Source organism: Channa argus, chromosome 5 (assembly GCF_033026475.1).
Source record: "Channa argus isolate prfri chromosome 5, Channa argus male v1.0, whole genome shotgun sequence".
Taxonomy (NCBI): Eukaryota; Metazoa; Chordata; class Actinopteri; order Anabantiformes; family Channidae; genus Channa; species Channa argus.
In genome coordinates this window covers 16,141,450-16,623,919 of record NC_090201.1, presented here as the reverse complement: position 1 = coordinate 16,623,919, position 482,470 = coordinate 16,141,450, and the positions used below count along the sequence as shown (strand labels likewise).

The 482,470-nt window shown below is 38.1% G+C and overlaps 24 protein-coding genes across 58 annotated transcripts; 10 read left to right on the top strand and 14 right to left on the bottom strand.

Annotated features, from left to right (window-relative positions):
* Positions 1 to 26,737: 26,737 nt before the first annotated feature.
* On the bottom strand, positions 26,738 to 40,735 carry rbm6 (RNA binding motif protein 6). 2 transcript variants are annotated; one of them, XM_067503945.1, is made up of 23 exons: positions 40,584 to 40,735; positions 39,711 to 39,771; positions 37,907 to 39,401; positions 37,715 to 37,804; positions 37,530 to 37,599; positions 36,543 to 36,616; positions 33,704 to 33,778; positions 32,767 to 33,064; positions 32,480 to 32,637; positions 32,262 to 32,362; positions 32,108 to 32,177; positions 31,936 to 32,011; positions 31,783 to 31,859; positions 31,583 to 31,697; positions 31,186 to 31,283; positions 30,554 to 30,910; positions 30,319 to 30,468; positions 30,122 to 30,187; positions 29,776 to 30,003; positions 29,615 to 29,689; positions 29,440 to 29,537; positions 29,287 to 29,338; positions 26,738 to 29,200 (listed from the first exon to the last, which is right to left on the bottom strand). In XM_067503945.1, exons 2-23 carry the CDS (start codon positions 39,749 to 39,751, stop codon positions 29,105 to 29,107), a joined length of 3,960 nt encoding a protein of 1,319 aa, XP_067360046.1. In that variant the 5' UTR covers positions 39,752 to 39,771; positions 40,584 to 40,735; the 3' UTR covers positions 26,738 to 29,104. The 2 variants fall into 2 exon arrangements, with proteins under 2 accessions (XP_067360046.1, XP_067360047.1); XM_067503946.1 differs by having other exon boundaries at positions 31,783 to 31,838.
* Positions 40,736 to 41,214: 479 nt separating this feature from the next.
* LOC137127248 (caM kinase-like vesicle-associated protein) lies at positions 41,215 to 54,656 on the bottom strand. The gene is made up of 11 exons (XM_067503947.1): positions 54,235 to 54,656; positions 46,295 to 46,433; positions 46,070 to 46,201; positions 44,871 to 44,945; positions 44,579 to 44,717; positions 44,313 to 44,433; positions 44,126 to 44,201; positions 43,889 to 44,025; positions 43,678 to 43,756; positions 43,510 to 43,597; positions 41,215 to 43,103 (listed from the first exon to the last, which is right to left on the bottom strand). The coding sequence occupies exons 2-11, from the start codon at positions 46,387 to 46,389 to the stop codon at positions 42,792 to 42,794; spliced, it is 1,254 nt and encodes a 417-aa protein (XP_067360048.1). The 5' UTR covers positions 46,390 to 46,433; positions 54,235 to 54,656; the 3' UTR covers positions 41,215 to 42,791.
* A 12,494-nt stretch (positions 54,657 to 67,150) lies between these two features.
* Positions 67,151 to 78,649, bottom strand: LOC137127841 (macrophage-stimulating protein receptor-like). Of its 2 annotated transcripts, none has more exons than XM_067505304.1 (21): positions 78,493 to 78,649; positions 76,484 to 77,779; positions 74,665 to 74,841; positions 74,321 to 74,440; positions 74,072 to 74,242; positions 73,463 to 73,629; positions 72,825 to 72,954; positions 72,591 to 72,727; positions 72,292 to 72,471; positions 72,107 to 72,206; positions 71,752 to 71,982; positions 71,445 to 71,591; positions 71,173 to 71,332; positions 70,951 to 71,040; positions 70,293 to 70,499; positions 70,005 to 70,085; positions 69,745 to 69,926; positions 69,507 to 69,616; positions 68,914 to 69,079; positions 68,695 to 68,831; positions 67,151 to 68,451 (listed from the first exon to the last, which is right to left on the bottom strand). In XM_067505304.1, exons 2-21 carry the CDS (start codon positions 77,693 to 77,695, stop codon positions 68,220 to 68,222), a joined length of 4,137 nt encoding a protein of 1,378 aa, XP_067361405.1. In that variant the 5' UTR covers positions 77,696 to 77,779; positions 78,493 to 78,649; the 3' UTR covers positions 67,151 to 68,219. The 2 variants fall into 2 exon arrangements, with proteins under 2 accessions (XP_067361405.1, XP_067361404.1); XM_067505303.1 differs by having other exon boundaries at positions 78,465 to 78,638.
* A 3,576-nt stretch (positions 78,650 to 82,225) lies between these two features.
* Positions 82,226 to 110,725, top strand: uba7 (ubiquitin-like modifier activating enzyme 7). The gene is made up of 24 exons (XM_067503529.1): positions 82,226 to 82,416; positions 82,505 to 82,673; positions 83,865 to 83,999; positions 84,460 to 84,566; positions 84,639 to 84,729; positions 84,964 to 85,096; positions 85,255 to 85,352; positions 85,451 to 85,600; positions 85,734 to 85,898; positions 86,068 to 86,172; positions 86,286 to 86,366; positions 86,830 to 86,985; positions 87,493 to 87,658; positions 87,801 to 87,997; positions 88,554 to 88,618; positions 90,101 to 90,311; positions 91,915 to 91,989; positions 92,842 to 93,043; positions 93,132 to 93,223; positions 94,782 to 94,874; positions 95,856 to 96,047; positions 107,905 to 108,006; positions 108,708 to 108,790; positions 109,557 to 110,725. Exons 1-24 carry the CDS (start codon positions 82,379 to 82,381, stop codon positions 109,687 to 109,689), a joined length of 3,039 nt encoding a protein of 1,012 aa, XP_067359630.1. The 5' UTR covers positions 82,226 to 82,378; the 3' UTR covers positions 109,690 to 110,725.
* A 575-nt stretch (positions 110,726 to 111,300) lies between these two features.
* On the bottom strand, positions 111,301 to 113,849 carry inka1b (inka box actin regulator 1b). Its single transcript, XM_067503532.1, has 3 exons — positions 113,696 to 113,849; positions 113,555 to 113,607; positions 111,301 to 112,340 (listed from the first exon to the last, which is right to left on the bottom strand). Exons 2-3 carry the CDS (start codon positions 113,555 to 113,557, stop codon positions 111,405 to 111,407), a joined length of 939 nt encoding a protein of 312 aa, XP_067359633.1. The 5' UTR covers positions 113,558 to 113,607; positions 113,696 to 113,849; the 3' UTR covers positions 111,301 to 111,404.
* A 1,528-nt stretch (positions 113,850 to 115,377) lies between these two features.
* gnai2b (guanine nucleotide binding protein (G protein), alpha inhibiting activity polypeptide 2b) lies at positions 115,378 to 153,732 on the bottom strand. Of its 2 annotated transcripts, XM_067503530.1 has the most exons (9): positions 152,936 to 153,732; positions 130,645 to 130,687; positions 128,867 to 129,008; positions 123,536 to 123,696; positions 120,303 to 120,431; positions 118,072 to 118,201; positions 117,674 to 117,827; positions 117,329 to 117,521; positions 115,378 to 116,562 (listed from the first exon to the last, which is right to left on the bottom strand). In XM_067503530.1, the coding sequence occupies exons 1-8, from the start codon at positions 153,051 to 153,053 to the stop codon at positions 117,331 to 117,333; spliced, it is 1,068 nt and encodes a 355-aa protein (XP_067359631.1). In that variant the 5' UTR covers positions 153,054 to 153,732; the 3' UTR covers positions 115,378 to 116,562; positions 117,329 to 117,330. The 2 variants fall into 2 exon arrangements, with proteins under 2 accessions (XP_067359631.1, XP_067359632.1); XM_067503531.1 differs by lacking the exons at positions 130,645 to 130,687; positions 152,936 to 153,732 and adding an exon at positions 130,569 to 130,585.
* Positions 153,733 to 154,366: 634 nt separating this feature from the next.
* slc38a3b (solute carrier family 38 member 3b) lies at positions 154,367 to 182,302 on the bottom strand. 3 transcript variants are annotated; one of them, XM_067504769.1, is made up of 17 exons: positions 182,088 to 182,302; positions 172,364 to 172,546; positions 171,972 to 171,992; positions 171,741 to 171,822; positions 171,538 to 171,653; positions 169,745 to 169,818; positions 169,318 to 169,410; positions 168,435 to 168,516; positions 165,650 to 165,732; positions 160,750 to 160,808; positions 160,248 to 160,415; positions 159,998 to 160,077; positions 159,809 to 159,909; positions 158,499 to 158,623; positions 158,272 to 158,416; positions 157,041 to 157,144; positions 154,367 to 156,905 (listed from the first exon to the last, which is right to left on the bottom strand). In XM_067504769.1, the coding sequence occupies exons 2-17, from the start codon at positions 172,468 to 172,470 to the stop codon at positions 156,801 to 156,803; spliced, it is 1,545 nt and encodes a 514-aa protein (XP_067360870.1). In that variant the 5' UTR covers positions 172,471 to 172,546; positions 182,088 to 182,302; the 3' UTR covers positions 154,367 to 156,800. The 3 variants fall into 3 exon arrangements, with proteins under 3 accessions (XP_067360870.1, XP_067360869.1, XP_067360871.1); XM_067504768.1 differs by having other exon boundaries at positions 182,107 to 182,301; XM_067504770.1 differs by lacking the exon at positions 171,972 to 171,992 and having other exon boundaries at positions 182,107 to 182,302.
* A 5,176-nt stretch (positions 182,303 to 187,478) lies between these two features.
* rbm5 (RNA binding motif protein 5) lies at positions 187,479 to 197,003 on the bottom strand. 2 transcript variants are annotated; one of them, XM_067505992.1, is made up of 25 exons: positions 196,846 to 197,003; positions 196,574 to 196,621; positions 195,775 to 195,952; positions 195,410 to 195,568; positions 195,177 to 195,246; positions 194,690 to 194,763; positions 193,895 to 193,978; positions 193,573 to 193,633; positions 193,137 to 193,202; positions 192,859 to 193,019; positions 192,535 to 192,632; positions 192,318 to 192,405; positions 192,163 to 192,231; positions 191,725 to 191,791; positions 191,387 to 191,487; positions 191,128 to 191,269; positions 190,334 to 190,425; positions 189,501 to 189,692; positions 189,232 to 189,372; positions 189,026 to 189,112; positions 188,697 to 188,882; positions 188,529 to 188,603; positions 188,347 to 188,447; positions 188,065 to 188,194; positions 187,479 to 187,978 (listed from the first exon to the last, which is right to left on the bottom strand). In XM_067505992.1, the coding sequence occupies exons 2-25, from the start codon at positions 196,588 to 196,590 to the stop codon at positions 187,853 to 187,855; spliced, it is 2,565 nt and encodes an 854-aa protein (XP_067362093.1). In that variant the 5' UTR covers positions 196,591 to 196,621; positions 196,846 to 197,003; the 3' UTR covers positions 187,479 to 187,852. The 2 variants fall into 2 exon arrangements, with proteins under 2 accessions (XP_067362093.1, XP_067362094.1); XM_067505993.1 differs by having other exon boundaries at positions 196,928 to 196,949.
* A 1,544-nt stretch (positions 197,004 to 198,547) lies between these two features.
* On the bottom strand, positions 198,548 to 199,910 carry brk1 (BRICK1 subunit of SCAR/WAVE actin nucleating complex). Its single transcript, XM_067506006.1, has 3 exons — positions 199,639 to 199,910; positions 199,076 to 199,158; positions 198,548 to 198,990 (listed from the first exon to the last, which is right to left on the bottom strand). Exons 1-3 carry the CDS (start codon positions 199,754 to 199,756, stop codon positions 198,964 to 198,966), a joined length of 228 nt encoding a protein of 75 aa, XP_067362107.1. The 5' UTR covers positions 199,757 to 199,910; the 3' UTR covers positions 198,548 to 198,963.
* A 941-nt stretch (positions 199,911 to 200,851) lies between these two features.
* On the top strand, positions 200,852 to 232,303 carry LOC137128192 (testis-expressed protein 264 homolog). Its single transcript, XM_067506005.1, has 4 exons — positions 200,852 to 201,401; positions 206,116 to 206,337; positions 224,326 to 224,491; positions 230,474 to 232,303. The coding sequence occupies exons 1-4, from the start codon at positions 201,147 to 201,149 to the stop codon at positions 230,722 to 230,724; spliced, it is 894 nt and encodes a 297-aa protein (XP_067362106.1). The 5' UTR covers positions 200,852 to 201,146; the 3' UTR covers positions 230,725 to 232,303.
* A 3,312-nt stretch (positions 232,304 to 235,615) lies between these two features.
* On the top strand, positions 235,616 to 257,522 carry grm2b (glutamate receptor, metabotropic 2b). 5 transcript variants are annotated; one of them, XM_067505990.1, is made up of 8 exons: positions 235,616 to 235,748; positions 235,935 to 236,715; positions 239,663 to 239,779; positions 240,932 to 241,466; positions 250,203 to 251,040; positions 251,621 to 252,684; positions 255,402 to 255,594; positions 256,556 to 257,522. In XM_067505990.1, the coding sequence occupies exons 4-8, from the start codon at positions 240,957 to 240,959 to the stop codon at positions 256,627 to 256,629; spliced, it is 2,679 nt and encodes an 892-aa protein (XP_067362091.1). In that variant the 5' UTR covers positions 235,616 to 235,748; positions 235,935 to 236,715; positions 239,663 to 239,779; positions 240,932 to 240,956; the 3' UTR covers positions 256,630 to 257,522. The 5 variants fall into 5 exon arrangements, with proteins under 5 accessions (XP_067362091.1, XP_067362092.1, XP_067362090.1 ...); XM_067505989.1 differs by having other exon boundaries at positions 235,617 to 235,748; positions 240,844 to 241,466; XM_067505991.1 differs by lacking the exon at positions 239,663 to 239,779.
* An 856-nt stretch (positions 257,523 to 258,378) lies between these two features.
* On the bottom strand, positions 258,379 to 263,245 carry rrp9 (ribosomal RNA processing 9, U3 small nucleolar RNA binding protein). Of its 2 annotated transcripts, none has more exons than XM_067505995.1 (15): positions 263,039 to 263,245; positions 262,787 to 262,887; positions 262,568 to 262,680; positions 262,406 to 262,473; positions 262,071 to 262,112; positions 261,836 to 261,962; positions 261,617 to 261,741; positions 261,429 to 261,521; positions 261,219 to 261,319; positions 260,984 to 261,118; positions 260,465 to 260,527; positions 260,181 to 260,338; positions 259,856 to 259,935; positions 259,642 to 259,715; positions 258,379 to 258,533 (listed from the first exon to the last, which is right to left on the bottom strand). In XM_067505995.1, the coding sequence occupies exons 1-15, from the start codon at positions 263,120 to 263,122 to the stop codon at positions 258,434 to 258,436; spliced, it is 1,464 nt and encodes a 487-aa protein (XP_067362096.1). In that variant the 5' UTR covers positions 263,123 to 263,245; the 3' UTR covers positions 258,379 to 258,433. The 2 variants fall into 2 exon arrangements, with proteins under 2 accessions (XP_067362096.1, XP_067362097.1); XM_067505996.1 differs by having other exon boundaries at positions 260,193 to 260,338; positions 263,039 to 263,244.
* Positions 263,246 to 263,566: 321 nt separating this feature from the next.
* On the top strand, positions 263,567 to 266,693 carry LOC137128190 (uncharacterized). 5 transcript variants are annotated; one of them, XM_067506000.1, is made up of 6 exons: positions 263,567 to 263,704; positions 264,052 to 264,195; positions 264,303 to 264,459; positions 265,230 to 265,405; positions 265,592 to 265,820; positions 265,934 to 266,693. In XM_067506000.1, exons 1-6 carry the CDS (start codon positions 263,663 to 263,665, stop codon positions 266,128 to 266,130), a joined length of 945 nt encoding a protein of 314 aa, XP_067362101.1. In that variant the 5' UTR covers positions 263,567 to 263,662; the 3' UTR covers positions 266,131 to 266,693. The 5 variants fall into 5 exon arrangements, with proteins under 5 accessions (XP_067362101.1, XP_067362105.1, XP_067362103.1 ...); XM_067506004.1 differs by having other exon boundaries at positions 264,284 to 264,459; XM_067506002.1 differs by having other exon boundaries at positions 263,580 to 263,704; positions 264,009 to 264,195; positions 264,284 to 264,459.
* Positions 266,694 to 266,835: 142 nt separating this feature from the next.
* On the top strand, positions 266,836 to 272,918 carry si:ch211-213o11.11 (probable G-protein coupled receptor). Of its 2 annotated transcripts, none has more exons than XM_067505998.1 (2): positions 266,836 to 267,182; positions 269,687 to 272,918. In XM_067505998.1, the coding sequence occupies exon 2, from the start codon at positions 269,795 to 269,797 to the stop codon at positions 271,073 to 271,075; it is 1,281 nt and encodes a 426-aa protein (XP_067362099.1). In that variant the 5' UTR covers positions 266,836 to 267,182; positions 269,687 to 269,794; the 3' UTR covers positions 271,076 to 272,918. The 2 variants fall into 2 exon arrangements, with proteins under 2 accessions (XP_067362099.1, XP_067362098.1); XM_067505997.1 differs by having other exon boundaries at positions 266,836 to 267,366.
* A 2,654-nt stretch (positions 272,919 to 275,572) lies between these two features.
* Positions 275,573 to 278,932, top strand: cav4a (caveolin 4a). The gene is made up of 3 exons (XM_067503704.1): positions 275,573 to 275,936; positions 276,137 to 276,324; positions 276,989 to 278,932. The coding sequence occupies exons 1-3, from the start codon at positions 275,709 to 275,711 to the stop codon at positions 277,137 to 277,139; spliced, it is 567 nt and encodes a 188-aa protein (XP_067359805.1). The 5' UTR covers positions 275,573 to 275,708; the 3' UTR covers positions 277,140 to 278,932.
* A 196-nt stretch (positions 278,933 to 279,128) lies between these two features.
* LOC137127164 (isotocin receptor-like) lies at positions 279,129 to 285,418 on the bottom strand. Its single transcript, XM_067503701.1, has 2 exons — positions 284,103 to 285,418; positions 279,129 to 282,185 (listed from the first exon to the last, which is right to left on the bottom strand). Exons 1-2 carry the CDS (start codon positions 285,028 to 285,030, stop codon positions 281,923 to 281,925), a joined length of 1,191 nt encoding a protein of 396 aa, XP_067359802.1. The 5' UTR covers positions 285,031 to 285,418; the 3' UTR covers positions 279,129 to 281,922.
* Positions 285,419 to 296,499: 11,081 nt separating this feature from the next.
* LOC137127159 (SLIT-ROBO Rho GTPase-activating protein 3-like) lies at positions 296,500 to 325,453 on the bottom strand. 4 transcript variants are annotated; one of them, XM_067503681.1, is made up of 23 exons: positions 324,927 to 325,440; positions 317,338 to 317,533; positions 311,982 to 312,144; positions 310,861 to 310,923; positions 308,523 to 308,714; positions 308,132 to 308,260; positions 307,826 to 308,047; positions 307,580 to 307,681; positions 305,540 to 305,737; positions 305,365 to 305,449; positions 304,206 to 304,233; positions 303,543 to 303,641; positions 302,781 to 302,784; positions 302,453 to 302,513; positions 301,212 to 301,289; positions 300,770 to 300,904; positions 300,569 to 300,674; positions 300,269 to 300,496; positions 299,924 to 299,997; positions 299,660 to 299,840; positions 299,080 to 299,226; positions 298,665 to 298,980; positions 296,500 to 298,424 (listed from the first exon to the last, which is right to left on the bottom strand). In XM_067503681.1, the coding sequence occupies exons 1-23, from the start codon at positions 324,991 to 324,993 to the stop codon at positions 297,951 to 297,953; spliced, it is 3,348 nt and encodes a 1,115-aa protein (XP_067359782.1). In that variant the 5' UTR covers positions 324,994 to 325,440; the 3' UTR covers positions 296,500 to 297,950. The 4 variants fall into 4 exon arrangements, with proteins under 4 accessions (XP_067359782.1, XP_067359778.1, XP_067359779.1 ...); XM_067503677.1 differs by lacking the exon at positions 303,543 to 303,641 and having other exon boundaries at positions 302,781 to 302,811; positions 324,927 to 325,437; XM_067503678.1 differs by lacking the exons at positions 303,543 to 303,641; positions 310,861 to 310,923 and having other exon boundaries at positions 302,781 to 302,811; positions 324,927 to 325,439.
* Positions 325,454 to 327,470: 2,017 nt separating this feature from the next.
* ptgis (prostaglandin I2 (prostacyclin) synthase) lies at positions 327,471 to 335,242 on the top strand. Of its 3 annotated transcripts, none has more exons than XM_067503698.1 (11): positions 327,471 to 327,950; positions 328,658 to 329,837; positions 330,311 to 330,434; positions 330,812 to 330,978; positions 331,076 to 331,222; positions 331,354 to 331,466; positions 331,560 to 331,741; positions 333,446 to 333,608; positions 333,922 to 334,103; positions 334,445 to 334,593; positions 334,951 to 335,242. In XM_067503698.1, the coding sequence occupies exons 2-11, from the start codon at positions 329,767 to 329,769 to the stop codon at positions 335,114 to 335,116; spliced, it is 1,464 nt and encodes a 487-aa protein (XP_067359799.1). In that variant the 5' UTR covers positions 327,471 to 327,950; positions 328,658 to 329,766; the 3' UTR covers positions 335,117 to 335,242. The 3 variants fall into 3 exon arrangements, with proteins under 3 accessions (XP_067359799.1, XP_067359798.1, XP_067359800.1); XM_067503697.1 differs by having other exon boundaries at positions 327,471 to 328,006; XM_067503699.1 differs by lacking the exons at positions 327,471 to 327,950; positions 328,658 to 329,837 and having other exon boundaries at positions 330,314 to 330,434; positions 330,673 to 330,978.
* A 147-nt stretch (positions 335,243 to 335,389) lies between these two features.
* On the top strand, positions 335,390 to 366,828 carry kcnb1 (potassium voltage-gated channel, Shab-related subfamily, member 1). The gene is made up of 3 exons (XM_067503682.1): positions 335,390 to 336,707; positions 339,960 to 340,612; positions 360,210 to 366,828. Exons 2-3 carry the CDS (start codon positions 340,037 to 340,039, stop codon positions 362,133 to 362,135), a joined length of 2,502 nt encoding a protein of 833 aa, XP_067359783.1. The 5' UTR covers positions 335,390 to 336,707; positions 339,960 to 340,036; the 3' UTR covers positions 362,136 to 366,828.
* rdh20 (retinol dehydrogenase 20) lies at positions 365,960 to 371,706 on the top strand. Its single transcript, XM_067504239.1, is given in 6 exon segments — positions 365,960 to 365,963; positions 369,338 to 369,370; positions 369,373 to 369,426; positions 369,559 to 369,702; positions 371,097 to 371,189; positions 371,303 to 371,706. Coding segments are annotated over 6 exon segments (504 nt in total). The 3' UTR covers positions 371,479 to 371,706.
* Positions 371,707 to 372,693: 987 nt separating this feature from the next.
* stau1 (staufen double-stranded RNA binding protein 1) lies at positions 372,694 to 380,886 on the bottom strand. Of its 2 annotated transcripts, none has more exons than XM_067503695.1 (15): positions 380,727 to 380,886; positions 379,005 to 379,308; positions 378,495 to 378,616; positions 378,221 to 378,377; positions 377,957 to 378,113; positions 377,662 to 377,833; positions 377,458 to 377,553; positions 377,169 to 377,381; positions 376,938 to 377,081; positions 376,690 to 376,836; positions 376,514 to 376,589; positions 376,111 to 376,430; positions 375,903 to 376,025; positions 374,864 to 374,943; positions 372,694 to 373,452 (listed from the first exon to the last, which is right to left on the bottom strand). In XM_067503695.1, exons 2-15 carry the CDS (start codon positions 379,195 to 379,197, stop codon positions 373,365 to 373,367), a joined length of 2,088 nt encoding a protein of 695 aa, XP_067359796.1. In that variant the 5' UTR covers positions 379,198 to 379,308; positions 380,727 to 380,886; the 3' UTR covers positions 372,694 to 373,364. The 2 variants fall into 2 exon arrangements, with proteins under 2 accessions (XP_067359796.1, XP_067359797.1); XM_067503696.1 differs by having other exon boundaries at positions 377,957 to 378,110.
* A 181-nt stretch (positions 380,887 to 381,067) lies between these two features.
* Positions 381,068 to 394,211, bottom strand: LOC137127157 (protein polybromo-1-like). Of its 2 annotated transcripts, none has more exons than XM_067503675.1 (30): positions 394,100 to 394,211; positions 393,617 to 393,794; positions 393,424 to 393,521; positions 393,101 to 393,248; positions 392,748 to 392,897; positions 392,372 to 392,488; positions 392,056 to 392,124; positions 391,851 to 391,949; positions 391,688 to 391,773; positions 391,496 to 391,587; positions 391,198 to 391,414; positions 390,922 to 391,063; positions 390,632 to 390,717; positions 389,746 to 390,034; positions 389,549 to 389,654; positions 388,328 to 388,967; positions 387,805 to 388,025; positions 387,105 to 387,296; positions 386,803 to 386,960; positions 386,465 to 386,707; positions 385,742 to 385,887; positions 385,466 to 385,623; positions 384,641 to 384,824; positions 384,329 to 384,533; positions 384,048 to 384,246; positions 383,813 to 383,968; positions 382,799 to 382,960; positions 382,383 to 382,444; positions 382,073 to 382,286; positions 381,068 to 381,497 (listed from the first exon to the last, which is right to left on the bottom strand). In XM_067503675.1, the coding sequence occupies exons 2-30, from the start codon at positions 393,758 to 393,760 to the stop codon at positions 381,334 to 381,336; spliced, it is 4,947 nt and encodes a 1,648-aa protein (XP_067359776.1). In that variant the 5' UTR covers positions 393,761 to 393,794; positions 394,100 to 394,211; the 3' UTR covers positions 381,068 to 381,333. The 2 variants fall into 2 exon arrangements, with proteins under 2 accessions (XP_067359776.1, XP_067359777.1); XM_067503676.1 differs by having other exon boundaries at positions 389,755 to 390,034.
* A 711-nt stretch (positions 394,212 to 394,922) lies between these two features.
* camk1a (calcium/calmodulin-dependent protein kinase Ia) lies at positions 394,923 to 412,160 on the top strand. 2 transcript variants are annotated; one of them, XM_067503702.1, is made up of 12 exons: positions 394,924 to 395,420; positions 396,605 to 396,724; positions 404,768 to 404,899; positions 405,914 to 405,988; positions 406,689 to 406,827; positions 406,927 to 407,053; positions 407,344 to 407,419; positions 407,504 to 407,616; positions 407,715 to 407,793; positions 408,166 to 408,253; positions 408,403 to 408,571; positions 409,520 to 412,160. In XM_067503702.1, exons 2-12 carry the CDS (start codon positions 396,639 to 396,641, stop codon positions 409,621 to 409,623), a joined length of 1,188 nt encoding a protein of 395 aa, XP_067359803.1. In that variant the 5' UTR covers positions 394,924 to 395,420; positions 396,605 to 396,638; the 3' UTR covers positions 409,624 to 412,160. The 2 variants fall into 2 exon arrangements, with proteins under 2 accessions (XP_067359804.1, XP_067359803.1); XM_067503703.1 differs by lacking the exons at positions 407,504 to 407,616; positions 407,715 to 407,793 and having other exon boundaries at positions 394,923 to 395,420.
* A 7,017-nt stretch (positions 412,161 to 419,177) lies between these two features.
* On the bottom strand, positions 419,178 to 454,407 carry cfap20dc (CFAP20 domain containing). 11 transcript variants are annotated; one of them, XM_067503684.1, is made up of 20 exons: positions 454,007 to 454,407; positions 453,784 to 453,894; positions 453,558 to 453,647; positions 452,844 to 452,937; positions 452,691 to 452,763; positions 452,049 to 452,163; positions 451,740 to 451,887; positions 451,267 to 451,413; positions 448,615 to 448,787; positions 448,374 to 448,482; positions 447,444 to 447,554; positions 445,540 to 445,862; positions 440,767 to 441,132; positions 438,838 to 439,080; positions 434,841 to 434,902; positions 431,107 to 431,201; positions 428,233 to 430,272; positions 426,880 to 426,986; positions 426,675 to 426,786; positions 422,505 to 426,553 (listed from the first exon to the last, which is right to left on the bottom strand). In XM_067503684.1, exons 2-17 carry the CDS (start codon positions 453,802 to 453,804, stop codon positions 430,154 to 430,156), a joined length of 2,289 nt encoding a protein of 762 aa, XP_067359785.1. In that variant the 5' UTR covers positions 453,805 to 453,894; positions 454,007 to 454,407; the 3' UTR covers positions 422,505 to 426,553; positions 426,675 to 426,786; positions 426,880 to 426,986; positions 428,233 to 430,153. The 11 variants fall into 11 exon arrangements, with proteins under 11 accessions (XP_067359788.1, XP_067359785.1, XP_067359786.1 ...); XM_067503685.1 differs by lacking the exon at positions 454,007 to 454,407 and having other exon boundaries at positions 422,505 to 422,664; positions 422,833 to 426,553; positions 453,784 to 453,984; XM_067503687.1 differs by lacking the exons at positions 422,505 to 426,553; positions 454,007 to 454,407 and adding an exon at positions 419,178 to 422,093 and having other exon boundaries at positions 453,784 to 453,984.
* Between the last annotated feature and the right edge of the window lie 28,063 nt (positions 454,408 to 482,470).

Sequence of the window (482,470 nt, the reverse complement as noted above, 5' to 3'; positions counted from 1 at the left end):
CCACAGCTACACAGGAGCCGTAGACAATTTAACATGTCTGTCAACAGGATAGCATTTTATTGGTGTTTCTAGCATATCATAATCTCCCTGTAGTGTTTGACACACAGCTGGTAAGCAAAAGACTGACAAGAGAGATGCTGGCATTGCGTAGCTTGTCAGAGTTTTTCACTGTACATATACTACATTTATTTCTGAAGTGTGTTCATGCAACACGAAACAAAAATAATATAATAATTCTGTGACACGTTTTTTTTAAATAAATTTTATCTGTGTTTTTTGAGACAAAATATTATTTTAGTTAAAAAAGGCAACTCAGTCGGCATTACTCACTTGATAGCCAGTTGTCTGAACACATGCAAGAACTGTTAATGCTTTGCCTGACAGGTTAACACTATTTTAACAAACTTTATATCCATTTTGCTTCTAAGGTAGAAAACTATATAAATGCAGACCGTTCACCATTTACACTATATGAAGTAGCAAATATTTATATTTGCAGCTTCCTCTGCATGTTGACAGGGAAATGAAACTAGAGTAGCTAAATTTCTTTCATTGCAGCACCTTGCACACATTCATTGTTGGGACCCATAGCCAGTATAGTGACTAATTCAAATAGCTGTCACTGGACATCGACTACTGTCTTCTTCCTCTGTCCCAAAGAGAGTAACACCATAAATCAAAGCCTGATGAGCTGCCACATGCATTTAAGGAGCTCCCTGGTGCCATTGTTTTACTATTTACTCTGTTTCGCCTTGATGTCACAGAACAAAAGATTAATAGGATTACCCGGGGTCTGTCTCCCAGAACATCTTGGAGAGTAAAATGGCCTGTCCACAACAACTCTACCTGTAGGCCTGAACCCAGTAATCAGATAGCAGTGGTTGGGTAACAAGATGTTGATGCCTCTTCACCCTTTGATGTAGTTGAATGTGTATGAAATAACTGAAAATAACAATAACTAAAACTATTATAGCATATTTATAACAGTGACATGCTGACTAATGCACAGAATCTGGGTATTATATATTAATTAATTAGGAGTTGTGCACCCGAGTTAACTTGGGAAAAACATCCAAACCTAGCGGAGTAGTTTACTTAGATTTAAATGACCACAGAGAAGTGGCTGCTTTGATTTTGATCTATGATAAGGTTGGGATCAAAATCTATGTCTCAAAAAACACATTGTGTAGAAATTCCTTGCTTATTAAAATACAATTATTTATATATTTTGAGGAAACTACACTTTTGGATGCAGAGTCATAATGTTGTATTATAGGAAGTCCAAGATCCTCACTAGACCAAAATCACACAGTACCACTCTGACATATTTGGACATGCTTCACGGCCATTAAATGAAAACGATACCTTTACAGTGGAAAGGTGACCACTTTAAATGCCTTCCAATCCACTGCACATGTGTGGTAAAATATATCACGGTTGCAAGGAAGCTGTCAACCTGTGTCAGAATTAATCAACCTTTGTGACACAGACCCAGGAACCCACACACGTAAATCTACACATGCATGAAATTCAAAAAAATACCTGTCTTCTCTCTGTTGTGGAAACTTGGGTTAAATGGGACCAATTTCTGTTTAATTAAGAAAAATATTGAAAAAAAGAATTCAAAAAGAAAAAAGGTAAAACTGCCAGCCAAACACACACACACTCACACACACTCACACACACTCACACACACTCACAGCTCTCCACCAGCCATACCAAAAACTATGCAAATCCAACTACAGCAATGTTTACTGTAGCACATTTGAATCATTGGCAGGAGTCTAAAGAAGTGGGATATTTCTTAGAAATTCTTACAGCTTCACTGGCTTCTCCCCGTGCGTACTGAAGGTCTCCAGTTACAGTCTTTTGCATACTGTCTGTGCTTACCCCTCATGCTTCAAACATGATGCTCCATTCACACAGTCTGTGTAGCTGAAAGAATAGCAGCCACAGCTGTTGCAGTGTCTTCAGAAGTTCATTCAGCAGCACAAAGTCAAAAGTTGAATGCAGCTAAGTTTATGTTTACCTCAGTGTGTTAGATAATGTCATTTAGCATTAAGCTACAAAGACAAATATAAAAAATTGAGCAATGCTATCAACAGAACATTAAAATACACAGGACAAATCTATCCATTCACAAACACTTTGCTATTTGGTCAGGCACTGTTTTCCATAGTCTGGGCTATGTAGTTTAGTTGCAAAGTAAAAAATCTTTCTGTTTCATTTCCTTGTCAGTGTGATTAGCTGGGTAGAGTGATGGCTTTTCCGTTGGGAAAAGCCTCAGCAATGTCAGGTCATGCACTTGCTTCTTCTTTTTTTTTTTTTTTAGAAAGTTTATTCAACAAAGTTGATCTGAACCATCTTGAACTTTAACTCTCTTCTGTGCCAAGCTGTGATTGTTTTGCCATTGTTGGAGTATGATTACATAAGGCGCTTGATTTTAACAGACCACCACTTTCTTTTCAGACACATCACTGGGGAAGAGGAGAGAAAGTGAGGAAGTAAATTATGGGAGAAAACTACTCTTTCCGCTCATTTTCTAACTATTTCTAACATATGGACAAAACAAAGAGTTCATAAAACACTGGAGCTCTCTGACTATTTGTAATTCAATAAAGATTTGTAACACTAGATTCTGTAGCTTTGCTGAAATTCAATTGAGAGAAAAATGCCTGTGGAATATATATTTTTTGATTTTGGGAACCATTACCCCAGTTTCCAATCAGAACAAATCTGTTTAATGAGCATATGAGTAAAATAAAATTAAGGATTTTATGTTCATAACTGAGGTGAGACAACACTTGTGTATGCAAACACGTATTGAAAACTTTAGGAACGTGACACACTAAGAATTCACAGTGACAAACTGACCAACTCTGTATCAGCTTATGCCATGTTTTCGTTGGGGTGACAAGTGGCACCTGGACACACAACAAAGACATCTGATTCATGACTGATAAAAACTTATATATTTTGCTTCCGTTATTAATACTGTGGTGTGTTCTCATGTACTGATTTTAATCGTCTTTTGCTAACAAGAGAGACAAAAGGCATACATGCTGTTTTACTTTCACAGTTTAAGTGCTACAGTTATCTTCAGTTTCCAGCGCAGAATCTGATCATGTATGTGTATTTGTCCGTTAAAATGCCTCGGCAACTACAGTAAACAGACTTATGGGGTTATGTTTATCCCTCCAACAAGTAAAAGTGTCTTGGTGTCTCAGCACATTACTGACTAGATGTCAAGGGGTCAGGAATTCAGACGGGACAGTGGGGGGTAGTAACAGCACAAGAAAGAGGGTTTTTGGGTGGGGTAACATCTGAAGTAATTAAAAAACAAACATACAACTAAAAAACAATCCAAAAACTAATCTGCAACCGTAAATGTACATATTGTGCTTTTAGAACTGCAACATCTACATGCCAATTAAATTTTTCATATTCAAATTTACAATATTATGTCAACAATATTGTGTGACTGATTATTGACATTTTGCATAAGCAGGCCTGTGAGTCTTTACTTTTTTCTTGAACAGCTTAAATTGCCGCCCTTAAACAAACAGTCCCTGCAGGATAATTTGCAGAAGCATTTTCTGCAGCAGTTCATTAATCTTGGAAATATAGAAAATTCTCTCTTGTTTGGCATATACAGCTGTCCCTGTCAGATCATTAATACAGCTAAAGTCAGACTGAACTGATATAATTCGATATAACTGATAGAACATTTATTGTTAGACAGTACCTATTTTTTTATGGATAACAAAGTTGTTGAGTTGAAGGGTTTGACAGAGCTCCAGGAAGAGAACCAGTCCTTGGTAGCATCCTCTGAGCTTCCCTGCAAGCTTCTGACTTGACATCCCCGGGGGAGACCTTCAACCCATGTCTACACTAATTGTTCCTTGATACAGATTGTGATTATCTGTGCTTACTGGGTAATTATGTAGTGTCAGAGTCCCTAAATCAGGGTTGGAATGAGGCTATCAAAGTGCTGGCTCTCTGGGGACTGTGGGGGGTGTCTGGGCCTCTGTGTTATCTCGATTCCTCTCCTGTCCTTATCTCTAGAGCGTGAGCCTAGAGAGAAACAACAGCCGGGCCACAGCCAAAGCAGACAGATAGTTGGAGTGCCAGGCATGCAAGGCAAAGACATGGAGAATGATCCACACAACACAGTCATGGCACACACACATCACATGGCTCATTGTGTTTCTTTATGTTTGCACTGCTGTGAACAAAAGTCATTTCACACAGAAAGATTGCCTAGCAAAAAACAACAAATCCATTTTAATAGTTTCAACTGAAATTTGGCTGTGAATCTGCCTCCAACATCTTGTCAGGCTTGTTCTTTTTCATTCGTTTGCCATTGTTTTTATATGAACCCCAGTACTCACTCATCCAACAAATACTGAATAAATTGCTGGTTGAACCATTTTATGGCTGGGTGTTTTGATATCACACATTGTGGTGTTATATACAGCCTGTGCGGCTGCAAGACCCAGCCAAGATTGACCAAGTGCCACAATTGTCTTACCCCCCTAACTGAATGAAAGCCCAAAGCCCAAAGCCCAAAACAACAGTACAATGACTGCAGAGAAAACTTTATGCCTAGCTCAAAAGTTACTTTGGGAAATTTTGTTAACTTAAAATATATAGTGGGGATAGATAAAATAAATTAAAGTTGCATACATTTCACTGTGTAATGTGTATTTTAGAGGTAGTCACAGTTCTAATCTAATATGTATGACGGGTGAATAATAATACCACTGTAATATACTCTTTGTATTTACTGTGTTGGCTCTGCCAGTTCACTCTCTGCAGGGGTGCCTTTAAGTCACTGCAGCACTAAGTGAGCCGATACCTCCCCACAGAAATTACGTGGAATAATTATTCCGAGGCAAAAGGTCTGTGTCTAATTGAATTTCGCATTGAGTGACATTTATCATGGATTTTATAAATCAATAGTGTGTATCTAACACTCTAAGACCTATGCAGCCTTATCTGAAGTAGTGTACACTCTATATATTACTTCTGGGTGGCACATTTTTATTTGATAAACAGTTTCCACATCTTGTATAATTTAATAACCCAATTAGTTAAGGGATATTGTTGTATAACAGGACTTACATTTTTTTTATTATTTTCTGCACCTACTCAGACACTGAACTGAATGTACTGTGGTTGTAAATAAAATCCCAGATTACATTTAATATATATATATATATATATATATATATATATATATATATATTATGTTTAAGGTTGTCAGATGCAGAAAAAAGATTGTGTCAAAACTATCTGCCCTTGTGTTTCTCCTTGTATTGGCAACATTGCTGCATTTTTTTCTTGCAGAAATTCTATATTGTAATGAACATAATTTTACTTCCCAGTGTAGCCCCTGAACATTGTCATCAGGCAGAAATAGTGAGCATCACACTAGTCCAGAATTTGCATAATTCATAGGATATTGTGTAAGTTTTTTTTTTTTTGACAAAACCATACTATGAGAGTGTAAAATAATGCCCTCCCAAATATCTTAAAAGCAAAACAAACTTCCCAGAAGCTACATAATGTGCTCCTGCCATAATGAGAAAAATATGGCTTCCATATGTGACAGTACAGTGACAATGTTCTTTCAACTGAAGTCACAGTGTTTTTCATCAAAACAGAGAAAAAATAAAAGCCTGAAAATATCTCTCTGAACATTCCGCATCTGCACAGTGTAACAGATACATTTTCTCTTGACAACTTTCAAGTTCTGAAGTATATACTCAATGATGACAGAAACTTCCCAGGACCTTGTAACCATTCCTTATATATTCCCTTCCTCTTTCTTCTCCCTGAGGTTTTCCCTTCGTTTTTGGCTTTTTTTTTTTTTTTTTTGTCTTTTTTTTTTGAGATCTCTCTAGTCTCTGGAAACATCGTTCAGAACTAATGGAAATCTTGAGAACAGGAAGAATTCACACTCGCACACCCTGTAGCTTTCCAAATTGAGACATCAGTTAAATTATAAGCAGCCATGACTACTAGATCACACCTGGCTAGTAGTAAAATAAATAAATACATAAAAGCACAAGGGCATAGGTTTGACCTCAACACTGGTATGTACATAACATTAAAACAATAACTACATGTGCAGAAATGTGTCATGTCCACTGGCCAAATAGCAACTTCCTGTCAGCATTGCCCAGCATCCCTCCTCTACATTCCTTCCCTATTCATTCTTAAATAAGATTAGGGATATTTCTGTTTACTGCACAACACAGTGAACTTTTTATATGTAGCTGTAAATTTAAGTGTGTGCTGGGTTAGTGTTCAGAATTGGGAGGTGTAGCTTGACCCATAGATCTGGACCCCTTCACACCAAAGGTGCAAAGATTTTTCTTATAAATTGGTAGGGATAATTCTAGCTTTCCAAAATATTAATAGAGAAATGTCTTTACCATCCATACACAAAATCCTACATCCTTGAATGAAGTGAATTGCATTCTTTTCATCCCTGCTTAGGATAGAAATGGTCTTATCATTTGTAGATCCTTTAAATTACAATTTATTTTCTGATGGAACTAATCCTAAATTTATTTGTTTACTTGGTGAGAGTCATGTAAGAAGGGCTTGAACACCCTAACATCTGTAAGGTACATATAAAGCTGCAGCCAGCAAGCAGTTAGCTTAGCTTAGCACAAAGAAGGTGCGCACTTCTGAAGCTCAGTAATAAGCAAATCAAACAAATGAGTCATGTTGTGTTTCTTTTGAGTAGAATCTGAATTTCCCAAGATTTGATGTTTATAATATAATTCCTTATGTTACCCTTTTCCAAATGCTACTACTGCACTTAGGTTAAGACTTTGCACTTTGACTTTGCCTCATTCGGTGTCTGCATTCAGCTTCCATGTATGACCAAGCCGTTGCTGTTTTGCCATTGCTTTGCACGCTATTTGCCTTACGGGTAATGGTGGACTCCCATCTTTTTTCTTTCTGATCTGCTTTTCTTATCTGTCACTTCAAAAGAACCCCCCCTCACCAAAACATTGTCTAACACCCCTAAAGATGCTCTGGCTGCCTTTGACTCACATTTAGTCTCACCCCTCCCTTTCACTGTCAATGCACGGAATACAGATTATCAGCAGATCATCCCTTTGTTGTTGCATAGAGGGGATGGGGGTATTTGAGTTAGATCTCCTGGATAACATTTGAAGCACCCAGATTCCATTTCACGCAAGGCTCTTTCATGCTGACAGAGCTGCTCATACTGGGATCCTGATAAGGTTATTATTTTTTAGAAAGTTTGATTGAAAACAACGCTAAACTCACCAACCTTAGTATGAGAGAACAAGGAGAGGTTCGTAATGTAATGAATGTAATTCATGGCTTCTTTTTCACAGTCCCTCCAAGTTGTTTGCCTAATCTATTTGCTAAAATACTTCACTAGAAGAGAAACTGGATGAGCAGACTGCTGCAAACGGACAGATCAGTGCTGTTGCTGCTTTTTATGACATGATGGACTGGCCTTATCGGAGGCCATTCTGACATAGCTGACAGACTGACGAGGGAGATCGGATCGGGGCTTTTGTTTTGATTTCCTCAGACTTCTTATCAGTGAAGGAGTTGGGTGGAACACAGTCATAATGTCCAGAGATGAGACAACATGCTATATAGTTAGAGGTTATCAACTCTGCTCAGTCATGCGTGCCTCACCTTGGCATCAACCTTTGCATCTGTCGTCATGGTTACCTGTTTAAACTGTTTGCATGAAGCAGCATTTTGCTCTGATTATCCATTTTGATACTTTGTCTTCTTTGATTATTTGGGTTACTGGGGGTTTTTTTTCTCTTAGCAAACTGATTTGAAGATTTATATCACTTTGTAATATACAGTAAATATTAACCTAAAGTCAAGCAGCCAGTTAGCGTATTTAATAGAAAGGCTACAAAAAGGTGGAAACAGCCTGTGGCTGCCCTAAAGTAACAGAAATCTCCTATCAGATGTAGGGAACTTAATTGACACATTAATAACCGTTTGTGTAGGTCATTAAAGCATTATGTTGCATTTGGACAAAGCCATTTCTCCATTTCCTGACTTCTATTCTTAAAGCTAAGCTAACTTGCTGCTATGCAAGTGGTGCTGAAATTGTCATGGAACTCTGCAGTAAGTCCATCCATCCATTATTCTGTGTCACTATCCTGTGTCGAGTCTATCCCAGCTTCCATTGGTCGAGCAGCATGGTACACCATGGACAGGTCGCCAGTGTATCTCAAGGCCAACAGAGACACTTACACAGACAGACAACCATTCACACCTACGGGCAATTTAGAGTCCCCATTTAACCTAACATGCATGTCTTTGGACTGTGGGAGGAAACTGGAGTAGCCGGAGGAAACCCATGCAGGCACGGGGAGAACGTGCAAACTAACACATAAAGGCCACAGCCAGAGACCTTATAACTCTGAGGCAGTAGTGCTAACCAGTCCACCACAGTGCTGCCTCTGCATTTAAAGTTTTGCCCAACGTTTAAAACTACCTCTTTGATTCTTATGAAACAAATAATTTGCCTTCCTGGTTTCCTCGGTGAGTGGAGTCAGGTTGCTTATGCTGTATCTAATCTGTATCTTCTGTGCCAATCAAAGCTTTGGTAAATTGAAGGCAGATTTTACAAAATAAAGTTATACAGAATCACTGTATCATTCATTAGGTGTCACATTTTATGGTTAACAATATGATCAGAAAATGAACATAAGAAAATGTATTAGGAAGCGGACGCAAAAATTGGCAAATGACAAAGTGGCAGTATCTGCTCTAATCATAGTCACACATTACCAGCCTCACGTTCCATAAACTAATAACTCTCACCTCCATGTGTAAACCTTTTTAAAACAATATTTACAAAATCCCAAGTACATCTCAATCTGAAGATCATTAATTTTGGATAACTTTAAAGAGTGTTTACCGTGCTTCCTGTCAGAGATGCAGTGTAGTAGAAGATTGTTTACAGAAGCAGAGAAGGCCCGTCAGAGCCATACGTAGCATTTGTGAATGCATTTGTCATAAGATAAAACTATTAATAGTGCTATTAATAAATCTTCTATATCTTCTTGTTAAAAATAAGGAGCAGATTTCCCTTCACGTGCCTGGTACAACTGATAACATAATGCATGCTCATAAAACAGAATGTGACTTAAAAATATGTCAGACTATTATATATTAGGTCTAGTTCAAGGAATGCACAAATCCTGAATATTCCAGTGTAGAAGACTCAAGCTCACATTTAAAATGCAATTCATCCATCTCCCATTATCAGAAAATGCCTCACTGAGGAGCAAAAGCAAAACATTTCAACACAATCCAGAATGAGCTCATATCCAACGAAGCATCATGGGAATACCCAGTTCATAACAAGACCACGCTCTGATGGATTGGACAAAGCATCTTGCCAGAGTTTTTCCTTTTTTGGGTCACAAATGAGCTTCATAGACAAATCATCACACTCAACAGAATCACCAATGAAACAGATTTATTCCCATGAGAAGGATTCATATAAGTCACCTTTCAGACTTGAATCCAGCCTCTTATGTTTTCTAAATGACTGATGTACCCTGACATGAGCAAACTATCTAATTCATCTTGCATTTATGTTATTTTCACAAGGCCACTGTAAACATACTTTGTGCTTCTGTTTGTTTATACCAAGTTGCCCATGGAGATATGACTTGTAAGGACACCTCCTGGGCCAATGCTGGATGACACCTTGTGTCTTACCCCCAGTGTCGGTTTAGGTTGATTTGGAGTGTTTCTGTGAAAAGATGAGTAATTGTCAACAAGACCAAAAGTCAAGTGGTTTCTATTATAGTTGCCTCCCAACCACAAAGGCAGGTATGTTTTATTACTATTCATCTGGAGAGATAAACCAAGCCTGCTCTGACCTGAAAGTAAAAAGTCAGATGGGTGGTAAGGGGAGAAAATACAATTTCACTTTGAGTAGAGAAGCCTATTCTATTGCCACATTACACAAGAAAATATTGTGTTACAACAGAGATGATGAGACCATCAGACGTAGTGATGTCCTCATTCCACACACACCAGGTCCAGGGAGCGGCCCACGTCAGATGATCCTCTTTCTGCTTCATACGTTGCCAACAGAGCTGTCGTCAGAGGGCTTTACCAGCGGTGTCTGTGAAACCCGAGAGTTGCTGAACAGGCTTCACACTAGGGGGGCAAGGGGTGAGGGATGGATGGTGTAGCACTGTTGAAGAGGTAATGGACACCCCCCAAGTAGTGGGGAAACCGTGGCAAACCACAGGGTTGCCTGAATGTGAGGAAAGCCAACCCGCTGCTTCTAAGAGGATCAAATTTCCTCACAACTTGTTGCCTGATGCTATATAAACTCTGGCATGTGGTGTTGACATTTGATCTGAACTAAAAGGACTGCTGGAAAGATTCTCTCCACCCACCGTGTCCCTTGATCTTTCAAGTCCACTGTCCCCTATTCCTGAAGACCAGCTCAATGGCATGGTCACCGTTTATGGGGCCTCCAGCAGACCTCCACCACACAGCTCTCAGTCACTCTTAGTCATCACTGCCCTGCTAATGAGGGTCTCATGGGACAGTCTGCCACAACTAAGGGACACTGGGGGACCCTTTAGCTACTGTGAAGAGGAAACCCAGCCTCTTCCAGTTTAGGTTTAAAGTGTCCTAATGTGTGACAACTGTCCATCTGCTCTGCCAAACCACACCACATCTAAATTGAAGCAGATACACTGCCATATTTGAAATGATGATTGGAAAAGGCACCTTACTTATTTTATACATTGAATTCAGTTTATTGCATATGGAGTCTGGGATGACTGTTATCCCTGAATTACAAGTTTGTATTCTGGGCGTACATATGTGTTTTACATTTGCACCTGCATTTCTTTTATACTTGAACAATATATGAAGCTTTATTAGAGAGGAAGGATTTAAGCTTAGACTTAAAAGTATAGTAAACTGGGAGCTGGTTCCACAAGGGCTTGATAGCTAAAGGGTAGGGATTCTACCTTTGGAAATTCTGGGAACCACAAGTAGGCCTGCGTTCTGAGATCTACTACTGGGATGATATGGTACTATGAGGTCTTTTAGATATGATGAAGCCTGACCATTTAGAGCTTTATATGTAAGAAGCAGGAATTTAAATTGTATTCTATTATGTGAAGTGTAGTATGCTATTAAACCCAGCCTTTCCTGTTTTCCTTTGTTTTGTTTTTGCCTTTTGCCTTTTTTTGCCTTAGGCAACTGTGGCACAGGAGGTAGAACAGTCGTCCACCAATCCCTACAGTTGTTGGTTTGATCTCTGGCTTCTCCTGTCACATGTTGAAGTATCAAAACAAAGCACTGAAGCATAACAGAAAATGCAATAAAAACTTAAAAACAAGTCCAGAATAAGCATCACTACAGCTTCTACTGCTATAGAGCTAATCAGAGCTACACATTCTGCAGCCTCCTTTGAACTCTCACCCTACAATCACTAGATGCTGCATCTAACATCACAATAACATAAAGATTTGCAAACTAGCAAAGATATCTGAATGTCATGGCAAACAAAATGCTGGCCCAGGCCTGCTCAGCAGAGACTGAGAACATTTGTCTCAAAGTCTAAAGTGTGAACTAAAAACTCTTCCATCGTCAGACACTGTCCCTCTCTCTCCTGTGCACAAGCAAACGCACTAGTACCTGGCCTGACCCATGTTTTTTTTGTTTGTCCTATGTACAGTGCTAAGACTCTACACACCCACATGAACACAAACACTGGATTGACAGCTAAAGAAACATGAGGGTATTTTGCTAAATATAAAGAAATGTGTAATAAATTAGAATTGTGGACTTTAATTTTAAACTTATTTCCAATTCTGGGAGTTGCTCCGTTTAGATGTGTTTCCTCTATTTGAAGAGATGTTTCCTTTGTTGTTTTCTTTCGGTATACATTGCACCATAGAAGTGTTTGTTTGTCACAATATAAATTTGCTACAAAGCCCTGCAACCACAGATACATATTCGTGTACGATAATAATAATAATAATAATTTGTGCAATTGATAAATGAGCATGGTTTAATCTTTATCACCTCCCAATTATACAGTAAATACAATGCAAAAACAAACAAGCAAACTAACCAAAGCCATGAAAGCCTTAACCTCCATTACAGCAGTTAACAACTTCCAAAAAGAGTAATGAGTGGTATTAACATCAATTATTCAACTTTATTGAACAGGATTTTTCTATGCCTCTAACCTCAAAAACCTCTTCTATAGTCCCACATAAATTTATCATAACAGAGAAATCTTCTGATCGATATTGCACACGTCTAGCTTCATACTGGACCAAATCCAAATGTGCAATACAGTATCTGTTAGCCTGACTCTTTCTAAATTAGTAAAATAGAATTTATAAAGAGTTTGTTTGGTTGGTTCCAAACTGTTACATACACATACTATAAAAGTAGTTTGAATGAGATTTTGAACATACTGAGATCATAAGGAACAATCAGTGTATACGAATTCGCCTGCTTTTTCAAGTATTTCAAGTGTTACCACCTAAGCTCCTCCTCTTGTGCATTTGAAACTTTTGTCTTGAACCACGTTTCTTTTGGCCCCTGGTTGTTGTGTCAGTGTCAGCTTGAACAATCCTGCCTGTGACCTCAGAGATGCCTTAAACTCTTTGGAGAGTCACTTCAGATGAGGATTAGCAATGGGTGTAGGGGAAGAATTCAGGAACAGGAGACATCTCATTTTGTTTCAGAGAGCAGGGCAATGGAAAAGGGACCACATATTTCTGAGAAAATCTGCAACGAAGCAGAGTCAAGAGGGAAAAAAGAGATTAAAACATCAGAGGGCGCCTATTTCTCCACTCAGGATGTTGTTTATGTTGTTGATAGGTCTTTTAACCCCTAAGCTCATTCTGTGGGGTCTCTTTGGGAGCTCACTTTAGGTTTGCAGCCTGTTGAGTCTCCATTCAGCCTCTATCCAGTCGAGCAGTTGCATTATTTATGAGTACTATGCCTGTTATTGTGACTCCATTATTGAGACTGTTGATACACCATCATGGAACAAAAGTAAGAGGGGAAAAATAAATTTAAGTGTTGTCAACAGCCACTTGAGTGAACAACATGTCAGCTTTTCTCCCCACATCCTGGTGACATCAGATCCTTCTCTGTGTGTGAAATGTTTTTCTTTTGGACAGGTCCAATAGACTGGCCTCAAGGCCCATTTCACACTGGATTAGTTTCCATTTCAAGCTCCTACCCAACCCCCAACTCCTATACTGGAGACATGATCCAAAGTTAAATCCTCGGAAAGCCATTTTCATCTTTTGTCATGGATTTGTAAGCAACATGACATAAGTTTCCTTTTGAGAAATACATTTTGTGGGCATAGGCCAAAAACTAACTCTAATCCAAGAGTTTGAAATGAATCACAGAATGGGAATGTAAATCACAAAGATAATTGTGTTTGAAATGCTGAATAAACTCGCTAAAAATGCAATCTCACGCTACGCCTTCATTATTGCATGTAAATTCATTCAATATTCACAGGACCACCATTTCTGTCGTACATTTTCTGTCCGTCACAAAGCATATACACAGGTAAACAAGCATGTTCAAGCACATGCCTAAATACACATTAAAGAAAATACACCCACAAGCAAACACCGCCTTCATTTTGCAGACAGGCTTAAAGTGTACAGCACATATTTCACAAAGGAATTGTTACAAATAGGCAGCTGAATGTGTATAAGCCATGAGCTCCACATCAGTGAGTGTACTTCCAGATGTGAACACAAATCAGCCACTCAGACCTACCTCATTTTCCATCCATACACATATGCACTGGAAGAAAAAAAGGGGTGTTTGAATCTGGGAAAGAAAGAATCAGGAGTGTGCAGCTTGGGGAAAGTTCCAGCACCTCTCAGACTCCAGACAGACATCTAACATTAACATCTGTCCAAATCTGCTAATGACAAACAGATAATTTCACTCTACCAGTCATCTGATTGCAAGTTAGTGGCAATGACAATGCTGCAACATGTGAAAGGCATAGAGATTTCAAAGCATCTTAGCAGGTTGAAATTAAAAAGTGTAGTGGTCATAATCACAGCACCCTGACAGGATTGTTAAAAATGTTACAAACCTTCTCAGAATTATATTCTTTTGTCTATTAGCTCTTTAAGCTGTTGCTGAATCCGTATTAATGCTTGTCCTGTAACACCTCATAATGCCTATAAAGTTGCAGTCACACTACATTAGTGGGAACTCAGTGAGGCCAGTTTTGGGAGTAAAGTCACCCCTTCTCTGACCTTTGACTCTTAAGGATCCCTCACATTCCCTTGCTTTTTTGTACTGTATAATAACAGATCAGAACAGGACCAAAAAAACAAAAAACAAATATCAGAGGCCAGAGAGAATGTGCAGATATATATGTGTTTTAAGGGAAATTATATTGTTCTTTGACAATAAGTGGTTCAAAGTTCAAACTGCTACTTTTGCACTTTGATGGGCATCATTCTCAAGGAAGTCATTACTGAGTGGGCTCATTTCTCAGTAGTTTTGCTGTGGGCTTGTCCACGTGTGGCCTGCAGGCACTATGGTTACGCGCATGAGGACCCTCTAAGTCCAGCTCTCCCACAGAGTGGCATGTGGACAACTTTGCCACAAAAACCCAAGGGGTCCTGCTGGCCAGCCTGGCTTCATTAGCAGTGTTAACCTTCAAAATGTACTGTTGCCTCCTGCTTTGCCCTTGGGTCTGTTATGGCTGAGAGGAAGTTGGAGCGAGAGTTGTGTCAAATATACTGTCAACGTGTTAAACAGGAACAGCTTGGAAACACACAGCTAAGTGGTAGACAGGAGTCCCGCTGGGCAGAGTGAAGTTTGCTAAATGCTAGAGAATGTGTCTTTCTTTAGAATGAAACAGTTTCCTGTCGATACGAAGATGTCTCAAACTTTAGACTAAAACTTTTGATAACATGCAATCAGGTAACTAACTGAATGATGACCAGTACGCACACCAGTAACAGAATTTAGCTGTGGCAGCAACACAGCCACTACTGTGTGAAAGGTATTTACAGGACATGTCTGTATGTATCAGCAGTCTTTGATCACAGTTTCATGATGCAATTTTTGGATTAGTGGTCACTGGATCCAAAAACTGTTTGCAATGTGGCATGGATGATATCACTACATGAAAGCAGAAAATAACTGTCCTACATGTACACAAAAAGGCCTTCCCTCCATCTTGTACTGGTTTACCTTTCCCCGAAGACCAAACTCTCACTGTGAAATACGGGAAGTATTATATGACGTGAAACTAACTGAAAAAAGCTGTGGAATTTGTCAACGTGAATATGAATTGATGCCAAATGATAGGGCTGGTCTGGATCAGTTTTTTGGAGTCTCAGTTCATAAAATAAAAAAAAGAACAGCACTGAATAGAAGACAGTACCATATCCCAGTTAAACTTACGACATGATTCCTTTTGATTAACACTCAACCTTTACTTTAATCAAAATGTCTTTCAAGATCTTGTATTATCGAGATGAGTCTACATTGTTCGAACAGACCTAAATAGAAAATAAAGTCAGACATAAGGCGAGGCTGGCCCACTCAGGTGTCGCAGCTTCGTTTCCTTAATTTGCTCTGCAGAACATCCTTATGCTCTCTGTCAGACTGTTTCACGCCTTCCCCAATGCTGATCAGAGGCTTAATGAGGTCCAGATGTGGTCCAGATGAGGCCCAAGTCAGTCACAGGGACATCAGAGTAGCTAGAGTCTCTAGGGGCTCCATCAAACTGCCAGAGGTTCTGCTTTCATTGATTTCTGAAATCAAGGCATGTTTGACACGAGCTCAATATTTTAATAGTATTCAAAAAAAGCATATTTGTTAGAAATGTAAAAAATGCAAAAAAAATCAGGAATTATACTATTTGAAATAACTTTATATATCTCATTTTACAACTCTATCATTTGTGCTAGTCATATTAGACTCAGACACCATCAGTACCTGTCACTACATTGTTAGTTTACATGTACATTTAGTCATATGGCAGACACTTTTAATCCAAAGCAATTTACAAATATAAAGGTACAAAACAGACCAAAAAAAAAGACTATGTCAGGTAAGTCATGAAAAGTAAAGAAAGTAAAGTAGGGAATTGTTTGGGTTTCATGAGATGTACATGCAGTTTTAAAGAAGTGGATGAAAAGGGACAGAATAATTCAGAAAAGGCTGCTGAGTGAGCAGAATCAGGTAGTTGATTACACCATAACGGGACAACTGAGCTTACAGGCTTTGGATAGGATCTTTATTGTGTCTTACAAGTGCTTCCATGATGCCATTAATGAGAGGGACTGTAGACCGGAATAGGGGGGTTTGTGTTGGGAGGTGCTGTTTAGTTAACCAGTCTGTAGGTGAGTGTCAGACCTTTGAACCTAATGTGAGACACCAGGGAGTCAGTGCAGAGATATAAAGTAGGCAGTGTCTTTACATGTGTCTTTTAGCTAAATAAAAAGAACAGGTCACAAACATCAATAAATCCATTTATTGGGGTTAAATGACTTCAATATTGTCAAATAACCAAAAGAAGTATTGATGTGAATTCCCATGTCCCCTGACATTTCCTATCTCTTCCTCATAGCATTGATGACACCTAATGACAACAGCTGCGTGATGTTTGAAGTTGAGATTTGACAGATGTGGCAACTTAAAGCATGCAAGTGATCATGTGCTTTATAGAAAATCTGAAATCTTCTGTAATGTCATATGAGGTAAAAATAGAATAAAGACAAATTCTAAAACTAGAACTAAAAAGTTCTGTTGAAAATACATAGATAGAAACCTGTTGATGGCTTCAGAAAACGCATGACTGTTTTTTAAAATCTGGAATTCAGTTATTTGACATGTTAAGCAATAGATTGATTTGCCCATTTGACAACACGCTTGTTATCTTTGTTGTCAGTCAGTAAAACCTTACAGGAAACAACTATATATCTTCTTGTTTCTTTTGTTTTGGCACAGGTCAAAGGTTGCTGTGTGTCTGACATGGACCCTGGTCATTTAAAGGTCATGTGAATTCTCACAAGCTCAGGCTTCAGCCTATCATGGAAACTCCATGGACAGTCTAATGGACAGGATTAGAGACAGAGATATGACAGCCAACAATTTCACTTGGTATCACTCAAAGTATGATGGAATGCAATTATCTCAACATCTAATTGATTATCCTATTAGGAAGAACACTCCATGTCATAAATGTTATAAAAAGACACTGTTCCTGAATTAAATTGTGAGACTGCATTTATGCCATTAGAGAAATTGATAGTATGAGATAAGCAATTTAATTCTGTGTAAACATGGGTTGATGGTGATACTTAAGAGGTCCAGTGGTTTAAATAGAATAAAAGTAGCATCAGCAAAGCAGTGACATAACGTGTAATAATGTTTGAGAATGTTGTTTATTCAAATTCGCCAACTAATTTATTTGCAAAAACAGTGATCCCATTGATAACTCATCTGTTTGAATATACTGTCTGTATCTTCAGCTTTTTGCAAGTATGTCGATATTTGTTAAGATCTAATTTTCCACAGCATTAGTTCTTCTATTTAATGTTACATTAGTGGCTCAGCATCAAATGTCATGAAATGGTGGAATACATTTTGATGGCATAATGGATGGCTAAACATGGATGGATAAAGCCTTTGGAAATCATGCAGAGGCTGTGTTCTGCAGGCAGTGATCTCCATTTTATTCATGTCTGTATTAGTTAAATCACCATTCTTGTAATTATTTTAGCAAAATACATAGCTGTAATGATTGGTTGTTATGATCAACCTTTTATATTTTATGCTCGTTTTGGAAGATGTTTTTTTAAGAACGTTTCTTTAAAGAAAGTGTTCCTCTAATTAGCCATAGGTTTCTGACATTAGCAGCTGTGTACCTGAATCCTCTGACACAATTTGTTGTTGTACCTTGTCACTTCTGCCTGCTCCTAATGAGGGATTTAATGTAAAATTAAAGGTCAGAGAAAATAAATATGCCTCTTTCCTTTTTATATTCAAATTGCATAAATACATATGTGCTCAATTGGAATCTGTCTACATGCTACTTCACAGTAAAGGGAAACAAACTTAAGTCTAAACCTGACATGAAGTAGCACAAATGTTCTTTCATCATTAGACGTAGTAGAGGTAAGTTATGGTAAAATAATAAATGTTTAAAAATATAATATATAACATGAATTTAAAAACATATACAATATTTTTTTTTATTAATTTAAAATAGGGGAATGCAAACTTTTGCATCTCAGGTTTTCCCTGGCAGACCACTAATGAATGGCATTTTATTAGTGAGCACTATAACAATACGTTTGAAAAAAAAACTCAATAGAAGAGTGTCTCTCCAGAAACAAAGCCCTAGTTATTCAGAAGAAACCACAGACCACGCTGTGAACACTTTTCTACATTGAAAATTGTTCATAGCGAGGTTTCTGCTGAGGTTTCTCTTATATTTTTCAATTTAGTTTTGCATCAGTTTTTCAGTTCTTTTGATAACATGTCTACTTATGAGCTGGTGAAAACGCTGATGTGTAAAGATAATATTACAATTTAAAACAGCCCAACATGTACAGTAGAGTAAGCTTGTAATAAACAGATTGTTTTTAGTTTTACTTCCACTCAGTAATGTGCTGGAGTGTGATTGTGCCCAGAAAATTCTGTGGAGTGAGCTTGCACAGAGAAAACTGGGCTCACTCAGTTACTGAAGCTTTAACATATTTGTCAGACTCCTCAAAATTTAAAAAAGTTAGTTCAAATTAAAAACTAAATGATAGGTTTTATATGTCCAAAACAAACTCTAGTGAAGATTTGTCATCATAAAGTACAAGCAGTGAAGTAGACAATATCAACACTGGACTACTGTATGTGGTTATATATTTTTTTTGTTTTTGAGTCTTGTTTAATTTGTAAAATGCTAAATCAGTCTGATCTGTTTAATGCAGGCACATTTCCCATTCCCTCTGTTCAAGATCCATACAGTCCCTGTTGTAGCATGTAAGGTTGCTTCAGGCCTACAAGTGTTGTGTTTGGCACACGGTGCACAGAGCCACAGAAACTTAATCCTGTGTTGCTCTTTGATTTGACCTGAGAAAAAGGAAAGTACATGTTTCCTTTTGGTCAAAATTTGGGGGGAATTTCTGAGCCACTGTATTAACAGCTTACAGAAGCTCAGTTTAGGTAATAATTAATTTTACTGTACAGCCACACTACAACTATCACATAGCTTAAAGCAGGTCAAATAACTGCATTTTGTCTTTTCTCAGTAAGAGGCTCTGAACTCACATCAGCTTCGACAGCATAATGTAGTCCACCTTTATCTGCTCTGTCTCCGATATCAAAGCTGGCAATGTGAGTGATCACCCAGAGAATCCAGGTATATTTCAAAAGCAGAGGAGGAGAGACAAAAACTACTGATAATTAATGGCTGTCACAGGATACAGAGTGGATGCAGAGCGATTACAGATGACACATAAATTGCTGTGTAATTTCAGATGCTATAGGCCTTTTCTGTTGGAGCAGGTCTCCTCTTGTACTGGCTGACAGATGATATTCAAATCGAACTCGAGGCCAGAGGGATAACATGCCATTGTTGAACCATTAGATATGCCAAGGACATATAATGGTCTGGGCTACATGCAGAACAGCGGATCAAACACCTTCTAGGATTTCAGGAGATTGCAGTGTAACACAAAACACGTTCTTTGAAAAGAACCACTGTCAATGTACTTTGTACTGTACAGGGAAGCTCACTCTGTAGTATTAGATCTTCACTTATTCACATACTCATCGACATGTCACTTCACGTATCAACATATTTCATATTAATTTTGCAATTTAAACAGAGACATTTATTTAGATTTGTGAAAATAAACATCTCTCCATTCACTGCATTATCAGCAAGACTGGGCGGAAGGAACACACTCTTGGTTGGGGGTATTCATGATTAGTCAGATATGCCCACACTCTGTCATCTAGAGGGCCTCATCAACTTTCCTTGTTTGATTTATTCATGAACAGCTGCAGAGGTGGCACACACGCCATCCAGGCCTGACACAAATGCAACACAGAGGTGGGCATGATTTCAGGCTCTGTAACACAAGCTCCTCTCTCCTGTAGCCACTCCAGACACTGTTTGATGATCTATGAAGGTGATTGGGTTTATGTTAAAGGGAAGACACGTAAGACACTGCGGGTCATCGCTTGTTGAAGATAATCCATACATATTAATGCTGATCTCTGCGTTTCTCTTGAGCCCCATTAGCAGTGTAAACCATAGCAATCATACCATGTTGCTGTGTTTAGTGAAACCTGTTGGCATTTGTATGTATTCATGAAGGTTATAATTGTAACACAGCAAATCAGATGTGACTCAAATGTTAAACTCCAACACAAGTTAAGTCATGTATAAAGACCATGTGAGGGAAGAGTGTCCCAAATGCAGTGCTAATGTATTTAATGGTTGAGATAGTTAAGCCTGGACAGAAAGAGTAAACCAGCCAACATCAAAGCAGTTAAACGAAGGCAGAACTAAATGTAATATTTCACTTTTTACAATGTGATTTAAAAGGTTTTTCTCCTGTCATACGATTGAAATACTAACATTGTGATCACATGGGTATTCTGCCCAACCGACATAACATAATCATACAACTACTGTACATCTGTGTGATCAATGCACTCTTGTTATGCTTCCAACAGAGAGCACAGCGGGAGACATGGGGATAAAACTGCCACCGTGAAGTCATCAATCAGTGCATGCTAACGGTAATCTTTGACTGTTCAGACCTGTTAAGGCTCTCTAGACTAGGGGCAGGGTCAGAGGGGTGGCCTGTGGTGGACAGTGTAAAATATGATTGGCCAACCCAGGTGCCACCCCCTGCTAGAGGGACAAGGTGGGAGGTACCGGCTGTAGAACTTTCAGCACAAGGAGAACTGAGTATATCTGAAGCTGAAATAAATCAATAGTAAATATATAAATACACAAATAAACAGATAACATTTTATTATTATGTACATTTAAGGTGGTTTTATGTAGTTTGTCAATGTAGAATTTTGAGGCACCTGCAACCAGCTAGATTTATGGATTTTTACCTCTCCCCAACTGTTTATTATTAATTGAATATGACAATTTGAAGTTAAAAATGGTAGATACGTTATGTATGACACTGGAGAAACACTTCATAAACATTCTATTAGCTACGGAGCCCAGAAAGGGAAATGTGAGAGAAAACATTTTTAAACCAATCAGTCAGTGCTTTGCAGCAAACACAACTTTGGACATGTTTGACTTTGTTAGCAACCAACAGCAGAACTAATGGATGTATGTTAAATGTGCAGAAAACGGATTACTAGTTAGCGCAAGCAAAACCCTAGTGTGCCATTTCCTGCATATTTAGCAAACATCCATCAGTACTCGTGAAATTTGTCATTAATGAGAAAAGCCAGTATCTTATTCAGGTGTCCATGGTGACCAACTGAACGAAAACATTTGCGTGATCTTGCACAAGTTAATCTTCTTTATTCTCTCACGCCTCATCTTGGGCTCCATATTTAGCCTATTAATGTACATTTTATTATTTCCCCCCCAATTTTTTTTTTTGCCATCTTATTTTGAATGTGTGACCTGGTCTGGCCAGCTCATTAAAATGTTTTAGATAAATCCCTGCTCTGGACAGGGAAAGACAGGATTTGGGTGTGCTGTCGCAGACAGTGGCTACTCCAGTTTGGAATGAATTTGGTAGATACATTCCAACACTAAAGAGAGAGTGAATAAATTTAAAACTCCAAAAAGCAAGAATATGAGATCTGAAGCATCAATAGCATCAAGAAGCTCCCAGTGCATTTACATTTTCCTTTTTGAGAAAAAACTTAACCATATTGTGTAAATTGCTGGCTCAGAATGAGGTGATTTGGACATGTTCAGAGGAGAGATTGTGAATATATCGGTAGAAGGATGTAAAGGTTGGAGCAGAGGTTGGAGCTGCCAGGCAGGAGGTCTACAAAAAGACCAAAGAGGAGATTTATGGATGTAGTGAGAGAGAACATGAAGTTAGCTGGAAGAGGATGCAGAGGGTTAGATGGAGGCACATAATTCGCTAAAAGGGAACAGCTGAAAGGGAAAGACAAGTGTAAATTGCTGCCCCATTAATATTTCTCAGGGGACACGAACTGTTTATTTTCTGAACATATTCACAAAAAACTAGACCTCTCTTAACATGCAGATACGAAGCCACACTTGAGGATTAAGAGGCTTCCATTAAAAGACACACATTATAGCAATCGTTGTTTGCTCTTACACCTCCGCAGCATTCAGGGGACGGCTGCCACAAATGGCTGTGTTGTTAGTCAGAGGTCTCTCCTGGGAGGTGCAAATATCTCAGGTTGAGGCTTTCTTACTTTATGTGTGAGGTACTAACTTATATAAATAAAAGGGGCTATCTAGAAGCAGTTTTCATTGTACTTCAAAAACAAGGAGGCCTCTGACATCTGACATGATTGTGTGCTTTACGTACTCTGTGCAGTTTTTGGGCTATACAATATGTCTCAAACAGACAACATAATTTATTGGTTCATTTGTCACCTGCTGGCCCCAGGCCACTTAAGCTGAAGACAATTTAAAACACAACTTCTTCTGTTTTTTTCTATGTACAGTCTAACTTACAAGAAATGACATTTCTTTCAATTAACTTCCCCTACATTCACTGATGACGAGTAAAAATTGAAAGTGATTGAAAGTGCTCTAACAGAGCAGCAAATGTGGATATATTTCCATTTGCACAAAAATAATTTGGATTTTAAATCTCATGACAAAATATAATAGATGAGCACAAATGGATACTTAAAAATCAAGAAGAGAAGAAACCATAATGTTCACATTTTTCACACCAATTCCATCAATTCTCATTTGAAGAGTGCAGGCAACAATAGAGAGAACTTTAGTCCCCTAAAGCTGACAGTCATCATATGCCTGTTGGTATTGTCACTGCTGTTCACACAGCAAGCACAATGAATAATGTGTACAGTCATTTTCACTCCAGGAACTGGCTGCACTGCAGGTGATTGTGTTACAACAATGCTGCCGCATTAAAAAAAATGCACCAAATGTTGCGGAGCCAAGAACAGGAATGAAAATACCCCGAGGCCACCTTTGCATAGATCATGTTGTTATGTTGGTTGAATGAGAAAAGGCAGCAACAGTATGTCTTCATCTATTTCCCAACACTGTGCTGATAGGTTTATCAGCTGAAGAAAACTAATGTAAACCTACTGCTGATGAAGCTAGCCATGTGTTCTCTGGTTTCTTCCACAGAGGGAAGACTGAGGTGAAGAGTAAAAACCTGGTGCTGCAAGCACCTTTCAGCACCTTCTGATTCAATGCACATTCATAGCACTCCACTACACAGGTATAGCTCTGTAAGAAAATTGAAAAACACAGCCATGTTTCTGTCATCAGCAGTCTGTAATGGGGATCTGTGTTCCAGCTGTTACAGTGCAGACTTTTAAAACACTTGTGATATCCTGAGAAACTTAGGAACAGCAGCAGGAGGAGATAAATATTCTCTTTTGTAAGTTTACTCCTATTTTGGCTGTGCTGACTTTTCTTCAAGTGTTTCCTTTGGTGCATGGTGTTCAGCAGTAAGGTAAGGTGAACAGACAGGATGGAGGGGTCTAAGTTCCAGACCTCAAAACACAGTGGAAATCTGAACAAAAAAAAGGTCACATCAAAGAAAAAACTGATTTCTACAAATAATCTAAACTGATCAAATATTACAAACTGAAAATAACTACAACAAAATTGTCTATTAGAGCGAAGACTTTACTGCAAAATGCAGCAGTAATGGCTGTTTGGAAAAATAGTTATTTCCTCTATATGTGACTTGCTAAAATAAATTGTGGAACGGAATTGATCTGAAATGTTGTTTTATCCATATGTTTGCAATGTTAAAGTCATCAAACATATGCCCATGGGTTATTATTACCGCAAAATGTAAATATCACTGCAAGGTATTTCCAAACCAAATGAAATAATGTTTTACCTTATGGTCCTTGGCCCTTTGCTCACTGATCCTTAAATTACATTAAAATTAGAAAAGCCATTAATAATACACATGACTGAAAATGTAAATCTCTGACTGCTTGAACTCAATAACAAACTCAATGATTGTCTCATTAAACATAGTGTTTGGTTTTATACTGATCACTGGTGATACCTAGCTATGTAAATTTGATTTTTTATTTTGGATTTTGAAGTTAATGAGTCAATTGAACCACAAAAAAAGAAATTAATAAAATGAATGAAAACAATATTACTCAAATGTATCCACCAAGGATTGGATGGGCATCTTTCAATATTAATTTTCATTATAACCTTTATGGTTAGAAAGCTCTTTTCCAAGGGAGACCTATAGTCGCCACGACACAACAATCCAACCTGAAACAGAGATACACAACAATAGCATCAACTGACATGCAAAAAGACTTAAATGAGCCCAGGGCAGAGCAGCTTACAATACCATTACCATTCACCCCAGAGACAATGTGTACAATTTAATTTCAAACTATTCACAGTAGACAGAAGAAAATCTGAAAGCGCTTTTTTAAAATTTCTGCCTTTACAGTAGGAACAGCACAGTTTGGCGTTGTATCTGTTGCTATTTGCAACACGTTTTTACCACTTTGTCAACTTGCACAATCAAGAAAATTGCCCATCTAGTCCATTAGCATCAGACCATCCCATGTGGAAACCTGATGGCTGAATAAAGGACAGTTTTTCCAGTTTTGTTTAGCTTCGACAAGGTATTTTTATTAATATTATTAGTGCTATTGTTGTTGTTACATAGTTCATATGTTAGTTTATCATTCAGCAAAGCTTCAAATGACCACATTGGTGTACAGTATAATAACACCTAATGGAATTGGTGGACATGTAATGGGACCTGAGAGTAGAAAAGCTGTCTTCATCACTTTAGCAAGGACTGAAAAGACAATTACTTACTAAGATAATTACGTTTTATTGCTTTTGTGGCATGGGGATTATGCTGCTGCCTACAGGCAAATATGATGCTTCCTTATTATGCACATTTGACTTTGGTGAAAGAATCCTCCTGGTTCCCACCCCCAGTACAATTAGCATAACTACTCATGCATCTTAAAGTATGTTTGTGTCTGGCAAAAGGATCAGTATGGCACAGTGGCATCCCATCATGCTATCATTATGTTGTCTTAAAGACAGGTTTTCATGACCTTCAATGATGATTAAATTAGACAAATGTAAATTATACCAAACTTACAGCATTATTATTACTGTTTCTGAAATAGAAAAGACAAAGTGAACAGAGTAAAATGTTACAACCAGACTGTCTTCTGTAGTCATTTATCGCTGTCACTCCTGTCGTTTCTCGATCAGTGCTGGAGTGCAGAACCATGACATCATTTCCAAATGTGTTAAATGTCTAAAATGTTCTCTACGACAGCTCTGACAGTGGAATTGGTTCTGCTATGCGCAGTGGTCTAAGTGTTCTCCATGTGAGCTCTGAAGTGTGTCCCATGCCTGAAATCATAAAGACATTTTCAAGATGACGTTATAGATTTGCAAACAAAAAAAGAAACGTTTTTTAAATGTGCACTTGAAAAAGTAAACCAGAGGGTGAAATTGTTAAGACAAGCATAATTTCCACATGAGCCGTAATGTTATAGGTGCTTTGTTTGCAGGGGCTGACCACAAGCACGTGCTGCTTCTTTAAGTGGGTCATTGTATATAGGATATGGTTTTGATCATTTGTCATAAGAGACGAAGAAGAGATTTGGCATAACCAGTCACCCATCGCGTAAACATTGTGAAATAATCCATTTCATCTTTACTAGATATTTTATACAGAAACCAGCTCTTTAAAAGAAAAGGGACACTGAAAAGACTAGATGCTGTGTTGTGAACTGTATTTCAGGTTTATGTTAATTATTCTAAAATGTACACAGGTATTTAATTTGTGTTTACAGCATCTTTGTCAGCTTGGTGCCAGACCTTTATTAGAAGCAAATGACATTTCTCCCTCCTCTTCTTGCTCCTGCGGACTGGCAGTAAATCTTAACATCTGAGAGTCCTGCTGACTGTGTTCTTCGTCAGTCTTGTCCTCAGACTGCAGCTCCAGCTTCACCCGGCTGCTGCTAAGAGTCATCCAGCTGGGATAATTGGCCCCCCTGTCCACACTTCCTGCCATTCACACTGCCTGAAAGCTCTCCTGCACATACACACACAGTAAGGATAGTAACATGGCAGCTCTCCATACTCTACTTCTCTCTGTTTGGCCCCTCTTCCTCACAGACTAACTACACATTAATTTTCATTCCATAGGCTGCTCGGAGTAATGATGACATCTGTCACTGAGAGCTGGGGGGTGTCTTTGGGTTCCAGTGACAGCATGGAGAAGAAAGAAATGGAAATTGGTCTACAGAGATTTCTCCTCCAAATGCCCCTTTCTGCCATTTGGGTGGTGGTGGTGGTGGTGATGTGTGAAGGGGTGGGGGGTAATCCTTTACCCTGTGACTTTGAGATGTCTGTTAAAATGAAAAATGCTAAGACCTACCAGTAGGTAGGATCCTACTGACATAAGATCTAGATGATACAATAACCTTGGCAATGACGAAGACAAAGACCCACACCACGAAACACACATACAAAACCTGTTAATCTTGGTTAAAAAACAAAACAAAACTTAATTTATATGGAAATAGACAGGGAGTCTGCCTGTTGCTCTGAAAATTGATTCCTTTGATTGGCATCATGACATTAGATAGACTTACTTACATGAAATGAAAATATGTGAACATTTCATCTTACCAGGGGACAACAACAATATGCAAAGTAATTTAAAAGAGCCACTGAAATGCAAGCACATTATTATTTCAATGGATACAGCATACATTCAAATTCTTTACAAAGAGGAATAAGCAAAATACCTGAGCTTATTTTGTGCAGCCTATTCACTCACAGAATACACTAAATCATAGGATATTGTTTAAATAAAGATGGAATAATAGAACCTGCCCCCATTTTCTTTCACTTGATGTGACCTGTGGGCTCTAAAGCATGCAACTTATTTTAACACATTTCCACAACTTTTCCAACATCATAAAGTTAATGTGAAAAATCTTAATGTCTCATTGTGCGTGTTGGTACACTGTAAGACTGTACACAATTGTGTTCAGTCAGTGATTAGCGTTGAACCCAGTAAGTAAACACCATAAAATCCTGGTTAAATGCAAGTGGCATTTGCAAGTTCTGTTCAAACTGCAAAGTGTGCAATGGGTGGAAACAATAGATGTATTAAGAGCATGTGGACGAGAAGGAAGAAGAGGATGAGGAGGACGACCTAGAACAAGAACTGTCAAATAAGATTAGATATGAAATAATATGCAGAATTTATCAAAGTTTTGTTTTTTGCTGTTATTCCTAGAGCAGTGCTTTTGTGTGTGTGTAGTGGGTAACGACTGCTGTGTATTATTTATGCATTGCCTACTCTTGTGTAGCCTGACAGCAATGTTTAGCTTTGAACAAATAAAACATAGTTTTGAGTTGTTTGGTTTTGCCAGACTAGTCAAAGGTTTTATGAATGTAGCCTGAAATTTAGGTTGTGTTTACTGTTTTTAGAAAAGTAGGAGATTCCAGGAAATATCTTTTATCGATAGAGAAAAACTGTAATTCTGTCAAGTTCAGCCTTAATGGACTCATACTAACAGTGTAGTGGTCTATGACTAAACAGAAGAAATATTACAACTGGATTTGGTTACAGCTGCATTACAACAAATTGGGTTCTCTCAAAAATAATCCTGCAACTCGCTGTATCAAGGTTTACTGCAAATGCATCTGAACCTGGGATAAATCACTGTGGTTTGTTGGCAAGCCACAAAATACGGTTTACATGGAATTGTAAGGCTTTGATACCATGTTTCCCTGTCTCCTCAGACACAGAGACTCTGTGTCTGCTAGTTGAAAAGGACTTATGCCAAAGAAGGCATAAAAATATAATGCAAGCTACCTGTACAGGACTCTTTGTTCAGGCTTTTCAAACCTCATTTGTTAAGTGCGTAAACAGAGGCACATAGTAGGATGCATAATTGTTGCACACATTTAAAAAAAAAAAAAAAAAAAAAAAAAGGGTTGGCCTCGCTCCTACACTGTGCTGTTTGTCATTGACTGCAGCTCCCCATGATCCCCAGTGTTCTTGTTACTGCTCTCAGAGGAGCTAGTATGTCAGCACACTAAACCCAAGCAATGTTCAACATTCAGTGAACCTCAGCCATAGGGAGGGTGAGGGCTGGTTCCTTCATATCAGTAAAGGTCAGAGGGAAAGCTTTGTGTTCTCCTGCAGTGGACAACTGGGACACATTACACCTGCATCTGCTAAGAACTGTTATTGTTGTGTCAAAAGCAAAAAGATTGTTTGAGCAAGCCCCAACTGGTATTCATAGCACAAATCCTCTACCCTGTACAATTCAGCAATGCTTACTTTGGTACTAGACATGAACCTTGTGCCATCTACTGGCCACAAGGCGTATACATATAGGACAACCTTCAAAACATTAAAAATAATTAAAACATCCATAGAAGGGAGTCCATAATCATCTTTTTACTTAAAAATATGCACATAAGTAAAAAAGTAAAAGTAAAAAAAAGAAAAACAACTGTGGCCAATATGACTATATCGTTAAAGGAAAAAAAAAAAGAAGAAGTAACAATTCTACACCGAGGCCACACATAAAAGATGGACAAAAATCCAACTAACAGCATTAATCAACACATTCTGTACAGCATCCATAGTTATGGATGTGAAATAATCCTTTTAGTTCTTTTTACTCTGATTTAGTTCCACTGTTTTAGGCCACTTCATCCAACTGTAGAAAACGGTGGGTCTACAAAGTAACAGTGTCCAAGGCAGGAAAACAGTTAAGAAGGTGAAAGGGCTTTCTCATGTCAAGATGGACAAGCAGGTCAATAAAGTTTCACTTTTTAAAGTGAGGATGTGTTCAGATGAGATCACTCAAGTTCCTTAAACCGTGCAAACATGGCCTTGCGTACTGCTTGTTTGTAGGTGGCATGGTCCCAAACAACAGGGTCTTTCTTCTTCTTTTGCTAGAGAAAAAAATGCAAGAGGTTTAACAAACCACCAAAAACAAGATATTACTCAAAATAAGATTAAAAAAAGAATTCACACATACCGGGACAAGTTCAGCCCCTAAACCAGGCCGCTCACTGACTTTATTCATCTCCCTGAACATGTAGAACTAATTATTAGGCAGAATCCAAATATATTGAAAATAACATGCTTGATGCCATTTGGTTCTAATTTTAATCATTTTAACCCGACCCACCTGGAGCTTCCAGCCCAAGTATTTTGATGCTGCGGCTGCTGGTGATGGTTTTTTCTTCTTTTCTGTTCTGGTGATCTAGTAACTTCTCTGGCATTCAGCTTTGGGGGACATATTCTAGCATTACCAAACAGTTCTCTACTCTTTATCTTTTTACCATCTCAATATTTTCACTTACTTCTTTTTCTTGGTTCTCAAGTGCTTCTAGCTCCTTCTTTGACCTTTTAATCTTAAGATGGATCTCCATATTTTGCTGTTGAGACAAAACACTGAATATTAGAGACTATATTTATGGAATCACTGTCAACTAGTGTTCATTCAAAGCTAAATAAGCTGTACTTTGTGCAGGTCAGAAAGCTGCTGGTGACGGATCAGAGCATCTTTGTTGGGGAACTGTCTTCTACACAGCAGGCAGGCCATCTTCTTCCAATCTGTCAGTTTGTCCTCCTTGTCGTCAGCCTGGCTGGCCTGACTCCCTTTAGCTGCCTCCTCCTTATCCTCTTCTACCTCTTCATCACTTCCAGCTGCATAGTCTGATGCTAGCATTCCCAGAGAGCCCATTGGACGCTGAGATACAAAAAAAATTGGTATTAAGAGATTTTGTGGCTTGTATTTTTAACTCGTGTCCCAAAGGTCAGTGTCTTATACGTACAGGTATACCAAGTAGCCTGTACCAGATTCATACCTTTGATTTTTCATCCTTCTTAGGAGGAGCAAGGGGCTTTTTAAAAAGATCATCTCCACCTGAAATCTGATGATATAGATAATTGGATTGTGAAATCATTATAAAACTGCAGAAATTAATAATTCTTCCATCTCAAATTCAATGGTAAAATTACATATACTAATTAGAAAAATGTAAGTGTTGGAAATGTGTCCAACCTTCCTCTCAAAGATAGCAAAACCAGCATCAGCTGATTTAGATTGCCTCTTATCATCGTCCATTCCAGTCTTCAGCACTGGTGATGGGGCACGGACACTATCCTTTTGACGATTCTGGAGTTTTGCCCAGCGCTCCATGTCTTTCATAATCTAAAAACAGAAATGAAGTACTTAGCTACCAGCCCTTGAAACACGCATTTCACTTTTTGTCACACTAGTATAACTGCATTGCTACCTTGACAGCTGCAAGACTTTTCGGCTTCTCCTCTTTGTTATCCTTTTCTTTGTCCTTTTTAGCAGTGTCATCATCTTCTTTCTTGTCAGGGGTTGCTGTAGAAGACTCGACAGAATCTGGACCAGAGCTGGCAACAGACGTGTGAACTGATGTCGGAGCATCTGTCATGTGGGAAGGCTCTGATGGTTTTTTCATTTCCAGAGGAGCGTCTGCTGCTGGGTTGGAGAGAATAGCCTGGTCTTCAGCAGTCATGGTGACAGACTGAGTCTCTGAAGAGTTACCCCCTGGAACTGGGATGTAGGTCTTTGACACAGCATCCCAGTACATGTACTCCTGGGTCTGCGCATTGTAGAAATACTAGACACAATCGGAGTGAAATTGGAAGGGAAAAAAATTTTCATGCATTTTTTTATTCATTTGTTGTGCTCTGTACATTTTAAATTACTGTTTATTGCTCTTGGGGTATAGTGGCCTTGAGTGACCTAAACTGTTTAGTAAATAATCAGTCACAGATAAAAGCTTTTTAGCACACTTGTTAGGAAGAAAATTTGTTTTAAAACACTTATAACATGATCGACTTTTACAGGTGTACTACCTTCTTTTTTATATTGTCTATTCTACTTCCTTCTTACCCTAGAGTTAGGGTCATAGTACAGTGTCGTTTCTGGATCGTAGTAAAAACCTGATGTGGAATCATACAAGTAGTTTGACATGTCTGGAGTCTCAGAGCCTGAAGGAATTAGAAAAAACAAGTAAGACTTACTAAGAGCACTGTTGTTTCAAATAGATCATAAAAATGTAAGAACTCAATCATAGTAGTTTGGCTAATATTATCAATTTCAAATGGTCAATGATGTGGTAATTTTCAACTACATTAAAGAAATTCAGTTGTGATTCTTTAAAAAAAAAAAATAATAAAAAAAAAAATCTAAATTTGCTGACATTAATCAAAGATGGATTAAAGTGAATGATGTGATGGTACTGGAAGTAGGCTAAGAAACAATTTTTTGAATCTGAATCTTTTCTCACCATAGATGTAGGTATGTGAGCCATCTGTGGTCATCACAGCTGAGTCTGTGGGCACAGGAGGTCCACCAGCATGGAATGATGGATCGACTGTTAAAGTGTCACAGTAGCCAACTACCTGTGATGGCGTTATGAATGTTCGGTTATCTGCGTGACTAGAAATGAAAAATCTACTAGACCATGCTTTTTACTTCTCAACCTACCTGGTTAATACTGGGGTCTAACGAAGGGGAGGGATTACTGCCAGTCATTAAATTACCTGGGGAAAAACGTGAAGCTACTAAAGACAATTGTATGCTGAAGTAAACAGTGAATGAGGGGGGTGGGGTACTATACTGTGTCTAATGAAGTCTCACCTTGCATTAAAGGGGGAGGACCAACCGATTGCTGTAAAGGTTGCAAGAATTGTGGAGGTTGTGGGTAGTGCTGTTGCTGTAATGCCATGACAGAGATCACAGGTCATATCAGCTCTTACTATCCTTTTTTTCAGTTAATTTGAAGATCTGTTCTATAAAGAACACAACTTACCCCTGCTATACTGGCCTCAGGTGGACACCCAAGTATAGAAGTGTTTTGTTTATCAAAATCTCTTCTGAAACTGAAACAAATGATGGGGAAATAACAATTAGCAACAATACAAAGTTTTTGCTAATACACATGAAAAGAAACACTGGCAACTTACTTTTGGTTCTTCAGGGGTTTTGCAACCTCAGCATATACGCGCACTCCATCAATATAAAGTGGTCTGGGTTTCGTGAGGAGCTCAACTAAACGTGTCACTTGCTAAAAAAAGATAACACTATCCTAAGTGCTTGAAAATGTCAAAGAAACACCATCCAGAATGGAAACACAAATTGAATTATATAAAATTGTAGTAACAAATGTATTAATTTTAGAAACCTCATGGGAGTCCATGTCAACAAAGCAGAAGCACTTTGCTCCAGGTGGCTTGGCCTTGACTAGGCGGACATTTCTTTCATCCAGATATGCAAAGGGATCCAAGGCTTTGAGGATAGTCTCTACTGTGGTGGTGGGCTTCACATTCTTTATTATCATGGCTGTACAGTGACAAACAAAAAAATGCTGTTACTCTCTTACAAAATTTAATAGCATACAACAATACAAATATCATGGTTTGATAGCATTTAGGGCTATGACAAAAGGAAAATGAGCACAAGTTTATGTACTTTTACTGTCTTTAAAGACGGACTCAGATTGATGGGAACTATGATGAGGAAGGTTGCGGCTGCCCCAAGACTCAGTCTGGTGCTCTGCCTCTTGCTGTTGGAGCTGTTGGTCCACCTGCTGCTGCCATGCCTCTGGTGTGAGGTCAGAACTACGCTGCCACTGGCCCTGGGACAAAGAACCCATTGCATCCTTTGGTTTGGACCCACTGGACCCCAAGTTAGTCTTCAATTGTTCTAAAGGTTCATCTGGTCTGGGCAATTGGGGATCCTGGAGTTGAGGTGATTTGTGATCTGATTCCTAATTCACAGAAAAAGGAAGAAAGGGTTGTTTAAATACTGTAGCAAAGTAAACAATATTATGTGAGGGTACTGGACAGTTCTTTGTCTCAGATGAAACCACAAAATAGGATAGGCAATTGTTAGAAAAGACTTTATTTCTACTTTGCTTTCTCCCCATTCATGTCCATAAGCACAGTAGATTTTATTCATTTCTATTGAGAACTGCATTTCTACTGAGAACTTCTGCTCCGTTTCAAATGGTCATACAGTTTCAATTTAATATAAAATCAAGTTAGTCCATTACTACTTCAGAGGTCATAATCCAAGGCTTTTACAATTCTGGTGTGCAGTTTTGCTTAAACCATTTGTTTGTTATTTTAAATATGGCTAAGAAGTAAGGGTAAATGAGAATTAGTAAAGCAACAACAGCATATCTGTTAAAGAGAAAAACTTCCAGTCCAGAGTGGTGCAATAGTATAAACATGTACTGCAACAATGTTCTAGAAATTAGGGCAAAATTTACTATGAGAGCTACAAGTGAATCTTTTCAAAATACTTCTATTTGTGACTCATTAATTCATGACCCATTAATTGAACACCAGGTTTTATTTGAGAATTTCCAGTAAACTGTTGAAAAAGTATTAATCACTACACTTACATGAACACCTCTATCACATTCGTCTGCCTGGATGAATTTCAAAGTAGCTGTTCTAGTGCCAACCTTTAGGGATCCCTGAAAGAAGAACAGAAATTATCAATAAGCTTTGCGCTGGACCATTGACTTATACCCAAAATAATATCAATGACACCAAACATGCACTGTGGCAGGGTTTAGCCCTCCTCTTCACTGCTGAGGACAAAGTGGGCCAACACTTATGGTGTCAAGGTCAATGCTTCACACATGGCATTTGCCCACATACTACACTAAGTGGTTTCAAGAGAAACTAGCGCTGCAGCTAAAGATTAATTTCCTTATCTTTTAAACTCCTGGCTATTCTATTAAACACACACACACAAAAAAAAAAAATTAAATCATTGGGTCAATCAAATGTCACAATACCCATCACAATTTTCTGAAGCTCAAACTGACATCTTCCACTTGCTTATTTTGTACAACCAGCACCCGGGGGTGTGAAGTACATGCTCACACAAAACAAACAGCAAATCTTTATAAGTGAGTAGCTGTAACTAGGGAATGCTTGGGATTTTTGCTTTAAAAAAAAAAAAAAAATTAAATTAAATTAAATTAATTAAAAAAAAAAATTATATATATATATATATATATATATATATATATATATCAGTTAATGTTTTCTCAAACAGTGAACTCTACTAGAAGTACATCTGAATAGCCACAAAAAAAATAAAATAAATACATTTCTACACATTATAAATGACAACTGCACTTTCAACAGTTCTACCATGAATATCCCTATTTCTAAAACTAGACTACATGTGCAAATTCTTCAAAACATGTCCATCTTGGTGCCTAAATGGGAAACAATAAATAAAAATAATTTGCATCATCCATCTTGACCTATCACAAGCTGCCATAATTACAAAGCGTAGTAGCAAGTGAGTGAATAAACATTATTCACAATAAAGTACTATATAATCATCCAGTTTAATTATACAAACAGCAAAGGAAGTACTACACATTTTACACATTTCACCAACAACCAAATTATTCCATTCACAAAAAGATTGGGTGCTTTTCCTTAATTTTTTTAGATATGATCCGAGTAGAGCAATCTCAGACTGTTCTGCAGATGGCATTCAATGTCTCAAGATAAGAATAGGACTCATACATGGCTCAGAGCAATCAAAAGAAAGCTGAAATCCTGGTGATTAAACTTCCCTGGCAAGGTTCAAGAGAACAAAATGAAGAGGCAATGTTTCCAAGAAAAGTCAAAGATAACTGAAAATGCCTTGAATTGGCCAAAGGATTTTGCCACAGAAAAAGTTTGAGCATATGTGAAGGTCTGTGAAGCTGTAATGCTTAATGAAAAGACAATGAAATTGTTAGACTGAGAAAGTGTAAATAAACATTTCTTCTGATAATGGTGCTAGATGAGAAGTCAGGGGAATCACCAAAACCCCAAATGTTTGCACCATTTTCCAAACTCTTTCCAAGAATTGAGAAAATTCAGGCTCCCAAAAAAATAACAACCTAAAAAAAAGTCAAGGGATGACCAAAGTCAGTCAGCTTCCTCCTAGTGACTATGAGGTGTTTGTATAAGCTTCTACGACAATGCATCCATTAGCTGTTGAGACATTTCAGCCTGCACCAAAGTATTGACGCAACCAACTGACAGAGTGCCATCAATCAGAGTGCCAAAAATCATCAGAAGCAATTTAGACCCATATTTGGTTGGGACAATTACAATGTATACATATTTTTCAAGCTGCTTAATATGTAAAAAAAATAATAAATAAAAACTAAATAAAAATACCATAAGTTAAGGCTTAAATATTAACAAAAGGGTTCCACATTCAGACTGCCATGGCACTCTAAATGATTTCAGTAAGTTCTTTCCAGTGACACAGCAGAGATAAAATGACAAAACCACTCAGCCATTAAAAAAACGAACCCCCCACCCCCCAAACCCCACACCACACACACACACCACGGTCGTACAGACAAGTCTAACTCAACTTTTCCAATACCTTCCAACACGGAGCAGCAACTGCCAAAGAACTGCACATTACTATTAATTTAATACTGGGAAACAAATTTTTTTTAACCTTCTCATCGTCACGACTAAAGATAACATGATTGTTGCAGGTGTCACAGGTTGTCTGTGCCAACGTATTAAACTTCACTATGCAGTGCTTTGAAATCAGATGTTCCTTTAACTGAACTGAACTAAAATCCTACATCCTGGTTCATGTCCTCCCGATGACTGAAACAACAGCCCACAAACCAGCGCTTTTTAACGCCCTTTACCTGTTGTAACAAAGCACTAATTCTAAGCTAAAGATCCACTATGGCACTTGCAAAGGAAGTGTCCAAAAAGCACAAAGTAAACCAAATTCTTAAAAACACAAAGATGCGGAGACTGCCCCCCCCCCCCACCACCACCACAGTTTCTCAAATCAATTACAGGGTTAAGCAGTTTAGGGTTAATTTACAATATCCAGGCCAAGAACAGGGAAACCTATTGTGCTTCTCACTCTGCAGATACACAGTAGGATTTTTTTAAAGCCACTTTCTTGTGTCCTGAAGAACTGCCATGTCTTTGTGGGTAAGTATTTTTATTTATACTTTACAACTTCATAAACTCAGGACCAACTGTTGAAGTATAAGTCCTTAAAATCTAAAAATAACTGACCTCTTTATATCCTTAACCAAAGTGTATTCACTAAAAAATAAAAAAATATAAATAGCAACCCAACGTTCCCAGGATCTCTCCCTCCCCCATCTACTAAATGCCCTCTCAACCCCTCGAAATCCTGATGGGAGAGATGGCCTTCGTAGAGTGACGAGGATGGGCCACCTTGTTGGACTCCATGAAGTGGACTGCATCCTCGAGGTATAAAAACTCCACATAGGCCGTATCGTAGCTGTAACCTGGGGACAGCATTTGAAATACAGATGGGTTTTTGTTAGTCAACGCCAGAAATGACAATCACCCACCAAAATATAAAACACAGCAGTTGGTGAATACATCGAGATCAGTGTGTTCACATTTTTACTCCTGTACTGACAACACATACCTTTTCAGGAAAACAAACTTTTGTTTATGCTTTTGTTTTATTCAATCTTCTGATGACTGAACATATACCAGACTTTTCCATGAGAGGCTTTGAATAAACCAAGCCTTAACAGATATATATTCCAGACCAGTGAATGACCGCAAGGTGTGCACCAGGTGGCAAGTTTAAACAAAATAACTAAACCAAAAAAAGAAAAGAAATAAGAAAGATGCTAATAGCTCTGTGATGTGCAGATATAATTGTACAAAATTATAGTGTCTGAGAGATACTCTACAATAAAGGAATGGCAGCATGTATAACCATGTGTAAAGTGATCCATGGAAGAAGGCTTTCATTCTAAGGCAGATGTTGAGATCAACAGGATGAACAAAGCTCTAACAAAGCAGCTTCCGTTTCAAATTTGCTGACATGTTTCGGTACGTAAATAAAACTGAAAAACACATTCATTGAGTCATTTGGGACAGGTCTGTTATTAGTGACAGTGAATCTTTTCCCAGCACTACTAATATTGAATCCTTGCTAACAATGACCCCCATATCCTCCAACCTAAAAAGGATAGTGTAACAGACAATTTCACCCACCCCACCGTCCCTTTCTTTCTGCGCACTTGACAAAGTACAACAACAGGAAAAGCAACCAAGAACGTTAAAATAAAAATAAAAAAGTAAATAAATATGCGGAGGTTCAAATCTCGTACAAAGCGAAATGTCGAGGGACGTTAGCGATCAACTGCCCCAAACAGCTTCACAGAGGAACTTAAATCTTACCGGGCACAACACTTTTGATTTTCATCGCCTGCATTGGGACACCATCACCAGCTACAAAGGCACCTAGAATCTGCAACAAAAAATATGCCACTGAGCAAGCTCTGTTATGGCTGTATGTTTTTGCCTACTAATAAAACACTCAGGTAACAATAAACATAACATGCTTTTCTTTTTTGTTTTATTACCTGCTCCATTGTTGCAGTCTTTGGAATACCAATTACAGATACTGTATTGGAAACTTTGTCCTCCACTGATGCACTCCGGTAATCTTGATCCTTTCACATAAATTGTGATTGAAATGACAGAACCAAAGACGCAAATGTACATGTATTTTTAACAAATATTATATATGTAAAAAAAACAAATACAAAACATACCTGACAACCAGACTCACTAAATTTTGAAGGTGCGATTGGTTTTGGCTCTTTGATGGGTTTTTCTGGTGGTTGAAGATCCTCACATTTGTAATCAAAAGCTCTCCCAGACTCTGTTCTGTAATCAATGTCCCTGTAGTCTTGGTCTCTGGCCTGTCCAGCACTGCCACTCGGAGGTCCTTGAGTGTGTGGTATATCTTTCATTCCTTTAAAACTGTGATTTGGCTCCTGAATTTCATGAGAGGGTTGATTCTTATTTTGAAGGTAAGGGGGCCTTTCCTCACAACGTGACTTATTCTGACTATGCTTCAGATCCCTTTCTCCAAGCCAATGTTTACTCTCATCTCTACCAAGAGGGCCCTTAAGAGGACATTCTGGGAGTGGATGGTCTTGTGGACCTTTGCTGCTAACTGGTGGTAGATCCATGACAGGGAAGGGGTCACCATGAGGAAAACCAGCATCCTTCCCTGGAAATTCAACAGATGGTCTGTCCATTTCTTGAAATGGTGGTGGGTCTCTAATATTTACATCCCTGCCAAAACCAACAGGGAAGTTAGGTTCAGGTGCACCTCCCATACCTTTACCCATATTCAAGAAAGGGGTCTTGTCCTTTTGACGGTTTTTCCATTCTTCTGCAAGAGTCATTTCTTCACCACTACGATAATCCATAAGGGGACTGTCACTTGAATGTGGATACTCACTCTCTCTGGGTGTACCTTCTACAACAATAAACTTTGATCTCTGTGAACTAGCAACATCTGGAGGGATGTCTGACCTTGCCCTGTTCACTGACTGGACATCACTGTTTCCAAATCTTAAGGGAGAACGATCTCTACCTCTAAATTCACCTGATGGTCCAGGGCGATTTCTGAAATCCATGTCAGAATTAAATCCACCTCTCATATTGAAAGGTGGCCCTGGCCTTCTGTCAGTGTCCATCGTTCTCCTTTCACGTGGAGCTAAGTCCATATTATAGCGATCTGAATCACCAGCGCCCATGGGGGGCCTGTCACACATATCCCTAAATCCATCATTTTGCTCTAGTCGCTCCATGGGAAATCCTCTTCGTCCATCAATATTGGGATTATTAAAACGTGGCATGTCATATTGAAAAGACTCTCTCTCTCTTATGTCAAATCTACTGTTTGGTTCCCGTGGTGGCGGAATACCCCGTCCTCCCATATCTGAGTTCCTGCCTGGTCCTGGAAAAGCTGAAGAATTCATCAGTTTGTCTCTGATGGCAGTTTCATAGTGCCTTCTAAGACTGAAGTCTCCTTCATCTCCAGGTCTGAAGAAACCTCTATTTGGCTCTCTACCTCGCATTTCACGTGGATCCATATCACGCCCCCTCATGGGTGGCCCGTCCATTCTCCTCATATCCACAGATGGTAGATCTACAGGCCTTGGGCCCATATGACCCATATTCATTCCATCTCTACCTCTATGATCAGGTATAGGATGGTCCCTGCCCCCGAACATTTGTCCGTGATGATCACCACTGTAATAAATTAATATATTAGGCTGATTATAAACAAATGGAACATAGTTTATAAGATAGACAGTTAAAAGATAGACAATATGGTGTCATAATGTTTAGGCATCACAGAGAGAGAATGGAGAACATTTTGTGTAACTTTACAAATACAGACACTTGTTTATTAAAATATTTAAAACACTAGTAATTTTCAAAAAATGCATTACCGCAAAAAAATTATCGATACTGCTTTTAAAAAGATTAAATATATCAAGTAGTACCAGAATTTAGACATATGGCCCAAATACCATCTCAGCAAATAAAGAGATTTACCGAAAGGGTGGTCCTCCCCGTGGTCCTGGTCCACCCCACATGCCTGCAGTCTGTAGCTTATCTACAAGCAAGTTACAGATAAGGTTTGCGTTATTTCACAAAGGCAAAAAGGTAAAAGAGAAACATATAGATTCATTTTTTTAAAAACAGACCAATAAAATTGACGAGCAGGACAACAATTACATACAAGCATTTGGGTCAAGTTATGAACAACAGACACTGGCATGGACGAGAATGACCAACGTGTTGTCTTCCTGATTTCAACAGCTGTTGTAACTACGAGCAACCACCGACGCATTCGGAAGTCGGTCACCAGCATGGTCACGGTACATTTGACACACGGGCAAGCTCAACACTTTTGACCTGGTAAAGACCAGTAAGTCCATCACAGTAAAACCGGTAAGAAATTCAGTCTGGTTGCATTACCCTTAGCATTGATTAGAAATCTCCGCACATGATGGTTTTTCTGTCGGCTTGCATGTTATTTCGGTCCTGGATAAAGATGGCTGCATATGTCAATCCTGGGGCCAGCAACACTGGGTGATGTGATTGCTACACGAGCGGCTGGCTAATTATAGCCCTCACTAGGCCTACAGAATCTACGCCACATGATAAACAAACTATTTCTTTACTGTAAATAGCTGGACTCCAATGAATAGACGAATTCAAGTGAATAGTCGCACTATAATACTAATTTTAGCGAAGTAAAAATAGCGACCTTAAGACCATTTTTAACCAACGACGAAATTTGAAGAGAGACGCCAGGCTAACGTAACTTCGCTAACATTAGCTTGCAGTTGGCCGACGTAAAATATAGAACACTAACAAAATATTTTGCCATTGACGGACAGATTCTGGTTCTTTCGAACTTACCTTGCTTCGTCTTTGGGCTCAGTATCGATATTTCTGAGGATTATTGTTTAGCAGATCGTCGATGGCTTCTACGAACTGATGGAAAAATGGAGGCGAACGTTCTTCTTCTGCTGCTGCGGCAAAGTCCTTTCTTCTTCTTTGCTATTTCTAAATGTGACTGTTGGGCAAATCACTGCCACCCAGCGGATTTTTAAATGTATCACTGTCGAATTCGATAGGTACTTACAAAGCTTTTAAGCATACTTTATTCAAATATCAATTAAATATCAATTAATATCCATTTGTAACAGCCAATAAAGTAATTAAGTTGCATCTCAGTTACAGCCAAAAGCTGCATGCTGATATTTTTATTTGTAAGACAAAAATAACAACAGAACGTTTTCATTCCAATATTAATGACTGTGTATTAATTGTTTAATGACTATTAAGTGTTGGAATGTTTGGAATGATAATGACTTAAAGTCATTTTTACCATAATTCCACTAGCAGACCTAATGAAAAAATAATACTATGTATATTCTCTAATGCTATTATGATTGTACAAAACATAGGTGAAAGTAAAATGGGGGTTGTGGGGAAATGCGGATTTTGTCAAGTAATGAAACACAGATAAAGGAAAAGTTGAGAAAAATTTCAGTTTCAGCAATATTAGCATTGCTCATTTTATTCAATCACAAGCATTGTAGCAACCCATTAGCTCTGCTAAATGTTGCCAGTTACACATTTAAATAAAAAAATACACATGTATAGTATACAAGGTGTGAGAGAAATGTTCTACAAATGCCTGTTCATTGTGACCAAATGCATCCTTTGAGCTCAACTTTCACACCTCAGCAGACCTTCTCTCTGCACTGTCTTTAGACCAGCGCTTCCTCAGGAGGGTGTCCCAGCAGGAAACACATAGAAGATCAGTAGTTACGAGGACTTGCAGATTAGGTTCCTGACCACTGTGTATTTATCAATATGTTTTTTGTTTTAGGTTCATTTGCATTGACTCATTCCTTTGTCCTTTTGTGTGAATTCACCTGTGAGCTTAGTGGTTGAAAGGCCAAACACAACTTGTTGACCCTTGTCAATCTGATTGGCCCACTATGAGTGAAAACTGCTCTGCTGTGTCTCTTTTGCTGGATGAACTTCACCATAAATATAATTTGTAAGCATTGCCTCTAACCTGCCTTGTAGTTTTTGCCACAACACAAGGCAAATATACATAGTCATACAGTATATGGACTTAACTATAAACTATGAATTTACTAACTACAAGTGACAACACAACAACAGCTAAAACATCACATCACAGAGAAGGCTCTAAATCTAGTTTTCTGTGGTTCTATGAGAAGAGGACATAACACAAGTATTAATTCCGCAGTGTAGGACTAAACAGAAGAGAAAGGAAAACAGCCAAAACATTTTTGACAAAATTGTTAAGCATTAAAATCAAGTTGTTTCTTTTGAAACATTCCACTAGATTACTGCAACAAATATTAATTAAGGCACTTTAACTTAAAATATGCTTCCTTGCTGCCTTAATATTCTATGTTATCTGAAGTTGTACTGCACTGAAGATAGCACAAGATGTGAAATCCACTTATTGTGATCTCTATCTATTCTGAAAGTGACAAAAGTATGGTAGAGTTTTTAAAATTTCAGCTCATCTGAAATATGTTTTTTAAATCATAAAGACTTGTGATCCATTCAAGATTCACAAGTTTGCAAATTCCTGTACACATTTCCATTTGAACAATGTTTTATAATTAAAGAGTTAACTCAAATTTGCATATTGTATTATTCTTCCAAAAATGAAATCAAAGTTTATATGCTAAATTTACTTATATTCTCAAATTATAATTTTGGGTCACAAGACATGAACTCGGGATTTTTAAGCTGAAAACTACAGCAGCAATTTGTTGAAACAAACATTCACACTATTTCACTAAATTACACTATGAGATTGTTTTTAAATAATTTCTTAGATAAAAGGAAACAACAGAAAAGCTACTTTGCAACTAGCCTTAAAGGGACTTGTACACAAAATAACAAGGAAGAACACTATTCAACAGACCAATTGGTACACAAAGCAAAAAGATGAAATAATTCCCCAAAACAAGGAATAGTCAAACAGCATAGACATGGTATTTTCATGCCAAATGTATTGGCTAATACATGTGCTTGTTAATTGGCAAAGGTCCTCTTGTGTCTAACTGAAGCCTAATCTCCCTGTCTTTGTGGCATCATCTGTTGAACATCACCATTGCACCGTGTCTGGGGCTGCTCTTCCTGCCTCGCTGCACTGGGCAGGGAGAGTGCAGAGATGGTGGCAGTCTGTGTATCCGGAGACTTTTCACTAATAGCAGCTTTTATGCTGGCAGGGACAGTATCACTACTGCCAGGTTGGGGAGCAGGAGTGCCACCGGGTGTGCTAGGGTCAGCTGCAGCCCCTGCAGCGAGACTGGAGGCCCCAGAATCGCCCTGCTCTGATGCTCGAAGCCTTTTCATAAGTGTGGTCACTCTAACAGCTTTCTGTGAGTAATCAAACAAGTTTTTAGTTTGTATTAAGTGATAACATACAGCAATTGTTATGAGTGGATTATTACAGTGAAATGTGATCAGTGCAAACTATGTCAGAGTAAATTCTCTGAGGAAGGCCTCTATGATGTGATAACAATAGGATCCTAAAAATATATAAGTGTAGCATGGATTTATGATTCTATGCAAATCTGAGCACCTGGTTTCTTACATTTTGTGAGGGGAAAATGTAATTAATGGAAATAAAAATAGCATGGCAATATGACCTTGAATGCATGTCAAAATTATGGTTATAGTTACACACATTTTATATATATATATATATATATATATATATATATACACACACACATACAATGCTAATATATTATGCAAAATGTATTGATATGAGGAGAAATACCTTCCACTTAGCTTTGGCAAAATTCTTTTCTATCTGTGCACAAACACCATCCTTGATGTTCTTGTCTGAGGCAGCATTTCCTGAAATCCTAAGAAAAAAATGTTTACAGTAAATTATTAAGGTTTATACCTTAAGTAGTGTAGTTGTTTTATATTTGATTAATTTTACCATTCATGGGCAATAGCTTCCTGTGCAGTCAATCGCTGATCTTGATCCACTTCCATCAATGATGTCACCAAGTTTTTGGCTGTGAAACACATTACAACCCCAGTATATCATCATCATTGCAATATTAAACCTTGAATACATTATCTGTAAAAAACATAATACAATTACATTGATATACAATATATTTTTTGTCATTCATTTTATCTCCTACCAGAATCTGAAATGTCATCCCAATATGGTGAATCAAATTCATAGTCCCCTGACAAAATCTTTAAGAAAAGGTTTTTATCACGATTGTCAGAGTCATCTTCATCTGCGTCATCATAGAAAGGAGGGTTCCCAGACAAACTGTTCAGTTGGTAAAACAAGAGCATGATTTTTTTTTAAAAACTCATTTTATTATTCTAAAGGCATTAATGTATTTGTAAACACATTAAAGGGCACTTACAGTATATACATGATGACACCTATGGCCCAACAGTCCACAGGTCTTCCGTATCTGAGCCTCCCAACCACCTCAGGAGCTGAAAACAAAAACAAGCTTCAAACACACAGCTCTGGACTAACTAATCAAGGTTTGTTCCTATGCACACTATATTTACTAAATTCCTAAATTCAGGTGTTGTGCTACATACCAAGGTATTCTGGAGTCCCACATGGGTCCTTGATGAGTCCATTTTCCAGTTTTGCTAACTGGAAGTCACTGATGACAATTTTGGAGTGCTTCAAACGATTAAAGTACACCAAGTTCTCCAGCTGAATAAATAAACAAATAAAGTTGTATCAAACTGGAAATGAAATAATCTGAATCCACAATGTTTTGTGTACGTGAATAAAAGTCATTGTCTCTTAGTGAGATGCTGCTGTTTTTCACTAGGTGTCAACAGTAGCTATACTATACCTTCAGATTTCTGTGGACAATTTTCAGAGAGTGCAGGTAAGCTACAGCTTCCAACACCTGCCTCATAACATTACTGGTGTCCCTTTCTGAATAGTAGCCTTGATCTAAGATCCAGTCAAACACCTCTCTGCCTGTAGCACTGAAGAGATGGGACAAGCAAGTTCAGCTTACACTGAAGATATAAATGTCCATTTTACCATGTTGAATAAAACTTCAGTTTAATGAGATGAGGAAGCACATTGCACAATGTTCTGTGCCAAAATATCTCTCAAATGTCTCCATGAGTACTCACAGCTCAAGAAAAATGAAGTACTCTTTCTTAGTTTCAAAAGCGTCAACCAGCTGGAGGATGTTGTGATGTTTTACCCTTTGAAAATCAAGAAAAGGGGGAGGACAGAAAAACAGGAGCAAGAATAGATGGTTATGAGTGGGGTTAAAATGAATAAATAGAGACAATAAGTGATGTAAGACAGCTACACTGTGTCTATACAAGATAATACAGAAAAACATTAGTTGTACTAAAATTGAAATGTGTTTTAGGACAAATTATTTGTGGGTTTTGGTCTTTTCCTTAAATTTGTTGATATTTAGGAAAAAGTGTTTCTGGTTTTAGCCATTAAGAGTGTGAAAGAGAATTACTGGTAAACACATATAATAAAGTAGTATAGCCAACACTTATAAAAAAATAAATAAATCACGTTACAATTTGGAAGACAAACAGTTTAGTAATGTAGTAAAATCTGCACGAGAGTTCCTCAATTTCTCCATGTTTACTACTAATGTATAACCTTTAAAATATACAAAGGTCAAACTTCAGGCTACATGTATTTGCACCACACTTTGCTACATTACTCACAAAAAGTTAAGGATATTCGACTTTCGGTTGAAATTTTTGAAAATGTAAAAAGTTCATGCTACAGTCATATTACACCATGAAAGTAGGGCATTTAAGTAGAGGCATGCAATGGACATTTCTTCATCTTAAACAATTTATTGAAACCAAAGCTAACAACAGTGGTGGGTATACCAGAACCAAAAATTTCAATGTCTCAATAACTTGTCAATTGTTAGGTGTTGTCTTGGTATCATGATGTCAAAATGTGAACAGCATGTGACAGAGGACTGTTTAAATACAAATTGTCATTGAACCACAACATATAGTGGTTGATAATTCACGTTGTAATTTTAATCACTTTGTTAGAGAACAGCATGTTATGCAATAAGAACTGAAACCTTGAATGGTTGAACGTGCATTCAAAGTTCAGAGAAGGTCAAATTACATTCACCTGTAAAGGTTATAGTGCATTTTAGGTGCATTTTGAAATTTTACCCGAAAGTCAAATGTCCCTAACTTTTTGTGAGTAGTGTATGTCTTTGTCTTGACCTGAAGAAAGAATTTTGCTGATCATTTCTGAATACACTTTGTCTCAGCGCCAGGACTGTGATTCAGACACGCACGCTTGATAATGAGGAGCCTAAAACATTACTTACATCTTTAGGATCATTATCTCATTCTTGGCAGCTTTCCTCACTTTCCTTCCATCCTTTTTGTGGAACTTTTTACAGGTGTACATTTTCAAGGTGTTCCTATCCTTCGCTCGGAATATCTCACAAAACTCCTCTCTTTAAAAAAGACACAAAATGTAACAAGCATCACAATTTGTGCAATTGGATTTAGTAATAATGCCTTTTGTATATTTGCAAGATATTACTTACGACTTAACAATTTGTCCGAGGTCATATTTATCAGTCACCTCTGAGGGACTGTTGTAATCCTTCTTCTCCCCAAGTGTCAAACACCCAAATGGCATGGCAGCTCGTGCCCTAACCAGGAAATGTCCTGCTACAACACAACCTATTAACAAAATTCAAAATGTTAGAATTGATAGAATAATACAGGTTTGTATTGATAGAGGGCAGACATCTCCATACTAAAAAGTGGGTCAGAAAATCAATGAGCAGCTGAATCTCAAAAATATACATCTGGAGATGTAGCCCTTAATAATGGGGAACTTAAAATTGCTGTAGCTGTATTATTGCACAAAATGCTGTGCAAATTGCTTTACAGAGTAATAAATGGTTTCATTAATGAGTAAAACAGAAATCGTAGAAATTGCTGTTCAGTGATACCACTTAACACAAAATGAATACTGTAAATCAATGCACACATTTATTGGGAGCAGTTTGGATGCATGATTACGGCTTTCTACAAAACCTTTTTGATTATACATGTAGTAAAAGGTAAATGTAATCGGGTTCATGGGAGCAAAGTATTTCAAATTAGCACAAGAGCAACACAACATAAAAAAGAGATTTTGTAAAACATAATCCTGCTTACTGAACTCTTTCAGATTGCTAGATATATTTCTTTCCAGTCTGCAATGAGTCAGCTATGTAATACTGCAGCAGCTGCTGCAGCAGCAGCATTATTCAACTGTCTGCTTTCTATAGTAAAGAATATTTAGATTTACTTGAGCCTTTGCTGTAGCTGAAATTCTTCTTTCCTTTTTACATTTTGAAAGACTAAGTTATCCCGCTAACTTTGGAGAAACAAATTAATTTTGTGTCTTAATTTCTGCTGGCAAGGCTGTGAAGGTTAATGTTGGGATATGCATGATGTTTTCAGCATTATATACTGTACATACAGTACATCTCACAATATAGAAAGAACCTGATATTTAGGAATTATACTGTACAGTGTTACAGGAGTCAAGTGTCTCAATTGTAGGTTTGAGTGTTGTGGACACGATTTTCTATCACACTACAGGGCATTTTAAATAAAGTACAGTTTATATGCAGTAACATTATTTATTAAGGTAAGGTAACACAACTGACAATTACAACCACATATGTACTGTAATTGCACAATGTACACAACATTTTTAACAGTAGATAACAAACAGCCCAATAGATATAATGCACCCACTTGAAGTCCTTTAACACATTTCCATGCCAGTTTCACAGCCTGGCTACATAACCCCACTGCTTTTGTTACCATGAAAATAGAGCTTGTGGACATAGAATCATCTAACACTAAATTTGCTATTGCCTGCTGTTTTAAGCATCTTGGTGTTGGTGAATTTTGTGTTGTTTGAATTAAATAATTACTTTAGTACCTTTTGACTAATACTTTTACTGAAAGCATCTAGTAGAAAAATTTGTACTTGACCTTCGAAATGTATTTCTGCAATTAACTGCAAAGCTGGAAGTATATACTTACTGTACTGTAAAAGGACAGTAACTTGAATTGTTGCTACTGCACAACAGAATGCTATAAGCCCACCAATAGCAGCTCAGGTTTACTGGAGACATATAATGCTTGTATGGAATAGAATCACTGTTTTTTTTGGCAGGCCTTACACTAGAAAAAGCGAGCACAGAAGAGTGGGAGTAGAGAAATTCTGATTGAGGTTCTGTCTGGAACCTCCAGACACTATAAGAAGAAAATAGTTTTTGTGACTATAGTATCCAGTAATATCTATACTACAACCAAGACTCTTTAAAAGAAAAAAATGTAATCTGAAGAATTCACACTAAGAACGTGCTCTATTATTCTTTATTTCTCATAAGCAGATTGTAATGTTAGAGAGCACCCTTTAGTTGAAGACAGCAGGTTGTGCATAAAGTGTGCTACTGACCACATGGGGACTCATTACTCTATGATCCAGTCTCCACAGAGCTGTGAAGCTGATGGAAAAATGTAACATTATGCAAATTGCTTGGTTCTTATGACTACAGAGTCTGTTTGCCCTGATGTTACAAATTGTATCCCTTTTACTAATACAGATTTAATGGATCTTATCTGTCTTTAGTCCATATGCTGCAAGGAGAAATTAAAACATCTACATCCATGTTTTTAATTCTTATGAATACAGCCCAATAAAGTAATGTGGGGTATTGAAGCGCCCTAGTGCTCCTCTTTTTTTTTTTTTTAGCTCATTTATACATATCTATAACATGCCACTTTGACATAGTGTCAACTTTTTACACTCTGGGTTGATTGATTTCACCTCCCATTGCAGCCTTCCATTTCCCTCCTATTGCAGCTTTTACTTGGGATATGTACAAGGTGGCTTATTGGTAAAACACAAACTGTTTTAATGTTTTGTTTTAGATTTAGATTTATTTTAAGCTTAAACATTACTAAATGCACTAAATAGACAAAGACATTATTAATTTATTAATAATTACAAATACAGCATTCCTGGTTTGATTCTGATTGGTCTTTTTTGCATGTCATTCCCCTTCCCTTTTCTGTCTACATTTCATGTCTTATTTTCTGTATAACAGTGTCTATATGTCAAATAAAGACAAAATTAAAAAGCTAACATGCATGTGAACTTGCTAGTCAATATTACCATTGCATTAGTTTTATTACAATAATGGTCAAAGATCAAAAGTGGACTTAGTTAATACTGTTTGTGGTAATACTGTATGTGTTGCAGCAAAAGAAAGAACTTACAGTTACTAGCACTAATAAATGAGAAATTTCTGGCAGGTACAGGACTACACACTAAGGAGTGGGCCCTGACAGACAGATGCTGGGTATTATAGTATTCAATACAACATAATATTTATTTTTTTCATTAGTCACAACTTTCAGGATGATAACAATGAGATGCTGGATAATGTGATATGTTATATAATAGAATAGTACAGATTATTCACAAGTGGTGTAGGCTGAGGTTGATTTGAGTGATGGGGAGTTATTTTGCTAGTGTACGTCTTTACATCTCTAATGTCTGTCAATTAAAAATACTCACATCCTGTAGTTAAAACTATACTGTAGTTAAAATTCTAAACATGAATTGAATAAAAAGTGTTTTGGTATTGTATTGACATTAATTCATTAACTGTATTTCAGGCCACTGCCAGCACCAGTTAACAGCACCTCTATTACTTTATGTGGAGGTCTTCATGGCACCCTAACACTAAAACAGAGCTGCTTTAATCCTGTTAAATTTGGAGGTCAACTTAGACTAAAAAACAAAAGTCTTTTATGCCACCAGTGTTTTTACTATTTAAGCTTGACAATAATTTTAATCCCTGACTATGATTTTACTCAGGGCTGTGTTTTTACCAGAAGCATGCATAGGTAAAGATGTTTCCCCAGACTAAGAGAATGAAGGCAGAGAATGTAAACTACCTAAGAGTCCATCTCTTACTGCAGAACTCTAGCCCAAACAATGACACATTTCAATCCACCACTTTCCTGATGCAGCTCATGGCCCTTTGCTGTCCTCGAGGGGAGAGCTGTGTGTTCACCTTATTTTTGGAGTAGAATGAGCATTTTGGGGACTTATGCCAACTAAATCACATCCTCAGCACAAATCCCGCAATACCCCAGACTCAATTAGTATTTTCTGGCTCTCACTTAGTTTCACACAACTGCGTACTGTACATGCCTTACTTCTGTGCACTGCTCATTCAGACCATTACAAGACACAGTATACGAAGTGCACCAACACAGATACATTTCTGTGTATTTATTCAACACATATTTGTGGCCACTTGAGCATAATCCTTTCTAAAAAGCGAAGAACTAAGCTCCAATTGACACTGAAGCAAACAATATTACATCTCATGTCGAATGGGCCTCGTGGCAAACTTTGATGGCCTCTGTCACTTGAACTTGAATAACATAACAGCCACCTCACGAAGAAAAACATTATCACGCAGCCATTAGATCTCACGACCAGTCTCTACAGCGGTTCTCAGAAACTAGAGTCACAATACCACAGTGCACCAAACACTAAACAGAAAGTATGATAAGTCAGACAGAAATTTGTCCACACTTTTCATTCAAAGCTATCTTGGAGATAAAAGGCCTGTTCTCCACCAGAAGAAAAAGACAGAAGGGACTTGACTATTGCTGAATCAGAGGTCTTTTATCTTCGCTTTTTGAAAGATGTGAATCAAGTGTTCTTCATTAACGGGAATGTAAATGTTTCAAATTCAGACTGTTGCACAGCTCAGCAGTGACAAAAATGAACTGTGGACACCCGTGGGAAATAATGACAAAGGCAGTGCTATTCAAATCTCCATCTATTTAATTTCCCAGTTTAAAACTACATTACAAAACTACGTCTTAAACTACATTTCTTTTTTTTTCTCAAGTAAAACTCGCCACAATATGCAAACTGTAAAAGACAGTAATAATAATTGAGTAAACATTTTTAATAATTTTTATGCATAGTGTATATATTTATTTCATAAAACATTTATTTGTTATTTGTTGTTAAGAAAAATCATTGCTGAACAGATGAAGGCTGGAATAGACAAAAGGCATCTTCAGCAGGCGTATGTGAACAATACATGAATCACCTTTTCCAGGCAATTCATATGATGTGTTTGTGGGGGTTACAGTGAGCAATGCTCTCACTGTTCGCAGGTAAACAGAGGGGCTGGCAGAAGGGCAGGGCAATGAAATGATCTCCATAACTACTGTGTCACAAAGTCCCTGCAATAACAATGAGGGATTCATGAGGAATTCAGTATCAATATATCTAGTAATATGTAGCATGATATTTTGTGTGATGTTTATCTAATAACATGGATACTGTCACCTTGTTAAGGCATACATGTTATACCATACTACTGTCTACAGAGAGTATGAATTTTAACCTTTATTTGATTTATTTAGAATTAAATGCTAAACTGAACCCCTTGAACTTATTACTAAAATGTGCCCTGTGGAGTTTTTAAAAAATTGGTTATGTGTACCAAAACAAATTGTGTGTGTACAAGTTGAATGAGTTTTCTTCTTCTAATGAAGGATTTTGCAAATGTATATAGCTGATATTCATTCATATGAAAAGAGCTGCATGCTTGTCCTGTCTCCTTATTAGGGATTGTGAATCATAATATAATATGGACTAAAGACCTTGAGATAATGGAGGCCTGGTAACATCTCAGACAACCATCACCGGTGTTATTATACAGATTAACAACAGAGGTTGGAAGATCCATGCTCACACTATGGTCTAGCTGCAGCCTGAGGGGGATTTAACTCATCTCAACATGTTGACATGATTTTTGAGAAAACTTTGTAAATTATGCATTTACTGGATGATGTTATGGCATTTAAAAACTACTGAATTTGGCTTGACGTGGTTCCTCAACTGCAAATCTTTAACATCTTTAGTTAGCACCTAATAACCCTTGAAAATGACCACAAATGTCAAATAAGGGTGTCAGATCTGATGGCAATTTTACAACCAAAGCAGCTACTGTCGAAACACATAAAAACGTAAAGCATGTTTAAAATATCTCAGACACTCCTACTCCAACTTTCCAAAAGAGTGATGTATTTTGGCTCTGTGTTCTGGCATTCAGCAGTGCACTCATTGGCTGAACAGACATGTTCATTTAAAATCCATACTTTATTAGCTTGAACTCAGAACTGTGTGCCATAGATCTACTCTGCCATATTTTAACTTGTGTTATATTAGGCTGCATTCTAACTTTTTAACACCATAACTGAGGCATCTGCTGAGTCGTTCTGACTGACACAGAGGGAAAGTAGAATATGTGTAATGATTCAAAGTTATGTATGTGTGCAGGTGTGTAGTTTAAGCTTTTCTGGGAGGCAACTAAGGTGTGTGTACTCCTTTGTATAAACGTGATTACAAATATGTGACCTGTTTCAAATGTTTTACTTTGCGGTAGCTATTTTGGAACTCAGGTTGGTTGGTCAAAGTCATGTGAGAGAGTGGCTGTATGCCAGAGAGCTGCGATTTTGGCCTCAGCTGAGCTGCTTCAAAGGGAAAGGCTTGGTGACAGGGGGCAGATGGTGGTGATGATATTTGAGCCAAATTTTAAAGCCTGTAACGCCTCATTTAAGATCTAAAAGTCGCTCTTGCTGGCTGTAAACACAAAGAACACATTTACACCTGCAATTTTGAAAAATATTCTATCAGAAATGAGTGGAACAGAGTAAGTGTTTGTTTTTCTCCAGCTACTCATCCAGGGAGGTGAGGTAAATTTTGATGAGTATGAATCAGTCCTTTTTTGTGCTGGGCTCTGTTTGCACTGAGTCTACCATTCATCTCTTCTTCAGGCATCAGTGGCTCATCTGACCAGTTTCTTCTGATGTTGTTTTGTTGCCATGGTTACCAAGCGCTACTGTATGCACCTTAGTAATGTCTGTACAGAATATCTCTCCTCATACTGATCGATGTTACTGCCCAAGACATCTGGCACTGCATGTAAATGAAAGTCAGTTTACTTCTCTTTTATTTAGAGTTAACTAAACAAAATCCCTCAGAATGTCAATCAAACTACACTATATTTTATATTATTTTTCATTTAATTAGTTTACCACCTTGTGAAATGAAAATAATGTGTGCCAAAATAAACTGACATGTACAGATTGTTAAATGAAACATGCTGGAATACAGGTGCTTTATAAATAAAGTTGGCTTGGCTTGGCTTCGCTTGGCTAAACCATCCAATGTGGCGTGAAGTCTGTTACAGTAAATACAGGAAAAGGTTTTACACTAGATTGCAATAATTCTTCCAAACATTCCATACATAAACTCAGGCATACAGTATTACTGTATGTCTGGGTTTATGTACACTTGATTGCAATAATTCTTCCAAACAATCCACACAATAACTCAGGCATACAGTATTACTGTATGTCTGGGTTTATGTATGCAATGCATTTTTAAAGATTTTACTTAATATACCTTAGATTTGTTTCTTATAACAGAAGTCTCAACTATTTCCAATTATATAATCCTTTGTATTCTACAAAGTGTTTTGCTCCATTTTCTTTGCACCGACATACAAGTCTCTAATTTTCTCTGACCAATTAATTAAGTGCACAGCAAGGCTTCACAGACTTTTTTGTGTACATTTTAAATAAAGGGTAGGCTACTTGTAATGCCTTTGGTTTGATCAATAACACTGGAATCGAAACTGTTGCTTTTTCTTTTTAATGGTTTATTCAGGAGAGAGGCAGGCAGCTTCACTATTCTGAGCAGTCGAAGCACTTGTCCTTCTTCTGGGGTGTAAGAAGTGGTGGTTTTGACATTAACAAGCAAGTGGGTACTGCAATCACAAGCTGGTTGGGTGTGAAATTATGACAAATAATGACAAGGGAGCAGGGACACTGCGAGACTGTGAGTCTGAAAATGTGAACTCAGAAAGTGCTGCAGTCTGAGTGCACCAAGAGCATGCTCATCTGAATCTTAGTGAACTTCAATTTCAAAGATGGTATTGTAAATTAACCTGTTGAGCTGCTGAGCATAATTATTAAAATACAGGACTAAAAGTAAAACAGCTTTCACTGACTATAAACTGTAAATGTGTTGACCACCTCACTGCTCAGCTCAGCAGTTCAAATATACAACATCTGAGCATCACCTGTGCTGGACTGATGCTGCAGCTGCACAGATCTGATCAAAACTATCGTGCAGGTTCCTTCATGACTGGTTACCTCAGCAAAATAAAATGTTTCATTGCGCAAAACTTTTCGAAACAAATCGCGAGTCGTCTGTTTCAGTATAATAGGTGGGCAAAGAGGACAGTCAGTGAATGGATAAACCTCGGAGAACATTCCTCAATACTCTTGACTTCTCGCGTTTTTGACAGCAATGGCTTTGTAATGTAATGACGGTAAACCAAAGATTGAGCAGAATGCGCTCACTTACCTTCAAGTAAACTCAATCGAGACGCAAATCCTCCGTCTGATATTTGAGTATTTTCCTTGTGTAGCTTCACTTTTCTTTGGATGATTCCACTGATATTACAGCCAGTGTGCTATCAGAGAGATGTAAGATCCTCGAGCATTTCCAACAAGTCAGCTTGTTCACGGGAGTATTACGTGAACGTGTGATGGTAACAGCGCGCTATGATGCAGGATGGAGGGGAAGTGTGTATGTGTGTGTGTGTGTGTGTGTGTGTGTGTGCATCAGTGCAGCAAACGTTTTCATAACAGCATCGTCATTTTGAGGCTCTCGAACAGTGAATGAATCTGGTGATGTTTGAGCTGCTCAGCTGGAGAATGCACGTCAGTTGAGGACGGAGCAGGATCAAAATATTTTTTTTTCCCAAAGTCTCTCCGGAAGTTGGTGACAGGTTATGGTGACCATCTCCCAAGAACAAAAACAGTCTCTCTATGCCCTCCAAAAGTCAAACTCACAAGCCACATCTCTGTTTTGGTCCTATGGAGAAAACATCAGTGTGGTTTGTTGCATCAACATAAATTTCACACCTAATTATTATGTACAATGAAATACAAATCACAAAACCACATACATTATTAGTGATTCCCTGGACAATGTAGAGGTAGAGTAAGCTGATCAAACACAGCCTGAATGATGTTACATAATTTGGATGCATACCACAAAGGCACAACAACGTGGAGATGGACAGACACAACCAGTCCTTAGAAAAATACAAGGTGTATTTCCATGACAATTTGTAGGGACAATTAAATTACTTTAAGTCAAAGAAAGTTTGATAACGGTCATACATCACCAATGGGGTTAATCAATTGACTGCTTTCTATAAATAAATAAAATGATTTCTCTGCACACTACTGTAAAATCCAGCTCTACACTTAAGTCATGTAAGGGTGAAACGCCAACCCACAGAGAGGCAAAAATCAAATCCCACTGTTAGACTGAGACAAAGCCTTAGTAAACCAAAAGATCTCAAAACCACTCATCTGCCTCACTGGGGTCAGTGCCAACACCAATGCTATCTTTAGAGACAAGGGAGATCTTTTGGATGGCTTTGAATGGATCTGTAAGATCATGATGTACAGACTGTTAAAATGTTATTCCAGAATCTTATGGTCATCTATGAAAATGACTTTTGTGACCTATGTTGTGTTTTGTTTCTTCAGTAATGGGCTCAAGCTGCTGAAGAGATGACTGTGAGGTAGAAATAAGTTTAACTCTTTAAGGGGCAATGCACCACCCTCAATCTCTTCACTGAACAACAAGTGTGTGTGCTCTGTGAAACCACAGTGTCACAATTTGTCATGGGACTGATCAATTTGTGTTATATAGCAATCCTTCCTTTTCCTTTTAGTCATAACCCTAGTGTTTTGCAATGACTTTATGTTCAGGTATACAGAGAATCTGCAGGGATTTTAGCTGGTAGGCAGACTCTCTAGCCCTGTCTTATGTAACAGGAGTGTCTCTTTCCTAAAATGAGTAATGCCGCTAAAAGGCCATCGGGATAACAGAAAAGAGAACGGTAGAGAATCTTTAACCTGTTCCCCACCTACCCACAAAACCACCTACTCACTTCTTTCTGACTCCCAGTATCACATGGCTCTCCAGAGCTCTGGATACCTTAACAAAACAAGTTATGTTGTATCACAAACTTGAATATTGGAATTCCTTATATTACTGTGATTATATTGGAGAAGGAGGTTTATAATCATTCTCCAATCCTCCACTACTGAAGGGAGTCAATCACCTTTACGTCATCTGTCAATTAAATCAAAACACCTGAGACACACCAATGGGGAAAGACAAATTCTTAAAGCCAGAAGTACACTTACAAATATATATATCCGCAATAGTTGAACTAAACTAAAGGTACACTGTAGATTTGGATTTTATTTAGGTAAAAGGTGATGCCTGAGAAACAGTCAGCAACAAAAAGGATTAAGATAGGAAACGTTCATGTGTCGTCTTAAAGAAGTGAAACACCTGATGGTCACTTTGTCTGTGCATACTGTATGTATATTTATGGATTGTTTACATTCTGTTATGTTCTAACTGTGTGCCTATGTGCTTGACAAAAAAGCTAAATTGTCATTGACATCCACCATTCTGGTGCGCTGTCACCATAGCAACAGCCTCTTAAGGGATATATAGTAGATATTGCTGTGTTTGGTGCCATTTTACAAAAGAAGCTGGGAGAAAAGTGATTTACTATAGTGACTATTGTAAACTATAATGACTCTAACATTAAGGATCTCTAATGTATCCTTGAGAACATTTTCACACTACAAGATTTGTTGTAACATGATCATAATTCCTAAATTCATAGCAAAATGCTGTAGGTTTTGGTGGTGGAGTATCGATATGTAATCAACTCTATCCCTTGGCCTGACCTTTGCCAAACTACACTTATTACTTGGGTCTTTTGTTGCTGTTTAGGCACAGTTTTAATTCTCTTCATCTCATTCACCTAATATTTTAAGCTGGGCCACGATTAGGTTAAATGGTTACAGTCATCTTCTTTGAATTTGAAAGTTCATCCAATTCGTGTGGAATTTGACCTTTAGCAGTCATTGTAGCTCCTTCTAGCTCATAAATGAGAAACAGGTTGTTTAAGCAATACAATATACAGAATAACTGCATGTCAACAATTAATAGTAAATGATTAAGTCTTTAGCACCATTTTAGTCAAGGTGAAATTTGTCTTAAAAATGAAATCCTTACTTCCTCCCAATAAAAACTGTGACTTCAACACCCCATGCAGTGTAATCTTCTAAAGTAATTTTATATCAGTTGTCCACAAGAAGGCTATTTAGTTCTGTCATACAGCAGAAGCATACGCAAAAGTGGAATCTGCGTCACAGAGCTCGCAGGCAGTACCTCACTGCTCACTGTGCTTCTCTGAAATTGCTAAATGCTCTGCTCATCCCTATGTTACCATGGCTGCATCTAGTTAATCTAACATTTGTAAGCCTATGAATGGACTACAATAACTCCCCTGCTTCATAGTTTCAGCTTGTCTGTCTTCTCGTCTGTATCTGAACTCCGCAACACTTTTTCTTCATGAAGAAGTTTTAAAAAAGAAAACGGAACCTATGTTTATATCTCAATATATTTCTTTGCTGTTTCACAGCTTTTTATATGGTGAGCATATAAGAAAGTGAGAATCACTGAGAAAAATATCAACATTAACACACATTAGCATCTTCATATACTTGCTTACGAGTTCTATTTTAAGTGTAGGCCCTCATAAAGTTTTTTTAGCAGGACACCATTTGCTATTAACTTGTAAATAAAGAATGTTGCATTTCAAAGACGGACACTAACATTCCCCACCTAATCACAGAGGGATAAAAGCAACAACAAATATAATATTGTGTGTAAAATAACTCTGCAACATCTATCTGAACTTCTCAAAATGTATCCTGAAATGAAATAACCTTGATAGAGTATTCTTTTTTACTTTTAGGAATGTTTTTAAAAACGGGGGTTGTAAATATGGTTGGATTTAGGCTTGTATGAATCCAGTCCTATTTGCAAATTTAATTTCTAGTGCAAGGTTGGTTCTGAGTAATTTCAGATGCAAAGATTTTTTCTCCACAATCCTGTACTGATGCTTGTAAAGGATGAGTCAACTTATAGTTTAATTTAGTTGTCATAGAAACCAAAACCAATAGTCATGGTTTTTGTGATAGAAACCTTTGAAGGAGTAGAGACATGTGACTTACATGCTTCAGTTGAGAACTTGACAGCTATTACATTGATTTCTGAAGATATTCAAAAGACTTCCTGAGGAAACAGTCACACATACAGTGTGTAATGTACACAATGCTAAAAAAATAGTAGTCCAAAGTGCAGGCACAGTATTAAAACTATCAGAAAATAAGTAGCTATCTTGTGTGTAAATACAAATACATTTATTAAAATATTTAACAAAGTGCAGTCTTTGCTACGGACAGAGCCATGTGAGTTGGGTTCTGGACAAAATGGTTGGGAATAACATCACCAGATATTGGGTCATCACAGTAAAGGCCAGTATCAAACACATTACATTGACATTTCAGAACAGGCATATTAGATACACATAAGATTTATAGGATATAATGTGAAAAATCAGGCCTTAAAAGTCAAACCAAATCTCAACTGTTTTTTTTATTATGGCTATCAGTCTGGAAAAGATCTGCATTTACACTGTAGAAAGGCACCTGATATTGAGAATGTTGCACTGCCCTAGGGTCAGTTTTCAGTATTTTTAAACTTCCTTTCAACATGCAACATTTTACATGAGGAAGGAAAAAAAACCCTGCGACTGCTGTATTATGTCAGATTGCCAATTTGGCAAATTCTGCTGTTAACTTGAGATGTTTCAAGTTCAGTACATCATAGTTGAGTGTATACTTTAATTCTCTCACCTATAATTCATACCCATTGCAATGCAGATGATTTATGTTTAGTTTGTCTCCACAAGTGAAGGTGAAAGCTGCTCAAATGAAGAATCGGAGATAAACTTCATTGTCTTTTACTGAAGCCTTTAGTCGATTCTCAAGAAATTTACTAAAGAAAAAGTAACTAAGCTGTGTGAACAACATTGTTTTTAGAGTTGCAGGTTAACGTTTTAAGGCTAAAGAATTTAGCCTGTTTGAGAAGATTTTGAGTGATTTTGCCTTCATACAGGGACGGAGGCACAGTGTCACAGATGATACCCTCACACTTCAAGTAGAACATTTGGTCCTAGTTGAGGTTACCATAGCTACCACAACACAGCAAGACCGGATGTCCATAATGTTGATAAGCCTGTAACTTGTGGCGCATGTGAGATTTTTGTGTCAAAGCTAACAATCCATAATAATTCATTTCATAGTGAATGTTACTGAAGAGAAACGAGCTAAGTGGTAAAATATCAGCTCGAGCAACTTAATCCCAACGTTTAATTTGGAGTCTTCACACTTTAATTATGCAAACTGTAGCCTGGTACATTGTTTTATAAGGTCACGCTCTTGGGACAGCAAAGAAACAACAATAAATTAATTAATATTTTTAAAAGGTTTCATTACCTTGTAATTACTGCAGTCCCTTCGCTCATGTGGAAAGCAATTTATCTGTGAGTTCTCTAGTGCTAATTCAGATTTTATGAGGGCTTCCTGTGTCTGTGCACAGGCACTTAACCACTTTCATAGAGGGATTTCTTCCTATTTGCTGCAAGCCGTAGCTGATCCACAATTACGATACTTTATATTCTGCATTAAAATTGATGATTTAGGCAAAATGGGTATGGACTTTTGTCTGTAACCTGACCATTTGGTAACATTAAGTGAACCATTGTCAATTTGTTTGATTGTAAATACAACGATTAAAGTATTTAAAGTATTTAAATATTCTATGTATCCTACTCATGTACAAGCATTTTTACAACTATATAAGTATTAGACCTACTTATACTGTAATGATTATTATGACTGTACTTGCATCATTTAAGAAAACTAATCCAAATTTAAATGTCCCTCACCTGAAAGGTCCTTACAGACTGACATAACATTTGTTGGCATTGTAATTAGGTCAGGACACTTTTTAACAAATGGCAGTGAATGGAGTGGCACTGACCCTATCCCCTTGTCACACTAATCTCCATGTGGAATGTGCAAAAGATGCAGCTGAGTTGAAAAAAAGTATATGCACTCAATGCACTCACAGTTTAAAGCACAGAGAGTAAATATTTCTTGAATTATTCATGGGAAAGAACGATCCAGTTTTACTTACTACCTGAATAAATGGTATATTATCAAACTCACTTTTATTTATACCTTTGACACAAACACATCATATATGAAAATTATGAATAGATTATAAAACATGCATATAGCAGTTTGCAAATTTTCAACCATATCTCTCTGCCTTCCTACACACCAGTGGTATCAAATGGGGGTTGTCATGGCAACAGGCTCACAAGCCACAACAGGGCTTTTGGAAGACAAATACAGATCAGCATAAGAGAAAATCTCTCTTATCCTCAATTTCTGTCTACAAACCTGTCTAAACCTCACTAACGATGCCAACATAAAGGATTTGTTCTTTTCTCATTTGCGAGTTCCAAAAACACATGACTGTTAATGACTTTTTGTCACTCAACAAGACTCTGCTTTATGTACAGCTATGAAGGACACGTTGGATAACTGATTTGTAGGAAACAATGCGTAATTTGTGTTTAATCATGATCGGAATAACTGATGCCTTTCTATGAAGAGTTTGCATAAACTTCCACTGGGTGCAATACTCAGACATGTAAGGCAGGGGAAAAGCTTTTGGCACCTTGCAAAAGATACAACGATTATTTTTCTCAGGAATGGTTTGTGAACAATTATAGGGCTTACAGAGGAAGGAATATTGAAATGATATAAAAATAGGTCAATACACTTTTTTCTATTTTTGATAAATTGCAATATTATAGTCTAGATTTACCTTCTTGTGACAACTTCAGCTTTACCAGGGGGCATGGTGGTTCAGTGGTAGAGGATTGGGGTGAAATGTAAAAGGCCACAGGTTCGAACCCCACCAGACGTGGCCCCGCCCAGCCACCAAGGGTCAGCTCTGTGCTGGTGCTGAGCTGGCACCCTCCAATAAAAAAATGGGGCAACCGGTATCCGGTGTAAGAAATCCACATGGGGAACATGTTTTGCTATGGCGACCCCTGAAGGGACAATCCAAAAGCCGCTGATCTTTTGCAACTTCAGCTTCATGGTCCCTCTATCATGACGTAGTAGTATTTCTGTAGCTGTCTTTACTGGATATATTGCTCATGGTATTTGGAGAATACACCTTGAAGGATATGACACATTATGTATAAATGTCCCAATATGCTACTTTCGTAAAGCTATGTATGTGTGTGTAAAACTGTAAATGCAAAATATTTATTTATATACTTTTAACCTAAATGGGTCAATGAGTTCAGAAAACAACTGGAAAACTTGACACAGTCTCAGTCTCAGATGCCTTCAGCATTTGTGAACTTTACAACTTGAATAAGCCAAAACCATTGTCATAACAAACTGTTACTGAGGAGAATTCTGACAAGGAAGGAACACTCGAACTGTTGTTTACAGCTTCGAGGACATGAGCTGGTTGGGGAGGGACACTTTATACCTCAACCTCTCTCTGAATATGAGCTACCTTACCACTGAGTTAATCAGATTATCATCATTCACTGTAGCATCACAGCTGTAGCATCATCATCAACACAGATTTCTCCAGTCAAGTACTGCATCACCGCTTTTGACACAAAAATGTATTATGTGTATAAATTTAGTCCACTTGGTCACAGCTGTAAGTTAGCAAACTGTGCCTGGCTCAAGATCTGTTTATAACTTTGAGCGGTCAAGACACGGACATGAACCACTGTTAAACATAAAGTTGTTTGGTACTTATATGAAAAGTTATATTATCGTTATTTTTAAGCCCCTAAAAAAGCCAAAGATTGCATATAAATCTAGTTTATCTTTGGCCTCAAAATCAGGCTTTAAAACAACTTCAGGAACATAAACATTTACATTTACATTTACATTTACATTTAGTCATTTAGCAGACGCTTTTATCCAAAGCGACTTACAAGAGAGGACAAAATACACAAAATCGTTCTGATTGAAACAAGCACATTAACATGATTGGATATTTAGAATTTGTTTTTTAATAGTCTTGCACATATTAAATTAGACCGCCAACATAGTCTCCTCTGTTTTTTTTATGTGTCGATATGCAAATAGTCTTGGATCAGCCTACTTGTGAAGTATTTGGTTGTGGTCCAACATTTATTAGAGCCAAATCTCAGTGGCCAAAGAAAATATTAAAGTTGTTTTTCCCAAGTTTTTGAAGCACCCATTTTAACCCTTACTTTAAAACTTCTTAATGTTGGTCACTTTATTCACCATAGGGTGCTAATTTCAATAATGAAAATATACATTCCCTACATGGAAAATACTTTTATTTCTACTAATCAATAGCAAATGTGGTGTTATTTAACATAACATTATGGCTTACTTGGAATTTATATTGTCACACTAAAATACAGACATGGACAAATTGTTACTCTCAAAAAGATGAACTCACACCTCAATTACCTTAAACTGACACAAAATTACCTTAAACTGACTGTCCAGGTCATTTCCATCTGTTGTATTTTTTAAAATATTTTGTTTAATCCAATAGTATAAGCTAATTCTCTTTTTTAATTCCTATTTTATATATTTATATCACCAACAGGGCAGTTTCCAGAAAATATCTAACTGAATGAATGGGTATTAAGCATAGAATAAAAGTTATGTCCATTAATTAAACATAAGATAAGTGATGGCATAGATATTAACACCCTTTAAATCATCACTTGACTTCTAAAATTACATAATTATTTACACAGATCCTCTGAGTGCAGTGAATGTCTTAAAAATACACGTTTCTGGAAGGTGCAATCACCGGTAAATCGGTATTCTGGCCAACATTTACACCATGACATAAGAACACACCAAGCAACAAGTCCTTCAACTTAATAGCCACTATAGGTTTATGTCCCTGCCTATAAGATCCAATGAATCATTTGTTAAAATACTAGCGCTGCCAAATACTGTTGGTTGTTTTTAGCAGCTGGTACAAACAACCTACTCTGTCTTATTTCACAGGTGAACAGTGTCTGAAAAGTCAAAGCATGGATCAAAAAGTTGCCAACAGAGTCTTTAAAATTAATTGTAATCTAGTTTAAAGCTTTGTCTTTTATTCTATTAAAACTACAGAAATTACTTCTCAACTAAAGTTGCCAGTAAAGAGCTGTTCATAGTTCACAAAACAATAAGTTGTTCGGCTCAAAGCCATAAAGGTCCACTAGCCTGAAGAGAAAAGAAACACAAAGATTGACTGTTGTTTTCTTGTTATGCACATACCATTTAGTACTCATTACTAAAATATTGTTGGCAAGGTTTAAATGTCCTTCAGCAGTTAACCAAGTTTGCTGCTGCTGCTGTTGTTGATATCAAACTCAAATGACTAAATATAAATGTAAATGTAAATGTTTATGTTCCTGAAGTTGTTTTAAAGCCTGATTTTGAGGCCAACAATAAACTAAAAAAAAACTGGTGTAAGTCTCCTTAATATCCTGATTAACACCCAAACCCATATAAATGTTAGTGCAAACCTTACACAAATATTAAAACAAGTCAATTTCAGGTCAGTTCACTTCAAAATCTTTTTAGCTAGTTAGTTAGTCCCGTAATAGCTCAGATTGGCCTGTGTTTCTGCAGAACTACTTGCAAACTACCTGCCATGTCATTGTAAAACAAGGAAGTAGTACTGCAGTGGAATAAACAGAGCATTTGGGTGAATAACTGCAATCTTACCCACTCACAAAAATCAAAGTAAAGAGATTTTGACTTCCTAAATTTGTACTTTTTATCTCCGTTGCAAAATACGTCACTTATAGGGTTGGATTGATTTTACTTTCTTTAATGAGTAAATTCAACTTGAACTTTTTTCCTGTCTCCTCTCTTCACTTTGATTGAAACATTTTAATATACATTTTAAATATACGACTGCACTTTAATACACAGTGTGGTCAGGTGGTCAGGAGCTTTGGAGTCACTGTCATGTTAACTAAAGCTGGGACTAAACAGTTTAACTGCAATAAAAATGTAATAAGTGAAATAAAAACTGAAAATAAAAACTGAAATAAAAATAATAAAAAAATCATAAATAAAAATCAGCACATACAGGCCTGATCCCTAACCTGGGAGCTAATGGCTACTTCATCTGCTCAAAGCTACAAAAATAAGACATGGAGTTAGTTTGTACAATACTGCAGCACAAACAGAGCAGTGGAGGAAAGGAGGGGGAGGCTGTGTACAATATTTCAGACTTATACATGTAGTTATCTTCTGGAAATTACAAACAGCATTAGTGTAACTAGTCTTTCCTGATGTTGTCTCTGCCCTGTTACTGACCAACCAGCAGCTTCACTCTGCAGTGTTCCCCGGGGTCATAACAGTTTAGTTAAAATAATGGGAAATTACAGTCACTCTTACAAATATGACAATTTCATTCTCATCAAAGAAATTACTGTTGCTCCTCTGTTTTCTTCATCAAATGCTTTTGTTCCTCGCACAGATTCAACCGCCAAAATCAACAGTATAAAGCTGTAATGAGCATCATCTACAGTCAAGATACAACTTGTCTGTAATTGTAAAATATTTTATTGTGGAAAATGCTCTTAGCAACTGTAATTGTCATTTACCCATGATGCATTGCAATAAACTTTGTAAAATGACAGAACAAGGAGTTATTGTAAAATTGTACTGCAGAAATTACAGCAATTTGTTACAGTAAACTGTTGACTGGTTTTTCACCTGTCAATTTTATAGGAGAGTGGCAAAGAGAAAGTAGTCCATTAAATCTCAGCTACAGTTTGTCAGAAAACATCCGTGAGACTCTAAAGTCAACTGGAACAAAACTTTATGGTCTTAGACCAAAGCTGTGCTTTTCAGTCATTATACTAGAAGTCCTCAAAAATACACCATACCCATGCTGGTGGCAGCATCATGCTGTGGTCATGCTTCTCTGCAGCAGACCCTGAAAGACTTGTAAAACAGTGACTTTGGAAAAGATGTTCAGCAAGACAATAAACGCAAGCCTACAGCCAAAGCTATAGAGGTTAATGATAAATAGGCCAGAACTCAGTCCAACTAACAATTTGAAGCTGGGCTTGACAAGAGCTGTTCTCACAGCCCATGTGCATCCTTGCCGAGCTTGAGTTTTTGAAAAGCGGGGGGGGTGGAAATTGCAGTGTCCAGATTCTCAATTGATTGAAACCTGTCTACACAGGCTCAATGCTGTAATTGCAGATGAAGCTGCATGCAGTATTTAGTACTGACTTGAAGAAGGTGAATACTTTGCAATCACTTATTTTACATTCTGTATTTTTAGTGTAAATCTAGTGGGTTTTTTTGGAAATTCTTTTCAAGCAAGCCAAATTACAAAAACGTCTTCCAAAAGGTGGTGAATAGTTTTTTAGGCACTGAATAGTGTAAGTCTTCACAGTGTAAATACATTTGCATGACATTTTTGTGGTTATCAACATATTTAGTATGTTGTGTGTATAATATGATTCTTTGCAGCAACACAGAGTGAATTTTAAGCTTTAAAATCTCCTGGCACATTGATAACAAGATAGATGATGAAACATTCTTAACAAGTACAGTGAACTATGTGCTTGGCATGGCCTTGTGCCTCTAAAGCGCTTTCATTGCTCTGTAAATCTGTGCCTTTCAATATAATCCCATCTGTGGAGACATTCACTCTGAAAGCAGAGACAGGAACAAACATAACACTTCTCTCCATCTGTGACCTCCCAGTTCTTCACCCTCCCTCTGAATGCAATGCAACAATGGAGAAGAGCTAGCGAGAGGGAGGAAGATTGCCTCGCTATTCAGGTACCTACTGATGGTACACAAGCTCAAGGACATCAAATTCAGTTCAGAGAACAAAGTGTAAGAAAGACACAAAAATCCACTTGCACAATATTTTGCACAAGAAGTTAGGTTTTAAGACAGAAAAGGCTTTGTCCATTACTCGGAAAAATCTTACTAAATTACAAACCTCACCATAGGCTTGACCTTCCCTCAAGACACTGTTTTAGGATAAAAGCAATCAGCCATCATTACTATTGTGGGAAGGACTGATTAAATGTTATATCATTCACACAAAGGTACCACAGAAGCAACCAGATTGTCAAACACTATGTAAACTTGTTGGAGAAGAGTTATAAATATACATTCTCTTGTTGACTTCTCATATTTTCCTCAACTGTCTCTGTTTCTCAGAGATTTTCTCAGAACAGCTTAAAAAATCAAGAAGGCCAAAAGCTCACTATCTGACCCAATCATTCTTGTCAAGGATACAGATGAATCTCAATTTTTTTTTTTTTTTGTCCTTTGGGCTCATCCTGAGAGTTCAGGGTCGCAACAGCGTATCATTTTGTCCGCATGTTGATTTGGCACATTTTTAGGGGGTTTGGTGTCTTGCCTGGGGACACTTCTATGTGTGGTTGGGAGGGGCGAGAAGCAAACCTACGACCCTATGGTCAGCAGGCCACTCTACCAGCTGAGGTACTGCCGCCAACAATGTTGTCAACTTGTATGAAAATTTTTTGCTGACTCTCTACCAGCTTGCAGCCGTATATCTGCTCAGTCTATTGTCCACAGCTCAACATTTTATAGTCAAAATTTTTATTTGCCCCAAATACAGACAAAGATCTTGTAGATGGGGATCTTATCTGACTTCACTATGTGCCTTAACAATCTGTGCTGAGCTTTACCTGCAGTAAGCATTTAGGAGCTAAACCTTTTTTACGTCTATAAAAAGCACAGTTGTGATGGTTGTTATATAGTATTCAAAAGTTACAGCAAACATTAAATCTTCCTGTTCAGCCTACCTGACCACAACCAATACCATTATTACCAATACCTTTTTAGTACCTGAAGGTAAGGGATAAAAGAAATCTTTTTTTAGACCTATAAATTATTCACAGGGTGTTGCAAATGCTAGATTAACAGATTAGGCAGAAGCATGTAGTGTGTGTTTTTCCTCTTATCCACCTGCCAATGTAAGAGTTATACTGCCTCACACCTGTGTCACTGGATTCAGCATCTGTTTTATTCTTCGCTGGCTTTGATGATGCACTTTCATGAAGGACTTTGTACCTTGTCTTGCTGTAGTGATCAGTGTTCTTTTACAAGAAAACCAGAACATTTTATGTTATCGTTATTTTAAGGTGGAACTGACTGGTTTGCCCATCTGCAGGAATTTTACTTATTAATTTATCAAAGATGAGAGTGGGAAAAACAAAGCAAGGGAGACATTTCATTTTCTTGACATACAGTATTTTAGAGACGTGTGTGTAATAAACTATTTACTATTTACAAAAATATTATTTACAGTGCAAAGAAATAATAGTTTAATCTGGAGGCAAAGAAACAAATCAAGTATATCAGAATCAAAGTCATTGCCCAAGGTGTAAAGATTACTGCTCAATACGATTCCTATTCTTGGCTTAAACCATTCTACATTGTCAGTATAAAAGTAAAAAATTAAAATAAAAATAAAAAATAAATCAGTGCATACATTTTAAAATGCCATAGAATGTCTAATTGTCTGTGGAAATATTTCAATTATAGAATGTGGAAAACAAATATATTCTGAAAAATGTACCACATGTAGTGTTGATTGATTTCAAAGACTGAATTTGTTACATTTGCTCAACAGATGAATATAACGTACCGCTTGTATAACACCTTGTGCAGAGCATCACTGCAGCAACAACTACAGTATGAATGTTTTAGACCGAGGGATTGGTTGCCCTCTAGTGGTCATGACAGACACCAGACGTGTTTCTTAGCTTCAGCTGATAGTTGAACAGCACAGAAAGCTCACCTATAATTCAGTAGGTGCAGAGCTTTAATGTTGTTCTGCATGCAGAATGGTTTCACATGCACACCCCCACTTATTCTACAGACTATATCAAGGGATACATCCCATATTATATCCCCATATAGAATGGAAAATGCGAGGATTTAAAAAAATGAAACTATGGTCCCCTGAGCACAAGTCGGTGTTCATAGACTCTGTCCACTCACAAAATACAATAAATCTGATTTAAAAAAAGCATGTTACATTCACTCAGTCACAGTCACACTTGTGCTTCAGAAGATGTTACGAGAATAAAACATGTACTTCCATCTACATGTTTTCTCTAATAACAAGCATGGGAACTTCTGGCTTGATTTAGTCTCAGCTCCAATAAGAGTTTTTAGTTGCTTTTAAATCAGAGGCCAAACCTTATTTCCATATGCTCTGGTTTGAGAACATGACTATCAACTTATGTGTAAAGGCAAGCTGTTCCTCTTTTTTTAATGAGGAGACTGGGACAGTCAGCTGGTAGCATGATTATCTGCATCCAAGTCTGAGTCCTCTGCCTCGTCTGCTGATCCAGTCAGGGAGGGGTAAGGACTTGGCTGGTCTAAGTTGACGTAAGTAACTTTCAGACTGATGTAGTGTTCTCCGTCCAGACAGGTTAGGATGTGCTGTACTTCTGTTACCAGGCTGTGGAAGCTAGGTCTACACGCAGGGTCTGGGTCCCAACAGGCCAGCATTACTGAATAGCTGAGAAATAACACCATGTGTAAATGTGGGAATGAGGAAATGTTTGAGGACTTACGTCAGCTGATGAGTAAACGATTAAATTATGGCAATGTAAGTTTAACAATAATATATTGCATATTAGATTAAACTAACATATAAAAACTCACTGAAGTTGTAAACTCATGTAAACTGACTTTGTTTAATAATTTCAATTATAAAATGCTGACACAACAGAGTTATATCACTGCGTTATGTGATACTTACAGAGAATCAGGGCTAAACTGAGGCTGTGGAAGCCGACGTCCTTTTAACAAGTAGTGTGTAATGTCATAGGGGTCAACATTTGGATACGGGCTAGCACCTCTGGTCAACAGCTCCCACATTAAGATGCCATACGACCACTTGGGAAAACATGCAAATATAATATAAATGTATACAAAGTGAGACAAAAATAAATTTGTGACCTGTATTAATTATACTCACCACATCTGACTTGGTAGTGAACTTCTGAGTTTGCAGGCTTTCAATCGCCATCCACTTCACTGGTAGCTTTGCTCGTTTGTGATCTTGAACGCTGTAGTATTCCTTGTCATAAATGTCCCTTGCCATGCCGAAATCAGCCACCTTTACTGTGAAGCTTTCATCCAGCCTGAAAAGAAAAATCCTCTTTAGAAAACATCCTCTCTAACTGAAGTGGGCCCAAGCTTACTGTAGGAGGCCTTTGGATGGACATGGGAGGCTTTTGTGTTTTAGACAGTTGAAAAAAAAAAAAAATTAACATTTACAATTTCCACCCACAGACATTGTTCACCTTTAGCTTGGTATAACCACAATGTGTTTGTACATTTACATTTTTAACTTTGTATGTATATAACTGACTGAAGAACAGTAGCTTCCAAGCTGAATTTGTTGCGTTTAATAAATAAATGCTTCATAAGTTACATACACCTTTATAGTACACCATGTACAGTAGGTGATGTGTCAGCTTGTCAACAGTGAATGGCCTCCCTCGGGCTAGGCAAAGCTTTTCCACTGGCATGTCATGGACCTGTAACCAGCGTATGATTCACACTCACATGCAGTTACGTGCAGCCAAGTCTCTATGGACAAACTTTTTCTGGGCTAAATATTCCATTCCCTTGGCAACTTGAAGCCCAAACCCAATGAGATCTTTCACTGTTGGGTTCTGTGGAAGACATAGATATGATAAACAGAGCTGACTAAAGTTCAGGGCTGGAGTCATAATAAATCCTTGCAGTTTAAGAAGAGCAAATATTTATAGTCATGACCCTGAAGTTTCACTGTGTAATTTACCCTTTTCTCGGAACGGATGAAATGACGAACATCTCCATGCTTCATATAGGGTAGAACCACCAGAGGGAGTCCTTCTTTAGGCAGCATGATGCCCAGCAGAGACAGGATGTTAGGGTGGTTGAAACCTTTCATGATGATACCTTCTCTAAGAAACTGGTCCACCTCCCCAAAATCTGTGATTCCTACAAATAAAACACGTTATACAGACAAGTCTACAAGCTCATTTAATGGAAATTTAAAATAATAGTGTAATCACATACTGTTGAGTGATTTAACGGCACAGTGGGTCTCTTGTTTATGACTGTCTATCAGGTACCCATGATACACCGTTCCAAAGTGACCTGCGTAACAAGAAGAAATGGATGTCGTGACCTTAAAAATCTACCAAATTTACTTTAATCTGTAAAGGATAAAAGCACAAAAACATACTTGGAGAAAGAGCAAAAGAAAATATGAACAAAACTAATCAACTTTAAACCCAAACAATCTGTTAAAAAATGTTTTTACTGACAGGGACTCCCTTATTAAAAACGAGGGATTTGATGTACCTCTTCCAATAACCTGGCTGTCCTCAATTCTGAGCATCTCAGCAGGGATCAGCACATCTTTGACCTCTCCAAGAAGATCTGTGCTCAGGCTGACCATTGAAATATTGTCCCGTGGGACTAAAGGAGTGGACAGATGATCATAGCTGGCAGCATATAATAAACCTTGGAAGGCCGTTCCTCCCGAACCAGATGTTTGATTGGACAGATCTATTTTACAAAAAACAAAACTAAAGTAAACAAATGATGCCATTTATATACACATTGTAAACAGGCAGAGTTTCTTTTTTTGGTACTACCCATAACAAACGGTATTTTATGTAACTTAATTTGGTGTATAGGTTTATAGATTCTTCACCAACAGACATATTTAAAATAATTTCTATTAACTTAAAGAAAGCACATCTATTTATTAATATTTCTGTGAGACAGAACTCCTCTATTACTAGAATACATCTTTGGAAAGTTATATTTTCCCATGCTGACCCCTGTTCACCACAACCATAAAAACAAGTGATTTTAATGTCTGATTAGTGTGTATAATAGGTTGTACATTGTAGAGCTGCAGATGGGTAAGGTGTACTGTATAAAAGGGAATTTATAGATGGAAGCACAGTAAACACAGATTTATAAATGTAAGAATAAAATTGGGGATTCTTGCCTCGTCTGTAATCCCCTGTTGGTGAGACATCATGGTTGCTGGACATGCGGTGCCGTGAAAACATTGTTGATAAACGATTCTCTATATTGGCTGAAAGAATACATTTAAATAATTCACATCAAACAAATATACAGCATATACAAGAAATTCACTCCCTGTTTACAAAACTATGACGTGAAATTTAAACACTAAGTTATTAAGAGATGGCAGAATTTTTCTCACCTCTCTTTTTCTTCCTCAAATGGATCATTACAAGTAAGGCAAGGCCAGCACCTACCAACAGTGCAGCAATGATGCCCAGCACAATGCCCACTATCACAGTGTGATGACCGTTGTCATAAAGCACTGTACCCATGTGATAATTGTGCCCGTTCACAGATACCTACAGCAGGACAGATATTCAATTTTAAATTAAATTCAATACATTTAATTTAGCATCAGTTTCCATTCGTGATTAGGGTTAAGGAAGCTGATATAGTAGCACACTCTCTTACTCTGACAGGTAGTCCTTCACCAGGGATAACCAGGCCTTTAGGAATCCTGCAGGTTAGCTCATTTAACAGAACCTGGGCATTGCAGTTCACTCCACCAATGGTCATTGTGATCTTCATACATGTGCTTGCTGTATTCAGGTTGCTATGCTATTACATGGGGAAATGATAGTTTAATGTTAAAGACATGGTCTTTGTGTTATATAGACTGAAGAATGCACACGCATTAATAATTACTGTAAGGTACAGTATGTAACTATGCATAGGAGTTTGACTCCTTAAAAAAAAAAAACCTGGGTAAACAACATACATGTAGTGAAACTTCAGTCTGTCCTGGTTTTAGAAGCAATTCATGATCATCGTTTTCAAAAGGAATCACTGTGGCATTGGGATGATAGTCAAAACGTCCCCACCAGAGGTTCCTGTTTCCATCCATTTGAATGGAAATATTTCCTGTGTCAGAGTTTTCTTCTGACGTTTCCTGTTGAAACGCAGGGGCCCAGCACTCTATATGTGTGGCATTTGTTGGGCCACTGCAGACCTTAAGTGAAGAAACATAAAATTAGTTAGTGTAAAGTGATTTATGCTGCGACAAGACAACTTTATTGGCCTTGTTTGAACTGAATAATATACTGTGTGTACACAAAGACAGAAAGTTAACTTACTTGTTGAAGTGAAGGCCTGTGGGGATTTTTGGGAGTGTACTGAACCACAGTGTTGTGGACAGAATCAAGATTCTGACCCTCTATCACAAGCTTGGAGCCACTACATAACAGTATAAATAACATTAAGAGTGACTTAATTTGAAGCATGCGTCAATTAATAACGGAAATTTGGGTCAGTTTCATACCTTTTAAAACTGCATAGAGGATGCACAGAGGTTATGACAGGATTTTTCTTGTAGAAGAACATCTTAGTAGTGGTCACTTGCAAGGCGTCAATGGTGATTTTCACAGACACCTTTCCAACACGTGAAGCAGCTGCTGTTTGGCAAATGATTGAAGAAAAACTCCCATTTCCTTTAAAAGTGCTGAAAGCAAAACAAATTTGTACAACACTTAAAAGTTTTCATTTAAGAAGAATATCTGAGAATTAATATAGTTCAGATCGTATCATTGTGCTAGTAAGAGAAGCAGTCTTGCTGCCTACCTTTGATTGTTGCACTTTTTGTCAGCAAAGGAGACAACTCTTTCCTTCCCAGAAGTGAGATACCTGCCTGTCAGTGTAACTGTTGTTCCTCCAAACATGGGTCCATTGTCAGGCGTGATTTCTGTTATACTAGGCTCCTGATTAAATAAAATTATAAATTATAGGCATTATAAACAGAGGTCTTCATACATCTTTTCAGTGAAAACAAAATTGCAAAAAAGATGCTATTCTCACCACTAAAGAGAAACCAGGGATCTGAGCAGTGCCTTGGATGGAGTAGGGACCCTTCACTTCCCTCTCATGCACTTCCAGAGTAATGTTTACATCCTGGTTTGGTATTTTCCCCGTCATCTTGCATACTAGGCTGCATCAGGACAGAAGCAATTATCAATAATGTATCTATGAATTCTGTTGATGAAGTATTTCTGTTAGCCAGGAGAAATGATCTGTGACAACATTTTAAGAATATGTACAGTCATCTATTCTCAGACATGGAGCAATTTTGTTTTTTGAGAGACACAGAAAATATGAAAATGCTTTATTTGAACCGTATTTGCCGTCATGCATCGCATATCAGGTGCCAGCTCATTTTTGGACACATCAACCAAACATCTTTCCTTAAAGGAATAAATGTTCCTGATAAAATGGGCTGGGGATGTTCTCTTCCTTCTTAAGCTGTATAAATCACTAAGAACCTTATTGGACTAAACAATCTACACTGTCACAAGCCTGGAAGCATGGCTGTTTGTCTTAGCTCTGGAAAACTACACTTTATAATTAACGATGTGTGACACTGCGCATAATGCAGTTGAAAATTCCTGTAGGCCCTGGAGCATCGTTGCATAAAATATGAATGCATGTGTGGTACTCACATTTCACTACTGCTCTTCTCAGGCAGGATTGTACAAAAGTTCCCAGAGCCTGCTTTGACAATGTGTGTTGTCCCACTGATGATGGCAGGTCGCACAGTGGACTGAAACTCCCAGCCGCACAGTGTCACTTCTGTGTCACCACTGGCAGGTGCCATTTTTGGGAAAAACTGCAGAGAAAGGGTGACATTCAGAAAAGCATTCAGCTTCTCAGTCCAATAAATGTGATTAAAGCTATAATATGAAACTTCTGGGTATCAATTGAGGTATAACATGAGAATTGATAACAATCCACCCAGGATGCCAAAAGTGATGCTGTGTCACGTGGCGACTCTGTGCAAGGTACCCTGTTGAGTCACTATGTGTCACACAGGGTTTGACCTTCTCTGATTAGTTAAAAAAAACCTTTAGAAGGGAATACTCTGCACTGCTGCCAGAGCTGTTCAGTGAATTTGCGTCACAGCAGCCTTTGAAAGCACCTGTCCAATGTATGGAGCTTATTCTTATTTAAAGGATATTCAAAAAAGTTATATAGCTTTAATGTAACTCAGTGAGTGATGTTGCTTAAACTCTATGCTTTGATTAATCAGTTACATCTACCAGCAGATCTACCTCTGTTATGACAGGTGGGCAAGAGTCTTTGTTCCACTTCGAGGTACACTCATTCTGCCTTGAACAGGTTTCCGAACACCAACCACAGTTCATGAAGCGTGGAGCCGTCAAACACATGGAGCACGTCATAAAATGTGCACACCCTGGTCCTGCTGAGGGCACTGTGAACATCTTGATGAGGGAAAAATGAGGGTGGGGTAAGTCAGATGTTGTCTAAGCAGTATCTGCAGCTGATATTACACAACCTACCTTATTTCCAACTACAAAGAGAAGTGAATCCTCTGAGTACACAGCTGCTGTCCTGGATACTGCGGTTTCTCCCAGAGAATAGTTGGCAAAAACAGTAGGCTTATATGTGGTGAGTATAACCTAAACCAGCAGGACACAGGTAACGTCACAAGGATTTTCATGTTTGGAAGTGTAGCATGCACCTGCCTCTGACTGACAAACAATATAATTCTACAAATGTTTCGTTTAGACATGGATTTAGCAAGCATAAAGAAGAGAAACATCAATATTCGACGAAACACATTCTTAAAAAAGGTAAATTTATGAGCAAGTGACAACTATTTTATACCAAGTCATGACGTTACCTGCAGTATCCTGCCATCTGAGGTACCGAAGTGACCCAGTGTGTGATTCTCAATAGTAGTTACTAGAAGAGCTGTGAACAGGACATCTCTCATCTGACTGTTGAAAAGGTCGACTCTGTAGTGTGGCTTTGACACCAGAGTGGGCATGGCACTGCATGTGTCATTGCCCTTAGAGCTCTGTGCAAACAACAGAAACACACACAGCGCAAGACTGTTAGCATATAGTCAGCACCATAAATCCCTGTGCCTGTCATCCATCTAGGCACATGCTTTATATATTGTAAAGATGCATGCACAAATATAAAAAGTGCTTTAATCTTTTTTAGTGGTGATTCAGGCTCAATATGTTTCAATAGGGACTGATTCTCAGTGTAGAGTGCCATCACTGAACCTGGACTTTCCATAGTTTCCGATGCATAACAGAAGATGGTGGGTGTGTATGGATGGTTTGCAGTGCATGACTCACACTCAGTAAAGATAATTGTTCCAAAAAACAGGATATGGTAAACATTCTGCTGCAAAGAAGTTGAGCCAACCTGTCCCTGCATGCCCATGTTTTCTCCCCACTGTTTATATTTTAATGCCTTATGAAGGGCGGCAGTGGCTTAGTTGGTAGCTTGGTAGCCACCTACCAACCATAGGGTCAGAGGGTCGCATTCGCTCTTCCCGATGCCCTGGGCAAGAAACTGAACCCCAAGTGTCTTTTTATTGGCCCATCCCCAGGCGCGCAGTGCTGGTCCCAAGCCCGGTAGAAATTTGCGAGGTTTGCGTCAGGAAAAACAGTCACATCACTTTACAGTCATTTTGCATTTCAGCATTTCATGTCTGCATACATACAGTATCCAAATAATTTTATTGCACACACCCAATTCTAGGAACACTTATTATGTCTTCTCAGGGGAGTAGTTGATACTAGCATTTTTGAGACAGCTTCATGGCAGCATTTATTGATTATGTAAAAGATTAATTTTCTCCTCCCTGCTCCACACCATTTCTGTATTTTTCCAACTATTTCCCACTCAAAGAAAATTCCCAAATAGCCAGACAGTCCAATAATATCCCTCCCCTTGAAATTCCACCTTTTTATCAGCAGGATTTATAACTTGTGTTCATTGGCACGCACTCCTGTAGGTGTACACAGGACTGTAAGAGCTCAAAGACACAGTGTGAAAAGACCACACCTTTTGTATTCATTGTTCAAGAACCACAGCCAAAAGTGAATTTAAGATTATTTAAGATTTAATTTGTCTTCTAATTACATTTCATCTGTGGTAGAATTATCAATCAAGGACTATGCCCACAATCATGAGTTTTATTCTTTTTTATTCTACTATGAAATGATGTTACCTTGAAAAGTAACAGTCTGAAGAAATCAGATCCGATGTCATGAAACAGTTTTGTAAACAGTTGCCTCCCTTTCACTGAGAAAGACTGAAACTTAATGGAGCTGTGAAATGTGTGGCAACGTGCAGGTCATATTACTGACTCATCCACCCCTCCCAGTTTTCTCATTAGGCCCTGCTCATTCACACACACTTTGATCAGATTTGCTACAGGTATAGCCTACAATAATCCACCATACAATATTTACTTTATGTACCAGATGTGTGTTACTGTTTCTTAAATTACACTAGCCCTAATTACACAAGACAATATACAAAGCTTAATGATAAACTCATAGTTCCAATCACAGGTGTCTTAATTATAGTGTTTGCTTGGTTAGGTCACTTCCTGTCTAGACATAGGGTGAACTTTGTACTGTTCCTCTGCTCTGATAAAGTCCAGGCAATAAAAAAAAAAAAAAAAAAAAATTACTCACTTCATCTGGGCAGCTTTCGCACGGCTGGAAGTGGCAGAGACCTCTGGACAGCCGCTCTTTACCGGACTTACAGCAGGCCTCCACCCCCTTATCAATTGCAAGGTTTACTTTAGTCAGAGGGAAAGCACACAAGGCTGAATTTTTCTGAGCTTGGCCACGCTCGTTCACCTCTGCAAACACTCCATACAGCATATCTTCTGTCTCCTCCACCCTCAGCTCATTAGCTAAGTCCTTCCCTGCACGTCCAAAGTGTGCCGCCTGTAGCCCATTGTACACAATGTCCTTCAAAGTGTCTCTCCGCCTCCTCCTGCGTTTTGGTTCATACCGGCACTCCAAAACCACCTCTCTATACATCCACACCTCAGGAATTGATATTGGCAGACGTCCTAGACGAGTCTGAAAAGCTGATGTGCTCTTTGTGGGATTTTCTCTTTGAAGAGACAGAAAATAGACATAGTCCTTAGTGGAGAAACTGTAGATGTAATCAATCCTGTAAGAGTTCTGTAGATCAGGGAGCACTGTCAGGCCATTTGTGACCATGTGAAAGCCATCTTCAGTTGAAAGGGGCCTCAACACTGATATGGACCGCCTAGGATATCTTTGTGCCACTTTGTCATTCACAGAGGCTGCTACAAAGAATAATGATGTGGCTAAATCTTCAACGATGGTTACTGTGGTCCCAAGTGGGCTGGCCAGACAGTCAGGACAGTCTAATGCAGAGTTTTGCTCCTTTTTGTATAAACACTGAGGCTTAAGCGGTGAAGACTCAATGTTAATAAAGTAGCAGATCCCGTGCTGAGTACTTCCACAAAAGTACAAGTATGGCAAGAGAGATCCAGTAGGATCCAAAAGTAAAACTTCATTGTCTGTATCCACTGGATCCCCAGGTTCAGTTTCTATGTCACACACCCCACAGGTTGAACAATTAGGACTGCCAACAGGTCCTGTGGTCATTTCCCATATTTTTTTCATTCCATGATCGACAGCCACTATTACATTCTGGCATCCGACATACACCTCTCGCACATCCACATCCTTATCCCAGTTAACTGCTATGTTCTGAATGGGTTTGTCTGCTTGGAAGTGGGGAAGGGAGTATTTTACAGTGAAATCCACCAGCCTGCGAAGGGTAGAAGGACATGTGTACTGTCCCGAGGCAGGTTGTGTTTGTATCCATAGGCATACTGTCAGCAAGGTGGCCCAAGTGACCATCTCCACGTCACAGTTCACTGTGATTAAGTGCTACCTATAATATACTTTCCTCAAAGAAAACATTTTGGAGAACCAAGGGAAGCTCTGTAAGACAAGACAGAGAAGCAGAGTTGATGTTTAACAAAGCAATTTGATTCACATTTATTTTATTTCATTTTAAAAAGAGCCTCAAACTGGAAATATTTTGGCTTGTTTCAACTGCAACCAAGACAACAGCTCCTGTTTTTCTTCAGGCCTTATGATTAAGTATTTGTTTTCCTATCTACAAGTTAAAGATAAATAAGACTTGATATCAACAGATATTGCGTGGCTTTAAAGGCACACAAGCCAGCGGAAAAATAGGTTAGTAAAGCCAAGATAATGTCTGCTGTGGGCGAGACATGACTTGCTCTAACATGTGAAGTAACTAAGGAATTGTTCAGGACTGCAGAGCCATTCACAGAAAAAACTAAGTACGGGACAATATTGCCAAAACAAAAACTACTAACTTCTCGTACATGCAAATTACTTATTTCTTGTATACCTATTTTTTATAAACCAATAAGCAGTAGACAACGGTGTTCAAAAAGTTTCAAAACAGACCAAAGAAGTAGGCTACACTGCCCTAAAATGTGAGAGTTTAATTCATAAAATAAGCTGAGCTGATAATAACTGTTTAATTAAATCTCATGTACAGGGAGGTAAAACTAACCAGAAGAGTTACTAATTATAACGACCGTGTCTCCAGTCATTCATAAACATGGACTGACTGCGTCAAGCATTTACTTACCATGAAAATAAAATAAAATAAATCTTACATCGCGTCAAAAAGATGTTGGCCCCTCGTTGAAATTTGTAGCCTGCAGTCTGAAAGTCTAAATCCTTTAGACGAATATCCTCCACTCAGTGAGCCGAAAGCCGGTGTGCAACTGACACAAAGTTTACACCGATACTAAATCACATCAAGGTGTGTATGTGTGTGTGTGTGGGGTGGGGTCGGGGTCTACGGGTAAAAACATGGTGTCGGACTTTCAAAATAAAGGCGCCACCGGCCAAATCTCTCATCCTGAGAGACCTAACTTTAAACCTCCATATTTTGCCTAATCTATGTAAAAGGCACAGCCTACAAAGACTAGGGCACTGAATTTAATGTGAGGATATTTTTATAAATTATTTGCAGTGACCATCCTTTGCCTTTAAAACAACATAAAAAATATCCATAGTTTTTAGGATTTTTTTTTTTTTTTTGGAGATAGGTTGTTCCAAGCATTTTGGAGAAGTATCAGTGCCACAGCATCTTGTCAGTCAGTAAAAGGACTTTGCCTCTATAATGGTTTGTAAATGGTGCGTAAAACCCACCCGAATCTTTGCACTACAATATAATGTGGTTCTAAGACAATGTGTAAACTCCGGATTTAAAAATCTGGCTAAATTCACCTTATTAGGTTAGATTCTAAGTAGTCTACTGAATGACATTGCTGTTGTGTTTTTGTTTTTTGTTTTTTTACTTTTGCAGCACACATTTTAAAACCATATATCCAGAAATGTAACCCACGGAAGAAACGTCGCAACCAACGTAACCAGCAAGAGATTTATTTTGAAAGTAGAACCGTTCTGTTGACTTGACTGTGTGCTGTCCTGTAAAGCCACACCCGCAATCAGGAAGTAAGAAATTATTGCGAAATGTGACCTCCTCAAAAATATGCTTCTTTACCAACAGTCAAATTAAACCATCAAGTGCAACGATTTTCGATTCAGGCGTCATTCTGTAAAAAGAGAATTTGAAAACAGTACGTCGCATCCAAGCCTGTGGGATTGTTGCCAAAAAGGCATTGCTTTCAGATGAGGAAGGAAGTTACTCTTCAAATTCAGGCATCTCCAGGCAGGAAACTATGGGAGGAATGTAATTCCTCTCTAGTCAGACCACGTCTTTTAAAGTCAGAGTTAGGCAAAGTCACTTCACGAAACATATGATAAATAACATGATAAATTACATAAATTAGTTATGCTATATGATGGCAGCAGAATACATTAAATATCACTATATTTCTATATTATATCCAAGACAGAGTGGCTAAATTGACATAATTAAGTATTAGTTGATCCAAAAGTTTAACATCTACAACTCAATACAAACGTCAGTACCGCATTCCTCCAAAAGAAAATTTACTTTTGCATAGCTCTTCACACTTCCACCACTCCAAACCTCAAACCACAAACACCCTCTATGATTATCTTAATGTATTACAAGACCTGAAGACCTGACGCAAACAGTTGCACACAGGGTGATTTGTTTTGACTGGAGCTTGACAACGACTGCAGATCTGTGTGAATAATGGAACTGTGATTTGACATTCCATCAAGAACATGGGTTTGCCTTTGTCCCCGTTTACCTCAATACGCGACTTATAAGACACTGACCAAACTAACTTACAAGCAACTAAGATGTATATTTTTTTCCATTCAGTAAGTTTGTTTTGGAATTAGGAGAGATTTATTTCTGCCTGTGATCAAATTCCAAGATTGCCATAAAATCTTTATTTCCACAGGTTTTGCAAGTAGCAAAACATTTAAAGATGAAAAAAGCTGACTTTGCTTTTTCCTATAATATTGTATTATGAGTTTAATAAGTCATTTTCAGTCAATTAAGTCATTTTATCCTCTTAAGTACACATAAATACATATTCAATATATAGATATTATATTACAAATACAATTAAACAAATGATCATACTTTTATTTCTCACATGGATAAATTTGAAACATTAATAAAGGTTGTATTGTAGGGCTGTGAAAGGTTTTTCCTCTTGTGCATAAAAGATACTATGACAACAATTACTACAGCTACCACTATTAACTAATCTTGTTGCCATAATTATAAACATGAATATTGTCATAAAAACATCTTTGACAGTGATCGACAATAATAATAAACAATGACTTATTACTTAAATACTGCTTTACAAAATGGAGTTACACTAAAAGCTTTTCCAGTATACTTACAGGTAAAGAAGAAAAACGGAGCAAATTTCTTCTCATCGTGGAAATACAACATATTAACTAATAAACTATACTATACTAATCACTATACTAATAAACCTATAACAGATATTGCTGAAATGAATGACCAAATGTATTATGCAATACCAGAGTGTATTGTTATTGTTATTTTCACCATGGAGATGTTAAAGTTTACTTCCAGGCATGTTCAGGCAAGACATCAAGAAATGGTAACCCCAATTTTTAATTAACGAACATTTTCATCGGTTAATGTAATTACTGTAATTTCCATAAAAGACAATTATTGTGGAAATCAGTCATAATACCTTTATTATAATTGTACAATACACATAATAAACTTAGACCTAACAAGAAAATAAACTTTAACAAATACAGACAAAGACAAGACAAGTGAAGATTAACAAAAAATTCCCTCCCACATGACAAAATACTGACACGATTACCTGAGGTACAGGTACTCGTTGAGACAAGAAACTAAGGCATGGAACAAGGGCTTAAACTCAAGAACCAGAATAGGAATTTAACATAAATCAAAAAGTGGTGGAGCCAAAACTTTAATAGGAGCATTGACACTAGAACTACGAGATAACCATAAACTAGGAACAGTAAAACTAATAAATGTCAGCTTCAATACTAACACAGGAAACTAGAAAATAAACATGAAGCAGGGCTATGGAAACTAACAATCTGAATAGGAGAACCAAACATGAAACTGAGGAGGGTGAGGCTAATTAACCAAGGAGTGAATGACTGAGCTTAAAAGAACTGAAACAAAAATACTGGGATACTACAAGAACTGAAGAACCTAAACACCAATGTAAAAGTATTAACTAGGGGAACATACACAAGAAAACAAGGAATACCCGTAAACAGAAAACAAGCACACAGAAAATGAGCAAGACACAGAATGAACATCAAACCAAACCTCAGACCAAAGTAATCAGGTAACAAAGTCCACGAAATACAATCAGGCATAATGAAGAACTGGGCAGAAGAGCAAAGAGCAACGACTAGGGAACAGAAATGGGAAACAGACAAAAACCTCAGATCAAAAGCAACAGATAACATGGGTCAGGTAAACCAGAAAGCAGGGTGCTCCTTCCAGGAGTAAAGACAAGGATCTGACAGGGAACTGTGGGGGGAGCTGTGTCTCAATAGTCAGGGGAACGGGTATAAAGAATAATGAGCGATGATGAGTGGTAATGCTGGTGGAATAAACTGGGAACAGGAAGTGGGCAAAAGACTACAAAATAAAAGTCCACGAAGTGACACTGTAGGGCCAAATCATGACAACATGTTTGAGTGCAGATTACCTCAGGTGTTACCTATAAACTTACAGAGAATTTCAATTATGAGCGAAAAAATAGTTCCAACGTTTCCCCTTAAACACTTCTATTTTTCACCTTCCCATTCAAATGTAAAGGTATAAATAGAGTAGACTTTGACAGTGGTACGTGTACTGAGTGTGAATCTAACTCTATGGTCCCGAGTCGCCCTCTGGTGGACAGATCCTAATTCTTAGAAGAAGAAGGAATCGAAAGTGAAATACTTCAATTTAAAACTCTTGTTATCGGCACTTGGTAATTCCCTCCTTCGTCCTGTTTGGTTTCTTTTCTATTCTCTGCTGATGTCCCAGCTCTAACTGCTCGTTTTATTTTGGGCACTGATAACTACCGGTACAATATGTCAGAAATCGATGAAGGCTTCTACTCCAGACAGCTGTAAGTACGATCCGCACATATATGGGAGGGGTAAATGTGACTTTATACACTGCTGGTTCACAGATTCACTACTCTTTTACCTGCAAAGGTATGTTCTGGGTCATGAGGCCATGCACCGGATGGGCTCCGCCAACGTCCTCGTAGCTGGAATGCGTGGTCTTGGAGTAGAAATAGCAAAAAATGTGATCCTGTCCGGAGTGAGATCTGTCACGGTCCAGGATGAAGGACAGACGGTTTGGAGAGACCTGTCCTCTCAGGTAGTAACCCTAAGATGTTGTCAATCAAAATAAGTAAATAATATATATATATCTTTTAGGATGCGTTGTAAGATTAGGATTTAAGTAACCAACTTCCTGTTAGAATACAACTTCCCAAGTCTAACTGTTTACTGTAAATATTGCAGTGTTTTTAAATAGTCTAATGTCTGATTTATGTTGGCTGATTTGAGATCTATATATGGTAAAAAAAAACACATTATTCCTTTATTAATATATATCATTTCATAATAAGAATATAGTAATAAAAGTATTGTCTACATCTAACATATTGCACATCATAAAGTTACATTTATTTGGTTTTAATATATAAAAACACTAATGACTTTAAATTGAATTTGTTGGTAATTGCAAATAGCTTTATGAAAGAAAGGCAGTTTACTTTCACTATCAGTTAATTTTGTCATTTGCCCACTTAGACTGTATACAGAAAACTGCCATTTTAACATGATTTTAAGTAGGGGCTATGCCCAGGACAAAGTTTATTTAGCAACATGTAATGTTGTAAGGTTTTAACAAATTCGAAGTAGCTGTCCAACACTTTCAAGAGGTGTTCAGAATGAAATAGAACAGAGGTGGGAAACAAGTGCAATACTAAAGTAAAAGTGCAAGTAAGAAGTACTGTAAGTAGAAGCAGCAATTCAGTCTTTGTACTCAGGTAGTAGTAATAACAACACTCTCTAAAATTTACAAAAGTACAAATGTCCAAGTTCTCCACTAACAAAATTAATTTTAAAGCAGCATGGAATTTGACTATGTGTATGGAAAATGTTGTATGTTGTTACTGTAGAGACTTGGCGTTACAACAGATGATGGTTTGGAAGAAAAACAGCAGCTGGAGTGGACAGCTAATGGACAGTTAATCAATAATAAGACATGTTTTGTTTTTTGTCTATTTTTTTGTCATAACTAGCCTGTAAAAAGACATAGTGGAGTGTTACTGAGGTAACTATACGTACTTTAAATACAGTACTTGAGGAAACATACATAGTTGCTGTACTTACCACGCCTGATGGAGAGTTTGAACATCTACTATTCCATAATATTGTAGCCAAATTGTAGATTTGCAGCTAAAGACAGTGACATACAGTAAACATTTCCAAAACAAGCCACTAGGTGGAGCCTTGAGCTGAAATTGATTTATCAAACTCTAATATTTTTTTTGTCCACCAGTTTTTCCTGAAGGAGTCACATCTAGGTCAGAACCGAGCCAAATGTTCCCTCCAACAGCTGTCTGCCTTGAACCCGCGTGTGTCTGTGTCAGAACACACTGGTCCCCTGAATGAGGAACTGCTTCTGAATTTTCAGGTACCACTTAACTATAGAGCCTAATAGTGCATAAAAGGATCAAATCACAAAACTAAATGATAAGCTTTTGTGTTTGTCTAATATGGTTCTTCCTCAAAAAAGTTCATTACACGGTTTAATTGTAATTACATCTGCCCATTTCCCCCATTGAAAAATACAAAATGCATCATTATGCACATACTGTATCTTGCATTTTAACTCTTAACTTGTAGGCGTATTATTTCTTCAGCTTTCTAAAGTATGTTCAGAGTATTTGATGCTACAGGTTTCAAGTTTCCTCCTCATTCATGTCCACTTATGCCATTGGCTTCTAAACTAGTTTCAGTATAGAATCTTAAAATCCAGTGCAAAGTGATGTTGTAGTGGTTAGCAATGTGCATACATAATTCTATACAGCAAAGATTAAAAAGTCATATAAATAGACAAAACACATTTTTGAGTGGAGAGGGACATTTTTCAGGTGGTGGTCCTCACAGACTCTTCACTGGATGATCAGAAGCATTTTGGGAATCTCTGCCATTCACATGGAATCAAGTTCATTGTAGCAGACACCAAAGGACTCTGTGGGTAAGTGAGCAGCGCTGGATTTACCAACATTGCCTGGACCAAAGTAATAAAAACCTTGTGGCTCATTTGCAGTCAGTTGTTCTGTGACTTTGGGGAGAAATTTGAGGTCTTGGACAAGGATGGAGAGATACCAATATCAGCAATGATACAAAACATCACTAAGGTAATGCTTCCATTTGACTTCTGTTGGTGGCCTGTTAAGAGCCTTTGTATCGTTTATATCTTTGTCTCCTCACAGCATACACATGAATAGACAATTAAGAGTTGCCAACTCACCCAATATTTTGACTTTGTACTGTTAAGGAAAGTCCATATATGCACAGCAAATAACTGTACTTGCAACATTACATAATATTTCTCTCATATTTTGAGTTTGTCAACATCTATCTTATTCCAGGACAATCCTGGAATGGTTATCTGCACAGATGACCAAAACCATGGGTTTTCAGATGGCACAAAAGTTTCCTTCTCTGAAGTCCATGGCATGTCTGAGCTCAACAGTATTGGCCCTGTGGAGATCAAAATCTGTGGTTAGTTTGACTTTACTTTTAAGGTGTTGAGACTTTCAACACACAGCGTAGCTATGAGCCACAATTACTTTAATTGCATCGCAGTAGGATTTAATAGGCATGATGAGACTTTTTATTTATGTACCTACCTGTATATTGTTTGTCACCTCTATTACCAGACTCGTACTCCTTCAGCATTTGTGACACCTCAGCCTTCTCTCAGTATGAACGGGGTGGAGTAGTGACCGAGGTTAAAGAGTCCTGCGTGCTCATGTTTGTAAGTATCAACATTTTGGTCATTGTTCCCTTTAAATGTTTCTTACTTTGGATAAAGTGGATATATGGTCTATAAAACTTCTACAACATAAATTTCAGAAACAACTAAGTGAGGCTCTATTGGACTATGAACTCCTGAAAATGAATGATTTTGGTAAGGTATCAAGGCATAAGACCCTGCACCTGGCCTTCCAAGCTCTTCACAGTTTTGTGAAGAAAGAACAACGTCTCCCTGATCCTTGGTCTCAGGTCAGTGAATGCTAAAGCCTGTTATAGTCAGCATTTAATTAACTATGTAAAACAAGTAAATGGAAGTTGTTTGATTATTAAAGCAGTTTACAAGATTGTTTTCATTCACTTGTTTGTGATTAATTCCATACAGTCAGATGCGGAGTCCCTGCTTGCCATAGTGAGAGAACTGAATACAGTTGCAAAGCTAGAACAGCTGGATGAAGCCGCTGTGCGAAATCTGTCCTTCACAGCTCAGGGTGACTTAGCTCCTCTGAATGCTTTCATTGGAGGTCTTGCTGCTCAAGAAGTTATCAAGGTGACACCAAATGTTGATAGCTACAACTTTAATTTTATCTTTTAGTCTTTGAAACATGTTCACACTGCTGTCATACCCTTCTCTGTTGTATATTTAATGTACATAACTTAACATGAATTGTCAGTGGCGTAAAAATGTAAATGAGTGTATTTTGCACATTTTTCTGTAGGCATGTAGTGGGAAATTTACGCCTCTTCAACAGTGGCTATATTTTGATGCGCTCGAGTGCCTCCCTGAAGAGGAGGATCAACTGGCAGAGGGCTTATTTTCACCAGTATGTTTGGCTTCATCTATATACTCCTCCATTTTAACATATTTCACTATATGAACCAGTTACAGCTCATTTGAACGTGACAAATTTCACTGCTCTGTTGTCATTTCTAACAGAGAGGCACGAGGTACGATGGGCAGATTGCTGTGTTCGGGTCAGCGTTCCAGGAGAAGCTCGAGAGGCAGAAGTATTTCCTGGTGAGGGGAGGCTTGAAATGTGTCCAACAGGGGGCACACTCTGCGTGGAAATAGGGAGCTCGAAGTGTGTTTTCCTTTGACTGTGTCTGGTGTTAATGATGGCACATGGCAGGAAACGGTTGTGATTCAGGTGGCATTTCCTGCTGGTGCTGACCTCTTGGTGTGCAGTGGCTGTTCATCAGTGCCAAGCCCTTTCTCTGTTTCCTTTAACAGTGGTATTTTTACACTTGTTTGCTGGATATGTGTGTTTATGACAGATTGCATGTGTTTCTTTTACCACTGTAATAACACCATGCAAAGCAATCAATAGTGAATCAATGTCTAAAACATTTTCTAGTTGCTAAAATGTCAGAAAAATTTGCGGATTGAATAATTTCTACATTTATAACAATGAGACATTAACTTGGGCTTTCTGAACTATTGCAGTTTTTATTCTGACACATCCTCTGTCTCATATCTCAAGGTTGGAGCTGGCGCTATTGGCTGTGAGCTGCTTAAAAACTTTGCCCTCATTGGGCTCGGTGCAGGAGAAGAAGGAAAAATCACTGTAACGGACATGGACTTTATAGAAAGATCCAACTTGAACCGCCAATTCCTGTTCAGGTCTCAAGATATTGGGGTGAGAAATCACAACCTCCTTTTTCCAGTATTTCAAAGCTCACTGGGTCTTGTTAGATGTTGTTAAGTGGACCTAGGGGAAGGTTTGTAAAGGGTATTATGCAGGTTGTGAGATCACACATATCCACCAAGTTATATCAGACAGTTGATCTCTTATGTCTGAGTAAATACATATTAGTGGCTAAAGAAGTTACCTATCAAAGTTTAGAATTTTTAGTGGATACACTGACAAAAATTCTCTTGAGAAACATGCTTCTGTTGCATAAAATTAAGAGCATGGAGACTCTTAGAGTATAGTAAAGTAGAATATGTAGTACTGAATAACTTGTTTTGCTGATTTTCTAGTATAATTTGAGAAAGATACAGTTAATGTCAATTCAATTTGAATGTCAATTTTATATAAAGTAACACTTTATTTTATCTATTCTTTGTGTCTGATTTTTACCATTATTGCTTACACACGCGATCTTCCAGACACACCACACATTTGGTCACTTGTCATTAACAGAAACCAAAATCAGAGGTTGCTGCCAAAGCAGTGCGAGAGATGAACCCACAGATGAAAATCACTGCTCATATGCATCGCCTGGACCCTGACAGTGAGAGGGTGTATGATTACAACTTCTTCATGGGTCTTGATGGAGTGGCTGCAGCTCTTGATAATGTGGAAGCCAGTAGGGATACTAATCTGTCTTTAAATCCATTACTATATTAAGTTCTCTTAACCACGGTATTTACAATACTTTAAACAAAAGTGTTTGTTCATTTCACTACAGATAAAAGTTGAACATTTAATCCCTTATCTTTGCTGCCCAGGGGTATACCTTGATGGACGCTGTGTTCAACATCAGAAGTCGTTGCTGGAAGGAGGAACTCTGGGAAGCAAAGGTCATACTCTGGTGGTGGTGCCTCACTTGACAGAGTCTTATGGACCCGCCAAATCAAGTTCTACAAATGCCATCCCACTCTGCACACTCAAGAACTTCCCTCACCGCATTGAGCACACTTTACAGGTTTGATGTGGATTTCTGAATTACGCTCCAAATTCATCCTTGCAATAATGAAAACGAGTTACACATTTTGCACTAAATAACCTGAAACATGAAATGATTCTTACATAGCAAGTGTTCAGTATTTGAATTCAAAGATTACAAAGTTTGTATAGGTATACAAAATGATACAGAGGTGTTGCAATGGGAAAAGCCAAATACCAAGACTGGAATTACCCGAAGCCTTTGTGGAATGCTAACATGAAGTTGATGAGGTTCGAAATTGAATTGTTCCAAATTGAATTGTTGACCATGAAAGTTTCACTTTGCTCACATCTGGAGCAAAGTGGTGGAAAGTTGACTGACACAACATATTTATATTTCAACATTCAAACAGGCAGTGTGTTAGCATGGCTCAAAATGATCCAATTTGCATCCATACTACTCAAAGTCAATGAATAAAAGTTACAATTTCATTTGGATCAATTGTATCAAATTTTTTTCTAGAAAAGGGGCCATTTTAAAATATTTTCTATGTATACATGCATTTAAAAATTTCTTTACATTACAATTGTTCTAGTGGGCCAGAGACCAGTTTGAGGGGCTGTTCAAACAAACACCTGAAAATGTGAATCTTTTCCTGAGGTAAGATATGATATCATCCTCCTGTGATTTACTGTTGACTCCAACAAATATCAACAAAAGTACATTCACCAGTTTGCCACTATTTTTACAATGCTTTTTAGCCTTTTTACAGAACATTCCAGCAAACTAACAAAAGCTAATGAAGTGGTTTACGCTCATTATTTGTTTTATGAACAGGAAAACATGTGGTTGCAGTAACCCTAGTAAAATTACATAAACATTCTGTCTAGCCAAGGCTTTAGTGTGTAATGCATCTTTGACAGCAGCTCAATCTTTCCACTAATGAGGCCTTTTTGGTTTAGAAACATCTTCTGAATTGACTGAGTGATTAGATTAATGCAGAAAACCTAATATATCATGTCAAAGGATTTTCAGTGTTTTGTGAACCTCCTTTTTTAAAATTCATGTCAAACACCTGAAACTATGGCAGGAGAGTGAAGACACAGAGCTTAGCGAAAAACATTGACCTAATTATAATGTAAAAGATCATTAGGGACAGATTTGAGCTTCCAGACCCAAACTGTGTCTCAGACTTAAGCCTCGGAGCCTTCTTAATCCAGCCATGTTTTGAGATGTCTCTTTGAGATTTCTGTTTGTTTTGGTGACATTTGATATAATCCCCCATGATTGTAACACACATTAACACACTTTCTTGTGGATTTACCAAATGGTGCTTGCCAGTTCATGCAACCATTAGGCCTTCTCAAATTACAGTGTTTAGTAATAAGAACTCATATTATGCCTTTATGAATCCTCTAATAATCACTTTAATTCACAAGCCTTTGAAACGCTTCTTTGTAATGCGTTCATGGAAAATCCGTCTGGAAATTTTCTGGGGCAGTTGACAGGTCATCTATTTGACATAGTCCAGTGAAGTAACAGGTAATGAGGTTATGTAAATGAATCTTTTGTTTTATAGTGGTTTGCTTCATCTCATGCAGCTCTTTGCAGAACTATGACTCCATGTTCCTGTTTTGACGTGTTTAGCTGTAACTGTTCACAGAAACAGATTCAATATTTTTCCCAGTGCAGTACCACATACGATGAGCTGGCACATGTTTGTGGCGCAACCACTATCCAGGCATTTGCGTAGAGAGTTGCACTGACCAGCACACTACAGACTTACAAAGCACTCCTTTTCCTTTTCTATGAGTTCAAAACAAAGCATTAAAGAAATTCCTTAGGAGTAAGACTACACCCAAATTTATAAAGAACAATTCAGTCATTCTCTTCTATGCTTGATGGAACCAAATATTTATATGATGATTTTCCCAGATTTTATTTAACAGGTCCAATGTACTCGCAAAAGTTCGACTTTTAACAACATTCTGCTTTAGTTAAATAATCTATGCCACAAAATAGATGTAAGAACTTTTATTCCTGAAGTTATACCTTAAGAATTAACTGATAAAAGATTATTACCTTCTTTTCACTGTATATCTGTAAGGAATTCATACGGTATCGGTGCACTGTTTCCTGCAGAGATGGACGGTTTGTAGAGTTGACTCTTGGCCACGGAGATGCTGAGGCCCTAGAGGTACTTGGGGGGGTGTGGAGCAGCCTGTTCAATATGAAAGATGGAGGGGAGCGTCCAGCAAGCTGGGAAGACTGTGTGAGCTGGGCACGTTGCAAATGGGAGACTCTTTTTAACAACGATATTCGCCAGCTTCTGCACTGTTTTCCTCCTAAAGAGGTAAAATCACACTAGGGTTAAAATGACATTTTCTTCCCAAAGTAGTTAAAGCTCTAATAAATGTTTTTGACATAGAGTGGCACTGTTGTGTATGGAGGTCTTTGCATACCAATCAATTAACAGAAAACAAATCAAAGTGTTTTACTTTTCAAATCTCAGTATACAGTATAGAGTAATGCAGCATGTTTCCCTAGGCTCTGAGACCACTACCAACCTTGTTTGAAACTTGAACCACTGAAAGGTATTACTGATGAATATCTCTTGAGTGGCTCTGGGGGTTTTGTGAAAAATGCAGACAGAGTGATGTCACATGTTGCTGTCACATCTGGGGAGGGGGAGGAGGGGGACACGGATCAGTATCAACCCAAACAAACCCTTACTAACACTTTTTCCACTCCAGCAACAGACCATTTCAACCCTCATTAAAGAAAATGACCTCCTTCAGTTCACGTATGCTTAAGTTTTTATCACATGCCACTGAATTCCCCACACAGCTCTTGACAAAAAAGTTGATATTAGCTATTTTTATATCTTAATTTTAATGAAAAAAAATGAACATGTCATAACAGTTTGGTTTAGCCTAACAATCAAAACACAACTGCAGGAACTTTGTGGACATTCTGGTAATACTTTTGTCTTCCGTTGTTCTCTTTGTCCTGGTTTCCCAAAAAGAGTTATAGTTTTATTGTGCTCTTGGTACGTTACTCTCAACCACAAATTTTCCGATGTTAATTGGCATAGAGGAACTAAGTAAAGGCAGTTAATGGCAGTTACGGCCGCAAACCAACCTGACAAATACTGGTACATAAGCATCACACATGACCACAAATTTACTTAACATCTGCTTTGCTGGGTGTAAACCTCCACACAATAGTGTGCGTGTGCGTTTACAATTTCACACATAAAGCAATGGAATTTGAACTAAAGACATTCAGCAGACAACTTTCAGATTCTTAACATGAGACTGAAGCTTGTATGCAAGAAAGGAAAACAGAATGAGAGAGTGGGAAGAGACAGCAGAAGGGCTGTCCTAGTTATAATTCTTTTTCTATTTACACACGTCTAGGCCATTAGAACACTATATAAATTTTAAAAGTAACTGCTGTCAACCCATTTAAGGACAAACCACTGTTTAGTTTTGCTTCTCAGCTTTCTGAAGCCTGATAGTGAAAAGGAGAATGTTATTGATGCCTTTTGGTTGCTCTAGAAATTACCCCTGCAGTGAAAACTGGCACTGCAAGTAGGAGACTCTCTTTCCCAGCATATGGGCCATTTGACAACATCAAAGCTCTCTGTCCTTTTGTTCCTTTATCAGACATACAAATTGTGTAGTTAACACACACCTGATAACAATATTAGTCTAGCTGTGCCATGAGGAGGTTGTATCCCTGCTGCTGGGTCAGAAGACTAAGGAATGGGAATGTTTTTAGATAATGTATTGGTGCTAAATGTGCACTGAATATGAAATGGGATGTGTAGACGTGTTGATTTGTGTTTGGTTAATTATTTATTTTGAGCTATGAAGTATTTAAGAATGGATATGTTTGGAGTTCTTCGGTGGTTCATTATTGGGATAAATGATTTTTCTTCTATTTCTCTTTAGGTAACCGCTACAGGTCTACCCTTCTGGTCTGGATCCAAGAGATGTCCTCACCCACTGACCTTTGACCCCAATAATGTGAGTTCCCCAGTTCCCTGCCCTATAACAGTAGTTACTGAAAAAATGCAACAGTATTTGGTGATGACCATTGACATTCCTTCATTATCAGGTTTGATAGTGGCTCTTCCTTAGTCTGACCATATACGGGATTCTTATTTAAGCTGTGAATGCCACTGAAGAATGAAGAATAAAAGTCAGATAAATAAATCTGTTCTCTACACACATTCTTGACAGATAAGCTGTTTTCTACATATATGCATATGATTTTAAATGGCAGACTGCTGACCCCAAATAATGTACAGCATGCAGCTCAAATACGTACAGTATAATGGATGCTGTGGGGCAGATGCAGTGAAAAATATTTTCTGTAATTGTTAAATGGTGACTGTGCTTGTGTGTTGGGGGGTGAGTGGCTTTGTGGGTGGGTTTGTGTGTGTTCAAAGAGACAAAAAATGGTAATTTCTGAGAGAATTGTTGTCACTTCCCTGATCAATTGTGTCATAGAAGTAAGGTAGGCTTAATGCACTACTACTTTAAAATCTTACTGCCCCCACCACCTCTCAACCGACTCAATTTTTTTTCAATTTTTTTCACCTTTCTGGGTTTTACTGCAATCCATTTTTTTTTTTTATATTTAGTATTGGTTCTTTTCTATAGCTTTGATTACCCTATGCATGTAAAAGAAGTATCTTGGATTATATTTTATATTTTATATGTTTTTTCACTTTGGAAAATGCTTATTGGGCAGCATGAGCAATCTGATCAGTCTGCAACTATACACTCCCATACCTGTCAATCATGACCGCTATTAAATTTTACCCATGCTGACAATCCACCGGCTAGACTTAATATTCTGGCTGTGTATTTCAGAACACCCATCTGGAGTATGTGATTGCAGCAGCTAATCTCTACGGGCAAATCTACAGAATCAATGGGACAAGACAACCTGATTCTATCAGACAAATCTTAGAAAAGGTCCATGTGCCATCCTTCACTCCTAAGTCCACTGTGAAGATTCATCTCACTGAAAGTGAGATGCAAGAGGACAAAAAAAAGGAAAGTGATAATGCAGGTAATGTTTTTAATCATTTATGTTTTTTGTTGTGACCTCACTTCCTTCAACAATGACTTCAATTTATTCGCTCTGTATTTTGCAACAGAAAAATTTCGACTTGAGGAGTTGAAAGGAAAGTTGTCCTCACCCTCTCTGAAAAGCTCAGCCAGGGAGATGTACCCCATCGACTTTGAAAAAGTAAGGCCAGAGTGCAGCGCCACATCTGCTGCACACACTGCAGAGGCCGCAGACAGAGTGGCGGCTGAGCCTTAGCAGGGAGCTACTCTAAAATCCATAGGTTCTTTCACAATATTTCTTTTTTTCCCCATCTTTGGATCCTCCGTGACCCAACTCTGAGCTGGTCCTCAGCACATCCATAAAACAGAGCTTTCTTGTGGGCACTGTAATAATGGATTGGAGTTAAGACATGTTTATTTTAGAAGTGTACATCCTCTCTGCAATGAGAGAAACATGAACAGTTCAACCAGCCTACTCACATAAAAGTAATTTAACGGCCTATGTGACTGCTTTCTTAGCACACTTTTAGTCAAATGCAGCACTCAACTTGGGACAAAACATATGCCCCTCACTATCTGTGTCAAACTAAGACTTTGAAATGTTAAAGGTTCTCCCAGCTGCTAGACACATACACATATATCTTCAACAAATTCCACAAAATATCTCTAAACCAATAAGTGATCATTTAAACAAGTCTTTTTATTGACAAGAGAGTAATGTGACCCTTTAGAGAACATAAATGTCCACTGCTTCTGACCTGTACTGTTCACCTGTTGTCTGACTGTTCATCCAGTGTGTTCTGGGTTTTCTTAGAAATCAGTGAAATCTTTAATTTCTCAAACCTAATCAAGATTTTTCTAAAGAGCGCAAAGAAGCTTTTTCAAAACCTCTAAAACTGAGGTGGTTACCAGAACCAGTTATTTTGTAGGTGGCTGTATTGTGGCTGAGCTCTGGTTGTACTGGTGTGTGTGTGGGGTACTTCAGGCTCAACAAACACTTATAAGCAACACTAGAAGGGTGCACTTACTGTAGTTGCAGTGCAGTGCAAGTGTTTTGAACTTGAGGAAGTGTTGGAAAGTGATTTTCAGGCAACAATAAGGTCTGGATAAAAAATTCAGTGACTCATAAGAAGAAGTAATGAAACATTACGAGACACGTTTAGTGCGTATCGAATGCCATGTTTAATAAGAATAAGATCCCCAAACTACTGAAATCCCCCTTCCTTTTCATTTTTATCCCTACATGCCCAGGTCATGCTGTGGACAGATGGAATGTGTGTAGGAGGGATTCAGAGGCATCAAGTTGCCAGCTTGAAGCTTCCTCGCAGCCCCTAAACCTCTCCCTGAGTGACAGTCGCTTTCCTTGCCTTTGTAGTGCCACAGTAACAGAGGCATGACTTCACTGGTCATGTCGATCACAACAGAAATCTGATTTCCACTGCATTGTGATGGGGTGACCAAGTCATGCATCAGAGTGATTTAAGGGGCACAACAACAAAGCCTTCAAAGTTGATAGCGGACTTACTCAGAGTCACGTCATTGGAGATGTCACTTGGCCTTCTAGCACTTTGTTCTGAATGTGGAGTTTGAAATATTACATGAGACTGAAATCGTGGTTTTTCATTTGTAATTATGCATTTAACTTGTAATACCTGTACATTTATTTTGTTTGTGTTTTGGAAATTTTGGAGTGTTATTTATGCATAAAAGACACATATTTAACATTTTACCTGGTGCAGGATGATGACACTAACTTCCACATGGACTACATCGTGGCTGCTTCTAACCTAAGGGCAGAGAACTACGACATCCCTGCAGCTGATCGACACCAGGTCAGCCATTTTAGGATAAATGCATCAGTCAAAATGTAATTGTATTTCAAATTGTATTTGAAAAACATACAAGAAAATCAGAAAGATGAAAGTGAGGTGAGAGTCGATGTACAGTAGATTAGAGAAAAACAGGATAACCCCACAGACTGCTCCCCCCTCCCTAGGGGTGATGTTTTTAGTTGGTGCTGCGCACACCTGCCCTAAAGCCGCAGAAACAGCCTGCTCATCTATTGTTCCTGTAGCAGGACTAATCATAGCACTTTACCTGTCGCCTGGGAGGTGACACCTGAGCCAGGCCTTGTACCAGCCACTGCTGCAGACACTCACATTAGAGACAGATGAATGGTGGGGAGGAGGGTTAGTGTTGAGCGAGGGGAGACAAAAGAGGGTTACCCTTAAGTAATCATACAGAGAATTGCACATGTTGAATCTTGTTTGGAAAAAAATTATTACAAATTATTTAACAAACATAAGGAAGAAGATCTGCATTCATATTTTTGAAGCACAAGTACAAGTGTATTAATTGCAATCTGAAGTATAAAAATCAGCACTCATGACCCATGTCAGTTGACGTATTTATTGCTGAATGCATTGATTACTGATGTGCTACCTTACGTTTTATGTTGTGGCTGCTTGATATAAAAGTAATGTTTTCTACCCGATATATTAGGTATAATAGACATACTACAATAGTTTTATCTGTAAAAATGCATCAGCACTTATAAATTGGCCATATATTCTATTTACTTTAATTTGTTTGTGAATTCAAAGAAACTAGTAACTGTAAAATCTAAACTTCAAAGGGAAATGTAAAGTATTTGTCTCTGTAGATGAAACATTATGTAGCATGGAACTACTCAAGTATAGCACAAATACTGTACCTCAAAGTTACTTGAGTATTATATATATATATATATATATATATATATATATATATATAATTCTGTTCATGGTTCAAGTAACCTCATGTCTCTTTTACAGAGTAAACGCATAGCTGGAAGAATCATCCCTGCCATAGCTACCACCACAGCTGCAGTGGCAGGCCTGATGTGCCTGGAGCTGTACAAACTGGTGCAAGGCCACGAGAAGATCAGCTCTTACCGCACGGCTTACATCAACCTGGCTGTGCAGTACTTTGTTATGTCCCAGCCATGCCGGCCACAGCAATTCACAGTGAGTAATGGTTCTATAGTCCCACAGCCACTTTTAGTTACACTTAGTGATTATGGCGGGTTTTGGGTTGAGATCTATGAAGCGTTCAGTGATCTACAGGACCTGAGTGAGGCTCTTTATACAGCCTGACAGACGCTTACTGTATGGACATTTATCATTTAAGCCTGTCTACTTTGGGGATAAATGTGTTTTCCTCCCTGCAGATTTACATCCTTCCTCTGTGGTTGGAGAGCATTAAGTCATGAATGACTGCTCTCAAAGTAAGAGACCACTGCCAACTGTCAATCTCTTGCACATAAACCAAGTCTTTATCTACCTCCTAATAACCCTTAGGGCATTTTAGTGTGTGGCACAAGGCACAAGCAGACATATCTGCTTCTGTGTTTGCAAAATTTAGTGCTTTCAAGACAATTGTCATTCAAAGCAAAATGACAGTAGCCTATTATCCTAAGACAGAATTCCTTTAGCATAAAATCCACCTTTGGATTGAGTTTATACCAGGTCTGTGAGGTCAAACTAAGTTTGTTTTGCTATATAGCTTTAAAATACAAAGAAAGCGAGGACCATTTGGGTTTGAGAATTTCCTGGGGTCACAATTTACATCTGACAGGATATCTAGTCAAATAAATGTGCTGCAGTTTTACAGGTGTGTCTGTTTCCACCCTTGATATCTCACCCAAGAGGAAATCAGATACTGGAGCTGCACTTGCCATCTTCTCACTGAAGGCATTGAATCTCTGATACACAGAGGTCAGTGGGGGTCGGAGAGTGGGTTAACTTTGTCCCACAAGACGTGAGGGTGCATTGAGAATACGTGTGAGACAGTGTAGGTCTGGTTTCAGCTTTGGTTACAGGCAGAAATGCTGCAGCTGCGTAAAAGGCTGCAGTGATGACAGAAGCAGCTGTGCACTTCCAGACCCTCTCTCTTATGTAGAAAGACCCTAGTGTACCCACAGTTGTTGGCTCTGAGCATGGTCAGTAATCATGCATGCTTGTATCTTTTTTTTCCTTTCTTTTAAAATTTGCTGATATAATGTTGCACAAGCAGCGTTGAACATTGGATACACTCTGTGAACTGCAAACACTCACACAGACTAATATCACGCCAGCCAGAGGGTTTATATTCCAGTTCTGAATCGTTGAGCTGCAGGGATGGGCAGACCTCAGTTTTTCTAGTGCCAGACTTTTTCTTTGAGGCTTTGCAGCATCAGCTTTTAAGCTTTCCTCTATTAAGCCAGAGCAAGGAGCCAGAACAGTGACAGGACACGACTGGAGGCAAAAGGCTTGTCTAATGCTCTAGGTCAGGCTGGTGACAATCTTAGAGGATCTTAGAGAGCACAAGATTGAGAGGCAGTATGAAATAAGGAACACACATGCAGTGTCGCAAACAGCTATCTGAGTGGGAGGTACAAGTGTGACGTATTCACACGTGTTTATTGTAGGTGCTAGATTAATCAGTCCAGCTACAATCAATCAGTCCAGCTTTGTGATTAGTCAGCTTTTCTTTCTATCTTTTGTACTATATAATCCAGATTCATTCATCACATTTGTTGAATTCTGAAAAGACAAAAAGAATGTTAAGACAGATGTCAAGATCGAATGGCAGTTCTATATCAAATACCAATGAATGTTAATATCCACTTTACATTTGACCCCAAACTATTGCCCATCTCATAAACAAATAGGCCAACAATACTGGTCGATAACAGGAAGCTAAAAAGTACCAAAATATTTTCATGGTTATTTAGACAGTTTTTTTAAACTGTAAAATGTCACGCTCAGGGAGTATCTTGGCTACAATTCTTTTTAATCATATTTATGGAAGTCTTATGTGAAATGGTTGTTTGTGTTATGCCTTACATCATCTTTTTTTTTTCAAGTGTTCTTGATCTTTTTTCCCATGATGTGCAGTATGCAATCTTACCTCATTCAAGGGCCAAAGGTTTAGGTCCTCTGATGCTGTTTACTTGTATATATGATGATAATAATGATAATGATGATGATGACAAAGACGATGAAGGCATTTTCTTAGCAAAGAACGTGATTTAAAAAAGGCTTTACTGTACCCTACTAATATGTGCAAAGTAGAAAATTGTGCAAATTTGAAAAGGGTAGAAAAATAAATTACCTAAAATAACTGATCTGACCCCAGAGCAACAAAAGCAGTAACAAAACACTATTTAATATTCTCTTATCTCTCTAATCGCTATTTGAGAAGTTTTGATAGGCAGCTTTTGAGGCAACAGCAGACGTGCAGCTGTTAAATATCACTGATCTGACATGCAGTATAAAGAGTTCAGCTTACTTTTGGAATGACTTAGACTGCTCCCCTTGAGGGATCAATCTCAGTTCACCAATATCAAGTAACAACAGTCACATCTTACTGGTTGTGCTGGAGGCCCACCCAATGTTCCTCCAAAGTGGAGGTTACCACATCACAGCATTGCCAGATAAACCTGCACTGTGCCTTCTTTGGCACAGAAAATTGTGTTAGTAAGATGATTGTTGTAATTAAATCATCAGTGTGTTTCTTACATCTTCTATAACTATAATGAACCACTGCTCCTCTTGCTACTATACCAATCCATTTTCGGGAAATTGTTTCTTTCGAGCAGCGGTTTCCCAAAATAGGAAGTCGCCTTGACTTCTCCTAGTCACTGCTGTCCTCCATAATGAGGCAGAAATATGTAAACAAATGGGAGGCTGTCCTTGTCTGCTCAATGCTGTGGTTCTGTGTTTATGTTTTTCAGCTGGGAGGGCAAGGCACGGGCCATTAAAGAGGTAGCAAATGTGCAGGCTGCACAGATTTGTCATTAAATGCTTTTGGAAAGCTATGAAAAGCGTAAAAGGTTTTAATTGGCTCAGGTGTTATCACCACAGCTTTAGGACCGGAGTCTTTTCCTTCTAACTCTGCTGCTGCCAGTTTACATGCTATTGTTGTCATCTTAAAAAGAATAATTACTGAAGCTGTGAAATTAGACAGTGACACACTGTCTAGTGACATACACAGTGTACAATAGCAAGTAGTTGAAAAGAGTTGTACAGCAAGTTAGCTTAGGTTCACTGCAGATCATGTGCAGACAATGCATGCCTGATGACTCTCAAGACATTAAAGGATATTTCAAGAGCAGCACAGGTTAATTAGTACTCTGCTCCTACAGCGGGAACTAAGCTGTACCCTTAGTGAAACATCACCCAAGGCAGAGGAAGACATGTTTCAGCTGGGTGTTAAATAGCTCTGTCCTCAGCCCCTCCAGCTCCAGCCTGCCCAACATCCTGTACCAAAGTACAGTATGTTGTCTTTTCTTTTCTGCTGGGGCTGCCTGCTGGTTGTGTGCCACACAAATACTTCCTTTTCCAAGGTCTGTGCACACATCCTCCACATGCAGGTCTTAACTTAATGCCCTTTCATGCTTCCTTAATGACCCTTTTCTCAACTTGCCCTTTCACTTTCTAATTGAATTAACAGTGTTGGAGGCAAGGCTCCTCATCCCAAGGAAGCCACTGAAAAGTGAAGGCACACACTGGTTCTTTGTTAAGTGCCTGCAAAAATTATGGTGATTTCCTGCCTTCACAGGAAGCAATGTTTTGAAACCAGATTTCCCAGAGAGCGATACAGTTTGTGTGATCTTGCTGGTTGACAGAGCACCAGAAGGAGGCAGGAATATTGTGTTGATCTGCTGCAGCTCTGCTTTTAATAACTTCATTCACAAGTTGCTCAGGAAAAAATATACTTGATGTATTTGTGTGCATTCATAAATCAGGAAGACGCAATGATGGTGGTGCTTTGGTTGAGTAGACATTCAATCCATGGTGGTTGTATGGTGGCTTAGATGTAGAAAGCAAAACCTGCAGCTTTGTGATTTGAGCACTTATATAATTGAAGGTCACACATCTGTCGCACAAATAACAGGGACTGGGTTTGAGAGAGAAACAGAACAACAAAGGGGGAGATTTGCCTCACATGTGGTTGAATCTGTGTTGGTCTTCTAAGACGGTGCCAGTAAAGAAACAGGGTGAACATGATCCACCAAGGCTCTCAGTGCTCCTCCGGGAACTCTAGCATGGAGCTGCATTGTGTTTGTAATTCAAGATGCTGGCACGAATAGTGCTCACGGGATAATGAGTAATCTGTGATCAACACTGATGGCTTGTGCCTTCTGTTCTTTTCCAAGGTTTCATTTTGTTGTTGGTAGTGGTATTTGTGTGTTCAGCCTTATGTTGTTTATTCGTTTATTGTTTTATACTATATTGTTCTGTTACTGGTGCTCTTTAGTTCCCCATTGATAATCACCTTCCCTTTTACAACATGAGCAAAATATTATTTCTGTACCTGTTTATTTGTATAAAACCAGATGTAGACCGATATCTGACAGGTTGAATCACATAAATGAGTAAACATCTCAAACATATTTAAGGGAGGCAAGTTTTAAAATTGAAGCAATATAAATTTCACTTTTGTGTTGGCACTAGATAGGATTAACAAGATTATATGTATCCACCTTGGTCTAGAATTTCTGTAGGATTGTGTTGTATTGCAGTGTTTAAAGTACTGATACTGGTGGTTAAAGTACTTGATTTACGTAAAACAAAATTTAAATTGTCAGGATTAACTTAGTGACACTTTTGGTATTTCTTTATACTTTCTTTTTCAACAGGTTTAAAAGTGCCCTTGATGTAAAACTGAGTAATGGAATATTTTCTCTGTTGGATTTGAGAAGTTGCAGCTTTAATTTAACTGATTAAGCGTTCATTATTGCAAGCTACTTTTTGTCTTGACAAACATATGATAAATTACCCGCTAAGAACTAAAGAAAATATTTACCTGCAAATATCAATATGTTGCTCCAGTGCATCCTTTTGCAAATAAGTGTAACCAGAGTGGGACCTTTGATTATTACATCATATGATCAGTACTACAGATTGGGATTTAGTAATACAGGGCACACTGGCCACATTGCCACATTGTGAAACTGATATCTGTCCACGGGACATTTGTTGATACACCAGTGAGGAACAACATTACTATCACCTATTGGTTTTAATGGTTTGGAGGACAGGGGTCAGCACGAGCACTCTGATCAGCCTGCGGGTCCGCAGCACCATGCACAACAACCACTGCAGATCATGGCCAGCATTACATTTTCCCATACTGACCTCTGTCCACAATAACATTAAAAGATGCCAGATGATGTTAATGTTGTGGCCTGTGTGTAATAGCTTTGTCCCAGTGACATTAAACACTATGTGCTAATTGTAGTAAGGTAGTATCCATGCATCATATATTTGAACAACTTCAAATCAAAGTGCATTTAAATTTCATTAATTATTTCTTTCAGGCTCCAAGAGAAGCCTTGAATCCAAACAATGCAAGCCAAGCTTCCATGTGTGTGATGAGTCAGTGCAGCACCTCTTTAGATGACGACACATGGTGTAAACCATTTAACCTTGTTTCCATATGTTATTCAGTGCAAATGCCAGTGTGAATCCAGCCTTACTGACTTGGGCTTGTGCCTCCGGGTACTTTCAGTCATGTGGAGAGCTGCTATCTTCTCATTTGAAAGACAACCACATTGCGATTCTGTTTGTTGTTTTACACGTCAATAGAAACCTTTCAAAAGCAAAGGGCTTTTTAGTCTGCATTAGTTGAGGAGGAGTGTTTCAGGAGTTTTTCCTTCCAGACAAGGTCCAGACATCCAAATTTCATGAATATTTAGGGTCTTTTAAGTATTGGTATTGCACACCTCTCATACTATAGTATTCAGTGGAGGTAAAAGTCTGTAGTACTGAATTTCTTCACCAGTGGGTTTACACAGCTATGTGAAGCCCTGAGGGGAAAACATGTCAGTAAGTCCATCTGGAAGCTATGTGTGTGACATACCACTCTGCAAAGTCGGTGAGAGAAGGGCTTTTGTTCTGAAGGACATTAGTGTAAGCATGTGAGAACTTTATGGTCATTCCCCGGAAGCTGTGTGTACCAGTGTAAACTTGATTTGTAATGAACCATCAGAAATGCAAGTAGAAAGCATTGTTATCTTATTGTTTGGCATCTATATTATCTGTAATAATATAATAATACTCTGTAATCTTCAGTAAAGTTAGTACTACTCCTGTTTCTCCACCCTGATCCATTCTATTAGTCAGCCTTTAAAACATGCAATTACATATTCAGTTCCAACAGTCTTTAAAGCAAACTCCCCTGGAGTATTTCTTATGTAGGCAGTGTGTAAGGCTTGTATTTTGTCTATTCTCTGGGGTGTTAGGCAAACAATTGCTGAGGGCTGGCATGAGCAGTTGGGGGTCCCAGCCATCTGTCTCTTCATCACAGCCCAAAGAGAGCAGTGATCAATAGTGATCAGGTAGCAGTCAACACTCCTGATCAGACAAATGTCACATTTGGCACGGAAGTGCTATTTCGCTTTATAAAAGAAAATAAATATATTCAAAAAAGACAATTTAAACTTTTTTTTTAAAAGGACAAACTTAACACGACTATGATTTTCAGTGGTGTAGTCAAGGTGAGATAAATCATGAAAATGGTTAAATCTGGAAGCCAGAAATACAAATATTTGTATAATATAATACAAAGGAATATTATATACAGAAAGAATGTAGCTTTGAAAAACAGTTACAGGACATGGGGACACCTCACGTTATTTTGCTATCTGACATACTAGCTCAAACACTACATATACAGTACAGCGTAACTGTCCAGGCTTTCTCTCTTTTAAAGTCTGACACAAACAGTATGTGCACACAGACACACACACACACACACACTGACATACATTTAGACAGACGTACTATAATTTCCATCAACATTCGGGTGACCTTGCAGACTGTTTACAGCTGTAAACTTCCATCCATTGGTGTAGTGACCTCACTGGCAGTATGTGCATCACCACTGGGTTTGTGCTGTGACGTAAAGGAAGGCCTTTTTATACTGGATGAGTAAAGTCAATACCAAAAAGAGGAAATTGATTATACATACAGTATGTTTTCTGTAAACTGAGTACTTGTAACATGAAAGAAATTTCATAGATGTACATTTAAAAATATTTTTTTTCCTTTTGTATGTTGTCAGTTTTCTTAAATTATTGTACATTTTAGCTCAGTTTTAGTGACATTAAAGAAATTTGATCTTTTACTACAAATTACTTTCAACCTACGAACAAAGGCACAAACTGATCTACTTCAAAAACCAGTGGACCCTAAATTACCTAAGTGTATACATGTGTAGCCAATGACATCACTACTGTATGTGCTGTGAAAAAATAAATTAGGAGGAGTTCTCAGTCAAAAGTTACTAGTTTTCTACAAAAGAATGGTAAAGTAAGTTAAAAGATGTTAGGATGAAAATATGACCTACAGGACCACACAGATCCTCCATCTGCCTCTTCTAAAGCTCACTTTGAAGGCCTCCAAAGGAAAGACTTGGCTTTGAAGAAACAGGCTTCTAGCCACAGCACATTGTAAAAATGTTTCTAATGTTGGGATTCTGTCCAGATAATGAAGCTGGGGCAGGAGCAAGCCTCTGCAGGACTGTTTTTTTTTTTTCCCAGCAAACTGCAGGCATGTCAACTTATCAAGGTTTCCATTCTGATCCCAGCTTCCTGGCTCCAAAAAAGCACCATTGTTTTAAAGGGCAAGATAGAAACATTATGGTTTTATTGCAAATGCAGTGACCTGTGCAAAATGGTCAGCATGACTGTGTGCCATTCAGACTGGGATTCATTCTTTTTCCTTATCAGGTTCACTTCCTGTGGCTGTACTACATTCTCATGTCCCCACATAAATTCAGTCTATTTTGGGACTACATCAATCTCTTTCCCTTGTTATCATAAGAGACTTATTTTATGTATCAGGTTTAAATGTGTTGTTTACTGCCCTAGTTGTGTTTCTGAATTTTCTGAGATCCAACCAAAATGAGATAATGCTAAATCTTATAAGCCTTAATATTGCAAACCTGTGACAGTAACTGTTATTAAAACCATAAAACTAAAGTCTATTAGAGTCATTTAATAGACATATTAACATACATGATTAGTTAAAAACGGAATTAATGGTAACGGTAACAATGGCATGTGGTGTGTTAGAGCAGACAAATGTTCTGTTTTTAAAGTCAATAATAAACAAATTTATTTAGTAACTTTAACAGGATGTTCGATCGTGGGCCCTGACGGTGATGGTGAGATTTGGTCACCTCTTGTTTCATGCATTCACAGTCTTTCAGACTTATTGGAAAGACTCACTGGAAAAATTACTTTGTGATGAGGTCTCTAAAGTCGGCTGTTGAAATTGGAGATGACATTTTACTGAACATTACTGTTTAAGGACAATTTTTGATTTATTGTTCTTTGGACTAGGTGTAATGAAATTAAGTAAATGTGGGTGAGGTCTCAGCTCTGCCTGGGCCACACTTTGTGTCTGTTCAATCTTTTGTGAATGGCTGACATACAAATAGAGGTCCTCTAACTCCAAAGAATCCTTCAAATCTTTACCTTTCACTGGTTCTTTTTTTTTTTACCTCAGTTTGTATCTCGTGATCTTGGCTGGGCCCCCACTTCTATAGACAGTAGTCACAGTATTAAACCATCTCCACTTACAGACAGTATGTGTAAATGTGGAAGGATGGATATGTTAAATTTTCTAGATTACTCTGTAACACATCTAAATGAAGACTGTTAAAGTTTAATTGTAGGACTTCTGAGATGTTTTTTTTCATGAGATGCGATTAACATCAGCTGATGCTGCTTGTAATTAGCAGACTGACACCGTTTGATTGTGCTTTTCTAAGTTGAGGAAGTTCTAAAACACACAACCAAATCTTGTTTTATTTATTTGACTGCAGGTTTGCTAACACCTAACTCCCAATGCCATTTAGTGACATTAGAAGCTTAGTGTAGTGTTGCCCTTACTTTTCCTACCATCACTTTGTATGTTAAATGGGTTTTTTCAATAAAGAAATGGAAGATTATGACTCTGTTTTATCATCTTAGAAATATTGTACTTTGTGAAAATCAGATCACATTTCATGAATAATTCACAAAGAAAACAGTGCTATTACCTTTTCTGTTATTTCCCATAGTGCTGATAAAAATATGACGCTTGTAGCATCATGTGCTTCTTCAGTGTTTTGGAAAGATTAGCTGTGTCATGTTTTGGGGAAGTTTAAAGTTCCATTTACAGTACAGAGTACAATAGAGTATGTGGAGCAGATGGGAGATTTGGCTGGCCTCCCACCGCGTCGCAGTCGGAGGACAGATATATAGGCCTAGTGCTATGGCTTCACTACACTCAGGCCCATGAAGTGGCCATTTGTCTTCTCCCGATCTTCTGAAGTACCACTCACTGCAGTTCAGCCACCCTGAATCTTGAGGACTTGAGGCTGTTTGTCACTGTGTTTACGTTTAAACTTGTTCTCCCAAGAAACATATTTGAAAGCATTTAGCCTCAAACAATTGAAATTTGCAAAAATAATTTTCAAATCAGGTGACCAGCAAGGAATTGTCACCAATTAGCACTTGACACAGTGTTGTCAGCCTGTGTTCATTTCTACAGATGACCACTCAGATAGTAATTCTACACTACAATTTCCCTATAATGAACTTATACTGTATGTGATGTTAAATAAATAGCTTTTCCTTTTGACTTGTCTTTTATGACTGCAGCTGGCTAAATAACTAATAAACTATAATAAATACAAAAACAATAAATAAATGTCCTGTGACAGACTGGTGACTTATCTTGGATGTACCTCGCCTCTTGCCCATTGCAGCTTGGATACCCCACAACCCCACAACAGAAGATTGGGTGGATGGATTATATTAAAGTGTCTGTATGTATATACAGAAAACAGTAACTCTCTGTTTCGTGTTTCGACTCTTTCCCCAGAGATAAATAGGGATTGGTCATTGGGGATTTTTGTTTATGTCTAAGTTCCATGGTAAAAAGAGACTGTAGTTGTGCATGTTGGTAACAATTTATCATTGTTTCACGCAGCCACTTTGGTTCCAGCATTTAAAAAAAAAAATTCCATTCTATATATTTGCTGAATAGTTGACGTCACACCACAAATGGACTGATGGAATTCATTTACTTCAGGTCCCTGCCCAAGTTGTGGAGAGGAAGGGAGGAGAGCAGTAAAAATAGCCTGTGTGTTTGCATTGTGTAAAAGCTGCATCTACACACTAAAATACTAATGAAAATCTGTCATGTGACTAGTAAAAAACAATGTCCATTTTTTAGACCCACAGTAACTTTGCCTTTGCAAGATCATTTTTACATTGTGTGCATTTCAGACTTGTGTTCTTCTTGTGGAAAATGTGGGTCCTTCTGATAATTTACTTTGAATAAACATTAAAGAAGCCAACACGACCAGGGGTAAGGTGTGCATCTTGCAAGCAAAATGTTCTGAAAACAGGGACAAAGGATCTAGACACCCAGTCAGCCTTTAGAAGAAGTATGCCCTGAGTGTGTCTCCATAGCCCCAAAACCCATAAGTGGGGGGTGTTGTGAAGGGCAGCCGAAAGTTCCCCTTGGCTGCTGGAGCAGAGATAATTGGACCCAGGTTTAGCTGGAGTTTTGGTATTCACATCTCAAGCCAAGTTTTGATCTTCACTATTTCTCTTTCCAGCTACTGTGAAAGCGGGGTCGCCTGCCTAACTGACATATTTTGACATTTTTTCTGCATGTGAGGAATTCTGCCTCATTTTAGGTCAGGTGATATTTTCCTTAGGTCTTACACGTGTGGATTATAATGTTAAGGTTGTCGTGATGAATACTATCTGTTCAGTGGCAGCAGAAACAATTGTCTTTATGTTTGCAAAGGTTAAATTGATCTGTATGGGTGTCAGGACTGTGTATTCTGTGTTTGTTTGAGGGTCAAAGGTTGGTTCTATTGCAATACTGACTTGAAGTAGTTGACACTATCAGGCCATCCATCCTAAAATCTGACCTCATGGGGTGTGAGGTGATGGCAGTGCTTTAGAGTAGCGCCTGAGGCAGAGGAAAGAGCTATTTTATATGAAGTTATGACTATGTCTGTTAACATTTATTTTCACTACAGATTCATTATATTTGTCTTGTATCTAATACTTTCCAGCTAACAACTGAAAAAAACATCACCCTCTTGGTATGATTTGTATTACGCCTAAATATAAATGGACACTATCACAGGTCATTTAATTTTAGCCAAGTAAGTGTAATTTTAGCTGTAACACTTTTCAATCTAAAGGATTTACAATAACTACAGAGCCACATTTCAAGTATTTCTTTAACACAGATTGCACAGATTGCACAAAGAACTTTATTAGGTTCAGAAAAAAGCTCAAACTTCAGTTACCTGTGCAGTTTTCCAAGGTGTTTGATGTCTGCTAGAATTTATGTGTTGTTATTTCACTGCCTAGAGCAACAGATTCACAAAGATGCAGGTTTTAAAAGCAACATTCTGACAACTTTGCTCACCCACCCCAAAATACACTTGACACTACACTGGCATGGCTGCATGATGTATTTTAGTTTAGCACAGGATCACTGTAAAACTGCAGAAGTAAATAGATGAAAACATGAAAAAACCATTGGGGTCACTCCTTCATATATGGGGAAGCACCTTCTTGACCTCATTGTAGCTTGTTAAGGTCCATGCGGTGGCATTCTAAAATGCAGTCTGTCTCTCTGCAAGAGTCCTGGACTTTTGTGTGCATCCCTTGCAGCACATAGTACTTCATCTGTCATCTTTTTGTGTGTGTGTGTGTGTGTGTGTGTGTGTGTGTGTGTGTGTGTGTGTGTGTGTGTGTGTGTGTGTGTGTGTGTGTGTGTGTGTGTGTGTGGGCGTATGTAACATATCTATCGGCAGGTCGCAGGAGAGAAATACACCATGTGGGATGACTTCCTTGTTGAGGGCAGACGTGGCGGTCAGCAGGAAATGACCTTGGGGGAGCTACTTCAGTATATCAAGGTGCACCCTCCTTATCCCTCTCAGCAAGGAAACACACACTTTCTTCACACCCATAGTTACTTACTGCAACTTTTATGCATGTTTACCTTCCTTCACTGTATATGATGTCAATTCTTATATGACAGTGTATATGACGGGCCACTTTACACCTAAACTCTAAACTTTGGGACTTTTTTTGCCATCATGAAGAACTATTTCCCCAATTTGTATGTGATTCATTATGTGAATAAGAGCTGAGATAAAGGTGTGCTCCTGTTCCATTTACAAAGTCGCTGCTTTGGCATGGTAATCCAGAATAAAATGTAAAATCACACATAAAAGATAAACCATAACCCAGAAACCTGCCCTGTGGTTTAGTATAAACTTGTTTTTGCACATGACTTCCACTCTGTATTTTTTGCAGACACTTGCCTGAACAAAAATTTGGTTTATGAAATTCGTTGGAATTTCTTCTGAAGAGGCAAAGGGAAAATAAATTGGCACGTGTGCTTATTTTACTCTAGCTTTCATTTAACCTTTGACTGTCTGAGCTTCCTGAACTGCTGGAGTTGTTTAAGGCCACAGTTCATCAACAGACCTTTAGCTCTATAGATTTTCTTTGTAGATGCATGCAGGGAACATTACATTCTGGTCTCTTTTTATGCCTTTTGTATTTGTCATATTATGCTGCATGTTTATTTAAATGATTATTCTTTCTGCAGGAAAGATATAATTTGAATGTCTGCAGTCTCTTCTATGGAACAGCTATCATTTACAATGGTCAAAAAGAGAGGCACAAGCAGAGGTATGTCCACACATGACATGCAACTCTGCACACGTAAACAATCACAATACGCAGTCTAACTTTGTTTGTTTAGAGGTTAATGGCAGGATGAGGTGTTCCCTTTGAGTCTGTGCGGAGAGAGCCTGTTGACACACTCACATGCATCACCAAACACTGACGATTGAGGCTGGTCCTCCTTAGGTTTCCTTCTGTTTGTGGAGGACATGAGTTAAATTAGTCTGAACTGAAGGTTTTTTCTGGATCTGAGAAGCCAAGCTGTCTGTTTGGACCTGTTGAGGTCTGCAGTGCATTCAAGGCGTGTTTCATAAGCCCCAGGACATTTTGAACGAATCAGATATCTTGTGCTGTGAACTCTACTTACCAGTTTATAAAGTCAGCATAGAATACTGTATACATGTTTTGATTCTAGGAAAAGAGGAAACACTTAGCAATCTCACTGTGAGGTCTTTGTGTTCATTTCGAAACATATTGTGCATGTTCTTCTCTGTTTTTGACAGTTAGGTCCCTGGGGAGCAGGTGTTGATGTTGTGGTTAGATTAAGCTAGAGGGGAAGAAGAGCTGTGGACAGCGGGCCGTACATGACAAATGTCCTCTCCAGTACTCACTTCCTTCTCCAGGCTTCCTATATTGGGCTGTTGCAGGGGGGTTATGTGGGGTTCATTCAAAATGCACGTTCAATATATAAAAGTATATATTTAAGACTTATGAAGTTCACTAGTATAGGCTAAACTGTCTAAGATTGCATGTACTATATCTATTTTTGCAGTGTTTCTGACGTGGTGAGGATGGTAACCAGAGCAGACATCCCTCCACACAAGAAGATGCTGGATTTGATTCCCTCATTTATTGAAGATGAGGATTCAGATTTAGCCCCAACTATCAGGTACCTGCTGCAGTGAAGAGGACAGGAAGTTTCCACTAAGGCTGAAGTCAGAAGACCTTACATGGGACTGCTTTAGTGTGACAGATCAAATCTAATACTACTGGAACATCATATAATTTAAACAAAACAGTGGGATTTTAATGTATTAGCTCTTCTTTACAAAGATTAATATTTTTAATATATTATATTTTCTATACACTTAGTATGCGTACATGATTTTGTCTTTAAAGGGTTGCAAGGGGGTGTGGAACCTACTTCGCACAAAAAGCACCCTGCAGCTTGTGTGTGCCAACTAACAACTGCATTTTGAAACCCTGTTTTCCAGCATCAGTTTCTTTCGTTTTTTTTCACAAATGCTTTTGAGAGATTTTTCCAACATACTTTGATAATTACTTTTTTGTTCCGTTGTACCACATGTAAAGGGTAAAGTAAGTGATACCACAGCCAGACGCTTATGTCGCTCAGTCATGTGCCAAAAACTCCTGCTAAAATGGATTATTAGAATATGGAAAAACAATAACCTTTGGAAATTGGTGTTTCCCTGCTATTATTGCCAAAACTCTTATCAGAAAGTTCTGGTTGAAAAACGTTTGGGGCTGATTTACATGTAAAATGAGCCTTATGAAAATTCAGTGGCAGCCCTGGCCGTGGCATATGGATTAGACAATCTGGCACTGCAGGGCCAGTGTTGGACTGGTTTCAAAGTCTAATTCAGGTCAAGCTTATGAAGTTGAAGGGGTGCATCCACAGCAAGCAGTGGACACTGTAGGTGCTTTAGCGATTCAGAGTAATTTTGCCATCTGGACACAGCTGCCTTGTGCAAATCCTAACACACGTGTATACCCCTCCCTCACTGACGAATCCCCGAGCTACTCAGGGCCAAGAAGCTGGTCTGGTCTTCGAGGTCTTCATCTGTCCTCAAATTGCTTCAGTGCGCTGTCGACCATTTCTCACAACCTTTCATTTCACACCCTTACATTATTTTTACATGCTGTCATTGTTAACTTGCTCTGCTCTCTTTGTTGGCTATAAATAAATCATATCATGAGGAATCTTGTCTGTTATTCTTTGTTCAACTACTTACTTACTTACTTGTTATTTTAGTGTGGTAATGTGATTGAATAAGGCTCCTTGTGATTAAATACTGCTCGAACAATAATTTAATAATACAGTTTGTCCACAAGGAACTCTGTTCTTGTGTGTGCTTCACTGATACACTTCTGTTCCCTTAAATCTTTTAAATACTTCTGTTCACAAAAACATTTTGCTTGACCACACCCAACCTCCCATTTTTACCAGGGAAAATTGAAACCACTGTGATTACAAAGCTTTCATGCAGTTACTCTATAGGTTTATCTAAATTACTAATTTGCGATGGGCATGACTATTGTACATTTTTATATATATATATATATAGTATATATTTAGTATATATTTAACATACTATTTAGAACTGAAAAGAAACTGTCACTAGTGGACAGGCAGATTTAACCCTGGAACATTATACATCTAAGCTTAGAATTATAGTTTGTCTACAAGAAAGTGGCAGATATAATTGTATAATAATAAGATTTGTATTAGTATTGTATTAGTATTTAGAACACAAGTGCAGCCTGAAACATAATAATACAAAAAATACAAACAGTGTTTATTCCAGATGTCATGTATCAACATTGTGAAAAAAATAAAAACCATGTTATTTTATTACAGGATCAGTCCGCACTATCTCACTCAAATGTATCCAATAATGTCATTACATATGATGGGTTGTCGGCTGCCAGTCTTCATGAGAGCAGTGAAATGGTAGAAGTCAGTGTCCAGTTGATGTAGGCCTGTGTGGGACTGGTGAAAAAAAGGTTTTAGAGCCTGGTGTCCCACAGGCAAGGACCTACGTTGAGGGGCCTCTGCAGGCCTGCTGACTTTCGTTGTGCTTGCTGGCCTTGGCCTCACCTCCACACTTTTAGACATGCCTGTCAATTTCTTGCGCATGTTGATCAAAATGTCTTTGGCAAGCCGTCGACCTGCACTTGGCCTTAGTTCTGCTGGCTCAGGACACTCGGGTAGGTCCATCCAGTTCTTTATTAGGTCAGCAAAGCTGTTGTCCCCCAGAACCAGGGGCTGTCTGTTCCTGCTGCGACTCAGCAGTAACGTCGTCCAGTCCTCTGGGTCACTGGCTTCAAATGAAGTCCAGCGTTCTAAACAAGCATCCGAGGTTGATTTGGGTCTTGGTTGAATACGACCAGAAGATCCTCTGTTTGTGCGGAGGCAGGCAGAGGAGGACACACGCACATTTCTGGTCCTCCTCAGCACTACACCTTCATCGTGCCAAGATGCCTCTGAGTAGCCTGAGTCAAAATCCACACTCCTCTCACTGCTGGGGGAAACTTGAGCCAATCGCTCCTGGTCCTGCTGTTCTTCCTCCTCTTCCAAGGGGCTGGCCAGGCAGCAGGCAGAGTCATATGTGCTGGCTTCACTGGCATCAGAAACACGTAGGCGACTCAGTCTTTCTTGCTGTGCCCTTTGTTTGCAGAGTCGTGTTACAACGTAAGAACGAACGCATGGTTCACTCAATGGCCTTGGCCTATTTATCTGCTTAAGGTCCTGCAAGGATCTCATCATGTACTGCATTTGGTCCCGGAGGTAGTCAGCAGAGTCTCCTAAACACAGCTACCCAATGAGAAAGACAGAAACACTTAGTGGTGCAGGCAGAAGCTATGGTAAAATTATGTGGCAGACTGCAGAGCAAGTCTTGCAAGGCTTGCATTCAAAATATCCCATCATACCCTAGCATGTCTAGCTGCATTTTGAACAGTTGCCTGTGTTATTTCCAGTGTTGAGCAAATAAAATTTTTACCAGCTGAGATCACTCTGCTCTATGACCATATAACAAGGCAAGCATTCCTGACAAACCTCAGAGCAGCTTTATAGAGACCATCGCATGAAGTATGATCCCAGAAAATAACAAATTCATGGCTCTGAGAACAGGATGGCTCCTAAATATAGGGAGGAAGTTTGAACAAAGTAGATCTGAATTGTGACAGAGTGCAGAGGCACACATCCTCTCTGGGCTCCCCTACCTCACAGGATGTTGACTGCCCTGTAATATTAACCAGGAAATGACAGCAACATTCTGGAATTAAAAAATGATTGTGTCCTAATTGTGAATCACACCATTCCTCAGCCTTCATATGAATAGAAAGCAAGTAATCTAACTCATAAAACATTGTTTTATACAGTTCCACCTACTGTATGGCACATGGTCTCCCTAAAAATGTGACAACCAAACAACAAAAATAACTATTTTACTAAGCTGCCATGTGTCAAAAAGCAGTTTTCTAAAGCTTCCCTTGGTTTAATCACAGGACAGACTTTTCTGTTACAATATTAAGTTAGTTGTGTTCCCAGCACTGCCCGTGTTTGCCTTAGAGTAGTAAGGACAACACAATGCCCTGATGTTATCACAGCTGTGGGCGCTGAACCATTTGGCCCCTGGGGGAGACTTATCCAGCATACAGAGACATCCTCAGCAGGGCTCTGTGGTCATTCTGCCACCTTTCAAATGCCCTGTTCTCCTTGGCTGCTTTCATACAGCAGGGAGAAGTGAATCACTTCTGTATGTATCTGCTAAAGGCAGCTTGGTTTGAATTTAACTGAGATTTCGAATAACAAAATAATCTGTCTTAATTAAATCTTTTTAAACAGCCATTTAAGGAAACAAAAAACAAGAATCAATACAAAAAAAAAATATGTAAACTAGCCTTTTGCAAAAACACTACTGGTCCTGGACCATTATCTTTGTAATCACAATCCTCAGCCACTGGAATGCATCTAAAACTAAATATAGCCTATGAAAACATGTGGGAGAACGGGGGAAAACTTACCATTGCTTTTGCTTTAATATCTGCAGTGAAGTTCAGAGTCCTCTTCCTTGCCTCTGAAACACATAACGATGCAGTGAATAAATGATCAGAGTTTCAGTTACGCTTCTTAAGACAAATATTAACGTGTTAGCAACAAGTCACCTTTGCATTTGGTTGAAAATAGTCCGAGGAGATGCAAGGACTGCACACATATACAACTGCTCCTCCTCTAAACCAGATGAAGCTCTGTCTGCGGACTTTAAGGCTGCTGAGCGTTTATCTGCAGCAAATCAGGGCAGAGCATCGCAAAATTAGCCAATGGCAACTGGGCAGAAACAAGATCCATGTCAGTGTAAATACAGCGGTTCACACTGGACTTTTGATCTAACGTAGTCAAATGGGTTGAACATCTGCAGCTTAAGTAATATACTATTGAAATTTTTTATCTGGCAATAAACAAATGATCACAAACCCTTTTAACAGCCATTAACGTTCAACTTTTTTCCATCCAAATATTCTCATATGTTCCAAATGACCGAAATTGATGAATTACTTTAATTTCAAGAGACTCTTTTCACTGCAGTATCTGAAGTATAAATCACGACTTATGCAAAGTTTAAAAGTCTTGGACAAATGCAGCGGCTGGGAGGCTGCAGAAACAGATTTACTGAAATTAACATGTCGCCACCTTGTGGATCCGATGTTACATCGTCCATTGTCCCTGAATATAAACCTTTTCACACCCTTTATTGTGGCCTGAGCAACTCTCTGTTCACATGTGTTAAAATGTGTTTTGAAATGCAAAACACGCTGTTGGGCCAAAGTCAGGTTTTGATTTAGTTTGCAGATGAGCAGCTATTCAAGGCAGCATCTTGTCACCTCATCCCTTTGGATGTTGATAGCACTTTGTATTGTAATTCAGCAGAGTACAGCGGTGGAAGAAATACCCAGAGGCTGTATTTAAGTGTAAGTACCCGCACAAAGATGGAAAAATACTAAAATAACTGTATCTTGTTTTCGATTTCAATTTTCCTTAAGTACAAATACATAAATAATATGAGAAAAATATACTTAAAATAGCATTAAGTAACTGTACTTATTGTGAAGAAAGATTGTCCTAATGAATGGTCAATATACATGACGTTAAGATTGATAACTGAGGTCATACAGTTAAAAAAATCTAGTAAAAAATCTAGTTTTGCTACACCAACTCTTTTTTTATTCAAAATTTTTATACCAATTCTATTTGTTAGGCTAATCATTGTAACATTTAGTGTAGAATCACTTGTTTAAACTAACAAGTCAAACATCTAAACCTGGCAACAAGGCCCCAAGCACACAGTTTCTCTGAGGGGGGTGGTCACAACTCAACTGTGCTGAGAACTGCTTGTTTTAAGTTAAGCTATGTACTATAAGGTAATGTTTTGTATAACCTTCATTTAAAAAGTACTGTAATAAGCACCCTTATCTATCAAATATACACTACAAAGTAGCATACAATTGTAAAATTCAAGTAAAGAACTAGTACATTCAAGCTGTATTTAGTGTAACCTGACTCCTTAAATAAATGTACTTACATTGTACCACTGGTCACATGGCACCAAACAGCCTCACTTTTGATCTAAAAACCCTCTGCACCCATATGGCCTTTCTAAGGGACTCATGGGAATGTTAACACAAACCACTATGAAAGACTTGTGTAGAGTCAATTTCTATCCAATGATTCTCTTTCAATATGTTTTTTTTTTTAATTTGTTTTTAGCAGTGCTTTTATCCAAACACATAGGAAGAGAATGTTATACTTTCTGTGCATTTTCGTTTGACACATCACTAAACAGAATAAATGACAGTGTGACCAAACTTTTATTTACATTTAACAAGTGAATGACTTTTACGTTGATATTAATGAACTATCATACATTTGTCTCAGTGTTGTTGCATTTTACATCATGGGTTATGTGAACTAAAGTGGAGTAGAAATAGCCCTAATTCACACTATGAATATAGTAGGTCTCTAAAGAACAAGTGTAAACAGATATCAAGGCACAAACATATGTAAAAAGACTGAATGAAATGAAAGGTACAGAACAACCCATGTTGGGAACTGACATAACCACTAAAAAGCTTGGAAATATTTTAAAAGTGACACGTAACCATTTCTGTTTTGTTTCTTTAGTTGCTTAAGGAATGTTATTCAGTTTGTGGAAATACAGGCTAATATATGGACAGTCATGCAGAACAATGCACTATAGTACAACCGTGAATATTGATTCTGTGTAAACATTGTACAAAAACATATTCCCTTCATCCCTTCTTGCTTCAAACTTGATTTGTTTTCTTCTAAAAAATAAGCTCTGTGAAGTCAAAAGGTTCATAAAATACCAACATTAGTTAACATAAGTTAATGTGATTTTTTATAAAAAGTTGTACTGTATCCTGCTCTTAACTTCAAAAGAAAAGAAGTAAAAAAAAAAACAACTATGTCCAAGAGAGAGATGAAAGCAAAATGAAACTGAAGAAATCAAACATTAAACACGTGGTTCTTAAACTGGTCCATGAATGCTTAGTATTGAAGAAAAAAAAAAAATACAAATTTTACTAAATGTTTTATTGTTTTTCAAATATGTGGTATTTGACATGATGAGATAATGCTATTATTATAATATATTGTACTCAAATTATTTTTTCTAAGGCTTGTCAGCTTGTATTATTTATTATTTAAATCTAATCAAAAAGTGAGTGCATTGACTGTGGGGCTTTTCCATTGGTTAAACATCTGTTTACTCAGCATTTGCCCCATGTTCAGTATGACTAGTATGAGAACCCCTGATCAACACCAGTAAGACATATAAAAAAATAATAATAACACATTAGACTGAGTGGGTGATGGTTGAAAATCAGTGATTTTTTAAGTTCTTTCTAGTTTCCCCTCTAGGAATCAAGTCTGTTATGGTTTTCATTATGAAAAGCAGTAATCATCACATGGCTGTTGCAGTCTCTCATGCAGTCTGTGTGCGTCAGGCATCATCCTGCAGGAAAAGAAAAAAGACAAACGCAATGAAAATATAGGAAAAAAGAACTGTGTTTTCATTATTTGTGTGTAACAACTTGTAGTTATTTTTACAAATGTATCCTGTCGTCAGCAAATTACACTGGCTTACACTACTTTTCATTATATTTGTGAAAAACAAGTATACCCATAGAGGCTATACACTTATCACTTATTCTTAATGTGACTGTGCCATAAAGATATTTAATATCTTTATGTATCGTATCCCATTCTTTAAAAATAAGAGCTACGTGTATCAAAGAAATGGTCCCTCTAACATCCACCCATACAGACGAGTCACTAGGTGATGTAATAAACTAATTGGTAGGTTTGCAATGTTTACAACGTGGCCTGTCTACACATAACTAAACATTTGCAAAATAAGTGAAAAAGCAACATTACAAAGTGCATTTTCTGACTGAATCTGGCCTGAAGATGTGTATTGAGAGTGAGGAAGATCTGAGAACTAATGTGACCTAAGTGTAACCATGGCCAAGTACTAGAGATTCCATTACTTTTCCTGTTTTTCAGACAAGTAAACAAGATGCAAGATTTGATGTACTGTATTTAAATTAACTAACAATACTAGAAGTTATTGTTTCGTGTATCAACCAAGAGCTTTTGTGGCTAATCATTTAAGTTCTACATTGAATACTGAGAGTTTAGAGTCTATACATGCATATTGGGAAAGATCAACAGATAGTATTTTGCTTTGATTGCACTTATATTGCTAGCCTCTGACTTACCTTTAGAAAAGACCACAGTCTTTGAGATTGTTCTTAATAATGACGTCAGTGACAGCGTCAAAGACAAACTGCACGTTCTTGGTGTCAGTGGCACATGTGAAGTGGGTGTAGATCTCCTTGGTGTCCTTTTTCTTGTTCAGGTCCTCAAACTTGGTCTGAATGTAACTGGCTGCTTCATCAAACTTGTTGGCTCCTGAGAAGTAAAAGTTTGGAGATATGGAAATGATTTGGATTGATTATGTTTTCATGTGCTGCGTTTTGCAAAGACGGGAACCTGTCTGTGTTTTTTATTTATTAAAGCATTGCTGTAAGGTGCAGTACATCCCCAGATTTTCAACTCCATACCCGTGTACTCCGGGAAGCAGATGGTTAGGGGACTGCGAGTAATCTTCTCCTCAAAGAGATCTTTCTTGTTGAGAAAGAGGATGATGGAGGTCTCAGTGAACCACTTGTTGTTGCAAATAGAGTCAAAGAGCTTCATGCTCTCATGCATTCGATTCTAAAAAAAAAAAAAGCAAAATCGGTGATGAGTTATGGCCATTACTAAAGCAACACACCAACAACCCACCATCAGAGCTGCCACCAGGGGACAATGTTGTTTAATATTTTAAAAGTGAGGAATAACCAGTGCAAAGGAGTTTTTCAGAGGATACACACACACACACACACACACACACACACACACACACACACACACACACACACACACACACACACAAAACAGATGATGGATTTTCCCTTACCATCTCTTCATCCTCAGCCAGCACCAGGTCATAAGCACTCAGTGCAACACAAAAGATAATGGCAGTGACTCCTTCGAAACAGTGAATCCACTTCTTTCTCTCTGAGCGTTGGCCTCCCACATCAAACATTCTGCAAGAGAGAAGAAGCAAAAAAACACAAAGTGTGTGTGTTTGTGCGTGTGTGTGTGTGTGTGTGCACGCACACTGGTCAGGAAAGTGAATCAAAATGAAAGACAGTAAGGTCAAGCTGATAGACAACAGGGCACTGAAGAGAGGAGGAAGGAAGGAGAAAGTTAGTGTGACATTCCATCCTTGGATGTACATTACATTTTTATGAGGATGCTTTGAGAACAAAAGTGGTGAGGAGGTGAAGACTTGTCTGTCACATATCTGATAGAAGACTCCAAGGTCAATGTGGGCTACAGGAGACAGGCCTCTGTATTCAGAGCAACACACTTGCTAATGGCAAAGCTGAGCACTGTGACTGAAGCTGTTAGAGGTATAAGCAAATGATTTGATAATATTGAAATTAAATGATAATACTCCACAACATCCAGGACAGTTGGCATACTTTGATGATACAGGCCACAAACATTAGGCATCAGTGAACCCACAATCTTTTTAGGTTAGCAGAAAGCTAAGAAACACCATCTTGATTAATCTTTATTTAGGCTTCTGTCAAAAGATGGTATTTTTCTCAATTTGGCAGCATTTGCTTTTGGTACTCATCATGCCAAACGGGACAGAATTATAAAAACGTGACTTTTTTCTTATTGATTGTCTCCATGTATTATTCAGGCCAAATACTGAGGCTGCGACAGAAGGCAAATATCAGAGAGTTTATCCGGAAACAGGTCACACCAGAGCCATGTGGCGGCGCCATCTTTTTTTTATTAGTCAGATCTATTAAGCTGCTTTAGAACCTGTTGATGCCTTAGACCGTTTTTGAAATCTAAAAAAAAAAAAAAAACACCTCCTAACAAAAACTAATATCATTCTTGTTATAATGTCAGGCACATCCACTTAACATTTTCTATAACATATTTTATATATTTACCTCTTGGACTGGCTTCAGTACTGGTCCTAATATCAAATGTTCAGACACATAACTTTAATGAGTTATATCTATATATCACACACACAATACTGCAATTAGCTTTGTCTTCCCCCACTCTACCGTCATGTAAAGTGCTACCTTTGAGCTTCTGATTCCCTGCCACAGAGGACATAATTAAATGTTAGCATTATATAAAGCTACAGTATGAACCACTGTGGGCAGGATCGAATGCTTTTACCGAGTACTCAGTCCAATTGTGCTAATTAAGCTTTTAATTGATGGTATCATTTGGTGTCTGAGTAGCTGAGCTGCACAGTTTAAACTGGGGGTGTCAGTCACCCCTTTAAACTGTTAATGTTGGGACTAAAATTGAGTTCAGCAATTTCTAGGTAATGTTTTGAAATAGGTATACCGACAGTGTCCATTATGTTTTTGTGTTAGTGTGTAAAGCTTCTGTGGAAGAGGGTTTTTCTGAGATGTCACTGCTAACACTAACCCTATTAAATAACAGCACGCGTAATGATACACTGTACCTGTTTTCACCCTGCCACCATAATACCCAAACAAGTTTCTTTCTTGCTGGTCTCTTTCTGATCATGTTTTAGGTTTCTATTGTGTAGCTAGTAAGACTGACGGCTGCTATTTGTTTATGTAGGACTAAACGCTGCACCTTCAGCAAATTCCCCAAGCTTAGGTGAGTGAGGAATGCTTACCAAATGAAGTCAAACAATTTTAAAGAGCATTTTTAGGAAACAACCACTCTTTTATCTATTATGAGTCAATGAAGTTCCTAACAAATGCTCCCTGAGAACCAAAGTTGTAGATTCAGTAGTTTTCTTAACCATAGCAGGCAAAAATGTTCAACCTTTGTGAGAAAAATTGAAGATGATTTAATTCTCCCCAACAAGGTCTTTTATTGAGCGGACTGAATACAATGCTTTGTGAGCCTTACACTGATACCGTATACTCACTAAATTTACTTAATGTCAAATGTACCCTTTGATTTCAGTCAGTTGTGAGCATTCGCTGCACTCTCATGGTACAAACAGCTGAAGTGCTTGTGTTGATAAATGGTAGGCAGGGTGACAGTGATGGCAGTCTAATTTTCATTCATGTATTTCTTGTAATCAAAATAACTCTTTTAGCATCTAAGGGCCGTTATATATGAGCTTACTTGAAGTGCAGTTCCTTAAAAGTGAAGTGAGTCTCCACAATGCCAGTGGTCTTGACCCGGGTTCGCAGCACATCCTGCTGTGAGGGGATGTAATCTGCCTTAGCTATCCTCTCCAGATCATTCAGGTAACTAAGATATGGACAGCGAGAGGGACAAAGAGAGATTTAACATGATTTCCAACCTGCAATAAAAAGAAGTACACAAACAGGATGACATAATGCATAAACACACTCATCCAAAATAGTCTGTAATTTACTGTAGTAACAATGATTTCTTGCACTTTTGTGAACTTTCTGTTGAGTGACTCATATTCTTCTGCATTCAATAATAGACTGCTAAACTTGACAGCACTTCATTATACTGTTTAAGTGCCTTTTAAGGGATTGTTAGTTAACCTCCCAGAAGTACAGCTACAAAATGTGGTTGAGAGAAATCAGCCATTATTGCATCATTACCATAAATATATCAATTTAGATGCTTTGACCATTCTAGCCGACATTTATTGCACACAAGCATTAAACTTCTACAAACACAAACTGCAGTGATGGTAAAGCACACTGCAGCTAGCTCACTACAACACATGTACACACTGTCCCTTTAGTGTCTCTACAGTCTCTATAATGTTGCAATTGTAGTACCAGTAGCACAGTTCCACTGCTTTAATCGTAAATGGAGTGAGGCTGTTAGGTTAATGTAGGGAGAAACGGCAAAGGATTGCAAATTCACACTTTGCAATTATTTAACAGGTCAGTAACCAACGTATTGTAACATGCTTGGTGCTAATACTCATTTAGCTTTAAACTCACTGGCCAGCGGTCCATTTAAGACATTTCACAGATTGTAAAGAAAATGAATTTAGCATCTCATGTCATCCATTATCTGTGTATATACTGGTTTCTTTAAACATGCACTGCAAGCTGGAGGTTTTGGCTTGCAGATGATGGTGGCAGCCTGAGACTGGGGCCCTTCTTCCTAAAGAGTTTATTCCTGAGATGCTGTGCACCTCCAGGCTACAGTGACTCTGCCAACTGTGCTGCCTCAATTCTGAATTACCTGTTATACCGGCAAATAATCACTTTGTTATTTAGTATACAGTATATATTATGAAGCTTTCAGGTTCATTTATACAGTGTGAAATACTCATGTCTGAGTGTATGTGCTGAATTGATTTTGCAACATATTTCTCCCTCAGTTGTTGCAATTGTTGTAAGGATATCATTATATAGAGGCTCATTCCAGCCATAGGGTTCTAGTAGAGGGTGATATTCTAGGCTGAGACCCATTATTATTTATGTGAACTATAAATGCCTGTGAATTCAAAAAGCTGACGTTAATTCTTAACAGCTGACAATAGCCAGCTGCTGCATAACAGAATATTATGCTGAATTTCAATTTGTCCATCTCAGTTTACTACATGTTGTATAGTACAGATTTAGTGTGTTAGGTTTGATATCTAATGTCGCTTTATGGGGTACATTTTTCATTGTCACACATTGTGCTGAGCTTGGAGAATTCTTGTAGGGAGTCAGATAAGGTCAGAGCATGGGTGTCAAATATAAATTGCACTTACTCTGTACTCAGGATAAATCCTCATGTAAAGTGGCTCACTGAAATGTCAATGTGAAACCACTATGGAATTACTACTGACCCACTGGTACTATGCACTACCACTTTTGGGACAATTTCTATGTCAACATGCTCATACAAATACATGCTTTGTTCTACTTAATCAAATTTGATGTAAGATATTAATGAAATGATCCAAGGTGATCAATAGGGCAAAGAGGTCGGTTTTGATTTGCCTAAAGAAAAATTGTAGGCACCTTTTGTCCCTTGTAAGAGCTGGAGTTAAGGGATGCAAAACACTGAATAGAAGGCTACATGGGTTTGGTGTAAAACAGAGATACAAGTTAAAACACAAAGAATCAACAACGGTTGTATCCTCTCGTTCTATGAAAATGGCTGCTCCTCTCTTAAGTTCTCCATTCACAACTCTCCTTTCCACTGTTCTCAATTTCTCTGTTGTCTGACAGACTGTTGGTCAGTAGGGGAGCGTGGAAGTAGCTTCACCAGCTTGACACAGCCTTCCCCACTTACACAACCATTGCATCATCATACAAGGCCAGCTGGAAGCTTTAGTGGCCCAGCCAACCTACGCTTCACAGACAGTAAAGCATGTATATCCAGCATTTCAGATGTACAGAACTTGACCATTATGCACATCACGTCCACTGAATAATAATAATTAACAGGCAGCGAAACAATAAACAATTAAGCAAATGCTTTTCTATCTCATTATAGCACCACATTTCTAAATGTGAAGTGGTATTATGAACAATTCACAAAGCACCATTTCTGATTTGAAGTCACTAAATGAATCAACATGTTAAAAAAAAGAAAAAGAGTTGCATGGGGGTTTTATTATTGTAGCTATCAACTCTCACAGTTACTTGGAGGCTAAATTTCCTTGAAGTAAACACAACATTTTGAGTCTCATTTTTTTCCATCCCTCAAGAAAAAAATATTCTGTGCTCTGCTTATCAGGTTACCATATTAAAAATCAAACCCAGAGAGGGAGAAATAATCATTAAATGGAAGTTATTGAACTATCTTTCTACTCTCTATAGCCCTCTAGAGAAGTCGGTTTATCACTGCAGCGCATATGAGAGAGGTTACAGGACTACACTATTAGATCCATCACATCACCAAGAGAACAGCATCCCTAATGGCAGTAATATTAAACAGCCCTTAATATGACACCTACATTAAAGCATTCTGCACAGCCATGAACCACATATAAACAAATAGAAAAATACTGTTCTAGTCACACAGGGATTAATATTCTTTATTAATAATCTTGTTAAATTTATATGAAAGTGCAATGTTTAAGTTCAGCTTTAGCAAAACTGAGAAACCTGAGAAAAGGCGCACATTTATGAGAAACCTGAGACTTTTACTTGGCCACATTTACATTTATAGTGGGTTAACACAGATCCTGGTGTTTTCTAAGGGCACTCTGCATGTTGATATTTATACAAGTAGAGGAGGCCATGTACAGGCAATGTTTATATAAAACAGCCTAAAGTTTACAACAGTGAAAAGATTTTTCTAAATCCTTAATGTTATGAGGCCTGCACATGGCTGGAAGGTATGACTTTGTTAAGGTAATAGTAAATATGTGTTCTATTTCCAAGATGACTTACATTATAAAGCACACACAAATTCACACTCACTATGCTGCAGAGTCATTGAGCTGGTATTCTCGCGACCTTGTAAAGCAACTCTGTATGCCACTGTCAGCCCACAATCGCCTGATCACATTGGCCAAGTCATCAGGAAGAATGCCCTGTTCTTCAGCAGCTGCAGAAAGGGAAAAGAGCTGCTGGGCATCATCCTGCAGGGGGCAATAAAGACACATGACGTAGTTGTTCTAATGAGAATGTTAAATATCGGCACATACACACAAAATATACAAAGATATAGTGTGATCTTCAAAATCTTGAGAATGAGCACAGAAAAAGAGAATAACCTGATGAACTTGCGTTCTACAGTTGAGTAAACATTAGGTGACGTGTGCATCTTAGAGTAAAAAATACAAAAATAAAACAATATTCAACAATGAAGGATCTTCATCTTCAAAAGCAATTTGTTCAGTTTATGAGCATTATAAATAACATTTAATTTAGGTTTCTGTCAAAGCGTATGATAGCAGAAATAGAATGTGATGATGAAATCACTGAAACTTATAATAATTCCCAAAAGTCTGTGCTGAGATAATTTCAGCAATAATTCTATATTCCAATTCTCCATGAGTTTATTAATTAAATCAATGTCAGTATAGTCCATACCCCAGTGTCTACAATCTGCTTCCCTGTTGTACAGCCACTATATTTTGCTCCTTTTGTGGTTGGCCAGTTTTTTATATTTAGAAAGGAGAACAACCTGGATTGTCAATGAGCACATATAGATATTGCACATACATCTTACAATGAAATTCTATGTCTGCCTTTAACGGTGGGCAGCCAGGGGGCGGCTCCCAGGGTGCTGATGCTGAGTGTCTCGCTCAGTGACACACCTGATGGGTAGGCTGGGATTTGATCCTGCGACTTCTGCATCCCATCCTGCTGTTCTACCCATTGAGCTGATTGATGTGCATTTCCTGTGTTCATAGTGAGCATCAATCATAACTTACTGTTCTTTTTTCTAAAGAAGACGATATTCCAGTTTACTGTGTCTGCATTCCAATGATTGAAATTGTGTTGTTTCATTTTCGTTTTACATTAGTGATATATTGTTGTAGTGAATACTGACTTACATGCCTACTCAGCACAAATAACAGTTATGCTTTTATAAGTTCAGCTGTTGTATTATAAGTGATTTCACCAGCAGTGAATCTCTGGGAATCCAGTATATTTGTTGGAACTCTTCCTGCTCACCCAACCAAACTAAACAGCAAATAGCCAAGATAATGTGTGTGCAGGCTTTGCTTCGATGTACATTTTTGTGCTTGTGCATATGCATGTGTGCATATGCAATCTGTTTGTGTGCAGAGCTGCTTGTGCAAGTATGGGCAGGCTAGCACACTAATTGCCATGTGTGGGAGTCTGTGAGAGTATCGTCACATACACACTGCCAATTGACTGATCTGTAAGTGAGGAAAAAAATCTATCCATTCTGCTCTAATGACCACAGCAGAGTCCTCACTCCCTGTATCACAGGTTCAGTTACAGAACACATAAGTTGGCTTCACTGTAAAAAATCACACTGACATGCACTCCTCCACAGGAATAAGTTAACTGTTAGAGCTCACTGACAGCTTGTTCTTATAGCTGATAAGTGTTCACTGGGTGGAGAATGGATCTGTGCCTAAAGCTGCTACTTGTTGTGGATGGTGATGTTTGTTTTTCTGCATTTGTGTGTTCAGGGTGTGTCTGCATGTACAATGCTTTGTGTGTCTATTTTGATTTAATGAACACTCTTTTGTAGGTGTGTTAAAAAGGACTGCTCAGGAAAGAATAATAATTTACAGTTGGGTGCTAATGTTGCATCCCATTAATTTGAAACTTCAAAAAGACTAAAACACATTTTTAATGTGCATTGTTAATGTGCATTGTTACACTGTTTGGGGGCAAAGTTTACATCCCTAAGATAAGAGGATCGAAACTTAATCATAAACATAACACACTACCTGAATGTGCATTCAATATTAAGTTAATGAAAAAAAATTGCCTGATTGTTTTTGTCATTTGAAAATAAGGGGATGCAAAGTTTTGCATCCAACTGTAGTGCATAATATGTAGTATAACCACAAACAACCATTCCACGTTCAGCCAGTCTACCTGTAGGCTGCAGCATTTCTGTGTGGAGTTTACGTTAACTCTCTGCGTTGCATGGGTTTCCTCCAGGTACTCCGGTTTCCTCCCACAGTTCAAAGGCGTGCACGTTCGATTAATTGGTGATTCTAAATTGCCTGTAGGTGTGAATGGTTGCCTGTCTGTGTATGTTTCTCTGTGTTGGCCCTGAGATAGGCTGGCGACCTGTCCAGGATGTACACCACCTCAAAACACACCCGTACCCCTCCAGTGACACTTAGGCTCCAGCCCCTCTGCTTATTCTGAACAGGATAAACAATTATGACAGATCTGCTAGGCTAAACTCTGATAGCTGGATGTGTAAATTTTGCTTTTTTTAAATGTAAACTGTAATTTAAAAGGCTAATCTTCCTGATGATATGCTCTTTGACTTATTCAGCTAAACATGCTAACATTTGTATCTTGCAATTCAATCAAAAAAAGAGTTTAATCCATTCCTCACAATTGTACTCATGTAACTTTTACTTCAACACCATCCACCATGCTCTATGTATAGGTATTGCACGTATTAAAATCCAGTGAACACTATTTCAACATACATATCATATAATGTAAATCATGTAAATCAAAGTTCCAAAGCTATAACTTGCTGTTCGGGGGAGGGGAACCAGCAACCAGCCAAAGCAGTCCAGATATTGTAAAGTTTGACTAGACAAAATCAAAATAACATACAAAATGATAAACAAAATTTTTACAGTCTGTAGCGTTCACAACAAAGACTTAATTTGGGTCATTGTTGAACCTACAGGGAGAACTTGGCAAACTAAATGCCTTGTTAAAACTTTCTCCTTCTAGCACCTTTTATGAATATGTATGAATAGAATTCCAAAAACAGCAGTTTGTGGCCTGTCACAATTTCAGTCTGTACTCTGTCTATTACAACTTTGAAAAGAGAGCAAACATAAAGGAGTTTAAAGTTTGAAGGATTGTTGACATTGCAGGTTATAAAGACGGGTGAGAGAAGCATTACACTGTGTTCTAATTCCTACTAAGGTAAATGTTATAATCTCATTTGCCCACTTTGTTTTAAACACAGTGGCACAATTAAGTATTGTTGATTGAACAAGAATTGCAGAGATAAGCTATGGTATGAGAAACAAACTCAGTTTCTCACATTCATCACATCTTGAAATAACCTAATTTTACTCCTAAGCAAGGGAGTAAAATGTTTGTTTCTGATCTAATGGGCAGTGCATCAGAGTTTATCTTTTTATTTTGATACAAATAAAAGTGAAAAAGACAGAGTAAACTTTGTGCTCTCACTTCTGAGCAAGCATAACTCTTACAAACTGCACAAATCTGCTCCAAGATGCTGTTGATAAAACAAGCTTTGTTTTGTTGTGGCCTGAGGGAAATCCTGATCTGTCCACAGTAAGACCAACTGAATGCTACATTCTCAAACAATGATGATGGCTTTTAGGCTGGACAGCTGTTTGTGTTCATTCTTATAAGCAACACATTTCATTCATTATCTCTTTATATTTTCAACAGAATGACATTTACAAGTACACACGCCAGCATCAGTTTATAGTCTACATTGTTTGTTGTCAGCCCATATGTGTGCTACATTTTAAAGCTACAACCCCAATTTCAAAAAAGTTGGAAAGATGTGAAAACACTAATAAAAACAGAGTGCAATGATTTGCAAATCTCATCAACCCACATTTTATTCACAATAGAACATAAACAACATATCAGATGTTGAAACTGAGAAATGTTAACATTTCATGGAAAATATTAGCCCATTTTGAATTTGATGGCAGCAACACATCTTAAAAAAATTGGAGGGGCAACAAAAGGCTGGAAAAGTAAAGCCACAAATCAAAAACAATTGGAGGAGCATTTGACAACTAATTAGGTTAATTGACAACAGGTCAGTAACATGACTGGGTATAAAAGGAGCATTTCAGAGAGGCAGAGCATCTCGAATGTAAAGATGGGCAGAGGTTCACCAATCTGTGACAAACTGTGTCTAAATATTGTGGAACAATTTCAGAAAAATGTTCCTCAATGTAAAATTGCGAAGACTTTGGACATCCCACCACCTACAGTACATATTATCATCAAATGATTCCGAGGTTCTTGAGGAATCTCTGTGTGCAAGGAACAAGGCCAAAGGTCAAAACTGGATGCATATGATCTTTGGGCCCTCAGGCAGCACTGCATTAAAAACAGACATGATTCTCTACTGGACATCACTGCATGGGCTCAGGAACACTTCCAGAAATCACTGTCTGTTAACATGGTTTAATGTGAAATCCACAAATGAAAGTTAAAGCCATATCATGCAAAGAAGAAGCCACTTGTGAACATGATCCAGAAATGCTGCTGGATTCTCTGGGCCAGAGCTTATTTAAAATGGTCTGAGGCAAATAGAAAAATGTTCTGTGGGCAGATGAATCTAAATTAGAAATTCTTTTTGGAAAACATGGACGCCATGTCCTGCAGGCTAAAGAGGAGAGTGACCACCCAGCTTGTCATCAGCACACAGTTAAAAAGCCTGCATCTCTGATGGTATGGGGGTGCTTTAGTGCCTATGGTGTGGGCAGCTTACACATCTGTAAAAGTCACCATCAATGCTGAAAGTACATAGAGGTTTTAGAGCAACATATGCTCCCATCCAGATGTATCTTCCAGGGAAGGCCTTGGATATTTCAGTAAGACAATGCTCAACCACATACTGCATCCATCACAACAGCACTGACCTTTCACTAATAGAAAACACTTGGCTCATTATAAAACAAAAAATACACCAACAAAAGCCCAGGTCTGTTGAGCAGCTAGAATCCCATATCAGACAAGAATGGGACAACGTTTCTCTCCTAAACTCCAGCAGCTGGTCCCCTCAATTCCCAGATGTTCATAGACAGTTGTTAAAAGAAGAGGGTTATGCTACACAATGGTAAACATCGCCTTTTTACAACTTTTCTGAGATGTGTTGCTGCCATCAAATTCAAAAAGAGCTAATATTTTCCATGAAATTGTAAAATGTCTCAGTTTCAACATCTGATATGTTGTTTATGTTCTATTGTGATTAAAATATGGGTTGATGAGTTTTGCTAATCATTGCATTCTGTTTTTACTTATGTTTTACACAACTTCCCAACTTTTTTCAAATTGGGGCTATAAAACTAATACACTGTTTTTTTTTGTGTGTGTGTGTGTGTATTTGTGTGTGTGTGTACATCTTACCACTCTGGCAGGGTTGCTGTAGTCTATCTTGAGACTAGCCATGGCTTTAACAATGGCCATAATAGACTGGATGGTATTACTATAAACCACTGCTCGATACTGCTTACACTCATCTTCTGAGTAACCATCTTCATGGATGATCCTGACAATATCAAGAATACCCAACATTTATTAAAGTTCGTATTTAAAGACCCTTTTGCCTCTTAGACACAAAATGCACTACTATGATTTGCATCTAGTCACTGATTATATCTGACACCATTTGGGGTGCTGAGCACATAACTATAAAATGTTTTAAAATCCACAGTTAAGTAAAAAAGTATATAGATTGTAGCAGATTTGACATGTAAATTATTAGTATAAGAAGTGGGAAGCTACTATGGCCATGTTCAAATTAGGTTTTACAACAGTCAGTATTATCAGTGAGCATGCTTTAGATACATTCCTAAAAACAAAACACAACAACACATGAAATAAAATAAAAATATCATATATTCTTATAAATTAAGTAATATATAAAATGCATTCAAAAAATTTGATTTTTTTTGGTAGGATCACATTTAAAAGTCGGGTCAAGAGCTGTCTGTTTGCAATATCTATGCAGTCTATTTCAAGTACATACAGTGCTATGAACTCTGCAGCATCTAGTTGATACAGGATGCTGAATGAACTACTGTATGTGCTTCTTGCAATATTATTACTCTGAACCCTAGAAAGAGTGAACTAAGTCCCTGTGCAGGCACCAATGTGCATCCCATAGTGAATTCATAAAGCTGCAGAGGGAAGTGCAGAGAGCACACTCACACAACCTGACATTAATTCTAAGTAAAGCTGCCTCTATTCTTTTAAAATGTGTAGATTCAAATGAAAATAACAGTGGATTTATACAGTTGCCTAATGTTTAAGCTGATATTTATGTTTCCCTTCTTTGTGTGTTAACATTCATTTACATACTTGTATGTGTAATGTTACATAATGGTTCAGTGTTGTGAGTGGTTCTGTCTTGTGGGTTGATTTATCTGTAAGCCTGAACGTGTTAATAACCTGGCTTCAAAAAGCAACAGACTGTGCCTTCTCCAAGCTCATAAAAAATGGATTCTGTGCCTCGGTAGCCCAGAGGAATGTGAATAATTAAGCAATTTAGGGTCCTGTGTGTGTTCTGATTGGGGTACAGACGTTAAAACATCCTCTGTATTCTTGTGCTATGAGCAGTAAAAGACTATATAAGAAACAGGACAGGCTATAATTTCCCTGACACCACATAGAAGACATTTAGCAGATATCACTGTAATCTATTGAGCAATAACTTCTGACTAATATAGCCTGACTGAGCCAAAAAGAGGAGATAAGATGGGTGACCACAATAACAGGGACAAGAGAATCATCACGTGTAGGTATGGTAGCTTATGTTCTTGCTTTTGATCTGCCAGATTTCCTAAATACATCAGTGTTTTAAAAATAGGCACCATCATTTACAATAACATCGTCTTCCAGCTCTATAGTAAGAAAATAAAGAATAACACGAACACAACTTGATGGATTATTTCTTCTTCTTCTCCATCTGCTGTTGTTGGTGAGACAACTGTTAAAACTATTTCGTCAGAAGATCATACTTTGATTTATCATTAGTTTTTTGTAACACGTCAGTCATTTGAGCATTTGGGTAGTTCATGGAATTTAATGCCTAAGCCAACTCACTTACCGAGATTCAGAGAGGTCAATAATCCATATTTAGGTAAAACCAAAAAATAAAGCAAGATGAAGGTTTTGCAACTTACTTCATCTGCTTTACAATGGTACTCTTCCCAGACTCTCCAGCACCTGTTGGAAGATTGAAAGATTGGAGTTAAAGGAGGTATATTTTGTGAGTGCACACTATAACTTCTGCTTTGAAATCATTAGTGACCCGGTCATGAATTGCAACATCACATTTTATCGTTATGTTTTTCTAATTTGTTTAAGCTTCAATTATTTTTGAGGATATGATGTACAGATATGTATGAAGAATTCTACAATTAATTTGGTTGCACAGAGAACAGAGCCTACAGGAAAAAACAAAACAAAACACGGTTTGACTGCTATTAAGTTTTTACAGTACCGAAAGTTTTCCCACGTCATGTATTTAACCAAAAAAGGATAATTTGTTGTACACTTTGATTTATTAACTGTAAAATTGTGTGTATTTCTAATAAATGTGCTGTATATTGCTTTTTTACTCTCAGACTACTGATTTCCGCTTTGAAAACACTGCAGATAGAAAATCAATCACACTGTGGTCTAACATGGATTTAAGAAACTTGGCTATATTCTTTTATGAGCAAGCCATTTTTTTTAACTATCATGTAAAGGAGAAACTTGGTTATTGTGTGTAGTAGGACGTCTAACCAGACTGTCTTGGGGGACAACATGACAACGTTTTTTTTTTTTTTAAATTAAGTTCACCCAAACTCAGACTTAAAGTAAAACTAACACAAAGTGCCCTATAAAATTCTGAATAAGTAACTTTCCACCAATTTTTTTCTTCAATTCAAGAGAGGAGCTCCACAGGCCAAACTGTTGTCTCATCATTAACTGTCAGTATGCTCTGAAACACACAAATACACAGAAAATATCAAAAAGCAGCATATTTTGTCACTATACAGTTAAAATCTGTAACCCATGTTCCCAAGAGTGAGTCTGAGAAAGAAAATCAGACCACTTATCTGCTGCATGTATATCCAATTGTATTGTAGCCAAGTTAAGTGGATGTGAATGCTGTCACTGTGTATTATTCATGATCTATAGTTTTGTTAAAGTTAGATGTGAGCTGAGACCAAATGTATTAGATTGGGTAATAACTAAACAGTCATCAGTCAACATTTGTCAAACAGAAACTGTTAACTTGTCACCTTTAGAAAATTCCTTGCTCCAAACTATTGTAATGTGGCAAAAGAAATGATGAAAATAGGACAAAATGTAAAAAATAAAATGTTTACCATTATGGATTAGCATCTCTGTGGTTTCAAAGTTTTCTGTGGACTGAAATTAACACACTGTGCCTGCTTCAACAATGGCAAGGAAGAAGACAACATAAAGGTAGAAAAGATGACTATATAGTAGTGATGGGCGGATCGATACCAAAATATCGATATTTCGATCTTGACGGCCAATTTTTAAATATCGATTCTCAAGTTAAAATATCGATATTTTCTGTTTATTTATTCATATTTTCTCTGCAGTCATTTCCGAATGTTTTCTGCTCCTTCTACATCAATTTGTATATTATTTGTGATGCACCGCATAGGAACTACTTTTCCTTCTGCCGATCCGCCCCATGATCCACAATCTTCAACTAAACTTCTTCGACACGTGCTCGGCCGGCTGGTGGCTCCGCCTCCAAACACAGGCAGCATTTTGGAGTGAAATGTATCATTTTTATTCACGGACTATTTTGCTACGAACGTTCTGTTTCAAGAGAATTGTAGAAATAGGCAAAGTGTGTCTGATCCATAATTGGTTTTAAACAAAGGGAAGGAAATACAGATGGGTATCTAAGACATACATGTAGATGAGGGCGAGTCATGGATATCAAGTGACATAAACTGTTCACCTGATAAAGAAAGTGTCATGCTGTTGTCATGGAGATAAGTCAGAACGTTAATACGTTTTATTTAAAATAATGAAAATGTTAAAAATGCCAATAGGTTGAACAATGATTTTGCTGTCGTTTTAATGTTTTTAATTATTCCCTGTAAGGGCTCACGTGATTGTGTTTCATCGTGATCAGATGACAGAATTAACATAACACTCTGGATATCGGATCGGATCGATATCGCGATACTAGCCAAGGTATTACTTGGTATCGGATCGAATCTGAAATCACTGGTATCGCCCATCACTACTATATAGGAGGCAGGATCAATTTTGAATTATTATATATATATATTTCAAACCTACATGTGAATGGTAATTTATTGTTCTCAAACCATGGCCTTTGCCATGTAGTTTACCCTAATCCCTAACACTGTAGTTTAATGTGTAAGGAAGTTGTAGCTTCACATTTAGTATTTTAACCATGACAATGACGGTCGGGAGTATGTGAATGCATTATAACACCATGCTGCGCCTGATGGCTGGCAGAGCAGGGAACTACTAAGCTACATGTATGGGTCAATGAAAACCCAACCCAGAGACCATACAGTAGCAAAGTAAATAATTCACATGGCAGCACAAACTCTCTCTGTTTCTTAACAAATAAAACTTGGTTTGAATGATCAATGCAGAGATCTGCTTCAACTCCACTGTTGATAAGATGAACAAGCCGGAGTCTTTGGCTCATCCCTGCTGTTGGGACCATGCCACCAGACCCACCCCTGCCAGCAAGCATTAGACCAGCAGTGGGCTGATGGAGCAAGTGGGACCAGCATTGCTTCTCCTTCATGCTGTCAGCACTTATCGCATTTACACACATCCAGCCCTTCTTTGAGAGAGAGAGGTGAAGGAACATAGGGCAAAAGCCTCCGTGTAAAAAGCAATGCGTAGGGCTGGGCTGACTGTCATACAAGTCGTCACTGTCTTGATACTAGACATGCAGACAGAGGTCTAAATGGTTGTTCACATTGTTTTTTATTGTAGCTTTTCAGGTTCATTTTTAACTGTTCAGTTTAATCCCTTTGTGTTCTTAATTTATGCCTAAATCAATCCTGAAGCAAAAACTTTCTAATCTTACTTATGGCTTATCAAGGTGAAATTATGTAACTAGGCTTTCGCTTCTATTTCATGGTTTGTTAAACCTCTTCTTTTTGATTACCATCTCCTTCTATTAGGAAGGGTGACTTCAGTGACATAAAAAAAATCTAAATACACTATATAAGCGGGTGGCTGTAGCTCTGTTGGTAAAGGCAGTTGTCCCTGCTCCCAGCTACATGTTGAAGTGTCCTTGGGCATGACACTCCGGGCAAGACCTTGAACCCCCAAGTTGCTCCCGGCGGGTCAGGTTAGCACTAGCCATCGCCATTGGTGTGTGTGTGAATTACAACATTGTAAAGCACTTTGGATAAAAGCACCATAAGTCACCATTTACCATATAAATCAGATTTCTAGGGCTCTGTATAAAAATGTCCGGTTAAAGAAAAAATGTGGTTGAAAGAAAGTGGAATATCAGTGTCTCTGTGGACAAACACATGCATAGAGGTCACCTTTCTGACTCCAGAATAAAACTCATCCATTAATATTTCAAGCCCAATGGGAAGTGAGCACTTGTGAACAGCAGTGAAAAAGAAGCACCTTCATGGAGGAGAAATGGGCAGTGTGCTTGTACTGCTTTGGGGAAGTCATGACTCATCACTTCTCTCATTATGAACCTGGAGCCAGCATCTTAGCATAAAGACAGAATGTCTCAAATACTAACCTAAGCTATGACTGCTTATATATAAAGACCAGATATTAGTAATAAACTTCAATTAATTATTAGCAATAAAGCAAATAATTGTATTTCCTAAAATATCTATCATTTTAATACTTAAATTAAAAATAATATTCACATTAAAAGACTAATTTTAAATAACTTATACTTACAATTTGTTGATTAATTTTTTTAGAAATATGTACTAAAACTTATTGGTATTATTGTAGAAAGGTGCCTCCCGTATAGTCAGACTCACACAACACACTGATAGCAGCAATGTCATTGAGTGAGGCTTGCCCTTCTAACTACCCAATTTCCACAGTTTTTGCTTAACTATAAAGTTTTACAGCAATGTCATTTATTTAATGATAATGAATAATAGCTGAATGCCAGTGCAGATCGTGACTGGGCATAGCAGAGTAGGGAGAGGAGAGCTGGGCAAAGCAAAGTGGACTCATTCTGAGTCTCATGGTGGCACTAGCTTGAATTATATTTTGAAGCTTTAATTAAATGGTTTGTGTGGTGTGGGAAACCCTGTGCAGTGTTATGAGCATTAAACATTTGTAAAGAAAATGTATCAACAAACTGATGAAATACATCTGTTATTAAATATTAGCTGTAAGATATATGAGCTGTGTCTTGGCAATGTGAGCCATAAATCCAGAGAGATTCTTTATGACACTATATTGCCCATAACATCAGTGACAAGAAAATAGCACACCTAACTGTTATCTTCCAAACAGATGGGCATTAGTCTTACCAAAGATAATAAACAGTGACCTTTATCTAAATGTTCATAATAACAGAAAAAATATTAATTTATCTTGAGGGGACACCACTAAACTTTTGTCTCATCATTAACTCAGGTATAAACATTGGTGACAGTAAAAACAACACTTAATCATCATAGGACAAAGAGATGCTACACAGGATTAATCAATTGCCACTGAGCAGGATATTAACCCAGTGTTATGTGCTGATAAAAAGACTACTGTAGATGTGTGATAGATTTCAACAACTGGTGCTCAAATTCTCATTAGCCTACTAGTGCTAGTGTATCAGCAAATATCTATCCAGTAGAAAGCATCAAACAGTACTGCTAAAAACATTTTGTTTTATTACAGAATAATTTGCACTGTATTCTAACTGAACACATGTATCCTTTGTACATAAAGCCCTATGCTTTCTAGTAGTAGCATCGGAGCAGTAATTTGGGCTTATCAGTATTACAAAGACCCCTCTGTGTGCTGTGCTGGCAGAGTGAACAAGCTCTTTCTTTTTAGTTTTGTTATATCAGAATCACCTACAGGCAATAGGAAGATAATGACACCCCCTTTTTCTGGGTTCATACGCCAATTATTCATAGCTGTTCCCTAGTTGGTTGTCAGTGAGGATAAAAACAAAAATGGTTTGTAGAAACCTACAGAAAACCGCATCTTTCAACATATCCAGTACTCTCACTTTGATGACAGTTTGGCTGCAGTCTCATTCACCCTCTGCTGATAAAATGAACCCTGATCTCAGCAAACACATACAGTAGGCATCACATATAATCTCACAGCAGACACTGTAAAGTCAATCACCTGTCAACTACCTGCACCCTTATCGACGCCTAAGCAATACTCAAGAGCAGTGAATCAATCGGTGGCACCAAAACATTGATGTAATATTATAGAAAATTCTTAAATATTAATCAATCAATTGCTTAAGTTTAATGTACAAATGACAAAACTTTGCTGTCTAGCTTTTTAAATATGATAATTTGCTGCTAAAGGGAATATTTTGGATGTCTGGGCTGCCTGGTTAACCAAAACAAGCAATCTGAGCAAGTCACCTAGGGAATTTGTGATGTACAGTATTTTTACGATACCGAATGATTAATTGTTTTAAAATTAATTTAGTCATTTGCCAGAATAAAAAAAATAATGTTTAACTTCGGTGCAGCTAACCATACTGAAAGTGGCATGTGCAAAAGGAAACAGCGATGTTGATGAGCAAAAGACCACACTGTGTGAGACATTGTTGACCATGCAAGGTAACCTTGCATTGCCACATGCATTACCAGACATCATTATACAGCATGTCTGCTAATTCAACCTCGAAACTCTACTTGGGTCAGTTGAGTCAGGCATCAGTTGCCTTGCATCTGTGGCCAAAGTGTGTGAAAGCGTCACTAGAGATTAAGTTTGATCAACACACTGAGTTAATTTAATGTAATTTATTGTCAAAGTTCACTGTCTATGTTCTAGAGAAGACGGACAATGGATGTGATAGTGGGATTATGCTAGTCATGCTAGATGTGATTGCATCTTGTTGTTGGTATTTCTGGTTTTTCATACATCAACTACAGTTGTGTGTGGGGGGAAAAGGGGGGGGAGTGAGGAGTAGAGAGAAGGTAAGAATAGGCATGTGTGTGTGTGTGTGCGTGTGCACATGTGTGTCGGCGTATGTAACATATTTATCGGCAGGTCGCATGCGGTATGCATCGATTAATCGATTATTCATGAACATCCCTAGGGGGAAGAATTAGCATTTCAAATAAACCCTGTGTAGAAGTGGCTGGTGGGACTCCATGTCTATCAGAGGAGCCAAGTGGCTCTTTACATCCTCCCCAGGGCAGTATATAGGCAAGAGGAGAGAGGAAAGTTGCTCGCAAAAAGTGTGTGCAAAAATTAAAAAGATATAGAAAAATGGATGGCATAAAATATTGAAGAGATCCATATGTTTTTTTTTGAGCTTCGGGCCAAGACAAGTTTGTTACAAACGTTCTGAGAATAGCTTAACTCACTTTAACTCTATAAAATGTGAATTTATTGAGCAGAGACAAACCAGTGTATACTATAATTTGAAGTACCCTAAAAAGATCGTTAAAGTAGTTAATGACAACTGAGAGTAGAATGAGCTGTGAAGGAGACAACACTGCTATTAAATCAGTTATATACAGAACAGATAGGAAGTACTAGGAGAAGAGGGGGACAGCATGGGCCAGATTGACAAATGAGCAAGGAGGAGAAGGATGATGCAGACAAACTGGGAGTGTGTGAGAAGAGAAAAAGAAGTGAGAATGAGAATTAACACAAGTGCCGATAAATAAATATTCATCATAGATTTTCTGACACTTTTTTCTGACACTTTTCTAGAGTTCACCTGCAGGTTGTACGTAGGCCAAAAACAATACCTTTGGTCATTGTCTAAATGGATCTTATTGTCTACAATCACCCTACAGATTCTATGGATTCTATATATTAAATCTTTGTCAGGGGCTATCGTTCGACTCCCTGGTCCACGTAGCTACACTTTGAAGTATCCTTGGGCAAGGCAATGAAATACAAGTTGCCCCTATTTATTTGTAAGTTGCTTTGGATGCGTCCAAATGATTAAGTAAGCCTTTGATCAGCAGTTGTTGTTGTCCAAAAACAATTTAAACACATTGCTCCAGTAGATGACATATTTCCTCATTCCATAGCCAGTGACTTTTGTATTTTTAACAAATGTATTACAGCTGGTGAAATGCACATGCGTGTCATTTAAGGTGGAATTACAAAGAGTCCAAAGACTCTGGAAAATATTTCAAAAAGGTCTTGGTTTTCAGAATGAAGAATGGTGTGATGTGTCTAGCTAATTTGTTTTTAATAGCTTTTGGGAAAAAATGACAAATGGTCTATGGCATCAATAAAGTGGTAAATCCAGGCTGCAGGTTGACAACTAACCAAATGTGATCAGAGAAGTTTCAAAGCTGCCTCTGGCATCTGGTGCACGGTGATTGCAAACCATAGGATTAATTTAGAAAATGAACAGACGTATCCTTTAATATTTAGATTATATTACATGTGGGAATGAGTAACAGGCTAATGCAAGTTGCAGAGCTTGTTTTCTTCCAAGTGCAGTTAATATAAAAAGTATTTGCATACTTGTATGTACTGGGTCATCTCTCTGATTTGGGGACTGTGGTCCAACAATCCACTTCTGTTGATTGATGACCATTCGACACTATAATCCCAGCTGGAAATTAGACTTTTTAGACTGTTCCTAGAGGCCACGTGATTGACTGCCGATCTGTCCATGGTGACCCCTCCATGACCCACATAGCATAAGCGTTGACACATGATGGATGGATGGATGGAGATTGTTCCTAGATCCTCAGGTCAAGATCTATCTTGTCTTGAAATTAACAACTTCCTATAATATACTTCCGGCTAAGGTTGGTGATCTAGTATTTTGGTCTGCAGGCAAGTAGTCCTGCAAATGTCAGCCTCATGGTGGTGCAAAATGTCAGGGGATCAAGTAATTAGTGATCATTCTCTAGGATGTAATCATTAATTTCTGAACAAACTGTTATGCCGCTTTATCCAGCAGATAAAATAAAGAAATTTTGCTGGATCAATGTTTTACACAATGATGCAGTCAAAGTATTTAAAGCCATGTTGCAGACTTCTGGGGCTACTGAATGACACAAGGAGACATGATATTATATCATGAGCAAACAAATTTTAATAATGTTACTACTACTAGTTTTTTAATAGTATTGGCAAAAACAGTTGTGCAGTAGGTTGAAATTATGTGAAAACATTTGCAACATCCGCAGCTCCTTGTTTATCACATTTGCATATGAACAAATTTAAATAACAGCATAATGTGAAATGTTTTACCTGTTACCCAAACCATAGTGAACTTTGAGTTTTACAAAGGCATTTACATGTTTTATAAACTGTTTTGGATTTTTACACCGTCATTCTCTCCACCATTTCTAGATGGATGACAACCTTTGCTTTCCATTTTGGGGGGCATGAAATGAGACATTTAGCCTGAAGTAGAATGAGTGAAAAAGCCCCATTGAAACCTAAATTATTTAGGTAACAATATTAAGATGTGACACACAGATGATCAGACTCAGCCTTTTTTGCGTACTTGTGCATAAAAGTGGATACAGGTTATCAGTATTTATGAGAGAGTAATATATATCTGTAGTAGCATTTTTTTACAACACACTCTGTACATTACCCTCTGGCAGCAGGCTGTTATTAAGAACTTTGTCTTTTTCACCCAGTCTAAAGTTAGGCCCTTTTCCATCTTCCCTTTATTGACCTGCAGATAGCAACAGCCTTTTAATTACTTCAAGTAGCCACTGATCAACTTTAGGCTGCTGGGGGAACAAAGACCTAGATTAGTTTATTGTATCGCTACATGCAGGTTCTAGTAGGTGCTTGTCTGCAAATCATCATCAATAGCTACCACATGCACAACCACACACACACACACCCCCACCAGCAGCATCTGCACCACTTCAACCCATTTTGCAGAGTTGCGAGCAACGGAGGAATTTTACATGGCTGGACACAGTACAGTACGTTATCGCCTGGAGTGAAAAAGTAGGTCATCAGCCTTCCAGGGAGCATTGGAGCTTCACTGCTTCACTCTTCAGAGCAGGATGCACGCTCCACTCTAATTGTACAGTCAACACTTCTTATTCATGCTCACAAATAGCATCAACATGTTTACTTGACCTTGATGCTTAATATAAATCCTGCAATTTTCTACATTCAAAATTGCTCTTGAGCATCATCAAACCTTGGCAGTGTTCTTAAAATAAGTAAAAATCAATGCAGCACATCAAGCAGAACATTATGTGTCAGACAGCGAAAACACATACAAAGTGACAGTAGCTTAGCAGACTCAAGGCAAACACCTTTTATATCTGGTGCCTAAATTCACCTCTGCAGCTACAGCTTGTCCCAATGAAAGCAAGACAAATGAAAAAAAAGCAGGTCTAGATTTCAAAGACTTATGTCAAACAGGATCAGAAAAAGAGGATCAGGGAGAAAAAACAGAGACAAGTGGAAGTTCATTCTACAAATCGCCAACAGCACAGTGAGAATACCAAACAAACAAGAGCTGCTGTGACATGATATGCATATAACATACAGTATTCAACACAATAGCACCAGATTCATAACAGTATATCAGAGACACGTGTCATTACTATCTTTTGATAACGCAATCCTTTACTACCACTGATCTTCCTGATTTTTTTCCGGATTTGTTTTGGATTTCTTTGTACAGTATCTTTTCAATAAATGCATCTCAGTCGCCATTCTCTCAACAAGCAAAACCTGTGCTGTGCCGCAAGGCACTATTGTTGTTCTTATCCATTTCTTTTCTCAATGCTCCCCCTTGGTCGTGTAATACCGGACCAAAATGTTCATTTCTGTGCCAGTGATGCCCCACTGTGTCTCCTCTTAAAAGCCAATGATAAATACGTTTTGACATTTTATGAAAGTGATTGCATGATGTGAAGTGCTGGATATCTGTAAACCTATTACATCCTAGGGACAAAATTGTCATTTTAAGCAAACATTAGATAATTTGTGGGTTTTTTTTTTTGTTTTTTTTTAGAAGTGATCTGATTTTCCAGGATGACAAGATGAATATCATGCTAATCAGCCAGCACTGTAATGTTCACTTTTCTACATTCAAATATTCAGCTTGTTCAAGAACAGGTCAAATCCAATCTGACATTCCACATATAAAAAACTATAGAAAACAATTATTCCCACAATCTTATTTTTATATTGATCTGATAATTTAAAATGGAAAACTGAATTAAATGTTTTATTTCTCCTTTGTAAATAGTACATTGAACTGATTGTTCCCAGTTCCAACATATTATATAATTCAAACTACACAAATACATTTTACTTATTTATTGGACAAAGCGTCAATGTACTTCTTTCTTTTACAATTTTGTGATTCTTTTTACCCTTTCCCAACATACTTTATTACTTTTCTTCCACAGATTAAAGCAACCACGGGAAGATAAACTCCTGAAGGAACTGTATTACCTAAGGGGTTCTGCACACATTTTTAAGAACATGACAAAATTTTAAAAGCTTTCTTTTAAAACCAAACTCAAATTCAACGTAACTTATTTAAGATTTATTATAATAAATATGTTTATCTTTACTTGAAATCTTACTGTACTTGAAATCTTACGACTTCATAAACATACTGCACTCCACCAAAAGAGAAAGGGAAACTACATTATTTTCAATTCAGGATCACGTTCATGCAGCTTAACTATTTATTGGAATTAACACTTTGAAAGATAATCTCACAATCTGACGTACGTGTTGTGAGAATAAAAGCTGTATAGAATACAACTTGAATACAATATTTAATTATTTATCAATAAGTTTTTTAGAATACTAAAGTTCAACTGATTTAAAATTGGTTTTCAAAGCTTTGAGACAATAAAAATAAAAGTGTGATTGCTCTTCATAGGTAATTTTTAGGTACACCATTGTTACTTATACAGGTACAGGTACAGTCATCCCCAATAACAACATCTGACACCTGAAAGTGCTTCAAAGAAATGTTAAAAAAAGGACCTGTTGAATACTAAGAAATGAGTAGGCAAGTGACAAGAAAGATGTTACTTGGTTTTGTAGCAAGAAGATGGAGCATAACAATATAAAACCAATTCAAGTGTGTACACATCAGAGTAGTTGTCAGGTTGTTTTACACAAAAATTCAAAATATTTATTTTTGGTGGATCATATAAATGATCTGTAATTCAAGTGTTACTGTATTTCCTACTCTGTTTTCCCCCCATGTGACTGTGGCTTAAGAGGTAGAGCAGATGTCCACCAATCCCAGTGTCCTTGAGCAAGATACTGAACCCTAACCTAGTGGCTCCCAGTGAGTGCAGATCAGATAGATAGTAAACCCCATCAGTGTGTGAGTGTGTGTGATTGTGAGTGTGAATGATAATCACTGTAAAGCACTTTGGGTACCAATAAGGTAGAAAAGCGCTATATAAGTGCAGATCATTTACCATATATGGTTCACACTTTGATGACCAATTATTGATTTTTTCTTAAACTGTAAAAATCCATTCAAATCGTTCTTCACAAAACATTCTTCTTCTTAAAGAGTTTCAGTATATTATGTCTGATCAAACACTAAAGAGTCGGACAATGGTTTGGAGTTTATGATGCAGTCTTTCTGTGATAACACCAGCATATATCTTGGGCGTGTCATCACCAATTCTCCACATGTACTGGTCTTGTTTAAGGACAGAGGGATGCTTGCCTTCACTGATTTGTTTAGTGAACCGATACCTTTCTCGCTATTTATAAGATTTTTAATTTTAAAAAATTTTTGTCATGTATTATTAACTGTTAAAACACAGTGAACATTGATTAGAAATGTAGTAGAAAGTATAGATATTTGCTCTTAGATACTGGGGAGTAAAATTAAAAGCAGCCAAAATTAAATCTACGTAAGTGAAGTACAGATAAATTGAAAATGTACTTAAGTACAGTAAGTATTTTCCACCAATGGTATTTACGAGATAAAAGATCAAGGGCGATTACAAGGAGATTAAATATCTTTCAGAAAGTCTGGTCATTAACAGGGTGTAAATACATTTTGGAAACATAACATACGAGTTTATGGTAACGGATATAAGCTACAGCACTTTATTTATTCTCTTTTTTGTTCTCTTCTACTAAATAATTAATTGCTGGAAATGCTTCACATATCAAACCATCACAGCTGGTGATAGCAATTACTCAGCTTACTCTCCCACCACCCTATGTTTGTGCATACTGGGATGTCGGTCACACACAAACATGTCAGTGAACAGATGAGACATCAGGAGTGTTGGGCAGTTGTTAAGGTGTTTATGGGACCTCACAAAATCATCAAGGATTCTGCTAGCACACCAGACTGTCAGTGTGAGTAAGGCGTGTTTACTCAATCCGGTGGCACGTGGTGCAGAGTAGAGATGGACTTTAGTTTTTTATGACCTCAGACAACCTGTCTTAGGAAATCGTTATAGCAAAAATCTGAAGAAGCAAAGAAGTCAAGAGAAGTTGTTATAGTAGCCAGATCAAATATCTTCAAGTGAATATGTTACCAGTAGGTCACTTATAATATATAACACAGGGGGTATGAGAGAGAGAAGTCAGACATTTTTATCTTGCACAACTTCATCTTTGTGATTATGATCAGTGTTATTTCTTAAACTAACCATAGCTTACTCTGTGTTTTTATATAAGGTGGGAGGAAATATGACTATAGACACACACACACACATGTTAACTAAAAACTGCATCACATTCATGATATTCCCCTATGACCATAAGGTGCTTGCTGCAGCTGTTTCATTACTGGTGACCTGATAACTCACCTTCTGGGATACAAATGGGATTTTGCACCTTCAAAACATGTCTAAATGTTGGTACATGAAGGCTAGACCTGGCAGGACTGGTACAGAAATGTGGGGTGGCCTTGTATGTGCATGCACTGGATTAGTTACTATGGATACACCACCACATTTCCTCACCAAAACTAAATTACGAACATCAACCCATTTACACGTTTGCGGGGGCTGACAATAGAAAAACTGTGACACTCTTAAAGCAAAGCCTCTTTCAGTAACAGTCTTATCTGTGCTGTATTTGTAACCTCAGCGTTTGTGTTTGGATGGGCCTTAAGTAAACAGTAGGAGATAAAGTGAGGCTACAAAGAACATATCATATTATTACTTATTGTACTTTGTCAGTTCTATCTGAAACAATGATTTATATTATAGGGAGGCCCACAGTGGAACTTTCTCATCAGAGTCTATGTGATGCTGTTAAATAGATGAAAACCTGTCACATACAGAAATAAACCCACTGATCTTTTTAAGCTGTAATTTGTAAGTCCACTTTCAAAGCTGACAGACATCATTTCTAGAGAGATGGACCCCCCTTACCACTGGATGACAAACAAATTGCCAAAGTGTCAGTCTTTTACAGTATCCCTATCATAAACTAATGTGACAAAGTCAGAATCACTCAAACATAACAAAATTCCAGTTGAACAGATGAGATGTGTGTGTAAACTATGCATAAAATCAATGGCCAAACACAACAAGGTAAAATAATTCAAAAATAATAAACTTTTAATCACTTGTGAAAAAACTAATCTAGTGAAACCTTCATTTTAAGCTCTTTCAAAAGAGGTTATTTTTTACTCTGTTAACATTTTTTCTTGTTTTACATAAAAAAAGATCACCAGAAGTATTTTAAAGAAGTGAATAAAAAAAAACATAAAAAAAAACAAAGTTTATCCGTAAGGATTTGTCTATGAGAAAGGACCCCAGAGTAAACACAGAGAGAGGGAATGTGATAGAGTAAGAGAACTTTAATTAACAAAATAATAACAAAACTCAATCCAGAAGGAGATCAGAGACAGGTGTGTCAAAAGACGGTAAGTGACTAATAATCTAGAAACTGGCACTAAGGAATAAGTCAGCAAGGGTCAAACTCAATCAGAAAACAAACAAAAAACATATCTATAGAAAATAAACATGAAACTTCTGCAGTATGACTAAAGTTTCAAAACATAAATACCAAAACCAGACTTCAGAAAATAAAGTCAAATTGGAGTCAGAGGTCGCACATAAACACTAACACATAAACTAGGAAATAGCCTGAACAAGGCTGCAAACCAGAGAAAGGGGTTGTGAGAAATTAACAGCTTTATTAAAAAACACAGGATATCAAGAGACGTAACTAAAACTCCCAGGAGGGAGGAAAAAAGTTGACTTGGTCTTAGAAGGTAATAATACAAAATGCATACAAAAGCATGAATCTGTGGAAAACTAAACACAAAACGGTACCAGAAATAACTTAATAAACTTGAACCCAGTCTAGGATAACTAAAGAATTATCTAAAAGAGCTAGAGGAACACAACTACCAAACCTCAGGTCAAAAGGTAAACAGGCAACAGAGTCCACATACAAGAGTCAGCAGTCCAGATAATACGAGACAGTGTGGCGGTTCCATCTAGTAGAAAAGAAGAGGATCTGCCAGGGAACTGGATAAATTACCTGAGAACAGGAAGTGAGGAAAAGGGCTACAAAATAAAAGTCCAGAACAGGAAGTGGAGCTAAAGGGCTGGATCATGACAGTATCATTCAGTATGAATGATACAGAGTGAGACAGAGGTAAGGCTCCTTTATCTTTCCATCTTTGTGAGGTAGAACTATTTTAACTTCATTCACCAATAAACTAAATTTATAATGAGTTTTTTCTAATGCAAATACAAATTGTTTTAAAAGGTTCAACGTCGAGGTTTATATGATAAAAGGAAACAGGCCTTTCCATGGCCACCATACATTCATTCATGTTTACAATTAGTTTGTTTTGTCTTTAACCAGAAAAGGCATGAGTAAAGTCCCTTTACATTGATGCAGGAGCTGCCTGTATTTCTGCAGATGACACCAATTTTACAGTACAATACTACACCTGGTAATCCAATTCCTGTTTGGACATAGGCACGAGGAACAAGGCACACCTTCCATTCTAGTGATGCCATCCTGGAAATTAACATAGAGGCTATCTCAGATCTGAAACTTTGTCTCATCTTAATCTTAATCTACCTGGGGAAAATAGGTTTCAGATTTCGTAAACCTATTTTCCAGAGAAACACTATTTTGCCTTTTCATCAGCCTGCATGGACCTGTGATTCTTCCCAAGGGTTACTTTAACCAATATAGGGCTTTTTGAGCTAAAAAAAATGTGATATTAATTAACTTGAACTTTTACAACTTGCACTTTTGGACCTTATGGCTTGCAAACAAACATTTGTAGTATATTTTGGTGATTGCTATGATATTGAATATAAGCAACCAAATGACTGTCTACTTCATGAATTGTAGAGAGGCAGGTTTGAGAGCTATGCCAGGAATCAAATCGATGACTGATCTTTAATGTTGGAATATAGACTTTCAACTTGATGCACTCTAAATGAGCGGCACTGATCCTAAATGCAACTGACAATACAGAATGAGCATTGCTGCAGCGCAAACAATTCAAGCAACAGTGAATAGAGTTTTTGCCCAGCTTCAGTTTTTTGATTTTAACTGCGTTGAGATCTGGTGACCACAAAGATAAGAGCGTATGATTCACATCATTTTCATACTTAAACCATTCCACGAACCCTCATGTCCTATAGACTGGGGAATCCTCTTATATTCGTCTTCCATCAGAATCTAAATGTTTCATCACTGTATAAAGTTGATCACTCAGAACAACTTTGTATTGATTTACACAACAAACCAGAGCCACAGGATCTAATCACACTAGGGTTAAAACATTCAGGCCTGTATCATTTTCTTGGTGTACATGACACACACTAACTTCTTGTCAAAATTATAGTGTAGGATCATTCACATGACCACTCCATACTGTTGCTTATTTAACAACAGGGTGCGGTTGTGTGAGACGTGAACCTGAAAATGTGTTCTTCTACACATGATCTTTGTCACCGTGCAGGTTTTTTGATCCACATTGAAATCTCTTCACCCTGAACAGATTTGTCTTGGTCAGTTGTTATTACTCGTCTTGTCAGACAATGTCTATGTCCAGTTTACAGCTCAATCATACACATTGCATTACCCAGCCAACATTTTATGTTTCAGCACAAAATCTGCATATAATCCTTTGATGAAACTCACATTGTGCTTTACCTATTATTGAAGAGGGTGTTTTTATGTATACATCCTGTATGTATTGTGTCTGCAACTTCTTTTTATTATAGCAATCTGAAATATTATAGTTCTATTTTAATTATATCATGAAGCACAAATAGAAGCGTGTTACTGATGACTGTAATATACAGGCCCAGTCACCTGCCTCTCTTTAGACTATTCCTGATGATAGATAGATGATAGAAGTGTGTTCTCCTTTTCTGAAGCATTTCAATGTACCTGTGAGTAACGTCGGGTACAAATTCAGCAGCGAATACAGGCGTCTTGGTGGAAAGGTTAATAAATCAAATCTGATCACACTGACATTTCATGCAGCCCCCTGATCTTTATAGTGTTCTTACATGTTTTCTAACTGCAATACCTTACTCATACCCTTTTCCCAGGTCGGAGGAAAATCATCTTCAGAAGAGACACTGTTAAGAAATAGATCGGTTTATGCTTCACCATGCAATTTACAGTACCAGGCCTACAGTTGGGCTGTATACCTCTGTGTGAATATTGCCAGGACTTAACTTAGATGTTATTGTGCAAATGTGATACTGACAAATTTTCACCAGAGCTGATTTTTTCTGGTCTAAATGATAGAACCAAATCTTCAATGTTTCAGGTATTTTGTTTTATTATGTAATTGTGTGGATCTATCATATTCGTAAACAGTGCCTTATTTGTCCCTTATTCTCATCAATCACCCTTTACCTGTCCAACAACCCCCATAACTCAAAACGGTCTTTTAGTGGTTTTGCAAAAGCAATTAGGAGGTCAAGGTCAGCTTGTACTACGTTGGTGTCAGAGTAGGGTGTAACTAATCTAAATGGATTAAGGTAACAGTTTGAAGAGTCTTCATCCACTCAAGACTCTTCCATTTGCTGAGGGTCTCTTGGACTCTTCACCTACTGTATGAGAAATGCCGACTCGAATGTGAAAAGATGAGCAGGTAAGGAGATGAAAGCTGCATCCTAAATTATGAATGGGGATAATGGAAATATGATAGGAATATGAAGGATGGGGAGGATCCAGTCTGACATCCGCACCAAACAGAAGAAGAGGACTGATAATAGATTTTGTACAGTAAAATGTTATTTTTCACATTTGTCAGATGTGATAAATATGCCAGTTAATTGAAAACAGCTCTTCTCTAAAATTCCTATTATGACTTCAAAGACTAGAAAAAAACTGCTGAATTGCATCTGCAGGTATAACAAAGTCAACAGTCAGCAACAGAAAATTCAGCATATATTGTACAAGGAGTGCATATACTGTAGTAGCATGCTGTACATCACTTAAAAATCACAAAAGGCCTGAAGGCGTTACATTAAATCACTCACTTCCAAATCATCCAGTCCAAAACTACGTAGGTAAACTACTCTTTGAATTTGCAATGACAAGGCAGAAAGCAGCCACATCTGCAGAAACTACACCACAAGCAACATTTCAAAAGGAGATTTTCATTATTCGTATGCACTCCCAATACATTTGAGAAAGATATGAAGCATTACTCTAGAAATAAAGGATAGTACAGTAGTTTTAATGTCAGTGGCTAAAACTCAATTACAACAGTTTTTAGAGAAAACTTCAATTTGTACGCGCATAGAAATTTAAAAATTGTCAAATAAGGATAAATCTGAATGATTCGGTTTTGAAGTTTTTATCAGTTTAAAATTATTCAATTTGGCCTAAAAACTTTAGTAAGTTTTATAATGCACCAGCGGTGGTGGGGGACATGTTTGCACATGAACATCACTGACATAAGTGTCATTCTCACTTCAACAAATACCAAACTTAACACTATTACAGTGTGTCATAAACCATCATCCGGCCTCAGTAAATATTCAGGAACTATTTCCTATTATATAGACAAAACACAGACATCTTGACACTCTCAAAAAGGCAAAAAGACACACATTATCTCATTCACCTGCCACAAATACAAAACACACAACATGCACACATGAGAACTAAAAGATGGGCCGACCTTGTGCTCGTTAGTCTGCTGTGCCCTTGAGCCAAGCCCCCTCATTAAGAAAAATCCTTAAATCCCTTCTGATATACTTTGACCAGCATTCACTCTTTTATGCTGCTACCAAAACCTCTTAATCAGAGGATTTAGCCGTCATTGGTCATTTTCGTCACACAGAATTACAATCAGTGAGGGTGACAAATATACAGTAAATCTAAGTCAAAGCTACTTCTGCAGTGAGGATCCATTTCTTGCTACTTCAGCACATAAATACACATCCACTTATTGATGGCTTAGTGGTATTCACCAGAGACATGACTAACAACACATAAGTATATTCTTTCAGTTTGTGGATAGTTGTGAAGTTGTCATCTGTAGATGGACAGTCTCATCCTGAGCCTTTCTCTCTGTCATGAGGAGTGAGTCACGTCTGCTGTGACGCACTATTATTATCGTCTGCCCGGGGTGAGAATTAGCGATAAGCTGTAGAAGAGGATGATTTCAGGGGGGTTTAAAGCGAAAAAAAGTATATCCTCACTTCATGTCTTTAGATGAAAATGTGTGACTGAGAAACTGAAAGTAACCCACATGAAAGGGAAGTATCTTCTCTCTTAGAATACTTTTAAAATGGATCCCAGTGATCCCTAAGTGTAATAACATGAAAGTAATAAAAATTCAGTAAAAGATACAGCATAGCTCTATATGTGCCGAATCAATAACCTTGTAATTGGAATCCGATTTATACCTAATCTAATTATAAGAGGCAAGGTTGTTCTTTCTGCACCTGAATACTCAACTTTGCTTTCCCTTTGGAATTGCTTTGCATTTACTGCTACACGGTCATGACCTGAAACTAGACAAGCTAGAGCAGCTTTTATTCTTGTCTGAAACACTGTCTGAGCACTGTTAGGAGACTTATACTTAGCCTATTTGTTTGTTATAAGAGATGTGCATCATTAGGCCCAATACTGATCCCAAACCTGATTCCAACTTCTATAAACAATCCAAAAGGCTCACGGGTGTGGTTTTCACTGGTGATGGGGTGTCCATATTACATCAAAATCCCATTATAGTCCTATTTAGCTTAATGTATTCCCAAATATCTCATCTCTGTAAATAAAGTTTTCTGACTCATCGGCTGGCCAAAAAAAAAAAAAAAAAAAAAAAAAACGAAAAACAAACTAAAGACACACTAAGAGCTTTTATGTCCTGGATTTCACAACTCAGCCTAAAGAGGCACACTGTTAAAAGTATTGTAAGAATATGGGAGATACTGTTTTAAAATAATTAGTCTATAGGCATAGCTGTCAAGCACTGATGCATTGAAGCGCTGAGATGTTGCATCAGAGATTTGTGCAACATGGGTTTCTGTTCCTGGTTTTCACTCTGATAAAGACATGCCATCTACTGAGTTACACAGAGAAGTCTTAAGTATGGCGCAACCTGGTGAAATCAGTGTTTTCTTACAACACTTGGAGCAATGAGAGAAGAGTTTCCTATGAACCTGTCAACTTTTCTTTTTAGCCCTGTGCTGATATGTAGCTTTGTGTGTGAGCCCCAGCCATGTGAAGGCTCTTTATGTCTGGAAACAGCACAATAAAATGTTTATCAAGTTTATTCTCCTCCACATAATTTATTTCTGACTGTCCATCCCCAGTCTCCACTGACATTTACCATGAGCTGTTACATAAATCATCTAAGAGTAATCTGGTTTGTTATGCACTGTGTTTCCTGAACAACACCACTGGGAAAGACAGAACTTACTCATTCTGCAAGAAAAAAAAGGAAGAGGGTTTTTAGTTCTCGGTAAACTCATAAAAAAAAAAAGCTGGCCAAATGCTGCAGAGATATTTAAAACTTTTCATGCACCCCTTTCATGCTTCACTACCTACCATCAAGTGACTCATTCTCTCTTTGTCTGAATAAGTCGACATCTTCTTAGACACAAACGAGACTAATACAACCATTACATTGTGTAAATCATGTCCTTAGCTTGAACTTAAAAGTGAAAAGTCAATGAGCTGCAGCCTCCTACATGTTGTGACTATTGTGAGTATGCAGACTCTTGGAACTACCCAGGTAAGACATTGTCATACAATGTCCAATTAGGGATTTTGTTGGTTACTGTTTCGAGAGTTTAACAATATAGAGACAGGCGTAAACAATGACATGCCACTTGAGATCTGTGCAATCTGTACAAAGCAAATCGCAAAACTGAGAAACTGCTTGTCTTTGGTTCCGCAAAATGACTTATTGGAGTCTTGCAGAAAAGTTGTCACTCCAGGAGCTAAGAAATACTCCTATACATAAACACTTAAACTCATTCTTCTGGACACTTTGTAAAATATTTACATCTATAAAAGTATCAGACCACATGTTCTGGTTTCTCTCTGAGCTACATCATGTGACTGTTATCTCATTGTTAATCTTTGTTCTTGTTGTTAATTTCTGAATGTTTTTGTTCATCTGTTAGACTTTCACCTACAAAAATCTGATGCTGCCCATAACGGATTAATTACACCACTGACTTTATTTAAGATGTTAATAATGGATGCCTTTGGGATGTAGGGGGAAGTGGACTATAGAAACAAGTAGAAACATACCCAGGGAGAGTGCACCAACAAAACTGATCGAATTTATGAACTACAGGAGCCACCATTTAGCATTTAATGAGAACAAAGTAATTGTTTGTGTAAAAAACATTAATTCTAAGTAGAATGTACTGATTTTGCTCAATTTACTCAACATTGGTTCTTAAAATAATACATTTAAAATATTTTTTCTAGATTTTCTGTTGCTCAGCATGTTGCTTTCTTCTGCTTTGGATGTCAGTTGTCACTTTATTGTCTCTTTCTTACAACAGCTCTACTGACTTTACACTGTTTTAAAGGCTCACATTTGAATGTGTCTGACTATTTGTGAAGAAAAGCAGCAGAAGGACGAGATGACCCACCAAGATATTACAGCTTAGAGATACTTATGTAGCATATACTTCAATAAAGAAGCTTCATTTCCTTCATTTTTCTTTCAGCAACTTAGCTAAAAGCTGAAACCCAGTCAGTATTATTTATCCAAACCATTCGAAGGCTGACAGTCAATGAGAAAGCCCTTCTGACTTATCATCCTGCTGTTTTTCTGGATCCTGACATCTAGCAGCTTGTCATAAGGAGATGACACCTGTCCAACCCCAGCCACCCACCTCCATCCCACCACACCACATGGCCTAGCATGCATACATACATACATACACACACAAACACAGTGATATCCTGCTCAAGTTTTACATCGTATTCCATGTCAGCTGTCAGTTTGCACATTTAAGTGATAAGAAGGAGGAAGACTAATCAAATGCAAGTTGATGGCAAACAGAGGCAGATGAATCGGATCAGAGGGGAAGTGAGAAATTGGTGTGGGAGGGTTTGTATGCGTTTGTGTGTGAGTGTGTGTGTGTGTGTGTGTGTGTGTGTGTGTGTGTGTGTGTGTGTGTGTGTGTTTCTGTAAATGTAAGAGGGAAAGGCAGAAGATGGAAGAGATTGTTTTTCTTAGCTCCAGAATGTATTTATTAATAACTGCTTTTTTCACTGCTGTCAGCGGATAAACACAAATTGTTTCGCTGTAAGTAGAGATTGATGTGTAATTGAGAACGGTGGTGAAGTGTGACCCTGTTAATGTTTAGTCCTGGTCCTCAGGTTTGATTTATTTTATTAAGCTTTCTGGGCAAAATGCCAGCACAGAGCTCTGAGAAGCTGTGCCTCATGTTGACATAATGATTTCAGTTATCTCTAAGTATGGGGATACTTGTGTTGGCTGATAAATAACACAGTAACAGGCTGTGTTTCAGAAAGATAGCTGAAAACAAGCACTTCTCTGCGCTATAGATAATATGATTTACACAGGCCCGTGTTTGTAGGATTAATACTGTGTATTGATAGCCCGCCTGGCAGCCAATGTGGTAGCTTCAAGATGGTCAGTACAGTCCAAACTTTATCTTTTATATTTTTCATATTTAAATGGCAGCTGCTCGTTTACTGATTCTTGGGTTCTTTAATGCCTAACTGGAGGCTCTCTGGGTTTACAGAATACCACTACAAAAGTGTGTGTCGATAGTTTTGCAACAACTAACAATTGTTCAGTTCAGTTTTCTAATGTAATAACAACAGGCGCCATGTCCAACTGTAACCTACCTAACAACAGCAATTTCACTTCTCTGGCTGCCTTTTCTCCGTCCTCCCGGAGATTTTTGTCAATCATCTTTGACCTCTCCGCAGCAGCCTTATCCTCAGCGCTCACCGTACAACCCATGGCTCCAAACGCGGGGGCGCACCGACCACTTGCGCAAAAAAAAGAAGGCTTCAGTGCTGATGGTCTCGGCGTGCCAGCCGATGCCAGGAATAACGATGGTGCTGTCGATGCCAGTGTTTTTACCCACGCTTAAATACCCAATGTCCCCGCTCTTCGTTTCAACTTGAAGCGCAAAGATGAAGCAGATGCATACAAATAATGGGTTTTTAGGCAGTTACCATTGGTCCATGGCGAAAATCTCAAATCCATCCACAGGCTGAGATCCCTGTGCTCGCTGTTCCTCTGCGGACTGCTTCCCTTGCTTGGTAAGCAGCGGCACGTCCCTCGGTCGCGCGACTTCTGCAGTCTTTTTGGGAGCTCAATTGGGCTCGCGCGAAAATCCTCAGATAGGCTGGCTCTGTGACAATTGGAAGTAGTCGATCAGTCGCATTGACGTCACCTGCTGGACAACTTGTCGCGATAGTCCAATTAGAACAGGTGAGCGCTCCGCGGCAGCTTGTGGCGGAACCAATTACTGGAGGAAGCAGCGAGGCGTGATTTCAGGAGTGTGGTGTGCAGACTGCAGTGGGCGCCGTGCCAGCGTCATTCCTCTGCATTTCCCACGGATGCAGACTCACGGATGACACGCATATCACAACGTGCAATAAACTCTCCTCAGAGGTGACACGGCACAAAGCATGTTTCAATGCAGGGATGCTGGATCACCATCTAAAATGGGTAATGGTTTTTTGTGTCTTGGCAAAGTCATGAAACGCAGTTAGGCCGGGAAATGAGTTGGTGAACAGCGCTGCCAAATGGCCATAAATACTGTTGCAATAATATTAATAATAATAAAAAGATATACAATTGTCAATGTAAACAACAGGTAAATGCATTTTTAAAATGCAAGGGAAGATGAAGAAAAAGATTTAAAATAGAAGTAGTCTTAAGGCAAGGTGATAACCTAAGCGTTTTTCACTGATAAAGGAGGAAAAAGGGAAACATCAAGGGAAACATCGTTACATAAAAGTACTGTTAAATGCCAAATTGAATATTCAGCTAACTCACTTTATATAACTTTATATTATGCAATGCAATTTATTTTGTGTTATTTAGCAGAACATTTGAAATATTTTCGAGTGGTAGAGGTGTCAAAAATACACAGCCACCACATATCTGAATCAGTTTGTGTCACTGTGTAACAATTAAATAGAGACAAATTACGATACAAATTAGGTTAATTTGTTCATTTGCAACATAATAACCACTCATTTGTGCTGCTTAAATAAGAATTACTTTCAGTAAAGGGAGAAATAAGGATCAAAGACACAATGTAAAAACATCTACAATTACTTTATTGCCAAACTAAAACTGCCCCAGCTATTTACACTTTACAAGCTACTGTAAATATGCATCACAAATACAAAAGGTCTACAATTATATACATTATTTATATAAATCCAACTGTTATTCACTAAAATTCAGATACCTTATTATTTACTTAGAGTCATGTAATTTTCATAGATTTACATCATGAACAGCTACGATAAAATATCACATAGATTTCTGAGTACATTTAAAATGTATATTTGATATACTGTGTCTCCATATTTAAAATGTTTTAATTGTTAAAGGCATTTCATATCAGTAGGTAGTCAGGTGTTATTTTGGTATTATCCCTTCAAGTGAATAAAACTCATGAAACATAACAAAACTAAATCTTTGTTTACACCATAACTACTTCAAATACACGTTGAAAAGCAAGGGACAGAGGTGGATACATCATGTGCCTCATGTTTCTCCTATTGTTCATAATTCATAAAAACACATTGATCAGCAATCAGAAATTCTAGACAAAAACAAAATAGAGTAATATATAAATAAAATAACAGGCGTGATGAGTTACACAGGACTTTTCTGAAGGCCGATGCAAATTTCATCATTTGTAATGTATTATATATATATTTCTATATAACAAATTTATTATTTAATGTGGTTTGCAATTTGTCAGTAGTATTGTGGTACTCAAAATTAGTCTGAAGAATACAGATGTTGAAAGTATTGATCCACATCCCCAAATTATGTTCAAAATGAATAACAATAACAAAGAGCTTCATATACAACCATTCTAACAAGTATACAAAGCACGGATGGGCTTTCAATAGGCCAATATACAATAAGATGCCAAAGGTATTTAGAATAGCATCTAGTTTATGTTTTACAGTATGGGATGGAAAATCTTTATTTTTGTGCATTTTGTACCAACTACAGGACAGCTGGGTGAAATACCAAAGAAACCACTGGCACACTCAAGCATATGACCCTGCAATTAAATTAACTTGATAAAGTGTGTCACACCCACCAGTGGGTTTGTCTTTTCAAATGTATGTTGTTTGGCCGACATTTTTCAAATATTATAAAAGATGAACAATACTTTAATACCGTTATTATTTTAGTATGATAAATATAAAGCTTAGCTCAGCAAAATGAGATAAAGCAGATAGCCTGGCTGTGTACTTATATAACAAAATCCACATCTAAAGTTCACAACTTGTTGTTTGTACCCTTTGTAAAGACGAAAGAAAGAAATCAACGGCTTTTGGCTTGTCCCTTCAGGGTTTGCCACAGTGGAACGTGTGGAGCACATTGAATTGGCATTGGAGTTTTTACAACTGATCCCCTTTATGCTGCAACCCTCCCAATTTATCCAGATTCAGAACCAAGATGGGCTGGGCAGGATCCCACCTGGTGGGGTGGGATTTGAACCTACAGCCTTCTCCATCCCAACCCAATGCTCTACCACTGATCCACCATGTCCCCGTACAGATTAAACAAAAAACATCAAACTAAATCTTAAGTGTACAATCAACAATTTGTGGCTTTATCGCTGTTTTGTGGCCTTTTTTTTTTTTTTTTTTGCTGTGGACAGTGAGTTCGTGGAATCTCTGCTCATTGAAAGACTACAAGTTTGATGAATGAGAATTAAGTTTATGAAGTAAATGTAGGCAAATTGTTTGTTGAACCTAGCAGACTTTACCACTGTGTCTTCTCTTAATGTTAAGTTAATGTTATGTTAACTTGTACACTTGTACTAAACACACATGACATCAGTCTTTTCATCTATAGTACGTCTATCAAGAAAGGAAGTTGGACATACTTGTCAGACACAGCCACAAAAAAAAAACACAACAAACACAGAGAAATCCCCCGTCGGCTCATACAGTCATCAACTTGTAAAGGATATATGGTTTGTCTGTAACACCTCCCATCATGTTTATACTGTAAGCTAAAACAAACACTGAAATCATACAGTGTCATCATATACAGTAGTTAAATATAGTCCATTTGAAATTTTAAAGCGATATAGTAGCTAAATAAATATACACTCCAGTTTTCACAAGCTTGCATACGGTCCAAATCTGACAAAAGGCACCAGAAGGTTTTCTGCTTTGTGCATATGGAACAAAAGCTTCGACTGCATGATACTATACTGCAACTCAGTTTACTGACAGATGAAAAAAAAAGTGCTTTCAGTCTGTGAAGCACTTTTTAATGTTACATGATGATGAACAGTCCTGTTGTGCTGCTGGTTTAGGATGAGATCATCTGACTGTTTTATGTGCATCTTGTGGAAAATAATTCTTGTGTAAAAGTAAATGCAGAGGAACATACAGGATCATTCATCATTATAGATGTGGACAGATAGGTGGTAGTGCTCCCTTTACAATGACCAGTTCCTATACCCCCTCCCCACAAAAGAAAAAGCATCTAGTGGCCTCCTGCAGCATTGCTGTTCCCCGCTATCCAGTCATTGAAAATGAAGCTCAGACTCATTACCATGAAGGAGACACCCAATGCAGCAAAACAGACAGCCTAAATGAAGAGAAGCTTAATTATCAAGAGCTCTGGTTTGTAACACAGGTTGTTAACCTCATGTCATGTAGATGGATTGCCACATTAATATAATGTTTTATTTAAGGCTATATGACAAAAATTTTAACGCCTCACCAGTATCTTAGGAATGGAGCTCATGGGTTCATCTGCCTTGGGGACGATGCGGATGTAGAACACAGCAGGGAAAATGAAAATGAGGCAAGGAGCCGAGGTGGCACCTGAAAGAATAAAATGGAAAGAGTGATGAGTATAAAGCACTGTACAGAAAGCTTTAGTGCCCTAATCATAATCAATAACACAAAACAACACAGAAATCATTGTCTTCTTTTTACCTTAAGTTTAGTTTGTTTATCATTTATTTATTTTTCTTTTCCTTTGAAATTATAAAAAATATAATTATTGTAGAAAGCTTTAAGCACCTAAATCTATATTTTAAAGATGACACAATACAATATGCAATATACAAAGGCTTTTTTTTTAAACCAGAAAAGCTCAATACGTCTGTGATGACAAAAACCTGTGGTTCATCGGTCAAAATTTAAAAAACAAAACATATACATTTAGTGAGCCCTGAACATATACAGAGGTTGCTAGAAAACAGCTCCATGTACTGTATAATATCTATCTGACAACCGTGTTCACTGTTTGTATATGTTTCTGTGCATCCACAAAGTCTAAAAGATCAAGTCAATTAAAATTGTATTTAGATATGCCAATTTCTCAAGATACACATTTGCCTCAGTGGGCTTCACAGTTTGTACAAAATGTCCTTGTTGGTACTTTAACTTTTTAATGTTCAACTCTAACCTATGAAACGTCACCTCCAATCTTAGTACAGAGAGTGACAATAATATTGACTTAGTCAGTTTGTCCATTAGCAAACACTGGTCATGAGATTTTTGTTTGTTTGTTTGTTTTGATTTTTAAGGTTTGTTTGTGTGTGAATGTACGCTAGGAGCTAGAAGCCCTGAAATATATGAACACTGGCATGTCAAATCACTCCATAATTAGAGACAGAAACATTAAACAGTAATATACCATACACAAAATATATTTTAAAAAAGGAGATTAGGATCATTCTAAAAAAACATGTTCTCAGAGATTGTCATTTAGTTTTTTACAGTATATAGGAGTTGGATGTTTACTATTTTTTTTAACCTGTATGTCAGTGGACAGTTAAAAATTAACAGGAGGAGCTAATGACAGAAAGGCTCATGGTGATATCTGGATCTGTGCTTCAGAATTGCACTATGCACTTTCCTACTGCATCTGTGGGACTAGAACTTTAGTATTAGTTTGATATTTCTTCACTTCTGTGGCTCTAGAAATTTTGAGGTTTACTAACCAATAAGGCCGAAGATGTTTAGAATGTTTGGGGCAAATATCACCAACATGTTGATGAAGGTGAGGAGAATAACAGCAATAGCAATGTGACGGAGCCAGCTGAAAGACTTGGTGGAGAATAACATCTGCTGGATGGCTCTACGCACCTGTGGACATAAAATTCGGCTTAGAAATAGTGCAACAGTGTCTGAGAATAATGTGCATTAAAGACAATAAACAACAACTTACAGGGAACAACACAATAGGGACAGTGAGTGTGACAGCAGTAAGGACAGCCACTCGCACACACAGGATCAAAGTGTCATAAGGATCAATACGGTTATAGGTGTGCAGCAGTTCAGGCTCCACTTTGTCTGCGAAAACAGAAAGAAAAAAGAAAAAGAAAAAATATTTTTTTTAAATACATGTAAGCTTCACTTAGCTGAAAAATGTAGAAATGGACACTATTATGTAACCATCACCACAAGAGGGAGCTTTGATTCTGTGTGTACAAAATATGAAAGTTGACAATTAAGTTCTCAGCCTTAGTCCGGGTTTTATCTTCAGCATAGAAAAATACTAACTATGCCTCCATCATATCCACAGATAAGACTGGGCAATTGTTAAAAATCACGGTGAGTTAAAACCATTAATTAGGAAATGCATACCAAGGTGACTTTTTCCTCTGAGAATAGTGATATTCTAAATATTTTATTAATGTGCCTTTATTATGCTTGCTATAAAGTTTTTATGGTAAAATATATCATTCCTATATTGGGGCTGGGCCCTGGAGATTTCCCTTATTAAGCAAAATTATTTTCTAATACATTCAGTCGTGGGAAATTGTGTTCATACACAGGATGAGAAAATATTTATGAATGAAACACAAATGTTATTTTGAGCAGGTACATATACACTATATTGCCAAAAGTATTCGCTCACCCATCCAAATAAATGAATTCAGGTGCACAAAGCAAGGTCCATAAAGACACGGATGAGTGAGTTTGGTGACGAAGAACTTGACTGGCCTGCACAGAGTCCTGACCTCAACCCGATAGAACACCTTTGGGATGAATTAGAGCGAAGACTGCGAGCACCGTGTATTATGTATTTCATAAACACACTCCTAAACCTCGTGGAAAGCCTTCCCAGAATAGTTGAAGCTGTTATAGCTGCAAAGGGTGGGCCGACATCATATTAAACCCTATGTCACTAAAGTTCATATGGGTCTAAAGGCAGGTGAGCGAATACTTCTGGCAATATGGTGTATATTATTTTGGACAACTGTTTCTTTAATGTGGTTATCCTCAAGAAGTAAATTTTGATTTTTTTATATCAGTCACCTTATTCAGTTCTTTTTTTGTGCTTTTATCAGATCTGCCACCAAGCCAAACAGCATGTTGTGTTTTTTTAAGGGTTTTTTTTTTGGATATCCTTTTACATTGAAAAAAAAAAAGCAACAGCTATCATCTGATTTGTGCTTAAACATTTGTATTCGTTTACACGCACAGTAAACATGAACTCCATTCAAAGTGTCAGGGAGTTTTTTCTGCTCTCACCATAAAAGGTCAGGTAGCCAAAGAGTGCTGCCAGAAAGTACATGCAGTACATGACAAGGATGGAGATGTTGGACACCTTCTGCATCTTCTTCTTTGTTGGGCTAAAATCAGAGAGTTGAACGTCATGTGAATGTCACATTCTGCACTGACACGTTATCAAATATTGCAGGTTGCATAGGGGTGACTCACTTGCGGAGCTCGGTGTAAATGGGCAGCACCTCAGGGTGACAAACAAAGGCAAAAGCCAAGATGGGGATGGTGTACGCTGTCTGTGAAGAAACAAGAACAAGTGAACAAGTGAGTATTAATGATCAGCAGTTCACCTGAGCTTCTCAAAATAAATGTGGGAACTCAGGCTAGACAGTACACCTACACACTTCAGCATCTGTGTTCGTAATGTTCAAAAGAATCCAGATAAGCAAACCCTATCTTTACCCACCTGTGAGTTGATAGTCAACATGCTTGGGAAGCAGTGAGAGTCATGGTCTTCCTGAACCAGACCATTGTTGTACTCCTGCCCGTGGTTTGAGATGTTAAGATGGGCTGCAGTGCTGTTTGCTACGAACTCTTCAAATGGGCAGGGAATCTGAAACTTCTTATATATAACCTGGAGAGAGGAAAACAGGGATAATTGAAGAAAAGTGATGGCGATGACAGGACGTGTCAGCTTCAGTAAACAAGTGTTTTAAAGATGAAGATCAAAACAAAATTTAAAAGCCCCATTTCACATCAGATTAGTGTGACTTTGCCTGTACTCTGGTTTACTCCCAGCCTTTGATGTCTGTGAGCTCTTATATTCACCTTTTCAAACATATCCACATACCTCTGAAAACAGAGCTGACAGTGGGAAAGAGACCATAGTAGGAAAGCAAGTAACATATGTGTCTCCTTGTGAAGAGTCACTGTGGTGATGTGCCACTGTGTGAACTGGACCAACTTACTGCAGTAAGGAAAAACACCATACAGCTAAGTGAAAAACCACTGGTGTAGCCAAGGTATCCTGTAAAAAAAGAGAAAAGGACAATAAAAGTAACAGCTCCTTAAGCTTGTATGGCCTTTGTGTGTTGTATGGAACAGCTCTAAGCTTTATTAGTTACACAAGGTGATCTCATACTGTTCTAAAAATTAGGTTTCACCCCAAATGTCCCATTTGAGTGACCTTACAACACTGCAAGAGCAGAATTGACATGTTTGTTTGGTGCAGTAATGAACAGTTTAGACTGGGATAAAGGGAAGGTGTCTAATTGGAAACCTGCTGTTTCTACTGGGATAAAAACACACTAATTGCTTGACTCTGAGGTAATTGCTCCATAAAAATGTCAATTTGTAAGTTGGCTCAACATCAAAAGAAAATATACTCTTCATTAATAATTGTTAAAGATAGAAAATGTTAATGGAAAAGAATTAAATGGAATTAGAAAATGTATGAATTAAGAAGGTCTAATGCAACCGCAAGGGGGCACAAGCCAGTGTCTTCTTTTGCCAGTCCCAAGTCTGGATAAATGCAGAGGGTTGTGGCAGGAAGGGCATCCGACGTAAAACACATGCCAAATCAAACATGCGAATCGTGACAAAGACTTCCATACCGGATCGGTCGGGGCCCGGGTTAACAACGACCGCCACCGGTGCTGTTGACCTACAGGGTACCGGTGGAAATTGGACTACTGTTGGTCGAAGACGAAGAAGAAGAGGAGGAAGGTGTGTTCGTAGGCAGAGAGAGAAGAGGAAAGCTAAGAATGTAGGACTGACAGTAGGGACTTTGAATGTTGGTACTATGACAGGGAAGGCTAGGGAGTTGATCGACATGATGCAGAGAAGGAAGGTGGACATACTGTGTGTCCAGGAGACCAGGTGGAAAGGCAGCAAGGCTAGAAGCTTAGGAGCAGGGTTTAAGTTGTTTTACCATGGGTCAGATAGGAAGAGAAATGGAGTAGGAGTTATATTGAAAGAGGATTTTGTGAGGAATGTTCTAGAGGTGAAAAGAGTATCAGACAGGTTGATGAGTCTGAAGCTGGAAGTTGAAGGGGTGATGTTCAATGTTGTGAGTGGTTATGCCCCACAGGTAGGATGTGAGTTAGAAGAGAAGGAGAAATTCTGGAGTGAGTTAGATGAAGTGATGCAGAGCATCCCCAGAGGTGAGAGAGTTGTCATTGGTGCAGATTTCAATGGGCATGTAGGTGAAGGGAACAGAGGTGATGAGACTGTTATGGGCAGGTTTGGTGTTCAGGACAGGAACGCAGAAGGTCAGATGGTGGTTGACTTTGCAAAGAGGATGGAAATGGCTGTAGTAAACACTTTCTTTCAGAAGAGGCAGGAACATAGGGTGACGTACAAGAGCGGAGGGAGAAGCACTCAGGTAGACTACATCTTGTGTAGACGTTGTAATCTGAAAGAGATCAGTGACTGTAAAGCATTGGTAGGGGAGAGTGTAGCCAGACAACACAGGATGGTGGTGTGTAAAATGATGCTGGTGGTGAGGAAGATAAGGAGGACTAAGGCAGAGCAGAGGACGAAGTGGTGGAAGTTGAAAAAGGAAGAATGTCGTTTAGTTTTCAGGGATTTGCTGAGACAGACTCTGGGTGGTTTGGAGGTGCTTCCAGATGACTGGACTACTACAGCTAATTTGATCAGGGAGACAGGTAGGAGGGTACTCGGTGTGTCATCTGGAAAGAGGAAAGCGGACAAGGAGACTTGGTGGTGGAACGAGGAAGTTCAGGAGTGTATACAGAGAAAGAGGTTAGCTAAGAAGAAGTGGGACACTGAGAGGACTGAAGAGAGTAGACAGGAGTACAGGGAGATACAGCGTAAGGTGAAGATAGAGGTGGCAAAGGCCAAACAAAGAGCATATGAGGACTTGTATGCTAGGTTGGACACTAAAGAGGGAGAGGTGGATTTGTACAGGTTGGCCAGACAAAGAGATAGAGATAGAAAGGATGTGCAGCAGGTTAGGGTGATTAAAGATAAGGATGGAAATGTATTGACAGGTGCCAGGAGTGTGATGGGAAGATGGAAGGAGTACTTTGAAGAGTTGATGAACGAGGAAAATGAAAGGGAACGAAGAGTAGAAGAGGTGACTGGTGTGGAGCAGGAAGTAGCAAAGATTAGTAAGAGTGAAGTGAGGAGGACATTGAAGAGGATGAAGAGCGGAAAAGCAGTTGGTCCTGATGACATACCTGTGGAGGTATGGAAGTGTCTAGGAGAGGTGGCAGTAGAGTTTTTGACTAGTTTGTTTAACAAGATCTTGGAGAGTGAGAGGATGCCAGAGGACTGGAGGATAAGTGTACTGGTACCAATTTTTAAGAACAAGGGAGATGTGCAGAGCTGTGGCAACTACAGAGGAATAAAGCTGATGAGTCACACAATGAAGTTGTGGGAAAGAGTAGTGGAAGCTCGGCTAAGGGCAGAGGTGAGCATTTGTGAGCAGCAATATGGTTTCATGCCTAGAAAGAGTACAACAGATGCAGTATTTGCTTTGAAGACGCTGATGGAGAAGTACAGAGAGGGTCATAGGGAGTTGCATTGTGTCTTCGTAGATTTAGAAAAAGCGTATGACAGGGTGCCGAGAGAGGAGCTGTGGTATTGTATGAGGACGTCTGGAGTGGCAGAGAAGTATGTTAGAGTGGTGCAGGACATGTATGAGAGCTGTAAGACAGTGGTGAGGTGTGCTGTAGGTGTGACAGAGGAGTTTAAGGTGGAGGTGGGTCTGCATCAAGGATCGGCTTTGAGCCCCTTCTTGTTTGCTCTGGTGATGGACAGACTGACAGATGAGGTTAGACAAGAATCTCCCTGGACTATGATGTTTGCAGATGACATTGTTATTTGTAGTGAGAGCAGGGAGCAGGTGGAGGAAAATCTAGAGAGGTGGAGGTCTGCTCTGGAAAACAGAGGAATGAAGCTTAGCCGCAGCAAGACAGAATACATGTGTGTCAATGAGAGGGACCCAGGTGGAATGGTGAGGTTACAGGGAGCAGAGGTGAAGAAGGTGCAGGACTTTAAGTACTTAGGGTCAACGGTTCAGAGCAACGGTGAGTGTGGAAAAGAGGTGAAGAGGCGAGTGCAGGCAGGTTGGAACGGGTGGAGAAAAGTGTCAGGTGTGTTGTGTGATAAAAGAGTATCAGCGAGAATGAAAGGAAAGGTGTTCAAGACGGTGGTGAGACCAGCAATGTTGTTCGGCTTAGAGACAGTGGCACTGAAGAAAAGACAGGAGGCAGAGCTGGAGGTAGCAGAGCTTAAGATGTTGAGGTTCTCTTTGGGAGTGACGAGGATGGACAGGATCAGGAATGAGGACATCAGAGGGACAGCTCATGTTAGATGTTTTGGAGATAAAGTCAGAGAGGCCAGATTGAGGTGGTTTGGACATGTTCAGAGGAGAAACTGTGAATATATCGGTAGAAGGATGCTGAGGTTGGAGCTGCCAGGCAGGAGGTCTAGAGGAAGACCAAAGAGGAGATTTATGGATGTAGTGAGGGAGGACATGAAGTTAGTTGGTGTGAGTGAAGAGGATGCAGAGGATAGAGTTAGATGGAGGCACATGATTCGCTGTGGCGACCCCTGAAAGGGAGCAGCCGAAAGGAAAAGAAGAAGAAGATGAATTAAGAAGGTCTATGGCCATGAAATGATAAGTGCCCTGAAATTAAAGAGCAAAAGTATATATTATTAACTGATGCTTAAGACTGAGAACTGTGCAGCACTCTACATCATATGGTAGGTTTAGTAAAATCAGAAAATGATCCAGTGAAGTACAAGGATATTATTACTAATAGTGTGACAGCCCAGTTAAAATCTGGAAAGCAAGTACAGAATCCCAAGATCCACCTTATAAAAGCATGTTTCATTGACAACAACAAAATATTAACAAACAAAACAAAAAGCATAGTAAGTCATGGTATAATGTCAGTAAGTAAGAAAGATGGCTGTTACATCATCTACAATTTTAGTTATTCAATATACATAATGTATTAACATGTTATTGGACACGTGAGCCCTTAATACACATTTTAGAGAGATGACATTAGAAAAAGAAGGTGCAACAAACTGAACTACAGACACCATTGTTAATGTTCAGTGTCTTAACCCCAAAGCCACATAGGTGGTACCATAAAATAGAAGTATACAATACAATGCCTCAGGCTTTGTGTCCTGTCCTTATTTTGTGTTGTCTTTCTACACTGTCCGTACTGTTTTTCCTCAGCACTGTTTGCATTAGGTTGCACTCGATGCACTTTACATAGCTTGTGTTGTTTTGTAGCACCTTGGTTCTGGAGGAACGTTATCTCGTTTCCACTGTGTACTGTGTACCACTGTGTACAGTAGAAATTACAATAAAAACCACTTGACTTGACTTGACTTGAAAAATTTATACTTCTGTAACTATTATTTACACTATATTGCCAAAAGTATTCGCTCACCTGCCTTTAGACACATATGAACTTTAGTGACATCCCATTCTTAATCCATAGGGTTTAATATGATGTCGGCCCACCCTTTGCAGCTATAACAGCTTCAACTCTTCTGGGAAGGCTTTCCACGAGGTTTAGGAGTGTGTTTATGAAATACATAATACACAGTGCTGGCAGTCTTCGCTCTAATTCATCCCAAAGGTGTTCTATCAGGTTGAGGTCAGGACTCTGTGCAGGCCAGTCAAGTTCTTCCACACCAAACTCACTCATCCATGTCTTTATGGACCTTGCTTTGTGCACCTGAATTCATTTATTTGGATGGGGGAGCGAATACTTTTGGTAATATAGTGTAGGTGTTTCCTTCTCACAGCTTGAAAAATATGAAAAGCTGTACTGGTTATATGATGTCCCACAATTAATACTAAAATGCAGTGTTACTCACCAAGTTGCTTCATTAAGGCCAGGGGCAAGATGATACTGGTGGAGACCATGATGACCAGGTAGTTTCCATTCAAGTACCACAGACTGTATGGAGAAAAGTCTAGTTTACTTTGGTAAGCTTCATATTTTAAACACTGGCACAGAGACACACAGTGACAAAAATAGAGTAGTCGGTGTAAGAAGGTAAGGAATTGGTTTACGTTTACTGTTTGGTTAAAATCACATAATCTAAAAGCAAATGTTTAAAAATCTGATGATGTAAGTGGGTGATGCATCGCGTTTTGTCACGACAACAATAACGTGCTGGAAACATTGTCGGCATGAAGTTTGTGGAAAAATGTGTCTGCTTATGTTGCACTCGGCAGCAGAACGAGAAAAGACTGTTACATAACTTTGATTATTTATATGACTGCTTGAAGAAAAGGGAGCTATAGTGGATGTCAGGTTGTTCCATTATGCTATTGTCCTTTCAGTCCATTTATTTCTGTCTAACATCTGTTTCTCAGCCCAAACCATAACACAGAAGACACCCTGAGATAGTGTGTGTAAAGGTATTGGTTAAAACATTGCGTACAAGGACGATTATAATAACACATAATAACATTGTTTATAATAAACAGACAGTATGTGTCTAAATGGCTTGTTAATTGTCATGAATAGCCACCAGACTTCAGACTTTCTTTGCTAGTCTAGCTCCGGTAAAAATATGACCCAAAAATAAAGAGCACCTGTAGAGCTGAGAGCAGCACGAGCAACATGTGGCTGAAAGAAAGGAGTATAGAATAAATATAGAAAAAATGCCTTTGTGTCCCTCATCCCTTTATAAAGTGCTATGTCTGTTAAACATAAATCTCCTGAATGACAGTCTGTGATATCAGCTGTCTGCTATGGCCCTTTTAAACTGTGGTACATACTATGTAGCTATGAGACTAGAGGTTTCTTCTTTCCTCTTTGTGTATGTGTGTGTGATTGTATGTAGGAATCCCTTGAAAGCAGGGGAAATCACACGTGTTACAGGTCACGCCCTTTATAGATCTTACTGGGTCATCTGTTTTCACATGTGGCTACTGTCTGACCAGAGCTGTTTAGGAAATTTTGCAATTAAAGATGTGTTAATGAACTGCACAGGCAGACAACTGTCTTTGCTTAAACCTAATAATAAATACTTATTGTCTATTTGCTTTTTATTGCTCATTATTTTGTACAGTAATGTTTTCAGGTTATTGCAGATTTTAGCACTTGTGTCCTTGACATAATTAACGCGGTAGCTGTAGCTCAGTTGGTAAGGCAGTCGTCCACGGACCACAGGGTCAGTGGTTAATCGATCACCAGTTATGGCTATATGTCAAAGTGTCTCTGGGCAAGAAACTGAACCCCCAACAGCCCATTCCCCTCCCCAGCTTTGCAGTGCCGCTTCCAAGCCTGGTAGAAATATGGGAGGGTCGCGTCAGGAAGGGCATCCGGCGTAAAAACTGTGCCAAATCAACATGCGGACAATGATCCGCTGTGGCGACCCTGAACTCATGGGTTAAGCCAAAAGGGAAAAAAAAAGTCCTTGATGTAATTAGCAAGATTTGGTACCTGTTGTGCAAACCTACTGGTTTTGCCTCTAATTTGTTTAGCCTACTGGTCAGCTGTGAAATTAATTTTGCATTGAAGCCAGATTTAATTTTTTTTAAATCACTACCTAAGTCTCACAGCAGTCAAATCAAAGTCAGATCTCAAAACTTTATTTATGTGACTTTGGTCTGACTTGAGTCCAAGTGTAGAGTCTACAGTTCTGAATTTCACTTCAAAAGGTCTGATCCTCCTCCATGTGACCAAGCTAGGATTCCACTACAAACTTGCCACACCGCTGTCTATTTAAAGGTCCACAGGTCATAAATAAACCACAAGCCACACCACCCACCCCTCATTCCTGTCCTGATGCCACAGATTTGATAGGCAAAGAAATGTCCAGTAGAAATGAACAGAGTGTGTCGTGGTTATTGAGAGCCAGCCTTGAACTGACGTGTCCTTATGCATCGTCATAAGGTTTGGCACCCGTGTTGCACCACCTGCTGCTGTCACTTGTGTGTGTTTGTATGAGTGAGAGACACAACAAGACCTAACGTGATAACACTTCATATTGCAATTTCAATACTATACATGCTATAGGGTAATGGCATGTTGTTCAGAGGGTTTGGAGAATCATGTTGTCTGAGAAGCATGGGAACAAAATGGATAAACACACTGAACAAGGGTGGTAACAAAAAAAACATAACCTAACTGAAATATTTTAATCCATGTGTCCAGACAAAAACTGTCTGGAGGTTTAGCCCCTATATATAAGTTTAACATTGTTTGTAGAGATTTTTTTATTCTCTTGGCCAGTGATGTTTGAAGCAGGAAGTGTGCGGCTGCAGCTGAGCACAGGGTTTGTTTTTAGATTTGAAGAGGCAGCTGGAATCCACTTCAGCTCTCCATTGCCTTATGCAGTGTCTGCGGCATAACTCTGAACAGTACTGGCCTACACAAGCTGACAACACTGAGGGTTTATGTTATGTATATACATAACGGACACATACGCAACTATGCCCCCGTTGCTGCTCAGCCAATTACAAGCTCCCATTCTTATCACACCCCCAGACTGACTGATTGGTGCACACTGAAATATTTGCTGGTCACTTAGTCTGCCAGGCCCCTTTACCCTACACACAGTGTCTGAGCTCGGGGCCAGTAGCAGGAAAGAGTCACGTGCCTTTCACTAGTAGCACAGTAGATAGCACACAAGCTATAATACTCACTCAGAGTTGGGATCTGCCTTCAGGAAAGCTTGGATGACCAGTGGTAATTCAGATTTAACAATGAATAAGTAGCTGGACATGGCTGTACAAGACAGAAAAAATGAGTAGTCAGGCATGCTTAACTTACTTAACAAAGCCATATCAGAAGAACCACACTACACTGTGTATGTTTTAATTACGAAATAGAATATTTTAATATGTTGGGGAGGTTACTCTGTTCAATTGAAAAATGTTTTAAATAATGGTATTTAATATGTGGCGTGATTAGAGTTGCAGCCCCCAACTAGAAGGTCCCTGGGTCAAATCTACCGGCCGGCTGTAGCTTTCGCGTGTGGAGTGTGCATGTTCTCCCTTTGCTTGCTTTCTCCAGGTACTCCGGTTGCCTCCCACAGTCCAAAGACATGCATGTTATGTTTAACTGGCTTCCCATAATTGCCTGTTGTTGTGAATATGAGCGTGAATAGTTTTCTGTTTGTGTATGTGTCTCTGTGTTGGCTCTAAGATAGACTGGTGACCCGTCCAGGGTGGACCCCGCCTCTCACCCAATGACAGCTGGGATAGGCTCCAGCCCACTCCGACTCTGAACAGGATAAGTGGTTAAAGATAATGGAGGGATGGACAGACGAGTGGATGGTATTTAGTTGGTTATATGTGATATTGACTAACTTTTTTCGGCCTGTTTTTTGGACTAAACAAACTGATGACTTGGGCTTAGGCTTTAAAATACTATCACAGATATTGATGGAAATTAACTGGTATATTATAGGCCAAACTAATAGTTAATTATCTGAGAAAAAATCGGAGCAAAACTGGTAAAGATAATATTTCTAAAACTTTTAGTCAATCTAAATGAGTAATTCTCTAAATGAAAATAGCTCCTCACCTCCAATATTTTGCAGTGTAATTGCTATGCCAGCAGCCATTTTTCCAGGAGTGCCAAAGGCCCTGTACCCCAGCTGTTCATAAGCTCGAATTCCTGTAAGAAGATTACAAACAATAATATTTTCTCAGTTAGTTTTTCTGATACAACCCTCGGAGAAACACAACAACACACATTAAAAATCCTCAAGTAAGGCTTTGTACCTCCGTGAAGTACCTCTAAGTGTGCTGTCACCAGTCAACCTTTAAACTTCTAATCCATGCACTTTCACTTTAATGTTATTATTATGATTTATTATAGTTTAAATGTATCAGATGTTTGTTGAATGTTGATTGAATCCAGGAATATTGATGTTTCAAGTCAACACATCATTATGATAACTTTGTAACACATAACCATTGTTTTTACCATAACATCTTACAAGGCTTACCCACAATCCCAGAGGCTTTGAGTAGCAGATGAATGGAGTAAGATGACAGGGCAGCTACTGCAGTCAGAAGAAACCTGGACACAGTACAAAAGTGAACGTCATACACCTGTATGTTTGACTTATGTGTATGATAGCTTTAAATAGATAAATGTCTGCTGTCCATGTTTTTAGATGTTACTGCTACTGAACTATACATTCGCTGATATGAAAAATCACCTATCTAACATCAACAATCCCAACAAAACTAAACACAAAAAAGCATAACAGTGTCTTTTGTTGATAGCATTTATGAAGGGTCATAAGGTGATTTCAAATCTATCACTTTTCTCAGACCTTCTCAGAGAATTTTGTACGCTCCATGTTTTGTCTGCCCACAAAGAACCTTGTCCCACGGCCCACGTGTGTAAGCAGAGGGATGGAGATCAAGCCCTGAGATTCCTTTAAACAATCATTTGCACTGTTACAGTGGCTGCTACAGCCCAAGTTCCCCGAGCTCTCATTCAAGCATTTACATGGATAACCAGGAGTTTGATGCCATGTCTAAATGAAGAAACGTCCTTGTCTGGATCCTGACACCCTGGTGAAATATTCAGCATGCGGGACCCGACTTTTCATGACCGATCTATTTGTGTTGAACTTGAAATTTGCTGATGAGGAGTGAATATGTCTATTTGTGTCCCAGCTTGTGGATCAAGGGTTCTCCTGACAGTACAGTTTGTAATCTCCACTATAAATTTGGTCATCAAAAGTTGCTAAGGCAACCGAACCAAACGTCAGAGCAATCCTGTTCACACACACATTACACTATAAGTTAAAAGATTGCAAATGCAGCAGTGTCTATGCAGTTATTTTTTCTTATTGCCCATTTTCATTGGAAATATGTTCTCATATAGAGATATGAAGCCCACAACAGTATTTAACATAAAAAATGCATAAATACTATGGGCCAAAGACTATAACCTTCAGTTTGCTTCGAAAATATAACTGAGATGTCCTTTGATCCTGCTGCCACAGAGCAATGATCCAGTTACATTAAACCAGAAGTCACTAGCTATATATAGAAACAACACCATTGACCTAATTACTGACAGAAATTTCCTAAGAGATGACCTACAGCCTCCTTCTTAGAGAGACCACTGTTTGAAAGTTTGCTAACACTGATCAGACTTTCAATTGCTACATCTGAAGCTAACACTGAGGTCATTCTATATCTCCCAGTCCTGCTGCATGCACTCTGCAGCCATATAAAAACAGAGTATCTGTTCAAAGCTTCCACAGTCCTGGTCTGACTGCAGCAGTGGGCATGGACCAGCAGAGCCTAAATGGGAAATCCAGATCCCTAGCAGGGGTTTAGGAGGTTTGGTTATTCTGGGGTGGGACCTTTCTGGTGTCTCCTTGAGGCAATGAGAGTGGAGACAAGAGCCCCCCAAAAAAGGGGAAAGATGCAAGTGGTCATGTCATGAGACATAAACCATCCACCATGTTAGAAGATGTCATGACAGATAAAAAAAATCATTCCTGTATTAATTCACACTGCCATGATCTTGTCACCAAAGGAGCTTACCCCTAGAAGGTACATTAGAGCTGTTTAGAACTGCATAGAGTTTTTGTCAACTAGTTTGTTTCTGCTTTACCACCCTTCTAAGTGGATTCTTCAATTTGTCAGACTGCCCTAAACTCGAGTAGCACAGGTATAGCTTTACATCTACTAAGAACAATACAAGGTAAGGAAACTGACTCTAGTTTATTTCTTGGAAATGGTCATGTTCTGATAAGCATACTTGGTTACTCACAAGAAGAGGAGTATGCCAGTATTGGCCATGGCATAGGCCAATCCCAGGATTCCACTGCCCATAATAGCATTGCCCAGGTTGAAAACAGACATGCCAAAAGAGGTCTTCCCTTCAAACTGAGAAAAAAGCAAACAATATTGTCAAAGAAAACCAAAACCAAAATCGTTTCATGTCAATTTATGCTTGCAAATTGCTACACTTACATCTGTGAAGCGTATAGGTTTCTTTCCATCTGCGTTGGGCAAAAATTCCTCATTCTCCAGTCCTCCTTCTGGATCATCATATCTAATAGGCAAATTTAAGCTTTAACTCATCGTCTATACCCACTATGAAAAATTGCAGTGCTGCACATACTAATAGAAACATTGTGTTGACAATATGCATGCAAACAAATATTCAGTGGAAAAAACATCAAACAAATCTCACAGACATACCTGACTGTTTGAGTGCCATTTCTGTATAAAGATCCACCCGTTGAGGCAAGCACAAAAATAAGGTAAACATGCATTTAAAAGAGCAACAATTTTGCAGCAAGTAAATCGAACTACATGTTCACTATCCTGGTCTTTACCAATTGGAAACTATTATCACAGAGAGAAAGGAAGACGTATTTAAATCCTGTAGTTAGCTTCTTCTTTTTAGTTGACGTAAAACTAGTTGACTTACTTTAAATAATCTAAAATGTCGATTTCACAAATTAACTAATGCAAGACAAAAGGACGTAGAAAAATGCTTGACACATGCTGTGTTAAATGCCATTAACTGTGTATAAGTAACAACGAGCAGCCATTCATTTTTGATTAAAAAGAAAAAAGAAAACACTCACTGATCCTCCTCTAGCATTGTCTTCATTGCCATCCCCATGTCATCTCCAAGATCGTGACTTTTCCCGTTCGATAAGATGTTCATCTCTGAGTGAGCAGGTTCCATCATTCAAGTTCTACCAGATTTTTTGTGGCTTTTATATGTTCCAGGCTAATCCTTCAAAGTCACTCGATATGCTGAATTTCTAGGGAAAAGGCAGAAAAGACACAAACCACAATCTCAGAGATGCGTGGGTTGCTTAAAATTTTAGATCCAGTTACCTGTAGAGTTATTTGCCTAAGTTCCACATCATTGTCAATTATCCAATAAAATCAGCAGTTTTTAGATTATTATGACATTTGACACCAAGACATTCACGGCATAAAGGGTGGGGATGTTTTATATTCCTACTGTGCCACTTTGCTGATTTTTGTACCTTTGTATCTTGTTGTTCATCTTTTTGTAACTATTTATTTGCATACCAACCTTAAAAAAAAATGTTTTTCAAGAGTTTTAGCATCAAACAGCGTTGCAGTGTTGTGCTCTGTTAGCTCAAGCAAAACTAGTTAATGTATTTATGTGGCCGTAACTTTATGATCAGGGTTAGATGTAATGAATACTTACTTTACTAATACTAATATTTGTCTGTACAAATGTGCAGCACTAGTTCAAATTTACAGTTGACACAGTGACGTCCAACAAACATGACCTGATCTCATGCACTCACTCACTAAAACACCTGCAACGCATTACGCCAGCATGGACAGAATATACTGCAGCACAGGCTGATATGCAGAAAAATGCTGGTAAATATGACTTAATTTCTTTGCTCTTTGCAGACCTTCCGTACTGAGCAATGCAAACAAGTTCAGACCCGATAGTCAGATGTCAAGGTCTATTTGAGGTTTTTTTTATGTTTGCTCTTGACTTATGTGTAGTCACAGATCTGCCGATTCTGTGTCACTGCTGAGATCCCACACAATGGCTTACTGATCTTTATGGTGGATATAAGGACAATGTGGTTAAGAAAAAAATGCTAAATCACTCACAACAAGGATTCATTAAATTAGGGCAAAAGCCATTTGCAAAACAGTCATTACTGTAATACTAAAATTACACATTTCAGCTGTGTTTTTCATTAATGACTGCAGGGTTTGCAGTAACTATGGTATGAAGAGAAAGAAGGTACATTTGTTTCAACCGGCACGGATTATGACCTATCCGTAACTTGCTATGGTCTTGCATGACCTCAATGACACAACTGAATCCTCTTCACAATTTCACAGCGAGACCTCAGAGAGACAATACTGTGTTGTTCACTGCAGAAGTGTACAGCAGCTCAATTGTGTTCACCGTGTCTTCTCTCGCAGCGAATCACTATTACTGCTATTCATACTGTACAGTACATCGATACCATGAAACCACAGCAAGAAAAGAAACCTCTCCTGCTGGTTTTTAATGCTAGCAATTTAAACTGACACAAAGTTAGCAAAATGCAACAAGTCATGTGCTGTTTCTTTATAATAAAATTAATTCCTAAGGCTAGAAAAACGAATCCCTGTCTATCTGTGAATGCCATGTACAGTTAGCATATCCTCTTCAACTGAGCACCAGGGGGGTGGAATTTGAAAAGTGTGAACAGGTGGGGTAGTGAATAATGATAAGCTGTTTAGTTTTTCCATCTGTTCAACGTTAATTTGAGAGAATGGCTATTGATAAAAGCTCTCCCTCTGAGAGGACAGCAGCTGCATTTGCAACAATTATTTCCTGTCTCTTCTTGTGTCAGTTGGACATAAAACAGGAAAGGTACAGGACAAGTGGGGAGCAGTGGGCGAGCACATGTAGCTGAGGAGATGCCCATGTGGTGGTGTATCAGGAACAGACACGAGGTTCAGCCAAAAGTGCCTGGCAGCACCAGCTCATCCTCAGGCACGTGTCTGCTGGGGACAGAGGAACACATGCTAACCTCCTGAGATATTGGCCACCACCTAAACCACCCATTTGACTGAGGGAAAGGTGTAGCTAAATGAGATACCTTTTTCCCAATGCTTTTAATAGATCAAATGAACAAATGAACATTTTGAATTGATTTTGTCTGTTGTTCTTAAAAATTATGATTAATAAAATTACCATGATCATATTTTCCATGCCACTTAGCTACTGTAACTGTGGTGTTTTCAGTAAAATCTACACTGTAATAGCAATTAAATAGTTGAACACAAATTTTACCGTTTAATGTCCTTCCCCATATGGCAATATTGTTAAATGGGCAACAGTTGCCTAATTGTTTCAGCCTCTTTGTCATATTTCTCTATTGTCATGAATTAAGATAAACAACAAAGATATGTGTATAAATTACCTTAAACTGAGCCTTAACGTTCATGAATTTATTCAAAAACATGGCTTATCACACCTACTCCGTAGAATCTATCCATTATTCATTAATCCAAATATTAAATTCTACAATAGACAGTCATGCTATAAAGGACATTAGCTTTTTGCAATACTTCCCCATTTTAATGCAGGACACACAAACTTGATGACTAAACTGATAACATCAGATGTTGCACCTTTTCACAAGAGGAATTAGTTTTGAAGCTAGAAAACAAACGTAGCTCTAGAGAGTTGTGGCAGAGGTTCCAATCAATGACTAATGACAAACTAAAGCATGTCTGTTTGGATAGTGATCCTAACCTGCCTGATGAGTTGAACAACTTTTAATGTAGGTTTGAGGCTACAACCAACTCAGAACTTTGTACTGATAACTCAGCACAGCTCCACCTTTTAAAATTAGCCAGCATGAGGAAAAGAACCTGCTGCGCAGGTAAATGAGTAGAAAAGCAGCGGGCACATATCAAATATCATCTTCTAGCCTGAAGTACTGTGCATATGAACTGGCCTCTGTTTTAACTGCTCTCTTGTTCAACAGAAGGTTCCTAAATGTTTTAAATTAGCTGTGATTGTTCTTGTGCCTAAAAAACCTAAGCCAACCTTTTTAACGCTTACAGACCTGTGGCTTTAACATCAGTCATAATATAAATCTTTGAACTCTTGGTTTGGAACCATTTCTCTAGGATCACTGTAGAACCATATCAGGTTGCACATAGGCCTAACAGGTGTTTTGATGATACTGTTGTATTATGCCTGTATTCTATTTTGCAACAGTTAGAGGATCCTGGTAATTATGCAAGGACTCTTTTTGTTTATATTAGATCATTATTACTATTATAGTACTACTAGTAATAATGCTATCAATAATATTTTGCATAAAACCTGTATGGTAAGCGTCATCATATGGGTGTTAAGCAATCTTTGTTTTGCTGGGTATTTATCAGAGAGGGTTTAGGTGGTTAAGTGCAATTTTAAAACATCGAAAGCATGGGGACCCCACAGGGGTATGTACTGTCACAAATTTTGTTCCCAATGTACAACAATGACTGTATGTAACTCACTGTCAGTCAATCAGTAACAACTTGGTGGCAACTAATAGTGAGAATTTGAATAAATAATAAAATATTACAATATACAAACAACCTGATATATACAATATACAAACTCCCATTTTACAATATTATAATCTTGCTCACATATAGGTGCAGGCGTGGTGCTAAAGTTACCTGTCATTTTTTCCTCTTGTCCACTCAAAGAAAGACCACAGTGTAAATATGTCTGTATATATTTTAGAATGTAATGACTCAGATTCAAATTTAGCCTGTGTAACTAAGCATGAACATGTCTGAAAATGTTCCACAGGTGGCTTCTTTTGCTGGAGGTCTGGAATGTTTTGCTGCATAACTTCATCAAGCTGAAAGTTGGTAGAGATCCATTAGGCCATTTGTTTTAACATAAGTCCTATGGAAGTATGTTGAGGGTACTGACTGATACAGCCTTTGTGAACCTGCTGAACCTGTAATGTGTTTTTGTTGCCGATTTGTTTGACACTGTGTTATTTGTTAATTTAACTGGACTATATTCTTTCTTTAGGTGTTACAAGTATTTTCTTCATCACTTTAACATAGAAGTAGACAAAGTGCATCTGCTTTCAGCTAAAATATATAACTCCAATAACTTTCAATAAAAATTTGACTTAAGTGAATCTTTTTTAATAGTTGATGATGGTATTATTGCCAGACCCCTGTTTGTAGCCTCTATGATGAGGATGAATAATAACTGTAATATATTATAAAGGAGGACATGCAAACACAACTTCTTGTGCCAGTCGCAAGTCTGGATAAATGCAGAGGGTTGTGTCAGGAAGGTAATCTGATGTAAAACACATGTCAGATCATGACTTCCACACCAAATCTGACTTCCATACCAGATCAGTTGCGGCCCGGGATAACAAGGACCACCACCGCTGTTGACCTACAGGGTGTGGGTGGAAATTGGGCTACTGTTGGTCAAAAAAGGAGAGGAAGAAGGCGTGTTCATAGGCAGAGAGAGAAGAGGAAAGCCAAGTTTGTAGGGACTTTGAATGTTAGGACTATGACAGGGAAGGCTAGAGAGTTGGTTAACATGATGCAGAGAAGGAAGGTGTATATTCTGTGGGTCCAGGAGACAAGGTGGAAGGTAGCAGGCTCGAAGCTTAGGAGCAGGGTTGTTTTACCATGGGTCAGGTCGGAAGAGAAATGGAGTAGGAGTTATCCTGAAAAAGGAGTTTGTGAGGAAGGTTCTAGAGCTGAAAAGACAGTGTGATGAGTCTGAAATTGCTCTGGACGTTGATGTCGTTGAACTAGATGTTGTGGAAATTGTGATGATCAGTGTTGTTACTGGTTATTACAGATGGTGGTAGACTTTGCAAAAAGGATGGAAATGGTTGTAGTGAACAGGCGAGTGAGATCTGAGAGCGGAGGAGCACTCAGGTGGACTACATCTTGTGTCGATGTTGTAATCTGAAAGAGATCAGCGACTGCAAAGTATTGGTAGGGGGAGAGTGTAGCCAGATAACACAGGATGGTGGTGTGTAAAATGACTATGGTGTTGAGGAAGATGAAGAGGACAAAGGCAGAGCAGAGGACGATGTGGTAGAAATTGAAAAAGAAAGAATGCTGTGTAGTTTCAAGGGAGGAGCTAAGACAGGCTCTGGGTGGTTTGGAGGTGCTCCTAGATGAATGGACCACTACAGCTAATGTGATCAGGGAGACAGGTAGGAGGGTACTCGGTGTGTCATCCTGAAAGAGGAAAGTGGACAAGGAGACTTGGTGGTGGAACGAGTAAGTTCAGGAGTGTGTACAGAGAAAGAGGTTAGCTAAGAAGAAGTGGGACACTAAGAGGACTGAAGAGAGTAGACAGGAGTACAGGGAGATGCAGCGTAAGGTGAAGGTAGAGGTGGAAAAGGCCAAACAAATACCATATGACGACTTGTATGTTAGGTTGGACACTAAGGAAGAAGACGTGGATTTGTACAGGTTGGCGAGGCAGAGAGATAGAAATGGGAAGGATGTGCAGTAGGTTACTGTGATTAAAGGTAAGGATGGAAATGTATTGACAGGTGCCAGGTGTATGATGGGAAGATGGAAGGAGAACTTTGAAGACTTGATGAATGAGGAAATTGAAAGGGAACGAAGAGTAAAAGAGGTGACTGGTGTGGAGCAGGAAGTAGCAAAGATTAGTAAGATTGAAGTGAGGAGGGCGTTGAAGAGGTGGAAGAGCGGAAAGGCAGTTGGTCCTGATGACATACCTGCAGAGGTATGGAAGTGTCTAGGAGAGGTGGCATTAGAGTTTCTGACTAGTTTGTTTAACAAGATCTTGGAGAGTGAGAGGATGCCAGAGGACTGGAGGAGAAGTGTACTGGTCCCCATTTTTAAGAACAAGGGAGATGTGCAGAGCTGTGGCAACTACAGAGGAATAAAGCTGATGAGCCAATGAAGTTGTGGAAGTAGGCTAAGGTCAGAGGTGAGCATTTGTGAGCAGCAATATGGACGTCTGCTCTGGAAAGCAGAGGAATGAAGTTTAGCCGCAGTAAGACAGAATACATGTGTGTGAATGAGAGGGACCCAGGTGGAACGGTGAGGTTACAGGGAGCAGAGGTGAAGAAGGTGCAGGACTTTAAGTGCTTAGAGTCAACGGTTCAGAGCAACAAAGAATGTGAAAAAGAGGTGAAGAGGCGAGTGCAAGCAGGTTGGAACGGGTGGAGAAAAGTGTCAGGTGTGTTGTGTGACAAAAGAGTATCAGCGAGAATGAAAGGAAAGGTGTTCAAGACGGTGGTGAGACCAGCGATGTTGTTCGGCTTAGAGACAGTGGCACTGAAGAAAAGACAGGTGGCAGAGCTGGAGGTAGCAGAGCTTAAGATGTTGAGGTTCTCTTTGGGAGTGACGAGGATGGACAGGATCAGGAATGAGTACATCAGAGGGACAGCTCAAGTTAGATGTTTCGGAGATAAAGTCAGAGAGGCCAGATTAAGGTGGTTTGGACATGTTCAGAGGAAACTCTGTGAATATATCAGTAGAACGATGCTGAGGTTGGAGCTGCCAGGCAGCAGGTCTAGAGGAAGACCAAAGAGGAGATATAAGAAAAAGAAAAAGAAATTATACAGGAGGAGAAAAATTACCCATATATGAAAATATAAAAACAAAAACTGGTTTCTATTTTATATCCAAAAGAACTATAGCATGTAAGCATGAAGTAAAGTAAAAATACATGAAGTTAAGTAAAAATACCCTTGTTAAGTTCAATTAGGAGGAATCAATTAGAGCATATTAATTCTGAGTATGTTCTGACAGGCTGCATGACATTTTTATAAGAACTAACCACCACCTGGCAGCAGGAGGCAGCGAGCAATTAAAGTCAAGGCATTTTAGATGGCACTTGAGCACATGCCTGTAATGAAGTCTCAACATAATCCTAAGTGATGTATTAATACAATTAATTGAGTTTATGAAAAATAATATTTACTAATTCCAACAAAAAATAAACATGGAAAAAACATGTTAGAAACTGTGTTGTAGCTTTGTTGCAAAGTGAATTGTTAATACAACCATTTAAAGTGTGAATTAAAATGAAAAAGATTGTGTGAGAGAAACTGCTCATAACTGCACAGAAGTACTGTAACATATAACAAATTGTGGAGGGGGTTGCTTGTACTGAGGGACGCTCACAGAATTATCACCCTCAGCTCTGTGAAGCCTTACAGCAACTTTCAGTACATTGTTTTGGTTGTGATTGGTTTTTCGGTGTTGCTTGGCTCAGTCTCATTGCACCATTTTCACCAGCTGGCAGCAGTTTTCATTGAAGAAGTTCTGATGAGCGTTGTGCGCTGCCAACCCAGCACCAGACAGATGAGACAATAACAACAAGCTGGTCTCTACACGTGACTCCTTTCACATTCGTAAATTCTTGAAGAGAGTGAGAGTCCTGTTGATATACCAACTTATATAACTTTTAACCGTGGATATTCCATATATGTTAGAGTTTAAAATATGATAATTTATCTTTTGGGAATGTTTAGATACAGCTCACTGTGGAACTACGTAGGTATTTAGGCATTTAAAGAATATATTCTGGCACTGAGTGATCTAGAGAGAATAAATGCAACAAACTCTGGGTTGTAAGTGCTATTTCTTCCAAATTAGCTACAGAGAACTTTCCCATAAGTCAAGAAGCAACACATTGACTGTTTTAATCTTCTTCCAAAAAGAAAAAATCTTGAAGATCAAATGACCTGCAGGCAGAACAATTTAACTGTGGCAAGTGTCTTCTTAGATAAGGTGTATTTATCTATTTCAATACAAAATATCAACAAAGGATGATGACTTAAATATAAATAGATAGGGGCCCAAGGGAGGGTCAGGTTCAAACCCATGGATTATGAGCTTCGTGACAAAGATTAACACAACAGCTGGGCTTTCTGACATTTAAAACATTGACTGGATCAAACTCAGATATTCACAGCAGGCTGCCTCCCACATGCATAAAACACAGGCCTCCACAAACTGCCCACCTGTCCAGCTCCTGCTTGAACTTCCAGCCACTGTGATCACAGCACATGCTGGGGTCACTGACCACCCGCAGCCTTATCTGTTCCTTCTCCACTGTGATGAACCCAGCATGAAAACCCATATAGGGCATTCATGTTTAGAGGGGCCAAAGTCAAAAACCATGCCCCCTTACACACACACCACCCTGAATACACAGACCTAAGTTCTCTAAACTGGCTATATCCCAGAATTGATTTAAAGTTTTCAACCTTATTGTTCTTGGTACTTTTTTTCTCCACGATGCACATCAATTACAGCCAATATGTTTCATCATGTCCTGTCCACACGTTGAGTCAAGCAACTGGGGGTTAAGTGTTCATACCATCTCAATAAAAAACATTAGGATTTGCACAGCCACCACTTTCCACTCTGAAACTAACAGCAACACTCTTGAGCATACTAACAAAGTATAGGGTTCCAAAACCTGCAGTGTAGTTGCAATCCCTCTTCCTCAAAAAATGCACTAAAAACCAAGAGTTAGACAAAAGAAAAACCCTGATCATTATTGTTTTATCTACATAATAACCTTTAATCCAACACTAATTAATTACTTAAACGTTCATGTGTTTTGGTCAACCAGTTTAAAACTTCTAGATATTAGGTTTATGAATTGATTTTCCTCAGTTAATGTCACTGTGGAAATATAAGGCAAATTCCACACTAACAAACACAAATTCAACATTCAAAAATAGCAAAAAGTGCATATTTTAAGGTGTGGTGCGTTTAGAGTGGTAACGTGCAGCATTAACTTCCCACACTTGAAGCCCCCCCCTCATACATATAAATATATATATATATATATATATATATAGCCTCGAAATGACAAGTCAAAAGGCTTGTTATTAAAGCTTATTAAAGCTGCTGATAAGGCTTACCACTCATGTACTGAAGCAAACTGAATATGGTATCGTGGTGTGGTGAGATATTATTCTGAAATACACAACAGTCCCACGAAAATGGTTAATTGGTGCAGGAAAATGAAACGTCTTTGCATTCACCCTGTGCCATGTGGCTTAGACTCCGGCAACACATTAAGGTGTAATCTGAGAAATCTTCAGGAAAATGCTATAAGCCACTAAGGAATCGACGAAAAACGAGTCTATCGATTAGTCATATTTGGTTACGCACTTATCATCTACAAACGCCGCGTATATAAACCAAAAGGTATAAGAAACGTCTGAGTGAATATGTGTTTCTGTGTCTCACGCAGCTCACGTAGACATTGGGCAAATCCTGGAGCTGCCGCTTTTACCTGTTGCAAAGCAAAACTTTGAAAACAGGTTGATCCAACGCTTATTGAGAAAGATTCAAAATCACAAGTCAGACAATAGGTGGACAACAATCTGTCACTGAGTCCGTGAGCCACATGGTCCTAACATCTGGACTTGGCGCTCATTACGAGGGGCGCAAACATGCTTTTCTTTCTTTATTGATCAGCCCCGGTAGGACATTTATATGCACCGACCTGCCATGCGCCTATATATGTGTGTATATATATATATATATATATATATATATATATATATATATATATATATATATATATATATATATATATATATATGTGTGTGTGTGTGTGTGTATATATGAACCAAATATTCGATCATGTTTCGCTCTTTTATACCCCATTTGATTAGAAATCAAAAAAACTATTTTCAAGGTTGTAATAAAATATTCCACAACCTTTCAACAAAGCAAAAGCAAAGTTATATCATCAAACACTGCATCAGATGTGCGAGTAAAAACATCTTTTTAGAAGAAGAAATATACCATGTTGGTGAAGTCTTACCAGAGACGCTCGTCACGAAGCTTTCGTGTTCATTCCGCTGATGAGTGGAAATACTGCTGATTCGGGTCTGTCCCGCTGTGTTCTCTGCCCTGATCTCAGTCTCTTTATATTTGTTGATATTTCTGCTCACTCGCACTGTTCGAGACCGCAGTTACAAATTGCTATTGAAATGGTCGGCATTGTAAACCCCCAAGGAGCTCAACTGTGGGGGTCGCATAAGGTCCGCCTACTTTGTAACCCCCCCCCCCCCATAGCTGCGTTACTCTGTAGATTTCGCCACTCAGTCTCCTGTTAAGTGAGTGAGATACATAGAAAATCGGAAAAAAGTGGCAAACCACTCTGGTTACTCTAGTCTGTGAGGGGATTTACGTGGACTTCAGCTATAACATACACTTTTGCGTCCGGTTCACACGCACACACATTAACTATACCTGGACACACACAAGTGAGCAAGTCATCTTTGCCTCTGACAGACAAATACTGTTTAATACATTCCTTCACTAATTGGGTTTTATTGTACAGCTGAACATCAGGTTGACCATAGATGATAGAATAGAGTCAAATTCTTATCTTTGCAATATTGGCTTTACCTCATCAAAATTGAACACAGCACAAGATGATTGTCCACAACACCCTCACTTCTAGATGCTTTAAAATAGGCCACTCTGTAATGATACTAATGTTCAGAAGTTTACAGTTTTCCTCTGAGCTTTCTGCTTGATGGACTCTGAGGTAAAAGCGATTTAACATCAATATTAATTGACAACATGAAGAGGTTGACCCGTTGCTGACCTGCAGACTTTCATTAAATATATATATATATATATATATATATATTATACTTGTTTTTTTCTTCTGCTAAACTGGTCAATGGACATGATTAATGTGTAACAACATTCTTTGATACCACAGCGGTTTCTAGTGGCTATTTCTGGTAAAAAAAAAATAATAATAATATCAGCCATACTGTACAGTAAATGTGGAACGTGGGACCTTGAGTATCTGTTCTTAAGAATGCAACATTGGCTCCTTTAAAGTTATCAGAGCAAAAATGTTTAACATAATTTTCTCATTTAGACTCATGTTAGTGCCTACTTGACAAATGAGGTCCAATATTTACTCTTCTTTTTGCTGTTTTTGACCCCACCAACTCCTGAATTGAAAAACTGACTCTAACTGCTCCACTATGTTTACCTGATAGTTGTCAAATTTGTCCAATTGGCATTTGCTGCTAGGTAAGCAGCATAAAGTAAAGTTTTAGCATTTTTTGCTGAAATGATGAGACGGAATCAAAACATTGAAAACCAGAAACAACAGAAAAATGTGCTGAAGATTGCTCTCTAAGTCTACAATAAATTGGAGAACTGTTGCTTCATCACTATAGGTAATCAAGTAATCATTAGATCCATTGTTAATTTTAGCAGTACTGAGTATTGCTGCTTTAAAGGTACATTCAATGAGGTATAAAGAACAGTCTTGATATAGCAGCCTCATATCTAGGGCCTACGATATCTCAAACATCATCTTTAATTCTATGTTTGAATGCTCATCCAATTGTCTTAAAATGTACAATTCTAAAAATAAGTACATGTATAAGTGTACCAATTATGTCATCGATGGCGTCACATAACTGCCTTTGTAGTTTTAAAGTTTTATAAAGTTTTCCTAGTCAGTCGTCAGGGAAACAATGCTTCGTTAACAGCTAGATTACACAGTAGTTTGGTAGCGCAAAAAGGCAGCAGTGGAAAGTTGTGTGTCGCTGTGGAGGTAAACGGTTTCTGTGTGGAATGTCTTCTGTGGAATGTATCTGTTATTATCTCAATGTTTTCTGTGGAAATACTTTGTTATGAGCGCAATTTTAGAACGTGGAATTTAATAAATGCTCAGTGTTTGTCATACAACGACCTCTTTAGTGGATAATTGTTGGATGACTGGACACGAATAAGCCTGCCTTTACCACTGGAGTAAAAAAAGGATAAGAAAACAGCATTTTATGACTGTTTAGATTGTCTTTAATATCTAGCGAAATGTAAAGTCAAGTCAAGTCAAGCTTTATTGTCAGTTCTTCCACATGTACAGTACATACATACAGGGAACTGAAATTGCATTTCTCTTGGATCCATGGTGCTTACAGGTAGTTCTAACAGTGGAGCCTAAGATCTAGATCACATAAATATAAAAATATAAAATACACTATACAATTCAACTATACAATAAGGGCATTGGTGAGTATACTAATAAAAGTACAATACAAAGTACAATAAAGTAAAAGTAAAAGTGTGACAAAAAAAGTGTGAAATATGTGACTTGTATCTCTCTATATTGCATTGATAAAATTGGCTTTGTGAAAGTAAAAAGTCATTTTTAAATAGAAGCTATCAACAATAAAAGCAGCACTTGAGCTGATTTTGTTGAAGAGCTGTGTCACCTCAATGTTTTCCGTTTCCCCCTGCTGTCACCACCACATTGTTGCAGCAGTCAGTGAAACTCATGTGGGATTAAATCAGTAAATTACAAATAAGATTCAGCCAGAGTGTACCCAGTGTGTGATAAGACAAGTATGCTGAAGATATGAAGCATACTTTCCACACATTCGTCCCTGATAAGCATTCATTAATTTCATCCCATTCCAATTTTGTCCAGGTTCATGTTGTGTTAAAACAAGATGTAGATTTTACATTACTCTTTACATTACTTTTATAATGTGAGAGAAGACGTCTATGTAATGTAAAAGATCAGTGGGTTGATTTCAAAGACGTTAGCTGAAAATGTTGCTCCATGTTTGTCTGTGCCAATGCCACACCTTTATTTTTGTTGTACAAAGACACTGTATGCAATTTGTACTAACCTGGACATGAAATAGCATTATAAGCTGTGAATCAGGTGAATTTGTTTTTTAATGTACAGTGACCTAAATACCTTTTCACCAGATGGTTCATTAAGAATCCAAATATATGATTTTTACGTGTCATGTTCAGCAACATATAGACCAAAATCATAAGAGATACAGAACATCCACAGAACAAAAGGAGGACATGTAACCAGACTCTCTCCTGTTTCACTCTGATTCAATAGTCATCATCTCTCAATTGTCAATGGGGTGAAGCATGGTACACCTATTGCAGGGTCTGATTCAAGATTCTTTCAAGATACAGTACTTTCCTGCTTTGACCTGAAAGGATCCATGGTGGTATTAGAATTACATAATTCATTTAGTTTCTATAATAAATTACATTTAGTGGAATCATCTGGACGCCCAAAAATATGGATCTGAACTATGTCCAACCCTGGTTCCTCACACGCTAGTATTCTACACAACTCTGGCCAAATCTGATAAAGCACTGAGCAAAATTTGATCCTTGCTGTGCTCTTTATCAAATTTAGTTTATTTAGAAGACTTACATGAGGCTATTCATAGAGACAGGGATACAGCTCATCTTTCACAAGCTGCACATAGACATTTGATGTTTGTGATTTTTCTGAGTGGGATGAAAATATAACAATAAAGTTTCCAACTGAGGCCACAGGTTTTTTAATGTATTGCTACAATATACTGTATTGATGTAACGGAGGATGCAAGGTTCACTACATTTTTTTACATTTTTCCCTTCAGAGGTGGCATCTAAAGAACAGGGCCCAAGGAATGTGCTGTATTACATTTTATTTTCTAACACTCTTTGTTTAAAAGCCCAGAGACAGAAAACCTGAGTGACTTTTCATTGCAACATGTCAAGTGTATCTAGTGCTGTCTAATCCTGAAAAACAGGTCAATTATGTGAATAAACAGACTGTGGTTGATTGCACATATTATGAAAGCCAAGTGCCTCAAAGGGACAACGCTGAGTATTCTGTGGATATTATAAAGCTTTATAGCAGGCCCATCAGAGTGATAGATTGTCCAAATCCCAGTACTCTGGATCACTTGGTATGATCCAGAGTCTTTAGAAGATGGCTCACTAAAGTCTGGGTTTAGCTGTTGTTTGCTAAAAACTACATTAAAAATTGTCACTCGATCAACTCTAATTACTGACACTGTAGGATGATAGAAATTTCATTTCTTTTTCTCCCAGGGGTGATAATAAAGCGAAGCCAAGGTCAACAACCAATCCTGTCGCTAAAAAACATTTGGTATTTTGTTGAAGGACAAACTACATCTGCACTGTGAGTCCGGCTTTCTTCATTTTAAGTAAGTAAAATGTATTTATATAGCACCTTTCACAGATAAAAATCCCAAAGTGCTTTACAAAATGTTAAAAAGAGAAAATATTACAGACAATAAAACTTCAAATATAAATTAAAACACAACTACATCAAAGATGCAACCATAAGAGCCCAGTCAGCTAAAAGCTTGTGTCTTCAGTTGCTTTTTAAAGGAATCAGCAGAATCAGCCACATGCAGTCAGGGGCAGTGCATTTCACAGTCTGGGAGTGACAGACTTAAAGATCCCCAACCGATTTTAAAATGGGTTTTAGGGACCACGAGCAGATTTTGACCTGACAACCTCAATGCTCTTACATGTTACAATGTTACAGAAAGAACCTAATTGCTGCAGACTTTAACTGAATACAGTGCATCCAGAAAGTATTGACAGCACTTAACTTTTTCCACATTTTATTATGTTACAGCCTTATTCCAAAATGGAATAAATTAATTTTTTCCTCACAGTTCTACAGACGTTACTCCATAATGACATCATGAAAGTTTGTTTTTTTAAATCTTTGCAAAAAAAAACAAAAAAAACCCATGTACATAAGTATTCACCACCTTTGCTTAATACTTTGTTGTGGAAGAAAATTCTGGTTGCACTGTATGTGGGGGATGATGTGTGTCAGTTAGGAGCAGATAAACAGCAAACATACTTATTTAGAGCTTCTGCTCTAACCGGAATAAAATGAGATGATAGGGATAATTATTTGGAAAAAAACGTGAGCTCTTCAGCTAAAGGGAAACACAACCATAAGCAGTGTGTGTTTATAGAAACAAGAAATGTGTACAAGTTAGTTTGACAGGGAAACTACAACCATCTATAGTTCACAAAGAACAAGAAATAAAGCCTCTAGTTCAATCCAGATAGTTCATTAGCAACTCCACTAATGGGCAATTATTTTCAGACTTCTTTTCTAGACTAAACTTTTACAATACTGGTACTATAGCTCAAGATCCCCCAGGGCATTACTTTGATTTAGAAATACTGACTTTATCAGCACACAAACATCGAAATCTAAAATAATTTTGATTTATATATATGGCTATGCGGAGGGGTTAGAGGTTCTAAATTTTCTGGTCAAAATAAACATTCATAGCAACATTCATAGCCGTTGACATATTGCAGAATTGGTTGGAAAATGATTTAAATTAATGAAACCACCACTCATCGTTCAAGTCATTTATTTTCTGTACAAAGAATTTTGTATAAACTGTACAGTCATTTTTAACATAACAAGACACAAAAAAGGCATTAAAACAGAAGAAATATGTAAACTATGAAGGTACATTTACTGTGCATATATACATTTTTAAATTATATTATTCACTCTTAACATGCCCCCATTTCTACAGTCTGATTTATGGTAAAAGGCATAATAATGGATCACAAATTGAGTGAAATACTATAGAGGAGAAACTCCTTTTTCCTTCTGTCCCAAGTCAGTGTTAGTTATGATACAAACAAGGTACATTTCCACCTCACCTGATAATCATCTCTGGACTATAATGATAAATCATCCAAGCTTGAGGCTGAACAACTCATTCTAATTCAGTGAAGCGAGCAAACATTGCTTTGCGGACTGCATCTTTGTACGTGTCTGAAGGAGAGAGCGTGTAGTTGGTGCCTTTGGTGCCAAGTCCAGCTCCTTTTGTTCTCAACTGTGCCTGAGGATGACAACAACCTTAGATACTTTACGCACACGTACACACATGTACACACACACACACACACACGTTCTTATTGTAGATACCTCAATTGGTGCCGTGATCCCCTGTTGGTTACGACCAAGTCCTTTTCCCTCCTTCCAGCCCATTGCTTGTAGCATTTTGTTCCCAATATTGTCACTGGTAAGACCATCTTTAGTGGGCTGTTCATAGTTACTGCCCGGGGAAAAAAGGGACATCTCAACATTTCTCAATCTACTATTTAATAATAAATGGTTAAACAATACTTTTAAAAAGTGAACTGTAAGCCCTGGAAAACAGCATTTCAGAGAAATCAGCCCTTGAAATAAGTAAAATAACTTGTTTACATGACTGGTGCTGGTTGGCTAAATTTCTTCTTTTTTGGTGCAGGTGGTTCAGGGATGCCATATTTTTCTCTCCTCTCAGCTGCTCTGTCTCTATATTTCATCTGTTCACCAGAGGAATAAATATGTTAAGAAAGGACAAATATGGTTCATTGCTTACTGGCTGATTATGTATTGAACCAAACCTCTGTTTCTTTTCTCTCCAGCTCTTCCAGCTCTGCTTCACTCATTTTGGATCTGCGAAGAACCTCCAGGTTTTTCTAGAAATGAAGCATTGGGCAGATGGAATCTTATTTAATGAGTCTTGTAGACATTTTGGACATATCTTATTTAGAAAATATAGATGATGTTACCTTGTGGAGGTCAGAGAGTTGCTGATGTCGAATTAGACTCTCTTTGTTGGGGAATTGTCTCCTACAGAGCAAGCATGCTAACTTGTTCCAGTCTGTCAGCTTGTTCTGGCCTCCTTCACCACCATCAGGCTCTGCTCCACCTTCCTCAGGGTCACTGTCTCCACTGTAGGCTGCCACAAGGCCACACTATCCAAGCAACCAATATAAAAGGCAAGTGTAGATATTTAACATAAAAGATGCCTAAAAGTCTATGGATATATATTTACATGGCAAAATTGCTTAAAATAACAATACTCCATGTGCCACAAAACCAGGGGTGAAACTCCCACCTTTGACGTGTTGACTATGGTGGTTGGGGGCTCCTCTTCATGGCACCTTGAAAAGTCTGGTATGAGTCTCTCTAGACTTCCTGCTTGCTGAAGGAAAATACAAAAAAAAATAAAATAAATCAAACTGATGCAGTCAGGACACTGAAGTGTAACAGTTCCACATGCAGTGTAATCATATGACTATATACTGAATTTCACAGCATTACCCTCTTTTCAAAGAGTGTGTAGCCTGCATCAGCAGCTGCTGCCTCTTTTCTCTCTTCTTGACTAATAGGCTGAAAGCTACTCTTGAAGTTCTCTTTCTGCTTGTTGAGGCTTTTAGCCCACCTTTCCATGTCTTTAGCAATCTGAAAGAATCAAATTTGACCATAAAGTTTAAAAGAAAAAAACAAACATACACTCCCAATAAGAGTGAAGAGGCAACTGAGAAATTGAAGCAGAAGAACAGCATGTATGCTAGGACTTTTCACAGTACCTGCTGAGCTGTCTTGCTTTTGGGCTTTTCCTTTTTCTCTTTGCCTTCTTTAGGTTCTTTACCACTTGTTGAAGCAGAATTGCTTGTTGTGCTGTCATTTTGTCCAGTGTTTGTGTCTGTTGAGGCAGGAACGTAGGTCTGTTTCTCACTGTCCCAGTAGAGATACTGCTGGGTCTGAGAGTTGTAGTAATACTGAAAGGATATGGACAACAATGTAAATACTTAAAACACCATCACCTACGCAGATGCCCCAATACAGGTATCAGTATGAGTTTTGAATCTGCCCTTTTGTACTCATACTTGCACTATGACAACATCTATTACTGCATCTGAGACCACTGATAACCTCACAATGGTTGAGCAGGGAGGCAGATGGAACAATGTGTGGTTTAAAAGGTGTTTGACTATGTTATTTAATCCCCATATTCTTCCGTATCTGCTACAGTCCATGATGCTTACAATTCTATCAGGATTGCAGGTTTGCATTCTATGCTGTGTGTTTTTTTTTTCCCGCAAATTGCCCCCCATTTATTAGATGCTGGTCAAAAAACAGGAGGTAACAGGACATCCATAACGGTCTGCATTTTTCTACCTATTAAGCTTTACACTGCTTGTTATTCACCCATTTGCACACACACAGACGGGGAAGCTGCTATGCAACACTCAACTAAGTTGGGGTTCAGTGTCTTGCTCAAAAACATGTCGACGTTTTACCAGAGTAGCCAGGGATTGAACCAACATTTGCGAGATTGGTGGACAATCACCCTATCTTCCTGCGCCACAGTCGCCCCTAATCACCTAGTGTGACTTCCAAAAAGTTGTGCAACACTAACCTGTGTGTTTGGGTCATAGTAGAGACCAGTTTGTGGATCATAATAGTAGCCAGAGGATTCATCATACTGATAGGTTGATGTATCAGGAACAACTGTTAAATATAAAACATAACAATAAATGCAGTAGAAATCTTATTGAATGTAATGAAACAGTGTTTTACCTTAAAAGTATACAAAGTTTATCAGAAATTAAATGTACAGCTGTTTTTTTATTCTTTCAAATTAAAACACTACTCCTGGCTGCATAAACAACAAATGAGAAGTTAGGAACTAAGTATTACTCCCAAACTACTGTCAGAAGCAAATTCTCAAGTATTGCTTTAACCTACAACTAGGGAAAACTCAGGTGGGAGAAAATGATTGATTATCTAATTAACTGCAACTCTCTCTTGAACAATTCAATATTGATGACAAAATCTGACATCTGATCACTACGTGTATGGAGTTTGTACTTGTTATAGTCAATTCAGTTAGGGTCTCAAAGTATTCATTGAAGTGAATATGCTGTGGTTAGCTGGAGCCACACACAAATCCTTGTTCTCTAGAGCAAAAAAAATATAATTCCTAGATTCTGAGAATTACTTAATGCAATATTGCATTTATCTGATGAAATTAAACCATAAATGAATAATCTATCTAGACTGTGTGAATGAAAATCGAGAGATCAGTACTAATATTCAGCCCTAGGAACCACTATTATTTAGTTACATATGTAACAGCAACTTAAATATATTTTTTACTTCAGACACACCAAATCTGAACATAATAGGTTTTAAGGGATCTTGTGTTCATACCAGTGCTGCCATCAGCTGTTTGTCCTGAGGCTGTTAATGTACTGGCAGCAGCTACAGGAACAACAGGCACAGATGCTGCTTCAATGGCTGAGAGTTGTCCTGTCTGGGCTTTGTGCTCCAATTGCTGAACAAGTGGCATTGCCTGCAATTAATTAAGTTGTTAATTTGAGATTTTTACAATAGGCAGTTTAACTATAACATATAGGTAAACTGCCTGGTGTATAGCATAATTACAAATGAACAAAAATGTGTGTGCAACCTGAACAGCAGGCTGAGCAATGATGTGGGGTTGGTAGACTTGGGCACTCTGCGAGATCACTACTCCAGCTGGAGTAGGAACTATTTTTACACCTGGGGCAGCTAAAATTGGAAAAGAAAGGCGTGATTGTGACAATGTCACTGACATCACATTATTACATTGTTTAGTTCTCCACTAGCCTTAATATGAACAAATATTAGAATATACTATAAAACATACAGATGGCATTTTACTAAATGCTAGTTGTTATTATTCCTCATGTTTACCATATTAATATTCTATAAAATAAAGGGTCTGTAACTATGCAAGCACTTAAATAGGTGTGAACCTTCTCATACCTCCTAGAATCCCATTTCCCTGAGAAATGCTGGCTCCGGCTCCTTGCTGGTAATATGTCTGGTAGTCCTAATGAAAATCCAAAGAATCATTTTAAAAGCTACTAAAACTAACTCACCTAATGAAATGTCTAAATAATCATTCAGAAAATCTTGACGTAACAACATGCAGAAACGTGGCAGTGCTGTTTGTTTTCTAAAACACTTTAATGCCTTATGTCGATTTCTTGCAGCAATCGTACTCAGTAATGTCACTAACCATAATCGTGAAACAAATCAGTCACACAGAATTCACAGAACAATTATTTTTATGGGGACGTGTTGTCAACGCTGCCACTAGATGTCACTACAGAAACATATTTTACTAAATGCAAATGTAAAGCAAAGCTTTTAGAAATTAACTGCTCTCAGGCAATTTGTTTCATTATTATTTATACTAACCTGTGACATTGGAGTATAGCCTTCTTGCAGGTAGCTGTATTCTGACATTGTCTCTGAGCTCTGCTGTGGCTAAAAAGGTATAGCATGTATTATTATCCTGTGCCAGTGATTAATAAATTAATAATACGACATGATCATAGAATGCATGGACGTACCTGACTTGAAGACCACTGAGCTGCAGCAATGGCTGTGCTTGCCACAGAGAAGGCACTGACACGATTCCCATCTGGCAGTAAAAGGTCCCTAAAACAAAACAAATGGTAACAACTAAGAAATTAAATAAATAAATAAAAGACTAAAACTCTCTGCTCTTAATTGTTGGCAGTTTAAAGAGGGACGTTAAAGGATACAATGCTCTGCAGATACACTCACTTTCTGGCACTCTTAGCATAATCCACCCCAATTGTTTTTCCATCCAGTTTTAAAGGAGGCTGCAGTCCCTGTAGGATGGTTAGCAGCTGAGAGGCTTCCTATTAAAATATGCAGACATAATTTGAGACACATATGTTAAAAAGGGGGGGAAAAAAAAATAAATAAAAAAATAAAATAAAAAATCAAGGAGAAAAACTAAAGACTAGGGAGAAATATTGGGAAAAAAGACAAAATGAAACTAACAATTGCTTTTACACCAGTAAATGACTTGTCACAGTTTATAATTATTCAATGTCTTTTAATGGATATTAAAGAACGATTTACCAGAGGAGAGGACAGCTGGACAAAGGCAAAGCCTCGGTTCTGGCCTGTCTGCTTGTCCTTGATGAGGCGAATGTTGTTAGATGAAAGATTAGCATATGGTGCCAAGGCTGTCATTATGGCTTCCACAGTGGTCAGGGGTGCAATATTTCTCAGGATGATTGCTGAACAGGAAAAAAAAAAAAAAAAAAAGTGTTTAAGAGCAACCTACCATGAATATAGACATTTTGTTTTATTACAAACACAGTGGAACATTAGATCTCTAAAGTAAAAGTCCTTACTGTCGCCATAGAAATCACCAGTGGGCTGAGTTTCAGACACTCCAGTGTTATTGCTACTTTCACTTTCTGTTGAGAAAATGACAGAGAAGTAGGAGGCACATTAACATAACCTTTCAAACTGTGTGATCAAGAAAATGGGAATTGGAATAAAAAAAAGATATGGGTCAAAAACCCGGACTAAACGTTTACAATAATTCAACTCTATTATGTATTGTTTTTTGTCCTCATTTTCTATTAATGTTTGGTAGGAAGGAAAATGCATGCCGTTTACTGATCTATGCAGTTTGCCTAGATCTGACAGGGTGACAACACAAGAATCCATATTGTTTGGCCTCTACAACTCTCAAAACAAACATTTTGTACTGTTTGCCAGTACTGCTGCATCAGGTTATCCGGATGTCTGCGTCAGTGGCCTCTTGTTGATTAAACTACTTACCAGCTTTGGCTGCTCCACACCTGAAGCACTTCAGCCTCCTCCGGAAATTGTACAGGCCACACTGCAAGTAACCGTTCACATTTTTTTATTATACACCTAAAGCCCTAAACAGTGCTGCCTCAGAGAACAGGCAATCTATATTGGTACTGCATACCATACCTACCTTAGACACAACCTAACTATTACAGCTTATGCAAATGTAGGTGTATGACAAAATATGCTGACAGGACTGCAACAATTACAATGTAAAGGCCTAATGTGTGCATAGGTGCAGTGTTCTGTAGTAACACTTTAATCATGAAACAATAAATCAATAACTTACAGTGTTGCACAGCCAGTCTTCATACTTGTTTCTGGGGTGACTGTAGTGCATGTCCACGTTTTTCCCTTGGATGGTCAGACGTTTCTGAAAGAGGGAGACAAAAATTATTCAAGTATTCATGGTGAGCATCAATCTCATCAATAGAGCAAGCAGTGTTGGAAGGGAGAGAAGGGGAAGAGGGACCCCCAACAGATAGCCTTTGTGTTAAAGACAGGCACATGATGCATATGTGAGCATGAAGTATGGAGGGTTCTTTAGGTGTTTGGGACCCGTGTGCCCAGGCTAAGCTGGAGCAGAGTGTACAATGTGACCCTAACAGATATTTTTGACTTATTTAAAAAGATGAATGGGTTCCTCCCAAAAAATGTTAGTGTGACTGTCTAAAAACAAACAAACAAAAAAAACAACTAATCTACTGGGAAAAGAATAGTTTGAGGTAAATTTGACTGTAAAATACCACTGACAATACCACTGTCAGCGACGTAATGTGTTTATAATCTTAAATGCAGATTCTTTAAGAAGAAACGAGTCAAATCTGCAGTTTTAATTCTCTGTCCTTACATTAAACTAAACAAAATACTTTAAATTTCTAAGTTTTAAATCCTATTTTGTTTCTCTGTAATCTAATATAAAAAGTATTTTTTGAGCTCTGTAACCTAAAATTCATGAGTTTCTTTTCAGTTTTAAAAAGATCAATACAGTTTCCACACTACTCATTAAATACACTTTGGTTGCCTTTTGGATTATTTTTCAGATCCCCAAGATTAAAACTAGACTTGGCGATTGTGAAGCAACCTGATTGGTCTCCATCCATCGGGAGGCATCTTGCAAGTGATAAAAGTCCACGAAGGCGAAACCACGGCTTATACCTAGAGACAGCATTCAAATATAGACGGGAGGTGTGTTAGTTAAGAATCCATGGGCATATTATTCAAAGTCTTCCACAAACTGCTTCATGACCCAGGCCTTGTTTGGTACACAATAGGCCACTCCTTAGGAGTTTTACCATAGCAAGAAATTCTGCTGAATACCACAGTTAATACCACACTCAACAAGGCGTGTGTTTGCCAGTCATCTTTCTCAAAACTAGTAATGCTGCTGATACTTACCTTAAAAAGTTGCACAGGAAACTGAAAAGTCTCAAATCAACATTTTAAATCCTTTTTGTAACTTGACACAACTCTCCCCTAGCAGCTATGGGAAAATGGGTCTGAATGGAAGCAGATTGGCCCTATGGTCAAAAACCGGGGGAAACTCGGGGTCCTTCATATATTGTTCTCACCTGTTTTCTTTTTCATCAGCCTGACATCCACTGGCTGGGGTCCCTCCAGTTGGTCTATGGCAAAGCGAATCTAAAAAAAAATATTCAGACAGTACTTAATCATTTTTTATTTAGCTACACCCTTAAAAACCACAATAACAAAAACAACAAACATTTGCTCTTGTAAGGCAGGACATTTGGACATTGAGGCAGAAATAAAGATTGCGCATCTGCAGAGGAAAACTATGACTTACATCATCTTCTGTGACATGAGGAGAGAGACCCCAGAGCATGATGGTCTTGCTCTTCTTCTCCTCCCCAGGCTCCCTCCTGTAATCCTGCTCTGAGTAGTCACCATCTGAGTGGTAACCATCCTCTGATCTATCACTGTTACGTCTTTTTCTCTCTCTTTGCTTCAACAAAAGAAAAAGAAACACTCTGGATCAGATAAATGTGATGTCAAGCCACAAAAAGGACTTTGCAAAACATCTCACGGTTACTCCAATAATTGGCAATCGCAATCCCCCATGAATTCTGTCCTTGCATTTTGGAGGGACTAATATTAATACTAATATTAATTAATATGTGGTACATAGTCGCTGAAGGTTAGAATGACTACCTCTGGACTGTCTCTTGATGCTCTACGATCACCTTCATAACGTTCACCACGTCTCTCTTCCCCCCAGCGGCGCACATTGTGATCGCGCTCTTGGTCCCGCTCTCGTCTGTCACGCCAATCTGAATCTTCACGAGTTTGGTCAGAGCCATATCTTCCACTGCGTTCTGTCCGACTAATTCTATTCAGGGGGCATCGAAAAGAATAGCAGTTAACTTGCACATCTTGTCTGGAATAACAAAACCTTCCTTAGTGTTATATTCAGATAACTAGAACTGTATCAGCATGTTCTTTGTTAAAAATATACAAACAATACAGCTGGAATATGAAAATGCATTTCACATATTTCCTTTATTTTGTAGTGCTTAGCATAAAATGGTTCTACATTAAGCCTACATGTATAGCTTGCAAAATTGTTTCAGCAGTGATACTTTACAGTTTTATATAACAACCATGTTCATACTTGACTTTAAAAAAAATGTAGATATATATAGACGTAGATATATACATATAGAATAAATAAATAAATAAAAATTGATTCTTTAAATGACAAGTTCAAGGGTCGGTTCTGTAGATTTGGTTTAAAGATTGAGAATGCTGATATGGCAAGGTTACATCATCGCAGATGCTGAATAAATCTATCCATTTTTCAAAAATGCACAGGTTTCCTAGACAACGTTGGGTAAAACATTCTTTTCCCCTTTACAGGTAACAGTATTTAAACCTGGACCATGGGAGTCCCACGTCTAGCATGGCGTACTACGCTAACGTTACTTTTCATTAACTTTCTATCATTACTCACCTTTTATCAGCTCCCATTTTCCCTGCTGCCTCCGCACTCACGGGACCTCTAAAACGAAAAGAGTTACGAGTTTTAAAAACACTCTTTTGATATTTGGCCGTTAACACGCTCGGACAGAGCAGCTGCCCTACAATCGAATTTTCGAGATTAACGCTACCATGTAAACCATAATATGGACGCAGTCTCACACGAGAAAACACATACCACTTTAACTGCAAAGATAGAAGCTATACAATTGCGCTGGTTTCCAGTCTAAATGTATAATAACCTACCAGTGTTGTTTGTTAAAGTGTTACTGCTCACTGCTACTTTACTAAAACGTTATCAGAAAAACCGTGAGAAAATACGATTTACGTTCAAGGACTTTTCATGACACTACGAAAGCGCCTTCTTTATCCCAAGATGCATTGGTGTTTGAAGGTGCATTATGGGTAACACAGTATATTTTAACCCTTGTGTTGCGTCACAGGCGGCACTTGCGCTTGATCTTATTTGCCTTGTGAATAACGTACAAGGGGTTACAGAAATTACTTAAGATTAATAGTTGGTTCGTGGTCACAGCTAGGACTGCTGAGGTCATAGGTTAATAAAGTTTTCTGCATTGTGTTAAATGGAGCAACTGTTTGATATGTTGCCTGAAAGCCTAAACTGAGGGCAATTCGCTTTCCGTTCGTCCGCCATTTTAATTTGTAAGGTTAGGATTTCAGTTTGCCATATTTGCAGTATCTTTAAGTATTTCCATTCAAATATTCTGTTGCAATATGACTGCTTAAGTGAATCCCGTTAACTTTTTTCAGTATCAATGTTTACCTTTGTTTCACTTGTCAATTTCCTTTTTATTTCAGTGTGGCCTGAAATCCATCCTACTTACCAGCTATAGATTATTAAGATAACTTTTCGACTTGTGTTACAATTTATTCTAATATTCAGTTTAAGAAACGATTAAAGAAGTAAAGTAAATTAGTTTGTATGTGTGATAAAATCTCATTCATGTTCATATGATTGGAATGCTGTCATATAGTGACTGACCTAGGCATCAGGTTAAAAGTTTGAGTAAATAGAATAAAAAAAATATATAGTTCAGTCTTGTCTATTTTCAGCAGATTCGGTGCCCTCATACTTTTTGTTAGTGCAAGATAAGCATTTTCAGACGAAGTGAAGGATTGTTAGTATTTTCCAATAGAACATCATTCCCTGAAATATGGAAAATTAAACAGGTACAGTGAAATATAATTCACATATATCGTCATATCTAATACTGTAAATAATATTAATATAGTATAAAATTAATATACATTGTTTACCCAAACCTTCAAAGCAAGCTATACAGCTAATCACAGAAGAAGCTGAGAAAGCATCTAGATGGCATTTGTTAAAGAAGGCAGACCCATGGCTGATTGCTTTTGGGATATAATCTGGAGAATGATCAACACTGGCTGGGTCACAATAGCGAGGGCATCCTATATTGAAAGACCCATATCCCTGAGAACTTTAGTAACATCTCAAAATGTGTCCTAGTGGATCTGAGGGAAGTGTCTTGCATAATTTTATTTCTTCCAGCATCCTATTATTATCCTATTTCTTTGGGCTCTTGTACAGTGTACCACAAACCTGTAATGATGTGGTATATAAAGCTGTATGCTGCCCAGCCATTGTCTGTTTATTAGAGACATTGTAACTGCATGTTCAATTAACCATATTAAATCATATACTAGTAATACCTAATAACTCTATACATGAATTGAGTGCATTGGGGGTCTTAATAAATAAATTTACCATTTACCATTTAATAATTAGGTTTCAATTGAAAAGTAGTGCAATTTTGTTTGTTTAAGGTGCATTTCTTTGTAGACCTGCACAAGACTCCAACTTACTGTGTGTGCATGTTCTAAAATGAAACTTAATCTTCTGTGTATGTTTAAACACATCTGGTCACTGAAAGTCATCCTTACAAAGATATGCTACAACATGAAACAATGTCATTGTGTTTAATTTATTACAGCATTTAAATCCTGAAATGTCACCAAACAGTTCACTGTACAAGCATGTCCTTAATAAAAACGACTACACAATTATTTATTCAACTTGGCACACAAGAATGTTTTCCTTTTACAAGTCTCTGATGTGGTAATTATACTGTATACAACACAGATGGTCAATTATTGTGCTGATACCAGATCCATAATGAAGCATGTTACAAAACGTATATGCGTTTTGTAACAGTGATGATGCTTGAGTCACTGACACTCAAGACATACCCATATTGTCTTTACAAATGTATTATGAGATTAAACATCACAAAACCCAGCCATATAATATAAAATGGTCCATATGGTTCCCAAACAAGGGTAGCTCTTGCTCCATGATGTTTTGAATTTCTATGATGAGGTCTAGGTCAACGTCTCTCCTTTTGTCACCTGTAACAACACGTACACATTTATAAAATGCAAATACAGAGGTCATATAGACAATTAAAATTAGACTGAGGTAGACGATACTTACTCTTGCCTCAATATATTCAATCCTCCTCTCCAGCGCTGTCAGCTTCTCGTTGAGAGTAGCAAGACGGGATCGACACGACATATCTGGCGATATAAACAGCATTGACAGCAACATGCACAGTAGTTATTCTTAAGGGCGTAGCTTTACTGTTTCAACGTCAGCGTTAATTACTTGGGGAGCACCCGTTCACATGTGGAATTACCTGATGCTGGTTTATTAAATACAACTTAGCTGAATAGCATTAGCCTGGGTGGCCCAAAAGTCAGCTGGTTAGCTTTATCAACAATCGACTCTAGACGTCTTGGAATTCAATATTTAACACTTGACACGCAAAAACAACAACAAAGACCAATCGTAAGGTACATCGATATCCACCTTTCTTAGTACTTCTATGTGAACACAACAAACTATCGATAAAGCTATTTGCTAACTGGGAGTGGCCATTGCAAACATCAACACCGAGGCTAGACAGCAGCATAGCTAGCTGCCTAGATTTAGCTATTACACTTACACATAGAAATAATACCAGTGCCTTTATTCGTAAAGTGTTTTTAAGAGCTTACCGAATGAGTTGAGAAAGTCAGCAATTTTTTTGATGCTGCTTGTTATTACTTCTATATACTCTCGATTCGCCCAGTCCTGGTGAATCTCTCTTTGCACTGGATCTTCCTGGCCAGCCATGTTACACGATTCGCAGCTCCTCGTAGCGTTTAATCAAGGATAGCACCCTGTGTTCATCCAGGAAGTACTGTGTTACCCGGTCAAATGACGTTGTAGCTGTTTGATATCTAACTTAAATGTGGGCAATAATTAAATGCAACCACACCATAGTTTTAAAATAGTACACAATGCGTAGAACCGCAATATAACGTCACGATGACGATCCTGATGTTACTTACCGCTAACTGGCGTTTGCTGACACTGGTTGTTCAAATTTACAATTTGAAGCAGTTATACAGCAGGCACAAACTTTATTTTCGCTACAGAGCAACTCAAGGCAGTTTCATTCATTTGCTAACACAGTCAGCATATACACAAGGGCTGACAGAATGCGTTTTTATTTTGGATCCAAACTACGTAGAAATTTATGATAATCATACACTACGTCTATTGTACTTCTAGTTTCTTCGGTTGCCTAATAACATTCCTGGTTGCTGAAGTGTGAGTACTTAATTCCACGATTTGTTTTAAATGAACCAACAATAATAACATGTAAAGTACATGTGCATATACTAAATGACGTTTTTGTGTTAAATTGTACATAAATTACAGTAGTTTTTCACTTGACATAGAATGTTTATTTTCATAAATTATGGTTAAAACATTACCCTGGCCCCGAAGAAGCAAAACATTCCCACAGTGCCATATATTTAACAGTACTGATACATATATGTACTGTAGTAGTGAGGAAAAAAAATCAGTACTCCATTGCTCAATTTCCTGTCTTCCTGTGTATCATACCAAAATGTGACTCGGTGCTCTTACTTTGAAAATGTCGAGCTTTCTTTTTCAAAGTTTTTTTCCACAGAGCGTAAAAGGCAAATGAATTAACTGTTAAGTACAATAATAATAAACGACTTTGTAAAAAGGGGCAAAAGAAAACAAGATTTATTTACTATTTATTGCACTGCCAGCCTTTGTGCCATAAACAAGAACGTGTCATCACGCGGTTACCATTATGTTAACGATAATATCAAAGCGGGGCAAGGGAAAGCATCAAAATACACATTGTCCTGTCGACAACATGAACTATCGAACATGAAGTACACTTCTTACAAGGACAAGTTTGTTTTATAATAATTGTACACGCATTTGTAAGCAAAATTGTAATAAAAAGTACCCCTTTGGTCAGTATAAATGGTACTTTCCAGGAAGTTCCATGCGGTACGCGATCTTTAGGTCCTTAATCGTTTGAAGAAACACCCCAAATAAAACAAGGACAAGAACCAACAGAAAACAACAATAATTATTCTCGAAAATGGCAGTCTGTTACAGGCAATATAATCGTTTTTAGTTTTCAAAAGTTGTTAATTATCGGTAGGCTACCTGCTCCGCCTGTTAATAAGCCATTATGCCAGACTGGTTCGTTCTGTGTGCGGTCATTAGCCTGTTGTTAAGTCTTTTAACTGTAGCTGGTTACATTGTTTACTCGGGACTCCTCACAGACATTACCGTGCTAACTGGTTCTCCTCCCATAAAGAAGATCACATTTGCCTACAAATTCAAAGAAGGACCGTACAGAAACTGTGGACAACTTTTTAGGGAATCTTATTGTATTGGACCAAAGCTGTCACGCATCGGAGTGTTTTATGATGACCCTAAAAAGGTAATCCTTCAAACAATCTACACTCAGCTGAGCAGTGATTGTCTTATTGCAAAAGTTGTTTATTTCAATTGTGTTTCTCCACGCTTTCCTCAACAATTTTAACTTTTGAGACATGCAAGGTTCACATAGCAAATTGGGTTATGTAGTCCACTAGATGGCAATAATGTGTTTCTCTTAAAATGAGTACGGTCACTTTGTCTGAGATGAATAACATCTCTGCAGGAAGTCAGCAGTTAAATAGTCTAATTTCTTTTATGTCATTAAAACGTGCATTTTCATAGTAAATAGTCAATTTGGTGACATTTTGCTTGGTCCTGACATAGGCTCTGATGATATTTTGTAAATGTTATTCACCTGTATCAGGATTTTAAGAAAGGTCCAAACCATAGGTTAACCTAATATTAAAACATAATCTCAATATTTTATTTACCAACAGCTAATAGATATGTTTTGGTAAATGCAAATGATAATGTTATTTTCAGTAGTACAGAAATGGCTCGAGTCTGTTTTAGCTGATTTCACAGTTTTAATAAGAAAGTGTTGAGTCTAATTACTAGGCTTTTTTCCCCAAGGTTTTGGAATAACATCCTTTATGCTAATCAGCAATAGCGTTTATTTAGAGAGAATTAGTCAATTAGTACTGCCGGATTGGTTTTGTGTTGTGTGTTGGAGGACTTCCCAAGCTGGTAATGTTGGATTCACCCTCTGACAGTAAACTGACTAACTTGTCTTATTAGCTGATGGTTTTTCACAGCAGCATCTAGATGTGTAAATCAGAATTACATTGGCATTGTTGTTGCTCTAGCTGAGAGGAGCTGAGGTGCGACAGTTTATGGGACAGTTACTGTCACTGTAGAAAAGTGCCACTTTAAAGTGAAACAAATCACTTTCAAATACTAAATATGAAATAAAATTTTGTAAATAATCATGAAATGATGTATTTCTAGTGATCTATTTTATAATATACATTTCCTATATTTCTCCATCAATGTTATATATCCAAATGGGTAAACTCCCATTTCTTTTAAATGAGACTGAAGCTACTGCAATCTCCTTCACTGCAACATCAGAGCTGCTAAAACACAATTCAGAATTTGGATCTTTTTGTGATATGTTTTCACTTCCCCCATTCCCTGTGTGAACTCATCCATCCCAAAAGCTCAATATCTATAAGCACCAAGAATTAATAATCGGCTAGATCTGTTTTCCTGATATCTAATCCTGCTTACACACTGCGGTCTCCAAAATCTTAAGTGAAGTCCAGTAAGATTTGCTTTTTCAATATACTCTGTTCAAACATAGAAATAGTGTGTATAGCTGGCCATAAGCTACATGAAAGCTCTATTGTACACTGTACTGTAGATCCGGGGCCTATATAAAAATAGATATCATTTGAGAATTTGAATATGAAATATCACAAAAATAAGATAATTTTTCAAGCCAAATGTGCTTAGTCAGTAGTATTGTGATATAATCTCTGTCTGCATCACTCAACTGGAATTGTTACATTAATTCATTAATAATTAAAACAAGATTTCAAGAGTGTTGAGTGTTGAAGTGGCACAAGCATGGCTTAAACATTCCTTGTCCTAATGCGCATCAACCTGAAGGAATGTAACCGGAGTTTAGTGGTGGACTCCGTCTGCTCTGTTTCAAAACCCTTTTGTCAGGCTCATCCTTTTTTTTGTTCCCAAGCCAGCAATTAAGCTAGCAGTGGGTCCTAGTTCCTCTGCAAAGTCACACCCAAGTCCTGATCTAAGTTAAAATAATTGGTGTAATGATCTCAGCTCATTAGCGTCTCAGCCTCAAGATGCCATTCAGTCCCTGCATCAGGAGCCCCAGAGAGTGCTTTCAGATTGGTATTTGGTGGCTAGTCATACACTGTCCATTGATATTTGCTGTTCGAAGGATTTTCAAAAGTGCAGCAGACAGAGGATAAGTGTCAGCATGGCTCGCCTCATCCTTTGTTCTCAGTTTTCTCACTTTTACCTCCTTTAATCACTTCCTTTGGAGAAACAAAAGACTTCAACAAGGACTTGAGTTGGTCCTGAGATGGTTGCCATGGATACATGGCTGGAGCAGCTCTGTCTGCTCCAACAAATGGCTAATACACATTTTGGAGTCCTACTAACTAAGCCCCTCCACCAACCTCTTCAGTTTCATAGCCAGGAGGTTTCTGTGACCCAGTGTGCCCACTTCACCTCCACACCACAGTCCTCTTTGCTCCCCTGCTGTGCCCACCTAACATCAGAGAGACGTACCCAGGGTATACCATGTAGTTTTCTGTCAAACATGATATTCCAAGGAAATGATCGGGGTCAAGGTTTTGGGTCCTTGAGATAGAGATTTTCTCAAGTGAATGACAAGTGCAATAGTCTTGAAATGACACTTGTCTGTTCATCTTCAGAGGCTCATGTTTGGGTCACAGTGTGGTGGAAGCTGTGGGCATGGTAGCTGGGGGAAGGGCTGGTTAGTAGGAAATGTGCATCGGTCTTAATGTTATTCTTTGTGGAGAATGATGAAATAATAGAAAATCTCACTAATACTTGCCCTGTTGGGTAGTGAAACATTTAAGATGTAAGCCTTACGGAATCTGAGTGTGGTTGGAAAATACTAAGTACTACTTTGCTTTTTGCCCTGCCAAAGCCAGTTCAGGCAATCTGCTACAGAGACAGGAAGACATGATTTCTTGAGTGGAACTGCAGAACATTTTGCTTCAGATGAGCTTCAAGTGTATTGAAGAAACATCAAAAGACAGCACCACTTGTGTCTTGATGAAGGCAGAGACACAAAACAAGGATTGTGGACAGATGCTTGTGCTTTTGGCAGTGGTTCTTTGTTCTGAACTCCTTATCTTAAACTCTGTGATGATTAATAAGTCCACTCAGCTCAGACTTCCCACGTTGAGCCCCCAAAACATCCAACGAGTCAGATATTCTCATGTGTAAAGTTTCTCAGATTTATTTGTTGTATTTAGAGTAAGAGCAATCATGGCAACAACGGAACATTTAAATCCGTCTAAACATGATTCTGAACAACCTGTCCAAGGTGTACCCAGATTATTACCCAGTGACAGACAGGATAGGCTCAAAATCCACCATGGCACTAATAGGTTGGGCAGTTAAAAATAATGGATAAAACTTTTTATCTTGACTTTAGTGAAAGTCACTTTAAATATGGTGTTGATGAGGTTTTGTAAGTTTCTGATAGACATTTAATGTGTCTATCATAATCTCCATCTCTGATCATTGTGGTTCCCTGCTTGGGTTGGTTTACCTCTCATCAGTAAGTGTTTGAAGCAATTGCACTTCATTTATCATGTATACAAGAAGAAATTAACATATTTTTACTAGTGGTATATTTGTGTTTCATGCTTGACAGCCATGATTTAAAATCAGCATCCCAAAGCTTTTGCTTATACCAGAAATCTTTGCACAGATCAAATTGTGTTCACAGATCAAGAAAAATTAGATAACATAGATTTTGATACCTGCCCAAAGTTAGACTTCTAACTCTGAAATTGAATTCAGAGTTTATTTCCTCACAGTCTGACACCAATAGAAAATAAAGCTAGAAATTCTGGACTAAATATTCTTGTAGAACATTGTTTCTTTTACTAGTTGAATGAACAAAATTCATAAGTTTATTACAGATTGTTCACTTCCTTCAATTTTTCTCTCTCTCTTCCTCCTTCTGTGTGTGTGTGTGTGTGTGTGTGTGTGTGTGTGTGTGTGTGTGTGTGTGTGTGTGTGTGTGTGTGGGTTTGTGTTTAAAACATTGTGAAGAATTACTTTATGCTGCAGTGCACAGTGAATACCACACATCTACCCATTGTACGCCCTAGGTGTTAAGGAAAAGGGGGAAAAAGGCATTCTCAGATACATTTGCTGTGCCAGAAGCATAGCATTGATAGGTTTATGAACAAATTGGACCATTCCAGCTTATTTATTACATGAGCATTCAGTGGAGCGCAGTTCAGCACAGTAGGGAGAAGGTCTTGGATGTCCCAGGAGTATTCATTTGTAAAGTGTGTCTCCCTTTTCATCTTTTTTAATGGGCACCAGGGTGCTCAGAACGGAGAATGGAGCAATAATTGCCGTGGTGCCAAATGCTCCACTTACAGCTCCAATTAATGAGCATATTTTCTCTTTAACTTTGGCATCTGGCTGGCATCAGAGAAGATATGTTTTTTCTTTCTGATAACATTCCAGTGTTTTTGTTTTTTCTTTTTTTTCTTGTGTGTGCTAGTCACAAACATTCCTTACATTACACAATCGAAATATTATGACTCATCAGTCTTTAGAGACAGGTGCTTTGGAAATGTTGATGGTAGCTGGCATTTCAGTTTTCTATCTAATCTACCTTTTTTCTCGTAGATTGAATGGCATATTTAGGGAGATGGTGCACATTGTTGGGTATTTTGAGCAATCAGTTCCCGTCCTAAAACACAAGCAGAAATTGTTTGGAAGTGGCCAGATAGCATTTATGCTTGAAGGCATTAATTTCTCTGTCAGTACTGTTGTTTTCATATTAGAGGCTTGTATAATTATGCAATTTGGAAAAACTATTATGAAAAAAAGCAACGTTGGTAAATGTTTGATTTTATGTTTATCCATTTTTTCTTTATGAGCTGACTATTATTCAATGTTTCATACACTCTATTTATCATAACAAATTTTGTGTATAATTTTGTTGTTGCGTTCTTTGTTTCTAGGTGTCTGGGCCACAATGCCGCTTCGCTGTGGGCAGTATTCTGAGCGAAGGAGAAAACAAGCCAGACGCGGAGCTCCTGAAGCGCTATGAGACATCAGGTTTCAATGTCTTTTCCTTTCCTGAAATCACGCATGTGGTCACTACCTCGTTCCCCAACAAGACATTTATCTCCATCCTCCTGAGATTGAGAAAAGTCTACCCCCAGCTACACCACTACATCAAGGTATTGTATTGTTGGGACTCTTTTCTGCAGGATCTCTTTCTGTCCCATGCCTCACTTATATTGCATAGTACAGTCAAATCTCGAAACGTACGTCACCGAAAATAATATCCTAAGTCGTATTTTCAAGGTTTTCAAAAGAACTGAAAAAGCTGAACAAAACATAGAATAAAAGATTATAAATAAATAACATAGTGTTATACTTTACAATTATTTTAAAATGTATACAGTATATATCTCACTATATTTAAGTATGGTTGAAAAACTATCGTGTACACACTACACAAACTAGTGTTTGTGAGAGAGAGAGAGACAAAAAGTCAGAGAGTGTCCTAATTTCTATGTAAACTTGGATGTATAGGTATAGGAAAAAGAACTAGCTATCACAGTGACACAGTGAAGCATACAGTATATTCACACATCCAGCATCATCCTAGCCTTAAGCCCATCATATATACTATGTGTCCCATGGGCCCCAGTGTTCTCACAAAGTGTCTTGGCTGCACATTGAGTCAGCACACTATTAAACCTTTTATAAAAAAGTCTTACAGATTTACTGTAGATATAGCAGGCTTTCATTGTTTCTGTTTCAATACAGCTTCAGTAACCTATTGTAACCTATTAGCAATGGTAATAGGCAGAAGAAATTATTATGAGCCACACCTGAAGTATTTATTTTAGTGGTAAGAAATAAAAAAGGAATGTGCAAACATGTATGATTGAATCAATCATTGTGTGAGGCAGGCTTATGTCACACATCAGCAAGTAAATGATCAGTATCCGAGTGTCACGTACACATGTGAGTTGCACTGTGTGTTTTCAGGCAGCACAATGTTAAATAGCATTTTCTGACAAACTGAGCATTTTAAATCTTTTTTTATTTAATTTTTCATTTAATTATTTTACACACGCTTAAGCCATTTTCGGTGCATCCCAATCGAGGACTGGGAGGTGTGTGTTGTGTAGTGCTGCAGGAACAGATTTATGGTTGTAAAGGGCAAGAAGACGTGGAGTGGACTTGAAGACGAAAGAAATTGGAGAAGAACAATTTGAGCCTCTTTTAGCACTTTATGATGAATGATTTCACTGAGTGGTGCTTGAGGGATGCTGGGAAAGTGAGTCATTGTAAAAGAGCAGAGAGTTTTGTGGATTTGGTTTAATTATACGGTGTGCTAAAACAGGTGGCAACACCACAGGTCGTCTCTATCACTCTCCCTCTGCTGGAGGATTGTTTTTGTGTGTCCTGTCTAGTTGGCTCTACCATCTGCTTGGATGGTGTATAAACCTGGCTCTGTTCCAATGGCGCTTAGCCTGTCTGAGAGGTCAGCTTGCATAGCCGTCAAAACTGGGCATCAGTTGCCATCATTAGCAATATTAAATATTGTTTTGATCTGTGTTCTTTCACCTTCAGCATAATTTGCTGTGCTGTTTGAAATCCCAACACTTACAATAGGAAGCCCTACTGCATCATTAATCAATCCACATATACAATCTGTAACATAAATACATAATTATTTTTAATTTGTTTTTAAAGTATAGTATGTCTTCAAAGTATAGATAGAATAGAATTTTTTTGTATTCTTCTGCCATTCTGTTGGATCACAAAAATGAACCTTTTCACAGATGATCTGGTGTTCTCAGCATCAGAAGTAGCATTACATCTTTATATTTTATATAGCTCAAACTGAAAGAAAAATATATCCAATTTTGAAAAGGCTAACAAAATGTCTACAATGTTTTTGTGCTGACAGTAACTGAAGAGCCAGTTATACCATTAAAAGGAGTTGAGGCATTAGTTGCATCAAATTATCATTTGTACAACTATAAAACATTTAACTTCATTATAAATTGTTAATTGTTAATCTAAAACATGCCATCTAACAAAAGCAGCTTAACAGCACAGTTAGTTCTAAATGGATTTCTCTTAGTGAATAAAGCATGCTGTTGACGGCTGACACTTGGGATGTCCCAAGTGGTCAGACCTTTTCAAACAAGCTCATTAGCATTTAGCATGCCTGGCTTGGCATAGCAGAATGATTTCTGTCTGTCAGACACTTTGAGTTGCTGCCCCATGGTCAGGGCTGATATTTTCCTAGTCAGACCATCGATCGGCCCCAGTGTTTTTCTTCTGTGCCTTGGCTTTTTAGTGGTGAGCTACATCACACAGGCCTTGGCATCTTGAGATTTGATTCCGGCATGGTGGCCAGGCCTTCAGCCTGCATTGGGGACTGAGGTAGGAGGATAATATTGCTGACATTCACAGAGATCTAAAGGTTTGTGAAAGGCAGACGATGGAACATTTGTTTGCTAGAGGGCACAGAAGTTTCTTGCCAACACAGAGATTCTGGACTGAATGTAAAGAAAGTTTTCCTTTGTTCCTTAGAAGTGCCCTTTTTTTTAGCAATGGACACACATGGTAACATGTTCATGAAGTCCTCCACAGCATAGTGGATAATGAAGCCTTGTTTTTGGGCCATAAGGTGCTGCCTCTTGCAAACATGGGTGAGAGTGCACAGATGCTAGACCGCAGGGCCTGATAAACATGCAGGCTTTTAGCTAACAGTGACAATTACAAAAGGTCAGAAAAGGTCCTAGACAAAGTAGTGGAGGCAGTGATTTAACAAGGAGGCCTGGTTTAGTTTTAATAGAAATAACTACAATTTCTAATCTATTATTTCTATTTATGCATTTTTAATATTTTTGCTAGGGACAAGCAGTATTTTAAACATAATTTATTCCTTTTCAGATATGGAAATAGACTAAAATTTTATTCAAAGCCCCTCAGGATTGTTGCACGTTGAAATTTGCCATACATCTTTTGTGCATTTTAAATGTAACACAACACTAATGTGATGCAGGGATAAAGCCTTGTGATTTGGATGATTCATTAGCACCCTGTCAGTTTTCTAAAGTTGTCTCACATGAACCCTTTAAATGTTTAACCTGTATTCATTTTCTTTAATGATCATACATAAACATCTTTCTCATGTCAATTTTCTACTCAATATAATGAGGGAAACCCTAGTTGACACACTTGGTCCAGTTTAGAAACAGGATACAAAAGAATTAGTTGCTATATAAATGGGGCATATAATAGAATATTAAATTACCTTTAGGTAAAAGTTTTAGAACGATAGAATTTTTTACGTCCAGGTTTAGAAATATTCAACATATCTAAATGGTTATTTTAAAATGTATTTTTACAAATTTTGTTGCCATGATCCATGTGGTGGCCCAAAGAGCTCACAGCACTGAAAATTAAGAAAACACATGCAAATATGACATCAATATGACAACACAGACTCAGCCTTAAGAAACATGCTGCAAAATGCCACAAAACGACCAAATGAAGAAACACGCTGCAAAACCACAGCACAAACAAATGGAGAAACGCACTGCAAAAGCCAAAACTAATTTACTAGTATCTGTGATTTGTGATCTGATCTTGCAAAGTTGCAAATATCAATCAACAAAAACAATGTCTTTATTGAAAACACCCATTAAGCATACAAAGTCATGGTGGATAATAATGGCAACTTTGTTTCAATGACCAGTTTAGCCACATTTAGAAGCAATACAAGCAAGCGTTTCCTATAGCTGTGGATTAGATCTGCACAAAGTTCTGAAGGAAGTTAGGACCAATCTTCCTTACTGCTTCAGATCAGCCATGTTTTTGGACTGTATGCTAAAATATTTTTCAATTTATTTCTTCTTTATTGCAGTAAAGAGTTTAACTAACCTCATAAATTATTTTACCACGTGTTATTTCTTTTGCTGAAAATAAAAATGCAGTCATATTGCAATGTAGTTAAATGATTATCTCTTTGGAGTGTTATTTATAACCAATCCATTATATTAATGTACAAACTCATTTGGCCTCTTTTATGAAAAATGTTGCATCACGATCTTATGAGCTAACTCTTCCACAGGAGGCTCTGTGGACCGTGTCTGTCAAATGTTCAAACATGACTTTCATCCTCCAGCAGCTGGGAATCCACTGTTTGTGTTAAATGTCACATCTACATATGATTGATCCGATTTAAACTTTATTCTTTGTTGCACTGTCGCTCTGAATCAAGATCAGGCAGAAGGGTGTGATTACAATTTAAGAAGGGTATTTATTTTTAGATATGGGACAATTTGTTTTGTGCCAATGGTTGTCTTATCAATCACTTAGATTTGAAGATCACTTTGCTGTGACTTTCTGTATTGTTAAAACTGCTCTCATTTGTCCGTCTTTGCAATGTTACCTGATATAGTTAAAATATGTCAAAGACAATAAAGGGCCATAAAAAAATATTGTGAAGCTACAGTGTTTTATTTCCTGCCTGACAGGATGGCAGTAAAATAGATCCCTCAGGAAAAGAACATGTAAAATGTTCAGATTTTTAAATAAAAATCAAAATATATTTATTGTATACGAAAACAACCTAAAAATACTTTAAAGTCCCATTGTACTGTGAGACTGTCCTCCTCTAAAGCATGACTGGGAATTTGTAGACGCAAGGAAAACGACTAACACAACAGCAGCTGCAGCTTCAATGCAGTCACCTAGTATTTAGCCCAAAAAACTTTGTCAGGAGCTGGTTGGGGTGGATGTATGGATGAACAATTCCGAGAACTTTCCCACAAGAGACCAGAATTCAGGTGTACTCCGAAACAACAATGTGTTGCTTTCTTTTAACAGGTCACATGATGTGAGTCATGTGATAGATGCAATACAGTATTGCATCAATACGTCACTATGTTGAACCTGCTGTTGACTATGTCCAAACTTCTTTCTAAATTATAAGAAAATGTTGCTCTATTAGGACTAGCTACATATTACACTTGTTCTCTTTAAACACCTGGTCAGTTTGTATGTCTGTGATGTACAAACTTGTATAGAAGAAGAGAACACACTCATTCTCTTGGATCAGCTAAAATATTCAGACAATTTGGTTATCTCTTTTGTTGAGATAAAAATGCAATTGAAACGAATTTGCTCTAGTGTCCTATTTAGGGATTTTCTGAAGAGCAATCCAAGAGGCAATTTTGAACCATTCAAGTATGAGTCCAAAAACAGGGTGGGGGTACCCTAGCGGGGACCTGAGTTTTGAGACCTTAGTGAGCAACCTTAAGGAAATGGGAGATATAAAAAAAGGCTTAGGATTTAACTGCTTTATTCAGCTCAGTGACTTTCAAATAGTCCTTGTTCATTTTTCAGTGCTGAATAAGTCTGTTTAAAGAGTGGTGTTGCTTGAGTGACACCTAGATTGTTAATACTGGCAATGACTACTGTCACTCATTATGCCCTCGGTCCCTTTTGAAATACTTTTTTATCCCTTGGGGCTTTGAAATGCAATGTAGACTATTAAGGGGTTGTGGAGATACTTCGTTCCATCATTCCCTGTGTCATGTAAAGGAACAAAGCTCTTAGAGGATATCTGAAAAGACCGATGTATTATTCAGTTTTGACATTCAAAATAACCATGTGAGAAAGCAAAACAGAAAGAAAATACAGCTTTTATATGGTTAGAGAAGTAAAGGGTGAGAAATAAACGGAGAGTGAATTGCCAGGGAGAGGAATGCAACCACAAGGGGGCACAAGCCAGTGTCTTCTTGTGCCAGTCCCTAGTCTGGATAAATGTAGAGAGTTGTGTCAGAAGGGGCATCCGACGTAAAACTCTTGCCAAATTAAACGTGAATCATGGCTTCCATACTAGATCGGTCGCAGCTCCGGTTAACAACGAATGCCACCAGTGCTGTTGACCAACAGGGTGCCAGTGGAAATTGGGCTACTGTTGGTCAAAGAAGGAGGGGAGGAAGGCGTGTTTGTAGACAAAAAGAGAAGAGAAAAGCCAAGTTTGTAGGACTTACAATAGGGACTTTGAATGTTGGGACTATGACAGGGAAGGCTAGAGAGTTGGTTGACATAATGCAGTGAGGGAGCTGGATATACTCTGTCTCCAGGAGACCAGGCTACATCTTGTGTAGAGGCTATAATCTGAAAGAGATCAGTGACAACAAAATATTGGTAGGAGATCCAACAGCCAGTATCACAGTGCTTTGTCTTGTCTATTGCCATGTTTTGTCATGTGTTTTGTTGTAGAAAAGTGACAATCGATGAGTTTTTCTCTATATATTTCACCACAACATTGTATGTGGTGCAGTTTTTTTTGAAAAACATTATGAAATTGCTTAACATGTGTCAGTAGTACAAATATTTCTAGGTGTACTTAAAAAGATCATTTACATATCTGTACTTTACATAAGTAGATTTAAGTATGGCTGCTTTGTCTTTGACTTTTACTTTAATACAGTCACTGACTACTTCATTAGGTACACCTGTACAATCTAATGCAATTCACTGTAGCAGCTCTGCCACGAATTCTACTTTTACAAGGTTATAATTTCTCAGTTTTTAAGATAGAACTGTCAGAAAGGTGATAATTCCACTAAGTGTTTATTATTGGGTGGGGGAGTTGTACTCAAGTGAATTATGATAACAGTCGGTTTTAGTCACTTAAAAATTAAAATGAATAAGGGGACCTGCACTATTTTTAGTTAAGTTACCCCTTAAATCGACCAGACAACATCAGTGCTCGTTCAGGTACCGACGTAAAAACACCCAAATTAACGATCTATAAGAGTAAGTGATCAAAACACTCATTAAACGATTAGAAACATGCAGAAAAGCGATAATTTCCGCTGTTCCCACAGTTCTTCATCCACCGCCATTACTGAACCACAACAAGCTTGTGAGCTAATCCCTAACTGCTACAAACATGTTAGCTTAGATCCACCTAACGCTGGAAGTTACCAGAAGCTGTATGTGCTGCACTTAATGTACTAAACTGTTTAACCTTCCTCTTGTGTTAGGGTCGGCACCGACCCATTTTCAGTTTTAAATGCATAAAAAAACCATATACATTTGTTTGTTACATCAAGGCTTTTTGACTTTGTCAGTAACCTCTATTTCAACAAAATAAAAAACATTTAAAACTTCTAACTAAATTATGAAATGCTCTTATTAAAATTATGACATTTGTGATGTTAGGGTCGGTTTCGACCCACTGCTAAAAATAAGGTTATAAAGCAATATTTAGAGCAAAAACTGAAATAATAAGTGCACTGTCAGCCTAAACACTGACAGCCAGCTCCTATCCCAATCATGTGAGCTTTAAGTGACTCTTGTTTTCCTGTATAGCTGCACAAATACAGAACAAACAAACATGGACGCGTCCAGACGTGTGAATTCAGTATTGAATTGGTGACTTGCAGAGTTCACATCTCCAATTTACAGCTTCAAAAATGAGAAAGATTTTAAATGAGCCAAGTTCTGGATAGTATTTTTTGTGAAAATGAGGAAGTAAACACAGAGGAACAAAGCGACATGGATAAGCAGGTTTCTGAGGAGGAAGACAATGTAAAGTTTCATCCAGAAGAGACAGACACATCTGATGAGTCTGATAAGGAGGCCACCATTGAAGAATTTGCTGAAAGTCCAAAGATGGTAATATCTTTTGGAGGTCAGTACCTCATGATGCACATGGCAGGGCAGCTGCTGCAAATGTCATCAAAATGACCCCTGGATTCACAAGGTTTGCTGTGACGAGAGTCAGTGACATCAAGACATGTTTTGAGCTTTTTATGCCATTGTCACTAAAAAGAGTAATTCTTGTTTTGACAAACCTTGAAGGAAAAAAAAGTCCATGGTGACACGTGGAAAGACATTGAGGAACACCTAGATGTTTACCTTGGTGTTCTTCTTCTTGCTGGAGGGTACAGATCCTGCAATGAGGCCACTGATAGTCTCTGGGACGCATCAACAGACAGAAATATTTTTCGTGCAACAATGTCACTTATGGTATAAAAATCTGGGCAGCCTGTGATTCAAAAACAAGCTATGCCTGGAATTTATAGATTTACACAGGCAAAGTTGCTGGCGGCATCCCAGAGAAAAATCAAGGAAAACGTGTTGTCCTCGATATGACTACTGGACTGCAAAGTCACAATATCACTTGTGACAATTCTTTGTACCAGCTATGACCTTGGATAAGAGCTTCACAGGAGGAAACTTTTAGTGAAATTTTAGAGAAATAATTTTATTTTTTGGCTTTTCCTTGAAGTAAATGTATACGGGTCAAAACTGACCCATAACACCATAGATGTTACTATTGTTAAAAATATTTTATAAAAAAAATAAAAAATGAGCAAAATTATTAAAGTGATGTGTACTAACAACCCTTAATAATGGTAAGGTAACAAAACAATCTTGTATTTATTTATATTTTTCTATTGAGGTTCATTTTACAATGTTCTTATATTAAGATTGAGGGGTATAATGACAAAAAAAAGCCCCAAAAGGCCCACACCTAAAACATTAAAACTAATATTTTCATTGAAAAAGAAGCCTAACAAAGTAACCAACAAATGAGAAACAAATTAGATGAGAAATAATTGTTTTTTTGTGTATTTTACAGCTGATTTAGGACACGGGTCAAAACTGACCCGTTAACACAAGGGATGGAAACAGAAAGCTAACACAAGAGGAAGGTTAACCTAATGTGCCACAGGTTCTGGGGGACAATATGACACACTCACAAACCAGACAGGACCCTGTAGCTTTTAGCAGAGAGTCCTCATCAGCAGCAGACAGAGGAGGACAGGGATCAGTTATAGTGACTAATTTTATGTTCATTCTTCTATTCTGTAACTGAACTGTTAATGAGGAAATGTAGATGCACCACATTCCTTTAACTTGAATGAAACAAGCTCTTATTTCAATTATATTAAATCCTTCATATTAGTCTGTAAAACACAGATTACTATTTGTGAGGGATGGAGTAATGCCCTGCAGTGCATACTTTGAATGATTATATTGAAATATAAGGATTGATGAGATTACACTTTTATTTTTAGCAAATTAATTGTGGTGTTGTTATGTTATTATATTATGTTATATTATTGTATATTCATTAAAAAAAATATTTTAAAATTGTGAAAATGTCCATTTACCTCAAGTTCCTTGGGTTAGCTTGGTGTATCTTTGCTGTTAAAAGGGATCTTCAGCTGCATAGAAATTCTTATTCTCTGATCACATGGACAGCAATCTGAACTCAACAAAGATGATCAGAATGACCCTGAAGTAGGACTTTGGCACTTTTGTTGTTATACATTGTATTTCAATGAGCAGTTAGCCCACAGAATCAGTACCATCACTGAATATGTTATATACAATATATCCACTATGAGTAGCTAAATACTGTAAATTGTGTTCACTAATATATCCTCTCAAACAAACTCAACCTATTTAAAATGTATTTTTTAATAAATGTGTATGTCAGATAGTGTTTATTTGTGAAACCACATCTTTCAAGACCTAATCAATGCTGCAATGGTGTAAAAAGACACACTCTTAGTTGTGATTAGATTTGAGAGAAAGTACCGCTAAAGAAAGAACCCTCTGGCTACTTTTCCTTGTCTTTGCTCTCTAGAGACCAAACGTTTTATGACTTGCTGGTATCTACAGCAGTCAAACGGATGATAGGGCTTTTATGAATAAAATACTCTTAAAGAATGCTACCACTTTACAAACTGATAAATCATGTAAAAACTGATAATTGTAATAATTAGACTTCAGTAAAGGGAAAATGTTCAGTTCCTCAACTTGTAATTTATCTTTCTCTTGAATAATAATAATTATTATTATCAATAATATTCAAGTTTTTCAGAATTGGTTGCAATTTTCTTTTTTTTAGTGAAGGTTAACTGTGTCTCTTATGTATATTGTTGTTTGTGTTTTATCATTCTGATGGTTGCATAGAAATGTCTTGAATAGTTGGTTCACCACTCCTATTTTTCTTGCTCACCAGAAAATAGTACATTATATTTACTCTATTGAGAAAACAAGCCTGTTTGCAGATTTTCTGAATCCAATGAAATAGTTGGCTGCAATTAACTGCCAAATTGTTCCATCAGTTGTCCTCCTCACTGCTGACTGTGGGGTTCACTTCCTTTTGCATTTGTCCTCAGGAGACAATGGGGCTATTGTTGAGGCAGAGGCGTCTGTCTCTTTTTTCATTTTCCTTCTCTCTCCCTGCGAGCTGCAGGTCTTTGCTTTTCTTCAACAATTTGTCACTGTTTTTGTCACGACTGGGCTGATTCTCTCAGAGGTCCAGTAGGTTCCATGCACCCCTGGGATTTGGAGTCACAATGATCTCATCTTTTAGACAATTTTGTAAAATGTTAATTGATTTTATTTGTTTTTATTAAAAACAAAAAACTGTGACCCTTAGAAGAAGCAGGGTAACCCCAGTCACCATCCTGGGAGAGAAAGTTAAGATTGTGCGGTGTTCTTTGTGGCTGTGTGCATCATGGCCGCAAACTGAACTTGCTGATAAGAGAGGCAAAATCTGTTGCTGGACAGGTACTAGGTAGTCTGATGGCAATGACAGAGAGGAGGATGGAGGACAAGATCAGTGCCATCTTGGACAATCCATCTCACCCACTTTATGGCAAAAAGTAGCAAATGGGAAGCTCATTCAGCCACAGAATAATTGTACTGAAAGGCAAGATGGAGCACTTTGGGCTGTCTTTTGTGCCCACTGCCATAAGACTGTACACGAGGATATGGTTCAACAGGACCTCCCTGTTTTTAATATTCAGGACTAATTTGATAAGCCTTTAGGGGTGGTTCTAAACTGTAGAGATAGACCTTATGTCATCTTATGTAATTTGTTTGTGTTTTGTGAGTTAATACATCCTCTAAAGAGCCAACACCAGTAGCTTTGTGTGAGGCTTGACTTTGGTTATTCTGCTTCCACATTAGCTGCATTTTTTTCCTCTTTGAAATCACTCCTCTGGTGGCCAAATGTATTCACTATATTTGTTTTGTTGTTCCAGAGTGCCTCTTTACATCCTGGTGAAATGTCTCCTCTTTGAGGCAGAGAGCTCTTTGGGCATGTCTTCACCAATGCTTCCAGCTCCACACTGGAAGAATTGTTACTTCTGTCTATTTGCTACTCATATGAGAATTTCAGCAAAATGTCATTTAAAAAATGCAATATTTTTATTTTTTAATGTTTAGTAACTTTTATGGACAGCGAGACTTCGAACAAAGACTCACAATGTATAACTTGAAAGTTAAAATTTGAAAATGTTGGGAAGCTAAATAATTAATAATAATGGGAAAAAAATGACCATAAACATTTTTCGTATTGCAGTGTCTGTACAGGCACTAACTTCTGTGTCCTGTGTTTTTATTCTTTATCTTGCACATGTTGGCCTGGGGCAACTTATACTTGTGCAATGATTATTTGCTTTCAGGCTTTTATTATACTTGGCTAATAGCTTATAATAGTTAGGCAAAGCCAGTGCATGCATTGCACTGGCTTTGTAGCACTAAGCACTCACACATTGATTTGTGTTTTGTCAAGTAATACCTAAATCATTTTTTTTTTGTCAATATGTATTTCTCGTTCAGCTTGTAAAAACACACTCTTCTATTTTAATGAAATTAACCCTAACTACATATTATGACACATATTTACAACTAACTGGTTACTTTAATCAGAGTCCAAATCAGTACGCAAATCCCAGTTAACCAAAGCTAGATTTATAGGAAATCTTCCAAATAACTGTGGCCATTTTTTTAATTTTACATGATTAATTCGATAAGAATTATGAATACAAATATCAATCCAAGACAATAAGATTCCTGTATTTGGTTTTATTTGTTTTATTTATATTTGTGACAATTAGAAGCTGAAGAAGAAAACAGAGAAGACAACACAACCTTATTCACAGTTTATAGTGTATGCAAATAAATATCTGGCCCATAATGTGACGATTGCATCTAAATACCACAGCAAATGTTTGCATACAATACTGAAAATTTAACTTTTGTATGACAAAGTGGTGCAAAAGCATCATGGCTTTTCAGGAAAATTTAACCAGAATGTCAGGATTAGGTTAAATGTATAGCTGTAATGAATGAAGATGGAATAAAAGATGTGAACAGAAATATTGTTTTAGAGCTCTAAAAATACCAATATAATTTAATATATTTATCTATGGCCCTATATATACTCTCAAAAGAATCCTATCAACGTGTTAAGAACTTGGAAGAGTGGACATCAGAACATTATTTAATTTGTGTAAACCATTGATCCTTCACTCATTCTCTCAGGGCACAAGGCTACAAATATTAGAAAGTGTGTACGACATGATTAAAAGGCCATGTGTTAGCACCAGCTTATGCTTTTGCATTATCCCTTACACTCAAACTTATTTCTTTCATTTATAATCCTTTGTTGATGCATATTTTCCTTAACAATGTTTCAGTGCACGCTAATTAAAAGGGTTATTTAACTCTGATCTGAATTAGCCCAATAATTAAACTCTATAACAAACAGAGCTTGCATGGTACCTTGTTAAATGGGGATGGAGATGTCTGCTAAGACAAGAAAACAAGCAACATGAACAGGCATCCAATTCTGTCTCTTTTTGTTAGAAACAATTTAAGCAGAGTAAAGTGAGGTCATGTTCTGCTGGCCCTTGTAATTTCCCATGTCTGTTCTCTTAATAATGCTACAAAGTAATAATGCTTTCATGCCAGGGAGGCAAAATAAAAGACATCTTTCTGTCCAAAAAATATTTCTGTGCTTTGGAGGATGAAGAGAATAATGACCTAACTATAACCCTGCTACTCTGTACAGCTTTGAGTGCTCTCATTGGCCCCTGAGGCCATGATATTTCAGTAGAAGGGTATGAGGAAAATCAAACAAAAATCAATAAGTACACTATCCACAACCCTATACCCAATTACAAAAGATTGTCTCAGCAGTTCCAGTGCTAGAAACCTTTCAAAAGTAATAAATAATGTCACATACTGTTAATTGTAGTTTTTCATTAAAGGTTAAGTTATTAAAATGTTATTCATATGCCATGTCTAGGGTTTTTCCCCCGCTCATATACCAATAAATATATATCAATAAACTATAATATCTTGACCATTGTTATGTATATCTTGACCATAGTTTTTAAATTTCAATCATTGTTTAACATTTATATTTTCCAATTAGATGATTCAATTTTCAGAAAATATTTTCTAAACATACAAATCAATCAATTTCCTAATACGCAACACAGCATCCTTAATAGGGTTATGTGTTTATACGAAGAGAAGCTAATAAGATTAAACTGTTTACTATCACATAAAGCAAAATATTTTAAATAGTTATCAATAATGTCTAAATCTAAAACACTGTGCATTGCCGGCATTGGATGGCAACTGAAGGTTCAGCCCTAGTTGTGATGTCTCTCACTGGGCCATATCTGTTTACCTAGGGGATGATATTGGAGTCATATTTAGATCATATTCTTAGCTAAACAAAGTCCACAGCTGCAGAATTTAGTTTGGGCTTTTGGAAAAAAAAACGAAATAATGCTTACGATGTTTTAAAAATTTTAGGCTTTATAAAAATCTTGTTTGTAAAGAGTATGCTGTAAAGGCCATACTATTAAATTTATGCAAACTTATAGGCGGCAAGTTGCCTGCTATTTGTCATTTTTTTACATAGCAGTACACTAGAGTGGAAAAAGACAGTTTTTTTTTTTATTTTAAAATATTGTAATAATTTTAGGTATTATTAGTGTATTTTAATCAAAAAAGTCACTAGTCAGTTCCAGACTTACATCTGCAAATAGTCTGCACCTATATATAGTGCTTCACAATGTTGCTTCTCATTCACCTTTTCAGACAAACACACACACACACAACTATGATAGGGCTGTAGAAGGTGAGCAATGGCTAACAGCAGTGTAACGATGAAAACCAGATTTACTCCAAAAACATTTTTATTTATTAGAACATTATATTGTAAAATGAAACAGAACAAAGTTAAAAATCAGCTTGGCAGCCACAAATGTAAAACAAGACAGGTACTAATCTGCGACTAAAAAAAAAAGAGAAATAGAAATGCCTTCAGTTAAGAGAAATCATTCACTCTGTAGTATGTATATTGAAGTGGTGCTAAAAAATAGTTTTGGTGCTCAGAATTGATGAAAAATGAAATTGCATGTGTTGTTAAGAAAAGCCTTCCTGTATGTTCCAGAAGTTTTCCTGCTACATCTCGCATTAGTGCTGTGTTTAACACCAACTGGGTTAATTCAAGAACCTGCAAAAATGTCAAATCTGTTGGGCCATAAGTCAAAGCAGTTTTTAAGCAGATCTAATGTTTAGATATTAACATCTTGCTTGCTATGACAAAAGTTTAAGGAACTGCAAAGTTTATGCTACCTCCTGATACTTGTTTAAAAAGTAATAATTTCAAAGTCAGACTATTGCCAACATACGATTAATTTAGAAAATAAACACCTTAAAGTAAGACGTTTTGAATATTTGTTTTGAACTTTTAAACAGTTCAATGGAGTATTACAGATCAGGTGTGTTCAGTATTTCGTACAGAATATATTAGCAGCACAGATTGAAACCTAACATAAAAGGTATACCTTCAAGAATGACTGGAGACATCTACAGTCAACCATAGTTCATCAATCTTTGGGGTAAAGGCTCACATTTTTCAAGAGATGTAGTACAAATTCATGTCCCTTCAGAGGCACAGGTTGCATATGCATTATTTGCCTACATGATTATTAATTTCTTGATACAACTCCAATTCTGTCTCTGTGGCTCAGGAGGTAGAGCAGTCTTCCATTAATCAACATTACATTAGCATTACACAGCCCTTGCAATCTTTTGTTGCCCTTGTCTCAACTATTTTGGGATTTGTTGATGGCATCAAATTCAAATTGAGCATATACAAAAATATTCAGATAGTTATTAACATTTTGTTAAATTGTGTTTGTACAATTCACAATTAAAACGATTATTTTTTAAATGTTCGCAGGGCGGCATAGTGGTAGAGTGGTTAGCGCTACAGCTAGAAGGTCGCTGGTTCAAATCCACTGGCTGGCGGGAGCTTTTCTGTGTGGAGTTTGTGTGTTCTCTTTTCTCTTGCATGGGTTTCCTCCCACAGTCCAAAGACACCCATGTTAGGTTAACTGATGACTCTAAGTTGACCATAAGTCTAAATGTGAGTATGAATGGCTCTCAGTTTATCTATATCTCTCTGTGTTGGACCTGAGATAGACTGGTGACCTGTGGTTGGTGTATTTCACTCAGCATCCCAACTTTGTGGGAAATGGAAATTGTATACAAACAACAGTTTTTACAGTGTACTCTTCTAATTAATTTCTTGGATAACTTCCAAGTCATGAAGTAAAATAGTTGGTAATGCTGAAAGCACAGACTGGAAGAGTGGATCTTCTTGTTGAATATTAATCCTTTCTGAATGAATTGGCATTTAGCATTCCTTTTTGCTTCACTCACTTGTCTGGCCATCAGTGTTGGCACCCACCCCTCTTCCTCCTGCTTAAGAATGTTTCATTAAAGAAAAATACATTTGAAGCTTTAATGTGCAAATGCAGCTTCTGTATTCAGATTCTTCACCAAATTCATTTGAGGTGGGACTTTTTTCTGTAGATGCTAAGTCAGTATGCAAAAAACATCTGCACGGGGTTTAAAAAAAAGATCTTATGATAAATTGCAAACGTAGATGCACAGATGAGTCATTCAGGTTTAAGCAGCAGCCTGACACCTTTATTAAAAAACAGCTTAGTAAAATAAGGCAACAAAGTGTCAATGAAAAACGAATCAAAAATACATCAGGCACAAAATCAAGAACATGAAATGTGATAAAGAATATTGATACCAATTGACTATTGTGTTATTGGCAAAGAAGAGAGCATAGGCAAGAGCAGATTTCTATGAGGGAGTTGCCAGAACAGCTTATATTTAAGTTGTGGGCAAAGCATTTTAAGCTGTTTTGTCCTACTGTTGGTTTTATTTACATTTCTAAGAAAACACAATTATAGTGATAACTAGTTTTGCAGGACCTGATGTGCACTATTCCCTCATGATGTTTGTGATTCCCACAGCCTAAATAAAATGTCTCGGTGACACTGGGCCACAACCCCATTAACTCTATGTAGCAATTTTTAAACAGTTGTAAATATAAAATAAGTAAACATGGCAGCCTCCTGTAACATCACACCTAAACATAACAAAATCTTTCCAGGATGTTATGATGGAAACACATAATCCTTTAATTTGCTGTCACCCTCCAAACTGGCTAGAATTTTTTAAAAGATGTGAAACACGGACAGAAGCTGGTATATTAAAAAAACAAACAAACAAAAAAAAGAGTGGCTCCTCTTTATATTTATTTTTAGTCAAGCATTTCTATTATTTTCTCCTGTGCTTTTAAAATCCACCCTTAGCATATAATCACTGAAATACTCACACCATATAGCTATTGTCCTGACAGCATGTCTGTACTATACATTCTTCTCACATTTGATCATTTATTGATATGATCTGAACTGCAAAATTAAACTGGTGTGGGTTTGCAGGCATCCATGCGTGCACATCAATATGCAATATGTAGCAGCTAATGTCTGACTGTAGCTGATGAGCCAAGCCAATGTGGATACACAGATGTTTCTGAAGGAAAAAAGCACCAATAATTGATGTTGTTGAAATCACTGAAACTGACAACGTTGTTCCTGCAGACAGCAGCGAAAGGAATGTCACTGCTGTCATAATTGGGCTGAGAGACAGATGGTGAGAGAGATGATAGGATAGAGTTTGAAAGTAAGTCAGCTGTCTCCTGTAAAGAATGTATCTTTTGTGTGTGCCTTCAATATACTACCCTGATTATCAGATCCTACATGGGCAATATTCCTGTTGTTGTAGTGAACAGTAACTGCCTGTCACCGCTTTTACTTTGCTTGAAACTGGAACTTTCAGCAAAGGACTTTGTACTCTCAGGATCTGTCATGAAACAATAATTATCAGAATAGTTTCTACACTTGGAGATATGTCACAAATTTGCCATTAGTTATTTATGGTCTAAAATGCTTTGACCAGTATAGTTAAAATTGCTCATAAAGGCATAGTTTGGAGATAGAGCAAAGTGTAAATTAAGAGGTATTTATTAAAACACTGCCACACATTCAATCTCCATTTAATGCACCCACGTTAAATCCCCTTTCAATAACACCATTTTAAACTACAGTGTTTTGGATCCAAGCGCACTGTGAGAAAATAATAGAATATCACTTTACATGATAAATAGCATTTAGTTTATTCAATAATTAAATTGCACAAGATGGAAACAAATCTGTTGTACATTGGTAGCAGCAAAATGGCAAGTAGAAATAAATAGTGACAGCAATTCCAGCTAATTAAAACAAATCTACTTATAAATAATTGCTAAACCATGAGATACTGCACTGGATCTGCAGTGTTTTTAGTATTGTTCAACGTTTAGCACATGCAAGAAGGGTAAATGTAACAGACATTACAAGTAGCTGTGCATGAGTAGAATAATAAAGCATAGTGTATGAAAGGTTAATGAGCCCACAGAAGTGGTCTCTGTTAAGTGGGACTTCTACTTGTAGATAAGTGAGGCAGCTAACAGAAAAGGAACCGGGGTTTGACAGAGACAGGGTGACATGTGGAGAATGTACATTCATAAAGACAGATTTTAGAGATCTAAAATGTCTTTCATGTGATGTGAGAACAGTAGGTTTTTCACATATTGTATTAACTATAATTTATATTGATCATTTACTGGAAGAAGACTTATAGGATTATTAGTGTGTTTGTGCGTGTATCATGCCATGATATTTCCTCTGTACATTACATATATGTAGGCAAACATGCACGTGTTAATTAAGTGTTAGTAGGATTTATTTTAACAATGGCAGAGAGAGAGAGACTTTGCAGAGTTAAATTACACTGACAATTTTAAGATGCCTACTGTTTAATTAACACTTTGTAATAACAGATGGATTCTTTAGTGACTGTGTTGTGTCTGTACTTTCAATTACAAAACACAAATATGTACTGGAAATGCTCATTCACTCCAACATCTCTCGCAGGAAAGAAGGCTGTGTGCACACCCATTCCTTGAGATCTACCGAGAGGGTGAAATCCAGTTCATGGCCCCTTTGGCTCGGCAGGGAGATTTCTATGTGCCAGAACTTTGGCAGTTAAACAGAAGGCTCTCTGAAAAAGAAGAATCGCACAGTGACACAGACGTCTCAGGTACGTGTACCTCATGATGAACCTTGTATCTGCAGATGATAGTTGTGGAAAATGGACATAATTTAACAACCCTTAACAAACACTTACACACTTTAATAATGCTTGCAAAATGAATATTGGACTCCTTTTACATAGGTTTTCCTGCCCACTTACTAATGCCCGTTCAAATGTAGTACATTAGCAGGCTCACAAAGTTTGCTGAGACATTATTTTTCCCATATACTGTAAAATAAAATAAAATGTATGACTGGTAATTTTGTTTTGCATTTTGGACCTACTGTAGTTCTGCTCTTTATTTATTCATAAAATAACCGAAAATCTGATAATGGTCACATAATGAAGTGCAGTAGTGACAAGCAATACAGAAAGACCACTTTATGTTGAGAATTATTATAAAGAACCTTATTTTATTGTTGTGTTGGGAGTAAACAAAGACCATTATACAATCAGATGTGTTTTACTGGCTTCTGTTATGTAACTATGATTTTAAAACTTGCATTTAGGTGTGACACATGCCACTAAGACACATTTTAGAGGAAGTGAAATATGCGTGTAAAACTGTATAAAGAGAGGAAAAGGTTGAATTTTTCTCCGTCACTTGATACAGCCAGCCTCTAATGGCCATTAGAAAACTAGATGTTAAGCCACCTTTGTTTTGGAGTCAGCATTCAGCCATGGCACTTGTCGCTTCAGTGGACCCAGGAGAGTTGGACCTTGTTTCTACTGCTGTTTTGTTTATGAGCACCCCCACGGAAGGAAACTGTGATTGACACCTTGTTAGGTGTTAATGAAAAGCCCAGACACAACAGCCTCTGGTGGAAATGTGCTGCCACTCACCAAGGGGCTGTCCATAGGTTTACAGATTTAATTTTGAACATAATATTAAACTATATTAATAATAGTTATTTAATGGGCAAAAAGGTCAAATATCTATCTATCTATATCAATCTAGTTACCACTTTTTAAAAGTCCGAATTTACTACTTTTGTCTGTCTTGAACTGCAAATTCAAAATTTTTGGACTTCAGCTGCCTGAAGATGTCACATTTGGCTTTGGGAACTTGGGGTGATCTTATTTTTATGGATTAATTTATGGATTAATCTAAAATTTCTAAAGGCTGTTTTACATAAAACCCCAATTCAAAAGGATCTGGTATGATGTGTAAAAGTTAAATAAAAACAGAATCCAATGATTTGCAAATTTCATCAACCCATTTTTTTTATTCATAGTATAACATAAACATCATATTGATGTTGAAACTGAGGGCCCAAAGATCACGCACATCCAGTTATGACCTTCTGCCTTGTCCTTTGTGCACAGAGATTCCTCCTGCTTCCTTTGAATCTTTTGATATTATATGTTGTAGATGTACATGGTGGGAACTTCAAAATATTTGCAATTTTATGTTAAGGAATTGTTCCAAATTGTTCCACAATTTTTAGAAGCAGTTTCTCACAGATTGGTGAACCTCTGCCCATCTTTAATGCTCGTTTTATATACAGGCATGTTACAGAACTGTTGCCAATTAGCCTAATTAGTTGTCAAATGCTCCTACATTTGTTTTTGATTTGCAGCAATTACTTTTCAGCCTTTTGTTGCCCCTGTTCCAACTTTTGTGAGATGTGTTGCTGACATCAAATTCAAAATGAGCTAATATTTTCCATGAAATGGTAAAATATCTCAGTTTCAACATATAATTTGTTGTTTGTGTTTTATTGTGCAAATGATTGCATTGTGTCTTTATTTACGTGTTTATTTACATTTTACACATCGTCCCAATTTTTTAAATTGTGGGTATATGAACTCCGGACAATGTCAGGAGAAATCAGTCCTGGTTATTGTCTTGATCTGCGTTTCACACATGTAACACAAAGCGGGAGATCATCCAGGTTTCAAGCCTGATGGATCCTCATGGGAGAAATTTTGCTTGATTTCCATGGACAGTTGGCGCACACATGATGCACAACATGATTGAAAACTTTGTTTACAGCGCATCAAAGCCATTCATCTAAAAAAGTTTCTATCACTCAAATGCAGTCACAGTCTGCGATACCAAATACAGTAGTAATACAGAGTAAGTGTAATACCTTAAGCTTTTTGCATGTGTGTGTGAACTGAGGAGCACAGTCTGCAACTGATTTATTAAACTGGTATTTGCGTCTTTATTTAATTTGATGTTTGAAATGAAATTTGAATTCTCTTCGAATCAAATTAAGTTTTTGAGATTTTTTAAATTGTTAAATCTAACCCACAACTTCAAATGTTAAAACAGAAAACGGCACCCATGCATTCCCCTATAGATCTTCACAAGCTTTCACATAGTGGAGTGAAACATAAACGCTTTGACAAATCCAGCACTCTTTATGTGCCACAGGTATGGTGTAGTATTTGGGCCCATGACTGTGAATGATAATGTGACAGGTAGTCATGCCCCTGAACACAGTCCGTCATGATTCTGTTCCCTAATACTAAATCCGTGATCTTACGAACTGGCCACTCTAGAACCCTGAGACGTGCAAGAGGTTTCCCTCCGTGGATGCCACTGAGGCCTTTAAGCGTTGGTAAGGTTACCAGCCACAGTCAGACCCTGGTTGTGCAAACTGGGGGTGCCAAAAAATATTGGAGCTGCTGTCCAACTGTAGGCGACTGGGTTACCCCTCTTCTGTTCCTGTTCCTGGCTCTGTTCCTGTTTCCGGCCCGACCACCACCGCCAACTTTGTACCACTTCCTGAGAGGGTCCTTGCCGCCACTTCTGTTCTGCTTCCCGAGCGGGTCGACGCTGCCACCTCTGTTCTGCGTTGGGAGTGGGCCAACGCCGCCAGCGGTTCGGAGGGGCCCACCTAGGTCAACGCCCCAAAAGTTTCAAGTCCTTGAATGTTGATCATTAAGACAATACCATTTTCCATTAAAACTGGTTCTTAAACACACACTATATTGCCAAAAGTATTCGCTCACCCATTCAAATAAATGAATTCAGGTGCACAAAGCAAGGTCCATAAAGACATGGTTGAGTGAGTTTGGTGTGGAAGAACTTGACTGGCCTGCACGGAGTCCTGACCTCAACCCGATAGAACACCTTTGGGATGAATTAGCACGAAGACTGCGAGCACTGTGTATTATGTATTTCATAAACGCACTCCTAAACCTCGTGGAAAGCCTTCCCAGAAGAGTTGAAGCTGTTATAGCTGCAAAGGGTGGGCCGGCGTCATATTAAACCCTATGGATTAAGAATGGGATGTCACTAAAGTTCATATGGGTCTAAAGGCAGGTAAGCAAATACTTTTGGCAATTTAGTGTAGCTTAGACCATTTTTAAAAACCCTAAAAAAAATGACATGTACAGAAATTATAGTGTCAGCTTAATGTTTTTGCTTTCAGAATCTCAAGTCTCAAATGACTAAAATCTGGTTAAAGTCCAGCTCTCAATTCCACAGCTCTGTCCCTCTTTTCACAATGTTTTGGTTTGCATTTTATTTGACCTGACAGGATTTAAGCCTATTATTAATAATTATCTACTACCACATTTCCAAAATAGCTGGGACAATGTATAAAATGTAATTAAAACCAGAATGCAATGATTTGCATATCTCATCAACCCATATGTTATTCACAATAGAACATAAAAAACATTGGAGTTGCAACAGGGGCAACAAAAAGCTGGAAAGGTAACTACTGCAAATAAAAAAACAAATGGAAGAGCATTTGACAACTAATTAGGTTAATTGGCAATAGGTTAGTAACATGACTGGGAATAAAAGGAGCCTCTGGAATGTAAAGATAGGAAGAGGGTCACCAATCTTTTACAGTGTCTGCCATTATCCCAACACATCATCCACACTTTTTAGGAATTGGGGTTGTAAAAAGACAGTTTAAGTTAGCACGTTAAATTCTGCAGCATCTTTCCCTATCTTATTCTAATAATGGATCAGCTGTCTCTCGGATGTATATAGAGACTGATGCTTGAAGGCATAACTAAGCCCCTCTGATCAAATGCACAGGCAGTCTATAAAAATGGAGATATCATTCTTAATGTGTATATTCTAATCCAAATGGGATTTTTCTTCCCCATTGATTAAATTTTGTGACTTGCTTTAGGCAACCAGCAGAAGTAAAACCAACATGGGCTCAGACCCATTGCTCTTTCAGAATGAAATGTGCATATTTTTAATGTTTATTTCTTTTTTCTTCTCCCTCCATCAATCACATACACAAGAGGTGGGTGTAAATTAATCAGGGAGAGCTTGTGGCAAAATTCGAATTTGTTTTTTTAAAATTTGTATGTGTTGTTAAGGCTCATTATATACTCTACATGTCTTGCACTGGGAATTGTCCTCATCCACTATACAGTATGTCATGTTACTGTCAGAGATAAATGATTTATTATTCAGTCAGCTATAGAGTTTTCTTGGAGTTGATTTAAATTATCCTCGTCTACCTTGTCTTCAAACTCCCATATATGCTCAATTCTGGATCCAGTCTTGTATTTTCAGTTTTAAGCGCAACATGTCTCTTGCTTTTTCACAACTTATTTTGGAGATGTCTGACACACAAAACAGTCTTTTATGTTTTGACTCTTAAGTACATCACACAGCAGTAGGAAGAGCTCACCTAAACATGCAGTATTTCTTCATAAAACTACCAAAGTTGCTCCAGATTGTCAAAAGTATTTTCATGGTAATTAATATTATGTGCTATTTACATGTTGCTATGTACCAATATTTCCTCTAATATTCATCTAATATTTCTGGAAGTCTTTTAACATGAGCTCAGAAGGGGAAGTGTGGTGTTCAACATATCTCCGAAGTGTATAGGTTCTACCTTTGAAATTTAATGATGAGTGAAAAGAATTTGGTTTGTTTTACTGTTTAGATTCTCGAGACCCTGTTGCTGGCTTACTGTCACTAACATACAGTAAAGCCAGCAGCTACAGTGTTTTTCCTCACTTTTGTCAATTCTTCTGTCATCTGTCTATGCGCTTTGAGTTTGTGTGGGTTCCATCAACTGTTCATATAGATGCCCTGAATGAAAAGTGAATGGATTTTAAGGGGTAAATACATTTGCTTGTTGACATTCCACAATTGCAGTGCAGCTTCTGTTAACAGCACAAACGTCGATTACCATTAAGAATTTTTCCCATGTCTAAATGTATTAATAACATGAAACATGACAGCATGCCTCCTTCTAGCATTGTTTCATGTGAAATGTTAGTTCTTCCCATCTCTGTGTAATATGATCAAGTCTACAGTCACTGACAGGCTTGCTTAGTGTATGGACGTATTGATTTAAGAAAAGCATTATTTGGAAACACTCACAGCCACGATAAGACAGAAGGTCAAGAGACTGGCACGCACAAGTATGAAATTGATCCTGTTAACTTGCAAAGCATAAACTCAAAAACGTCAATGAGTAAAGTGGTTGGGCTGCTTCTGTGATCCTGTCCAATTAAAGGGCAAATAACCTTTAGCTTCCAGGAGTTTCTAATTAACAACAATTCAGTACTTATTTTGAGTTCTTGCAGAGTGTGGCAGATCATTTCAACAACTAGAGAAAAATGTGATAAGCAAGATATACTACACAGTATTTCCCCAGTTTCAGATTTTTTGAGTTATTGCAGTGTGCCTGATTCTTTATTAATATGTCACAGCCGACCCAACAGAATTTGCAATATGCAACAGTGCTTCTGCTTTTAAAAGGATTTATGAAAATAGAATCAGAAATGAACAGTTGGATGCATAAAAATTGTATTTTAAGCTAAGATTAGCCTAATGAGTGTGTCTGGTCAGTTAGAATGACAGAATTACATTTCATGAGTTCTTAGTTTGGTTAAAATTGAAGCAATGAGTGTGTGTGCAGCTCAAATACAATCATGCAGATTATGGTTGAATCACAGCCCTGGATTTCTGAGCAGCCTCATGTGGTGTTTGTTTACAGAAGTCCTCTCACCATCTGTCCATTCTGTCCTTTTGTTTTATCACTGCTGTAGGTGCTGACTCAAACAGCTCAGAGAGTGGTGTTCTTCTGACAGACAGCAGAGAGACGTCGCTAGGGTCATCCTCCATCCATTCTGTGCCAGTCCAGGATCAAGGCGATAGTGATTCATTTAAACAGTTGAACTGGGAACACACCAATGGACAGCAGGAAGACCAAGGAGAGCAGCTTAATGGAGACTCCAACCAGAAAAACCTAGAGGTTCCTACTATTGAGTGGTGGGGTGTCGTTGGAGGGGAAGAGTGAAAGTTCAGTCATTCATTTTAATTGAAAAAAAGACAATCAAAAGCTCAGAAATCATGAATGCTAATTATACAATTGTGCCTCATTGGAAGTTCATGTCCAAATAGGTAAATATTCAGCCATGTTCAGTAAAAATGAAAGCAGATGATATTTTATTTCTGTCTGTCAACAAATCTTAAGAAAAGACCATGAACATTTATCATTACTTTCTGACTTCCCCACACTTTCTACAGAAATATGTTAATCTTTTTTAGAAATAAATAACTCTTTGAGACAGCTGGGCAGTGTAGTTTTTGGTAAATGGTACTCAAACTGGAGTAAATATGCTACATGGTTTTTATTAGGGACAATATTAAGTTGTGAATTGATGTTCATTTGAGGTCAGCAATTACAATAGCTGGATAGTTTATGTGGGTTCATTGCACAATTAACTGCCTATATTATGTTAATGAAAATATTACTGATATACACATTACTGTTTGCTGTATTTTACATTTTATTATACACTGGACATCTACAACCAAGGAATGACCAATATCAGGCAACATCACACTGTTTCTTTTCAATGGGATTTATTGACAATGAAAACTGTGGAATGCCAGTTGACTCATTCCTGAATCCTTTTTTTAACATAGTTTTAACACAGTTTTAACAGTTTAAGATGTTCCCTACGGAAAGATAACCTACTTGAAATCTGCTAAACAGGATGCCTGAATTTCTTGAAATATTTTTGCAGTCAAAATGAAACAAGATGACTGAACAGAGTATTCATTAGCGAAAACATTTTACTTGAATATGTCCTACATTTAGAATTTTATGCCTCCCATAGAAACAATCATTGTTGTTGTGAAAAATACCAGTCATTTGACATTTGTGTTTGTTTTGCTGGTATGAAGCTACGCAAAGCTTTTATGTTTAATTCTCTTTTTAGCAAGCTATTCCACAGTATACATACAGTGCAGGGAATTCTGTTTGTTTCAAATACATTTAGTGATTGGTCTACAGAGGACCTTCATTTTATTCATTAATAACTGGTACAAGGCATTGGAATACTTATAAGCACATAGACCCCACAAAGTGTTCTCACTGTCTTTTTGGTATTTGTGCACCTTGTTATCACTTTGTTTTGGTAGGTTGTGTATTGCTGTTTCTCTACTGGTCATTACCAAAGATAAAAGTGTAAAAGAATACACAAGATAATTTCCTTCCTCCTGACACCCCTGAGGCTGAGGACATGGCTATTGTAAGTGTGCAGCCACGGCAAGTGGGCTGATCATTAATATTCACTCCTCTATGAGTGAAAGCAAAGGTCTGTGTCTCTGACATGTGTTTTCAGTTACTTTTTGACCTCACTCGTTCGTTTGCAGCTTCACCAGTTTTTATGTAGGTGTCAAATTGTGTTATTTTACTTTCCTCGATCTGTTATGTCTTTATACAGGCTAATTCCTACCGACTTGTTGTTTTATTTTTTATTTTTTTGTACTCTTTTGCTTCCCCTTTGAAATAAATTTGGCAGCTGCAGCCTAAAATATCACCCGATGACCCACAGCCTGGAATATATATTCAGTCCATACATATTTGTCCATATCTTTTTATATTACAATGAGACACAAGATCACACTGTCTCCTCACAGCAGACCATGCACACTTCGAGGATGTAGGCAGCAAAAAAAGTCAGTCCAAATAAAATTGGGACTGGATCCACATATAGCCAGCTTCTGTATAAGGGTATAGCTTTTACAGAAAAAGCAGATGATCATTTAAACATTGATAGATAAAAAACTTGTACAAAACATGTAGTCAAAGGTCTGCCGTTCATTTTACTGTCGCACTATTATATGTTTCAACAAGGTTTTCCTTAAATAACTGTGGCAAAATGTTATCAGATAAAGTGTGACTTCCTGAGAGTATGAGTCATCCTGTAATGGCTACAACTGACCCATCAGCAAAAGCCTCATACAGAGAGCTTTTATACTTCTGTGAAGTTGTTCTTTACACAGTGACAACTAATAATAATAATAATAATAATAATACATTGGCTGATTTGGAGTTATACATAACCACATTATCCAGATAACCAGTTTAAAAACTACTTCTTGGATCAGACCTCAGTGTCATGTTGTTGGAGGCAGCCAACTACAAACTAATTTTTGTCTGAGTTGCATTTTTTTGACTTTGTCAGTGTGATCTCTGAGTAAAATAATGCAGAGATGATTAGCTGCCTAACTGTTCATTAAAATGATTTTGTTTACAATCGCTCAGTAAACTACTGTATGTCCTTAGTTTTAAAAAAAACCTTCTAGAGCATTGTTCATTCATTAATTTACTCTACATTGGAGTTGTTGTAAATGTAATTGGCACAATGCTGAGCTGTGATCTGACAAATGTTCTACAAATAAGGTCTAATCTAAATGTGGATTAACCGTAGAGTTAAGTTCCCAGAGGATAAAGTTAAATGAGATGGATGAGTTTTGGGAGTAAGACTGATGTGCTGAGTTGCTTTCTGTGTGTATTATTGTGAAGCCACTCTGGAGTAGTGGCCACCTTTTCTTAACGTATATAAATGCAGTATTAATTAGATGAAACAATGTTAATGTGTTTTTGTTGTTGTTGTTGTTGTTGTTGTTTTTTCAGTGGATGTACAGTATAGTTCAGAACTTAATGTGGAGAGGTGCTGGCAATGTCCCATGTGACACCAAGTCACATCATAGCACTGAAAGCATTGCAGAGATATTCTCTTCCAAAAGTTTTTGAACAAGGATCGTTCTCCTAACCAATCAGAAAACAAATGCTGACATGGAAGGATACCTTGCACATATTTATGAGACTCCACCGATTCACAGTATCAGTATTTGACACCATAGAAGAATAGAATAGAAGCTTTATTGTCATCATTGAGCACATTTTTACATGTAACAAGGAAATTAATTCTCTACATTTATTCCATCACCCTGGTTGGAGCAGTGGGTTGACACAGGCGGTGCCTGGGGATGGATAGATTGATTTTGAGTCTTTTACTACAGCTAGGTTGATTTCCAAAAATTACATATTGTAGCTAAATGTAGGCATAAATATGGACAGCATTGGTGTGACATTCAGATACTGTACACTGCATTGGCTGTGATTTAGGAACTGGTGTCTTACATTGACAGCCATTTAAAGGATAATTCCACTTGATTACATTTAGTTTCAATATTTTTGTAGCATAGGAGGATCCTTGTAATTTTTTAAGATCTAGCAATGTGATGAAATCTCTAAAAAGAAATCAGACACGGCAAGGAACACAAGCAGTGCTAATTGGGGCTTACACAAGTGTATTACCCAAACTGCCAAGTGTAAAAAGAGTATACAGGCAGCGATTATTTTATGAGTAAGAAGTTAAAACCAATCGAAATTATAGACAAAACCATGAAGATAAGACGGTTGTAATAAACCAGGATTATTCTGTTACCAAGGGTGGACTCTTGGTATAAGAAGTTGAAGCTCTGACCTTCCACTTAGGGGGTGGTGCTTAAAGGAGCAGTTTGCCAGCAAATAAAAATAAAATAAAATATGAATCTACAGTAAGTTGCGTTAATGTCTAAACCTATAGACTTTTGAATTACTGTAAATGCTTATAGCACAAAGTGAGGTCTATGTTGTCATTCCATTCACCCTAAATTGGTTTGGCAGCAGACATAAAATGAATGAATATCTCATATCTTCACTGCTAGATGCCACCAGTAGTTAGGTTAAACCAATCCTTTAATAGTAAAGCTCTTCTCACGTAAATCTGAAATCACTTACATTTGTGGAAGAAATGTAAAGGTCTAGTCAAGGGTATGAGTCAGCTGAGGCCAAAGCACACTGATCAGAAGTTCTTCATAGTGTAGACACAGTAGGAGAAGTTTTACTTTTTTGTACAATATTTTATGTTTTTGTACTTACTAAATATCAACAAAAACAGAAATGCCCCACAGAGGAACTAAATTGTGGATTACTGAGTGATTGTTTTGTCATCATGCATTAAGGCGGAATAATGGTAAAACCACAAAGAGAGCAGCAGTCAGACTGATGCACACTGACCACTGGCAACACTATGTTTCTGTCCTCTATAATTTCACTTGACATTAATTGGCATGTTCCTATCTAAACTCTGTATTCCACCCACATGCCCTCAACTATTGTAATGTAAACTACAATTCTATTTCAGGAGAAAATTGGTCCCTTTGTGTTAGCTGAGGGAATTATGCAACAAGCAGGACCCGCTCGTCATTTTAATTGCCACTGTACACAGGAAAAGTTCTTCTTTTTCCCAACCCCTAACTGCAAAGTAGCAATTGTTAGTCCGGAAATTAAACATTTGAAAATGGTGAGATGTGTTTTGTATGTGTGGGTGAGAGGAGTTTGGTGGTGGTGCTCATATGTTTGAAGGTGACAGAAATTGTTAAAAGGAAGCAGTTGATACACTTTATTTTCGCCTGCCGACATTTTCAGATTTACCTGTAAATAGTTTTGCAGAAGGATATTGAGTTGCATACCAAAACCAAACCTCTGCAACAGAGCATTTGTGCACTCTTCACTAATTATGTAAAAGGAATGTTTTTTGGGGCCTGAAATAGTGTCTATGCAAAACGTCTGCCAGAGAACAGCATGTAGTACAGTTAACCCTAATAAGCAGTGCTACTTAGAGGTGTCGGCTACACAGATGTTAAATAGTTAAAAGGTAGAATTAATACAGGAGGTTTGTTCAGATAATGTCAAATTAAGATGTGACATGGGTAATTACACAGCATATGAGGAAAGATGGTGCCCTTGAGCTCGAGTAGGCCCCCCATCCCACCCATAGATGTGCGGTAATAAGAACGTTTAGCAGTTGTGTGTGGGAAGGGGGAGTTAGGGGGTGGGGGCAACGTCGCCTTTTCGGTGAAAAACAAACTGTGCAACGTGCCTCTTGAGTGTGTGAAGTGCTATTCCACTCAACTGGAGTGTGATTCACTTTTAATGAGATGGAGGTGAATGAGGAGTTGGCCAGCCTTCACAGAGAGGTACAAAAAGTTGTATTTCTCTCTTGTATTTCTCTTTTCCCATCTGTCAAAATGTGGCTGGAGAGAGGCAGCGCCTTGACTTGTCTGTTGTCTTGTCTGGAGATTGTTGTTGTTGTTGTTGTTGTTGCATTTTTTATGGTTTAGTATTAAGACTTAGATTGACACCATACACGCTCTGCTCCACAGGGAATACAACGGATGAGTCACTTCAAAAGAACTTGGAAACGGGATTTGGGATTTTCATTTACTGCACAATCGTCATTGTTTCTATTCTCTACTCCTGCATACTAAACAGCACGTTTCATTTAGATTTTTAAAAAAATATATATATTTCAGGTTTCATTATTTTGCAGTGGATCCTATTCCGGTGTAGTAACTCACTTCGCTGCCATGCAAACACACGCCATATGAAACACCGTCAGGTTTCTGAAAGGCGAGAGCACAGCGTCGACTCGTTGCGCTCATAATAGCTGAGCGGCAGCAGAGAGAGGCTGCATATGTGGGATCCGACGGTGCTACAGCAGGATTTCTGCACGGCTCCAGCGCTGAACTTGATTTCATTAACTTTGAGAGAAAAGAGATATTATTAAAAACACCGGCTAATGCAAAAATACCCACGTTACAATTTAATTTCTAGATTTACTTCTTAGTCCAGCTGACAGTAACAACACAGTTTTTAAAACACATGAGCTCTTGAGCTGTAGGTTGGTCTGTATAGGCTGCTACACACGCTGGCTTTCCGGACACAAGTTGGGGAGCAGAGACAGGAGTTTGCCCATGTGAGCATCACTTCAGAACCACGGACAGATCCGAACCGCTGCCTGGCAGGCATGCTGAAAGTGAACAACATCTGGACTCTGCTCGCCACATGAAGCTCTCCGCGTTGTCTATGCATTGTAACGCGGCAGTGTGGAAACTAGACCTGCACATACTATACCCTGCGAGATACATCTTGTGCTACAGCCAGGTAAAAAAAAAAAAGATTTTTTGTTAACAACTTTAATGTTTTCCTTGGGGTGATTCTTTTCTTTTTTTCATCACGGGATATTCACGCCTCTGCATTTTCTAGTGGGATCTGCATTTGTATTTTAAATTATCTGAGGATAAACCTTCGGATATGGATTTAGGTATCATTAAATCCCGTTACATTTCCCAACATGTCTCTTTTCATCTTAGACAATGGTCACAAGTGAATGTGTCTCAGTGCAAACAGCAGCTCAACTTGATCTAATGTTTGCCGTATTTTAATCAATCAAACAAACGCATGAGTGTGACTACATCTACAGGAATAAATATAAAAAGTTGTTGACCCTTGACCCTAAATATTTGGCACATTTGCCGTAGTGTCAGAAGAAAATTGCATAATCTAATATCGAAATCAGATTTTTTTAGGCAGCGCCCTAAACAGTAGCCTCCTGCTTTGAGAATGAGCTATTTACAGTTTGCAAGATTCATAAAAGTATTTACTCTTGGCTAAATATTGAAAACTAATCTGGAGTTGGGTAAATAAGTCATTGCACATTGTTGCAATGGATCGGACAGGATGTGATATAGCAGAGGGAATTCTCTCAAATTAAAGAGGATATCCACGCCTTCATGATCAATGATCTTATTGAAAGATGCCATCATAGTAGCTAGCAGTCCATAAATAAAGACTGCTGTAGCCAGAGTCAGTCTCATGTCTACCTTTGCCTCTTATTCTCAGTGTGAGGTTTAAACACAATTAAGCTTTCTTAGGAGTAAAATCCAGGTAAAATATTAATATTAACAATTAAGTCATAGGATGTTTCTGAGAGCCAAACAGACTGTCAGCCAGGGTCCTCTGTCCTATTTTGATAAAAAAAATAAAAATAAAAATGCACTAGATCAACTCTCAGTAAACTGGCGTGTGGCCACCACAGTGGCATCCTAATTCCTCCAGCTGACAAGTCCAGGTGGAGGGATAAACTGTGTCCCACCCCCTTCACTGGAGATGATATAATGAATTAAATCAGTAGTGACTGCAGTCTTTAAATGTATTAGCCTTGAACAGCTATTTAACTTTAAACTGAAGCTCATGAAGCTCATACTGTAAATGCCTCACAACTAGTTTGTGTCTTGCCTTTACACTGCAAATAATACTGGTTAAAATGTCTAGTGTCTTCTGACTAAATAGCTTAGTTTTCCAGCAATGTGAAAATCTCCTGCTCACGTTTGTCATGTTGAGAGTTTTTTGGTCACATTACATTAGTGTGGTTTGTCATAATAATGAGAACAAATAATATCTGTTCCATCAGTGTTTGTAAATATTGGAACATAATTCTTTATGGGACAAATGCTGTGTCTAGGCTGTTGTTACTCAACAGGCTTAATGATTCGTGTGTAGCAGATTAGACACTAAATTAAATGTCATGTAATGTACATTTACATTTTCAATAAATTGCACACAGGCTATGTGCCAAATTAAGCTGATAGCGAAATCTAAATGCTTGAGGTAATGTTATTGAAATGAGTGCCACGTTATGTGTTAACATTATACAACAGTAGCTATTAAATAACACATCAAATGGTTTTATTGTCTTGGACACCTTTCCTGAAGTGCACAACCATATCTTCAGCTTATTTACAGACATTGATATAGATATATTCCTGCATAGATCTGTGTACATAGTAGAACTGTACATGACAGTCAGCTTCACCGCTGAAAGACACTGCGGTGAGTCATACATTACACATTAGCTATATTTGGATAAGGCAATAAGGAATGGTGTTCTCTGCATCTTTATGCTAATGTTGAAGCAATCCTCCCTGTGCTGGGTGGGAGCAGTAATGCATTAGCTGATGGTTCAAAGCTAAGTTAAGCACACTGCCTTTTCTTTTTGAACTTGCCTTTCAGAGGGAATATTGTGTGAGAGCTGGAGAGCGAGTGACTCTCTTAGCTGCTGAGAGTGACTGTGACACCCTTTTCTACATCAAGATAATTTTAATGATGTGATCGAGGCCTGATAGGAGCTACTTTAGAAGTAAACGGAGACTAAGATTATCATTCGTGCAAGCTGATAATACTGCTGCTGGCTAATTCCAGTGACTAATAGGAAAAAATGTATTTATGTCCATTTATGACTCTCCAGCATTTATTTGCACTTTTTAAAGTACTTGACTCTACTGGACCTCCACCTTCATTTTTGGCCTAGTGTGCATAGGCTTGCCTAATTGGCTGTTCCTTATTGCACAATTAATTCACTCTGTGACCTAGACTTTGCAACCAGAAAGCCTCCATCTGCTTCACCAGAAAGCGCAGAAGAGCAATTAGACTCTTAATGTTGAACTCCTCAAGCTACTGTCTCACCTTGATTCTAATAATAGGGCGCTTCAATACCAAACACCTGCACCTACTGTCCAGGACAGACAGCTCACCTCAGACAGATTTTAAAATAAATCTTTGCACATTACAACATGTAATCCTCTTTGCTAGAGAGACGGTAGTGTATTTATTAATGCACTATGAAGTTTCCCACCCACGACCTGATGTAATATTTATCTGGGGAGAAATTCATCATTTATTACATTCTTTTCTCCTTGCTTTCTCGGTTGTTTGTTGCTGCCACTGCTCTTGGGATGTCACAGGGTATTCTTCAAATGTCCCTGCAAAAACCTGTTTACACACACACACAGACACAGACACACAAACACACACAGACACACAAACACACACACACACACAGATTAACTTAGCTGGGTGTAGCTGCAGAGGCTGGTGTTTTTGTAGCCTACCACTGCATGTCCCCCTCTGTGGGGTTTCTGCCTCTGTGAGCACAGGAAGCAACACACACTCGCTGAATAAAATTTACTGTTAAGATATTGTCGAATAATACAGCATATACTTAATAGTTCATTTGGGCCCATAAGTGACATATTTTCATGTAATATTGCAGTGTCAGTAACAACACTATGTGGCAGAGCAGGAAAAGTCAGTAATGAGCTGCCCACTGCTTCTTAATGGATGGAGGAGTAATAGAGGAAGCACATCAGATCATCCAATCTTCAGCCATGTGAGTTTACTACTGTGAATCCTCAACTTGGATTAAAATGATTAAAATTATGCTCCACTGTTGCATCCCTCTGACTTTCAAATAAACTCTCTAATTTTACAGATATGACATACTATTAGAATGAAATGCAGCAGCAGGGGTTGTAATAATCCTGAAAAGGCTGTTGCTATGAGTGATTAAAACTCCATCATCAAATCTGCTTAAATCCACATATTTGTTGAACTTGTTTGTATGTTTGAAGAATGTGATGAATGACTGAGAACACAATAGGTTCCCTCTTTTTCTACATGGCGTGATTGAACCAGTCTACCTCTGTAATCACACATGATAAGAGCTCCTGGTGAGATTTAAACCTGTAACCTCAATATTGATAGGAATCTACTATATTAGCATACATGTCTCACTGCCCACTTCCCTCCAGTTACCCACCATGTTTCCATGGCAACCACAGACATTCAGGAGAACCACCATCTATGTGATATCTCTGTTGTAAGCTTAGAAAGTATGCTTCACTCGAGAGGTTCCTTAAATATCTATAAATATTTAATATGGTCACTCAGCAGTGGTAACTCCAGGTTTGTCTTTCAGATAAAACTGCAGTGATTATATTTCACACTGGAATCACCAAGAGCCTTATTGAAATAAAACCTACTACTGTTTCACTACGGAAATTCTAATGAGATTCAATGCTCCATCTCAGCCTCCTGACTACGCAGTCTTTACACTGTCCGATTACAGTGTTACTTGTACATGTATGTAACATCTCTGCAGATCACAATAAGCAGATAAAACTTTTCATGTTCATGTGAAAGCCAATACGAAATCTGACAGGAACCCTTTGCAGGAGACATTTTTAATGTCCTTATACCTTGGTGTGACTTGCATACTATAAAAAATACCTGTGGATGAGAAGATGGATAGATAGATGGACAGAGAGAGTGGAAGACAGATGGCAGTATGATACATAGATACATGAATAGAGTGATGAAGATGGATAGATAACTGTAAAAAAAAGTATTCCTGCTTGATTAACTGGGTAATTAGTTTCTCCTTTATTCTCTCAGTAATTATCAAACATGCTGCATCCACTGAGAGAGGACTTGAAAGTGCTTTGCCTCCCCACTCTGTGATCCTCTTCTCTACTTCAACCAGCTGATCCCTGCTACCTGATCCGGCCATGCTGAGTGGGATGCTCTACCCCAGCTCGTTGGCCAATTCTGCCTATTGCTGGATCTTCCATATACTCCTGCTTGAGCTGCTGGTTCCAGGAGTCCTGCCCAGCATCTCCAGATTACCCCCCATGGCCAAACGTGAGATCATCATAGAGGGGGACTTGGTGATCGGAGCTCTGTTCCCTGTGCACGAAAAGGGTGAAGGGATGGAGGACTGTGGTAAGATCAATGAGCAAAGAGGCATCCAGAGACTGGAGGCCATGCTGTTGGCACTTGATGAGATTAACTCCAGCGACCATATCCTTCCCGGGCTCCAGCTGGGGGCTCACATCTTGGACACCTGCTCGAAGGACACATACGCTCTGGAGCAGTCCCTTGATTTTGTCAGGGCCTCACTCACCAAGGTGCATGACCCAGGCTTCATCTGCCCAGATGGCTCAAGACCAATCCAAAATGAGGTTCCACTGGCCATCTCCGGGGTCATTGGAGGATCCTACAGTGATGTTTCCATTCAGGTAAATAAGCCAAATTATGTATCTCACATGTTTCGAGTTTCAGTTACATGTGTACAGTATACATTTACAGAAAATAAAAGCAACAGCAACTGCTATAGGCAGTGATTAGGGTGGTGGACACATGTCTCACTTCCTGCTTTACTTAAATTACTTAACAAATCATGACTCTCTTTAACCTTAACCAGTTGCCAGTTACTTATACACGAGTCATAGAGATTTTTAAGTGTTGACAATGTAAATAAAAGTTTTTGGCAATGGTCACATAAAAGCATATTGCAGAATAAACCTATACTATATGCAATATGTTTTATCTAGAGATGAAGGTTGGAATATTTTTGTTTTCAATAGGTTTAAAATTGAATGGTTTATTTGTTCTTGAAGTGCAGTTTAAGAATGTTGCAAGTTAAAATTTGTACCTCACAGAAAAGCTGACCTTTTTATTTGAAAGATATTATATTAATTTATGCAGACTCACGCCCACATTCACCATAAATGCAGATAAAACCAAAAATGCCTTGCATCTAGGCTGGAGGGCGTCCATAGAGAGGAGAATTTGCTTTGGCTAGACTAAGAATCCACCTGGGATAATTCAGTTCGAAGCATCAGCATCACTTTGTCAGCGACTTCATTTCCGGCTTGGAAAGCAAACTGACCTTTCACACTCATATGAAAGGTTGCCAGAGGCAAAACATCTGAGCATAATTAATTAATTCTGATTGCCCTCACACACCATAATTACCGTGATGCACTGGGTGTTAGTGAGACAAAGTGTGTAGGGATAATTTTGTTATACTTTCCATTAACTCCAGTTCATAACACACTTATTATCCACGCACCCACACATGCACACACAAAGGAGAGTTTTTTTCATTAGTGGCAAAGCTTTGACAGTAAATGCCTTTGCATATAAAGATAATTTTTAGAAGCAATGAAGTGGGTTGTTGGAGATAATTCTTGGTTTAGTCACAGAAACGTCATTTGCTTTTAAATAATAACATGTTTCAAATGTAACCACGCTTTTCATTCCTTTTCATGTCTGCACCTGCTACTGTATCTGTTTGATTGACTGGTTGTTGATTGTTTTAGCTAATAAACTTTCAAAGTCAATAAAACCATATCAATATATAATCATTATGATGATTTAGTAGCTTCTGCAAAACCATCAATGGTATTTTGATTGGCTAAAGCAAATACTCTACATTTTAACTTCTCTCAATTTAATATTCCTGTCCCATAATTTACAGAAAACTTTTTTTCATCTAAGAGTGAGATGACATAATTTTTACTACTCCCCAAGCATGTACAGAGGGGATGTTGCTGGGGGCCCTTGCCTTTGCAATCTCTTTATCCATACTTGCTACAAACATTTTCCCTTCCTTTTCTGATCATGAGCTGGAGGCCGTGTTTTAACTTTATGTCCTTAAAGTGTCGCCAAAATAGGTCAACATCTAACCTAAATAAAAGTTACACAATACCACCCACTCAGACCACTTTTTGAATACACAGGTAAACCGACCAAATTAATCACAAGATGGCATCCACATCCCCCAGCAGTGAACACAGTGTGACAGAACTACACATTATAGGAAGAAGACTGTTAGCTTAGCTTTCCAGCCTGATGCTCAGGAGGTTAAAGCTGCCAGTGTTTCATTAGAGCAAAGTGATTCACACACTTGTATTAAATAATTAAATAAAACAATGTGATCTAAGTTGTAATTTGCAGGAATGCCTAATCCAAAAGATGTTTGAGTGTTTTTATTTACATCATTGTCTATTTTGAAACCTACCAAGTCCTATGCATTGCCTTTGATATAGAGTTTTTTAACTAATTATTGGATTTCATATTTTATTCATACTATAAATAATAACATAATATAATAATATAAATATAATATTTTATAACATAATAATATTTTAACAGATTCTTTGAATAAGTTGAGTACTGAAGTCTCTATGTGATTCTTCTGTTAATGTCTTAGCTCTAAAATACAGTTCAAACTGTAAATGTGAGACGTGTAGTGATGAATGCTGCATGTAAGCATGTAAAAACTTAATGGGAGGTCAGACAGACTCAACTGTCAATGTCCATTTTACCATATTGGAATCAGTTAAGCCTCCTTTAAACACAAGGATTCTCCACTTAAAACGAAGTAGATTATATTGGTCTTCTCCTGTAATGTTGATGATGCACTGACAAAAGGACAGCATGTTTTTGAGAAGCATGAAAAGGCCTGTCTGTGTGTCTCCTTTTGAATGAGTCTACAGCAATCACACCGTTGCAGGGTTTCAAAAAGAAACTCGCTGCCTTTGAATTTTTTTGTATGAAAACATACCTCTACTGTCACTATGTTCAACAGTCCCTTTGTTAGCGTGTATAGTTAGTGGGGACTATAATGAATTGAGCCGTGAGAACGGTGAGAATCCAATGGTGGGATTTTTTTGAGATGTCACTGGTTTAAACAGCCCCTTTTCATCCTAGAAAAGCACTTTGTGGAGATGAAGGGCATTATATAGTGAGGAGGACAAGTGCCAGAGACGGTCCTGGGGAACTTTGATTAGGGCTGCTTTTCCCATCTGTGGGGTGCATCTCTATTGGCTGGCAGGGACATGTCCACCTGCCTGTGGAGAGGAGGCCAATGCTGTCTCTGACAGGGGCCAACAACAAGATGTGGGAAAAATGATGGGAAACAACCCAGTTTCTCCTCAGCCTCAAACGATTCCCAGCGACATTTAAGAGGCTTTCATCACAGTCTTTCTCATTCTGCTGTATGTTCTCGATTTATCTTCTCACTGTTTAATTATTTGAAAACAGTCTTTATTGCCATTTTGAATGTTAGCTGCATCAGCAATGAGTGATGACTCAGTCCTAACAGCCTACACTTTATCAGCTATGAACTTCTAGCATTATAGAGACATAGTTTTAAAATGAATAATCAAAGCATTCTGAACTATTCTCACACTTTTGTTTGCACAAGTTCAAATCCACAAGTCACAACACTTAACCACAACTTTAATAGTTTCAAAACACACATACACAAACATTTCTGCATGTCTTTGTATAATTGAACTCACAAGCATAAAAAGAAACAAAAGGAAGTTTTTATGTGGCAATAATGAACTATGATATCCTTGCAGGACAGTTCTCCCATCTCCTAAAAATAAAAAATTTAATACTGCAATACATGGAGTGTTCTCACTTGAGAGGGTAGAATCCAAAAAAATGTAATATTGTATGTTAAAAACACCCCTAAACCCTTTAAGACATGAGGCAAAACCTCTCACTGCTGCAGCTGCTGGGAAGGTCCTAAATAATTTGAGGTCATAAGAGTATATGTCCTGCCGTACTGTATATTGATGTTTCATATATATTTTTTTGCAATACTTTATTAAATCTGTGTTGCACAGAAGAACTGGAGAGACTTTATTGTGTTTCAATCTTCACAATGCGTGTCGGGTGAAAAAAAATCCTGCTTTGGTGTTAACTTCAAAAGGGTCTTGTTTATCATGTGATATTAAGGCTGAATCCCCCATATCTCCCTCCCATCTACTCCTCTGCCTAAAGTGTTATTTTTGAACTGGAAATTTTATCACATTCGCAGAACACAGCTCAGCTCCTTAATTAGCATCAGAATGTCTTTCAAAGTGAAGGGGAACATTGTAATGACTGGAAGGTTGGTTAGAGTCAGGACCCACACTGTCAATAAATGTTGATGGTCCATCGATTTGCAGACACACTTCCCTTCATCTCATATTGCTTAGTTTTTAATGTTTTCTTTGTTTGTTTGTTTGTTTGTTTTTTCACACGCTATCACAGGAATAAATTATCAGTCTTTGCTCTGAACCTGTGGCTCTTATTTGTTGTGGTGCTTCAGTGTGTGACAGAAGCATTGCATTACAGTCTTAATGCCGTAGCAATAAGTGGACTTTTGTGTTAAGTTTTAAGCTTAAAGCTAAAAAAATGATAAAGAACAATCTTTTTTAAGAGATGTACGCTGTACTTTAGAGTGGCTCGAAAGGTTGCTGTTGTGCTGAGCATATTGCTGGTGGGAGGAAATAATAGATGTAAGTTTGATGTGAAATATCGTTTCTGTCTTAAATATTTCATGCAAGCAGATCAACACACAATTACTTCTGCAACTGCGTTCTTGGATACAGCAGACAAGTTATGATACTGTTTATTTCAATCAAATACAGTACAATATATACGGTATTATAAACATGATTGAATACACCCAGTTGTGGTGGGCAGGGCACAGAAAAGGCACTCTGCTCCATTTATTGTTTTAATAATGTCTCTTATAATTATATTTATGTAGTGCTAAACTGTTTTGCCCATTATTGTAGCAGACAAAAAACAAAACCATAATCTTTCCAAATCCTTAACAAAGTGGACTTGTGTCTAAACAAAACCTTCAAAAGTTAAATATCTGATCTTTTTTTTCACATGTCTTAGGTGTGGTGAAATTGATGGTGGCAAGTTGTGTCTACAAGGATACGACATCCATCCATCCATCTGTAACTGCTTATCCTTAGGGATGAAAGGCAGGTTATACCCTGGACAGGTTGCCAGTCTATGTCAGGGCCAACACAGAGAGACACACAGACAGACATTCACACTCACATTGACACCTACAGGCAATTTAGAGTCTAAGGATACAACAGTTAAAATGAATGGGGATAACATACGTCTTCTAATAAGGTTAGACCAGTTTAAGCAGCCTGTTACGTCAAGAAATGTCCCATAAATCAAACATTATCTTTATCAGCTGTAGAACAGATAGATTGCTGATCCAACTGATATATGATGAAATGGCACAAGCTATTCAACAGTGAGCACTGCTGTTGCTGTGACTTTTCTTCCTTGGCAGTAAAAAAGAAGATACCTAGGTGAATGTGGCACGATTACAGACAAAAACAGATGAGGGTGGTAATGTATGTTTTTATGCTGTACGGGGCTGGTGCAGTTTGCAAGTTTTACTCTACATGCCATACTGTAGCTCCAGCAGGGCTCAGCTTGACAGGCCTCTCCGGACATCTAGACCAACCAGCCAACATTAACATTAGTGGTCTTAATATTGTGATGGAGGAGGAGAAACAGCATTACTACTCTAAGCCACCTGCAGCTACACAGCCTGCGTGTAAGGGTGGTAGAAATACTCAAGCGAAATAATACGTTGTCTGCAAAAAGTACCACTGGAAATCTTTTATTGTAGCAAAACAGGTGTAATAATTAATGAAATCTAAGGGTCAAAGATCCCTATAGTTAAAACATTATGTGCTAGCAGGTGGTTAACTCATAATGATACATCAACATCACATTTAATATTTTTATATTAAAAACCCCAGGTGGTGTTTATGTTCTTGCTGATCAGTGTAAATTGCATAAAGCCATGTACTTTCTATGTACTGTAAAATATGTGATGACAAACATAAGAGAGTTTGTTTTGTTCTTATTAGGAGTGCAGGCCTAAAATCCCATAATACACTGCATTGTGATGCATCTCAGACACATCATATAAGGTTTCCATGCAAACTACAACCGAGTTTAGGGATTCATGAAACGTAAAGACCATAGTATGATAATCTCAAATGTTTCATCTGCTTGCAGAATTTTTAGATGTTTACTAAAACATATTCTGACAATGTTGGTTTGTCCCAACCCAAGACAAAAAAGTATAATACAATTATTTGAGGTTATTCTGCCTTTAAATTGGGTCCTCAAGTCAGTCAGTGTTAGCTTTTCAGGAATTATATTCTGAAATAGCTTTTTTAGGGGGGTAGCATTAAGGTAATAGTGAAGTGTGGGTCCTGACTCTAACCAACAGGGTAATAGTGAAAATTGTTTTTTAACTGTAAGTGGATTAAAATTACTCAACTAATATCATAGTAATTATCAAAGTAATATCCAGGAAATAGTTTGATATAAGCAAGGGGTGTAAAGGAAACATGTGGTAGTTTGTTGGAGAACAATGGAACAGAGCTGTCAAATGCAACATTACCTGGTTCTGCTTTATTTCATGTTTATCTTTAGTGATAATGATGGATGGCGTGACATCTCCAAAAGTGAATCTGTATACACTATAGATCATAAGCGATGCCCCCTCCATATTATAAACCTATAAACCTTATTGGAAATTGGCCATTTTTCTACTACGTTTGTTTCTATAGGAACACTAGACTGCAGCATCAGGTCACTACACAGTGTTTGCAGTGAATAAACCAATGAAACAATTCTTACTTTTTTACATGTTGATTTGCTCCCTCTTCTCCCGTGTTGAGTCTCACTTGGCCTCTCAATAAAAGTTGGCAATTATACCACAAAACTTTTTATATGCTTGTGTATATATATAAAATTCAAAGGGACACTGTAGGGAAGGAGACATATAGTACAACTCTTATAAGGAAACATTATAGAAAGTTTCACTAATGAACCTCTTGAATAACACAAGCGAAACAAGACCTTAACTGCTTAATGTGCTGCCATAATCACCATCATATAACCTATGATACTAATGAGGGCATTCATCTTATTAATTAAGTAATTTGCAAATACTGCAGTTCTTTGTTCTCAAACAACAAATCTGCACTAATCATAAGATTTGTGTATGTTAAAAGAGGAGTAAGTTTTAAAATGTTCTTTTAAGGTTTCTTTATGCAGTTAATATACAAATGTCTTCAGAGTATATGTTTCACCTTATGCCTTTAACACGTATTACTGGGTTTAGTTACCAAGCACTTTTAGACTTTAAGAACCACGAAGAGCATTAAGAACATCATTGGTGCCTCAATCTTTTTATCGCAGTTGAGATCCAGACAAACTAATGTGTCGCTCTTTAATAAATTGGTGCTTTTCCGTGGCGACTTGACTTGCTTGTAGTTCTTGTAGATGTTTCACCTTTAAGCAGTTGCCTTTGAACAGCCCCATTGGGATAACAACGTGAGAATCTTCACAGAATCTTAAATAAGTAGTCAAAGTGTTGGCAAAGGGCAAGTATTCATCTAGTGGTGGGTCCTCATTAAGAAATTAAATGCTAAGTTTGGATATTTGAAAATCTCGTGCTTTGAGAAGAAATGTAGTTGTAATACTACAGAGCTAGTACTCTTAGTATTCATATCTGACTTGCTGATAGAGAGACAGAGAAATACTGCATGAGGATGAACAGACGGTTACTGTCACACACTCCAGTGCCGTCCTGAAAGGTTTGCTGTCAGGCTTCTCTAAGAACCACTGATGAAGGCCAACTCCCTGAGTTAAAACAGTGCAGGAGAAAGCTACCTTATTACCATGCAAGTATGACTGACCAACCTAGTGTAGCTGCTCATATGTCGTAGCCGGCTGCATACAAAACACTGCGTGTATCACACCCAACATAATTTAACCAGGGGAGGATTCTTCTTACATTAACACCAGAACTAACATCTTTCAGTGGGCAATTTGTTTAAATCTCTGTCCTATATTCTACTATAAATGTTGGAGAAAATTATAAATACATACAATTTACTTTTACTTATTTTTTGTTTTGCATTGACTGTTATATTTGGGGTAAAGACAAATAGTTCTGCTTTGAACTCAATACTAACATCCTGATTTTTGAGAGCTAAGCAATGGCCATCTTCTGTTATCTCTTTCTGAATGGGAGTTTTCATATACGGTGTCAATCAGCTTGTTATAAATTAGTAAATGAGTCTTGAATAATTAATCCAGCTACTGCATGTCGATATAATTTCTAATATTATGCCAAGGATTCATAGCTTTGTTTAAGTTCTCATGGGTTGGAATAAGCAAGTTGTTAGAGACAAATGGTACTTTTAATAAGTTGTATGGAGTATGGGAGCTTCCAATTATATCCATGGGGATGCCATTGTTTGGAAAGCCTCCAGGCATACAATGATGCCTAAGGGAGGAGGTAGTCATATTGAGGCTCATGGGTTGTCACTAATCACCACTGCCTCTCATGAGGAATCCAGCAGAGTGACAGGTTTTCACCAACCCTCTGTCATAGTAATCTCTAATGCTTTGTGAGAAAATAATTGCTATGATTTTATGCTATGAATCTGACATAATCGTTTAAGCAGTCTTGCGTCCAACACAGATGCCTTGCCGAGCTCTGAGTCAGAGATTCTTATCCCCCCTCATTGAACTCTGTACCACCTGCAATCCCCTTCCCAAGGAAATGTCTGGGGTTGTTGCACATCAAACCCTCTGACAGAGCCTGTACCAAGTTTTAAATGACTTGACAGAATGACTTTAATGTGAAAAAACAGCAAAACACACTGATAAAACTCTTATCTCTGTGCCATTGCTGCTGTTGTTATCTGGCTCTATCTGTAAAGGGACCTGTGGTACTGCTGCTGGGGATGTGAATCCCTGACAGTAAACAGTTGAGAATAGAGAAACATTGCACTGTAGCTGTTTTTACCACCATGGTCTGACCTGGAGCACATATCAGACAGAAGCTGTACTCTACAATGGCTCCACTTCATTCAAAGTCCAGATGGAAATCTACAGTGTATATATTTTGAAAAGTTTCAAATGCAGCACTCTAGCATGTAGCTCTAAAAGTCAAATTCTGACTATAACAATCCTTTATGTTGTCATATCCCCCAGTCACCCATCATACATCCAAATAGTTTCCAATAATTTACATATATCACACAATTAACTTTTAAAAAACAACATAAATGAAAAATATGAAATGAGCAGAATAAACTGGATATTCTCTCCTCGTTCACCAGGTGGCCAACCTTCTGCGACTGTTCCAGATCCCTCAGATCAGCTATGCCTCCACCAGTGCAAAGCTCAGTGATAAGACCCGCTATGACTACTTTGCCCGCACCGTGCCCCCTGACTTTTACCAGGCCAAGGCCATGGCTGAGATCCTGCGTTACTTCAACTGGACGTACGTGTCAACAGTAGCTTCAGAAGGTGACTATGGTGAGACTGGCATTGACGCCTTCCAGCAGGAGGCTCGCACTCGCCAAATCTGCATCGCTACCTCGGCCAAGGTTAGCCGCTCTATGAACCGCCAGGGCTATGAGAATGTGATTCGCTCACTGCAGCAGAAGTCCAATGCCAAAGTGGTCATCCTCTTCACCCGCAGTGAGGATGCTCGTCAGCTGCTGGTAGCTGCTTCTCGCATGAATGTTTCCTTCACCTGGGTGGCCAGTGATGGATGGGGAGCGCAGGAGAGTGTGGTGAGGGGCAGCGAGACTGCAGCAGATGGGGCTTTCACCATCGAGCTTGCCTCTTACCCGATCAGAGAATTTGAAGATTACTTCACCAAGCTGAACCCATACACCAACACAAGGAACCCCTGGTTTAAGGAGTTCTGGGAGCTCCGATTTCACTGCAACCTCCAGGAGCATGGCTGCAGTGAACACAGCCTGCGAGATGGAACATTTGAGCAGGAGTCCAAGATCATGTTTGTGGTCAACGCAGTTTATGCCATGGCCCATGCTCTGCACAACATGAGACAAGCTGTATGTTCGAATATGTCCAAGGTCTGTGATGCCATGAAACCAGGTAACGGCAAAAGATTCTACAAGGAGTTCATCCTGAAGACCAGATTTGAAGGTCAGCATTGCAAATGCAGACACGATAAAGGCTTGTGTTATTTGTTTTTTATATGAAATAGATTTTCAAAAACTACGCCAGGAAATAAATTAATTGTAAACATTTTAGTGTTAAATAAAGCAGGGTTCCAAATAGGCATGGCACATTATTAAGACTTCAAATGATTTCCTTTGAAATGCTGAAAAAGGATTTGTAATTTCCATTTCAATTAGCTAAAATAAGCCAGGAATTAGCATGTAGAAGTCAGTGGGAGTGGTGCTTGTCTAGAATATACTTGTGAGAATATGTTGGGTAAATAGAGACTCACATTTAGATCCACTAAAACAGCAGGAAACTAGTGAGGTTTTATGCATTTTATAGCATGTGTCAGGATTTTCTTTATTTCTTTTGTAATTTTTATGTTATTTTCAGCATTAATAAAACGTCTTATAGTACGACAAATATTATAGTGTTCCTATAAGATTTACTAGTATATATATGCCAAGCCAAAGTTAGAGTTACATAAGTGTTGTTCTTAGTTATTAATATAGGTTTTTGAATCTTTGAAAGTCAACTTTGCTCTATGTTTGCTTCCTTCCAGCTCCGTTCAGACCTGCAGATACAGATAGCATGGTGCGCTTTGATTCTTTTGGTGATGGCATCAGCCGCTACAACATCTTCTACTACCACAAGGAAGAGGGGAAGTTCATCTACAAAAAAGTTGGCTACTGGGACCAGAATCTGACCCTTAACACCACCCTAATACCCTGGCATGGCCACGTACCACCGACATCCCAGTGCAGCGACCCCTGCAGGAAGAATGAGGTGAAGAGTATGCAGCCTGGTGATGTGTGCTGCTGGATCTGTATTCCCTGTCAGCCCTATCAGTACCTGCAGGATGAGTTCACCTGTGCTGATTGCAGCTTTGGTCTGTGGCCTCTGGATAATTTGACTGGCTGCTACGATCTGCCTGAAGAGTATATCCGGTGGGAGGATGCCTGGGCCATTGGGCCTGTAACCATCTCTTGTCTTGGTATAATGTGTACTCTGTCAGTTGTGGGTCTGTTCTTTAAACACAATGAGACACCTGTAGTTAAAGCAAGTGGACGTGAACTCTCCTACATTCTTTTGCTGGGAGTGTTGATGTGCTACAGCATGACCTTTATCTACATTGCCAAACCTTCTACTGCTGTTTGCACCCTGCGTCGTATTGGCTTGGGCACCTCATTCGCAGTGTGTTACTCCGCCCTGCTAACCAAGACCAACCGGATTGCTCGCATCTTCAGCGGCGTGAAGAATGGAGCGCAGAGACCGCGCTTCATCAGCCCAGCCTCTCAGGTAGCAATCTGTGGCGCTCTTATATCCTGCCAGCTGCTTGTGGCTGTTATCTGGCTGTTGGTGGAGGTGCCAGGAGTTCGGAAGGAGGTGAGCCCAGAGAGAAGAGATGTGGTCACCCTCAAGTGCAACAGCAGGGAGTCCAGCATGCTCATTTCACTCACTTACAACTGCATCCTTATTGTCCTCTGCACTGTCTACGCCTTCAAGACACGAAAGTGCCCTGAAAACTTCAATGAGGCCAAGTTTATTGGGTTCACCATGTACACTACCTGCATCATCTGGCTCGCTTTCCTGCCTATCTTCTATGTCACTGCGAGTGACTATAGGGTAACTATCTATGAAAAATTGTTTTTATAAAATGTATTGAGTATTTTCATTTTATATTTCTAGATACTTTGTAAGCATACTGTTGTGGAATAATTTAAACACTAACCCTTGTGTGTTTACCATTCTTAAAGGAAATGTGTCACTTTCACATTCTATTTGATCACCGTCACCCAGACTCATGAAAGAAGGGGCTTTCATGTAGGTTGAAATGTCTTTCAAGGCAGGAACAAAGATTCCGCAAATGGATGAGGCCTGAATATACAGGCAGAAATAATTAACGACCATCAAAGTGATTCACTGATTTTACTCAATGTTTAAGATGTTTAAGATTTAACATGCATTTTAGGAATTCTGTAGAGTTGTTACAGCATTGTTATTAGTTACCAAGGCTAAATCACATGTTGTCCTCCATAAAGTGAACTTGCCATGCAGCATCATGACCTGTAGTCAAAATAATTGCAAGCAAGGACAGAGAGTGCTGCTCATTTAGTGCACTGCTTTCCTAACAGTCGGAGTAAATATAGCACATCTGCGGCAGAGTTGTCACATGAGAGTTTTGCAGGATTTTGCCTTTAGACAAGTGGCTAATGACTAAATATAACTAATATATAGAGATCACATAAATGACGATTAATAAATAGGATGTATATGTATTACTATTACTGGCTGTTTTCGTGACACTGGAGCTGACCAAAAATTAGAATGTAGATACCTGATACCAAATTGCATAACTGCAATTTGTGAAGTTAGTCAAAAAGGACAAAACATCAGACATAAAGCTGACACACCATGGAAGTTATGAGTGCTGGTGCTTTAAGGCGAGACTCAAGGCTACTGCCACAGCATTTGGTCAGGGCATGCAACAAGGCCTTTGTTGTGCAAACAGATGGGGGGAGGTCTAGGATCACACAAGCTTTGTATCATCATGAAGTACCTCAGGCTTTTCATGTCTGTTGTGATCAACCTTCGTGGCACCCACACTGTGAGCCCAAAGCTTTTACCTTTTCTGATCCTCACTGGGATTCATGTGACCAGCTGAACACTAGAATATAAGGCTTCATGCAGCACATGTAATAATTGAAAGTATGAGAGGTTTGGCACTGAAACAGGGACCTTGATACTTTAGTTCTGTGTGACACCAATAATAATGGCTGTGAGTTCATTTGCCACATTTCAAATTAGAGTTGAAGAGCACAGAAATGCTGTATTCCAATGAGAGAGCTGCCTTGTTGCTCAGTGAATCATGTTGAACTCAAGGTTTCTGATGGAAACAGGCTTTGTCATGTTCAGAAATCTTTTCACTGTAAACTGTTTCAGATGTCCTTGTCTTGTAAGTTTTAATCTACATATTTTTATCAAAAGTCAACATTATTAGTAAACTGCAGTAAAATAGAATACAGAATCTAAATATCTATGAAATCTCCAAATTAAAATGCATGTATGAATGTAGTATTTCAAAAAACTATAAAGATGTGTTTTAAATAATATAATCAATGATATAAATATAATAAACTAAAAACTAACCCCATTCTCTTTGCTGTCAGTTTCTAAGTGTGAACACATCCTATTGTTGCTCAATAACAATTTGTGTAAAGAGGATGATTTGAACGGCTGCTAGAAAGACATTTTATGGCTAAAACATAAGGGGAAGTAAAGTAATGTTACCCGCATTCCTGGAGGTGTTTTATTTTGAAGTTAAAATGTGTGAACTCTCATATTCTCTTATTTCTGCTGTGCTCTTTTTGTGCAGTATGTTTAGGAGGGATTTCACTTCATGCTGTGGTTCTGCAAATAGAAGTTCCTAGACTGCAGGGGAAATCAGTGGGGTGGGAAGGGATGCTGCTCAGGAAGATGACCCCAGCAGTCAGCTCACATTAGCAGCTGAAATATGACTAACAAGGCCTTGACTTTCCAGGACAGCCAGCTGTGCCTATCCCACTTCTCGTTTTTGCCCTCATATTCATGCACATACAAAAACACAATTAGAATTGCTAACATTCATAACTTAAAACTTTGCAAGCACGCGGACACACACACATACACAAATGCATCATTGAAAACAGAAATGAGGCAAATAGTGCCAGAATAACAACTAGATCAAACATTAAGGTACAGAATACAGCAGCACTATTTCTGTGATATTATTAATTTAATAAATAAAGTTTAAAAAGGTATAATCAATTTTCATATATTAACAGAGGAGCTTGAATAAATGTTTTTCATATATGTAAAAACCGAATCAAAGTTGCATTTAAGATGTATCTTCACATATTCATATATTTATTTGTTTATTTAATAGACCTTTTTATTCTCTGATTACTGGCACTGTTCTGAAAATGTAATTATTGGGACATTGTGTAGGTGAGATGACAGACAGACTGAAAAATAATCTGGGTCAGCTGACGGTGGAGGAGTATTTCAGAATGCTGACAAAAACAATGATGTGAAGAAGAGCATGTACCATTTAATTTATTACGATTATTTTTAATTTACCTCCTTAGTCTATAAAAATGTCACAAGATAGTTAGAGAGTAACGAGTGCAGAAGTATATCTGTTACTAAAAGTGTTTGATCAAAGGCTGTAAATGGCTTGTTTGTGTCAGGAGTGTGGGGGACATGTGGCCTTTAAACAAACTTCATCAGTCCTGAAGACAAAGGGGAAAAGTCCAAACACAGACTTATGTATTCATCATCCACCCACTCCTCTCTCCTCACAGGTGCAGACCACCACCATGTGTGTCTCAGTCAGTCTGAGCGGTTCAGTAGTTCTCGGATGCCTCTTCTCCCCCAAAATCCACATCATCCTGTTCCAGCCCCAGAAAAACGTGGCTTCACTTAGAGTCACAGCCAACCGCTTCAGTGCCACCGTATCTGCTTCAGCCTCTGCTCCCAGCTCAAGCTACTCAAAAGGTACAAACATTCAGCCCTCATTAGTCCATCAAGTGCATGCAAGAGAAATTTATTTCAATTTGATTTAACATCTGAGTAAATTTTCAGGTAAACCTAAAATCAAAATGTTAAGGTATTAACACTTATTGTCAAATGACAGTTAAATGTAAGACTGGGGCCTGTTCGCTCAATGGGTCGAGCATTGGGTTGAGATGCTGTGTGGCCCCAAGCTCTGATAAAATGGGAAGGTTGTGGCAGGAAGGACAACCGGCAAAAATTCATGCAAAACCCACGTGGAACATGTCCGCTGTGGCGACCCCTCAAGAGACAAGCCAAAAGCCGTTGATCTATACAGTTAAATCTAGAAATCACTGTATAGACACTGCATTTTGCAAATAATGATGACATCACTTATGTCCTGCCCTGTGTTCAAAACAATGTGAAAGGAAAGAAAAGGAGTGCATGCTGTGCAGCAGTGTTATGTTTTTACATATTATTCGATGAAAAATGAGTGTATATAAAGAAACCAATTAAAACGGGAAATTACAAAAATGTTCTTTCTTTGTTTCTGTTGTTTGCATCAGCATGGCTGAGCAATTAAAATCCAGTCATATGCTTCTTTTCATGCGGAATGAGAGCAAGTCTTATCTAAAGCTTATTAGTAAACTAACCAATAATTCACAGAACAATCTTCCTAAATAAACAGAAAGTTTACATAGTGAACTCAGTGTAATCTTTATTTTTCAGACAGGTAAAAGTATTCAAAAGTATACTACAGTATATAGTTGCAGACACATTTATTTCAAGGTTATGTTAACTGTTATATATTGAACTAACCGTGGCTGGATTTTTGGGTAGTTTAAAAAATGTGTAAACAAAAAAGTAAACAAGATATTCATCATATTCATCATCAGATCAGGTTTTGTTTCTTAGCAGTGGAGAAACGTTTGCCTGGCTAACATAACTGTTGTTATCTTTTCAGGATCAGCCTCTAACTACGTGCCAGCAGTTTGCAATGGGCGTGAGGTAGTGGATTCCACAACATCTTCTTTGTGAAAAAGGTTCCTCTCTAAGCACCAGACACCACCACATCCTCAGTCGCCCTTTCATCAAACATGGCTGTGTATGACAGAGCCCCCATGCCATCCAACATGATGCAGAGAAACATCTCTGACTGACCAGGCTGACTGGCCGTGGCCTGGATAACTCTAACTGTGAAAGCTAAATGATGTTCCTACAGCGAGCAGTATGTATTAACTGTAAAGCCTTTTTGTATAGATTTAATATGCTGTGATCTCCTTGGTTTACAGATAGATGTGATTAAATGCACCGTGCCTTGTCCTTAAGAGTTTTGTTGTCAAATGGGTGGTTGTGAAGCAATAGTTATACAAAAGGCTGTTCTTATCTTGTCCTTACAGTGCTGTGAATATATCCAAATGTTGTAGACACAAAACAACAAAAACAAATGCTAATGAATAAATTCAGCATTTTCTGTTAAACAAAATATGTGACTAACCATAGTAAACGTGGTGAAAACTAGGCAACTAGACAATATAAGGGACGTGTTAATGTAGACTGGTTGAAAATGTATGCTTTATTGTAATTTATGTAAATAAAACATTTTTTATAATAACATTAAATACTGCTTGCATTTATTACTATTCAAACTAAATGCAAATATTCAGATTCAAAACCAAATTAACCTTCTTGAAAATTTGTTATTTTAGTTTAATCAACTTTTTACCTTATTTCCTCTAATTTTACCAGAGTAAAAGAAAATAACAGCATCTAAAGATGTTAAGTTGGATTCAAGATTTTTCAACAGGTGCAGCATGATTTTTAATTCTGCTTTAATATTAAGACTTGTTTTTGGTGCTCATATCTTTAAGCTGTAACTAGTTATTGAGTGTGTACATGTACAGTGCCTATAAAAAGTATTCACCTACATTACGCTTTTTCATCTTTTATACTGATTGGAGTTTCCTGATATTAAATTGTAATAATCATCTTAACAACCTGCCTGGTTTGTTTATATAGGTTATATGAACATGAAGTACACTTGCAGCTCTCAATATTTTAAATGTCACTATCAATATGCTTGAGCATAAGGGTAAACATTAGTATTTGCTTTAAATTTTTATGTGAGCATTATATAATGAGCAACAGTGTGGGTAATAAAACACAAATATAGTAGAGAAAAGGACACTTTTGCCAAAGCCTAAGAGGACACCTGCAGGAAACCTGAAGCAAGTGCAGAACTAAACAAGCTTATCACTAATATTACTAACATCATATTACAACAGTAATTTTTGTCAACTCCGATATAGTACAGAAATTATGATTAAAGGGCAACTTGACAGATTTTCAACTTGCTTTCTCAACTTCTAGGTATCGTTTATGAATTGTAATAAACTACTTTCTGGCCTCCCTATATCAAAAGCTTCCGGTACATCATTTGGATTTACCAGTACAAATTTAGACAAAGTAGTTCTTATGCTAATGTATTGTATTTCTTAAGCCCTTGGTAATGTTAAAATATAGTTACACGAAAGTTATGTGGATGAGAGAAGACAAGTCTTTTTATAACTCCTACAGTACAACATCTTCTCCTGGTGTAATGCAGGTACAGCCCACACTCTCCACCATGCTCCGATTCCTTCACTGAAACAGCTAAAGCGTTTCTTCACTTAAATCACAGCAGTTTCACTGCTGACACCCACTGGAACAAATCATTCTATGATGAGTATTGGTATTTTGAAATATAAAATAACCTTTTGTATAAGCAATACCATGATACATGAGAATTTATAAATCTTTAATTTACAAAAAAAAAAAAAAAAAAAAGGCCTTTGACAGTCGACTATTCATTCATCTTGGCTTCTTCTTGATTAAGTTTCCTTTTGAGAGGAATAATATAGATCCCATTCTTGGCCTCTTTAAGTCTCCACCAACGTCCCAACCTTGAGAAATACAAACAGAAATTGACAATAAATATGGATACAAACAGGCCAAATATAAAACCAAAACAAAAAGAAGAAGACTTTATTACACTCCTGTTTAGCTTTTCAGTATGAAGTTACATTTCAAACTGCAATTCCACATCTTACTAAAACAAAACCTCTTCCTGCAGTGCATCAAGCAAATTTTTATTTTTACTTTAGACATTTCCAAGAAATTAAAGTAAAGTTAAACTTTTTTCAGTTATGTTCAGCTCTGATTGGAATAGGATTGCTTTTCTTAACAGCAGCACATGCAACTGAAATTTACAAATTAGCCTGAAAACCACCTTATAAAAAGGTACATTACTTAAAATCAAACAAAGGTAAATTTGTGATGTTTTATGGTAAATTGTCCAATAAGTGCTGTCCTTTTAAACTAAGATGAGCTGGGTGTATATCCTCACACAGTATTGTACTTGTAGTCGTTTTTTCTTAGAGAACTTTATACCAAAATCAGAAATATTCTCATTTTAGTCGACAAAAATTTCTAATCTTAAGAAACTGACAAACTCTCTGTACATTTTTAAGATTAAATAATTTCCATGTGTATGAAATTTCTCACAATGAATATGTACAGGACACACACACATCCCAGTATCCCATAAAAACAATACTAACAGTTCAGGAAAGGTCTTCAACTCTGTTGCCTGCTCCCATTTGTACTAAAGGAGCTAGCTTTAGACTGAGAAATTAAGGATTTTTTTTATTTTTTTTTACCTTTTTCAAATAATTCAAATACAAGGCATTCCGATCTCGAGTCTTTAGGATGTAGTGGAGAAGGTGGCAATAATGTTTGCAATTTCCATAAATGTAGTAGGTTTTTAATTATGCACTTTGTAAACAATAAAAAAAAAAAAAACTATTTTTCCCACATTGTCTAATATTCAGTGGCCTTATTACAGTGTCATTTTAAGATAACTTCTTTACAGATAAATAAAAAGATGTCATGAAATCAAGAATCAATGCTGCCATCTAGTGGACATGTCATGCACTGAACAATAATCTAAACAGTGATTATTTGACCTCACCTCCACAGTTTCTATGGAAACATGACCATTAGTTCAGTTACCTGTGCTCCTGTCCAACTCCTGCCACCAAAAACTGACCAGAGCTCGAAAACTTCAGACTGTTGACAAAACCAGACTGGGAGGGGAAGCAGAGGATGAGACAAAATAAGATATTTGGGAAAAGAACTGTTCTAGCTGCCAAGACATATTTACATATACTATAGAGAATATATACACATCTAATGTGACCCTTAAAAAAGAAACAGAAGAGCTTACCACTGGTACACTGAACAAAAGCTCAAGCCTACGATAATTCTGGCCACACTTCCACAGCTGCACCTGTGAGTTGTGTGAACCTGTACAGAAGAACAGAAGCAGCAGGGCATCTTCAGCACAGTTAATCAACATAAATCCAACCATTGCACTGTTAAGTGTTTAGTACACTTAATATGGACCAAATGTAATAATTCTATAAAATAAATTTAGGATTTATACACAACTACTGTAAAAAAACAAAAATAAAATAAGTTTAATTTAATTTATGTGTCCTTCACATACATATGTATGCGTGTTGTTAAAAAGCTAGTAAGGCGACTCTCACAGCAACAAGCACCTGAGGCGACGGTATCTGAATTCTGAAGCGCCGCTACCGAAGCGATCCAATGAGGCTGCTCTAGTTCTTCATCACCATGGCAACCATGAGCCTGCTTGACCGTGCTAAGAGGCTTCTTCTTGTTCACGCACCAAAGGGACACAGAGCTAAGGTCATTCAGAAAATTGCAAAAGGGCAGGAAAGAGAAACACAAATGAATCTTCAAGCTTGATGAGAGCCTGAGAATTTTTTTTTATAAAGCAACATGAATTTATAAATGTACCATCTCTTACCCATCATCAGCTCCTGTTATTATGTGCTCCTCGTTTATAAGCTGTATGCAATCAATTGAACCTCTGGAGGAAGACAAAGTAACACATGATGTGTGTCTTTCTCTTGCCATTACAGGAACATTGTTACATATAAAAAAGGACGACAACACAATTTTGCACCAAAATTAATTAAGCTATAAATTTTTTTAAATTTAAATGGAAGTATTCTGATTGTAAAATTTGCTAGATTCTTCATAACTTGACCAAGAAAAAGCTATTTTTCATGTTACTAGACAATGAAACAATACTAAGGTGCACTAAGAATATGTTTCTTATTCTGGAACCCATTCACTGCTCTGTATGTAATAGGCTGTGAATAGTTTATCTGAAGGTTCTCTTCTAAATGAGCAGTTGAGTTACTAACAGTAACTGGTTGTTGCATGACATTTCACTGCTGCTGCTACTACTGCCACCTCAAAAGCAAATGAACATTTTATTTTCCATTTAAAAACTGAAAACAGGTAAGTGAAAGAGACTGACTCATGGCCGTGAAAGACAAGCTGAGATTCCTCGGCTATCTTCCAGACCCTCACGGTTCTGTCGCGTCCCCCTGCAGTCACACAGCGCTCACGACTCAGACTGTCCAGTCCTGTGATAGCATCCTGATGCCCAAAGCTACAGAGATTTAAACAGTAAAATTTACAAATTCAAAATTTCTGTCAAAAATGCAAATGTTTGACAGTGACATAAAAGTTCACCTAAAAATATTACTCACAGAGTTTCCACATATGCATTCTCATCCACGTTCCAGACCTTAACTGAGCGGTCATGAGAGGCACTATACAGATCATGAGTTCCCTTCCTGAATGAAAGACCCTGTCAGGAAACAGACATTTCATTTAATTTAAAAGGAGAACCTTTGAGCTAGAAGTTTCCTCAAGGAAACTAAAAGATATCAGCTGAAAGTGAGAGACTGAGAGCATACCGACACTGGGCCTTTGTGTCCTGTGAATTTATAAAGATGTTTACACGTTTCAGCCTCCCAAATCATGATCAGTTTGTTCATATCTCCTGTTGCCTAAAAGAATGAAGAAAGAACTCATGAGGGGAGGACAGACTTAAAAAGACCTCACATACTTGACAGGAAATTGCGTACATAGGACCACTATTTACCAAGTATTTTCCATCTGATGATATGGCCATACACAGGATGTGAGCTGTATGTCCAACATGCCGATCTTCTGTACCTTTCCTACCACCATGTATTGTATGCAATTTCTTGCCACTCTCAACATCCCCTGAAGTTTGAAGAAAAAAAAAAAAGAAACTTTTTTCTGAAATGGTAAGACAAATGTCTTACAGTGATTTCATAGGATGTCACTGGATACTTACACTTAATTATTGAACAGTCTTTGGCAGCAGAAAAGATGCACTTGTCATCAGGGGTGATGACCACAGAGGTAATTGGAAGTTTGTGTCCTCTTAACAGCCGTATTTCTGAGGCATCTGGTGGTATGAGCTAAAAAGAGGTGGAAAAAAAATAAATTAAAAAAATCGAATTTATTCAGTTTGTACATAAACAGTTTTTCCTTATGCAGTAGTTTGGGAGATGGATTCCTGTACTTACATCTTTAGCAATAAGACGCTGAAGCTTGCCTTTCTGTTCAAGCTATAAAGAACCCGACAAATGGAAAGATTAGCAATACAGACGTGAAGAAAAAATTATTTTGCGTAACAAATCCAAAATAAACGTCTGACATAAAGGAAAAGAAAAAGTCCAGCCTAGAACTTGTCTCATCTTGAAAGTTCGCAACTTGATAGTAAAAGGACATCATTTACAGAAATTTAATAAGCAATTCAAACTGAAACATAATGTAGCTAAGGGTGGAAAATAAATTTAGGAAAATTCACTCATTTAGGAAGATTCACCCCATGTCAAAGACCTGGTTAATCACTTCTTACCACTTCTTCTTGAAGTCTTCCAGCGATCAGATGAGTTTCAAATGAGTCTTCTTCTGTTTTTTTTTCCTCTGATGAGACCAGATAAAAAAAAGAAAAGACTTGAAGTTAAAATTTCTCTCTACAATGTAAGTTATTAACGCTACATAGCTAATACACGTTTACCTTCTTCCTTAAGCTGTTCGAGGTAGAGCTTGGCTAATCTAAGCTTCTTTTCCTGTGGGGTTTCCTCATATTCGTTCTCTTCATTGGAATGCCTTTTCTTGGAAGCTACAGGACTGAGCAATGAGACAAAATTGCTTCACAATGTTTCTAAATAATAGCTGTGCTTTAATTTCAGTGCACGTCTACAAACTATAAAATCACAAGCAATCAAAAATTCACCTCTCTATCTCAGAGTCGCTGGAAATCTCTTCGTTGCATTTAGAGTTGGTTCTCTTCCCTCGTACTTTGTTCTTAGCACCCGAATCTCCATCACCTTTTGGCTGAGGAAAAAGAGCGGGTTGGTGAAGACAATCAACGTGATTACACTCTCTTCCTTTTTACTTTGTAAGCTTTAAAACAGCAGGTCAGATCAGCTAAAGTGCATGAGCCAACATGCTAGTTAGCTGTTAGTTAGCTAACTAGGTTACTCACCTTTCGTTTTGGCGCCGCTGAATTCTTTCCTTTTTTGACTAATTGGGACTTTTCCTTTGTCTTTATGAAGAAAGACGAAGACATAGTGAAACGCGACAATAGCCCCTCAAACTAAACAATAACTGCAAATATTTAAGCTCACAACTTTCTCAAGCTACTGATCAACATTGAACCACATGGATACACACCAACCAAACTATGCTGTTGAGTCACAATTAAAGTCAGACGCTGATTTGCGGATATTACGGTTCGTGTCAACTAGTCCCGCCTTCTGGTAAAACTCTAAATGTCTATTGGTTAAAATAGGGCCTTCAGATAAGCAGGAAACTGTACTAGAGAGAAATACTTCCCTCGGGGAATAAGTTTTCACAGTTTTGTTCCGCACATAATTGTAAAAAATATAAATTTAACAACACAGTAATCTTACATACATGTGTAGCACACATGATAAAAGATAAATATAGGAGCAGTATTTCACACATATTTAACTGGAAACGTTTTGCACGGCTGTTATAAATTAACCGTATTCGTATCGGGATCTATGTACTGTACTACTGCAGTAGTACTACTACTTCCTCTACTACGCAGTATTTCCATTTACTGCGCTGTCTTTGTTCTCATTGAATGTCGTTACTATTTATCCTTGAAGTCCAGCTGAACAGCCAGGTGAGCCGCTCTCTGAAACATCGAGCATTAATTTTTACACGTATTAATGTATTAAAAGACGGCTTTTGTCACTCAGTGGCTCCAGCTGGAGGCAATCTGGAGGCTAGGTAGGAGGGGTTGAGGAGGCAGGGGGTGGGGGATGCCGTGAGAAGTAACTTTTCATTTTTGTCTTGTGTGAATGAGTTTAAAATAAACCAACGGGCAACTCTGAGCGATCGAAAAAGTTTGACTCAAAGTTTTACTGTGTCCAGTGCAGAAAAGCTGTACTTGATGTGGCAAATGACCAAATCTTTACTCTCTCCAGATTGTGTTTTTTTTTTTTTTTTTTTACCTCCATGCCACCCAAGAGAGACGCAGGGGCGGCTCCAATACAACCACCAGTCAAGATGATAAAGATCCACACAGATGCGCAGGAGTTTGGCTGTGATCCAGAGGAGGATAAGTACAAGTTGCCTGAAGAGTCCGTCTACTCACCTTTTCCCAACAATGAGGTGAGAGGTTTGACTGTTTGGGTGTGCATAAATGCGGCTGCCTTTTTGTTTTGACAGTACCAATCAGACATTTGAAACTGTTGAACAGATTTCTTCTCATTTGGCAGCACGAAAACATTGAATATGATGAGGAAAACGTTGCCAGTCCAGACATTAGAACAGACACCATCAGTCTCCTCATGAAAGTAGAGCAGCTGCAGGCGCAACTCAAATATGAACGCAGATGTCGAATTTTGGCCGAGAAAGAGCTGAGGGAGCTGAAAGGTGGGTGGAAAAGAACCAGTTTATAAATACTTGACCACAAAGCCAATTACTGTATGACTAATTAGGATTTCAGCCTGCTTCATTGAGGTCATGCCCATATATGTGGGTTTTTTAAGATTGAATACCATTTATTTATTTATTTTTATTTTTTTTACCAACACAACTTAAAATTTGACTTTTAGTTTCTTACTAATTTAGTACTAATTTAGTACAAATGTCTTACAAACCACTGATTCCAAGATTGGTGAATATCCACTTTGCTTTTATGACAAACACAATCTATGAAGAATCAGTTTTAACTCATGTTTAAGTTACTTTTTCTTTCACTGATAGTTATTTTCTTTATGGTTAGCACTGAATAATTTCAATTGTTAAAGAAAAAAATATTTTAAATTAATTATGTTTTTAATTTGAATTTTTAGTAAATCATAGAATGAATTTGAAAAAGACCATATTTTAAAAGAAGAGATTCATTAGGTCTCACCAGAAGTGTATACCATAAAAGAAGTGAGAAAGCCTTAAAATATAATTAATGATTAGAAGGATTAATGTAGGAGAATGGAAGTTTAATTAAGAAGTCAAATAAAAAAAAAAAAAGAAATGAAATTTTGTATTTGATTTTTCCAGAACTTCATTCTGGCTGTTGTTGCAGGGCAATTTGCACTCAAAGAAGTCCGCATCTTTGGTATAAATACCAAACATAATGTTGTTTTAATTGTTTCAGGTGCTTGTGTGTCAGCACTTCTAAACTGACTGGACACTCTTTGCAGAGATGAACACCCTCATGATGCAGATGAGGCACACAGCACACGAACTACGGGTCACTCTGGACCACGTTCTCCAGGGAGGCGAGGCAGCAGTTGCACCTCAAACCTCTCAAGATGAAACTATCTCATTTCTGCCTGAGTCTGAGACAGAGATGAGAGTGGCTCATAATATCCCAGAGGTCAGAGCTCATTTTCTTTTTTGTCTTCTAATAGCAGCACAATTTTAGAAGATTTCTTACATTTCTTTATTGTAGGAAAACTTGTTTTAATATCAGTTATATATCATTTACCAGTACTAGAAAGGATTATCCGTGCATCTTTACTTGCATACCTTTGGAACCAACACTTCTTTTTTTTGCCCTCAGGACAACCACAACTTCCTTTATCTTTCTGAGAATCTTCGAGTACCGAAAAATCTTTATGAACGCATCGCAGAGATTGCAGACTACAAGAAGTACACTTCTGCTCTGTTAATGATACTTTTTGACAGGGAAACCTTGGCCACACACTCTCTGCAGGGCCGGAGAAACACCTTTACAGGAGATGACTCCCACAAGCCTCAACTCCCACCTGAGATCTTGAGAAGTATAATCGGTAAGATCAAGGAGGCATGGATATGATTGTATTATAAGTACATATCCCTTCTCGTTATGTATGAATTTGATTAAGAAAACTTTAGACCGTATCCTTATGTTTTTTCCTACTAGATCACGTGTCAGTCAAATTCGGTGTGGACAGCAGCCAGATAAAAACTGCAATCCGGACCAAGCTGAATAACGAAGACAAACTGTTAAAGAAGAGACTGGGCTTAGGTAAAGCTGAAAATAAAGCGATTATTGAGCAGAGTTTTTGTCAAGATGCTTCCCTCCTGCCTGAAAATGGAACGATGAGAAATGACTCTTAGTTATAGCTTTTCAAGACTGTGTTAATCTACTGGTCACCAGTATTTCATGTCTAGAAATGTGTGACTGGATAGTTATTGAAATCTAGTTCTTAAAGTTATTTTTTTAAAACATTTTTTTTTTTAGAATTTTTTTACTTTGACAGCTCTATATGTATATCATACAGTAGGCTCAAAAAGTGTAAAGTTTAATCTGGTGACCCAGTCAAACAGTTGAACAGCACTATAAAATGTTGTGTAATTGTCAGTGGTATAAACTAAGTGTTCTTATTTGAGGTAGTAAGTGGTTGTGTGTGCATAATTGTTCATTGTTATACATGTATACTGCATTCCAATCAGCTGTGTGTTTGAAAGTAGGACACGATAAAATGTTTAAAAAGAGAAATCCCATTTGTACTCTGTTGTTCATAAAAAATGTGCATTACATCAAATCATTTTGTGTTTGTACTATAACACTTTTTGCAATTTTCACAATAACTGATGATAAATCTTCCTGCTTCCACGCCTGTTCACCTTTCAGTTTGTTGTGCCTTACTGTGTAAAGGTCAATAAACTTTTGCGACTGATACCTTGGGGCTTTTCTAAAATCAGCAGGTGGAGCAACCAACAGATGTCAGCAGAGAGCTCTGCTTCATGTTTCTGTGTTATCAGTGATCCAATTCTAGAAGTTGCGTGTGATGTGAAATGGTGAATGAAGCAAGCAAATCCATGCAATGCGTCAGTGTCTTCATTCTCTCGATAGAAGTATAAAAGACAGTGTGTAGACATGGGGACAGTAGACAGTGTGTGACAGCCACTGCCACATACTGAATGTTTGTGTGGTGATTGTGGGTGGGGGTCGTGGTTAATGTCAGTGAGTGGCAGTTTGATAGAGCCATTTTCTCTTGAAAGATGTGATTTGAACAATTGCTGGCTCCTCCCCCCCTTTCCCTCAAGCCAGCTGGGCTCAGTGAACTCACAACACATAATCTCTTCGTCTCTGCTACTTTCAGCTCTCCACATGATCTTTCTTTGTTAAGAAACCAGCAGTTTACATCAGAGGTTGCAACACTGCGGTATGTAACTCCTGATAGAGCTCTATAAGGTGGAGTGCCTTCTACGCACCTGGGAGCGACACCTGAGCACTGTGACTGATGCTTTTTCATAATCCAGAAACAAGCTATTATGAGGCTTGTAATGCAAGTCTCCAACTTTATAAGGCTCAAACTAAAATGTTTTGGTGGAACTAAGAGCGACTGGGTAAGTTTTATATATCTTGGTCAGACAGAATCAAGTCAGTGTTTATATTCTAGAGGGGACTTAATTTTCTGTTGCTATATGTAGCTTTAATGGTTTTTGGTTGGCATGAAACATACAGATCTTGATAAATAATGTCTAATTCTCGTCTTTAATAATTATAATAATAAGAGCTATGTCGACAATGTTTCTCTCATTTTAGCAATGACTGGTGATTTCTGAAAAGGTTTACTTCTGTAAGAAAGAGTGCATCTGCTGGTGATTTTGTATTAAGAGTGCATAAAAGTGAATCCTTGTTCAGTGAGTTCCACTGTGTATTATTTTTGCAGGTTTTTTTTTGTGTTCTGCAAATTGGTAAAATTATGCGTTCAAAATAAATGTTGTGTTTACTCAATATAACTACCTCATCCTTATGAAAATGTGAAAAATAATTAGTTTAAGGTGATTTTGTTGTGCTTCAAACACAATTAGAGAAAAGAAATACATAATGGTTTTAGAGAGCTAAAGAAGATGGAAACAGCTAGTGGCTGGACATAAACGATGTAAGTAGAACATGATGAAAGAGAGGATTCACCTTACATAATGTAAATGTACATCATGAGGATAATTTGCACTGCAAACGTAACATGCCAAAGCTGACCGCCAGAGAAGATTACAGTTGGGTAGAGCATCAGTGGATCAGTGGTAGAGAGCAAACAAATGTACACTATTTACCATAGGACACAGCATGTATGGAAAGGCACATTTTCAAATCCATACAGACAGACAGAAAGAAAGAACGAAAGCAAAAGCATCAATATAAGGATTTTCTGAGGTTGATTTGCTATATTACATGTGCATTAAAAATATAATATGAAAAAAGTCAATGCTGGCAGCAGCTTGTTTTTATTTGTTGTTTCATAGGAAATTACACAGTCATCAGTCAGACCTGTCCTGGTTAGAGGTTTCCTCCTTGCTGGTGCAGTGCAGGATTACACTGAACACATACTAATCAATGCAACCAGTTCCCCGCAGCTGGGCTAAAACAAGCACTCTCATTATTTTTCACTTCAAAAGGATGAGGAGCGATGGAAGAAGGACAGGGTGCCCTCCATAAATTATTTCTATTGATCACATCTCACCCAAACTAAACAGAGAGCGTCCCTTCTTACTGTGCTCCTCACAAATAATGTGAATGGTTATTAATAAGCTTTCCAGTTCCCTTAAGGTGCCCTATGTACATGTTTTCTTGAAGGATATGATGAAGTGTGTATCTCCAGGTGTTTATACAGTATTTACTGTAAAAACACTTGAATTGTAGTGCACTACTAAATTTGTAGTTGGTGGTTAACTTTGAACATTAGCACAACATAATGTAGAACCTTTAAGGTTTTCAACAGTGTCTATAACACTTGATCTCACAGGTACGTGTATGTGAACTGGTTAACTCTTATCGTAAACCCTTATATATTTCTACAGTTCCTCTCAGCTCTACAGAGCTCTAAACATTTAGGGTTATGGTTATGATTTTACCATTTTAGCTTGCTCTCGCCACAAAAAAACAACTTTGTTCACTACGTCCACACCAAAGTGCAGATAGACATTTAGCAACCAATTGTATTAGAGCAATTACAATTTCCCTCAAGATTTACCATAAACCCAAAAGACCCGAACAAAAAGTGTATATTGAGCCTACATTTATCACATGAACAGACATAAGATCAAATTATTGCTTTAATGTTCAAACAACCCTTTGCCTTGAGGTTCACCTCACATTAGCTTAAAGGACGCCTTCACTGAATTTTTAGTTCGTTTAGTTTGTTTAGTACATGTACATAAATGCCATTAAACTTTCCTTTGACTTCCTTATATTAAAACATCTCTCTAATTCTAGCTAAAAAAATGCCTCTGGATGACATCACTTCAAAGAACCTTCAGTTCACATTATCTTGTCATCTTGTTGCTCATACTATGAAGCTTGTGATAATAGTCAACCTGCTTTTCCAGAACTTTCCCAGACGACATCATCTGAACTACTAATGATGAGAAACAGGTGATGTCATGTGGATAAGATTTTCCGCTCAAAGAGGGGAACTATTTTAATATAAGGAAGTCAGAGGGAAGTTTAAAAGCATTAATGTACATTTACACCCTAAACTAAAGCCATAGAGAGTAAGTTGAAAATTGGTGAAGTCGCCCTTTAAAGGAGATAATATCTCAGTGTTGTGTCAGCTTTTTCTGCTGCACAAAAGTGAGAAAACTCTGTAGGTTTAAAGACTGAATCATGTCCTGTGATTTGTCATTTGTCATCTGATTATCATTTTTAATAGACTTTTCTTTACAGGTGCAAACAGTGTTTCATTCAACATCTAAAGGATCCTTTGACCCCCTAAACTGAACAAAAGGGGAATCTAAAATGCAGATGTGTACTTTGCAATTCTCTTTATGAAACATGGAGGAGAGGAGTTCTTTTCTGACCCCTGAGTTCAATGACAGCATCTTTTCTTGGGCACTGATGCCCTCAGCTCCACACAGACAGCTCAACACCCTTCCCAACCTCTATACACACTTCAAGACCCTGGCAGGTATATTGTTCATGGTGACCCTGAATGTTGTGGCCCTTCTGGCCAACACTGCTGTTCTGATTGTTGTCATAAAAGCCCCTCACCTCAGGAAGTTTGCCTTTGTTTGCCACCTGTGTGCTGTGGACCTGCTGTGTGCCATCTTGCTTATGCCTCTTGGGATTGTGTCTAACTCTTCATACTTTGCTGGTGTTGTGTTCACTGTGCTGGAGTGTCAGATATACGTCTTCCTCAGTGTAATCCTCATAGCTGCCTCTATCTTCACCATCACAGCCATCAGTGTGGAGCGTTACTACTACATTGTCCACCCCATGCACTATGAGGTCAAGATGACGCTTAAGCTGACTGCAGTTGTCATGGTGATGGTGTGGGTGGCCTCTGCCTTGCTAGGATTGTCCACTGTGTTTGGATGGGGATCCTTCAGGAGCCTGAGCTCCATCAGGGCTGCACAGTGCTCGCTGCATTGGAGCCCCAGTGACCATATACGAGTTTTCTTTGTGCTGTTCACTGTCACATGTTTCTGTCTGCCTGCTATTGTGATTTTTGCTGTCTACTGTAATGTGTACAAGGTCGCCCGTGTGGCTGCCCGCCAGCATGGACCTCTGCCCTCATGGACAAACAGCCAATTGAAACACCGCTCTGACTCAATAAACAGTCAGACGACCATCATCACAACCCGCAGTGCCCCACGCTGGATCATACGTGATCGGCCTTTCGGTGGTGGTAAAGCTGCCCTCACTCTGGTGGTCATTGTTGGCCAGTTCCTGATCTGCTGGATGCCATATTTTGCATTTCATCTCCATCTGACACTAAATGCAGCACCAAAGATTCCTGATGACCTGGAGGAGGCAGTCACCTGGCTGGCATATTCTTCCTTTGCTATTAATCCATTTTTTTATGGGCTTCTAAACCGGCAGATCAGGGAGGAACTTTGTAAACTGCGGCGCTGCTACTCAGCCCGGCCAGTGGAGCTGGCTGTCTCCAGCCATGAGGGCTCAGGCCACGAAAACATCTTGCAGTTCCTCCACAGGACCAGCTGCACATTGGAGACACATGCTAGCTTTGCTATATCCGGTCCTAGAACCATTCTGGATCAGACTGGGCAGACGGGCTTCAGGATACCAGGACAGATCCCAGAAGAGTTTGGTTAGATACACAGCACTGTTCAAATGGATGAAAAAACTGCAGGACAATTACAGAATTATCCAGAAGTGTCCACAGCATTTAACAATAGTCTACAATATCTCTATAAGCTGTATTAATTTACAGGAAAAGCTAAAATACAGCATCAAGAAAATGAAATCAAGAAACACTTTTTTGAAATCTTACATACATCTAAAATGTCAGGGAGAACACCTTAGTGTAGTTTTTTGTCTATGTTTAGGGCAAAACTGGCAGTTTTCGTTATTTACTAATCTAAAAATGGGACTCTTTAATGTTAATGGAAAAGTTACTGTCAAGCTAAAATTAGTAAATCTATTTAAAAAAGGAAAGATCAGTGCATTCTACTTGGACAGTAAATCATGCGAATATATACTGGTGGATGTTAATAGTGGGCAGTGATTTATTGTTACCACCATTTAAAAAAATAAAATATACCTTTAACAGCAATATATTTTATATAAATATATGTCAAATATTCTTTAACTCAATATTGTCACATTGTATTCATGGTACAGGGATTTCTGTAAACCTTTTATTATTATGTGTATTAATATTAAACTATTTATTATACTAAAAAAAAGTGCTGTTTCTTATGGCTTTAAATGTAAAAAATAAACACCGGTCACTTCGATCATAAAATGTACGCATTGTAGCATAATGTATGGAACCAAATATATAAATACATTTAAGAAAATGACATGCCACTGACTAATGATTCGCTGAGGTGACCTTTGAAAGGAAACAGTCGGAAGGAAAAGAAGAAGAAGAAGAAAACAGGTCACTGACCAGTTAATCATATAAAAGGTTCTTTTAGTTAATTATTTCGTTTTTAACGTAGTGCAATCAGTTTGTGTAATTTATTTTACAGTGTCAGCCTCCAACAAAGAAGGGTAAACATTTGCTTTTACCGGGAAAGATTATTCCAGAGCTCACTCACTGGAAATCATTTTATGTTTGTGAAACACTTAAAATAAAAAAAGTAGTCGTCTGCACGAGTGATATTTGTCTACTTGCACGTGCACCTTCTTTTTTTTTGTCCAACTTGACAACCTGCATTTTCTTCTGGGTCCTCTGTGTCCATTTATGAGAAGACTGAGCCCAGTTAACACATGATTATATAAAGAGAAAATACCATTTCATAACAGCTGGAGTAGTCTCTAATACCCTCTTAATGTGTGTACACTGGCAGATTAACGACAAAGAATTTATATTTCCACACATTAATTTAGGTGTGGCCTACTTGTCAAATATTGACCCAAACCGGTTTGTTTTATAATAGGTCAATCATTATTGTTCAAAACATGTCAGTCCATAAACTGTTTTTAGATATACAGTATTGTTACTGTGTATGTGGTATGTAATTGTTGTCAGGGAATGTGCAGCGCTCCCAAACAGATTAGACTTAGAGGATAACATTGGATAAACATGGTGATAACTCTGATAACTGGTGGCAAATGAATGCAGTATGCACAACTACATTTTCACAAACCCTGAAAACACCATCTGAGATATAAAGTAAACAGATAAATGGATTTAGTAGGAAAATGTGTAGAAAAAAGTCCTGCTTTGCAATGGACATTAAGGCAGATTTGTTGGTACCAGCAGCTCATTGCAGCATTTTGATGAAATCAGTTTTTAAGTTTATTTTCTAATGCATAAAATAAATACTTCTTTTTCTTTTCTTTTTTGCATTTCTTTTTATAACATCTGAAGTAGGTGTGAATTGTCATAACAGCTGATCTTCACAGTAGAGATGTCCATAAATGCCAACAGAGGAGAATGACAACGTACATACACAGATGCTTTTGCACTGTGCCATTTTAAATAGAACAGAAATAGCCATGACATCCAATATGAGTTAATAAAACTTTATTTCACTCATTTATGGCAGTGTCTCCCCCATTCTTTGATTTCACCTTCTTTCATGTACCTGTATGAGTTTTACCAAAACTGCATGTACTGCAGCTCAACCATTCTCACCGAGTTCACTTAGCACGGTCTTGTGTCAAGTCCGGTACCACAAACTAATCAAGGGATCAAAACCACGACGAGGCAAGAATGTGTTTACTAAAGGTTCTTGACTGGTTTGACATTTTAGGAAATCAACATCTTTGCTTTCTTGCTGAGAGTTACATACTATAGAAAGACTACTGTGACATCTGTGAAAAAAACACAAGGCAGTTAGCTTAGCTGAACACTAGAAACTGGTAGACATTATTACACATAACACCTACAGCATTTAAATGTTATATCTTTATAGTTAAATCTATAGAGAAAATTATTTAAAAAACAATAATACGTTTTTTAATGACTGGACAGCATGAGACATCAGAAAGTTACTGCTCCTGCCTAAGAAGCTCAATACTCTCTATGTATTTGAGAGATTTTAACATATAAATCCTACTAAATTAATAATTACATTTTTTTCCACAATCCTGTAATTAAATTGACTTATATTGGCTGCAAAGTAGATTTTTTTCAATGGCTCTTTAGTACTATATACTTTGATTTTTGCATTCCTGTTGAACTTTTTGACAACATTCAATTTCAAAAAGTAAAATTCTCTAACCCTGTTATAATATAAAAGCAAAAAGGCTGTGCCATAAAGTTTTTTTAATCTGAGATTTCTAAGTGGATATACAGATAATTTAATTCATAATTTAAGATTGTTAACAACAAAAACAGTACTTATTTTTATATTCTGTAAAAAGATATTGAAACTGAACCAGAGCAGATTCATGTGGTTCTTATTTTTGTGTGTTGTTTTTGAAAGGGGGGAGGGGGTCATCAGAGAAGCCAGTGCTATTAATAGATATAATGTATATGGCCCAATTCTATCAGGTGCAGTGACATGTTTTTTTAGAAAACAGAGACATTTGGGTTGAGATATTAAACAGGAATCAAAACGAATCAGTCTGACCTATTGTACTGAAAACAGCTGGACTGACAGATGCTGAGCAGGAACGCTGTCTGACATCTCTGATGCCCCATATGAGCTGCTGCTGGTGGAAACAGTAGGTTTGAACTGTGTTTGACGATAATTAAAGCATTGGTTTCTTTTGTTGTTTTGGTTTGATTTGGAAATAGATTCTGTGCACCATTCAGGATTTATCCAGATCAAACATCTAAGACTGAAAATTTCACAGTATAACATCATGCAGTTGAAAATCCTCCCAAATTATGTAATATCTAAGGGTAATCCTCAGAGGCAAAAGGTGTGATGATCTGGGACATATGTCTCTGTCTCTCTTCCTCTCTCTTTACCCACACACACACTCACAACATGCACTGACCTGTGCCTCCATATACACAAACAAACCCATCTGGCACAGTGTGCAGTCCATTAGCATTCCATCGTCTCCTGCAACAACACTGGAAACTCTGTGTCATCAGTGTGCTCTCACTGTGTCTTCATTGAGGAGGCATGAATCATCTCCATGGTTTACCTAGGAGACTGTACAGGGGTGATAGTAGGTACTCACTGATAGTACAATCATGCGTAAAAAGATGTGCAGTTTGTAAGTCAAAATCCTTTTTTGTACACAAATACACAATTTCAAAACAACACATAAAGTACAAGCCACAGGTATATCTGAATCGATTTACACATTATTTCTTATCAGGTTATGATTAGGATTAAGTTATTATATGGCAAAGATGTTGATGAGAGAAGTGTAAGATGAGCTGAGAACAGTCAGATGGGGTCTAACACTGAGTTCGTAAAGAATGGTGGTTAATGGGTCCAAAGGTAGACAGAGGTGAAAGGGTTTGTTTCTTAAAAGCATGTTACAGAACATGCTTCACACCCCGAGTGCAGAGACGTGAGAATGCTTTTCACACATTTCTGACTAGAAGAGGATAGTGTGATAACAAGCAGTATTGCTTCCGCACTGTAGGAAAAAGCAAACCGGAGCAGTAATACATGCTTACGGTTGAACAATTTATTGCTTTCTGAAAGGGACAGGGTGTAAGGAAAGTGGATCAGGGATCCCTTTTTTCTCATCCCAGCTATACATTTTATTTTTTATAACATTTTAAAATTGATCAGTTTATATTTGAGCGTTGTTAAATATAAATTATGAACAGCTCTGCTGACTGTATTGAGAAACACTATAAATCCATTGCAGTCCAGATGGAGGTAGTGTTGTTCTGCAACTTAATTTTCTGAGAAAAATTCTCTTAAATTAAATTGAACTTGGAAATAACTAAATTCTTACAATCAACATAGCAAATAAACAGTATTGGTAAATATTCCAATTAAAGGTTTTACATTGTCCACTCAACACACAGATTTCACCCATGCTCTTTGCTCTCATGCTTGCTGATTTGTCTTATGTTCTCTATATGTCTGTGTGATTGCATTCCCCAAAGGGTGTATTCATGCATACTTCATGCTTACTGTATTTATATCTCCACCAGCCCTTCCTGTCCTCTCACACACCCACAGGAAAATGATCTTGACTTGAAAGGCCATCTGCAAATGCCACACAGACCACCGCAACGCTCCCAATATAGCCTCATGGCACAGCCAGCTGAGGGGTCAGTTTTACGGCCTCAGTCTGAGCTGTTAGTGAAGTGACACTCTGCTCATTTTGGGTTGAGTTTTCTTCACATGTTCTGATGGACACAATGATGAAAGGGGAAGATTCAGAGGAAGTAGAGATTGACTTGAGGGACTCCAGTGATGCTGAGCAATCTGATAATGGGGAGGAACCTTTGACTCTGTGGAAAGCCCCTACTGCTCTGGAAGAAGAGGAGAACATTCATACAACTGCACTGGTGGAAATCAGCGATACCAAGCCTCTGATAAATTCCAGGGACCCCCGAGGTATCAATGACGTCCTCAAGGTATTGCATTCTTATATAGTAACTCCATGGAACTTGTTTTATGCCCCTATTGCGTGTTTCTCACTGAATCATCTTAAAACAAACAAAAAAAAAAAAAGCCCTCTTTTAGGTGTATGTGCTGATTCACTGCCCTCCAGTGGATGGACCAAATGTTAATTGAAAGTAACGCATCTGCACCATCTTTCTTTCTGTGTGTCCAGATAACGTTTGAGGATGTGATTGCTGAGCCAATGTCACTTCGAAGTGGGGATAGAATATGGATCTGGAGCAATGCCCTTTTTGAGGTTTCCAGGGTTTGGCTCTACAGGATAATCACAGTGTGTCTGGCCATTCCCATGGCTATTATCTCAGGTCTCCTCTTTGCCTTCCTCAGCTGCTTACACATCTGGTAGGTTTAGGTCTTGCTGCGTTCGTGCATATATTTAAGACACAACATATATTCACACATACAGGGGTCATCTTAAAACTGAGTCCTGGTCATTTTGCAAGGTTTGGAGATATTAGTCTCAGAAAGTGGTTTCTGAAGTTTAGTTGGTGGCCTCCAATATCAAATAAATAGATAATGAATCATTACATAAATCTTTATATGACTAAATTTATTTATGAGTTAAATACCCAGTGGCAAAATAATTATACTCATTATTGAAGCAATGAATATTAAACGTTTGGGAAGTTTGGAAGTACAGCTAAAAATATGAGGTTTATGTCCTTATTTCACCCAAAGGTGTATAAAACCAACCACATCCTGCATGTTCACACAGTGACCTAGAAAATATGATATTTTATGAGATTTTGATGGGCAGCATGATGATGAGTCGTTAGTGATGGTTATGTGGTGAAATTAAATTGCCCGTAGGTGTGAATGTGTATTTCTCTCTGTGTTGGCCCTGAGAAACACTGCTGACCTGTCCAGGATGTATCCTGCCTCTTGCTCAATGACAGCTGGGATAGGCTCCAGCCCCCATTAAATGCTGAAAAGATTAAGCAGTTAATAATAATAATTGGACATTTTGGTAATGTTGGTTTTTGCAATTTGTGGTTTTCTGTGACAGGATGGTTGTTCCATGTATCCAGTGCATCTTTATTGGGACCCGGTGGCTGCAAAGCCTGTGGAGCATTGTGCTTGGAGTCATTATCCATCCTTTCCTCACCAGTGCAGCGAGATGCTGGGGAGGCTTCAGCATTCACCTTGCCAAAGAATGAGACTTATGAGAAGCATATCCATACTCTGACTGTTTGTTGTGTGTTTGTGTTGACTCAGCTTAAATGGGCATTGTTATTTGATTTTTTAATGTTGACGTCAAAGTAAAATATTTATTAATACAAGTTTTCCACAGCTCTGCTCAAAATCCTGGAGAATTACACACTTTTTAACAATTTCCTTCCTTTTGATATATTTATAAACAACAGTTTGCTGTGAATCTCCCAAAAAGAAGGTGGTGTCATTTTAAAATACATCCCCCAAGCATGAAATCACTTGGTAAAACGAAATGTATAACATCTCTTCACTGCTGTGATCAAGATTAAGGAATTGAGTCTTCAAAATGTACAGTCACACGTTAGAAGAAAACAAGAGTGATACAAATAAGTTTATTTGTTACACATGCAGTCATTTGGTTAACATTGATGTTAGGAATACACCTTTGGATGAACTTTAGATCGGTTTTAATGGAAAGAAGAACCAGTTATATTAAGATTGTGACAATAAAATGCATGGATCCAACTTTTTTCCACTTTGTAATTTAGTTTAAAACACAAAACAGTATTTGTGAATTTTGTAATTTGGGAAATATTTGTTTAGGAACATAAATCATTACGTAAGATGTAAGATGTCAGTTCTCCACTCTAAACCTGTACTGTGACTGACTCAGATGTAAAACACTGTCTGACAGCCAGACAGGACACATCCTGATTTACAGTTTTAAATTATTCTGTATGTACTTATTTACTTCTATTTATTTATGAAATAGCTGGAAGGCTGAAAACAACATTGTGTACATAAGCAACATTTGAGACAGTGTGTGGTTGCACAGGCACAATTATATGTGTCAGGCCAGAAGAATTAGTTTCTTCTCAAAAGGGAATAATATTGTCTCATACACAGATTTTGTCAGCAGTGCAGCAGTTTGGCCATGCTTGCTGGTTAAGGGAAGAAACATTTTTATTCTATGTATTGTGACAAGTTTCAACAGGATTGTTTCGAGTAAACTCATTAGTTCAGGTGGCTATGGTTTAGGGGTATAGCAGCTTGTTAAGCAGTTGCAATGTCTGTGGTTTGATTTCCAGCTTCTTTAATTTTCATGAAGCTGAAAAGTTCCCTTAGATAAGACACTGAACAGCAGCTGTCATCATCCTGAATTTCCCCTTGGGGACTGATGAAGAATAGTCAAATTTACAGGCATTTACATACATTTACAAATGAATTTTTACCTTTCAGATATGCAAACTGAACATTTTTTACTTATTGATTATGTTTAGTTGGAATGTCATTAACTATACAGCATGTTGATTTAACAATCCAACCAAAGCCTTAAAGCATGATAGTGATGAGAGGTATGGATGACAGCAAAAACATTGTTCAAAATACGTCTGTGCTACACTGTGGTTTAACTAATGACTTAAGAGACTGCTAAAACCGAGAAGATGCAGTTTAGGTGAAACAATAGAAAACCTCAAACTGATTTTCTTTCCCTGTTCCAGACCAAATGACAGCACTCAAAAATGTTTACATCGTAGCATTCTGTCCCAACACACTGGTTATCAACATGTTGTCTCTCCTGTTGGTGACTAGCCAATTTCCTCATGCTGCTGTCATTTTGGATATTTAGGTTTCCCCTTCTGTGGAGAGTATGGCCAACAGTCGCAGCAGATGTTTGCAGGCTAGAACTTCTCCCCAAGCTCAGTCATGTATATTAGAGACACTGTTATAATGATGTCTGCTGCTGTGCTGGTTCTCTCCTTCAACAGCTAGCCTGTATAAAATGGTAAATTAAACTTTGACTATTAATTAGAAAATGTGAAACTTTTCTTTTTGTGTCTTTTAAAGCTTTCAAAGCTGTGGATATTGTTCAAAGTGATCTCAACTTAGTGGACAGAAAGAGAATGTAGGCTGTAAACACTACTTTTGTGGTTTTATAAGGTTTTGAAAACAGTGGTGATCAGATCTATTTGGATGTATTTACTAGCCAAAAACTTGAATACATATCAACAAATTCACTAAAATGCATGGTAAAATAAACATCAAAAAGTTGGCTCACCATCAAAGCAAAGAGTGACTGAAGGTAGTGTGTTTTGTGGTCCACCCCTTTCTCATGAAAGCAATAACAATAATAATTTAGCAAGCTAATTTAACAAGCATTATTTTGAACTATATATATATTCGTGATGTAAGAAAGGAAAGTAGCAAAGTATGAGTACTGACTGTACTGTACTTACAGTAGGTACATTTTACTTTGGAGAAGAAATTGAGCAAGATGTAGAGATGTATTATTACACTGAATAGGACATAAATTGGGAAGTAATATACTATGTATATTGGCTTACACTTTGCTCCATAATAGGTCTAGAAATGCTCATTTTCTTTTCAAATGGAGAAAAAGAGGAACCAAATCCTGTGACTCTCCATTACATCTCAAAGTTGGCTCATGTCTCTACTATTTATCCTAGTGAATTTTAAGAGAAACAAGTTGGCCAACATAGTAAGTAGAATGAGACTGAAATGACAACCCTAACGCACACGAAATCTTCGTAGATTTTTCCTTAGGGTACAAGATTGTTAGAATAAAAACAGCAGAAAAGAACAGTGAGCTTTAAATGATGAAACGGAAAAGTGAATTATAAATGATGTCATAAAAAATCGAAGCAGAAGTTTGGTGCATTTGGGCCATTCCCCTTGAGAGAGACACATTTCACACGCAGTCATTTGCAAAGGCATATGTTTTGATTTGAAGAAAGTCTTATTATTTTAAGAAAACCCTGAGAATATCAAAAATGTCATCATGGACAAGTTCAGAATCCGGTGCAGCATCAGGTAAGACAAGCCAATGTTGGTTTCAACGTTTTTTTAAACTGACCGTTTCATTATTACTTTTTTATTACTAGATTTACAGAAATTGTCAGAACATTTGATATGGGTCAGCATTTGATGTGGCTAATGGCCCAGCTTGCTCGATGGCCTTGTTAAAGTAGGTTCACTCCCTGCTGCGTTGTGTAAAAGCAGAATCACTACCAGTTATCCAATCCAATTTTATCCAAGAGAGGCTGCAAAATGTAAGAAGAGGATGGCTTTTGTACATCTCATGAAACAGCTGCTTCATCTTGATAGAGATCAAGCTCTGCTCCTCCTGCTCCTCACAATTTCCCACCTGATCAACCACCTTGAGAGCAGAGCCTAGTAAGTCACTGTCTGACTGTACACACTGGTAGTATAACAGGTTGGATGAGCTTTAGAAATTGACTGATTCAGACTGATTATCTATTCACTTTTTTTTTAGCTTTGATAACATGCAGCACTGTATGTCTGGTTTGTTTTACATCTTTGTTTGGAATTGTTCCTTTTTGCGATTTTACAAATCCGGCAGGTTAACTTCACTGCACACTACAAAGTCAAGTAAGAAGCATGGACTTCTAAGGCCAAGGAGTCAGAGATGTCAGTTCAATTTCAATAGCATTGCAACAAGACACAAACTATATAGATCTATAATAGACACACAGTGGCCAGAAATAACTAAAAACAGACAGTAGTCCACAATGGGCCAGATTGTATAAAACCAATAAATGAATATAAGAATGTAACTACTGAATGAAGGTCTCACCACTCACCCCAATCACTCAAGGCAGAGGGGCAAGCCTGGCACCCTCACGCCTGGTTCTGTTGGAGATTTCTTTTATTAAAGGGAGTTTTTCTTCTCAACCATCACCTAGTGCATGCTGAAGTGTCTTGAGATGACTCTGTTCTGACATCTAATAATCTAAGAACACACACTGTTGTATTGTGTCAACACTGTTCTTTGGAGTCTGGAGACTGTGTGGGATGAGAAGTTTGGCCACAAGAGGGAACCATTATCCTAGTTTCATTTATGTTAGAGCAATGGTGACTAAAATCTAAATATAAAAACATTAAGAATCTAGAAATGAAGAGACTGAGTGAAAGAAAAATGATTATTCACTAATGAGAAACAGTGAAAACTATTTACAAATTGAATTTTATCTAAACATCATTCATCATGACAAACACGAAAGAATTGAAAAAAGACCTCAGTGATATAGAAGGCATTCCTATGGATTTTGCTATGCTGATTAATTTTTGTTTTGTCATGTGGAGATAATGCATTAAGGCAAATCCTAAGTGCACATTTTCTTAACGACATTCACTCACTCCTGCATATTACCAAAACGATTTAACCACCATTTATATAAAAACTATAACATGCTTGCTGAATTACTGTGATTGCTGGAACAAAGTAGCAATAGCCACAGAGCATCATTGTATTTGTACTTGCAAATTCCCACCAATATCTTAAAAAGCAGTGATGAATTGATCTTAATGTTAAAATTATTGTGATTGTTACTTTTTTGTGACCAAGTCAGAACAGCATCCATTAGAACCAGATAACTACAGTATTTCTGACTGAAGCATGTAGAAGGATACAAAACAACTTAAAATATTATTTTGGTTATTAACACAGAAAGGTAGAAAATTATCTTAAAATGCTAAAGCTTCCAATACAGTCTGGTGAAAAGACAGTCAAGGTAATAGTGGCATTTTGCTGAGGGCAGGTGTTGTAGAAGTTTCACTTAAGACATGTTCATATTTTGGACACTGTTCTGCTCTCTGTTATCCCAGGGTGCAGGGTACTGTCTGGTCAGGAGGTTTGCATTATGTTTTTTGCTTAATTTAAAGTATGTCTAAACAAACATGTTGGCAGATAATTAGATGCTCACAAAGGAGGACTCGCATGACTGCCAGATTAGATGTTTAGATGACTTACAGCTGGCATTTCAATGTCCCAGTCTCCCTTTGCTGGACATCTGTGGCTGAAGGGTTCTTAGTGACATATTGGTAGGAGCTGCTCTTGTGCCTGCACTGTCGATCACAGCTGCAGGAAGAGTCCATTAGGTACTGTCTACAGCAGCAAAAGAAACACTTCATCTGGTCATGGAACAGGTGACCAGCAAAGAACATGTAGATCCAGGGGTTACAACAGCTGTTGAGGCTGGCCAACAGCATGGCAATGATGAAGGCCAAATCTAGTGATAGAAACAGAGGAGAGCAATTGACTGGTATCCAAACCCTCATTCTAATAGTGCAAATATAGGAATGGGGAAGAGTTAGTGCATGTTGTAAACAGGCATCTTAGATGTAATGTACAGAGGTTAATTTTCCAAGTCTGAACTCAATTGTCTTTGGCCCGATTATCTTTCTTTTTGTCTTTCAAACTGCAGTTTTATGTACGTTTTCAGTCAGCTGGTCTGTCGCTTTGGTCCAAACAGACATGTTTTACCATATATTACATGCCCTCATCAATGGCCACTAACAGGATAAGCAGCTTAGATAATAAATGGAGAGATGGTTTACCATGAACAAGGGTTTTTGGTGTATGACCAAACACCAGCAAAAGTAATGAGCTTTCCACCAGCCACAGAAAATTGTTGTAACTGTTTTAAAATGATATATAGAACATTACAGTCGCTGCTCAAGACAGCTGCACATATGTTAGACATCAATTATAAGGAAGCATGCTGAAGAAACCTAGACAGCCCTGGAAAAGTGGGATTTATAAAATATGTTAGGTTGGTGGATATCACACAAATTGGATTTTAAGTTGCTTGGCACAAATATAATAAATTACTTGAGAATAGACTGCCCAGGATGGAAAAATTAACATTATTTTGTCATCCATGCAATTGATTAAATTTCCAATCATTATACTGTCAGTGCAAACTGGAGATGTACAGTGAAAGATGTTTTGAGTTTTTCCTAATCCTTAATGAGGTGCTGAAGATTTGGGGAGTGTTGTCGTCTTCTCTCCTGGAGTAAAATTGATGGCCTGTTCTGTCTGTGGTGTTCTGACTCCCAAGTCCTCTAATTTATTTATGTGCTCTGTGCAGAGCGTCAACCGAACGCACCATCAAAGTTGTCGGACATTTTAAACACATAAGGCAAACGCCCTGTCCAGTACAGCTCTGAAATTGTCAGCTGGAGAATTTGTGGCTCAGGAAAAAAACAACAAAAACAAAAAAACCCCCACAAAATAGCAATGTTTAAACTTTTAAACCTGGTACATATCACTTTGACTTACAGTAGGCTACAATCAGCTTTTTCTTGTGCTGCCAGAAATAAAATAAAAAGACTTACTCTGTTTCTCTAGTGTCATTATGCACACTACAACTTTTTTGAGATTGAAGTATGAAAAATGGAAAGGAGGCTTGATCTTTAAATAATAAGGATACCAGATACCAGCAGCAACAATTATCTCAAAGATAATTATGACAATAAAAAGTTTAACTAACATTTCAGTCAGATTCTTGTGTTAGTTTCCCCAATTTGGGGCAAAGCTGCTAGAGAGAGCACTAAAATGGAAAGGTGGTTATACTGGATTAATCTGGACTATTAAAAATATATACATTTTTGAATAATCTGTTGCGTGGCTTTTGTTCCTTTTATGGCAACCTCCAGAGATATGAAGGATAAATCAGAAAACTGCAATTATATTAGATCATGTAAACAACTGGGGAGAAACTCTTTGATTTCCTGATATACTCTCTAAGTTTCTCTGGGGAATTTCTCTGAAATGAAAAACTCCTATACACTCTGATTCTTCTGTGTGCATTCTGGGAAGTCTAAAATAAAAAAAAAACATTGTGTTGTATTGGAAGTGCAATGGATACGTTCCCACAGACACTGTGACATAGAAGAATGACCTTCGCATTGAGACTCACTGATTGCTAAATTGTTGGTTTAGAATAATCAATAATCAATAAAAGCCTCAGTATAGATCTTGGAAAAATAATAATGCTGTGCTCCCATTGTCAACTGTTCATTGACTGGGAACCTCACAAACAAATAAAGGTTCTCACTAATCTAGAGTGCTGAGTGTGTTTTAATGAGATGATCTACTTTGAGCAGTAAGTTGCACGACATCTGTATCATGTGCGTGCCTTTACCTTCCCTTGGCGCAGCAGGATCCCATGCAGACCACATCTGGACAAAGAAGAAAGGAGTCCAGCAGACAATGTAGACTAGGACCACAACAAATGTCATTTTCACTGTGCGCACCTTGGCTTTTGAAATTAACCTGACGCTGCTCACACGAGAGACGGGATGCGCGCCTTTTGAGGGCCTTGTGGGGAAAGACAGGAAGCCCTCCCTCTTGGTTTTTAAATTGAAATTCTGCCATATTTTAAAGCATATCAAGCCATAGCAAATGCTTAGAATTGCTACTGGGAAAATGTAAATGGTAAGACTCATCCACGTGATGTATGCTTTGGCGCCCCATGGCTGAACAAAGTCACCCCAGCAGTCATACACTCCGTTCCCGACCTCCTTCAGAGAAAATATGTACACCTGCGGAGTGCTGAAAATCAGGCTGAGCATCCAAGAGCCGATCACACAGAAACGATCCTTTCTTTTGTGGAGGGATCGAAGCGGCTGGCAAATTGCTAAGCATCTGTCGATGGACATAAGGACCAGCATGTAGGTAGATGCAAACATGCCAACGACCTGAAGATATTTAACCAGCCTGCAGAGGAAATCCGGCCCATAGAAGCGAAATGTGATATCCCAAATAAGTTGTGGTAAGACCTGGAACACTGCAACGACAAGGTCAGCGAAGCTCAGGTGCTTCATAAAATAATACGTCCGAGACTGGTTGTGCTTTGTGGAGTGGACGGCCCACAGGACGCACAGGTTACCGGTCAGAGCGAGCAGCAGCACCACAACCAGGATGGCAACTTCCACCTTGGCCACTTCTTCGTTTCGTTTCAAAGGATTCACTGTGTTGTTTCCCAAATCACTGACATTTCCACGGAATGAAATGCCCCATGAAACATTCTGCACCGAGCTCTTCTGTTCGCGTAAAAGGTCCCCCATCATACGGAAAGGAGCCACTATCACATCACAAACTCTTACTCGGGAGCGTTGTCCTGTTTGCAACACGACTGCTTTCTACCATTTACTGTCCAGCGAACACCGAAGCAGTTGGTTTTGTGAGTTGTCCACACTACTGTCTGTGGAGAATCACAGTTCCGCCACTTTTATTAAAAACTGCTATGTTTTTATTTCTGCCATGAAAACTTCACACATAAACAATTTATCCATTAAAATTTATTTTGCACGGTTATCTTGAGACTGCAGTCCTTATCACTCCCTATGTCCAGTTTGATAGTTTGCTGAAGCTCTGCCAATATCATCAACCCCCTCCGCTGATCTTATTTCCCTCTGAAATAGACTGTCTGGGTTGAATGAACAGACTGCAAGTCGTCCGTCCCTCTCCCTCCCCCTCTCTAGCTCTGTACATTGAGTTTAGTTTTTTGGGCAAAATCAAACAAACTCTACAGTAAAATAAAATGACTTTAATTAACACTTGGATGTTACTTGTAGATCAGAGTCACTGCTTTAAGCATCTACAGCATTTGAACTAATTGATTGATTACAAACGAACAAAAATCCACCCTGCTCATACAAAGTCAGATAGGTCACTTGCTTCCCAGCATGATCACTCAATAGTGAGAAAATTATTATCTCCCCTTGAAAGGGTATGCTTTAAACAAATATAACATCTAAGTCTGCGATGCTGTGCTGTAACCAGATACATAATGTTTGATTACTGGTGAAGTTAAAACATTTGTGAGGTCAGTGAGTTATTAAATCTAAGAAAAGATCTTGCGAATGTGAATTATTTCAAATGTTCTTTGGCCTAAATAATGGTTTATAAATTATCTGTCAAAGACACTCCTTATCGAAAAGTATTTTTGCTTTCAAGCATTCGCCAGCGGGGGACATTATTTGAGTAAAAAAAACACCTACAAATTACACTCTAATTATTTATTCAAATTCAGTGTAGTTTAAAGTAATCATGTTTTCCATTCCAATTTCACTGACTTGACCACTAGACAGAACATTATTGTTCAACACTGAACAGAATATTTTTTAAACACACACATATGTTATATAGAGTAATTATTTTTTAAAAAAGTTACTTCAGTTCTTCAATATACATTTTCCTCAGGGACAAAGAAGCTCTGTTTAAAGGAGAAAGTCTAGAATCTCTTTTTTACTTGGTCTTTAACATAACTGCTGATTCTCTACCATAGCTTAAACATGTGAACGCCACATGTGCAGTGTGGAAACCTTTGTTCTGTTGACTGTTTGACATATTCAATGGAACAGCTACAGGTGCTGTATTGTGCAGTCATTTGTTCAGCTGAATAGCTAGGGATGTTTGGTTGAAACAATCTGACCAGACATGCTGGCAGATACAGTAAGTGGGTCTGTTTTTCCTATACATGTAATATCAGTAACAAACTGTGCATGTTATTTTCCTACAGTAGTAATGTAAAAGACTCAGACTTATTCACTAGTAAAAGTAAAACAGTACAAACTACTACTAAAAATAAATTGTTCAGTGGATTGGTAAAATAAAATCTAGAAAAGGTGTGTTCTGCTTGAATAATCATAAATTGACTGATGACTTCAGTCCTGATAAATAAATACATTTAAATAGTTCCTTTGTCCATTCCCAGGAGAGTCGGTTGTGACCTTTAGTCTGACTAAATGTGATTATAAAGTGTGAGGACGAGATGCTCTAATTGTAACGTGGGACAAAGTATTCAACAAGAAGACACAGATGTGACACTTTTGGTGACAAATCTTTTTAACTGATTTGGATATCTTTTTAAAAAGTGGGTGCATATTAACTTCATGAGATATGAAAAATTGCTGGCTTTGAGCACAAAACTGCCTTCTAGTAAAAAAAGAAGAGTAGACTAGGCTGAATTTCTGACATGGGAATATTTCAGCATGCAATATTTTCCTGAATTACTATAAGGGGTGCACTGTAAGAGCTGTCATGTAAACATTCAGGTTGACCAAAGTAAATGGAGACAATGTGGTGAGTGAATGCAGAATGTTTACTGAGGTAAAAAGTACCCTAGAGTCTACAGTCAGCATCTTTGTTCATCAGTAAATCATACGCTAAACATTGAACAGGCATTATATCCATGACAGGACATCATCGAAGGAAGTCATTGCTCTTGAAAAAACATTGTAGCATGTCTGAAGTTCCACTGCACAACACTAATGAATGAAGGTAGTTGTTAGGGTAGAACACAAACGTCACCCCAAAAGTGAAGTATGGGGGAGGGAGCATCATGATTGAGGGCTCTTTTGCTGCTATTGGACCTGGGCCACTTTCAACTGTTGAGGGAAAATTTTATTCCCAAGATCATCAATGTGTTCTATAGGATAATATCAGGGTGGCTGCAACTGAAGCTCAGAAGAAGTTATAAAGTCATAAAGCAGGAAGACGAACATAAACATCAGTCATTCTACTACAAAATGGCTACAGAGAAACAAAGTCTCCCTTTTGGAGTGGTCCAGTCAGAACCCAGACCTCAACTCAATAGAGATGCTGTGGAGTGACCTCAAGAAACCCATTCACACCAGATGTTCTGAGAATATGACTGATCTGAAGCAGTTCTGTAATAAAGAAGGGTCCAAAATTCCTCCTGAATATTGTGCAGTTCCAATTCACAGATACAGGAAGCTTTTGCTTAAAGGCATCATTGCTGCCAAAGGTGCTTTACCAGCCAGTTATTAAAACACTGCTGCCATTACTTTTTCTACCACCACTTTAATGTATGTCATGACTGTTTGTGTTGTGTTTGTTGACATTTGTGATTTCGGTGAAGATCAGATCTAATCAGATTAATGACTAATTCAGACAGAAAAGCAAGAAAATTACAAACAGTGCAATTACTTGTGAATTTCCTGTTAGGATAAGCTATCTGTCTACTTTTTCTTGCAACCTTACCTGCACTAGCCAAGTGTTACCACATGTAGGCAACACCTGTTTATCATCTAATCTTAGACCATCTGGGCAAACCTGGGGTGATGTTTTTTTAAGTAGCAGTCAGCCTTAATAATACTAAGGAATTATGAGTAATTCTGTGCCTACTTCCAAGCTCTGAAATATGAATGGATTGTAGCCACAATTATTGCTATTATTTATGCCTATATCCCCTGCTTTGACACATTCTGTAGGAGCCTATTAGATTTTCTGCATTTGGAATTTTATCTTTTTTTAAAAAATGTTTTTCATTTATTGTATACAATCCACTATTCCCCAGAAAGTCCCTGTTTCATCTTGTTATGTCTTTGAATTTCAGTGGTTGTGAAGGAATTTATGGTTCCCCTAGTCTCTAATAACTTCCCTTTGCACTGATGTTTCTATGGTATTAATGTAACTGTGACTTGTGAGAGCCAAAGAAAAGGTGTAATAGGATCCACCGTGACTTCAATAATGAAAAACTATTAAAACTACAAACATTTTGTTTTGCAGAACTACTAACAAGGTATAAGAAAATAAAACTTCTTTGACATGGGATTTAAAGAAGACACTAGTCTCATTAGACGATTTCCAAAACTTTTTTTCACTGACTTACAAAATAATAAGTACTTGTTTTAGACCTAACAGTTTCAACAAGTCCCCAGTATTTGGACACAATCAAAGTTACAGGGATAAAGGCCAAATCCTCAGAGTAACCACAGCCACTACAGCATCTGCATTTATTCGTGGAGGATAGCAGCACCCTTGGAGGGCGACTGTGGCGCAGGAAGGTAGAGCGGTTGTCCACCAATCTCACAGTTGTTGGTTCAATCCCCGGCTCCTCCGGTCATATGTCAAAGTGTCCTTGAGCAAGACACTGAACCCCAACTTAGCTGCTCCCGGTGAGTGTTGGCCAGCTGCATAGCAGCTCCCCGGTGTATGAATGTGTGTGTGATTGTGAGTGTGAATGGGTGAATAAGAAGCAGTGTAAAGCGCTTTGAGTGCCAATAGGTAGAAAAGCATTATATAAGTGCAGACCATTTGGAGAACCATGGACAGCACAAGAGTCTGCCAAGAGTTTGCCACGGTCTCTTCCCTGAAGTTCTAATTTGTTTCCTTTGAGAAAGGCTTTTTCTGAATTTGACATATTTGGGACTTATTTGGAAGCAGTGGGCAGATACAGCACAGTACCATGGTACAAACTAGTTTTATAAATGCTGAAGATGGCCCATGGTAAAGTAAAGCTTCAGGCCAATACTTTTGTATTCAACTGGCATTAATTAGCACAAAAGTCAGACATTCAAAGAGAAAAGCTTGTGCTTAGAGCCATTTAACAAAAGCATCTTAATGACAATGGATATTGAGATCTGGCTGTGTTATATAATTTAATAAGATGTATAAACTGTAAGAAAGGGAAAACGTGTGTTGTATACTCTCTGCTGTCTTTCACTCATTAAAATATAGAGGCCTACCATATGGGGCTGAACTGTGCAGGATAAGATCTGCCCAGATGCAGAGGCATTTTCTAGAGGCTCTGTTTTGTCAGTATAAAGTGGCATGTTTGCTGATGTTGTCAATGCTGTATACTACTGTAGTTTCTTTAGTTTTGTAATACTGGAAGATGCCAATAAAACAAACTATTTTGGCAGTCACATATATACAGAGATATATTTGCAGTTTTGTTCTACCGATTAAGAAAGCACAATAAAGACATAGTTAGCTGTATTTTCCATTGATTCAACAACTTGTTTCTCTGGTGTGAAATGAGTAACGCAGTGTTATAGGGCCAGTAATATTACCAAGCAATTTTATCTTTGCTAAACAGTAAACTTAGGTTGGACAAAAAAAACACATATGTTTTGGATTTAAAAGGATTTTTGGTATAATTTTATTGTGTGCTCCCCTGACAAGATCAAGAAGGAAAAAAGTCAGTGGTGTCAGTCATGGAAACAGATGGACACAGCAAAAAAGAATACAGCGCTGTGCATGGTCTGACCCATAAATTTAACAAAAAACTGAGGCTCCCATATGGTCAGCTCTCATAAGTAGAAGCTTTTATGTTCCAGATCTAGTAAAATCAAGGTTTGACATATTTTTTTAGTTTGACTTAAGGTACACAAAACCGTGTTGTTAAAAAGTGTGTGCAAAGCAGTCAGCGATGTGACAGATAATGACAGATTGCTGTGAGATTCATCATGAATTGTAAAATTCAGAAAGTACACTACTTGTTATCTGGTTATACTCTGGATTATATAATAATCCATAGCTACTTGTGTCACATATAAATAAATAAATAAATAAATGCTCAGTTATTTGTTATTTGTGTTTGTCTTATTATATATAAAATATAGGTAATATGCAAATGCATACCTGGCTTCCTTATATTATCTGCTATTCCAACCTTGTGGGGGTATAGTGATGCTTGGGCAACTGAGGCTGAACCTGGTATAAACAATTGTCTGTTTCAAAGCAAAAACTTTGCTACAAACTTTTAATGAGCATGCTTTCTCTTATACAGATGCTGGTTTAATACCTTGTCATCATTAGATAAAAGTTGTAACAACAAAGAAATGTGAGATGCAGCACAGGATTACCCACTTCTTGGTGCAACGCATCGTTTCCCTAAACCCTCATTAGTGAGTATGATTGTCATTACCATTAGTGCAATAAAAGGCAACTTAAGAACTCAACTAAAACCCGTTTTTTATCTCTTGATAGTTTAGTCCATTATACAGCTGCAATTAAAGAGGACCCATGGGATACAATTAACAATATTAATCAAAGTAGCAGTGAATGCAGAATAAGACTTACACGAAGGAATGACACCTTACTAAGACACATTATGGTGGTCTTAGCTTTATTTTCCTTTAAGCCTTAACTGTTGTGGTTCTATATCTCAAGCCATCTCAAGTGATTCTCAAATCATTTGTGTAGTGGGCCATTATAAGTTATTTGGAGGCTGACGGATGGACAGATGTGATAGTGTTGTCATAGATATTCTGAGATGTTGATGAGGCCATAACCAGACTTAAAATAGTAGGTGTTGATTGACTCTGTTTCAAAGAGAAAAAATACAGTTTAATAATCGACTAATATTGTTCAATAATAGTACCAAGCATAGTCTTTCCAGCTATTTATATCCTTTCTTACCCCAAACATCAGAAACAGACATTTACAGGATTGATGGACATACGTTCTCTCACACAGCTACAAAGTTTACAGGAACTTGTCAAAAATCTGAAGAGATTAGAAAAATAGTACACAGGTTTTCATTTTGCCGATAACATGACAAGTAAAAAGTTAAAATCCTTTGTTGATGTTAGCTGCAATGTTGATTCCCATTCACCCATTACCACATACGCACACACACACATACACACACACAGATGGCAGTGACTGCCATGCAAGGTGCTCATCTGACCCACCAGGAGAAACTTGGGGTTCAGTGTCTTGTCCAAGGACACTTTCACACGTAGGTGTGAAATGAGTAACGCAGTGTTATGGGGCCGGTAATATTACCAAGCAATTTTATCTTTGCTAAACAGTAAACTTAGGTTGGACAAAAAAAACACATATGTTTTGGATTTAAAAGGAGGTATAATTTTATTGTGTGCTCCCCTGACAAGATCAAGAAGGACAAAGGTCAGTGATGTCAGTCATGGAAACAGAAGGACACAGCAAAAAAGAATACACCGCTGTGCATGGTCTGACCCATAAATTTAACAAAAACTGGTCGTCTCTCATAGGTAGAAGCTTTTATGTTCCAGATCTAAAGCAGTCAGCGATGTGACAGATAATGACAGATTGCTGTGAAATTCATCATGAATTGTAAAATTCAGGAAGTACACTACTTGTCATCTGGTTATACTCTGGATTATATAATAATTCATTGCTACTTGTGTCACAAATAAATAAAAAAATAAATGCTCAGTTGTTTTCATTTCATTTCATTTCCCACTGAGAGCAACTTGGGGTTCAGTGTTTTGTCCAAGGACACTTCGACACGTAGCCGGGGACTGGGACTGGGGATCGGACCACTGACCTTGAGGTCCGTGAACGACTGCCTCACCTAGAGAGTTGACCTTAAGCGGCAAAAATGAGGTGAGGGTTATTCTATTCATAGTAGTCTATCTTAGACAGCGTAGTCAGTCAAACTGACCTCACCAAAGTTTTTTGTGACTGAAGCTAATTAAACAGTTTCTTTAACAAACTGTCCAATCATACATCTTGCCCTGATCCATATCATCATCTTGTCCTTGAAGCAAAATCCCATAATATTTTTAATTTTGAGAATGTTCTGGTCTATGGCCTGACAGTGAAGTAGCTGCATCTTTACTGAATGTGTATGAAGGACCGAGGAATACAAGAAACAAAAGAAGAGAAGAAAAAACGTAATCTTCTATCAGTCATTGCCTTTAATTCAAATTCTAGGAAAATGTATGCGTTAACGTTGCATGGTCATTCATTCATTCATTATTTCTGATCTCCCATCAAGTAGCGGTGATCCTCTTATTCTTTAATAGGACCTTCTCATAAATGGCTTTTAAAGCACATTATCAACATGAGAACTTAATAATAATAATTCCTTTCAAGAATACACTTTATGTTTCCAGTAATGTCAGCAGCTCTGTGAGGTTATACTTATGTAACTAGCTAAATGCTAATATGCACACAGTTACAGTGCACGTAAACTGATGTTTAGCAGCTATAGTTAATATTAGTTTAATGTGTTAGCATGCTAAATACTGATTGCAACACATAGTTCTTGGGACCATGGATTTTTATTTCAAATATTTAAATCCATTAGATGTTGAGATATGTTTTACCCATAAAATGAGATGTATACCTCAGTAGCATTAGAGAAAAGTCTGGGAAAAGTGGAATAATGCTCTGCAGACTGAGCAACATGTAGTGGCAGTCCATCCAAGACATTTCAGTCTGGAAGCAAGAAGTAGACCTACCACACAGTTATCATTCCACTGCGTAGACTACGGCGTTGACATTTTCTACACTGTCAATCCAGAACAAATTTTTTGATTTAAAAACTTTAGGTGGAAAGAAAATGAATATAATGAAGACAAATTCAAAAAGAAAGAAGAAGAAAGAAAGACATTAATTTCTTTGAGTTTCCTTTGAGTTTCCAAATCAAGGAAGCAGAGTACACATTGATGGTGTTTGTCAGGATGGCAAAACACACACTTATTGCTTCTTTTCCTGTGAGAATCAGCTTGAAGCCACTGGCCAATGCGGCTGCCTGTTTGTCAACAGGAAGAGCAAAGGCTAAGATGATATCCATCCATCTTATTGGGAAAAATGTCAATGTGTTCTGATCCTGGCCATTTACATAAGTGTGCTCATCCTGTTTATTGAAAACAATTACTTTGATGTTAGTGCCATACAACACAAACCAGAGGCATCATAGTAGTTCCATCAACATTTACATTTTATTGGCAAAGTTTTATCAGACAAACTACACAATCTGGCAACTAAACCTCTGCAAAGACTGTATCACACAGTCTTCTTAGGTGCTTGTCATTCAGTACTAGTGCTCTTTTTACCCCAGCTGTGCTCATAACGTTAGCCTTCATTTTCTTCAAAAAGATAAAAAAGAATGTAATTTTACCACCGTTGCCTGTGTTGCCCTCCCTCATTCATCTCTTAGATCTCCCCGACTGTGTGACAAGTCTCACTATTCAGAATACAATGTGTATTATTCTCTATAATCTTATGTGTAGATTTAGTCTTCAAAAAATGTATCTTGATGAGACAGCTAATTAGAAATCAAAGCACAACTTGTCTGCGATTGTGTTATGTAACAGGTAGAATAAAGTATTTTCCTTTACTTAGGAAAAAACAACTGTTTTTTTCTTTCAGTCTTTAGGCTAAAGGTATGTAGAATGAAAGCAGAAAATGTAAAACAGAGTACATTGTTTAGAGAATTGCATGTTTCATTTGTCCCTCAAGTACTTTCTTTTTGTAATTAAGAACTGTGTCATGGGAGCACATATAAAAAAATAGAAACCTAAAAGAGTTTTCACAATTTGTTCTGGCAATTTCTTTTGGAGAAAAGCTTAATCATTTCATTTACTTTCAACTTGTGTGTGTGTGTGTGTGTGTGTGTGTGTGTAGGTGTGTGTGTGTGTGTGTGTGTGTGTGTATGTGTGTGTGCTTGTCTGTGCGTGTGTGTGTAAATCAAATATATTTTTCCTGACAGGCTGAACTTTTCTAAAGATTCCCTGATCAAACAGAAACATGGAGTAGACTCTCAGGTATTTCCGCCAGTGAGTGCTAGAACTTGGACTGTAAGAATTAAATCATCATAGCATTACCAGCATAAATGTGAACAGTTGTGGTGAATTATATACTGTATACAGTTACTCTTATTTTTTGATTTCAGAACTTATAGCAACTTGAACAGAAAATAATCCTTCATATTTAGAGTGATTTTCAGTCAGACAATTAAGATCGTGAAAACCAATACGCAGATATTTATGTCTTACATAATATCCCTTTCCTTGGGGGGTGACAGCAATGAGCACTATGCTTTAGTTAAAATATCTTTGGGTAGAAGTGTACAATACAAACTGTTACAAGGTTAATAAACACCTCTTTCCTTCTGTGTTTTGTTTTTGATACGAAAAAGCAACTGTAAGTCACTTTAGTACACAACTCACTGTTGTTGACTTTGGTTAAGCCTCTCACCAATTCATTGCATATTAGAGGACCACACTATCAACTATCCAGAGTGAGAATGCTACAACAACCATCAATTTTTCCATCTGGAATTTATAGCGAGCGACACAGAGCTAAAAGTAATAACTGTACAAACAAATCAACCCTTGACAGTATTAGGAAATTTAAGTTGTGTGGCCAAGATCTGTGGCCACAGTTTGTAGGACAGACGCATAAATGTAGTCAGAAATTATAAATAATGTGAACTAAAAATGTACCCTTTGGCCAGAGGATCACCCCGGGATCCGTGTAAAGTATTTAGAAAAAAAAGAACATGACTAATCCCCAGTTATGTGTTACCTGCAGTTCTGGTGGCCTTACAAACCATATCACAGCATTAATGAAAGGGCCTTTTGAACTAGGAAGTCACAGCTTGAAAGCTGGATGTTATTCAACGGGTAGGGCGGTCCTGCTTGGCAGCTATTCAAGCCTCTGACAAGGGCATAATCTGATTAAATTCCCACTTTAATCTCAATAAATGCAGCTAAACTAATCAAACCTGGCTCTGAGTGCTGCCTAGGAGGAAATAAAACAGTCAACCAGAATTACTTTGATCAGGATAAAAAAAAAGATCTACAAAGGCCTTTTTAAGCTACAAATAAGGTAAAGGGCAGCTAGTAAGGCAGTTTGTATTTATGATGTTAGTTCTTTATCTCGCTATATATTCTAAATATTCATTTTAAAAATCCAAACTTCACATATAAGTTAAACATAAAAAACAATTCCATTATTATAGCTCAAGATTTCTTTTTGAGCTGATGTTGGGTTGAGGGTGGGCATGAAGTGTGAGTTGACTAGTCTGTGTTAACATCTGCCTTGTTGAACACTATATGTTTATATCACTTTATATCAGCAATTACTATTTATTTATTAATAAAATCCAAGTTTAAAAAGAGGCAGGGACTGAATTCAATACTATTCAATTGTGGTTCTCACATGGTGTTTAACAACCAGAACTTTACCATGAAATAAACCTCCAATGAGTATTTGTCCTCTATCTAAAAACTAATCTAAATTTGTATTTTTCTGTCCTTCAATATTCATCTCATGATCTTTCACATTAATCTTTTATATAATGTAAAACTAATCTTTTACAGAGCAGCTGACCAAGATTGGGAACCGATGGACAAAGAAGTTAAAACTGGACTAAACCTTGAGCAACTGCAATACTAAAATCCTACTATTGTTGCATAATAACAATAACAAAATAACATGTCTCCACCTGCTGGGCACGCAAGGTAAATGAATGTCCTGTTGTATGTGTCATGTATGTGTAATAAATGTTAAAAGTTCAGTGTATTAGCAGTATTTTATGCCACAGTTGCCAGATCTTAATGTAGTAAAAGGTGGTGACTAGTCTTCTGAGACTATGACCTTATTGAAAGACCTTTGTTGTCAGAGCACTGATGCTGCAATATTAATACAGATTCTAAAAATCTGTTCAAAATTGAAGCTACTTGGGAAAAAGAATGATGCTGCATTTCATGTTTATGCATTCTCCTCATTTGTAATTGTTACAGTTTAAAGAAGATGTGGTTAAAATCAATGCTGACCAGGAGGTGGCACTGCAAAACCACTCTAGTCAGTGCATGTGTCAGTACCCTACACTAAGTAAAAGAGTCAGATGATGTATTTTATTTTTTGCAACCTTTTCACCTCCACTCAGCACTTTCAATCACAAAATGGATAAAACAAAAGGAAAACTTTCTGTGAGGTTTAATTTATTTATTGGTTTGTTAATGTTTGTGCAAGGATAAGAATTACAAAAAAATCTACAGACTAGAGACAATAATATATCCTTATTCCTATCATACAATGTTATTTATACAAGTGTCCAAATATGTATATATTCATTCCAATGTACCTACAGTATTACACTTTGAAGATATATTGACCATCCTGATAAAGCAGACAACAAACATCACCAACAGTAAACAAGATCATTTTAACAGCCACACAGCCTAAATAGACCATGTGCAACCTAAACACTATGTAAGCTTCAATGATACTGATGTGCTCTATCATGTTTCTAGTACGACTTCTTTAAACTGAAAACACAGAAGCTACAATTGCAGCACAGTTCCCTGTAGCTTTTATAAGTGCATTAGTCACTTGAATTGTAGGAGAAAGATTTACTTGTTGAGGTAACACAGCTAAAATTTGTATATATAGAGATGACTATGTTATGACAACATTGTGCTGTTTTTCAACGTCATTATTTCCATTTATTAAAAGGTATAAGAGGCGTGTCTGTAATGGCTACTGCAAAGTCCATATTGTAACTGCAAACTGTATCACTGCAGCAAAGTCTATTATGGCATCCGCTGATCTACTCTGAAATTAAAGTAAAAGAGAATTGTTTTGCCTTGAATAAGTGGCATTTTCTAGTTTTCAGACTTATGAAGTATCTTTTGAAATAACTCACTCCACAGAAGATTGGTCCAGTCTGTGATGCTTTCAGCCTCTCAATGTCAGTTCCCTGTGTTGTGCAGCTGCAGACATTACTGTCTATGCAAACCCTCAAGGGAATCCAAATGAGACTTTCTTCAAATTCTACACACAGTGGCTTTTATACAGCTATAATTTCCTTTTACCCTGTCTATAGTGGGCATTAAAGGAACTGAAACTTAAGGCAATTCCACTCATTTCACCAGTCAGCTATATGATATGTCTGCCTATATTTTGACACTGTGGAACAAACTGTCTGAGAAAACATCTCTTTCAATGTACTTTAAATGGTGCCCAAGGAACTATAGATGTAATAGACTATATAGACCACCAGCACTGGCTGAAACTCTACATGATTAGTGGTGAAATATTCCCTTAAGTGTTCCCTCATAATGGAACGGGAAACCAGACACAAAGTCCAAACTCACAGCATCTTTGTAACTTAATAACATTTCGATGAGATGTTTCATTGTCAGATTTCAGTAAACACAAGAATTTTCCAGTGCATCCCTTTTTTTAAAATCCAGCATGGCTGTTCAGCGTGGTACCGTTCTCTAAAACAGTAAAGAGAAGATTTAAATCCTACAGTATTCTGTATAATATGTTCGTGCAAGTACATCAACTTGTCCATCAACAATTTTGGGGAGAGACCAGCAGTAACCATCCCACTCTAAACATGATTAGTGGTGAATATTCAGCATAGAGACCAGGGGTCATTGTTTTGCAGTCAAAGAGAGGTGCAGAGAGCTTTTGGCAATCACTCCGTATCCACCGTGATTGACTGGAGCTACATGTTACCTTGTTTGTCTGAGGAGGATGAGGAGGTGGATGGTGATGGGGAGGGAGCTTTGGGGAAGGCCCTGTCAGTGGGGGTGATGCCTGGGCTGCCAAGACCAGAGGAGCTAGAGCTGCTGGAGCGATGTGGTCCCTGGCCCTGTCCGAATACAGGGGCAGGCCGGACAGGCCGGACAGGCCTGACAGGTGGGGGCCTTAAAGGTGCATTCGGTCTGCGTGCTGGCAGAGCAGGTTTAAAAGTGGTCATGGTCTCGGAGGAGGAGCTGCTGCTGCTACGTCGCTGGGCTGCATCTGGATCCCGGATCACCATGGTGTGAAGAGGGCTTGCAGGTGGATCCTGAGCTCCACCAGGGTGTTTGAGGGGCTCCAATGTGTCCAGAACAACATCAGGGGCATGTTTGGCTACATTCTGCCGCTCCAGCTCTCGCAACTCATGAAGTGCTGTATTCATTGTTTTCTCTATGTCCTAACAAACACAAGTAGAAAAATAGCACTGCCACTTAGAGGTTGTTGTCAAACCAGGCATATAGGAAATTAATGAAATCATGAGAACCGCTCACATTATGAGTGGCTCAAGTACAATGCAGGAAGAAGCATTAACATACTTTGAATCTCTGACCTCATATGTTACCCCCCCTTATCAAATCAAATCTACATCTGTAACTAAACATAGTTAGTGGAGCTCTGTTATTGTGATAATACGTACCTCAGCCAGCGCCTCAGCTTCTAGAGCTTTGTGGTCCCCCAAACTGGCATGGCGAATGGTACTGGGTGAAGATCTTTGGGAATGGCTGTCAACAAAGGTCTTGCGGTCAGGATGGTTGACGCAGCCAGCACTGCCAAATGTGGTAAGACGTCGTTTCTCTGGGCTATCAGTTGGGCCTCTGCTAACAGCTATTTTGTGTGGGCTGCAGGGCCGAGGCATGACTCTAGGGGGCGGATCAGCAGCTCTGGTGGGGCTGTGACTGTCAGCACCATTCCTGTGGCGTGGAACTGGAGCTCCATCTGATCGCACTCTCACTCTTAAAAAAAAAAAAAAAGTGATTACAAAGACTCACTTATATTCTGTGCTTGAATTTATTTAAATATTGCATGCTTTCCACCCATTTATTTATCTCTACCTTCCAAGCGCTGCTCCATAATGGTGCTCAGGTGTGTGCTCACAAGGAGACTGGTGTTCATTTCTGGAGGGGGCCCTGTCATCTTGGTGCAGTCCACTGCTAGCCTCACTATCAGTCCTCTGAATGCTATCTGAGAATGCATCATCTCTGATACACAGACACACAACAGACATTGATCGCAATTAATGGTTTGTGCCTTTTGGAAATGCTATAGCTCATCAAACAGGAAAAAAGAGCATTAATTAAAGGTGGCATTTGATGAGTGACTTAAGTGCTTATCCAGTCTAAAGAAAAAATCCTCCTTACAGCTCCACAGATAATTGCTGACTGGAGGCCATTTGTTTTATTCTTGTAGCAAACAACTGGGCTAGAAGAGGAGAACAGGGGCATTTTTACACTGATCCCTAAGACACAGGCTTTACAGAGTCGATCACACAGAGCTCAGAGGGATTTAGATTTAAAAACATGCATTTTGAAAAAATACAGCAACATAATTGATTATCAAGTAACAAAAAAGTTGTATTTTTTCATGCAGAACCAAGGAACCAACATGTTGTCTTACGGGATCACTCTTACTTACACGTCTTGCACCACAATGTACTGATGCGGGATCAGCCCATCTACACCATTATGTCGCCCCTCCCACCAGTCCCCAGATGCTCGCAGGTACAATAACAAGGAAGCTCCTTTCTTAAAGGAGAGTTCTCTTGGACTTCGGCCCACATAGTCAAACTTTGCTATGGCCTCGATCGGCTCCATCTCTGCAAAACAAACAATTACCTCTGTCAGCACTTACTGGTATTGCTTCTATTCTTCACAGTAGACTGACTGTTTGGTGATTCACCTTCATCACTAGTGTTGGGTCCAGTACCATTATCTACCTCATCAAGAGCTCCTGGCTCACTGTGGGGGCTTTCACTGAATGGAGAAATAAGAAGTCAAAGTAAGAAACAAACAAACAATAAGTTACATTTTTCAATGGCTTTACCAAAATATTCTAATATCCTTTACTGTGAATTACAATAGTCATCAGTCCCGCTTACAACCAATACATTTCTGTATTCAGTTAGTAAATATTAGACTAATGTGTCTTTCTAACAAGCAGCTGAACACATAATGTACTTTACCTTATAAATTATAGTATATAAAGTACATATTGGCACATGTTGGACACCTTGGCCTTACTTACCAGTACTCTTCCCCTCCAGTCATACACTTTTCATACACAGGTCCCTCCAACTCACGCTGGGTTGGAAAGATGACCTCATGGTGGATTATAATGGTCTTAATGACCTCATTAACATGTGCTTGACAGGCAACAGGGTCCTGGTCATCTGGTATAGGCATCAATGTGGGGCCAAAGCAAATAGCCAGGTTGTAGGGGTCCATCATGTTTTCATCACTATACTGGGAAAGGCTGGAAAGAGAAAAGCAGTGAGCCTCACTAATGAAGTGTTACACATTTGACATTTGTTGTGGCAGGACTTACTGATTTAGAAATGCAAACAGATATCTCATGACGATGATCACAGGGCGCTGAACAGTCACAATTATCTGCTGAAGGTGATGAGCTCTTTCTGCACCTGAGTCAAGCTCTAAAATAAAAAACATAAAAAATTTAAATAAATAAGCATAACACTCGTGGAAAGCAAGCCGTAGTTTTCAGAGTTTTTCCTGGAATGTGACTCACTGGTAGTAGATATGAGGTCAAGGAAACGCTCTTTAGGGAACAATGGGTTTTCAAGCCCCCTGAAGTATAGCTTAAGGACACCTGCCACAGAGTTGATGTCATGATCAGTCTGATCATCCACCAGTGGATCCTTGCCTACAGATATAAGATACATAAAATACATTCATCATTCAGTATTCATGTAATATGGCGCTGATGCATTTTTATGTAATTTTCAGGTTAAGAGTGCAGTTACATTTGCTAATTTATTTTACCTCAAGCATACTGATCTGATGCATTACGTATCTGAAATGGTTTACATGTCAATTACATGGGTTACATGCAGCACACAGGCTCTTTATTTGCACTTTAGAGACTCATGGGAGAGACTGTGGCTTTGGAGGTGGACAAAACACAATTTAGAATCAATCAAGAGAAGATGGGCAAGCACAATGGGACTAACCTCTTTCAAATGCATTTTTAATATCATTCACTTCGACCTGGGAGCCTGGAACCCGAAATATACCTTGCTGCTGAAGACCTGTGGATACACAGAGCCCTTTTTGTAAAATGGAAGAAAAAAAAAATGTATAGCTACAAATGGACACACTCACACCCAACATTCACCATCATATTATTTGTGCTGTTGAATTTTTGTGCAAATTTTGAAGAATCCAACCAGCTCATCAAAACAATTTGAAGAATGCCCAAAATCTCTAATAATACCGTATGTCAAACCGGTAGAAGATTTCTCAATTAATTGGTCATTATAGCATTTGTTTTGTTCTGAATCTATTCAGGTAATTAAGGTACTTGTTATAAGTCATTACTGCAAAACAACAACCACATGAACATGATTACACTAAAATAATAACAAAATGTTTAAAATGTTAAATGTAACATTACAATGTTTTCAAGAAACACTATATTTTAAGAGACCCTTTCCAGATCATGGCTGCAATCATCTGAAAGTAGACAATAGCTTGTTATTTCAATTGTGTTATTTATATAGATGTGCACAGCCCACAAAACACTTCACTAAAAGTATTGCCTTACATGATAATATAGCAAATGCATTATTTCAGGGAGATCATGAAACTTTCCTAATTTTGTGGCTAATGATAATCCACATCAGCGCTAACATATAGTATACGTGTGATCCCTGTGAGTTCTGCTTAACATAAGCATTCTGCGCTGTACTGTAGTTTTAGCAGTTAGTTCTTGTGGCACCTTTAGATTCACCATCGCCTGGATGAGTGACAATCTTCACTGAAGTTTAGTTTTATCAGACCTGTGATACAGGTCAATACTAAATATCAACAGATGATTTTTTTCCCCCTTATATTTAGGGAACAGAAATGCTAATAAAAAAATATGTTCTCAAATGTTCTCAAGTATGTTCTCAAATGTGTACGTGACATTTGGAGTTTTCCATCCAGTATTCCCACTGATGAAAAAAAAAAAAAGGCTTTCAACTAATAAACCATGAGGATGAATGATTTTACGATGGACATCTTAGATAAATGTTTAAAACTAAGAAATCCACAAATTTATAAGCAACAATGTCATTCCTGCCAATCTGTTACCATCATCATTTCATAACAAAAACCGTAACTCACACAGAAAAAGGGACCTACAAGGTATGTGAAACTGTGATGCATGAATTTGTTTTAAATAATAAACAGTAGCACAACAGTAACTTACCATACAGATTGATGTATCGTATGCAGCTCTCAACAACCACTGGTATAGGCTGCCCTGAATCCTAAAGTATCAAAACAATCAAATAATTACAATACTCAGTGACTTAAAAGATAATCAATTAACATCTCAGCACCGAGAGGATATTGGAAGTAATTTAATAACTTATTTGGTATAGAGCAAAACTAAGCACAACAAATTGTATTAGCATTGCTTTAGCATTATAGTGTATGTTATTAAAACTAGAATTTTTTTTAAACATCAGGAATTCCCAAAGGACAAAACCACAGAAATGTTTGTTATGATCCCGCCCTGCTATAAGACAGAGTACCTGACTCCTTGCACGGACATTCCGTCTTCCCCTGGGCAGAGAGCAGTAAGGCACATAGACAGAGGAAGAGAGGCAACAATAACCACAACAGATTAGTGAGAGAGACAGATCTTACAGAGAAAGATGAATAGGACAGACAAAGCATCAGTGCCTTGTGGGGTGTGAGACATGAAAATGTGGTTGGGAGGGAAGTGTGTGGGAGGGAGCTACCCTCGGGGCTGCACAAGGATTGTTTTATCCTCCAGAAATTACTGTATGCCAATAACTAAAACTCTACATTTTAGGATTATTGATTATTGAAATTGTTAGTCTCCTAATTATTTAGATTTATATCTCCGCTGCTGATGCTGGTGCACTCTCTCTGCCTGCTTCCGTTTGACTGAGCAATAAAGTGAATGTGGCCATGTATTTGCACACACCCTAACATGGCTGGTTCCTGGCCAACAGACACACAGTACCTAAAGCCAAATCAGTAGAGTTTCTGGAGTCCTGGCCTCATGAGGGTAAGAATGTTAAAAGCAAACCATTGCAGTGGTCTGGTGCTTTTAAAACAAAAAAAATCTTGTTGGATTGCCTTCCACCTGCCCCTGTATTACCTAAACTGCAAGACTGTAAAGGACAAGGCAATGAGCAAGAGGAAAGTCAGTATATGAGTTAGCCAACTTTTGGGTAAAAGAGTGGTCAAAGGCAAGAGAACCCCCAAGGACTACTAGCGAGACGGCTGAGCTCATGGAGAGAAACAGAGCACAGATGGGCCAATACCTATGGGCCTCCATATTGCCATTAAACAGCTTACTGTTAAAAATGGATCGAGGTCTAGACTTCTGCATTTTCTGGGGTTTAGGGGGAAAAATGGGGGGCCTGGGGAGACGGTGGGAGGTGTATGGTTGGTACATGGTAAATATGAATAAAAACGCAATTCGCATGAGCAGATATCAAAATGCAGTAGCTCCAAATTTATTGCAAAAACAATGAGAGTGGTATTAAATTCCTAATTTAAGAACAGAAATAAGCATAAATCCCCAAATATTAAACCTTTCAATTAAAATGCCCCTAGACTGAGCTGCTATGTTTCTATGTACCATAGATCAAACAAAAGTAAAAAACAAATCTATGTAATCAGTCATGACCCTGCCTTGTCAATATTTGTTCATTCTCTGCTTGCTGATTGTTTTTTTAAACAGGACAACATAGGGATATCCATCTTACTGGCATTTCATTTTAGTCTTTATAGATTAAAACTACGAAGAACAACACCTTCTCCAATCAGGATTCCACCCCTTGTCCAATAAATAAAATAAATTGAGATTAGGTTCCTATTCCCACACTGCGATCTAATTTTTGCGACATCCAACTACACAGGAAGGATTTTACACATCATCACCTTCTTAATTCACCCTCTTCATTGGACATTGGACATCTTACCTTGTTGTTCCATATTCAGCTCTCTCCCCTAAAAGGAAAGACAGCAGAGAAAGAGCTTGAATTAGCACATGCTAGTTTTTCAATCACAGAAGCTAGTGGTATGGTTGAGTGCTGGCCGACTATACAAGGCTGGCAGATTGAGTTAAAAAGGGGTGTTATGAGAAAACGGGCATCTATTCAGATATTTTCAATGGGCTGAGCGCTATGGCTGCATTTGACTCAGTGCCAGACAGCGGTCATTGAGCGGTCGCCCTAGAAACAGCACAAGAGCCCCAGAAGGGGATGGCCTGTCTGCTTGCTCTGCAGAGTGAAAATGTATCCAGGGGCAACAAGAGAGGGAGGTTGTGGGAGCTGAATGGTACAGCGTGATGATTTCATGATATCTGCACGAAATTTGCACGCAAATCTCACTGAACAAATTTAAGCCTCACTTTGATCAGTCAATCAGAAAACTTTGTTCAGCGACCACATCATGTGCAAAGCAGCTTTCAGCATACCAAAAATATATACTGTAGGTCAAAGTCTAAAGCGGACAGAAACTAACTGGGGTTAACACATAGGAGTGGAGGAGAAAGGAGGTGAGGAATATGGGACCAAAATATTACAGAAAATACCTTTCAAGCACTGTATTAAAACTTAAGGGTCTGTCTTTGACAGTGTGACCCTCTTTTAGGTCCAAAGACTTCAAAGATGTCAAATAAATGAGAACTTCAGTTTAACACAAGTTAAATTTTTAAGTTAATGAGCATGGACAGAGCTTAAAAAAGTTCATTTAAATTCCCCAAATGTAATCTGTAAGTATGATCAACAGTTTGATGTTTGGGTTTGGGATCGGCAAGCAAGGTCACCATCGATGGTTGGGTGGGGCCAGACCTGGGGTGAGATTCAACCCCGCTGCCTTCTGTATCCCAACCCAGTGATCTCCCACTGAGCTTGGGTAGGTGTTAACTGATCACTGAACAGTTTAAAATGAAAGATTTCTTCATTAAAATAATTAAATTCCCCTATATACATATCTACATAACGTTGTACCTTTAGCCATACAGCATGCTCTATATATCTGCAAACACAAACAACCTGTACATTGACCAAAGACATTTTTAATTAAAACTTTCTAAACGAATAAACTCCACAAATGCCTATACATACTAACTCCTACCTTCTCCTAGTGTCTGCTTCAGAAGGTCATGCTTGGCCTGCAGTTTGATAATAAGATTGCTGCCATTCAGGTACTCCTTGTATTTCTGCCAGCGAAACAGAAACAAAAAGTGGAATTAAAGTGTTTGTGCTATGTGATGCTATGTCTTTGCACCTTCCTTTGTCTGAAAACTCACAGTGAAGTAAAAGCCTTCAGTCTCTTGCTGATTGGCTCGTCTCTTAACAATGTTTGCCTTGCTCATGTAGGAGTCAGAGGATGCTGATTTGACTGACTCTGTAGATTGGCTGTGCTGGAAGGCCTCTGAAACATCAAAGTCCTCCACTGTGAGCATGTCCTGAAGGGTTTGCATGGTGGCATCAAGAGTCTTCCTCACCTGACCCACACAGAAGGAAAAACAATTAAAACTAGTAACTATCCATACATACACCAACCAGGCATAAAATTATAACCACCTGCGCAATTTAATGCAATCCAATAAATGCATTCTACTTTAACAAGCTTATAATTTCTCAGTTTTTAAATTGAAACTGTCAAAGGTGATACTAGGTGATTCTACTATGTGTTTATTATTGAGGTTTGAGGTCATTTAATTTAAATAGGGTGAACTGCTAATACAATTAGAACCACTTCCTGAAATGAATGAGGTTACTTGTACACATCAAAACAATAGACAATATTGTAATAATACCTAGTTGACATCTTCTCAGTGTCACTAACAAAATGTATAGTGTACAGTAAACAACCAAGAGAAGTTGTATAAGATTATATACCCCAGGCTATTGCACAGCAGATGACTGACATACCATAAACAACAAAGTAATCAGCTGCCTAGCATGGTTTATCATGACCTGAAAGATTGACTCGGTTCTTGCCACGTGAGGCAGACAGGAAGTGGATTTCCACATTCATAACAGACAGGCACTGACACACTCTGGTGACCTTTAAAACAGACATATACGACTCATAGTGGCCTTGGTGACTCTAGGCCTGAAGGAGTGGTTGTTTGATGTTACCATACGTCTTAGTGTGACAGAAGGGAGGGTGTCACCTGACAATTCCAGTTCAAGACACAGCAAAGCTAAAGAAGACAGTAGAACACCCCAGGCACAGCAATGAGTAAGACAAATGCTTTCACTGTGATGAGTACACTGTGAATAATTATTATTCTTAATAAAAATGTTCTTCCAGTCTGTGGGTTGTAATAGAGAAGACGTATTTAAAATTAAAGGATTTTTCAAAGTTTCTCAAAATAAATTTGAGAGCTGAATAAGCAGTGTAACATAGCTTAACAATGTAATATTGAACAGCCAAGAACTAAATTAATTCTGGACAAAGAAAGTTCACATCTATAAAAAGTAAAAAGGCACCAAATGTCTGTTGTTGTGCTACAGACTATTCCAAATATAGAACAGTAGATATGCATCTTTAATACATCTTCCTGTTCAGCTACATGTGATCACACCTCATTGATTGTTTAAATGATAAGATGTCCATTTCCTGGCAGTGCACTCTGCAATAATCCATTGATAGACAATGGTCTACAATTTGAAATTTTAACTCAAACTTCATATGTGCACCATGTCACAACAACTCTAACCAAATTCACTAACTTCCACTAATTTCACCTCTCTGTGTACTGTAGTTTGGTAGCGGCAGCTAGTTCTTAGTTTTACTGTTAGAATGTTTTCTGGTATTAGTGACAAGCCACATGCACAGTACTCTTGAACACTGTATATACAGGTATTATATAATTTCAGTAGCCACAAAGACCAACTCTCATCATAACATTATAAATGGAAATATACTTTGCATTGCCTTTAGGGAAAAAGTTCAGATGAGCTATTTCACACATCATAACCACACACTCTTTAACAGAGCAGGGTTTGATGTTGTTTAGTCTGTCATGTGTTACAAAATGATTCGCAAGATGATTTGTCAAAAACTGAATTAGTTACCACAGAGACAGTGCCTTTACAACATATGATTGATTATCCACATTGTAAACATTATATAATGATCAAATGACTCAAATTATCAACTAACTTACAGCATTAATATATATCTTAGTATATGAAGCCATCTATTCCTCTCTCAGCTGTAAAGAACACTACTACAAGTAGCACACTTGGAGGAGCCTTGCTTCATTTTGCAATGAATTGCTGACACTGGCTCTGTTTTTTTTTTTCGACACAAGTATCGACACAGGATCTCTCACCTCTTCATTTTCTATCTTCAGCGTGGCCAAGCGGGACTGCAGCTGGTGGTAGCGCATCAAGAGTTCTGTCTGTACAGGCTGCTGCGCAGTCACCTGACACACCTGGAATAAAAGAAGAAGGGGACCTTCACCAGGAGGACTTAACATAGAGAACAAAAAGCAACGTGAAATTCACTTTAAATCCAGAACTAAGAGCTAAAAAACAACCATGATTATTACAGGTATCATCCTGTGTCAGTGACCCACCTCATCGCCCATGTGTGGCTGATAGTCAAAGCGTGCTGGAGGACAGAAGATCTGACTGTGAGTGTCCATAAATTTCAGCTTGTCTCCTCTGATGTCCATAGCATCTACTGCTCCTTCTATCAAGTCCAGACCTTCATGGCGTGATGTCTCTAAACTGTATTCTGCAGACAGGTAAGTTCTCATGGTGCGTGCCAAGCTAGCGTGGAATCCTAAGTCACAACACTGAGGACGAGAAGTCAAACACAAAGTAATTATAAAACAATAAAAGGCATATTACTTAAACTGCTAAAAACTCTAAAAACTTACATCTATCATATCTGATACATCATGGATGTAGTATTTAGCCACCAGGGCGTTTGTGGCTGCCAGATTGAGAAGGTAATCATTGCGGGCCTTTGTAGATTTAAGTTTGTTTTCAAAGTACTTGGCTTGTCTCTACGGGGGAAGAGGAAGTGAGAGTCACATCAATGCAGAATGGACCCTAAAAGAACTCAAAAAATTCAACATTAAACTGATTTTTATCTACATAATCAGTCAATAAATGCAATATTTTGCACCAGGCTTCAATTTTTCACTGTAAATTCCATAAATTCACTACAAAATAAACTTGGAGTGTATTTGTATACAAGTGCTACAATTCCTTTAATTTAAAGTGCATAAAACATTGTCATCTGTAGGTAGATCCATCAGAACAGACCTTCTCCTTCATTTTCTCCATTTTCTTCACAGAGCTTCGTCGTTGGGGACGTTCATCATGACCGTAACGCAGCAAGCTGGCGCTCACATCATTAGCCTTGCCAATGTGCTTCTCCTCCTGTTTCTCTGCCTCTTTCAGCTTGCTCTCAGCACTGAGACTCTCAGTGTGGTACATGTGGTAAGTCTTCATCACCTGTGAGAATACACAGCTACAGTCAAACTCCAATCAAGATCAAGAACGTCAAACTGTTAGTACTTCTTAAAAAATAAATGTTAATTTAGGGAATACAAATACCTACAATTTAAAACTCACTTCTTAGCATAAGCTAGAAGTACTGCAGCTATGGAGAATGTGTGTAGGCTTTATTTTTAAGCTGTGCAATGAATGTCTTGCGTTTTTTCCATCCTTGTTGAGTTACTTTAAATTATTTGACTCTTGTTTCCTTGTCCTGAACATGTTACATTTCAACTACAGCATGTGTCAGCATCACGTTTTCATTGAAATTTGACTGAGTAGTTTTGCTGGGTGTGTCTGTCTGATGCAGCTACACAATCTGTCTTCAACAAAGCATTTAAGTATGAAAAAATATCCCAGGAATGTAAAACAAGTACTGTAGGTTGTCCTACAACCTGGTGTCACTTCAATCCCATTGTACAGTGCCTTGTGGAACTGGTCACAAAGTTAAAATGCTTTTAAAGAGAATGAACATGTAAATGTTTACCCAGTAATATTGAACAAACTGCAGAGTTAAACATCTATTCCTTCATCACTCACTCTCAGGTTCTGGTTTCCTAGAAACCTTAATTGAAATGGAAGTGCAAAGGACAGCAAGATCGATCAGCAGGAGAGGACAAGGGTTACAAAGTGACAAAACGCAACGTTCTTGGCTTACTTCAAAACAAGAAACTACTGGATTTCCACAAACAGCCAGCAGCAGATCAATAGCAGACACCAGCTAGCTGGCAAAGATGGATCAATCATAATACATATCTGTTAATAAAACAAATTATACATGTTGATTTAAGCTAAATAACTATATTCCAAATCCTAACAGACTATTGGTATTCTTTATACTATGTGCAGGGAGCTGCAGACAGACATTTAATAATGCATGAATGAGAGAGGGGAAAAAAAATCAATGTGGGTATAACATATACGGGCTGTATAATATTACATGTTAGAATATGTCTCATGGGATTTACGCCATGCAACAAATTCCTATTTGCAAAATTCAACAATCATATTAAGACTGAGCTGCTTTCTTTTTGTCTTCACTTGCTTCGTCTTTTTTAAATAGCATTAGGAGGACTGTCCAACTTTGATCCATTTGTAGTTAGTGGACGCAATCAATTTTACAGCCCTGTGATAAGTTCATGCTGATTAAAGTCCTCACCTTGCTATGAATTATCTTTGATTGATCAGCTGCAGTATTTAACCAAAAACAACCAGACAAGATTTGGTGTGGATGTGCCTCATATTGTTTCTCATGGAAAATCTACTTAACTTCTACTTTCCACATCTTTAAAATGCATTTACATCCATTTGATGTCTGATTTTTGAAAATGATTTAGGGTATACATGTTCTTTCTCTGTCAACTTGCAGCTCCACTGCTTGGGCACACCACAGGAACATTTCACAGTGTTTACTGCATATCAAATACTGTAATTCATGTTTTGCAAATTAGATGTGGAGATCAGGACATCCCTGAGCAGTAAGACTAAGGAGGTAGCACTGTGGTTTGTTTGCTGATTGTGTCCCGCATGCAGTAGGTGATATCCCTGCATCCGTTAATTTCTTCAGCCAAATGAGGCATCAGCACTGAGCACAGCTGTTTTCTATTTTCTATCTTCCACTTGTAGTGTGGAGAGTGTACAAAGAGTGTTTACCCATGAATGAAGACATGTCTTTTTGCAATAACACACATGATCACATGAAACATTTAACTAAAACTGTTACTATTACAAGCAAATCATGTTGGTGTGAGCAACGTGCACCTATGTGGCACAGACTGCTGAGTCTGCTGGAAGCAAAGCCACACGGGCAAGAGCACTCTCCGCTTCAAACGATGAGAAAATTCAAGGTAGGAGAAAGATTGCAATTTGTCTCCTTTCTTGACCTCAGCATAAAAAAGTGACCTGGGAGAGGCTGTAGTGCTGATTAGGCATATCTACTGTGTGCAGTGTCAGACCAGCTGCTTCACAGATTACAGGTTCAGGTTTGAAAAAAGCTTTAGGATGTACAGTATGAGCGATGGTCAGCTAACTGGGGCAAAAGGCAAAACAGACAGCCCAACACAGACAGAGAAAAGTTAGGCAAGATGAAATTTGTTTAACTCACTGTGTAGAGTTCGTTGGTGACTTTTACTAATTCCTCGTGCATTTGCACCCCAATGTCTTTGCTCTGTAATACATAAAAACAGTTTTATGAGTGATAATTATGGTACATTTAAAGGATTATTGATGGCAGAAAATAAAAGATCCAAATGCAATAGAACTGCTTTCCTTCAAATGAAAAACTGGCAGGCTATGCAGAAGTGAGGGATGTCAGCAGGCACTGAAATGCTGTGATTACTCTGCACCAGAAAAGATCTAATACAATGCCCAAAGTGCACAAGCAGACAAAAATAGAATAGTGCAGTAACTGCAGAACATTTCCCAAGGAATAGAATCACAATTTCAGCTCAGTTACAGGAGCTAAGAGTCTATGATGAATTGGACATGTCCCATGGTAGGGCTTACAGCCCAAGAGGAGAAATGGGGCCAGTGGAGAGTGACTCTGAAAATCCTGTTGAGAAGATATGGAGTGACACTTAGGCTTTCTGTTGCCACCTCTCAGGGACCACTTATCAAAACAGCAACTTTGCATTTTCACATTTGCCAAGAATTAAACTTCAGGACATTCTGTACATTTACAGTTTAACTTAAACACCAGAGTTGATTATTTTGCCTGAGACTGCACTGCAACTAAACCAGGATGCTGCAGCATAATAGGATTATTGTTTTGGAGAACCTTGTCATAATTTAAGCCATATTGCAGCATGAGACAATTTTTCTGCATTTCAGTTATTTAGTCCTCTCTTGTTGCTGGCCCTAAGCCACACGATTCTCATCAAGGCTCCCATCGTGACAGTGCTGATCCCCCTAGAGGGCATAAATTACTGTGTGCTCTTTTTGCTGTCAAACAATACAGATTTAAGATCCCTTAGGCAGACTGTTCTTCCCTGAACCACAGGCACTATGCTACTTGCATATGTAACATTTGACCTACAAATGTGAGAGTATCTTATGTAGTTTGAATATAACAGTCAAATAATGTCTAACAAATTCACATATTTTTAGTGTTGTGACATCAATATCCCTGTGGACATCAGTTGTGAGATTTAAGCAGATGATTTCTGTGACTGTGCATTGGTAATGGTCAAGGTCACATGACCTCATCCATTTAATTCCAGTTCTGACCTTTTTGAAAAGTCTGATGACATCTTCGCCCACGTGTGCCAGACGGACAATGACGTTGTTGTTGTAGATGTCACTTAGAGTGGCGTGGTCTCTGCTCTCCCGTCTGGTCTGATCCAAGACCAAATACCAGCAGTTCACAGTGGACAGGAGGTTTTGGTCTTTTCTGAAACAGCCAAGCAACAAAGTTACCATGCATATTGTTGCTATTTTACGCAATTGCATAGGGGCATATGGTTTCACAAAGATTAAAGCCTGGATCGCTTTCAATGACTAACCATAGACTATGCAGTACACTAACCATATAGCAAAAAAAAAAAATGTAATTCCCCAACCTGAACAGGAGCATTTAATTAGAGTCTCCGAATCAAACCGAAAATAGCTGCCAAATTTCTAAAAACATACCAATTGTTCATACCAGCTGTTATGTTCGACTGTGTACAATACTGTATGTACAGTACAATATACTATTAAACATTAAGCAGGATGAATTGTATTAACTCTGGGGCTTTACATATTAGAAACCAAGTGCTCATTGCACATGGGTGAAGAATCAGCAAAAAGAAGACAGCTGGACACACACCCGCACAGAGCACACACACACACACACACACACACACACACACAAACACACACCATGCTGACTGCACTTGCATCCTTACCATCCCTGCTCTAGGGAGCATGTGAGTTCATTAACCACACACCAAAGAGTTTGTCTGTCTCCTTTTGTCTTTAGAGAACATTTTGCTTTCACCTTCAACAACTTTGGCCAGTACTATAAACATGGTGTATTATGTTTCTTAAATAAAAAGTTTAAAAGCCCCCCATAAACACTTTTTCTTGCTGGCCTATAGCTGACCTGTTGTGAAATCTAATCCAAATCCCATTTCCCCTTTAATCACTTGTGAAAGGAGATATATAAAGTTAGGTTTATTTCAGCACTTTGATAGGGGTCTTTAAATATATACAAATACACACTATGACAATGTAGGGCGGCCTGATGGAGCAGTGGTAGAGCATTGGGTTGGGATGCCGCAAGTTTGAACCCCACCCTACCAGGTCTGGCCCCGCCCAGTCACCAAGGGCCACCCTAGTGCCCGGGCCCGGATTAATAGGAGGGTTGCTGAAGGATGGGCATGCGGCGTGAAATCTGATTGTCTTGTCCTTTAAAGGGACAAGACAAAAGGCATTGATTGACACACTATCACAGTGGCTGGAAGAATAGAAAGCAGTCATGATTGTCCAAGAAAGCTTATAATATAATAAGAATCATGACTGATAAGATAGTTCAATGATTAAGATGTGGACTATTGATTTTCAGGACTAAATTAGCAGCATTACCTGCAGCACATTTACTGTTCACCTCATTGTATAAGCAATCTCTGACGCTGAAAGCTGCTTTCACAAGTTGAATACAGTGACACTGGTTGTGCTCTATCTAGTAGTTTACACTGCAATGTGAAGCTACTGGTAGTTTTATTAGTAGTAGCTGTTTTATTTTATTAAAAACCCTGTAAAATTAGAGATGTTTTCTGTCAATTAACAAACCAACTTTAAGTATCCTGCCAATAATTACAAATTACATTTATTCCCCATTTTTGTAAAGGACAATTCTTCTTCTTTTCCTTTCGGCTGCTCCCTTTCAGGGGTCGCCACAGCGAATCATGTGCCTCCATCTAACTCTATCCTCTGCATCCTCTTCTCTCACACCAACTAACTTCATGTCCTCCCTCACTACATCCATAAATCTCCTCTTTGGTCTTCCTCTAGACCTCCTGCCTGGCAGCTCCAACCTCAGCATCCTTCTACCGATATATTCACAGTTTCTCCTCTGAACATGTCCAAACCACCTCAATCTGGCCTCTCTGACTTTATCTCCAAAACATCTAACATGAGCTGTCCCTCTAATGTACTCATTCCTGATCCTGTCCATCCTCGTCACTCCCAAAGAGAACCTCAACATCTTAAGCTCTGCTACCTCCAGCTCTGCCTCCTGTCTTTTCTTCATTGCCACTGTCTCTAAGCCGAACAACATCGCTGGTCTCAACAACATCGCTGGTCTCAACAACATCGCTGGTCTCATTGTAAAGGACAATTACTTTATTATTTAAACAATATTTTTTCTACTTTCTTAGAATACAGTCTATTAAAGTTTATTTTTCTTTAACTTAATATGTAGGTGATTAAATAAAAGTTTATGTCCATACAATCATTTTTCTTTTTTAAGGTAAATAAATTATATTTTACCATAAAAATAGATATGTATATATTTAAAATTAATAATTTATATTTGTTAATTATTTTTCATCAATTTGAACATAAAAACGTATTGTAATGTCACCTTGATGTCAAATGAGCCGTTCTTATTTAGGCCTATATAAAGTACAGTGCATCCAGAAAGTATTCATAGATCTTAATCTTTTCCACATTTTGTTATGTTACAGCCTTATTTCTAAATTGATTAAAATACTTATTTTCATCAAAATTCTACAAACAATACCCCATAATGAAAGACGTTTGTCTGAAGTCTTTGCAAATTTATAAAAAAAACTAAACAAAAGGATATATTGTTATCGTTTCAATTGCGTGTCCAGACATCTCCTGTCTGGACACGCAATTTAAACAATAACAATCTTGTACATCAATTTATTTTGTAGGTCTGTATGTTTTCAGTTTAGGATATCTCACAGCACTCTTAAAGCTTATGTTATTAGAAAATTTTCTATGGTAATTACTTTAAATATATAATGTTGTATTTTATTTAAGGCTTGTACCACAATTCTACAAAAACTATAATAAACAATTAAGTATTGTTTTGAGCTAAAAACTATTGTTTTATTGTTTTAAGTTTAAAGTCTGGCATGATTTTAACCTCTGGGGCGCTAATACGTTTATTAAGAATAATATTGAATAAATCTGTAAATTAACAGTGTTTCTCCATAAATTCTTTAAGTAAAATTTCTGTAAAAGTATGGGTTTTGCATGTGATATAAATGAGGATGCATTAATTTTATATATCTTGTTTGCAGTTGCTGCTGCCTGTCATTTGACCATTTTATTAAGATTTTTTTAACAGTGTACCTGTGTAATGTCTTTCCACCAGTATATTATTTATTTACAGGTTAAATAACAATTTGACACTTCTAAACGCAATAGTGTTAAACACCATGCAAAAGGAAATCTATAAAGCTGGTCATAAGCACCTTTGGTTTTTCCTTTTTAGCCAATTAAACAAAGGGGCTGATGCAGAACTGTTCATGAAAGGAGGCAAAATGAGGCAGCTTCCAATCAGTACCATAACTGTTTCACAGCGTTTCTGCATCATAAATATAAGTGTAACACTCAGTTGAACTGCAGTACAACATGTTGGATAGAACTGGTCCTTTCAAAAGGTACAGAGTCAGATTCTCTTATAATCACATTTTTGCTGAAGCCGCTCTCTTATAGGAGGGTTTAAAAATGTTCCCTGATGATCTCCTGCCAGTTCGTTTATTAGATCTGACACCAGAAATGAAAATCTGAAAGGCTCATGGATAAGAGAGAAGGGCACTGAGGTTTTTCTGTTTAAAAAAGTGACATCATGCAATGTGAGTCTCTCAATGTCCCAGTAACAGGGAAGTCTCTGCCATGTCCAATTGGACAGAGAGACAAAGAAAGAATAAAAAACGTCTCTTAAATAAACCAATGTGTCTGTTACCTTTGACTGATACAGCCAAGTCACATGCATGGGAGCATTGCTCGCGAGCTACCGGTAGCTCGTGACCACTTTCCAAGTAGCTCGCCAGAGGGTTAATGAATCCTACATAAGTGTGTCTACACTAAAACTGGATTATTCAAATTTGAGTAGTCACTCTGCAAACCAACTTATGTATATCCAATCAAATTCATTACACAAAAGAATTATTTGAAAATTAGTTTTCAATCAAACAGTGCGCTGCTGTAAGGCTTGACGATCCAGTGGTGATCAGTGTTGCCAACTTGGAGACTTTGTAACTACAGTTAGTGAGTATTCAGACCCCTCCAGCCACTCCTTTTCAAAAAAGCAACTACCGACAAATCTAGCGACTTTTTCTGGCATTATTGGAGACTCCGATGTAAAAGCACGTATCGTTCTCACTCATCTCAACGAGCAGCGCGTGCTGCCATAGGACCCTCCCACATCCCAAAGCAATCACAGCCGGGCTAGTCCTCGTGCAGCAGCTCTTCCAGCTGCAGTCAGAGCAGCAGATGTTCACCCTCCTCCACGTGCACGCTGCAGATGATGCAAATGAAATGACTCTTGCATGCAAAAAATCGCCGCTGGTACGCATACCAGTAAGAGAATACAATAGAAAGAAATACAAACAGACACACTAAATGCAAAAATACATACAAAAATAGTTTTTGTTCTGTTCAAAATGTGAGATGTGGACACCAAGGTTTTGTAAAGCTTCAGGAAAAGAGCTCATCAGTTTGTTCAGGTTGAAACAAGCTTTAAAAATAAATGTCACAAAACAGAGTAGCTTTCGGCCATTTTCATTTTCTAAAAGTAGCTCTAAAAGGTTGGAGACCCCTGCTTTGTATGATGCTATAGGTTTGACTTCCTTCACTTTGGCTCCAAAGATCATGTGGATATTTTGAGAAAAGTAGACTGTTCAGATAGAGGATTATAAAAACTGATATCAGCTCAAAGTCTCAGTGCCTGTAGTCCTCATTTATTTGAGTTAACATTTGTACTTTAAGCTTGTGCTAAGTTTAGGAAGGCTGCTATACAAGTCCATATAAATTGTATCTATAGCATTGATTATGCAGCCTCAGTTGGTCTATTTTGAAGCTGAAGAACAAAGTTTAATAATTGTAAGTGATCATAATCGAAACAATTCCTTATCATTAACATGCTGAACAACAAGTTCGATTCTTCAATTTGCTGAAGGTTTGTTCCATGACCACAAATCTTCCTCACACAAACTATTAAACCAATTTTAATCACTTAGAGTAAATTAGCCATGATTGTATCATTCCAGAGACTCATAACAGAAGCTCTGATATATTTTACGTGCCCATTGAGAAAATATTAGTGTTGGGGTACAGTAGCAGTCTGGCGTAAAGTTATTTGAGAGGAGAAATAAAAGAAGGTGGGGGTGGGGTGCAGTAGAGCAGACAGCCCAAGGCCACAAGGCTCCTTCACCCTGGCTTCATATAAGGTCACTCTGTCTGCTTTTATCCCACCCCAACCCCCCTCCTTTCTGATGTTGCTCAAAGCTCCCGTTTTCCTTTTTGTTTTCGTGCCCCTCTGTGCCAAGCCAGTGATCAGTTTGAAATATGTAACAGTTGTTTATTCAGTCAAATTTGATACAGACATTCCAGTGGCAAGACTCACTTGAAGTGCTGGTGCTCTCTAGAGGTGCGTATTTTGGCAGAGTATCGCTCAGCCAGTTTTTCCAGGCCTCTGGAGTACTCAAGCTGAAGCTCAGCCTTTCGACGAAAGAACTCCTGCAGGTCCTGGAGCAGCTGCAGCCGTGACTCGGACTGCTGCTCCAGACAACGGAACTGCTCCACCAGCTGGTTACGGATCTCTGCATATCAAAAAGAGAGACCACTTTTAGAATAAACAGGGCCCCTCTGAGGGAGTGGGCTTACATGCTGGGCACCACTTCTGCCAGACAAACAATGCTACAGGGCATTTTTTAAACACACAATCTTTCAGCAGCGGATCAAGCGAGACAAATTAGTACGTACAAATATGTGAAGATACAGCCAAGTCTACACTAGAGCAAAGTCATCATAATAGTTTAAAATTGGACATCAAAGTGCATTTGTCTGCTGTCTGTACAGTATGTGTGTGTCTGTGTGTAGCGTGGGAGGGAGGGAGTGTAGTGGTGTCTAAATGCTGGGGTGGCACACATGCATACGTGCAGCATGTCTGATGATTGCAGCAGACAGCATGGAAAATATAAAATAGGTCAGCTCCTCAAAATGCATTGTGTTGAGCGAGCCTTCAGAGGAGGTTGTCTTGAAGAAAAAAAAAAAGAAGAAAAAAAAGGAAATCACATACGTTCTTTCAATTACAAGATTGCTGTGGTTTTCTCCTTATGAGGTTTGGAAAGTCACTGCTTCAATTCATGGTCTGAGAATGAGGACAAATTATGTTTTTGTCATCATTTTGAAAATTTGTATTTAGGTTGCAGGTATCTGACAAATAAAATAGAAATATAAATATACTCTTCAGACCAAAGACAATTCAAACATCAGATTCTACTCATTGCAATAGGGTACTGGTAATATTTCAAGTTGGGGTAAAAAAAAAAATCTGTATTTGTACAACTTTAGGCTGATAAATATAGTTCAATATGTCCAAGAAGCGTTTTTTTGAATGATCACAAATAAAAAAGCACAGATTTATGCCTACTTTATTTGGTTGTTCCTACAGTTGTGTTTTTAGATGATAAAAGTGTCCAGGGAAGTAATAACATATTTTATGCTTTTACAATAACAAGAGATAAAGATAAAGAGAGACACATTTTATTTCATTCAAATATTGTTTATTGCCTTTATTTATAGGCTTTGTACATGTTGTGGCTAACTGGAAGTCAAAACCTTAATGTGTACAACAGAAACTTAGAATAAGAACATAAAAGATCATGTTAGAATAGTGCACATACGTTTAAGTGTGCACTTACTCTCAAACACGTGCGCGCACACACACACACACACACACACACACACACGCACACACACACACAGCTTCTCTACAAGACAATACAAAGCAGTTGAGCAGCATTAAATTGGCTGCAGATGCCATTATGACAGACGGTTTTAGCCAAGCATATGATTGGTGTGTACTCAAGAATCTCTAAAACTGTATCAATGAAAAAGATGGTTCTGTGAAAGAAGCCTTTTTGTTAACTTATAAAAGCTGTTTCTAAACTAAGCTTTAAAAAAAAAAAAATCTATAATGCTTCTCCTTATCATTTGCTAGTGTGAGTGAAAATGTGAATGAAAGTGCAACGGGAAAGAGTAAATATGTGAATAAGTAGTCCCATGCTATTTAGCGATAAACCCCTCGTGGTCCTCATAGTTGTCCAGTTGCCTGGTTACATGCCTCTGGAGGTATCTCAGTGAAAACAGGCCAAATCCCTCTACTGACGGTCGCTGCAGTCAGTCAGTCTGTTTAGCATAATGACCAAGGACAAGGGCAACCTTCTCTGCTTTACAATATTCAATAAAATGGTCAATGCTGATGAGTGGGGCAGCAATCAAGTTCAAAATAGAGAGCAATGTTACTGAAACTAACATCTGTTCTGAAATATACCGCTAAACAGCACGGTTTGTTGGCCCGTGTGACTCCAATCCTTTTAAATCATACCGTGACAGCGTAAAAGATGGAGCACACAATTATAATGAGCAGCTCTAAATTGACTTAGCTGCATAATTTTAGGAGTGAGACATCAAATAGACTTATGATATTTGCATTCAATCTCCTGTGAGCAGGATATATTTAGAACGTAAACTGTTACTAGGGACTGTGCAACACTGCACTGCATTCAATGAATGATTCAAGCCTTTGCAAAGTAATGCATAATTACGAGGAAGCTGGCAAAGAGTTTAAGTGTAAGGCGAAGTAAGCATCAAAAGCTAAATGATGTCTCTTTTCAGTCTTTTTATTGAAGGCACAAGAGGAAAGGTTTCCTTACACGAGGAAATCACATGTCAAACCAAGTTGTGTTCTTGGGGACAGTGTATAGCCAAATTGAGCAACACTGAAGTAGCATAAAATTAAATAAAAAAAGAATGTCCTGGTACATTAAGACACAGATCATGTTTGTTTAAAATAAACTAAAATCAAGCCACCCAAAAGTCAAAAAGTCTCAATTGAGTTGCTGTGTGTCATTATGGTTTAAGTTTATTCTTTAGGAAAAGTCCTGGCCTAAGCTCAGCTATTGACATCTTGGTTTCCTTGTTTACCCACCAGATTCAAAGAGATCCACATGGCCACCCGTCACTTTCAAACACAGTATGTCTCTAATGGCTACATGCCTTCTTCTCTGACATTTAATGTAATGAAATAGGGGGAAACTATTAGTCACTGTTGCCTTGCAGGCTTGCCAGTTACAGTAGGCTCCTGCATTGCTGCATCAGAGAGCACCAAATACCACACAGTGACGAGCCATTGTCACCACAGTAGCCTGCCTCAACTAGCCTATCACAGCTATTGCATGGCCAGTAGCAGTCTCTGGGGCTGCGTCTGCAGTTAGCCATGCGTGGCTAGTCACATGTGGCCTAAATGAGACTGACACGTTGACATAATTTGATAGAAATCAAGACTGTGTTCTGTGAACACTCGTCTACTGAATGCAGTAGTGGCTGGAGTATGCCTTTACAGTCTATTTGCTTGAGTTTACATTTCTCCCTTCTTCCTCTCTTAATTAACAAGGAAAGGCATTGCAATGTGTGAAACCCCAGGAGAGGAAACTTTAGGATGTAGAGGGCAAGTTCTCTCTTCAAATCTTGTAACAGTCATTTGTGAGTACACTTCTGTCAGCAGTTACACACAGTGCGTCATGCATGTTACCAGGGAATGAGCAACAAAGATAGTTTCGCTATCGTAATGCCACCATGACATTTGAAGACAGCATCAGTCTAAGCATTGTTTCATTGTAAAGAATACACACAGAGGGGTGTGTCTACATGGTCCTCATAGAATACATATCTACAGTGATTGTGGTGGTGGTAGTAGAGTGTCTATAGTAAGATGTCATGTCACATTTGGATTGTCAGGAAGTACATTTCAATTGCACAACAAACTATTCTTTAAAAAAAGTAAATGTAAAAAATATCAGTGTTTTCCGTTTCTTTATCTAATGTGTCCTTATAAAGTCATGGTTAACTTCTCTATTTTGTATCATTTCCTGAGCACAAACTTGATCGTACAGTAATGTTTTGCGTTAATCTCTACTATTTGTCCATAAGACCCTAAATGGATAAAATGGCACGAAAGATAATGTGGAATGAAGCTAGGAGTAAAATATGACCCATGATCAGAAAAGTCCCCTCATTTAGTTGTGTTTTAGTTCAGGTATCAGCAGAAATTGGAGAGATACACCAAGAAAGGCCGGCCAACATGCACAGACATGTACAGATGGACAAATTAGTTCAAGTGAAATAAAGTAAGAAAAAGGAACTTATATTTCGACAACCCTCCAAAAAAGAATAAATGATGACTCAATGAAGCAGTATCTTTTTCCTATGGTGACTATTCTTTCATCCTTAAATCCAAGATGGTGTGTTAAATATATGCAAACAAAACACACCAGCCAACCAACAACCTGCATTTAAATGTGACTGGCACACCATTGGTGCTGAAATGTGGCATGTTGAAGATTAACACAAAGTGCCTTAGATTTGTGACTGATCGAGCTACTGTGCAGCCAGCAACTCAGCATTATTGGAGACCAGTATCATCAGAGTAAACCCCCCCCCAGCCACATTTAAGGCCAGTTCACAAATGATCTTAAGATGTCAGCTTAAAAGCTTTTCCTGAAACTGAAATGAGAGCCAGAGCTGTGATGGCTCTCTCACAGCCACTAAGCTGATGTTGAGGCCAGTGTTATACAGAACGATTGAATGTGTGAAAGAGAGAGAGAGTGAAGAAGTCAAATAAATGGACAAAGAGAGACGGGGAGAAAGTAAACCAAGCCTCTGTCTGCAAGATGTTAATCATACTCCTCATTCCAGACACTACGTACTGTTGCATGTGTGTACAATTGTTCCCAGCTGAGACATTGTCTTTTTGTATCATGTTTTTTAAAATATATTAATTTGTCTCCTGTATTTTCTTTAATCTGAGAGAAATGTACAGGTATATCTATGCATATTTATCTGTGCAAATTAAAAATTAAGAACTTGACTTATTAGCAGCAAGTTTTAAATTTTAAATAGGTCTGTAAAAAAATAATTTAATCAGAGTCAATATTGCTTTTAGTGATCACCGTGGTGCTCTGAAAGCCTAAAACCTGCTTTGTTAGTGCTTCCATGGATTTGGCACATGTGAACTAGTTTCTGCTGAATATCATACGAAATAATAAAGACCTATACACAGTTTTTATAGTTTGATGTGTATCAGAATGAAAATTCTAAATAATTACAAATTAGATTTTGGCCAAGCTGACTATTTTGTCTTGGGTCCATTACGACCCCAAGAATTAGACCTATTTCCAGCGTTACTGTAGTTTTATATATGTTTAGCTAGCAGATATGAGCATGAATAGAATATTCTCATTTTCAAGAAATCAGATAACCAGAATATGTCTAACCAAAAAATGTACCTAAAGCTAAAAGTATCTTGGGATTTCGCAGGCAAAATTGAACCGCGAAGAGGCCAAAAGGAATGTGGCAACTGCCAGTCCCTACAGAGAGTAATGCAAGTCCTGAGATTTCAGCTGAATGGAAAGAACAAAGTCATAAGGTTCATAATACCTACATCCTGCCACACATCAGGTAGCCCGCTGGCAAAAAAAAGCTTGCCAAAAGTGGAAATAGAGGACACTGACATCAAGAAAAGGTAGCTGTTTAAAATGCACAGAGGGTTGACCCCAAATCCAGCATCCTTACACTGTACACTAAGTGAAAGCAAAGAGGCCAAGAATTATTGAGTGTCAGAGCCACTATCCAGGATGAAACAACTCATATCCATGAATACATCAGGAAGATGATGTGCTTAATGAATATTTCAGGAAACTGATACCAGAGGAGCAAGGGATGGATTAGCAGGAACCATTACAGAAGGACAAACCCCTGCACGGTACGCACCACCGTTGGATAAAAGAAGTGGCTGCTATCAAAAAAGACAAAGCTGGACTGAAAGACAGCACAGATGCACTAATTGTAGCAGCACAGGAGCAGCCTCTAAGTACAAGATCAATAGAGGCTGGGGTCTACCATACCAGACAGGATTCCAGGTGCAGGCTGTGGAAAGATGCCCCTGAGTAAATCCAGCACACAACAGTCCCTGGCATAGTGTACAGTAACATCTGTGCCGAGTACAGGCTGGAAGTCCCAAAGTCAAAATGAGATGTACTTCCAAAGGTGGATGAGAATGACCGGGCTAAGATCCTGCTGGACTTCCAGGCTGACAAACTGGTAATGGCCAACCAACCAGACATTGTAGTGGTGAATAAACTGAAGAACAAGCCCTTAGTGATAGATGTAGCAATGCTGACCATCAGGGAGAAAGAACAAGAACAAGCTCAAGAAATACCAAAGAAGAGTTAGAAAAGATGTGAAAGATGAAGGCACAAGTGGTGCCCGTTGTAATAGGAACATTTGAGGCTGTGACCCTCAAACTGGAAGAGTGGCTCCAGCAAATTGCAGGAACAACGTCTGACATCTCTGTCCAGAACAGTGTACTCCTAGGAACAGCTAAGATACTGCAGAGCTTGAAGGAAGGAAAATCACTGCCTCCAAAGGGGGGCGAGTGGGTTTATACACACACTGGATAATCTGTTTTGCTCACTTTTCTAGAGAATTAATTTGAACTACAATAATAACAAGCCCAAAACTGCACTCTGTGATGTTTAATAGCCACCAGTACCAGGCTGAATGGACAGCTCTGATGAGTTAATGAAAGTAAGCTAATGAAGAAAATGTATTTCTTCTTCTGGAAATTTCTTAATATTATCTAGTTTTCAGGCTGCAACTGTGAGTTGGGTTTACACTTGATTAATCTGCCATTTTTCCTCATACGTATTTACTCAAAATATTGTTTAACATAAAATGTTAGAAAACAGTGACAAAGCTCCTGAGACCAATTTGACATCTAACATTCATTTCCTCCTCATGTCAGGAAATAGAAAATGTTTAGCATTTCGCAGAACTAAACAATCTCTTAATTATCGAAATGGTTGGGGTTATTTTTGCCAAGAACTAATGCATTAATTAACATGATCAACTCTAAAAAAAATTTAACATTGTACACATTGTACACAGAAACCTGCAATCAGTTGGTAAGAAGTCGGGCAGATTCATGCAGAGGAAAACCACAATTACAAGAACATGATGCACAACGTGTGAGAGTTGACACTGTCTGTTGTCGTTTCTAAAAAGCAGAGAAGAAAATCCAGTCATATACAGTACACCCTGCCATGTCTGGTCCCTCACAGCATCAGTGCTGGGTACTCTCTCCTCTCTCTGGGTGGCTGATCCAGTGGCATATTTAGTGGCAGACAGTAAAACCCTTTCATGGTTTATAATTCATACAGACAGCATACATTATTTATGCACTTTCTGAACGGTTTGCTGTGTGACCTTCTCAAGCATTCCCTCACCCCCTTATTGATATTACACTTTGTCCAAAAGTGTCAGAAAAACGCCCACTTTAGAACACTGCTGGCCATTTAAAATAGCCTAACAAATGATTACAATATCAATTAATGTAAAATTTAACCTTTTTTTTTTTCAAGAAGCAGATGTAAAATATACACTGTCTCCAAGTATGACAGGTCTGACTACCTGAGGTGCTTGACCTCCAGTCTACTGCGGGAGAAAATGTCCAAGGTGAATTGGTAGGCTACATTCCCTTGTTGGTTGTGCAACACTAGGACAATCTGCACTTTGAGACAAATTTTTAAGCTCAGGTGGCTTACAGGGCCACACATGCATTGCTGCAGCTCTGTAGTTTGAGCAAACAGTCATGTTCCTTACAGAGAAGCCGGTTTAGCCAAGTTACACCTTAATTATGGTATAACTGAAAGCATTTCATAACACCATCCCTTATGGTCACAAAGAATGCTTAAGATAAACGGCATGTATTTATGAGGCAATTTCCACTGAGATGTGTTAAAATAATACTACACAATCTGTCCCACCCCACAGCACTGCACACAAAAAGCCACATAAAGCTTGTGGTAAAGTTACGCAATAGTGCCTTGACACGCTGAATAAACACTACCACCAGGCCTGCACGTTACCAACCTTTCACTTGGGTCTCATATTCAGCAATAATCTCTTTGTCCTTCTTGACTTTCGCCTGAGATGACATTTTGGGGAGAACGGATTGTGCAGTCCTCGGGGAGGAATCGGCGTCTCAGCTGCCACAATGCAGCGTCTGCAGTCTTCTTCAGATAGTTGAGCAACAATCAGATGCGATTTATCGGCCGCTTGGCATAACTTCGGGATTTAAACGCTCTGCGATGTCGCTGCTCTGCGTTCAAGGCGACGACGACCTAAAAGTGCATAATGATCTCCGTCCCTGACCACTCCTCTTCGGCAGCTCTCTTCAGTGAATCGGAAAACAATTCACGTTTGATGTACATGCCACAAAACCCGGAGGGAGCTCTGCAAGAAACAGTCATAGCAGCATCTGCGATAATGGTACTGAGCTGCTTCTGCTAAACACTGTCCGGTCTTCCCTTTTCCCCCCCTCGCTCTGCAAGTTCAATGCTGCTGCAGAAAAAGGCTGAATGAATGTGAAAGTCAATCTGAGACTCCTCCCCCAGGCCCCTCCATTCTTTACCACTTTCTTCTCGTGGATGCTTTAATATTCTTCTCAGCAAACCAAAGGCAATAACCGATATGCTGTTAGTAATCTGAGTCCGCAGCTAAAGGAATCCCTTATCAGTTTATATCTCCTCAAGCTATGATGATGCACAGATTCTCATAATTAGAATTATTAAAATGATAGAGTCTTCTAATCATAAAATTTCTAATTATCAACAATTTTGTGTTGTTCTTCCACAGAGAACAAGAATACAGATTTTCCATAACAGCCTTTTCCTGCCTTGTAAACCCCTGTGTTTTTCTAATCCTGTAAGATGCTTGTTTTATAAACAAGGGAACTTCTTTACATTACTCAATTCTTGTCTTTAAATGGAGCTAAGGTGTTACAAAATGTCTGTGCTACATCTAAACCCATTGTACACTGCACACAGTTGCAACATTTTGACCAAGATGATGGAACATTTCGGGTCTCAGTGCGCTTCATACTTTCAATTCAGCACAGTTTGATGAGTGTGCTTCCTGTGCAACATACAGTGAGTCTTTGATCTTACATTTTCCTAAACCGTGCTACTCAAAGGAATGTAAACTACTGAATAGGACAGAGACAACTGAGCACTTTGGAACTGAGTCCATGTGAAGAGAGTGCAGTTTTATCAGTTAAAAGATCCCCAGTCCATCTCTGCACCCAATTTTCAGAAATTCTGTGAGCTACTGTCAGCCTGTGACAACAGTTAGAGCTGGGAGAGAGCCCAGGAGAAATCTGCAGGAGAACTGTGCAGTTTTCACCATGCAATCTCGACCCCAGCTTCCAATTTCCTGATCAAATGTTACTCACCAACACTTGGGTACAGATTGGGCCTGATAAAAGTTATGGTGTATTTGAAAATAAAGGGTAAAAGCTGTGTCTAACGAGGCCATGGAATCTTTAACATTATCCACTTGTGGGTCTAAACACCTCTCGCTTTATTCATGTAATTATGGCATAGTCATACAGGATTATGAAAAATGTTCAATATGTAATTTTTAAAATTTAAACATAGATTAATTACATAAAGTTACTTTTTATTATTTCACCATTACTGCATATTGTTATTTTGAAGTTGTATCTGCAGTAGTACCCTTTGCATCAAAAGATTAATGTATTGGATTGCACCATCAGTTGCATTAGTCTTCTTAATACATATTTTAGCTTTACAAAAGAAATTATTAAAATAAACATAAAAATATGCATCTGTCATAAATTACATTTTCTAAAATCAACAGTTCAAGCTCAAGCATATGCCAGAAATAGTACTCAAATTGTTACACATGAAAGTCAAAAGTAAGAATATGCCATAGGCTTTGTAGTGAAACTAACTCAATCACCTGGATTAGGTATGAATGTAGTCAAAATATAATGTGTATAGCACGTTGTCTTATGTGACACTTAATAAGTGTTTGTACCAGGGAACGTTTAAAGTCATTAAGTTTGCAGTGCACCACACCCACCTTTTATGAAACAGGCTGTTTAGGGTCATAAACATAATAACAGCATTATTCCTGAGACGGAGCTCCTATGGCTGGTAATATTGCTAGTCCCTTCCCTTGGGAGATTTTCATACACTATACTTTATGTTTTAAAGAAATTACTAAATATTTATTAAAATCTATACTATAAAATAGTAAGTAATATCAACGTGTTCTTTGTTTCATGTTAGTTTTCAGGGTTGTTTTTTTTTGTGAACTTCACCGTGAACAGTATATTTTATGTATTGTGAAAATTATGTCAATTACTATCACTGTTTCATGGTTACTGACAGGCACGGTGCTGACTGCAAATTATGAATTTAAGTGTAATATTTTAAATGTGTCCATAGCTCACATGCCCATAAACTAGTTGCATCATAAGTAGCATCAGAGCATTCACACGCAGTAGCTAGCTGTGTCTTGGTCCTTTGAAATATTTTGTTTCATGTAGGAACTGTAGTTTCAAGTTGTTGCCAATCCGGTCCGTTAGCGTGGAGCCCGCAAGATGGCTAGGCTAGCTACAGGCTAGCAGCTAGTTCTGAAGGCTCCCCATTGACTATGCCTCAGACAGCTTTGATGTTTCTTGGTTGGGTGTGGACGAACAGTCCTGCATGGACATCATAATGTTATGATGGACGAAAAACTGCTTGGAATCGAAGTCCATCACCACTGTCACGGCCAGGGGAACTGTGGCCGAGCTCACGGACAGTGGAGAGACACTACATCCATAAGTGTAGGAGCTAACGTCAAGCTTTTTGAAAGGAGCAATGAGGAAAAAATGTGTCGCATCATCCCTGTCATGTGCTCCTTAGTGCGTTTACTTAAACTGGCAGTGTTTTGTAACTGGACACACAAACACTCAAAACCGCCCACACAACCAGGACTGCAAGTTATTCAGTGTTGAGTAGTGTTACTGAAGACTTTGTGTAAGAAATCAGTCAGTCTGGCTTCACCACAGTGTCCACTACTGAAGCTCTCTTCATCTGCAGAAAGGTGAAGCTACTGCCAGTGCTTGACTACCCTCTGCTGGTGTCCACACCAAGAAACCAGTGAGCAGGAGCAAAACAGTCTAACCTTTTTAATATATTTTATATGAATTGTATGGTTTATGACTTCCATATATTATAATTTGCATGCCTTGCATGATTAGTTGTATTGTTGTTTATGGTAAAGTATGACTAATTAATTTTCTGTAACTATTCAAATTAATAATTATTCATTATTTTACAGTGTCATCTGTGGGCATAGATCATTGATTTAAAACTTATGTTCCTTGGCTTTTAATGCATAGTAGAATCTGATACTTTATTTTAATCATGGTATTCTGTCTTCTGCATTTTATTTAGTTTTTATCCCTTATTTAACTTATAATATTATTATTATTATTATTAAATTTTGGTCTATGCAAAGTGCATTTGTGAAAGGGATGCTGTTTTTAAGCTGCTATATCAATATATTTGATTTGATTCATAAACAGTCATAGGCATTCACAAAGTATCCACAGTAGGGATGGTATTGGCCAGGTAATGAGCGGTGCCTGGTTTCCTCCAGATATGACACTTGGCATTCAGGCCTAAGAATTCAATCTTGGTTTCATGAGACCAGAGAATTTTGTTTCTCATGGTCTGAGAGCCCTTTAGGGGGGCTGTCACATGCTTTTTACTGAAGAGTGGTTTCCATCTGGCCCCTCTACCATACAGGCCTGATTGTTGAAGTGCTGCAGAGATGGTTGCTGTTCTGGAAGGTTCTCCGCTCTTCACAGAGAAACGCTGGAGCTCTTTCAGAGGGACCATTGGGTTCACGGCCACCTCCCTGACTAAGGCCCTTCTCTCTCGATCGCTCAGTTTGGCCGACCGGCTTTAGGAAGAGTCCTGGTGGTTCCAAACTTCTTCCATTTACAGATCATGGAGGCCACTGTGCTCATTGGGACCTTAATGCTGCAGGAATTTTCTGTACCCTCCCCCAGATCTGTGCCTCGATACAATCCCGTTTTAGAGGTATACAGACACTTCCTTGGACTTCATGGCTTCGTTTGTGCTCTGACATGCACTGTTAACTGTGGGACCTCACATAGACAGGTGTTTGCCTTTCCAAAATCGTGTCCGATCAACTGAATTTCCCACAATCGACTCCACAGTCAAGTTGTAGAAACATCCCAAGATTGATCAGTGGAAACAGGATGCGCCAGAGCTTAGATATAAGTGTCATGGCAAATTTTGAGGTAAGTAATGAATTTAATCCATTTTGGAATAAGGTTGTAACATAACAACATGGGAAAAGTGTGAATACTTTCTGGATGCACTGTGAGACTTGTGGGATTAATCATTGGTTTCTGTGTGTCATCAGTTGATACTTGTGTCCCTAAGTCATTGGGAGTGTTATATATTAATAATAAACATTTCAAAATATAAAAAGGAAGTTTGGAGTCATATAAAGATTTCACATCAACAGACCGTGAGAATGTGACAAACCATAGACCCCCTGAGATCAACCTTTACTACACCAAACATGACTGTCTTGTCACTGTCACTGTTGTTAAGTACCTTGCAGGTAGCTTTTCCTTGTACAATATGCGATTCAAAAGTTATAGTTTGTTCTGGCTGTTTGGCAGTATTCGGAAAGGTATAATCTAACGTGAACAACTGCAAATGAGGTGGTTTCTGTGGTGTTTCGCACAGTACAGCATTGTGTAACACTTTGTGTCATCAGCCACACCTTCCCCTCACAAGTACTTAACAGGCAGATCCACAGACATAAGCGCACAGAAAACCATCTGCAGAACAGAACAACTGTCAGTCTTTACGGAAACATGTTATGGACAGTATTCTTACTGCTTAATGGACTGCTGTTACTAGTTTTGCTCTACTCCACTCGCAGAAGGTAAAGTGATTATTTTGTGTATTTTTGCATATTAACAATTACTAACAAATGTGTAATGATTTGAACACATAAATGTTTCTTTAATACTGCAAAAGTATATTTACAAATGAAGAAATTTGAAAAGCTTTAGAGAAGCTTTTCTTATTTGGTGTGAATATATTTGATGTTGTTATTACTAAATACATTGAGTATTTTTAAATACATACAATTGCAAGATCAATTAGAATATTGTATTTTATGATTGATAAAAATGTAACAAATAAACCTACATCTAGAATTGCTGTTGCACAATACAACAAAATACAATGAAATAGTATCTTATACTATATTGAATGTGCTAGGTGGCTTTTCAAACACAAAATGGCATAACTGTATGTGCCAAACCAGTTTGGTGAGATTCATGAGATTCAAATGTTGATAAGCCAATTCCCTCACTGTTATGTCATGTTAATAAGTTTCCTTATACCTCACAGACAGAAAAATGAGCCACCTCTAGACAAAGGTCTCATTCCATGGTTGGGCCATGCTCTTGAGTTTGGAAAAGATGCTGCAAAGTTTTTGGCACGAATGAAAAACAAGCATGGAGATATCTTCACAGTAAGTTCTGATAAGGACTGACAAGGAAGCAGAATTTTTATTTCCTAAATAGTGTAACAAGCCCCTTTGAGCTTTATGAATAGCAATTTGACATTCAATTGAAAAATTCACACTGTATGTAACAGTTTGAAAGAGGAAAGTCAGCAACTAGACATTGTGAACTAACGTCAAATTGCAAACTATGATTTAAAATTAAAGATGAACCACAAAACTAAAAGGTTTTTTTGTTTTACTGAAGAGAAGACTTCTAACAGATAAGTAATCATTCTACATGGCTTTAAATTAATAATTACACATTTTAGGACAAAACTATAAGCTGTTAAAAAAGAATGCAGTTTAAAACCGAATTTGTTGAACATCTAAAATCATCCCTACAGCTCCGCGTTGCTGGTCATTATGTGACGGTGCTCTTGGACCCAAACTCTTTTGACTCAGTGCTGAATGACAACGACTTGAGCCACAACAGAATCCAGCTCCTGCAAAGAATCTTTAGTCTGTCGCTGCCAAACATTGAGCCTGCAGCAGAGAAGAAATGGATGGAACAGTAATTAATGCATCTTAAACTTACATCTTTAGATAAAAGGAGAAAAGTCTGTTTTAGGCCAGTGTTGCCACTGTCAACATAATCTTTATTTCCTCAGACATTTTCAAGGGGTCAGTCTCTCCAGGCTCAGCAGAGCCATGAACACTCATCTAAAGAACCTGCTGCTGAGTAACCAGGAAGGCTGTAACCCTTCAGAGTGGAAAAGGGATGGACTCTTTAACTTCTGTTACAGTCTGCTCTTCAGGTAACAGTACTTTGATCCAGCACGATGCAGGAAAATGACATTCTAACCTTGTTTATGCAAAATTCTGCCTAAGATCAAATATGACAAAAGCTTGTCTAAAAAGTCTTTTTATAATGTTATTGTTTTCTCAGGGCTGGGTATCTAACATTGTTTGAGAGGGGGGACAATGCTGCTGCAGTCTACAAAGAGTTCTGCACATTTGACAGTCTTCTCACCAAACTTGCTCGCTGCTCACTGAAGCGAGGTAAGCCGCAGTGTTTTACTAATGATTTTATATCTGATGTTATACGTATATAGCACTGTATGTGATGGATACATTTATGGTTATTTCGAATAGAGGAAAGTAAAACAGCCAACTTATCCCGGGAGAAACTGTGGGAGCTGCTGTCACCAGACTGGTTGAATGGAGGGTCCGAGTCAAGCTCCTGGCAGCAGAACTACATTCGCTTCCTAAAGGAGGCGGGAGTGGATGCAGAAATGCAGAAGAGAGCTTTACTGCTGCAGCTGTGGACCACACAGGTGAGAGCTCCCACACACAGGAACTCACAAAGATACCTAAACATACTTGTATAAACCTTCAGCTAGACGGCATAGTTGTACTTCAATCCACTGTGCTCAGCCAACAGTGCACAAATGACAGACAGTTGATTACTTTTTTTGCCTGTTACACAACACTACATGCCACAACTTGAAACTCATAGCAGAGTTTTAACAGCTTTAGTCATGTGACTTTGTTTCTATGACACCGTGTGATGTTTAGAATTCAATAAATACACGTGCGTGAGAGTATTAGTCAGGTGAATCTGCTTCCTCTTTTCCCTCATATCACAGTTTCAGTCGTTTCAGCTGAAACTGTGCTGTCAACCTGTTATGTTTTTTTTGTTTTTTTACTGCTGTTAACAAAAGAATGTCAGTTAAGATGATGTTTCAGCAGTGATAGATGTAGAGCAGGTAGATTCTCAGTATATAAAACTCAGTTGGATACTTGGATAGTTCCAGGCTTTTTTTATTTTTGCTAACTTTAACCCGATCCTGCAATAAAATTTCTTCTTTCAATATTAGTTAATTTTTTTTTGTTTCTGATGGTTACAGTGCACAACGTTAGCATTATTAGCAGTGTTTACACGGATGTGAATACAGAATTGTTGCTCTCTTGTCCAGACAACTCCAGTCAATGTGGTGTTGTTGCTATGTGCTGCCAGGTGGGGGAGAGAGCGAGCTGTGTTACTGTGCATCTGTGTCTGTTGTTTACCTATGCTACATTTTAGCTGTAATAACCTCAGCCGTTTGGCAATAATGATCAATCTGAAACTGAATCTGAAAGAATGATCAATCACCTGATAACCCCAGGTTACACCAAGGAGCATCCTTGACCCGTCCACCAGTTGCGAGCTTCATCGACAGACCTACTGATTTGTAAAAGGCTGCCAGTCTTTCAGCATTATCCTATCTGCCGGTATATTGGAGCACACAGTCTCAGTCTGGGATGGAAACTGGAGCACCACTGCAGAGAATAGAGGGATTAGATGTGAGACTAGAGGTGCCAGAGTGAATATGGTTTATGTATTGGAGGCAGGAGTGAGTTGTTGCATAGTAAAGGAGGATTTCAAGGCCACCTATCAGTTTAAAAAGACTCCAACACAAGCCAGAAGTTGCTATACTCTCTTTATTTGCCAACAATTAGTGTTCTTAACTGATACATACAGTCTGCAGAGTGAAATGGATGGATGGTGATTTAGTAATCACTTTTCTTTTAATTCATACAAAATGTGTAAAAATGAACCAGCTGTAACTCTGAATGGAGCTTTTTATTTAACTCTGCCTTTTACAGTGCAAAACAACTCCTTAAGAAATCCCCACCGTGAAGCTGTTAGGGTAATCAGACTTATTTGGGGGCATTGTGTGTTGTGATGTAAAGATCGAAGAGGGTGAAAAGACTTTTTGGTACTGGTCCGGGCTGTGTTTGGAGAGCTGACCTGAGATGTGCGGAGGTAAGAAGAACTGCTCCCTTAACCCACAGCAGACTCAGGTGTCTCCCTCCAACAGGCTGACAGCGGGGTCTACAAAACATGGACTGACATATTTGACAGCACTGAAAGAGCACTGAAGGGAAATATGGGCTGAAATGTTGCCAAAAGTAAAAACCTGATTTTATGTAGTTTTTGTACAAGAACCGTATATACAGGACTACAGTAGGTGCTAAGTTAGTATTTTTCCTTTTAGTGCAATGCTGGACCTGCTGCCTTTTGGCTTCTTGGCTTCCTGCTCACTTGTGATGAGGCCATGGATGCTGTTAAATCAGAGATCAAAGGCCTTAATCTCCAGGATGTTTCTTCACAGCATCCCCCCATCAACCCCCTGGAAGCACACAGAACACCTGTGTTAGGTACGTTACCAGCTGCTAGCTGCCTATTCACTTATTCACTTGAGCTCTTCCACCTCAGGGTTTAGCCACTCCACTGAGACAGAAACAAATGCTCATTTGACCTGCTGGAAATAACAAGATAAGCATGACATATAGAAATAATGACAATAACATTTTGACCTTTGATTCAATTAAATAATAATTGCCTTTTTTATATATTCATATCTGTTCAGTTGTTTGTACCTCTCCAAATTACGCCTGAGGGCGCAGCTGATTTAACTCATGCAGACACCCGTCTTACATCATCCACTCTGCTGTCCTTTTCATTCTGCAGATAGTGTTCTGAGTGAGACCCTACGGCTCACGGCTGCAGTAATGATCAACCGAGAGGTGGTCCAGGACAAGATTCTGTGCATGGCCAATGGACAGGAGTACCACCTCAGACAGGGGGACAAAGTGTGTCTGTTCCCCTTCCTCAGCCCTCAAATGGACCCAGAGATACACGAAGATCCACAGGTACCCAAAACGTCCATAAAAATGATTGTATGAGCGTCACAGAAATAAAGGTACCATTATGCACAAGGCATACTTTCTGATAAAAGATTAAGAACTCAGTTAAAAAATCAAAATACATCCTTTAGGCTTTAGGCTAAGCTGGTAAAAACAACTTAGAGTTGACTAGCAAGGGAGCAAGATAAATTCCCAGTGTTGCTTTGTCTTGGTTAGAGGTGATAATTACATACATATTTTCCCATATGATATGGAAAAGACATGCAATCAAACCTGTTATAATGCACTTTAATGTTATAATTTACTTTATGTGTCTTTTTCTTATTTCCTCTATTCTCTCTTTGCAGGTCTTCAAGTATAATCGCTTCTTAAATAAACGTACAATGAAGGATGATTTCTACAAGAATAAAAAAAGGCTCAAGTACTACACTATGCCCTGGGGTGCAGGGAGAAATGTGTGTGTTGGGAAGGAGTTTGCTATTGCAACTATTAAACAGTGAGTGTAAAAAAAAAAAAACCCAGCTTGTATGTCCATGACATATCTTAAGTTTTAAAATGATGTTCATGATCAAAGCGTTTCCAGTGCTTTCACTCTGATTACACAAAAAGCAAAATCCATCTTCACTTAATACAGTTCCTTATCATTTCAATCCTTTTTTCATGTCTTCTGTCATCATTAGTAACAAGATGTAATTTAGTAATGACATAAAATTATATACAGGGTAATTTATGCAAGGACATCTATGTACACATCACATCCAGTTACAGAGGTTAAAGGGGAATCCAGAGCAAACATAAAGGGGGAATATGTTATGTTATGTAATGCTGATGTGTGGAATCTATGTGTGTCTAGATTTGTGCTTTTGGTTCTGACCCATTTGGATCTGAAGATCGATGAAGCACACGGGACCTTTGAACTGCCAGCAGTTAATCCTAGTCGCTACGGCTTTGGGATGCTCCAGCCGGATGGAGATCTGCAGGTGAAATACCAACTGAAGAGGAGGCAACATGAAGAGTGACTTTATCATCTGGTTAACTGATATGTCTTTTTGTTTTAGGACTATTTATTCTATTATATTTACTCATTATACATCATATTTAATGCTGTGTGTAATTGTTTTTTTAAAATAAAAACAGAAAATCAACTTGAATTCAATTTTTTTTATAAATTACAAATTGTTTCCATACGTTGTGTAAATGGTAAATGGCTGTTTATACAGCGCTTTTATCCAAACCGATTTACAATGTTGCTTCTCATTCGCCCATTCTGCCATCCAAGGTGCTCACCTGACCCACCTGGAGCAACTTGGGGTTCAGTGTCTTTCCCAAGGACACGTAGCTAGGAGGGACTGGGAATTGAACCACTGGCCCTGTTACTCAGTTGCCTTACCAACTGACCTAGAGCCACCCATTGTGTGGCAACTGGCTGAAACGTTTAGCTTTTACAAAAAATAGAAAATTAGCAACTGCACTGTACAGTTACTCTTTCTAACAAGATTGAACGGAGGCAACTAAAACAGTAAATTTATGACACTCGACAAGTGACATTTTCTGGAAATGAAATATATATACTTCATCATTGTACTTGTATGTATAAGTTAGAAAATGTATATCTTTCTCATTGCACTTTGGATGTAATATTGTACTTTTTGCTACATTGTATTTATTTAGCACCTGTATTTCCTACAAACAATTTTCAGATGAAGATTGGGGATTTTACCAGTTTCAGCTAGATTGATTTGTCTCCTGAGACCCTGAATTACATACCTGAACACATTAGCAACATTAAGATTACCCTTATTCACTGATACATCACCATCTAAAAAATGTAATATATTGTTGTCCCTAGGTGACATTTTCTGCAGGAGTACTTTTAATACTTCAAGTACATTTTGCTTTCTTAACTTTGGCAATTTGTCCACAGTAGAATTTTGAATGCAGAGCTTTAACACATACATTCATGTGTCCTAATGCTTCTGCCATTGCTTGTATGAAGACACATAGAATGTTAGACACAATCACATCAAACTGAACACGATTAAAGTGAATTAAGCTCCACGTTAAGGTTGATTAATACTCAATAAACTACTCTCATTGATTTTTAGCTCGTGATGTGAAAATAACAGTCTCGGCGTTTCATGTGCACTGTCAGGGTGTGATCTGACGCTGTAGCCCTGCCTATAAACACCGGTCTTCAAGTCAAGCGTTAAGGCGCGGTGCTGAAAGAGCTACCATTGAACCACCTTCAGAGGGATGCGGCGCTTCCTCCTCCTCCTCCTCCTCCTCCTCCACACACGGCTGACCGGGAACACAGGTAGTCCGTCCGAACGGGTGTTCAGCATACTTGTTGATCTTCGGGCCAAACAGTGAGGCGAAATGCGGAGCAGGAAAGCGGTGGGTAGGCGGTAGATCGTGCTGAGAACCTCTGTGCCATGTCGGATGCAGAAGAGGGGGAAATGGATTGGATCAGACCGTGGGAATAGTAAACCAATAACGGCGCCTCCTTCTTTAAAATGCTACGGCTTCGTCTCCGTTTGTTCCAGCGGACTGATTGTTCACGGCGCCGTACGTGCTGCTTCATTCAGCGCAAGATGACAACAACCCACTACGGTATTTCTTTAAGCTTCTTTCCATCTCTGGACTCTGAATCATATGTAACATATTAGACGTATCTGCGTTAAAGCTGCACCAATGTGGAGCCGTTTCATGTCTGGAGGAATGAATAACATTTACATTTAGTCATTTAGCAGGCGCGGTTTGGCAGTTTGAGGTGATAAAACATCACGCTGGGATTTTTACAATTCTCAAGCTACGCAGAGCAGTACAGTGTGTACGGAGGAGGAAATGCAGTTTAAATCTAAATTATTGATTCGAAGCCTTGACTTCAATAAAACAGGAGGGTGGAGGCTGCTTGAAATTAACATTTCTTCTTACTGCTTCCCTGCAGCCTGTTACTGCATGTCCAAACCCCCCTCTGTCAATCCTCTGTCAGTGTTTTTGTGGTGCATGTGGTTCGTAATGTTTGTTGACAGCCTGCTTAGGCCTAATTGCGCTTGTGGAGTATTAGAAACTTTATGTGACAGTGATCGATGATCCTATCTGCAGGCCTGAGGTGTTGTTGGACAACTCTCGCATCCTACAGGCAGTAAACAAAATAAGCGTCACATACGCAGCGTGCACAGCGACAGGTCATAAATCCTTCATTAAATGCTTGGACCCTTTGTCAGGAATAGATGCAGGTTATGTGTTCTCCTCACAGCCTCCCCGAGGGAGCCCTCCTTGATGCAGGGAGTGAACAGCGCTTCCTGGTGTTTCAGCACCCTTAAGCTGGACAGCGCTCACTTTGTACCACACTCATCACTTTAGTGTCCCGCGTCCCCACCCACAGCACTGCACGGACGTCAGATGGGCAAAGATCAATCAAAAGGCTGGAAACAAAAAGACATAATAACATCAAGAACATGGAGCCCTTTCTTCAGGCCACTGTGCGCATAGTTTTTGTCACAAAGACTAATATGTGATTTTTTATTTAACAACAGCCTCATCATCACCCACCAAGGGGGGATAACAAGTCAAATCACGAGCCCCAAAAACTATAGGGGCCCCAGAGATGCAGGTATAATGTATTTGTTTATAAAAATTTTGAATATTTGGCTAAAATTTATTAGCCTTGAGAGGGACTCCATCTTCCACTGAGTAGCCATAGTTTTAAGTTTTTTGTTTTTTTCAGAACACATTTTTTCTTCTGCAACACAAACACAAAAACCTCACGTGAAGCCTAGGGGAACTGTAAGGCTGCAATCGAAAGATGTTATATTATAATTAATATTATTATTATTATTACTATTATTATTCGTTATAAACAGGTGTTAGTTAAATGTTCACTGCATATAATATCATAAAATAGTAAAAGAAATGCCCATCACTATTTTCCAAAACCCTATTAAACATATTCTAATTTTGAGTTACATAGACTACATAGATGTCCTTGCATAATGAGTTTCTACTCATCATGAAAAAACTGGGGTTCATATATCCCCAGTTATCTGTTTTCTTTAGATAAATTCTTCAGAAATGTTGCTCTTTCATTTTCTTTCAAACGACTAATCAATTGATCAGCCAATAGTCTGTAGAGTGCTGGTCCGTCTCTGGGTGTCAGGGGAAATAATTAAAGTGCAAAATTGGGGCATCAGTAGGGACCTAACAACACATATTCTCCCCGCATGCCCCAGGGTTTAATCCAGCTGTATCAACCACCAACACAACTCTAATTCAATACCTTCAGTAGCTTAGCCACAAGATGATTATTAAAATAAAAAACAGATCTATTTGTCATGGTTAGTAAGTTTCTTGTTAACCCCCTAACTATAAATGTACAAGAAATGTTTCTGTAGATTGTGAGTCACCTCTTAAACTGTCCTCTGAGGGTGCAATGTTGGTTCAGGACATAATTCAAAGAAGATACTATACGATCAGTAAATAGCCAAAGATGGTAATTCAATTTACCTGCCCTAAGTTTAAAATAAATAAATTCTGAAGTCTGAAAACCCAATTTGTGTGTCAAAAATTGTCTTTGCCTTTCTTAAGTTCATATTTGAATCATGGTCAATTTAGTTCTGCTTCTTTACACTGAAAAATATTATTTCATGTCATTGGAAGCAGAGCTTTACAAATTAATCTAAATAACTAAAAAACTCACAATGTTTATGTGTGAACAGCCCTTTTCAAATCCCATAAATTCCTGGATTGAGGTCTCAGCTGTCACTCGACAACTCCACAACATTAACCCTGTTGTTTTGTTACCATTTGTTTGTAGATTTGACTGTAGGTGTTTGGTCATTGTCTTGTAGGTAAACCAACTTTCTGTCAGGCTGTAGTTTTCTTGCATACTGCATCAGTATTACTTGTAGGTTTAATTTAACTTCTAACTTCTCCTTCTGGGAGGGACCCCACTGGGAGACTTCTAAAGTCTCCCAGTGCCCGCTGCAGAGAAGCAGCCCTTCAGCATGATGCTGCCAACACCATGCTTCATGATGGGAATGGTGTGTTTGTGATCATGGGCAGTGTTTGGTTCATGCTAATGTAAGCATCTATTCTGAAAAGTTTAATTTTGCTTTCACCGGACCAGAAAAAGTTTCCAGTCGACTTCAGAGTTTTTCCAAGGCTTTAGGCAAACTGCAGCTGACATTAAGTATAAATACTAAAGATTTTTCTTTTTGTGTTTTGTGAAAACCTTAGGAAACAGTTGTTGTCTGTACTGTCTTTTCCATCTGAATTGGTAAAATTTGGAACTCCCTCAGAGGAGCCAAGGCGTCTTGGTGGCCTCCCTCACCAGTCACCTTCTTATAAGGTCACTCAGTTTTTGTGGACACCATGCTTTGGGCCAATTTTGTGTGCTGTATCCCATTCACGACACTTTCAACAGGGGCTTTAGAACAACACTTAAAACTTGAACATTCAGTGCACTCAGGTGATCTCCAATGACTAGAACCAATTCTATCTAACAAAAACCAACTGCCTGCACCAGTTATGATTTTGGTGAATAATCTAGATTACTTTGTTTTCAGCAGTTTGAAAGGAACATGTAATTTCTCTTTCTGTGTGAAACAAAGAAAGCAATATCCAACTGACCATGATTCAATGTTGTAAAAAGTTTAAATGGGAAAACCTCTAAGGGGTACAGCCTATCTTGGGATGTTTGTGATCCTTGTGAGGTCCTGACTTTCCCATTCCTGGGCCTTGGGCCACAAGATTCAAGATTTTCGTGTTAGTTCAGATTCTTCTAACTGCTATATTGACCCTGAGTTTTGTCCAAACCCTGGGGTACTAATTAGGTCTTTGTCTTTGTCTTGATTCCTTTAGATATAATAATGAAAGGAAACAGGACCAGCTGTAGTACATAGCCTCGGAGTTTGCTGCTCCCACACCATAAAGTCATTATGGAGAAATCCTTGGCAGAGTTAAATAAACCTGGCTCCCGCTCAACGTCATCACTACCACCTGATCCAGTGGACATCATCCGCAGCAAGTCATGTTTCCGCAGAGTTAGGCTGAATGTTGGGGGTCTCCCACATGAAGTCTTGTGGCGAACATTAGATAGGCTACCGCGAACACGTTTGGGAAAGTTGAGAGATTGCAACACACACGAAGCTCTGATGGAAGTGTGCGATGACTACAACCTCGAGGAGAATGAGTACTTCTTTGATCGGCACCCAGGGGCGTTCACATCAATTCTGAACTTCTACCGAACGGGTAAGCTGCATATGATGGAAGAAATGTGCGCCCTGTCATTTAGTCAAGAACTGGACTACTGGGGCATCGATGAGATCTACCTGGAGTCATGTTGCCAGGCCAGGTACCACCAGAAAAAGGAACAAATGAATGAGGAGCTCAAACGAGAGGCTGACAATTTAAAAGACAGGGAAGGAGAAGAATTTGACAACACTTGCTGTGCTGAAAAACGGAAGAAACTTTGGGACCTCCTTGAAAAGCCCAGCTCATCTGTTGCAGCAAAGGTGTGTATGTATATATGACTGGCTGGAGCAAGTGAGTTAGTGATTTGTTCACATCTGCAGAACACGTAGAAACATGTTACCACATTCAGAGTTCATGTTTTTTAGCAGTGCACCCCTTTTGGACAGCAGTGTTAGTCTGTCATCTTGTGGCTGCTGGTCCATCGCTTTGGTCCAGACTTAAATATCTTAGCAACTATTTAATGGATGTACATGAGTTTTTATCTAGCATTATTATTTAGCTGTAAGTGTATAGGTATTTAAAATAACAATGTTGTCCGTTTACACAGTGGTTTTTACAACATTTAATTATTGGGCTCCCATTAAGATCTGTTCTGTGTAAGAAACATGGACGATGGATCAAAGAAAATTTCAGTTACTTTCAGAGAGAACGATAGGAACAAAGGTTTTTCCCAAGTGAAACAGCCATTTTGGATCCACTAACACATTTTAAAAGACATTCAAGGTTTGTCAAATTGGGCCAATTAGGACACCTCTCTGTGTTATACTTTTGGTGTTTACTTATGTTTTCATTGTTCCAAGGTTGGAGCACAAAGTAACGGATGTAAATGATAAAAACAACCAGTGGATGTGATTTCTCAGCGTGAGATGTGTGTGCAATTATCTGCTATTATGGTTGTTCAAGAACTAGGAAAGAAACATCTTCTAACAGTTAGACGAGTTTGGTAACAGTGAAAGTGGCCTATGCGGGCGTCGCTATTAGCAGTCATTAAAGGCTCATTATCTGCATCTACTGTAATGCTGCTATCATCAGAGAGTGAGTGTTTTTCTAAATAACTAGCTCTCTTTTGATAATATATTTATGGCTACCTGGTCTTCACTGTACAACCATTGTACAAACAAAAACACATTCAAACACGGAGTTACGTGCACGTAGGTACACACTTTGCTTGACCTTGTGGTCTGGTCATGCACCACAAATTAATGAAATACCACATGGCTGCCCTCGCTTACAACATGAAATACACATTTGACCCACAGTAATGTCCCTGAAATATTCTCTGCATGTTTCTAGTTTTAACAATCCCTCCTTGCATCATCCTGATCCATTGAGTTTAAGATATTCTGCAGGAGGCTGGATTATTGAGTCAGATCACTATACACATAAAGGGAAAACATGAAAGCGTTTACGTTTTTAAGAATTCTGCTTGGGAGGAGCATCAGTAGAAGATGGTTATGGTATGTTATTACCGTACATATTTTAATAAACGAGCCACAAGAAATGAGCTGTAGATGTTTGTGAGAAAGCAGTCAGACTAAACTAATCTTGCAAGTTATTAGAGCAGAATTTAGGAAAACAAATGTCAGCAGAGCAGTTGCTAAAATGTCCAGCACATGTGATTGTGTGTTATTATTATTATTTGGTTGAATGAGCATGTAAACTGCATTTTGTTTGTCAAATGCCCCCGGTCAAAATTTTATTTTGGGATCATTACTCTACTGCACATTATTCTCTTTCCTGAAGGCCATGTTTGCAGACTTCTATCAGGTGTGCTCACCTGTAATCGCAGAGAAAAGACAGAGCTGACCCACAGCCAGCCTTTTCAGAAAGCCACACCTGCAACTTCATCCTAGGAGACCACAGCCGTGTTAAACATGTGCAGCCTTTGATCACACTGTTCTATGTTAGATTAGAGGGATCAAAGAGGGCGTTCTCTGTTTCCAGCGGTGTTATAAAGGAAGCGCCATGCCTTGTTTGGCTTGCAGCAATCATTCTATGTGAAATGGAAATGAAACTATTAGCAGTTTCTGCTGTCTGATACCGTTACGGTGAGGATTTGTGAGATCTGTCAGCGTTACGCCGTAAACAGACTGAGATGAGAGCTGCGAGTGTGTCAGAGAAATGTCTTCTTCATGGGAATCAAAGAGATGTAAAATCAATGTTTATTGTGTTACAGCTAAGAAAGTGCTGTAGCCTACAAAAAGGAGATGACCACTCTGAGCCGACCATACATTGCTGTATGCATTATCACACTCTGATATCTGCAGTTTTTCAAAATATCAGTGGAGAACAGTTTTGAAATGCTTAACCAAGATGAACGTTTTTTGCTTTGAATGACACAGCAAAATACTTATGCATATTGTCTCCTGCAAATCTACAGTTGTCTGTAGCCAAATAGTGGGTGCAGTGCATAGTGTTCATCCTCACTTTGTTTGGATTCATTAGTTGAGGATAGCATGCCAGAAAAAAAGAGCAACCTTAACATAGCAAGAAGCAGAGCTGATCAATTTCTAATTAGGTTAAAGGGACAATGTGAAACCACAGGACAATCTACTAAAAGCATTGATGGGGGTCGATGTTGAGTCTTAGTAATTTTTTTTAATAGGCTGACACAAACTGTGGGCTTGTGGAGCGATCCAACTTTGACCACAGACTGCCCCAGTGTGAGCTCATCGGCTCTCCTATTGTGGGTCAGAGATGGAAGTGTGTGTGTAACAGCACATAAACAGATGGTGAATGGTGGAGAGAAGCACAAAACAAACAGTTACCAAGCAACAAAAGTAGAATTTTATCACCATTGAAGAAGTGGGTATACTGAGCATTAGAGTAGGTCTATTTGTGTTTCTATGTGTTTGTGTTTGTGTGTGTTTGTGTGTATGTGTGTGGGGGGGTTCTACTGCTTAACTTTTAGTTTTTAATGTATGCGCAGAACAATACAAAAGTATTTCTCAAAATGTTCAGGTAGAAAGTCGCGGTTGCTGCTTATGTTCTTTCTGGCCTGTTGTTCTTCCTGTCGCTCATTTCCTTCACTAGCTCATCTCTGCTTCCTTCCTCCCCTTCTTCAGGGTCCTCCACATACCTCAGACTAAATGTCAGGGAAATGTCACATTAATTATTCTCCGGGAGACTCCAGGCCCAATTTGAAGCTTCCCTCTCTCTGTTCACATTCTTTCTAAGCCACAGCACTGTCTGTCTCTCCCTCAAATCACATTTTGTCACCATAAAATGAGATTGTGTCTGACCGCTGGCAACGCAGCACCTAACAGTCTGATTAGCACGAAGAAAATCCTTTTCACCTGCAATAGCATTTATTTAATCAGTGATTGGATGGTTTGTATCATAAATAAGACCAAAGCTATTAGACTTCACTGGATTTGGACAATCAAGCATATTAGCATACAGCATATTAACACATAAATAACAACACAAGCACAACATTCATTCAGTGGTTGAGTAATGTTTAGGATATAAAAAGCTTTGCTACAAGTTATTTGGAATTTTTAACTTATTTCATGGGCACTGGTCAAAATATTTCCCTCTCCTCAAACATCCATAACATGAGGACTTACATTGACCTCTATGAATCCAAGCATGGAGAATTACCAATTTCTGCTCTGTCAGTGGGTATTTTGCATCAAATGGCAGCCAACAAATTCCAATTATACTCTACTAACTCACACTTAGGATAACATATAAATGCAATTTGGATATGTTCCTACTCAGAAATGAATTGCAGCTGAATCAATTTTTATTGTAAGGCCATGAAAATGCATGATGACGTATACGGGCATCTTTAAAAACCAAGACTTGAATGCAATGACCGAATTGGCCAGAGTCTGCATTTGTCAAACGAATATCTAAAGAATGACTAGTATTTATAAGAAAGGATCCAGATGTCTGTTATAAAAGCAGACTTCTTTCTTTTGCACACATCTTTCACAAATTTCCTCATTGCCATTGATCATTGTGCAGACCTTCCAGACCGCCTCATGTGGGAATTTTTTTAAGGTCACCTTGAAAAGGTGGTCAGCATGTATGAATTATTATACAGTACATTCTCTGGGGTCGATGAATACATTTTCTAGTTTAGTGCCACAGGACGACACAATAAAAACCTGTGTCCGTTGTGTTTTTGATGTTTGAGCTGTGGTGATGGCACAAACGGAAACCAGCAGCTCACTGACTAATAGCATTCAAAAACAAATAACTTTTACCTTTAAATACCACTTAAATAAAATGAAACTGAAATAAAAACTACTGCTAGAACCATACGATATATCTTGTGTATGACAGAAACAGGATACTGTTTATATAAAGTACAGTATATTTACATATATATAAACCCTCAGGAGATTAAGTATGTCACTGTCAGAGTAAAACTGTGTTTAGATTAATGTATTTAAAGGTGTTCTTTACAGTACTACTATGAGTCAAAAAAGAACTGTGAAAATAAAATAACTGACAGAGCCTGCAGTCTGCTGCTGGTTTTAGAGCTATGAGCTATATGAGCCTTTTTGACAAAACTGTAAAATTACCACATTCTGACCAAGCAAGATGTAACACAGAAAATGATCTTACCTTTGAACTTTTGGAAAGCAGATTCTGAATTAGTGTAATTGTTGAGCAGTTATGAAAATCTGATAATGTAGACAGGCTCCTTCCATACCCTTCATTATCATCAGTAAATTCCTTTGCATATCACAACCAAACAGTTTGGAGTAAGAAAAGTTTCAGTATAGGCCTCCAGAATAATCCTTTTCCTTGCGAATGATAGAAATTCAAATTTGTGTAACAAGTTACTTTGGTTCAGCTGACAAGAACATGTTTTTTAAGTTATGTGTCTTATCCTGCATTTTGGCCATAATAAAGGTAACTGTGATAGCAAATACCTCTTTACATGTGTAGGAGACAGAAAGAAAAATAGGAATTTTAGTTTAAGTCTTATTTCTGGAATCTATCTTCAATACTCTTTTTAGCTCAGTTGTATTCTCCACCAATTCCTGTGAAATATAAATGCTACACTGTTATCCACAGCAAGCTGTTAACTTAGTGTCTGTGCCATTTGGTATGTTTGGATTGGTTACAGTGGGTGTTTAGGAACTCTTATTTATTTATTTAGGTTGCATCTAGAAATAGTTATGAGAGCAGTGCACCAGAACAAGAAAGTTACAGTGAAATCAAAACATGGAAAGACTTGAGTCTGAGTCTGTAGTGGGTGGTAATTTGAGAATTTGCTTTTAATCCCTTTCCCATTGCACATAATAATTTGATCCGTTTTTTTATATACAAAATGTTGATTCATTGACCATTAATAAAGCTTTCTTTTCTATACAGTTTGGACAATTAAAAAATGTGTTTCGTCTTCAATGCAACAATGACTTAATTTGCCACAGAAACATGACATTACTTATTTTATGCTTCGTGCTCCAGTACAAATGCAAATAAGAAAACACTTAGTACAGTGCAGATGTCCACTGAGGCCTATTTAATCCCCCTACTTGGCTGTTACTGTCACAGTCACCAGTCTGCTGGGTAGATTACAAAAGCAGAAGTTTGGCCTGATGGTAACTGTGCAAAAGGTGATGGGATTCACAGTATAATTAGGTTTGCTTCTGGTGAGATCACGGATGTGCGTCACAAACAATGTGCTTCAGGTCAAGAGACACTCATTACAAAGGAAATATATGGGCTCACATTAATAGAAGAGCAATCATGGAGGTCTTCAAAAGTCTATTGTTCTTCTTCAGATGAGAATAAATATTCACAACAAATTTTGTGCAGCTTCAGTCAGACATAAACAAATGATGGAGCTGTGGTGATTACATAACACCTTGGCAGTGCTAATTATCGTGTAATGTATTGTGGGTATTTATGCAGTAAAACATGAGTGCAAGCCATTTGACCAACGAAATTATTTGCTCCCTCTCAAAGTTTTCTGTTGATATTTATTGTTATAATTGGTTGACTTTAGACAGATGTTGGGGGAAGAGTTTGGGACTGTTCAGTAGTTGTTCCAACATTTCTGCTGCTCATTTACTGGTAACGTGAAGAAGTCTGATTCTCTACCAGCTGAGTCGTGTTCTTGAGTATTTTACAAGTCATGTCATGCATTTTGTAGTGGAAGACTCTGGATTTGTATTGTCATCTCAGCTTTTCAGGCTTGTGCTGGGGTGGCAATGGCATGTTTTACTGCTGCAGAATAGGTATAGAAAAGACAGTCTGCTTGCTATTTAGTTGGAAAAAATTTCAGTGGATGTGTTCTGTCTGATTACTATAATTTAATGTTTTATTTGATTTTAGTGTATTATAAATTACACAATCATGATGGTCAGACCAGCAATATTGAAGTGCAAGCAAAGTCACTGCACAGATCTGATGAAAACAAGTTTAAAAAAACAATCTTCGAAATACTTTGTCATTGATGAACAGAAAACACTTTGATTTCACAGAAAAGGCTATGTGAGGCTGTGAAGTGGATGGTTAGTGGTGGTCAGGAATCGTGCATCGCCACTGCAAAGCTTGACAGCTCCTTTGTTCATTCATTATGGAGCTGAGCCGTGATGTGAGTAAAAGACACTAAAAAACATCACTGTCCCCAGGAGCAGAACAAAGACTGTAGAAGGCAGACAAACAGAGCTAGATCAAGATATCTGCAGACTGCAAATATAAAGAGAAAATAAGGGTGAGACATAAAAGCTGAATCTGAGCCAGACAAGCAGAATCTGAAGAAGTTATTTCTAATACTGAGGAGGACAAGACTTTCTTAAACACATGATGTTATTGAAGTTTAGTATAGTTATAGCCTGACGAAATAATGCAAAGCTTATTTGAGGTTTCCATCACTTCTTGATTTATTATTATTAACATGACAAAAAAAATGTTTTTTATAGTTATTTTTAATTTGTTAAAAAAACACTTAAGTGTCAAAATTACAAACTGACATTACAAAATGACATTAGTGCGAATGTAAGGACATTCACATTTCTGAAATGTGCTAAAACCTTTTTAAGAAATGCACAAAACTGGATACAAGCTATCACGTGACTACAGCAGGTTAGAATCCCTTGAACCTGAATAACATGGAAATAATCACATTAATGTGACGTATTTGCCATTTGTTTGGTTGTAATTCCCTTCAGAGCAGATTATATTTTGACAAATGAGGCCCATAGGTGGAACAATCACCCACATTTACAGGGGTTAAAAGAGAAAAGGCTATCTGTTAAGTATTTTGTTTAAGATATAACAGTAGAAAGCAAAATTGCAGCATTGACAGCACAAATATTTTATATAAAAGGAATTGTTATCATTAGGTGTCTCAATAGACTTGTGTTTTGCAACAAAGCCATTTTGGTACATAGAGACCCTGTTGTTTTTAAGTGCATGTATAGTTAAAATGATCATACAATATTTAGCTTTTTTAAAAAGTAATGCACTTTTAAAGCTGAAGCTTCAGCAGAGCACAAAAAATTCTTAGAAAAAACAAAAATAATCAGCCTGTGTCTTCTCAACATAAAGACATTTTATGTTCAGTGTCCTCTACTCTCTGTAAGATGAGGGTTTTGGCAGCAGAATTGTATATACATTAATGAAAACAAACAGGAAATTGTAATGAAACAGGAATAGAGTGTCGTTCAAGTCTCTAATTAATATTAATATAGATTAATATTGAAACTCTGTGTCAGTTTTTCTAAATCAGTCCTGACTCTAAAGGAGAGTGCTCATCATCGATGTCATCACTACTAAATCAAAAACCACAGCATGACACAGAATACTGTAAAACACTGATGTAATTTGAGCATCAGTTACAGGTTTAAAATTGAGCAACCCTGTTTCTCATCTGATAGTTGGGTGATGCAGAGAAAAATATCCAAACTGAAAAACTGTTTTGTTGATTTCACAACTTTTGAAAGTTTGCATTTCCACTTCTGTCTCAGTGGTTGTGAGGTTATAGGTAAATGATCACAATAGGTACAAACTTCTGTAAAATAAATTGTCTATAGAACATGTTCTTGATTTTCTGATGGCCAACTATTTCATTTTTATGCTGCAGCCCACTGGTTTTTCATTTCAGTGAATGAGGAAGTTACTGTTATTGTCAAAGTGTTATCATCAGTTTGAACCATTAGGTATCAGCATTTAATCCAAAACAAGACATAGAGACACAAACTAAAAGAAAAAGTGTGATAACTTTAATTGAAAAAAAAACCTATTATTACATTTCAGGTATTTTTTGTTTTACTTTCAATCATTAAAATAATTTTAGGGTTAATAAGGAATTGGCAGACCGCAGTGGATGGGAGAGATTGTAGATCTGAATGAGAGAGTCGAGGTAAGCAGGAGCTCTTGAGGTGTGAGCTGCTCCAGGAAGCCAGTGTAGAGATCTGAAGAGTGGTGTGACATGAGTCCTTTTTGGCTGATTAAAAATGAAGTGTAATGGCGCATTTTGGATCATATCCAAGGGTTTGATTGTGTATACCGGTAACCCCATTAACAGAGTGTTAGAGGAATCAAGACTTTATGACCAGCGCCTATACAATAAGTTGGATTGTATATTCCGTGAGGCAGGGTCTGATCTTTCTGATGGTGTCGAGGGCAAATCTAAAAGAGGACCATAGGATCTGATGGTTCACAGTGTCAAAGGCTGCAGCTAGGTCGAGTAGGATTAATACAGAGGACTGACCTGTGGCTTTTGCAGCTTAAAAAGATTCCACAAAAGTCAGGAGTGCGGTTTCTGTGGAGTGACCACTTTTGAATCCAGACTGGTTGACATAGAGGAAGTTGTTCTTGGAAAGAAAGTCTGAGAGTTTCATTGCGTTCCATTGTCTTCTCCATAAGGGAGGGGTCAAGAGAAGGTTTGTTTGGCAGAAGAGTAATCTGGGCCTGCTTCAATGAGGTCAAAAAAGTGCCTGTTGTGAGAGATGTGTTGATGATTTGTATAATAGCTGTGATTAGTGAGTGTGCAACTGCTTGAAGGAGAGTGGAAGGGATCGGATCCAGAGGACAGGTGGTTAGATGGTTAGAGAGGAGGAGGATGGATACATCGTCATCAGTCAGAGTTGAAAATGAGGAGAGTGTGTTTTGGAAGAAGGTAGCAGGATGTCATCATCTGGAGGAGAGAACTGTGAGCTGATGGCTGCCACCTTATTAGTAAAGAAGCCGGCAAAGTCTTCAGCAGTGTGAGAGGTGTATGGCGAAGGTGGAGGAGGATAGATGAGTGATTTGAAGTGGTTAACAGCTTTCTGGTGTCCGTGGTGTTGCTGAGCTTCTCCTGGTAGTATTCAGTCTTTGCCCTGGTGACACTGTGAGAAAAAGATCCAAGCAGATCCTGATACTCGGCAAGAGCAGATGAAGTCTTGGATTTTTGCCACTTTCTCTCAGCACTCCTGACCGTGGTGCGAGAGACGAGCTCAGGTGGTGGGATTCGAAGCTGAGGGATGAGCAGGTCTGTAAGACATGGGGCAGAGACTATCCAGACACGATGAAAGTGTATTGCGGAGGCTGTGCATGGCTGCATCTGCATCGAGGGTGGAGAGGTCCGAGTTGCAGAGACCAGTGAAGAGAACTGGTCCAGGTTGAGAGACCTGAGGTTACGGCAGAATGTTACAAGTGTGGTGGGAGAATGCGAAGGTCTAGGGATGAAGACTGTGAGTTCAATGAAGAAGTAATCTGATAAATGCAGAGGAATGACCAAGATGTTGTCTGTGGTGCAGTTCCAGGTGAGAATGAAGTCCAGCTTTCTAAATCAGTCGAGTGGAGAACAGTCTCAGGTCAAATGTTTTTAGAAGAGCAAACACGTCAGCCGCCTGAGGTTTGTCTAGGTGGATGTTCAGGTCTCCCAAGATGACGAGAGGAGTGAGGGTAGTGGGACAGCAACATGGTAAGCTCATATCAGCTGTTCTCCAGCTGGCCCGGGGAGCGATATATAACAATCATATGCACTGTAATCGGTGCTGTAATCCTAATGGCATGGTATTCCAAAGATGACAGATTGTTGAGGGGTGCTGTCTGGGAAAACTTCCAGGTGTCAGTGATGAGAAGTCCAGTTCCAGCCCCCCTCTGCACACTGTTAAGTGAATTAGAAAATGACCAGTTCATGTGGAATTGATTTACTTTGTGAATCTGACCTGTGTTCCCCACAAGTACCAAGCTCAGTGAAATAGATGTAGGAAAGTGTAATTAATAAACCTTTATCCAGAAAAATGTAGAATTAGTTGGGGATTGCTCAGATGAGCTGCTGTAGCTCAGTTGTTAGAGTAGTCATCCATAACCCACAGGGTCAGTGATTTGACTCCCAATGCCTAATGGCTACGTATTGAACTGTCCTTAGGCAACACAACCCCTGATGTGTGCTACTTTCACGCATGTGCTGCTTTGGATATAAGCATCTTCTAATTGACAAATTGTAATCTTAAATATTAGCAGCAGTAGGAGGAGTGTTTGTATCACTGTTGCAGTAACATTTGTAAATTAGCAGTGAAGCAGGAGCACAGCAGAGCAGACAGCAGAAACGGTAGCTAATATATATTAGACCACTTAGCGGAGGGTCCGTACTGTAGGTTGCATCAAGGAAAATAATCAAGTGTAAAAGCAGAACTCAAGTTGTCTGTCTGAACCAGGTCTCATTCTTTGCTCCAATAAAAATATTTATGACATGTTTTTGCTGCCAACCAGTAAAAAGACAGGTGTGTGTGTGTGTGTGTGTGTGTGTGTGTTTGTTTGTTTGTTTGTTTGTTTGTTGATCTCCTTTATGTCTAATTTTTTACACAACTAAAGAATGGTCCCTAAGTCCATGACTTAGTTAGTCCAAGTTCCTGCAGACAGGCCATATCACTGTGCTATGTGACCTGCACACCACCAATCGTATGATATGTGTGCACAGAACAGCGTGGACTATAATCAGAACTTACAGAGCCAGTAGCTGCTCCACATGTCGTAGATGTTGCAGCTTTACTCGTTGGAGGACTTCACCTTACTGTTGAAGGTCATGTAGAAAACTGAATGAATGAATGACTTTGAGAAAAGCACGAGGGCCAAAGGCAGAAATAGTATCTGCTAAGGTAAAGGAGAAGCACTCATCAGGCCAGCGGCTGATTTTGAGAATAGGGAAAGAGCACTTGACTGCTGGTACGAGAAGTCTCTCACCTTGATGAACACTTTCACCTGGCCTGGCGCTGCTTTGTCCTTTGAGCACAGTCTCAGACAAACAGCCTCTTCAGACTCATTCTTCCTATAACTAATGCTTCTTCTACATTCAAACTGACCTTTCAAATATTTCTTTCTCCTAAACAGGGCCTGTCTAATTATAGCTCACCTCAAACTTTGACTTTTTCCACATGCCAAAGTACATAAATGACCACAAATAGATTTTGAGAAAATGGGCCCCTGAGTATAGATAGGGAAAGATTAATCTTTGTCTATTTTTGCTCAATTTGTCTATTTTAGGGCATTTTGTCTGTTTTTTAGATGTTATGAATTCGTATTTGAAGCGGTTTTCATGTAATTAGAAATGATTACTGCCTGTTTTCGGTCATGTTTAGCCTCCTTTGGATAGTTTTACATAGCTGTTTTGCATCTTTTTGTGAGTGTTGTGCAGGGCTTTGTGGTCACTTTGTATTTTGTCTTAAAAAAAAAATCAGCTAGAAACAATAAGAAATCACCCAAATACTATCCTTTTAATCAGGTTATGGGAATGTTAACTTAAAGAACTGTCTACCTTGAGCTGAAATAATTTGTGGGTAATAATTGTCATTTGAGCTGACAAAATCTACAGTTGAACTAAAAAGTCTGATTTTGTCTGCGTCTGTCTCAAGTTGTTTAAAAAATTACCAGGAAGACCTGATGAATCATAATAAACTGCATATAGCTGTGTGAGAGTTGCATAGAAATATTGATGGCATGGCGACAGTATCTAAGATGGGAGGGGCTAACTGATTATTAACTATTGATTTTTAAATACGTATTTACATTATTATAGCACAGAGCCTCCTATACACGCTGCAGTAATTGAATTTCATAGTGTTCTTATATATTCTCTTTTACATGGCAGGTGGTTACATTGTGGTCAGGATGTTATTAAATGGTTTCAAGACCATTGCAACTCCTGAGGTTTTAAGTACAAAAATCATTTTGTGCTTAGGGAAGTCCAATCATCAACATTTCGAAGGATTTGTATGTTAATCTGCACATAACTCTCAAAAGGATTAATGGCACCAACACTGAATGACCACTGATATGAGCTCTCACAAAGTGTAAAATATGGACTTGGTGTAATGTTAAGCTGTGTAAGTAGAATAGCTGCACCAAGCATAAGTTTGACTTCAGGATTAAAAGCATCCTGCTTTGTCTTGCTCTTGCCGTGTGAATAGAAAACATGACATTCACATCTCTCTAGGTCATCCAAGTCTCATCTTTGTCTCTCTGTTTTTGAATATTTCTGTTCTCTAATCGTTTTTCTCTTTATTTTTCTTTCACTGCCATCACTAAAATGGTTAAAAGTTCACTGTCACTATCACCATGGCAACTGTCATTTGCGTGATGCAGAGACTTGCAGCTGGCTTCTATTCAAGCATCACAGTTGATTGACTGTGTATGTGCGTGTGAGTGTGTGTGTGTGTCTTTCTCAGTCTGCATCTCTCTTTGCGTTTCAAATCGATGCTTCACTCATGTTTACATTTTCCTTCTGTGCTGCTGTCTGCAGAGTATACTGTGACATTCTCTAATTTCTGTAATAAATAAACTATCATGGACTGCAAGGCAGCATCATACATCCATCTATTCGGCAACATAAAAGCAATGCCCCTGGACAATATCATGCCTCTTGGCTATCTGCGGTGAAAGATGGTGAAAAGATCAGGCCTTTGTATTATATTTTGTTTTTAATTTTTTTTACATTTATTGGACAGAAGAAACTGTTTAAGCCATTTCACACTTTGCATTAGCTCTATCATAGCTCTGTGATAATACCTCAATCCCAAACTTCTTAAATTGTCTTTAACTTCCTTTAAACCCTTGTAAAGGCTGAGTACTCAAAGTTAAAATTCTAGATGAAAACAGCCTCCTTTGGTGCAGCGGATCCGACCCTATCCTGTTTCTATTTATACAGCCACCATGGCCCAGCCATAGTTTAAATATAGATGCTGAGTCTGGATTCTCTTCTTCATCTGAAATGCATGAATAATTGAGAGGGAGAGGAGATGAGGTGGGATTCATTCAAGAGATGGATGGTCGTCCAGGCATAGATTTCCTACCTACATTAGTGGTCTGCTGAATGGGGTTGTGGTGCACTTTGTGCATGCAAGCACTGCATGAGTTGACGAAAAGTTTGATGAAGACCAAAAATGGCTTGTTTCAGACTTTTCTCTGAACTCACAGGACACAGACAATTTTGAAGAGTTATTTGTGTAAGAAGGGATGTTAATATTATTAACTGTTTTCTTTAATAACCCTACCTACATCTAGTCTTATGAAAATGAAGTTACCAACAGAATATTAGAAATGTGGAATATGTACTTTTAAATAAAGCAATGTCAAATGGCCTGTAGAAAGATGCATACATCTATCATACGAATATGATTGTAAGATTGTCTTTGAAATACAGGTGCATATTTTTAAGCATTTACACAGACTGAGCCTTCTTGAGGAGGAGCTGCCCATGGAGGTTAGAAATACAATTGCCTTTATGTTAGTGAAGCAAGGTCATGATTGGAGGTCACCTGTTTTATTCTTCAGGCTACAATAAAACTGACATTAGTTCCTCAGAAAAGCCATCAAGAGCTAACTTAGTTTGCCGAGATGTGGCGTCTTCAAAGTTACATGCAGAAGTGATATAGGGTTGGGAGATTACAACTGAGCTAGTGAAAATGTGTGTGTAAGTGTGTGTTTCAAGCCACCACGCTGGGGGAAATGTGGAAGTCACAGTCTCCTCCCGTCTCCATGGAAACCCCTTCTCTTTCACAGGCAGAGAGGCTGAGCCCTTCTACATTCAGAACCAGGGGTGTGAATTGTTTCACATTATTTTGGATTCACAGTATTACTTGTGTAGCTACTGCTGACCACTGATAATAATATCTTGATGAAGATTAAAATCAGTGCTGTGGAAATGTGATGTCTGTTAATCCAATCAAGTCATATGACAACAAAAGTGTGACATGTAGTCCAGACATCTGCAACTGAACATCATGTCTGACAGATTTTTTAAATATATTATATTGGCATATTTTATTAAAACAGAGTTACACTGCCATAGACCAATATGAATCAAGTGAGCTGGTGACCCATTAAGCCTGTAGAGAAGGCAGCCAATCAACTTAAATGAAAATAGACTGACACAAAAAGAGAAAGCCCTAGAGACAGATCAGACACTAGAGCAGCACATATGGTTCAAAGCTGGGTGAGCTTCAAATAAGGTACAAATCAGGGATAGAAGTAAGGAGAGCAGGAGGGTGGAGACAGAAAGAAGGAGACTCTGTCAGACTTGCTTTTCATAAGCAGGACCACGTAGCCACCTCCCATTGAGCTTCAAGGGGTTGTCATGGTGACAGTGGCTAGCAGTTGAGGCTGGGAATGTGTTGCGAGTATGGTATCACTGTGGCCTCGAATGGAGCTCAATGGATACTGAGAAAGCAAGTCTGCTAGTAATGAAGCTCACGGTGATGAAAAAAACCTTGATTTACTCAGTCACATACAGACACACCTTTACTAAATCTCTTTCTCTCTATAAACATTGTGATGGTAGGTGGGAATTCAGGTGTATTGGCATTATTAGTTGGGTCTAAAGTGTTTCCCATTGTGATTGCTAGGAGGGGTAACAGACAAGGGTGTTAGGACTCTCAGGAACAGGAGCCTCCACTGCTAAAGTAAAAAAAAACGTGTGTCTGTTGTTCCTGTTGCTGCTAATGAAAACAGTGCTAGCTGGAGCACTGGGAGTCTGAGAGTTCCTGAATTGTCACCTGGGATACCACCAGACATAATACAGTGTGAGAACACTAACTCAAGCTGCACTTAACTGAGGGTGGCTAAACTAAATAAACAACTAAATTATGTCTAAACATCTAAAATGAGTTATGAAACTATAACTTTAGAATAACTTTTCCTCTTACAAGTGCTTCTGCAGCCTCATTTGGTCAGGTATGACCTATACCTGCGGCTAATGGGTAATACAGACTTTAGAGAGATATTGTTATGTAAATGACAACACTGAGTCCTTTTACTTATATTGTATCTCTATCTTTGGTTGTCACAGTACATTATAATACTTGCAAGTATCCTTTTTGGCTTTTGAGTGAGAATATCTTCCCACTTTTAAGTTGTGTTCCTCTGCTAACAATGAATCAATTTACAAATTTAAGAAAGGCTCACATTTATTAAAAAAACAACTGAAAAAAATATCACCCTTCTCTGCAGTTCTCTTCAGCTCCATGGAGCATTTGAGTTTTCGGCTTCATGGCCTGCAGCATTAATGTTCAGGTCAGTCTCAGTGAACAAAACACAATCTTGTTTCCAGCATTAGCAGGCAGCAATAAAACTAAGCTCTGGTGAGCCCACAGCATATTGCTTGCACCATATTGCAGAAAGGGAAAATTTTTAATAGAAAGTCAACAAAAAGCTGCTAAACACCCTAATGAATTGGTCATCTATGTCTAATAAGGAAAGTCTCTAGTAGTGCTTTCAGTGGTAGCTGTCCACAACAACAATTTCTACATGGGATCAACAAAGTATTGCAAAATAATTTGAAACGAATGAGCTGTGTAGGTGTGTCTGGGGAGCTGAAATTGCTCTGCTGTATTTACAGTGTCTGTGCAATAAATGCATTGTTAATAATACATTATTCCTTCATCAATAGATGAATTCATTTCCCTTCTATATGTAAGTAGGTGGAGGACATCTCAGTCCATGAACAGGGCTGGGGTCACCTTGTATAGAAGGCAGGGAACTGTGCGGGCTATTGTGTCTGCTGAGCCACATGATGGAGTACCATGTGAGACACAAACCAGTGTCATCTGGCTTTGTTTAGAGTCACAGTGGGATTTCCTGTCAATCTGCTCCCTCTCTCTCTCACAAGCAAACATGTTGTCTTTTCCTCTCCTCTAGTTATAAATATCTCCCTTCATTTTGTTCTCCTCTCTATTAGGCCACGAAGGAGCATTTGCTGGAAGTTTCACTCTTGTTGTCTCGATGTCTATGTAATTAAGTTTCATGTAATAGAGTATTCACCACACAGAACTTCCAGGGCATAAAAGACACACAGTCTTTGGTGTGGCCGCTATTAACATTTGTGTTGTTATGTTTGTCACAAAGAGTCTATAATTAGTGTGTATTTTTGTCGATGCTTTTGTCATTTCTGGAACTCTATTCAGCCTTTTCCTGGATGTATTTGTGTGCGCTTAAAAATCTGTGTTAAATTTACAGTGTAATAGCTTGATGAATTAAAACCCGGCACGAATAAACAATCCAGGTAAGAAATAAGATAAAAATCAACAATGCAGTGTGGGAGAATATGTACTGCTGTAGAGGCAGGGCCAACAGGGACATAGGCCAGAGGGAAACGAATAGGGTTTCCTAGAGGAACTTGACCGTATAACCATACTGTTGCATAGCAGCACAAGTGTGACTTTGTTAAAGACCTTTTTATAGCATCTCATCCTATTACCTCTGTCCTTTTTTGTCCTGCTCTTCCATAACTACAGTGTCCCATGACTTCAAGTTTGAGATGTATTTCCATCCCTTTTATGACTCATTACAATTCTGTTTTGTCTGGTGGCCAATGAATAGAATTCATTAAATAGACTGTACAAACATACATCAGTTGTTATTTACTTTGCACTACTTTTTCCCCCCCTTTTGACATCATCCATTTCCTGCTGGCCATTTCATCTCCACCCTAAACTCCCAGCACCTCTCTGCTCTTTAAGTGTTTGATTCAAATAGATTTCCTCCAGGGTAGGAGGAGAGGAGCACAAAGGGAGGAAAATAAACAGAGAGGGTCATTATTCATGTCTGCCATGACGCTATGGCAACAGTGTCCTCCTGCTCTGATTGGTGGTAGATAAGATAGCCACTATAGCCATCACTTTTGCTCCAAACTACCAGACTGTTGTCAAGGCCCACACTGTCGATCCCCTCCCAACCACCGGTTGCTATTGCCCTATTTCTGCCTCTTTGCCTTAATTTCCTCTGGCTGAGTTATAGGGAAACCCCACATCACGTGGTTTGTTTGTTTACACAGGTGACTATGAGTGTAACCAGTTAATGGAGACAGTTTTGGTGAAGCTTAACTAAAGAATAGACTATTATGGCAGTATTCCAATTAAATTGCACTAAAATAATTTTGTATCTATTCAATCCATCTTTTGTCTACACTTATTTTTACCATTCTACGATTTACTCCATCATTTAACGTCCCAACCTCTTTGTTTTGTTGTTTGGTCCTGTGTCAGAACTAATGTGCAGGCTAATAGCTTCTGTCCTTGGACCAAAGGAACAGCTGTTCCCCTGTCATGTTACCATAGCTGTGTTTATTGGATTACAGAAAACAGGATATTGGAGCATATATGTGTTTATGATAAATATACACAATAAACACCTCTGGACTATGTTGCCTGTATGACTTACCATTACTCGGGCCGGAGTCCTTACTTAATGCTTCAAGTTTAAGACCAGGAGAGAGCTGCTGAAGTTGTGTCGTTCATCCCCACATTTGAGGTTAGCTGATTTTGGATCCTTCTTAAAAATCTGTTATGAACAGAGCATGCTGATTTCCGACATGGATTTTTTTTTTTAGTAACCAAAGAAACCTTTAAAAATAATGCTATACATATATGACAGCAAGCACTAAAATGAGCAGTATTCACTAAAGTTAAATATATTTTTTAATAAAAACTTCATCACCTATCCACTTATCAAAAATGTCATGGAGTTTTCGTAGTTTCTAGGTCCAATGCAAACACATGTCCTAGTAGGTCTGTGGGTCATGACTGTAACATTTCAGAAAACACATTTTCACAAAAATTTAAAAAGCACAAGTTAACACAACTACGATCTTAGTGGCAGTCGACAGTAATTGAGGAAAGAGAAAATATGATTTTTATAAAATAACCTTCAGTCACTGGTTTGACCGAATGGATTCATGCATTATTGCAGTTATTCTTACCTCAATGCCAATTCTCACCTCAGCTCAACAGTGGTGTTATCAGCTCTTATTTATATAACACATCCTATAAAACAGAAAATGACATTGTAATTATTATCACAAGTGTCTTATATGTGAGTTATACATGTGGTTGCTCCAATATTACAGGCTAGATAGATAGCATTTATTTAGCTATTTCTCACTGTGCAGCCACTTATTCAGATATAATATACTAATTCTGTGTGTTTTTGTGTTTACACCATGAATACTGATTGATAGCGGAGCTGTCATATGGTGCTAAAAGAGGTAAAGTCTACCACCGCATACTTGTCTGTTGGTACGATTGGTCGAGTGTGGGTGGGGAAGTGTGTGTTTGTGTGTGTGAGCATCAGTTTGCTGGTTTCTGACATATTTTTCAGTCCTCTGTACTGTGTAATGTGAATCTAATGCAGTTGAACCTGGGGACATTTTGCTCCTACAGTACAGGACTATTTCATGTCGGCTTTTATGTCACTGGTGTCTAAGCAAGTGACAGGGAATGATGGGCCTCTCCCCTTTAAATCTACAGAGATCATTACAGGTGAAACCTGTGTGAACTGGCACGAAGATAATGTTTTAAAACTCTGCTTCTTTGATCACAGACAGAGCCCTAAAGCTTTTTTAACCCCCTGTTTCATCTATCATTCAACATCACTGATTTGGTTAATACTGAGCAGGGTCAGCACTTGGTGAGGCTTGTTTAGAGATCTGACTAAGTTCATTCAAATTCCAGTGCAGAAGAAATACTAAATTTGTTTGTATTCATCATTTAACTTCTATCTGACCATACCTGTTAAGGTTTTATGGAAGGCTGTGAACTTATCAAAAATCTAACAATTTTATTAGCCATACTAGCAGCATAGTTCTACAGATGGCCATTTTGGTCTGTCAACCACTTTTATTCCCTATTGAAATTTGTGACCAACTTGGATGGCAGTGACTTAACTGAGCGTCATACATTTAACGAGGCATCGCCATATGATTGTTTCAACCCCTCCTGAGGATTGCGATGAAATTTGGTACAGATATACACGTTGCACATAAGAAGAACCCTGGTGACTTTTACCTCCATGAGGGTGACCTCTATGGTTTTGACTAAAAAAACTCTTGACAAACCTTTTCTCAATTTTCACATTTTAAAATGTATTCTTTGTTTTTAATAAAATATGAAATTAACAATGTTATAGAGACTAATTCCCATAAACCTAAGCTTTACTTACTGTAATTAGCTAAATCTAGCCTGCTTAACATTAACATGTATTGTGTGTATTGCTAATATTAGCTTATATTCTGCAATATCATTAGCAGTTTAATATTATTTTTTGACAACCGAAGACAAGAGTAGATATATTTCATGAGTCAGATGATTTGCTTTTGTTGGTACTTGCTAAATATAATTTTCCACTCAAGCACACCCACTTACGTCGATAAGCCAGATAAGTGAATCATGAATAAATAAGTGGTCCAAGACAATCGAATCCATTGGCTCTCAGCTAATCGCACACTTAGTCAGACATTTATTAGAGACTGTGCAGTTATTGAAATTCACTTAGTGTCAGCACTTCCAAACTGTAATCAAAACCCTTGATAAACACACTGGGTACACTGATACTATATGTCACAGACTTTATTTTATTCTCTGATCCTTTAAGCCCCATTGACATTACTTTTATGATTTTGTCTTTCAGATCTTGGCCATCATCTCTATCCTCTTTATTGTGCTATCCACCATTGCCTTGTCTCTGAACACCCTTCCAGAGCTGCAGGACACAGATGAGTTTGGCCAATCCACAGACAACCCCCAACTGGCCCACGTGGAAGCTGTGTGTATTGCCTGGTTTACTATGGAGTATCTGCTTCGCTTCCTCTCCTCCCCTAACAAATGGAAGTTCTTTAAGGGTCCTCTAAATGTCATTGATCTATTAGCCATCCTGCCGTACTATGTTACCATCTTTCTGACAGAATCAAACAAGAGCGTGTTGCAATTTCAGAACGTCCGTCGCGTCGTTCAGATTTTCCGGATCATGCGTATCCTGCGTATCCTGAAGCTGGCACGTCACTCCACGGGTCTTCAGTCTTTGGGCTTCACCTTGAGGAGGAGTTACAATGAGTTGGGTCTGCTCATCCTTTTTCTGGCCATGGGAATTATGATCTTCTCCAGTCTGGTGTTTTTTGCTGAGAAGGATGAGGAGGATACAAAATTTAAAAGTATTCCAGCTTCTTTCTGGTGGGCTACTATCACTATGACCACAGTAGGCTATGGGGATATTTACCCAAAAACTCTGCTGGGAAAGATCGTGGGGGGTCTATGTTGCATAGCAGGAGTACTGGTGATTGCTCTACCTATTCCAATTATTGTTAATAACTTCTCTGAATTCTACAAGGAGCAGAAAAGACAGGAAAAAGCACTTAAAAGAAGAGAGGCCCTCGAGAGGGCAAAGAGAAATGGCAGCATTGTCTCAATGAACTTGAAAGAGGCTTTTGCTCGCAGTGCAGAACTGATGGATGTGGTGGTAGAGAAGACTGAGAGGACTCATGACAACCACCTCTCTCCAAGTCGTTGGAAATGGACTCCCAAGAGGGCTGCGTCAGAGACAAGTTCAAACCGTTCATTCAATGCCCATGACTTGGGCTCTCCGAATGAGGCCCGAGCCACCAGTCCTCAGAGGCTAAATGTTCAGAAGCTAGAGGAGATGTACAACCAGATGGCAAAGACACAATCACAACCTAACCTCAATGCGAAGGACAGAGGTTCCAGAGTTGGTAAACAGAGAGATGAGATAGAACTTGGGGCAATCCAGGATCACGGGCCACCAGTGTTAGGTACCAGAGAAGGTGTGGGGGACATGAAAAGCCTGTCAAGCATTGACAGCTATATCAGTTGTGCTACAGACTTCCAGGAGAATCCACGCTTCCCCCATAGTCCAGCAAATGACCTTGGTCTTCAGGAAAGTCACCAGTTCTCCCACAGTCTGGCTACAGCTTTGTCCCAGCATGCCAATACAAAAAACAGCCAACGAACCAGTGGGGAGAATGACCCTATTTTGACTCCCATGTCTGTCACAAAGACTTCGTTTTCAGAGAACACAAGAAAATTTTTCTTTTCCAGCAACTCTTCAAAAAGCCTTATACCCAAAAGAGGCTGTTGCAGCGAGGTGGAGTCAGGGCTTTCCCCATTCTCAGATAGCTCAGTCCTGTCAGACCACTCTCTGTTAAGCCCTGAAGCTTCTGTCTACACCACTGCCAGCAGCAGGACCCCACCAAAGTCCCCAGAGAGCACTGTCTTGGCCACAACTGTCTTTACCTTCCATGACTCCTCCATCAGCAAATACATTGATGCAGATACGGATGATGATGAGCATCTCCGCGACATCTCAGACACAAGCCCTTCAGAGTGTCTGTTGGCCGGTTCAAGCCCAAAACGCAGCATCAACATCAATTACCAGAGGGGCACCAACCATTTAGAAACAGCCCAGAAAATGCTGGGCCAGAACTGCCTGTTCCCCCTTGAGGGGATTTGTGGGATAACTCATGAGAATCACGTAGGACCTGAGAGGCTACGAAGACCAAAGGTTGAGAGGGGGCGTCATAATACTTTGGATAAAAACCAGTGAGGGACAATTGGAGCAGAAACAAGCAAGAAGCTGGGGCCAGAGTGTGATAGAGACACTATAGTAACTATAAACACTCCAGAGACAAAAGAAGAGGGAGACACAAGGGTGAGGGTCTCACTGAAACATTTCACAAAATACCTGAGCATGCCATTGGGCAATATGCTCTGGTTGACCATTTGGTGAATACTCTGGGAGAAAAACATTTCTGAATTGTAGAATGTCACTGCCCCTTCTTCAACTTCATTCCTTTTAGCAGTATGCCACACCCACAAAACAAATGGAGCACTCCCAGCTAGAGTTGTTGGGGAAACTTGGTTTTGTGGATAAAACCGATGTAAGCCAACTGGATGACGTGGTTTTTGCAGCATGGGGTTTAGCTCCATATTCACTAGGAAAATAAAAATCCCAGCTTACCACTGTCCTATAACAGCGTCCCAGTCCATTTTGTAGTCAATATAGAGGAGAGTACCTAGAAGCCTATAAGCTACAGTTCTTACTTGTGCCCTCCATTCTTAACCTGGCCTTAGTCATTTACATTTGTAGGGGTGTGCATGTCTGCATATATGTGTGTACATTTGTGCGTGAGAGAGTGTGAATGTAAATGGGTGATCTGTGGGTAATTTGTGTATGCACACTCTTGAGATTGTCTTACCTGATTTATTTTTATATAGATAAGAAACAGTTCCTTATAGAAATATGTGATTTACTAGTCAGCTCTGTCATAATCATATGTGAAGATTTTTCCTGTATAAGTTTGTTGGCACAGAGTCTGCAGTTTATCCATTATAACAAGCGATCTTTCTTGAATAGTATTTTGCTGTTCCCTATGTTCTCATGCTATGATGAAAATGAATGATACTTTCAGATTGCTGCCAGTGAACACAGTCCTACAACCACCAGTCATGGAAATGGGCAAACATCAATGCCTGGGATTATAATCTTAAATGCTGTTAAAAAACGCATTTGTGAAGCATGCATGCACCCAATTGGTCAACATACTGAATTGCTTGTCCTTTGTATCTAAAGAAATAATCAACTAAAGGAAAACCGTCCAATATATATATATATTTGTAATGTTTACATCTTACTGACATGACGTTAAAATTTCAGTAATATATGTTCAGCATGCATTGGCCTTCCTTTGACCAACATGAAAGCAGCCAAAGAGGTCACACAGTTTCAAAATATGTGTGGTGAATACTAAAACCAGGGTGGTTATTCAACTCTTCCTTAAATCATCCAAATAAACTCTGATAGCACTGAATATACAAATCCATATTAGCTTTACCATGATTCTGCTGCCAGAACTGATTAAAGTCATGCATGAATACACACACAGACACACACATAAAAGATACTTACAGGTACCTTAGACAATCTCTAGGATACATAGATACATCTTGTTTCCATGGTGACAACCACTGTCCAAAAAAGCTGGCAGCAGCTCTGCAACATTAATTGGGGCGGGGATGGTCTGACTGCATGTAATGTATGATGCTCACATACATACACAAGAACCTACACAGGCATGCAGCCATAGAGTGACAGGTATGCACGATAGTAAAATGTTAGAGAGCCACTTCTCATTGTGCACATTCCTAAGCACTGTGTAAATGCAACATTATGATGTAAGGACCTAATTGTATGTTTGTCTAGAATATTTGTAGCGTCCGATAAATTAATATAATTCCACGCAGTATAAGTGTGTTTTAGTTTATTGACTGTTAGGAGTCAACAATGCATTTGCTGTTACATGTTTATATTTCCATACAGCACATGAAAAAGTCACACCGCAGTTAAAACAACAGGAATATTAAACCTGTATTATAGGAATGACCTCGCTCTTCACACAGATGGACAGAAGTGCTGTATTTTAAAATACTTTACATACGTGAATGATTTCAGCCAAACTGTTTGCCATGATAATCCTGAATTCTGTTAGTTTCTGTTCATATCTTTATTGCCCAACACACACAAAAATTCTTCTGCAACAACACAATAGGATAACTGAAGATATAATGCTGTATAAGTGCTGATACTGCTTTGAGCATTTAAATTAAATTATACATATGTTTCTCTGTTACATCTATTAATCCCGTCGTTTCCTGCCCAACGCCAAGTGAAGAATGATATTCTAGTTAGTACCACTGATCAAACTAGAAGTTTTCTTAGTCATTTCCTGAGAAACATCAAGGGGTACAAACTTCAAGGGGTACTATTAAATAGGCCATTACACTGTTAAAAATGTAGGTGTTTAGTTACATGTATTAAAAGAGTCAGTTGAAGGTGGTTGACGTACATTTTTTGTGTGTTGTGGTTGAGGGTCCAATCACAAACTCTGATTTAATTTCCTGTTTTAATCACAGAGCTAAACCATTTCACTTTGCTCCCCCATAGTGAGGGAACCTGAGGTGTGAAAGGAATAGCAATGACTCAGAGAGGCAGGGAGAAGTGTGTGTGTGTGTGTGTGTGTGTGTGTGTGTGTGTGTGTGTGTGTGTGTGTGTGTGTGTGTGTGTGTGTGTGTGTGTGTATGTGTGTGTATGACTGCTGTAAAGCCAGGACATTAAAGCAGTGTGGCTGATGCTTAATGGAATACAATAAAGTGTTTCTAATAGGAATGCATGTGTGTTGGGGAAATGCTTTAAGACGATGCACACAATTATTTTTGTTTAATGCAGCTTCAATTACAAAAGGGATGGGAGGAGCAGTGTATGAATCATATTTAGCACATCTCAAATAATTACACATGGATGGTCTAATTTGGAAATGTTATTGTAAGCAGCCTCAGGACTTTTTGTATTGAAGTTGTTTATTGCTCATAAACTACAGAATAGGTTTATATTTGTTTTTCACAAAGAAAATTCATAAATAAAAATATCACTTGTAAACAGGGGTTCCAAAATTAAACTATTTGATATTTAAACAGGATAAGTGTTACAGATAATGGATGAATGGATATTTAAACTGAGATAACATCTTACATAACAATAGACTGCACATATTTAACAATATTAAAAGCTTCCCTCAAAACGAAAATGAATGGCTGCTCATTTGGGTAATAATGTCTAATTTCCCCAATAAACGTGTAATTCCTCGAATTGCTGTATAAGAAGGTATCGGCACTGGTTCAATTCCACAGTGAAAACATGGCAAGAGAGAAAACTTTGCTGTTAGTTTCTAATTAACTTCTGCTTCTTTATATTATGAAAAGTAAAGGCCAATGTATGCCAAACATTTAAACATTTATCCCTGTTATACATAATGTCCAAGGAGATTTCCAAATATTGTCTCAAGTTGTGAAGAAACTAATTTCAGTCAGGCATGTCCTTAAAATAATTACGTTTCATTTTCCAACACTAAAATAGAGGGCATTCACGTAATGTGAGACTCTGTTCCATTATTTGTTTTCTATATCACAGAAGTCAGGGACCATTTTCACCGAAATGTCTCTCAAAAAAAAATGACAATCAAAGTTTCATGAATAGGCAGCAAGTGCTATTGAAGAGAACTGAGATTTATTATGGGCAAATATAACAAAAATGTGCACCCATGCGCATAAAAAACTAAATGTATTGAAACCTGACCCTACTCGCTAACCCTTTTAGATAAGTAAAAATATATATATATATCAAATATGATTTTGTGATTTGATACCTAGACTGTGATACTGTGACATGATATCACCATAATACTAAAACTTAAGACATCAAATTTCTTGTTACAAGTCATTCTTGTTTTAGTTTTATTTGGGCATGTTACCGCCCCCAATTCAAATTAACACCACCAACACTATAACAGAGCTTTTAAATTCACTGAGGTCCTTATGGGTAAGTTCTTATGTGAATCAAAGAACTAAACCATTGTGCTTTATAGAGAAAATAAAATGAAATGAATTTTTTAAATGTTTCATTTATTGATACAAATAAAGATGAATAGCACAAATTTTCAATGATTTCCATACAAGACTCTTAACTGTACAGTAAATACATTTAGTTGAAATCATGATTAGATTTTGTGCAAGCTGCTAAATTTAACTACAAAGTAAAATGTTGATAAAGTTTGTTTGATTATTCTTAGAAAACCATAGTATATTTCCAAGGACATGTGGTCGTTTCCCAAATTCAGTAAATACCCACTGCTTTAGTAAGTAGCCTAATTTCAACATATTTTGAATCTAAAACTGTATTACAGTGTTGGGGTCGATTCAAGATGCCTTGAAGGAGTAAAACATGCATCACACGACACTATCAAAGGATCCAGTATTAGAGCATTGGACAATATACTTTCTAGGTTTTATGTTCTCAGTGGAATTGGCCCCAACTTTGCCTAAGCCATCAGTCTTTGTGAAGTACACTGTTTCCAGGGAACTGAAAAAAACATATGTGAATGACCTTAGTCAGCTCTTATACAATGTTGTTTGTAGGTCCACAGGCTGTCTGTTTTGTAAGAAACAAAAAACTAAAACATTTTTACCTGTTGACTTTCTATGCTGTTGTTTCTGTATCAATGTTCTATTGTTCTGTGCATGTTGTACCTTTGGCGTTGTGACTGGTTGTGATTCACACAGAGCCAGTTCTTATCATGTAAAGAAAAATTGTCTCAATGTCCCAAGATATTTCCTATTTCTTAAGAAAAGCAACATTTCCCTTGGATGACTCAAAGTTAAATAAATCAAATCACTTTACATTTTGATTAGGCATTGCTGACTTTCTTTTCACAGTTTTAAAGTGTTTCAAATACACGTAGAAATATGTATTTATAAAAAATCCTATCATGCCGTAAACCCAGTAATGTGCCGTCCAAGTACTATTTTACCTGCACATATTCAGCCAAAAACACTGACATGTAGTTGCACTAACAGACCAGTATAATCAATATAACTACAAAGACATAACTTACAACTACTCTCTAAAGGAAAAGATTTAGTGACTAGTGTTTGTGATTATTATGGCTGTTTTTTTATGATAGTGGCAGACTGTTCTTCAAACACGTATTCGATTAAATTACGTACAAGGGGGGACAAAAACAAGGAAGAAGGAGGTCAAATTGTGAGGAGGCTTTGGGCTGCTCGACAGGAGCAGGTCCCCATCTTCCCCACAAATTTCCACACGCCCCTGCATTTGGGGTTTCCCACCTCCTGCCACTGGTGAGATTGTTTTCTGCAGAAAGAAAGGCAGGAGGAATGAGTTAGTACTTACAATAGTTCTCTTTAAATCCAAATGTAAACAATGTTGCCACCTAGTGGTAGTTCATTCTTTTGCCTTCCAGATATGCAAGATATGATGTAGATCAGTGACAGAAACAAATCCTGAAAATGTGACTCATCAGAACTGACCTACATAGTCTATTCACCAGTGCACTTCTGTAAATACCAGGTATTGTGTCAGAAACAGGTATATCACAGTGTGATATATTCTAGCTCTCAGCAGACAGGCCTGTCCATGGTCCTAATCTATGATCGTTTATCTGTAAAGTCCGATGATTATACGTGTTAACTATGTGCAGTTTTCAATCCCCCTACTCATTGAAATGCAATTTAGCTAAAAGAAGTACATCTTAAAGTCATTTCTAAAACAACAATATCTATTTTCTAGCCTTACCTGTCTTTGTCAATTTTTTTCTCCATCTTCTGCATATTGTTAGGGTTTCTGCTGACACACACACAGTCACACATTCACAAATAGCCTGATAAATGAACATATCAGGTCAGACTGAGTAGTTTTTCTTTTTAGTCTGTATATGTTAACCTATAACATCTCTGTTGTGAGAGACGTCTCATTTCTTCCTGCCATTGCCACTCGTCCTGCCCTGAATTAAAAATTTCCAATGTTGTCGCCTTTCCACAACCTTGCATGTTGCAATTGGGGTCTCATTCATTAAAAGGCTTCAACAGATTTGCCTACAGATGACTTCTTTTAGACACATTTGACCTGCGGGAGCAGTGTGAATGAATTAAACTACATATACTAATGTGTCTAAGGACTCCATGCATCAGTATTGTACCACTCATACACTGAAAAAGAACAGTCACAACAACACGGCCATATTCAATACAACTGTGGCAGGACAGAACAAGGTTAGCTCAGAGGTTTTAAGAAATCACCTTTTTATTCACATGTTTGTCTGTTTCACTGAAAATGTTCCCAGAAAATACAAAGTGTCACATTACATTACATTTAATTAACTAATGGATCTGATGTATAATATATTACGTTAGGTACAACTGAGGTAAAAGAGGTAAAAGTCAAACAATCAATTAACTTAGGTCAAAAATATGTACGTTTGCTGAAATTTACTCACATAACTCTCCTCCTTTTTAATGTTTGGAGCTGTTTTTATTATTCAGAATGCATAAATATATTACGGCGATGCTCTCTTAAGCCAGCTTCAAGACTCTGAGGATGGATTGTCTTCCCAAAGTAAAAAATATACTGAAAGGCACAACAAAACCATAAAATGCTACATTAAATAGGTTAAGACATGAATTCACTGCTACAAGGTCCTAAACATAGCTGACATACCCACAGTGGGAACAAACAAGCCTGGCAGAAAACAGAAACGTGAAACCCAACACTTTGACGCAAAAAAATAAAATACAAAATTTGCAGATTCACACTTTAATTCCATGTTCTTGTTTAATCTAACTGTCGCTGCAACACAGCACAGAACCAACCTCGATCCCTGAATGCTGATATCCCAGCAAATATAACATTAGCTCACTGCATAGCTACAACTAACCAACAAGATGTTTTGTCCATATGTGTGACAGTGACAGTACTTGTACCTTACACAGAGCTTTTCAACAGCAACGCTCGATTCAAAACTATGTAAGGTGTAATATGTACTATGTAATCCTGCATTTCGTGAGGTTGGGATTCAATTTAAGTCAAGTTTTCTTTCTGTCCCTAACAAACGATGATTCAGCCTTAACTGATATTTGAAAACTGGACATAAGCCTTTTAATTGCAAAATGTACACATAAATTGGTTTTTGTTATCAGTTATATGCAGTGAGACACATGACATTTTTCATTAATATCTTTATCTCCTATAACTATAGAATTCCCAAGTAAATCCTCATAATACCCGTTTGCTCAAGCAACATGACCTTCCTTTACATTTACCATCACATTATATATGAACGCTGCAGTGTTTTACATCACAAAATAAAAAGTGTGTGTGTGTGTGTGTTTGTGTGACAGTGAAGGCCTTCCTCCCACAGATGAAGGCCCAGGATCACATATTGTTACTGTTGCCAGTGTCTTTGGTCTCTTCAGTACAGCTTGTGTCGAGGTGAAACAGGGAAGAACATAATTCATTGCTATTAAAAAATTGATTTAAAAATGTAAGTAACAAATTCAAATGCAAACAGCTGTAACAACAATGTAAATGAGCTCTAATGTTTTTGTTTTGTTTTTTTGTCAAGGTTACTATGCCAGTAAATTTGCCGCAGTGGGCTTCCATGAGTCTCTTGATGAGGAGGTGGAAGGAGTGCAGAACCGCCTTGAACGTCCATATATCGTGATCAAAGGCATTTTTGAAGGCTGCAAGGATAGAATGACAAAATAATAACAGAAATGTTCTTATTTAATACGACCACATTTCCAAAAAAAGTTGGGATGATGTGTGAAACATAAATAAAAACAGAATGCAATAATTTGCAAATCTCATCAACCCAAATTTTATTCAGAATAGAACATAAACAACACATCATATGTTGAAACTAAGACATTTTACCATTTCATGGAAAGTATTAGCTCATTTTGAATTTGATTGCAGCAATGCAGCTCAGGAAAGTTGGAAAGGAGGCAATAAAAGGCTGAAAAGTAATTGCTGCAAGTAAAAAACAAATGGAGGAGCATTTGCCAACTAATTAAGTATATTGGCAACAGGTCAGTAACATGACTGGGTGTAAAAGGCGCATTTCAGGCAGAGCCTCTCGAATGTAAAGATGAACAGAGGCTCACCAATCTGTGACAAACTGTGTCTAAATATGTGGAACAATTTCAGAAAAATATTCATAATAAAAAAAAGAACTTTGAAGATCTCACCATCTGCAGTACATAATATCATCAGAAGATTCAGAGAATCAGGAGGAATCTCTGTGTGCGAGGAACAAGGTTGAAGGTCAAACTGGATGCATGTGATCTTTGGGCCCTCAGGCAGCACTGCATTAAAAACAGACATGATTCTCTACTGGACATCACTGCATGGGCTCAGGAACACTTCCAGAAATCACTGTCTGTTAACATGGTTTGCTCCAAATCCACAAATGTAAGTTAAAGCTGCTTCATGCAAAGAAGAAGCCATATGTGAACACACACCTGAAACACCACCATGTTCTCTGGTCCAAAGCTAATTTAAAATGGTCAGAGGCAAAAAGGAACATTGTTCTGTAGTCAGATGAATTCAAATTTGAAATTTTTTTGGAAACCATGGACACCATGTCCTGTGGACTAAGCAGCTTACACATCTGGAAAGGCCCCATCAATGCTGAAGGTACACAGAGGTTTTAGAACAACATATGCCCCCCTCCAGACGATGTCTCTTTCAGGGAAGGCCTTACATATTTAAGCAAGATCGTGCTAAACCACATACTGCAGACATAATTTGCATTTTTTACACATATTACAATATTCATTATTATATAAAAAAGGATGATTAAAAAAATTATACTTATTACATGTGCAGCTTTTTTTTTAAACTGCACATAAGTTGCACATAATGTAATAACTGATTTTATTTTATTCTTCACATTAGGCATTCACAATGTGTATTACATCACTGGTTATTAGATTCATATTTTTTTGTAAATAACATTAGTAATATTTTACTGACAGGCTGCATCTCCTTTGCAGGATCCCCCCTGATCACACACAGCTAAAACACATTATCTTTCTTAAGAGTCTGCTGTAAACGTTCACATACTAATTTAGAAATCTTGATTGGTGCCACTGTTAGGGAACAAAGGGTCCCGTGCTGAACAGGCCATAGATGCCATCCTAATAAACCAAACACTAGTGTGCATCCCTCTCTTAATGTACCTACCTTTCCCCTCCGGAGCGAACGTACCACCACACATCTTCACTTGAATCAACAACCATAAAGGAATCTGTTATTTATGGCCTTTTTAAACTTTTCAGTATTTTAAGAAGCACTGCACACGTTCTCTTTCAGGTTGTTGCCATGGAAATCTAATTCAGCTGTGAATCAATTCATGGAATCTGACAAATTCTTGTACCCCTTTATAATTATACCTAACTGCAAGGAAGACAAATTGAATCAAAAGTGGATGATGAGAAAATCAGTGATTTTTGAGAATGAGTATGAGTGCACAAGATGAGGACTTAGCTAAGTGGTCATAAAAGCACAGACAAAATATCTAATTTGAAGTTTTCAAACAGTTTTCATCATAAAGCTGTGAAATGACAAATAGTGATTATTCCTGAACTGATGAAAACAGAAAACTCGTTCCAGAAAGATGTTTATGTCTACATAAATTTAAATGATTCAAAACTGATTAATCACAGCAAGTGATGGGTAATGCATGACATGCAAATGAGCAAATGATAACACTGCCAGATATGCAAAAGCTAAGTAGTAGTGTAGAGCTGTCTATCCAAAAGTCTGAACTGAATTTCTACAAAAGTTTTTTTAAGTCTCAGATGCTAATTGTACTGCATTTTCTCCTTCCACCTTGGAGATAACGCATGTGTGCAATGTGCACTAAGGTGTGGTTAATTTCAAATGACAAGTAAAATTTAGTCAACAGCCAATATTTTCATTCAAGTGAAAAATTATGACTAATGACGCATTTCCTGCAGCATAATACAAGAAAACACTAAAGTGTCTCAAGTTATATATATCCAAAATGAGCTTGCTGAGGCATTTAAATTATGCTGCAAACATGCAAAAGATTTTGATTATTCACATTTTTTAAAGATTTGATTTAATCTTATAATATAAGCAAAACGTTCTTTATATTTGGCTTTTTTCTGTATTCAGATATCATGAAAGCAGCACAACCCTACTTGCTATTGTGACTGAAAATAAAATTTAAACCTGAGACCTACAATAGTAATTATAACAAAACATATAAAATATGGTTTGTAACATATACTTGGGCATTACGTGCATTTCAACAGAATAATGTTTACATTTTAATTGTTATTAAATAAGTTACCATTCCTGTGCTGAATTAAATTTTCTTAACTAAGCACAAAGGACTTAAGTTTTTTTTTTGATGGACATCTGCCACTGAACTGATTGAGGCGCTATGTTCAAATAAAAACCATTTTATGAAGCAGTTACTCAAAGCAGTCTTGAATTTTATTTAGCTATATCACTAATAACTAAGGGATTAACATTTTTTCAAAATCAAATTTTGATTCAGTATTTATTTTTTATTTACAGTTTGCTTGGAATCAGTATATGGACAACAGAATTGTTTAATTGCTGACACCTTCATGTGAACAAATTTGCCTTGGACTAGCTAACCTACACAATGTTTACATACTCTGCCAATGGCAGATAAAGAAATAAGACAAGATAACAAAAGTCTTTGTGCACATATGCACAGTTTTAATTACCATGGGGAGCAGAGAGAGAAGGGAGGTTGATATGAGGGAGGAAAAGGGATTATCAGGAAAACTAATGCAACAGGGAGCATCCCTGTCACACACACAGCAGAGACAACATTACATGCTAGTCACAAATTCTTCCCAGCCCTACATGGTAATGTTGATAACACTTAGTTGGTGGTGGTTGTTGATATAAAGCACTCTAGGAAAACCAACAGAGGTTCACCAGCTGCACCATAGTCAAAGATGAGGGCCAAACTCTAAGCAATTCTTGTAAAATGAACTACCATATCAACATAAAACACTTAATAAAAAATAAAGTTAGCAAGTCTCACAGAGCCATAGGCAAAATCAGAGGTCACAGTTAACTGTTTGACTTTTTCCAAGTAAACCCCCAAATGATTGATTACGATGCAGCTGTGTCTTCTACGAAGCGACAAAATAAATAATGTGCACAATTAACATCAAGGAGAATAAACTATTTTTCCTATCAATCTTGTTTAACTGTGAACATTTTGAAACAATGAATATGAACAGTGATGGTTTAGAGTCCACAGTGCACAAAGCTTTCTGTAGCCCTCTTAAACTGACTAAGAACACAGTGTCAGAGTTTTCTCTAGTGCTTTTACAGACAACCAAACCTGATCATCTAAACAGTGCCATCCAGGGTCTGTGCCAATGTGCTTGAGTTAGCCTGTTTGATGCGCAAATCACCTTCCATTTCCTGCTTGCCACACCTGTGGAAAATATGTCAGATTTAGTGTCGCTGTCAACAGCTAAAACCAGCCAACAAACATTCCTGTGATTGCTGTGTGAGAACATTGGGTACAAAATGTCACTTTTTTTAATGCCAAAATTTGTAAGACTTGCTTTTCCAGTTTGCTTCACTTCCTCTCAAAGACATCAAAAAGGAAAATTTAACTTCCAGTTTGCTTCTCTTCCTCTCAAAGACACCAAAAAGAAAAATGTAACTTCAGATGACTGTCCTGGGTGACTGTGTGTGAAGTACATCAATGAGATGTTTGTTCTGGAGGGAACAGTTTGCCCTATGCACATCCAACAGTGGCTCAATACTGCTGCTAAGTAGATAAACACCACTTCACATAGTTAATTCACATTCACAATGAAATGTACAGTGAATAACTTTTCTAAACATCATCACCTCTTAAACTCTGAAATAACCTTAATGCGCCAATTCTGTCTGGGCTTTAATCACCTTCTTTTAGTTTTTAGCTCATTTTTGGAAGATTACAACCCCACTTCAGGACCTATGCTGTAACAATATGCAACTGGTTTACAGTTGGTACACAGATCATCATTAACACTGTTGGTCTTAATACAATGTCATGCAGGACAAGGCTCAGCATGGCCACTATGAGCAATCTGCGGCTAACATAGCACCATATGCAGCAAAATTTGATACACAGAAAAAAATCCCCTCTACAAGTATCAATTCAAATCTTTTACTCAAGTAAAAGTACTAAACAGAGTCAGTACTTTGCTACAGTACTCCACTAAGAAGGCAATGTAATTTAAATAATATAGATCATGGTAATTATTGCAAAATATGTACAGTAATTGATTAAAATTATGGGTCAAAGGTCACTGTTAGTAAAAGTGGAGCTGATTTTAACCACTATTATGTGCTGACAGGTGGTAAAATCAGGATGATATATCAGTTTTATTAGTTCATTAGTTTAATATTTTTATATAAAACAATTGCAATTGTTGCATTGCTCAATACTTTCTGTATTATTAATAGACACATTCTTTCCATATACCTCAATCTCAGGGCACAGTCCAAATCCAACATGTTATCTTGTTTACATTAACTAAACCAGAAAATAAGCCCACTCCTTAGCAACCCCTTTAGTTTAGAACGGTTTGTCAGCTTCTTTATGTGTAGAAATTGAATTCTATTGTAATTTTGGTTTTCATATTTAGAACACATTACTTGTGATATTAAATAAAGTCTTCTTTTTATTTTGTAGCCGTTTCATTGTAATTAGACACAAGCTACCACATTTCTATTTCCAGATATATTAATTGATAATACCATGCCATTAACCATGATACTACTTGTAAATGTAAAAAAGGCATGTTGTATACATATCTAGTGTATTTATCACAGTATTTGTCAAAGCTTACCCAGAGACTGGTCCATTTCCTGTCCTTTCGTTTGAGTGTTGGTCCAACTCTGAGAGCAACTTCAGTATATTTAGTGCAGCCTGTGGAGGTGAAGAACAGTTTGGGTTAATGCAGTGATCAATATTATGCAAGTACTGCTACTTACAATAGCAGTGACATTTAAATTAAGAGACATAGCACTTTTTAAAGAACAGCAGGAAGACTAATGGAAAGACAAACCCCTACATGGTAGGTATCACCGTCAGATAGAATAAGCTGCTGACATCGAAAAATCCGACAAGTGGCTGGACAAAACTGGACTGAAAGACAGCACAGGGGCACTAATCCTAGCAGCACAGGAGCAGGCTCTAAGTCCAAGATTAATAGAGGCTGGGGTCTACCATACCAGGCAGGACCGCGGGCGCAGGCTATGCAAAGATGCCCCTGAGACAATCCAGCACATAACAGTGCGGTGCAAGATGCAGGCACGGCATACATGGAACTCCATTGCCAAGTGGCTGGCATAATGTACCGAAACATCTGTGCCTAGCACGGGTCCCAAAGTCAAAATGGGAAACACCTCCAGAGGTGGATGAGAATGACTGGGCTTAGATCCTGTGGGACTTCCACATACAGACTGAAAAAACGGTAATGGCCAGCCAACCACACATAGTAGTTATTGACAAACAGAAGAACAAGGCTGTAGTGGTAGATGTAGCAATGCCAAGCAATCAGGAAGAAGGAACAAGAGAAGCTTGAGAAATACCATGGACTGAAAGAGTTAAAAAAGGTGAAGGCACAAGTGGAACCCGTGGTAATAGGAACACTGTGTGCTGTGACGCCCAAACTGAGAGAGTGGCTCCAGCAGATTCCAGGAACATCATCTGATATCTCTGTCCAGAAGTGTGCAGTCCTAGGAACTGGTCGTCTCCCACTAGCTAATGTTGCTCATATACAGTATTGTATTTTTTTGATTAGTGTAATCAGGGAATTAGACCGTTTAAAAGTAATAAACCAAATAAACCATGACCAAATAGTGTGTTGTTTTTAAAATACTCACCATATCATGACAGGATTCTACATCCTTCCCAATCCCATGACTGATTAGTGGCGGCTGGGAAGAGCAGTTAATCAGTGATACAAACTCATTCTTATTGTTTTTGGGGAAATCTTTGTATTCCACCTGCAAGGAAAATACATATTTTATAGATTTATTAAATGACTTTTAGTCTAAACCAAAAGGCAGGCACTGCTGAACACATCAGTACCTGGAGGCCCTGCACAGATGCAAGATAGCTGAGCTGTTCTGAAGGCCTGGTGAGGGGTCCGTTGGGCAGTTGGTTCAGGTTATTTTTGTTCTTTAGGATAGTCTCAGCAGTCTGGGATGTCCCTGCATATAGCAGTTCATTGGCAATTATGGCAGTGATTGTGGCCTTGCCTGGATTGGGAATAGCTCGACTGAAGTCCTTGGTCTGGGACCCTTGGCAGGCCCCAACTGCTTGAGCCACCTCAGGCACCATAGGTAGGATACCTGCAGGAAGCTGCTGGTGGCTCAGGTAAGGCAGGCGGAAGTCCTCCTCTTTTGGACCTTAAAGGAGAAGCACATTTATAAAAAAATAACAATGAAAATAATAATGAATTAAATTGTAGTAGGACATCTACATAACTCACCCAATGCCACCTCTTCTATAGACCCAGGTTCAAAGAAGGTCACTTTGCGCCCATCACCAGGTTTTTTCACGGGGGTCTAAATAAATAAAAATGTAATTAAAATAACATAAATACGTGAACATTTAACACAGAAAAAACACAATCCTTAAACTTAGCTAATTCAAGTACAGCAGTACTTTTTCATCAGATTTGAGTGCCGGCTTAGGGGGCTGAGGTTGAGGCACTTTATATCCTAAGAGCTCCAGCATCTTCTCAGCTGCATTCCTTTTGGCCACCTTCTTGCTAGGTCCCATTCCCTCTGCAGACTGGCCACACACAGTCACCTGTAACAGAAAATGTGCAGCATGGATTCAAGAATTGAATCAGTTGGAAATTGAGAAGCAGAACAGATGCTACTGGCATGCCTCCGTTACTGCTGACTTACCTGCATGACAAACTCCCTGCGCCGCGGTAGGCCTCTCTCTGTCACCATGTTATACTCTGGTTCCTTCTCTTTTTTAGCCTGCTGGATCTGAGCGAGACGGCTGATAGGATTCATTCCTTGACCATACTCTGGGCTGGTCTGTAGCTGTTGGTGTGGCAGATTATTGCTTATATAATAAAGAGCCTTTAGGTCTGTAATAATCATCTTCTGTCTATCCCACCAGCTAATTACCTTGATAATGGATTTGGTTTTCTTTTTGATGCGTGGCAGTGTCTTCTCCACAATGGGTATATGGGGTAGCTTCTTCAACTCACCCAGAACTGCTGCTGCTGCCAGCTTCTTGGCAATCTTTTTACTCTTTCCTTCACCCTCTCCAGTAAACTCTCCAACAGTAACACAAACTACAAAATTCTTCATGTGTGGAGGGCCTTCTTCCTTTAAAACCTAAAAAAACAACAAGATTGGCTGATTGGTAAGATGTTTTCAATTTAATATTTAGAAAAATAAGGGTATAAATTACCTCAAAATTGACAGGTAAGTTGCGCTTAAGTGCAATTTCGAACACTTGACTGATTTCTGATTTGTTGAGGTTCTCCTCCTCAGGTTCTCCGTTCATCTGGCAAGAATAAAATGTATAATAAAAACAAAAGCATTAAGTATTAAAAAAAACTGTATAAAAGCTTCCAAACACTACTAAATTCTGATTATGCACATCCTTTCTCACCACTGGCAACTGCTGCAATATTGGCTCCTTTTGCAGCACTTTCAGGGCCTTGGCAGTAGCATCATGTTTGGCTAACTGTCGCGTGCGTCCCTTCCCAATAAACTGCTGACCTCCAATGGAAAGTTCCATGTGGTATAATGCTGGTCCCACTGGAGGAAATGGATAGTAGTACCTGGAGATACAAGTCCAGTTCAACAAAGGTTTTCATTCAAATAAAAGAAATAAAAATCATGAAACAACACTTAACTAAGACAAAGTGACCAAATTATCTCATTTTTAAATAAAGGAAACTCACTGTTGCATAGAGCGCTGGTAAGGCCCTGGAGCCCGGACATTGTAGTTAAAGTTTGGTGGTCTCATTCCTGGATATGGGTCGAGGGGTTTATACATAGGCTTCTTCCCAAGCTTCATACATAATGAATTTAACTCCATGGTGTGTGTTAAGCCATCTGCTATAAAGCCAGCACAAACAAAACAAAACAAACCAAAAGTTGGTTTGCAAACTCAAAAAGAATTGACATGCATAGGTGACTGGGACAGGGTCAGTGAAACACCCCACCTGGAATTTTGCCTGTGTTACGGGACGTCCTCACAGTGGGCTTGGGAAGTGTTGTCTCTGCAAGGGCAGACGCAGCTGCAGAATGCTGAGCTTTCTTGATGCTGGTCCCTTCTGCTTCCCAGTGTTGATCTCCCAGAGTGAGCCTCACAGAGAAAATCTGACACAGGTAAATCAACAGAGTCACTTGCATGAATGTGTTATAAATGAGTAAAACAGCATTAATTAAAAAGGTATTGTAAATTAGTTTACACAGTAAAAGCTTCTCTCAGCGTACCTTGGAGTGAGCTGGTCCTTGTTCACAAAGCAGCTTATACTCCGGTTGGATTTTGTTGAAACGGGCTAACTCATTCACCAAACACATGGGGGTCTTCTCTTTAGGGTTTGCCATGTTAGATACTATTAACAAATAAAACATTCCAAATACTTACAAAGTAGAAAACCGAAAAGGTTTAACTAAAAGAATTGGTCCTACTCCAAATCTACATGAAATGACTTATTATAAATGAGAAAAAATAAAAAATAAAATCTTCAATTGAATAAATGTAAGACTTACATAGATACGAAATGTCTGTGTTGTATGGGTCTGAAATAAATTTAATCTGCCAACTGTACACTGTTGGTATTTGTGCGCCTCTATAGTAAATATTTCAGTCCAAATTAAAAGAAATTAAAAGATAATAAATTAATAAAGAGGAAGAGACAAAGACTAGTATTGTCCATCTAACCTTTACATTTAATGTACCAACAAAAATGATTTGTGAACAAGCAACGGAATAAAACAAACCTGTGGTGGTATTATAGGGAGTGGCTGAGCCCGCAGGGAGAGAAGAGCTCCTGATGGGCTGGCTGGCACTCTCTGAGGGTAGTGTGCCAGAGGCACAAGGGATGCTGTAACAAGGCTGGGGCTGACCCAGCTGCGGTGGGGCAGAAGCAGCAGGCATGGGGCTAGATGGACATTGAAACTGCATTTGGGACATTTTAGTTGGTCTTCCTTAGTAGGTTGAGGTCAAGATAAGAATTCTGCAATGCAGCAATGGTAAAGCTGAAGTGTGAGGAACTGCTAAATGAGAACTGAAAGTAAGCTCTACCTAGAAAAAAGATACAGGATTTATAGAATTAGCCTTAGTGTGCACATTATTTGCTTATTTTAAAAACATTAGTATTGGATTGGAAACAAGGGGTACACATTGGACATGGTTGTTTATCACACACCTAAAAACCACCTTCAATCATGTTTACTAATCCCCCCTCCCATCTTCCTCCCAATTCAGTCACTCAGTATGTGTTTAGATTGTGGAAAAAACAAAGAGAAAATCGGAAGAAGGAGCAAAGTCTACATGGGAAAAGCTGCAGATTGCAGGTTTGAATATAGCACCTTCTTGGAGCCAGGTAACATCACTGAGAGCCCCTTGTTTTACAGTAGTTTTGACAACTGTACGAACCGAATTAGCAACAAAAACCCACTTGACATGGCTTTGTAGATTATTCAGATATATAATTACAACAATATAATGTGGTTGAGGGGAGCCCATGCTACACAACTACTATATATATGCAGAACGTGTTCAACATTTTTATCAAATATTAACTTTATGTGTTTAGGCATTGGTTGACAAGTGAACAAGTAACTACGTTAACTCTTTTTATACAACTCAAGATGTTCACATAAAAGCACTTTCTTTAATCAATTACAACTAACAACATCAACGAGGATAACCAAACAATATAGCTGCATTGTGAGGTGAGACAACCGCAGACCATCGTTGTCGGGATGCTGCAAACCAAAAAACTAAACTTGATTTTGTTCTCATTCAAGTGCAAGACAGGGTGGTGTCGTTCACAGCCTGCGTGTTGTGGGGTCCTTAGAGTCTATTTTAACATTGCTTATTACTAATTTACTACACGCAGTAATTTGTTATGCATGTGCACCATGATTCTAAGTTACATTGCTACATATAATTATTTAACGAGCTACTGACGTTGTAACCAAAACGGCTAACTAGCGTTAGCTTTATATAATTATTGACCGGTAAGTTCATGTTAGCTAACGACAACGGTCACATATAAAAGGCGTAATGTTACAGCTACAGATAATGTCTCTCACATTTATGGACTTTAATACACCCCGACTACGAGATCGCGTGTGGAAATCGCTGAGAAATCAGTCTTTTATTGAGTAAAGCCTGGTGACTGTACGAGTTCACCCCACAGGATCACGTTAGCCAACGTTACCTAGCTTAGAGCTAGTAACTATGGTGGCAGGTATAGACATAAAGGGACACGCTCTGAAAAATAACGTTACAAAAATCAAGTCTTATCTCAACTGTTTACAACGGCGGTGTGTTCAGGAAGATGCACTCGATGCTCATTAGCAGCACTACCTGATCCCAGTTTAGAAAATTAACCATCCCATGGTTACCGGTGACTCTGAAAACAGCCGGTGAAAATGCTAGCTAATGTTAGCTAGTCTCCAACTCGACGAGACACTGCACAAAATAAACCTCACCTCGTCGCTCCTTTTGTTCAGTTTTTAAGTTACTCCATAGGACACGTTGATTTGGGATATTTTACTTTTGGTAATTGCCACTTTGAAGAGTCAGTCCTTTTTACTTTTTTGTCAAAATACGGGCGGTGAGAAGGTGGACATTGGGAAGACAGGGCAAACACTAAAGAGAATAGCCCAATCTTGATTCTCTCCTCAGGAAGTGACACAACTCAGAGGAAGTGCTTCCAAAATAATGCAGGATTGCCTGGGTAGTGAAGAAACGCTTTCCTTACACGTACCGTTACAACTGCAATAGTGTCGGGGGAAAAAAAATCAAAAGGGCTGAAAACATTATAAAACACTTTAAACAATGTATTTGGAAATTTATTTTGGATGTGTCAATAGACCAGAAACATTGGCTTTACAACACAAACAATTCCAATGGTGTGTAAAAAAGAAAAAGTAAAAGTAAAGACGCACATACTATCAAGCTCTTTATGTTAGCCAATAAATATAAAAATTCATCATGATTCACTACAAAATATTGCTTCTATGGTCTAATCCTCTCCAAACTCCACAGGATAGGAATAAGAGCAGTAAGCCAGCGGGTTATAGTGGTTTGAGGGTCCTACAGGTTGTAAGCCTGACAGATGTTCAGAGAATCTCTTAGCATTAGGTCACGCAGGCGCCACAGTGCGTCCGCCATGGTGGTGTGGGCCCCTTTGCTCTTCAGCCAGTGAGCTGGAAGCCGGCTCTCCTGCTCTTTTGTCAGGTGAGTATCTCGTCTTTGAGCTGTTATGGAAACACAGTTCTTGATTAAAGTCCTTTTTTAAAACAGCATGTAATGGAAATGACAATGTCTATAAAATAAAACTAATACCGAACTTTCCATTGACATTTCACTAATCAGCTCTACAATAATATACAAAAGTCGGTAGCTATAAAAAATTGTAAGCAATTCTGCTTTGTGTCCGATTCCTCAGTGTCCACGAACATTTTCACATAGGATGCATCTACAATGTGATAAATAAAAACCATGTGCAACCCTTGTCCCACTGGGAGTTATAAAAGTGCAGTGGCACACTTGAGCTAAACTAAGTTGATCTAAAATTTAGGAAAACTTTCCAACTTCAATATGTGTGCAGGAATACATATTAGGTACCCTCCACCCAATTCTTGATAAGGATTTTCTTTCTAGGGAAAACATAAACATAAAGTATAAGGAAAAGGGGAAAAAGACATAGCTGTGTCCTAAATAGCTTGTACCTTCGAAAGATACCCACTGCAAAGCAGTTACAAAATCACTTCTATGCACACAAAAAAACAACACAGCCAGCCACAACAAAAGTATAGAATGATCACATCACCTCTGAGTGTTTGTTCCCACTTGCTGATAGTACTAGACTCTGAATTTAAGCCTTCAATGTACTTTAGATAGGCCTCTGAGTGAAGCACCCGTTGGGTCTTTGGTGGTGGAGCCACAAAGATGGGTGTGGTGGGTTGCAGGTGTGAGGGCTGGCCTAACTGGCCTTGTCCTGGATATGGTGGAGGAGCATGCTGTCCTGGGCTGAATATCCCAGGCTAAAATTAAACAATACACTTTTTAGTATATGGACAGTGAGGTATATTCAATAACAAAAATAGCAAATTTTATATGGGTTATGGACAGGTGCTCACCTGTTGCATAAAGTTTCCCGAAGGACTTCCTGCCATGCCATTCATACCAGCACCCATCATACCTGTTAAATGACAAGATTTAGTTTCTGCCAATTTAGTAACTTTTGGTAAACTCATGTTATCTCATGGATCATGTTATTTATGGTCTACTATGTTTTTCAATGTCTAATGGGAATTTTAGTCTTTGAAATATCAGTTGATTAGTAGTTTTTTATTTTTACATGCATTACATTTATGAATGTGGATCCTATATATGTAGAGAGTACACTTTGATAAAGGCTGTTGATAACCAGAAAGCTTTGATTGCTCTGTGAGCATGTCAGACTGTGCAGCCTGTGGTCCAGGTAAACCCCTCCAGCAGGAGAGACAACAACTGGGTGTGACCGAGCAGGTGTGGCTAGGACAGTGGCCCTTACCCTGATGAGGCATGCCAGGGTATCCAGGCATACCTTGCTGCAGATGGTGAGGAGGCAGGTGGGCACCACCTGCAGGGTGAGGTGACATTGGGGCCACACTCAGCAAGCCCTCATGGGGGCCCTGCATGGGCATGTAAGGTGGGCCGTAAGCTCCCATCATGCCTTGGGGAAGAGGGCAAGGAGAGGACAACAACATATTCATGCATAAGTGACATGCAGCTGACTCTAAAATAACATGCACTACTACCACACACACTGGCCCCTTTCACACATGGACCTTAAGTCATGAATCGCTCTGACTCATTGAATGGTGACAGGTTTAAAAATGTGTTACTACTACTCTAGTGGGAACAGACGCAGTAAAACCTTTATGTAAAGCTTCCAAAACATTGTTGTTATGACAACATTTAGACTTTGTTTTAAAATGTTTTTGACACTTTTTAAAACCAAGTGTAAACAGTGTCTATGTAACTTATGAAAAATTATTTAAAATCAATCATTTCGGTACACTAGAAGCTCTAATCTCCCCTTGTTCCCTTTTATTTTTTACCCCAACTCTTCTGCTGCTCAACTGTGATGAACCCTCAAAAAACATGCATAGAGTACACAATATGATTAGGATACATGAGACTGACCTATGTGTAAAAGATGAAAATAAATAAAAGTCCAATTGTATTAAAGGTTCAGTGTGCAAAAGGGGAAGGTAATACAAATGATGTTTAAGAATGTTAGCAGGCAAAACAAGTATGAAAGTTAAATAAAATGTTATCCATCATTAAAATAAATCATGCAGTAAATGTCATGCAATTACAGATGTGATGCTATTGATAACAAGTATAAACATAAAATATAAAACAGCAGCAAAAGAAGAAAAATATTGCTTTGTGAATGAAATTTCAAGATAAATACATTTATAAGGGGTAGAAAATTAAAGACTTAGAGATTTTAACAGTCCAGCCTCATTTCCCTGCTGCCTTGTTGTCAAAGACTCGTGCTGTCTTTGAGAGGGGTTACCTGCTACAGGTGTCATGGTCTGGTTTATCATTCCCATTGTGCTAGGCGAAGGGACCACCCCCATCAGTCCCCCTACAGGGGTACCTGCTCTAGGGGATGCTTGCTTCTGGGGGGGCCTCTCTCGTTCTTGTTGCTCAACTAGTTTGGCTGCACGTTCTGCAAAACACAGAAACATTAAATCATAGCTTCTGTTCACATCAAAGGACTTTAACACTGAAGCAGTGCTTCTTCTTACCTTCATACTCAGCTTTCTTGGAAGCCTCAAGGTTTCTCCACTCAGTGCCCACAAGTCGACTCAGCTCCCCAAAGGAGAAGTCTGGGTGTCGAGCTTTGATGACTGCTCGCATTTCACTGCTGAAGAGGATGTAGCCACTCATGTTGATCTTCCGCTTGGCCCCTTCTTTTTTTGATAAACCCTTCACTTTAGGAGTCGACTGCAGGAAAACAAAAACACATGTAAAATGGCAGATGTGCTTTTAGACATAAGATCTGGTCTTGATGGAGGTGTCTTTGTACCTGAGGTGTATATGGCATGATGTCCATATCACTTGCAAGTGGGGTTTGCATCTGAGGCATAGAAGGTATCTCTGTGGCCTCTTCTTCATCATCCATGTCTTCCATATCATCATCAGCATCCTCCATATCTGCCAGTTTAACCTCAAGCTCCTCTATTTTCTTGTCCAAAAAGGGGGATGCTTCCTTTTGTGGCACAATCAATTTCCTACACAGTACCAGTACAAAAGAAAAATAAAAATTCCAACTCTTCATAAAATAAGAGGAATTTAAATCCCCATTTAAATAAGTGATCTATTTCTCTGATTAACCTGCCTGAAATAGAAGATCTCATCCTCTACCACTTTGGAAGAATAAGAGAAGCGTTTCAGACCTTTGAACTTTTTCACCTGCTTCTCAGTGTCAATATAGCGGCTCTCACACAGCAGGATATCTTCTTCTGAAATCTCAGTAGGTCTGCATGATATGTAGTCCTTAAAGGAGGAAACCATACATTTGCCTAGAGAGCAGACATCAAGGATTAAACCCCGTTTGTTAATAAGATTGTCGATGAATACCTTAATTGAAATTCACAATAGCAGTATAAGAACACAAAGTACTTAGAAACTTAAACTGTCAAGGTGTAAATAAAAACAATGAAAGATCGAGAAAGTAGAAGTGCATGAACAATGGATTTATCAAAGTTTTGAGGCGTTGGTAGGTGGATTTTGTTGTTCTGAATAAAACAACACTAGCCATTTGACTATTTGCAGTCTTTTTACTAGGTTTCACTAACCTGGCAGGTGGCTTTAACCTTACACTCACTTACCACCTTCACTGGTAAACCTAAGACCATCTATTTGAACTAAATGAGGGGGCCAGAACATTAGAATCAATGCACTCAATTGTGACTCAACCACCAACTACAAGCTTAATAATAAACACATAATAGAATTATCACTTTTCTGACAGTTAATTATAACCATGTAAAGGCAGAATTCATCTCAGGGTTGCTATATTAGATTGCATTAGATTCTACAGCTGTGACTAATTAGACAACCAGTGAGTGTGTATTTAATGGGCAGATAGAGGATGGAAGATGGACTCAAACTAATTGAGTAATGTCTAAAGAAGAAATAATAGAAGGTATCATAGCAATACCTATGACACAGGTCATGGGCAAAGTCTCCTCCAGATGGCTCAGAAACACTTCTCTCTTATAGAACATCTTTGTAGGCTCATGCTCAGTTTCCTCTGGATTAATGAAGATAGGTCCAAAGAATAAGGTCATTCCATTCTGGACCCACAGCTTCTCTATCCTGCAGACAAGTCGTGGGAGAAATAATAATAGAAATAACAAACCACAAATTCATATCTGAATCAACTTCTGCAAGAGGCCTTTTTTACACAAAGGGAGAAAGATGTACTATCACCTACCTGGCAACCCGGGGTTTTGATAATCCATGTGACTGGATGTAAACACAGTCTCCCACTTTAAACCACATGTTGTGGTAGCGTAACTGTTCATAGTGCTGACAGCCAGGCTGAGCCCCACTCATCTCCATGGGGACATCCTCTCTCTCCTAAATGAATAAGCATGCACACAGTGAGGACGCCGCTTTATATTGTGACAAACAAACGATTCAATTAGAATTAACTACTCCACTACAACTAGGTTCTTTGTCAAGACATGCCTGCAACCAATCTCTGCGTTAATTAATCCCCTGCAGTCTCCCCTGCAGTCGGTCAACTGACAGTGCTCCTACTTGGTGACAATACACTTTAGATGGCATTGTTTTTTCCCATATTTACTACCTGAGGTCTTATACTTTATAACAAATTTAACAAGAAGGCTAGTGTCCTGATCACACTGGCCTTTTAGGATTAGGCCAAAATAAGGCCAATATTAAAAGTCTGACATCACTCACATTATCTGTGCTTTTAAGTTGCCTTTGTAGAGTTTTTGTATGTGCTACTTCATCCGATTTTTTATTAAAAGGGAAAAATTACAAGGCTCTCACAGGATCAAAAGCAGTTCAGAGAAGGTCTTATGCATAAACTTCCTCTTCTCAAAGATTTATTATAATCTATCTTTGTTCAGAAATAAACTATACAACATTTTGTTTTGTCATGTTCAAACCAAAAAAAGTGTCACCTCACCTTGTCCACAAAGCTTCCACTGTCTGTATATGAAATTGCCAGCTTATCCTGGTCAGGCTTGGCAAACATGGAAGCTACACGGACAACAGGCAAAGGCACCTCCCGTGGGACTAATTTCACAGAGCTCACAGGCACTGCAAATATCTTGATCTTTTTAAAAGACTTGTTCCTGGCAGCATAGCGGGATTCACAGACATAGACATCCTCAGCTCTATAGCCCTCAGGTTGCATTTTGAAATAATCCTAAAGAAAGCAGAAAAAAGTTTAGGTAAATTTCCTCGTGTCAAATTAAATCCAACAGAGTTTATATATGGTACAGATAATGTAGAACATCTTACCTTCACAAACATGACCACACATTTGCCAAGGACTTTACTGATTGACACTTTGTTGTAGTAGTCACTCTTGAAGACCTCTTTTTCCAAAAACTTGCGTGTGGCCAGATGAAAGGTTTCAGTAGGCCTGTAGAACCAGCAACCATAGAGCCACTTCTCACCTTTGCACACATACAACAAGAGGTTATTTAATACAAAATAAAAGAAAAACTTTTTTAAAAAGATATCTTGCATAAACATCTCGAGGCAGTTTAAAGTCCTATCTAATTCCGCCTAGTGATCTTCAGAAAAGATGAGTGTGTTACCTGCTTCATCCTCCCAAAGGCGTTCAATACTGACAATGTGTGGTTTCAGGTTTGGCTCTGATGGTTCCACATACACAAAGTCACCCACATGGTAGGTGCTGTTTTCAAAGCTGCAGTCCTGACTGTACACTCGCTTTGATTCCAACCCTGGCTGCCATGGTTGTCCTGGTACATCCTCTGCTTTCTCACCCTCTTTTGGAGAGAAATGTAGAATCATATCCAAATTCAAATACCCAGACAACATTTTCACCTTTGTTTTTTAAAACCTAGGTACAGAGTGCTATAGAGTGGTATGAGTCCTTAACCATGCCCAGGTCGCTCATCCTGATGTTCAAGGGTTTTATTAAATGGGTTTTAGGTTAAAGGCCCAACATATAGTCTGTAGTTACCAAGATGAAAAGATTTTTACATTTTCTAACATAAAATTATTTACTATTTACCAGACTTTTGTTTCCTAAATAAGGTAGCTGCTCAAAAGAAGGTTACATGACACACAAACACAGCTGGAAACATTACACCTTGAACATCACCTTGAATATGGAAAGTTATCTACTTACTTGTCTATTTTTACAGCTTTTTTGTATTTATAAGTCCTAATCACTAGCTTTATCTAACTTCCAGTTTGGTCTACGAAAAAAAAAAAAAAAAAAAAAAAAAAAATCACCCCTACGGTGCTTTATTATGCCAACAGTTAAAATACCTTTATTGTCACCCTCTTCTTCTTCCTTCTTTTGCTTGTCCTCTTCAATCTCTCTTGGTATTTTCTCCCGCTTTTCCTGCTCCACGTCACTGTGCAGGTGTTTTAGGGTGTAGTTGAGGGCAGAGGACAGCAGAATCTCCCCATTCTTGCAAAGTTCATCCCTGATCTTAATGAAAAACTGTTGTAGCTCCACTGCATCCTCAAAAATCTCTGAGTCAGTCCTGCAAATGTGACAAGAGACTTTTACAAAACCTTTTTTAAAAAATTTGTGCCAACAGCATGACACGTTCTTTCTGTGTGTGTGTGTGTGTGTGTGTGTGTGTGTGTGTGTATATATATATATATATATATATATATATATATATATAACACATACATATACATATATATACACATATTTACATACATATATAAAGATACATATATAAAGAAACGAAAACAGCAGCAATAACTTTACTAACATAACCTACAATTACTTTACAAAAAACTATGCAAACAAGCTTTTCAAAATAACTTTTTATACCTGTGCAGCCTCCGTGCCTTCTCCAGCACTTCAAACATGTGTTCCTGAAAAACATCAAGTCTCCTGTAGTGGCCTCGGTCCACATTCATCCTGATGACATCAAAGTTAAGCGGAGGTTTCTCAGGAGCAGCTGGATCCACAGCAGGAATCTCAGCCAGCGAGTCGCTGTAGCATCTGCCCTCTTCATCCTGGTGGCCCATTACAGACACAAACAGGTTCCTGATCATCTCACGCACCAGAGATCCCACAGCAGGAGGCCCAGAATCCTCTCCTCCCTCCTGCTGCTTACGTGTCTCCAGCAGCACCCGGTGCAACACCAGAGCATCTCGATAGATCAGAGACTCTGGCTCATTGTACATGCAGGCATTGTTGAACATGAGAACAAAGTCCTCCACCAGTGCTTCAACGTCTTGGTAACGGCCAGCTGCCATATGACTTCGTAGGCGCTCCATATCAATTGGCCTTTTGATGGTAGCATAGTAGTCAGGCAACTCGGCACGAGACGGTAGGCGGAGGAAGATTGTGCTTAGACGTCGCCCTCGACGGTCAGTGAAGTTTCGCACAGCATCATAGAGTTCATTTAACCTCTGCTGGAGAGGTGTGAGGTATTTAGACTTCTTTGGAGAAACACCGCTTTTTCCTATATACATATAGAAAAATTAAAGTTATAATTACAAATTACCACAGTCATCAAATGTTCACAAGTGGGAAAAATGTCTGGCTTAGGCGTTTTAAATAAAAGAGGGAGAACAACAAAGGTCGAGATGAACGCAAACATTGCCCCACTAAAGTATTGCGCTTGAACTCATTTTATATTTAATTTTACGTTTTACGTTTTTTTACGTTTATTACTTAAAACTAAAAATAGTGAAAACCAAGGGAGATCAACAGTAGCTTGATCATCACCTGAAGTTTATTTTCATATTTCTCTGTCAACACTGCATTCTTTGTCATTTTGTCAAGGATCTAACTTCAAATTAGTGATATGTTTGTTTTTTTATTCTTTTCACCAAAACTGATCTGTTATAAACCGCCTCTAATGGCCTAAATATATTTGAGGAAATACCTAAAAATTTTAGATCATAATGAAATGAATGAAATTCTTTGGCTGCTTCAACAGTTAGAAAAATGTAAAACAATATGGTAGGACAAATGTGAAACGTATCCAATTATTTGCAAATGAGCCAATATATGCAAAAACAGTACTGTGATCAAACTTACTCAGTTTCAGTTTTGGAGATCCCACATCATCTTCTTCAGGTGAAGGTCCTAACTCCTTGCGCTTGTCCTTCAGTATCTTCTCAAGAATATCAGCATCATTATAAACCTATAATTCAAAATTTGGAATGTTAGACTTAAATAATTTTATACATCTAAGTATCGCAAATATTCAAGTATATTGTTCGAAAAGTATTTACACTGCCAACCTGAGAACCCTCCTCATTGTAATGACGGGCGTTACGGAACATCAACTTCATGTCCTCCATTAGAGCATCCTCTGAGGTGTAGCGTTCATTGCGAATGTTGTGCTCAATAGTCTTCAGGTCCATTGGTTCAAGGATAACCTTATAGTAATCAGGGTAGTCCTTTTTGGATGGTTTTACCATAAAAAGATCACAGAGACGTCGATTGGTGCCTGCCTCCCTGGCCTCAGTCACTGCAGCGTAAAGGACTTTCATTCGGTTCTTTTTGATGTTTTTTTTGTGGCTGAAAAAATAACGAAAAGTACATCAAGGGGTGTTGCAAAGAGCCACTGAAGATTAAAACAACTCTTTAAGGATGAAAATATAGTTGCTGTTTACTGAAGCAAATGCACAGACATTGGCAGCATTGTTAGCGGCATTGTTCACATACTTATCGCATAGTTTATGTCTGAAGGCCTGAAAAGGTTAGCCACAATGGGCCAGACATAGGCCTAATTATCACAACATAACTCAACATAAGACCTAAGTGTTGAACTCACGACAGAGAAAATGGCAACAACACAAATGGCAGATATGTAGATGTCAACTCAAATAAAAACACTATTATTGTTGTAATTTGAAGTTGGTACTGTCCTACTAGCAATACCTGGTATTGCATGCATCGCTAATTTCTGACAACATGCACAAATAATGCTCCAAATCAAGCAGGATACACAAGGGTGCCATTTTGCATAGTCATACATTAGTTACCAGCAACCGTATGTTGACTCTAAGAGTTATGCTACAGATGCTTCTGTTGTTTATGAGAAATAACAATTTAGATTAGAGCTTTGTTTTAAAACGTTCAATAAAAAGTTTTATAACAAATCTTAGTTTTTACCTTTTTCTCTTAATGCTTCCTGTATCAGAGGACAAAATGCTGTCCCCATCCTCATCATCTCTCCTTAGAAGTTCCCTCTTTTTTGCCTATACACACAACAATAAACAGAAAAATACAGTAGCCAGTAAATACATAGCCATGGATACATTTTTGTAATAGATCCAATGGTCTCGAATTACATATTATGCTTGAAATATTTCTTGTTCCCAATTATGTCTTCTGGCTTGTCTTAGCTACGATGTGTAATGAACTTTCAGCACAACCTGACAGAATAATTTAGAAGTCACTACCTGCATGATCTGCTGAAGCCTAAAGGCCCGTTTATAAATGCTTGAGTTAGGCATGTTGTAGCGCTTTGCATTCTCAAACATCAGATTGAGGTCAGCCTCTATCTGATCCACACTTTCATACTCCCCATTCTTCATTTTTGCCCTAAAAGTGAAAAAAGTTTAAACCTCAAAGTCCTTCTAGAAATGTTGGTGATAACAATTAATAGCACACCCAGTATCACCTCATTAGGTGTTAAAATGCTTGACATTTTGAACAATATAATCAATGTTGCTTACCTGATCTGATGCAAAGCAATGGGCTGCTTGATCTGCTGATAATAGTCAGGGTATTCCCTCCGAGAGGGCAGCTGCTGGAAAGGTTCAGAGAAGACCTGGCCCTGGTTGTTTCTTGCACCCCTCACAGCTTCATAAAGCTGAAATATGGGGTTGCTCATTTCCATACTAGAACTTTGACTCTCAGCTTCAGACTCTCCTTCATCATAGCACACAGAGCCTACAAAAAAATTACACAGAAAAGTTTTATTTCTACAGCACAAGCACGTACATTTATAATGTCTCACTGACCAATACTTACCAGAAAGCACAGGGTCATCCTCACTCTCTGAACCATAGTGAAGAGCTACGCTGACACCAGACAGTCGATCACCTTGGCCAGACCTGCGATTCCTGAAAATCAACAACAACAAAAAAGATATAAGACATGTACATCAATTTGATTTTGACTAAGATGCTATTATTTGAGATGAATACAAAAATAGTTTAATACCTGATGCGAAGACTAGATTTTGTGGGTTCAGCATGTTCAAGTTCAGTCTTCCGCTGGATGAATACCTTCTTAATGGTGTTAGCATCCTATACAGTAAGAGAAGAGTTGTCAATATGAGAAAAAGTACATGTTTTAACAGTAATGGATGATGAAAAGATGTTACCTTAAAAACCTGAGATCCTGGTTCATTGTAGGTTTTGGCATTTTTGGCCATCAGGTCAATGTCCTTTGCCATAGCATTGACACTTTTATAGTATCCAATCTATGGAAATAAAATATATTCATTCTGATTAGAACAAAACATCATGAATGCCCCAAATCAGTTGATTTAAGAAAAATTTGGCAATACAGTAGAGACAATTATCTACCTGTATTCTCTGAGCAATCATTCTCAAATCTATTGGCTCCTTTATAATGGCATAGTAGTCGGGGTAATGCTAGGAAAGAAAAGCAAAGTCAGAGTGACAAAATACAGAACAGGGCCAGTTGAATAACACCAAGTAAAACAATGGGGCTTTACAGTACTAAACCGCTTTACATTAGCATTAAAATCTGAATGGTATAAATAAGGTTTCCTAATATGTCACATATCATGTCTGCTGTTGGCCATGGCCTGCAATTGTCAAAGATCTGTCACAACTTTGCAAGTTCTATTTAAATTCTTAAGACTTCTCTAGGACCTACCACTTTGGAAGGCAGTTTCTGGAACAGTTCACTGACCAGACGCCCTGAGGGATCAGTGTGTGACACTACAGCCTCCAGGAGTTGCTCCAGCACCTCCTTTAAACTGCCAGTTGAGGTCTAAAATATGTTTGTATAAAGTAGTTATGTATCAGTATCATAGCCCTTGTTAACTATTACAACACCAACCTTCAATGAAAAGCATTTCAACCAACTTAAATCTACAAAAAGCATCAGCAACGTTTCAAACATTTAAAACACATATTTCTTTCAGTACAAAGAGGTTAGTATAATATTGGAGAAAAAATGTATGATAACACATAAAAGTTAGTTTCAATAGGGTGACTAATCAATACATCAAATAATAAAATAAACTAACCTCATCTTCAGTTGACATTCCAGGATTATCCATCATATCGTCACCATCTTCATCATCCTCATCTCCATCTCCAGGCTGCACAAACTCATTTTTGGTTTGTAAATATACCTCCCACAGCTTGAGTGCTGCTCGATACTCCTCACTGTCACTCTGATTTCAATTTTTAGGAAATCAAATGTCATTAAGCATCACTAACTAGTTTGGTGGCATAATAATGTTTTATTAAATTGTATTAGGAAGTACATCAGAAAAAAACTCAGCCAGCTGGCAATGAAATAAAAGCATCACAGTGATAATTATAAGTGTCACTTTGAACTAGTTTTAAGAACTACCTACGTTCTCATTTTCCCTACCTTGTAGAATGTTTTTGCATTGTTGAACATGAGCTGAAAATCTGCAGTAAGCTGCTCTACATCATTATAATCTTCTGACTTCAGTTTATGCTGTATTTTTGTCATATCAATTGGCTGGGACACCACTTCATAATAATCAGGCTGGTTCCTGGAAAAAAGCAAAACATAAACGATTACATACAGTATTGTGTTTCATTCATTTAAGTGAGTTGCCCAGTTAACCGGCCAACAGGAAGACTGCCAAACCTAAATATAAAATTCAACAGTAAATGTGACTTGATGTTATCAATATGTTTTATGTCCCCAGAACTTATGTTACACACCTTCTCTTTGGTACCCTTAGAAAAATATCACAAAGTTGCCTTCCATGGTCATCCTTGTGGTCCCTGACAGCATTAAACAACTCATGGCATACAGCAATCTGGAGAGATACAAAGAAAATCAATGTTTTTTTTATCATATCCCCAAATGCGCGCACACACACACACACACACACAACAAATGAAGTGCACTTGCCATATCCACGGGAGGAAGGTTGGTTATTCTTCTTCTTTTTCTCCCACTTCCAGGAGTAGAGGAGGAGGCATCATCGAGGTCTCCCCCTCCGCTGACACTGCTGGAGGGTGAAGTGGCTCGTCTCCTCTTAGAGCTTGACGACATCGCTGGCTGGTTTAACAACAGACTAGCCCGCTAGCTACAAAACAAAGTGTGTTAAATTTGATTGTTTCGAGTATTCCGACTGGCATGCTATTTGAATTAAATGGAACGTGTTACTAATTCATAAAAAAGCTAACACTGGGGCTAGTTTGCGTTGAAAGAGTTAGCATTAGCACCGCTTGGATGCATGAAACAAAGCAAACTGACGAGCGGTTGTTAGCATGCTATCCTAGCTGGTTTGCCCCTTTCCCAAGAATAGAGCCAAACCTAACGCAATAAAGTGAAAAACACACAACAACTGGGACGAATAAATAGTAATTAACGTTTAAAAACGGGCCATACCCCAAACTCTGCAAAGTTTGCCGTAGTTCCCTGAGCGAAAATGTGTTGCGGCTAGCTGGCTAGCTAGTTAGATTGTTTGAAAACTCCTGCCCGGAAGTAAAGGTTGTATTGTGTGTTGTGTTTGTTTGTGGAGAAAGAAAGCGCTACCAGAGTCGGTGCTGCCTCTGCAGGTTAAGACGAGAAATGCACCCACGGGGACGTGTCGGATAGAGGAACATGAAGAAAAATATAATGTAAAGTAAAGATGATCATTATTAGATTGAAATTCAAGAAAGCTAAATAGAAATTACATGAAATAACACAGTACAGCTCTGTGCAAAAAAAGACTAACTACGTTTGAGTTATTAAAATGCAGTGGTAAACAGAAATATTGTACAGACACAAACGTGTCAATTTGCTGATTCTCTCACAGCAAAAAGAAAACATTTTTTTGTCTCATAGCACTTTCAAATGCAATTTTTGTAAAAGTGTTAAAGAGAGAAAGGCTTTGTAGACTGTGAAACCAGAGGTGCTGGCGAATGTGAAATGAACATGTGTTCTAAAAACTGATTGTGGTTCATGATGACGTATGGAGCGAATCATATCACACTACAGTAATGGTAAGTGGTGGTTTGCAGCAAAAGTTGTAGACAAAATAACAGAAACACCAGACTGTGCATCATTAAATAAATAAAAAAACTAACTTTAGTCCTTCTTGCTGTATCATTTGACTCCCTACACTCACACTTAACTGATTGGCCACTATCCAGGTGGACTATTTATGGGAAGGGTCCCGTGAGAGCAGGATTGTGTGAGGCTGGGAGAGGGAAGAGAGGCGTTGCCATAAGATTAGAGGTTCAATATCAACGACATGAACTTTTGGCATATCTGCACTTATTATTGGAAGTATGAATTAAAATAGCCCAGTTTATTATTATAGGTCTGTGCGCTTCTTGCGTGTACCTTGTTAGTGCTGTGCTAAATAATTAACACGTTATGACTCTTTAAAGAGAAAACCTTAAAATGATCTGGACATCCTTCATACACAGCAGGTGTATTTTTCCGTTCTACTGCCAGAAGCTTTTCCAGTGAATAGCAAGCAGCTGCGCAGAGAATCTGTTCACATGTAACAGACGGTGGCTCGGCGATCATAAGGTGAATCGCAGATCTCACTGTGAAGAGGAACAGTGAGTGATTTTGTGCTGCACTACGTCCAAAGACGTCTGGTTTTCTTGACGTCAGGAGAAGTCTGAGCGGACCCAGCGCTGCGCACAAGCACAGCAACCATATCGCTCCCACCAGAGGGAAGAAGAACACATCACCGCTACAGATCGTCATTTAGGTATGTGCTCTTTCCAGTTACATCTTCTCTGATGTTCTCTACTACCCGTGTTTGCTATTTTTCTTTAAGCAGTTCAACTTAGGGCGCTCTCAGTGCGCTCCCAGGTCGCATACTGTATTTGCAGCATTTGTGCCTTGCTGCCTTCACTGACTGCCATACCCTTGAGCGCTGCAGCACGGATGGCTCACTCACACCGCCTTCTCTTTCTGTAGTCTACATGCATAATCACCACCACGAAAATCGGACTCATTGAAATGCTGACATATATTGCACGTTGCAAACATTTGCTTTTTAATTCAACCTCTGCTTGTCATTCACGCCCTGGCAGCTTTAATGAGGGCTCTTGTAGTGTTGTAGATTCCTCTCTTTCTTCAGAGCATCCCGATTGTTTAAAGCTTCAGATGTTAAATATAGCGCAGGTCCTCTTGGTAGCATGGCTCTGCTGACCACGCGTTTGTCTTTGTACTTCTTTTTTACCACTGTCTCTGCTGCACTCACTGGTTGTCCTACTTTCCAGTTGCTATTTTCTTACAATTTGTTGTTGCACGGCCTGTTATTAGTAAAGAACTCTGTAGTGGGTTGTGGTTTTTCAGGAAGTCCTAGTAATATCATGTGTAAGTTAATCTTTTGTCATGATTTGTGTCATATTGGTGTTTTTTAATTAGTTATTAACGTTTAATATATTCTGTCTGATAAAAGACATGACACAATAGTTAATACTTTACAAATATTATAGATCTACAAACTGCAGGCCGACAGTGTATTCTTTTTTGATGTTTGCATTTGAAAAAGAAATCATACTTCTTATCAGCTGGCACAATCAAAATTAGTGCTCTTAAAAGCATGAGCTACAATAATCAGAATAACTAATTAGGAAAAACAATAGTTTATTCCAATTGCAATCAGTCAACCAAGCTAAATGAAGAAATTGTGGTGTAATAATTAAAGTAGAATTGTATCCACTATTTTTCCCACTATGTGTTACGATAATGTTTGTAATAAAGGAAGCATCTGAAATCGTATCGTATCAGTATCATTTGTTTTCTTTATAAGTCACAGTTTCAATCCATCCCTGTTTTAATTTAACATGATTCTCTTGATTAAAGAGTCATCTTTTTGATTGCAGATGTGGTGCCTCAAAAACTCTGTTCACTGTTGTTGATTCTGTTCTCATTCCCCTGTAGCTGTAAGCGTGGTGAATCCAATCAGCATTGTAGGATGCCTCTTGGAGAGGATGGAAATGGCTGGAAAAAGAAGACATCAGATATCAAAGAACATTATGACTTCAAAGAAGTGCTGGGAACGTAAGTGGAAGGCCTGTAATGTTTAGTTCTGTTATGATGGTGATGCTGGTTTAGCAACTAGGTAAAGGGGGCAACTGCATCTGTGGCCTGAAGGCCCCCGAGGTCCCCAATCGCTTCAGCTGCAATGTGTGTCAGTAGAATGTTTCAGGCAAGGTGCAATGCTCTTTAATTTTTACACTATAAAATTTGAGCCTTTTCCTATTTTACTGGTTCTAACCTTATCCTTAACCTTATGTTTAGGCCTCTACACATTTAAAAATGAATCCAAATAATATTTGCACAATTAGGCCCATATTAAGAATGTTGTCTTAAATCTGAGTCAGTTCAGAGGCCCTGTCTTAGATGGAACCATTTGTTAAATCTCTTCATGAACAGGAAATTTGTTGTCATTACACTTATTAGATAATAAATAAATCACATGACCACAACTACAGCTGACAGAATTCCTGCATCCTCACACCAGTTGTTTTCTGAAGTTTGAGGAAAAATACTGTGGCCTGTTGTGTGTGCACAGCTTGATGGATACCTGCAGATGACACAGTACAAACTACATTTGCAGAGAGTTGATGACTGCTTTTGACGCCTTTTGCTTTTACTTTGGGCAAAAGCTGTGAATAATTTCTTGTACCTGGTACTTTTTGTTATCACCTGTATCGAGGTTCCAATTGAGCTAATGCGATCCCAAAAGGTGACTTGTAAACACTACAGAGTTCAACTGGTCAGAAAGAAGCGTCACTACCACTGTGATCACAGTTCTCTCATAGTCAAAATCCAAAGCTTTTTTTGTCTTGCTGCCTTCAGCCTCTTCTGAAGAAACTGTCTCCTTGCTGTGACAAACAGCCACATACTGAGAGCGTTCGCTCGATATTCTCCCTTTTCCTGTGTATTGTGTTGACGGTGATGGCATTGCGGTTTTGTGTAGCATAGGTACTGTATGTCCATGGTGTTGGAAAAAAAATGAAAACAACATGACACTATATTTGCAGTGCAAAACAATGCACCTGGAACCCAAGCCAAAAGAATAAAGTTGAGCTGAGCTCAGCCGGTATTATGCAGTGGAGAACTGAGTTAAAGACTCTGAAGGGGCCAAATACTCATTGTTGCCCCATCTGTTCATATTGCTAAGACTGCAGAATCTGAGTCTGGACTCTAGAGTCTGTCTCAATAAACTTCACTGACATTTTGGACATGCTCATCATGTATGCCTCTTTGGACTGCCACTTGTCTTGATCTTGGCAACTGTTCATTTCTGACTCAGCTGTTTCCCACTCATCTAAAAGCACTCAAAAATGCATTTTTCTCCCCACTCTTTCCACCTCAACTCCTCTGAGAAATACAGAATAATTTTAGAGGGATTAAGGTTTATGGATTGACCGGTCAAAGTCCATCCATTTATTATCCAGACCGCTTATTCTGTTTAGGGTCACAAGGGGGCTGGTGCCTATCCCAGCTGTCATTAGGCAAGAGGTGATGTATATCTTGGACAGGTCGCTAGTGTATCTCAGGCTCAACACAGAGGGATGGTCCCTGGTGAAATGCAATAGAAACACATAGCAACCTAATCACCAAAAACTATCATTAATCTAGTTTGGATATGGTTTTGAATTTTATTCCAACCAGTACAGCTGTTTTCTTAAAAAGACATTGTATCTGAAATTGTTTCCACATGCAAATATGTGCAGGCATGTGTGCCCACGTGCATAGAACTGTGTTGGAACAGAACCACTTGTCACAATAAATTTGTGTAAATCGCGTGAACGTGAACGAATGCGACCAAAACAAAGCAAGCTGGACAGCCAGTGCCAGATGGGGACATCATTTTAGCCATTAAACCTTTCATTTATCACATATTGGTTGTCACCAATAACTGATCTGAGTCAATCCTTATATCACACACATCGCTGATCAAATTAGCTCTGACTAGGTTTTCCTGTTGTGGGGAGAGTTTACTACTTACAGTGTTCTTGTTTGTGCATGAACATCTTTCTTTTTTGTAAAAAATAGCTGTGAAAGCACATGTTTATTGCAGCGATTTTTCCTCCAACTGTGACTAAATCCAGTGGTTCTTATTACTTTAGGTACACAGGGTACAGATTGCAGATTGCATTGAAAACTGTAATTTTGATTATGACTCATCTTAGTCTACATGTGAGAGTAAGATACATCTTTAACATTTCATGTTGCCTGAACGTTAACTCTGATTATACTGTTGCAACATAATCTGAAATCCAAAATGGAGTACATTAACAGTTTAATTTATAGCTTTCCTTGCTTTTGAATTAAACTGCAAATGAGCCTTTACAGTAAGTGTGAGAGCCGGACTCACGCGGACCTTTGAGCACACTCTGCAGGGGACATAATTCAGCCCAAATGTTCACAAGGGCACCTCTCCACCACCTAATACTGAGTACAAGTGAACTTGGACACATCCACCTGTGATGACACAAAGGTACAATATGGAGTGTGGTTGTTTTCTTTTGTCTTGGAATCACACCTGCTTCCCCAGAGAGGCTGCAGAGAATCAGATATTTATGGCCACACAACTCTGGTCCAAATTCAACCAAGTGAAAAAGCAGTGGGTAGATGATAAGTCTGTATGGTTATGTCGAGTGCTGTAGGAGGACATCAAATAAGACAGCTCTGTGTCCCAGAGCTGTGCATGCTGCGTCCACTGCACTTTGACTAGTAAACTGTGTAGGTGAAGCATTATTTCTGCTTCTAAACGCTCATAACTTCTGTTATGACCCCACTGGTACTTCACAAGAACTTTAAACAAATTGTAATTTTTAAAGGATGATAATAGGCTTTATATAACAAGGCGTAAAAGAGTCATTCGCCAGGATAGTGTGTTCCCATTTCTGAAAAAAAAAAAGAAATAGCTGCAGTAATATTCTTTCCCCATGTCAAAATAGATGGACCTGGCAGAGGGCAGAATTACTGTGTTGATGGAAAGCTCCTTATGCTCACAGAGAAGATTACAGAGGAGCTTTATCCAGGAATTCAGTGTGTGAAGTTAATTGATTTATGTTGAAATATTATATTCAGATTTGGCAAATCTTCCCAGTTCTATTTTGTTATATAGTTCTCTTCAGGACTAGATGTCCTGAAGGTAGGGTTAGCAGATGAAAAAATCCCATACTCATCAATTTTTATGACTTTTACTTTTTTGGGTGGGCACCAAACTCTCATTAATGCTTCTGGCCTTCAATAAAGTAATTTACAGAGGGTGAAATGAACAAGACTGGCAAAGAGTATATAGTTTTGTTGTCACCTGTTGTTGTCACATTTCTAATGAATTTATGGCCTATTTTAAGTTGTAAATACCAAGTTCAACAACAGCCAATTAGCTTAGCTTAGCATAGGCTGCATTCCTCCAGGAGACAGGTGGAAAGAGCCAGCTTGGCTCTGTTCAAAGGTAACAAACTTCACTTGTACATCTCACTAATTAGCACATTATATTGTGTTTAATTTACACTAAAATGTGTCATTGAAATTTTTTAACAATTTCGATCTTTTTTATCACAATGATGTTGCCAGGCAACTAGTAGAGACTCCAGAAAGTTACAGCACCAGTTTGAGTCCATGTTTGAGTCTAAGTAAGACACAAGTGTGTCGAAATATTAGTCCAGGTTCTTTGCGCCACTAAAAGCAACAAATTTTATCAGTGTGCTCCAATCACTTCGTTTTTATTATGTTTGCTGTCCTTGACCTGAGAAGCATTTTCTGGCTGCATATTGTTGGATGATGTGCAGAGAACATCCTCCTAGTAAGATGTAACATTTAACATGTGATTGGCAGTAGATGGATTTTGTTATCCCCTCTAATCTCAATGCAAAAGAAAAAAAAATGTTCTCAATACTACCAAAACAACATACAACTGGGACCAGTTAACAAATGCATTTCAAATGACAGCATGTCAGCAATAAAAGTTTGATTCATGCATAGCAAGTAAGTATATTTCAGATTCACCTTTCAGACCTTCCAGACCTAAAAACATTAATACACCTTCAATGAATTCAAGAAATGTATGTGTATTCTAAGTGGAAGCAGTAGTATCAGCAGCCCCAGTTGCCCCCAAGTGCAATATCATCGACTATTAAATTCCATATTGTTTAACTGAGCTTTAGGGCAGCACAAGTACTCCCTGTGCTTGCCTGTGTTTCCGCCGGGTTTCCTCCCCAAGGCATTCAGTTAATTGGTGACTCTTAATTGCCTTTAGGTGTGAATGCGAGTGTGATGGTTGTCTGTCTCGCTGTGACAGCGATGTGATAGACTGTTGGATGTTCAGGATGTCCCCAGCCTCCAGTCCCATGACAGGTGTAGTGGGGCTGGAGCCTTAACAAAATAAGCGTTATAGATAATGGTTGGATGGATTAACTGAGCTTTAACTTAAATAGGGAATTAATCGCATATTCAGTGATTTAGTACATATTTGACTGAATGAGTATACAGATAAAATGAAGTACTGTATAAATGTCATGGAGACCACAGATAAGATATATAACATGAAGGGATTATTTTAGTACATGTACAGTCTAAGGATAATATGTAGGAGCAAAAACATTATGACTCTGTTGGTAAGCACTCATGCTTGGTTGATTTGATTGTATATAAGAGCGGAGTTAAGAGGGCTGACTTACACATGACTTGATGAAGAAGCTTTTTTATATAAATATAAATATGATTTTTAATTATACGGCAGTAAGAATTGATCTGGGGACTGGTTGGAATGTGATTTGTGCACTTACGGTGCGCCAACTCTCTTTCACTATACACACACACACACACACACACACACACACACACACACACACACACACACACACACACACACACACACACACACAGAATAGATTAGGCTAAAATGAGAAAGCTTTTTTAGGACTTGGAAGCATGTTAGGTTTGAAGGGGGTGCTTGCATCAGGTAAGATCAATAGGCTGATGGATGTTGGTGCCTGTCTGCAGCTGTCTGCACCAGGTCCAAGAGACCTGACTCTGCTTGATTGATAATGCAGCTCTCTAAAGAAAAAAAAAAAAAAGAACATTAGGAATAACATTAACCATCACAGCAAACAGCCATCACTTTGAGTGAGCTGCCATGAGCTTCAATTACACCACACTTTGAACTGTGTAGATAGATAGTGCAGTCTGTCCAGGAGCACCGGTTCCTCAAAAGAAATCTTTAGCCTATTCTTAATGTGTGTTTCTTAGGTGGAAATTTACAAAGGTAAATAGTACATTAAAATAGCTTCCACCAATTGCATGTACTAGTTCTTTTTGTAAAATGTAGCTGCTAAATATTTTCACCCAGTGACTGCTAGTGTAACTGGTGCATAGCTTTATGTAGAGGGACAAAACGAAATTTAATAAAACAATATGGGAATGTGTGAATAATATTTCATATATCAATATTTCCCCAGATGGACAGCTGGGATGTGTGTGTGTGTGTGTGGTTGTGAGAGAGAGAGAGAGAGAGAGAGAGAGAGAGAGAGAGAGAGAGAGGAACCCATAGTGTGGTATCCATCTCATTCTTGTCTGCCTTCAGTTTATTTGGTAAAATCTGTACAAATGCACTTACATTCTTGTTCATGTACTCAAAAAAAAAAAAAAAACCCAACAGATGCGTCAGATATGAATCTTGAGCCCAATGACTCATATGAAACTTATTTATTTTAATGTGTTAACAGCAAGTCAGTGAGTCTGCCAGACTCTTTCCTGGCAAATGGCAAAAAAGGCAAAATGATGTGTCAGGATTTCAGTTGTCTGCTGTGATTGTTGTTTGAACAAAAGGAAATGCATGTTAAATCAGAGACTAAAGAAACTTCATAAGACTGGACATAACCTTAAATATTTCTTGTCACAAAGATGTACACATTAGCTCTTCACAGAGTCTCATTAGTTAGAGTAACAGCTACAGTAGCTTCCTCTGTCTCCATCCTGTATTTTCTCCCAAACCCTCTGAGAGTCCACCCCTATTACATCTCTAAGGAGAGAGCACCTGAATGGTTAATTCTAACATGTCTCATGGCAACAGTATTTGTGCAGACAGTATAGTGTGCATGTATGTTTGTGTGTATTTATATATATATGAATACTACAGATATTTTGGTTTAATACTACAGATATTTGTAGCACGATTGGACAATTTAAATACATTTTCGTACATAACATGCTTTATTTCTAACAATATTGCTGAATTTGATCTTTGGCATATATTTAAACATTCCACCAAGTCCAACATGATGTCTGTTGTATGCATATAATTAAAAACTATGTTTATGGTCCAAATTTAAGCAATTTTAAGCAGGCTTGTTCAAGTTATTTCTGACAAATGTTTTCTTTATTTATTAACGCTTTGAGTGTGTGTGTGTGCACCAAAATTTATCAAATAACTGCTGAGACATTTTGCATCCAAATGTTGAGTCTGGCCCAAAGTGGTGAGCTGACTGACAGTGCCATGCTGCTAGCAAGACTTAGAATCAATATTGTTCTGGTATCCAACAAAGCTGCAATTGGAAAATTTCTTTGCTGTTATTACACTGTTTCAGATGATTTGGACACAAGTGAACCTGACAATTTCCCCCCTCCTAAAGTGGTTAATTTTGAAAGTTAAAATAAGGGCCTCTCTATCCAGTCTCTAGCTGTCTAGTCTCAGCAAACTGGCCCTAGTCCCCTAAACAGCCAATAAGACTAAATAGATTTTTACTGAACAATAATAGAAGTTTAGAACTCTTGACCCTCTGGTGAAACCCTGGCTGGAAATGCTTCAGACTTAAACACATTAAAATGCTTTTATTGGTCGATGAGAGTAGGAACTTTATGGGATTTTGCTTTCAGATTATTTCAAGGGCTTTATGGTGGTGAAACTGGAGATGTGTGTAAGAATTGTCTGCTGCATCAGTGCATCAGCTTCACTATGTAAACATTTCTGGTGTGCTGGTTCACTGGGCACAAGATGGCCACAGTACAAAGCCATCTAAAGGATTACACACATATACTACAATATGATGATGGAAAATGAACAGAAAGATGGTCGTATGACACAATAACTCCTCAGCTCTATAATTAAATGTTAATATCCACACCATATACCCCATGTTAGTAGCCATTAAAAGCGTAATAATCATAAAGTGAGAGATGTTTACCTTTTCATGAAATGGTTGCTATTGGCAACAGCAATGTGAAGCCTGCATCATTTAATTCAAGGCTGCAGACTTTAGTGAAGTAACATTGTGAAGTCCTCACATTCTCCACAGTACAACAAATGGAAAAGAAGACAAAATATTTGCTTAGCATTCAATGTCCATTGTGTATTGGATGAGGGTGCAGTATCACACACATCCAAGGGATCCCTGTGGTTATTAACGATGTTCGTGCATGAAGGCCTCCTCCTGAGCTCCCGCCCACGCTCCTGTGGGGAGACTGTAAATACACACTATTTCTGCTCTTATCATCACCAGACCATAATCCATAATGCAGTCTTGTCTCCCTCAGAAACAGCAACACTACATTTACTGTATTTATTATTGAATGGCTTAAAAATAGTTTCTTTTTTTTTTAAGCAACTGCTATTCCTATAAACATCCCAATGTGAATGTTGCTTCACCTTTCAAGCCTTTTGTCAGCCCCCAGAAAACATCATGGTAATGTCACCATTTTGAATAATTCATTGAAACATCTCACACACACACATACACACATACACCTATGCTACAGACACACACCCAGATTGCTGAATGCAGCATATTAAAAGATCAACCTCTGGCTGTGTGGTTTTGGAGAAAATGTAAACCAACTTGCCCTTCATTGGTGTAGATACAACCAAATACATTGATATGCAATGGAAAGATATTAAAAAAAAGAGTTCAAAATTACTTGGAAGCTCTGGAAAAAAGTAAACAATTAGTTTTCTATTACTTTGTTTAATGTTAAACCTATCCTGGCCTGTAGTCTGAAAAGAATGAAGCCTGCTTTAGTTTTCAGATCTTCTCCATTTCACCGCCAACTCTTCTTTCTCTGATGGGTGTATTGTTGTCTGCTTAGGGGAGCTTTCTCTGAGGTGGTTCTAGCGGAGGAGAAGAGGACCCAGAGGCTGGTCGCAATCAAGTGCATCCCCAAGAAAGCACTGGAAGGCAAAGAGAACAATATCGAAAATGAGATCGCAGTACTACACAGGTGAGGTCTCTGAAGTTTCTTGAAATGGTTCAGCTTTGTGTCCGAGTGTCAGAGTAGCCTCATATAAGAAAACATGTATAGAGGTAGAATATATATGAAAGGGGTCAATTGAATGGATGACTAAATGCATGGTGTCACTAGAAACAGTAGGATTGTGCACCGGAAATGTCAGGAGTAAAGAAGATAGACCTATTTTTAGTGTCCCTGTTGCCAGGGCAACAGCACACAGAGGCAGAGATGGTGTGGAGTTCCCCGCAGCAGTGTATTGAAGAAAGAGAAAGAGACATAGAGGGTGGAGATCTGGGAGAGGGGGGTAGGGTACGATGGAAAGAGAAAAATATGGAGGAATCGGAGGAGTGGAGTTTGGCCAAATACTTAAAGTCACCATTAAACAATAAAGACAGTGTATTTGAAAGCAAGACACAACATGAAAGTTGAAATGTAATGTAAAAAAAAAAAGATATGGATTCTCTCTTTCTAATGAAAATCACATTAGCCCCTCTCAGCTGTTGTTGTGTTAAAGTGATGGTGCATTCATATGCTCTCAGCTCAACTCGAGAGCCAAGAGAGATGCTTGACTGTCTGTTCGCTAGTTTATAACAACAAAACTTCTTTTTGTGTGTGTGTGTGTGAGAATAGCATATTTTACAGCCACTAGTGATAATCTCCAAAGCTGTTCTTTGTGAGTGGCTCCAGCTGCAGACAGAAGTCCCTGTCATTCTCAACAAAAGGTTGTTCATCCATCTGAAGATTTTCTGTGCTTGATCTTTGGGATTTGTCATTTTGTAGGGGGCTGGGGGGCAGTGTACACTCATAGGTTTGATCCCAATTTACTAAAGGGCTTTGCAAAAGGAAAACGAAAAGTATTTAAGAAATGGACAGACCCTGTAAATCTGAATAATGCAGCAAGAATGCCATCTGGTGACCGTTTGACAGTACGCATTATAGAAATGTGGCAGACTCGTGAGTGTAATAGATTTTGTCTTATGATTTGTGACCATTTATCTTTCTCAGAATCAAGCACCCTAACATTGTTTCGCTGGAGGACATCTTTGAAAGTACATCTCACCTATATCTCGTCATGCAGCTGTGAGTTCTCTTTTAACAGCAGGAATAATATGTCACCAGCCATGTATTTACTGTGTTTTTATTTATGTGCTTTTATTGCGAAATAGAGTTGAATTATTTGATTTTCTTTCTTTAGGTTGAATTCAATTTATCAAAGTAAAATGCCAAATGCACTTCAGATCAGCACCTTAAATGTATTCAATGTTTTTAAAAATTATTTTATTTCACATCATATCATCACGTGTACTAATGTATATTCATTTCTATATTATGCAAAGCATGAAACACTAACAAGGAATGACTTTTTTTTTTCATATATAAAAAACTTACAATCAAGTTAAAACCCTATTTCCTTAAAAGTTGTGTGAAATCTAAATGAAAAAGCTTTGCAAATAATTAAAAAGCTATTTTTTTGTAAATACTAAAAAATAACATATCAAGTGTTGAAACTGAGAAACTTGGTTGTGTTTTGGAAAATGTACACTCATGTTGATTTGATGCCACCAACACATCTCAAAAATGTATAAAGACAGCGACAAAAGTCTGGAAACTAAGTAGAATAAACCTTCATTGTTAAAATTTTATATGTTGTCTTTGCACTACTGTCAATCAAAAATATTATTTGCTAATCATTGCATTCTATTTTATTTTCATTTTAAGCACCATCCCAACTTTAATAAAAACAGAGGAGTAACTTTTCTCCATTGCTTTTACCTGGCAGTGTATCTGGAGGTGAGCTGTTCGACAGGATCGTGGAGAAAGGTTTCTACACAGAGAGAGATGCCAGCCAGCTCATCCACCAGATCTTAGATGCAGTCAAATACCTCCACGAAATGGGGATTGTCCACAGAGACCTGAAGGTGTCACAATCAGGAAAGACAGAAATATAAGAGCACAATCTGCCGTAACATTTGGCTGCTTTAAACTCTCCTCTTTGATTGCCCCTCTTATGTTTGCAGCCAGAGAATTTGCTGTATTACAGTATGGATGAAGACTCCAAGATAATGATCAGTGACTTTGGACTGTCAAAGATTGAAGGAGTGGGCAGTGTCATGTCCACAGCCTGCGGCACCCCTGGATATGTGGGTAAGACATTTATTTTTCTGGTCAAGCCGACTCTCCTCACCTCCCTCTTGTCTTTCATGTGAGCTCAGCACTTGCTGTTTTAGCTGATATCCCCTCTTCATTCATTGCATTTTGAGAGGAGCTTTCATCCACTATTGAGTCAAGTGTTTTAGAAGTGCTCTCTACTTGTTTAACGTGACCCTTCAGATCACACGGTATTACTGAAAGGTCAAGATTACTTGAAATCTCCCTCACTGCTACTCTATCTCATATTTTTCACTCTGCGAAATTATGTTGTTTGTGTTTCGCAGCTCCTGAGGTGCTTGCTCAGAAGCCATACAGCAAAGCAGTGGATTGCTGGTCCATAGGAGTTATTTCATATATCTTGTGAGTCAGAGCTCATACATTTCTTAGAATATGAAAAGTGGTCTTTTTTATAGTTCTGAATAAGCACCAATATTACTCCCCCAGGTTATGTGGATATCCTCCCTTTTATGATGAAAATGATGCCAAGTTATTTGAGCAGATTTTGAAAGCTGAGTATGAATTTGACTCTCCATACTGGGATGACATCTCAGATTCAGGTACTACCACTTAGCAAACTACATACAGTGGATGAAACACAGAAAAGTAACAAGTCAGAGTGGATTATTGAAACATGAGCCTAAATTCTTGTTTGCAGCCAAAGACTTTATCTGTCACCTGATGGAGAAAGACCCTGGGAAGAGATATACATGTGAGCAGGCCCTGCAGCATCCATGGTGAGACAGTAATAATAATAATAATAATATATAATATTATTATCTCTAGTATTATCTCAAAAAAGAATACAAAGTTGCACTTTCACACACTCAAACACACACACCTTTCAATATGGCTGTGTGTATTACCTATGTCTCTTTAATGAATTTTGAGTCATTGATAAGGCAACATATTCTTGGGATTTGGAGCAACCACAACAAGCAGTGTAAACATTATCTTAGGCATACTGAAATGTCTTGTTGTATGGGACCAACAGGGCAACACTCAAAATATTTACTTAACCATCTTATAAATATAAAGAAAAACCAGCAGGTTCCTGGGCAGATTCCTCAACTTCCTGTAAGCTCTTTGATTGTTCTTTGCCTTTGCAGGATCTGTGGAGACACAGCTCTTGACAAGAATATCCATGAGTCTGTCAGTGCTCAAATCAAGAAGAACTTTGCCAAAAGTAAATGGAAGGTCAGTGTTTTGGCTGAGTCACAGCACAACCTGCTAAAAGAGCAGTATTAAGACGTTGTGTATGTCTTTGCTGTTTTTCTCTCTCAGTAGCTGTCAGACACAGAAGGATATTCTTTCTCCCCCCACCCTCTCTCTCTCTGTCTATGTAGCAAGCTTTTAATGCCACAGCAGTGGTTCGGCACATGAGAAAGTTACAGCTGGGCACTAGTCTCGAGGGGCCCAGTCAGATTACTCCCACCAGCCCCTGTCATGGACTTCTGCTCCCAGAGGAAGAGGAGGAGGAGGAAGAGGACCTCGGAAATGGGGAGGAGGAGAGCTGTAAGTTAACAGTGAATGAAAAAACCCTCACTTTGAATTTCTGACATTTCAAGTCACTAGCAAGGACCACACCCCAGCACAGTGTGTTTAAAGTTTAATTACATCAGGATGAACTTGTGCTGTGTTCCTGACATATCACAGTGTCCCTTATTAGCCCTCACATCAACAGTCACAATTACGATTTGGAAACCTGTGTTTCTGGTTACCGTGCTGACATTTCCAGTAGAAGGATTTAAGCACGGAGGTGAGGGTGACCTTGTTCCTTGTGGTATTTTTATGGTTGAATTGTGACAGTTCCAACATTTAAAACTTTTCACTCGCTATCTCTGTTGGAAAATATTCTGTGGGCTCCGACTCCAGCAACACAATTAAGGCAAAAAGTGCAAGCCTCCCAAAAGAAAGTTTTACATAAATAATCACTGGTCTCTGAGTCTGAAATAAGTAAGGCCAGTAGTGAACAACTATGATCATCTGTTTTTCCTAATAATAGAGCCTATTTATAGACCGAAGAGTTGACTGACATTTATTTGTATTGCACATATCCTGTAGATTTTATTTAAACTGAGATAAACAGATATTATAGAAACATTCTGATACCTAAACCTTATCGTTATACCTAAACAATACCTAATGCATGAAATAAGCTCTAACATGTACACACCTTAAATTGTCAGAGACCAACATCTTCACATGTGTAAACAGTCACAGGAATAGATCCCTGTGCAGTTAGAAGCAGTATCCATTCAAGGGAACTGTTTACTTTTACTTCATCAAAATGTAACTTTTTAGGAAAGCTTTACCAGGGTCTCACTACAAAAAAGCCTTATACTACAAAAGATATGGTGAGTGCAAAGTATGACCTATAGTCAAAATGGGCCACAATAAGACCGGAAAATATTGGAATTTCTTTTTAACCTAATGTTTTCCCTGTTTTGCTCTAACCTCCAGTGTCTCACTATGAGGATGGCCGTCGTGGAAGCAATGAGGGCAGCGCAGATCGGGACAGCCTGAGGAGCTGCACCTACTGCTGCAGGCCAGCCAGTCGTGTCTGAGCACAGCCTCTTATGATTATGGTGACACTGTATCCTTGGAGCACCCAGAGCCCACCCGCCCAGTCTGGCTAGGATTGCAGAGTAGTTATCAGACAAAGTATATCCACAGCAAGCAGGTCACTGTCAACAGTGCAAAGAAACACACTGTAAGTCTTTGTCCAAAATCACAACCAGATTCAAGATCCTCACATTTTAGATACACATGTTGGAAAGTTGCTGCAGAATGGTGTGCAAGGCTGCTCCGAAAAGGAGCAAAAGAAACCTTTCTGCATGATCATATTGAAATAAACCCCCTAGCAACCTAACCTTTTGTTGTCCTTAGTGCAGCTTTTGCAGACATTACTACACATTTGACAGTGTGTTCATCACAACAAGTCGATCTGGATGTCAAAAAGAATAACATCATGCCCACAGGCCGTCGTAGCCGTTATTTTTGTTCTCCCATTATCTGTCACATCTACCTCTAATCACAATTACTGAGTGAATCCATCCATCTGACCCACTCACTCCGCATACTGTAACTCGGAGCTTTCGCCAAAACCCTTGCCAAACAGGGCACAAAGAAAAGGGGAATGCTTTTAAAAGGGAACCCCCTGCATGTCTTTATACTCTTTACCCATTAATGTGACGCAGTCCAGTCACAGAGCAAGTAGCTGTTTAGTTGAATAGAGGTAATATCAAGGCATGTCTTTACTGTCAGTCCCACATGTCCATGTACTCTTGTCTAATTTTCTCATATTTTCATCATCGGGTATTTCTGTCATTTATAAATGTTGTTTTGTCTGAAGCCTTTTTGGAAAGGAGATACTTGAAATTTGAGGTTGATTCTGGGGTTTCTGAACTCTATATTCTGGCTCAGACTGGGTTTGTGAAGAGTGGTTCTGACCTGGAGTGTCTGCATGCCTCAATTGGGGTAAACAATGAAATGTATCAAAAGGAGACTCTTTATTTGTTTGTTTGTTTTATGGCTGTTCTGCTACCAGAGGCTCAAACTGAAATCCCCATAAGCTTGTAAATCACTCCTTCCTCTATGTGTGAGGAGAGTTATTTTGAAGGTGCAATTATTCTGAGGATTCACTATACGTGGGAACGAAAAACAAGCATATTCATATCAAGCTCATCCTCCATGTTCTGTGTCTGACAAGCATCTAAATATCCACCAGCTGTCAGTCTCTCAGTCTGGCTCAGGCCCATCTCACGCTGACTCACAGGGATCTCAGTCTGGGCGCTCAGCCTGCTCTGTGCTGTGCACCTCTAGTGGAAGAAGTTTTGGTCTACTGTTTGCATGACCTGGTTAACTATGTTTACATGAATGATGATCAATTAGTATAACACACATGATTATTATTACTCTGTTGTATTGAAAAATTATGTAATACTGTAATTTTGAGCTATATAATGTGAAGTGATTAACACCAGAAGTAATGTTGTTGACAAAGTACAACACAGCACAGTGGACTTATCATTTGGATTGACTGTAACGGTCAAATCTCTACCTGAGTAACATTTCTCTTGTACTACAGTATGTTTATTTACAACTCAAATCTTTTTTTCTCAGTCTGTTGCTTGCTGTTGTTTATGTAGAATCTTTAAAACTGTTTATTGCTACCTAATACCTGGACACACGTAGAGAAAAAAAACCCCCACACACACACATTTTAAACTGGTTCCAGCCACAGCACACAGCATTAAAACAAACAAAAGGTGCGGGAAGCATCTGCAGGTGTGCAAGCTCTACAATTGTCCTAATCGGAAAAAAGGACCATAGTACTAAAGCCATAGAAGGAAGTGGACATGTTTGGCTGTAGATTCAGATATGTTGTCAACTTTTCAATATCTGACTCAGACGAATGGAGGATTCTGCAAGAGATTTTTTCGTAGAAAGAAGGATGGGATAGCTAGCCGTACTAGGTGTACTAGCTAGGTGTACTAGCTAGTACACTAGTACTTTTATCCTGGTATTATTCATACAATTATAATTTCTATGAGTTAGCCAGTTAGAGTTAGCCAACCATCCAGAGCATTTTGTTGAGTTTGGTTAAATTATGTTTTCACAAAAAACCAGCTCTGTCATTGATACACACAGGTCTATAGAAAAAGAAGGCAATCACTCTGGATTTAAATGACTGTAATTGCTGAAAATATGCAAAATGTGCATGAAGGGCTTCATGTTAACTGTAAGATAGCCAATGTTGATGACTTTGAAAACCTGGCTATTATTTGTTTGGTAAAGACCTTCTGTTGATCTACTTACGATTTGTTTCCACTTGGCTGTGTGCTTTTTTTTTTTTTTTAATAACTTACTTTAGCTTTTTAGCTTATTTTACCCATTACAGACACACCTAAATGCATAAAGAAACACATGTATATATTATATATATAAATATAAGTATATATTGTATATCATTTTTGTAAAAGCTGTTTTGAGTTACAAATGTATGGATGCAATGCATCATGGGTTGTTGAACAAAATGTAGGAGAATACAATAATTTGTACCCACAGAGATATGATTGCAGGAAATGAAATAAAACCTCCTTGTCTATGCATTGCGTGTTCTGTCATTTTACAATAACTTTATCTAAATAGTAGGGTACAAAACAAGTGGTTTGTAAAGAAGAACATGGAGGATTGATTCAAATATATAAACTTTACAGGTTAGAAATGACCAAAATGCAATATTCTGTATATTGGGGGAGCATATCCAAGCCGTCATAGACCGAGAGGCAAGGTCCACCCTGGACAGGTCGCCAGCCTCTGGGCCAACACAGACAGGCATACACAGACAGACAGCCATCCACACTCACATTAGTGATGTGTGAAAACTGACACTCTTTATTATTTTGATAACATAATATATGACCATCTTACTGAGTCTTACTGAACTCATAGTGTGACACCAGAACATCTTATCACACTGCCGTCCTCCTTAGCCTCTCTCGGACTCTGAGGAACCCGGGCTCCTCTGCCCTTTTCTGACTATGGCGTAGGAGGTAGAGTGGTCGTCCACTAATCCCACAGTTGTTGGTTCGATCCGATCACATGTCAAAGTGTCCTTGAGCAAGACACTTAGTCCCAACTTAGTTGCTCCCGGTGAGTGTTGGTCAGCTGCATAGCAGCTCCCCCATTGGTTTGTGAGTGTGAATGGGTGAATAAGAAGCAGTGTAAAGTGCTTTGAGTACCAATAGGTAGAAAAGTGCTCTATAACTGCAGACCATTCATAACCACAATGAATAAGCGTAAGCACCATACAGTACTTGTATTTCACTTCGTACTTTGCAAATTGAGATTGTACAATATAATGCAATATTATCCCAAAGTATACCAAAGGAAGGATTTCAGTGCTGGAGCCACAAATGGACAGAGACAATGACTACACTACCCTCTACTGGCCGACTGCACAAGAACTCCATACACCCTGCAGCCCATCAAAGTTTGAGAATACTTCCACTTCATTCTCTTTGTGTAAATGCTAAAGAGACATTAATCCATGTTTTGAGAATAGATAATTTCTTGCTCAGACAGATGTGATGAGGATAGTGGCAAGGACATACTCACTCTAGTCTCTGGTGACGTCTCAGGAGCTCCTAATGAAGATGTGATGTGTTCTTCTTTGCCTCCACTTTTATCCTTTGCTCCTGTTTCCTCTTTACCACGAGCTTGCTGTAGTTCAGTCTTAGTTCAGTTCAGTCAGAGAAGGTCTCCTGACAGAAGTACAGAAGGACTTTATATGTTACATGAGCACTAAATGTGTAGTGTGAGATTGTCTAACCAACCTTTGTGGGTCATTTGCAGTTCTTTGTGGAGCTCCTGGTCGCTTGTGGAGGCAATGAAAGAATATAGAGGTTTTTGCAGTTTGATGATATTAGTGTTCTCCTCCTCACTCTGTACTTAGGATGTTAAAGCATGAAGCTCTGGCCACTGGTTTTTCTGTTTATTCTGGTTTTCCTGCAATACTGTGGCTAGGAAGGAAAACACATCAACATACACAATATGTTGTTCTACCAAGAGGATTTTTATGAGCAACTTTCTCTTGTTACATTCATCACACAAAGGAAAATAACATTACAAATCAACATAACTGTGTATATTGCATTAGAATAGTTTGTTACGCATCAATAACCACAAACTATACCGCTCTTGTTTCAGCTGTAGCTTGGGCATGTAAACTTCAGAGCAGTGTGCTCAGCTGCACAAGCTGTTTAAATAATCATAAACGCATATTTTATTAACAATAGAACGTAAACAACATTTTAGAAAACTGAGACATTTTAAGATTTCAAGGAAAATATTAGCTCATTTTCAATTTGATGGCAGCAACACATGTCAAATGTGTAGCATCCCCTTTTCTTTTAACAACTGTCTGTAAATGTCTGGGAAGTGGCCAATTGATGTTGTCCCAATCTTGTCTGGTGCAGGATTCTAGCTGCTCAACAGTCCTGGGCCTTTGTTGCTTGATTTTTTGTTTTATGATGAACCAAATGTTTTCTATTAGTTAAAGGTCTGTACTGCAGACAGTCCAGTTCAGTACCTGGAAACATCTCCAATGAAGCCGTGCTGTTGGATGCAGTATCTGGTTTAACATTGTCTTGCTGAAATAAGCACGGCTTTCCCTGTAAGAGATATTGCTCTAAAACCTCTATGTACTTTCAGCATTGATGGTGCCGTTCAAGATGTGTAAGCTGCTCACACCATAGGCACTAAAGCACCCCCATACCATCAGAGATGCAGGCTTTTTAACTGTGTGCTGATGAGAAGCTGGGTGGTCAGTCTCCTCTTTAGCCTGCAGGACGTGGTGTCCATGTTTTCCAAAAAGAATTTCTAATTTTGATTAATCTGACCTCAGAACATTTTTCTATTTGCCAGAATCCAGCGGCATTTCTGGATCATGTTCACATATGGCTTCTTCTTTGCATGATACAACTTTAACTTACATTTATGGATTTCACATCAAATCACAGACAGTGATTTCTGGAAGTGTTCCTGAGCCCATGCAGTGATGTCCAGTAGAGAATCATGTCTGTTTTTAATGCAGTGCTGCCTGAGGGCCCAAAGATCACATGCATCCAGTTTTGACCTTCAACCTTGTTCCTTGCGCACAGAGATTCCTCCTGATTCTCTGAATCTTCTGATGATATAATATACTGTAGATGGTGGGATCTTCAAAGTTGTTTTTTTTTATTATGAATATTTTTCTGAAGTTGTTCCACAATATTTAGACACAAGTGGTCACAGATCGGTGAACCTCTGCTCATCTTTACATTCGAGAGGCTCTGCCTCTCTGAAATGCTCCTTTTATACCCAGTCATGTTACTGACCTGTTGCCAATGAACCTAATTAGTTGACAAATGCTCCTCCATTGGTTTTTTACTTGCAGCAATTATTTTTCGAGCCTTTTGTTTCCTCTGTACCGACATTTTTGAGATGTGTTGCTGCCATCAAATTCAAAATGAGCTAATATTTTCCATGAAATAGTAAGATGTCTCTAATATGTTGTTTATGTTCTATTGTGAATAAAATATGGGATGATGAGATTTACAATAACATTGCATTCAAAAACTGTGGATACATTTAAATTTCTCACTCCTTCAGACGTGTCTCACTTCTACCTGTGGTATCTTTCCGTCAGCAGGAAAAAAGACAACAATTTGAAAAAGAATATAATATACCTTATAGTTCACGCTTTAAAAAAGACTGTGTAAAATAATACAACGAATAACACTGTGTGAAACACCATGGCACATATACAGTAGAAGTCTCCTAGTCAGGTCAAAAATAGTTCAATTTAAACGGCCATGAGAGTTCTGAGAAGCACAAAGCCACATTATGAAGCTGAATGACAAATGAAGTGTCAGGTCCTGTTCCACATGTCCAGTGAAGCGAGTGCCCGCACCACTGAGGCGGAGGGCTGCCACCTCATTAATGACAGGATCAAACAAAACACAGTTTGATTCACACTGAGTTTCCTCATTTGCTGGAGTCTGAGCAGAATTAATAGTCTAGACAAGGATTATTCCCCTGTTGGCTTCAGACTGGACTGCTTCAGTCAGTTTTGTCCTTTGTTGTTGTTGTTTGATGAAATATTTCATGAATATGAAGGAATACGCAGTGTGAGACTAACATTCATGCGCCGAGTATGATCTACTAGACACATCTTTACTGTGGTGTTGGCATTACTCACATTTTAGCTGCAGCATTTATGTGCATCTGTGGGGAAAAAACATATAGTACCAAAGTTATTAATATAGCTAAATACCATGTAAGAGTATCAAAAAGTAACAATTTAAAGAAATGAATAGTGCTAATAAGAAAAAATATGCAAACAACATGTGGCATTGTAATGACAACTCTGCTTTTAGCTACGGTTTGGTTGATGAGGGAAGATTCCTGCTGTTTGGCTAAATCTCACACAGCAAATATTGTGTGGAGTAGAATTAATAGGACAAGACAGGCTAAACAGTCTAAAAGGCTCACTTTGTTTTTTCCCTTTCTCAACCAGATAATGACCTGCTTTTAGTTCAAGCATCAAATATCTTCGGGAAATTTCTTCTTCTTTTCCTTTCGGCTGTTCCCTTTCAGGGGTCACCACAGCGAATCATGCCTCCATCTAACTCTGTCCTCTGCATCCTCTTCACTCACACCAACTAACTTCGTGTCCTCTCTCACTACATCCATAAATCTCCTCTTTGGGCTTTTTGTAGACCTGCTGCCTGGCTGCTCCAACCTCAGCATCTTTCTACCAATATATTCACAGTGTCTCCTCTAAACATGTCAAAACCACCTCAATCTGGTCTCTGACTTTATCTCCAAAACATCTAACATGAGCTGTCCCTCTGATGTCCTCATTCCTGATCCTGTCCATCCTCGTCACTCCCAAATAGAACCTCAACATCTTAAGCTCTGCTATCTCCAGCTCTGCCTCCTGTCTTTTCTTCAGTGCCACTGTCTCTAAGCTTTACAACATCGCTGGTCTCACCACATCTTTTCTTTCATTCTCCCTGATACTCTTTTGGGAAACAACAGATCCAGAAAATGTTTATGACATGACATATAATCCAAAAATGTAATTACCAATTCTCTTAACTTTCTGGAGCAGTGAACAATGAGTCAATGAAACAGTGTGTATCTTCCACGCGGTTGCTTTTTGTAATGAGGATCATGTAATAATCATGTTTTGTGACATTTATTTTCAAAGCTTATTTCAACCTGAACAAACTGACGAGCTCTTTTCCTGAACTTTTACAAAACCTTGGTGTCCACATCTTACATTTTGCATTAGAACAGAACGAAAACTTTTTTTGTGTATGTATTTTTGCATTTAGTGTGTCTGTTTGTATTTCTTTCTATTGTATTCTCTTAATGGTATGGGTACCAGCGGCGACTTTGTGCGAGTCATTTTATTTGCATCATCTGCAGCGTGCACGTGGTCGAGGGTGAACATCTGCTGCTCTGACTGCAGGTGAAGGGGCTGCTGCGTGAGGACTAGGCCGCCTGTGATTGCTTTGGGACATGGTAGGGGCTTACTGCAGCACGCGCTGCTCATTGAGATGAGTGAGCGCAATACCTGCTTTTTTGAAAAGCTGGAGGGGTCTGAATACTCACTAACTGTAGTGACAAAGCCGCTAAGTTGGCAACACTGATCTCTGGATCATCAAGCCTTACAGCAGTGCACTGTTTGATTGAGAGCACTGGTTTCCAGATTTGACTAATTTAGTTTTTAAATGTATGTAGGATTGATTAACCCGTTGGCGAGATACTTGGAAAGTGGCTCGCCCCTGGCTTGGACCAATGATGATGCTGCCAGAGAAACAGCCACCAAGTGGAGGAGAAACCCAGAGAACAGGCTAAAGGTCCTGCAAGAGCAATTAGCACAAGACAAAACAATCTAAGTACATGGCAGAAGAAAAAAATGATCAGCAGATAAAATACACCACATTGTTAAAAATGTAATCAGTGGCCCAAAATGATTTAGTTTGTGACCCCTTGCCAAAGAGCTGTGTCCATGTTGTCCCTAGACAAATTTTACATGTGTGTGAGCCGCTAACAGTCCTTCCAAAGGGAACAATGCCCTCTTAAATTCTGAAGTTCCATTTATATATGCTTTTCACCAAATAATCCTGCATTTCACAAAACCTACTTGAAACTAGTCCAAAAAAATGAATCAGAATTCCAAAGCAGCCTGCTTTTTTGTTTCTTTTCTGTCATAAGCCCTCATAAACTTTGGACTAAAATAAAATTCCTATGAAGGTTCTTAAAACATAGCCACAGTATTCTTCCTACACATTTTAGCATCGATGCAAAACATCTAATACTATACAATAGTGTAAAATACACTGTTGCCAGTACTTCTGTATGTTTAAAGATATTAAGGATGTTATACAGGATTTTGGCTTGTAATGGAGTATTATTGTACTCTTGTATTGGCATTAGGACTTCTTCCACCTTTACATGCAACACCAATAAAATATCAAACCAAATATGAAGAAAGAAAGAAAGAAAGAAAGAATTGAGCACATGGTCATCATTGTGGTTTTCTACTGGTTGTGAATCAAACATTGTTTATTTCTCCATGTGACTCCACCAGTAACAGATACATGCACTGTATCCAGCTAAGTGTATTACATAGATTTTGTACTTTGAAGCACAAGCCATCCACTGAATTCTTTTTACATTTATTTTGCATTTTCCATCAGTATTAACAAAACCAGTTCAAGTCAGTTTTTTTTTCTAGCACTAAATCACATATTACTTAAATAGACACTCGATCCAGAATAAGAAGCTCTGGGAGACACCAGGAACAACAGACTGACAATACTGTATTTAAGAACAAGTATAAGTTAAATACAATATAATATAACATTAGCATAATAGCAACTTAGAATTAGGTCAAAATAAAGTTTTTTGTTTGAGGAAGGGTGAAATATTCTTGAAGCTGGCATCATGTTTACAAGGAGGTTAATCAAAAGTCAGTAATTACATTGGCTCATATTCTGCTATTTATCACATTGGTGCTTAAAGGTTTCTGTAATGGTTGCTGGGAAAAAGCCGGCTACCTCCACAACCTCTGGCCAGCCTTCATAAATGTCGCTTCTCTCATCATTAACAGCTTGCCGACGTGTGAACAGGTAAAAAATATATTGGTCTGCCATCAATCATTAAGCGTTTTCACATCAGACATGTTTTAAAATAGTATTTTTTGACACAAATAGAACAAACTGCGGTGAACAGAATCGTAAAACCTTCTCAAAGAGGCTGTTGTTTCCTGACCCTGCTCTTCCTGCAAACCCCCAGCCGTCTCTGTATGTTACAGACCTGATCAAAGTACTTCCTATTCCAACAAATACCTCCTTCACTTCAGTTGTCATTCTGAAGGAAAGGGTCAAACTCTGTGATATGAAATCTTTTTAGCAGATGAATTATTGAGATGTAGACTTACTTGGTTATCACATCAACAAACGAGGCCACCAAAACAATCATTCCAGGTTTAATCGCTCTCAGATATGCCATAAAGTCTTCTGGATCTTTTGGTTAGAGTAATTAAAAGAAAAAGAACAAAATCATCATTTAAAGGCTTCAAAAACTTTGGAACTGAAAACAGGATTAAAAGATTCAAACTTCCTTCCTTCTTTCATATCAAAAAAAGGCTTTTTTTTCTCCACAACTCCATTTTCAAACAAACTATTTTCAACTGACAACAAGCAAGATCCATACGATAGCTGTTCTGGAGCTTCTGATTGTAAATCATCTTCATGCATAGAGGTCCCACAGTGAATCATGTGTCTCCATCTAACCCTGTCCTCTGCATCCCCTTCTCTCACACCAACTAACTTCATGTCCTCTCTCACTACATAAATCTCCTCTTTGGTCTTCCTCTAGACCTGCTGCCTGGCTGCTCCAACCTTAGACTCTTTTTACCAATATATTCACAGTGTTTCCTCTGAACATGTCCAAACAACCTTGATCGGGTCTCTGACCTTATCTCATCTAACATGAGCTGTCCCTCTGATGTCCTCATTCCTGATCCTGTCCATCCTCGTCACTCCCAAAGAGAACCTCAACATCTGAAGCTCTGCTATCTCCAGCTCTGCCACCTGTCTTTTCTTCAGTGCCACTGTCTCTAAGCCGAACAACATCGCTGGTCTCACCACCGTCTTGAAGATCTTTCCTTTCATTCTTGCTGATACTCTTTTGTCACACAACACACCTGACATTTTTCTCCACCCCTTCCAACCTGCTTGCACTCGCCTCTTCACCTCTTTTTCACATTCTTTGTTGCTCTGAACCGTTGAGCCTAAGTACTTAAAGTCCTGCACCTTAAAGTCCTGCACCTTCTTACTGCGGGTAAACTTCATTCCTCAGAGAAGACCTCCACCTCTGTAGATTTTCCTCACAGTTCTGCACATCTCCCTTTTTCTTTAAAATCGGCACCAGTACACTTCTCCTCCAATCCTCGGGCATCCTCTCACTGTCCAAGATCTTATTAAACAAACTAGTTAGAAACTCTACTGCCACCTCTCTTAGACACTTCCATACCTCCACAGCTATGTCATCAGAACCAACTGCCTTTCCACTCTCAACATCTTACTCACTTTAATCTTACTAATCTTTGCTACTTTCTGCTACACATCAGTTACCTGTTCTACTCATCAATCTCTTTCATTTTCCTTGTTTATCAGCTCTTCAGAGTTGTCCTTCCATCTTCCCATCACACTCCTGGTCCTGTCAATACATTTCCATCCTTATCTTTAATCACAGTAATCTGCTGCACATCCTTCCCATCTCTATCTCTGCATCGCCAACCTGTACAAATCCACGTCTTCTTCCTTAGTGTCCAACCTAACATACAAGTCGTCATATGGTATTTGTTTGGCCTTTTCCACCTCTACCTTCACCTTACGCTGAATCTCCCTGTACTCCTGTCTACTCTCTTCAGTCCTCTCAGTGTCCCACTTCTTCTTAGCTAACCTCTTTCTCTGTACACACTCCTGAACTTACTCGTTCCACCACCAAGTCTCCTTGTCCACTTTCCTCTTTCAGGATGACACACCGAGTACCCTCCTACCTGTCTCCCTGATCACATTAGCTGTAGTGGTCCAGTCATCTAGAAGCACCTCCTGATAACCCAGAGCCTGTCTCAGCTCCTGCATGAAAACTACACAACATTCTTTCAACTTCCACCACTTCGTCCTCTGCTCTGTCTTTGTCCTCTTCATCTTCCTCAACACCAGAGTCATTTTACACACGACCATCCTGTGTTGTCTGGCTACACTCTCCCCTACCAATACTTTGAGTCACTGATCTCTTTCAAATTACAACATCGATACAAGATGTAGTCCACCTGAGTGCTTCTACCTCCACTCTTATACGTCACCCTATTTTCCTGCCTCTTCTGGAAGAAAGTGTTCCCCTACAGCCATTTCCATCCTCTTTGCAAAGTCTACCACCATCTGTCCTTCTGCATTCCTGTCCTGAAGACCAAACCTACACAGCACATTCTCATCACCTCAGTTCCTTTCACCTATATGTCCATTGAAATCTGCACCAATCACCACTCTCTCACCTCTGGATCACTTCATAGAACTTTTCTCCAGAATTTCTTTCTCTTTTAACTCACATCCTACCTGTACCATGACCACTAACAACATTGAACATCATGCCTTCAATTTCCAGCTTCAGACTCATCAACCTGTCTGATACTCTTTTCACCTCCAGAACATTCCTCACAAACTCCTCTTTCAGAATAACTCCTACTCCATTTCTCCTCCTATCTGACCCATGGTAAAACAACTTGAACCCTGCTCCTAAGCTTCAAGCCTTGCTACTTTCCACCTGGTCTCCTGGACACACAGTATATCCACCTTCCTTCTCTGCATCAACCAACTCTCTAGCCTTCCCTGTCATAGTCCCAACATTCAAAGTCTCTACTGTCAGTCCTAAAAACTTGAATTTCCTCTTCTCCCTTCTTCCTATGAACACGCCTTCTTCCTCTTCTCTTGGACCAACAGTAGCCCAATTTCCACCGGTAGGTCAACAGTCGTTGTTAACAAGGGCTGCGACTGATCCGGTATGGGAGTGAGATTCGGTGTGAAAGTCATGATGCGCATGTTTAATTTGGCATGTGTTTTACGCCAGATGTCCTTCCTGACACAACTCTCTGCATTCATCCAGATTAGGGACTGGCACAAGAAGACACTGGCATGTGCCCCCTTGTGGTTGCATTAAATGTTATAGCTGACATTTATTATTGAAACGATTAATATTGTTAACAATTAAAAGAGCATGAGATGTGTGCTTTGTGAAATTTCTGTCAGTGTGTTGAAAAAGATTATTGTACTCAACATTTACCACCAAATAATTTTCTAAATCATTAACACATACATTTTACCATAAAATCAGATGTTTAGCCCGACAATATCAAGAGCTCCACTCCTGACTCTGGACAGGCCACACTTTGGTTTGGGTGTAGCTGTAGCTGAAAAGGAATTTACAGTCATGTTATCTGATCCTGTAGGACCACATACGGCTACAGATAGCATTTAAACATTTAAGTCTGAAAAAAAAAAAGGAGCATGTTTGACTTTGAAATTTTTGTTTTATTTGATAATTCTCAAAAATTGAGATGGCATTTTTGAGAAATTATGAAGCTTGGTAATAAAAAGCAAAATACATACAAAATAAAATAATTACAATGAAATACAATAAAAAACAATTAAAAATTGTCGCAACATCAACCATCAGTGTCATCTGTGCATACATCTGTGCAGGCCAGCTACTCATACAGAGTATGAAAGTCCGAACAGATAAATTTGTCTGAACAGATAATTTGTAGAGAAGAAAGAAATTTGTAGTTGTGCAAAAAAACGTTGCAGCCCTTTTTCTAGTGCTAGTGCTAGTGCTAAAACCAGGATGTGCATTTTATATACACACCCACTGTGAACTAGGTTATTGAGTCTCTTTCTTGTACAATGTCAGATTTGGGAAGGTGTCTTCCAGTAACAGATACTGTCTGTGGTGAACAATGAGGTTTGATGAGCATCTAAAGTCTGCAGAAGAAACAAATCAAAAATGCAAAAAAGTCACAAGACTAAAATTACATAATTCAGAGTTCACTTTTTTAACAAAACACTGGTAAAATCTGTGAAAAATGTAGATTTATAGAGTTAGAGTTAATAGCTAACTAATTAAAAATAATAACAATGACATCTACGTACCAATGTAGTCTACACTGTTTTGCTTGAAGCATGAAGGATTTGTTCATAGGCATCACTCCTTGCACAGGAATTAGTCTACTGATGTTTAAATAATGAGAGATAATAATGGCAATCCCTTGCAGCAGAGGTCAAGCCACTGTTTCTGGATTAGCAGATCCCTTAACAGTCGCTCACACAGTCACTCACTTGCCTGGAGAGCTCAATGCAAAAACAATATTTCCATTAACTGATATTATGGCTGATACAACGGGGATACAACAAAAAGACCAAGCTGTAAGTAGGTCAGAATCTATGTTTTACGATTTAGCCATCAAGAAACAGGTGAATAGCTGATTAGGGTTTAAAGCTTCTACAACATACAAAACAAGTACAAAAACGTGAGTTTTAATGAAAAACAACACAAAGTGTCTTACTAACAAACGCTCTTATTTTGAAAGGAATTTTCACAGGTAGAGGTTTGCTGGTGGTGATGGTGATAATGTTTAACACACCAGTCTGAAAGAGTCAAACTATGTTGAGATCTGGTAACTGAATTAAAGCACTGGCATCATGCAGTAACCATCCATGTCTTACACACAACACAGGTTTGGTATCTTTCAGCACATTTATTCATAGTTTTGCTTTGGTCATTTTTTAAATAAACTGTGTTGTCCACAATCAACCATACAGATGTTTAAGCAAACGATGAGTTTTCTCTCTCATGTTTGGTTAATTATCAGCCGGCAGCCTGAATTTTTAACGTTTGTTAAAAATACAGGGATCAGCGCTTTTTGAATGAAGAAATGTGTCCTGAATTATTGCTAATTTATTTAAGAATATGCACCGTGTAATCATAAAGCTAAGATATTAAAATTATATTTTTAAAAATAAAAGACAGTTTCAATCTTATGAATGAGTATATTAAATTAATCAAACCCATTGCCACTAATAAACATGATGGTCTTTGGGGCCCCTGCTGGTCTCCTGCTCTGGGACTACTGCCTCCTTTGCCTGCTTACTAATTCATATTTGGGCTTAATAAACAAAATGACTTAAAACATAAGCGAATTTATGCACAAAGTTATTAGATGTTGCTTAGATACCATTATCTATATTTTTCTTTACACATCTAAAAGGCTTTTATCAAAAAATAAAATAAAAAAATGTGAATTAAATGACACACCAAAGGTAAAATGGGTGAAGGAATTTTGCTGAAGGTAAATTGATGGGAATTTGAATATTTAGCCATCTTCAGTTTAGTGGCCATTGACCTGCCTGTTAAAACATCTTCAGTTTATGAGGCAAACCTAAAGAAATGCAGTCTAATATAAAAGACCTGCAAAACAAACATGAAGATTATAATGTTGTTTTTGTTGACACTATTTAAAGAGGTGTGGGTTCAACTCAACGTGGGGGTGGCTGTGGTCATCTATTAATCGTGTGGTTGGTGCTTTGATCCTTGGTTCCTCCTGACCATATATTATCCTTCGCAAGACACTAACCCCTAAGCTGCCCCGTGCAGCATGCCTGACCCAGCAGAGTGAGTTTGTGTGTGTATTGAAAGCAGTGACCTCTCCCAGTTAGTGTGGACCATGTATAACTGTACCGTCATTTAGTGAGTTCTGCTTCTTGATCTGCTCTGCACGCAGAGGTGTTTCAGGATGGTGATGTACGTTATACATTGGTAAGTGATTAATGACTATTATTTTCTGTTTAAATGCAACACAAGGTCATTAAATTTAAAAAGGTTTTATCAAGTGACAGCAGATGTTTACAGCATCTTAACTAGACTCTGTCTTTAGTTTCTTTCCATGTTGTAATAATAAAGACAACCAGCAGAGGGTCGTTGTGCACTGTTGGAGACCGCTTAGATCATGCTTACAGATGTTCAAAGGAGTGAATACTATTTATGCCCATTTACTTTGGCCAGGACAACAACACAAACCTTTTTATAGGCAACATTGGTCTACTATATATCTGTCCATAAAAAGTGAGAATTCAAAAGGATTCATTTAATCAATAATTTCTACCTAATAGAGGAGAGGATTTGTTTAAATAAGAGAAAGAGTAAGTGCACAAAGTCATGAGAGGAACAGAACAAGGACATCAGTCAGTCCATAAGATGAATATATTTAACAACATACACACTTTTGTCAAATGTACACCATCCATAAAATGATAACACAGTATCCATCAAAATCATTGACACAACACTAGTAAATGTAGAGCAAAGTGTTTCATTAAATGTTAGAAATACGTGCAATAAAAAAAAGGGTGATAAGAACTACCTGGTTTCACTGCTTAATTTGTTGATCAATAATTAAAAGCAAAACCATAGTGAAATGATTTCTGTTGAATAATTGATCAGTTGGAGCTTTCTCTAGCATCCTGTGACTCCCTAGCAGGAATAGTTGTCAAAAACATCATGCAACAATACTCTGCCTAAAAGTCCATTAAACAGCCAGTGTAACTCTGAACTCTACTGCAAATTTGCTTTGAGCAGGTTAACATGCCCATGGGAAGGGAAATATATTTCAAAGGGAACTGGTAAAATGGTACATAGCTTCACTCTTTTTGTCTATTTTTAGCTGCAAGTCAATTACGTTGTCTGAAATATCTTAAATGTCAAATCTCCATGTGATGCTTTATAGCAACCACTTATTTCATAACTGCTGGATAACGGTTATATATTCACTATTCTGTGATCCAGACTAATACTGAAAGAATGTAGAGGCTCACATCCTTTATAATGCTACCAATCAATGGGCTTTATTACAACGCCAATTAAATAATGCCACAAATAATGTTTTGTTACACTTTGAGGTAATTTAGGCACAATATTTTCCTGTTTGTTCTAGTCATAGTACTTTTGCATAACTACAGTTATTACCTAGCAACTACTTTGTTTTCCACAGTCTTTCATTTGCACTAACTGTCCTATAATGACAGACTGTTTTCACCCATTTCTAAACTAGATTGTCATCATTAACTATACACTTTAATACATTATCACAAATATCTGAACTGTTACATGTTAATTCTCGGTGAGATCAGTAGCAGACTAGCCTCCTTTTCAAATCTTATAAAAATGAGTGGAAATACTGCACAAATTGTTGCACCATTATTCTGCTTATTCTACCTACAGTAGTACTATTGATGCTTTATGATAAAATAACATCTTATGTGCATTACTGTCCTTTTCTGACATACCAAATTTATTTGTTTTTTGATAGTACATTTTGACATGAGAAAAATATAAAATAAGTATTTTTACTCAAGAACATACGGAGGAATTTAATTAAATAGTTAATAATAAAGATTTTGGTTGATTTAAAGCATTGTATATCATGTGTTATGTACATTTGAAGATAGATTAAAAAAAAAAAAAAAAAACTTACTCACATAGTTTAAAGCCTCTTTAAAAGGGCTCTGTGGTATTGCACTTCCACCAAGTTAAGGCATACATTGAAAAACACAATCATTCATGTGGCAGAGGGTGGGATATTTTGACTTTTACTCACAATTTCATAATCTATGTTCCAAAATGCCCTTCTTTATCACAGATAGAGGAGTTATTTTCCCAGCTACCACAGTTACACACGTAGCTTTCACAGTTTAAGACCTTATTGATGATTAATCCAAACTGAAAATGATCAGTAACTGCAGCTTTAAATCACACAATTCATCCACAATTAGCCTCTTGTAACACAATATCACACTCAGCAAATTATTCCAGAAGATCCTGTCACAAGAATAAAGGAAGTTAAAAACGGCTGTGATGAGGAAGGTTACAGCTGTGTTGACTGGTACTGTGCGACAGATGACAGTGAAAGCTACAATCAGAAAAGCCATGATGCACTGACCTCGTCCGACTCCTCTCCCACTGTGCCTGGCCCCCTGTCACCATCCTCCTCTGTCACCACTGAACCCTGATCTTCCATCCGCCTCAGCACTGAGTATCTGTATGTCGCCTCACTGAAATGAAGTGAGAGGTAAGGATGGTGTGTTTTTACTGCAACCAGAATTTTAAAAAAATCTCAATAAGGCTCATTAACTAAGTTCTCTTACTTGACTGGGAAGCAGTATTTTCGAATGATCAATACAGCAGCAGCTATTGCTGCCACTGCGACGAAAATCACAGATGCAATAATCCCGGGGTGAACCCTTATCCCGGCCTAAAAAGACAAATGAATCCAATAAGAGCTAACAGTGGGGTAGTTAAAAAGCCCATAAACCTAACAGCTCTGTTCATGATGTGTGGCTCAGATAAAAAGGAAATACGGGCAGGAGATATGACAGCTGAACAGCGATGTGTTATGGATCAGAACGGTGTACAGCCCAAAAGCTCAGAAGTGGGGGTGTGAATCCCTGGCCAAGCAGGAGACACTTTGATAATTAGTGATCACTCACATTAGAATTTTGATCACCCAACTATATTTAAAAGTTTAGAGATGATGTTAGGAGCAGAGTGTGGGAACATTAGTCTATGTAGTGATAATTACAATTCGCACTGAGTGTAAAATAACAATCCAACAGGAACAATTAATCACACAGGTGAGGAGGTGTCAGATAAGAAAAACAATGAAACAATAATGAGCTAAGACAGACAGAGATGCAGGATTTATTGCCACACTGATAACATATTCAAATGTTTTTGCCTTTGATTAATAAGTTTGCACATTACTTGAAAACAAATATACAATCCTGACCACAATGCTATAGTAAAAACTGACCAGGTTTAAGCGCACATTCACATAAAATCTGAAACATTTATTTTTGGCCATTTTATCCTCTTATCCTGTGTCATCCTTTAGGTCAAAGGTGTAATAAGTAGCATTTAATGTCACTTATAAAGACAAATTCATCAAATATATGTGTGGAGATATGCACATGAACTCAAAGCCAGACACTTTTTATCATTATTATCCACCTGGAATTGAATTTGTATTGCTCGCAGTTTGTAGCACTGCGATGCTGAAAAAAGCGTTTGTTAATTTTGACACACTGTATAAAGTAATTCACAAAATAGATGATGCAGCTTGGCAACGTCGAGTTTAGATGCTTTGAAAAGATACGGTAACGTTACTATAAGACTTTATCTTTCTAAAGTAAATCTACATATATAAAAAAGTGGTTAGTTAGAGCTAATCATTCCTCCATATGACAGCAGCCGGCAGACCCAGTGCTAATCCTTCCCAGTATAAGGAACTCATTTTCAACATGTCGGTAACTTCATCACGGCAAGTTCAGACAGCTACAGGGTCAAGGTAACACAAACCATTAACCTACATACTGTGAGCCTATTTGGATTGAAAGACAAGCAGCTCTATTGCTTTAATGATGAGCGCTGTTAAGGATTATATCTGCCAATCAATGCTAGTTCATCTCCAGTAATGACTTCTGGCTGCTTGCAGCATTTACCTGTTGTGCTGACATCCTTGTGAACTTCAGAGCCTGGTTAACTTACTGCCATGCTGCAGCAAAAGGGCTCAGATCATGCTGTTTAATTCGAAGTAAGTCAAAATTACAGGTAGGACGTTTTTTCGTCCACTATGACCGCGCTGAGCCAAATGTCATACTTGTTTATTTCCTGTTTGAATTCATCTGATACGTTGCCACGCCCACTCGTCATGTGGTATTAGTTCGTGTCACGTGGTCTCCCAACGCGAAGTTCAGAAACTTTAGGTGCACTCCATTTGGCCGTGCCTGTGTGCCCGTTCTTACGTAGGGAGTGCATTTGGCTCACAAGGCGGCTGATAAGTTGATATTCATTGGCCGAAAAAAGAACTGTTGATAACTTCAGAATAGTTGTGGTGGAGGTCGTTGAGGAGCACGTCTTTACATTACACAACATGAGTACAATAAATATTATTTTCATTATATATTCCCAAAGATCACTGCTCTACCAATTTATCAAATGTGACGAAATAATGGCATTTTGTTCCGTCCAGATTCTTCATAATGGTCAAGAAAGCTTAAAGCTCTAATCGATATTTTTTTAAAATATCATTATGACCAACTGTAGAATTTAATGGAATCTAGTACACTGGCCCTGCATTTTGCAAGTTTAGAGTCTCTTACCCTGTTCAAACCTGTCAGAAAGGTGATAATTCTACTCTCTGTTTATTATTGAGGTCATAGTGGGTGATGGAGTTGCACTGGACTGCATTATGAGAAGATGTCGTTCTAATGTTTTGGCTACCTCATCATTTTAAGTTCTTGTTTTTAAAGGCATGGCTATGTAACAGACAGGTTTATTTATTGCTTGAGCTATTTGTTGGACAGAACATACACAATTGGGTTTGTTTCAATTATGAACACCTTTCTGGAAACATATGATTGTGCACATCATCACCTTTTTAGGCTTTCACAAGACTGCTCTCTGACCAGTGATAACGTCTGGGCCAATTGAATGGTCACTGATGCAGATGAGATACAGTTTGATTGAAATGACTGGGGATGAGGGTAAATGAATGCGCTTTTTCCTTCTTTTGTTTCATTTTCCTTTCGTTGTGGACAGATCTCAGGCTGAAAATAATAGATCAACCTCATATCACCTGCTCATCAGGTGTGATCAGTATTTTGGCAAAACCAATGAGAAGCCCTGCCAGACCTATGAGCTCTGTGCTTGGCAATGTTGCTGGTTATATTTACACACCATAGAAAAAAAAAATCATAGTTACAGGTTTATCTATGAACACAATATTACAACATGGGACACATGTAATAGAGAAATATTCGGTTGGTCATTTCAATCATCTTTTTTGTTTCTTGTATTAAATGTAGACACGCAGCTCTGGCTAATTAAATTCAGAAATACAGACCAAATTAGAAACTCTGTCATTAAAGTTTTAATTAAATTAAAATTATGTATACATAGCATATTTTCAATGAATTTGTATTACACAAACTATGATGAAGAAAGGCCAAAAAGAACTACGTTGTAATACTAGTGTAGAACAAAATGTAAATGTCAGACATCTTAATAAAAAAAAGCTGTGGAACATTTTTTCAGAAGGCTTACATATTAATTTGATAGCCAAGAGTTATGAAAAGACTCATTTTACGATCAGATGTGCCACTGAATAGGCAGCAACTCCACTTCTCGTAAAAAGCTTGTATCTGATTTATTGAGTCCCACTCATGTACACATTAACATGACAGGAATTACAGTGACACAAAGTTCCAGTTAATGTCTCAAAAACAAAGGCAGCAAAATAAAAAGATTATATGTGAATGGGGTACTCATCATTGATAAATAAGCTAGGCCTCAAAAGTCCTGATGCCATTCATCCAGAGTCAATAACTTGTGATTTATTAATTTGAATTCTCAAGCTTTGAGTCAAACTAGTTCATAGTACTTTCCTGTCTTTGGATCGAAATAGCAGTTCAGGCAAGGATCATAGAGTAGATTCAAATATTCTTCCTCATTCTCCTCTTCTTTCACAGTCTCATCCTCTCCTGTAAATAAAATAAAAAAAAACTTCTATCTGCAACATTCACAAGCAATTATTCAAAGGATATTCAAATAATCAGGATTTGCATAGATTAAAAACATGAATCCAAAACTTGTATTATATTTTCTATGTTTAACAGCATAATCATATCACACATGAAAAAGGCCTATACTCTCTCAGCTGTTACTGGAATAAAATGAGAGGTGGAGATAGTGAGATGACCTTCAGACTCAGGTGTATTTAAAAGTTTTCTGTCACTACCATTTTTTCTTTTATCAATCACAAGCAAAGACACCAAGACCCTGTGCCACATTATGAAGCTGTAAAGAGATTCCCCCTAATCCCCACTACTTTAAAGCATGTGAATTTAGATGTTAAATTGACAGGATGTTAATGCTAAAAAGGTTATAGAATGCTTGGGGAGGAATGTTTCAACTTATCAGACGTCAGGCGACGATAATAAAAACTAATTATAAGACACATTGTGTAAGAGGTTTGAAAATGATGTTGTAAACTGCAAAGGTTTCATCAATTAACCTTGCCGATGTGTCGAGGGGTACGGACCTGTAATGAGCCAGTCTCTTTTGACCTATGGAGCTATGCTATGAGGACAGAGAGCTACACTCTTCTGGGTTTTTACACTTAATTAGATACGGATTCACTTGGTCTCCCATCATGCTGTGAACAGTCTTTGGGGAAAGCTTAATGTTTCCATTAGTTGTACACATTTGTATTGTTAAAGTTAACTCATTAAATTGTTTACTACCTTACTAACGTTAAACGAGATAAGGGGCTGTCTAGGGGGAACAGGACTAAAGTCCAGGTTACTGTACTGTACCTCTGACTAGATTTTCCTCATTGTTCCATGTGCTGTCTGACCTTCTATGCTGGCTAGGAGGCATAATAGGAGGACTGAGGACATCCATCCATTCCCTAGGGAAAAGACCATAAAGGAGCACAGTCATGACAACACATGTCATTTTATTCACCATCTTACTCTTGTATCCTGCATCAAATTGGCTCTGTATGACATTTTAACAATGAAGTCCCTTCATCGTGTGCTTTCAGAAGCCCATCAAAGCTTCCATTGTCCTTGAGCCTCCTCTCCTGCACACTTAGCCCCTTAGCCTCACAGTTTCACCTGAAGGATCATTTTTTAAATTCTGACTCAAGCTGTGACTTCCAAGTGTCCACATTCTGGTCCAGAGTAGGGGCCTAACCTTGCCCTTGTCTGGGGGACTTAATTCTCTCTAAATGAGTTTACCCTCCTGTAGGACTTGCACATAGGTTTTACGTGTACATTAATAATTTCTACGATATAAATTATACTGCTCCCTTTTTACGGTGTAACTGACTCTAACCAGAGGAAAAAATGCTGAAGACAAATTATTAATTAGAAGTACTGCAAGATTCATTTCTTAAACAGAATCATTTCTAGACTATATATTATGTGGACAATGATCCATTTACATTTGTGCCTCTGGACAAAACATCTCATAAGAGCACTTCAAAGCATATTTAATGAGGAACTCTAATCTCCTGTATAATATTCAGCTGAGAGTAGGTAATTTAAAGGTTCTTCTCTCCATGTTCTATGTTACAATCAAGAACTGCAATGATTGATAATGTCACCATGTGCAGTACCTACATGCACTGTAAACTCTTGCCAAAAGAGCGGTGCACGTTTCCAGTATCTTTTCTGATTAACTTGAATGTTGGAGACATAATAAAAAATGCTGGTTTTACTGGGCACTAATTAATCTTCTTCCCGAATTCTACAGTAAATACAGTAGGTGCAATATTAGTGATGCAGTATCTGGAACTGCATAAAAATACATAGATTTAACAGGATTGTAGCACATCAATTGTACAGCAAGCTTAAAACTATAGCTGTTTTACAAATACATACTGTACACGTTTAAGCACTACTATGCATTGCAAATAAAAAAGTAAGGCAAAACAGACTTGCAAGTTAGTTGATCTCTTAAATACAGATTTTTCTTTGCTTGTAATTATGGAAATGAAGACATTTCTAACCTTATGCCTTTAAAGTGATCTAGAACATTCTCGCTATTGAGGCTCTAATTTCTCTTTCGAACAAGGCATTTACCCCATGCTAACACCCCTCTGACTGTGTGATAGTCAGTAACATAGAACAAAAGTTAATGGAAGCAATTTTCAAGGACAAGGGCCTCGGCTAGAGAATTGCAAATTGAACTTCACATTGTTAAGTGGGACTCGCTGAGAGTGATAAAACTCAAAGATTTTAAACTAATTATAACCCAGATATGGAAGGGATTAGATAAAGGAAATAAATTAGTCAGATTTAATTTGGACTGTTCTGCTCTGCAGTTAAGTGTTTAAAAATTAAATTTTCCAAATATCTTGCAGTGAAACAGTATCGTGGCAACTTCACAATAGTCTTTATTGTAAAACAACTCAAGGTCTCTCTGACAGCCCGATTCATGGTTTCACATTTGGTATGCCGGCCAAAGGCAGACTCAAGTATCACATGCAAAGAATCATGTTAAAAATGCTGGAAAAAGCTTGGCAACATTAAGCACAGCAACAGCAGTGTTTTAGCTGTCAAGAAAACTGTAGTTCTCAAGCGCTAGGAAGCCTTGCAGAGGTGTCAGGATGCTCAAAAAGCACCATGATAGAATTTGCTGTAAGGGTGTCTCGGAATGCAACGCCTAAAAGAAAAGAAAGAAAACAACGACAAATCCTGTGCAGCTGCTCTTCAATATGTAAATCGAGGCTTGCTTCGAAGACTAATTTCAGAAGTACAGCTGCGGTTGCTGTAGAGTAGTGTGAGACAAGCCGGTGAGTGTGTTTGAGGTGTCTGTCAATAGCAATATTCATTTCAGTAGACATTCAATTAAACAGCACAACCCCACTGAATATTTAAAAGACAAGTTAGCATTGAAATATGACCAATGCAAGTAAAAATATGTTTCTAATTGCCTCCAGATTAATCAGATGTACTAAGATTAACGATTAAAACAAACAAAATATTTAAATGCACAAGAGTCTACGTATGTTAATACAAGGGTACCTTGCCTTTCATCAATAAATCAGAAGTGTTAGAGAGGAGGTGGTTGCATAATTTGAGTAGTGGAACTGTGATGCAATCCCCTTGTCCTTTTTTGTAACATGCCGCATGGTTGTGTACACCCGCAAATAGACAGCTATGTATTTTCAGGCTCTGGGTCTTTGCGGGGTCTCAAGCACCTTCAAAGGACAAGTGGATATTTCTGTTCAATGCTGTGTTCGTGTTTTGATATTGATACACCTTTAGACACTTTATACTGTATTACAGTCCCAATTTTACTCTGATAATGTATTGTTAATCATAAACAGCATTTCAGTGGAAAGTTTCTTCTGCCTTGTCCTCTAAATCCGTCAGCAGGAGCCTTTAATGTGAGCCATTCGCTTTCAAGCACGTTATAAAAAATGATCTGATTTTAATTTTAGTGAAGGTTACACTGTAAATAGTATTATACCTTGTCTATAAAGTCTATTCACCTTCCTTCAAAAAAAGAAATTCCACTTGCACTTCTACATAACAATCTCTTATAGTCACTGCATTTTGAAAAATATTTTAAGATGAAGTGTTTTAAGTTGCGTGTTCTTGTTTTTCACACTTTCATTTGACTTTCTCAGCTTTTACTTCATTTGGCAGTTGCCTAGACTTTCCATTGCATTCTTCCAAGCATTTAATACAGCATGCCTGAAGTGGATTCTCCTCCTCCAGGAACATACACCTAGTATTCATCAATGTGTTTTTGTTTTGAGGTTAGAACTTTAACTTTACTCTGATTCTAACCCACAGGCAGGTAAAACAAGGTAGCACATGTCTTGTGGCTATTTTGTATTATGAATACTGAGGCGCCTACTGTGCAGAAATTGGCCTTTGCCTCATCAATGATGGATTTCTCCCTGTACACCTGCTGAAATTCAGTGCTACATGCTAAGTTAACTAAGTTTCGCCTTTAGATTTTTTTTAAAAACCTGAACAAAAGCCTTGATATATAACATTAATTATCCATAACATTGCCTTTGAAAAAACTTCAGTAGGAATAACTCTAATAAATATCTAATAAAAAAATATATTATATATAGTATATAGTAATTAGCGCTTGCAAAAACGACAACAGCAGTTGAGGGAGACCAAAAATACAGTACTTGGCACATTCTCAGTTTGTTTGTACTCATCTGTGTGAGGGATAAGCCCAAGTCTGCAAAGTCTGACAGTTGACATTTAGCCTTAATTCTGCAGTCACTGGTTGCCATCTGATGAATTTTCGGGTGTGTTTTATGTACAGCAAATGCTGCTAATTAAAAATACAGGTTACACAAGGACATTTTTTTCAGGCAACAAACTTGGTGTCAGTATTGCTTATATTTGAAATTACAAACACAATACATCATAATGTACCAAACATAAACATGAAATGTAGTTTTATTCCTACTCTTAGACCATGGCTACTATGTTCTACTTGTAGTTTAAAATTCACTGTAAGTTGTGTTTACTGAATCCTAGTAAACGTACTCTGACATGTGCTTGCTTACCTGGGGTTTGAATGTAGGAGTGGGTTCATTTCATTCTGATAGTGGTGACCCTGATTAGCAGGCTGGAACATCAACATTTAGAATACTGTGTTAGAATCTCACCAAATATTCATAATTCCAAGTAATTATGAAATGTTTAAAAATGTCATAGCATGAATTAGTTATCACACCAATTTTCAATTGTTTCGTATCATTCTAGTTTGCAAAGGACATGCATTGAAGTCGTATTAATTTTACCTCTGCCTTCCCTATAATACAAATTTCACTCCAGATGACATTTTCTCAAGATTACATGATTAGGGGGACTTAATTGTTATTATTAGCCCATGTGTGACTAATTAATTATTAGTTTTTTTCAAAACAAATGTTAATGATAATTCAGACATTTTTTTTTTTAATTCTGATGATATCTTGTTGCTCTTCCTACTGTACATAAGTTGAGCCTTGGTTGACCTGCTCTTCACCCCCCAGAACCACAGCGTGCGATTAACAACGTACACATCAATATCTTTCTGGCAAACAACAAGATAGGAGCACAAAAAGAAGAGAAAAGTAAGATTCAACAAAACAGAAAATCTGGGTGAAAAAGAAAGGTGAACAAACCACAATCAATAGATTGCAAAACATTGTATAAATTGCAAGCCATTGTAATTTTTGCAAAGGGAACAAAGGATTTGAGCCGTGTAATATTTGTAACTGAAGGCTTTTAAAGACTATCAGCTCCATTCTTCATGTGATCTTTGGGTATAAGAGACTTTTAACTGAGGTAGAATTAGAGGTAAAAGATAAGAAAGGTTTCCTGTTTAACATACCGTAATATTCAGCTGCAAATAACACAAGTGCATTACCCTCTCCATCTTGTCAACGCTAAAGACCATATTATAGCCTCAGGAGACTATTTAAGCCTAGTGCCTGTTTAAAGGCTATTACACTGGATGACATTGATGAAGAAGCATGCTGAAGCTCTACTCCTTGCATTGCTTAAGTAAATTTTAGCTATCTGTGTGCTCCAGTGTCTTCTTTATGTAATCCGTTTCTAAAAATAATACCTAAAATTGCACCCTGGTGAATTTTGCAGGTAATACGTACTGATGATGATGAGTTACCTTTGGGGTGACGGAGAAAATTCTTTCGGAGAGGTAGGAGCAGAGCCATTTCAGTAAGTAGGCTGTAATATTAAACCCAATGCCTCACATGGTCATTTGAACTTGCATGAACCACAATTTCAAAGAACTAAAAGAATTAGAGGCACAGCTGCTGCTAACAGGAGTACATTAGTAACATCAGTACCGGCAGGCTGTAGCTGTGTTTTATCTGCGATACAGCTTCTCAGAAAATGCAGGATATGTCTTGGCTAGGAGGTCACAACTCAGTGGGTATGGCTAAGCCGTGGTCCTCAACTCTGCATGTTGGGTCAAATAACGATACAACAGAAAACCTAAAAGAGACTATTTTTAGTCTTCTTTCTGGCCTCTATGAAGAAGACAAAACCTCAAAACACGTGGTTAAAAAGTGCCCTTCATAGCATTTCTGGATTGTGCTCACCTGTTTGGCAAAGATGTTCAGCCAAAAGTTCCTGGGGCCAGGCGATGTTTTTTTTAACATCCTTGCTACTGCCTTATTTATCAAGGCTTCTGGGTGACAGCTGGTAGATCAGCTCAACTCTAGTTTCTGCTTTTCTTACTTTTGGTTATGTCTATGTAATTCATATCGTTCCCCCCAATGGTGAAACTGCTCTGGCAGAATTACAGCCCCAGCAGTATTACATAGAATCTCATAAACTTCGCTGCACTCATTCTGAACATTATGCTCTTACCTAAAACACCTATTATTAATATTTTATCATTAACAATCATCTGATTTTAAGAATGCCTTAGCTTTAAACACCTACTTTTAACTGCAACAGTATATATATTAATAGAAGTAAGTTTCTTTCCAAAAGGGAACTTTTGGCATATGTATATGCAATGCTACATTATGTGACTTTTTTCAAAAATGTTTGTGGTAGAGATGTGTTCTATAATTTATCTTAATGTGAAGAGGTGGTGTCAAAGCCTCCTTTGAGAAAACCTCACTGAACGGTGCTAGTAGCAGTGCAGAGATATTCCCTTCTAGGTTATTGAGCGAGGCTCACTCTTCCAGCCAGTAAGAGAAGGTCAGAGCCCTATGCATCACATGAGGATGAAAAAGGGCACCTTGCACATATATGAGACACCATGTCCTTTGACACATCATCATTATTCGATGCCTTGGGTAGATTGATTTTAAATCTCATCCTACAGCTAGCTTTTTGATTTCCCCACAATGTCAGTGTCCAAAATATTGACATTACTATCCTGGGTATGTCTGGTTTAAACTTTTCTAAAATCAAAAGTGGTGTGTTTATTTTTGTATAGTGCTGTGTTACTCGGCAAGTACCTAATTCATCAGAACATTGACTATGTTGGTCCTAATGTACAGTATGTGCTAGGTGAAATCTTCACATCAATGCTATTAGTATTACTGCTCCCTTTGAGAACCTATGGTCAACATAACTTACAAAATAAATATGTATTTTCTACTGTGGGAGCTTCAAACACAAATTAAACGGATATTTGCTGTATTTGCTGGATGTCACCATTTATCAAATGGACAGGTAAATAAAATAATTATCATTTTAATCATTGTTTGTAAAATGCAGAAGTAAATGCATTTATTAAAATATTATTATTAAAAGTTTTAGGATTGATATGAATTCTCAGCACATCTTATGAATATGAATATAAATGTTATATGCAAAATTGCTATTTTTTTCATCCCATTCCTACAACTATTTATTAGCTTACATTTTTCGTATCCAACATCTACTTTGTTACTCCCATTAAGTCAGGAAACCATGAGGGGGTGAGAAACTTCATGTCCTTGTATCACTCAGTGCCATATGTACTGTAAATGTAATCAGACATTGTGGTCCCATAGAGAGAATATGTATCATATCTACAGTAGGACCAAGTAACAATGTGTCTGAAATCTACTTTCACACAATGATATGACCGAGAAACTGAAACACAGCACACAATGGGCTCAGGGTAATGCTACACATGGGCTAGTGGAATTCTAGCTGCATTAACATGGATGACAACCATGGACATTGTTCGCATCATAACATCTAGGGACAAGAAATTTGTACAAGTACACTAGAAAATAACTATTCTGTTGCTGGGTCCCATAACAACCATTTATTATGATTGCTGTATTGGCAAGCATTTCCATAATATGCTGTTGGTGGTGCTGTTGCCATATGTATATAGAAGTGTAAAGCACTGCAGCTAATTCAAAAGACATTAGTTTAGGGTCTGATCAAGTTAAATGGAAATCTCATCTTGTTGTTGTGTAAACACTTACATTTTGAATGGTGACCCCATTAAAAAGATAATCTATGCGGTAACACTGCTAACCATTGTCTTCTATTTGAATATCACTTTAACAACACATGGTTGCATGTACAGAAATTTTACCAGATCTATATCACAAGCTTCTGTAATGATTGTATTTACTGGGGATCCTACAGTGGACCCACCAGTGTTCTTTCGTCATATGTTCGATGTGCTTATGTTAATAGACCTTAGAACTAAATGACCTTCAATAGCCAAGAGCAAACCATACTATTTTTGAATTATAAAAAGTCTTCTGGGTATAATGTCAAAAGACTTAAATTATTTTAGTCACTGGGGAAATTGTGGATATCATGATGGTGTACTTTTAAATGCTGTAAGAGGCCAATGAATGTGTTTCAATCTCCATAATCTTTTATAATGGAGAAAATACACCAGAGAAAATGGTACATTAGCACATCATTGTGTCTTAAGTTGGGAGCTTGAAATGGAAATTAGCAAGGGTAAGGATCAGCTAGGGTCACAAAAATTATTCCAGATGGAAAACAGAAGAGGGACACCTGAAAAATAATGGTAATTCATACAACGAAAGATCAAGAGGAGCAGAGTATGATGGTACAGACCATGGAGATGTGAGTCCAAGTAGAGGTGTCGTCACTGCTCATGCTGATGCTGACATTACACTGGTGGATCTGAGATGCACTTAGGCCTGAGGCCCTACACTCATCTTCTTCCTGCTCTCTTTTTAGGCTTGCCAGCATTTGGAGCTCCTCATCATCATCCCCATGCATCTGTAGACTGCCAAGCAGGTCCACCTCGTAATGACTGGAATCAACAGCCTTCAGCGTCTCATCATCGTCTTCTTCCTTTAAAAATGATCATCCACACATCAAACATGACTGATTTATTTATATCTTGTAACCACACACATGCACACAGACTTAATCCACAAAGTTGATACTATGTTTTGTGCAGTAAAATAAGTAGTGTAAACCTTAAAAACAACAGACAGCTGTCCCAAACAGAGCTCAAGGCAGTGCTGAACATGAGCTGTTGTTTTGAACCTGAGGGAGTGTCTTTTGACAGTGGATCTATTGATTTAGGAACATACTATGCTAACTTGATTTATCTGAAAGCAAGAAAGCCTACTGTTGCCCTGGTGTTGAATCAATGGCAGTCAATAAACTAGGACTGCGGGGAACTAAACAAACGCCTTGTCATATTTGCCTGACAACCTTTCAGTCAAAGCCTTCACTGCATGTTGCCTGCCGGAGTTGGCACAAATCAGCAGTCAGGAGCTGCACTGATGAAGGATGCTGGGATATATCTCAGCAGTGAGTTGTGTAAATGCAGAAAGCAACAGCCAAGTGACAGATCTCCCTTCAGGCCTTGTGATTGCTGCAGTTGACTATCCTCTGATCCTGGATTTTTTTTTAACTGGGGCAGGGGCCTACCTCAATTTGTGACACATCACAGTCTGATCGTTCTCAGCAAGGTCGTTCTCAGTAAACCTTTTCAATAGTCCCTCTTCTCTAATCAGCACAGATTAGACATTGTAATGGGCAAACAGAAACCACAAGTTAGAACACCATCAGAGCTTTAAATAAGCCACGTACTAACCACAGGGCCTCAAAAACCCACTCTGCACATTCCAGCTAATATTCTATCTTTTGAAAATAAAACTGTTAATTAAAAAAAGTATCCAATGCCCATTTACTTACGATTTTGGAATACAATAAAAATCACATATCACAATAACGTTTAAACAGGGTTTAATCAAAGTAATGTTTATTTTACCATGCTGCCTTAATCAATTTTGGGGGAAGAAAACAATTATGCCATTTACATTTTTTTATATTTTCTTATGGTCTTCACCAAATCCTGACAAACATATTTGGAGCTTTAGATTTGGAGGCTGTTAAATGCTCAGAATTTTTTTCAGCCTCTTGATAACTTTGTCCGTTTGATGTCGGAAAAATTACAGTACAGCAGGCATATATTAGCTGTTTAGGTGGAGATGGTTGTCTATGGCAATTGTTGAAAATGACTCAGACTCAGGGACTTTAAAATAAAACACACACCTAGTTTCATTTTATACTTGTAATTCAAGTAATAAAAAATTCTATACCTCTCTAGTTATAGTACTGTACTATATTGTATACTGTTACACAAAGACTCTCATCTCACACAGTTTAATAATTTGAGTAAATGTTCTAAGTCTTGTTTTTCCCTGCAGTGCTGATGTAATACTAATATTAAAAAGTAAAAAATAAGTCAAACTTGTTTTCTGGATCAGTGAGACATCTGTCTGATAAATAATGAGCATGTTACTAGCGTTGACAAATAATCAACAATGTCTTTTGTGTCAATATAACATAGCATCAAACATGGCAATATCACTGTGAATGCAATTAGGGGTGATGGCCAATCAACAGGTATTCTGTTAATTATGATGTGCAATTTCAAAATACTGTAAAAGGGATTTATATGCTTGTCTCTGTGTCACAAATACTTTGTAGAGTAATTTCAATGAGTCTTATTATAAGCAGTACCTTGTTCTGTGGGAAGTTATCCATTTTGACTTCTTGTAGCAGTCTCCTAGAGAGTGACACACTGTCCTTCACTTTCAGAACCTGGGTTACAATCTCTGTACCATGAAGGCCACACTGTCTGCTGGGTGTTGCAGCGGGCGAGAGGCAGCGCGTGGGGCCCATCCTCGCTGGTTCACCTCTCTCATGTGATGCAGACAGCATATTGATAGTAGCTGCGCTGAGCTCGTTTCGTGATGTTTGGTGCATGTTATGGGACTCAACGTGGTCGTCATGTTGCGTATTCAAAGTTAGACCAGGACTTCTGGGAGTAGCAGTACTGGAGTCAGTGCCAGTTCTTTGATGCTGGAACGTTGTATAGGTCTTGTCCTGAAAGAAATACAAGGACTAGGTAGACAAACATTGCTCCAAAAGAATAAATACTAAAACAGAATGACTGGTTGTGACCTAAGATGAGTGCATGTTATGTTTCTAATGCTTCCAGTGTTCATGGAAGAACTTAATGCATTCTGCCCTTTAGGTTGAAGCATTATAATGAGATGGCAAACAGTCATTGGGGTTGACTAGGTGCTTGTTGCTCAATTTTACATTAACCATCACATTTAAAAAGACTAATTATTTTCACTTTTAGTCACAAAATATCTCACTTACGACCATAGTTCTTTTAAGATAAATTCTGTGGGGTTCTAAGGATGGTCATTCAATTTACAGTATGTGTGTATTTACACTGAATGACAGAAAAGACATATGAATTTTCTGGAGTTTCTTTTTTATATTTTCTGTGGGTGTTATAATCCTTTCTCTCACTGTGAAACTGGGTCACGGTGACTTTTTTTTAATATTTAAACATTTTGATATAGAGGCTTGTATTCATTTAAGGGATTGTAGTGAGAGAGTGTAGATGTAAACAGCCAGCAAGAAACTGGCTAAGCTGTGTATTTGGCCATTGGAGCATAAAGTGGCCTGCATAAATATGTCTGGACAGAACATAGGTGATTATACTAAAGACATTAATTGTAAGTTCTCATGGATTTTCTGATACTTTTTTCTTTTACTGTGAAACAGGATTGCACTTAAAATGCATTGTGGCTTAAATCAAAGCTGACTACATTTACATTTACATTTAGTCACTTAGCAGACACTTTTATCCAAAGCGACTTACAAGTGACAGTTGCTGTCGTCCACCAAGAAAGGCTACAGAGTACTGTATGTACAGATACAGAAGTTTCATATTCTAACATAGTCTTGTAGTCTAGTATTTATTCTTGTTTCTAAAAAATTCAAACAGTTATTTTAAAACTGAAGTTAAGAACACCAGTTTCCACTTTTTGATTATATATTTTAGCTTAGACATACATACAGTATACCAAATGTATGTTTTGAAAGTGACAATCCCTGCTCTCCCCCAAAAAGAACTTTAACATTTTAAATAAAAGAAACTTTAATAAACTCCATCTTTCAGCTTTTACTAATGTTTTTACCAAATCTCCATGAAAAAGCCTAATCAAACTTGTGCAATCAACACACCCAGGATGCAAGCATATTTATTACATTTAAAATATAATCAGTGCTTTTCTTGAATCTAAAAGCTTGAAGCTTCCCTTAGTACTGTGACACACTATTTCTTGCTGTGTAATTTATTCCGTTGCTTTTTGATTTTTTGGGATTTAAGATTTTCATAAGCCCTTAAGGTTTTTTATCTCACCTGCTCCATACGTTATTTGTAAGTGAATAAACAATGGCCTACATTTATTATTGAAAGGCCTCATATGGATCTGGCTGTGAGCATATGGGTTTGCAGCGTCTTTTAGTGTGTGTGTGTGTGTGTGTGTGTGTGTGTGAGGCATGTTATTTGACAACTATCTGGGTATGAGTAGGATAAATACACTAAATTTGCACTAAAATGTACTAATTTTAGAGATTATTGTTGGATTAAAAAATGGTTTCCTTTTAAGTACGGTAAACTTTGGCAAACTTTGGTCCATTATATATTTCAAATACACAATCAAAGTCCGTTGCTTTGTTTTGCGTTAATATTTCTCTATGTTTAAGAACAAATGTTGGCTCAAAAGAATTGCATGACCCTGATGCAATACCTTGAAAGATGATATTGCTCCAAGTTGAGAAATAAGCAACATGCTATAAATGAATGAAAATCTAAATCAGACCAACTTGTGTCAGATGGCAATAACCACTGTGTCGTAACCAGGGTGACAGAGCTTTGGTCAAAATTTGGTCATACATATCAATTTAAAGAAACCTGATAGTCATAGTCTTAGAATACAGTATGTTTGTTATAAAAAACACAGTAGAGGGTTTATTAAACCGAGTAAGACAAACTATCTGATATTTAAATAGTAACTTATCTAATGTTTTTCTTTTACTCCGTGAAAGCTTAGTATAAATGGTAGTTAAGTAAAAAAGAGAAGCCCTATATGCGTTTTATTGTTAATTTATTTTCACTAGCGACAAAACACCTACACTCCCAGCCCGATGCTCTGCTGTCACAATTAACAAATCATATCAAAATTGGACAGTAAAAAACAAACCAGATCTCTGAACCCCACTATATGCAACACAATATGCAACATGTGTGTTTGAGGAAATACCTGATGACAAACACACACACAGCTAGTGCTATATGTTTTGTTCTAGAAATGTCATATTACTTTAAATGTGTTTCTTTTATTGCTAATAAAACAAGGTTGCTTTAAAACTTTGGCCAAGAAGATCCTTCATTAGAAAGTTCGCTTAACGAAGACAGTAGTCAGCAGCAGTAAATAAACCAAAATGGATACTTGAAAGACACTGTGCTCTAAAAAAATACATCATTCAACCAAATTGTAAACAATGATTTAAATGCATTCTCTCTATCTATTAGTCCATTTATGTCACACTGTATAGTGACAATAGGCAGTTTGCAGGTTTATGCTCAGCAACACATACAAAAACATCCTGCTGGATTATAAAAGTTCTTATTATCTATTACATGATCTTTTAGATACTTTAGCAAATAGAGACTGTGTCATTATAGTAAAACAGTGTTTTGTTTTTTTTTTCATATTTTAAACAAGTGCTGCCCTCTCATTTCCCCTCTGAAGAATAGTCATTTTCACAATGACCACCTCATAGAAAAGTTGTAGGAGAGATGCCAAAATACATAAAAATGCTCATCTTTCTGCTGGTAGTGCCAGAACACAGTGCACTACACTGGATCAAATTTGATGAAATTGCATGTTTCTTTTATCACACTCTAACTCTAACCCTAGTTCACATGGAGTGATGGCAGCTGATTTTCATGTGTTAATTTGAAAAAGCGCTCCTTTAATTGCCTCCTCAGACACACATTAAGCATTTTTTCTTTGTGAATTTTTGTAAATTATTTTAATGCAACTAAACACCTGAAACCAGTGTTTGAAAAGGCCATATGGACATTTCATTGCATATAGAGAAATATACTTTCTTTTCTTTCCGTAGCATCTCTCACACTATACAAACACACTATTACGTGTTCATTTTATTTTGCAAAGTAGACTTTGCTGATAATAATCTTATAAAAAGCTATTATTGTCATTAAAACACTGTAAGTGGCAGGCAAGGAAATTGAAAAGTTTGTGCAGTTTAAACAGAGGTGAATGTAGATATCAAACCTTTCTCCAAAGCAGCAAGAAATGCAGAATCATAAAAATGTCAACTTTGGACAGAGCTTTGTAGAAAACAAAAAATATACCTGCAAAAGGTCACCATTAAAACACTTTTTTAAACTTTTAGTTTTATATATTGAGGTTACCCTGGTTCTACACATGCACGTCTACACATGAACACAATATCAGTGAGAAACGGTGAGTTGTAGGAGAAGCCCCGAGTTACTGATACCAGTAACCTATACTGATAGATGTTAATGTTGCATGGGTATTTGACTTCATTATAGATAATGTGGGAATATGATATATGTTTGGCTTATGTTTGCTACCTTAAATACTCATAATAAAATACTCATAATCAAATGTGAAACATACTACATGTACATCCAAGATACATTGAGAGTAGTTAATAATTTTTTAGGTTTATTGCGTCAAGGTGGATTTTGGTTGTAACATGATGCAAACAACACACATCTTGTATGCAAAAAACTTTATGAAGCTTAAACTGCTGCACAAAATTAAAGTTCTTGAGTCTAAATGACAGACTTATTATATCATTTTAAATATTTAATATTAGTTAGCATTTCTTTGACGACCATCATTATGCTAACAGTTTGACCAATTATTTCCCCGTTCAACATAAAGAAAACTACTATTCTTAATTATGTTTTAAAAACATTCATAAATAATGTGATGATAAATAACCTCACTGACCTTTGAAGTTCAAATAAGCTGCATAAAATAAAATTTGAAACCTAGCATTGCAAAATACAAAGTATACAGTGCACAGTGAGATTGATACTTTATTAAATTACAATTTAAATTTCAAATTTAATCAGATAAAACTGAAGCAAAATTAACTGCAGGGATTTTATGATGCACTAAAGCTTGGCTGATGAAATTATATGGCAAAAATCAGAATATATCCTCAAAATAGAGTATATTCTGGCTGCCATATCAAGTTTTTTTTAATCAGCAGTTTATCAAAACTGGTAGTGTATGTGATGCAATGCATCTAATATACTTATTCAAGGTACATGGTTACTAGTTTAAGAGGAGCAAAGGATGCACTTAAAATAAGTGTGCAGTTAAATGACAGTGCACTTGGGTATTTACCCAAGAGAAGACTTACCTCATCACTTTCACTGCCAATAAAGTCATCTTCAGGCTGGGCCTCATGCCGCCTCCTGCTCCTGCTCTGAACCTGGTCATCTACCATCTCCAACTTCTCCTGGTCACCGTGGTCTTGCCCTCGTTTGGGTGAGTGTGGATGGGATGAGAAAGTGAACACCTCCTCTTGCAGAGTGAGCTGGGGCTCAGGCCCCTCATTACACTCCCAGCTACTCCAGACTCGCAGGTCAGAAGACAAACCTTGCTGAATTGAGCAAGAGAGAGACTCTGCTGGTGTGGGTGCAGCTCTGGAAGTTTCCCTTAGAGGACTGAAGCTACACATATCTGTAATAAAAGATCACAGAACAAAAGAAAGCCAAAATGGTTTTAACCAATCCATTAAAATATTTTAATGTGGAATAGAGCACAATCGAGTTTTTAAATTAATATCAAAAAAGTATTAAAGACTTTTGGGTTTACGCTTTAACTGTACAAATAATGTAATACATGAATACATTCTTTAAAATACCCACAAAGGACTCTGCCCCAAAAAAATAAAAATAAATAGTTTGATCATAGTAGACAATAAAGGTTCTTTTAATGTTTGATTCATGTTGCTCAAAGGTAATCTGTTAAGAGGCACATGCAAATACATAGCAATACGCAATTGTAATTTATTCTGCTTCTTGCCAAAAGTGTTTTGTAGGTCTGTTAACAGCCCTGTTACACTAATAATAATGCTTAATAATAACATAACAATAAACACAACACCATTCTAGTATATAACACCTATTTACTGCTAAATTGTCACACATTAAAAGACAGCTCTGTCCACATGTGGTTAGAAATGGTTTCTATGTTTGTTAAAACATCTTGAAGCAGAATTACAGTATGTGATACAACGTTTCTGAATATATTAATCCAAAAGAGTTAAAATATTTTTCAACCCTAAAATGAAATTTGCATCTATTCATATGTGCATGCAAGAAACACTTCAACTCCATGATAGGTCTGAGATCAAAGAAAGAGGCACCTCTATCTGAATGAGTGAGCACATTTGAACCTCTCGACAGCATAATCACTTTCTCTAATTGCCCACTGTGTGGCAAACCCTGGGCCCAGGAGATGTCCCTCTGACTTTTATTTAATGTGCCACATTACCATTAATGAACTAACTACTTTCTGTCTGTGGGCAGGGATGCAGCACAGGAGCTTAATGCAGTGGAGAAACATTCATAAATGAACTTCCAAAGCACGTGAACTCCTCTTGTGAGTACAATGAGGTAGTTGTGTGTTTTTGTGTGTTGTAGTGGTTCTGGAAGGTAGGTAGTACTTTGTTGAATATACTGCAGATGGCCTTGACATTGCTTATGAAAATTTTTTAAAAACGAACGAATGTTGTTTGTTGCATAAAACGAGGGCCATTAAAATTCATGCAATATTCTGAAGTGATCTAACTTATAAAAGAAGACTAGGAATAGGTACTTTTCTCCAGTTACTTGGTAAAATCAGAAAATTCAGGGTAGACTTCAGTATCACTCAACATGAAAGTTGTCGTGTGTTTTCATTTCTCCAGTTCTCCTGTTTGTATCCATCACTAAGGTTGAAAGTGTACATGTTTTCCTGCTGCTGCCTCCTGCTGTTGTGAACCCTCTCCATACATAGTAAATGTGAGCCTCAACTGCTGTAAGGTGATCTGTCTTTTCGGTTAAGCTCAGAGGTTGTGACTCTGCTCCCCTACCAACTGGATGGAGAAGTGCTCCTCTCCCTGGTTTAAATACTTTCTGTGGCCACCATGTGCAGCATCTAAATGCATTGTTAACCAAAATTAAACACATTAAGAACAGTACTATAGCATGATATATTCAGCATGCCTAATGCTACATTCCATCACACAATAAGAAAATATGCAATCATGCACATTACCTGATGATGCTACCTTCTCTTTTTCAGTACTGAGGACCCATAGATTCTTTGACTCCTGCTTGTCTTTTGAAAGGTGGGACTGTAAACTGCCAGGCGGTCCTACATGTAGTACTTCAATATTAGAAAAGCTTTAAAACGCAGTCTTACATTAATGGTATTAAAGTCTGCCAGAAGCATATTTATGAACTGCTTATACTCTGTGAAAACCCCCAATAATGAAAGCATTTAAGTAACTGCACTTCACTCATCCTTTCAACGCTGAACGAATATATCCAGCTACATCATGTTCAACTGAACTAAAGAATTTAAATAATTCACATTTGCGTTCAGTCATGCTCATAGTATAGTCTATTACAAATTATAAAAGCTGTTATTAAAGTAGGTGGAACACATTCTTTTTGTAATGCTTTTAGAAATTCACTGTACATATGAAAGGTGCTCTATAAATAAAGTTTCAAATGATTGATTGAAATTGTCTGATATATTATATGCCTTCCTGACTACTCCTTCATGATTTTTTTTATTTCACTGATTGCTTCATTTTTAAACAAAGAAAACTTATACTATGACTTTCTTTCCTCTGCAATTAGATGCTTTCATATTGCTGCTTTTCACAAGGGTTGAGGGCAAGTAGCAGCTCCCCTATTTGGCCAGATAAACAAAAGCTAGTTGGCATGGCAAAATCGCACTCAAACACACAACAATTTCAAATGAGATATGATGTATACTCCAAAACAGATTGATAATACTTTGAACTTTGCTTTAATTTTTTCATATAGCTTTATATCTTTCAATTCAGTTTTCTAGTGAGTGGAAAATAAACTTGTTTTTCTGTTGTACTAGTAAGTTATTATACAAAGAAGCACACTAATGAAGAATTTAAAAAGTGAAAAGTGCCCTTGGTTGCAGACTAAACAAAATCAAATTTACCCTCATGATGAGTGCATGATGGTGCTCTATGTGAGAAGTTCTTACAGAGGTTTGCAATGCTCGGGCTTTCTGCAGAAACCTTTTGGTTCATTCTAATAGATGGGGATCCCTGTGGGGAACAAAAAAATAAGAAAAACAAGATCAAAGACAACATATTCTATTTTGCACTTAAGGTAATTTATGACATAATGTTCCAAATCATTCTGAGGGTTACGTGTTATTATGGGATTCATGCAATTACCATATCTGAGATAAAGAGCGCACTGTTATTCATTCTGTCTGAGGCTGCACTGCTTTTCCTTCCAGTTGGAGGGGGTGGTCCTGAAGCCCTGGAGCCTGAGGCTGTGTGTGAAACACCCTGGGGCCTAGCTCGCCGATAACTGCTTGATCTGGCAGTGCCAGACTGATCAGGAACTGCAAGCATATTCCCATTATTTATTTATTAGTAATGATCACTGTTGTGGGGCTAAGACTCTTCTTTAGGGATGTTGTTGCATGTTGTGCTGATACATTGAAGTATTCTTTATAAAAACACAAAGATTATGTTTGATGTATGGTAAAACATGACTAATCCTTGGACTTTTAATTTAAGTAGAAATCCAAGTAGAGCTGCTACTTTGAAGTTGTTTGCCTTAATTATTATCATTCATACTGTTACTAATGATCAAGTAGTAACTGCAGATTCCAAAGTTTATGTTTCAGACTTTTAAAGTGACATAGTTCACATAGGTAATAAAATGCCTGATAAAGCCAGTTCTGTGTGAAGGACCCAGTCGAGTATTTTTGAGCTCTAAGAAGCTGCCTTCCCTGCCAACCACAAAGTCATTTCGAAGTCACTGTGAATAGAAAACATTTAAAACATGCATTTTTCATGCATTATATAAGGGAGTTTTTTAAGTGTGTTATATATGTTACCCCATAGGACTAATCAGAGACAAAGTCTGTTGTGTTTATTTCAAGTCCAGCTAGCAAATAGCTGACCTGAACACAACATTCAGCAGCTTCTGTGAGTTTAGTATTAATGAAATTTTACACACCATTCTGATAGTTCTGCTTTAAGTTAGAGCCTATTGATCACACTATTCAGTTCACACACAAATAAAATTGATGACTGCATAAAAATTAGGCTCTACTCCTGAGCTGATTAAGTTGATGATTTTTCTTTAATCTATCAATCTGTTCTATATCAACATGTGAAAAATAATGGGCTGCTGTGGAAGTCATGAGACAACGATGACCTGACCCTGCTGTATTTCTGCCAGGGCTCATTAGCGCCACCTCTGCTGATGCTAACAGAAAAACACACTTTTTGTCCAATCCTCATCAGAGCAGAGAGCAGGCACTTCCAGGGCATAGAACACACAGGACTGACAACATGACACAGACAGAGCTGAGATGGATGAAATTAAACAGAGGAAAGAGAAGTAATTCAATGGATTCAACACTGATTAAATTTAAACACCAATTTAAGACATTTGAAAATGATCTAGATGTAAGGTGATTGAATTTCAGTGTGTTGAACCCATAAAAGAATATGGTAACAATAAAAAATATATCTAATGATTGCTATTGTAAGCAAGCATTCTTATGTGTGAAGATTTGTTGACCTTGTGAATAATAGTATGTCCTTCATGTTTGAGCGAGATAATTAGGGTTTGTTTTTTGCAACAGAAAATGCTACAGCTTACATTTACCAGTTTTGCATAGATTGGGTATTGATGCAACAATAATCACCAAGCAACTTTGCCACAGTTAAATTGGATGCCTACTTTAATAGCAATCTTTTTCATCATTTGGAATGTTATGATAGCAATGCAGATGCTAATTATGAAAAGCTATTTCTTGCATGTGGTTACTGCTCTCTTCTATGGGCATTGCCAGTTGACTCAACATGACTTAGACAGCTGTCAGAACAAATAAATAAGCCCTGATAAAAAAGGCCACAGAGGCGGAGGAACTGGATTACTGGTGCATGTCTTTTTATATGAGGAGATAATTGCAGCTGTCTGAGTACAGGTGAGGTGCAAATGACCATAAAATGAAGACCACAGGAATTTCATATGAGAAAAACAAATTATTATCATCACAGTCTCACTTTGTTGTAAACACTTTCTCTATGCGTAACCATCTGTACCTTGATGCTACTTTGTATGTATATGAACTGTGGTGGCAGGCTTTGACTGATACTTGTATTATGAACTTTCACAAGTTCAGTATTTATGACAGAACTTATTCTCAAAATAACAAGTTCTATGAACCTGCTTTGATTTGTTTGAGAAGACATACACTAAAGGCATGGCCGAAAGCATGTAGACACCCAAATATTACATTTGCTTGTTTAGTTCTGCATTCAGAAACCTGGGTTTTAATATGCTGCTCTAAAAGCACCTACTCTTCTGGGAAGGTTTTCTATAAAATCTTGCTGGAGGCATTTGCTCCCTTTCAGCCACAAGAGCATTGGTAAACTGGCCACTGGTGTTAGATGTTAAAGCCGGGCTGAATTCCACTTCATCCTAAATGTGTTAGTTGGAGTTGAGGTCAGAGCTCGGTGCAGGTCAGTGAAGTTTTTAAACACAAAACTTAGAAAGTCATTTCTTCACAGACCTTAAACTGTGCAATGGGGGATTTTTCATTTCAAAACTGGAAAGGGCCTTCCCTAAACAGTTGCCACATTGCTGTATTCTATATAACTATGATTTCCTCAAACTGGAAATAAGGGGCCTAGTTTAAACCATGAAAACACCACTGAAACAGAACTAAAGTGTGGGGAGAGAAATAATTCAAGAGGTTTGTTTTGTTACTGTGAGTTAAAGGTTATTGTGAAACCTGAAATGCATTAAACTTGTTTTCATTGTTATTTATTAATTCAGACATGACAGTCAATCTTACTTACCAACGTCAGAGTTTAAAGGATTAGTACTCGTTTCTGCCTTCTGCAAATTTGCCATGTTCATCAACTGGGTTACATGCGTTACATCTGGTGGGAACTGGCAACTGCGAGGAATCAAGTCTGTGAGGCCAGCTCCACTGAGAAACATATCTAGATTTAAATGAGAACAATGTCATTCCTAATCACAGAATAAACCAAAAAGAAATTATCATGGCATCACATCGCATAACAAAGGTAACACTTTGATCAGATAGCAAATAGAAAATGACAAGCAGTGTCTCAACTTGCAGACAGTTTACAGAAGGTGTGCACTCAGTAGCTAGCACTGAATGCAGCTGTCGTCACTGCTGAGCTATATCACGCTTAGACGAAAAACACACTGAGCTCTCAGCCAGCGACCACAGCTAAATTACTGCCTTTATCTTTCTCAACATATATACACAATTCATATATATGTATATCTATTATTATCATACCATCAGCTGACATTCCTGTAGGCTCTGTTTTCATGGTGAAGATTCTGCGGACTTTACAGGTGGCAAACAATGTGATGCCATCCAGAGTCAAAAATCCTTTAAACAGTTCAGCAGTGAATGATACGAGGTCGATGCACAAAGTAGACCACTGAGAAAAACAGTGGGATTTTGTCATTAAAAATATCTGTTAGAGATACACCCCTGAAGGCCTAAAATGAAATATGAACAACAGAGATTTTTTTCAAAGTCCCTAGCTAACAGCAAATCTAAAAACACAAAACAAATATGTCTAATGGTTTACATGCTCACAATATTACGCTTCAATCCTACAAAAGGTATCTTTGCATGTAAAAGTGTAGCAGACAGATCTTTATGCACTGTTGATAAGTGAAGTCTCCTTTTCAGGTGCTCAGAGTCAGTTATCCTGTGAAGAACAGACAATAGAACAGAACATAAATTATCACCAGCATCAGTGGTTTCAAAAAGAACTCCTGACCAGAGAAATCCACAAATCTTATTGGTCTCTAAGGTAATCTCTTAAAGGTGTTTTCAGTTTTATTTAGTAGTGTGAAATAAGCTGTCATGACACACTCCAATCAAACACGAACATCCATATTTCTCTAGAATCTTAAAAACAATAGTGTCAGTAACTTCACTGTAAGAAATTATTTTAGCTTCTGAGAGTTCTCCTAGTTTTGTTTTCTATAAAAATTCACGTAGCAGCATCTCTATTTTATACCACACCCCATGCCTGTAATAAACTGAGTTTATGCATGATGAGTTTTGAGCACAATAAACACTTCCTAAAGACTTTAAATATAGCTGCTTGGACCCTTGAATGTTAAAAACGTATAGAAATATACAAGAGCACACACTTTCACAAATGTTCTAGGTGAGCTGTCATTTCTAATGTTTAGAAGACATTAAAAAAGACCTGACTGCAGTACTTACACAAGCTCAATGGAGAAATCTTTGCATGGAGGAATATTCACTTGAAGTACCAGGTATTTTTGAAGAAGCCCAACTAAGTCAAAAGTAAATTACTATTAACAAGTGGTAATAAAACAAGCATTGCTAATAGGTGCGATAATGGAAATGACTTACGAGACATTTTCCCATTCTCTGGCATTTGCATCTTGACTGTCTGGCTGCTTCCCTCCAGACAGTAAACAAAGCCTTTGACTTCTTTATTAAACTCCTAAGGGAAGATATATTACAGAAAAGACCTTGCTAAATATGACCAGTATTTTGTACCTGCAGTATTGCTGCTCCTAATCATTGCAAAGACATATTTTATGTGACATAAATGCATAAAAAAAACTTTACATAAAAGGACCACTGTCTGCAAGAGCAGTAAAAAGGCATCTACAATAAAATGACCTCACCAGGATGATAATTGCAGTCAACCTTTTCTGGCAACACAATTCAATCCGATATTTTTTCAATGAAGCCGTATAGATCCTATAAAAATGTGTATACTAGCATGTCTCTACAAACTTCTGATGCTGTGATAATGAAGTGAGGGGTGGACCGAGATAACAGGTACAGGAACATGTATCATCAAGTAGTATGTAGCCTTTACTAAAGCTGGAGACCTGCTCTGCCTTTGAAGCATGAAATGTTAGATTTTGAAACACTGTTATATTCAGCTCTGTCGCAACCATTTAGACCTAACAAACTAAGTTGTATTTCCTGAACTACATTAAATTGTATTTGTAAGCCTGTACATGCAGGTTTAATTGCCCTAAGGAACACATAGGCCAACTGAACCCAAGCATAATAGTGATATGGGATAAGCTAACAATTCTAAATACTCACCTTACGGATGGCTGACGGCCCTCCGCAAAGTTTCCATTTTGCTACAGGGTCTTTTCCCTGTCCGCTGAATATTTCCACCACAGCGCCACCCTGTGAGACATGGACTTGATTTTAACAATTTACCTATGCAGGTAAGCCAGCCCTTACCTGATTAAAGCTGCAGTGAAGTTCACAATTAACGCTGAGCTACATGTCACTTACCAATAATAAGCTAAACTAAACTTACCTGATAATTATTCCTGAACATGTTAACGTGGCGTCACCTTAAAGCTACGGAAAACGTAACGGGTCTAACGTCACCTCGGGTTTACCTAACGTGCTTAGGATACTGCAATGACTTTGGAGCACAGAAAATAAAGTTATCTTACACAATAATCAACTAACGTTAAGATGGAAACTGGTAGTTGTAGGACGTAAGCTAAAACCGGAAAATAGGTTTCCATGGTTACCTGGCGCTGTCGTGACAACGAGTGACGCGGCTCTTGCCTGGAGTCACAGTTCTAACCCTGCGGATACCGTAAAAAGTACTGCATGGCAGTCGTTTCTAACACCGTAGAATTATTTGTTACAGAATCCATCTGAATTCTGAAGTTATTTCCCGAATCCCTAGAGTCTCATATGCGTAGGGAGCCACAAATATTCCGATTTCACCCCGGAAAAGTATCATTCTTTATCTTTTCTTTTCTTTATCATTCATTTATTTCCACAATAACAAAGATGGTGACAGGAAATTACGTGCTCTCCTTGGTTTTAAACTTAAGTCGAGCGTCTTTTTGAAGGAAAGAAATTAACGCAATGTTAATAATGGTTGCATAATATTGTAAATAATAACTATAAAGACGATTGTAAATGGTAAATAATCCTTTCCTCGTGCGAATGGACGCGTCACTTCCTGTCACTTCCCTTGTTTTTCTGGATATGAAATTGTCAAACCTGAGAAACAGATTAAAACCATATTTTTCTACGAACAAACCAGATTAATTTTACCCCCAGATACCCAGAAGAGTCTATGTAGATTCAGGAAATACCTACAGAAATTAGGTGAGTACTGTAAAAACGATTGCACGGGGTTAGAAATTGTCGGAAGCGTTATTACTATGACTCCCGCGTATGTGACGTTTGCTAATGCATGAGAAAACACTAGCTGGAGCTGGGTAGGTAACAAAAACTCTTAACGATAATAATAATTTTATAAGTCATGTTGTGGTGTTTCAGTGAGTCACTTGGCCATGTGATTTTAAAATTTTAAAGTAGACAATATTAAAATACCAGGATGTAAACTAATGTTCTTTCTCAATAATTGAAACCAGTGGTGTGGAAACAAAAGCCATACACAACAAACAATAAGTAATTTGTGGTGCGACTCATAGCTACATATACTGCAAAAATTACTTGTTGTATCATTGTCACTCGCTACTGTGGGAGTCTACAGCCAGAAGTATAACTGTAGGGGCTTACAAGTTATTTATGCATATAAAGCAAAACAAATGTTCAGACACACTTGAGAACATAGTGAGTTGTATTGTTTTTGAATGCCACTACATTGTCATTCATTTCAGCATTAAGGCTTAGAATCATAAAAAGAAATTTCTGTTCTTAAAGCATTTTAAGAATGAATGATAATAAGAACACGTTAGACAAACAACAATTAGTTAGGAAGGCAATAGTGAGTACCTCTATTCTATTGTGTCACATAACAGGACGCATATGTGACTATTATCATCCAGGCAAAACATGCAACTTCCTTGGGGTCCTTGATGTCCACTGGCTGTGAAGAAATCTTATTTGTTTCATTTTTTCTGACGTGAATTATTATGTGTTGTTTTGTTCACTTTTTGTTATAGAGTCCTGTGTTAAAACCATGTTTAAAATGTTATGCAAATATTGTACATAAATAGATACGGAGATAATGAATGCAGAGTACTTAATGTAACAGTGGATATTCATAATAACTGAGACAATAGGGGTCTAAAAGTCATTTATCCCAGGGCCCTGGAAAAGTTTGGACATATATACTTATATATATGATATCGCTTTTCTGATATAATGTTAAGTATAATTGATTTTAGTTCATCTGCCAAATATGGTGCTTCTCCATGTACCAGTAGACATTCATGTATAAAATTCTCACTTTTTGCATTACAAAACTGGTTTCATCAAGTCCCCATGTTGTTATTCCTGTGTACAATACAATGTACATTTTATTGTAACTCTCTGTGTAGGCTCTACTCAGCTATATTTTATAGCTCAAAGGACATAAAATACAGTTAATCTTGAGCCACAACTAACAGACTGAACATTTACACCACTTCCTTGGCAGAATATATCTATTTGTTGTTCTTAATGTATTAGATCCCTTTACACATATTGGATATTTATTAAAGTTCCAAAATGTCAATTTTTTCTGTATTGACACATGTAAACATAATAAATAAATAAACATAATGAAGAGCGCTTACAGTATTAGCAGAAGTTTTAGTGGTAACAGATTTATGTAGCTGCATTACCACTGGATACAACTTATAATAATACTTTAAAGTGTCCCCTCCATATTACTGCTTTATTATGACAGAGAATGCAGAATTGTTTAAAACAAAAATAGCATCAATAGACCATGGCACAGTGAAAGGTTCATAATAGACTTTTTCTCTACAGGAATGGCTTGACACTGATTGGGACAGACAACATAATTAAAATAAAGGCTGGCATGCAGTGAACACTGATGAAGCTTGTATGGAGAGATCAGTTAATAAATCAGCTCTTGTTAGCATACTTAATTATGACTAATTATTCACTCATTATTTTGAAAAGAGTCTATTCATTTGCATCAGTCAAAACACGTCAATTAGTGAAAACTATGTTAGTTCTGATATGTGGTAAACGGATGGCAAGACAGATTTTATTTTTTATTTTTTTTGTTGTAATGACCATTCATGATGATGATATTCCTAAAACATTTGGTAAAACTATGAGGTTGTCATTGCCATGATCAGTAGTTGTGCATGTACATGATATTTGATATTTTTTCATCTGGTACAGATGAGTTTCATATGCCTTTCAGTGTATATTATACATAGCCAGCTGACCTTTACTGTATTGTTGCTGTCTTTTATTTTTCTATCTAAGGCTCCTGGTCATTGACACATGAGCAGTTTTCGTATTGTCCCACAACACACCTGACAACTTTTCTCCACCCGTTTCAAACTGCTTGCACTCGCTTCTTCAACTCTTTTCCACACTCTCTGTTGCTCTGAACCATTGACCCTAAGTACTTAAAGTCCTGCACCTTCTTCACTTCTGCTCCCTGTAACCTCACCGTTCCACTTGAGTCCCTCTTGTTCACACACATGTATTCTGTCTTGCTGCGACTAACCTTCATTCCTCTGCTTTCCAGAGCAGACCTCCACATCTCTAGATTGTCCTCCACCTGCTCCCTGCTCTCACTACAAATCACAATGCCATCTGCAAACATCATAGTCCATGGAGATTCCTGTCTAACCTCATCTGTCAGCCTGTACATAACCAGAGCCAACATGAAGGGGCTCAGAGCTGATCCTTGATGCAGACCCACCTCCACCTTGAACTCCTGCCCATCAGACTTTCATCACCTCTGTTCCCTTCACCTCCATGTCCACTGAAATCTGCACCAATCACCACTCTCTCACCTCTGGGGATGCTCTGCATCACTTCATTTAACTTACTCCAGAATTTCGTCTTCTCTTCTAACTCACATCCTACCTGTGGCTCATAACCACTAACAACATTGAATATCAATGCCTTCAATTTACAGCTTCAGACTCATCAACCTGTCTGATACTCTTTTCACCTCCAGAACATTCCTAAAAAACTCCTCTTTCAGGATGACTCCTACTACATTTCTCTTGCCATACCCATGGTAAAACAACTTGAACCCTGCTTCCAAGCTTTGATCCTTGCTAACTTCCACCTGGTCTCCTGGACACACAGTATATCCACCTTCCTTCACTGCATTATGTCGACCAACTCTCTAACCTTCCCTGTCATAGTCCCAACATTCAAAGTCCCTATTGTCAGTCCTACAAACTTGGCTGTACTGTTCTCTCTCTGCCTATGAAGACACTTTCCTCCTCTCCTTCTTTGACCAACAGTAGCCCAATTTCCACTTGCCCCCTGTAGGTCAACAGCACCGGTGGTGGTCATTATTAACCCGGGCAACCGATCTGGTATTGAAGTCATGATTAGCATGTTTAATTTGGCCCGTGTTTTACATCGGATGCCTTTCCTGACACAACCCTTGGCATTTATTCAGACTTGGGACTGGCACATGAAGACACTGGCTTTTGCCCCTTGTGGTTGCATTATTTCAAAAGACAAAATAAACAATGTCAACAAAATATCATCACTTGACAAAAAATGTTTTAAATGTTGTAAATATTAAGCCACTACATTACCATTGCAAACACTGATGCAAATAGGCTCAAATGAGGCTCAAGCATAATTACTTATCCCCTTACTCACTGTATGTTATTCAGATCCCTGTTGGTTGGTGAGTCAGTGTAGATTGTCTGTTTAACACAATTGCATCATTGTAGCTGTGCTTATAATTGAGATTGAGACCCTGGAGAGTTAAGTTCCTTTTTGGGAGGTTTTCATATTGTAGTCTCTTCATTCATTTGCCATCATTAATAAAAACACATAAGTTATGTGCTTTGTTCCCACTTTCACCTGGCTGACCCACTTTAATAAAATTGAAAACAAGGACATGCACTGTTCATTTCCCCTTAACAGTAGTGACCATGTTAAATGCACAACCTTGAATATCCATTTTTGTAACATAGAGACTTGCCATGTCAAAAGTTCAAGTTAAAAGACAAGTTAATCAAAATAAGAATCTGTAATGAGGGTCAATAACACTCTCCGGCTGCTTAGTTTCTTTCTCGCTGGTGACACTTGGGACAAATCTCAGTGACCTCTTTTTGTATTCCACAAAGCCATTATTCTAAACTCGAATAGAAACTAATTGGGCAAATCACTAAGCCTCTAATTCTTGGTGTCTCTTCATGTTCCCCACTAGTTTTAGCCTAATATCTGTTGTCTTTTGCCATGATGTATTGCTAATATTTCCTCTTCTTAACTCAATGTCTTGCCTGAAAAAAGAAATTGTTCACATCTACAGTGCACCGGTCAATTATTTTATAGTCTCCAATTTAGCAGTGCACTCAGACCTTGAGTGTATGGGCTCAGCCTCTAGCTTAATAAACTGTATCACCTTCACAGCCTATTCTTCTTTTATATCTGAAGACATATTTAGGTCACTCTGTTCTTTGTTATACTGTTTATAGGATCACATTTAGCTGGTCTACTGTGATTGCCAGTAGTTCAATGTGACAGTGTCCAATGATTTTGCAATTTTCTTAATACATAACAACACTTTCTTGGGCTTTTGGAAACTTCACAGCTTTGATTTGAGAATGACACTGATGCAATACAAACTGCTGCATTTGTTTTGAACAAGATTAAATTATCATGCTTTACTGAGGCACTTGTACAGCACAGAGCCGTAACACTATTAGGCCAACTCTGCTTTTACTGTAAAACATTAATAATCTCAGCTGTTAATATTTACTCACTGAAGCTGACAGGTAACAACTAATGTCTAACCAATACTAAGTTGTTTCTGTTTTTAATAAATAAAAAAATATTAAAAACTATGTAAATAAATCTGTGTGTGTTGTGTGTGTTCTTGGAGGCAGTAGATTAGAGATGATTAGAGAAGTGAGTCTTAACTGTAAGATTGTGGGTTTATTTCATAAACCAGAAGGGTTAAATCTGTTTGGAACAAGTGTGGGGGGGAAAGGACTGTACTTGCCCATTCCTCATCAGTGCCACTAAGCAAGGCCCTTGATCCCAACTATTCCTGTGGAGCTATAGACAGAAGTGTTGATCCTTCTGCTGTTTCCCAATGCTAAAAAAAGACCTTTGTTTTAAAATAAAAATGATTCAAAATTACCTTTAGCTTGCAAATCAAGGTTTTTGTTTTATCTCCTGCCTTTTTCTTATTTTTTTGGTTACAGCCCACAAAGGTCTAAACATGTATCTCCTTAGAACAGAAAACCCTAGAAAGTAAGGTAGAAACAGATTAAGGCCAGGAGGCTGTAAAACTAGACCCAGGGTATACAAACCAGTCGGTAAGTTTCTGTCATGTGGGAGGCTGCTAATTTGTCAGTGTGCTGTTCCAAAATTGCATTTATGCTGCTCTGAAAGTATGGGTCGCCTCTACGAGAACTCTTAATTCACATGCATGGTTGGAGACAGACAGGCTGCTTTCAGTATTTAGGGATTTAAAGTGCAGATTTTGGACACTCATGTCTACAATTTTGGAGGCTACAGATAACTAGCCAGAACACAGATGAATACCATCAAAAAAGTGTCATTCTCTATGTTTCATCTTTAAATGCAAGTGTGCCCTTAGACAAGGCTTTGGAGTAGCAGATATTGATGAGTGTGTAAGCTGGTGATCTTTGAATCAGCCAAGACCACAAGGCAGATGATGAAAATGCATTACCTTTCAGATCTTTGTGAAGATAACTGGAGAGCTTGGCAGCAGGTCACAGTAGTTTAGCTCCAAAAAAGGAAATAGTAAAAAATGGACTGTGCCAAATTAATTAATTCCCGCCCCAGTTTAATAATAAATTCTGTGTTTTGTTTTGTTATTGGTCGATTGATTGGTTGATTGATTGGTTCATTGATTGATTGATTGGCAATTTTTCTATTCTAAGCTCTATTCTACGTTCCTGATATTTCCCCTTTGTTTTTACAAAAGACAAAGTATTGGCATCTGTTTTGGTTCTAGACCATATTGCAATTATAGCTCAATTTGCTTGGTTTCTATTATAATGAAGTCAGTGGTTATGATGATGATAATGAGGGCATTTGTTTCCAACAATACATGCATGTAGCATGTAGTTTCTCTTAGAACTGTTTATTAAAAACAATCAAATCAAAGCAGGAGACAGAGAGAGTCTGTCACCTTGGACTGAAAACACTATATCCTGCCTCATACCCTTTAGATTTCCAAAAAATTGGATTTAGCCAGAGAAATTTACGGCACCAGCAATTACTGCAAAAATCAATTTGACAAGAGTTGGCAATGTCAAAACTTTTATGTTGGCAGAGCTAATAGCTCAATCTCACCAGATTCTACTCTCTTCTACACCAGGTTTTGGCAAGACAGATAAAAGGAAAATTTAAAAGACTAATTTACTTCCACAGTGATGTTCAGATACATCAGTAATTGTTGTGCAATAAATGGACTTTTCTTTGCATACAGTAGTCTTCTATTCCAGTTCACTGGAATTCTTAAATCTGATATATCATCTAGTTAACCTATTCATCTGTTGATGATATGTTACTTAAGTCGGGGCACTTCTCTGCAGAAGTGGTAAAAGTACACAAGCCTAATATTCAAGTGCAAGCACTTGCCCTAAAATATACCTCTACAAGTGCAGCCACTTTTACTCAACTTGATGTTAAGTACTCCACTAATGGGGGCTGAGAGTGATTGTAGTTTCAGATAAGGATTGGCAAGATAACCTGATCTTTCTTGTTATATGTTACAGTACACAAACATATGTGTACTGTAACACATAACACTGCAAATACAATCAAGTCAAAAATAAAGACAAGTCTAGTCAAGATTTGTTCAACAAACTTTCACAGGTTAAATTTTTGACAGATAAAAATCTATAAAAAAGGACAAAGATCTGTGTTACCTAGAAACCTGGTGTGAAACAACAGCAGGTAAGAGTGGAGCCGATTTCAAAGAGCTTTTTTGCACTGACAGGTGGTAAATCATTTATTAGTTGATTATTTTTTCTTGGAGAATCTGTTTCTGCCAATAACTATCTGAAACTGTCAAATGTAGTGGAGTAAAGAGTACAAATTTACCGTTTAATATTCGGCATCAGAAAAAGTACCCCAAAATTGTACTTAAGTACAGTACTTGGATAAATGTACATAGTTTCTTACGACTCCTGGTTGTCTGTCAGATTGTGATACATGCTTAAATGAATGTATACTTCATGGGCTGGTAAACTGTGCAGGGGCAAATAGAGCAGCTGAGCTGCTCAGCACTCAATGAAGGGAGCAGTTCTGTGGCAACTCAGAATAAATGTATGTGAATGCAGCAGGTTTAAAGTAGTACAATTGCACTTGGTTAAAATACAAGGTTTTCAATGCATTTTTTATGTATTGTAAGTACCACTTAAGGCTGATTTAAAGCAAGATTTAAAGGGTATAATGTAATGTTATACGGTTCACAATTACAGTGATGGGTCCCACATTGGTCATTAGAAATCTCGTTGTGTTTGTTTGGTTTTGATTATTTATGTGCACAGTATGCTTGAAAATAGAAAATGAAAAGCTGTCCATGACATTGATGTTACTGATATTTTATTAACGGCACGAGTCGAGCACACCTTTCACTTCAAATTGCAAGGAGTCTTTGTGCTCATTTAATGAGTCCTATGCTGTTGCTGGACAGTCCGGACAACTGAGAGCCAGAAAAGGGATCGATTTTTCTAACCAGCTCAGTTCCTTTCTTGTTGGACAGCAGTGAATAGATTGAAGACTAGTTTATTCCATCCTCATTTGTAAAATGATTTTTTTTTAGGTTATTGGATTTTGTTTGTTTGTTTTTGTCAGATTGCATTTGTGTGTGTGAGAGAGAGAGAGGGAGAAACAGATTGAGAAAGTAAAAAGACAGACAGAATTGGCTATTTTCTTTGGTAGTTGGCGTAGCTTCATAAAGAGCTCAGTGGTGGCTTTGTTTGACCCTGATGTGGCTCAGTGGTGCAGACAGCTGCACATTACTGGCTAACAAGTACCTGCTTACAGCACCTACAAGTACAGACTGTCCTGTCATTTAGTCATTTTTAACTGATAGCAGAGTTACTTATGCCATGACAGTTTGTTTAGGCAACATATCGTTTATATTTACATCTGTAATTTTTCTGTTTTGTAGAGCTGCTTTCATCTACTTGATCCCTCATAGATGTTTGTGTGTCTTTGACTTTATAGTCCCAGAGATCGGCTTGGCAGTATGAAGGTGTTGCTAGTACCTTCTTTCTGTAACGCTTATATTAACAGAAACAAGCATACACAAAGACACACAAAGATTTTATATAAACATTTAATATAGGAGCCACAGGAGCCATTAAAAGATGATTTCACTGATTTCTAACTTGTTTCTTTTAGTTCTAGTTAGAGTAATACATTTACAGTACATAAATACCATTATATTTCCCCATGACTTCCCTATATCAAAATAGCTCTCTATTTCAAGCTAAAAAATGCCTCCAGATGACATAATTTGAAAGGGAACCTTAAGTTCAGATTGTAGTATCTTGATGTTCACACTTTGGAGTTTGTAATCATATTCAACCTGCTTTTCCAGAATCCCCACAGATGACATCATTTGAACTCCTAATGATGAAACACTCCTCCAGGTGATGTCATCTGGAGGAGTTTTTAAGCAAGAAGCAGAGAAATATTTTAATATAGGGAAGTCAGAGGAAAGTTTAAAAGTATACATTTAAGCCCTAAACTAAAGCCATAGAAAGCAAGTTGAAAATTGGTGCAAAAAATTGAAAACGCTGAATCTCTATTGTATGAACAGATGTTGTGTGTGATACGTAGTGTCGATGTATGAAACTATGTTACACACAATAATAACACAGGTACATAGGTACAGCAGCTTGAATTCATTTATTCACTCCAGGCAAACAACTATAAGGTTTCAAAATAGCATAACCCACTTCTCTGCTGCACTCAGGTGAAAAGAATAATTGTTTTTACATCTACTGCTAATACCCAACTTCCAGGAATGAAGATACATTGATTAAATGTATCTACTCACTAGCCACTTCATTAGGTACGCCTCCACAAAAAAAGTAGCTTTTACTCATTTTTAATGAGGAACTGGCAAAATGCACCCCTCAGTTTTGTTTCAACCCCTTATTAAAAGCACAACTCTTTAGATGATCTCTGTGTCACTGAATTAAGTCACATGTTAATCAACACATGACACATGCCTCGTTCTCATTAGTGTCACAAACAAAAATTGTTTAACTTGGCTCATGTTATTCTGTAATCCCTGTTGGTCATTTTAATTCAATTTGCTACTGAGTATGAGGCATTTGCTGAAGCAAGCTGTATCTTGAACACATGCCTGCACATAATAATGTCCAGTCCATTGGGGGAATTTATTCACCTAATATACTTGCATGGCCACAAGCTAAGCTTGTCTAATGTAATATAGTTATTCCTAAGTGGTATAAAGTTGGTGAGTGAGAAAGTGAGTAAGGAATAATCCATGAGCCACAACACAAGGAGGTGTGTGTTGAAGGATTGAAAAACAAGTTATGAATACAAAACACCCTACGTGACTTGTGAAGAAATGTAAATGAACATGTTATTTTACAGGGTTTCACAGTGGCACAGACAACTTGCAGCAACTCTTGCAGTGGTTAGCACGACCATCTCACAGCAAGAAGGTCCTGAGTTTGAACCCACTATCTGGGTCTTTTATGTATGGAATTTCTATGTTCTCCCTGTGCCTGTGTGGGTTTTCTAAAGGTACTAAAGTGTCCCCCCACAGTCCCAAGATATGCAAATTAGGTTTAATTGGTGACTCTAAATTGTCCATAGATGTACTGTAAATCTGAATATGACTGTAAAGGGTCGTTTCTCTCTATGGTCCTAGGATACATTGGTGATTTATCAATGGTTTACCTCACTTTTCGAACAGTGTCCCCTGCTCAGCATGGTGTGAAGGAAAAGTATAGTTTGGATTTTTAAGAAATCAATTATCTGTCTGTCCGTCTGTTTACCTTTGTAGAACTCTTGACACTGTATCCTCTGAATCTGTACATCTTCATTTTCACCCAAATTTTGAGGTCTTTGTTAAAAAATAGAGTTTTCTCAGTTGCCAAGAAGCAATGGTTAAATGTGGCAGTGTCATCGCTAACCGTTAAAAGTGGTTGCTAATGTGATGTGAACACATCCTAACTGTTTCCTTGCACACATGTGAATGTACAAAATCCTGACCTGGGCTAGATCTTTACTCAGTCAGTGCAGCTTGTGCAGACCTCTGTAGTCCAAGTCTAAGTGATATTTATACGCCAGGTCTAAATACGAAGCAAACTGGGCGTAGTGAACAAGATTTAGTACACGACACAGTGACTCAATCGTTTGCATTTTATAGGGATCAGAACCAGGTGTTTGTGTAACATTTAAGGGCATGTTGGCATCAGAAAATGAATCTGTCCTGCTCCCTGCCTTTTTTGCAAGTCATTGTGCTGCTGTTGTGTTCAGTGTATAACATTCAGCTGGTCCCGTTTCTTGTGTTTTGTGATACTCAGTACAGAACTTGTCATTGTATTGCATCTTGCAGGGAAGGTCGGTGGGTTGATTTGTGGTATTTTGCATTTGGGATCTATCTTCCTCATGCCTCTGCTATCTTATTTGCCCACTGTGTTGTTATAGCAACCCCCGCCTCTAAGATTTATTGTTGTGTGGCATCCTGAGGTCAACTCGTTTGCATTATTAATTTGGCTTTCATTTTGTATACACTATAATCATTTCAGTATACATACTGTATGTTAGGCTATATGCATATAATATATCCGCATGTATTAAAACATATGTTTAAATGGAGATGTTGGAAGTCTGGTTGATTGTTTGTTCTATGATTGTTTTTAGCACAACTTTTTTAGTTTAAGGAGCAAGCTCAGGGATTGGGGTTACTTCTTGAATTGGGCCCAATGACAACATGCAGAGTCTCAGAAAGCCTGACCTCAAACTGATGATGTTTTTTTTTTTTTAATAGGAGCCTAGATAAAAAGGCACCCAGGGTAAAGTAATTTTTTAAAGCATTAGACTTGAGCTGAGCTAATGCATTTTTCCAGTGATTGAATACACACTCTTTAGCCAAACCAAAGATTTACATAGATAATTTAAAAATAGACACATTGTGTTGATGCTTTAAAGTATCCTGTTTAAACTTAAAAGATTAGTTATTAGATTTAGTTATTCTAAATTACCTTAAATTACAATTTAGCCAAGATCAGAGATGCACATCTTTTCCTTCTGAATTTCAATTTAGAGCAAAGAAAACATATGAGTGGTATATATATTTTTTAAATGACCACTTTCTCATAAGCTAAACTGGGATGCTTGAACAAGATAAAAAGCTAACTAGTAAAGTAAAAAATTTGCGATGTTTTTGAATCAATCTAATAATAAATTTAATTAACTCATCATTGAAAATGTTTCCTAAGTGTCAAGTAATTTCTGTAAAACATTTGTGAGTAGTTCCTGGTCTCCCTCTATGGCACCTTTTTTCATTTCATCATTAACCTTTACCTCACTTTCAAATGACTGTATAATAGAGTAAGGTAATCTTTGGCTCTGCTTAGAGGAGACCTTATGCACTGCATTTAGTTCATCGGTTTCTAAAGTCTTCTTAAGATAAAAAAGTAATTTCTAATACACTGAAAGATAAGACCCAACAGTAACTCTTTCATTTTCTCCGGCATGGCATTTTGAACTAATTTTAACTTCACTATCAGTGAGCCTAGAGAATCTTTCCCTGCATATTGTCAATGGCCCTGCTCTTCTTGCCTAAAAACATACCTTAATTGTTGCCATGAAAACTGAGATTTCCAAGCTTCTATCTCTGGACACGCTTGGCGTTGAGGTGTGACAACGATTCCCTATCTTGTGTCCTGAATAAATATGAGCTATAATAAAATTATTTATTTGATGTCATTTAATATTAGTGAGGAAATGAGGGGCAGCCTGCTTCCTGCAGCTCTTCAGGTTTAAGACCGTGTGGTGGAGAATTCTCCAGCCCCTGCAGCATAATGGTATTCTCAGATCTGCCTTAAAGTGACTCATCAGCCCTCAGGCCCTCCGACGCTTCTCTTTCCAGAGCGTTTCTGCCTGTGCAAATGTCTCTTATGGGGATGGGGAGATTTCTCCTCAGCTCCTGAGAGTATCACAGTTATTTTACTTCAAGGATGTTTTTTAGGAGAAGGTAAGGTCATCGCTTTGCCTGCTGTACACACACAATGCACCTTGTGCCCATTCAGAATCTTACGTGATCCCATGGGCCATCCTACACTTTGCCCAGCACACACAATCAGAGAACAGCCATGTGTTCTGTGTGCTGGCTAAAATCATCTGAAGAATGTCAGAATCAGAAACACCTGATTTGAATTATTTAAGAAAACTGGTAAATACTAGGAGGGTTGTGGGTGTCGATTGTCCCTTGGTTAACATTATTTTTTTGTTAAAGTCTCTGTTATTGTTTGATTGGACAGTTCAGCTAATGTGATGTAATGTAAAACAATTTCCAGATTACTTGGAGGTGCTCATTGAATCACATTTGATCACATTCACCTTTGCCTTTGTTCCAGGTCTGTTGGGGTGCGTCCATTCTATAGTAAGAAATGAAATGACATCTGCGACTATATTACCACACCAGTGAGGTTCAAATGTCTCGTGTTGGCACAGTAATATACTAGCAATTAAGCTCCCGAAGTAGAATTTTTGGTTTGTTCTTGTATCCAATGTTTTTAAACACCTGACATCATCATGAAATATGTATAGGTTAGGCTCATTAAGCACGCATTGGCATTTCACTGCATTTTTATTCTTTTATTTTAATCTACTCCACATTTGGTTCACGTACTTTTGCTAGAGTTAAGGTCTGGGCTACTTTATCCATTCTACAACCAGCTCTGATGTGTGTGTGGAGTCAGTGAGTGTGTTTACATTGAAATAAATAACCATGTTATGGTGGGCTTTCTCTGGAAAGCTGAGTTCTTAACTGTCATGTGAACGAGAAAGCTGGTTTCCGAAATCGGAGTAGGAGATAAGGGAAACCTGATTTCCCCAGGTAGATTTCTGTCGGAGAACGCTGAATTATTGCCTACAGTCAGAAAGCAGCGTTCTCTGTCCTTACACAGTTAAAATCTATGTGCCAGGCTTTCAAAATAAGTCAGACATAGAGGAAAAATCAGGTTATTCTTCTGCTGCATGTATATGTGAATTTCTAATGCTTTCAGGTTTCTAAAGCGCATGTAAACACTGTTCCCTGATTACCTGAAAAAGCTGATTTCTCAGAGTACCCTGGTTATTTAAGTGCATGTAAATGCAGTCATTATCCTGTTGGAAGTGTGTCCAAGCTTCAACCATTTATCTAAAAGGATATGCAGGAGAATTCTGAGATAGTTCTGTTTGATTATTCCATCCACAAAGCACCAGGTCGACTGGCATAAAAACAGCCTCAGAACAGGATCCTACATGCAGAACAACACTGTAGGTCCAGCGTTCTGGAGTTGAATGCCCCTCCTTCACTCCTCCAAACATACCTCTGGTCATTGTGGCCAAACACCTCTATCTTTGTCTTATCTGACCATAGAACTTACTTCCACAAGGTTTGTCCATTTAGGTACAAACTTTATGCAAGCTTTAAGAAAATATCAGAATATCAGAAAATATCAGACATTGAGCATGTCTTTTTTTCATTTAGTTTGTAAAACCAAAAAAAGAAATTGATGAATCACATGATTGATTCCTTCCTGTCCACTAACTTCTGCGATTATCTAATGTAAATTTGGTGGACATAAAAAGCCAACAACAAGAATCTGTATTTGAAATGTATTTAAAGCAGGTTTTTGTGATTGAGTGCATACTAACTGCCAAAGAGATGAGCAAACCAAATTCAAAACAAACTTCCTCTGCCAAGGTAAAAAGGATGCAATTATCACAATGACTCTAAGTTGTTTTCTTTGTGACACAATGGACGGAGACAAGCAAGGGATACAACAGTAAAAAGAAAAGAAATTAAAACCAATGATGTAGCACGAGAAATTAGGCATTATTAATCCAGTGTGATGACTTCTGTTAATGGAAAATAATAGTTAATAACTGACTTGTTTGTGAAAAAACACGACACGTCTCAACAGGATATTGCAATAACAGGAGTTGAGGTATTTTTTTTAATCCTTATCTTAAACCCATTTCATTGTCTTTCTTTGCACAGCTCACTCTATTTCCTCCAACTTTAAAGAATTCAAAGATCAGTTTCTGCCACTGTTGGCAGTGATTTATCTGTGAGTCGTGCTCGCAGGAAAGTACGTTTTAATACAAATTCCCTCGGCTTGATTCTACTCGACTGCTGATGCCATTTGTGTTGGATTGGTGGATGAGATGTCTCTGTTGAAAACCACTGAAGAGACCTTGATAGCACTCTCCATATGTTCAGCTAAATGAGTTCAAGCATTATGTTGTCACTTGAGTGATGAAAGACCCCATCACTAGCGAATGTTGTCAATGCCTCATTACAACAGAAACACAGGCCGCTCTTTCAGTACGGATGATCCTGTGTTAACAGTTAGACATGAACTTTTCAATGAGATCACATGTAATGGATGTTAAAACAGTTTGAAATGACTGTATGCATTTGTCCCTCTGATACCATATATTGCTACTGTATTCTGTATTTATCAGCTGGCTGGAGGTAGATGAGACAATTCAATCATTTTGAATTTTAATGGTGACATACTCTACAGTATTCCAAACTGGCTGTATGTATGGCATTTCCCAATACATCTTTTATAACTGATTTCAGGGAAACTAGAACTGTGCCAGCATCTGTATGTTTAAATAATGAACGTGACCTGATAAGGTTGAGAAAGACATGCTACGCTTACTTTAATTTATGAAGATTTACCCAGGGCGTGAGAGAATGTAGTATTTCTCAAATGATTGAAAAACACAAAATCACTGGGATGTGTGTGTTAGCTGAAATGACTAATTACCACTTACTAATACTGCTGGGGCATAATTGATTTGCATAAAAACTGTTTTTTTTTTTTACATTTGTGTTGTTGAAAGCTCTTCAAGAAAAAAGTAAGAGTTATTCTGTAAGAGTCTGTGTCCACGGGGATTACAAGAATGATACCAGCTGTATGATGCAACAGCTACAATATAACTTAAATTCCAACATTCCAACAGTTGTGTGTATATGTCTGTGTGGAGCCGGCACATTGTTACACTACATACCATTAGCAACATTATAGATGTTATATGTAAGTGTTCTTTACTCAGCTCTTAATTCACCTACTTAAGGCTGCACTGTGAGCTCATTTCAGTCACTAATCACTCTCCAGCCACACATGATGCTTTGAACAACACCCTGCTGTCACATAAACCCACTGAACAGCATGCTCGAGAGTCCCTCAGCCAACCGCCAGAGCAGGGAAAAAATCTGGGACCATATTTACAACCTTTGGTCAATCTTCCTTCAATTAAAATTAATATAATGTCAGACACCAGCATGTGTTTCTCCTTCCCCACAGCCATCGGTGTGTAAGGGGTGTAAGGGATCAAAAACTAAGGACTAGCTTTTTCCATGCGTTTGGCTTATCCATCGTCAGCTACATGCTCTCACTTTGGATTTTAGCAGGAGATGGCACAATGGCACTTTTATCTCAATGGCCAATTGAGACGTTTTAAGAATTGAAGGTAATTTAAAGTGTTTTTAGGAGAAACTTCTAAAACGTATACACAAACTTTAAAAGGCTTTCTTAAGTTGATTTCGACATTCACACCTCATTAGGACTTTTTTAGGACTGATTTCCAATCATATAGTCCTTGATATTCAAGTTATTCTAAATTAAAACAGAGTATCCTATTTTTAATCTGCAGTGACTCAAGTCCCTAAAACATGCTACTGATAATTCATTAAAGACTAACACTAAAATCAGCAGGGCACATGAAACAACCTTGTTCTAATGGGGCAGTGGCTTTTCTACTGACATCACTAATCTGCCACTTGTCACTGTGATGGACCTGACAACCAACTCACACATGTAAGGAGGTTATAATTCCTGTATGTTTGTAGGTCCGACTACAAGAATATTATAAATATAGTTTCTTTTGACTTAAAAGTGTTGGTACAGCATTTGCACCAACTCTGGGAATAGAAATATAACATTCACAGATTCAGATGTGAAACTAGATGATGATTGCCTGAAGAAAATCAATAGGTTTTGGTTGCAATTTAATTTTAAGATTACTTGAAAAAAAAATACAAAATGAATACTCTTCTCACAATGTTAGGCTGAGTTGTTTCTTTTAGTGCAAACTGAATCTCTTTTTCTAAGCACAGCTGAAAAAAACAGCTTCTGATTGAAAGAATCAATCAGTCGGGATGGTCTTTTCTCCTGTTCTCTTCATTTTGCTGTGAGGACCTTCTGCACACTCCCTGTGGACTAAGCCTGTCTAAATGTAAACCCTCGCACTTGATTAAATGTGTCAGGTAGTAGTTGGCCTTCCCTTCGCTGCACTGATGCTAGCTGCCTGGGGGCTTCCAGGAGGTATAGTTTCCTGACAGCTTCTGGATTTGATTTCTGATCCCCGTTTTTTTACAGACATGAGCACAACATTAGCAGTTAAACCTCAAGATTAAAGCTACAGTGTTTCAGCAGTAGACACAGGTCTGTTATTCAGAGTGTCAACGAGTGTTTCAGCTAAAGCTCCAGAATGGGGTTTTCCAACCCATCCAGCACCCACTTCTTTCCTACTACTACTATTACACTACTTTTTTAGGTAGTGTAAAGTGGAATTTTAGAGGTTATTTAAGATGTATTTATTTATTTCTGAAAGCAGATGCCTGCAACAATTAAGAACAAAATTGTGTGACCAGTGAGAATGAACCAAAATAGTTAAGTCGTGGGCTGAAATTCCAGACAAATATGCTAAAAGATGTTACAAAATAAATACACCAACAAATAAATAAAAAATAAAGAGCTGAGGGAAACTGTATCTGTAGGTCCATTAGTGTAGTTGTAGGTATTTTAAAATAGGAGAAAATTCCATATTAGCACACCAATCTACAGGACACAATTAATTTAAAACATACTAGACCAAAAGTCTCGTTGACATACAGTCCATTTCAAATGTATCGGAAATGTATATGTGCACATTGTGGGCATTTGGGTTCAAACTCTAAAGACTCAAAAGTTCAGAATTCCAGCTTTTATGTGATGGTATTTACAACCACACAATGTAAAACAAAAGCACGATTTTATATCGGATGACCCAAATTTTAAGTGAGCAAAACTATTAGACGTTCTGTTATTGTTGAGGTCTATAGAGAATTAATCAGGCTTCGTTTCTTGGGTTTTGTCCTCACATGCAGTGTGAATAGAGAGGCATTATATAACCAGGTATATCCATTCAATTCAATATGCCTCAGGGGGACCCCAGTCAAGTTCTACACTCATCTAAGGATGAGTTTAAACTGGTGTAAATAATAGTTTTATTTTTTAATTTGATCCCTTTGTCATACTGTGCTGGTATGATGGCAGTGTATATAATCAAAGAATCATTTTATTAGTAATGAAAAACTCATTTCACCTGAACTGATCTTTCCCAAGGCAACCCCTTTATACATTCATGTCTTCTCACACAGTCTTTACTGCAACAACTTCTTGAATAAATAGTTTTTGTGCAGAAATAAAATGACTTCACAGCCTCTAATTTCATCCAAACTTGTATCAAGAATCAGCAGCACCCAGAAGTGAGAGTTTTAATCAACATGAAGGTGTTTAAAAGCTTTGATCAGAAGATTTTAGACTTGCTCCACTGACTTTACATATTTCATAAATAGATGCGTCTTACTTTCTCGTCTCAGCCACCAAAGATGTTGATGCTTGTCTTGAATGTCTTAGTCGGCTCAGTAGTAACCCTCCCAGGGATTCGTTGTGTTCTCATTGGACCACAAGGGTATTGTTTGTGATTATGAAAAGCATTCTTTTATTTGTATAAAACAAAGGCTGATTAGCGTGCATTCGTATCTGTGGTCACTGTCCCCAGGTGGGATCAGTCGATGAGAACTGTCACAGGCTGATTTAATTTCCATAGGCGTTCAAAGGGACTCTGGGAAAAGCCTGCACCCTGCTCTCTCTCTTCATTACACTCCCAATGCACATTGCCTTCATTTCTACAGACAATCCATCTGCTGCTCTAAAACCTGTTTTGTCAAGAGTTGTTAGCTGCTTGGCCCCAGGGACGAGCACCGCAGGCTATTATTAATCTTGTTTGTTTCGTGTTTCTCTGTCTCTGTGCAATAGCAGGACTGAAAGCCCAGTGGACTTTTTCTTCCACAGACGTAATCAATGATGTAAGTAAGTGCAGATTATCATTGAGACTTGTGAAGGAGGGCCGCCTCTGAGGTCTACAAGTGTCACCTTGTGAATGATTACATATTTGTACAGAAGCAGCTTGGCTTTTGCAGCTTTAACTTTCAGATACATTCAGAAACAACTTAAGTCTAAAGATTAGAAGAGAGAAAGACATTATAAATAGATTTTTAACATTTATCTTTAGGGATGTTTGTGCTGGACATTGTTAAGTTAAATTTTACTGTTGTATGAATAATAAGTTAAGTTACATTGGTTTACGTGTTATAAAAAAGTTTTGTGACCATACCAGGAGAATACTCCTGAAAATTGAATTTGTTGCTATTAATTAAACACCTTCAGCAAGTGTGATTTTCAGTAAAGTTATGCTGACCAGTTGGTAATGCGGTGGGAAGAGCTGACAGAGTCAGATTCCTGATAATCATGGTCTTGTCAGAGAAGGACGAGGCCAGAGGAGAAGGACACTGCTGATTCTGATTCTGGCTCCCACAGCTTTAATCTAGCCAGAGGCACTGAGGATTTCTGAGCATTCATGATCAATACTCCCATGTTTTGCATGTGAGATCTAATCTGGAATCCATGCCACATTGGTGACTTTCTTTTCTCCATCACATTAGTGTCGAACAAATCAGCTGTCCTGTCACACTGCTTTACACACCTCTACACCACCGTGTGTGTATATAATATACTGTATAGTTCTCTGAATCCATAAATGTGTTCTTGTTTATGCTATAACATTTCTGCAAAAACAATGCAGTGAACATTAAAGAAATATTGTTTAATTATTAAGCTTGAGTTCAAAGACATGCAGGGAAATGCAAATTTGACATTATAGCTATAGTAATTCATGTTCATTCACTCTCGATGAAACATGGCACAGTGCGCCATAAAATACAGCACCAAAAAATGAAAATAAATCTAAATCAACAACTCTACAAAAGCTTAAAAGTTTAGCTAGCTGCTAAAACTAACCTTCAGCATGGAGGGTAAAAGTGGGTCGAACAATATGTGGGTGCATCTCACTTTTCTCAATGGCATTTCAAAAAAAACATGGTGCAACTGTATATTCTTTTCTTTCTGGAAAGACATTGAAGAGATAGATGTTGAAATGACCTGTTTATAGTTTGAAAGAGTGTACTTTCTATTTAAATCATGTTTAATTTGATTTACTATTTCATGAAATTGCTACTGTCAATGTCTTTTCATTACGTCTTTTCATTACGTTCTCTTGTCTTTCAAACTATCATTTGACACTTCAACTCTTATTATCCCGTCATACATCAAAAACCTTGATTGGGGTTTAGTGAATGTAAAGGGTTTTTTTTTTCACATTTTGTCCTGCGTATTCTGTGTTCACAGGTGCGAAATATCTTGATGCTCACAGCATGTGATGAGCCACATCTGTAGACCATGTACCTGTGTATACAACCCGAGGCGAGGTTTTAATGAGCTTTAACAAAACTGAGAAAACATTGCATATCAAATGGGTAGATTACGTCCCTCAAGAAATAAATTAATGGTTTAAAAGCATTTTACATTTAAAGATCAAAAAACAGTGAGGAAAAACACAACTTGAACAATGATAAAGCCTAATGCAACCCTGTGTATTTTTGTAAAGCTTTAATCTTTGCCCTTTATTTTTTCCTTTGGATCTCAATTCATTGGAGAGTAACAATTATCCTCTTTTTGGAGTTTTGTGTTGCGTAATGTGTTGTTGAGAATTTGTTCAGGAGGACACTGACAGAGGCCAAAAAGGGCATACAGTGTCCAATTATCCAAAAGGTGTCAGTGGTTAGTGAGGCTAGTGAGGCTTAGAGTTTCTGTGTGGATGTATTTTCTTTGTGTGTGTGTGTGGGTGTGAGCTGCTTCAGCTGTCCTTTAATTGGTCAGTGGGTCAGCCTGCTGATGCCTAAACAAATACGTATAGGTTTGTATGTATACGTTTGTCATACACACTCATTCCCCTCAGAGGTGGTAGAAGTACATAAACTGAATACTCAAAATGCAAGTTCTACACAAGTAGAAGTTCTAATTCAAACTCTTTGCTCATGTTGAACTTGCCAGGTTTGGCTGACAGAATTTCAAATGTGAAAACTCTGAGTGAGAAACAGCAGCTCATAAAAGTGAAGGTATCATTAAAGGTAAGGACAAGTGGTTTCATCCAAAATAATAATCCAAATTTGCTTTAGGTGCTGTACAATTTGAACAACAACACAAAACCATCTGCTCTCTGTCTGAAAGTTCAATATGAACCCACAGCCAGGTTAAATAAGAATGGAAACACTGCAGAAGCCCTGTAATGAAAAAAGTAAGAGAAATTAAGAGAAATGAGTTCTTTCAATACCTGTTTTTTGTTTGTTTTTCTTGCAAATGTTTTCTCTCTAAACACTTAATCCCAGTGTTATTCTCACTACACCTGCTGTATCACCACAGTAATCTGTTGCTGTTGGTCATTTTTCCCTTTTTCTAAAAACCAACTACCTGGTCATATTTTTTAGGATGACGGCCTCGAACCATAGCTGCAAACTCAAAAACAGTAGCCGCATAGGTTACATGGTTTGAAAACATGAAACCAGGGTATCAGCTGGGGATTTGTTCATTATCAGAACTGAATACAAAGCGTGGAGTATTTAAAAGAAAAACCTCCAATCCCCTGTATGACTTGTTTGAATTCCTGCCCTGAGGGATGCCCTTGGCAAAAAGGGATATATTCAAAATATACACCTGCTGCTGTCAAAATATTTAAGTTAATATTTTAGTTTTTTTTTTTACTTTTATAACTACTATACTTCTAAACTGCATCTAAAATTTATAATTGTTGTCAATAGGGTTTTTGCAATATGCTATACAGTACTTTAGGTATCTATGCATTTACTACCATATCTGTCTGTCTTTCTGTCTGTCTATCTATCTATGTCTGATATGGATATTTTGGTTTCATCTTTAAATGTGATTAAACCTGCCTCTTAGTGATTCATTATACATGCAATGAGAAATGTGATTATCATTTTGAGTATACACCCTCAACCCCACCCATCTACACATACACAAGCATATTGAAGGTCAGTTGGAAAGGACAGGTTTGCAGATTTCATTTTTTAAACAGAAGTGAGTAAAGCCTTACAGTATGTGCGTTTTTCCTGGGAGATTGTCTTTCTGACTCAGTACCCAACATCAAATGGCAGCTTCACTGGCACCTGTTTGGGGTTAAATGCCAATGCTGATGGGCGTGTAGCCAGTGTAGATTTCCATCTTAGTGCCGCTGAAAATAAATGACGGTTTAAAAAAAAATGGCTCTGCGTACAGTGATGGAGCTGAAAACAGAAGCGTCTAATCTCTGACATGATGCAGTATGTCCTATTATTTATTTCTTTTTTTTTTCTCTGAGCTCAGTGGACTTTAAAAGACCATCTGTCAAGTTACCTGTCAGCATCTGTTACTGTGACTGTTCAGCAATTATTATTATGGAATTATTTCCATCAAACTAAAGAGAAAAACATTTTAAAGGAAACATTTTATGATATGATATGACAGGGAGATCAAGAGAAACAGGCTGGATAGCGTTCTTTAAATGTGCCATTCCACAACTATTTCTCTGTCTTTGCTCCTTTTGCATTCTCACATCAAAGGAAATGCTCCATTTTTCTTGGACTAAACTCAACTCTGCAACCAGCTTCTCTCTCATGTTGCAATCATGTCTTGTTTCTCAGAGAGCAGTTGCGGCATATGAAAGTTCTTTTAAGAGCTACACAATACTGCTTCTTTCTTTCTGCCCACCTTCCACTCTTGTCTCGTCTTTCCACCACTCACACATTCTCCTACTGTATCTGCAGAGGAAATAACTCAGATGGAAGAAGGGACTTGCCAGCTGACTTGCTCATCATTCATCACAGTCTGTTTGTGGCCACTGTACACAGTGGGTGAGTCAGCAGCAACCTGTGTTTCAGAGGGTGAGACTGTGCCACAACTCTAAGGATGACTGAGAGGGCATTTGTGGTCTTCAGAATGTGGACAGCTGTGCTGCTTTTGGCATGCTGTCAGAAATCCTGCTTGCTTGCCGGCCTGCCACCTCTGGCTTGGCCCGATGTTGCTTGAATGCTAATGTGAGCAGTTTAAGCATTGTCATTGGAGTACGCTCCAAAATGTCATTTGCGACCAGGCCAACCCATGCTAATCTTGAACATCTAGAAAAAGCTGCTGCTGACATTGGCTCAGGGCCTGAATGGGATGTGATAGCTCATGATTGTTATCTGCTCACAGTGAAGACGCAGGATCGCTGCCACTGTGCTGTCGCACCTAGTGTATGAATGCACCATGACAGAAAGCCCAATATCACATCCTGCTAAGAGGACTGATAATGGAGTAAAGGGTGAAAAAACACATTGGTGGTAAGTTGGCATTTTCTCCCTCAGTATCAGGCAAAGCCGTTTATGTGACGATTTGGTGAATAAGCGATTTGTCATTGAAAATCCAGTTGATCCAGGCTGGCTTATTCACGAAAGCATTATATAACTGTTTTAAAATCCTTCCTGTATCTCACATTGAATTATGTTTGCAAATGAGCATTACATTTTTATTCTAAACCAGACACCTGTGCAACAAACCAAATAACTTCCTGATGTTATGCTTACTCTGTTCATTCAACAGACATACACATATTGAGTAAATGTTTACCAATTAGCATTTCAAAACAGAAGAGAATATATTAGATGCTTATCATGCATGTTTCATAATGGATTGTCTTTTGGCTTATTCTGTACCCAACATTCACTGTACACAGTGGAGAGGCGTGTTTAAAATCCCCACAGAGTACAGTGTTGGGGTTGCATGCCCTGCTCAAGGGCACAGCAGCAAGGAGTTTCCATCGCTGTTATTATGATTAATATCTAATTAACAGTACAGCAACAGCGAGTCATTTATATTAATTTTTCTTCATTTTATGAGTCTTTAAATGGCCCCAACCAGTTTACCTACCGCATTACTGTTACTCATCAGTATACCCATGCAAACTTTTCTTTCTTTTAGATGAGTGAAAAGTCACTGCTGCAACTTCTGAATAAAGGTGTAGGTGTAATTTATTTATTTTTATTTAATTATTTTCATTATAAAGATTTTACATATTTTTTTTTACAAATTTTACATAACAAAATGATGGAGCAAGCGTCTGCAATGCATACGTGGGTTATGCAACTATTCTTCTGTAGTCCACGGATTTATCCAGATTCAGCATCCTTTTTACATATATATATATTTTTTGTTTGTTTGTTTGTTTGTTTTAATAAAGATTATGCATTTTTCCCATTTTCTGGAAAGTATCTGACAGTATTAGTTTTTCTAACATGACCATAGCTTTTTGGCATCTTGAGTCGGGGCCTGCAGGATGAAAATCCACTGCGTTGAGTGCAAAAACAACCTGAGAAATTAGATATTAAAAAAAATATTCCAAACTCCAGTTGAATCATCAGTTCTCATGTGAAACTTTGTTGAAAAAGTTTACATTTAGGGCAGCCATTGCCAGAAATGTGTTTATCTTCTTCATTATTTCAATGAAAAGCTGCAGTACATGTGTAGGAGAAGTACACATAATATACTTAAAGAACTCACTAGTGAAGGTCAAAGTCATTACTGTAGCTAACAATTAATGCTAAGGTGAAGAAGAGGATACTGGCAGGTCCATATCTTATTTTATGCATACCAATCAGATAGTGATGGTGGCCTCCAATGCCCTTTCACTCAAGCAGAACATTACTCGCATGTTAAATTATTTCTTATAACGGTTGTGTTGGTGCCCACATAAATGGACTCTTTAATTCAAATGTGCAGTGCCTACTACTTCCTGATTATGCTGTAATAAAAAAGTTAGTTGTCCTAATTAATCCCGAACACACACAGTCAAATGCAGCACCCTGAAATGTCTATGTACTTTTGAAGTCGCTATCCTTTTCTTTCATTATTAATTCCATCTAACCTTTGCAACTTATCTCATTGCCACAATAATGGGGATAAATCTGGATAATTCATTTGAATAAAAACTTAAAGTAAAGTTACAGAATGTCAGCTGCTGAAAGAGTAAATTGAAGCAACACTGTTATTACCTCTAATGTAAAATAAACTTACTTTCTTGTTGTGTATTTTCTGCCAGACTGCTACAATTACCAACATCCGCATCTACATTGATGGCCCATTATACTGCAATTACCAGTACAGCATCATGCCATAACTTAAAGTAATGATCTAAATCTGGCCAGCTGCACTTACAGCTTCTCCTCTATGACTCATTGTATTCGTGACCAGATTTTAATGTTCAAACCAGCCCATAAATACTGACATGTTTATGTAAAATGGGCTTAAAACAGGTTCCTCCATTTCTCCGCTTCCACACTGTCGTCAGTATAATCACGCTTGCATATGACCCAGCACACTCTGAGAAAACCACTCTCCATCTGCTGCAGTAGCAAACGAATACAAGCTGTTTTCAGCTCAACACATCTAACTCACACACCTGTTACTGTTAGACAGGCGTCGGCTCCTCTTGGCAGCTCGCACAATATTATAAATTAGCTTCCTGCTGCCTTCACTAAATGTAATGGACTATATCAAGTTTACCAAGGAAAATTGCTCTACTCCTTCATGCTACTGTGATTCTAAGTGATTGTGACCTTTACAGAGAATAACTTGTCATTTAGATTTTGTTAGCACCAAACTTTCTCCTATTTCCTCCTGTTGTGCTCCCATGTACACATAATAATAAAGTGGAGGGTTATACTATTAGCACCTATAGTGAGCAAGTCACTGAGAACTGGTGGAACCACATGAGGGCCTTTTGACATTATTACAATGTGCAAAGGCTATTTACAGCTTCAAACTGCATTTTCTTTAAATGACACAACAAACTGTATCTCACCAAATAATGTTATAACAGACATTGCATGAAAACTGCTTTTTAAGTTTTTTTTGTCCCTCTGCAATCATTGCCTGCTGTTGTTTCAAATGACATCGAGTGATTTCAGTTTATTAAACTTCAGCAAGAGAGATTTCACACCTGTAGTTCACTTTACTTGACCCAGGCCAAAAAAATAAATAAAAAATGAGCAGAGCCCTCTGCTAAAATGATACTTCCCTTACTCTTTTCCTGAAGCCCTTACTTTTTCAATTTCAATTCAATTCAATTCAACTTTATTTATACAGCACCAATTCACAACAAAGTCATCTCAGGGCACTTTACAGAATAAAGTCAAGATTATAAAGATGTATAAAGAGAACCCAACAATTCCCCCTGGAGCAAGCCATAGGCAACAGTGGAGAGGAAAAACCCCCTTTAATGGAAGAAACCTCCAGCAGAACCAGGCTCAGCGTGGACGGCCATCTGCCTCGACCGGTTGGGGTGAGTGTAAAGGGGAGAGAGAAAAGAACAGAGCAACAAAAAGCAACAACAAAACATCAGGCAGATTGGTAGGACCAGTAGCTGCACGCTGGAAGACACACAGCTTCAAAGCCAGGGACACCTGCAGAAAGGGACAGAGAGAGGGGGACAGAGAAGGACAAAGACAACTACGGGAGAGAACACACAGAGTTAATGACATACAGTGGTGACAATTGCGGGGTGAGAGGAGAGGAGAGATGGTCACGAGGAGGAAAGGAGCTCAGTGCATCGGGGGGTGGGTCCCCCAGCAGTCTAAGCCTATGACAGCATAACTATAACTAACTACGTCTGTGACTTCTTGGGTTGTTTGGCATTGTATGGTTTTGATTGGTTAAAGTTGGTGATGGGACTGAGGTTTAGCATCACAGGGTTACAGACACTTTGGGGTTTTAGTTAAGGTAAGAGGAAACACAACAAATGGGGAGAAAACACAGCTACAAGTCGTTGAGCAGGTCACAATGAACATAACCAGAATAACTATTCAACTGGGGGCAAAAGTTCGCATCCTCTGATTGTGAAATGGAAAAAATGGTAAAACAAAGAGTTTTTATCAACGTAATGTTCATGCACAATTAACTAGTATCAGCATTTTTTCATCAGAAATTAGTTAAACTGATTTTTTAATTAAAATTTCAGGGGGGGTGAAAACTCTTGGACCAAATGCCACTACATGCTTAACAATTAACAACTATAACTTCACATCTGTCCACATTTCTTACTCAGTGTATTTGCAAGAAAAGTTCTCAAGTGCAAGTAAATGACTTTCACTGTGAAGCCCTACTGCCCATTGCCTGGCGCCTGGAAACCTTGCTATATGCTCTCAGGTCCAGAACAGGAGGCGATGGATAAACCCATTTAAAAGTGGCAGACATCATCTGTTCATCTTTCTCTCCTACTCCTAGATATAGTTTCTTCTTTGAAGGCAAAAAGAAAAATAACCACCATCCTTTCATTGACTACTGGGGCTTAAATGGCATCACTGTGAAAAAAAACCCAACCCTTTACCTCTAATTCTTCTGCATTTGAGCCTCTGCAGGATGCTAAACTTTACACAAAGTGTGATTTATATAATGAATATGACCTGGGTCGAATTAGCGAGAGAGATAAATGGTAAATCCCTTATAACACCCCCAGGAGTCACTTCAAATACCTAGTAATGCCATTAGGTCTCATAAAGTCACCAAGTGATTTTTCAGGCTTCAGAGCACAACGTGTTGTAGGACATGCTAAACAACTTTATCTTTGTGTACTGGAGGGCTTTTGTCTGGAACATATACTCTATGTCTCTATAGTATTACAGTAAAGATATTAAGTACATGCATATTACATTTAGAAAATCAAATATGTAAAAAATGTGAATTTCATGATTCGTGCTTCGCTTGTTGAGCGTCCTTGGTTTTTTGGTCCCACAGGTACTGCTCAAAAGATGAATGTTGTGCTGGAATTGTCCACTCCAAACTCATGAAAACAGCTGCAGAGTTTTATTCGAGGACCAGCAAGTCATAATTAAGACCCCATTTTACCAACTTTCCTTAGTCCAGCGCCACTTCTCCTGGACCCCTGGAGCAGCCTTTTCAACACTAGGTTTACCTCTGCCCCTTACTTGCTGTTCCAGACCCCAAACGATAATTTGAACTCAGTGCCTCCAGTGGTACAGATGATAAGGTCCATGCCAGTGCAATCTCCTCCATTTTTCCTGCAGACTTCTCCTCTAAACCAAATTACACGGTGGGAGGTGGAGCTCTCATGAGGGACTTTGTTAAGAGTTTGTCTGTGTCAGAAAGTAACACAATCAGTGTTTCTGTGGTGGATAAGATCACATTTCATCTCTGAGCCGATACGCTCATCTGCCTCAGAGTGGACATAAAACACTAAGTTTTCACTAAGGTCATCAACCTAGTGCCTGTGAGACTGAATGTTGCCAGAGCTCTTCACATTGATCCATAGTTCTACTGCTCCAAGGTCAGAAGGAGCAGAAGGAGAGGGTCCTGTTTACATTTTAGTTACACAATTCTTCAGTTTTTTTGTTTTTCTTAGTTTTTGGGATTATTATTTTTTTTTTTTGTCTTTTTCTCCCATGTTGTTCCATCTTTGTTTTTGGTGATTCTCTGCTCTTGAATCCTGCACACCACTCCCTCCATCTTCACCTCTGCACCTGCAGAACATCAAGCTCATCCAGCTGATATGTAAACACTTATAAATACATACCACAGTAAATGGTTTTGGGTGTTTCCTCC

Bases quoted from the DNA above. Each gene is read 5' to 3' on its own strand.
- rbm6 (XM_067503945.1), bottom strand. From the start codon at position 39,751: ATGTGGGGTGGACCAGGACCACGGGGAGGACCACCCTTTCG. The intron at 33,779-36,542 runs GTGGCCCATCCT...TTCTTCTTTCAG, and splicing joins ACTTCATGGAGTCCAACAAG to GGATCCCTAAAGGTTGGCAC. The intron at 32,178-32,261 runs GTAAGTTGCCAG...CATTTGTTTCAG, and splicing joins AAACCCCTGAAGAACCAAAA to TTTCAGAAGAGATTTTGATA.
- LOC137127248 (XM_067503947.1), bottom strand. From the start codon at position 46,389: ATGCCATTTGGGTGTTTGACACTTGGGGAGAAGAAGGATTACAACAGT. The intron at 44,718-44,870 runs GTGAGTACTCAT...CCATCTCTTCAG, and splicing joins TACTTCATTTTTCTTGAGCT to TGCTACAGGCAGAGAGGTGT. The intron at 43,598-43,677 runs GTAAAATTAATC...TTTTTTTCTTAG, and splicing joins GAAGCTATTGCCCATGAATG to GATTTCAGGAAATGCTGCCT.
- LOC137127841 (XM_067505304.1), bottom strand. From the start codon at position 77,695: ATGGTCACTTGGGCCACCTTGCTGACAGTATGCCTATGGATACAAACA. The intron at 72,728-72,824 runs GTGAGAATAGCA...TTATTTAATCAG, and splicing joins TCCCTGGTTTCTCTTTAGTG to GAGCCTAGTATAACAGAAAT. The intron at 70,086-70,292 runs GTACATCAAATC...CTTGTTACGCAG, and splicing joins CAGCCAGGTTATTGGAAGAG to GTCACTTTGGAACGGTGTAT.
- uba7 (XM_067503529.1), top strand. From the start codon at position 82,379: ATGTCAGAAATCGATGAAGGCTTCTACTCCAGACAGCT. The intron at 88,619-90,100 runs GTAAGATATGAT...TGTTTCCTGCAG, and splicing joins AATGTGAATCTTTTCCTGAG to AGATGGACGGTTTGTAGAGT. The intron at 91,990-92,841 runs GTGAGTTCCCCA...TGTGTATTTCAG, and splicing joins TGACCTTTGACCCCAATAAT to AACACCCATCTGGAGTATGT.
- gnai2b (XM_067503530.1), bottom strand. From the start codon at position 153,053: ATGGGTTGTACGGTGAGCGCTGAGGATAAGGCTGCTGCGGAGAGGTCA. The intron at 123,697-128,866 runs GTAAGATGTACA...TGCCCCCTGCAG, and splicing joins ACAGCAACCCTGCCAGAGTG to GATGATGCCCAGCAGCTCTT. The intron at 120,432-123,535 runs GTGAGTGTGAAT...TCCATATCTTAG, and splicing joins CTCAATGACTCTGCAGCATA to TTACCTGAATGATCTGGAGA.
- slc38a3b (XM_067504769.1), bottom strand. From the start codon at position 172,470: ATGATGGAACCTGCTCACTCAGAGATGAACATCTTATCGAACGGGAAA. The intron at 171,654-171,740 runs GTAAGTGTAGCA...CTTTTTTCTCAG, and splicing joins AACCTATACGCTTCACAGAT to TTTGAAGGGAAGACCTCTTT. The intron at 160,078-160,247 runs GTGGGTAAAGAT...GTTTCTTCACAG, and splicing joins TGTTGACTATCAACTCACAG to ACAGCGTACACCATCCCCAT.
- rbm5 (XM_067505992.1), bottom strand. The intron at 195,569-195,774 runs GTAGTCATTCTA...CTTTTGTTGAAG, and splicing joins CATCAAGAGACAGTCCAGAG to CAAAGAGAGAGAAAAAGACG. The intron at 188,883-189,025 runs GTGGGAGTTTCA...TTGCTTGGATAG, and splicing joins CCATAGTCAACACGTCAAAG to TGTGGCCTTGTGGCAGCCTA.
- brk1 (XM_067506006.1), bottom strand. From the start codon at position 199,756: ATGGCTGGCCAGGAAGATCCAGTGCAAAGAGAGATTCACCAGGACTGG. The intron at 199,159-199,638 runs GTAAGCTCTTAA...TTATATCGCCAG, and splicing joins TGACTTTCTCAACTCATTCG to ATATGTCGTGTCGATCCCGT. The intron at 198,991-199,075 runs GTAAGTATCGTC...GTGTTGTTACAG, and splicing joins TTGAATATATTGAGGCAAGA to GTGACAAAAGGAGAGACGTT.
- LOC137128192 (XM_067506005.1), top strand. From the start codon at position 201,147: ATGCCAGACTGGTTCGTTCTGTGTGCGGTCATTAGCCTGTTGTTAAGT. The intron at 201,402-206,115 runs GTAATCCTTCAA...CTTTGTTTCTAG, and splicing joins TTTATGATGACCCTAAAAAG to GTGTCTGGGCCACAATGCCG. The intron at 224,492-230,473 runs GTACGTGTACCT...TCACTGCTGTAG, and splicing joins CAGTGACACAGACGTCTCAG to GTGCTGACTCAAACAGCTCA.
- grm2b (XM_067505991.1), top strand. From the start codon at position 240,957: ATGCTGAGTGGGATGCTCTACCCCAGCTCGTTGGCCAATTCTGCCTAT. The intron at 251,041-251,620 runs GTCAGCATTGCA...GCTTCCTTCCAG, and splicing joins CCTGAAGACCAGATTTGAAG to CTCCGTTCAGACCTGCAGAT. The intron at 255,595-256,555 runs GTACAAACATTC...TTATCTTTTCAG, and splicing joins CAGCTCAAGCTACTCAAAAG to GATCAGCCTCTAACTACGTG.
- rrp9 (XM_067505995.1), bottom strand. From the start codon at position 263,122: ATGTCTTCGTCTTTCTTCATAAAGACAAAGGAAAAGTCCCAATTAGTC. The intron at 262,681-262,786 runs GTGAATTTTTGA...CTCATTGCTCAG, and splicing joins AGCGACTCTGAGATAGAGAG to TCCTGTAGCTTCCAAGAAAA. The intron at 261,119-261,218 runs GTGAGTAATATT...AAATCTCTGTAG, and splicing joins AATGCATATGTGGAAACTCT to CTTTGGGCATCAGGATGCTA.
- LOC137128190 (XM_067506000.1), top strand. From the start codon at position 263,663: ATGTCGTTACTATTTATCCTTGAAGTCCAGCTGAACAGCCAG. The intron at 264,460-265,229 runs GTGGGTGGAAAA...CACTCTTTGCAG, and splicing joins AGAGCTGAGGGAGCTGAAAG to AGATGAACACCCTCATGATG. The intron at 265,406-265,591 runs GTCAGAGCTCAT...TTTTGCCCTCAG, and splicing joins TGGCTCATAATATCCCAGAG to GACAACCACAACTTCCTTTA.
- si:ch211-213o11.11 (XM_067505998.1), top strand. From the start codon at position 269,795: ATGGAGGAGAGGAGTTCTTTTCTGACCCCTGAGTTCAATGACAGCATC.
- cav4a (XM_067503704.1), top strand. From the start codon at position 275,709: ATGGACACAATGATGAAAGGGGAAGATTCAGAGGAAGTAGAGATTGAC. The intron at 275,937-276,136 runs GTATTGCATTCT...CTGTGTGTCCAG, and splicing joins GTATCAATGACGTCCTCAAG to ATAACGTTTGAGGATGTGAT. The intron at 276,325-276,988 runs GTAGGTTTAGGT...TTTCTGTGACAG, and splicing joins CTCAGCTGCTTACACATCTG to GATGGTTGTTCCATGTATCC.
- LOC137127164 (XM_067503701.1), bottom strand. From the start codon at position 285,030: ATGATGGGGGACCTTTTACGCGAACAGAAGAGCTCGGTGCAGAATGTT. The intron at 282,186-284,102 runs GTAAAGGCACGC...TTCTATCACTAG, and splicing joins TCCTGCTGCGCCAAGGGAAG to ATTTGGCCTTCATCATTGCC.
- LOC137127159 (XM_067503681.1), bottom strand. From the start codon at position 324,993: ATGTCATCTCAGGCGAAAGTCAAGAAGGACAAAGAGATTATTGCTGAA. The intron at 308,048-308,131 runs GTAAGTTTTTAG...TCTCGTCCTCAG, and splicing joins ATGTATCAGATATGATAGAT to TGTTGTGACTTAGGATTCCA. The intron at 298,425-298,664 runs GTACGTATTATC...TGTGTTTGTTAG, and splicing joins AAGCTGAGGCGCTGGCTGAG to GACATAGAGAAAACAATGAA.
- ptgis (XM_067503698.1), top strand. From the start codon at position 329,767: ATGTTATGGACAGTATTCTTACTGCTTAATGGACTGCTGTTACTAGTT. The intron at 330,435-330,811 runs GTAAGTTCTGAT...TCATCCCTACAG, and splicing joins AGCATGGAGATATCTTCACA to CTCCGCGTTGCTGGTCATTA. The intron at 334,104-334,444 runs GTACCCAAAACG...CTCTCTTTGCAG, and splicing joins AGATACACGAAGATCCACAG to GTCTTCAAGTATAATCGCTT.
- kcnb1 (XM_067503682.1), top strand. From the start codon at position 340,037: ATGGAGAAATCCTTGGCAGAGTTAAATAAACCTGGCTCCCGCTCAACG. The intron at 340,613-360,209 runs GTGTGTATGTAT...TTTGTCTTTCAG, and splicing joins GCTCATCTGTTGCAGCAAAG to ATCTTGGCCATCATCTCTAT.
- stau1 (XM_067503695.1), bottom strand. From the start codon at position 379,197: ATGTCCCAAATGCAGTTTCAATGTCCATCTAGCCCCATGCCTGCTGCT. The intron at 377,554-377,661 runs GTGAGAAAGGAT...TATTCTTGCCAG, and splicing joins TATTGCAGCAGTTGCCAGTG to ATGAACGGAGAACCTGAGGA. The intron at 377,382-377,457 runs GTAATTTATACC...TTGTTTTTTTAG, and splicing joins ACTTACCTGTCAATTTTGAG to GTTTTAAAGGAAGAAGGCCC.
- LOC137127157 (XM_067503675.1), bottom strand. From the start codon at position 393,760: ATGTCGTCAAGCTCTAAGAGGAGACGAGCCACTTCACCCTCCAGCAGT. The intron at 392,489-392,747 runs GTTAGTTTATTT...AACATATTTTAG, and splicing joins GAATGTCAACTGAAGATGAG to ACCTCAACTGGCAGTTTAAA. The intron at 384,247-384,328 runs GTACAAAGACAC...GTTTTCCTGCAG, and splicing joins TCATGCCATATACACCTCAG to TCGACTCCTAAAGTGAAGGG.
- camk1a (XM_067503702.1), top strand. From the start codon at position 396,639: ATGCCTCTTGGAGAGGATGGAAATGGCTGGAAAAAGAAGACATCAGAT. The intron at 404,900-405,913 runs GTGAGGTCTCTG...TATCTTTCTCAG, and splicing joins GAGATCGCAGTACTACACAG to AATCAAGCACCCTAACATTG. The intron at 408,254-408,402 runs GTCAGTGTTTTG...CTGTCTATGTAG, and splicing joins TTGCCAAAAGTAAATGGAAG to CAAGCTTTTAATGCCACAGC.
- cfap20dc (XM_067503684.1), bottom strand. From the start codon at position 453,804: ATGTTCAGGAATAATTATCAG. The intron at 452,764-452,843 runs GTAAGTCATTTC...CTTTTGACTTAG, and splicing joins AGAGAATGGGAAAATGTCTC to TTGGGCTTCTTCAAAAATAC. The intron at 448,788-451,266 runs GTAAGTAAGATT...ATATGCTTGCAG, and splicing joins TCCTTTAAACTCTGACGTTG to TTCCTGATCAGTCTGGCACT.